At 45.1% G+C, this 570,034-nt stretch overlaps 3 protein-coding genes and 1 pseudogene across 12 annotated transcripts; 2 read left to right on the top strand and 2 right to left on the bottom strand.

Moving 5' to 3' along the window:
- Nucleotides 1-239,827: 239,827 nt before the first annotated feature.
- LOC144499531 (LIM domain only protein 7-like) lies at nt 239,828-461,133 on the bottom strand. 8 transcript variants are annotated; one of them, XM_078221581.1, is made up of 34 exons: nt 460,975-461,133; nt 460,343-460,413; nt 411,798-411,868; nt 401,919-401,988; nt 358,617-358,723; nt 315,986-316,016; nt 312,587-312,700; nt 309,972-310,170; nt 308,924-309,179; nt 306,758-307,078; nt 306,153-306,419; nt 304,558-304,743; nt 302,856-303,578; nt 299,473-299,505; nt 294,955-295,075; nt 291,742-291,884; nt 289,006-289,492; nt 284,572-285,033; nt 283,974-284,088; nt 280,595-280,756; nt 276,680-276,786; nt 274,162-274,216; nt 269,124-269,180; nt 266,729-266,754; nt 266,321-266,425; nt 263,455-263,547; nt 259,493-259,914; nt 257,564-257,619; nt 256,375-256,533; nt 255,081-255,309; nt 250,509-250,751; nt 248,192-248,300; nt 246,069-246,171; nt 239,828-240,622 (listed from the first exon to the last, which is right to left on the bottom strand). In XM_078221581.1, the coding sequence occupies exons 2-34, from the start codon at nt 460,409-460,411 to the stop codon at nt 240,600-240,602; spliced, it is 5,724 nt and encodes a 1,907-aa protein (XP_078077707.1). In that variant the 5' UTR covers nt 460,412-460,413; nt 460,975-461,133; the 3' UTR covers nt 239,828-240,599. The 8 variants fall into 8 exon arrangements, with proteins under 8 accessions (XP_078077707.1, XP_078077708.1, XP_078077709.1 ...); XM_078221582.1 differs by lacking the exon at nt 256,375-256,533; XM_078221583.1 differs by lacking the exons at nt 256,375-256,533; nt 269,124-269,180 and adding an exon at nt 268,904-268,945.
- Nucleotides 339,367-339,496, top strand: LOC144500194 (U2 spliceosomal RNA; annotated as a pseudogene).
- Nucleotides 461,134-490,180: 29,047 nt separating the features above from the next.
- uchl3 (ubiquitin carboxyl-terminal esterase L3 (ubiquitin thiolesterase)) lies at nt 490,181-551,832 on the bottom strand. Of its 3 annotated transcripts, XM_078221592.1 has the most exons (9): nt 551,501-551,625; nt 551,268-551,368; nt 534,895-535,023; nt 521,460-521,616; nt 515,194-515,279; nt 514,876-514,923; nt 500,662-500,737; nt 492,649-492,707; nt 490,181-490,558 (listed from the first exon to the last, which is right to left on the bottom strand). In XM_078221592.1, exons 3-9 carry the CDS (start codon nt 535,018-535,020, stop codon nt 490,475-490,477), a joined length of 636 nt encoding a protein of 211 aa, XP_078077718.1. In that variant the 5' UTR covers nt 535,021-535,023; nt 551,268-551,368; nt 551,501-551,625; the 3' UTR covers nt 490,181-490,474. The 3 variants fall into 3 exon arrangements, with proteins under 3 accessions (XP_078077718.1, XP_078077717.1, XP_078077716.1); XM_078221591.1 differs by lacking the exon at nt 551,268-551,368 and having other exon boundaries at nt 551,497-551,832; XM_078221590.1 differs by lacking the exon at nt 551,268-551,368 and having other exon boundaries at nt 551,489-551,646.
- A 101-nt stretch (nt 551,833-551,933) lies between these two features.
- commd6 (COMM domain containing 6) lies at nt 551,934-569,383 on the top strand. The gene is given in 8 exon segments (XM_078222736.1): nt 551,934-552,008; nt 552,010-552,055; nt 554,398-554,456; nt 555,767-555,832; nt 555,947-556,023; nt 562,172-562,340; nt 565,083-565,235; nt 568,785-569,383. Coding segments are annotated over 8 exon segments (696 nt in total). The 3' UTR covers nt 568,836-569,383.
- Nucleotides 569,384-570,034: the final 651 nt, after the last annotated feature.

Here is a 570,034-nt window from a genome sequence, read left to right as displayed (position 1 = left end):
TGTTCTCCCCGTGTCTGCGTGGGTTTCCTCCGGGTACTTTGGTTTCCTCCCACAGTCTGAAAGACGTGCTGGTTAGGTGCATTGACCCGAACAGGCGCCGGAGTGTGGCGACTAGGGGAATTTCACAGTAACTTCATTGCAGTGTTAATGTAAGCCTTACTTGTGACTAATAAATAAACTTTAACTTTAAACTTTGAAGGGTTGCACGGTCTACCCCTGGTCCTATTGCTATGCTTGTAAGGTTCTCTTACCATTGTCCCTTCGAATGTTCCCAACATGTCTCTGAATGTTTTTGCAGTCTTCTTAGTGAATACATCCCTCCATCATTATCCCTACGTACTTTGTGGAGCTAATTTTTCTGACTTAATTCTTATCAGTGGACATTCTTCATTCACTGGGGCTGTTAACCGTTCCAGGTGTATTTTCTCTTTCAACACAGACAGCGGCACGGTTGGGTGGATTCTGGCTTCCTCTGTATGTTGCCTGCATTTCAACCTCCAGTCCTGATGCAGATTATACAGTTTTATCTATTATTTCCTCTGAGCTCAGGGCACAAGTAATCATTTTTTTTTTCCTATTTTCCATTTTGTGACAGAACTCATTTTGAACCCATTTTCCAGAGCCCTTGATATTGCCCTCGGAATAGCTTCAAATACATTCGGAGCTGTAACATAATGCCACACACCAATGTGAAGCCACCGATCCAATTTGAATGCAAATACTTTGAAGCAAATTTACTGCTTATCTGTTAACTTAATTTTTAATGAAATTTAGAACCAGATATTGGTATTTGAATACAAAGGATTAGTGCCTTGACTGTGGGTGGACGGATATTACTGCACAGTCCCAGTGGAATAGTGCTGCCTGAGTTGAGTTGAAGTGGCAATATTCTTCACATCAACTTCCCATGAAAATTCTGTGCTATTTGGGGGCCAGGGAATAGGTTTGAATGAAAAAAGGTAAGAAATTGGCGCCTATGTGTGGCAATTTGTTCCAACTTAAAATCGGATGAATGAGAGCTGTCAGATACACAATCCCTGAAATGCCTCAGTCAGGAGAGATCTTGTGCAAGTATATGCCCATTAACATTATAGAGAAAGGTGCTTTCTATTCATTCATGAATGTGAGCACTGGCAAGGCCAGCATTTATTGCCCATCCCTAATTACCCTTCAAAAAGGTGGTGGTGAGCTGCCCTCTGAACTGCCTCAATCCATGCGCTGTAGGTTCACTCGCAATGCTGTTAAGGAGGGAGTTCCAGGATTTTGACCGAGCAACAGTGAATCATATATATATAATCCTACAGTGCAGAAGGAGGCCATTCGGTCCATTAAGTCTGCACCGACCACAATCCCACTCTTACCCCATACATTTACCCCAGCTAGCCCTGACACTAAGGGGCAATTAAGCATGGCCAATTCCACCTTACCCACACATCTTTGGACTGTGGGAGGAAACCAGAGGAAACCACACGTAAACGGGGAAAACGTGCAAACTCCACACAGAAAGTGACACAAGCCGGGAATCGAACCCGGGTCCCTGGTGCTGTGAGGTAGCAGTGCTAACCACTGTGCCACCATGCTGCCCAGCAAGGTGAAGGAATCGTAGAAGAATCATAGAATCCCTAAAGTGCAGAAGACGCAATTCAGCCCATCAGTTCTGCATCGATTCTACGACAGAGTATCTTACCAGGGCACTCTCTCCCACCCTATCCCCGGAACCCCACACATTTCCCATGGCTAATCCATCCAACCTACACACCTTTGGACACTAAGGCAGAATTAGCACAGCCAATCCACCTAACCCGCACACCTTTGGACTGTGGGAGGAAACCCACGCAGACATGGGGAGAATGTGCAGACTCCACCCAGCCAGTCACCCAAGGCTGGAATTCAAACCAGGGCCTTGGCGCTGTGAGGCAGCAGTGCTAACCACTGTGCCACCATGATATAGTCAGTATGGTGAGTGACTTGGAGGGAACTTGTTTTTCCCAGGTATCTATGGCACTTATTCTCCTAGGTGGTAGAGCTTGTGGGTTTGGAATGTGCTATTGAAGGAGATTTTTGAGTTGCTGCAATGTAAGTAAAATTGAAACAAAAGTGGATCGTATAAATATCAGTATCCAAATAAATAATTCTGCAGCTTGTATCTTAGGTAAGGGATATTACAGTGTCGTATAAAAGTAAAACCACTAGTACCCATTGTAAATTGTAGTTTATATGTGCCAGTTACCCTTAATTAATTCATGAGTAAATGGATCATTTAAATTGGATTGTAAATGTAGGATACAGGTTTAAAATTGAAAGTTTGAAACAAGCCAGGCATTGCAAGAACATTTCCTCTGCAGAATATTAAAAGTTTATTTATTCATGTCACAACTAGGCTTACATTAACACTGCAATGAAGTTACTGTGAAAATCCCCGAGTCGTCACACTCCGGCGCCTGTTCGGGTACACTGAGGGAGAACTTGGCATGGCCAATGCACCTAACCAGCACGTCTTTTGGAACATGGGAGGAAACCAGAGCACCTGAAGGAAACTTATGCAGATACGGGGAAAATGTACAGACTCTGCATGTTAAGTTCGTTTTTCACGAGACTCTTCCGCCCTTGATACAAAGGCAAACACCAACTGTTGTCGGAATCAAAGTTCTTTATTTGTCCGACATATGTAGGCTGGCTAAGCTTTAATACTTAACCTCCACTCAGTGCTGGAAGTCAGTTAGTAAAAAGCACCCGAAGCAACAAGACTGACCCCTTTTATACAGTTTACAATCCCATCAGGTAGATGTGATTTCAAACAAGACATAAACACACACCATCTGATTCAAACAAAAACAAGTAGTTACAGGAATTGCTGCATAAGAAAGAACATCCTATTAAAATACGCATTTACTACTTACAACCCCCACCTATCAGAACATAAGCATAATGTCTTTAGGATACGCCATTTGTTAGCGCAAGAGAGAACATTATCACGTACTCAGCTAGACTCGCACCCTCGCCGGGCTCAGCAAGCTGGAGCCTGTGGTTAACCTGTTTTGTCAGTTTGCTCCCATGAGCTGTTTCTCTGCCGTTCTTGCAAGCTCAATAGTTCACCTTACCCTCTACAGTGGACATTAACTCTTTAATATCTCATTCCCTCCTTTTATCATTCCATGATAATTAACTCGTAAATCATTTTACAGGGGGCCATTGGAAGAACGGGACAAATAATTACATAGGCATTTGAGAAGAAATAAAATGACCAACACGACCAAGATAACGATTCCTAGGTGTACTATCATTCCTCCCCAGTCTCCAAATATGTTACCAAATGGCCACCAACCAGGGGGGTTGTAATGATTGAATTTCTGCCCTTCTGTTCTGATCTTATCTGCTGTCTCTCTAATGTGATTAGCTCGGCTTGTTACATTTTTGGAGGAATCAGGGATATAGGTGCAACACTCTATGACTCTGTTACGGCTTGTTACATTTTTGGAGGAATCAGGGATATAGGTGCAGTTTCTATGACTCTGTTCCCACTAGAGTGCATGTACCTCCCAATTCAGCCAGTAAATAGTCCAAAGCCATTTGGTTTTGAAGGGCTACCGTTCGGATGGCAATCACTTCTGCCGATACCTCAGATATCGCTGTGCCCATACTTTCCAGACCATCTGCCGTGTTATTGGCTATTTTCCCAAGAGCTGAGACCCTGTTGATCAGTTCTCGGGAAGCTTTGGCTGTACCGTAAAGAGGAAAGGCTATCATCCAAAATCGCTGGGTTTCTGTGATAACCCGTTTTGATCTCAAAAGGTGTATCTTGGGATGGAGGCGTAGGAGTCATAATGTCGGATATAGGGGACCACATACGCTAGATAGCAAGATCCTGCCGAGTTCCAAGGGAGCCATGGATAGGCGTTGTTTCTGCAGACAAAATAGGCACCATTATACGTAATCATGTCACTCAGTAGTTCGGCATCTATCCTTAGTTGGGCAGTACCGTTAGAACACTCAATTTTCAGCATGTCCCTTTGGTGGCCCTCAGTGACATTGAAAGTCTGGGTACAGCTACTATGGCCTACTGGCTTAGTCCCATTTCTAAGGATACATACGGATCCATTCTGCTGATTCATGACAACAAAATGGGGTGGGGAGTCCGACCTATTATATATGGGTCTGAAGCTATGAATAAGGGACGTCAGGTTACACCCAGCAGTTTTCAGAGTAGAAACGTCACCCGCAATATCTACTTGGTAGTTACCTCCGATAGTCTGGAACCCGCTTCGTCTCCCACATTCAGTCCCGTTTTGATGCAATATCCATCCTATAGTTTCCTGTGTGGATAAGGGGATGGGGAACAAGGGGATCCCTCCTTTGGTATGGGTAGGAATATGTGAACATACCCAACACTTACTCAGGTCTGACGGCAATGTAGACAGATAAGACATGTACAGAAAGGTATTAGAGTGTAAATGTCCATTGGTTAGTCCATTTCCCAGACTTCTTTTCCTTTGGATTGGTCGTCCTCGTACCAGAGGGATAGCCGAAAGGCTGAGGATGATGGGAAAAACTTCATGGTTTATCGGTAGGTACTGGTATCCACCGTTTACAGTCGCTCAGATGTATCCAGCGAGGTTGTCCTTGAACCTTGATTGCAGTTGAAGTATGGAGGAGAACTTGGAACGGTCCTTTCCACCGTGGCCCAAGTTTGGGCCGATCCCAGTTTTTTATTAGTACTAGATCTCCTATCTGGGGTCCAATGAAGTCAGTCTGTGGGTCAGGATCTGGCTGCGTCCCCTCGTTTGGTCCAAAGGCGCACTGTACCTGTGAATGTAGAAACTTAAAAGACGATGTTAGCTGGTGGAAGAACTTCTGCATTTCGTCACCCATAATGTGTAAATCTATCTGCGTGGGCGGGCTCGTATTTGCATCCCAGGGCGTTCTGCTTGGCTTACCACAGAGTATTTCTGCAGCCGATAGTCCGGTGGTAGAGTGGGGTGTTATTCTCTTGTGGTAGAGGGCTAAGGGTAAGACCTTTAGCCAATTTAGACCGGTTTCAGATGTTAGTTTGGCTAGCTTGGCTTTCAGGGCCCCATTAGCTCCTTCCACTATTCCTGCTGCCTGGGGGTGGTAGGCACAGTGGAACCGTTGCTGAATGTGTAGTATGTCACACAATTCCTTATTAATTTTTCCGACAAAGTGGGGACCATTGTACGAGCTAATCTGTTGGGGTATGCCAAATCTGGGTACAATTTCTGTCAATAATAATTTTACTACTGTGGAGGCTTTGTTATTGGTGTGCGGAATGCCTCGATCCAACGGCTAAATACATCAACAATCACAAGACAGTATTTGTAGCACTGTACACACGGTAATTCTATAAAATCTAACTGGATGCAATCAAATGGGCCACCTGGCAAGGGGGTGCTACCTTGTGGACACCTGATACCATGGCCGACATTATTCTGTTGACATATAAAACATGACATAATACGGGATTGGGCTGCTTCATTCAATCGCGGGTGCCACCAGGTGTGGAGCAATATTCCACACATTCCCTCCTTGCCGAGGTGCGTATCTGAGTGCAAGCAATCGAGCAATAAAGATAATAATGCACCAGGTACACAAACTTGGCTGGCTGGAGTAACCCAGAGGCCTGTTGATGCAGAATGCGAACTTCCATGCGTCTTCCAAAGGTCTTGTTCGGAAGCAGGAGCGTCCCCCTGTAAGCGCTGAATAGTGGCTATATCTGGCATGCCCGGTGTGTTCAAAGGAAGTGAGCGGTTTATCGCCTGCTTATTTATGGACGGCACACCCATAGCGCCAGAGGCGACAGCGGCCTTGGCGGCACGATCAGCCAGGGCATTACCCTTAGTGACCAATGATGAGTCCGATGTGTGGGCTGCACACTTAATAACAGCCAATTTTGCGGAGAGAAGGATAGCCTGCAGTAGGTTCTGAACAAAAAGGGAGTTTTGGATTGGGAAACCCAAGGAGGTAAGAAAACCTCGCTAGGCCCATAACTGACCAAAATCATGGGTAACGCCAAAGGCATAGCGAGAATCAGTATAGATGTCAGCAGAACGGCCAGCCACCAGGATGCAAGCCTGAGTCAGGGCAAACAGTTCTGCTTTTTGGGCTGAAATCGGGGGGTCAAAGGATGCCGATTCTAAAACCGTTGTAGTGTTTACTACAGCGTAGCCTGAGAGGGGCTTCCCTCCTGGGGAAATAGATGAGCTTCCGTCAACATGAAAGGTGAGGTCCGGTGAGGACAAAGGGACATCACTCAGGTTGGGGCGAGGGGACGTCAGAAAATGTTTCCTGAGGAGGCAATCATGCGGTGGATCGGGGAGCTCTTCCGGTGGGGCAGTCAGAAAGATAGCTGGATTGACGGTGGAGCAAAAGGAAAACGTCAGGAGTGGGTTGTTGAGGAGGGCTACCTCATATCGACTTAATTGTGCCTGCGTGAGATGTTGAGTTTGATGGGAGGTGAAGACAGCAACAACTGCATGTGAGGTAAAGATGGTGAGTGGCTGGTAAAGATTAATATTAGCGGCCGCGGTTACCAGTGAATAGATGGCAGGGAGGAGCTGTGAGCATGGTGGGAGACCCATAGCAACTGGGTCGAGACGGGTGGAGTGATAAGCAACGGGTCGTTGGTGGTCACCATGGGCCTGTGTGAGGACTCCCGTGGCACAGCCTTCCATAACGCTCACATATAACTGAAAAGGCCGGTCGTAGAGCAGGCGCCCTAGGGCAGGAGCAGATGCCAGGGATTCCTTAAAGTCCCTGAAGGCTTGTAATGCAGGAGGGGGGGAGTGAGAAAGTTTTTGCAGCCTTAGAGGAGGCAAAAGGGTTTAGCAGCTTGGTAAGGAAAGTAACATCAGGGAGCCATTGCCGACAATAATTCACCAGTCCTAAAAAGGCCCTCATCTGTTTGGGGGATGTGGGAAGTGCCGTCATAAGACCATAAGACCATAAGACATAGGAGCGGAAGTAAGGCCATTCGGCCCATCGAGTCCACTCCACCATTCAATCATGGTTGATTTCAACTCCATTTACCCGCTCTCTCCCCATAGCCCTTAATTCCTCGAGAATTAATTCATCAGAATAGGGTGAATTTGCTCGGGTGTCAGGGAACACTCCGAAGCACTAAGGAGTGTGCCAAGGAATTGGACCCGTTGCTGAGTGCGTTTCACCTTGGCAGCTGGGACCACATAATCCCAGGAATGGAGAGCGTTAAGAAGCCGATTAGTATCCGCAATATTGGCGGATTCAGAGGGACTGGCCAGGAGAAGATCATCGGCAAATTGGATGAATATGAACCCATCCATTAACTCGAGACTCTGTAATTTCCGGTGCAATATTTGCGAGAAGAGAGTCGGGGAATGGACAAAACCTTGGGGTAGTCTGGTCCAGGTGTATTGTTGCCCCTGAAACGTAAACGCAAACAAATACTGGGATTCTTGTGCCAAGGGGATAGCAAAGAAAACATGTTGAAGGTCCACTAGAGTCAAAACACAGGAGTCTGGGGGGACGTGACTGAGGATAGTGGCGGGATTGGGGACGATTGGATGTAAGGGTTGCACAATCTTGTTAATTTGACGGAGGTCCTGTACGAAACGCCATTCACTTCAACCAGGCTTTGGAACCGGGAGAATGGGGAGTATTACACGGGGATTGGCATGGCACCAAGATGCCTTGTTGCACGAAGGAAAGGATAAGGGAGCTTGACACCTTCCTTGGCCTCGGGTTTTAAGGGATACTGGGGAATGGAAGGAAGTTGGGCGGATGGATCTACCTGAATTACCACAGGAGAAACACTGGTGAGGCCAACCTCATGTTTGGAGGCAGACCATAGAGCGGAAGGGGGCTCAAGTGAAGGGTTTGAGGGCGGGCAGTGATGTTGTAGCGGCCCATGGACTGTGAAAGGATCCTTGAAAAACTTTAAGAGACAGTCTGTTAATTGCTGAGACTGTCCTTTGATGGAAGGGTCCGCCTGAGCAAGGAGGCGGTGGGCGAGAAAACTGAGAGACTTGGCTCGGAAGCCTGGGTTATTAGTTAGGGTGATATGTGGTGACACCAATCCTGACTGGTGCCACAGATGGGGCCAAACTTGGACGAGGAAGGCAGTGCCTTCTTTACCTTCGATAAAACCCATAACGGTAATAGGTATGCATGAGTCAATATAAGGGGCATAGATGGCGGCGAGTTCTGTGGAGGTGCCAGTGGGATCATAACAGAGGGTGACGTGAGGGGTAGGGATCTGCAAGGGAGGTGAAAAATCCTGGGGTGATGGGTTTACTGCCCACCACTGTGGTGGGTGAAAGAGCAGAAACTGATGTCCTATAGTGTGTGACTTCAACCTGTAAAGAACAGAGCAGATCCCAACTCATTAGTTTGATTCCCAACCCGGGAGCCTGGGCGAAGGAGAGGACACAGTAAGAGTTTTAACAACACCAGGTTAAAGTCCAACAGGTTTATTTGGTAGCAAATGCCATTAGCTTTCGGAGTGCTGCTCCTTCATCAGATGGAGTGAAAATCAAGTTACAGAATACTGATTAGAATGCGAATCTTTACAGCTAATCAGGTCTTAAAGATACAGACAATGTGAGTGGAGGGAGCATTAGGCACATGTTAAAGAGATGTGTATTGTCTCCAGACAGGACAGCCAGTGAGATTCTGCAAGTCCAGGAGGCAAGCTGTGGGGGTTACTGATAGTGTGACATGAACCCAAGATTCAAGTTTAGGCCGTCCTGAAGGAGAGGACGCAGGTGTGATCCCCAAACTCTACAGTCAGGGGTTCAGTGAGGGGATAGGCACATTCCTATCCAGGAAAGCCACTTAGAGTGACTAAAAACTTAGAAAGGGAAAAAGCATGTTCCTCTATAAAGGAGGCATCCATGGTAGAGGTGGTGGCACCTGTATCTATCATAAAAGGGATGGAGCAGCCTTGGACTATTAACTCCACCATTGGCTCGTCTCCTGGATTGTTAGACAAAACTGGCATGTTATAAGGGGATAGTCAACCTGAGAAGGGATTGGAGGTGGAGAATGGTTGTCTCCTTCCTTGGGGTCCCTGCGGGTCCTGTGGGCGGGGATGCAGACAATCTCTCCTCCAGTGATTCATACCCCCACAGTTGAAGCATCCCTGTCCCGTGCGGGGAGGTCCTCCACGGGTAGGTAGGGCAGGAACCTGAGGGAACGGTGCAAAGGGGAGGCCAAAATGGGGCGCACTCGGACCATTGGGGTGGGTGGGGTAGCCCGCACCGTAGTTGTCTACCCATCCGGGAACACAATATTGGGGCTTCATCTGATATACCTGGTTGTTAGGGCGGGCTCCCGGTTGCCGAGGAGGGCATTGTACCATCTCATGTTTAACCTTCGTGGGTTTAGATTCTTTAACAGAGTTCCAATAATACGTTAAAGCTCTTCGCATTTGGGGCTTGGTATTGTCTGACCAGTCCATATTGTTAGTTTGGATGGCAGCCACCAGGGTCTCAGGGATACATTGTAACAGGAGGGCATTAAATTGTGGTGAGGCTTGTCCTCCGTTATAAGCCGTATCTCCCGCAAAGGTGGCGTATGTAGGGCAAAACCGTCCCAATAATCAGGGCCATCTTCGCCTGGTTTGGGTTTACATTCAAGGACCTTTGTTACGTCAACGGGTTGTTGCAGGGTCCGTTTAAGAGCTTCACTAATCTGAGTGACCTGCTGCTGTGGTTGATTTATTGCTCCGGAAAAAGCAGTCCAATCCTGATGTTCCAGGTGGGTCTTCCACCTAGCACACTCACTGGGTGTCAAGGCCATACAACAGAGACTAAAAAGGTCCTGTGGGGTAGCCTGGTACATCTGGATGGTGCCGACAATATATTCAATGAAGCCTTCGGGACTAGTTCCGCGATTTGGGGCATGTGACATGATTAGACACATCTCCTGGGGTTTCCAAGGAGTGTACACCTGGATGGTTTGTTGGGCTCCTGGAGCACTGGGACCTGCCGCAGGATTGGGGACTGTTCGGTTGGGGAACCGCCTATTGGCAGGGTGAGAAGGCCGTGGAGTGCATCTCCGTCCGGGGGCCATTTGTGGGGGTTTTGCCTCGGTTGAACCCTCCCAAATGGGGTCGTCTGTGTCAGTGTCTGTATTTGAGTCGTCAAAATCATCATCATCGTCTGTGTCGTGTCTAATCCTCTGCATCATTTGGGAGGGACTGGGCTTGTTTGGGTTCTTTCCTTTCTTACATCTCCCGGTATGAGACCTTGTGCCAAAGGCAGGAGAATCATGGGAAGCCGCTGCCGGCAGTGGTGCCGGTGGCGACCAGGGATTAACTAGAGGTGGACTATAAACCGGAGGAACGGCGGACGGGGCAGGTGGTGCCGGTGCCCATGGCACGGGTGGGCCGAAAGGAGCAGTTGGGTAGAGGCTCCAATCATCGTCTTGGTCATCGGTGTCATTTGTTTCGAACAACATCGGCAAGCCAGATAAGTCAGGAGGTACCTCACGTTTCTTATGCTTTCTTTGTTTGGCCTGTCTTTCTAATCCTTTTTTCTTATCTCTGTCTTCCTTTTCTAACCTCTCTTGTTCTGCTCTATCTCTTTTCTGCTTCTCGTATTTTTCACATTCCCATTTCAAAATTTCCCAGGATTTGGATTTACCCTCATTATCACATTCACTTATCCCCCTTCGACGTGCATTGGCCTCCCACCTGGCCAGTTTTGACTTCCCAGTTAATTCATTAGCTTTCTTTCTCCAAAGGGACATTAATACTTTCCATTTACTTCCCGCATTTCATTTCCAAATAGCCTCTTCAGCTTTAATACGCCTCCCCAGATCCCAGGTTCCCCCTAACGGCCAATTTTCGTTTTCTAATTTTTTATTCAGGCAACCCGATAGTCGTCTTAACTTTTTCTCCTCAGCCGGGTGCTGAAGACAGAGGGTGTATAGGGGACTTACGTCCCCTGACTTATCAAGGGTCTGACCCATATTTTAGTTAGTTTAAATATAAGGTTACTTCAGAGGACTCGAACCTCAATTGTTACCGACCGAGGGACTCGAACCCTAAGGTTAACGGGGGACTCGAACCTCCTTTATCTGAACAAATAAAGCTGGGGACTTGAACCACCAGGCCACTCGGGGGACTCGAACCACCCGCTGTCTTAACAAATAAACCTGGGGATTCGAACCACCAGGTCACTTGGGGGACTCGAACCGCCCGGTGAAGGACTAGTCAGTGTTCAAGGACGTAAGTCGTCTCCGGGTTCCATCAATACAGGGCCTCGAGGGATGAGGGGTCGACTGAGTATTAGTTCAGTGAGAGAGACCAAGGTTAATCTTACCTTGTGGGCCCGTCCATCTCACGTTACCGACACCCAGACGATCGCTTATTCAGTCCACCTCAGAGGACATCTGTATATGTTGGAACCCTGCTCACAGCGCCAATTGTTAAGTTCGTTTTTCGCGAGATTCTTCCATCATTGATACAAAGGCAAACACCAACCGTTGTCAGAATCAAAGTTCTTTATTTGTCCTACATATGTAGGCTGGCTAACCTTTAATACTTAACCTCCACTCAGTGCTGGAAGTCAGTTAGTAAAAAGCACCCGAAGCAACAAGACTGACCGCTTTTATACAGTTTACAATCCCACCAGGTAGATGTGATTTCAAACAAGACTTAAACACACACCATCTGATTCAATCAAAAATGTCTAGACTTAAGCACACATCACCCGATTCAATCAAAAACGAGTAGTTACAGGAATTGCTGCATAAGAAAGAACATCCTATTAAAATACACATTTACTACTTACAACCCCCACCTATCAGAACATAAGCATAATGTCTTTAGGATGTGCCATTTGTTAGCGCAAGAGAGAACATTATCATGTACTCAGCTAGACTCGTACCCCAGCCGGGCTCAGCAAGCTGGAGCCTGTGGTTAACCTGCTTTGTCAGTTTGCTCCCATGAGCTATTTCTCTGCCGTTCTTGCAAGCCCAATAGTTCACCTTGCCCTTTACAGTGGACATGAACTCTTTAATATCTCATGCACAGAGAGTGACCCAAGCCGAGAATTGAAGCCGGGTCCCTTGCATAGTGAGGCAGCAGTGCTAACCACTGCGCCACCATGCTGCTGTGTATTAACTATACAATTAATAATTTGGAGGTGTTTTTATGGGTGGGTTTGGATCAGATGGGAATTAAAAATGTTTAAAATCTGAAACAGACATCTAATCCACACTGAACTTCAGGTTTCAATGTGACAGGATGGGGGCTGGGCGGTTAGCCTGCCCCCAGGGGGGTCAATCAGAAATTGGAATATATTAAGGAGTCTGTGAGCCTTCACTTCAAAAGGTTTTCTGCTTTTAACCATTGTTAACAGGGTTTTCTAAACTTCAGACACCCAGCAGGTAAAAGGAGGTAACCACGGCCAGATCTGCGAGGTACGTTCATTTTTAGGTTTATAAAATGATGAAGGGGATAGATAGAGTGAACGTTCAAAGACTATTTCCTCGGGTGGATGGAGCTATTACAAGGGGGCATAACTATAGGGTTCGTGGTGGGAGATATAGGAAGGATATCAGAGGTAGGTTCTTTACGCAGAGAGTGGTTGGGGTGTGGAATGGACTGCCTGCAGTGATAGTGGAGTCAGACACTTTAGGAACATTTAAGCGGTTATTGGATAGGGACATGGAGCACACCAGGATGATAGGGAGTGGGATAGCTTGATCTTGGTTTCAGATAAAGCTCGGCACAACATCGTGGGCCGAAGGGCCTGTTCTGTGCTGTACTGTTCTATGTTCTATGTACAGCACTGCTGTAAAATGAGTGGGTCAAGACAAAAATGAGTATTTCCCCTGACACAAATAAACAAGGTAACCTAAATCTCACTGACTGCTATCTCCATGATTTTCTTTTGACATTTCTGCCTGCATTGGCAAACCATGATCTCTGAGCCTTCCTCCAATAATCCCAACTCTACCTCTGATCTCCAACTCTTCCACCGGTCTCTTGTCAACCACCCACCGCTCCCTCTGATCTTGCACTTACCCCCATCTTTCCCTTTGATCCTCCCATCTACTTTTCCAAACACTACCCCAATTTCTGCTCCTGGTCACCACAGAATAACTCTCAACCTTCCAAACCATGCTGGATGCATCTCTCCCTCACAATGCTAACCCCCAAAAACATGTGCCTTGGCACTTGCCTTTCCTTCCACATTCTCTGTTCAACAGGATCATAGAATCCCCACAGTACAGGAGACTATTCGGCCCATCGAGACTGCACTGATAACAATCCCACCCTATCCCCGTAACTCCACATATTTACCCTGCTAATTCCCTCGAAACTAGGGTCAATTTAGCATGGCCAATCCACCTAACCCACACATTTTTGGACTGTGGGAGGAAACCGGAGCACCCGGAGGAAACCCACGCAAACACGGGGAGAATGTGCAAACTCCACACAGACTGTGACCCGAGGCTGGAATTGAACCCAGGTCCCTGGAGCTGTGAGGCAGCAGTGTTAACCGCTGTGCCACTGTGCAGGATGTCAAAGCTGCCAATCATGCCAACCTTTGGGCATTGGGCCTATCAAAAAGAGAAACATCACCCTGCATGATTAAAACTTTACAGTGCCTGGAGAAATTCAAACCATTTCTCTTAATTTCCCTTGGACTCAGAAGTCCTGCCACAGTAACTATGGGTACCTTTGTCACAGTTAATAATATATTTATAAGGCAGAATATTGTAGATTCAAGTGCCACCACAATACAGAAATTTGGGAGTGCACATTTTTAGGTGCACAGGATTGAAGGGGAGTCATTATGCCAGAACGCTGGAGTCTGAGCTATCTTTAATAGTGGGTGCAAGATCTCATTGTCATAGGACTGATGTGGCACTGCAGGCAACGTGAAAGGTTCCAGAGGAATAGCGAAGTCCATTACTAGTCTCACAGTGAATCTCAGGTAAGAAAGTCTGAAGGTTGGCACAAGGATGGGGGTATGAGGCAATACCGCACCGGGGTTCAGGAGTTGGGGCTGTGGATCAGTCTAGGAGTGTCTGTAGTCAAGGACATTGGCATCGGAGTCAGGGAGCTTGTCCCTCAGTCATGTTGGTCATGGTTGGGATCAGTAGCCCTCTCAGGATTGGGGTGACTGAGGACACAGAGGTTGCAGGGATTGGGAAGGTGGAGGTTGGAAGCCAGGCTTGTGAGGGGAATGGCAATTGGAGATCGAGGCCATGAGCATAGGATACCAGTGGAAGGGGTTCATAAAATTCAGAGAGGGGAGTGGTTAGATGTGATTGGAGAGAGCACTCCTGTTTCTCCCTGTTCAACATTCCGGCAAGAGACTTACGTCGGATTTACAGCATAGAGACATCCAAACTGCTCCGTCTTGTTGTTTATGCTGTGCATGGACCCCATCCTACTGCTCTTCATCCAAGCCTATCAGAATAACCTAGTATCCCTTTCTCCCTTGTGTTTATCCGCTTTGTTCTGGGTGGTCCCTCGGGTACCTTGCTCTGAATGCAGCAGGCACTGAACCACACAAAAAAAGGAACTCTCACCTCTCCAGATGCAGAACTCGGCTTGATTTTCTGCACGTGTGCCTCAGTGGAAATACTAAACCTGAACCTGTGCTGCTCTCGACATTACGTTGCTGTAAAATGGAGAAAGGAAGCCAGAAATTGCTGAAGGAATTGAGGAGGTTTCTGATGGAATGTTTGAAACATCAGCAGCCAAAGTGTTCAGGAAATGCCTTCTCGATTCAACACGACACCATCATCCATCTCATCCAGGAACCTTTCAATTCAAAGCTGAATTAAAATTTAAAACATTGCCATCTTTCTTAGACCGCTGGAAGCAACTAGTTAACCCGTAGACTGCTGGCAGACTCTTGAAAATGACCATCTCCCATTGCTTTTTAATATCCTTTGATCCCTTTAGCTCCAAGAGCTACAGTCACCTCCTTCTTGAATACATACAATGTTTTGACCTCAACTGCTTTCTGTGGTAGAGAATTCCACAGGCTCATCACTCTCTGTGGGAAGAAATTTCTCCTTGTCTTAGTCCTAAATTGTTTATTCTTTATCCTTCGACTGTGAGCCCTGGTTCTGGACTGTCTAGCCATTGGGATCATCCTTCCTGCATCTATCCTGTCTAGCCCTGTTAGAATTATATTGGTAAAAGTGGATGCTGAAATCTGAAACAAAGACTGAAAATGCTGGAAAATCTCAGTAGGTCTGACAGCATCTGTGGAGAAATAATAGAGCCAAGGCTTCGAGTCAGGATAACGCTTCATCAGAGCAAAGACGAGGAAAAGCAGGCAAGGGTGGCACGGTGGCACAGTGGTTAGCAGTGCTGCCTCACAGTGCCAAGGACACAGGTTCAATTCCCAGCTTGGGTCACTGTCTGTGTGGAGTTTACACATTCTCCCTGTGTCTCCTCCAGTTTCCTCCCACAGTCCAAAGATGTGCAGGTTAAGTGGGTTGACCAAACTAAATTGCCCCTTAGTGTCAGGGGGACAAGCTCAGGTAAATGCATGGAGTTATGGGTATAGGGTCTGGGTGGGATTGTTGTTGGTGCAGACTCAATGGGCTGAATGGCCTCCTTCTGCACTGTAGGGATTCTATAATTTATGCTGCGAGGTTGAGGGGGGTATGTGGGGGTAGGATTGAGGATGGAGGGAGGCGTGGGGTGGGTGCTGTGATTGATAGAAATGGCATAGACAAAAAGACAAAAGGAATGTAAATTGTGATGATAAAGGTAGGGACGTTTTTTACACAGAGAGTGGTGGGGGTCTGGAATGCGCTGCCAAGTAGGGTGGTGGAGGCAGACACGCTGGCATCGTTTAAGACTTACCTGGGTAGTCACGTGAGCAGTCTGGGAATGGAGGGATACAAACGAATGGTCTAGTTGGACCAATGAGCGGCACAGGCATGGAGGGCCGAAGGGCCTGTTTCCTGTGTTGTACTGTTCTTTGTTCTTTGTTCTCTGAAAGGTCCGAAGAGTGTCTATTAAGAGATTGGAATGTATAAATGGCAGAACAAAGATGCAGAGTGTAAAAATGCAACAGGTGGCCCCGGTGGGATGGTGGTGGGAGGGGGGAGATTGTGGGAGGGGTGAAACAAGATAAAAAGTGAGATTTTAGAAAATAAAAATAATCTAAAGTAATAAAAATGTTATATCGGTGTTATGTCTCTCCGAACTGTGAGGAAGAGGCACAAAGTGGTTTTAGGAATCTATGGTTGAATTGCTTGGTGTGGAATTCACTACTACTGGAAGTAGTTGAGGCCAAAATGTTGACTGATTTCAAGAAGAAATTAGACGTAGCTCTCAGGGCTAAAGGGATTGAGGGATATGGGAGGAAGGCAGGATTAGGATATTCGATGACCAGCCATGATTAAAATGAATGGCGGAGCAGACCTGAAGGGCCGAATGGCCTACCCCTGCTTCTAGTTTCTATGTTTCTATGTTCCAAATCGTCCACTGTCTCGGTTTCTTTCTGATGAGGAGGATTCAAATACACCAGCGCTCAAGCACTACTCACGTGGTGTCAACTTTCCCGCTGCACCTGGATCAGCCACTTCACATATTGCCACAATAAAAAAAATAACCCAGCACATTTAGCCTCACAGACAAATGGAAATGAACTGAAATGAAAGCCAAAGGCAACAATACCTCGACGTGCAGGGCATAAAATTCTATTAATGATTTGTGAAAGGAAGATAAAACGTGCATAATTTTGGGAATTGTAATCAAACAGATCTGCACAATGAGATGCCGTTAACGCTGCTAAATATAGTCTGGGTACTCGTTCCTTTCAAGAGCAAAATAATTAAAATCGTTCCATTGTTGCACTTGCTTTCATGGTGCAGAGGTTGGCTACTGGGCCGTGCCAAAATGTAAGGGCCAACGCTGAATATACGAGCCTCGGGTGCAATTGTGTGTGACCTTTTCTCTCTTCAAGATAATTCATCAGAATAACAGCTCAGATTAAATCTTTCAGATATTTTTGATTTAATTTAAATTGGTATCTCAAATCCTCGAATATTTTCCGACAGAATATATTTACAAGATTTTCCTTTGGCTTGACGGTGCACTACATGGAAATATAGGAAGATTTGTGGCACAGGAAAAGGCTGTTCAACACATTGGATGGAATTTTCCTGTCCCACCCACCATGGGAATTGTAACGGGCGGACGTGGGCCATGCAAAGGTCCGTTGACTTTGGGTGGGATTTTCCAGACTTGGGGTGAGCGTGGCTGGAAAATCCTGCTGGTTGTGTCTGTGCTCTCCAGTCTGAGCCCTCCTTTCAGCACTTGGCCCGTAGCCCTGGATGTTGTGACACCTCAAGTTCATTGTTTTTTAAATGCGATGAATGTTCCTGCCTCTGCTACAATTTCAGACAGTATGTTTCAGATTCCCCACCAGGCTGAGAGAGAAATAAAAATTACTCCTCAACTCCCCTCTGCTGCCTCACAGCGCCAGGGGCCCGGGTTCAATTCCCGGCTTGGGTCACTGTCTGTGCGGAATTTGTACGTTCTCCTTCTGTCTGCGTGAGTTTCCTCCGGGTGCTCCAGTTTCCTCCCACAGTCTGAAAGACGTGCTGGTTAGGTGCATTGACCATGCTAAATTCCCCCTCAGTGCACTCAAACAGGCGTCTGAGTGTGGCAACTAGAGGAATTTCACAATAACTTCATTGCAGTGTTAATATAAGCCTACTTGTGACTAGTAAATAAACTTTAAAAAAACCCGAGCACCAATGAGTTGAAATATATGCCTGTTAGTTATTAGCCTTCCTGCTAAGGGAAATAGGTCTTTTCTATCCACTCTACCTAGGGACCTCATGATTTAATACACCTAGGCCGAGACTTTCCCGTCCCACCTGTGGTGGGAATCATCACAGGTGGGATGGAGATTTTGATGGGCCAGCCCAACATCCGCTGACTTTGGGCGAGAATTCCAGGCCCTGCAGTCAGGAATCCGAGCCTTAGTCTCCTCTGTTCCAGGGAAAACCCCAGCCTATCCAGTCCTTCCTCATAACAAACATTCTCCACTCCTGACAGCATCCTTGTGAATCTCTTCTGTGCTGTCTCCAGTGTGATCACATCCTCCTATAATGCAGAACCAGAACTGTCAATTAACAAGGTTCAACTAGTGCTTTTAAAAAAAAATAGTTCCAGCACAGCCTCCTTAATTCTACATTTTAGGTCTCGGCCAATAAAGGAAAGTATTCCATATGGGCGGCATGGTGGCACAGTGGTTGGCACTGCTGCCTCACAGCGCCGGGGACTCAGGTTCAATTTCCGGCTGGGGCCACTGACTTTGTGGAGTTTGTGTATTCTCCTTGTGTCTGTGTGGGTTTCCTCCGGGTGCTCCGGTTTCCTCTCACAGACCAAAGATGTGCTGGTTAGGTGGATTGGCCATGCCAAGTTCTCCCTGAGTGTACCTGAACAGGCGCCGGAGTGCTTGTGACTAATAAATAAACATTTATGCCTTCTTAACCACCTTATCTCCCTGACCTGTGGCCTTCAGGGAATCTGTAGACATGAACTCCAAGGTCCCTCTGTTCCTCTACACTTTTCAGAATTGTGTTATTTGTTGTGTATTCCCTTGCCTTGTTTGTCTTTTCCAAGTGCATTACCTCACACATCCCCAGATTGAATTCCTTTGTCCCTTTCCTGCCCATCTCACTAGTCCATTCATATCTTCCTGCCATCTAGAACATTCTTCCTCACTATCAAACACAAGGTCAATTATTGTGCCATCTGCAAACCTCTTAATCATGTCTCTTATAATTAAGCATAAATCATTGATATATACACAAAACCCAAAGTAGAGCCCCACATAACTCCACTGAAAACTACTTTCCAGTCACAAAAACATCCATCAACCATAACCTTTTGCTTCTTGCCATTGAGCCAATTTTGAACACGACATGCCACATTCCCTTGGATCCTATTAGCTTGGAATTTACTGATCAGTCAGCCAGGTGGGACCTTGTCAATGGCATTGTTATGAACCATGCAGACGACATCAAATGAGACATCCTCACTGACTTTCCTTGGTGCTTTCTCAAAAAGTTCAGTCAATTTAGTCAGACATAACCTTCCTCGGCTAGACTTGATTAACCCATACCACTCTAAATGGCGATTTATCTCATCTCTCAGAATATTTTCCAACAGCTCACCCACAACTAAGATTAAGTTGACTAGCCTATAATTACTCAAACAAGTCCCTTCTCCATTTTTAAACAACACCACACCATTGCAATCCTCCAGCATCATGCCTTTAGTCAGAGAGAATTGAAAAGCCATGGTCAGTGAAATAACTCCTCAGAGGCCAGTGTCCCTACACAGATTCCTTTTATTTACAAACTCAATTCCACTCCTAAGAGTACTTCAGGTACAAAGTCAGAATCCGGAGTGTCAGTAGCCCTGACACTCCTCAGTATGTATGCAGGTGAGACTCCCTGATTGGGCAGGCAATCAATACCTCAATCAGAGAACTCATACTCCAAGAAGCCAACCTCATGGGCCTCATTGAGGTCATTACAGTCAGAAACTCTGCTATGTTTTCCCTTGCTTCTATTAGCAGTCAGGAAATATTTCATCTGTGCCTGCTGACTTATTCACCTTCAACAATGCTGAAAATATTTCCTTTCTCATTTTGATAATGCCGTTGAAAATATCACGTTCCTCCTCTGTAACAGCTTCCATTTCAGGCAATCCCTTGGGATCATGGATGTCTTGGTCCTACTCCAGTTCTATGTCTTCCAAGTTGACTAAGAAGTCCGATGCATGATCCACAGACTCTACCACTTGTGGAAAAGGTAGAAGGTGATGTTGGAAAAATCGGGTAGCTGAGGATTGGAGGATAGCGAATGTGGTACCTTTATTTAAGAAGGGTAGCAGGGATAACCCGGGTAATTATAGGCCAGTGAGCTTGACGTCCGTGGTAGGGAAGTTGTTGGAGAGGATTCTTAGAGACAGGATGTATGCGCATTTAGAACGGAACAATCTCATTAGTGACAGACAGCATGGTTTTGTAAGAGGGAGGTCGTGCCTTACAAATTTGGTGGAATTTTTTGAGGAAGTGACAAAATCGGTTGACGAAGGAAGGGTCGTGGATGTCGTCTATATGGATTTCAGTAAGGCATTTGACAAAGTCCCTCATGGCAGGTTGGTTAAGAAGGTTAAGGCTCGTGGGATACAAGGAAAGGTGGCTAGATGGGTAGAGAACTGGCTTGGCCACAGGAGACAGAGGGTAGCAGTCGAAGGATCTTTTTCTGGCTGGAGGTCTGTGACCAGTGGTGTTCCGCAGGGCTCTGTACTGGGACCTCTGCTTTTTGTGATATATATAAATGATTTGGAAGAAGGTGTAACTGATGTTATCAGCAAGTTTGCGGATGACACAAAGTTGGCTGGACTTGCGGATAGTGATGAACATTGTCGGACAATACAGCAGGATATAGATAGGCTGGAAAATTGGGCGGAGAAATGGCAGATGGAATTTAATCCAGATAAATGCGAAGTGATGCATTTTGGAAGCACTAATGTAGGGGGGAGTTATACAATAAATGGCAGAGCCATCAAGAGTATAGAAACACAGAGGGACCTAGGTGTGCAAGTCCACAAATCCTTGAAGGTGGCAGCACAGGTGGAGAAGGTGGTGAAGAAGCCATATGGTATGCTTGCCTTTATAGGATGGGGTATAGAGTATAAAAGCTGGAGTCTGATGTTGCAGCTGTATAGAACGCTGGTTAGGCCACATTTGGAGTACTGCGTCCAGTTCTGGTCGCCGCACTACCAGAAGGACGTGGAGGCTTGAGAGAGAGTGCAGAGAAGGTTTACCAGGATGTTGCTTGGTATGGAGGGTCTTAGCTATGAGGAGAGATTGGGTAAACTGGGCTTGTTCTCCCTGGAAAGACGGAGAATGAGGGGAGACCTAATAGAGGTGCACAAAATTATGAAGGGTATAGACAGGGTGAACAGTGGGAAGCTTTTTCCCAGGTCGGAGGTGACGATCACGAGGGGTCACGGGCTCAAGGTGAGAGCGGCGAGGTATAACTCAGATATCAGAGGGACGTTTTTTACACAGAAAGTGGTGGGGGCCTGGAATGCGCTGCCAAGTAGGGTGGTGGAGGCAGACACGCTGGCATCGTTTAAGACTTACCTGGATAGCCACATGAGCAGTCTGGGAATGGAGGGATACAAACGAATGGTCTAGTTGAATCAATGAGCGGCACAGGCTTGGAGGGCCGAAGGGCCTGTTTACTGTGCTGTACTGTTCTTTGTTTATGGGGAGGTGGGGTGGTGGGGGGGGGGGGGGCGGTGTGTGCGGTGGAGGGGGGGGTTGGAGGTGGTGGTGGTTGCTCCTTCTGCTGCCTGGACTGGGTTGAAGCCTCTTGAGGTGCTTGGCACCTTCTTAAATATTCCTTCACCATTTTGGGCAGTTGTGTGCACCGGAAATTGGAGAATGCCCCGCAAATGTTTTCTCTGCCCTCCTGGGAGACCCCTGCCTGATAAAGTTCCATATTCTATATATTCCATATCACTTTCTATATCTTGGGAGTCTCCTCTTGACAATGGCAGGCATTTATTCCTTTTTAAAAAAATTTCATGGGACATGGGCATCGCTGGCTGGCTGGTGTTTATTGCCCATCCCTTGATGCCCTTGAAGGGCTGTTAGGAGTCAACCACATTGCTGTGGCTCTGGAGTCACATGTAGGCCAGACCAGTAAGGACAGCAGATTTCCTTCCCTAAAGGACAAGAGCATAGATGATGATATCTATCACTGACACCATTGTGCCAGCCTAGCCTTTGGCCCACTGAGATAAAGAGTTTTCGAGGACCCAGACCTCAAATCCAGATCATGGTTACCAGGCAACAGTGATTGCTGCACTCTTGTGTACCTCAGAGATTTGGAAAATCGACAGCAAATACCTCATGGAATTGGAGAAGTATGAGCAAAGTTGTTGCTGCAAAATTCTTCAAATTCATTGATAGGATACGCAGTCTAATTTCAGCACTCTCTCCCAAGGCAACATTTCTAACATCGAGAAACTTGTTATCCAAAACTAGCTTCTCTGGGTGGGTCATACTGTTCACATGCTTGATACCTCTCTCTTCATTAAGCATCTCCAGTTGTCCAAAGGTTGATACTCATGGCTCTCCACACATCTCTATCCCCAGCAGTCTTCCTACCATGCTGTGTTATCACACAAGGGTAAGTAGAAGAGACAGGCTCCAAGAACTGCTTTCGTAAATCCAGCATGTCTGCTAAAACTCTCACCAATTTTTACACTTGCACCATCGAAGGCACCCTTTCCGGTTGCATCACAGCTTGGTATGGCTCCTGCTCTGACCAAGACCGCAAGAAACTGCAAAGGGTTGCGAACGTAGCCCAGTCCATCAGGCAAACCAACCTCCCATCCATTGATTCTGTCCACACTACCCACTGCCTCGGAAAAGCAGCCAGTATAATCAAGGACCCCCCACGTACCCCGTACATGCTCTCTTCTACCTCAGGGAAAAGGTACAACAATCTGAGATGACGCACCATCCTACTCAAGAACAGCTTCTCCCCTGCTGCCATCAGACTTTTGAATGGACCAATCATATATTAAGCTAATCTTTCTCTTCATCCTAACTGTAACTGTAACACTATATACTGCACCCTCGCCTTTCCTTCTCCCCATGTATTTGATGAATGGTATGTTTTGTCTGTATAGCGCGCAAGAAACAATACTTTTCACTGTATCCCTATATATGTGACAATAATAAATCAAATCAGATCAGCTGGTACAGAAACAGCTGTTATTAAACATCACAGTCTAACCACCTGAGTCGACCATCCTTTCATGCCCAATACCAAACTCCCAAAACAACTGCTCTATTCCTTTTTCATTACAAATGTCTGCTTCATCCCTCTCTTTTGTTGAAACAAAGGCAAAGTATTCATTAAGAATCACGTCCACATCTTCCCACACACAAGTTACCTTTTCAGTCTCAAAGTGGCTCTGCACTTCCTGTGCAGTATTTAACTCTTAGCATCTAACATCAGCTTTCTTCTTTGTCTTATCCTCCTCGGTATGCTCTGGGCAGGGGTGGGTGGTGCGGGCGTGGGAGTCAAGATTTGTGAGTCCAATGCTTTCTCATTATGGGAATACCTTCGTTCTGAAGCCTTATCATCTGTTTCCTGGACGCCTCCCATTTCCCTGATATTGATTTACTTTCAAGTGGCTGTTTCCAGTCCAAATGCATCTCAGCTTAGTAAATATATGTGATGAGCAACTTGGGAAATCACAAGAGGTCAGAATTAGAGGAGTGCAGAAATTTTGGAGGATTTTGGGGTCCAGAGGGGATTCCTGATGTAGGGAGGACTGAGGGCCATGGAGAGATTTGAAAACAAGGGTGAGATATATTTTAAAATCAACTTGTCGCTCAACTGCGAGCCAATGTTGGATTGTGAGAAAAGGGGTAACTGGACAATAGGATGCTATGACTTAAGACAGGGACAGTGGATCATCTCAAGTTTATAGGGGGTAGAATGTGGGAGACCAGCCAGAAAAACTTTCGAGTAATCAAGTCGCGAAGCTACAAAGGGTAAGAGATTCAGCAGCAGATGATCTATGACATGAACAAAATCCTAAGGAGCACTCAATACCCCCTTGTGAAGCACATCAAAAATAGAGGGGGTGGGAGGGGATGGGTCGATCTCGTATTGTGAGTCTCTGATCCTTTACATTGCATCAGACTTTCCAGAATCTTCCCTCAATACGGAGCTACAGCGTCCATATAGAGTGATCTAAGTTATTTGACAGGAGAATGACTACCTTATTTCTCAAAAACATCTCCATGAAACATGAAGAACACTATCATCATCATGTTAATTTGCTTCCAGCTTTAGTTTGAAAATATATTATTCAAAAATATATTTCAGTATTCAAATTGAAAACTTAAGCAAATGCTTTGGGTGATACAGAAAGGAAATATATATTTTAAGATAGTTTTCAAGCAATAATACATGTGCATACTTCGACTTATAAGTAATTTTACAGGGTTGCCATTTCAGAATTTGAAAGAGGGGACTGAGTGTAGGGTAACAAAGTTTGCAGACGACACAAAGATAAGTGGAAAAATGAATCATGTGGAGGGCGTAGAAGGTCTGCAGAGAGATTTGGACAGGCTGAGTGAGTGGGCGCGAATCTGGCAGATGGAGTATAACATTAACAAATGCGAGGTTATTCACTTTGGAAGAAATAATAGCAAATTGGACTATTATCTAAATGGAAAGAAATTACAACATGCTGCTGTGCAGAGGGACCTGGGGGTCCTTGTGCATGAGATGCAAAAACCCAGTCTGCAGGTGCAACAGGTGATCAAGAAGGCAAATGGGATGTTGGCCTATATCGCAAGGGGGATAGAATATAAAAGCAGAGATGTCTTGCTGCATCTGTACAGGGCATTGGTGAGGTCGCAGCTGGAATACTCTGTGCAGTATTGGTCCCCTTATTTGCGGAAGGATATATTGGCCTTGGAGGGAGTGCAGAGAAGGTTCACCAGGTTGATACCAGAGATGAGGGGTGTTGATTATGAGGAGAGACTGAGCAGATTGGGTTTGTACTCGTTGGAATTTAGAAGGCTGAGGGGGGATCTTATAGAGACCTATAAGATAATGAAGGGGCTGGATAGGGTAGAGGTGGAGAGATTCTTTCCACTTAGAAAGGAAACTAGAACTAGAGGGCACAGCCTCAAAATAAAGGGGGGTCAGTTTAGGACAGAGTTGAGGAGGAACTTCTTCTCTCAGAGGGTGGTGAATCTCTGGAATTCTCTGCCCACTGAAGTGGTGGAGGCTACCTCGTTGAATATGTTTAAATCACGGATAGATGGATTCCTGATCGGTAAGGGAATTAGGGGTTATAGGGATCAGGCGGTAAGTGGAACTGATCCATTTCAGATCAGCCATGATCTTATTGAATGGCGGGGCAGGCTCGAGGGGCTAGATGGCCTACTCCTGCTCCTATTTCTTATGTTCTTATGTTTTAGAATGGGGTGGTGTACCAAACTATGATGGCGCCAGAGTATAGGGACTTCTTGCAAGCTGTCCCCAGCATACCCTCTAATTCAACACTATATTCTTCACCCTATCTTTTCCTTCTCCTCTACGTATGCTATGAACAGTATGTTCTGTCTTTGATTTGATTTGATTATTGTCACATGTATCAGCATACAGTGAAAAGTATTGTTTCTTGCATGCTATACAGTCAAAGCATACTGTTCATCGAGAAGGAAAGGAGAGGGTGCAGAATGTAATGTTACAGCCATAGCTAGGGTGTAGAGAAAGATCAACTTAATACGAGATAGGTCCATTCAAAAGTCTGATGGCAGCAGGGAAGAAGCTGTTCTTGAGTCAGTTGGGAGGTGACCTCAGACTTTTGTATCTTTTTCCCAATGGAAGAAGATGGAAGAGAGAATGTCTGGGGTGCGTGGGGTCCTTGATTATGTTGGCTGCTTTTCCGAGGCAGCGGGAAGTGCAGACAGACGCTTATATAGCTGTATAGCGCACAAGAAACAATACTTTTCACTGTATCCCAATACATGTGGCAATAATAATCAGTTCAATTCAATTTAATTCAAAGTGATTGCTGTAGTTTTTAAATTTCTAACCAACCTTCAAGATATCTACAAGTAATAGGAAACTTTACATTGAACTGTGCCTGCGACAGTGACTTTAATTTCCATAGAATTCATAGAATCCCTACAATGCAGAAGAAGGCTATTCAACCCATCTGACCACAAACCCACCCAGGCCCTATCCCCATAACCCCATGTATTTACCCTAGCTAGTCCCCCTGACACTAAGGGGTAATTTAGCATGGCCAATTCACCTAACCCACACATCTTTGCCTGCCCTTCTCCAGTTCCTGATAGGGGCAGGACTGCACTGAGATGAATTGACCGGGTGTACATGGAGAAGATGTTTCCTCTTATCCGAGAATCTAGAATGATGAGGTCTATGTTTAAAATAATGGGTCACTCATTTAAGCTGGGGATGAAGATAAATGTTTTCTATCAGAGAGTCTTGAGACTCTGGAATTCTCTTCCTCAAAAGGCAGTGGCAGCGGAGTCTTGAATGTATTTAAGGCAGAGTTAGATAACAAGAGGGTGAAAGGTTTTCAGGGGTAGGTGTGTGAGTTTACAACCAGATCAGCCATGATCTTATTGAATATCAGAGCAGATTTGAGGGGCCGAGTGGCCTATTCCTGTTCCCATTGTGTACGGGGGGGGGGGGGGGGGGGGGGTCGGGGGGGGGGGGGGTCGGGGTGGGGGGTGGTGCATGGTGGCACAGTATAGCACTGCTGCCTCACAGCACCAGTGTCCCGGGTTCGATTCCCAACTTGGGTCACTGTCTGTGCGGAGTCTGCATGCTCTCCCTATCTGCGTTGGTTTCCTCCGGGTGCTCTGGTTTCCTTCCATAGTCCAAAAGACGTGTTGGTTAGGTGCATTGGCTATGCTAAATTCTCCCTCAGTGTACCCAAACAGGTGCCGGAGCGTGACTAAGAGATTTTCACAGTAATATCATTGCCGTGTTAATGTGAGCCTACCGTGACACTAATAAATAAACTTTAAAACTTAAACACTGTCACTTGGAGCTCCTGGCTGTTCTGGAACTGGAAAGGGATAATACACTTTGGCCTGGGCTCCCTGTCTAGTGATGGGACAGAGGGGTAGTGCAGGAAAAAAATAACCCTCGTATGTTAAAGACATCCCCAAATCACATCTACATTCAACGGACCCTTACACATAAATAAATCCTGCAAACCTCAAAGTGACTTCTCCCTTCTGTAGTCGCAAAGGAGATTTAGTGACATCCAATCTTGACCAACATTTCTGAATCTTATATCGCACAACTGAACATAGCTGGCTGGTGTTACGTGAAGTCATTAACATATAGAGTGAAGAATGCAGTCACCTTCACAGTTATCACTGATCAATATCTGTCATGACTGTCATTCTAAAAGATCCTGAAACTCTTGACTTCTGTTGAAAATATGATGCACACACATGGTCACTTTTCCAGAGAACTAATTTATGTAAAAACAAACTGGAGAAAAACTAATTTAAAAAATCAATTAACTTCAACTCTACTTCCTAAGTAAGCAAATATCAATAAGATCAAAATTCTATTATCCAAGGACTGTCTGTTTAAAGAAACTCATTTGGAACTGTCTGATTAAGCTCACCAATGGGATATAGTCAGAAATGAGGTCAGTTGTGTTGAGGGCCTGTACAAATTATTCTGCACTTTTTGAAATACGTGGTTGAAGTAAGCATTGCACATCCTCTAAAATTATGTTGCTGCTCTGTAATTTTAAATTAGTTTTGCCTTTTAATCAGGTCATTTTGGCTTTCCTCAGGCAATTTTCCGCACCAGAACTGAGTGAGGTTTCCAGAGACATGGAACCACATCATGAACTCACCTTCCATGGCCAATAGACCCTGCTGTGGGACTTGAACCCAGAGGGTGGAATTTTACTGTCCCACCCACCAGGGGAATCGCAGCGGGCGGGACACAGACCATGCAAAGGTCCTTTGATCTCAGGTGGGATTTTCCAGTCTCGGGGCGAGCGCGGCCAGAAAATACCCACCCAGAATATTTGGATCAGGTCACTCACTACCTGTTGAGGCACAAAGACCTCTTAGATGATACTTAAGCTACAGTGAGTGAAACTGTACAGAGTTTTATTGGGCAGCAATACTTATTGAAGGCTATATTGAGAAACATGCTGTAAGCAGTTATGAATGAGGTTCTGTTGCGCTAATCGTTCAGGATGCAACACTTACTCCCTTCATTTTCTCCTTATTGTCCTTTATCTGTTGTTACCACTCTGAAAATTATCTCTCCATTCTGCAGCATGATGATTCAGCTTTGAATTGTGACATTGTGCAACATGCAGTGATCTCTGATTATTTTAGCAATCTTTGCAAGGAAGCATCCACCTCAGTGTTCTAACAGCACCACCCTGCTTTGACATACCAGTGATATGGCAGACATCATTTACCATTGGCTTGGGTCAGATTTGAATCATAGAATAACATTCGTGCTACAGAAAAAGTTGTCCCTGTTTGGAAACCTCGGGGGCAATTCTCCCATGGGCGGCACGGTGGCACAGTGGTTAGCACTGCTGCCTCACAGTGCCAGAGACCTGGGTTCAATTCCCGGCTTGGGTCACTGTCTGTGTGGAGTTTGCGTGTTCTCCCCGTGTCTGCGTGAATTTCCTCCGGGCGCTCCAGTTTCCTCCCACAGTCTGAAAGACGTGCTGGTTAGGTGCATTGACCCGAACAGGCGCCACTATGTGGTGACTCAGGGAATTTCACAGTAACTTCATTGCAGTGTTAATGTGAGCCTTTCTTGTGATGAATAAATAAACTTAACTTTACATCGCGACCCGCAACTTTTCTGACAGGTCGCCGGCCTTGTTCCGGGATTTGTGCATGCGCTGGGAACGCATGCGCATCTCCCAGAGCCGGAGAACAGTCGGAGAAACCAGCGGGAAGACAGGTAAGTGATTTGAATCTTTTTTTAATGTATTTTAAATGTCAATAGCGGGAACTTGCTGGTCGCAATAGCATCTCCCATCCTGCCAGGAGTACTTCATTCTGGCGAGGTTCAAACTAGCTCCCCACATTCGGGGAACTAGCTGGAGACCCTACTGGAATGAAGGGGGGGGGCAATCGGGGGCCCCCCAGGGGGTGGGGCAGCCCCCAGGTGCCCCCAGGCATAGGCACCCTGGCAATGCCAGCCTGTGCCCCCTGGTGCTGCCCAAGGGGCAAAGTGCCCATGCCCAGTGGGCAACTTGGCACTGCCCATCAGGCATCGGGCAGTGCCAAGGAGGTGGGGCAGGCCTATGGGTGATCGGTGGGGGTGGAGGGGTCCCGCTGCCACTCTGCATGGCGATCAGCTTGGGATGGAGGGAGGGCAGTTATTGGGGCGGGCTGGTGGGGATGGTCTGCCAGGGGGGGCCCTGCCTCCTGGGGGGGAGGTCTGACTTTGGGTGGGGGGGGGGGGGGGATGGCGGGGGGTCAGCAGGGGTGAAGGAGGTGAGGGGATTGCCACTGCTGGGTGCGTGGATGCGGGGAGCTGGACATCGGGATGCTCCGGGACGGTGTGGCGTGGGGGGTGGGGTGGTCAGCGCTGGCTTGGGAATTGTTCTGGGGCTGCGATCGGGATGTGGGGGGGGGCTGGAGGGGCAGCAGTGCAGGGATTCCAGGCTAGCCAGTGATCGAACTGGCCAGCAGACGGGGAGTCTGACAGATCGGAGCCACTGCGCATGCGCAGAGTTCTGGAGCTGTCAGACTCCGGCACAAATAGGCCCCGGCCCCCTGGGTTATTAATGAGATTCACAATTGGGACCTCTGCAGTGCGCAGAGTGCGAAGATTCGAGTGAGAAGTTGAACTGAGAAAGCAGTCGTGACCTAAAACAGTTTTCCTGCCAATTTAGTACTTCTTGGAGAATCACCTCCCCCCCCCCCCCCCCCCCCCCACCCCCCCACCCCAAACCTTAGAGCCCAGCCCAGCCCAGAGTAATTGCTATATCCCAGTGTGGTCTCTCTTGAGAAACTGAAAGAGATTTGACAGATTTCCTCTGGTATACCCAGTTAAGAGTGTTTGGAGTTTTATAGTTAAAGTATAATGTATTTTTATAGCATAGAGTAAAGGAACATTGGAATTAGGAGCATAGGAATTAGGAGCCATTCAACCAGATCATGGCTGATTTCTCCCTGGTCTCAACTCCACCTTCCCATCTGGTCCCCATATCCCTTTAACCCATTTTTAAAATCAGAAATATATCTATCTCCTTCTTGAAACCATTTAATAATTCAGACTCCACCGTGCTATGGGGCAGTGAGTTCCACAAATTCACTAATCCTCCGCGATAAGTAGTTCATCCTCATCTCAGTTTTAAACCTACTGCCTTGCAATCTATACCTGTGACCTCTTATTCGAGATTTACTTGATCAATCCCTTTTAAAATTTTATATACCTCGATCAGATCCTCTCTCATCCTTCTAAACTCCAGCGAGTACAAGCCCAGACTGTTTAATCTCTCCTCATACATCAAGCCCTTCATCCCTGGAATCAATCTGGTGAACTTCCTCTGAACTGTCTCCAATGCCACCGCATCCTTCCTCAAATAAGGAGACCAGAACAGGACACGATGCGCCAGATGTGGCCTCACCAACACCCAATACAATTCCAACAACACATCTCTACTTTTATACTCCAGTCCTTTTAACTCTGGGTTTTATTAAAAGAGACATAGAGTACAAGAGCAAGGAGGTCTGGCAACATTTGTAGAGAGAAAAAAACGCAGTTTATGTTTTGAGTCCCTATGGCTCTTCTTCAATGCTGAGAGGGTTGGAAATGTGATGGATTTTATAATTGGAGAGGAGAGTGGAGAAGGTGGAGCAGAAAGCAAGCCAGGGGTAGGTGGGAGCTAAGAAGCGATTGACAAAGATGGCACCGAAACAAGATGAAGGGAGTGTTATGGTAGCATTAAGAACTAAAGGAGTTGCTGATAGTGGCATCAAGATAAGATAGCAGAATAAGTGAATTAGAGAACAAATGTCAGCGCTCAATGAAACAAAAACTAAAGAACAAGTAACAAATGGTTCTGTGGGTGTCTGGGGGGGTGGAGGGGTGGTGGGGGGGTGCGGTTGGTGGTGGGATGTGGAGGCGGAGCTGGATTGCATTGGGAGAAACAGAGAAAACAAAAAGGGGGTCAAGATGGAGGAGAAAGTTGGCAGTCTGAAGTTGTTGAACTCAATTCGGCACGGTAGCATAGTGGTTAGCACTGCTGATTCACAGCTCCAGGGACCTGGGTTCGATTCCCGGCTCGGGTCACTGTCTGTGCAGAGTTTGCACATTCTCCCCGTGTCTGCGTGGGTTTCCACTGGGTGCTCTGGTTTCCTCTCACAGTCCAAAGATGTGCGGGTTAGATTGATTGGCCAAGCTAAATTGCCCCTTAGTGTCCCGGGATGCGTAGATTAGAGGGATTAGTGGGTAAATATGAGGGTTAGAGGGATTAGCAGGTAAAGATGTAGGGATATGGGGATAGGGCCTGGGTGGGATTGTTATTGGTGCAGACTCGATGAGCCGAATGGCCTCTTTCTGCACTGTAGGGGTTCTACGGTTCAATGTTGAATCCAGAAGGCTATAATGTGTCTAATCAGAAGATGAGGTGTTGTTCCTCCAGTTTGCGTTGAGCTTTACTGGAGCAGGTCAAGGATGGACATGTGGGCATGAGAGCAAGGTCCTGAGTTAAAATGGCAAGGAACAGGAAGGTAGGGGTGGCACGGTAGCACAGTGGTTAGCAATGCTGCTTCACAGCACCAGGGACCTGGGTTCAATTCCCGGCTTGGGTCACTGTCTACGTGGACTTTGCACGTTCTCCCCATGTCTGCGTGGGTTTCCTCCAGATGCTCCAGTTTCCTCCCACAGTCTGAAAGACGTGCTGGTTAGGTGCATTGACCCGAACAGGCGCCGGACTGTGGCAACTAGGTGAATTTCACAGTAACTTCATTGCACTGTTAATGTAAGCCTTACTTGTGACTAATAAAAAACTTTAAAAGTTTGGGTGTTCATGCTTGAGACTAAGTGGCGTTGGTTTCACCTCGGGAATGGTTAACTTTAGGTATCTGATTTTGACAGGCCCCTCCAGTGGATAAGCCTAGTTCTTGAATTATGTGTCAGAGTGCAGTATTCCCAAACAACATGAGACATGATATAACTCATTTTACAGAAGAGAGATAGTGCCGACTACCCTTTGATTCCCTTGTTTAGTCTATGGAACTAAGGCGCTTTGAGATTTTGATTTCTATGTGTTTTTTTCTGCCCTGTTTCGATCAGCACTATAAAGGGGTCTTGCTGCATCCTCTTGATTCTAGCAATGATTCCAGCCTAAAGTGTTAATCTGTTTATTTTCTATTTCATTTGCTGGCCAGCCTGCTATGCATTTCAAATACTTTGTGGTAAATTTAGACTGCATGGTGCTTACTTCAATGTAAATGAAAATGAAGAGTGATGTAATTCTGGCCGCCGATGCATTATCAGCCATTGTACACTTAAGAACATACGAAATAGGAGCAGGGGTAGGCCATTCGACCCTTCGACACTCCAGGAATGCTCCACCATTCAGTAAGATCATGGCCAATTTTCTACCTCAATGTTCCTGCACTGTCCCCATATTCCATAATTCCCTTTTTTAAAATATTTTTTGCTCCATCCTTAAAGTTACAAAGCCATTGCTCAGAGTGAACCAAACCAAAATCCATTCTTTGCTTGCTCCAAAAACCAAATTCAAAATCCAATTGAATCCAATTCATGGTCCTGCTTGATTATACCTATCTATTGTAGCTTCACAAAATCATGATTTATTCCTTTCTGTTTTTATTTCAGATTTCCAGCATTTGCAAACTTACCTCTTTTCTTAAGATCTCTATTCACACATCAAGTCTTTGTTTAAGCGGGATAAACTGCACCAGTCACTTATAAGATAAACTTCAACTGCAATCTGTTACTCCAGTAATTATATAACATCTGCATCTCAAATGTTCCATCGCCAGCCACAGCGCTGATGCTCCATTTAGGCACTTCAATCTTAGATAATACTTACACGTTAGGAGTACATTTGGCTTTGAATCAGTGAACTCAATCCCAGAGGCTTGTTTATGAAAAAGTGCAGATCATTTTATTTACAAACGGGAATAAATTTAACCGTCAAGTCCTTTACCAGCACCCTTTCATAATCTTGTTAACAGAATCTATATATGAATCGACAGAAATAGAATGTCAAGTGATGATTGTACATATTGTTGGCTGTGTTCTAGTCAGTCAAAAAGAAAACACAAGTCCTACATGCTATAATTAGACCTCGTGATTCTTGGGAGCTGGTTAACAATGGTATTCACATAATCCCAAGTGATGTAAAAGGGTATATTAAAGTTTCTAAAGATCTCAAAGATTTTATGACTTTACCTCATGTTTAATGTTAATGTTCCAGACCATCCACAAAGACTCTTTCTTTTTTATCTTGATGTTCACACTACTTGAATATTGGAGTGGAGATGCCAGTGTTGGACTGGGGTGGGCACACTAAGAAGCCTCACAACACCAGGTTGAAGTCCAGCAGGTTTATTTGGGATCACGAGCTTTCGGAGCACTGCTCCTTCATCAGGTGATTTTGTCATTCCATTTTGTATACACTCCAAAACAGCATGGATCAGTGTGGTAATTGTCTCTTTAATCATAGATCATAGATCATAGAACATTACGGCGCAGTACAGGCCCTTCGGCCCTCGATGTTGCACCGACCTGTGAAGCCAATCTAAAGCCCATCTAACCTACACTATTCCAATATCATCCATATGTTTATCCAATGACCATTTAAATGCCCTTAATGTTGGCGAGTCCACTACTGCTGCAGGCAGGGCATTCCACGCCCTTACTACTCTCTGAGTGAAGAACCTACCTCTGACATCTGTCCTATATCTATCACCCCTCAATTTAAAGCTATGTGCCCTCGTGCCAGCCATCACCATCCGAGGAAAAGAGCTCTCACTGTCCACCCTATCTAATCCTCTGATCATCTTGTATGCCTCTATTAAGTCACCACTTAACCTTCTTCTCTCTAACGAAAACAACCTTAAGTCCCTCAGTCTTTCCTCAGAAGACCTTCCCACCATACCAGGCAACATCCTGGTAAATCTCCTCTGCACCCTTTCCAATGCTTCTACATCCTTCTTATAATGCGGCGACCAGAACTGTACGCAATACTCCAAGTGCGGCCGCACCAGAGTTTTGTACAGCTGCAACATGACCTCATGGCTCCGAAACTCAATCCCTCTGCCAATAAATGCTAACACACCTTACGCCTTCTTAACAACCCTATCAACTTGGGTGCCAACTTTCAGGGATCTATGCACATGGATACCGAGATCTCTCTGCTCATCCACACTACCAAGTATCTTACCATTAGCCCAATACTCTGTATTCCTGTTACTCCTTCCAAAGTGAATCACCTCACACTTTTCCGCATTAAGCTCCATTTGCCACCTCTCAGCCCAGCTCTGCAGCTTATCTATGTCCCTCTGTCACCTGCAACATCCTTCCGCACTGTCCACAACTCCACCGACTTTCGTGTCATCCGCAAATTTACTAACCCATCCTTCTACGCCCTCATCCAGGTCATTTATAAAAATGACAAACAGCAGTGGCCCCAAAACAGATCCTTGCGGTACACCACTAGTAACTGAACTCCAGGATGAACATTTCCCATCAACCACCACCCTCTGTCTTCTTACAGCTATGATGTGGAGATGCTGGCGTTGGACTGGGGTAAACACAGTAAGAGTTTTAACAACACCAGGATAAAGTCCAACAGGTTTATTTGGTAGTATTTGCTACCAAATCATTCTTTTAAGGATGTATCTGCAGAGTAAGGGTCACATGATCTGGCGAGTAGGGTAGGGGATCACCTTGGTGAGCACGGGTTTCTGTTCTGGAACCTTCCCAGGAGTTGGTTGCAGCCACGAGGCTGCAAGCCTCTGTATCACCTTGACCTGCAAATAAACATGTTGTTTTTTCCTGAGCTGGTGAACAAGAATTATTTCACTGGCAACGAGGGTAAAAGCAAGTCTTCAACTGCGAGTGTACAGTTTCCGTTGAAGTTGACTGAAATTGAGAGAAAGAAGAGTAATTACAAACATTCCCCTATTTTAATGGAAAGATCCTTTTGATGCTTCCATGGATGATTGGACACAATGGGCAGGAGCCTCCCAGCCCACTGTGCTAGTCGAGTAGCGCAGCAGGCCGGGAGACATCAGTGGCAGCCGTTTCGCAGACTCGTGCTGGGCACCTGGGCCTCAGTGTGTCTCCCAGGTCCTTGTTTTGAGCATACTCATATTATCATATTGAAATGAGCATTTCCATATGATTAACGGGCCCAGGATGGCATTCTCTGGGCCCGGGAACGTCTCCACCCCATCGGGAGTGGTTCCCTCCAGCGGCCTTTACGACTGCTCCCCACAACGGAAAGCAGGCAGCCTGACCCTGCTGAAAGTAACAGAGGCCATTGAGGCTCCCCCCAGGAGATCGGGGGTAAGAGGGGTGACCACTGGGCACCAGGCAGTGCCAAGGGGGTGGGGCCAGAGGAGGAAGGGTCTACTGGGGAGTGGACACTATTGGGTGGACAATCGGTGAGGGGGATGTGCTGCCACTCTGCAAGAGGTTTGGGAGGGAAGGAGTGAGGGATGTCGGGGTGGGGTCTGGGCTGGCCATTGGAGTGGCGGGAGGTCAGGTCTGCCGAGAGGAGCCAAGTTGGTCATTGTGGGGGGTGGGGGATTCAAGACTGTCATGAGGGGCTTCAGGACTGGCCGGGGTGGGGAGTTTGAGGATGGCTGGGTTGGGGGAAGGGACAGGACATAGGGGCTGGCCCAGGGAGGTCCAGGAGGCCAGCGATCGGGAGGTGGGTGGGTCGGAAGGCCAGTAATCAGGAGGGTTGTGGAGCTGGCCGATGGTCGGGAAGGCCAGTGATTGGGAGGCCAGCAATGGGGGGGCCAATGTATATGCACCGATCTCCGCTCTGACAGATCGGTACATGCGCAGTGGCCCACTCAGCGACATGCTGCTGGTTCTTGGGTAGGAATAGGCCCCGCCACTGCTTTCCAGAATGAATCCTGCTGAGGCACTCTGCAGTGCTCAGAGTGTCAGAGATTCTCTCTGGTAATTACGCTAAAAAAAGATGGGAAATACTCCCGTTTTCCCGCATGTTGTGAACTTAGAATTGTTTTGGGAGAACCCCAGCCAATATATAAAGCATTTGTGCTCTTACTTTCAGGCCAATAGAATAGAGGAGGAAGGGAAGAGGAAGGCAATCCTCCTGAGTGTGTGTGGGAGCAGATTTAGAATTCGATTCACAGTCTCACAGCCGTGATTGTGCCCAATTCCAATTGATTCAGTGAGATTATTGAATTGGTAAAGTCATATTCCCATCTGATATCATGGTCACGTTACAGAGATTTCAATTTAATTCAAGGGGGACAGTCCAGGGGAAATGATTGTGACTTATAGCAAGCAAATATCTTTGCCTTTGGAGCCACTTTGAATGATATGCTGGGGGACCGATTGGTCTGTGGGGTGAATAATGGAAGATGTAAATTTTAAGCAAGCATTGCAGATAGCATTGGCAATGGAGAGCACTGAAAAGGATGCACAAGAGCTGCAAAGCATGCAAAATGGCACCGTTTCTCAGTTAGGGTGGAAACCTGCAGTGAGCAATGGTGCCAAAAACAAAAATATAGTAGTGAAGCAGGAGGCAAATTCAACCACAAATAAAACAAAAAGATTTAGAAGATGAAATCAATCAGCAAGGATTGAAGCAGAATTTCCCTATTGTGGGGGTAACCACCCCCTGAAATATAAAGAGACTGAATCTATGAGGAGAGTTTGGAGAAACTCGGTTTGTTCTCATTGGAATGACGGAGGTTGAGGGGCGACCTGATAGAAGTCTAAACGATTATGAGGGGTATGGACAGAGTGGATAGTCAGAAACTTTTCCCCAGGGTGGAAGAGTCAATTGCTAGGGAGCATAAGTTTAAGGTACGAGGGGCAAGGTTTAAAGGAGATGTACGAGGCAAGTTATTTTACACAGAGGATGGTGGGTGCCTGGAGCTCGCTGCTGGGGAGATAGTGGAAGCAGATACGATAGTGACTTTTGACGGGCATTGGACAAATATATGATTAGGATGGGAATAGAGGGATATGGTCCCCGGAAGGGTAGGGGGTTTTAGTTCAGTCGGGCAGCATGGGTGGTGCAAGCTTGGAGGGCTGAAGGGCCTATTCCTGTGCTGTAATTTTCTTTGTTCTTTCATTCTTTGAATGTTTTTTCCTGTCACAGTCAAGGTATTAAGGCTTTGTGTCAAATGCAAGTCAAGTCTACCCAGTAGCCGATTAAGTAGAGTGTCATAAGTATATAAAGCAGAAGAAGCTAGCACCAACGATTTAGATGTTCACTCCGTGTTTAATGTGAAATTGGGGAAGAAAGGTCCCATGACTGTAATGCTTCTGGTAAATAGAAAGCCTCTTAAGAAGGAAGTAGACACCATGGAATCTGCTTAAGGAAATCAAGTTGAATTGGACTGATACTTTCCAAGTGCGGGAAGGAGAACTGCTCAAACTGATGATGAAATATGAGAGAATCATCAGTGATGAGTTAGGCATGATAAAGGGCCTGCAGACAAAGATCCAAGTGAATCCAAAGGAGACCCATTGATGTTTTAGAGAAAGACTAGTACCATATGCCTTACGAGAAAAGGTGGATACTGAATTAAAGAGATTGGAAGAACTGAGCATTATCCAGCCAGTTCAGTCCGCAGAAGGGCGGCACCCACAGTACCCATGTTGAAGCCAGACAAGACCATCAGCATTTGTGGTGATTACAAGTTAACAGTTAATCAGGCCAAGTTGGATAAATATTCAATCCCAAATATTGAAGACCTGCATACAAAGCTGGCCAGAGGTCAATCTTATACAAGGCTGGATATGAGTCACCCATTTCAGCAACTTGAATTAGAAGATGCTTCCTTCCCGAGGTTATATCACAATGAACACACAAAGGTTTATTCCAGTATATGCACCTTCCCTTTGGTGTGTCATCAGCATGAACTATTTTCAAGAGGACCATGAAAAGTCTGTTGCAAGGGCTGCCACAGCATTTAAAGGATTGACAGGGGAAGGGACGTGGTGATTGTCCCTTTAATGATCAACCTGCAGAGTAAGGGTCACGTGACCCGGGGAACCAATCGGGAAGCAGGGTCAGAGATCACCCTGGTGAGTTTGGGCTTCTATTCCAGAACCTTCTTGGGAGCTGACTGCAACCATGAGGGTGCAAGTCTCTGCATAGCCTTTACCTATAAATAAACTGTGGTGAACCATATATGGTTACCACTATGGTTACTTGTACATATGTTACTCTTGTTACTGTTGGGGTTAGGGTTTGGGTGTTCCACCTGTTATTGTTGTTTATGTGGTACACTCCGTTCGGCTCCGTCTTCTTACAGGAGTATAAAGGTCACTGCTACTTCCTAGTAGTCTTTAGTCTGGGATAATATTGTTAAGTAGTGTGCTCCTATTTGTCGTGAATAAAAGCCTTTATTCCCGGGTACGTTCGAGCCTCCCGTGTGAATTAATCGCGCATCATAAACATATTGTTGTTTTTCCCTTAACTGGTGAACAAGAATTACTACAGCCAGTTAATCTGTTTTTGATGCTGTTGCTTGAACGAGGGAAGCTCGCTTGAATACTGAAGTAGTAAACTCCGTTCTTTTCAGAAAGTGTCGTGGAATCTTCAACATCCAACTGGACTCATGCTTCTTCCTTTGTAATGTTCATGTCACCCACAATCAGCAAGTGATCTGAAACAAAAGCAGAAACTGCTGGGGAAACTCAGCAGGTCTGACAGCATCTATGGGGAGAGAATAGAGCCATTGTTTCGAGTCAGGATGAACTTTCGTCAGAGCTCTGCATTGAATTATTCACAGATTCCAGTATTTTGGGTCAGTAAATTTGTGGATGACACTAAAATCGGTGGAGTTGTGGACAGTGTGGAAGGTTGTTGCAGGTTACAGAGGGACATAGATAAGCTACAGAGCTGGGCTGAGAGGTGGCAAATGGAGTTTAATGCGGAAAAGTGTGAGGTGATTCACTTTGGAAGGAGTAACAGGATTACAGAGTACTGGGCTAATGGTAAGATACTTGGTAGTGTGGATGAGCAGAGAGATCTCGGTGTCCATGTGCATAAATCCCTGAAAGTTGGCACCCAAGTTGATAGGGTTGTTAAGAAGGCATACGGAGTGTTAGCTTTTATTGGCAGAGGGATTGAGTTTCGGAGCCATGAGGTCATGTTGCAGCTGGACAAAACTCTGGTGCGGCCGCACTTGGAGTATTGCGTACAGTTCTGGTTGCCGCATTATAGGAAGGATGTGGAAGCATTGGAAAGGGTGCAGAGGAGATTTACCAGGATGGTGCCTGGTATGGTGGGAAAGTCTTATGAGGAAAGGCTAGGGATTTGAGGTTGTTTTCATTAGAGAGAAGAAGGTTAAGAGGTGACTCAATAGAGGCATACAAGATGATCAGAGGATTAGATAGGGTGGATAGTGAGAGCCTTTTTCCTTGGATGGTGATGGCTAGCACGAGGGGACATAGCTTTAAATTGAGGGGTGATAGATATAGGACAGATGTCAAAGGTAGGTTCTTCACTCAGAGAGTAGTAAGGGCGTGGAATGCCCTGCCTGCAACAGTAGTGGACTCGCCAACATTAAGGTTATTTAAATGGTCATTGGATAAACATATGGATGATATTGGAATAGTGTAGGTTAGATGGACTTTAGATTGGTTTCACTGGTCGGCGCAACATCGAGGGCCGAAGGGCCTGTACTGCACTGTAATGTTCTATATTCTATGTATCTTGGGGATTTTCATAGTAACTTCATTGCAGCGTGAATGTAAGCCTATTTGTGACTAATAGAGTCATAGACGTTTACAGCACGGAAACGGGCCTTTCAGCCCAAATTTTCCATGCCACCCTTTCTTTTTCAACTCCTAAGCTAGTCCCAATTGCCCGCATTTGGCCCATGTCCCTCTGTACCCATCTTACCCATGTAACTGTCTAAACGCTTTTCAAAAGACAATAATTGTACCCGCCTCTACTACTACCTCTGGCAGCTTGTTCCAGACACTCACCACCTTTTGCGTGAAAATATTGTCCCTCTGGACATTTTTGTATCTCTCCCCTCTCACCTTAAACCGATGCCCTCGAGTTTTAGACTCCCCTACCTTTGGGAAAAGATATTGACTTTCTAGCTAATTTATGCCCCTCATTATTTTATAAGCCTCTATAAGATCACCCCTCAGCCTTCTACGCTCCAGAAAAAAAAGTCCCAATCTATCCAGCCTCTCAGTTAATAAATAAACTTGAAGAAATTTATCTTGGCTTTAAGTTATCAGAACTCTCATTTTATTTTCTCTCACGTCAGAAAGGACAGGAGAACAAATTTGAAAAGGCTGTGCTATTTTTAAATGGCTGTGAGATGATGTCTAATTGTACTCATGCTCAGAAAGAGAGACGTCAGATGAAAAAACAGCAATGAACTCGATTCTTAAAATGGTTTGTTTGTAATCCCTGATGACTGGAAGATTGTTATTGGGCGAGGGATGTTGGAGTGGCAAAAGATTACAATGAACGGATTTCGCACTCACCTGTGAAGCAACGACACTTGCTGCTGACCTCGAAGAAAGTTGCCTGCGCCAGTAATCTCTGTGGAGCGCTTTTCCCTTTTCATGACAGCTTGAAACCTGGCACCAAATCAAGGTGATGTCTTAGCACGGAGGAGCGGTGATGTCATCAAGCTGAAAAGGAGCCAATTGCACTGAATTGTTTACAGGAAAAATCAAGTCGGCTGGAATCTTATCGTCGTTTGCACCGGTGGGATTTTCCCATCCCGCTACAGTGAACGGAGATTTGGTTGGCTGCCAAACTCTCCGATCTCGCAGCAGTGGGAGCGTGGCAAGGTAAGATCGCGCCCGTTGTTACAATTGCTTATTTATTCTTTGCTTTTAATTTGAATTTTGAGATAGCAAAATAAATTATGTTTAGATTAGGATAGAGCTAAAATAAAGATAAGCTTTTATATATGTCTCAAAGCAAAATACTGCGGATGCTGGAATCTGAAACAAAAACAGAAAATGCTGGAAAATCTCAGCAGGTCTGACAGCATCTCTGGGGAGACAATAGAGCCAACGTTTTGAGTCTGGATGACCCTTCATCAGAGCTAAGAGCAAAGAGAATCAGCAGAGATTTATACTATTGGGGTGGCGGGGGGAGTGTGGAACTGGACAGACAAAGCATACCATTCATAGACAAGGAAAGGAGAGGGTGCAGAATGTAGTGTTACAGTCATAGCTGGGGTGTAGAGAAAGATCAACTGAACACGAGGTAGGTCCATTCAGAATTCTGATGGCAGCAGGGACGAAGCTGTTCTTGAGTCGGTTAGTACTTGACCTCAGACTTTTGCATCTTTTTCCCAAAAGAAGAAGGTGGAAGAGAGAATGTCCGGAGTTTGTGGGGTCCTTGATTATGGTGGCTACTTTTCTGAGGCAGCAGGAAGTGTAGACAGTGTCAATGGATGGGAGGATGGTTTGTGTGATGGACTGGGCTTCGTTCACGACCCTTTGTAGTTTCTTGTGGTCTTGGAAAGAGCAGGAGCCATACTGAGCTATGATACAATCAGAAAGGATGCTTTTTATGGTACATTTGTAAAAGATGCATGATAGAAGGTTCCCCGGTGGCACAGGGTGTGAACAATAGGAAAAGCCATTGACAACGGCAGAACTGGAAGATCGCACCTTCAACTAATGGTGGTCTCCTCCAGCCCCGCAAACACACCATAGGGGCGGGCGTGGGGGTAAGTCTTGCACCAAGGTTCAACACACAAGGTAAATTCTCATGGAATTTGGGTGTGATATATTAGCATAGATAGAAGATTGGCTAATGGACAGGAAGCAGAGAGTAGGAATAAGTCAGGCATCTTCAAGTTGGCAAGCTGAGACTAGTGGTGTGCCATAAGGATCAGAGCTGGGACCTCAGCTTTTCACAATCTATATTAATGACTGAGATAATGAGACCAAGAGTAATATACCTGAGTTTGCTGATGATAGAAAAGTTAGGTGAGAATGTAAGCTGTGAGGAGGACGCAAAGAGGCCGCATAGAAATATAGACAGGTTAGGTGAGTGGGCAAAAAGGTTGATGAAGTTAAGGTTGGGAAATGTGAGGTTATTCAATTTAGTAATAAGAATAGAAAAGCAGAATATTTTTAAAAGGTGTGGAACTTTAAATATGGACAGTCAGAGGGACTTGGGTGCACTTGTACAAGGAACACATACTATGAAACTGAATTTATCATGGTCACAGAGATTGGAAACTCCAAGTTCGAACAGATCTCAGATGTCCTGTGCATGCATAGCCTGGGAGCAGGCTGCACATGCTCAGGTTGACACTTTTATGTTCTTTGGGACACATTGTACTTGTGCCTGGAAAATGGTGCAAAAGCACAGTCAGATAATTAGGTGTGGAGAGCTATAGCCCCAGAAAGGAGGCAAGGGAGGAGGACCTAAACAAGGGAGAGGGGATAGAGAGGGATCCCAAAAGGAAGCCCCAGCTAAGAGACAAAGACGGGGACAGAAACTGATCCCAATTAAGTTCAACAAAAAGAAAGGAGCTGAGAAACAGGCTCCAAGTTAGAGAAAGTACTGCAGGGAGCAGACTTTAAGTGAAGTGGGCTCAGAAGAAGCCATGAAGATCTAAGAAGGCAGCCATAGGTTGATGACTCCATGATGCAGGCTGTTGGGGGAAAGGTACCCCTTTGGAACAGCGGTGTTCTGTCTGGCATGGCCAAAGAGATGAAATTGTGTCTGTAAATTAGTGTTTGAGTTTATTCTGAGATCCAGAGTAATGGACTATCGGGAGACAAGATTGAAACCCTATGAGGTGGGCCATCATTGAAGCTGTCTACGCTAGGGAGTGACTTTTGAGGAGAATTCCAAAATGAGACCTTTGAAGGTGAAGATTGGAAACCTTCACGAGAGAGACAGTTTCGCTGAGATTGGCTGACTCAGGGTGTTTGCTGGTATCTGGGTGGGTTGTTGAGAAATCCATGGAATCTATTTTGGTTGCACTTTGCATTTATTGTGTACTGTGATGTGTTCAACCACAGCCCATCTTAGTTTGCATGTTTCTCTGAGTTACCCTGATTGTTAGAGTATAAAATAGATAGTGTAAATTGTTTTATCTTTCCAAACTTGTGTAGTAAAGTTTATTTTTGTCTATTCAAAACGAGTAGCTTTATTCACTTAGTAAGTATCTAAAATCTCAAATGTTAAACCAAACTTTATTGATCACTGACCAGATCTCATCAACAACTTGGTACAGAAAGCATGTTTTCAGTCATCAATAGGTTTGCTATTAAAGTATACAACTATAATTTATAATTCTTGAAATGAAATATGATGGAAGAGGGAGACCAGCTGGCATCAGAGGGGGACTTTGTGCACCCACTATTAAGGTGCGAACTATATCTGCGGCCTCTGACATCTGTGCTTACGAAATACCAGTGGGAACTGACGCTATAAACTTTAAGTGAGTCTTAAGACAAATGGGGAGCTGTAGCCTCTACTGTCGGGACAGCATTACCAGGGGCAATAAAGGCCATCTCCTGTTATGCCTCAGGTTCTGTCCACAGGGATCATGTGCAACTTCAGACAGTTTACTGCTTATAGATCTATCAACCAAGTGACTGATGCATTATTCAGCAGGGCTTAAACTCAGGGCTTCTTCCTGAAATGAATACCAACAGCAGTGTGACACAAGGGCTTAATTTTCCCACTTTTAACTAAACTCCTCAAAGGATCATTGACAGAAGGAAGGAACTTGCATTTAAAAGCAACATCCACAACTTCAGACGGCACGGTGGCACAATGGTTAGCACTGCTGCCTCACAGCACCAGGGACTTGGGTTCGATCCCCGGCTTGTGTCATTGTGCCGAGTTAGCATGTTCTCCCTGTGTCAACGTGGGTTTCTTCCCGGTGCTCCAGTTTCCTCCCACAGTCCGAAAGGCGTGCTGGTTAAGTGCATTGGCCATGCTATATTCTCTCTCAGTGTCCCTGCACAGGCGCCTGAGTGTGGTAACTAGGGGATTTTCACAGTAGCTTCATTGCAGTGTTAATCTAAGACTACTTATGATACTAATAAATAAAACCTTTTTAGAAACTTCATTGCTGTCATTTGTATGCACATTGCAAGCTCCTGGATGATGCTGTCAACAAAGCAATCAGAAATTTGGGGACAGAGAGTTCTATTTCATCAATGTACACCTTATTTAAGGAAGAATGCAAATGCATTAGAAGCAGTTCAGAGAAGGATTACTCGGCTGATACCTGGAATTGGCAGGTTGTCTTTTGAGGAAAGGTTGGACAGACTTGGCTTGTTTCCACTGGAGTTTAGAAAAGTAAGAGGCAGCTTGATTGAAACAGATAGGCCGGAATTTTCCGGCTGTTTATGCTCCATTGCCACTGCAAGCGAGGACAGAGAGCTTGGCGCTCTGCCAAATTTCCCGCAATGGGAATGGCCAGAGAACAGCCATAAGGCACTGAGGGGTATTGACAGGGTGAGAGCAGATGTTTCCTCTTGTAGAAGAATCTAGAACTTGGGAGGGGGTGGTCATTGTTTAAAAATAAGGTGTCGTTGTTTTAAAGTGGAGGCGAGGAGATTTGTTTTTCTCTGAGGGTTGCGAGTCTTTGGAACTCTCTTCCTCAAAGAGAGGTGGAAACAGAGTCTTCCAACTTTTTTTTGACACAGTAAACTTATTTGATTTGGTATCAGAGTTATGCCATGAACTCATACAGGATTGATCCTAGCAACTGCGGCTTGTTCGTCTGGGTTTGTATGAAGTGTATCTTTCTGGGCTGGTGTTTGAGTTCATCCCAGTCCTTCGATGCCCTCTGCTTTTTCATTCGATTTCACGCACTGCAGGAAGCTGTTGAATGTCTGATGTGCTCAATACCCACATCAATCTTTTTGGCAAGGATTTGTTTATTTGTTTGACTTGTTTATTGTTAATAATGCCTCTTGCGTGCTGTGTAGCATTAAATATTCTTCCAGTTTTCCCCATGGTGTATTTGTAGGGCATATCCTCGTGTACAGTGCCGAAGGCAAAGGTGGATAGATTCTTGGTAAGGTTGAAACCAATTCAATGCTTTCAAATCTTCTCAAGTGTTTGAACTGTTAATAAATACAAACAAGCATGGTTTAGTCCCCATATAAAACCACCAATGCAGCAATGCTTCAGTAGCTTTTGAAACTCAGGCAAGCATTCACAATAATCTCAGCTTTAATAACAATTCTTGAGAAATGTTGACGACAATCTCTTTTGAAACCGTGAAACAGATTGTCATGGTTTTCTCTGATCTAGACCAGATGGCCTGTCAGTCAAATCATTACAGTGGAAGATTTTTTTTAACTCTCATCGATGGTTTCAGGCTGTTTTTTCTTTCAAGTTTAAAGACTAGGGTTTTAAAAACCCTCAGATTATGACACTTAATGGTTGATGTGTTATTAGGGTAGGCGGGATGCAGATTTGAGGTTACTTGGGGAACGGTGGCACAGTGGTTGGCATTGCTGCCTCACAGCGCCAGGAACCCGGGTTCAATTCCGCCCTCAGATCTGTGTGGAGTTTGCACGTTCTCTCCCTGCCTGCGTGGGTTTCCTCCAGGTTTCCTCCCACATTGCAAAGATGTGCAGGTTCGGTGGATTGGCCATGTTAAATTGTTCCTTAGTGTCAGCGAGATTAGCAGGGTAAATACGTAGGATTATGGGGATAGGGCCTGGGTGGGATTATTGTCAGTGCTGGTGCGATGGGGCAAATGGCCTGTTTCTGCACTGTAAGAATTCTATGATATCAGATCAGCCATAGTCTCATAAAATGGCAGAGCGGGCTCAAGGGGCTGAATTGCTACTCCTGTTCCTGTCCATATGTGAAGCTGACCAGTGACCAGTGATCCTGCCTCCCCAGGCAGTAACCACAATACTTACATTCTTCTAATTTACAGGCAATGGGGGGCTTCCAACAAAACAAAGGGTGGATTTGTGCTGGGTCAGGCTGGGGGAAGGGCATGGTGGGTGGGGGGATGGTGAGTGTCTTATTGTCGCGCGATATAACTCACGAGGCTAGAGATGCTCGAGGAAATAAAGGCTTTTATTAACTACTACAATAGAGCTACCATATATAATACACGATCCCAGACTGAGGGGTCCCAGACAGAGCAGTGACCTTTATACCTCTCCCAGGAGGCGGAGCCCGACTGGGATGTACCATGATAACTATAATACAGGTAGAACAGCCCAACCCTAACCCCAGCAGTAACATGTAGAACAACCCAACCCTAACCCCAACAGCAACATATATACAGACTCATAGTACTGGCCAGACCCTCAGTACTACCTGGCGGGAACCAACGATGGTTCACCACACTTATAAAATCATTGCCATTCAAATGTTCAAAACATCTGGTGTAAAGCATCGGGTTCAAAACCTTAAGTGTAGTTGACTGGTGTCTCTCAAATCCTCAGGAAACCTGCTATCTAAATCAAAGCGGGTAACTGGTGGATGCTGAGGTGAATACCTTTACATCTAGCTGATCTACCCTGAGCTGTCATCAGGCACTCTTACTCTGAAGAATCTCCCACTGAACTGTCCCTCAGGCCTCTGATTCCCCTGACCAAGCTGCCCTCCATTCCCACACCCCCCTCACTCTTCACCCACCCCACCACGGTCCTCAAATTCACCCCTGTATATGACCTCCCACCCTCAGTTCCCTGATTTAAACACCCTCCTTTCACCACTGCCTCAGCCCTGTAATCTGCCCTCGAGGTCTCCCCACCCCCGCACCCCCTCCCCACCCTCCCCAGACTTCAGATTACCCTTCCAAGTCTCCAATTAAAGAATCCTGCTGAAGAAACCATGTTTCTTGAAGCGTGCCATTTTATGAGATTATGGCTGATCTGATGTTTGCCTGATGAAGGAGCAGCGCTCCGAAAGCTAGTGGCTTTTGCTACCAAATAAACCTGTTGGACTTTAACCTGGTGTTGTGAGACTTCTTACTGTGTTTACCCCAGTCCAACGCCGGCATCTCCACATCATTCTAGACTGACCCTGGGTCATGGACATTACTCTGCAGGCGGTACTTTACCCAAGTCTCTGCAGTGCCCACCAGGCATGGAAAGCCATGATGGTGCCGACAAACTCCATGTGCTCCCTTCCCAGTGGAAGAGAAGCAAATATAAGGGCAAACTTGGAGAATTTAAATAATTTTGGGGTGATTTCATAGAGATGCTTGAAAATAGGATGCTCCTTCGCAGAGTCGGTGCAGACTTGATGGGCCGAACGATCTCACTCTGCACTGTTGTGATTCTATGCAAAGAGAAACGGAATTGAATTTTCACTATCCAGACAGTTAGCTTGAGTCAAAACTTTCCCAACTTGGCAAATCCACCTCAGTTTAAAAAGCCTCATTACATCATTCACTCCGATGAGGTGGGAGCTGGGTAGAACTGAACCCTCAACCCTGGAAGAAGATCCTGGGCAATCACAGGTGAGTGCCAAAGCCAGCTGCTTAGAAGGCTAGCCTTGGTTCCCAATTGTTTTAAAAGCAGTTATGTCCTCTAACCCTCACCTTTTAAAACCTCTGATGCCCCTTATTACCCCTCCATGACCCCTCCATATCTACTATCCAGGCCCCCTCATATCCCCGAGCCATCTCCATAGTCAGTATCCAAAATGGGCAGATCTCTGGAGCCATGAGGAGTTGAAATAAATCAACAAAATAAATTTTAAAACTCCCATTCATGAAACCAATTCAATGCTTTCAAATCTTCTCAAGTGTTTAAACTGATATAAATACAAACAAGCATCGTTCAGTCCCCACGTAAAAACGAAAATGCGGTAATGCTTTTGTATATTTTGAAACTCAGGCAAGCATTCACAATAATCTCAGCTTTAATAACAATTCTTGAGAGATGTCAACAACAATCTCTGTTGAAACTGTGGAACAAATTGTCATGGCTTTCTCCCACCTACACCAGATGGCCTGCCAGTCAAATCAGTACAGTGGAGGATTTTTTAATTCTCACTCATGTTTTCAGGCTGTTTTCTCTTTCAAGTTTAAAGACCAGGGTTTAGAAAACCCTCAGATTATTACACTTAAGGAGACATTATTTGCTGTTCATGAGTGTTTGCATCTACTCCATTAATTCTGTGACTCTCATGCAGCGCATTAAGGCCTTTGGAAAAGCCAAAATGGGGACTGTTGAGTTGAACTCAGCACACATTTAAAATGATCCAGCTGAGTTTGGGTTTCCTATCTGCATGAAACACGCCCATGCCCTTTTCCCAACCAATAAAAATGGAATCTGTTCCCACTCCCAATTTGTGAAAGTCTGTGGACTCTTCCTAATGCCTCAAAGATCTGGCCCATGGTAACAGAAAGGACACATGGAATTAGGACAATGAATTGTGTGGAGGATGGATAGCAACACAGTGGGCTGAATGATACATGCTGTGAACTCTATGTCATTTCAAGTAAAAAAGATCAGAGGATTCATTATATCACAATTCACCAAGATCACCAAGCTCTACATGGGGTCCATACTGTTCAGGTTTGCAATAGAGAGAGCCTGAAATGTACAGGACATTGAAGCCAACCCACAACTAAGACCAAAGCAGGATGCACATACTCGCTAAGAGAATTTCACTGTAGAAACTACTGCATAGCTCAAAACATGAAGTGTGCCATGAACTTATGCAAGAGATACTCAGTTACATTTTCATTCCTAACATTCCTGGTGCAGAGTTTCATGTGCTGGGAGTGCACACATGAAATGCCAGCAAAGGCCAGAGTTTCAGCCCCACCACTTCCTGCCCATTAATTGTAATTAACAGAGATTTCGGGCTGAGTGAGTACTTTGCATTGGGCAGTAGTCAATGTGCATTAGATCAGATGAATTGTGTCATGCATATTTTGCTCAGTTATTCGTTAGAAAGAAATAGTTGTGTTGTGTGATCTTGCAGTTAAAGTATATTTATTAGTGTCACAAGTAGGCTTAACACTGCAATGAAGTTACTGTGAAAATCCCCTAGTTGCCACACTCCGGTGCTCGTTTGGGTACACTGAGGGAGAATTTAGCATGGCCAATGCACCAGACCAGCTCGTCTTTCGGACTGTGGGAGGAAACTGGAGGTCCCGGAGGAAACCCATGCAGATACGGGGAGAACGTGTAAACTCCACACAGGCAGTGACCCAAGCCGGGAATTGAACCCGGGTCCCTGGCGCTGTGAGGCAGCAGTGCTAACCACTGTGCCAGTTCTTTTAAGTTTTTGTTTGCAAAATATATACCTTATTTTTGAAATATCTGAAAGAAAATTACAAACAGTTCAAAGTGGTCATCACACAAAGGTCAATATTATTCAGGTTCTCTACGTACTTCATCTTGCACACGGACGTGCTCCAAAGAAACATTACGGATGTTTCAGGAAGGACATACTGGCACTGGAGCGGGTCCAGCGGAGATTCACACGGATGATCCCAGGAATGGTAGGCCTGACATACGATGAACGTCTGAGGATCGTGGGATTATATTCATTGGAGTTTAGGAGGTTGAGGGGAGATCTGATAGAAACTTACAAGATAATGAACGGCTTAGATAGGATGGACGTAGGGAAGTTGTTTCCATTAACAGGGGAGACTAGGACGCGGGGGCACAGCCTTAGAATAAAAGGGAGTCACTTTAGAACAGAGATGAGGAGAAATTTCTTCAGCCAGAGAGTGGTGGGTCTGTGGAATTCATTGCCACAGAGGGCTGTGGAGGCCGAGACGTTGAGCGTCTTCAAGACAGAAATTGATAAATTCTTGATTTCTCGAGGAATAAAGGGCTATGGGGAGAGAGCGGGTAAATGGAGTTGAAATCAACCATGATTGAATGGTGGAGTGGACTCGATGGGCCGAATGGCCTTACTTCCGCTCCTATGTCTTATGGTCTTATGGTCATTCCAAATGGTGCAATGGTATTTAAGTTGTCTACATAGAACATGTTGCGCCCCGAGGAGCTTCCATATAATTGTGATACATGTAATATTCACTGTGTACGTTCAAAGTGAGTCATACAGCCCATAGACTTCTATACGTTTCCACTCCCCTGAGTTCACAACAGCTGAAAGGTCGACTTTCTTTATTCATTCATGGGATGTGGGCATTGCTGGTTGGCCCTGCATTTATTGCCCTCCCTCCCCGGACATCTTTTGGACTGTGGGAGGAAACCAGAGCACCCGAGGAAACCCATGCAGACATGGGGAGAACGTGCAAACTCTACACAGACAGTCACCCAAAGTTGGGTTGAACCCCAGGTCCATGGCGCTGTGAGGCAGCAGTGCTAACCTGCCCCCCCTCCCAATTGTCCTGAACAGAATGGTTTGCTAGATGATTTCAGAGGGCATTTTTAAGAGTCAATCACATTACTGTGGATCTGGAGTCACATGTAGGCCAGGCCAGGTAAGGATGGTAGATTTCCTTCCCCAACGGACATCAGTGAACCAGATGGGTTTTTACGACAATGGTATCTTAGTCATCGTTAAACATTTAATTCCAGATTTTTTATTAAGTTCAAATTCCAACATCTGCTGTGATGAGATTCGAACCTAGGTCACCAGAGCATTACCCTGCGTCTGTGGATTACCAGCGCAGTGACAATACCACTGCGCCACTGACTCCCCTCTCTCCAAGCAACCTTTCCCCATTGTGCCTCGGCTAACAACACTCGATTGGGGACAACTCATTGTACTGAAAGACCAACAAGTTTCAGGCAGACCAAAGAGTGTTTTTCACTGAGTTGACAATCTTCCAGCAATAGCTGGTGATGGGAGTCTATTTAAGATCTGCAATCCTCTCTCTCAATTGTCCTCCAGATATAAAACGTCACCAAAGATGGAAGAAGGAAAAACCCACACGCCTAGAGTTTGCACTCATGGTCCCGTTCTTTGCAATATAAATAAAGTAAACTGCTTGCACCTACACTGTTGAATCATCTCAGCGTGTTAAAGGTCTGAATCGCTTTGCATGTCAACCTTTCCTTTCACAAAACCCATTCTGCTCTTTCAATCGTCCATGATAACTTGAAACCTTTGGCCTTGTATTATCATTCTCAATCTATGAACCCTTCTCTGATGCATCCTTGTGTCTTTCAAGATGGGGGAAACCAATGCCAGGTGTCACAGAGCAAATGAATTTGCATTACCTGGGTGAAGCTTGAGGAGCAATTGGACAGCTATTCCACCTGTTAATAACTTTACATTGCCCAAATGTTTCATAGAATCATAGAATTCCTACAGTGCAGAAGGAGGCCATTTAGCCCATTGAGCCCGCACCGACCACAATCCCACTCAGGCCCTATCCCTGTAACCCCAAGTATTTACCCTGTTACTTCCCTGACACTAAGGGACGATTTAGCATGGTCAACATCTTTGGAGTGTGGGAGGAAACCGGAACACCCGGCAGACACTGGGAGAACATGCAAACTCCACACCGACAGTCACCCGAGGCCGGAATTGAACCCGTGTCCCTGATGCTGTGAGGCAGCAATGCCAACCACTGTGCCACCATGCCATTCCCATTATTTCCACAAATGATTCCACCCAAATACATGAATTCATCCACCTTTGTGTTCGAATGATCGCTTCGATTACAGATCCACAACACAGGGAGCGAGTCAATGCTTCAGCAGTAATTCAGACTAAATTAGTTTCTGCAGCTTGAAGTTAAGTGTGAATTGTCCTTATGGTCTCTGAGCGACTAAGCAATTTAATGCCAGCTTATGCCAAAATAGCTGCAGTTTCCTGCTATGGGTTTGCTCCTGGATTGAGAGCAGCCACTCATTTAAATTAGGATCCTTCCGGGCAGCAGAGAAGATTGAAATTCATTCCCCCAATCTGAATTGGTTTTGAACTCTGAAGGTGAAAGGGCAGCTAGTTTTCTGGATTGCAACAATTACCTCTGGATTGCAAACCTTTCATATTTCTGCACAGCACTTTCATGCCTCTCTTTTTTTCTTTTCTGTTCATTGTATCGCCGAGCCTGTGAAGGAAGCGTCTTTTTGGGTGTTTTGTGCATCTGCTGAGTTTTTTGTGTGGGCCCGTTCGTTTGCTCAGATTGATTGCAGAACTGTCACAACACTTTAAAGAGAACCACATTCCCAATTAGGCTGATTAAAAGCACTAACAGTACCATTTAATTACCAGCATTAAAACGTCAGCAGAAAGCTAAAGCTTCATCCCAGCTTTAGTCAGGAATTAGTTTTTAATTGCGGTGCCTACTTTCTCCCCAAGTTGTTTATTCCTCATGTGACTCCAGACTCACAGCAATGTGGTTGACTCTTAAAAAATGCCTTCTGGGATGGGCAATAAATGCTGGCCTAGCCAGCGACGCCCACATCCCATAAGCAAATATAAAAAGAATGTACTGAAGCCACTCCTCTCTACACACTGGGCATGGTATTTCCCCTGGACGCATGGTTTATGCTCGATGCATAAACTTGGCAGCCTGGTGGCACAGTGGTTAGCACTGCTGCCTCACAGCGCCATGGACCTGGGTTCAACCCAACTTTGGGTGACTGTCTGTATAGAGTTTGCACGTTCTCCCCATGTCTGCATGGGTTTCCTCGGGTGCTCTGGTTTCCTCCCACAGTCCAAAAGATGTGCAGGTTGGGTGAATTGGCCATGCTAAATTGCCCCTTGGTGCCCTAAGATGGGTGGGATTAGAGGATTAGTGGGGTAAATACGTGGGATTCTGGTGATAGGGTCTGGTTGGGATGCTCTGTCGAAAAGCCGATGGGCCGAATGGCCTCCTTCTGCACTGCAGAGAGTCTGATTCTAAATTGCCCTTTAGTGTCCAAAGCTGTGTAGTTTAGATGGATTAGCCATGGTAAATGCAGGGATAGGCAGGGGTTTGAGGGCAGGCCTGGGTAAGATGCTGTTTCGGAGAGTCAGTGCAGACTCATTGGGCCAAGTGGCCTCCTTCTGCACTGTTGCAATTCTATATATATTTTATTCTTCTGGGGGGAAATGTCATGCCTCTTGTATTAAACTAATAAATGCAAATGTTTTCATGTGTGGTTAGTGGCACTGCACATAGCTAACCTTCCAATGCACCAAGCCTCGCTAGGCTGCATTACCTCCAGTGCTATCAGGAAAGAACTGTAAGATCCATATTCTCATCTTCAGTTGCCTTCAGAGGTCTCATTCAGCCCCTGTCCCTATTCAGTCCTCTGATACTGATTTACTCCTCATGCCTTGTCCTCTTTGCCTGGTGATCATTGCAATTTCAGGCAGTAAGTCCCTGGCCTCCAGAGCTCCCTCTTTCAATCCCTCTGCCTTACCCCCTCCTTTCCTCCATTCAAAAACCCACTAACAACCTTTCTGTTTGATTGTTCTTTCTGTTCTGCCACTTGACTGCACTTTGTCGTTTTGTTCCCCCACCCACACAATGCCTATTTAATTCCCTGAGGTGTTGTGCTGCTCTGAGGGATGCTATATAATTGTAAGGTGTTGCCCTCGATAATTCAATTGAATGAGGAAGGGAATAACAGTGTTCATATTGTCAACAACTTTCAAGACGGTCGTGAAGCTTCTGCTTATAAACTGCATCTTCCAGATTCAATAGGCTGAATTTCACTGCAGGCTTTGGAAATCTCATACTGGGTTGTCAAGTGGGTCCCGAGCCCACACTTGGCCAGCTATGGTGGTCACATTATATTCAGCCCCCTCTCCTTTCATAAAATCCCTACAGTGCAGAAGGAGGCCATTTGGCCCATTGCGTCTGCACCGAACACAATCCCCTATTCCCATAATCCCTCATATTTACCCTGCCAATCCCCCTGACACTAAGGGTCAATTTAGCATGGCCAATCCACCCAACCCGCAAATCTTTGGACTGTGGGAGGAAACCGGAGCACCCGGAAGAAACCCACGCAGACACGGGGAGAATGTGCCAACTCCACACAGACAGTGACCCGAGCCGGGAATTGAACCCGGGTCCCTGGCGCTGTGAAGCAGCAGTGCTAACTACTGTGTTACCGTGCCGCCCCTTCTCAATGAACTTTGTCTGTATTACGCGCAAGAAACAATACTTTTCATTGCATACTAATACATGTGACAATAAAAAATCAAATCAAATCAAATCACTTGCTGGCAGCAGGATTGGTTGACTCCTAAAATTGGCTACTTGTGGGCCCTTATTTGGACTCCCGAGTTGCTGGCCCAATCAGAGAGCCAGCAGCTCTGAAGACTTAGGCTGGAATTCTCGGAGCTCGCCTGCAGCTGGGATTCTCCAGCCCCGCTGCAGTGAATGGAGGATTGGCTGAGCGCCAAACTCTCCGTTCTGGCTGGCAGCAATAGCGGGCTGTGTATAACTGGAGAATTCCAGCCTTAGCAGTGCCTCAGGGAGAGGTGGGCATGACTGAGGGAGTTCGGGATCCTCATAGTGTCTCAAGATGGAGGCTTCCTTAGCCAGATGCAATACAAGCTGAAATTATAGCTGAGGGCTGTAGGACCAACTGGGACAGCCCTCTCCTGAGGTCAGGAAGCTTCAGCTTCCAATGGCTGTGCCTTCCCCAGGCTAGTGCATGAATCCGGAAGCTACTCCATCATTGGCGGACATGATAGCTGGCCTATAAAGTTTATTGAAAGGGATTTTAATTATGCAAATAAGCTGCTGTTCCACTCCATAGTCCGCCTGCCGTCTCCTACCTGATGCTAGAAAACCTCACAGGACAGGGAGCATTTCCAATGTGGCTCCCCACTATTTTACTACCCTGCATCACATTCCCCCCCACACTCCCCACACCCCCTCTCCACCAATCTCTATTCTTGACACCCAGGGCCCAATGAACTCCAGCCCACTGTTTCAGACTGAATCAAAGTGGCCGATAGATTGTTGCTTATTGATCGTTAAGACAGCATCCCAAAAGTAAATATTCAAATGGGTACAATGCAAAGATTTGTGCATGTATGATTCATACATGTGTGTGCTATTACAGTACACATGATGGACTTTCCTCTGGCAGCAACCTTTGGGTCAACTAGATTTTGGATCTCATATTTCGGCTGTCTCCAATGATAAAGTTTGGATCCATTAAACAGATGAAACTTTTCGGCCATAATAAGCCAAATTTCTGCATGCCGTCAACATAGATTATCTGCGACTTTATAATAGAGTCCCCCCTCTGTAAGTTCTGTTAAAACTGCTTCAGTTGTGATCAAGAGGAAGCCTAACTGGCTACGGCCATTATTTTTGTCACCCATGTTACAACGATATAACCAGAAATGTGCCTAGAATAGAGGGAAGCTTTGAATACTCAACCCCATTTTCCAATGTAGCTCAGTAGCGTAAATAAGGAGGCGATTCAGACATCAACCAGGCAGTTAATGAATAAAAACCATTTGAAGCACCGAATTTCATCCAAGGAGTTCTTCCTTAGACAAAGACAGAAAGGATGGTTCTGTAACATTACAAAGAACAAAGACAATTACAGCACAGGAACAGGCCCTTCAGCCCTCCAAGCCTGCACCGACCATGCTGCCCGACTTAACTAAAACCCCTTACCCTTCCGGGGACCATATCCCTCTATTCCCAACCTATTCATGTATTTGTCCAGATGCTCCTTAAAAGTCACTACCGTATCCGCTTCCACTACCTCCCCCGGCAGCGAGTTCCAGGCACCCACTACCCTCTGTGTAAAAAACTTGTCTCGTACATCGCCATTAAACCTTGCCCCTCGCACCTTAAACATATGCCCCCTAATAATTGACTCTTCCACTCTGGGAGAAAGCTTCTGACTATCCACTCTGTCCGTACCCCACATAATCTTGTAGAATTCTATCAGGTCGCCCCCTCAACCTCAGTCGTTCCAGTGAGAATAAACCAGGTTTCTCCAACCTCTCCTCATAGCTAATACCCTCCATATCAGGCAACATCCTGGTAAATGTTTTCTGTACCCTCTCCAAAGCCTCCACATCCTTCTGGTAGTGTAGCGACCAGAATTGAACACTATATTCCAAGTGCGGCCTAGCTAAGGTTCTATAAACCGGCAACATGACTTGCCAATTTTAAACTCAATGCCCCACCGATGAAGGCAAGCATGCCGTATGCCTTCTTGACTACCTTCTCCACCTGCGTTACCACTTTGTGACCTCTGTACCTGTACACCCAGATCCCTCTGCCTATCAATATTATAGGTTTTGTAACATCATTGACCATTTAAATAAAAGTCATGCTGAGGACTCATTTCCAGTGTCGAACAGTTCGAAAAATGTGCTTCCCCGGACACTTATAAAGCTGCTTTTTTTTTTGCAGAGTTTGGTCAGGAATAGTTACTTGCAATTGATTCCAAGCCAGCTTTGCAGACGGCTGATGACTCCCAGTACAAGAGAGAAATGATTCTGATCCTAATTAAGAATGAGCAGGAGTGATCTGAAAGTATGGTAGGTAAAATACCATGCAAACAACTCTAAGGAGTTCTGATTGCCTCTGTGCTTTACAGATGAGGAGGCCTCATTGCAGACAGTTCTTGTCAGAAATTAAAATAAGTTGCTAAGTGAATGTTCCCCATCCGTTGCCTGCCATGATGTATGCTGATAAATTCAGCTGACATAAAGCAGACCAGACAGTAACAAATCACATAGCCTAGGTTCTCAGTCTATTAGGCATTCCCTGTTTCCAGTTGATTCTGAAATTTGCAGTCTGTGGGTTAAGGGAATTAATTGTGTCTGTTTCTTCTTCGTGGGCCAATCTTCATTGTGCACCTTCAGAGGTGGTTACATTGAATTTCCTATGTCAAGAACAGAATGTGCGTCAAAGCAAAATAAAAGCAAAATACCGTGGATGCTGGAATCTGAAACAAAAACAGAAAGTGCTGGAAAATCCCAGCAGGTCTGACAGCATCTGTGAGAAGTTTAACAACACCAGGTTAAAGTCCAACAGGTTTATTTGGTAGCAAAAGCCACACAAGCTTTCGGAGCTCCAAGCCCCTTCTTCAGGTGAGTGAGAGTGAGCATCTGTGGGCAGAGAATATAGCCAACGTTTCAAGTCTGGATGACCCTTCGTCAGAGCTAAGAGCAAAGAAAAGATTTATACTCTGAGGGTGGAGTGGGTGCTGTAATTGGACAAAGGAAATGTAAAGAATGATGAAGGCGGCTGAGAAAGGTGCTAAAAGTATCCATTAAGTGATCAGAATGTGTGAATGGTAGAACAGAGATACAGATTGATAACAGACTGATAAGGAATTGATAATGGACAGAATGTATGTATTCCTTTCTATTCTCCACTGTCAATATCTTTGTATGTAAAGGAGGTGTATCTTTTCTTACCTACAGAGTGATTGTCCCCATTTAAATAATCCCAGCAGCAAGCTTTTTGAGAGTTTTAAAAATGAAAGACACCCCGGATGTTTAAAATGAGATGTCTCACTCACTCGACGCACACACACTATCGCACCCACAAAGATTAGATACAGATGAAGGTAAAAAACTACAATTACAATTCATGATTGTCTCAGTCTTTTTCATGGCAGACCAGTAGTTTCTTTAGTTGAAGGGAATACCTTGTAAAACAGGGACTTCTCAGAGAATTCTGAAGCTCTGTGTAGTCTATTTCCATGAGGTTGGTTTTCAGGTGAACTCAAAGTTAGAACATGTTGGGCAGCGTCCTCCCACTATCAAGATATTGATGTTTCTTACCTTGGCTTCTTAGATGACTCTCAGCTGGTTTGAATATTTTAGGATGGTTCTGTAGAACAGTTTCTTGTTATTTTAAAAGCAGACAACAAAATGTTTCCTCATTACGATCGTACAAGTTTTTCCATAAAGGTGTGGTGTCTTGATTACACATTCTATATTGTTGTTTGACACCTTGAAATTCACCCAGTCTCTTTTAGATGACGGACCATCAAAATATAATGGAAGATTCATGGAATCCATTTAAATTCATCTAACACATAGTGCATTTCAGTGCTTCTTGTGAAATGGAAAGATGAGCTGGCTGGATTTGTTGACAGTCCATCCTTAAACATAAGGATGTCTGAATTCCCAGAATGACTGTGAATCTCCATATTTAATTAGGTGCCTTCTTGAGACTTGTGACTGTCCTGTTCTCCGCATCTCCCTGCCCACCCCCATTCAACCCCACCTCAGGACCAGGAGAGCTCCCGGCAGTGTTATATGACATTTGTTTTATGTCTACCTAAGTAGGCAGATAGGTTTGCCTGACAATGCAGCACTCCTTCAGCATTTCACTGAAATGCTAACCTGGATTATTTGCTTATGTTTGTAGTTGAGTTCAAACCTATAACTTGCAGGAATAAAGAACCCAGCCAAATTGAGCCAAAGCTAGTTTTCAAAGAGGGAAAGTAAGGGTGTCAAACATATTTTCTCAATGCAAGTCAACACGGTGGCACAGTGGTTAGCACTGCTGCTTTACAGCGTCAGGGATGTTTAATTCTGGCCTTGGGTGACAAGCTGTGTGTGTTTCCTCCTGGTACTCCGGTTTCCCCCCCCACAGTCAAAAGTGTGCAGGTTAGGTGGCTTGGCTATGCTAAATTGCTCCTTAGTGTCCCAAGATGTGTAGGTTCGATGGATTAGCCAGGGGAAATGTGTGGGGTTACAAGGATAGGGTGTGGGAGAGGGCCTGGGTAAGATACTCTAAAAGTCAGTACAGACTCATTAGGCCAAATGGCCTCTTCTGCACTGCAGGAATTCTATGATTCTGTGAAGTCTATTTGAAAGAAAAGGAAATGTTATAAGTTTTACAATCACTTCAGAGAATACTGAATTGCAATGGAATATGGCTTTATTTAGAAAAAAGTGACGTGATGAATCATTGCTAAAAAATAACAGAAAAATACTGCAATAAAAAATGGAAAAGAACAGTTAATTTAGCTGTGAACTCCATGTGTAGTCTTACATATTGAAATGGACAGTGCTATATTAATACATTGCCACCCAAAGCCCCACTCCAATTTATCTGTCTGCCTGTGACAATGAGTGTCACAATGGAGAAACATTTCCTGTGAATTGTCATGTTTCCTGCCGATTCAATCACTACACGTTCAGAATGTTGAACACAAGCTGAGAATGAACAGATTGAAGCTTGGACGTTTCAAGGTTTTCAATCAGTGACATAAAACAAGAGAGAGAGGCTGGGATTGACGAGGCAAAAAGAGAGAGACACTCAGAAATTAGCAACAGAAACCTTGGCACTGAAATATTATGGTAAAATCTAAGAGCGAGTGGAGGCAGACAAAAAGAGTATGTTGAGACAGTGGGGATGAACATAAAGAAAACAAATGTTTAATTGCAATATGAATATTTTGGGCTGTGTGTCATTTATGGCAGCAACACCACTCCTGCTCGCTCGAGTACTGTTGAGAAGTTGAGATTGCGTGCGCACTGCAAAATCTTTTTTTCATAAGTCCGCTTTAATCTAATCTGATTCGATGCAGAGAAATGGAATAGTGGACCTTGATTGATTCTTTTTTAAATTTATGGTCAGTACAAAATAATAGAGTTATTTTTAAATCAACTATTTCCATTTACAAATGTCGCAGTTGGTAAAATGAAACATTTTGTCATGTCATTCACACGTACCGTGTATGTTTCTATTCTCCATTGGATGAAGCACTAAATAATCAGCCAAGGCAAGACTAGAATTACCAAAGGCAACTCACATATTTTAGAGGAACTCTGAACTTTTCATTAATTGGAAATGTCTGGCACAAGGGAGATAAAATCAGATCAGCATAACAAAATAAACATGCGCAAGCTATGAATGGAAATCTCCTGATATCCAAATGAAACTTTACACCTCCTGGATAACACTATTTTGATATATTAACCTTACCATGGAATAGAATCCCTACAGCACAGAAAGAGGCCATTTCTCCATCGAGTCTGCATGGTCCCTGGATCAGGTTAAAGGACACGATCTTACGACCTCGTCCCATCCGACTTTCGGTGAGGCAAGGTGGTAAGATTGGGTGGGAAATGAAAAATGGGAAAAGTACCTGGTTTCTCAACCGCCCAGATCGTACCGGCCCTGTTTTGCCGGCAAAATCGGCTTTGTGCTCAGAAAGATGCAAACGAGTGGGAAAAAAGGGGGGGATCTCTGCTAGGGTGGAAGGGAAGGGGGGTCTCTGCTGGAGAGGGAGGGAAGGGGGGAACTCTTCTGAGGGGCAATCGGGGAATACCTTCAACTTGACCACAGAGAACTGGGTACAGAATGTGGAATGGTTGGAGTATTTTTCAGGGCTATAGAAATAGAAGGGGAAGATAGGAAGAAAGTCATTTTACTTACCATATCCTCTCAGACGCATAACTTGATCCAAAGTTTAATATCCCTGGATGCTCCCGACACAAAAACATTTGCCGAACTTGTTGAGCTAGCAAAGGGGCATTACCACCCTAAAGCCTTAGTAACACTGCAAAGATATATATTTAACTCGACAGGGAGGGTGGGGTAGCCATTGCAGCCTTCATAGCAAGGCTAAAGTAGAATGAAGAGCATGGCAACTTTGGGTCAAATTTAAATGACATGCTAGGAGATTGATTGGTATGCAGTGTAAATAATACAGCTGTGCAAAGGAAGCTGTTGACTGAGTCTGAGTTGACTTTAAAGAAGGCAATAGAAATTTATTGTGATATAAGCTCTTGATACATCATCTAGTTCAAACTGTTGGTATCAAAACCGTTTGTGATTCTGTCAGCTTGTGCCATCGATCAGCAATCAATGGAGAGTTTGCTGCAGGATTTGCCCAGAGTTGCCATTTATTTGGATGATGTCCTAATAATAGGGTCCATTGAGGAGGAACATTTGACAAATTTGGACAAAGTTTTGAAGAGATTCCAGAAGGCAGGAGGGCACCTAAAAAGAGAGAAGTGCACCTTCCAGGCAGATGAGGTACTTATCTTGGCTATTTGGTCGATGCTCAGGGGTTACATTCAATGGGAGGCAAAGAAAAAGTGATTTAAGTGGCACCGGACCCTAGGAACACGTTAGAACTCAGATCCTTCCTTGGGATGGTCAATTATTATGGGTGGTTCCTCCCAAATCTATTGACATTACTAGCACCATTGTACTGTTAAAGAAGCACTAGAGATGGTGCTTTAACCAAGTTAAGCAGATACTTCAGTCAAAATTATGGGTGGGATTATACGGCCTCACTCAGGCAAGACCGGAAATTCCCACCCGAGGTCAACGGAGAGTTCTGTTGTCGGGCCTTCGCTCGCACCGATTCTGTGGCAGGTGAGGTGGTAGAGTTCTGGCCTATTAGTCTATTTCAAACCTGTAGGGAGATAGTGCTTACCTGCAATGCATCACCATATGAGGTTGGGGCTGTGTTAACCCATACATAGAACATAGAACAGTACAGCACAGAACAGGCCCTTCGGCCCACGATGTTGTGCCGAGCTTTATCTGAAACCAAGATCAAGCTATCCCACTCCCTATCATCCTGGTGTGCTCCATGTGCCTATCCAATAACCGCTTAAATGTTCCTAAAGTGTCTGACTCCACTATCACTGCAGGCAGTCCATTCCAAACCCCAACCACTCTCTGCGTAAAGAACCTACCTCTGATATCCTTCCTATATCTCCCACCATGAACCCTATAGTTATGCCCCCTTGTAATAGCTCCATCCACCCGAGGAAATAGTCTTTGAACGTTCACTCTATCTATCCCCTTCATCATTTTATAAACCTCTATTAAGTCTCCCCTCAGCTCCCTCCGCTCCAGAGAGAACAGCCCTAGCTCCCTCAACCTTTCCTCATAAGACCCATTAGATGCGGAAGGAGAATACTCCCAGATAGAAAACGAAGACATAGTTGTTCTCTTCGGCCAAGGAATTTCATCAATACACTAAAGGGGACAATTTTACTCTCATCACAGAACATAAGCCACTTTTAGGGCTTTTCATGGAGGCTCAGTGGTTAGCACTGCGGCCTCACAGCGCCAGAGATCCAAGTTCAATTCCAGCCTCGGGTCACTGTCCGTGTGAAGTTTGCACTTTCTCCGTATGTCTGCGTGGGTTTCCTTCCACAGTCCAAAGATGTGCGGGTTAGGTTGATTGGCCATGCTAAATTGACCCTCATGTCAGGGGGATTAGCAGAAAAAATGAGGTAACGGGAATAGGGCCTGGGTGGTATTGTGGTCGGTACAAACTCGATGGGCTGAATGGCCTCCTTCTGTACTGCAGGGATTCTACGGTTCTATGACAAGGCAATTCCACCAATTGCTTCTACCGGAATACAATGATGGGTAGTTAAAGACTTATTGCTTGAAGAATTGCATAGTGCCCATCCAGGCATGTCAAAGATCAAAATGCTAATGAGAAGCTATACCTGGTGGCCTTGCATCGATGCTGATGTAGAAAGGGTTGTCAAACAATGTGACCAGTGCCAGTTCCAGCAAAAGCTATCCACTGCCACCAGTGGGAGTCATGATGTGGGAGTGGCCAGGGTAAGAGTTCATATGGATTACATTGGCTAATTTATGGGCGTGTTGTTTCTTTTGTTAGTGAACACCCATTCGAAATGGATGAAGCTGTTTGAAATGAGGTCCACAACTTCATACGCCACGGTCGAGAAACGGCGCCAATCTTTTACCACCTATGGCATACCCGAAGCATCTGTCTCAGAGAAGTGAACAGAGTTCACAATTGCCAAATTCCAGAAGTTCATGACATCTAATGGGGTGAAATATATCCAAACCGTGCCTTATCACTCTTCTTCAGATGGATTGGCTGAATGCCCAGTTTAGACTTCCAACAGTGGCATGAAGAAGCAACCACCTGCATCACTAGAAACTAAGATAACACGGTTCCTGTTAGCCTATAGAACCATCTCACAGACCACTACTGGAGTAGCTACAGCTGAGCTACAGATTGGTTGATGTTTGAGAACCAGGTTGAACCCGGTAGTTCCAAATTTGGCGGAGAGACAAGGCAGAGTGGTCAGGAAAATCGTCAAAAGTAGAAAGAGCATTTGAGATAGACAATCCAGTCTTTGTGAAGAATTTGGAAGTGGGCAAAATTGGGCCTCAGGAGTTGTGGTGGCCAGGACAGGGCCACTGGATGAATTTCACAGTAACTTCATTGCAGTGTTAATGTAAGTCTTACTTGTGACTAATAAATAAACTTTTAACTTTAACTGTCTTATGAGGTGAAAGTGCAGGACAAGTTAGTGAAGAAACACGTAGATCACTTGAGGAGGTGGGAGCTGTCCCAAGAGCCGGTGTGACTGCCTGACCCAATTGTGACAGCAAGTAGCGTTGTTTGTCCAAGGAATGAAGTGGTTGAATAGCCAATGACAGGCCAAAGTGCTGCTCCCAGTGAAACTGAGGAATAGTGAGAAGTCAGGCACAGATTCCAAGTTAGTGAAGAAACACTTGGAAACTCCCTCTACAGTTGAACTTCAACTATGAGCTATGTCACTCTCAGAGAAAGAGAAATTCCCCCGACTGACTGAGTTTCTGATGAACAGCGCTAAAATTGTTCATTATTGCCATTGTTTTGGAAATTGTGTAAGTTATTTAAATAATGTATAATAAAGGACCTAAATGGGGAGGGCTGCAATAGTTGGCCCCTTTAAGTGGCATACATTGGGAGGGTCATGTGACCCAACTGCCTAATGGGGAATGAGCGTGGGGATCTCAGTGCAAGTGTGGGCTTTTACAGTCAGAATAGATCCTAGAACTGGAAGTGTTAACATCGTGAAAATACTCTGTATATTTACCTGCTGGTAAATAAATCACTATATTTCATTATGCTGACTGGTCCCTGAAATTATTAAACTCCACTGGGGGAAACATCATCTCAGCCTGGGCATTAAGAATTAGAATTGCAGTGTGCAACATTTTACTCTCCTTAACTGATATTAAGCCTCTGAATCCAAGTCAGTAAGTAATCCACCCCTAACAGAGCAGAATATCACTGCTATCCATTTCTCATTCCATTTCTGACCACGTCCTAGGCTTTTGCCCTGTGTGTCATTAGAAGCAATTGCTTTGAAGTAATGCTTGTGACACTCAGGATGGGCTTTGTTGCATAAGTGGCTTTTAAAACCCAAAGCGTTTTGATATCACATGTTACTATGCTGCAGGGATTGACAGTATTCCCCCCGGAGTGATCCAAAAAGGTCCAACTAAATAATTGCCTCCACACTAATCCCTCAAACTGGAATTCGAGACTTGTCAACAAATGCTTTGTTCCAATTTTACTAACTTCACTCCAACACTGAAAGATGAAAAATTTGCTTCGGGGAACTTTTTGTTTCAAAGTTGACGGCGTGAGTGATGACGTACTTCGAGAGCACACTTATCCATTTGGGCACTGCCTCCCACAAAATCAAGTGAGCGGTTTGGATCAATGGATTGGCGGCATTCCCAATGATATTTGAGGCTCGCCTCCCAGTTTGCAAGAGCATCGGATCACCCACCAGTTTAAGTTAATCTCATACAAATTGGTCTCACACTTGAGGCAGCGATTTCTTTTCCAACTGATTACTCCCATTAACGCTGCTTCCCCATCTAGAACGGGCACTGAAAGCATTTACTGCTCTTGCCTTCAAGAGGTCACTTCTAAAAAGTGTTTTTGTTGGGCTACTGCTGGGTCTGAAAGGCTGGTTCCGCCGTTTGAAGATCATCCTCTGCATTTTAATTGTTGAATCATTTCCTGCTGTTGTAAGATCGTTTCTCTCTCAGTCCTTCTCTGTAAACAACTTGCATAACACCTTTAAATATCTCACGGCCTTCACAGAACAAATTTCTTTCTATCTCCTCGCTGGGAATATGTTATTGGCGTTCAGAGATCTGACTAATGACGCCTCACGGATCAGGGCTACCCTCTTCAGCGCTGATTGTTTGTCTAGGAGAATGTAGAAACATAGAAACTAGAAGCAGGAGTAGGCCAATTGGCCTGTCGGGCCTGCTCCAACATTCATTATGATCGTGACTGATCGTGAAATTCAATATCCTGATACCCCCTTCCCCCCATATCCCTTGATCCCTTTAGCCCCAAGAGCTATATCTGATTTCTTCTTGAAATCACACAACGTTTTGGCCTCAGCTACTTCCTGTGGTAGTGAATTCCACATGTTTCTCCTCACCTCAGTTTTACCCCTTCTCCTCAAACTCTGACCCCTAGTTCGGGACTGTCCCACCATCGGGAATAGAATGCCTCCTAATTGCAAATGCAGTGGGAACATGCTTCAATTCCAATCTCTCCTGAAGCAAAGATCGCAGACTGGCTCAATAGTTACAGGGCTGGGAGTTGGTGGTGGAGCAGTGGATGAGTGTGGGGAGTGGGGGCAGGTCCTGCTATCGGGCCCAGCCCGAATTACCAGAATTATGACCATCTGCAGCATTTTGGACCATTTGGGGAGGAGTTAGGATGTAACAGGAAGTTGAGGAAGACCAATCCGAACCTTTGGCAGAGGAAGAATAAATAGATTAAGGGAACTTGCTGCCAGTCACTGGTACACTCATCTATGTAATTAAGTCAATCTTTCCCAACCAGCTCAGTGCGAGTTCACACTGTATAAATACCATAACTTCTCATTATCTCAATGACTGTCCATTCTCATCCTTCCACAAACTACTGCATTATTATCGTCCATTACACTCCTCCTGCATGAAGTTGAAATATATAGTCATAGAATCTGAATTCAATTCGTAAAATCGCTGTTGATTGAATCTTTAATTACCCTTTAATTGTTGGCTGGTGTGCCATTAGCATACATGCCCGCTGTGCCCAAAGTCACAATCCCTGTCTTTGCCCTCAGTTTCTTTTTAAGAATGATACCTACATGACAAAGAAAATCATTAGTAGCTTCTCAAATTGCCATGAGTTATGGACTGCAACAAATCATACAATGACCACAATCAGGAAGGAGCCCATCTGGCTCCTGAGGGTGTGACTGAAGCTGCTTCCCCACAAGAGTTGCCGCTCTCTCAATGGAGGAGGTTGTGCGCTCGGTGCTCAGGGCCAATGCGGTAAATATGTTCCACATGGACTCCTCAGTGACAGAAGCCATGACAAGCAGACCCTTATGAATGTCCCCATGCACCCCACTAGACTCGCAGCATCTACAGCTTGACGGACATCTCCAGAAGCTCATCTGCCTCGGACTCAATATAGTGCTGGGTTCCAGCACTGCTCCTACAGTCAGCACCATGGCACCTCTCTGCCTCTGCCACCTCCTGATGTGAGTATGATCTACCCCTTCCAGGCAGGGTCCTCAGCCTCCTCCACAACCTGTGACAGCTTACAGGGAGCTGTCCCTTTAAATCTCCCACCCACCACCCCCCCACCCACCCTGGCCAAGTGCCCCATTGGAACCAGTGCGCAACGCATTGCCACCCCTCGCTCAGGGCAAACCCAACCAGCAAACGCAGTTCACGCTGGGTGGGGCCCCAGTTGGTCACCCAGAGAATATTGCGTTAAAAATGCCATCTGGGCTGGAAGTGGGTTTTACAGTCGCTTCCACCCACATCCACTTCAGGCGCACCCCAAGGGTAAAATTCAGGTCTATAAATAAAAGCAATTACTCAAAGGTGTAAGGCAGGCTTGCCAACAATTTCATTTGGGTGTGGAGGTTGACGGGAGCATGGTTTACAGTTAAAGTTTTAAAGTTCAGTGTCACAAGTCCACTTACGTTAAGCTACCGTGAAAATCCCTAGTCGCCACACTCCGGTGCCTGTTCGGGTACACTGAGCGAGAATTTAGTATGGCCAATGCACCTAACCAGCATGGCTTTTGGACTGTGGGAGGAAACCGGAGCACCCGGAGGAAACCCACACAGATACGGGGAGAATGTGCAGACTCCGCACAGACAGTGACCCAAGCCGGGAATCGAACCTGGGCCCTTGGCACTGTGAGGCAGCAGTGCTAACCACTGTGCCACCGTGGTGGGGGAGGCACATTTCCATTTTCTTCTCACTCTAGAGGCCGATGTACACATTTCAGAAAGATAGATCTGAATTTTTCAGATTGTCCGGGAGGGGGGGGGGCCTATCAACAGCAAATGCGGGAGAAGGGGAGCAGCCCTTGAATGGAGGAGCAGTTTCTTACGAATCCTCCACTGTACTTACTGGCATTTTGAAAATAGCCTCCGGGGGCCATGTTGGGCAGGAGGACAGGAGTTGGGTTTCACAGGCTGCATTCAGCCAGTGGGTCGGACGTTCGACAAACCTGGTATGAGGGATCATTGATACTGAAAGCATGAAAAGAGATTCTGTGCCATTACCGCAATCAGATTTTTAAAATAATTGTTTCTATCTTTAGTATTCTGCAGTGTGTCCTTGAGGAATGGATTTCTGAAATGAAAACACATCAAATGAGTCAAAAAGGTTTCTGCGTAATTTCAGTTTCTTATCGCAGGACAGAACAAAGTGACAAGCGTTGTGTTATATAATGAGCAGCTGAATAAATATCGGTCAAGTATTTCCAGGAATGGGACATTTTGCAACATGCTCCATTAGTTAGACCTTGATGCACCATCAATCAAGCAAAGACTAGTTTGTATGCAAGAACAAATAGGGCTTTTATTAACAAAAGACTTGGAGCACACCCATGCCGATGAACTGGTCCAGACTGAGGCAGGGGGTGGGGAGCAGTCACCTCTATACCTGGACCAGGGTGGGGAGGAGTCCCGGGCAGTGCCGGCAGGGACGAGTCCAGGCATGTCACACACACAGGCAATAAGCTAACAGTGGTTTACCACATTCACTCCCTGTTTTTAAAAAAGAGTCCGGCGGGGGTGAGGTGGGTGGAACGATATTTACAGAATTACAAATTTAGACTCTCTGGGGGCTTGATCTGTCGCTGCGACCGCCGTAGTGCCGGTTGTGGTGTCGGTTCAGGTGGCCACGGTGTTGGATCAGGCGCCAGGTCGTAGTCACTCGAGTCGTCTGTAGCCCCTCCAGATTGTCGGGTGCGTGGTGGCGACTCCTGGGGCTCAGGCGTGCTGTATACAGGGGCTAGGGGAGTGTGCTGTAGCCCTGGTGCTGTATGGACAACGTTGGGGGTTGGGGGTGTGGAGTCGTGGGTCCTAGTGGTCCCTGGGGCACCTGCGGGGGTGCCAGGTCTCGAATAGAGACCATGTCCTCCCGCCTGTCGGGGTACGCCACATAGGCGTATTGGGGGTTGGCGTGGAGGAGTCAGACCCTTTCGACCAGGGGGTCCGACTTATGGGTCCTCACGTGCTTCCGGAGCAGGACAGGGCCTGGGGACGTCAGTCACGACGGTTGTGAGGTTCCCGAGGAGGACTTCCTGGGGAAAACAAACATTCTTTCGTGAGGGGTAGCATTGGTAGCTGTGCAAAGGAGTGATCTAATTGAGTGTAGTGCATCAGGGAGGACCTCTTGCCAGCGGGTGACTGGAAGATCTTTAGATCTCAGAGCTAGTAAAACAGCCTTCCAGTCTGTCGCGTTCTCCCTCTCTACCTGTCCGTTCCCCCTGGGGTTGTAGCTGGTGGTCCTACTCGAGGCTATGCCTTTGGAGAGCAGGTACTGTCGCAGCTCATCACTCATAAAGGAGGATCCCTGGTCGCTATGGATATAGCTAGGGAAACCGAACAGGGCGAAGAGGCTGTGCAGGGCCCTGCCGACCGTGACCAAGGTCATATCCGGGCAGGGAATAGTGAAGGGGAAACGTGAATATTCGTCAATGACGTTGAGGAAGTATATGTTGCGGTCAGAAGAGGGGAGGGGGCCTTTGAAGTCGACGCTTAGGCGTTCAAAAGGGTGGGTGGCTTTATGAGGTGTGCTCTGTCTGGCCGATAGAAGTGCGGCTTGCACTCTGCGCAGACCTGGCAGTGTCTGGTTATAGACCTGACTTCCTCAATGGAGTAGGGCAGGTTACAGGCTTTAATGAAGTGAAAAAACCTGGTGATCCCCGGGCGGCAGAGGTCGTTGTGGAGAGTCTGCAATTGGTCTATTTGTGCGCTGGCACATATTCCCCGGGACAGGGCATCTGGGGGCTCATTGAGCTTCCCGGGCCGGTATAAGATGTCGTAATTGTAGGTGGAGAGCTCGATTCTCCACCTCAATATTTTATCGTTTTTGATCTTGCCCCGTTGCGTGTTATTAAACATGAATGCAACGGACCATTGGTCCGTGAGTAGGGTGAATCGTTTACCAGCTAAGTAGTGGCGCCAGTGCCGTACAGCTTCCACTATGGCTTGGGCCTCCTTTTTGACAGAGGAGTGTCGAATTTCAGGGCCTTGGAGGTTTCATGAGAAGAAGGCCACGGGTCTGCCCGCCTGGTTAAGGGTGGCGGCTAGGGCGAAGTCAGACGCATCGCTCTCCACCTGGAACGGGATGGATTCGTCTATAGCGTGCATCGTGGCCTTCGCGATGTCTGCTTTGATGCGGTCGAAGGCCAGGCGGACCTCTGCCGTCAGGGGAAAAGAGGCAGATTTGATGAGCGGATGGGCTTTATCCGCATAATTGGGGACCCACTGGGCGTAATACGAGAAGAAGCCCAGGCATCTCCACAGTGCTTTGAGGCTGGTGGGGAGGGGGAGTTCCAGGAGGGGACGCATGCGGTCGGGATCGGGACCGATGACCCCGTTTTCCACAACACAACCAAGGATGGCAAGGTGGTGTGTGCGGAATACGCACTTCTTCTTATTATAGGTCAGATTTAGGAGTGTGGCGGTGTGGAGGAATTTGTGGAGGTTGGCGTCGTGGTCCTGCTGATCATGGCCGCAGGTGGTGACGTTATCCAGGTATGGGAAGGTGGCCCGCAGCCCGTTCAGGTCTACCATTCGGTCCATCTCACACTGGAAAACCAAGGACCCCGTTGGTGACGCCGAAGGGGACCCTAAGGAAGTGATAGAGGCGGCCATCCGCCTCGAAGGCAGTATATTGGCGGTCTTCCGGGCGGATAGGGAGCTGGTGGTATGCAGATTTTAAGTCGATGGTGGAGAACACCCGATATTGCGCAATCTGATTAACCATGTCAGATATGCGGGGAAGGGGGTACGTGTCCAGCTGCGTGTATCGGTTAATGGTCTGACTGTAGTCAATGACCATGCGATGTTTCTCCCCAGTTTTAACAACTACCACTTGGGCTCTCCAGGGGCTGGTACTGGCCTCAATGATCCCCTCCCCTAGGAGCCGTTGCACTTCGGACCTGATAAAAGCCCTGTCTCCAGCACTGTACCGTCTGCTCTTGGTGGCGATGGGCTTGCAATCGGGGGTGAGATTTGCAAACAGTGAGGGAGGGGCGACTTTAAGGGTCGAGAGGCTGCAGGTGGTGCGCAGTGGGCGATCTAAGAACTGCTGATTGCAAACAGAGAATGGGGGAAAAGGCCCATTATACTCCATGGTGACGCTCTTAAGGTGACTTAGGAAATCTAGCCCCAGGAGTACGGAAGCGCAGAGTTATGGCAGCACAAGGAGCCTGAAATTTTTGTACACTGTGCCCCGTACAGTCAGGGTCGCCACGCAGTACCCGAGGACATCCACCGAGTGGGATTTTGAAGCCATGGAGATCGTTTGCTTCACTGGCAGTACTGAAAGGGCGCAGTGACTCACTGTGTTAGGGTGAATAAAGCTCTCCGTACTCCCACAGTCAAATAAACAGTTTGTAGTGCGACCGTTTACCTCGATGTCCATCATGGACCTGGCGAATTGGTGAGGCCTGGATTGGTCTAGCGTAATCGAAGCCACCGTTGGATTTTGCGAGTAGTCGCATGCGGCTGATGGCGTCCAAGATGGCGGCCCGCACGGCTCACACATGGCTGATGGCATCCAAGATGGCAGCCCGCACGGCTCACACGTGGCTACCGGCGCCCAAGGTGGCGGCCCCCGCTGGTCGCACATGGCGCTACTGGGCTTGGAGGTCAATTTTGCTCTGTATACCTTCGCGTAATGGCCCTTCTTTCCACATCTGGAGCAGATCGCATCCTTTGCCGGGCAGCATTGTCGGGGGTGCTTCCCCAGGCCGCAGAAGTAGCACTTCGGGTCTCCAGAGACTGCTGCAGCGGTCGGGTCATTGGTGGGACGTGGCGTGGCGTAGGCCTGCGGCCCTCAGAGGTGGCCGCAGAGGTGGCGGCGGCCGTGGTGTCCATGATGCGCCCCTGTGGTCGGGGGTGTAGGCCTCGAGATTACGGAAGGCCACCTCTAACGAGTCGGCAAGCGCCACAGTCTTTTGTAGGTCCAGCCCACCCTGTTCCAGCAGTGGTTGTCGGATGTAGTTTGACCTGATACCCGTGACATAGGCATCTCTGATTAAGTCCCCAGTGTTTTGGGCGGCTGTTAGGGTCTTGCAGTTGAAGGCCCTGCCAAGTGCTCACAACGCACGCAGGAATTCATCACCCGATTCTCCCGGCTGTTGTCTGCGAGTAGCCAGAAGATGTCTGGCGTAGATTTCATTAGACTGTTTGTTGTACTGGCCTTTTAAAAGTTCAATCGCGTCCTTGTAAGTTTCAGCGTCTCTAACCATCGAGAATACTTGATCGCTTACCCGGGCGTGGAGCACGTGTAGCTTGTCGGTTTCGGTCCAGACGACGGAGGAGGAGTTGAGGAAAGTTTCGAAACATCGCAGCCAGTGATCGAAGCTGTTAGAGACTCCTACAGCTTGAGGATCCAATTTGAATTTGTCGGGTTTCAGTATCTGCTCCATCCCAAAACTTTTGCTAATAAAATTGATCCACCATCAATCAAGCAAAGACTAGTTTGTATGCAAGAACAAATAGGCTTTTATTTGCAAAAGACTTGGAGCACACCCATGTCGATGAACTGGTCCAGACTGAGGCAGGGGGTGGGGAGCAGTCGCCTTTATACCTGGACTGGGGGGGGGAGGAGTCCCGAGCAGGGCCGGCAGGGGCATGTCCAGGCATGTCACACACACACATAGGCAATAAGCTAGCAGTGGTTTACCACAGACCTTTTCCCTTTTTTTCAATTTTATTTATTAGCGTCACAAGTAGGCTTACATTAACACTGCAGTGAAGTTACTGTGAAAATCCCTTAGTCGCCACACACTCCGGCGCTTGTTCGGGTACACTGAGGGAGAATTTAGCATGGCCAATGCACCTAACTAACACGTCTTTCGGACTGTGGGAGGAAATCGGAACACCCGGAGGAAACCCACAGAGACACGGGGAGAATGTGCAGACTTCACACAGACAGTCACCCCAGGCTGGGAATCGAACCCAGGTCCCTGCTGATGTGAGGCAGCAGTGCTAACCACTGTGCCAGTGTGCCGCCCCACCCTTCAGCTCAAAAATGCTTTGCTGTATCTTACTGGGAATGTGAGCTGAAAATGGTGCGAGCAGGACAACAGGGCATTTTGGACCTTAGCAAATGATGGGATCAAGTCTTAAGCAATGAAATTCAGGGATTAAGATCGATAAATAAGTAATGGTTGAATAGGAAATTGGGCAAATAGGAGTCAAACCACCACAAGAAGAGAAAGGGGAAAAAAAATAAGATTAAGAGAGAGAGAAAAGGTAACAGAAAGGAAAAGAAAGAATATTTTTTAAATTAAAAAATTAAAGTACAATTTCAAAGCCTCTAACAATTTACTATTTGCAGAAATGAGACTTCACAATTAAATTGTTTTCCACATTGGAAATGTTGATTGGCAAATGGAACTTAAGTCTTAGTAAAAAGGTACTCATATTGTTAAGTAGCAGCTCCAGTTAGATCATTGAACTATTTTCTGTTTTGCAACATTGTTTTGGAGTCAAGTCACTGGCATTGACGCCTTCTGAAATGTCTTTTAGAGCGGCAGCTCTTGATTGGAGAGCTTTCTGCCAAAATTAGTATAAATAGAAAAAATGCTGAGAAACTCAAAGATATAATTAAGAAGGCATCGCATTTTTATCTTCTCTCCTTCCAATTTTTTTCTCTCCTGAGATCAGGCAGCTACTCTGAAGTTCACCACAAGATGGTCTCTCTCACGCTTTGTTCAAAATGATCATTCAGATGAGCTGGAGTCAGGCGGTGTTATGGAAGTGCAAGGAGGTGGCCTTAGAGACGGATCAGGTAAGTGGCCTGCAGCTCAACCTGAGGCCAAATATGACATGAAGGATGCAGACAGTCTGTCTGTTGTCAGGGGGAGGGGTGGAGTCAGTGGCTAGGGAACCAAGACTTTGGGGAGAATGGGGGCGGGGGAAGGACTTTTTTTTATTCATTCGTGGGACATGGGCGTCGCTGGCTGGCCAGCATTTATTGCCCATCCCTAGTTGCCCTTGGTGAGTCCATTTCAGAGGGCAGTTGAGAGTCAACCACATTGCTGTGGCTCTGGAGTCACATGTAGGCCAGGCCAGGTAAGGACAACAGATTTCCTTCCCTAAATTACATTAGTGAACCAGATAGGTTTTTTCGACAATCGACAATGGTTTCATGGTCACCAGTAGATTCTTAATTACAGGTTTTTATTTATGGAATTCAAATTCCACCATCTGCCGTTGTGGGATTCGAGCCCAGTTCCCCAGAATATTAGCTGAGTTTCTGAATTAATAGTCTAGCGATAATACCACTAGGCCATCACCTCCCCTAAAGGCATTAGCTTTGGTATTACCCATATTTAGTGGAAGAAAATGTAATAAGTCTGCAGAGGCAGAAGTTCCTTCACCAAAATCCCTTTATTTACTAACTCTAACAGCAGTACACAGAGTACACAGAGTGCTAGCAGTTAGCAGTCTCTCCGGGGGTGCCAGAGGAACTGACACTCCCAGTTAAGTACAAGGCAAAGCCTCCCTGATTGGCTCATCAACTGGATCCTTAATCAGGGAGTTCGTACTCCAACCTCAATGGCTTGATTGAAGTCATTACCGTAAATTATTGTTCATTCCAGTATTGGATGTCAGACAAACAGTCAGAAAATTCTGAGATGCTGAAGGAGTCGGGAGAGGTGATGGTGAGGGAGAGCTGGGTGCCATCAACGTACAGGTGGAAACTGATGTGTTTTCGGATGATGCCGCTGAACGGTAACACCTAGATGGGGGAATAGAAGGAGGCCAAGGATAGATCCTTGGGGAACATAAGAGATAATGGCACAAGAACAGGAAGAGAAGGCATTTTGGCTGATTACCTGACTATGATTAAATACAGTAAGAAGTTTAACAACACCAGGTTAAAGTCCAACAGGTTTATTTGGTAGCAAAAGCCACACAAGCTTTCGGAACTCCAAGCCCCTTCTTCAGGTGAGTGGGAATTCTGTTCACAAACAGGGCATATAAAGACACAAACTCAATTTACATGAATAATGGTTGGAATGCGAATACTTACAACTAATCAAGTCTTTAAGAAACAAAACAACGTGAGTGGAGAGAGCATCAAGACAGGCTAAAAAGATGTGTATTGTCTCCAGACAAGACAGGAAGGATTGTCTGGAGACAATACACATCTTTTTAGCCTGTCTTGATGCTCTCTCCACTCACGTTGTTTTGTTTCTTAAAGACTTGATTAGTTGTAAGTATTCGCATTCCAACCATTATTCATGTAAATTGAGTTTGTGTCTTTATATGCCCTGTTTGTGAACAGAATTCCCACTCACCTGAAGAAGTGGCTTGGAGCTCCGAAAGCTTGTGTGGCTTTTGCTACCAAATAAACCTGTTGGACTTTAACCTGGTGTTGTTAAACTTCTTACTGTGTTTACCCCAGTCCAACGCCGGCATCTCCACATTATGATTAAATAGACAAGAATGGAACCAGGCGAGAGCTCGCCCACCCAGCTGAACAATGGAGGGGAGGCAATGGAGAAGGGTGGGATGACTTATCATGTTAAAGGATGAGAAAGATGAGATGGAATATAAGTTGTCATTTGTGATTTTGGTAACAGCCGTTTTATTACTGTGGCAGGATTGGAAACCTGGCCAGGACATTTCGGATGGTGGGATTTCCTTTTCCGCCATTTGAAGAGTTGGTGGAGAATGCATCCCCACTGATACTGGCTGCCCCGCATGCATTTAATGTTCCAATTAGTGTTGATTGGCTGGAGATGAGTCTTCTGCCCTCATGCAGGAGGAAGCCCTTCCTTAAAGAGCTGTTGGCCAATATGATTGGTTGGCAGCTCTCTATTCCCAGCAGAACCTACCTGGCCACCTACCTGAGACCTTCCCTGAGACAACTGATTAAGATGCCACTCCCAGTTCAGCGTCCAATTAAGGGTGGGAGGTGGGGGAAGCCTCATTGAGTCCCCCGGACCTGAATCCAGCAAGCTGCCTCCAGATACCTGCCCGTGATTGGCGGTCGCGGGGGAAGGTCTGCCCTGGTGATGACCCCAATCAGCTCACAAATTAATTATACAGATTGGCTATCCACTTCTGCAAGATGGCTGGAAGAGCAAGAATGCAGTGGGTCACTGACCAGACCTATCTTCCTCTGAGATCCTTCCCTGTCCCGCCGTGAAATCCAACCCCAGGAAAGTTCCATCCAGTAACCCATCACCTGAGCCAAACATACATCTTCTTTCCATTAAAATTCAGCACAATATCTTCGGTTAGAGGACATTTCCACTGGTGTAATACTTTATTGGATATTGGATAAGGACTGTGGCAATGTAAGTGAATAGGAAGAGGCATAGCTTGATACAGCATGGAAGGAGGTCATTTGGTACTTTGTGTCCATGTCTCTAGCTAGCTAATTTGTCTCACCCTCTTACTCTTTCCTCATTGGAATTTAGAAGGCTGAGGGGGGATCTTATAGAGACCTATAAGATAATGAAGGGGCTGGATAGGGTAGAGGTGGAGAGATTCTTTCCACTTAGAAAGGAAGCTAGAACTAGAGGGCACAGCCTCAAAATAAAGGGGGGTCAGTTTAGGACAGAGTTGAGGAGGAACTTCTTCTCTCAGAGGGTGGTGAACCTCTGGAATTCTCTGCCCACTGAAGTGGTGGAGGCTACCTCGTTGAATATGTTTAAATCACGGATAGATGGATTCCTGATCGGTAAGGGAATTAGGGGTTATAGGGATCAGGCGGGTAAGTGGAACTGATCCACTTCAGATCAGCCATGATCTTATTGAATGGCGGGGCAGGCTCGAGGGGCTAGATGGCCTACTCCTGCTCCTATTTCTTATGTTCTTATGTTCAAAGCCTTGCAATTTTTTGGTCCAGTGATTAGCCCCGTTTGACTGTTAGTTTTTGGCTGGACTTTATTTCATCTGCTGCCCTAAGTAGTTAGTCCAGCTGACAATGATAACAACTGCCCTACCCATACAAAGTTGCTGTTACTTCCACAGTGTTGAAGTCCAGTTATTTTTTCATGTGTTACACAATGGAGAACCATCAAACATGCCTAGACAGTACCAGACCAAGCTAGAGTCCCAGGCTAGCCACACAAACATGCATCGACTATGGCAAAATCGGCACAACATTACAGGCTACAAGGTGGAGACGAGTAAACTCGCCGGCAGCAATGCACCCCTCCCTGCTGAGCTCAACGCATTCCCTTCTCGTTTTGAGCAAGAAGTCAGCAAGAGGACATCATCCGCCCCGGAAACCCCAGTCAAACCAGTACCTGAGGTTACCATCACAGGTGTCAGATTGGCCTTCTTGAAAGTCAACCATTGCAAAGCGACTAGCCCGGATGGGGTACCCAGATGAGCACTCGGATCCTGCACGAACCAGCTGAGGGAGGTATTCGCAGATATCTTTAACCTCTCCTTACTCAATCTGAGGTTCCTATCTCCTTCAAGAAGATGACCATCATCCCTGTATAAAAGAAAAGACTACTGCCCAGTGGCTCTGACATCTATCATCATAAAGTTCTTTGAAAGGTTAGTCATGGCACCCATCAACTCCAATCTCCCATTTTGCCTGGACCTACTACAGTTTGCCTATTGCCCCCACAGGTCCACAGCAGATGTCATCCCCCTGGCCCTACACTCAACCTGGAATACCTGGATAACAAAGGCATCTATGTCAGACACCTATTTTTTTAACTACAGCTCAGCCTTCGAAGCCATTATCCCAACAAAACTCATCTCCAAACTCCGTGGCCTGGGCCTCTGCTCCTCCCTCTGCAGCTGGATCTTAGACTTTCTAACCCACAGACCGCAATCAGTAAGGCTCGGTAATGACACCCCCTATATAAAAGCAAAATACTGCAGATGCTGAAATCTGAAGCAAAAACAGAAAATGCTAGAGAAACTCAGCAGGTCAGACAGCATCTGTGGAGAGAGAATAGAGCCAACATTTCGAGTCAGGATGACCCTTCGTCAGAACTGCCACCTCCTAGGTGTCCAGATCACCAACAACCTGTCCTGGTCCCTTCACACTGACGCTATAGTAAAGAAAGCCCACCAACACCTCTACTTTCTCAGAAAGTTAAGGAAACTTGTCATGTCCACTACGACTCTCACCAATGTTTACAGATGCACCATAGAAAGCTTTATTTCTGGTTTATCACAGCTTGGTATGGCTCCTGCTCTGCCCAAGACAGCAAGAAAGTACAAAGAGTTGTGAACTTAGCCCAGTCCATCAGACAAACCAGCCTCCCATCCATTGCCTCCATCTACACTTCCCGCTGCCTCTGAAAAGCAGCCGGCATAATCAAGGACCCCACACACCCCAGACATACTCTCTTCCACCTTCTTCCGTCAGGAAGAAGATACAAAAGTCTGAGAACACGTGCCAACCGACTCAAGGACAGCTTCTTCCTTGCTGCCATCAGACTTTTGAATGGACTTACCTTATATTAAGTTGATCTTTCTCTACACCCTATGACTACAACACTATATTCTGCACCCTCTCCTTTCCTTCTCCCCTATGTATTCTAAGAACGGTATGTTTTGTCTGTATAGCGCAAGAAACAATACTTTTCACTGTATCCCAATACATGTGACAATAATAATTCAGTCCAATCCAATTTAATTCAATTCAATTCCAATTTAGCAGAAAACCACCAAACACGTAAGCACCCTACACTTCCTATCCAGCTACAAAATGGTGGAAGTACACACACACACACACGCGCGCGCACACACACGCACAGACCATGCAGATTAATGTCGAGATTTATTGCCCAACACTGATGCCATGGGAAACAACAAAAGGAGAACATGAAAAAGCAAAGTAACTCAAAGAGAAACCAAAATAACAAAAAATAACAGAGATGCGTGCAAATAACACAATTACTATTTATAAGGAAGAGAAATGAAACTCTGACACGACAGCCTGTACAGAGAAGCAGGAGGATTGAACGTAGTGTACCCACAACAAACAGCTGGCACAATGACCTGAACTTGCCTGGGTTCAGGTCATTTTATGTCAGAGGAGGTGTGCGGCAGCGGGCATGAACTATCAGGAAAACTTGACACTGATGCAGCCAAGTAAATTGGTCATGTGGGAGACCAACATTCTTCAAGGCTTTAAATTGGCTAAACTGGTTTTAAGGTATCCACCTGCATTTTCCGAAACTGCATGAGCAGAAAGATATAGATGGTCAAAAGCAAAGGAAGGCAATTAAGCCCGGTGTAAATCCTAAAGTAGTGTATCTGGGCCTGCAATCCAGCACTGGATCCCATGTTTGATCAGGGGAAGTGTTGTTGTCTGGTGCAAGGAACATTCATTGTGTTTGCCCTTCTGGCCTCATCTACAAAACAAAAATGGAATTTTCCCAGTAAGAGCTGGAATCCAGACTCATTGCTGTATTGTACCTGGCTGCAAGACATGGGAATAGGAACAGGAAAAGAGGTCAAAAATAAAGAAGTTCACAAAGTAAGAGTACCCAACTGTATCAGGAGACAATCCCAAGGTTTTATATAGGAGGTCCACCAAGTCAAATCAGGCACTCACAAAGAAAAATAGAAACATTGAAAATAGGTGCAGGAGGAGGCCACTTGGCCCTTCGAACCTACACCACCATTCAATATGATCATGGCTGACCATGCACTTTCAGTATCCCATTCCCGCTTTCTCTCCATAACCCTTAATCCCTTTAGCCACAAGGGCCACGTCTAGCTCCCTCTTGAACATACCTAACCAAATTGCCCCAACAGCTTTCTGTGGTAGAGAATTCCACAGGTTCACAACTCTCTGAGTGAAGATGTTCTTCCTCATCTCAGTCCTGAATGGCTTAGCCCTTATTCTTAGACTGTGACCCTTAGTTCTGGACTCCCCCGACATCGGAAACATTCTTCCCGCATCTAGCCTGTCCAGTCCCATCAGGATTTTATATCTTTCTCATGGCACCTAACGTCTCATTTTCCTATCTCCTTCTATGCAGGGCAGATAGCCAACTGCTGCCTACAAATAGAAGCCTTGTCACACTCATATCTTCCACATCAAACTATTGCAATATAAAGATGGTCATTGAATAACTCTGAGGCAATTCTTCCAATTGGAGGTAAGGCCGCCATCAGTGATTTGCTGTGTTTTGGAAAGGTACCATTCTGATCACATTGTGGTTACATCGGCCAGAGTCAGCCTCTATATTTCAGGAAGAATGATGAACAAAAAAGAACACTAACACCTTCAGCGTTCTTACTAATAACATACATTACTTAAAACCAACATTGTTCCCATGATAACAGGAAGTCATCCTTGACATAGTGGCACTCTTCCCTCTATGTGCTAGAGACTAAAGCCACACCCCACTGTCTTAAACTGAGTAAAGCAGCCAGCATAATAGCATAAGGACCCCACGCACCCCGGACATGCTCTCTTCCACCTTCTTCTGTCGGGAAAAAGGTACGAAAGCCTGAGTTCACATACTAACCGGTTCAAGAACAGCTTCTTCCCCGCTGTCATCAGACTTTTGAATGGACTTACCTCGCATTAGTTGATCTCTCTCTACACCCTGGCTATGACTGTAACATTACATTCTGCACTCTCTCCTTTCCTTCTCTATGAACGGTATGCCTTGTCTGTATAGCACGCAAGAAAAAATACTTTTCACTGTATACTAATACATGTGACAATAATAAAGGGGCGGCATGGTGCAAAAGTGGTTAGCACTGCTGCCTCACAGCGCCAGGGAACTAGGTTCAATTCCAGCCTCGGGTGACTGTGTGGAGTTTGCACATTCTCCCCATGTCTGCGTGAGTTTCCTCCGGGTGCTCCGATTTTCTCCCACAGTCCAAAGATGGGAGGGTTAGGTGGATTGGCCATGCCAAAAGTTGTCCCTAATGTAGTGGGGATTGGCAAGGTAAATGTGTGGGGTAACAGGGATAGGGTCTGGGTGGGATTGTGGTCAGTGCAGACTTGATGGGCTGAATAGCCTCCATCTGCACTTTAGGGATTCTATGAAATCAAATCAGAGGGAATGATACACTGTTGGAAGTTTCGACTTCTGGAAAAGAACTTAAACCAAGGCCCCTTCGCACTCTTCGATGAAGAGCAGGAAAGTTTTACTGGTGTCCTGACCAAGATTTATCCCTCAACACATATCACTGAAAGAGATCATGGGCAGGATTCTCCACCACCCCCCAACACGGCCCGCCATTGGTCGACAGGTGGGATCTTCTGGCCCCGCCACTGTCAACGTGTTGTCTGCAACATCTGCCGCCACGGAACCTGCGTTGGGGTGTCATCGCTGTCACCAGTAATGAAGCTCCCGCCTGCAGGAGTGATTGGAAAAGTTTGGCCTGCAGGTTTATTTCTCTCATTACTTTCTCTGGGACCGGGCTGTACAAAATTGGGTGTTGTTTGTACTTACATAGCAACAGTGATTCCACTTCAATAATATTTCACTGGATCTGAAGTGTTTTGGGAAATCCTGAGTGTGCAAAGTGCAAATTCTCCCTTTCTTTCAAACCTTCCCCCACCTTTATTAGATGGTGTAAAATAGTAACTATTACCCGATCAGAGGTTAATTCCCTTGCTTTATACATAACTCCACTGTGGCAAAAATCAATCTGGCTAAGACTGTTACACATTCGACTTCAGTAACCAAATGGTTAACACAGCAGAACGGGTACTGTAGAACCAGCAGGTGAACAGGAAATTCAAAGGGTTCAGCATTTTACATTTGTCTGGCTTCAATTATGGCTAGATTTAATCGTCAAAGGTAGTCCAGTTATATCAAAGAATATTGCAAATATTAACTTGTTTCAAGCAGAGTGTTCCCCACATTGTAAGGGGATTGAGAGTGTCCACTGGGGGCCACTAACATTGAAAATGAGTTACTAAGCCAATACTCATTGGAGTACAATTGCTGAGGTTTTTTTGGCTTCATGTACGCACCAGATGTTAAGTCAGGAAGTTCCAGAGTTAGTCGGTATCCAGAGGTTTTCTGACCATTGCCAGTAAATTCTTCAACACCACTGAGCACCTGCCGGGAGGCCAGAAGAAATTAAGTTCCTATTTTCTTACATAGCTTCAAACTGGTTGAGACAGAAGCCAAGGTTTACTGACATGGATGTGCTTTCACTGTAAAGATTGTGGAATTGAATAATGATTGCGAACGTCACCGATACATGAAACTCTGCAGGAGTTGGTGCGCTTTGGAATGAGTAAGCTAAACTCATCACGGGTTAGGTCTTTTCAGCAAAATAATGCAAATGAAGAACTTCGAAGATATCACACAAGGGTTTGCTGAAAGGAATATGGTTAAGTGGGTATTTGCTCCCTCCTACATGCAACCACAAAGATATTTTTGACTGCTAAAAATAAAAACCCTCAGCTGCAGAGGGGAAAAGTAATACACTTCTTCTTTCAGACTAAGTACTTCTGTAGCAGAAGACACTTTGCAATATATAACCTGCTCTTTGCATCTCGAGGGAGTCTTAGAGAGGCAAGTGTGACTGAGCTTCAGACTACAGAATTAACACTGGTTTCTGTCCGGGAATGCATCAGGAAAGCAAATGCATTTTCACTTTCTTCCTACGCATTTGGAATTTTGTGCCTATTGAGCAATTGCGGTTCCAAACAAGATTCTTCCAATGCATGTTGAGTGATTAATCAGTATTTCATACAATTAAAACATACACGCACGCCAAGGCCCCATTGGGTATAGAATTGATCCAACTCATCTCCAGGCGTAGGCTTAAAACATTTTTGGACTTGTGTGAGAGCAAGCAGAACCAGACATGGGGCAACCAGAGGCCCGAAGTGCGTGAGACTCTTCGGCACTACAATCTAAGCAGAAAGAAAATTCCACGGATACCAGCAGATTTCCACAATTCCACCATATGGCGACTTTTCAATCTGGAACGAATTATTCTGCAAAAACATCCTGTCCTACCCGCCTCTGGAATCGTCACGGGGGTTGTGGGAGGGGGGTGGGGTGGGGGGGTGGGGAGGCAGACAATTTGACAGATCATTTAAAGGTCCGTTGACCTCAGGTGGAAATTTCCAGTCTTTGGGGCGGGTGTGACCGGAAAGTCTTGCTCCTTGCCTTTGCACAGCCCTAATTTCCATTGCACCATCTTCCAGGTGAGCCTCCAGGTCCCAAACTGCCCACCTTGCTAACAGCCTCTCCACCTTTACGACTCTCCTTCAAACCTACCCATTTGACCAAACCTTTGGTTAGCTATGCAACAGCAAAATTTTCCCATCCCACCCGCCACAGGAATCATAGCAGGCAGGGGAGGGGGGTTGGTGCAGACCAAGCAAAGGTCATTAACTTCGGGCGGGATTTTCTGGTTTTGGAGCGAGCGTGGCCGGAAAATCCCTCCCCTAGTGTCTCCTAAAATGGAGTGCAGTGTAAAGTTTAAGCTGATAATACTTCTGTGGAATTCCTCGGGGCATTTTATCAAGTCAAAGGCACTATATAAATCCAAGTCTTTGTTGAGAAAGAAGAAAGACTTGCCCGTGAGAGCTTGATTTTACATCCAAATAACCTTGTACATGGAAATGTTGTGCTAACTCAGCCCATGATCTTGTGGGTGGCTGTGCAAAGAATGCTGGACTTCATAAGGGAGAGAAGAAAAGAAACTATAGCTCAAGTATCCATTATCCGAAGCCCTTGGGACTGATTATCAAAGAATCAGAATCATGGAATCGCTACAGTGCAGAAGGAGCCTGCACCGACAACAATCCCAAGAGGCTAATTACCCTAACCTGCACATTTTTGGACTGTGGGAGGAAACCGGAGCACTTGGAAGAAACTCACACAGATGCAGGGAGAACGTGCAAATTCCACGCAGACAGTCACTCAAGGCCGGAATTGAACATGGGTCCCTGGCGCTGTGAGTCAGCAGTGCTAACCACTGTGCCGCTGATGTTTTAGTATTCAGATATTTTCCGTTTTCAGATGTGATATAGCTGAAATGTTAGGCCCGGACCTACATACATTGCAGCAGCCTAAGCCTAGGCTAGCTACAGTCTACAAATACTAGATCATTTCTCCATTTGCCAACTCTCACACACCCTACTTCTTACCTGCTGACATTTACTCCACCTGCAATGCAACACCATATTGCTTTATTAACATCATTAAGAAGATTGGGTTTTCAGATGTATGGATAACGGATGTTTGATTGTAGAAACAGATTTTGGTGCCCGTGTATGAGCTCTCCTCCCGAGCCCCAGTCCTTCCTTTCTGAAGCAGCTGTATAAGATTAGTTGATAGTGCAAGTAGTGGCGTCATTTTGTTTAATGGGGTTCTGGTATTACAGTTGTAAAGCAAGCTCCATCAAAGCCTGCAGAGCCAGTTTTGTGTACCGTGGGAGACCACAGCCGGAATTTTCCGGCCGTTCGTTCCGACGGGATTCTCTGGTCCCCTGCAATGAATGGCAATTTGGCCGAGCACCAAACTCTCCGTCCTCGCTTGCAGCAGCAGCAGAGCGTGAACATCCAGAAGGTTCCATCCGACATTTCTCAGTTATGAAGGATCTTGAGAGAAAATATGGAGAAACTAGGCACAGATCTATTGGCAATAAGCAGAGGGAACATGAGGAGACATTTTGTTAAGACAGTGAGTTGTTACTGGTCTGGAATGCACTGACTGAAAGGATGGCAGAAGCCAATTCGACGGTAACTTTCAAAAGGAAATTGGATAAATACTCATAAAGGGAATTTTAACAGGGACTATCGGGAAAGGGTCAAGAGTCGGAGGAATTTGAAAACTCTTTCAAAAAGCCAGGAGGACAGCACAGTGGTTAGCACTGCTGCCTCACAGCACCAGGGACCCGGGTTCAATTCCTGGCTTGGGTCACTGTCTGTGTGGAATCTGCACGTTCTCCCCATGTTGGCGTGGGTTTCCTCCGGGTGCTCTAACGTGCTAGTTAGGTGCATTGGCCATGCTAAATTCTCCCTCAGTGTACCCGAACAGTTGCCGGAGTGTGGCAACTAGGAGATTTTCACAGTAACTTCATTGCAGTGTTAATGTATGCCTACTTGTGACACTGATAAATAAACTTTAAAAAGTATCGAGGCTTCCTTCTGTATTGTAGGATTCTACGATTTGGTGCTTATAGCTTTCCATAAGATTGTCAGGGAAATCTTGCAGCTCTTCTGTTTTGATAAATGTACCATACTTTCTGGAATTCATTCTCTTGGTCCAAGTCCCTTATGGCAGCTCCTAGTTTGTATGCGAGGAACTCCTTCATTTTTGGCATCTTTCTAGTGCAGTGGAGGACCTGACTAGACTATTGGCAGTCGCACGGATAACAAGACCAATCCAGGGATATGTGAATTAAGCTCTGCGTGCCTCAGAATGATGACAGACTGGGATCAATGTTGCTAAGATACGTAATCTGAGTGAGAGTGTGTGTTGTTCTGAGTCTCGAGCTGCTCCAGCCATGAAGGCGAAGTGAACTTGCACTGAGGCCTGGCATTCTCTCACAGAAAGCAAACCACAAAAAGGGTGGCAGTGTTCTGATAATGGATATTACCAGCTTCTGGTACAAGCAAGGTGTACGTGTTGAATGTGCCACTGCAAACTCAGTGCTGTGAATTGCCTGGCCGCATTTCCCTAGTTCCAGCTCCTTCAATATACCAACGGAGACTTGAGTCTACGCAGGAGGAAGCAGGAAATCAGGGGTTACCAATTGTGCATGCATTAGATGACATCTGACAAAATGACATTTGACAAACAATGGCATTTTGTGTTAACAACAGTGGCACAGTGGTTAGCACTGCTGCCTCACAGCGCAAGGGACCCGGGTTCAAATCCCGGCTTGGGTCACTGTCTTTGCAGAGTCTGTACGTCCTCCCCGTGTCTGCGTGGGTTTCCCCCGGGGTGCTCCGGTTTCCTCCCACAGTCTGAAAGACGTGCTGGTTAGGTGCATTGGCCATGCTAAATTCTCCTTCACTGTACCCGAACAGGTGCCGGAGTGTGGCAACTAGGAGATTTTCACAGTAACTTCATTGCAGTGTTAATGTAAGCCTACTTGTGACACTAATAAATAAATAAACAACAAAGTAAAATACCTCCAAGGTGTGTCACAATGTTACCAGTCAAAAAATTTGATAATTGGAATATTAGGGAGAGATGACCAAAAGCTTGGTCAAAAAAAAAGTAGAGGAACGGATGGGTTAAAAAAGGAATTCCAGAGTGTTGGGCCTAGGAAGACAGTCCTCAATTTGGGGTAAACATTTGGGAATGGCACAAGAGGCTAGGATCAGAATAGTGCAGGGTTCTTGGGAGATTGTGTTGGAGGTTTCATATGTAGGGAAGGAAAAAGCTGTGGAGGGAGTTGAAAGCAAAGATGAGAATTTTAATAGTTGAAGTGTTGTTAAACAGGAACCAATGTGGCTCAATTAGCATAGGGTGATGTAGGAGCAGCATGTGGTGTGAATTAGCATACGGGCAGCAGAGTTTGGTATGACCAGAAACAAAGATGGGAATGTTAAAATTGAAAGAAAGCCGATACTGATAGACAATGTAGGTCAGTGAGTACAGAACAAGTTACCACACAAAGGACTACTTGAAAGTGCAAAGTTGTGCGGTTCATGGTAAATTTTAGGATTGGACAAGTATTTGGCTGAAGGGCACAGAACAACTTGCATTTGTTGGATGTTTTTGAAGGTGGGCCAAACTGAATTCGGTGCTCCGGGGATCTGTGTCAGGCAACCATGGTTTCTAATTTACATTAATCATTATAGAAATTCAATACACATTTGTCTAATTTGCAGCTGATCCTGAACTGGGAGGAGCAATGGAATTAAAGGTTTTAGAATCTTAGAATCCCTACAGTGCAGAAGGAGGTCATTCGGCCCCTCGAGTCTGCACCAACAACAATCCCACCCATCCCCTTTACCCCACATATTTACCCTGTTAATCCCTCTGATTCTAACGGACAATTTAGCATGGTTAATCCACCTAACCCGCACATCTTTGGAATGTGAGAGCAAACCGGAGCACCCGGAGGAAACCCACGCTGACACGGGGAGAATGTGCAAACTCCACACAGACAGTGACCCAAGCCGGGAATCGAACCCAGGTCCCTGTGAGGCAGCAGTGCAGAACACTGTGCCACCGTGCCGCCCTTTCTGTTTGTATTTCTGTTTGTGTTTCAGATTACTGGCATCTGCCAGCGTTTGCCTTTTATTCCTCTTTCTTGCTCTTTGGTACACAGAAAACAGGATCTGGAGGTAGCTGGCAACAACAACAACTTGGATTTATATTTAGCATCTTTAATGTTGTAAAACATCCAGAAAGAAGCAGGAGCATTTAGCAAAACCTAATTTAATACTGAGCAACGTAAGGGTGCATTCGGCCAGGTGAGAAAACACTCGGTTAAAGATGTGGACTCCAAGGACAGTCTTAAAGGAGGAAAGAGTGGTAGAGTGGTATCCCAGAATCTAGGGTCTAAGTTACTGATGTTTTAAACAGGTTTAACACTGAACACACAACTTGCAGGAGCTGGAAACAGAAAGCACATTGAAAGGAACCTGGAATGGAGGAACTGTGCACAAATTTAATGGACCGTGAAAATATTACATGCCACAAAATGTAGCTAAATTGTTGGCTGCAATATAGTTCTTGCACATAGATGACATTGTAGTCTTGGTACCAAAATGTACAAAATACTGGGCAGTGATGTGTATCTTCACTATCTGTAAAATTGAGGGCTGGAGTTGTGAATAAATTCCTTTTTATTCAGCATTGATTACTCAAAAACATTGGACAGTACGCTACAACCACTTGGGTTTTGCCCTAATTCACCACCCCCTTCACATTAAAATATAATCTATGGTGAATATAACCAGAAATAGTTACTTGGCAGTCATTTCCTAAGTGAGTTTGTGTAGCATATGAAATCATAATAGCAAAGCTCAAATGGTGCATTGCAGACATCTGGGTTCCACATGTTAAATTCTCTTTATAAGTTGAACTTTTTTTTAAGCCTTTCATTTTTAGCATATGGGCAAACCCAGCATTGTTGCCCATCCTTAGTTGCCCTTGAGAAGGTGGTGACCCTTCTTCTTAATCTTTGACAGTCCAAGCCCAGGAAGATACTTCCCCAGTGGGGTTGGGGGGCTGGGGGGGGTAGGGGGGGGGGGGGTTCTGTTCCAGACTTTTAACCCAGTGGCGAAGAAGGAACGCCGTAATGTTCAAGTCAAAATGGTGTGTGACTCGGAGGAGAGACCATTTTGGTACCAGAGAGGCAGCTGACAGTCAACCATGTTGATCTGTGACTGGAGTTTATAGGCCAGACACTAAGGAAAAGATAGCATGTCTCCTTCCCTAACCAAAGACTCATAGAAATTTATAGTGTAACAGGAGACCATTCACTCACTGTGTCCATACTGACCTAAAAGGAGCCATCCAGCTTAAAGCACTTTTGTGAATCAGCTGGATTTTTATGACAATCCAAAACCTTCATTGCCACTTTTACACATACCAACTTTTTATTCCAGATTTGTATAGTTAAACCAAAATCAAAGTTGCAATTCACATTTCTGGAGTATTCAGAATCATACCGTGCAGGAGAGGCCCTTCGGCCCATCGAGTCTGCATGAGAAACACCTGAACTCCCACCTAATCCCATCTACCAGCACTTGGCCCATAGCCGTGAATGCTTTGATGTGCCAAGTGCTCATCCAGGTACTTTTTAAAGGATGTGAGGCAACTCGTTTCTACCACCCTCCTGGGCAGTGCATTCCAGACCTCTGGCTAAACAACGTTTTTCCTCACATCCCCCTAAACCTCCTGCCCCTCACCTTGAACATGACTGACCTTATGACTGACCCTTCAACTAAGGAGAACAGCTGCTCCTTATCCACTCTGTCCATGTCTCTCATAATCTTGTAGACCTCGATCAGGTCGCCCCTCAGTCTTCTCTGCTCCAAAGAAAACAATCCAAGCCTATCCAACCTCTCTTCATAACTTAAATGTTCCATCCCAGGCAGCATCCTGGTGAATCTCCTCTGGACCACCTCCAGTGCAATCACATCCTTCCTGTAATGTGGTGACCAAAACTGTATTAGTGCAGGACTCTCAAGCACAAAGATAAGTAACACAACAATTGTGCTAGTGTGCCCATTAGTATTTCGAAATGTTTGATGAAACTGCAGCAGGAAGTTTCTCTTCCTGCCGTGTCTTCAGTTCTGGGATTCTTTGAAGATGCAATGGGAAGATTCTGGGTATCAGCAGTTTCCCAGAATACAGATCAGCATCAGTCATATACACACTTAAAGTTATCCAAGCCCCAACCACATGTAACTTCCTTTTAAATAGTAACCACTGGGCCCCATTTTACCATCAAGTTGTGCCCATTTTCGGGAGGGGAAGGGGGGTCCACTGCCACTCTGTCTGAGATCGGGGTGGGGGGGAAGGAGGGGATAGGCCTGTGATCGGTCTAGGTGATGGGGGAGTGGGGGGGATAAGGGTGTCAGTAATGTTGTGGGGGTGGGGCAAAGTCTGTGGGGGCCAGGGGGAGGCATTATCTGGCCCTGGAGTAATGTGGCAAGGAAGCAGCATTCTATTATTTTTTTATTCTGCGCGTGCGCAGTTGGAGGCGCCGATCGCAACTGCAGGATTTCGGGCTTGTTAAGTCTCGCCCACAGGCTTCTGCAGCATGACATGGAATCGCTGATTTTTTTCAGGCAAAGTGCGTATGGGGTCGTCTGAGAACGGGTCTAAAAGTTGGATCTGAAACACTCCCAGTTTCAAGTCCGCCCAGCACTTTAGAATCAAAATGGTAACATAGGGCCCTCTGTCTTCAGTCACATGTCTGGTTTTACACAGCACATTATCCTACTTTAAAGCTTATTTAAAGATAAATGCATGATGGTCATCTAACATTCCAGATGCCTGACGTGAATCCATGTTACAGAGCTTGATGGAGTCATGTGGTGATTTAATCGTTAAGTGCTTGGGATGTTTTTGAGGTTAAAGATCTTATGTAAATGCAAATTGTTTTGTTATGGTTGGCAATCAAACTGGGGAAGAGGGTGGTGTACAGAAACACATAAGTGTTCAGTTGTATAAAAGTAATCGTAATCTTTTACATTATAGCAAATACTGTAAATAATTGTAACTGGTTAAAGAATCAGTGCTGTGGGAGAGAGGTCAAGTTAAAATGCTACCATTAGTAAGTTTCCATCTACTAACTGTATTCATTTGGGTGGTTGGTTTGTGATGCACAGCATCAGACAATGCAGAAAAGGCCCTTCAGCCCATCGAGTCTGCATTGACAATAACTACCACTGAAGTCACACTAATCCTATTTTCCAGCACATGTCCCATATCCTTGAATGTTATGAGGTTTCAAGTGCTCATCCAAATACTTTATAACGGTTGTAAAGTTTCTGGCCTCCATTACCTTCCCAGGCAATGCATTCCAAATTCCCACCACGCTTTGAGTGAAAAAATGTTTTCTTAAATCCCCTCTGAAACTCCTGCCCCCCAGCCTAAAACTACGCCCCCTCATGATCAACCCCTCAATCAAGGGGATTGAGCTGCTTTCTATTCATCCTGCCCACATCCCTCATAATCTTATACACCTCAATCATGTCCCCCCAAGTCTTCTCTGCTCCAGAGAAAACAATCCAAGCCTATCCAATGGTTCAATTCCCGTACCGGCTGAGGTTATTCATGAAGGCCCTCCTACTCAACCTTGCCTCTCTCTTGAGGTGTGGTGATCCCCAGGTTAAATCGCCATCAGTCAGCCTATGGTCACCTGGGACTATGATGACTTTACCTTTAAGTTTGAGTTTACTTACTAGTGTCATCGATCGGCTTACTGCCATGAAGTTACTGTGAAAATTCCCTAGTCGCCACACTCCGGCATCTGTTTGGGTACACTGAGGGAGAATTTAGCATGGCCAATGCACCTAACCAGCATGTCTTTTGGACTGTTGGAGGAAACTGGAGCACTTGGAGGACATGCAGACATGGGGAGAATGTGCAGACACCGCACAGACAGTGACCCAAGCCGGGAATCGAACCCAGGTCGCTGGCACTGTGAGGCAGCAGTGCTAACCACTGTGCCACTGTGCCTTTACCTTTTATTCATAAAGAGTGCCTATTGACCAGGATTAGCCATCTTTTCTGAGTAAGACTCTCCAAGTGTCTCTGAAATTGGGACATGCTTCATGAATATTCTATGACAAAGCAGCAACAGAACTGACTCAGAAAATCAGGTCACGGCTACACATATCATGAAGTGCTTCAGAAAATATCGCAAAGTGCTGGTTTCAGAAATAATCCCCGAGAACCCGAGATGTTAAGCTGAGGAGTGGACAAGTTAGGTATGATTTGATTTGATTTGATTTATTATTGTCACATGTATTAACATACAGTGAAAAGTATTGTTTCTTGCACGCTATACAGACAAAGCATACTGTTTAGAGAGAAGGAAACGAGAGAGTGCAGAATGTAGTATTACAGTCATAGCTAGGGTGTAGAGAAAAATCAACTTAATGCAAGGTAAGTCCATTCAAAAGTCTGACAGCAGCAGGGAAGAAGCAGTTCTTGAGTCGGTTGATACGTGACCTCAGATGTTTGTATCTTTTTCCCGATGGAAGAAGGTGGAAGAGAGAATGTCCGTGGTGTGTGGGAGCTTTAATTATGCTGGCTACTTTGCCGAGGCAGCAGGAAGTGTAGACAGAGTCAATGGATGGGAGGCTGGTTTGCGTGATGAATTGGGCTACATTCACGACCTTTTGTAGTTCCAACGGAAGAAACAACGGAAAAGTGTTTGAGGTACAACTGATTCTATCGCATCAATATTGTCCTGGCCTCTGACGATTTTCTTCCATGTTGATTTATATTGCAATAAACTCAAGCTGGTCTGTGTCTCCTGATTCATTCTGCTTGTTGCAGCAAGAATTGAAACTGGTGTGTACAACTGAAATAATAGGAAGGACCAAGAATCAGAACCCTGTTCATATATCACAGATTTAATACTCTGACTGTCTTCCAATGTCGACTAAATCAAATGATGGAGGAGCAGGGAGCTCTTGCATATATAACGACCCAGGAAGTGATTAGAACGTGGAACTCACCCCCGCATGGAGTAGTGGCTAATGGCGTAGATGCATTTAAGGGAAAGTTTAAAGTTTACTTATTAGTGTTACAAGTAAGCTTACCTTAACACTGCAGTGAAGTTACTGTGAATATCCCCTAGTTGCCACACTCCGGCACACTGAGGGAGAATTTAGCATGGCCAATGCATCTAACTAGCATGTCTTTCGCACTGGGGGAGGAAACCGGAGCACTTGGAGGAAACCCACGCAGACACGGGGAGAACATGCAGACTTCGCACAGACAGTGAGCCAAGCCGGGAATTGAACCCAGGTTCCCGCCACTGTGAAGCAGCAGTGCTAACCACCGTGCCACTGTGCCACCCAAAGTTAGATAAGCACATGAAGACGAAAGGAATATATTGATTGGATTAGATGAAGTAGGAGAGGCGAGGGATAATGTCAAGCATAAACTGTGGCACGAGTTGGTTGGGCCAAATGGCTTGTTTCTGTGCTGTATTTTCCATGTAATTATAAACATGCTTTTTAGAGCCAGTTTTCTGCTGCTTTATAATGGAGCGTGGGTGAGGTGTGTCCTAACTTTAGAGTTTTTGAAGCTTTCTTGTTCAGGATGGCTGAAAAGTCCTAATTAGCTATCACCCAAAAGATAATAATAATACTAATGTTCATTGATACATGACCTAGATAAACATCTGCATGACAAATGTTTCATTGTCTGCTAGATATTAATCCTCCGTCATATGTTTGTGAAAAACATAAACGTTCCCTGCTGAACAACCTAGAAATAGCTCGGCTCCTTAACAATACATTTTTCTATTTTCTTCATGTCTTAAAGATGTCCAGCAAAGATATCGGAGGACTGCCTTAATCTTCTTTAAAGGATATTGGACTTTATTTTGTCTTAAAGTGCTTCAAGCTAAACCTTAACATAACAATGAATTCCCTGCTAAATGATTTTTTTGATAAAAGTAAAGTAAAGTTTATTTTTTAGTCACAAGTAGGTTTACATTAACACTGCAGTGAAGTTACTGTGAAAATCCCCTAATCGGCACACTCTGGTTCCTGTTCGGGTACATTGAGGGAGAATTTAGCATGGCTAATGCCTAACCAGCACATCTTTCGGACTGTGGGATGAAACCGGAGCAACCAGAGGAAGTCCACACAGATGTGGTTAGAACGTGCAAACTCTACACAGACAGTGAGCCAAGCCGGGAACCGAACCAGGGTCCCTGGCGCTGTGAAGCAGCAGTGCTAACCACTGTGCCACCATGCCACCCCATACAAAATCATAATTTGCCTGCAATTATCCACATTGAAGATTGAAACGGTGCTGCCAGATAAGTGCTGAGTTGTAGTTAAACAAAAGTAATTTAAGAGACAACATTCAACAGGAATTCTAAAACGGTGTATGTTTAAGGCGGAAAACATTGGAACACTGTTTAAAACCACTCCCAGGAGGAAAAAACAATAAAACGAGGGAATAAGAATGCTTTCTTTCATTCAATTGTAGGACATTGACATTACTGGCTGGCCAGTATTTATTGTCCATCCCTAGTTGCCTGAGGGCAGTTGAGTGTCAACCATATTTGCGGCACGGTGACACAGTGGTTAGCACTGCTGCTTCACAGCGCCAGGGACACGGGTTCGATTCCCGGCTTGGGTCACTGTCTGTGTGGAGTTTGCACGTTCTCCTCATGTCTGCATGGGTTTCCTCCGGGTGCTCTGGTTTCCTCCCACAGTCTGAAAGACATGCTGGTTAGGTGCATTGACCCAAACAGACGCCAGAATGTGGCGGCTTGGGGATTTTCACAGTAACTTCATTGCAGTGTTAATGCAAGCCTTACTTGTGACTAATAAATAAACTTTACTTTTACTTTACTTTATCCAGGTTCAATTCCCGGTTTGGGTCACTGCCTGTGTGGAGTTTGCACATTCTCCCCGTGTCTGCAAGGGTTTCCTCCGGGTGCTCGGGTTTCCACCCACACTCCAAACACGTGCGGGTTAGGTTGATTGGCCATGTTAAATTGCCCCTTAGTGTTAGGGGGTTAGTAGGGTAAATAAGTAGGGTTATGGGGATAGAACCTGGGTGGGAATGTGGTTGGTGGGCTCAGAACACCCCGATGAGCCAAATGGCCTCCTTCTGCAGTGTAGGGATTCTATGATTCCATGATGATTTCTGTGGCTCTGGAGTCACATGAAGGCCAGACCAGGTGAGGACGGTAGATTTCCCTCCCTAACGGGCATTAGTGAACCAGATGGCTTTTTCTGACAATCGACAATACTCTGAAGAAACGGTCATCCAGACTCAAAACATTAGCTCTATTCTCTCTCCACAGATGCTGTCAGACCTGCTGAGATTTTCCAGCATTTTCTGTGACTATGTCTACCGTTGATGAATCAGAATACTGGTCTGAACTGGTCTTGGATAATTTAAAATGAAACACCAGTAAAATAGGAAATAAGGATACTGGTCCAAATTCCTTTTTTCTTGTAGGCTGTCCAATATCAGGAGACAATGTCTGAAATAAACCAGACATAGTTCCGCTTCAATCGAAGGCCAGTGGATGGTATAAAGTAGTTTCTTAGTCAATCTGAAACCCAGCACCAACAAGTATTCAGCAAAGATCTAACTGGAAAAGACATACAATTTGGAAACCTGGGTTTTTTTGTGTTAAAAAGTTCAAAGTTTATTTATTAGTCACAAGTAAGGCTTACATTAACACTGCAATGAAGTTACTGTGAAATTCCCCTAGTCACCACACTCTGGCACCTATTTGGGTCAATGCACCTAACCAGCACGTCTTTCAGACTGTGGGAGGAAACCGGACCACCCAGAGAAAACCCACGCAGACAACGGGCAAACTCCGCACAGACAGTAACCCAAGCCGAGAATCAAACCTGGGTCCCTGGCGCTGTGAGGCAGCAGTGCTAACCACTATGCTACCGTGCCGCCCAGAACTCTAGATTACTCGAGAGTAAATGGCAGATTGAATCAGAGAGGGAATAGGCATCTGATGGAAGAAGCTACATAGCTACATTCCTTCAGTTGTGACTTGCCAGAATTTGCCTCAATCAGATGCAAATCTTGCAAACTTGTAAATTTCTAATTGCCTGAAGTGTGATAGATAAAATAAACAATTGAAAAACTTGAAGCTCCAAGATCTGCTGCTACCCCAATCAAAACAAAAGCCGACCAAAAAAATAGTTTGAACGGCAGTGTCACATCATGTCATGAAAGACCTGGATACCAAACGCACAGTGTTGGGTGTTCTGATGAAGGGCCTGAAATATTAACTCTGTTCCTCTTTGCAAGGCCTGTCCTTGCTCAGTATTTCCAGCACTTTCCTGATTTTATTACAGAGGAGTCGAGCAAAGTTATTGGTCAGAATGTCACGGCTGTTCATGTCAGCGGGATTTTCCCATCCCGCCGCAGTGAACGGAGATTTAGCTGGGCGCCAAATTCTCTGACTTTGCTGCAGCGGGAGCGTGGCATGAACGGCAGGGAAGGTCATGCCCATTGACTCTTTTGCCATTGACAAAGCTCCAGATGATGGTACTATGATACCTGGCATCATCAAGAACAGAAAGCAGGCATCCCTGTAGCATCTGCAGGAACTTCTTAGGGCGGGTTTTTCCAGCCCCTTCCATGAGGTATTTTCCTGCAGTAGAGGCGGTTCGCCATTGGCCACTGGTGGGATCAGTTTCCACCTTTGCTGTCTCAGACATCTTCTCAACATTTCTTGGTAGGACAAGATCACCATCTTAGGGATCCTGGAATGTACTAATTCCATCAGCATACAATCATCATTAAACCAAACAATGTCTGTGATGGCTTGGCCATATTCATTGAATGGATGACAACCATATACCCAAAGACCTCTGGATGATGAACTGGCCACTGGATCACAACCTATTGGATCTCCTTTCCAAGGACATCTGCAAGCAAGATTTAAACACAGGGGAATTTGGCACAGATAATTGGGAGATAGTCACTGACAGCCATGACCTCTGGATGTCAACTGTTTGGAAGGATGTTGGAAAGGTTGAGGAGGAACAGAATGCTCACCTGGCTAAGATGAGTACCGACAGCAATCAGAGATCAGCGAATCATGCAATTTCATAGCCTACTGGCTTCCTCTGCAGGGCCACACTGTGGCACAGTGGTTAGCATTGCTGCCTCATAGCGCCAGGGACCCAGCTTCACTCCAGCCTTGGGTGACTGTCTGTGTGGAGTTTGCATGTTCTCCCCATGCCTTCATGGGTTTCCTTCGGGTGCTCCAGTTTCCTGCCACTGTCCAAAGATGTGTGGGTTGGGTTAATTGGCCATGCTAAATTGCTCATTAGTGTCAGAAGGATTAGCAGGGTAACTAAATGGGGTTACGAGGATAGGGCCTGGGTGGGATTGTTGTCGGTGCAGGCTCGCGAGACCAAATGGCCTCCTCCTGCACTGTAAGGATTCTATGATTCAATGAAATATGGCCTCAACTGCCATGTCAGAATGGGACTCCTGAGATACACCAGGTGATGTTTGACAGACCACAAACCGCCGTCCCACAAGACAGAGGGTTGCCAGACATGACATTTATCATATTGTACAACTTAAATGGAACAGAAGGCTTCTGTTTTTAATCTGCAAATTACGAACACTGACAATCGGAAATAAAATCGAAAAACATGAGTAATACACAGCAACTTCAGCAAGATTTAAAAGGTGAAAAGACAAAAAAAAAGGGTTCAAGTCTTGACTTTTCGACAGGACTTTAAAGGATAAAAATGGAGTTTAAATCTTGCTTCCCTCTTTTCGGATTTTGCTGACTGCTGTGAATTTCAGAAGTTTCCAAGTTTTTCTTAGAAAACTGAGAAGAAGATACTCAGATCTTCCTCAAAACCTTTAAGCATTGGCCTACAAAGGATTGTGACTACAAAGGTAGTTTGACTGTGGCTCATGCACTCCCCGGTGTGGAGTGAAACTCTGTTAAATGCCTCAGGTTTAAGAACCTTCACAGAACTAAGCAGCATTTTGCCAGTTCTGTCGTAAACAGTTTTGGAATATATGTAATTTTAAATGTTTCTTTTAAATGTTACCTCAGGGAATTATAGAAAGGATATAGAGGCACTGGAGAGGGTGCAGAGAGGAGTTAGAGGATAATATCAGAAATACATGGGTGCACATAATGACCCAGGAAAGGTTCAATAGGTTGGGCCCATTTTTACCATCATGTTGCGCCTTTTTGAGCGTGAGGTGAGTAGCGTGATCCACACCCGCCTCCACGCCAGTTCCCCCTTTGCCAAGGCCCGAAAATGGCCGTAATGGCATTTAAATTGACTTAATGGGCTGCACTCCCAATTTTACCGGCACTTTCCCCTTTACCTCTGTGTTGGCCCATCCAGAATCGGCGCGAAACAGACATGCTCCATCGAAGTCCGATTTGGGCGCTCCAGCTAGTGAGGAGGTAGGTGCCGAGCGTCCGACGGCTCTCTGCTTGAGATCGGTGGGTGGGGGGAAGGAGGGTCCGCTGCCACTCTGCTTGAGATCAGTGAGGGGGAAGGGGCATCCGCTGCCACTCTGCCTGAGATCAGTGAGGGTGAAGGGGGGTGTCTGCTGCCACTCTGCCTGAGATCAGTGAGGGAAAGGGGAGGGGCCTGCGATCAGTCTGGGTGGCGGGTGGGTGGGGGGATAAGGGGGTCAGTAGTGTTGTGGGGGTTGGGCAATGTCTGTGGGGACCAGGGGGAGGCATTATCCGACCCGGGAGCGATGTGGGAGGGGAGCGACATTTTATCTTTTTTTTCTGCGCGTGCGCAGTTGGAGGTGCCGATCGGAGCTGCAGGGTTTCGGGCACATTAAGCCCCACCCACAGGCTTCTGCAGCATGATTCGGAATCACTTATATTTTTTCAGGCAGAGTGTGCATGGCGAGCGCCTGAGAACGGGTCTAAAAGTCGAACCTGAAACACTCCCAGTTTCAAGTCTGCCCAGCACTTAGAATCAAAATGGTAAAATAGGCTCCAATGAGCGTCTTTCCTCTTGAAAAAAGCAGGCCTTTCTCTTGAAAAGAGGGTGACTTCGCAGAGCAACTTAAAATTATGAAAAGTAGATTCAGAGAGAATATTTCTTTTGTGGGAAAAAGCACAACTGGTGATGGCCTAGTGGTATTATCGCTAGACTATTAATCCAGAAACTCAGCTCGTGTTCTGGGGACTTGGGTTCGAATCCCACCACGTCAAATGGTGGAATTTGAATTCAATGAAAAAAATCTGGAATTAAGAATCCGCTGATGACCATGAAACTATTGTCGATTGTCGGAAAACTCCACCTGGTTCACTAATGCCCTTCAGGGAAGGAAATCTGCCATCCTTACCTGGTCTGGCCTACAGGCAACTCCAGAACCACAGCAACATGGTTGATTCTGAACTGCCCTTGGGCAAATAGGGATGGGCAATAAATGCCAGCAAGGCCCATATTTCACGAATGAATAAACAAAAACAAGAGTTCATCAACATAGGATAGTCACCCAGGGGCAGCACTGTGGTTACCACTGCAGCCTCAGAGCGCCAGGGACCTGGGTTCAATTCCCGGCTTGGGTCACTGTCTGTATGGAGTTTGCATGTTCTCCCTGTGTCTGCGTGGATTTTCTTCTGGGTGCTCTGGTTTCCTCCCACGCTCCAAAGATGTGCAGGTTAGGTGCATTGGCCATGTTAAATTTTCCCTCAGTGTACCCGAACAGGTGCCGGAGTGTGGCGACTAGGAGATTTTCACAGTAACTTCATTGCGGTATGAATGTAAGCCTACTTGTGATGAACAAATAAACTTTTAACTTTAAAATTCCAATAGGGAGTTCAAAAGAAACTTCCTTACTCAGAGTGGTGAGAATGTGAATTGAATCATAGAATCCCTACAGCGCAGAAGTCATTCGGCCCATCGAGTCTGCACCGACCACAATCCCACCCAGGCCCTATTCCCATAACCCCTCATATTTGTCCTGTTAATCCCCCTGACACCAATTTAGCATGGCCAATCAACATAATCTTCACATCTTTGGACTGTGGAAGGAAACCGGAGCACCCGGAGGAAACCCACGCTGACACAGGAAGAATGTGCAAACTCCACACAGACAGTGACCCTAGGCTGGAATTGAACCCAGATCCCTGGTGCTGTGAGAGAGCAGTGCTAACCACTGTGCCACCAGGCCGCCCAAGAGTGGTTGATGCAAATAGTACAGATGTGTTTCAGGGGAAGCTGGACAATGGAGAATGGTTCAGATGATGTGGATGAAGAAAGATGGGAGAACTCTCAAGCTGAGCATAAACACCGGCACGGATTAGTTGATCGGAATTGCCTGTGTCGCACATCCTATGTTATCCTATATAAAGGTCAAACTCGCTTTTTCTCTGACTTCAATTGAAATTCTTCCATTGCCTTTAGCCATTCCACACCTAAGCAGATACAAGATGGCTTTATTGCCTCTCCCACCACCACCCCTCCAGCAGTGATTAACAGTAAAATCTAACCAAGGGGACAGCACACAAAACATTCCAAAACATTCACTAAGATTGCGACTGGCGGAGTCATCCCGATTATTCAAACAGTTTGTCGATTGTGGTGTAATTGTGTGGGAATTTCAATGGGAAGCAGCATCATCTGTGCATACAACTTGCCCATCATACAGCAAATGCTGTCTGGGCCTGTTTGTGCACCAGGTAGGCTGAGAACAGGTCTTCACTGACCTGCTGAGGTGCAGAGGCATCTTTATCCCATGCTTCCCTCTTCCGCTTTCATAAAGAGAGATTCCCAGGATATTCATAACTCTTCTCAAACACTATTCTTTGGAGAAGCAGAAGCAGTAACAGATATTCAGCTTTAAGACGCCAGCAGTAAGATTTTGATAAGATTCACTCCCTGTCTCCAACAACAGAAATATTATACTAAAGCTCTAAATGACAAGTGGCTATGCGGAAATGAACAAGTTACATTTCACCACGAACAATAAGGGCTCGAATTAAGGGAGCATTTATCCTATTGAGTACCTGTTTTATTTCGCAGATGAGCTTCTGAAGCATTCTTCAGGCATTCCAAACACATTACAGAGCCTAGCCATTATTCATTTATTTCTTAAGGAGCCTTGCTCACAATAGATACCTGGACTGCAAGCAGTTCAGACACTTACTGGGCAATATAGGCATCAGTAATGCATAGAACCAGCCCATAATGCACAGTGGAGCATGCAGGTATTGAAGACAATATTAGCTTCATTATGTTAAAGGATAACATTGAAACACATTATCTGATTCATAAAATATATTTCAGAAGCTTCCACGCAATAGGTTAATAGCAACAAAAAAAACCCAATTAATTAGAGCAAGCTTTTGGCATGGTTTAGAAATTGGGCTGGAGCTAGGAGAGTGAGGGTAACTCTGATTGGCATGATGTGACTATTGGTGTTCCCATACGTTTTGGTATCTCAGCTTTCCACCGTATATAGTCGTCACTTTCATCAGAATAGAGCAAGTTGCATTGGAAATGAAAGACTTGCATTTATATGGCACTTTTCACAGCCATTGTACTTGAAGCCAAATAAGGACTACTGTAGGAAACGCAGCAACCAATTTGCGGACAGGAAGCTCCCACATGATAATGACCAGTTTTATCATGTTGATTGAGGGATAGATATTGGCCAGGACACCAAGGATAATTCTCTTGCTCTTTTTCACACAATACCATGAGGGGGTAAACAGGGTCTCAGGTTAACAGCACATCTGAAAGATGGCATTTCTTTTATTCATTTGAGGGACGTGGGCGTTGCTGGTTGAGCTAAATCCCTGAGGGTTTTTTTAAAAAGGGAACCACATTGCTGTGGCTCTGGAGTCACATGTAAGTCAGACCAGGTAAAGACGACAGATTTCTTTCCTTAAAGAACGTTAATGAACCAGATGTGTTTTTATTACAATCAACAATGGTTTCATGGTCATCATTGGACTGCTAATTCCAGATTTTTATTGGATTATATTTCACCATCTGCCATGGTGGGATTTGAACCCAGGTCCTCAGAGCATTACCCTGGGTCTCTGGATTACAGGTCCAGCGACAATACAACTACACCTCTGCCTCTTCATCCACACTGAAAGGTTAGTCTTGAGTTTTGTGCTCAATTTCTAGAATGGGACCTAATCCAGAAGCCTGTGATCCAGAGCTAAGAGAGCTCCCAACCACAGCTGATATATAAGCAGGCACTATCCTTTGTAGATGGAAGCAGGAAGTTATGAAGGGAGATAGACAAAATAAGTGAGCTGGCAAAACTGTGGGTAGATGGAATTTGATGTGGGGAGATGTAAGGACATCCATTTGGATTTTAAGAATGACAAATCTGAATATTTGCACAATGATTCATGGCTAGAAAATGTAGAGGAATAAAGGGGCCTAGCTGTTTATGTACACCAATAACAAAAAGTAACAAGAAAGTTGGTGTTTACCTCAAGGGAGCTAAAATACAGAGGAAAAGAGGTTAAGCAAGTTGTCCTTTAGTTAAACAGAGTTCTGTTCAGGGCCCATGAGTGCTATCTTCGGTTTGGAGCATCACAATCAGGAACAAACCATTGACCTTCGTAGGGGTGCAGCACACACAATCTGCGGGACAATGTCCTGCATGCTCCGCCTGAAGGCACGTCCTGGGGCTCATTGTCTACAGATGCTTCATCCTGAGCCATTTCCTGCCTGTGCAGGTTTGCCATTGCCTTCTCTCAGGGGGCAGGGCCAAGAGGAAGGTCTTGGATCCATCTCAGCCAGAATGGGAATCAAACCCACACTGTCTATGCTATCCCAAACCACATGTAAGCCATTTAGCCAACTCAGCTAAGCCTCGCCAGAACAGTAGCAGAGCTTAAAGGTTGTTTAGTTGGCTGGTTCATGATGCAGAGCAACACCAACAGTGTTGGTTCAATTCCCGTGCCAGCTGAGGTTAGTGTCGAAGACCCACCTTCTCAACCTTGTCCCTCATCTGAGGTGTGGTGATCCTCAGGTGTAAGCAGCATGGTGGCACAGTGGTTAGCACTGCTGCCTCACAGCTCCAGAGACCCGGGCTCAAATCCAGCCTCGGGTGACTGTGTGGAGTTGGCACATTCTCCCTGTGCCTACGTGGGTGTCCTCTGGGTGCTCTAGTTTCCTCCCACAGTCCAAAGGTGTGCAAGTTAGGTGGATTGGCCATGCTAAATAGCCCCTCAGTGCCTGAAGATGTGTAGGTTTGGGGGAATAGCAGGGTAAATAAGTGGCATTCAGGGGATAGGGCATGGGTAGGATGCTCTGTTAGAGAGTCAGCACAGACTTGATGGGCCAAATGGCCTGCTTCTGCTCTGTAGGGACTGCATGATTCTGTGAAATCACCACCAGTCAGCTCTCCCCCCTCAGAGGGGAGAGCAACCTCTGGTCATCTGGGATTATGGCGACTTTGACCTTTTTTTTATATATGATGAAAACATGCTTCAAAATCTTGATTTGTATTCCCTTGAGTTTAAAGAGATGATGGGTGACTTAAAAGATCTTGGATTAAAGAATCCCTACAATGCAGAAGGAGGCCATTCGGCCCATCGAGTCTGCACCGACAGCAATCCTATTCCCGTAACCTCACATATTTACCCTGCTAATCCCCCTGATACTCGGCGCAATTTAGCATCAACCTAACCTGCACATCTTTGGACTGTGGGAGGAAACCGAGTACCCAGGCACGCGGAGAATATGCAAACTCCACGCAGACAGTGACCCGAGGCCAAGTCCCTGGCGCTGTGAGGCAGCAGTGCTAGCCACTGTGCCTTGTTTAGGGGATTTGATTATATATAAGTACAGAAAAATTATTTCCTCTGTTGGGGAAACATAGCATATGGGGAAATAATTTTAAAATGGAAGTTAAGTCATTCAGAAGTTAAACCCTGACACAAAATGTAGAGCTCTATCCCTTAATAGGCTATGTATGCAGGGTCGATTGAAATTCTTAAGATGTGACAACTAGATTTTTTTAGTTAGGTATCATGGGATTATGCAGCAAGGCTGGTAAATGCAAGTGAGGCAAAGATTAGCTGATGATCTGATTAAAAAAAGAGCAGACTCAAGGGGCTAGATGCCCTTGTTCCTGCAAAGTCAATCAAGAAAATTATAATAAAAATGTAATATATGAAGAATACCCCAATGGTTCAATGAGTTATTGGCCATACAGGGAAGTGTGGTCCCATTTCCATCACTATACCTAGTTAGCTGATCTTGGCTGAGCATGATCAAACAAAATTTGACATTGAGCCACATGAAGGGATATCAGCACAGCTGATTAAAAGCTTAGTCAAAGAGGTAGGCTTCAAGGAGCATCTTCGACAAGGAGATACATGTATAGAGGCAGAAAAGTTTAGGGAAGGAATTCCAGAACATTGGGCTTTCGCAGCCCAAACACGACCAACCAAGTGGCGCAGGGATGAATATTGGGGATGAGCAAGAGGCTAGAGATGGAGGCAAGTGAGATCGCAGAGAGCAGTAGGGCTGGAAGAAGTCACCGAGTTACAGAGGGTTGAGCTCATGAGGCACCACAATGCCAGTGAAATGGGATGGCACAGTGGCACAGTGGTTAGCACTGCTGCCTCACAGCGCCAGGGACCCGGGTCACTGTGTGGAGTTTGCACATTCTCCCCGTGTCCGTGTGGGTTTCCTCCAGGTGTTCCGGTTTCTTCCCACAGTCCAAAGATGTGCGGGTTAGGTTGCTTGGCTAAACTGTCTCTTAGTGCCTCAAGATGTGAAAATTAGGGGGATTAGCAGGGTAAATACGTGGGGATATGGGAATAGGGCCTGGGTGGGATGTTCGGTTGGACAGTCGGTGCAGACTTGATGGCCCGAATGGCCTCCTTCTGCACTGTAGGGATTCTATGATTCTGATTTTCTGTCCCTAATAACTACCCCGCAACCCTGAAAACCTGTTGGTTGCGAGCATACTCGGACTTTAGCTAGGTATCTCCACCCACATGACGACTAATCAAGACTCATTCCTGAATAGCAGTCATTTAAATGAGGTAACAGCGTATTATGGTGTTCAGGAGAAAAGATAAAATTTATGGGTATAATAACCAACGATATAAAAAACTAAGAAGAAAAATCTGTTCATTGTAAAGGAGATTCATTTAAAATCTGAAAGAGCTGAACACTATTGACAGTGTTCTCATTATGTCGACATCTTTCTAGGTGATCTGTCCCTGTCCGAGAGAACATTTCAAAGATCTATTTCTATATTAATCATTCATCTCCAAATTATCAGAGCAACAAAAATAACTCTATTAACAGAAACATCATTACTTTAATAAATTTCATGCCGGAAGATTGAGCTATAATAAGGTTCAGTGAATGAACCTGCATGTTGTACGCTTGATTAGCAGAGAGCTAATCAAGGCAGGAGATGAGAGCAAAGTACATCAATTGTCTCTATTTTCCCTATTGCACCAGGGAATATGTCAGATCATTCATTAGTACATGATTCAGGGTGAACATCTTCATTTAATATCTGACAGAAAATATATTTTGCCCTGCTTTCCATAGTTATAGATTAAGGACTGAGGGAGCTTCTAAAAATATTGCTTGTCCCTAATGGTTAGAAATGTGCATCTTCTTTTGAAATTCATGTTTATTCTACGACCTTTTAGAATGCTCCCTCATCACAACAGTTCTAATGTTAGCACCAAACCATGTTGTCATGGACAAACAAATGGGGCTTGTGTATTTGCCGATTCCCTCTCCTCCCCCACTCCTCACTGCCGTATCCGATTCAGGATGGTTCTGGCTCATTTCAGATACACAGCAGGAAATGTTTAACATCAACCGCTCTGAGTTTGTGGAGCTCAAACTTAGCTACAGAAAATGAACTGTCGAATTGGCTTTGATGGCAACCAGCAATTGATCATCTCTTGATGAGGGCACTCCCGCATTTCCTGACCCCCATATTAATTCCACGTGGGTCATTGTCACCACTGCTTTCCTTTCCCCCGAATTGCCACTACCCCATCAATCGCTGCTGCTATCCTACCCTTCCAAAATCCTAGCCTCTGCCCTCTCTGATCATTACCAATTGCTATCCGCCCATTGCCGTCACCTAGCAGAACTGTTTACCCCCATCTCCTTCCTTATTTGCTGCCTTTCCAGTCCCCTTTAAGAACTCACTCAAGAGCGGCACGGTGGCACAGTGGTTAGCACTGCTGCCCCACAGCGCCAGGGACCTGGATTCAATTCCAGCCTCGGGTCACTGTCTGTGTGGAATTTGCACAATCTCCCCATGTCTGCGTGCGTTTCCTCCGGGCGCTCCGGTTTCCTCCCACAGTCCAAAGATGTGTGGATTAAGTTGATTGTCCATGCTAAATTGCCCCTTGTGTCAGGGAGAGTAGAAGGATAGCTATGTGGGGTTAAGGGAATAGGGCCTAGGTGGGATTGTGGTCAGTGCAGACTTGATGGGCTGAATGGCTTCCTTCTGCACTGGAAGATTTCTATGATTCTATGAACCGCTTTTGTCATGGCAAGGGATGCCATTGTCTTTTTTGTTTTTACTCCTGGGATGTGGGCATCGCTGGCAAGGCCAGCATTTATTGCCCATCCCTAATTGCCCTTGAGAAGGTGCTGGTAAGATACCTTCTTGGACCACTGTAGTCCAGCTGTTGTAGACAGACCCACAGGTAGGAAGGGAGTTCCAGGATTTGGACTCAGTAACGGTGAGAAAATGGCGATATAGTTCCATAACAGGATGGTGTGTGATTTGGCGGAGCCGGGGTGGGAGAGAGGGGTGGGATTTGCCAGTGGTGCTATTCCCATGCATCTGTTGCTCTTGTGATTCTCAGTGGTAGAGGTCACGGGTGCTGTTGAAGAAAGTTTGAAAGGAGCACTTCATATTGACTTCAACGGGAATAAAAATGGATAGAAATATAAAACAAGTCACCAACTCACTATGCTTGAGATTATTGCTTGAAAATTACCCCCAGGAATTCAACTCAACCTTCGGTTACTTAAAATAGTCTTTTTTGGCATTGTTAAAAAATAAGATGATGAATGTAACCAGTATGCTTCAAAAATAAGAACAGAAATTGAGAGGTTCTGCTGTCTGCTTCCTTGCTAGATATGATTCTGGATCGGAGACAGGAAAATCTTACCATTTACTCTGATTGTATTCTTTGTGTCTGGAAGGCTTCATGTTGGCAACGACATTACTCAATTTCTGCCCTTTTCAACACTGGAAAAACCTACTTTCTCACACATTCAGATATACAACCGTAAGCGTAAAATGACAGGGAAAAGAGAACGTGTTCGAGGAAGAGTCTGCCATTGAGAATGAGAAGCAGGAGTACTCTTAGGCAAGTTGAATTATTTAAAACCAAGCACCACAATCCTACAAAGTGAACTATTCAAAGAATAAAGTTTGCTGTGATTTGAAAGACTAAACTCATGTCAGCTAAAATATTTATAGGGCTCTAAATCATTTGGGCAAAGAAGCAATCTCTGGCTCAAGGATTACCCAGAACATTTTATAATTATTGTTTGCCTTGACAGGTGGAAGAAAGATGTTGAGTATAATTTGTTCATCTTCAACAGGAAATCTATCCCTTATCAGTGGCGATGACATACCACTATTATATTTGAGGACATGCTCTCAGTCACAGACACGGAGGATTGGAAAAGATTTTGCTTATCTCCTGCCTACTTTTTTTTACTGACACTATGATGGGGCTTATACATGGCAACATCTGGAGAGTTTGGCCCAAGGCGGGATTAGATGGAGGGAATTTGTCTAAGGCCTATGCTCCATCAAGGAGTGAAAATGTTAAGAAGAAGAAGATTATGGGGCTGTTTTTGTGCACTGGTGATAGTTGGTTATAAATGCTAAGTACTGACGCACATCTGGTCAGAGTGGGAAGGCCAGTTATGCATGGAGGGCAGGCTCTCCGCTTCCCAGTGTAAATGTTGGGGGTGAGCCGATTTCCACTTGGCTGGTTTGGTCCATTTTAATTTTACGCCCGAGAAGCTTTTAATTGTTGTGAGGTGAGATCTCCACCCTTCTCCAGGCAAAAGCCCTGCCCCAGTCGGAGGCTGACTGTTATGATGGTTTTCTTATTGTATTTAAAAACTATCGTTCCCCTCAAGTAGCCAAACAAGGTAACAGAGTGGTTTCAAGATGATTTATTAAACTATAGCTATGGGACCCTGAGTGAAGCCACTCAGATCATTCAGAGTGAAAAATTCAGAAATACATAGGCAATTAAAGTCTCAGCTTCGATACAAGTAATTAGCATATACCAATAGACGTATAGGAGTTATCTCTATCCAATCATATTTAAGGTTACATCATGTATTCATAAGGGGAGAATGTCCAATTAAAACTTGTGCATGTTATATCATCAAGAAATGATGGCTACATCTCTGACTAATGGTATCTCAACCTCCTTTTCCATTGTTCCTTTCTCTAATGGGCAGACGTGAACTACAGCTGCACATCATTCAAATAAACAGTCCTTGACTCTTATCTGGGCTTACTTTAATCAAAACCTGTCATTTGCACATAGCTTTCTCTGTGTAACTGGGGTTCAGCTTGCAGCTTATGTGGATTTTAAACTTGTGTGATTATTAACCCTTTCACTGACCAATCAGAGGCCAGCATCCCTGCTGTAGTGGCCGGACCCCCAAGTTTGGCGGCCACGACCTGTACTGCACTGAGGACACTACAAAGGCGCTTAGCAATGAACCCGGAACTCCGAGTAAGCCTGGGACCTCGACTGGGTTCGGCTGGCAAGCCTTAGTGGGGAGCATGTTGAACAGGGCAAGAGGGAGGGTGGATGCAGGGAGGGAAAGGTGTGGTGGGAGGGATCGTGGTTGGCCTTTGATTGTCACTGGCAACCTGGAAAGGAGGCACCCCCCACCTCCTTTCACAAGCCAGCAGCTGCTGGGCTGCACATTGGACACAGACTCTTCCTGCTACCCGTTAAATTTGAGCATCAATGGGATGTGCCCCCCTGAAGTGGGCATTCAACTAATCCATGGGTGGGTGGGCAGCTTCCCCGATACCTTTTGCCTCTGCTCTTAAAATCATGGTGAGAGTGGGGGTGAGCTGGAGGCGGGCACTCCCAATGGCTTGGCATCCTATATTATGGGTCTGTTTTTCCATCCATGTGTAGCCCATAACATCCAGCTTGTAACATATCAGTAATCATCTCAGGTTAGACTGTAGGATTATTTATCATTGCAAATAGATATTTGAACAGATACAAGGCGTGCACTAAAAGCTGAAAATAGCTTTTAATTGAAATTGAAAGGGATGTAGACAATTAAAGAGAACAAGCCTTCTTCACAACTGTTGGAAAGATCCAAAAGGTATTTCAATCTGTTGTCATTGTTTTCTGGCGACAAAGGAATTGCATACAAAAATTAAATTAAATTAGGAAGGTTACCCAGTTTGGATGGAATGCATCCTAAATCACTGAGGGAAGTAAAGATAGCAATTCCTGAAGCTCTGACTATATTCTTCCAATCCTTCTTGGATCAGGGAATGATGCTACAGGAGTGGAGGGATGCAAATGTTATATCCCCTGTGATAAATCCTGGAACTACAGGCCAGTCATTCCAGTGGAGGACCCTTTAGAGAATCTGGTCTGGGGCAAAATTAATAGGCATTTTGAAAAGCAAGGGCGAATAAATAAGATTAGCAAGGATTTGCTAAAGTCAAGTTGTGTTTGACTAACTTCTTCAATGAAAGGGGACTTTTAAGGGGCGTCTTGACAAATAGATGAATAGGATGGGAATAGAGGGATATGGTCCCCGGAAGGGTAGGGGGTTTTAGTTCACATGGGCAGCATGGTCGGTGCAGGCCTGGAGGGCCGAAGGGCCTGTTCCTGTGCTGTAATTTTCTTTGTTTTTGAAATCATGGAATGGGCAGTGAAGTTGCTGGTGTGTGTTTGGACTTTCAAAAGATCTTTGACAAAGAACCATGAGACAAATCTGTCAGCAAAACTAAAGGCAATGGGATTGAAAGGATAGCGACGGGATAGCAGTGAATGGTTTATTTTTCAGACTGCAGGAACGTATACAGTGGTGTTCACTAAAAGCCATTTTTATGACCACTGCTATTTTTGCTATACGTTAATGACATGTAATTGGGCATAAAGGGGATAATTTCAAAGTTTGCACAAGACACAAAACTCAGTAAACACTGAGAAGGAGAGGAACGGATTTCAGGAGAATGTACAAAGACTAGTAGATTGGGGAAGACATGTGGTAAATGAAGTATAATGCAAAGAAGTGTGAAGTGATACATTCTGTTCGGGAGAATGAGGGGAGGCAATTTGAATTAAAAGGTACAGTGTTATAGTAGCTGCATGGGAGTGTGTACAGAAATCTTTAAAAGTGACAGGACAAGTTGAGAAAACTGTTAAAAAAAAAGCAGATGGCATCACTGGCTTTGTAGAGGAACCAAGTATGAGAGCAAGGAATGCTCGCTCTCTATGAAACACTGTTAGGCCTCAACTAGAGCGTTGTGTACGGTTCTGGTACCGAACTTTAGAAAGGACGCCAGGATGCAGGTGAGATTTACTAAGATGGTACCATGGATAAGGGACCTCAGCTACATGGAGAGACAAGAGAATTTGGGACTGTCCTCCCTGTGGCAATGAAGATTAAGAGAAGATCTGATATCTTCAAAGCTGTGAATATGTTTGATAGACCTCCCTCCCAGGCCGATCAGAGGTACTACTAGCAACCACAGTTGGAGTTTAAGAGCCGTGGGGTTATGCTGCAACTGTACAGGACCTTGGTGAGACCACATTTGGAATATTGTGTGCAGTTCTGGTCACCTCACTATAAGAAGGATGTGGAAGCGCTGGAAAGAGTGCAGAGGAGATTTACCAGGATACTGCCTGGTTTGGAGGGTAGGTCTTATGAGGAAAGGTTGAGGGAGCTACGGCTGTTCTCTCTGGAGCGGAGGAGGCTGAGGGGAGACTTAATAGAGGTTTATAAAATGATGAAGGGGATAGATAGAGTGAATGTTCAAAGACTATTTCCTCAGGTGGATGGAGCTATTACGAGGGGGCATAACTATAGGGTTCATGGTGGGAGATATAGGAAGGATATCAGAGGTAGGTTCTTTACGCAGAGAGTGGTTGGGGTGTGGAATGGACTGCCTGCAGTGATAGTGGAGTCGGACACTTTAGGAACATTTAAGCGGTCATTGGATAGGCACATGGAGCACACCAGGATGATAGGGAGTGGGATAGCTTGATCTTGGTTTCAGATAAAGCTCAGCACAACATCGTGGGCCGAAGGGCCTGTTCTGTGCTGTACTGTTCTATGTTCTTATGTTCACAGGAGCAGTGGCAGCAGGCGGCAATGCACTCACCTGAGGCCCAGGATTATCGTGGCACACCAGACCAAAGGTGAGTGAAGGTGGCCTGGGAATCATATGATGGGGATCACATGAGGGGTCGGTGGTAAGAATCCAAGAATTTTTCTCTGAAAATACGACATTCATAAAATTTGTAAAATTATCTAAGATAGTTTCTAGTCCCCAGGTATCCAATGGTGGGATGGGCCTGAGACAGTAGACTCTCTTCCACCTTCTTCCATCAGGAAAAAGACACAGAAGTCTGAGATCACGTACCAACCGACTCAAGAACAGCTTATTCTCTGCTGCCATCAGACTTTTGAATGGACCTACCTCGCATTAAGTTGGTCCTTCTCTACACCCTAGCTATGACTGTAACACTACATTCTGCACTCTCTCCTTTCCTGGTCTATGTACGGTATGCTTTGTCTGTATAGCGCGCAAGAAACAATACTTTTCACTGTATCCTCATACATGTAACAATAAGTCAAATCAAATCAAATCATAGCCTTTCCTCATTGAGCCTTTGTAGCAACTACCCCAAGCTTCAGTGCACCACTCAAGTGTTATTGCGCCCTTTAAAGAAATTATCCAGGACTTTGCTGGCTGCTGTAATTCGGGATATCTTTCTGAGCAATCCTGACCTGCACACACAAATTTCAGACGATGGCTTGCCTGAGGTCATTCCTCACTCTTCAACATTCAAACAGAATAGGGTGGGGGTGGGGGCTTCCCACTCCCTCCAGCAACTCTCCTGGAAATGTTTACCTTACATAAGAGAGACAGAGATGTGTCATTATGAATCTCTGTCCAGTTTTCCCCCAGTTTATTATATCCTGCGTATTGACCTAGATGGGAGGAGTAACAGGGAGAAAAGCTGATCCCTTTATGTACGCAGTTTAGTCTTGGCAGGAAAGAAAGACCTAAATAGAAACTAGACACTGGAGATGTGCACCAATTATGCGTAATACATCATTGGTGACAAATCATTTCCTCTCTGTGATAAGACGTTGATCATTATAGAAACAGGAACATTTTTTAAGTGGACAACTGGAAAAAGTTTTCCAGCAGGAATTTATCATCATCGCAAAAAAGGACCAATAGTACACAACTGAATGTTTCAGGCCACAAGCTTGCCCTCTTCCCTCCCTCTTTGTGGTGAATTTTAAAACACACATGTGTTTCAAACACACGTGTCTGCGTGGGTTTCTTCCAGTGCTCCAGTTTCTTCACACAGTCCAAAGGTGTGCAGGTTAAAGTTTATTTATTAGTCACACCTAAGGCTTACATTAACACTGCAATGAAGTTACTGTGAAATTCCCCTAGTTGCCACACTCCGGCGTCTGTTTGGGTCAACGCACCTAACCCGCACATCTTTCGGACTGTGGGAGAAAAACGGAGCACCCGGAGGAAACTCATGCAGACACAAGGAGAACATGCAAACTCGGCACAGACAGTGACCCAAGCTGGGAATCGAACCCGGGTCACTAGCGCTGTGAGGCAGCAGTCCTAACCACTGTGCCACCATGCCGCCCAAGGTTAGCTGGATTGGCCATGCTAAATTGCCTCTTAGTGTCCAGAGATGTGTAGGTTAGGGGGATTAGTCATAGTAAATGCGCAGGATTATGGAGAAAGGGCAGGAGGAAGATAAGCCTGGGTAAGATGCTCCTTCAGAGAGTCAGTGCAGTCTCCATGGGCCGAACAGCCTCATTCTGCACTGTGGGGCTCTATTGTATATTCTAGGGATTCTATATTGTGTGCAAGTGAGACTCCCCGCTGGGATTGGAGTGGGAGCACACAGCATTCATTGGCATGCTTCAGAACCGTTGGACGCCGTAGGAGCTGGGGTGTATCATCACCTCCAAGAATGACGTTTTAGTTTAGTTAGTTAAGTTTCTTTTTGAAATTTTATTTTAGTTACAGCCCCCACCAGGGGCCAATCACCCCTCTTTTATTCGCTTATTTTAGTGATCATTTGTTCTACTCAAAAGAGCCTATAAATAGATGACAGCTGGGACACTGGGTAGAGCAGGAGCTCTGAGACCGAACAAGTCAATAAACTCTCAACAAAAGTCTGTGTCTTGGCATTTGCTTCATCAACTGGCTTGGATCCTCATAATAAATGTTTCAGCTGTACAACTTTCATCAGATCTGATAGAAAATATACCTGGGTTGACATTTGTAGATCTGGGAGAAACTTGCACATTTTCAGTGCGTGATCTTATATAAGCCACATGCAGCCCCCAAAGCAATCCAGAAAGTGCCAGAGAAAGCCAGAATGCTTTCAGAAAAAATCAGTGTTTTTCTGGAGCCAGCAACATTACCGCTCCTTCAAGCACAGTGGCACTAATAAGGGTTGCTCCTGGCCTGCGGTAACCCCTTTCTGTTCTCCTTCACTTGTTCCCCGCTCACCACCTCGCTTGATACAGGAGGTAACCATCCAAATTGGAGGCAGTCTAAGCAACAAGTGGGAGTGAACGGGTACCAGCGGTTCACGGTAATCATTACAATGAAGCACATAGCCCCCATTTCAGGTGAACCACAGGCAAATGGCAGTGCCAGGCAGCGGTGCCAGAGGCAGGGCGGTTGGGGGCAGTTCCAGAAACAGTTCTGGGGCAGTGCTGGGGCAATGCCAGAGAAGATGCTTGGGGCAGTTCCAGCAGTAACGTAGGGGACAGTGCGGGGGCCGGGCCAGGCGGCAGTGCCGGGGCAGTGCCAGGGACAGTGCTGGGGTAATGCCAGGGGCAGTGCCTGAAGATATACCGGGGGCAATGCCAGAGGCAGTGCTTGGGGCAGTTCCAACAGCAATGCCGGAGGGGGGGGGGGGGGGGGGGGGGGCGGGGGCCGGGCCAGGAGGCAGTGCTGGCGGCAATGCCAGGGGAAATGCTGGTGCAATGCCAGGGGCAGTGCCAGGAGGCAGTGCCGGGAGTCGTGTCAGGGACTGTGCGGGGGTAGCACTGGGGGTAATGCCAAGAGAAGTGCTGGGCCAATGCCAGGGGGGAGTGCCAGGTCTCCTCCCTGGGGCATTATTTACCTGTGTGATCCTGGTGAATTCTGTTCACCAGTTCCCTATTTATAAAAACCTGTTGGGCGTTGGGGTGGGGGTTGGGGGGAGGCTTTTCGTATATGGGGGGATTTTCCAGCCGGGATGGATAAACTAGAAGAAGATCCATAGTTATCAGGAGCCAGCAATGAGGCGCAATCAATATAAAACTGTCACTCCAAAAGTGAGGCGAGGCATTCCAAGATTTCCTTTTACGCAGTGGAATTGTTGTAGTATTGGACACTTTGCCAAAGTAGCTTGATTAGAGACCATTCACCATTTAAGACAGAAGTGGATAAAACAGAAGAAGATCCATAGCTACATGGTGAAAAGCCCACTCTTCTTTTTGAATTGCTCTATCAAGGAACTAGCAGAGATGTGATGGCCCAAATGGCCTCCTCCTGTGTTGTTAAATTCTATGTCACGACATCTATTAATCAAATTGTATAAATCATCAATGAAAATGATGACATGATTTGGTTGCATTGCAATGGTTCCAAACTTCAATGAAGGAGCCAAGCTAAGCTCAGAGAAGATCTCCTCCAGAATCACAATGGTAGAGTGGGATTTTCCAGCCCCACCTAATGCTGGGATTGTCCAGTCCTGCTGAAAGTGAATGGACATTTGGTTGAGTGGCAACACCCTTGTGACAGGTCCCACCGTGGCGGGCCAGAAAATCCCAGCCATAGTTTCAGCACAGCAGCACACCTCTCAGACTAGTACAATGGTTTGCCAGAACCCCTCATTCCACACAATGATTGGCATCCCAGGTTGGCTTTTAATGTGGAGGCCAGAGTCGCATCTAATGCCAGTGAACACAAATCATCTTCTCACCTTAAGCCCTTGCCTGGGGCGGCACGGTGGCACAGTGGTTAGCAATGTTGCCTCACAGTGCCAGGGACCTGGGTTTGATTTCCAGCTTGGGCCACTGTCTGTGTAGAGTTTGCACCTTCTCCCCTGTGCGGGTTTCCTCCGGGTGCTCCAGCTTCCCCCCACAGTCCAAAGACGTGGAGGTTAGGTGCATTGGCCATGCTAAATTCTCCCTCAGTATACCCAAACAGGCGCCGGAGTGTGGCGACTCGGAGATTTTCACAGTAACTTCATTGCAGTGTTAATGTAAGCCTATTTGTGGCACTAATAAATAAACTTTAAAATCTAGTGTCCAATAACTCCCCTTCTCTCTACAATGCAACTTTCCAAATTTCCAACTTTGATTTTGGTGCCACTGAGCTCATTGTTCCTCTGCACGTTTTTCTTATATTACTTGTAAATCTGTCCCAGGCCTGTTGCCATGGTTAAAGAGGCCTAGGAATGTTTCAATACAACATTCCACCTTTACATACGTTGTTCTATAATTTTCCTGTAAAGCGTTTTGGGATGTTTCGTTACTTTAAAGGTGCTATATGAATATGTATTTACCCTTCTAATCCCCTGACACCAAGGAACAATTTAGCATGGCCAATCAACTTAACCCTCACATCTTCAGACTGTGGGAGGAAACTGGAGCACCTGGAGAAAACCCACGCAGACATGGGGAGAAAGTGCAAACTCCACACAGACAGTGACCCGAGGCCGGAATTGAACCCGGGCCCCTGGCGCTGTGAGGCAGCAGCTGCTAACCACTGTGCCACCGTGCCGCCCCAAGTGGATTTTTAATTTGGTTTTTGGAGCAAGCAAGGAATGGATTTGGGTTTGCCAGGGGTCACTCTGAGCATTGGCTTTGTAACTTTAAGGATGGAGTAATAAAAAATTAAAAAACTTAACAATAATGCCCTAACCTTTCCCCAGCTAACAACAGCTGCTCTCACTTATACACAGAGCCTGTCCTTCATTGTTACAGGATTGCAACATTAACATCAGTCACCTCTCCATTCTGAATCCAAACTCAAGTGCTAATGAGAATTATGGGATTTAACACTATGGGCTGGATTTTATGATGGGTAGCAGCTCCCCAGCGAAACTGTCAGATATGAGTTCACTCCCCAGTTTGGGCAGATTGCCCTACAAATGTTTAGCAGCTGTAATTTGAGGCAAGACTATTGCCCCCTATTTCCTCCCCTATTGTCTGGGGAGGAAATCCCACCTGAGAGCAGCTGGCCATTTAACCCGGGAGGGAGCAGCGGAGGCCGGGATTGCCAGGGCTGGACAGCAAGGGAAACCCAGCAACAAAAGCAGAAAATGCTGGAAAATCTCAGCAGGTCTGACAACATCCCTGGAGAGAGAATAGAGCCAACGTTTCAAGTCAGGCTGACCCCTGGCGGGGGTCGGGGCAGTGAGGGGGTGCAGGTAGCAGGGTCAAGGCATTGGGAGATGGGCCTCTGATGGGGTCCATTCTTTAAAGGAAGTACATACCCCTTGCTTCCACCAGCTTGTGCAATGAAAGCTAGGGGAGACGATGACCAAGTGGTATTATCGCTAGCCTATTAATCCAGAAACTCAGCAAATGCTCTGGAGACCTGGGTTCGAATCCCGCCACGGTAGATGGTGGAACTTGAATTCAATTTTTTTAAAATCTGGAATTAAGAATCTACCGATGACCATGAAACCATTGTCGATTGTCGGAAAAATCCATCTGGTTCACTAATGTCCTTTAGGGCAGGAAATCTGCCTTCTTACCTGGTCTGGCCTACATGTGACTCCAGAGCCACAGCAATGTGGTTGACTCTCAACTGCCATCCAAGGGCAACTAGGGATGGGCAATAAATGCTGACCCAGCCAGCGATGCCCATGTCCCATGAATGAATAAAACATTTTAAAATTAATTGCCTCCACATAGTGTACTCAGCAATTGAATGGCAACAGTTAACCATTGTGCTAAAAATAAAAGCAATTAAACCATCAACTTGGTAACTCATAGCTGCTTTAGCATTGTGTAAGAGATCCATTAATGTCACCCTTCCTGGAAGTCAGGCTGACTGCAAGCTGAATGTTAAACTGGGTCTTCTAAGTGCCAAGCTTAATAAATCCATGAAAGCATGCACTCACAGGATCAGACAACACAAAATGGAGCCATTCAGTCCATTGTGCCTATGCCAACATTTTAGATGAGGTATCCAATTAGTCACACTTCCCTGATCTCACCCCATAGCCTGACAAACTTTGCCATATTAAGTATACATCCAGTTCCTTTTTGAAAGTTACTATTGAATCTGCTTCCACTACAGTTGGAGACAATGTCCTTCAGCTCATCATAACTGGCCGTGTAAAAACATTTAGCCTCGCCTTCACATTGGTTCTTTTGCCAGTAACTTTAAATTCACCTACTCCTTTTCCTGCCTTTCTGCTGGTAAAAAGTTTCTTTTTTATTTAATCTATTAAAACCCTTCATATTTTGGAACAACACTGCCAATTCTACTCCTAACTTTCTCTGCTCTTTGGAGAACAAGCCCAGCTTTTCTAATCTATCCACGTAACTGATATCCCTCACCCCTTGTGCTATTCTTGCCTTCCTAAATGGCCAGAACTGGACATAATGAGGCCTAGTACTTCTCTACTTTATGCTCTGAAGCCCAGGATCCTGATTTCCACTCCCTCCTCCCCACCCCCCACCCCCCTCCCCCCCTCCACCCCCCAATAGTCTTCTCAATTTGTCCTGCCACTGTCAAGGCTCTGTGTGTGTGGGCTTCCAGAAAGCCCGCTTCCTGCACCCCTTTAAGAATTGTATTCACCTTTGTATCTGGCTGCGCAAGATTTGAATTTCAAGAATTGGTGGCCAAAATCGTAGAATTGGAAAATGGGTTCGGTGGAAATCCATTGGCATTAATATTTTTAAAAGTGTGCACTTTTAAATGCACAGATACAAGGTTTTAAGGTACAGTTCTTGTTTTAGAGAGAGGGGCAGTCACATGATCACGAGCAGAATCCTGACGCTGAGGTGGGTGGAGTGCATGCCAAGAGTTTCTGACGTGACTTTACAATACTCCAGGATCCACATACAAGTTAGACATGGAATTCTCAATGATATAATCAGTTAGTATAAGCGTCAAAATGGAAACAAAAATTCTGCAATGAAGACAGAGTAGGTGAAATGAGCTGGCTGCCGTTAATTATATATGGAGCACATAACATTTTCTTACTTGTGAAGAGCTACTGAATAAGTCCAAAGATGTGCGGGTTAGATGCATTGGCCATGCTCAATTGCCCCTCAATGTCCCGGGATGCGTAGGTTAGAGGGGTTAGCGGGATAAATTTGTGGGATTACAGGGATAGGGCCTAGGTGGGATTGTTGTCGGTGCAGACTCGGTGGGCCGAATGACCTCCTTCTGCAATGTAGGGTTTCTACGTTAGGTTCTAACTTGTGCTTGTTGTCTGTCTTGCTTCTACTGAATTGCTACTGTACTTCACAAATTTAAATTTATAAATGATTTAGATAATGATGCAAAAGTTTGTTCCTTTAATTTTACTTGGAAAACAATATTCTAAGAATAAAAGAAATAGAAGCAAGAGTAGACCAAATGAACCCTCAAACCTGTTTTGCCACTAAATGTTTTTGCTTATCTTTAGCTTCAACTCTACATTCCCATCTTCTCTATGTACCCCTTAATTCCCTGAGAGACCCAAAGTCTGTCCATCTCACACATTCAACGATGGAGCATCTACAACCCTGTGGGATGGAGAATTTCAAAGATTCGCAACCTGTGAGTGAAGAAGTGAATAAGGAAGCAGAGCTGTTGGGGACGGTCCTCCCAAAAGAATTCTAAGTGGCGGGAGAAACGGTGTAATTCACGATTGTTTTTTCAGCGGGAGTTCCGACTCGAATCTCCCACACTCTGTGCACTGCAGAGGTCACAACCGTGAATATCATTAAAAGCTCTGGAGGGCGGGACCTATTCAGGCTGGAGTCTGACAGGATGCGCAGCATGTGCAGTGGCCCAGCACTGTCAGACTTCCGTTTATTGGCCAACTCCATCACTGGCCAGCCCAGAACCCCCTCAATGCTGCCCCTCCAGCAGCCCCCCCATGGCCCGATTACGGCCCCACGAGCATTCTCGGGCAAGCACCGCCCCCTCCCCATCCTCCCCACCTACGACACCCCTGTCCCCATCCTGGAGCGCCCCCATCTCCAGCAGCACACCCCCCCCCCCACCAGGAGTAACGATCCCCCCTCACCCCAGCAGACCTCCCCCCCATAGGAGGCAGACACCCGGCAGACCATCCCTCCACCCAGCCCGCCCCGATCGCTGGCCTCCCTCCAGCCCAGACCGATCCCCATGCAGAGTGGCAGCGGGACCCCCCACTCCACTGATCATCCCTAAACCACGCTCACAATAGGCCACAACACTTTTGGGCAGTGGCAACGTGGCCCTGGGCATGGGCACTTTGCCTCTTGATGAGTGCCAGGGGGCACAGGCTGGCACTGCCAGGGTGCCCATGCCCAGGGGGCACCACCCTCCTGCCACCTGACCACCTGGGGGGCCCCGATTGCCCCCTCTTCACTCCATTGGGGTCTCCAGCTAGTTCCCCGAACGTAGGGAGCTACTCCAAACTCTGCCGGAGTGAAATACTCCTGGGGGGGGGGGGGGGGGGGGGGGGGTGGGAGCTACTATCGGGCCCGGAGAATTCAGTCCCGGGCCCGATAATCACATTTAAATTACATTAAAAATAGATTAAAATCACTTACCTGGTCTTCCCGCCAGTTTCCAGCGTGGTCTCGACTGCTTCTGTTCTCCGGCAGTGGAAGATGCGCATGCGTCGGGAATGCATGCACGAATCCCGCAAAATGGCCGACACGCCCATCTCCCAACCCGGCGCCAAAAGATTAGTGTGTCACGATGGGAGAATTGGGCCCATTGTTTCCTCTGGTTGGGGATTCTACAACAAGGGGGGTCATAGTCTCAGGATACTGGGTAGCCCATATAGGACTGGGATTAGGAGAAACGTCTTCATTCAGAGGGTGGTGAACGTGTGGAAATCTCTACCACAAAAAGTTGGAAATCACTGAATATATTTCAGAAGGAAATAGATTTCTAGACTCTAAAGGTGTCGAGGGGTATGGGGAGAGCACAGGAAAATGGTGTTGAGATAGAGGATCAGCCATGATTATACTGAATGATGGAGCAGGTTCGAAGGGCTGCAGAAATTTGTCACCACCCTTCACCTTCTCAAGCCTGTGACTACGGTCATGATTTACCCCTCATCATTATATGCTTCAGAGACTTGGACAACCTACAGGAGAAGTGCCAGTAATGGTGCCTTTGCGAGATGTGACACATACATTGCATAGAAGCAGTGGTCCAAGAAGGGCGGCTTACCACCACCTTCATGGACAATTAGAGATGGGCATTAAATGCTGGCCTAGCCAGCGATGCCCATAGCCCATGAATTAATGTCTCGTTTATCTCTCTCGCTTAATCCAATGTTTCTTTCACTTTATTTATCTTTTTTTACCCAATTTCTCATTGAATTCACCTTCTTGAATTCACCCATTTTCTGATTGTAACCTCTTTCCCACTTACACCCCACCCCTGAGAATCTCTCATCCTCTTGCTCATCTGGAAAATGTTGCATACCTCGTTGACATCTCTCTGTCACCAATGCCAAGTCAATGGGGGCATGGACTACTCTAATGTGAGATTCAAATGGCTTTGGTGCTCATCATCATTCCTGATGTCCGACAAACTGTTTTAGAATTTCACTGCTCAGACCAAGAAGGAACAAGGCCAGAAAAAGTGTCCTTTATATTATATACTGACACCACTCCTGCTGGCCAGAACAGTGGCAATTTCTTTCTCTTTGTTCATGGGATGTGGGCGTCACTGACTGGACCAGCATTTGTTGCCGATCCCTGATTGCTCTTGAACTGAGTGGCTTGCTAGACCATTTCAGACGGTATTTTGAGAGTTAATCATATTGCTGTGGGTCTGGCATCACATGTAGGCCAGACCAAGTAAGGATGGCAGATTCCCTTCCCCAAAGGGCAGATGAACCAGATGGGTTTTTAACGACAATCATTTCATGATCATCATTAGACTTTGAATTCCAGATTTTTACTGAATTCAAATTTCACCAGGATTCGAACCTGGGACCCCAGGGCATTACCCTGGATCTCTGGATTACTAATCTAGTGACAATAACACTGCACCACTGCCACTGGCTCCTCTGTGTTATGCGTATTTCCCTCTGTCAATCGCACATGAACACAGCACTGCCCATAAATCACAGAAATTGATTTTAAGCATAGAATTTGTACTATATAACTGTCCTCCACTTCCTGCATTTTTTTGGAGAATTGATTGATTGATTTAGAACATGGAACATAGAGCATTACAGCGCAGTACAGGCCCTTCGGCCCTCGATGTTGCGTCGACCCTTATCCACCTCTTTGGTCACCTTCTTAAAGAACTCAATAAGGTTTGTGAGACACGACCTACCCTTCACAAAACCGTGTTTACTATCCCTCATCAAATTATTCCTTTCTAGATGATTATAAATTCTATCTCTTATAATCCTTTCCAAAGCTTGCCCACAACAGAAGTAAGGCTCACTGGTCTATAATTACCAGGGTTGTCTCTACTCCCCTTCTTGAACAAGGGGCCAACATTTGCTATCCTCCAGTCTTCTGGCACTATTCCTGTAGACAATGACGACATAAAGATCAAAGCCAAAGGCTCTGCAATCTCCTCCCTAGCTTCCCAGAGAATCCTAGGATAAATCCCATCCGGTCCAGGGGACTTATCTATTTTTACACTTTCCAGAATTGCTAACACCTCCTCCTTATGAACCTCAATCCCATCTACTCTAATAGCCTGTATCTCAGTATTCTCTTCGACAACATTGTCTTTTTCCTGTGTGACTACTGACGAAAAATATTCATTTAGCGCCTCTCCTATCTCTTCGGACTCCACCACAACTTCCCACTACTGTCCTTGACTGGCCCTAATCTTACCCTAGTCATTCTTTTATTCCTGACATACCTATAGAAGGCTTTAGGGTTTTCCTTGATCCTACCTGCCAAAGACTTCTCATGTCCCCTCCTGGCTCTTCTTAGCTCTCTCTTTAGGTCCTTCCTGGCTAACTTGTAACTCTCAAGTGTCCTAACTGAGCCTTCACGTCTCATCTTTACATAAGTCTCCTTCTTCCTCTTCACAAGAGATTCAACTTCTTTAGTAAACCCACGGTTCCCTCGCTCGACCACTTCCTCCCTGTCTGACAGGTACATACTTCTCAAGGACACGCAGTAGTTGTTCCTTGAACAAGCTCCACATTTCAATTGTGCTCATCCCCTGCAGATTTCTTCCACACCCTATGCATCCTAAATTTTGCCTAATCGCATCATAATTTCCTTTCCCCCAGCTATAACTCTTGCTCTGCTGTATACACCTATCCCTTTCCATCGCTAAAGTAAACGTAACCGAATTGTGGTCACTATCACCAAAGTGCTCACCTACCTCCACCTGGCCTGGTTCATTACCCAGTACCAAATCCAATGCAGCCTTGCCTCTTGTTGGCCTATCTACATACTGTGTCAGGAAACCCTCCTGCACACATTGGACAAAAACTGACCCATCTAAAGTACTCGAACCTATAGCTTTTCCAGTCAATATTTGTAAAGTTAAAGTCCCCCATAACAACTATCCTGTTACTTTCGCTCCTATCCAGAATCATCTTTGCAATCCTTTCCTCTACATCTCTGGAACTTTTATACCTAGGAAACTTACCGTGCTTTTATCGAGAGAGTTTGCTGCTCCTTTATGTTACTGCTGTTTGTAGAGACACTTTTTAAAATACTTTCTGTGTAAACTGATTTTTTTGCTTTACCAATTGCTTTGTTTGCTGCATTGTTTACTGTAAGTCCTGTTGGCCATAACTTTCACCCCAACCCCAACTCATTGGCCAACACAGTGAGATTAATACACATACCAAAATGTCACCTTCTGCAACAACTTGGATGCAGTTATTGAATAATCTCCCAAGCAGTTAAGACCAACATTGTGGCAGAGTGGCCCCTTTAAGAGGGTGATCCCCGAGGGTCACATGATCATGTGATACCCAATGGAGTATCAAGGTGGGAGGCCGAGCCAATCGAGTGCTAAGGGGCGTATCCCATGTTGGGGAGGACCCTCCATTGGAACCAGGGAGGAGAGGAGAATTGTCGCATTGTTAGCTTCATTTGTAAGAACTATTTATCGTTGGCAATAAACCCTTTTATACTTTGAGTCACATCAAGTTGTCCTCGATTTATTCCAAACAACAAACAAAAATTGTCTATCATTTGCCTCCTGGCAGTAAAAAGATTCCTTTCCTTTCTTGGTGCAAACCAATACCTCTGGAAAAGACATATGGACAAGGCAACTGTGGGGCATTCGACAGAGAAAGTCACGCCGAGAGGCTGTGTACTGAAATAGTGGGAGACTGTTGTCCCTTTCTGTGAACCCAACACTCACCCACCCCCACAATTCTATTGCCAGAGTGACCTCAAGGCTGGCCATTGTATTGTAGTCTCTGGAACTATACTGGTCCCCTCAACTCTTCCAGAGTAGATTGCTATTTTAGGCAATATCGCAAAACGGGTGTTCCCTAATAGTCAGTCTGTCTATATCTCTCTCAGTTATTTTTCCATTGAAACTGCTGATACTTAAAATCCTCCTCGCTCACCCCGTCTCATGTATTGGGATAATCTCAGCCCTATCAAGTAACCTGAATATATGTAACCCAATTTAATCTATGTATTTACCTGTGTATTTATAATGGAGTGCATGCCTCAGTTTGTGCCACAATAGGACGGCATGGTGGCATAGTGGTTAGCACTGCTGCCTCACAGAAACCTGGGTTCAATTCCGGCCTTGGGTCACTATCTGTGTGGAGCTTGCATGTTCTCCCCATGTCTGCGTGGGTCCTGGGTGCTCCGGTTTACTCCCACAATCCAAAGATGTGTAGGTTAGGTGGATTGGCCAGGCTAAATTGCCCCTTAGTGTCCAAAGATGTGAAGGTTATGTGGATTGGCCATGCTAAATTGCCCCTTAGTGTCCAAAGATGTGTAGGTTAGGTGGATTAGCCATGGTAAATTGCCCCTTAGTGTCCCAAGATCTTTAGGTTAAATGGATTAGCCATGGTAAGTGTGTGGGGTTGCAGGGATAGGGTGGAGGAGAAGGCCTGGGTGAGATACTCTGTTGGAGAGTCGGTCGGTACAGACCTGATGAGTTGAATGGCCTCTTTCTGCACTGTAGGGATTCTATGAACCTCAGAAACTCTGCAAATATTCTGTATGGAATAAAAATATACTTGCTTGACCAGTCATTCGGGAAATGTAAAGCTGTCATGACATACAAGTAAGATGACAGCAGGAATAGTTGCAATTTAGGCAGCAAAACTTATGGCAGAAAACATAAAATAACGAGATATAAGTTTCCAGCATCATCATCATCGTTGAACATGTGCTTTGATATTTCCACCACTTCATTAAATACACACAGAAATCTCAATGTATAACTGTCTCAGAGAGGTCTCTTTGTTATTGAGAGCACAACTTCCAGACCAAAGCGAAGCAGTTTAAATTTGCATTCGGAAATCAAATCACCCAAAAAGACAGATGCTGTTGTAAATTCGTCAAACTGTCAAGCAAAAAATTGAAGATAAGTATCTCTTGTCACTCCAGTTTAAAGTTGTCAGCTCAGCTGTCCAGCTGTGAGCTATACTCCCCCAATCTGCAGCATCAGACCTTCTTCCTGCCACTTTGGTGGATTTTGTTAAATTGCTAACTTAATCTCAATGATTTTTCCAAAGCACTGACGTGATTTATAGGATACAGAATACGACAATTAAATGGAATGGCATCTCTTCCACGCAATAGCCACACTGCGGGATTTAAAAAGCTCAATCCATTTGTTGGATAGAAAGAGAAAGATTAATGGCAATTAAGAACATAAGAACATAAGAACATAAGAAATAGGAGCAGGAGTAGGCCATCTAGCCCCTCGAGCCTGCCCCGCCATTCAATAAGATCATGGCTGATCTGACGTGGATCAGTACCACTTACCCGCCTGATCCCCATAACCCTTAATTCCCTTACCGATCAGGAATCCATCCATCCGCGCTTTAAACATATTCAGCGAGGTAGCCTCCACCACCTCAGTGGGCAGAGAATTCCAGAGATTCACCACCCTCTGGGAGAAGAAGTTCCTCCTCAACTCTGTCTTAAACCGACCCCCCTTTATTTTGAGGCTGTGTCCTCTAGTTTTAACTTCCTTACTAAGTGGAAAGAATCTCTCCGCCTCCACCCTATCCAGCCCCCGCATTATCTTATAAGTCTCCATAAGATCCCCCCTCATCCTTCTAAACTCCAACGAGTACAAACCCAATCTCCTCAGCCTCTCCTCATAATCCAAACCCCTCATCTCCGGTATCAACCTGGTGAACCTTCTCTGCACTCCCTCCAATGCCAATATATCCTTCCTCATATAAGGGGACCAATACTGCACACAGTATTCCAGCTGCGGCCTCACCAATGCCCTGTACAGGTGCATCAAGACATCCCTGCTTTTATATTCTATCCCCTTCGCAATATAGGCCAACATCCCATTTGCCTTCTTGATCACCTGTTGTACCTGCAGACTGGGCTTTTGCGTCTCATGCACAAGGACCCCCAGGTCCCTTTGCACGGTAGCATGTTTTAATTTGTTTCCGTTGAGATAGTAATCCCATTTGTTATTATTTCCTCCAAAGTGTATAACCTCGCATTTCTCAACGTTATACTCCATTTGCCATATCCTCGCCCACTCACTCAGCCTGTCCAAATCTCTCTGCAGATCTTCTCCGTCCTCCACACGATTCACTTTTCCACTTATCTTTGTGTCGTCTGCAAACTTCGTTACCCTACACTCCGTCCCCTCCTCCAGATCATCTATATAAATGGTAAATAGTTGCGGCCCGAGTACCGATCCCTGCGGCACGCCACTAGTTACCTTCCTCCAACCGGAAAAACACCCATTTATTCCGACTCTTTGCTTCCTGTCGGATAGCCAGTCCCCAATCCACTTTAACACACTACCCCCAACTCCGTGTGCCCTAATCTTCTTCAGTAGCCTTTTATGGGGCACCTTATCAAACGCCTTTTGGAAATCCAAAAACACCGCATCCACCGGTTCTCCTCCATCAACCGCCCTAGTCACATCTTCATAAAAATCCAACATGTTCGTCAAGCACGACTTTCCCCTCATGAATCCATGCTGCGTCTGATTGATCGAACCATTTCTATCCAGATGCCCTGCTATCTCCTCTTTAATAATGGATTCCAGCATTTTCCCTACTACAGACGTTAAGCTGACCGGCCTATAGTTACCCGCCTTTTGTCTCCTTCCTTTTTTAAACAGCAGCGTAACATTAGCCGTTTTCCAATCAACCGGTACTACCCCAGAATGCAACGAGTTTTGATAAATAATCACTAACGCATCCACTATTACCTCTGACATTTCTTTCAATACCCTGGGATGCATTCCATCCGGACCCGGGGACTTGTCCACCTTCAGTCCCATTAGTCTACCCAGCACTGCCTCTCTGGTAACATTAATTGTATTAAGTATTTCTCCTGCTGCCAACCCTCTATCGTTAATATTTGGCAAACTATTTGTGTCCTCCACCGTGAAGACCGACACAAAAAACTTATTTAAAGACTCAGCCATATCCTCATTTCCCACTATTAACTCCCCCTCTCGTCCTCCAAGGGTCCAACATTCACTCTAGCCACTCTATTCCTTTTTATATATTTATAAAAACTTTTACTATCATTTTTTATATTAATTGCTAGCCTAGCTTCATAGTCTATCCTTCCTTTCTTTATCGCTTTCTTAGTCTCTCTTTGTTGTTTCTTAAATTTTTCCCAATCACTTGTTTCTCCACTATTTTTGGCCACTCTGTACGCAGCTGTTTTTATTTTAATACTCTCCTTTATTTCCTTCGTTATCCACGGCTGGTTCTCCCTTTTCTTACAATCCTTGTTTTTTGCTGGAATATATTTTTGCTGAGAACTGAAAAGGATCTCCTTAAAAATCCTCCACTGTTCCTCAGCTATCCTACCTGCCAGCCTGCTCTCCCAGTCTACCTTAGCCAATTCATCCCTCATCCTATCATATTTCCCTCTGTTCAAACAGAGGACACTGGTTTGGGACCAAACTTTCTCCTCTTCCATCTGAATCAGAAATTCGACCATATTGTGGTCACTAGACCCAAGAGGGTCCTTCACAATAAGATCCTTAATTCTACCTACCTCGTTACACAATACCAGATCCAAAATAGCTCGTTCCCTCGTCGGTTCCGTAACATGCTGTTCAAGGAAACTATCCCGACAGCATTCTAAGAACTCTTCCTCCATTCCACCCTTACCGACTTGAGTCTGCCAGTCAATGTGCATGTTGAAGTCCCCCATGATTATTGCCGTTCCGTTTTTACACGCATCCCTTATCTGCTTGTTTATAGCCCTCCCTACCTCAACATTATTATTTGGGGGCCTATATACCACACCTACTAGTGTCTTTCTCCCTCTACTATTCCTCATCTCTACCCATAATGATTCCACGTTTTGTTCCTCAGAGCCTATGTCATCCCTCAGTACTACCCTGATATTATCTCTTATTAATAGCGCGACCCCACCACCTTTTCCTTCCTGTCTATTCTTCCTAAACGCCTGATACCCCTGGATATTCATCTCCCAGTCCTGGTCACCTTTCAGCCACGTTTCTGTAATGGCCACTAGATCGTACCCACTCGTGCTGATTTGCACCATCAACTCATTTACCTTGTTCCGAATGCTTCGTGCATTCAGGCAAAGTGTCCTTATTCCAGCTTTTATCTGGACCCGCTTTGATGAGTCGCGAACACCCTCTCCCTCTACTCCCTTATCTAAATTACCGCCTTCATTCACTTGCACCCTCTCCTCTACCATTAATTTTGTAATTCCCCTTACCCCTGCATCCTCCACCCCATCAATTAGTTCCTTGATCCTAGTCAACTCTTCTAGCTCCCCTCCCCCCAACCTATCTAGTTTAAATTCTCCCCAGTAACCTTAGCCAACCTACCGGCCAGGATATTGGTCCCCGTGTGATTCAAGTTCCACCCGTTTTTTGTATACAGATCACCTCTGCCCCTAAAGAGGTCCCAATGGTCCAGGAACCTGAATCCCTGCCCCCTGCACCAGTCCCTCAGCCACACATTCATCTTCCACCTCACTCCATTCCTGCCCTCACCTTCCCGTGGCACAGGCAGTAATCCTGAGATTACTACCTTTGCTTTCCTCTTTCTCAGCTGTCTCCCTAATTCCCTGTACTCCCTTTTCATGACCCCTTCTCCCTTCCTACCCACATCAGCGGTACCAATATGTACCGCTACCTCAGGCTCCTCTCCCTCCCACCTCAGGATTTCCGGGACGCGACTAGCGACATCCTGGATCCCGGCCCCAGGGAGGCAGACCACCATGCGAGAATCCCGCCTACCTCCGCAGAAACGCCTGTCTGTCCCCTTCACCATCGAGTCCCCGATTAATACCGCCTTCCTCCTCTTTTCCTTAGCCCTCTGAGTTACAGGGCTGGACTCCACTGCGGAGACACGGCCACTGCTGCTTCCCCCAGGCGGGCTGTCCCCCCCAGCAGTACTCAAGCAGGAGTACTTGTTGTGCAGGGGCAAATCCACTGGGGTGCTCTCAACCACCCTAGCCTTACCCTTCCTGGCCATCACCCACTTGGCCTCCTCCCGTTGCCCTGGTGTGACCACCTGATGATAGCTCTTGTCTATCACCTCCTCATTCTCCCTCATCAGCCTAAGATCCTCGAGCTGCAGTTCCAGCTCCCTAACACGGTCCCTCAGGAACCGCAGCTCGACACACCCCTCACAGATGTGGATGTCCGGGAGGCCAGATGCCTCCAGGACCTCCCACATCCTACACTGGGAACAACACACTGGTTTCACACTCATACTGGACACTTTATGTCAAGTAAGACAGTGAAAAGTTAATAAGAGTGTAAGGAAACAAAAACTCACACCTGCTCGTCCAAGCCCTGTGAGCCAAAGCCCTGACAGCTCACTCAACTTCCCACTCACTCTGCTGCCCGCTACGATGCTGCCCGCTGTATACTTTGGTGCGCTTTTAAACCCTCCAAAAACTTCCCCAGGCCTCTCCTGGCCCGACTTCCGGTTTTGAAAAAAACCTCCGATTTTAAACCCAAAATTAACTGAAAAAATAAATAATTAATTAAAGTCAGAAAACCCACTCTCTTACCCTCAGCCTGCTCCTGGGAACAAATCCCTGATATTAACAACTGATATTAAACCCAAACAACTGAGATTAAACCCAAACAACTGAGATTAAACCCAAACAACTGATATTAAACCCAGAACAACTGAGATTAAACCCAGAACAACTGATATTAAACCCAAACAACTGAGATTAAACCCAAAACAACTGAGATTAAACCTAAACAACTGATATTAAACCCAAACAACTGAGATTAAACCCAGAACAACTGATATTAAACCCAAACAACTGATATTAAACCCAAACAACTGAGATTAAATCCAAACAACTGATATTAAACCCAAACAACTGAGATTAAACCCAAACAACTGATATTAAATCCAAACAACTGATATTAAACCCAAACAACTGATATTAAACCCAAACAACTGAGATTAAATCCAAACAACTGATATTAAACCCAAACAACTGAGATTAAACCCAAACAACTGATATTAAATCCAAACAACTGAGATTAAACCCAAACCACTGAGATTAAATCCAAACAACTGAGATTAAACCCAAACAACTGAGATTAAACCCAAACAACTGAGATTAAACCCAAACAACTGAGATTAAATCCAAACAACTGAGATTAAATCCACAACAACTGGGATTAAACCCGAACAACTGAGATTAAACCCAAACAACTGAGATTAAACCCAAACAACTGAGATTAAACCCAAACAACTGAGATTAAATCCAAACAACTGAGATTAAATCCACAACAACTGGGATTAAACCCGAACAACTGAGATTAAACCCAAACAACTGAGATTAAACCCAAACAACTGAGATTAAATCCAAACAACTGAGATTAAATCCACAACAACTGGGATTAAACCCGAACAACTGAGATTAAACCCAAACAACTGAGATTAAACCCAAACAACTGAGATTAAATCCAAACAACTGAGATTAAATCCAAACAACTGAGATTAAATCCAAACAACTGAGATTAAACCCACAACAACTGAGATTAAACCCACAACAACTGAGATTCAATCCAAACAACTGAGATTAAACCCACAACAACTGAGATTAAATCCAAACAACTGATATTAAACCCAAACAACTGATATTAAACCCAAACAACTGAGATTAAATCCAAACAACTGACATTAAACCCAAACAACTGAGATTAAAACCAAACAACTGAGATTAAACCCAAACAACTGAAACTAAATCCAAACAACTGATATTAAACCCAAACAACTGAGATTAAACCCAAACAACTGATACTGAGGGTGGGATTTTTTTCAATTCCAATGACTCCTTAATATACTCCCAGTGAATTGTATTTAACTCGGCAAGCCATCCAAAGATTGTCAATGGCACAGTACGCCATACAAAAGAGACATTTTATGAGCAATTTAACATGCAACTTAACCTAAATGTTTAAATCTTGCTGAAGTTATGTTCAAACCTGTGTTTCACCATGACATCGTATAAAGACATAAAAAAATGCTTAATTGCAACATAAGTGTAGCTCAGACAAGATTTTGGACATAATCTCTGCATTCCAGTCATTTCACCTTCCCTTAGATTGAACACCCACAGGATTAACTTCAACAGCACCATGTCCATCACCAGGGTGACGTCAGTGCTGCTTCAGGAGAAGTCAATAACTATATTGAGGCATGGTGAGGAGATGCCGGCGTTGGACTGGGGTGGGCACAGTAAGAAGTCTCACAACACCAGGTTAAAGTCCTACAGGTTTACTTGGAATCACGAGCTTTCGGAGCGCTGCTCCTTCATCAGGTGAGTGAAGAAGGGCATTCACCTGATGAAGGGGCAACGCTCCGAAAGCTCGTGATTCCAGATAAACCTACTGCACTTTCACCTGGCGTTGTGAGACTTCTTACTATATTAAGGCATGACCAAACTTTTGAATGATTGGTGGTGGAAGATTGTCAGATATATAATCATTTGTTTTTAATCAAGTTATTGTCTCAGAATGTTGGCTGAGACTAAAAAGCTCACTGAGTTGCTTGCTATTGAGATTCAGAGATACGAAGCTGACTGAAAACTGAATTCCCTTGTAACAAGAATTTTCCACTCGATTTGGAGTGCTGTGAATTTGGAAAATAATCTCTGGCTCCGCATGGATGTTTGAAATATTCACCACTGACAATTTTGAAAGCAAAGAGGGGCAGACGCTCTGCAAAAGATATTCAAAGCTAATATGATGCAGCAAGTTTCAGCTATGGCTCAGTGGTAGCTCTCTTGTCAAGAGTTAAGAGGTAGTGGGTTCAAGCCCCACTCCAGCCAGTTTGAGCTCATAATCCTGGCTGATGGTGTAGTGCCTTGAGAGTTTTACACTACTAGATGTGCTGCATTTTGGATAAGACGTTACATCAAGGCTCTGTTTTCCCTTTCATTGAATCATAAAACATTCCATGGCACTATCTAAATATTTACCCTGCAACCAAATCACCACTATTAATTATCATATAGAATCCCAACAGTGCAGAAGGAGACCATTCAGTCAAACAAGCCCGCACCAATCCCACCCAGGCCCAATGCCCGTAACCCGTCATATTTATCCTGCTAGTCTCCCTGACGCTGGAATTTTACTGGCAGGCCCGCCCAGGAATCAGAGCAGGCAAGGGATGGAGCATGGAAAGGTCTGCTGACCTCGGGTGGGATTTTACGGTCTCGGAATAAACAAGGCCATAAAATCCCACCCTCAGGGTCAATTTAGCGTGGCCAATCCACCTAACCCATATATCTTTAGAATGTGGAAGGAAACCGGAGCACCCGGAGGAAACCCGCGCAGACACGGGGAGAACAGTCACCCAAGGCTGGAATTGAACCCGGGTCCCTGGCGCTGTGAGCCAGCAGTGCTAACCACTGTGCCACCGTGCCGCCATTACCAAGTTACTTGTGGGAGTTTGTTATATTCCACAAAGGCTGCCTCAGTGACTGCTCCTCAAAAGAAATTCATTGGTTGTAAGGCACTTTGGAAAAGTGACGAGTTTATTAAATGAGTTACAGTAATATCAGTCATTCCTTTTATTTCTGTTGCCAAAAGGTTCTAATGTTTCTTTACCTGTCCCACTCTCCACTGGTCACCGGTCGATGCTGGATCAGCAATGATCGTCAGGGCTTTCCACTTTTAAACATTGGCCTGTGGAGAAGCGAACGTATCGATAAACATTTATTTTAAACAGCAGAAATGATGGAAGCATCAAAAACTCAGAACAGTGCAAAAGATAAAATGTTAAAAAGAAAACTAAAATCTTATGTTAACTTGAATGCAGATTTCAATCTCAGCTTGAAACAGAGTTTTAAACATTTGCCAACTCCGATTCTCATTCTGTAAATCAGGTAAAGCTTTAATCACATTTCTCATCAAATTGTCTTTACATTTTAAAGGTGCCCAGGTTACATTCCTCGAGCAAAGAATGACAGACTGGACCCCCCTCCGTCTCTGAACGTCTTTTGCAAAATGACTTTCAAACCTCAGGACATCTCATTCACAGCCAAGTAAGTACTTTTGAACTGTGGTCACTGCTGAAGGATGGCAGCCGATTTGCACACAGCATCTGGTTTGCAAGAGGCTGAAGACATTGGTAAAGAATTCCAGGGGTTTTCAATTCGAGCTCTGTCACATGGTGAATTGGCACTTGTGGAGCACAGGTATACAAGCCTCAGCGTCTGAAAACATTGAGGGGAGCTGGCTTCCGACAGCACTGAGGGAAATAAGCCAAATACTGCGGATGCTGGAATCTGAAACAAGAACAGAGGATGCTGGAAAGACTCAGCAGGTCTGGCTGCATTTATTGGAAGAGAAACAGAGTTCACATTTCGAGTCAGTGGGTGGGATCAGGACCCCATGATCCCTGTGCACGGGAATGGCAGTGTGGCTCAAAATGCGGAGAGTTTGAAAAAATGTGATTCTCGCCGGTGAGATCACGTTTTCCGATTTTGAACTAATTTCACTGGCAGAGTGATGTGGAATACATTGGGGAAGGGCGTAAACGTTATTTTGAATGTATCAGCACATTATTAGCAAGCACTTTAGACATTAGCACATTATTAGCAAGCACTACCAGAGGTAGTAGTAGAGGCGGGTACAATTTTGTCTTTTAAAAAACATTTAGATAGTTACATGGGTATGATGGGTTTAGAGGGCCAAATGCGGGCAATTGGGATTAGCTTAGGGGTTTAAAAAAAAATGGGCGGCATGGACAAGTTAGGCCGAAGGGCCTGTTTCCATGCTGTAAACCTCTATGACTCTATGACACTCACTCCGGATAGTGAGGCCACACTAAATATTCAGCTCGTGCTAACGTGATGCCACATTGGCGCCATTTACAACTGGTCTACATAAGGGTGAACCTGGCATCGTCACCTCCAAGAGGGATAATGGAGGTGAGCGCTCAAGTGGCCATGACTTCTCAGGCAGTCCAACACTCAATGAGCACCAGGGAGAATGCTGGGGACGCACTCAAGTGCAGCTCGGGGCAGGGGTTGAGGGTCACTGTCACCATCTGGGGGAGGGGGGTTTGGGGGCATAGGTGGGTAGCTCTGAGGCCTTACCTTCCCTTCATATCAGGTTGCCTCTTGTCCCAAGGAGATTCGTCAGCTGCCAAGCAGATATCGATTCCTGGCTCTTCCATGCTGGGTTACTGTTCAAACAGAAACTGAGTGGGTTCCCTTCATTGTTGGGAGCTGCAAACAGGGTGGGAGCCGTCCACAGCAAAGCGGCAATACTGGGGGCGACTATGAGGTCCTGGGGTCCTGCTTTGGCTGCAAGGGCAGTGTGGTGGGGAAACCTCATGAGGCATAAAGGCCCTCTCGTTTGGGGGAGGGCGAATACAGTGAAACCTCACTTTGTCAATGGTGCGAGGGGATTACTGGACAGGAAGTTCAAATCCACTTCTCCACAACTTAGCGCTGCAGAGGGAAGACAACTCAGACCTGGAGGAGATGGGCAAGTGCCATGGTCTCCTCAGATGAGAGGGTGCTGAGGAGGGCAGTGGGCCTGATGATGCCAAGGAGGAACACGGGGCAGTGGACAGGGTCATAATTGGCCACCGGACAAGAGGTACTCTGATCACCTCTCGTTTCAGAAACATCAGGTGCAGCAAGTGGTGAGGTCTCCAACAATGGAGTGACGGCACCATTTCCTCAGGTTGAAGGTGGTGGGCTTTTCCGGTTGGCCTTGCACTCTGAGGAGAGATGCTGCCATCACTTCCTGATGTTCGTGACTCTGCCTTTGCAGTTCCATCAACTCTGGGGTGACCGAGCCCAGGGGCACCTCATCGGCTGGGGCCCAGTAGTGTCCTGGCCTCCGGTTCCCTGGGACATCCCTCTCTCCGCAAGCTTTGGATCTTCAGCTGCGAGGTGCTCACCTGAGAGTGGCCCCGAAGCTTGGCTCCTTACTGATTCCACTGAGAATCTCTGCGCTGGTGACCAGAGTGGCTGACAGATGTGATATCTCTTCCATGGTGGGGTTAGAGAAGTCTCCCTCAGAGTCTCTCATTTCCATCGGGTCCAGGGTGCCCGGGGATGGTCCGGCCTGTTTGGCTGCTTTGCCTGCAAGAGAAGGGAGCTGGCATTAGTGCATCACAGGAAATAAATGAGGGAACATTGATTACTCACTTAAAACTTGGAGAATTTAGGGCACAGTGATTAGCACTGCTGCCTCACAGCGCCAGGGAGCTGGGTTCAATTATGGCCTTGGGTCTCTGTCTGTGTGGAGTTTGCACATTCTCCCCGTGTCCACATGACTTTCCTTTCAGGTGCTCCAGTTTCCACCCATACTCCAAAGATGTGCGGGTTAGGTTGATTGGCCATGATAAATTGACCCTAGTGTCAGGGGGATTAGCAGGGTAAATATGTGGGGTTATGGGAATAGGGCCAGGGTGGGATTGTGGTCGGTGCAGATTCAATGGGCTGAATGGCCTCCTTCTGCACTGCAGGGATTCTATTCTATGATTCTAATTAATGTGTGTCTTGAGGATTCTCACTTTTGTCTGCTGCCCTCACTTCACGATTAGCACAGGCATGTTCTTCCTCCTCCCCAGCCAGCTCGAGGGCTCTCTCCTCTCTGGGTTCTGAACTCCAGCATTACTCCGGCCGGGCGTGCTTGCTCACTCTTTTTGTGACTGAGTTTGTCCTGCAATGACACAGATAGGGACAGTGTAGGCGGCAGTGTTGACATTTAAGATGGTGATGAGGTGTGGCAGGCATGGGTTTTGAGTGGGTGCCGGAGAGTGAGGAGCATGGCAGCGACTAAGTAGGCGAACATGGTGATTGGGGGAGGGGGAAGGAGGGCCTCCTTACAGGTGTTGGCAAAGGCCAAAGTGACTGGGTCAGAGATGAAGGTGGAGGTGGGAGGGGTCTTCGAGGGGGTCCAGAAAAGTCATAGAGTGATAGAGCCATAGAGGTTTACAGCATGGAAATAGGCCCTTCGGCCCAACTTGTCCATGCCGTCTATTTTTTACCATTAAGCTAGTCCCAATTGCCCGCGTTTGGCCATATCCCTCTTCACCATCTTACCCATGTAACTGTCCAAATGCTTTTTAAAAGACAAAATTGTACCTGTCTCTACTACTACCTCTAGCAGCTTGTTCCAGCCACTGGCCACCCTCTGTGTGAAAGAATTGCCCTTCTGGACTCTTTTGTATCTCTGCCCTCTCACCTTAAACCTATGCCCTCTCAGTTTAGACTCCCCTACCTTTTGGAAAAGATGTTACCTTATCTATGCCCCTCATTATTTTATAGAGCTCTATAAGACCACCCCTTAGCCTCCTACGTTCTAGGAAAAAAAAGTACAAGCCCCTCCTTATAACTCAAACAATCAAGTTCCGGTAGCATCCTAGTAAATCTTTTTTGCACTCTTTCTAGTTTAATAATATCCTTTCTATAATAAGGTGTCCAGAACTGTACACAGTATTCCAAATGTGTCTTGTACAACTTCAACAAGACATCCCAACTCCTGTATTCAATGTTCTGACCAATGAAACCAAGCATGCCAAATGCCTTCTTCACCACCCTGTCCACCTGTGACTCCACTTTCAAGGGGCTATGAACCTGTCCCCTAGATCTCTTTGTTCTATAACTCTCCCCAATGTCCTACCATTAACTGAATAAGTCCTGCCCTGGTCTAATCTACCAAAATGCATCACCCCGCATTTATCTAAATTAAACTCCACCTGTCATTCATCAGCCCACTGGCCCAATTGATCAAGATCCCATTGCAATCCTGGATAACGTTCTTCACTGTCCACTATGCCACCATAGTGTCATCTACAAACTTACTAACCATGCCTCCTAAATTCCCATCCTAATCATTAATATCAATGACAAATAACAGTGGACCCAGCACCAATCCCTGAACACACCGCTGGTCACAGGCCTCCAGTTTCAAAAGCAACTCTCTCTAACCACCCTCTGTCTTCTGTTATCAAGCCAATTTTGTATCCAATTGGCTACCTCACCCTGGATCCCATGAAATTTAACTTTATGCAGGAACTTACCATGCGGTACCTTGTCAAAGGCCTTGCTAAAGTCCATGTAGACAACATCGACTGTACTGCCCTCATCTACCTTCTTGGTTACCCCTTCAAAAAAGGCTGCTTGAGTCTCAGTTACCCTGGCTGAGCGAAGAAGATTGTTCATCATCTTGCAGCATTGCAGCCCCATCCACTTTTGCTGCGAGCTGGCACTCACAATGGTTGCCACTGTATCCCAGGCCGGGATGGTGAGCTTGGTGGAAGGATGTCTTCTGGAGCAGTAGTAAAGTGCACCCTGCCTCTGCTGCACTCCGTCCAGCAGTCTGGTCAAGGCTCCATCTGAGAAACGAAGTGCAGGCTTCTTGGCTGCCATCCCTTGGGATAGGCTTGGAACAAGTGGGGAGCCGTTTATATGGAGCGCCCCAGTAATTACAGAGATTATGTTGAGCTGGGGCAGGTGAATCAGAGGGAGGTCATCACGGGTGTGGCATGATTCTCATGGCCATAAAAACTTTGGTTAATCGGGCTCAAGATTAACTCAGAAATTGCACCGGAGACGTCGGGGGAATTTACTTAATTTTTCTTACCGGAACAGGCCCATTGCCAAATTCTGGTAAGATTGCCTCTATTGACTCTACAGCAGAACTGAAAGAAGGGAGAATGTGTTAGAGCTTTAGAAACTGCAACAAAAAGTGGCAACTTTAAGTACAGATGATAGAAAGCCTGGTGCGAGAAGGGGAGAGGGTGTTTGCATCGAGGCAATACATATATAGAACAGTTAAAAAAAAGAAGTAAGTTTAAGATGGAGGAGACAGGTCAAAATCTAGTTGCCGAAATCAATGTTGAGTTTGTAGTTACGTGCCCAGGATAATAAACAAAAGTTAATTAATTTTAACTATTGGAATTGTTAAGTCTCCCTAAAATGTTTTTCCAGTCTACAGTGGCTATTAGATCCCATCAGATCCCATTTAAAGTTTCAATGAATAAGTGTATAGAACAAAGTTAAATAGCAGATATTGAACTGCTGTGTGATTTATAGCACAGTATAAATCTAATAGTTAGGAGTAATTGTTTGAGATTATTTCCATAGAATCAATATTCTTCTCGAAGTATTTCTTACCATTGCAGTTACTGCCATTTTGCGGATGTTTTGTGGATCTGAGCAGTCACACTCACAAAGATCTAGCGATCATACACAGATCGAACCATTCATTCCACTCATGTCCTTTATAGAATCATAGAATCCCTACAGTGCAGAAGGAGGCCATTCAGCCCATTGAGCCTGCACTGACAACAATCCCATCCAGGTTCTATCTCCTTAACCCTGCTAATCCCCCTGACACTAAGGGGCAATTTTGATGACCAATCCACCTAACCTGCACATCTTTGGACTGTGGGAGGAAACCGGAGCAGCCGGAGGAAACCCACGCAGACACAGCGAGAATGTGCAAACTCCACGTAGACAGTCGCCCAAGGCTGGAATTGAACCCAGGTCCCTGGCACTGTGAGGTAGCAGTGCTAACCACTCTACCACCGTGCCGCCCCTGAGGTCTTTCAGGGAAGGAAATCAGTCAACCTTAGCTGAGCTGGCCTATATGTGATTCCAGACATACAGCAATCAGGTTGACTCAAATGCCTTCTGAAATGGCCTAGCAAGCCAAGTTCAAGGGCAATTAGAGATGAGCAATAAATGCTGGCGCAGCCAATGCCACCCACATACCACAAATTAATATAGCTTTAAACTCAGATTAAATACTTTTTCAAGCTAACTATGGAGGCAAACCAGAGATTGGCGATCAGCTTAAGCTTGGTATAAGAATGTTAACTGAAATTATCATAGAATCATAGAAAATACAGCAGAGAAGGAGGCTGCATGGGCCATCAAGTCAGAGCTAACTCTTTCAAAATAACAATCCATTATTGCTGTTCCTACACAGTTACATCCAATGCCTGTTGTATGCTAGATTCCTGCATACTCTGAGCTTTAGAAAACATAGAGATAAAAATCAAATACAGTGCTGATGGAACTATCTTTATGCATGTGCATTAAGTGCCTCAAATTACACAAAAGCCATTTCTGAGTCATGGCAAAATACTCAAGCATGATGTGTCCCTGTAAGAAGTGTGCACCCATTATCAACAGAGATACTATATGGGTGGATTTCTCAGACACCTGGTTTAGGGACTCCAGAACATAATTTTGGGTTTCTGCATGTTAAAAACCCAACTAACGGCTTTAGTTTAATTATTATCAGTGTCACAAGTAGGTTTACAGCAACAGTGCAATGAAGTTACTGTGAAAATCCTCTAGTCGCCAGACACCAGTGCCTGTTCGGGTACACTAAGGGAGAATTTAGCACGGCCAATGCATCTAACCAGCATGTCTTTCGGACAGTGGGAGGAAACCAGAGCACCCGGAGGAAACACACGCAAACATGGGGAGAATGTGCAGACTCCACACAGACAGTTATCCGAGCTGGGAATCAAAGCCGGGTCCCCGGTGCTGTGAGGCAACAGTGCTAACAACAGTGCCGCCGTGCCACTTTAACACTGCTGCCTCACAGCACCAGGGACCCCGGGTTTGATTCCAGCCTTCAGTGACTCTCTGTGAGGTGTTTGCACATTCTCCCCATGTCTGTGTGGCTTTCCTCCGGGTGCTCCAGTTTCCTTCCACAGTCCAAAGATGTGCAGGTTAGGTGAATTGGCCATGTTAAATTGCCCCTTAGTGTCCAAATTTGCCATGGTAAATGCACAGGGTTACGGGGATAGGGCAGATGGGAGGGCCTGGATGGGATGTTCTAAGAGTCGGTATAGACTCAATGGGCCAAATGGCCTCTTTCCGCACTAGCGATTCTATGATTCTTGATTCTTAATACCACCCCCCAAAAAAAATCCGTTCTGATTACTCTTATCAGAATTAGCATTTAATGCTTTAGTGATTTACCCACAACATATTTCTGAAATGACTTTTTGTGCTCAGGAAATATTAAGGTCAAGTTCCACAGAGACTAACCACAAACAGCTGGACTTTCTAACAAAGAATTGTACTTGAGCTCCCTCATTATGAGTTTCAATGACAAACATTACCACATGTCATTAAACCAAAGTAGGAAGTCCCTGTTGGCAGCAGTTATGTATTAAATGGGGCAGTAATTATACCATGCTACACATTTATTGTGGGTCTCTCTTTTTCCTTTCTCAATACGCCTGCCTGCATTATGTCAACCCAAATGTTAATGCCAGTAAGGACAATCTAAGCCATTCTTACACAACATATGGGGGAACTCTGCATTAGATCTTAGCTGTCAACAGAAATAAAAACTGCTTCATTCCCCTGTGTGCCTCATATTAATGAGGCATCTATACCAAAAAAAGAGCAAGAATCACATTCCTCTCACTGTGTTTTGTTGGGAGTTCTGGATAAAATGCATTCCTTTGACAGTTTTGGATTGTCTAATTCGCAAACTCATCCAGTGTCTGGTTGAGACAATGGTGTAGGTAGCAACTGAAGTAATTACAGCTTAAGCATTCTGCAAATTGAGAATTTTAATTGAGCAATGGATTTAGGTCACCAGATCATGGTCGCTCACAATATCTGGGTGTTTCAATATATTTTTTCACACATCATGAACTTTAAAGATTGCGACTGACAATTGCTGGCTGCGCAATTGGTACTGGGGAAAAATAAGATTTCTGATGGTGGCACAATGGTTAGCACTGCTGCCTCACAGCTCCAGGGACCTGGGTTCGATTCCCAGCTTGGGTCACTGTCTGTGTAGAGTTTGCACATTCTCCCCATTGGTTTCCTCCGGGTGCTCTGGTTTCCTCCCACCCTCCAAAGATGTGCGGGTTAGGTTGATTGGCCATGCTAAAATTGCCCATTTGTGTCCCGGAATACGTAGGTTAGAGGGATTAGCGGGATAAACATGTGGGGTGATGGGGATAGGGCTTGGGTGGGATTGCTGTCAGTGCAGACCCGATGGGCCGAATGGCCTCCTTCTGCACTGTAGGATTTCTATGATTCTATGAATCTGAGAGGAAAATACACCATCTGCATTGCTTTGTGAAAAATACAATGCTAACATTCAGAAAACCAGGTTAGTCCATGTCATCTCAACATTTAGCTAAGAATCATTCTTTCACAGTCTTATATTGTTCTCAAGGGAAACATGAGTTAGTGGAATTTATATCCACATTGACGTATGATTAACCATGAGTAGAAAAGCCTATGCGATCGATCAAATGACATTATGCATTATCTCCGTGTCACACTGGTGAAATAAGCAGGGGAAGTGGAATTAAATCAAGCTTAATAGAAAGCAATTCAATTAGGAGGCAGAACAAGATTTTTAAAAATGTATTATGGATTTTATGAAAAGAATAGTTGGTTTATAAGTGAACGGTATTGTGAAATCCCTGCTCTGAAAGAAAGGAGAAGAGATGCATTGTTATTTAATAACGTGTCAAAAAATGATTATTGATCCATTTCTTAAAAATTGAAAATTGAGCATTTCATCCCTTTGAAATTTACAAAGTGGTGTCAAGCTGTAAATGTAATTTTTTTTAAATTCGTTCATGGGACATGGGCATCGCTGGCTGGCCAGCATTTATTACCCATCCCTATTTGCCCTTGTTCAAAGGGCAGTTGAGAGTCAACCACATTGCTGTGGCTCTGGAGTCACATGTAGGCCAGACTGGGTAAGGACGGCAGATTTCCTTCCCTAAAGGACGTTAGTGAACCAGATGGGTTTCTCCGACAATCGACAATGGTTTCATGGTCATCAGTAGATTCTTAATTCCCGCGATCTTTTTATTAAATTCAAATTCCACCACATGCTGTGGCGGGATTCGAACCCAGGACCCCAGAACATTTGCTGAGTCTCTGGATTAATAATCTAGCGATAACACCACTCAGCCATCGCCTCCGCAAATGCTTGCTCATTATAATTATTTTAGGATTAAACCATTTGTATATGCACCACACAATCATCCCACTTAAAGCCCTCATTCAAATGCTCTATGATCATGTTATGTATTAACTTTATGTATTAACTTCATACATTGGACGGCACAGTGGCACAGTGGTTAGCACTGCTGCCTCACAGCGCCAGGGGCCCAGGTTCGATTCCCGGCTTGGGTTACTGTCTGTGTGGAGTTTGCACATTCTCCCTGTGTCTGCGTGGGTTTCCTCCAGGTGCTCTGGTTTCCCCTCACAGCCCAAACATCTGCGGGTTAGGTTGATTGGCCATTGTAAATTGGCCCTCGGTGTCAGGGAGACTAGAAGGGTAAATATATGTGGCTATGGGGATAGGGGCTGGGTGGGATTGTGGTCGGTGCAGACTCGATGGCCGAATGGCCTCCTTCTGCACTGTGGGGATTCTATGATTCTGTGATTGAAATTCTTAAAGGTTGAACAGGGTAACCGCTGGTGGATGCTTGCTCGGGCTGGGAGGTCTATAACTAGGGATTATGGTTTCAGAATAGGGCATTGGCTATTTAATATTCAAATCAGGAGAAATTATTTCACTCCAAGTCTGGTGAATCTTTGGAATTCACTACCTCAGCGAGCTGTGGATGTGCAGATGTGACTGCATTTAAGGCAGGTTGGTAGATTTTTGGATACTAAGGGAATCAAGGGATACAGGAATAGCCTGGGATAGTGAAGTTGAGGTCAAAGATTAGCCATAATTTAACCTGAATGACAGAGTGGGGATAAAAGGCCTAAAGCCTGACTCCAGCTCCAATTCCTTATGTTCTTCAGATTTTATGCTGGCTGGTACATGGCCTTCAGTCACAGTAGAGCCTGTATCACGTGTCACAGTCAAATGGTCAGCACAGAATGACGCACTTCCCGCATAACTTGTCCAAATTGTTTTCAGATCACCTGAAATCTGTTGCAAGGAAACTTGGTGTGAAGCTAACAAGACTGCCAACAATCTGTGCAAAGAGTTAAAATGACCCAGAACAACATCTTCAAAAAGACATCAGTCTCTTCGTCAATTGATTCTTTTTGCGCCTAAAAGCACACTGAGGGTGGACTTTTACGGCCATGTCATGGCAGCAGCAAGGCTGGAAAATGCAGCAAGACATTCAAAAGTCCATTTGACATCAACAGGACTGGAAAATCCGGTCGACAGGAGGAGCAGTAAAATTCCGCCCTATCTTCCGGTCCTGCCAACAACAGGAAGCTTGGTAGGCGGTGAGCCCTAATTTGACGTAAAACCAAAAATCTGTTTCCTGATTGCCCGATGATTTTTATCAATCGAGTTCTTGGTATTTTAAGATCAGGTTAAAGGAGGGTCGAGCTTCCCGACAAAAAATATCGGGAAAGCATTTTGCATATATTAGCATGTCATGCATGATAATTAAAAGACCACCTCGCTTGAATTAAGCTCAACTTCTGAATTAAGATCCCTGTCAGCGAGAAACTAGAAGGTTCATTTTTACAACTGAGCATAAATGCACCTGCGAAGGTAGACTTCTTCTATGATGTTGCCGCCACACTTCCTCTCCAGGGAGTGTCTATAAATGCCAGACTGTGCTTGAGACTGGGTGGTGGTGGTGCCTGTTGCTTGGAGGATGAATAAGGAAGGGAGGAAGGCTTAGCGGGGAAGGGTGGAGCTGTGGCCAGGCAAAGGTGGAAGGGGTAGTGCAGGGTGTCCGGGTGCTTTTAAATATGCCCCGGACCTTCAACTCTATGAAATAATAGAAGGGATGGAAATTTCTTGCCTGTCCCACCGTGAAAATTGGTGAGCTCCTCTTGGATGCATATGTGATGAGCTGAACAGCGCAAGATCATGTGTGATTAGCCATTCACCCCTCCCAGCAGAAATCACTCTCATTTTCACACCCACCACCAAACGTAGGGCCTGATTTTACCATCGGGTTGTACCCGTTTTCAGGCATGAAAGCTTGGTAAAGTCGGGCGTGAGGCAAGTAGCATGATCCGTACCCGCCTCCGCACCGGTTCCCCCTTTACCAAGGCCCGAAAATGGCTGCGATTGGGACCGCGCCTGAAACGGGCGCGAGAGCCATTTAAATGCATTTGCGCGCATCTGAATTGACTTAATGGGCACGCCCAACCTTACCGGCACTTCCCCCTTTACCACCGTGTATGACCATCCAGAATTGGCGCTAAACAGACATGCTCCACAAAAGTCAGATTCGGGCACTCCAATTAGTGAGGACATAAGTGCTGAGCGTCCGACGGCTCTCTGCTTGTGATTGGTGGGGGGGGGGGGGGGGGGGGGGGGGGGAGGTAGGTCCGACGGCTCTCTGCTTAAGATTGGTGGGGGGGTCCACTGCCACTCTGCCTGTGATCAGTGAGGGGGAAGGGGATGCCCACTGCCACTCTGCCTGTGATCAGTGAGGGGGAAGGGGGTGCCCACTGCCACTCTGCCTGTGATCAGTGAGGGGGAAGGGGATGCCCACTGCCACTCTGCCTGTGATCAGTGAGGGGGAAGGGGGTGCCCACTGCCACTCTGCCTGTGATCAGTGAGGGGGAAGGGGGGTCCGCTGCCACTCTGCCTGTGATCAGTGAGGGGGAAGTGGGGTCCGCTGCCACTCTGCCTGTGTTCAGTGAGGGGGAAGGGGGGAAGGGCCCGCAATCGGGCCCTTCCCCCCTGGGTGGCGGTGGGGGTGGGGAGATAAGGGGGTCAGTCATGTTGTGGGGGTGGGGCAATGTCTGAGGGGGCCAGGGGGAGACATTATCCAGCCCGGGAGGGATGTGGCAGGGGAGCCACATTCTATTTTTCTTTTCTCTGCGCATGCACAATTGGAGGCACCAATCAGAACTGCAGGAGTTCGGGTGCGTTAAGCCCCGCCCACAGGCTTCTGCAGCATGATTCGGAATCACTGGTATTTTTTCAGGCAGAGTGTGTATGGGGCCGCCTGAGAACGGGTCTAAAAGTCGGATCTGAAACACTCCCAGTTTCAAGTCCACCCAGCACTTAGAATCAAAATGGTAAAATAGGGCCCTTAGACTCTAGAATGGACGATTTTAGCCAGAGGCACAATGTGACCTGAACTTTAGCCCAGGCATTGTGAGCTCAACATCAATCCCAAGACTACACTTGCAGGAGATCTGTCTTGGCAGTTTTACCACAGGCAGCCTGTTAGCTGGCTATCTGTCTATCCAATTAAGGTAGCAGTCTGGCTCCTGATGCTGCCAGCCCAATCAGAGGGGTGGATGCTCTGAAATCCTAACAATGCCATCGAGAAACGTCTGCTGTTGAGGCAGACGGGTGACTGTAAAGCTCCAACATGCAAGTTTAAGAACGATTGTGACAGACACAAAAACAGAAAATGCTGGAAATTCTCAGCAGGTCTGACAACATCTGTGGAGAGAGAAATGAAGCCAACGTTTCGAGTCTGGATGAGCCTTCATCAGAGCCGACGAAGAATCATTCATGAGGGCAACAGACATTTCCAATGTCCGCCCCTCGCCTGCTCCGATTCCGTGGCAGGTGGGGCAGTAGAATTCCAATGGGAGAGAACGTGCAGACTCCACACAGACAATGACCCAAGCCAGGAATCGAACCTGGGTCCCTGGCGCTGTGAGGCAGCAGTGCTAACCACTGTGCTACCGTACGCAGCTGCAATGGCATTTTGCAAAGGACCTGACCAATCTGAAAACAGAACACTGAAACCCCATTCTGTTCACTCATCCTTTGTGTCGCAATGTGCATTTAAAACAGTTTGTCATGAGTGTCAGAAAGAAGCGACATTGTGAAATTTCTGATTCACAACAATTTTCCACACTTTTGGTCAATGTCTCAAACCAGCCTAACCACATATATGATGTACTCAACGAAATGTAACTGCCATACTTCAGAAACTTACCCTTTCTATTTTCTATTTTGGGAAGAATATCACCGTGCAACAAAAGACATCCACTTGCACAGCATATTTAATGCAATACATGCTTCCAGGGGAATTTACGATAGGTTGGAGAGGTAATGGGCCACTGAACAGGAAATGAGAAATAATTAGGGGAGTGAATGAATGAGCAGTCAAAGAGATAAGTTTTAATGTGACTTTTAAATGAGAGGAGAGTTAAAACAAGCTGGGGAGTTTTAAAGAGAACTCCAGAGTGCAGGACTCTTTAAATGGCAGGAGAAATGGGGAGGATGCGGGGAGTCCAAATGAAAGAGATCAAAGGAGCAATGTTCATACACACAGAGTCATTGGAAATAGTGTGATCAATAATAAGCATGACAAGACAATGGTGTGTTATATTAGATTGCACAAGAAACACTTTCACAATTGAAACCATTGCTTCAATTGATGTGGTCTTCTGTTGCCCATCTCTCTCTCCCCTTCTCCCCTTCTCATCACAGAATATTCTGCAATTTCTCCACCGTCTCATTCGGAACAATGAGCACGAGCTGCTTCTTTGATCTTCTCCCAGGGCAACATGGTGGCACAATGGTTAGCACTGCTGTCTCACAGCCCCAGGGAGCTGGGTTCAATTCTCAGCACCCATGGAAAGGGGAGGGTTAACAAAATCAGTAAGCTTTGGGCCATTGCATCATTTGAGTAGATTCACTACAGTGCAGAAAGAGGCCATTCAGCTCATCGAGTCTGCACCAACAACAATTTCACCCAGGTACTATCCCTGTAACCACATGTATTTACCCTGCTAGTCCACCTGGCACTAAGGGGCAATTTAGCATGGCCAATCCACCTAACCCGCACATCTTTGGACTGTGGGAGGAAATCGGAGCACCCGGAGGAAACACACGCAGACACGAGGAGAACATGCAAACTCCACACAGTCACCAAAGGCCAGAATTGAACCCGGGTCCCTGGTGCTGTGAGACAGCAGTGCTAACCACTGTGCCACCATGCCGCCCTGGGAGAAGGTCAAAGAAGCAGGGAGTGCTCATTGTCCCGATAAAGACGATGAAGAAATGGCAGAATGTTCTGTGATCAGAACTGGAGAAGGGGGGAGAGTGATGGGCAACAGAAGACCAGTGCAATCGAAGCAATGGTTTCAATTTTGAAGGTGTTTCGTGTACCCAGCAGGAGGAGGCGACTTCAATGAGAAAAAAGAAAGAAGTATTTTATTGTGGAGAAGAGATTTAGTTTATTGTTACAATCTAGGACGATGTTGGAATAGTAGAAAAGATTGTTGGCAGATGGTGAGGGGAGATCATATGTAATGTGGCCAAGTTGGATCTGGCAGTGAAAGACCATTCATGCTTAATCCTGCAGTTCACAGATTTGAGTCCCAAAGGCCGACAGATGAAGCAATGCAATTGGGAAACCGTGACAAGTTTGCTGAGTGATTCAAGAGAGGAGCCAATCCTGCTGTTTAAAACTGTGGCCAGACAGAAAAGAAAGCCTGAAAAAAAACCCACAATGAATCAGCAACCTCCATAAGAGGCCAGTAAAGGAGCTCCAAAACAGAACTTCGGGCAGACTGCATGTAGATTTAATCCTACCCATTTCATGTCGTAGGAAATGTTATTTGCCTGTAGTCAACTATTAATCAACACTCTTAAATGTCCCATATTATTGTTCACAGCAGGTTAAATCATGTGCTGTTTTATAATAATATGGGTATTGTGATGATTCCCTGTGGAGATCGATAATTTTTTAAAAGGGATACGAATTTTCCAGTCAACTAATCAAAGGATCACACAAGTTTTCATGTGTTAAAATCTTAACTGTAACAAACAAACTAAAATCAACATTGATTAAACATTGCTTAGTTGGCAACTTATTGAGAGGCGATCGCGTAGTGTTATTGTCACAGGGCTAGTAATCCAGAGAGCCAGGGTAATGCTCTGGGGACCAGCGTTTGAATCCCACAGCAGATGGTGAAATTTGAATTCAATAAAGATTTGGAAGTAAAAGCCTAAGAATGACCCTGAAACCAGGGTTCATTATCCCTTTAGGGAAGGAAATCTACCATACTTACCTGATTTGGCCGACATATGACTCCAGATCCACAACAATGTTGTTCACTCTGAAATGACCTAGCCAGCAATGCCACATCCCATGAATGAATAAAAACTATCAAGTGCAACAAATTTGAATGATTGAATGTCATAGGTCTTCACTGTCAGTGAGAAGAGTTGGAGCCCTCAGGTGTCTGTGCGGCTTGGCTTTTATGAGGCTGGAGGACAAAGACTGAATGGTTTACAACTGAATCTGTGTTTTCTTGATCATCAAGTCTGAAGACTCTGTTGGTTGCTACTGCTCACTACAATATATTTCCAATGTCTGTTTTGCAACACAATTTTTATCAAGATGCTTCGTTCCTTAAAAAACTCCAAAAAGCACCAAAATCAAGCGGGATAATAAGTAAGTAGATAAAAGAACAAAATTGATGTCAAGGATAAGACTTTTGAGAGCCCATGTGCAGTTAAAGGTTACTGATTCACTGCAAGCCCATTACACACTCCTGTTCTGGCATTTTCACCCTCACCCCAAAAGGCCTGCTCACAGTAAACATCCACCAGCAACAATAAACAGAACTCCAGCCCCGATTTCACCCTCCGTTTGTAAGATAATTATGAATGACAGAGGCCATCAAGCTGAGTTCATCTCATCCATCCAGGGTGACATACGGACACACAGTTTAGGAGTAGGCCATTCAGCCCCTTGAGCCTGCTGCAAAATTTGATAACAAAGAGTTGTGAACAAAGCCCAGTCCATCACGCAAACCAGCCTCCCATCCACTGACTCGGTCTACACTTCCTGCTGCCTCAGAAAAGCAACCAGCATAATTAAGGAGCCCATGCACCCCGGACACACTCTCTTCCACCTTCTTCGTCGAGAAAAAGATAGAAAAGTCTGAGGTCACGTACCAACCGACTCAAGAACTGCTTCTTCCCTGCTGCCATCAGACTTTTGAATGGACCTACCTCGCATTGAGTTGATCTTTCTCTGCACCCTAGCTATGAGTGTAACACAACATTCTGCACCCTCTCCTTTCCTTCTCTATGTACATGATGTGGAGATGCTGGCGTTGGACTGGGGTGGGCACAGCAAGAAGTCTCACAACACCAGTCCAATAGGTTTATTTGGTAGCATGAGCTTTCAGAGCGCTGCCCCTTCACTCACAGGTCGGACTCATTGTTCCGAATGAGATGGTGGATGATCACCTGATGAAGAAGCAGTGCTCCAAAAGCTCGTGCTACCAAATAAACCTGTTGGACTTTAACCTGGTGTTATGAGACTACTGAGTGTTCTTTATGAATGGTATGCTTTGTCTGGAAAGCGCGCAAAGAAACAATACTTGTCACTGTATACTAATACATGTGACAATAATAAATCAAATCAAATCAAATCAAATCATTGCTACACTATGCCAGTGACTACAACCCAATTCACTGTAAAGTGTTTTGAGACATTGTGAAAGGTGTTGTAAAATTGTAGGCTTTGTCTTCCTTTCATTACATCTGCATGCAATAGGCAGAGTGACGTAATGATGGTAAAATTGGAGGACAAATGCTGATTCTGTAAGGATAATTAATCACAGAGCAATCAGCTGATGTTAGGAAAGTAGCTACAAAGAAATCACTACTTTTACAAAGCAATCTAACTCTGTGGCTTCCCAGGCGCCAACCCAGAATGTACGATAAATGGCATCTGCCTCTTTTGCGCTAATGACACCATCCTCAACATTTGTCAATCAGACATCTACCAGCAGCTCAGGAAAGATATAAATTGTTGATCTGGATTTTGCAGTGAAGAATGATACATGGTACAAAAAACTCTATACTGACTTAACTCAAAGACTGGATTCTTTCCCCTTCCCCCAAAAACTGTTATCCAAATTGTGTTGTACACGGTGACCTTACAGTCTATTCATAGGTTCCTTATGACGTTGCATTCCTGCTGCCTCACAGTGTCAGGGACCCAGGTTCGATTCCCAGCTTGGGTGACTGTCTGTGCAGAGTCTGCACATTTTCCCCGTGTCTGCGTGGGTTTCCTCCGGGTGCTCCGGTTTCCTCCCACAGTCCGAACGACATGCTGGTTAGGTGCATTGGCCATGCTAAATTCTCCCTCAATGTACCCGAACAGGCACCAGAGTGTGGCGACTAGGAGATTTTCACAGTGAATTCATGGCAGTGTTAATGTAAGCCTACTTGTGGTGCTAACAAATAAACTTAAAATTATAAACTTAAACTTCTACTAAATAAATGTGCAAATAGTATTTTTCTTAATTCTAATAGTTGTTTAACGTGAGAGAGAAAAACAGGGAAATTAAGTTAGAATCATAGATTCCCAACAGTGCAGAAGGAGACCATTCAGACTATTCAGACTGCACCGACAACAGTCCCACCCAGATCCTCTCCCGTAACCCTATCTATTATCCCTGCAAGTCCCCCTGACACTGAGGGGCAACTTACCACGGCCAATCAACCTAATCCGCATATCATTGGAGTGTGGAAGGAAACCAGAACATCCGGATAAAACCCACACAGGGAGAACGTGTAGACTCCGCACAGACAGTCACCCAAGGCCGGAATTGAACCTGGGTCCCTGGCACTGTGAGGCAGCAGTGCTAACCACTGTGCCACTGTGCTGCCCTAGAAAGTAACTCTGACAGCAAAAATAAATGTGTTGACAGCAAAATCCCAAAATAAATCATTTCCAGAAGCATTTAAGTCATATGATTGAGTTTCTATAAAAGTTCTTTATGGTTAAAAGCCCTTTATGCTCTTTCCCTGGGATTTCAATGGATGCTTTTTTCCGAGTTACAATGGATAATTGGGAATTCTCACCCCCAGAGTAATTTTAGTCCCACACTGTGACCATCCTCATGCTAAATTTTAAACAGGAGGGGGCAGGGTGCGGGCGAACCTAGGATGGAGTAGAGATTTATAAAACTCTGCCTTAAGTAACCTCTGAGAGACAAATCGGGATTTCATTCCCAGACTTTGCAAGAGTAAGAAAATGGGTGATGGTGAGTCAGCACCCTGAGTTGGATACTCCACGGAACCCACCACGTTTTGTAGCAGTGGAGGTGGCCCGCCATTGGCCAGCAGAATCTACTGGACCCATTGCTGTCAACAAGGATTCTCGTTGAATGCCCCCCTCGCTGCTGGGGAACCTGCGGTGTGAGGGTGCTGCTGGCAGGACCAGAAGATCCCGCCAACTTGAATGGCCGTAAGATTCCGGCCCCTGCTTTGCAAAGCTCCCAGGTTATAATTTCTCACATTGATTTTGATGAGGCCCAGGATTCTCAAGCCCCTGATCACCAGGATTGCGCCTACTTTAGGGCATAATGGCAGCACAGGGCGGCACAGTGGCACAGTGGGTAGCATTACTGCCTCACAGCGCCAGGGACCTGGGTTTGATTCCCGGCTTGGGTGACTGTGTGGAGTTTGCACATTCTCCCTGTGTCTGCATGGGTTTCCTCCCACACTCCAAAGACGTGCTCGTTAGTTGAATTGGCCATGCTAAATTCTCCCTCAGTGTACCCGAACAGGCACCGGATTGTGACAACTAGGGGATTTTCATAGTAACTTCATTGCAGCATTAATGTAAGCCAACTTGTGACTAATAAATAAACTTTACTTTTACTTTAATGGAAGTTTAGACTGCTATTTATACGCTGGATTCAATTGAAAAGAGTCTGAGAAGTGCTCTGTATTTAATTTTGTGATGCTAAACTTTAAAAGTGACACCCCACCCTCCAAACCCCTGCCACCCCACCACCAACCACATCCTCACCCCCATCACCCACCAACACCCTGAACCACTCCCCCCACTCAACCGAGCAGAGATATTTTAATCATCGATAGTCATGGGTGAGGTGCCTGATGATTGGAGGGTGGCAAATGTTGTGCCTTTGTTTAAAAAGGGCTGCAGGGAAAAGCCTGGGAACTACAGGCCAGTGAGCCTCACATCTGTAGTGGGTAAATTGTTGGAAGGTATTTTGAGAGACAGGATCTACAGGCATTAAGAGATGCAAGGACTGATTAGGGACAGTCAGCATGGCTTTGTGAGTGGAAAATCATGTCTCACAAATTTGATTGAGTTTCTTGAAGGGGTAACCAAGAAGGTAGATGAGGGCAGTGCAGTTGATGTTGTCTACATGGACTTTAGCAAGGCCTTTGACAAGGTATCACATGGTAGGTTGTTGCATAAGGTTAAATCTCATGGGATCCAGGGTGAGGTAACCAAATGGATACAAAATTGGCTTAATGACAGGAGACAGAGGGTGGTTGTAGAGGGTTGTTTTTCAAACTGGAGGCCTGTGACCAGCGGTGTGCTCAGGGATCGGTGCTGGGTCCACTGTTATTTGTCATTTATATTAATGATTTGGATGAGAATTTAGTAGACATGGTTAGTAACCTGCAGATGACACCAAGATTGGTGATGTAGTGGACAGTGAAGGAGGTTATCTAGGATTGCAATGGGATCTTGATCAATTGGGCCAGTGGGCTGATGAATGGCAGATGGAGTTTAATTTAGACAAATGCGAGGTGATGCATTTTGGCAGATTGAACCAGGGCAGGACTTGCTCAGTTAATGGTAGGGCATTGGGGAGAGTTACAGAACAAAGAGATCTAGGGGTACATGTTCATAGCTCCTTGAAACTGGAGTCACAGGTGGACAGAGTGGTGAAGAAGGCATTCGGCATGCTTGGTTACTGTGAAAATCCCCTAGTCGCCACATTCTGGCGCCTGTCCAGGTGCACTGAATGAGAATTTAGCATGGCCAGTGCACCTAACCACAGCATGCCTTTCGGAGTGTGGGAGGAAGCCAGAGCACCCGGAGGAAACCCACGCAGACATGGGGAGAATGTGCAGACTCCGCACAGAGAGTGACCCAGGCCGGGAATCGAAGCCGGGTCCCTGGCGCTGTGAGGCAGCAGTGCTAACCATGTAGCCGCAGCAGAGGGGCAGACAGTCCAGTCTGATGACCTCCTCAATTGCCCGCTGCCTGGACCTGTTTACGGCAAGCTTGGCTGCCTATGCATAGTGAATAAAATTGCTCGGTCATGCAAACAAGGTATTGTCAACTTGCTAAAGCAACATCTGTATATATGGCTGCTTAACCTATGATGCTGTTACCTCATTACAGCTGGAACATACCCCAAATGCACCAAAGACCCAGTCAAAGATCAAACTGGAAGAAGTGTTATTTTTGAGAAATATTGTAAATTGATAAATACCTTGTCAAAGTTGCTGTCAGTTTTAGCTTCTGCTAGGTTAGGAAAAGTGTCATGTTGAAGGGGATAACACAGGCTACTGAGATCAATGGATGAAAATTTTAATGACCATATGGTCTATCGCTTCTGCTGCTCCTCCTGCTAAGCTTCCTTGATGGCTGCAAGCTCCCCAAAATAGATTCGGCACCTTTTCTGGTTTGATCAGACAAGCGGACTGAAGTAATATTGTTTCATGTACCGAACAACAAAATCCCTTGGGAGACAAATCAAAGTCATGATTCCTGCTTTAAAATTGAAATGCAAGTCAGTCAGCTCGAAGGCAGCTCTGCATTATTCATAGATCGCTGGTTATAATTGCCACAGTCTCTTTCTCTTTTGACTAACTTCATCGATACGCCAGAAAAAGAGACATTTGCCGCAATTCAGCGCAATGTTCGTTTGAACGTCAGAGCTACTGCTCATCTGAAAGCAAGTCTTCTCTCACAGCAGGGTCACAGTGGGTAGATCGACAGAATTCAACTGGCAGCCATTAAAACTCTAATTCCTGGGCTGGATTTTACACCCCTTCCCCATGCACTGGTGTAATTATGGTGCAAAATATCTCGGGTGGCTAGTCCACTGTCTTCTTGCCCACCCACAACCCAGGCCCCATAATAGGGGCTGGTAACTAGTAAGGCGCTCACTAGCCTTCCTGCCCACTCTTAGGCCTACTGAGCATCATAAGTGGCCAATCATTGCCTACTTTAGGCTCTCAATCCTCCTTCACTAATCGTAATACAGTAGCAGGTGGCCGAGAGTGGGAGTGCCACTTTGTAAAATAAATATGGTGAAAAGACGAGAAGGAAGTGGGGGCATATCCTTTGGGGGTGGGGGGTGCAGGGGGGTACTCTGTTCATATCAGGGACCTGGCCTCCAAAACCAACATTCGCAATGCAACCACCTCCCCCCGCCCCACCTCCCCCCCCCCCCAACCTCCCCACCACTCCCCCCCCCCGCCCCCACCCCCCCCACCCCCACCTCCACCACCACTAGGCAGGGTGCCTGATCCCTTCCCACCCTAAAAGAATCATAGAATCCCTACAGTGCAGAAGGAGGCCATTCAGCCCATCGAGTCTGCACTGACCACAATCCCACCCAATCCTTATTCCCATAACCCCAATTACTCACCCTGCTAACCCCTCCTGACACTAAGGATCAATTTAGCATGGCCAGTCCACCGAACCCGCACATCTTTGGAGTGTGGGAGGAAACCGGTGCACCCGGAGGAAACCCATGCAGACACGGGGAGAATGTGCAAACTCCACATGGACAGTGACCTGAGGCCAGAATTGAACCCGGGTCCCTGGCGCTGTGTGGCAGCAATGCTAACCACTGTGCCGCCGTGCTGCCCAAAGCGCCCAAAAACTCGGGACAGAACTAGGTCCGGTATCCTCCCTTGATCCAGTGGAGCTCCTTGCAGCATCTGGCCCTGCGGGGACTGTTAGATTAGCTCGTCAATCGTGAGCGAGGCCTCTCCTCCCACTGCGGGGGCAGAAGCCTGAATATCTGCTCGTTCATGCCGCCAAGACTGTTTTATCATTTATCACTACGGAGTGGCCTCTTTTAAAAGCCACTCCAGTTGAAAACAACTTCCAGGGGCCACGGGAGGGGGGGGGTGGGGGTTAGAGGGTGCGGGGGAGCAGTAGCACCCCCACAACCTCCCCCCCCCCTGTAAAACAAAACAAAACTTTAAAATGCTTTGTGCATGTCGGTGCTATTAAGCCACTGTTAGCGTGGGTCAACTTAGCATAAGCAAGTAAACATATTGTGCCGCAGTGTGAGGGCACATCCAATCCAATGAGATAATAATACAACAAAAACTGCTGCAAAGGACACCTACAATACTTCATGCATCAAAGCGTGACATCAACTTGGTCACAAGAAGAAAGAGGAAGGAAGCAGCAACAAAAGGACATTTGCTGATCATTCACTTCAGTTCCTTATTTTGCTACAGCGCAACTTTTAGGCTCTTCAGCCAAGTTGCTACCACATTCCATAGAATTCTTTTCATTTAAATTAACAGTCCATCGTCTGAAATGCCACTTACAAATATTGTCCAAAACTGAGAGCAATCTTCTTCATTTGCTAAGAGCTTATTTCAGTGATCGTGGGCACGTAAATATATTTCGGACGCTGACTCCAGCGACGTAATTATGAAATGTGCTCAATGAAGGAAGGCACTTCTGAAATTTATTGCAAATCTAGTGAAGTGTTTATAGATGAAACATTCCAGGCTAAATTTTCCAGACTTACAGTAAGTAACGTGGCTGCCAGGCTCCCCATTTCGCTCGGAGAAGTAATTACTTTGCAAGCTCAGTCACTTCTGCCGAGGGTGGGTGATGCTACTGAAAGGGGTCACAGCTGTAAAATATGTTATCTGATGTGAAGCACTCTGCAGTCAGTGGCCATTACTCAAATTGTGGTGAATGAGGATACCAAAGGCCAGCCTTTTTAAGAATTTTTACTTCCAAAAGATACAGTGAATGCTGTAATGGGAAACAGCTTACACGCACGCCACATTTTCTGACCTAGGAACCAACGCTGAAGCCCTTGCATGTTCTTCCCTAATTCCCAATGGCAGAGACAAGACTAGGACCTTGTGAGGTGAAAAATATACATTTCAGATCATATCAATACCACAGCAACAAATTAAGTGCTGATAAGCAACTACTTTTTGATGGGTGTCCAGTAGCATGGTGGCATGGTGGCACAGTGGTTCGATCCCGGCCTTGGGCGATTGATTGTGTGGAATCTACACCGCGCCAGTGTGGGTTTCCTCCGGGTGCTCCAGTTTCCTCCCACAGTCCAAAGATGTGCAGGTTAAGTGGATTAGTCATGGTAAATGAGTGGGTTGAGGGCGGGGTCAGGCTGAGGTAAAATGCTCTTTCGGAGAACGGGAGCAGACTCAATGGGCTGTATGGCTTCCTTCATCACTGTAGGGGTTCTATTATGTTATTGTTCAGGTCAGAAACTCCACAATGTTTTATGAAGCCCACCTGGATCATACATTTTGCATTTTGAATTTGGCTAGGATAAGCATGATATGGTTCACCTCAGTATGATTCCAATAACCCACTCGGGAGCTTTTATCAAACATATTGTAGTTAAGAACATAGTTAACATGTATGAAAAGAAAATTAGCAATAACTTATATCAATTACAAAGATAAACAAAACAACCATAATAATATATAACCCTTAACAAATATACCTAAAATGTCCCAATCAAAACCAAGCTTCCTTTTGACAAAACCCTTTAAACAAGTTCAGCACAGCAAAGTCTACTGTTCACGTGATGTTGGGATTAAGTCCTTTGGATGAATTTTGCAGCTCTCATGACAGACGCAGAACAGTTTGAAGTCGGAACAGCTTCCCAGATCAGGGAGAGATTCTGGTCAAGCACCAACAGCAGATTTCTCCTGCAGGAAGGCAAGAAACCTTTCTTTCATCTAATTAGCAGAACTTCCAAAACCCAGGGAGAGAGAGAGACACTGGTTTCAGTCTGATGTCCACTCCCTTCTAAACCAAACACTGCTGCCAGCCAAAAACAGAAAATCAAACCTTGAATTCCCAAAGAAGGAAAAACACCTGACCAGAACCCATGACCTTCCGCCTAACAATGCAGAGCCATAAAACAACCCAGAGTAAAAGTAAACAGCCTCCATTTAAGCCACTAAAGGAGCAATAAAATCCTAGACAGCCCGACAACAATGACATCAGCTAATGCTGTGAGCCACAGAGAACACGATTTTTAAAAAAACTTTTAAAGGTACACTAACATCACAATTACTTTAATTTCTAAAGCCTGAAGTAGAAGCACTTTTTCGTCCCAAACCATTACTCAAGTGTTTTTTTTAACAACACTAGAAGCTTTGATTCCTTGGCCAAGTGGCTTAAGGCAGTACATCGAATGGGAGTAATCAACTGGCACCAATTGCAGGATCAGGAGGAAAACTGTTCTTTGATCATTCATGAGAAATGGGAGTCTCTGGCTGGCCAGCATTTATTGCCCATCCCTAGTTGCCCTTGAACTGAGTGGCTTGCTAGGCCATTTCAGAGGGCAGTTGAGAGTCAATCACATTGCTGTGGGTCTGAAGTCACATGTAGGCCAGACCGGATAAGGTCAGCAGATTTCCTTCCCTAAAAGACATAGTAAACCAGATGGGTTTTTCTGACAATGGCTTTATGATCATCAGTAGATTCATAATTCCAGATTTTTTAAATTAATTTCTTTATCCTCACTATTTATCGACTACAGCTCAGCCTTCAACATTATTATTCCTATGAAGCTCATCTCCAAACTCCGTGGCCTGGGGCTTGGCTCCTTCCTCTGCGACTGGATCCTGAACGTCTTAACCCACAAACCGCAATCAGTAAGGAAAGGCAACAACACCTCCTCCACGATTATCCTCAACACCAGCGCCCCGCAAGGCTGTGTTCGCAGCCCCTCACTATACTCCTTATACACCTATGACTGTGCGGCCAAATTCCCCTCCAACTCAGTTTTCAAGTTTGCTGATGACATCACCGTCGTGGCTTGGATCTCAAACAATGACGAGACAGAGTACATGGGTGAGATAGAGAATCTGGTGAACTGGTGTGATGACAATAATCTCTCCCTCAATGTCAACAAAACGAAGGAGATAGTCATTGATGTCAGGAAGCGTAGTGGAGGACATACCCCTGTCTACATCAATGGGGACAAAGTAGAAATGATCGAGAGCTTCAACTTTTTAGGTGTCCAGATCACCAACAATCTGTCCTGGTCCCCCCATGCCGACGCTATCATTGAGAAAGCTTACCAACATCTCTACTTTCTCAGAAGACTAAGGAAATTTGGCATGTCCACTACAACTCTTACCAACCTTTACAGGTGCACCATAGAAAACATTCTTTCTGGTTGCATCACAGCTTGGTGCAGGTCCTGCTCTGTCTAAGACCACAAGAAAGTACAAAGGGTCATGAACGAAGCCAAGTCCATCATGCAAACCAGCCTCCCGTCCATTGACTCTGTCTACACTTCCCACTGTCTCAGCAAAGCAGCCAGCATAATCAAGGACCCCACAATGCCGGACATACTCTCTTCTGCCTTCTTCCATCGGGAAAAAGATACAAAAGCCTGAGGACGCATACTAACCGGCTCAAGAACAGCTTCTTCCCTGCTACCATCAGACTTTTGAATGGACCTATCTTATATTACGTTGATCTTTCTCTACACCCTAGCTATGACTGTAACACTACATTCTGCACTCTCTCCTTTCCTTCTCTATGAACAGTATGCTTTGTGTGTATAGCGCGCAAGAAACAATAGTTTTCACTGTATACTAATACATGTGACAATAATAAATCAAATCAAATCAAATTTTAAAAAACATGTTTAGAGCTTTATAATTGAATTATGCACAGTGCACAAACAACATTTTTCTCAATTCCACTCCTAAGGTACATGAATATTAATAAACAAGAAGGTGCTTTTTCTCTATAGATCCAGGAGGCTAAATTGTATAGATCCGGGATCTAGATGCAGAATTAACTTGCACAAGTGCAAGCAGCATACCATTTTGTACTGCCCGGTGATTTGAATGATTTGCATCTGTAGCCAGAGTTAACTACGCTGCTAACTGGCAGCATGCGTTAGCGAGTGGTTCAAAATAGTGGCTTACAACAGCAGTTAAAGGTGGCCTGTACATCTTAAATGGGAAGTGCGTTGTGGCTGGACCTGGTGTCATACAGGACAGGTGAATCCGACCTCTGAAAGAGTGAAGAATGGCACAACATGGGCGAGAGCGGACTCTAGTTTTTGGATTGAAAGGAGGAGAGATGCTTTGAATCTGCAAGAGGGTCTCCAGACACAAGAGCTGGGACTTTCCAACCCCCTGTACCCCTGCAACCACCACTCCCCCTCCCCCCACCCCACCACCACTTCCCCCCACCCATCCCCTCCTCCATGGGATGTTTTCCGATGGGAGGTGGCTCCCCATTGGCCAGTAGTGCCGAAGTTTATAGCATTTTCCATGTGATGCGCGATTAATTCACTCGAGATGCTCGATCGTACTCGGGAAATAAAGGCTTTTATTAGCAACAAGAATAGAGCATACTGCTTAACAATACAATCCTAGACTAAAGGGTCACTAGGAAGTTCAGTGACCTTTATACCTCTATAGGAAGGCAGAGCCAACCGGACTGTACCACAGAACAATACCAACAGGTAGAACACCCCAACCCTAACCCCAACAGCAAGCAGAGTAACATATGTACAAGTATCCATAGTGATAACCATCTATGGTTCAGTACCCATAGTGGTAACCATCTATGGTTCACCACACCATGTCTTGGCCGCCTTGCCATCAGGGAACATGGGTGGGGGGGAAGGGTTGGAAAATCTCACCCATGGTCAAAACCCAGAGAGAGCGGAAGACCCTGGAGATCAACGCCAGGAGCCAAACATTGAGGACCCAGTCGCTGTGTCACAACAAATTTCATGACACAAGTGGTCAGAGTCATTGAATACACCTTCAAAGGTCATATCCTACCAATTGCAGTAGTTGCTTCAGCCACTGCACAATTCATCTCACCCTCCATCACCCACGTACCAATAATCTTCAGCACTTATAACTGACATTCATATTTCTCATCTCACCTCACAACCTTAGTTCAGTTCCAGGCCTTATACATGTTGTGTATTCACATTGTTCCTGGTTTGAACTAGGCCCCTAGTGAGCGGCACGGTGGCACAATGGTTAGACGTGCTGCCTCACATCTCCAGAGACCTGGATTCGATTCCTGGCTTGGGTCACTGTCTGTGTGGAGTTTACACGTTCTCCCCGTGTCTGCGTGGGTTTCCTCCGGGTGCGCCGGTTTCCTCTCACAGTCCAAAGATGTGCGAGTTAGGTGCATTGGCCATGCTAAGTTGCCCTTTAGTGTCCCGGGATGTGTAGGTTAGAGAGATTAGCAGGGGTTACAGGGATAGGGCCTAGGTGGGATTGTTGTCGGTGCAGACTCAATGGGCCAAATGGCCTCCTTCTGCAATGTAGGGTTTCTATGATTCTTGAACAAGGGACCAATCACATTATGTCCTGGAGATGTCATTGGCCGTTTGTGCAGGCAAACGGGCAGTCTTTCCTCACAGCCTGTAGAGTAAACACCTTTCCAATAAAGCTCTTGTTTGTTTGTACCTTGATGGTATGCAAGCCCATCCTTTAAAAATATCACAACTCCCACATCTCACAGTTTGCACATGGCCAGCTATTCAACTATGACAGCCGCATCATCCAAGCAGATTGTATGACACTCACCTGCACACTTCTGCTGACTGTTCAATGTTCTATGCTATATCAGTCACGCCTGTAGATGTGCTTCCAGGGAAACAAAATAAACTGGAAACTGGAAACATTTTTTAAAAAGCTTTGATAATAAAGCTCTGTTCCCACATAGAGCCTGATAGTACCTGGGACTGTTTGTAATATAAACAATTATCAGCTTTGATTACAGAGCTTACAACTGTGGTCCATTATCTGGGTCTGGTCATAGAGTCTCAGAATTGTTGCAGCACAGGACAACATTTACCTGTACCTACCCTCCAAACGAGCATCATGACCGAGTGCCATTCCCCTGCCTTTTCCCCGTACCCCTGCACATTGTTTCCAGGAGGTTTACTCGGATAATCCTGGGTATGGAGGGACTGACAATGTGAGGAAAGTTTAAACAGGCTGGGTCTGTACTCCTTGGAGTTCAGAAGAATGAGAGGTGATGTAAATGGAACATATAAGATTCTTTGGGGGTTAGACAGGGTAAATGTTCGGAGGTTGTTTCCACTCATGGGAGAATGCAGGACCAGGGGGCATGATCGCAGAATAAGAGGGTACTCATTTAAGATGGATTTGAGGAAGAATTTCTTCCCCCAAAGCGTGGTGAATCTTTGGAATTCTTTTGTCCAGGAAGCTGTGGAGGCCGGATCCTTGAACATTTTCTAGGCTGAGATTGAAAGGTTTTTAATCAGGAATTAAGGGTTACGGAGATAAGGCAGAAAAATTGACTTAGTGAGTGCCAGATCAGCCATGATCTCATTAAATGGCGCTGCAGGCTGGAAGGTCTGAATGGCCTACTCCTGTTCCATTTTTTATGGTCTTATTCAAGTAATCATCTAATGCCCTCTTGAATGCCTCGATTGAACCTGCCTCCACCACATGCCCAGGCAGTGTATTCCAAACCCGAACCACTCACTGGGTGAAAATGTTCTTCTCACATCTTCTCACATCACATTTGCTTCTTTTGCAAATCTGTGCCCTTTCGTTCTCAACCCTTTTACGAGCGGGAATAGTTTCTCCCGATCTACTCTGTCCATCTCCCTCATGATTTTGAACATCTCTATCAAATCTCCTCTACACCTTCTTCTCTCCAAGGAGAACAGTCCCGACCTCCGCAGCCTATCCTCAAAACTGAAGTTTCTCATCTCAAGAACCATTCTCATAAATCTCTTCTGTGCTCTCTCCAAAGCGTGCACATTCTTTCTAATAGTGTGGCACCCAGAATTGTGCACAATATTCCAGCTGAGTTCTAACAAGTGTCTTTTATAACTTCAGCATAACCTCCTTGCTCTTGTAATCTATGTCCCTATTAATAAGGCTCAGAATACTATATGCTTTATTAATTGCCATGATGTGAACCATACACTTCAGGTGTACCACAACACCTTGTCAGATTGTGGAAGTCACGTGCACTGTATTTATAGAAACATAGAAGATAGGAGCAGGAGGAGGCCACTTGGCCCTTCGAGCCTGCTCCGCCATTCATCATGATCATGGCTGATCGTCCAACTCAATAGCCTAATCCTGGTTTCTCCTCATAACCTTTGATTCACCCCAAGTGCTATACCTAGCTGCCTCTTGAATATATTCAATGTTTTGGCATCAGCTACTTCCTGCAGTAATGATTTCCACAGGCTCACCACTCTTTGGGTGAAGAAATGTCTCCTCAACTCCATCCTAAATGGTCTACCCCGAATCCTAAGACTGTGACTCCTCGTTCTGGACTCCCCCACCATTGGGAACATCCTCCCTGCATCTACCCTGTCTATTCCTGTTCGAATTTTATAAGTCTCTATGAGATCCCCCTCATTCGTCTGAACTCCAGTGAAAACAATCCTAACCTAATTAATCTTTCCTCATACATCATTCCCGCCATCCCCGGAATCAGCCTGGTAAACCTTTGCTGCACTCCCTCGAAGGCAAGAGCATCCTTCCTCAGAAAAGGAGACCAAAACTGCACACAATATTCCAGGGGCCTGATTTTATTATCAAGCTGCGCACGTTTTCGGGCGCGAAAACTTGGTAAAGTCGGGTGTGAGGCGAGTAGTGCGATCCATGCCTGCCTCCGCGCCATTTCCCCCTTTACCAAGGCCTGAAATTGCCACGATGGGGACCGTGCCTGAAATGGACGTGACGGCCATTTAAATGCACTTGCATGCATTTACCATTTTTTTTCTGCGCATGCGCGGTTGGAGGCATCAATCGGAGCTGCAGGATTTTGGGCACGTTAAGCCCCGCCCACACACATGTGCAGCACGATTCAGAATTGCTGATATTTTTTCAGGCAAAGTGTGCATGGGGGGGCGCCTGAGAACGGGTCTAAAAGTCGGATCTGAAACACTCCCAATTCCAAGTCCACTCAGAACTTAGAATCAAAATGGTAAAATAGGGCCCCAGGTGTGTCTTCACCAAGGGCCTGTATAATTGCAACAACATATCCCTGCCCCTGTACTCGAAACCTCTCGCAATGAAGGCCAACATACCATTTGTCTTCTTTACCGCCTGCTGTACCTGCATGCTATGAAACAAATCAACCAGGAATTTACAGCTCCTCCCACCTGGCAGGGTATTATGGTCCTGCTGAGGCAAATGGCAATTTAAAAGGGCTGTCACATCTGCCCACACTGCAAAACCCTGGCCATAAAGTAGTCATCAACCACGAAGAAGTTACAACAAAGAACAAAGAAAATACAGCACAGGAACAGGCCCTTCGGCCCTCCAAGCTTGCACCGACCATGCTGCCCAACTGAACTAAAACCTCCTACCCTTCTGGGGACCATATCCCTCTATTCCCATCCTATTCATGTATTTGTCAAGACACCCCTTAAAAGTCACTTTCGTATGTGCTTCCACTATCTCCCCGGCAATGAGTTCCAGGAACCCAGCATCCTCTGTGTAAAAGACTTGCTTCGTACATCTCCTTTAAACCTTGCCCCTCACACCTTAAACCTATGCCGCCTGGTAATTGACTCTTTCACCCTGGGAGAAAGCTTCTGACTATCCACTCTGCCCATGCCCCTCATAATCTTGTAGATTTCTATCAGGTCACCCCTCAGTCTCCGTCGTTCCAGTGAGAATAAACCAGATTTCTCCAACCTCACCTCATAGCTAATGCCCTCCATACCAGGCAACGTCCTGGTAAATCTTTTCTGTACCCTCTCCAAAGTCTCCACATCCTTCTGGTAGTGTGGCGACCAGAATCAAACACCATATTCCAAGTGTGGCCTAACTAAGGTTCTATAAAGCTGCAACATAACTTGCCAATTTTTAAACTCAATTCCTCGGCCGATGAAGGCAAGTATGCCTTCTTGACTACCTTCTCCACCAACGTTGTCACTTTCAGTGACTTGTGTACCTGTACCTTTCTAACTGTTATATACCTGTCCCCAATTTCTGGTTGGGTTAAATCAGGGCAGACATATTACAGGTTGTATCAAGTTTCAATCTTCCTCAGAATACTTCACAGTTCTGTGCAACTTCAAGTTGATATCTAAGCCATGCAGCGATAGCTTGTTGAATGTGCTGCTGATGTCCCCTCTTGCCTTGAGGCCTAACCTTTGATAGTATAATTTCACCAGCATCTCAGGTCTCATTGATGTGGGAATCATCAAACGGATATCATACAACAATTCACATTTTGTAGATGGAATGAATCCAATCTTAAAGGTTTATTTTATTAATGTCGCAAGTAGGCTTACATTAACACTGCAATCTTCGACTCTGCTCAGTAATTAGTCACAGTAAGAAGTCTCACAACACCAGGTTAAAATCCAACAGGTCTATTTGATAGCAAAAGCCACTAGCTTTCAGAGCGCTGCTCCTTCGTCAGGTGAGTGGGAGTTCTGTTCACAAACAGGGAATATAAAGACACAAACTCAATTTACAAAATAATTGTTGGAATGCGAGTCTTTGCAGGTAATCAAGTCTTAAAGGTACAGACAATGTGAGTGGAGAGAGCATTAAGCACAGGTTAAAGAGATGTGTATTGTTTCCAGACAGGACAGTTAGTGAGATTTTGCAAGCCCTGGCAGGTCATGGGAGTTACAGATAGTGTGACATGAACCCAAGATCCCGGTTGAGGCCGTCCTCATGTGTGCGGAACTTGGTTATCAGTCTCTGCTCAGCAACTCTGCGTTGTCGTGTCTCGTGAAGGCCGCCTTGGAGAACGCTTACCCGAAGATCAGAGGCCGAATGCCCGTGACCACTGAAGTGTTCCCCAACCGGAAGAGAACACTCTTGCCTGGTGATTGTCGAGCGGTGTTCATTCATCCGTTGCCGTAGCATCTCCATGGTCTCCCCAATGTACCATGCCTCGGGACATCCTTTCCTGCAGCGTATCAGGTAGACAACGTTGGCCGAGTTGCAAGAGTATGTACCATGTACCTGGTGGATGGTGTTCCCACGTGAGATGATGGCATCCGTGTCGATGATCCGGCACATCTTGCAGAGGTTGCTGTGGCAGGGTTGTATGGTGTCGTGGTCACTGTTCTCCTGAAGACTGGGTAGTTTGCTGCAGACAATGGTCTGTTTGAGGTTGTGCGGTTGTTTGAAGGCAAGAAGTGGGGGTGTGGGGATGGCCTTGGCGAGATGTTTGTCTTCATCGATGACATGGTGAAGGCTCCGGAGAAGAGGTCGTAGCTTCTCTGCTCCGGGGAAGTACTGGACGACGAAGGGTACTCTGTCCGCCATGTCCTGTGTTTGTCTTCTGAGGAAGTTGGTGCGGTTTTTCGCTGTGGTGCGTCGGAACTGTCAATCGATGAGTCGAGCGCCATATCTGGTTCTTATGAGGGCAACTTTCAGCGTCTGGGGGTGTCTGTTATGATCCTCCTCATCTGAGCAGATCCTATGTATACGGAGGGCTTTTCCATAGGGGATGGCTTCTTTAACGTGCTTAGGGTGGAAGCTGGAGAAGTGGAGCATTGTGAGGTTATCCGTGGGCTTGCGGTACAGTGAAGTGCTGAGGTGACCGTCCTTGATGGAGATGCGTGTGTCCAAGAATGCAACCGATTCCAGAGAGTAGTCCATGGTGAGTCTGATGGTGGAATGGAACTTGTCGATGTCATCATATAGTTGTTTCAGTGATTGTTCACCATGAGTCCAAAGGAAGAAAATGTCATAGATGTATCTAGTGTATAGCAGCGGTTGAAGGTCCTGTGCAGTGAAGAGGTCTTGTTCGAACCTGTGTATGAAGATGTTGGCATATTGAGGTGTGAATTTGGTCCCCATGGCTGTTCCATGTGTCTGGATGAAGAACTGGTTGTTGAAGGTGAAGACATTGTGGTCCAGGATGAAGCGGATGAATTGTAAAATTGCATCTGGAGACTGGCAGTTGTTAGCGTTGAGTACTGAGGCAGTTGCAGCAATGCCATCGTCGTGGGGGATGCTGGTGTAGAGTGCCGAGACATCCATTGTGACGAGGAATGCTCCTGGTTCAACTGCTCCATGTGTGCTGAGTTTCTGTAGGAAGTCCATCGTGTCGTGACAAAAGCTGGGGGTTCTTTGTACAATGGGTTTCAGGATGATCTCGATGTAGCCGGAGAGGTTCTCGCACAGGGTTCCATTGCCCGATACGATGGGACAGCCGGGTGTGTTTGCCTTGTGTATCTTCGGGAAGCAGTAGAGATCTCCAACGCAGGGAGTACGTGGGATGAGAGCACGGAGGGTGCTCTGAAGGTCCGGATCAAAGGTCTTGATCAGCCTGTTGAGTTAACGGGTGTGTTCTTTGGTCAGATCTGCGGGTAACTGTCTGTAGTGTTCCTCGTTGTTGAGTTGTCGGTACACTTCTTTGCAGTAATCCGTTCTGTTCAGTATGACGATGGCCCCTCCTTTGTCTGCTGGTTTGATGACAATGTTGCAGTTGGTCTTGAGAGCGCGGATGGCATTGCGTTGTGCTTGGGTGATGTTTGGGGCTATCTTGTGAGTGCAGCTGATGAATCTGGTGTTGACGCACCTCCTGACGGCTTGGGCATACATGTCAAGTCGAGGGCAGCGGCCTTACGGAGGAGTCCAATTTGACTCTTTCCTCTTCGGTTGCTGCACTGCGGATCTCTCTGTCGGCTGTTCCGGTTCATTGGCTGTCTCATTGTGTTCGCTGTTGGCCTCTTGGGGTTTGTGGAAGAACTCCCGCAGCCTCATTCGCCTGATGAATTCCTCTGTGTCTGCTGCGAGACTGATGGGGTCTATTTTGGTGGTGGGGCAGAAATTGAGCCCTCGGCTGAGAACTTCGATTTCATCTGGTTGAAGTGTGTAGTCCGACAAGTTGACAATGGACTTCCCTGCAGTGGTACTGTTTTCTACTGTGGTACCGGGAGAGGCTTGGTTGCTGCTGGTGGTGATGCCGAGTTTCTCAAGTTTCCTGTTCTTGGTGTGCATGTAGATGGCGTAGTTCCTTTGTCTTGTCTGCTTGGCAGAGTTTCGCAGCTGGTCTGCGTCCTGAGCGCAAGTTGAGAATATGGACTCTATCTTGGTTTCCAGGATGCGGCATTTGCTGTAGAGACTGGTTCCCTGTCGACTTAAGGGCAGCGGGCAGATTCTCGATGCTTGAAGGCCAATCAGAACCTTGCAGCTTCAGTGGAGCACTCGGTGGTTGAGGAGTGTGTGAGAGGTGCGACGGCAAAGTCTCTCAGCGTAGTCTGTGTTATAGGTTGACCCGAGTGGGTTCGTGATCTGTAGTCCTTTCGGTATCTTGTCTGCTTTCTTGCATCTTTGTAGAAACTTGATGTCTGTGTCAATATGCGCGATCTTCTTGGAGATCCTCTCCACTTGGAGTCGGCAGTTTGCGGTGTCGATGGTTGTCATGATGTGGAGATGCCGGCGTTGGACTGGGGTAAACACAGTAAGAAGTCTCACAACACCAGGTTAAAGTCCAACAGGTTTATTTGATAGCAAAAGCCACTAGCTTTCGGAGCACTGTTCCTTCGTCAGGTAAGTGGGAGTTCTGTTCACAAACAAGGCATATAAAGACACAAACTCAATTTACAAAATAATAGTTGGAATGTGAGTCTTTACAGGTAATCAAGTCTTAAAGGTACAGACAATGTGAGTGGAGAGAGCGTTAAGCACAGGTTAAAGTCATTAGTCGCCAGCACTTTGTGGAATCCTTATTCTGCTCAACCAGTTTTGCTTGCTGCCAGCTTCCAGGCTAGTTTTCAACAATCAGCAGTAACATTTTCCTAGGACCTCTGAGCTGTCTCCTTGGCTTCAACCTGGAGATCCTGTCTGTAATAAATCGAGGGCAGCTCGATGTGGCTCAAAGAAGCAAAGGCTTTGTTGCCAATGATAAGTAAGTATTTACAGTAAAAGGGTCAGACAGAATGAACTATGCCACTGTACAACACACCTCCCTGCCTCCAACTGAGGATCCTCCCCTACCCGTGATACGCGCCCTTGCACGTGCTTGGCTCAACTTCCCAGCTCAACATTCCATAGGCTCCGGCCTAATCACATGGTCCTCAAGGACTGCCCCCTTAAGGGGGCCACGCTACCAAACTTTTACTTTTTCACCTGTCAAAATGAACATTAGCATGATAATTCCATGAGGTGCATTTCCAATAAGTAATTCAGTAATAACCAATAATGAGCCAATCTGCTTGTAATCGCAATTTAGAAATTCTGACCACTTAGCTAGCTGCTGAATTGGCTACATTCACGTCTTATGGCCAAAGCCTCTGCCTCAAGTTATCTGCGTTACAATCTGTGCTCCCTGCCAACACACCTTATTTACGCTCCTCAGTAAAGACAGCTGTCACAAGAAGACTTATACCATTTGTGAGCCAAGAACGCAATGTTTAAAGTTTAAAGTTTATTTATTAGTGTCACAAATAGGCTTGCATTATACTGCAATGAAGTTGCTGTGAAAATCCACTCGTCGCCACACTCCGGCGCCTGTTTGGGTACACTGAGGGGGAATTTAGCATGGCCAATGCACCTAACCAGCATGTCTTTGGGACTGTGGGAGGAAATCGGAGCACCTGGAGGAAACCCACGCAGACATGGGGAGAATGTGCAAACTCTACACAGATAGTGACCCAAGCCGGGATTCGAATCCGGGTCCCTGGCACTGTGAGGCAGCAGTGCTAACCACTGTGCCACCATGCCGCCCTAATATTAGATGTTTTGTAGATGAGATGTAACTTGCTTTAGGATGAAGAATTTATCCTTTTATTACTGGGTTTTTACTGAACACACGATATCAACCACCTAGTACTGCGCTCTCCAATGGACTTGTTTGCACCATGCTGACACACCTCGGGTGGGAATTTCCAGCCATTCCCGCCAGCGGGATTTTCTGTTGACGTGTTGACGTGGGTTCACTGGTTGTGGAGGGTGCGAACCGGTCTCACTGCTGGCCGATAGCATACCACTTCCACCGCTGCAAAACATGCTGCGGCAGGGCCAGAAAATCCTGCACAAACCATAAACCGCATTTCAAAGTAAGAAATACAAATACAAAGGGCTGAATTTTTCACCTTTGGGATGGGAAACAGAAGCCGGCACTATCTCCAGCTGCTGAAAGAACATCTGGAATGAGCAGTCATTGATGTGGAATTTTGACTGAGTTACCCTCTTAATTAATATGGAGACTGGTTCCCTGTCGACTTAAGGGCAGCGGGCAGATTCTCGATGCTTGAAGGCCAATCAGAACCTTGCAGCTTCAGTGGAGCACTCGGCTGCAGTAGAAGGTAAGTCACAGAGAGAAAATTTAAACAAGAGTGTTTAGGAGCGGCACGGTGGCACAGTGGTTAACACTGCTGCCTCACAGCGGCAGGGACCCGGGTTCAATTCCGGCCTCGGGTCTCTGTGTGGAGTTTGCACTTTCTCCTTGTGTCTTTGTGGGTTTCCTCCGGGTGCTCCGGTTTCGTCCCACAGTCCAAAGATGTGCAGGTAGGTTGATTGGCCATGCTAAATTTCCCCTTAGTGTCAGGGGTACTAGTCGGATAAATACATGGGGTTACGGGGATAGGGCCTGGGTGGGATTGTTGTCGGTGCAGACGCAATGGGCCGAATGGCCTCCTTCTGCACTGTAGGGATTCTATGAAATACTTTAATTAAAATACAGAAAGCAGTGAGGCCACCTTTTTGAGCATGTGTGGCCCCTCTGCAGGGCTGCCTTTGGCTGTATCCGGACACCAAGCAAGGCCTATAGTCCTGCGTGGAGTGGCAGTAACCCATCCTGCTGATGGGTGCCCCCCTCTAGTAAATAATCTGCTTTCCCCGCAAGGTGCTGAGAAGTTGGAGGCTGACTGGGAAAGCCTCCATTGTTTACCCTGAGCAGATCCCTTAATGAGGCTAATTGGCTGTCGGCCTTGTGGGGACTGGCTGCCTTACTGGGTTCCAAATCAATGAAGGCCAAAGCGGCAGATGTCAGGAACAGAAGAGGAACTGGCACATGGGCTGCTTAGAACTTTCAGGCCCCGTTCACCTCTGAGATCAGCCTCAGTGGGGCTTGAAAGGTTAGCCCAAAAACTCCATTTGGTTCACCTGGTAGTGCTTGTGCTGAATTAAAACAATCGAGGTTGAAGCCCTCACTCCAGGATACAAACATAGAGGCTGGAATTTTCTGGCCGTTCATGCCGGCGGGATTTTCCCATCCTGCTGCAGTGAATGGAGATTTGGCTGGGTGCCAAATCCTCTGACCTCACTGCAGCGGGAGTGTGGTGTGAGCGGCTGGTAAGATCGCACCCCTCACCTTCTGTGAACACCTCAGTGCAGGACAGCCGGTGTGTTGCATTTGCAGAGATGCCATCTGAAAGTTAATTGAAGTTAAAATGAATGATAAGGAACTCAAGGGACTATTTAATGAAAAGTAGAAGAACTCCAGCAATATTTTCCAACCAACCAATGCCACCAAAAACAAATTAACTGCTTGGTTAATTAATTGACTGTTTCTGGGATCTTGCTGTGCACAAGTTGGCCACAATGGCAGCACTTAAAAGAAACGAATTGGCTGCAAAATATTTTATGATGTCCTGAGATTGTGAAGAATGTAATATAAAAGCTCTTCCCAGAAGCAAGTTGAATCAATACAGTAAAAATATCTGTCGTATGATACTTGATTTTCTCTAGTACGTCAAATTTTTTACTGAGCCAAGCATAATTAATTGTGATTGTCCTTTCTCAAAGCCTTTCAGGAATGCGTGGGATTATGGGGATAGGACCTGGATGGGATTGTTGTCAGTGCAGGATTGATGGGCCGAATGGCCTCCTTCTGCACTGTAGAGATTTTTTTTTAAATTCGCTTGTGGGTGGCGCTGGTTGGCCAGCATTTATTGCCCAGTCCTAGTTGCTTGAGGGCAGTTGAGAGTCAACCACATTGCTGTGGCTCTGGAGTCACATGTAGGCCAGACCAGGTAAGGACAGCAGATTTCCTTCCCTAAAGGACATTAGTGAACCAGATGGGTTTTTCTGACAATCGGCAATGGTTTCATGGTCATCAGTAGATTTTTAACTCCACATTTTTTTTATTGAATTCAAATTCCACCTTCTGCCATGGCGGGATCCAAACTCAGGTCCCACTGTGATATTCTGTGATATTCTCTGATAAATAAATAACTTCATGTCTGGCTGTAGTGAGCCAGCGCTACAAGTTGATTCGCAGCGGGACAGAGTTTAGATTTGGTGATGACTCACACCTTCACACCATGACGCAGATGAAACATTGGCCGAAATTTTCCGGTCCCGCCAAAAACCAATGGACTTTTGGCCAGCTCTCTGACTTTTCCATTCTTGCCGTGATGGGACAGGAAAATCCCAGCTATTATCTATCAGGAGCCAATGTCCTCCCTACGATTTCTACAACAATCAGAGCCTCATTATAAATTAGATGCTCATGGGCAGATCACCATCTTAACATCTGTAATGTAAGTTCCATGCTCCATTCTTTAACTTCTGAAAGAAGAATTGAAAATGCTGGCGTTACACTGCAGGACTGGCAGCATCTGTGGAGGGAGGAGCAGAGTTAGATGTTTCAGGTTTTGTGACTTTTCATCGGAACTCCGAATGCTCACACTTTTTCAACATCTGATATTGGAACGTATTCACTGATGCTACACTCTAAGTGGAGAACTCTGCTTCAATAGATCTGTTTAGGGAAGCAGTGCTTCCACGTTGTAACCCTTTTCCTGATTTCACTTACTCACTAGGTGTCATTGTTTGCTGGGCAGAAGTTAAGCTAACCGACCTACAGTTACCCATCTTTTGTCTACCTCCTTTTTTAAACAGTCTTTTGGTTCTTTTTGGATCATTTGGTTCCACCATTATCAATGCAATTTCCCACTGATTCCACCCCACGCCGCCAGGAAACTCGCGGCAGGAGTGTGCCATTGGCAGGACCAGAAGATCTCGCCAGCATGAAGAACCAGAAAATTGCACCCGTTAACTTTGCTTCTCTCTCCACAGATGCTGCCAGACCTCCTGAGTATTTCCAGCATTTTCCATTTTTATTTTGGATTCTGCTTTGAGATTACCATTTAATTCACTGCCACTTATCTTCCAGGAATGCCCACATTGAAGAAGTTCTGCTCTTCTCTTTGGCAAGATTTGTGTTTGGATGGGATTTTCCAGTCCCAGAGGTCAGAAATCCCTGCCCAAAATCAACAGACTTTTGGCCATGATCATAATGAATGGCGGAACAGGCTTGAAGGGCCAAATGGCCTCCTCCTGCTCCTATTTTCTATATTTCGATGTTTGTCCGCCATAGTTACTGTCCCACCCATGACGATTCCCATGTGGGCGGGACTGGGAGAGTTATGGCTTTTGTCCCATTTACCTCGTTCACTTTGATTCTTTTCCATTTTCCTTTTTTTTTGTGTTTGACCAGTTCTGGTGACTGTTCACAACCTGATGCTTCAACTCGGTTTCTCTCTCCATCAATGCTGCCTGACCTGCTGAGTATTTCCAGCATTTTCTGATAAAAATTGAATTACCATGGTTAAAGAAAGAACATGCGCAGGACAGCTCATTAATTCAGCAAGCAAAATCATATTTGGAAGCTCTCATTTTTTTTAAAATTTGCTACCAATTAAAATTTATAATAAGCACAATATAATGTCAGAACTGGATGTAAGTCACTCCATCGGAATCTATGACTGTCTGCAAACAGTACATTCAAATAGAAAATCTAACTGCTAAGGAATGGTACTGCACTTCATAGAATCGCAGAATCCCTACAGCCCAGAAAGAAGCCATTTGGCCCATTGAGTCTGCACTGACAACCATCCCACCCACGCTCTATCCCCGTAACCCCACATATTAAAGCTGCAAATCTCCCTGACAATCAGGGGCATGGCCAAGCAAACTAACCTATTCTTCTTTGGAGCGTGGGAGGAAACCAGAGGAGTACCCTGCGTTCAATGTACCCAAGTCTGAGCAAAACCGAGTCAATAATTGGAAAAGATTAAAGAATGGTTAGGACACATGTAAGATTATATTAGATAGAAACAGAGAGGCAGTAGAAACAGAAATTAGTCATTCAGTCTCTGCTATTCAACTAAGTCATGTCATGTTTTGTCTGTACCTGAACCCCATTTATCCACCTTTGCCCCATAAAGCTTGACACTTTTACCTAACAAATATCTATCCATCTCAGTCTTGAAAGCTTCAATTGCCCTAGTATCTGCAAGCTTTTGTGGGAGACTGTTCCAGATTTCCACCACCCTCTGTGTGGAAAAAGTGCTGCTTGATTTCCCCACTGAATGGCCCGATTCCACCTTATTCTTTATTCTACCATCAAGAGAAATAGTTTATCTGTCGGTAACATTTTAAACACATAGTTCAGACCACCACTCAATCTTCACTGCGCAAGGGACTCCAAGCCAAGTTTATGCAATGTGTCATCATAACTAAAAGCTTTCAGTCCTAGCCTGGCAAGCCTGCATCCACTCCAAGACCAATATAGCCTTTCCAAAATGCAGTAGTCAAAAACCGAGTGCAGTATTCCAGACAAGGACTGACAAAGAAGCTATGCAACTGATACATAACTTCCTTCTATTTGGATCCAGCAGCCTTGCCAGAAAGGCCAACATTCAGGTAGTGTTTTTGATTGTATCCTTATCGGCCTACCAGTTGTTAATGATTTATGTATTTCAATAAATGAATCTTTTTCCACCTCTACACAACCTAGTTTCTTACAATTTGGGAAAAAAAGACTGATTTCTCTTGGCCGTGTCCAAAATGGATAATCATATGTTTGCTCACATTGTTTCGCACACTCACTTATTCCCTTTTCACCTTGCCGTTCATATCAGAACCACTTCCCGTCCCTCTTAATTTACCGTCTTCTGAAACCTCAGATGCAACGCAAGCTGTTCCTTTTTCCAAGTCATTAATATTGATGATCCCTGCCAATCAGAACACATACCTTTTATTCCAACTTTCTGCCTCCTGCTTCCCAAAGGGTTTCCAACGCCAGTCAGAAAGTTAACTTCTTTCCTGCACTCTCACATTTGTTAATGATCTCTTGTGTGGAATTTAACTGAATGACTTCTGGAAGTCCGTATTGATATTGGCCTAGATTTTGTGGTAAACATAACATTGAGGCTAACAGTGATCACCATAATTCAAGATTACACTGGGCAGCAACTTCTGGCAACCAAACAGAAATGTGGAAACCAGAGTAATAACCTCCATGACTTGCATGGGGAATCACTGATTGACCTCCCTGTAGGACTTGTAGAATACAAGCTCCCTGGTGATTGTTTATTACCTCACCAGTGGAGCTAGTATACCAAACCCTGTATAAAGCAGGCCCCTGAGTGGGTCCATTATTGAATTGTCTGGGTTGGGACCTGTTTCTGTTCATGACAGACTGGCTGTTTTGCTTTACTTTGTTTTGAGTAATAAAGCACTGTTCCTTTACAGCTGACTCCTGGAGTTATTATAACCAGGAAGTTGTTTGGTGTGTGATGGTAATGAGACATGAAGGTCATGAAGTTGCGGTACTTACCCACTGGATACCCAGTAAACACACTAGAATAAGTTGGGGTTGTCTGTTAATTGGTTTTTTAATGGTTTGCCACTCTGTTCCGAATGAGCAACTCCAGTTCTTTTGTTTATCCCTATATATGTATGTCCAACTTTATGTATGTAGGTGTGTGGCAATTAGATTTCGGCACTGATCTTATTTAGAACTAACATTGGATGGTTTGCTGCAGCCAGACATTAGTATCTTTCTCCATCTAAAGATAGACTTAGCTTATTAAAATCTATCAACAAGTGGAGAATCCATTGATCTGCCTGTCCAAATTCCCAACATGCATTACTAGGACCTGCTACTTCCAAGGGTTAAAAGCAGCAATTGGCATGCATTTTCACCAAATAAACACACAATACCTCATGACTATTTTGAAAGTCTGTCCCTAACAAAGTTGAGATTTATTGCACGTAGCGTTCTGCACTCTTAAGTTTATTTTTTTTAGAAAAAGAACTTTTCCAAACTGCCTCATCTGTTACACGTCTGAAACCAGAGACTCCGGGTCGAAATGCGTCCCCTGTGAGTGTCATTTGTATTTTCTTGGGAAACAACCAACGCCGCAAAGCAAGGCTAGAGCAGCAATCTCACCCACTTCAGTGCTCCGAGCTTGGAGACGGCTGAACCGCGCTCGACAGCATGTTGCTAATCATTCCCAGGCGGCTATTACTGTTTAATGCACAACTCTGTAAAAGTATAGTCGCCATACGATAACCAACGTGAGTGATTTATGGAAGGGCAATTCCATGACATCACTAAACAGCTTGCAAAATGCTGTGGGTTAAAGTGAGCGAGCGATGATGAGCTTGCTTTGTAACAGATGCCAATGAATAAGTTAAAAGTGAAATCTCCAAATCGCTGAGTTCAAATCGAACCAGAATCTTGCTCATGCTCCCCTAATTGTAGGCACAGCTGATCAAAGACATCTGGTCTAAACTTACCTAAAATATGCATGCGTCAGGACTGGAAGCTGATAGCTTTGCTATGTGCTCTGTACAGACCTTACAAAGACAAAAGATCATCAGAGGCCCACCAATCATTATCACCATGGGTGTGATTTTCTTTTTCTGTCCCCATTAATTATTAAGAAAAGCAAATGAAATGATTAGAACTATGGGTGGGATTTTCCTCCCTCCCTCCACAGCGATGGCAGCAGAATCTAATGGACCCGCCATTGTCAATGAGGTTTCCTGTTGAACATACCCCTCGCCACCGGGAAACCCACACGGGGATGCATCATCAGTGGGATTTGGCGCTTGTGTTGTATGCTAAAGTGGTCAGATCACTTTAACAGCAAAGATAAAGGAATGAAAAGGTTGCCACACAGTGGGTTACTTAACCAGAAGATTGAGCCTTATTAGATCGGTGGTGCTTGCTAACATTCCAGGATGAAGTCTCACAACACCAGGTTAAAGTCCAACAGGTTTATTTGGAATCACGAGCTTTTGGAGCGCTTCATCGGGTGAGTGGAGAGTTGGGTTCACAAGCATGGCATATATAGACAAAGACACAATTGCAAGATAATAGTTGGAATGCGAGTCTTTACAGGTAATCAAGTCTTTACCGGTACAGACAGTGTGAGTGGAGAGGGGGATAATCACAGGTTAAAGAGGTGTGAATTGTCTCAAGCCAGAACAGTGTGTAAGATTTTGCAAACCCAGGCCAAATGGTGGGGGTTACACATAGTGTGACATGAACCCAAGATCCCAGTTGAGTCCGTCCTCATGCGTGTGGAACTTGGCTATCATTTCTTGGTGCCTCCACATCATAACATTCCAGGATGGAAGAGAGGGAAAATCTCCCAAATGTCTCTGATGATGTCACCACATAATCATGTGACACAGAGATGCATTGGTTTACCATACATTACATCTCTCCCCCTGTACTTCAGTAGTGCGACAACCCACAGTAACCTTAACTCTTACTCAATATGAACAATAATTAATTTACAAAGCATCATTAAATCCAGTTTTATACACGCGATCAGTACAAGAGTCTTTAAGGTGGACATTGGTTCCGCTTCGGCAGAATCTGTCATTCAGGAACCTTTGCTTTCATGCTTTCAATAGTCTGTTCACCACTTGGTTCAGGCACATCATCTGAGAAAGTTAACTCTTCTTCAACTTCTACAGATGCTGTTGGTTCAACTGGTATCGAATCTGAATTTGACTCAATCCTTATCACAGATTGAGGCATTTCCAAACCTTGAGTGTCAAATGTTGATCTTTCAGAGACTGACTCTGCAAATTCTCTTTCTGGAGTGAGGATTTGATCTGTGTGCATCCTCCAAACTTTCTTGTCATCGATTTGCAATATATAAATCTTTGTGAGTATATCTCTTGAAGAATATTTTCTTGCTAAAACTCTTGCTCCTTGGTCAAAACTTCTTGGTTTCGATGCCTGTTCATGGCCAAGAACTTGGTTTTGTTGTTGTCATAGAAGTGTCAGGCAGTAAAAGCAAATCTAATTTGGTTCTCAACTTCCTCTTTGAAAACAATGTTGACGATGAGTTTTGGGTTGTTGCATGGGTTGTGTTTCTGTAGAATGTGAGAACTTTTTGGTTAATGGTCCTTCATCCTTTGATGCTTTAATGTCATTCTTCAATGACTGGACCAACCTCTCTGCCAATCCATTGGGGGAAGGATGATAAGGCACAGTTTTGATATGCTGTATGCCATGGTTTCTAAGGTCATCCACAAATTCCACAAACAGAACTGAGTTCAGTTACTGCTAACTATTTGCTCCAGGTTACCAAACCATGCAAATTTTTCATTTAGTCGTTTGATTATCTTTTCAGTAGCCGTCAACTTCCCCATCATGATATTAGCCATTTGGAATGTGCACCCGCTAGGAAGAGAAACATACATCCCTCATTTGATCCCACAAAGTCAAAATGAACATTTTGCCTCCTCTGTTTATTCAGTGGTATTCCTTTCAAGATCATACTCATGACCTTCCCCATCACCGGATCTGACCTCATGCATCTTTACACTTGAGAGGCTGTAATAGATACATTATCAACCTGGAAAAAGCACAAGATGTTTGCATTGTTCTCCTGTGATTCCATTTTGTCCCAATTTGGTAGATGTGATAGAATAAGTAGTCTCACAACACCAGATTAAAGTCCAACAGGATTATTTGGAATCATGAGCTTTCGGAGTGCTGCTCCTTCATCAGGTGACTCACCTGATGAAGGAGCAGTGCTCCGAAAGCTTGTGATTCCAAATATGCCTGTTGGACTCGAGCCTGGTGTTGTGAGACTTCTTGGTGTGATAAAACATTGCCATTTGCATGTTGATCAGATCTTCTGTATTTTTCCAAGAGTTTTTGTGATATGTTCTTTCCATCAACCGTTAACTGCTTGCCAATTTAGTTTGATTTTGTTTAACCATGCTCTTCTGAAAAGTGAAGGAAAATTTCCTTTCAGAATATGTAATAGCAATTTGTCTGTTGTCCATTTGTCTCAACTTGCACCATGATCTAACCCTCCACTGGAACCACCTCTTCTCAGGTGTAAATTCTCAGGATTATATTAGTTGGCTTTAATAGTACGTTCTTAAGATTTTGTTAATATAAATTTTCAGAGATAAGCGATGCAGCGGCTCCCGTATCTACTTGCATTTTACTTCTGTTCCTATTCAGTTTTTGATAGACCCAACATCTCTGTGTATAGCCTTGAATCAATAATACACACTGTTTGAGTTCTTCTATTTCCCTGGACATCGTGTCTTCCTGGGAATTTTCATCATCTTCAGACATTCTTTGGCAGATATGGGTGTGTTCTTACGTTTCTCCATCTTTGAGGTTTGAGGATTCAGTCTGGTTCAGCACCCTTTTGTTATGTGACCTTTCTTGCCACAAATGCAATATTTGTTTTCCTGACACCAGCATTCCTGTGGAGAATGCCATAACTGGGCACACCTATAGAATGCTTGCCTGTTGAGAAATCTCCTTTTCTCAGGATTCACCTTGTGTATTTTGGCACCAGCTCCGATTTGGGAAGCTTCTTTAACGGCCAATTTCGTGGACACTGCGAGCTCAACAACAAGTTTTAGTGTTAAACTTGTTTAGTGAACAATCATCCTTGAATTGCTTCATTTTGAAATCCACAAACAAGTCTTGCAGACTGTAGAATTATAGAATCCTAACATGCAGATGGAGGCCACTCGGCCCATTAAGTCTGCACCAACCACAATCCCACCCAGGCTCTATCCCCATAACCCCATGCATTTACCCTAGCTAGTCCCCCTGACACTAAGGGGCAATTTACCATGGCCAATCAACCTAACCCGCACATCTTTGGACCGTGGGAAGAAACCGGAGCACCCGGATGAAACCCACACAGACACGGGGAGAACGTGCAAACTCCACACAGACAGTAACCCAAGCCAGAAATCGAACTCGGGTCCCTGGCGTTGTGAGGCAGCTGTGCTAACCACTGTGCCAGCGTGCCGATCCCCAGTTTACGAATCTTTGCTAGTTTCTGTAATACGCCTAGAAATTGTGGAATATTTTCACGTTCTTCTTGGCTCTGTTAATGAAATCTGAATCTCTCCATTATGATTAAAGGTGAGGGTGAAAATAGATGGATCGTGATCTTGGTCAATTCCTCGTATGTTTTTGCACCAGACTTGGTAATAGGGCGATGGCTTTCCATCCCATTACACTCAATAAAGTTGCTACGTTAATTTCATCCAGTATCCTGTTTGCAGCACGGTAATACTGAAATCTCCCTTCATAGATACTCCATGATTCCGCATTCACATTGAATAGTTCCATAGTGCCACTTTTCCCCACCATCACAGTTACCAGTTCTTAAGTTGAAATACTTTCTTTAAATTTTTCTCCCTTCTAATTACTTTTCTTTTCCAATTTAATTTGTATTGGGGGCGATTCTCCCAGCTCGCTCTGCTGCTTTAGCAGGACAATGGGCCGGGAGACTCAAGCGGAGGGCGTATAGCGGGTTTCCCACTTGACGCCACAGCTTCAATGACGCTCCGGCCGCAGGATTTCCGGCACCGTCAGCTCAGAAATCGGCGCAGAGCTGTATAATATATCTAAATAAGGATTTACGAACAATTAGTGGGCCCGGGACTGAAGATTCCGGGCCCGCCAGAGTCTCTGCCTCCCCCCCGCCAGGAATGTTTCATTCCAGTGGGGTTTACAATAGCTCCACACTTGCAGGGAGTTGGCGGCCAGACTCTGCAGGAGCGAGGGGGGACAATCAAGGCCCCCCAGGAGGTCAGGGCTGAGTGGGGTGCCCCCTGGGCATGCCAGCTTGGCAATGCCAGCCTGGCCCCCTAGCACTTCCCAAGGGGCAAAGCACCAATGCCCAAGAGGACACATTGGCATTGCCCACTGGGGGAAGTGCCAGAGGGGGCAGTGCCAAATGGGGGCAGGGGGTTTGGGTGGCGATTGGTGGGGGTGGGGTGGTCCTGCTGCCACTCTGCACTCGACGGCGACAGAGGGAGAGAGGCCAGTGATCAGGGCTGACCATCGGGGTTGGGGGGGGGTTGTGGAGGTTGGGGTTGTGGGGTGGGGGTCGGGACTGGGGGAGGGAGCTCAGACTTTTGCATCTTTTTCCTGACGGAAAAAGGTGGAAGAGAGTATGCCGGTGGTGGGGGGAAGATTGGGACTGCCGGGGTGGGGGCTGGAGATTGAGGTGGGCCAGTGGGAGTGGGGTTGAAGCTGGCCCAGACGCATCAATGGGGGCAGGGGTTGGGGGGTGGTTCTGTATGCCAGCAATGCAGGGTTGCTGCGCTCGCTGGCCTGCGATGAAGAGGCCGGTAGTGCAACGCTACTGCGCCAGCGCCACTGCATATGTGCCGATCTCTGCGATGACAGATCGGCGTATGCGCAGTGGCCCGCGCAGCGCGATGCTGCCAGCCTCTCCAACGGGAATAGGCCCCACCCCTGCATTTTTATCGAGATTCACGCTGAGGCAATCTGCAGTGCAGAGTGTGGGAGATTCATTTTGAAAATTCCGCTGAATAAACCAACAGGATTTACTCCAGTTTTTATGCAAACTTGACACTTGGAATTTTTTTGGGAGAATTGCCCCCATTATCTTTGTTGTTGTTTCTTTAAACATTTCTATTGATGGTTGAACTGCAGCTTTATAAAAAAATATCTTTTCCCCCTCTTTTTGCAAACACCAATCTGCTTTAAAACCAAGAGATTTCAGCTTTAATTCTGCTTAAGCTTGGTTACTAATTTGTTATTTGTTTTCTTTTTTGAGTAGCTGCTTCTCCAAGTTTCTCTCTCTCACTGAAGTCAAGGACCTGATGCTGCAACCTGCCATATTTGAAGGCACGCAGCTGGAAAGACTCCCCAGTTTTGGTAAGCTTCGATTTGATATGATTTATTATTGTCACATGTACTGGGATACAGTGAAAAGTACTGTTTTTTGCGTGCTATACAGACAAAGCGTACAATTCATAGAGTAGATAGGGGAGAAGGAAAAGCGAGGGTGCAGATTATAGTGTTACAGTCAATGCTAAGATCAACTTAATATAAGGCAGGTCCATTCAAAAGTCTGATGGCAGCAGGGAAGAAGCTTTTCTTGAGTCAGCTGGTACATGAGCTCAGACTTTTGCATCTTTTTCCTAACGGAAAAAGGTGGAAGAGAGTATGTCCAGGGTGTGTGGGGTCTTGATTATGCTGGCTGCTTTTCCGAGGCAACGGGAAGTGTAGATGGAGTCAATGTATGGGAGGTTGGTTTGTGTGATGGACTGGGCTATGTTCACAACTCTTTGTAGTTTCTTGGTCAGAGCAGGAGCTATACCTAGTTCTGATACAACTGGAAAGGATGCTTTCTACGGTGCATCTGTAAAGATTTGTGAGAGTCATAGCAGACATGCCGAATTTCCTTAGCTCCTTGAAAAAGTAGAGGCATTGATGGACTTTCTTAACTATAGCATCGGCATGGAGGAACCAGGACAGGTTGTTGGTGATCTGGACACCTAGAAACTTGAAGCTCTCCACCGTTTCCACTTCATCCCCGAGGATGTAGATAGGGGCATGTCGTCCACTACGCTTCCAGAAGTTGATGACTATCTCCTTCATTTTACTGACATTGAGGGAGAGATTATTGTCGACGCACCAGTTCACCAGATTTTCAACCTCTTTCCTATACTATGTCTCATCATTGTTTGAGATCCAACCCATTACGGTGTTGTCATCAGCAAACTTGAAAATCGAGTTGGAGTGGAATTTGGCCACGGAGACATAGGTGTATAAGGAGTATAGTAAGGGGCTGATGTTGAAGATAATCATGCAGGAGATGTTGTTGCCTATCCTCATTGATTGTGGTCTGTGGGTTAGGAAATCCAGGATCCAGTCACAGAGGGAGGAGCCGAGCCCGAGGCCGGAGTTTCGCAGGAATAACGGTGTTGAAGGCTGAGCTGTAGTCAATAAATAGAAGTCTGACATAGGTGTAATTGTTATCCAGGTGTTCCAGGGTTAAATGCAGGCCAGGGAAGTGGCATATGCTGTGGACCTGTTGCGGCGATAGGCGAACTGTTGTGGATCCAGCTAATCTGGGAGACCAAAGTCGATTTGTGCCATGACTAACCTTTCGAAGCACTTCATAACAATGGATGTCAGAGACACCAGGCGATAGCGGAAGTAAATGTGTTTTTACACAGCTTACTCCCTTATTTTCTTACTTTGCTCATTTTCTGGGAGATTCCACTATAAGAAGGATGTGGAAGCGCTGGAAAGAGTGCAGAGGAGATTTACCAGGATGCTGCCTGGTTTGGAGGGTAGGTCTTATGAGGAAAGGTTGAGGGAGCTAGGGCTGTTCTCTCTGGAGCGGAGGAGGCTGAGGGGAAACTTAATAGAGGTTTATAAAATGATGAAGGGGATAGATAGAGTGAACGTTCAAAGACTATTTCCTCGGGTGGATGGAGCTATTACAAGGGAGCATAACTATAGGGTTTATGGTGGGAGATATAGGAAGGATATCAGAGGTAGGTTCTTTACGCAGAGAGTGGTTGGGGTGTGGAATGGACTGCCTGCAGTGATAGTGGAGTCAGACACTTTAGGAACATTTAAGCGGTTATTGAATAGGCACATGGAGCACACCAGGATGATAGGGAGTGGGATAGCTTGATCTTGGTTTCAGATAAAGCTCGGCACAACATCATGGGCCGAAGGGCCTGTTCTGTGCTGTACTGTTCTATGTTCTATGTTCTATTTTGAGCTCACTGATTGTGTTCATCGACTAGTATAACCCTTGCCTCGCTAACTGAAAATTGTTTTCTCTTTTCCTGCCTCTGACTCTTCAAGTGCTCCTGGGTTCACGGTTGAGCAAAGGAAAAGATAAAGAATGGTCAAGAGTCCTTTTTATTAATTTTAAAATGAGCGTACACCTTTAGCAAATGATAAAAACCCATTTTCAATGGCCAGATTAACCGCATTTCAATCAATAGTGGAATGGTCTCCTCAAAATTGATCCTTGACTCGAGGTCCAGATCTGAATTGTTTCTTCCGACTATTTTTACTGGAAAACCATCTTTGTCACCAATTTTTTCTTTTACTGTTGTCTATCAAAGTGGTCAGAATACTTTAACAGCAAAGATAAAAGAATGAGGGTGCAACCAGTTTGTGGAGATTTATTATGTGGGTGGCACGATGGCGCAGTGGTTAGCATTGCTGCCTCACAGCACAGGGACCCAGGTTCAAATCCGGCCTCGGGCCTATGCCTCTGTGGAGTTTGCACTTTCTCCCCGTGTCTGGGTGGGTTTCCTCCGGGTGCTCAGCTTTCCTCCCACAATCCAAAGATGTGCAGGTTAGGTTGATTGGCCATGCTAAATCGACACTAGTGTCAGGGCAAATGTGTGGGGTTACCTGAATAGGGCCTGGGTGGGATTGTGGTCAGTACAAACTCGATGGGCCAAATGGCCTCCTTCTGTACTGTAGGAATTCTATGAATCTGTTAGATGGGGCAGACCAATTGGCAGCTTCTTGTAGTGAAGCATCATAAAGGAGAGCCCTTGCATGCCGCACCCTAGGTTTCTTTGACAAAGAAGGTCTTCCTGAGACTTTTCTGACCATCAGTGCTTCAGAAGGCTGGATTTCTCCCCAGGGTCCACTGGAGAGGTCACCACTGGCTCACGGCCTGCAGAGCACTTTCGCCAGAACATCCACGTCTGGACCAGTCAAGGGCATCACTGTTCTTAACTTCTTGATGACTGGACCTTTCCAGATAGCATGTGATGGCATTTGCCACAATAGTCAGCCAATTTTACACAAGTGAAATCAAAAAAGTACATATTCCAAAACAATGCATAATTTCCCATTAATAACTTCAATAACATTCTTAAATTAAAGCCTCAGCTTAATCTCAACATCCTAGGTTTCCCTCAAACATCAGTCGATCCTCGGCATGAGCAGTTTGCTGGTGATCCTTACCTGAAAATAATTTCAATGTACCCGTTGTCAAAGTAACTTCAACTTTGCTGGAAGATTAATATGAACTTTTGCGACTACTGCTCAGTTGCTCAATGATGACAAACTCTTTCATCTTAATTTTGGCTCCAAATTCTGTTATTATTATTGTTGCAAGAAATGTAGCAAACAATTTGTGAGGCCCAATAAATTTGCTTTTCAAAAACTTGGAAACTGTATAAATAATGACCCTTTGAACTGCTTATGAAGTCACACTGTGTAACTATGGAAGTTATTGTTAATAAAGAATGTATAAGTCACGAACTCCCCAGTAGTAACTACCCTTTGTACTTCAGCAATTTAAAGACAGGAGTTGGCTGATGATGGACAAAGAGTGGTGGGTACCAGGTAGCCAGTCGGGCCACAATTGTTTCAAGGAGGGAGGCTGGAAGGAAAGAATGTAGTAGGGCCATCTGATTCTTCACATGCAAATCATAGAATCCCGACAGTGCAGAAGAAGGCCATTAGGCCCATCAAATCTGACCCAGGCCCCATCCCCATAACCCCACACATTTACCCTAGCTAGTCCCCCTGACACCAAGGAGCAATTTACCATGGCCAATCAACCTAATGCGCACATCTTTGAGCTGTGGGAGGAAAGCGGAGCACCCAGAGGAAACCCACGCAGACACGGGGAGTAAGTGCAAACTCCGCACAGACAGTCACCCGAGGCCAGAATTAAATCCGGATCTCTGATGCGGTGAAATGTAGGGAAAAAAGGTTCACCGGAAGCTTTGAGTCCTGATCCACCACTGAAATGTCATCTTAATCGCTTAAACTCAACCTTTTGATTTGATTTGATTGATCTATTATTGTCATATGTATTAGTATACAGTGAAAAGTATTGTTTCTTGCATGCTATACAGACAAAGCATACTGTTCATAGAAAAGGAAAGGAGAGAGCGCAGAGTGTAGTGTTACAGTCATAGCTAGGGTGTAGAGAAAGATCAACTTAGTGTGAGGTAGCTCCATTCGAAAGTTTGATGGCCGCAGGGAAGAAGCTGTTCTTGAGTCTGTTGGTTCGTGATCTCAGACTTTTGTATCTTTTTCCCGATGGAAGAAGGTAGAAGACAGTATGTCCAGGGTGCATGGGGTCCTTGATTATGCTGGCTGCTTTTTTGAGGCAGCGAGAAGTGTAGACAGAGTCAATGGATGCGAGGCTGGTTTGCGTAATGGACTGGGCTTCATTCACGACCCTTTGTAGTTTCTTGTGGTTTTGGGCAGAGCAGGAGCCATACCAAGCTGTGATACAACCAGAAAGAATGCTTTCAATGGCGCATCTGTAAAAGTTGGTGAGAGTCATAGCTGGCATGCCAAATTTCCTTAGTCTTCTGAGAAAGTAGAGGCGTTGGTGGGCTTTCGTAACTGTAGTGTCAGCATAGGGGGACCGGGACAGGTTGCTGGTGATCTGGAACTTAAAAACTTGAAGCTCTCGACCCTTTCTACTTCATCCTTATTGATTTAGACAGGGGCATGTTCTCCACTACACTTCTTGAAGTTGATGACAATCTCCTTCATTTTGTTGACATTGAGGGAGAGATTATTGTTGTCGCACCAGTTCACCAGATTCTCTATCTCTTTCCTGTACTCTGTCTCGTCGTTGTTTGCGATCCAGCCCATTACAGTGGTGCCATCAGCAACCTTGAAAATCGAGATGGAGGGGAATTTGGCCATACAGTTATAGGTGTATAAGGAGTATAGTAGGGGGCTGAGGACACAGTCCTGTGGGGCACCGGTGTTCAGGATGATCGTGGAGGAGGTGTTGTTGCCTATCCTGACTGATTGCGGTCTGTGGGTTCGGAAATTCAGGATCCAGTTGCAGAGGGAGGAGCCGAGCCCCAGGCCACAGAGTTTGGAGATGAATTTTGTAGGAATAATGAGCTGTAATCAATAAATAGAGGTCTGACATAGGTGTCTTTGTTATTTAGGTGTTCCAGGGTTGAGTGCAGGGCCAGGGAGATGGCGTCTGCTGTGGACCTGTTGCAGCGGTAGGCGAACAGTCATCGGGAAACCAAAATTTTGTCTTAAACTAAATTCTGTTCTCTATTATACATAAGAACATACAAATTAGAGTTGGAGCAGGGCATGCAGCCCCCCAAGCCTGCTCCACTATTTGATAAGATCATGGCTGCTCTGACTGCAATCCTCAACTCCACGTTCCCAAATACCCCCGATAACCTTTCACCCCCTTGCTGCTCAATAATCTATCTTCCTCTGCCTTAAAAATATTCAAAGACTCTGCTTCCACTGCTTTTTGAGGAAGAGAGTTCCAGCGACTCACAACCTCCTGAGAGAGAAATGTTCTTTTCATCGCTGTCTTAAATGGGTGACCCCTTATTTTTAAAGCAAACCCTAGTTCTCCCTCTTCAGACTTTTGAATGGACCTACCTCACACTAAGTTGATCTTTCTCTGTGATGCGCGATTAAATCACACGGGAGTCTAGATTACCCGGGAAATAAAGGCTTTTATTACGAACAAGAATGGAGCCACTATATACAATACAATCCCAGACTAAAGGGTCACCAGGCAGTGCGGTGACCTTTATACTTCCCCAGGTAGGCGGAGCCAACTGGAGTGTACCACAGGACAATATCAACAGGTAGAACAGCCCATCCCTAACTCCAACAGTAACATATCTACAAACACCCATAGTGCTGACCAACCATGGCTCAGCACTCCTAGTGGTAACCAACTATGGTTCACCACACTCTGCACCCTAGCTATGACTTCCAAGAGGAAGCATCCTTTCCACACCAACCCTGCCAACACCTCTCAGGGTCTTGTGTGTTTCAATCACGATGACTCTTACTCTTCTAAACTCTAAAGGATACAAGCCTAGTGCCGGGACAACCTTCCCTCATAAGGCAACCCTTCCATTCCAGGTATTAGTCTTGTGAACATTCTCTGGACAGCTTTGAATGCATTTACATCCTTCTTTAGATAAGGAGACCAATACTGTATACAATACTCCAGATGTGGGATCTTCGGGCTTCCCCCCTGAAGAGGAGCCTCTCCCAGCAGGTTCACCAGCCGCGGGACAGGCGAGCCACATAAAAGACCATAGACATCGGTGGGGTTGGAAGATCCCGCCAGCGGCCAACGTGAGCCACCTCACCAGCAGAATACACACCGTGGGTGGGCCAGACAATACCACCCATGGTCTCAGCATGGGTAAAAAAAAACCCCATCTGGTTCACTAATGTTCTTTAGGGAAGGAAATCTGCTGTCCTTACCTGGTCTGGCCTACATGTAACTCATGGTTTTCGAAAATGGCCGAGTAAGCCACTCATTTCAAGGGCAATTAGGGATGGGCAACAAATGCTGGCCTAGCCCCACATCCCATGAAAGAGCAGAAAATAACAAATCTCTCACCACTTAGATTAGATGCTTCTTACATTATTACATCATTCCAGTTGGAGTTCTTGCTTATGTCCTTGCGTGCGGCTTGGATCTGGATCCCTGCTCCAGTTATAAGCTTGCCTCATCTGTCTGAGCAGATACTTTATCCAGTGAAAAACTCAAGTGACACAGGATTGTGATATAGTCACCAGACTGCAGCCTCCACGCTGGTGTTTATAAAAATTGCTTAAACTTCCCCTCCCCAGGTCACTTTGAATCACTTCAGACTGACAAAGAACAAAAGCACAAAGAAAAGTAGATAAACTGAGCGCATTTCATTGAATCGCTTTGAAAGAATTGAAGCTAAATATGGATACGACCCAAGATTAACTTAGACAAAATCTTTGATGAATACGATGGAATAATTAGAAAGGCATATTTTCAGAATGTGGAATATATACGGCAACTATTTATCTCAGTGTTTAAGCTTTTAAATGTTGAGAGTTATCTAGTTGTTGGTGACACAACATTTAGATAATTCTAATTCATCGTATCATTCCTCTCTCTCTAAAGGCTTCTAGATTTTCATAGGTTTAACCATCAGCAAGAATGTACATCTGAGAACATTGGGTTTGATATAAACCTCCCTCTGTCTGGTGAAAACTAAACATGATGGGTAGGGAGGCAGTGGGACGTTAGAATAAGAGCCACTTCTCCCCTCCAATTCCACTGCTTGTTGTAGGGTTAACCTTTTCTTCTGAGAAAGCCAGTAGGAACACCCACATCAAATTTGCCTCTCCCGTCTCACATAAGGGGAAGATGGTGATATTGGGGGTATGTCACTGGACTAGTTAGTAGCCAAATGGCCTTCTTCTGCACCAACTTTCTGACAAAATATCTCACCCAAGCCCTCTCCCCTGCCATATCCCCACATATTTACCATGGCTAATTATTCTAACCTGCATACCTTTGCACACTAAGGAGCAATTTAGCATGGCCAATCCACCTAACATGCACATCTTTAGACTGTGGGAGGAAACCGGAGCATCACGCAGACACGGGGAGAATGTGCAAACTCCACACAGACAGTCACCCAAGGATGGAATTGAACCCGGTTCCCTGGCGCTGTGAGGCAGCAGTGCTTGCCACTGTGCCACTGTGCCACTGTGCTGCCATGCCACTCAGTTAATTTACTGAGTGCAACAAAAGGATCTGATTTGAGTACCTCAAAAATGATATTGGAAATACCATTTCCATTTGGAATGTCATTTCATTTGAATTTAAAATACAACAAGAACAATAATGTATTATTTAGAAACACAAAGAGAGAATTATGATGCTGCAAATATATGACCCCCTCATGCACTCCTGCAAGTAAACACTTACCCTCGGGGGCTTTGCACTCCCTATTAATTGAAAGGCTGCCAGGATTTACATATCAGTATAAACACACAAACATCAAACAATTGCGTTCAGAAAGCACAAACTATCAGAATCCAGGGCTATAATCACTGCAGAATATTTTACCCAAATTAAGCTAATTGGAACACATATTTTCCCAGCTGAGCTAACCTCCCCACAACGCCGGGATAAAGCGTACGCATTTTGACCAACTCCTCTCATTTAATCTTGCAGCAGAACAAGGCAGAAGGAGAAGAAGGTCATTCAAGAAAATGTAGCGAAATTAAGATTGGCAGAGCGTCCCTGGGAAGATTGACAAGATGTTGACAAGTTTAGGGTAAAGTTGGAACAGTTTGGTCCCAAGAGGATCATAGAATAAAATCATAGAATCCCTACAGTGCAGAAGGAGGCCATTTGGCCCATCAAGTCTGCACCGACCACAATCCCACCTAGGCCCTATTCCCGTAGCCCCACATATTTGCTCTGCTAATCCCCATCCATTATGGTTAATTTAGCATTATACTAAATCAAATCAACCTAACCCGCACATCTTTGGACCGTGGGAGGAAACCAGAGCACCCGAAGGAAACCCACGTCGACACGGGGAGAATGTGCAAACTCCACATACACTGTGACCCGAGGCCAGAATTGAACAGGTGCCGTGAGGCAGCAGTGCGAACCACTGTGCCACCATGCCGCACGAAATTATATGATCACGACCATCAAAATTAGTAAGAAGTTTAACAACACCAGGTTAAAGTCCAACAGGTTTATTTGGTAGCAAAAGCCACACAAGCTTTCGGAGCTCAAAATTAGGACAGGATCAGTGCGAGAGCGATGGTTACAAAGGCCAACAAAGAAACTAGGGTGGGTTTGGTGACAATTTTCTAAAAATAATACTGTCATGTGGAAGTATATGTGAATTAGTTCCAGCCACATTGCTTCTAAAAATATATATACATCAGTTAATAATGCCAGCACAACAAAAATTGTTTTAGGGTTTAGGATCCTGTTCAGTGAAGGATTATAAAAATGTTACAAACATTCAACATAAAATTCAGTACAGTTTATCCAACAACACTTCTCCCCTGCAACATATATGCACGAAAACATCTAAATGTTCCTCAATTCATCTTTTTATTTGTGGTCTAATAATATTATAGGTAACACAATGCTGATAGAAAATCAAGTAACTTGTAATTTATTGACTACAGTTCAGTCTTCAACACCATTATTCCTACAAAACTCATCTTCAAGCTTACCCAGATCCCAAGAATTAAGATAAGAATGATCCATTTTTTACATAACAAAGGCGTGTGAGCAAGGTACACCATGCCTCTAACCTTGAAAAATTCTAAAATAGATTATTTCCCCCTCTCTACGGCCCTTCAATATAACTTTGCACTAATCTGCTTCTACGGATCAATTAGGACCAATTAATTCATGGGAAATTAAATTTCATTGGCAAATCAGATAAAGGAAGGGAACTAAAAAGAGAAGAAAGATTAGATTAAAAAAGAGATAACACAGAACAGTTTCACCTGATGAGGGGTGCTGATTATGAGGAGAGACTGAGCAGATTGGGTTTGTATTCGTTGGAATTTAGAAGGCTGAGGGGGGATCTTATAGAGACCTATAAGATAATGAAGGGGCTGGATAGGGTAGAGATGGAGAGATTCTTTCCACTTAGAAAGGAAACTAGAACTAGAGGGCACAGCCTCAAAATAAAGGGGGGTCGGTTTAGGACAGAGTTGAGGAGGAACTTCTTCTCTCAGAGGGTGGTGAATCTCTGGAATTCTCTGTCCACTGAAGTGGTGGAGGCTACCTCGTTGAATGTGTTTAAATCACGGATAGATGGATTCCTGGTCGGTAAGGGAATTAGGGGTTATAGGGATCAGGCGGGTAAGTGGAACTGATCCACTTCAGATCAGCCATGATCTTATTGAATGGCGGGGCAGGCTCGAGGGGCTAGATGGCCTACTCCTGCTCCTATTTCTTATGTTCTTATGTTCTTAGTTTCTAAAAAATACATTTTGGAGGGTCACGCAATGTGAGCACAGAAACGGCTGTGTTTCTGCAGGTTTTGTTCCTATTCATCTTTTAATCCATTCATTTATCCTGAGGCACAGTAAGTAATCTCATAACACCAGGTTAAAGTCCAACAGGTTTATTTGGTAGCACGAGCTTGCGGAGCACTGCTCCTTCATCAGGTAAGTCTTCATCAGGTGACTCACCTGATGCAGAAGCAGCGCTCCGAAAGCTCGTGCTACCAAGTAAACCTGTTAGATTTTAACCCGGTGTTGTGAGACTACTTACTGTGCCCACCCCAATCCAATGCCAGCAACTCCCCACCACATTTATCCTGAGGCACAGCCCATGAGTGTCTAATCTTGGAGTGAAAACCCCGTACTATGTCCCTGGAAGATTTCCGGTTATGTTTTGGGACAAAGTGACGAGCAAAGCCATGAAACTCCTCGATGGAAGGAAATGGTCGGAAGTTGCCAGGGTAGAGCCCTGAATATGGTGATTTGGTCAGTGAGCGAGCTCTCAACCTGGCATTGTAGATGGTGACTGCCAATATGATTAAGGTTATAGATGACAAATCCAGCTTTTTGGCACAGAGCTCATGTTGCTGAACTGCAGAGTACAGAAGCAGATTGGTGCAAAGTTATATTAAAGGTTCATAGAGAGGAGGAAACGAATCTATTTTAGAAAGTCTTTTGAAACTAGAATAATGGGCAGCATTGAATGAAAGCAATGGGGTCTCGCCTGCCAGTTGAAATGCTGTGGAGAGCCCTGTGTCGCCTCTTTTTTTTGGGAAGACTGCCAAATTAAGCACTGGATGAAGCGGAGGAAAGAATCCTTATTGTCGAGAATGCAGCTTCCTCAGTTGAGACCCACTTTCAATCCTTGGAAAATCAGCTTAATAGTATGTCAGCAAACCTGATCGATCTGGAGGGCCGGACCAGTGGAGAAGTATCCATGTGATCGGCTTTCTCAAAGGGCGAGCTCCCAGCGAACCTTTGAGAACTGCTACCATGTTTTCTTAACCTTGACACAAAAGTATTAATCTTGAAGGGGTACATTGTATCCCGTTTCCGAGGTCTCAGCCCCGGCCTGTAATCGTGCGTTTTCATAGCTTCAGTCACAGAGGCTTCGATGAGGCTGGAAAGTGTGTGAAAGATACCTGAGTGCAGGTTGCCCTGTTTTATCCTGCTACCCTGAAGGTGATGGACCCTTAAGGCTGGCTGACAATTAGAAAGGCTTTTGCCTCTCTAAACTCCATGAATGGCAATAATTTGGAGTAACAATCTGCATATATCGCGAACCTTGGACTCTACTGCTTGTCGTTACTCTCTTTTCTGATTTTGTGATCTTATTTATCATCGGAGGTGATCTAGTATGTGAAGATTGAGGTCAATTTCACTTGTTATCCTTTGAAAACCAGGGACGTCCAATTGTTTATGATGAAATGCATCTCTTAGCGTGTTCCTTTAATTACTCCGTGCTTTAGCCACAGATTTGATCCTATATATCCTCCCATGGGTGCAAGGGAGCACGGGGGACCACCTGCATTGCTTCTGGTCCTGTGTCAAAACTGAGTCCTTGTGGTTTAACCTCCTTACTGAGCATAAGAGTAAGATGCTGGGTTGGTTGCATGGCACTAGGCCTGTGCAATATTTATCCATTTTTTATTTTTCTAATCCTTGCGTTTATGATAGAATCATAGAATCCCTACAGTGCAGAAGAGGCTATTTGGCCCATTGAGTCTGCACCGAGAACAATCCCACCCAGGCCCTATCCCCGCAACCCCACATATTTACCCCGCTAATTCCTCTAACCTACACATCCCGGGACACTAAGGGGCAATTTATCACAGCCAATCAACCTAACCCGCACATCTTTGGACTGTGGGAGGAAACCAGAGCACCCGGAGCAAACCCACGCAGACAGAGGGAAAATGTGCAAACTCCACACACAGTGACCTAAGCAGGGAATCCAACCTCAGTCCTTGGAGCTGTGAAGCATCGGTGCTAAGCACTGTGCCACCATGCCGCCCATATGCTGGTGGTATATACGATATGATCTCCTTCACCGTCGACATGGCTAGAATCATAGAGAAATCATAGAAACCCTACAGTGCAGAAGGAGGCCATTCGGCCCATCGAGTCTGCACCGACCACAATCCCACCCAGGCCCTATCCCCACATATTTACCCGCTAATCCCTCTAACCTACACATCTCAGGACTCGAAGGGGCAATTTTTAACCTGGCCAATCAACCTAACCTGCACATCTTTGGACTGTGGGAGGAAACCGGAGCACCTGGAGGAAACCCACGCAGACACGAGGAGAATATGCAAACTCCACACAGACAGTGACCCGAGCCAGGAATTGAACCCGTGACCCTGGAGCTGTGAAGCAGCAGTGCTAACCACTGTGCTACCGTGCCGCCCCGGCTAATAAGAGTAGTGGCACTGCAGGGAGGTGAGTGGGTTGTTAGGTGTAGAGGTTGTGAGTATGGCCCAACGAGTCCTCACAGCTAGTGAAGAAAACCCTCTTAGAACTATTTGTGTTGTGTAGTTTGCTTCTGTATTTTTATTATTTTGTGATCAAAGAATCTCTGACGGACTCTTGCAGACAGAACACATATCCTGGAACTTTGCATCAATGACACCACTTGTATAGCTGGAGATGGGGGGAAGTATATTTTGGTGTGCGCCAAAGAATGGTGCAAGGATCTTTGGGTGATCAGCCTTTTCTGTACCTGTGCCAATATCTTATATTCTCCTTGGCTGAATATGCAATACCAATAGCTACTTTGAAAATTCTGGAATGCAAGTTATGTGCCTCTGTCTCTAGCCCACCAATGCCTCTACTTTCTCAGAAAGCGAAGGAAATTTGGCATGCCAGCTACGACTCTCACCAACTTTTACAGATGCACCATACCAAGCTGTGATACAACCGGAAAGAATGCTTTCTATGGCTCCTGCTCTGCCCAAGACCACAATGAAACTACGAAGATCATGAACGAAGCCCAATCCATCACACAAACCAGCCTCCCATTCATTGACTCTGTCTACACTCCTTGCTGCCTCGGAAAAGCAGCCAGTATAATTAAGGACCCCATGCACTCTGGACATTCTCTCTTCCACCTTCTTCCATCAGGAAAAAGATACAAAAGTCTGAGGTCACGTACCAACCGACTCAAGAACAGCTTCTTCCCTGCTGCCATCAGACTTTTGAATGAACCTACCATATATTAAGTTGATCTTTCTCTACACCCTAGCTATGACTGTAACACTACATTCTGCACTCTCTCATTTCCTTCTCTATGAACGGTATGCTTTGTCTGTATAGCGTGCAAGAAACAATACTTTTCATTGTATACTAATGCATGTGACAATAATAAATCAAATCAAATCAAAAAAATCAAAATATCCTGTAAGTGAGGGCATACACCATTATGCCTTGTACTCATGGCTTCACCTTGTCCTGTTTTCCCCCAATCTCTGAAATATCTTTCACTATTTGTTTCTCTGGAGGTGCTGTTTGGAATGAACAATCCAAACCAATTGCATTAATGCTCTCCTGTCTCTTTCTGTCTGTATATGTGGGAAAATGATTATCCTGTACTGTATCCAGCCCTGAGGGTTTGCTGCATTGTTTGCAAAAATGGGAAAAAATCTTCAATAAAAATATTTTTTTGAATTAAATTTTAATATTTAAAAAATCTTCAACAACAATTAAAATTTGAAAGAATGAGAATCCACGCTTATAATAATTACTTTTCAGTGCCAGGGAGATTGTTTAGCAGTAATGATAACTTAGGAGGACTTAACCTGCGGTGGCTAGTTTAGTTCACATTTACTTTGTGAATATAGCAACCCCATGCCATTAATGCATTGTGAGCCAGATGGTAAGATGCTATTTTTGCAAAGTGATGACAGAGCATTGCAACGTGATCTGCAGCTTTTGGATATCTGGGTTTAACTATGTATCTGCTAATTGCCAGAAGCTGTTGTGCCATTTGTAGATAATTTGAAGAAACCACCTTCACAGTTACGTTGACAAGAAGATCTGTGCTCCTGTGTCTGCAGGGGAGATCAAGTCCCAAAATCCTGTGACCTCTCTGGCTATTGGTACCATTCAATTGTCCTCATGAGGAAATCCTGGACACACAAAATTTGTGCATTAGATGTTTTAAAAGTATAACAAAGAACAAAGAACAATACAGCACAGGAACAGGCCCTTCGGCCCTCCAAGCCCGCGCCGCTCCCCGGTCCAGGATTGAATCCTGAATCCAGGATCCCCGCCCAATTTTCCAGCCTATCTACATCCTAATATCCTATCCACCGAGCTGTCCCTCACAGCTACGATGCTTTGTTCATCACAACCTATTAACTCACCCCCACCCCCCCATTCCAGACCATGTGATCTCCAGGGAGAGGCGAAAACCCAGAGTGAAAACCCCAGGGCCAATATGGGGAAAAAAAATCTGGGAAATTCCTCTCCGACCCCCTGAGGCGATCGAAACGAGTCCAGGAGATCACACTGGCCCTGATCGGAAAATGCTTCCCAACCCTATTCATTTCCACTTCTGCTTTACGAACACCATCTGAATTCCCTGCCCCCGAGACAGGTTCCCAACTATCCGCAGTCTCGCTCTGTACTGGCACCAGCAAGATGATCATAGAATGAAGCCTTGAAACGAGGAACAAAGAACAATTAGCCCGCGCCGCTCCCTGGTCCAAACTAGACCACTCTTTTGTATCCCTCCATTCCCACTCCGTTCATATAGCTGTCTAGATAAGTCTTAAACGTTCCCAGTGTGTCCGCCTCCACCACCTTGCCCGGCAACACATTCCAGGCCCCCACGACCCTCTGTGTAAAATATGTCCTTCTGATATCTGTGTTAAACCTCCCCCCCTTCACCTTGAACCTATGACCCCTCGTGAACGTCACCACCGACCCGGGGAAAAGCTTCCCACCGTTCACCCTATCTATGCCTTTCATAATTTTATACACCTCTATTAAGTCTCCCCTCATCCTCCGTCTTTCCAAGGAGAACAACCCCAGTTTCCCCAATCTCTCCTCATAACCAAGCCCCTCCATACCAGGCAACATCCTGGTAAACCTCCTCTGTACTCTCTCCAAAGCCTCCACGTCCTTCTGGTAGTGTGGCAACCAGAACTGGACGCAGTATTCCAAATGCGGCCGAACCAACGTTCTATACATCTGCAACATCAGACCCCAACTTTTATACTCTATGCCCCGTCCTATAAAGGCAAGCATGCCATATGCCTTCTTCACCACCTTCTCCACCTGTGACGTCACCTTCAAAGATCTGTGGACTTGCACACCCAGGTCCCTCTGCGTCTCTACACCCTTTATGGTTCTTCCATTTATCGTGTAGCTCCTCCCTACATTATTCCCACCAAAATGCATCACTTGGCATTTATCAGGATTGAACTCCATCTGCCATTTCCTTGCCCAAATTTCCAGCCTATCTATATCCTTCTGTAGCCTCTGACAATGTTCCTCACTATCTGCAAGTCCTGCCAGTTTTGTGTCGTCCGCAAACTTACTGATCACCCCAGTTACTCCTTCTTCCAGATCATTTATATAAATCACAAACAGCAGAGTCCCAATACAGAGCCCTGCGGTACACTACTAGTCACAGGCCTCCAGCCGGAAAAAGACCCTTCCACTACCACCCTCTGTCTTCTATGACCAAGCCAGTTCTCCACCCATCTAGCCACCTCCCCCTTTATCCCATGAGATCCAACCTTTTTCACTAGCCTACCATGAGCGACTTTGTCAAACGCTTTACTAAAGTCCATATAGACAACATCCACGGCCCTTCCTTCGTCAACCATTTTGGTCACTTCTTCAAAAAACACCACCAGGTTAGTGAGGCATGACCTCCCTCTCACAAAACCATGCTGACTATTATATTTGGTATATTTGGTCCAGAACAACATGCTATGTACCTGACGAAGATGGATCATGGAATGTCTGCCATGAAATAAAGCCAGACAAGAGCTACTTGGCTTTACTGGCAATTTTCAAAATGACAATTGCTGCATATTTTTACTCAGTGTCAGGAAGTCACAGAAAAAACAATGGAATCCCTCAGCCAAATTCCCCTCCAACTCGATTTTCAAGTTTGCTGACGACACCACCGTAGTGGGTCGGATCTCAAACAATGACGAGACAGAGTACAGGGATGAGATAGAGAATCTGGTGAACTGGTGCGGCAACAATAATCTTTCCCTCAATGTCAACAAAACGAAGAATAGTCATTGACTTCAGGAAACGTAGTGGAGAACATGCCCCTGTCTACATCAATGGGGATGAAGTAAAATTGGTGGGTAGTTTCAAGTTTTTAGATGTCCAGATCACCAGCAACCTGCCCTGGTCCCTCCATGCCGAGACTATAGTTAAGAAAGCCCACCAATGCCTCTACTTTCTCAGAAGACTAAGTAAATTTGGCATGTCAGCTACGACTCTCACAACCTTTACAGATGCACCATAGAAAGCATTCTTTCTGGTTGTATCAGAGCTTGGTATGGCTCCTGCTCTGCCCAAGACCGCAAGAAATTACAAAGGGTTGTGAATAAAGCCAGTCCATCACTCAAACCAGCCTCCCATCCATTGACTCTGTCTACACTTCTCGCTGCCTCGGAAAAGCAGCCAGCATAATTAAGAACCCAATGCATCCCGGACATATTCTTGGGATACTCTCGGACCTTCTTCCATCGGGAAAAAGATACAAAAGTCTAAGGTCACGTACCAACTGACTCAAGAACAGCTTCTTCCCTGCTGCCGTCAGACTTTTGAATGTATCTACCTCACATTACATTGATCTTTCTCTACACCCTAGCTATGACTGTAATGTTACATCCTGCACTCTCTCCTTCCTTTTCTATGAACAGTATGCTTTGTCAGTATGGCATGCAAGACACAATGCTTTTCAATGTATAACAATATATGTGACAAGAATAAATCAAATAAAAAAAATCAAAGAATTCTGTACCACCATTCATGCCAAAATCTACATCACTGGCTATACATGGCCAAATCATTCCAAAATTAAAATACAAACAAAATTTAATTAGGACCTAGCCTAGCTTCTCAATAGACTGCCTTCCAAGATTCAGCTCATACAAGCATTACTAATAACTGATTCCTCTTTAAACAAACCTCTCATGTTGCCATCACAATTGCAGTGATGTGGACTGCAGACCTGTAAATTGTCACTCACTGTAAATGAGACTCTCCCTTTATAGATAAAAGATACAGCTTGTTTTGAAGTGTGCCACTCTGAAGAGTAAACATTGTTCCAAATTATTAAACGGATGTCCCAATCTGTCACTTTGTGGAATTCTGAATAATTCTCCACTCTCAACAATGCTGAGTGTCAGGAATCTGAGATACAATCAGAGGTGGAAACCTCAAAGAAGAAGCATCACTTCACGTTTATAACCATGAATAAAGAGTATATATATTTAGTGAGCAAGACAACGTACTCAAACAGTGGTTAGCACCGCTGCCTCAACAGCGCCAGGGACCCGGATTCAATTCCAGCCTTGGGTGACTGTCTATGTGGAATTTGCACATTCTCCCCGTGTCTGCGTGGGTTTCCTCCAGGTGCTCCGGTTTCCTTCCACAGTCCAAAGATGTGGAAGCAAGGTGGGATTGGCCATGCTAAATTGCCCCTTAGTGTCAGGGAGATTAGCGGGATAAATATATGGGATTACAAGGAGAGGGCCTGGGTGGGATTGTGGTCAGTACAGGCTCGATGGGCCTGTAAGGATTCTATGATTCTATGATTTGGGAAATAAGTCTGAGAGACTCATTTGGACGGGGCTGCAGAGGGACAGTCGATCTCACCGTTGAAAAGAATGAAATATGAAAGATGATTGACCGCACTAGATCTTTCCACTCACAAACGGAGAAGCCTGAGAGAAAATATGATTGAAATCTTTCAAATCAGATTTTTGCCGCATGCAGAATTTAAAATGCTGTCATCAGGAAGCCTAGAAACAAAGATATTCAAATGATTGCCATGTTTGTCGAGCTGACAGTCACTGGATGTGAAACAAAATCATTCTGTGAAGTAACTTGAGTCATCTCTGAAACGTTTCTGAGTGAGGCAATAAAATATCATTATTTTGTTCGCTCGGACTAATATTTCAAATAATTATTTTTGAACTATAGTAAAAGTATTATTGGAAAATAGTTCTTATTTGGCACAGTGGCACAGTGGTTAGCATTGCTGCCTCACAGCGCCAGGGACCCGGGTTCAATTCTGGCCTCGGGTCACTGTCTGTGTGGTGTTTGCACATTCTCCCCATGTCTGCCATGGGTTTCCTCCGGGTGCTCCGGTTTCCTCCCACAGCCCAAAGCTGTGCGGGTTAGGTTTGATTGGCCATGCTAAATTGCCCCTTAGTATCAGGGAGAGTAGATGGGGATAGGCCTGAGTGGGATTGTTGTCAGTGTAGACTCGATGGGCAGAATGGGCTCCTTCTGCACTGTAGGAATTCTATGATTTTGTTCCACAGTAACTTTAACATGCTCCCATTAACACCAATGATCCACAATTCACTCCGTAGAAACAAAACATTGCAAGTGTTGAGTGATAAGGATATGAATTATTAAGGATGGTTTATTGATGCTTCCAATTTACTTAATGAACACTTCTAAATAACACTTGCAGTATCTATAATTTTTGCTTTCAGGCAACAGGACAGACTCTGTGAATTTACATTCCCATTGCGGAGCTTTGTATACTGGGAGTGCATGTTGGGAATTCAGGTTCAAAGGTCAGCAGGCACAGTGGGATTTTCTGTCCATCAGAATGAATGGATCGAAAATCTGAGAGGATCGTTTGACCTCTTCACCTAAATACCACCCACATTCCTGGCTTGCAAATGCTTGGGCACACATTCATCAAAACTTGTAAAGACAAACTGCTGTTAGATATTTCTTCCTCTCTTTCCCACCGGTCATTGAAAAGTCAGAATGCCTTTCTGCTCATTCTAACAACTTTCCCGTAACATTAGAGTTCTGCTTAATTAAAATGAAGATTACTTCGCCTCACGTTCCACAGGCCCTCCTTGTAAGTCTAAGCACATTTCCCAGGAATGGGAGTGGGTAAAGGAACATGATGCATGACCAGTGAGCATTCAGGGCATTTCATAGAAATCATAGAAACCCTACAGTACAGAGAGAGGCCATTCGGCCCATCGAGTCTGCACCGACCACAATCCCACCCAGGCCCTACCCCCATATCCCTACATATTTTACCCACTAATCCCTCTAATCAACGCATCCCAGGACACTAAGGGGCAATTTTAGCATGGCAAATCAACCTAACCCACACATCTTTGGACTGTGGGAGGAAACCGGAACACCCGGAGGAAATCCACGCAGACACGAGGAGAATGTGCAAACTCCACACAGACAGTGACCCAAGCCGGGAATCGAACCCACTGTGCTACCGTGCCGCCCCTTGACTTAAGGGTGGCACAGTGGTTAGCACTGCTGCCTTACAGCGCCAAGGACCCGGGTTCAATTCCTGTCATTGTCTGGGTGGAGTTTGCACGTTCTCCCCGTGTCTGCGTGGGTTTCCTCCGGGTGCTCCAGTTTCCTCCCACAGTCCAAAGATGTGTAGGTTAGGTGGATTGGTCATGTTAAATTGACCCTAATGTCAGGGGATTAACAGGGTTAATATGTGGGGTTACAGGGATAGAGCTTGGGGTGGGATTGTGCTCGGTGCAGACTCGATGGGCCGAATGGCCTCCTTCTGCTCTGTAGGGATTCTTTGATTCAGTGAGTTTTTGAGTCAAGGCAAAACTGTAAATAAAACTAATCAAATATTTAGATAAATTCCAAAACTGTAAGTTAAAATGAGTTACCTTAAACCTGCAGAGATAGGACAGAACGAAGGTTTAGCAATGGAATAGTCACAGACGCAATGAGCTGCATGACAACTTTCTTTACTGGAACCATTCTATGATTTTATGATTCTAATCATGTCATTCTGAGCTGCTTTGAAGAGAAGAGGAATAAAAATCTGGTTGGGAAGATTCCAGTGCAATTCAAGATGATCAAAAGCTCAGTAGGAAATGATATGAAGTACCTGATCATAAGATACGAAGATAGAACATAGGACAAGACAGCACAGGAACAGGCCTTTCGCCCACGATGATGTGCCAAACATGACGCCAAATTAAAGTAATTCCTTCTGCCTGACCTTGGTCCATATCCCTCCATTTCTTGCATATTCATGTGTTTATCTAAAAGCCCCTTAAACGCCCCGATCGTACTTGCCTCCATCACCACCCCGGCAGCGCGTTCCAGACACCTACCACTCTCTGTGTAAAATACTTGCCCCTCACATCTCCTTTGAATTTTCCCCCCTCACCTTAAGTGCATGCCCCCTAGTATTAGACATTTTTGGTAAAATATTATGGCCGCGCTGGTCCCAAAACCGTAAAATCCCACCCGAGGTCAACAGACATTTCAATGGCCCGCCCCTTGCCTGCTCCAAATCCCGTGGCGGGCAGATGGTAAACTTCGCTCCTTCAACTCTGGGAAAAAAGATTCTGACTATCAACCCTTTCTGTGCTTCTCATAATTTTATAGACTATAGGGGCGGCACGGTAGCACAGTGGTTAGCACTGCTGCTTCACAGCTCCAGGGACCTGGGTTCGAATCCCGGCTCGGGTCACTGTCTGTGTGGAGTTTGCGCATTCTCCTCGTGTCTGCGTGGGTTTCCTCCGGGTGCTCCGGTTTCCTCCCACAGTCCAAAGATGTGCGGGTTAGGTTGATTGGCCATGCTAAAATTGCCCCTTAGTGTCCTGGGATGCGTAGATTAGCGGGTAAAATATGTAGGGATGTGGGGGTAGGGCCTGGGTGGGATTGTGGTCGGTGCAGACTCGATGGGCCGAATGGCCTCTTTCTGTACTGTAGGGTTTCTATGATTCTATCAGGTCTCCCCTCAGCCTCCGCCGCTCCAGAGAAAACAACCCTGGTTTGTCCAGCCTCTCCTTATAGCTCATACTCTAATCCAGGCAGCATCCTTTTCTACACCTTCACCAAAGACTCCACATCTTTCCTGTAATGTGGTGACCAGAATTGAATGCAATTCTTGGCCTAAAGTGTGGCCTAACCAAAGTTTTATAAAGCTGCAACATGACTCCCAAATGTAAGTAAAAACATTTAGAATCATAGAATAGAATTATAGAATCCCTACAGGGCAGAAGGAGGCCATCCAGCCCATCGAGCCTGCACTGACAACAATCCCACCCAGGCCCTATCCCCTTAACCCCATGTATTTACCTTGCTAGTCCCCCTGACACTAAGGGGCAATTTGCCATGGCCAATCCACCTAACCCGCACATCTTTGGAGTGTGGGAAGAAACCAGAGCGTCCTTAGGAAACCTACACAGACATGGGGAGAATATGCAAACTCTACCCAAGGCCGGAATTGAACCTGGATCCCTGGCACTGTGAGGCAGCAGTACTAACCACTGTGCCATCATTCAAAATTGAGTAATGATAACAGCAACTAACATAGAAACATAGAAGATAGGAGCAGGAGGCGGCCATTTGGCCCTTCGAGCCTGCTCCGCCATTCATCACGATCATTGGTGATCATCCAACTCAATAGCCTAATCCTGCTTTCTCCCCATAACCTTTGATCCCATTCGCCCCAAGTGCTGTATCCAGCCGCCTCTTGAATACATTCAATCTTTTGGCATCAACTACTTCCTGTGGTAATGAATTCCACAGGCTTACCACTCTTTGGGTGAAGAAGTGTCTCCTCACCTCCGTCCTAAATGATCTACCCTGAATCCTCAGACTGTGACCCCCTAGTTCTGGACTCCCCCACCATCGGGAATATCCTCCCTTCATCTACTCTGTCTAGTCCTGTTAAAGTTTTATAAGTCTCTATGAGATCCCCCCCCTCATTCATCTGGACTCCAGCGAAAACAGTCCTAACCTAGTCAATCTCTCCTCATCAGTCCCGCCATCCCTGGAATGAACCTAGGCATGAAAATACTCAAATTTCAAGCACACAGTGGGAAAATTTTAAATACCTTGTTTAGACAAAGTCTGACATTGCAGCAATGTTATTGCTTGGAGCTTTATACATCAGATAGCAATCATCTGAATAGGAGGGGAACTGTGCTGCATTCCAAAAACTGAAGCATATGCTAACTTTTCCTTTTCAATTAATAGTGTAATACATCCTGAGTCCAACTTTTCTCCTAAGAAAAACACAGCAAAGCCCCGAAATATCCCGATGATCAGACATTGTTAACTGAGCCACAAGTGTAAAGACAGACATCTGATCCTCATTATAAACTTGGTCTTAAAATCTGCCTTGATACAAGTAAAACAGTCAGATTGATTTATTTGTTTTAAAATGAGCAGCTGGAATAACAAGAGGAGAGGGAGCAGAAAACGTGATTATTTTCACACCGGTCTTCTAAGAAACATACATGTTTAAGTCAATTCAATGTTGACCTCCCCCATTGTCTTTCTTCTGCCCCTAATTTATTCCCTTCATTGCTTTACAAGTTTGGCAAAAGTCTCATGTTTAAGATATTTCTGCTCTTGCTGTACAATCTAAAACTTAAGTTCACAGAGCATTGCCAGTGAAAGCTTCTCGCAAAAATAGGTTCATCCAACAATGCACGTTCAAGAACTAAGCAGATTCCTGCTGTACCCCATGAAAGATGGGGGCTTGTTTCTTATCAGCTTAAAGTGTTGAAGTTTTTCTTACTCACTTGCAGGACCAACTTTTATTGCCCGTCCCAGAGGGCATTTGATTTGATTTATTATTGTCATGTGTACTGGGATACAATGAAAAGTGTTGTTCCTTGCGCACTTTACAGACAAAACATACCAGCCGGAATTTTACCGCCGCGTCCGCCACGGGAATCAGAGTGGGCGAGGGGCAGACAATGGAAAGGTCCGTTGACCTCAGGTGGGATTTTATGGTTTTGGGACAAGTGAGGCCATAAATTCCCGCCCATTGTTCATAAAGCAGAAAAGAGAGGGTGCAGAATATAACGCTTCAGTTACAGGTAGGGTGAAGAGAAAGATCAGCTTAATATATGATAGGATCATTCAAAAGTCTGATGGCAGCAGAGAAGAAGTTGTCCTTGAGTCTGTTGGTAGGTGATCTCAGACTTCTGCATCTTTTACCCAATGGAGGAAGGTGGAATAGAGTATGCCCGGGGTGCATAGGTCCTTGATTATGCTGGCTGCTTTCCTGAGGCAATGGGAAGTAAAGCAACAGATGAGGGGCTGGTATGCATGATGGACTGGGCTACGTTCACAACCCTTTGTAGTTTCTGGTGGTCTTGGTCAGAGTAGGGGCCATACCTAGCTGTAATACGTCCAGAAAGGGTGCTTTCTATGGTGCACCTGTAAAAAGTGGTAAGAGTCGTAGTCAACATATTGAATTTCCTTAGCCTTTATGAGTCAACCGCATTGCTGTGGATCTGGAGGCACGTATAGGCAGCTCTCCTTCCCTAAAGGGGCAGCAGTGAGCCAGATGGGTTCTTGCAACAATGGTCATCATTAGAATTTAAATTCCAGATTTTTACTGAATTTCACCATCTGCTGTGGTGGGATTCAAACCCAGGTCCCCAGATCATTGCCCGGGCTTCTGGATTACTAGTCCAATGACAATACCACTACGCCAACATCTCCTCAGTGTAGACAAAACAATGCACCCAACGATGCCCATTCCTAAAACAATGATTCTGGTCCTTTGCCTATTTCAATTAGGTGCCTAATACTTGTTTGAGGCCACGTGTGCAATATTAGGTTAGCCTGAACACAGCTAACCCCAGTCTAAACCAGATTTACATGCAGCATTACAGCAGTGCACATAAAGGGACGCCTGCAAATGAAAGGTAAGTGTTTAAGAAATACTTAGTTGAATGTGGAGCCATACTCCCAATCCTGGCTGCTACTTTTCCCTCTCCACTCTCCCAGTCCTGTTTACAGACATAACCTGAGAGGTGCTGCAGATGTCCAATGGAATATTGCTCATGTCTTCTTTCCCAGCGAGCTGCCTGTGGGTGCACGCCCTCTTTCGTTACCTCCGAGGCCCTGGCTCTTCTCACTGCCCCGGCCTTAGTTCTTCTCGGGCCCAGGTCTCTGCTCTTCCCAGATTCCTTCCTCCAGCCTTGGCTCTCTAGGGACCTGCGGCCAAACCAACCACCGAACCCCTGTAGGGGTCCTACAGAACCCAATTTGGGAACCCCTGCCTTAGGGAATGAGGATAAAATGCACCTCCTCTCTCAATAGAAAGATAAACTGTTCACACTGTTGCATTTTCATTACTGACCAAACGTCAGCACAAAATGAATAGAGGCCATTTAGTCCATTAAGACTGCTCCTACCACAAATTATAACTGAGTATATATCATGATCTCTACATATTTGGATCTCATGGGATAAAGGGGGAGGTGGCTAGATGGGTGGAGAACTGGCTTGGTCATAGAAGACAGAGGGTGGTAGTGGAAGGGTCTTTTTCCGGCTGGAGGCCTGTAACTAGTGGTGTACCGCAGGGCTCTGTATTGGGACCTCTGCTGTTTGTGATTTATATAAATGATCTGGAAGAAGGAGTAACTGGGGTGATCAGTAAGTTTGCGGACGACACAAAACTGGCAGGACTTGCAGATAGTGAGGAACATTGTCAGAGGCTACAGAAGGATATAGATAGGCTGGAAATTTGGGCAAGGAAATGGCAGATGGAGTTCAATCCTGATAAATGCCAAGTGATGCATTTTGGTGGGAATAATGTAGGGAGGAGCTACACGATAAATGGAAGAACCATAAAGGGTGTAGAGACGCAGAGGGACCTGGGTGTGCAAGTCCACAGATCTTTGAAGGTGACGTCACAGGTGGAGAAGGTGGTGAAGAAGGCATATGGCATGCTTGCCTTTATAGGACGGGGCATAGAGTATAAAAGTTGGGGTCTGATGTTGCAGATGTATAGAACGTTGGTTCGGCCGCATTTGGAATACTGCGTCCAGTTCTGGTCGCCACACTACCAGAAGGACGTGGAGGCTTTGGAGAGAGTACAGAGGAGGTTTACCAGGATGTTGCCTGGTATGGAGGGGCTTGGTTATGAGGAGAGATTGGGGAAACTGGGGTTGTTCTCCTTGGAAAGACGGAGGATGGGGGGAGACTTAATAGAGGTGTATAAAATTATGAAAGGCATAGATAGGGTGAACGGTGGGAAGCTTTTCCCCGGGTCGGTGGTGACGTTCACGAGGGGTCATAGGTTCAAGGTGAAGGGGGGGAGGTTTAACACAGATATCAGAAGGACATATTTTACACAGAGGGTCGTGGGGACCTGGAATGTGTTGCCGGGCAAGGTGGTGGAGGCGGACACACTGGGAACGTTTAAGACTTATCTAGACAGCTATATGAACGGAGTGGGAATGGAGGGATACAAAAGAGTGGTCTAGTTTGGACCAGGGAGCGGCGCGGGCTAATTGTTCTTTGTTCCTCGTTTCAAGGCTTCATTCTATGATCATCTTGCTGGTGCAAGTACAGAGCGAGACTGCGGATAGTTGGGAACCTGTCTCGGGGGCAGGGAATTCAGATGGTGTTCGTAAAGCAGAAGTGGAAATGAATAGGGTTGGGAAGCATTTTCTGATCAGGGCCAGTGTGATCTCCTGGACTCGTTTCGATCGCCTCAGGGGGTCGGAGAGGAATTTCCCAGATTTTTTTTCCCCATATTGGCCCTGGGGTTTTCACTCTGGGTTTTCGCCTCTCCCTGGAGATCACATGGTCTGGAATGGGGGGGTGGGGGTGAGTTAATAGGTTGTGATGAACAAAGCATCGTAGCTGTGAGGGACAGCTCGGTGGATAGGATATTAGGATGTAGATAGGCTGGAAAATTGGGCGGGGATCCTGGATTCAGGATTCAATCCAGGGCGCGGGCTTGGAGGGCCGAAGGGCCTGTTCCTGTGCTGTATTGTTCTTTGTTCTTTGTATATCAATCTTGTGATAAAGTTCTGAACTGAAAACTTTCACCATCCAAATCCATATCCACATTGCTGCTTTCCACTGACAGAAAGCAACATTGAATATTTAGTTAGCTCTCTCTGCTACAATTGTCAGTCTAATCACTTGTCATATATCTTATGAAATAAATAATTAACATGCTAGGGGAATAAGTGACATAAAAGGGAATTGGAATTTGCAGGGCTGTGGGGAGAGAGCAGCAGAGGGGAACTAATTGGATAGCTGTTTCAAAGGCAGGGTGGGTTGCCTTCCTTCTGTTTTTTTAATTCATTCTTGGGATATGTTCGTCGCTGGCTAGACCAGCATTTAATGCCCATCCCTAATTGCCCTTGAGGAGATGGTGGTGAGCTACCTCCTTGAGCTGCTGTAATCCTTGTGGTGTATACCCACAGGGCTATGAGGGAGGGAGTCCCAGGATTTTGACCCAGCGACAGTGAAGGAACGGCGATATATTTCCAAGTGAAGATGGTGAGTGACTTGGCGGGCAACTTTGAGTTGGTGATGTTCCCATGCATCTGCTGCCCTTGTCATAGATGTAGTGGTCGCGGTGTCAAGCTGCTGTCTAAGGAAACTTGGTGAATTACTGCAGTGCATCTTGTAGATGGGGCACACTGCTGCCACTGTGATTTTTTGATTTGATTTGATTTATTATTGTCACATGTATTAACGCACAGTGAAAAGTATTGTTTCTTGCACGTTATACAGACAAAACATACCGTTCATAGAGAAGGAAATGAGAGAGTGCAGAATGTAGTGTTACAGTCATAGCTAGGGTGTAGAGAAAGATCAACTTAATGCAAGGTAAGTCCATTCAAAAGTCTGACAGCAGCAGGGAAGAAGCTGTTCTTGAGTCGGTTGGTACGTGACCTCAGACTTTTGTATCTTTTTCCCGAAGGAAGAAGGTGGAAGAGAGAATGTCCGGGGTGCGTGGGGTCCTTAATTATGCTGGCTGCTTTGCCGAGACAGTGGGACGTGTAGATAGAGTCAATGGATGGGAGGCTGGTTTGCGTGATGGATTGGGCTACATTCACGACCTTTTATAGTTCTTTGCGGTCTTGGGCAGAGCAGGAGCCATACCAAGCTGTGATACAACCAGAAAGAATGCAGCAGTGGTGGGGGAATTTAATGTTTATGGAAGGGTTAGCAATCAAGCACGTTGCTTTGTCCTGTAAGGTGTCAAGGTTCTTGGGTATTGCTGGAGTTGTACTCATCCACCACACTCCTGACTTGCACCTTGTAGATAATGAACAGGCTTTGGAGAGTTAGGAGGTGAGTTCCATGCCGAGGGATCTCTGTTTTTTTGAGGAGGTACACATGACTGTTCTTTGTTTTTTGTTCTTTTTTCTTTGTTTCTGACCTGCTCTTATAGCCACAGTATTTGTAAGGCTGGTCCCGTTCAGTTTCTTATCAATGGTAAACCCCCTGGATGTTGATAGTGGAGGATGAATATCAAGTGTTGATAGTGGAGGATGAATATCAAGGGTGATGGTTAGATTCTCTCTTGTTACCTACCATTTGTCAGCCCAAGTCTGGATATTGTCCACGTTTTGCTGCATTTGGACATAGACAGCTTCAATATCTGGGTAATCACAATTGGTGCTGAACAGGTGGGAATGGAGGGATACAAAAGAATGGTCTAGTTTGGACCAGGGAGCAGTGCGGGCTTGGAGGGCCGAAGGGCCTGTTCCTGTGCTGTATTGTTCTTTGTTCTTTTTGTTCTTTAACAGTGTGCAGTCATCAGTGAACATCCTCACTTTTGACCTTAAGATGGAAGGAATGTCACTGATAAAGCAGCTGAAGATCATTGAGATTGGGACACTGCACTGAGGAACCTCCTGGAACTGAGATGACTGACCTCCAACAACCACAACCATCTTCCTTTGTGCTAGGTATGACTCCAACCAGAGGAGGGTTTTCCCCCTGATTCCCATTGACTCAATTTTTGCTCGGACTCCTTGATGCAATACTCGGCCAAATGCAGCCTTGATGTCAAGGGCAGTCACTCTCACCTCTGGAGTTCAGCAATTTTGTCTAAGGCTGTAATGAGGTCAGGAGCTAAGATTCTGTGCTTTATCATGTTATGATTGTATGAGCATTACTTCTGATGAGATGTTAGATTGAGGGTGGATGCACCCAGAAACAATGGATGGCAAGGATTGCATTTGAAAATAAAAACGGACTCTCCCAGTGTTCCAGCCATCAACCAGTCATAACCACAGGAACAGATTAACCATTGCTTTATGATCTTTGTGTTCTCTTTCTATATGAAGGGAGGCACAGTGGCACAGTGGTTATCACTGCTGCCTCACAGCACCAGGGACCCAGGTTCGATTCCCGGCTTGGGTCACTGTCTGTGTGGAATTTGCACATTCTCCCCTTGTCTGCATGGGTTTGCACTGGGTGCTCCAGTTTCCTCCCACAGTCCAAAGATGTGCAGGTTAGGTTGAATGGCCATGCTAAATTGACTCTAGTTTCAAGGAGATTAGCAGAATAAATATGTGGGGTTACGGGGATAGGGTGTTGTCAGTGCAGGCTCGATGGGCTGTCTTTTAGGGATTCTATGAAAGTGGCTGATGACTCGGGTAGTGGAATATTTCAGGACATTTCTAAGACAGGTTGATATGCTAGATTGGTGCAAATTGTCTTCTTAATTGAAGGTCCTCTTGTGGCTTCTCTGGGTAAATTTTCTACCCAATACAATGTGAGCTATTACAGACTAAATGGTTCAAGGGACACTTTCTAAGCCCATGGTGACTGATAGCCATGTGGGCAGTAGTTGGACTCACTTCAGATAAATCTACCAGAGGGACACTGGTAACTGTGAAACTGTGCAGCAAATCGACATCTTCAGGAGAGACGAGAAGACTATAGCAAAGTGTTCCAAAGGTTTTTTTAATAGGAGCCCTTCCTTCTGCACATGCAAAAAAAAACTATATGAAATCATTATTTCCACTGAAATCTAGAGATTACTTAAGTTGTATGCCTAATTATTGCAGATCCTTTAAATGCTAGAAAGCTCTTTGATATCCATCATCTAACAATATAGCTTGGTGTGATCTGTAAGTTTATATTACGCAGAGCATCCTCCACCATAAAAGGCATCAGCAGCAGAGGACTCAGAATGGAACTCCACAGGGTTTTACTAATTACCATTTCTCAAAAAGATCTTTTTCCACTTAATTGCATCTGCTCAAAATTATAAACTCAATACACTGTCAATGCAGTTTGCTGACTTGTCTGTAACTGCATGAGTCCCAGATTCTTTTTAGTATGTATTTTTTATGTAATTTTGGGCAGCACGGTGGCACAGTGGTTAGTACTGCTGCCTCACAGTGCCAAGGGTTCGGGCTTGATTCCTGGCTTGGGTCACTGTCTGTGAAGAGTCAGATTCCAGCATCCACAGTAATTTGCTTTTACATTTTATTTTAATACCATCATTGTCAGGAACCAATTCAAAAACAAGAAGTCCTTGAAGAAAGATGTTTAGAAATCAACAGTGATACCTGTGGCAAGGATTTCCCTTTTTGTGATATCGGTTTGAATCTGATGCCATGTTAAGGGGACCTTCGGGCATCCAGTAGCAGTGATATCACCAAGCAAGGTACGCAGCCAATCACAGTGAAGGATTCTCACGGACAGCAGATCAGGAAGTAGAAATCAATCACTATTCATTTTAAATTTTACACAACGCAAAATAAATGATTGAGATTAAGATAGAATTAAAATCTCCTTAGCAAACTTGAAACAAAGTTATTTCAAAAATATTGTTTTGTCAAAATGGAGAAATTTGATATTCAATACAATTAAAATTACTCTTTCGGGACCAGAGAACTTATTTAGCAATGATTCTGCTCTTAATAGGTCATTAGAAACCCAATTACAATTCATTCTACAAGAGGTAACTTTTTCAGAGTATTGAGAGCAGCAACAAAACAGCAGAAGTTTCCAATCATTGCGTTCTTTTCTTAGGGGGTTTGGGGGGCGGTGGATGCAGAATGGGGAACTTCAACAGTGGACCTCCTGGAGAAATGTAGAATCACTGAAAACAACGGCACGGTAGCACAGTGGTTAGCACTGCTGCTTCACAGCTCCGGGGTCCCGGGTTCGATTCCCGGCTCGGGTCACTGTCTGTGTGGAGTTTGCACATTCTCCTCGTGTCTGCGTGGGTTTCCTCCGGGTGCTCCGGTTTCCTCCCACAGTCCAAAGCTGTGCGGGTTAGGTTGATTGGCCAGGTTAAAAATTGCCCCTTAGAGTCCTGGGATGTGTAGGTTAAAGGGATTAGCGGGTAAATATGTGGGGGTAGGGCCTGGGTGGGATTGTGGTCGGTGCAGACTCGATGGGCCGAATGGCCTCCTTCTGCACTGTAGGGTTTCTACGATTTCTACAACTTCTGGATTTCTGTGTTTAACTACACATATGCAGACTCCAGAAGTTGCTGTCAGTTTCAGAGGGGATGACAGGGGATGTGGACAGGTTCGCTTTCATTGCTACTGCAAAATCCTGGCCAGCTTCTGAATGATGTGGACATGCTGGCGTTGGACTGGGGTAAACACAGTAAGAACCTGGTGTTGTGAGACACAACACCAGGTTAAAGCCCAACAGGTTTATTTGGTAGCAAAAGCCACTAGCTTTCAGAGCGCTGCTCCTTCGTCAGGTGAGTGGGATTCAGCTTCTGAAACCAACTGTTAAATTGTCATTCATTCTCTTGTGTGACCCCATATTTACAGCACTCCTTAAAACATCAACCAAAGGCTTGCTAAAATCCCACTCATTTCCTTCAGGATCTTAGAGGACTTAGATGTAACGTGTCTTATAAAACATCTGGTCTCAACAATAAAAGCAAAATACAGCAGATACTGGAAACCTGAAATAAAACAGAACATGCTGCAAAACCTCAGCAGGTCTGGCAGCATCTGGGGAGAGAGAAACAGAGTTAACATTCCCAGACTGTCAAGACTTTTTTTCGGAGTTCTTCACAACAAATCATCTTCATAATACCTACAGGTTAAAACCATTCAAAATGATTGTACATGGAATTGAGGATCATTTTCACTGGTGAGAAATTATCTTAAGCAGCGTCCAACCATCCTCTAGAAGTGTCCTTTATAGAATATGTGCAAAGTGAGATGAAGTGAAAAAGGATTTGAACCAGGAACTTGGGGAACAATGAGGATAATTCTGATTTTGGCAATAATGAAAAAGAATCAATATTGGATCAATTGGCTATTATAGAAAGCATATTTTCTGGATATACCACAGCTTGGTATGGCTCTCACTCTGACCAAGACCGCAAGAAACTATAAAAGGTTCTGAACGTAGCCCAGTCCATCATGCAAACCAGCCTCCCATACATTGACACTATCAACATATCCCGATGCCTCAGAAAAGCAGCCAGCAAAACCCAGGACCCCACGCACCCCGGACATTCTCTCTTCCACCTTCTTCCGTCAGGAAAAAAATACAAAAGTCTGAGGTCACGTACCAACTGATTCAAGAACAACTTCTTCCCTACTGCCATCAGACTTTTGAATGGACTTATCTTATATTAAGGTGATCTTTCTCTCCACCCTAGCTATGACTGTAATACTACATTCTGCACCCTCTCCTTTCTTTCTCTATGAACGGTATGCTTTGTTTGTATAGCACACAAGAAACAATACTTTTCACTGTATGCGAATACATGTGACAATAATAAATCAAATCAAATCTCTCCCTGACTGGGTATTGCTCATTAGAGGTTTATTTTGACTTTGGCCCCCAGTGCTTGTTCAAGATGTTGAGAAATTTAATTTGATAGATTGTATATACTCATGGCTAATAATCCAGAACCATAACTCTTCAAAGGCCACCTTTCAGTCTCAAGTTAAGTTTATAGACAGGTTTCAGTGCAACTGAGTGTATTTCTGTTTATTCCCCTGGACTGTGAAATGCCTTAGATATTAATGTAACACTTAAATTCCAGATCAAGATGATAATTGTTCCCTGCAGACTCTCTGGTCCAAGGGAGTTTACCCAACTCACTAAATCTCCTGCAACTCAACAGCTCACCTTAGTTTTCGGGACTGTAGATGATCTCACTGACATTTTGAATTATAGTTCACAGCTTGAGTCTCCCACACCGGCATATCCCCCCTGCCTGAGAAAGCAGATGCTTTTAGTCTCACAGGCTGCGGGGAAGAGATGCAATTAGAAACTCAATGCTGAGGAACAGGTTGGACACTTTGTGTGAGCTCTGGATCAATGCTTAAGCTACTTGCGGCACACTCACACACATACACACACATCTGTTCCAAATGTGAGGTATTAACATTTATTTCACACAGAGTGCTCAAAAATCCAGAGAGAGCATCTTTGGTAACCCTTACCAATCAGAAAATATTTTTCTTTCAGTATAATGCACTGTCCTGGACCAATTTAAAAAAATAATGAGTCATTGCAAACTCTGCAGATGCTACAGAGTTGAACTGCTGACAGACTACAAATGTCAATGTTGCTACAGTTGAGTAAATCAGTAACTTTTATTGGCTGATGTCCTTCGTCCCCATGCTACACAACACTCTATAATTGCTTAAGTCCAAGACCTGTTTGTTAGGTTAATATTGCTTTCATGTTTTTCAGAGCAGGAGATCACTTTTGGACATTGGGTCGTCTTTCTGATGGCAATAGCCAGCAAGTAATCGAGGAATTAGCACGCACAGGGATACCACCAGTACACTGTCATCACCTCCCCATTTTGTAGTGTGACAGTGGCCCTGGTTCATTCTGCTGCAGAATACTGCTCTGCCTTACGTTCCTGCAGTTGTCACGCGAAAATGGTAGTGGTGCAGCGAAATGCTGCCGTGAGGATGGTGTCAGGGACCCTTAGGTTCATTCCAACTGAATGTCTCCCGATGCTGTACCATTGGAAAACCACTGACCCTCTCATTTACGAAGCCTTGGAAAACCCTCCAACAGTGCTCTTAAATTCACACTGGCAATCCTGAGAGAGAGAAGTTATTATGTTCATGCAGCTGGTATCAACCCATTATCTAGATGGACAGAATTCTGGAATATAGAATCCCTATAAAGCAGGAGGAAATCATTCAGCCCATCGAGTCTGCACCAAATCTTACCCAGGCCCTATCCCTGTAACCCTACGTATTTACTCTGCTCTACAACCTATATATCTTGGGACATTAAGGGTCAATTAACCACAGCCAATCAACCTAACCTGCACATCTTTGGACTGTGGGTGGAAACCAGAGCACCCGGAGAAAACAGGAAGAATGTGCAAACTCCAAACAGACTGTCATCCAAAGCCAGGATTGAACCTGGGTCCCTGGCACTGTGAGGCAGCAGTGCTAACCACTGCGCCACCATCCCACTCATATATGCAGCATAAAGCATCAACACCCCACCACTGACCCAAAGATCCTCACTGGGGATCCAGAATTGAATGGGTTTGCGATGATAGTGAGTGTAAGTATCACTTTAATTGGCTTTATGTGTACAGTATGGCTTAAAACAAATGTAACACAGAAAAATGTGAATTTACTTATTTTAAGATGCACCATCTTTTAAGTTAATTCCGTGTTGCTTTTTAATGAATGTCTTCTAAACACTTCATTCAAACACAATCAATATATCACATGGCATACTGTTGTTAGCTTTAGAGTTTTGAACAGGAACCAAATAGTTATCAGTTAAAGTGAAGACATGAACTTTGAGCTCACTCAAAGACAGTGGACACTGTTCAACTGTATCCACAGTAAGAGGTTTAACAACACCAGGTTAAAGTCCAACAGGTTTATTTGGTAGCAAAAGCCACCCAAGCTTTCGGAGCTGCAAGCCCCTTCTTCAGGGGTATTCAGGGGTATTCAGGGGAATGTAATATTACCTGAAGAAGGGGCTTGCAGCTCCGAAAGCTTGGGTGGCTTTTGCTACCAAATAAACCTATTGGACTTTAACCTGGTGTTGTTAAACCTCTTACTGTGTTTACCCCAGTCCAACGCCGGCATCTCCACAACTGTATCCACTCAGGGCAATGTAGCCATCTACTCCATAAGTAAAGGATCAAGAATGGCCTGGGGTGCAATTGAGTCCCAGACCATGGAACACACCACGTCAAGCACTCCACTAAGACCTGCTGTGGGAGGCACCATATTTCTCTACTTGGCAATTCAGAGAACCATTGAATGGATGACCACAGTAAAGATCTCTTGATAAGTTCTTCCTGAAATACAAAAGTAATGGTAAGCTGAAATAAAATTGAGCTGAGCTCCCTGTGAAAGCCAAGAAACATCCATTAACCTGATCTCACATTTATTGAGACCAATAAACTACCTAGCTTCTATTTTAAACTCTAACAATGTCTAATGGCATGGTGAAACGGCGGTGCATGAGGCCAGAGTCAAAGGGACAGAAAGTTGTGTGGGTGGGGAGGTTGGAGGACGTTACAGGGCTAGGGATGGATAAAAGGGGATTTACAAACAAGGATGGGAATTTTATGCAAGGGAGTGGGAGGACCAAGTAAAAATGTAAGCCCATGCGGCCAGTGGTCATGGGCAAGTGAGACTTGCTGTAGGATAGGATATGGGCAACAAACTGTTGGATTAGTTAAAGTTCATGGAAGGTGGAGGAGGGAGGGTGCTCAGGGAACTGTAGTATAATGAGTTAATAGTTATGATAATGAGTTGTGATATGTATCGTGATGTAACAGTGGTGTCAACAGTTATATACTCAGTGCAACAGATGGGATAGTCTGTACCCAAGAGAGATTGTACCGACCGAGCAATTTATCATGTACATATGTACATAGTGTCAATAAAGTAGTTTTGAAGTAACCGACCAGAGTCAGTCCAGAGTTACTCATGGTATGAGGGAAACCTTTCCAGTATAGGTTAGGCCACGAGACCAACACGCGAAGGAGGAACAACTGAAGTAAGTGAGATGACAAAGACATCAGTGATGAATTTCAGTAGCATCAGGATTGACATAAAGATAGAGCAGGTGATGTTATAAAGGTGGGAGTAGGTAGACTTTTTTAATGGACAGGCTATGAGCTCTAAAGTTTGATTTACGGCCAACCAGGACTCCATGTTCATGAAGCTAATGGTTTCATCCAAGAAAGTGACCAGCGAGGGTGGTAAGTTCTGTAGTGAAGATGTGAAGAAGGTAAATAAGGAAGAGACACCAATTTTTAGAGCAAGGCTTGGGATAAGAGTGAAAGGGGTGGACAGAGAAGCAATTGGTGAATGTGTTCTGGCTATGTTAGGTGAGCTAAGAGTGGAACCAAGCAAAGATTTTCCCATGGAGCTGAAGTAGAGACAATGTGTGATAACAGTATTGATGCAGGATGATGGAGAGGGACAATGAAGTCAATGCAAGTGTCTTTTATAACTATGATTAGTGCTGTGAGAGGAGGGAAAATCTGAATTGAGGGAGTGCTGCATGTGAGGTGGACATCTCCACAGACTTCAGATTGCCAAGCTTTAATACACAAAGTATAACTGTCACCAGCAACCTATCTCCTCTCAACATACAACACAGCCGTCAGACATTTGTTATCCTTTATCACAGTCTGGTGAAGTGTGGCATTGTCTCGACAGACTTAGAAAACATAGATGACTGGCTCCATTTTAATTGTGAGCAGGCATTTCAACTAAAGCTACCCGATTCTTTGTTAACTCTTTTGGCAAGTCATTTACCATCAATCAAACCACATAATTTTTCAATTTCATTGAATATTTTTTTTACTTAGCAGTGCAACATTGATAACTTGCACTAAGTAACTGTGTTGGGAAACCGTTGTTGAATGTTGTCAATTGTTCGCTTGAAGATCTCTTCCCTTGTTCTTTCACAGTGGTTTGACCCCGTCAAACCAGACATAATTAAATACAATCCTCTTGTAATTTGCTGAGTTACGGAGACGGTTAAATAGAGAAACATAGAAGCAGGAGTCGACCATCTGCCATTCAATGAGATAATGGCTGATCTGCAACTTGACTCGACCAGCTTTTGCCCCATGTCCTTTAAGATTTGCAGTTCGCAAAAATCCATCAACCTCATTTCATAATTGATATAGCATTAATTACCATTTATGGAGGAGAATTCCAAATTTCTACCACTTTTTTCATGAAAAAGTCTTTCCCAACTTCATTCTTGAAAAATCTGGTTCTAATTTTTTGACCTTACCCTCTAATCCTAGACTCCTCAACCAGTGGAAACAGATTTCTCTCAACCTACCCTATCTGTTTGCCTTAATGTCGGGAAACCCTCAATCAAGTCAGCACAGTGGCACAGTGGTTAGCACTGTTACCTCACGATGCCAGGGACCCAGGCTCGATTGGGTGAATGTCTGTGTGAAGTTTGCACATTCTCCCTGTCTCTATGTGGATTTCCTTTGGGTGTTCTGATTTCCTCCCACAGTACAAAGATGTGCAGGCTAGGTGGATTGGCCATCCTAAATTGCCCCTTAGTGTCACAAAACGTGTAGGTTGGAGGGTTGGCGGGGTAAATACATGGGGCTACTGGATAGGATCTCTTGGTGGGATGCTCTGTCAGAGAGTAGGTGCACACTCAACGGGCCGAATGGCCTTCTTCTGCACTGCAGGGATTCTATGATACCATTAAGTCACTCCTTACTCTTCTAAATGTAAGGCAATGAAACCCCAGTTTGTTGAATCATAGAATAGAATCCCTACAGTGCAGAAGAAGGCCATTCGGCCCATCGAGTCTGCACTGACACCAATCCCACCTCGGCTCTATCCCTGTAACCCCACCTATTTACCCTGCTAATCGCCCTGACACTAAGGGGCAATTTATCATGGCCAATCAACCTAACCTGCACATCTTTGGAGTGTGGGAAGAAACCGGAGCACCCGGAGGAAACCCACGCAGACATGGCGAAAACATGAAAACTCCACACAGTCACCCGAGGCCAGAATTGAACCCAGGTTCCTGATTTGATTTGATTTGATTTATTATTGTCACATATATTAGCATGTGAAAAGTATTATTCCTTGCACGTTGTACAGACAAAGCGTACCGCTCACAGAGAAGGAAATGAGAGAGAGAAGAATGTAGTGTTACAGTCATAGCTAGGGTGTAGCTGGCGCTGTGAGGCAGCAGTGCTAACCATTATGCCACAGTGCTGCCCATAAATCTGACCACATAAGCTAATTCTTGGAGTCCAGGTTTCATTCTATTTATTCACACTGCACCACATTCAAGGCCAATAAATCTTTCCTTCGGTGTGGTACCCAGAACTGCTCTCAGTACTCCAGGTGTGGTCCAACCAGGGCTTTTTATAGCTGAAGCATAACTTCCACCTGCTTGCACTCTATTTTTCTAGGCGCAAAGGTCAGCATGAGCCTTTTAGATTGTTTTTTGTTCCTGCTCATGACATTTTCATGATCTTAAAGAGGGTTACTAAATGAGCTTTTAGGAGGAACAGTGCTGTTCTGAATGTTGGAAAAAGATGCATTAGCGGCCCCATCTCTTTATGTTACTGTGGAGCACTTCTGAAAGTTAAAAGTCAAGAGGCAGCCGAGGATGAGATAATCGTGCAGGACTTCTGTTTCATGTCGGTGCTCAACCCAATACATTCAATACAACTTAGTTTTATTCTCTATTTTTGGATTCTATTTAGCAAAAGCTACAACAAGTGAGGGGGAAAAAAAGCAAACATACAAATGGAAGAACAGCCAACATCACACTCCATAAGCACAATAGCAATGCGAGCAATAAAATAAAGTAAATATTTATCAAGATTCAGCATGTAAGGTGTCATATCTGTGAGGCATGAAAGAGATCATAAACTGCTTGAATCATAGAAACATTGAAACGTAGAAGATAGGAGCAGGAGGAGGCCATTCGGCCCTTCGAGCCTGCTCCGCCATTCATCACCATCATGGCTGATCGTCCAACTCAATCAAATCAAATCTCACTTTCTGGTTATTTAAAAATGGACTTTGCTGGATCAGAACATGGCTGCTACATGTCACATGATTTGCAAGGTGGTTACACACCTGGAAACTTCCAACAGGATAAGTTACAGGACAAAGTGCAATATTCATCCTTGAGGAATCTCACACCTACCATTGTGTGGACCCATTGCAATCAGCGAAACAAGGGAGTAGCCTGTCTCTCCAGTCTGATCTTATAACGAAGGCAGAGCCATCATAACCCATTAAACCTGTGGAGGCACTGATAGACACTGTCTATCTCTGAAAGTGAGCAATGGATTTTGACCAGTGACACATAAACTGATTTGGGCAACACCACATGCCCTAAGCTCCTTTGGCCTGGGAAAGTATTGATCTTACATTCCTGTACTCCCAGGGCAGTCTACTGTTAACATCTAGCTGATCAACACCAAGGTAGGATTCCAGGCTGACAACAAAACCTGACTGGAGTCTAAACCTTCATGAGGCCTTATTCTCTGGAAGATTCCTGCATCGCCTGTAGAGTGGACTAAGTCTCAGTGTACCAACCTCACCTTGCTGTGTCGTTAACTTTGAAGGAATTTGGCAACTCCTGCTTCCAGCTAGCTGTACCGGCCAGAACTTTAATTCCTACATGAATGAACCTTCACAGGACTCAGACATTCGTGTTAGGTACTCAGACCACATTCAATACAGTTTAGTTTTATTCTCTATTTTTGGATTCTATTTAACACAACATGTGAGGAGAAAAAAAGCAAACATATAAATGAAAGAACAGCCAACATCACGCTACATAAGCACAATAGCAATGCGAGCAATAAAATAAAGTAAATATTTATCAAGATTAAGCATGTAAGGTGTCATATCCATGAGGCATGAAAGAGATCATAAACTGCTTGAATCATAGAAACATTGAAACATAGAAGATAGGAGCAGGGAGAGGCCATTTGGCCCTTCGAGCCTGCTCCACCATTCATCACCATCATGGCTGATCATCCAACTCAATCAAATCAAATCTTATTTTCTGGTTATTTAAAAATGGACTTTGCTGGACCAGAAATCATGAATATTCTTGCCTTTGTACTCTTTGGTCGAATCTATTTAATCTGTACTAATTTTTCTTTCCCATCTCCTTACTGTGCGCTTGTGCATGGGTGGCATGGTGGCATAGTGGTTAGCACTGCTGCCTCACAGTGCCAAGGACCCGGGCTCATTTCTAGCCTTGGGTCACAGCCTGTATGAAGTTTGCATGTTCTCCCTGTGTCTGCGTGGGTTTCCTCCAGATGATCCGGTTTCCTCCCACACTCCAAAGATGTGCAGATTAGGTTGATTGGCCATGCTAAATTGCCCCTTAGTGTCGGGGGTATTAGTAGAGTAAATACATTGCGTTGCGCGGATAGGGCCTGGGCAGGATTGTGGTCAGAGCAAGACTTGATGGGCCAAATGGCCTCTTTGTGGGACTCAATTGCACCTTTGGGGAAAGTGTATTTCAAAATTAAAACACCTCGGCTTACGGACGGACAGCAAGAAAAATAAATGAGTTCACATTGCCTCTCTCCATGCCTGTAGCAAAGGCGAGAGCAGGACGAGCAGTGATAACATTGAAAGAAGACAAGTCAAGACAGCAGACAACCATCACAGCAAGGATAACACACTTAATTGACAGAAACCATGAACCTCCACTCAGAATGCTCATTATGAAGATTAACAAAGTTGTAATCCAGATATCAAAATGATTCTCAAGGTTCTATAGAATCAGGACAACTAGTGAGGGACATGTTCTTGGAGCAGAGAAATGATCAACACAGCTAGAAAAGGGTTTGTGGAATGGGACGAGACAAGTGAAGATGGGGCAGTGTCTGGTGCTCTGGTGCATGCCTGTCTGGTATCTTTCACTATGAGTAATGTTGTTGCTTTTGCTAATCTCACAAGACAAACAATTAGATCCCATTTTGGTGAATGGTTATTGATGGCAGGTGAGGCACCATACTTGACTTCCAATAATATTACAGCAGTATTCCTTCAAAGAAAGTATAACTCTTTAAGATAGATGAATTGCAATCTCCCAACTGATGCCATAATCCAAAATGGTAGAAAAACGTCTAGGCGGTAACAGTCATTCCCTAGCACTGGATTTTAGACTGTTAAATAGTTTTCCTGTCCAGGCACGGCTCCCATTTTTGGGCAAATCTTTACAAATGATGCCAATCAATAAAGTGACTGAGGTGTTTTCATCAACAGATCTTCTCTTTAGGTGTGCCAGCAGGTCACCCCTGTCACCACTGGCATGATCTGAGATGGGGGAAAGCAGGTTAAGAAACAAGTGGCAGGGAAATAAAAAGTCCCTGGCGTCAATGGTGTCTCTGTGCCCTGTTTGAGAGCAGATTTCCACTCCATCTGACGAAGGAGCAGCGCTCCGAAAGCGAATGGTATTTGCTACCAAATAAACCTGTTGGACTTTAAACTGGTGTTGTTAAAACTCTTACTGTGTCAATGGAAGTGGGCGGACACTAGCGTGTCCAGGTTTTGAAAAGTTAAAATTGGGACACATTGAAAAGCCATGGAAAGGAGGAGTGCCATGATGATTGAAATGCTGAGCGATCAATGGCAGGTGCCTGAAGGTCATCTCCCAGGATATGTCCAGCCAGACTTGGCAACCCTATTCTGTAGATTGTTTAATCAGCAATGGAACCATTGGTGCCAAAAAGGTGGTGAAAACTCCCTTTGAGACATCAAGGCACTGTTAGGGAGAGGGCTAAGTATGCACAGCATGCAATGCAATGCGATTTAATGGGTATTTAGAGAAAGAAGGACAACATTTCACACTTTCTCTGCACCCTAGTTACGACTGTAACATTACATTCTGCCACTCTCTCCTTTCCTTCTCTATATACAATATGCTTTGTCTGTATAGCGCGCAAGAAACAATACTTTTCAATGTATATTAATGCATGTGACAATAATAAATCAAATCCAAAACCTCCTAGGCCCTTTTATATTTAACAAAAAAAGGGTAAAAGTGAAAAATGGAACATTTGAACTATTTTTAGGAAATTGTCTGGAGAACGAGGCACTTAATGAGAAACCAAGACTGTCCCGGCAAAATCGGAACATCTTGTCACCCTGACAGACACGCCGCTGCCAGTTACACATGATGTTATTGCTGTCTGAAGAGTTTGTAGATGTCTCACTGCCATTTCAGAAAGAAGTTACATCAGCTGAATACAAACACTGCCATCTTCTGTTCAAATCTGACATTGTACATTTAATAAAGTGCATTAGAAACTTTCCAACATATTTTACCATTGACTAAACTCTTCAACCCTTACGGACAAGAGTGATGTCCCTATTCTGTGGAAGACAAGAGCACCCATGCTTCAATATAAATGTGAATGACAATCTGTCAATAAACATTAAAACTTTCCAAACAGCATTATCTGAACACAATGCAGCTTTACAATGGCGTGAAATCAACAGCTATTCTATTCTTTGAAAATAGCTTTGTGGTTTTATTTAGGCTTATGGGGCAGCACAGTGGCACAGCGGTTAGCACTGCTGCCTCACAACGCCAGGGACCTGGGTTTGATTCCCAGCTTGGGTCACTGTGTGGAGTTTGCACATTCCCCCTGTGTCTGCGTGGGTTTCCTCTGAGTGCTCCGGTTTCCTCCCACAGTCCAAAAATATGTGGGTTAGGTGCATTGGCCATGCTAAATTGCCCCTTAGTGTCCCAAGATGTCTAGGTTAGGGGAATTAGTGGGGTAAATATGTGAGGTCATGGGGATGGGGTCTGGGTGGGATGTTCTGTCGGATAGTCAGTGCGGACTCAATGGGCCGAATGGCACAGTAGGGATTCTATGATTCTATGGTGAAATGCACCAGCCAACACACTAAAATAAAGTACATTACTTCCCACATCACACTCTGGTTTTAAACTTGATAGTGCCAAATTTAGGAGAACATGTTATTTAAGCAATCAAATTTCTGCACAATAATGCATAGTAATATCGGTATCTGGTTGGGTACAACTTATTTTGTCCATCAGACCCATTACAGTAAATATATAGGATTTTAAATTAACAGTTGTATCTTTTTTGTTCAACAAGTTTCTAGTTGGTGGGGTTTCTTTGGCGGAGAAATAGGTTAATTTTCTGGCTGATGGTGGGGTTTGAGCAACACCTCCGTAGTGGCTGGAGATGAGTGAGGCTTATTTAGTGGTGAGCCCAAGCATGGTATAAGAATCCTTGGCTGATTCGCTCATTTGCATCAATATCTCTTACTTTCTTTAGTTGTGCAGGCAATAACAGCAGCTATTTTGAAAATTCATATTTAGAAGGTGTGGAGATTGTGGCTGGAATTTTATCGGTCCGATTCCGGGGCAGGTAAGGCTCACAGAACGGAATTCTCCTTTGGCCTCGGGCAGGATTTTATGAGGCTCGCCCGAGCAAGGTTATACAATCCCGGCCTATATCACAGGTTCAAGTCTCTCAAATGGAAAGTATCCTGTTATTTGTGGGGTTTGAGGGTAAGTTTAGATACCTGGGCTCTGTTTGAGGGTAAGTTTAGATACCTGGGCACTGTGATGTTAGTTACCTTTAAGAAGTGTTCTTTTTTAAATCATGTACTCTGCAGTTATAAGCAAACTAATTTAGTGTGTTTTTTCATTGTTGCCGAGCTGTCTATGACAGTCTTTTTATTGCTGCTTAAACAGGGGTTTGTTTATTTTTACTGGGATGTTTATGATTCTGCATTGTGAGGAGAAAAACTGGTTGACAGGTCAGGTGATAGGAGTTTTTTTTTCAGTTTTCAATTTGGAGCTGTTTAGTTTGAGTTTTAGTTTTAGAAGGGGCATCAAGCTGAAAAGAACTCTCTCTCTCTGGTTTTGGAAATTCTGCTGGCTAGCTGAAAGCAAGGTCTGAAGGGAGGAATCAGCTGTTAGTGGCTTGTCTAGAGTCCCTGGTGTTTTGGGAAGCTGTTCCGACTTCAACCTGCCCTGAGTCTATCCAGAGAACTGCAGACTTCATCCAAAGATCTCAAATCCGGTATCACGTGAGCATTAGTCTTTGCTGCATTAAACCTGTGAAAAGGGTATTTTGTCTACGGGATTGTTGTATTTGGAACACATTAGTTATATTTGCTAACAGTTATATATTATAGTGATTGTTTTGTTTCTTGCTTGTAATTGATAGGAGTTCTTGATAATTTTCTTTCTGTACATGTTAACTATATTCTTAAATAAACTTTGTTTGATAAAAGCTCCCTAGTGGGTCATTTGAATCATACCTGAAGTGAAACATATCATGCTTATCCTAGCCAAATTCAAGATGCAAAATTTATGATCCAGGCGGGCTCCTTAACACACTTTGGAGTTTCAGACCTGAACCATAACACCACTCCTCCCGTGAGGCTGTATAGTTCTGTGTGTGAGAGTATACACCATAATGTTGTGTCTTGGGCTTGGGGTTGTATCTTGATGTTCCCCTCTTTCTGTGGTATCCTTTCATTGTTTGGGAATTTTGGGGTGCTATTTAAGACTCCGATTGGTTGTATTTGACCCAGTAGGGGTCATCCTGTGGACTAGGGTGTGCACCATTGTGCCATGTACTCATGGTTTTATCTTGTCTTGATATCCTGATATCCCCCACTCTGTGTATTATCCTTTCATTGCCCGTATGAAGGACGTGCCGATTACAACGATTATAAAGATATAAAGAATTGTAATTGACAACTGATATTCCAAACCAATTGTAATGATATTTGCTGTCTTTTTTGTATATATATATGTGGAAAAATGATTATTCTGTACAGTACCAATCCTTGAGGGTTTGTCACATTGTTTGTAAAAATGGGGCAAAATCTTTAATAAAGATATATATTTTTTAAAAGTTGACCAATATGGCCCATCGAGCCTACTCCACCATTCACTACTATTATGGTTCATTTTGGGCTTCAACTTCACTTTCCCATCCACTCCCATATCCCTTGATTCCATGATATACCAAAAATCTGTCTATCCCACCCTTCGGAATATTCACTGCTGGGGCATCCACAACTGGGTAGAGAATTCCAAAGATTCAGAACCTTTTGAATAAACGAACCTCTCCTCATCTCAGTCCTAAATGTTCGTCCTCCTATTCTGAAACTGCGCCCCCTCCCCCTCCCCCCCCCACCAGCCACACCCCCCACCCCCATATTTTAGATTCCCCAGCCAGTAGAAACAACCTCTCGGTGTCTACCCTGTCAATCCCCTTCAGACTTATGCACGTTTCTCTGGATTACCTCTCATTCTTCTATACTCCAGAGAATAAAGGCAAATTTACTAAGCCTCTCATCATAGGACAATTCTCTCAACCAGGGACTAATCCGGTACTGTGCTGCCTGCAATGCAAGTATATAAGCCTTAAATATGAAGACTCAAACTACAATATTATAGGAATGCCATGGACAAATGTTAGATGCTCCCTTTTATTTGCCACTATTTAATTTTTTTGTTATTTTACATTCCTTGGAAATTTTCTGTTAGTGATCGATATATTTGTTTGTGAATGTATGGATTTTCACACCCTCAGAATGATTGACTCAATTTTAGCAATCCAGCAGCAAGGTTTTGTGTATTTTAAAAATAAGAAAGTTATTTTATTTCTCACACACTTAGCCCGGAAATTAATGAAAGTGTGACGTCTCACTCACTTGACTCACCCACACAAAAATTTAGGCACAGTTGAAGATAAAATAGCAATAATGAAAATTAAATTTAAGTCAATCTCTATTTCAGTGCAGTTCACTTTGAGCCCTTGACATTGAGGCACATTTAACCAAATGCGGCATCAAGGGAATCGCAAGGTGGAGTGGGGAGGGAAGCCTCCATTTGTTGGTGTCACACATAACACAAAGGAAGATGATTGTGGTTGGTGGAGGTTGATCATCTATCTCAGCCCTTGGACCTCGCTGCAGGAGTTCCTCAAAGCAGTGTCCTAGCCCCAACTATCTTCAGTTTCTTCATCAATGACCATCACACTATCATAAGGTCAGGATTGGAGCTGTTTGTTGATGATTACACAATGTTCAGTGAGTTAAATTTTCCAACACTAAGAGAGAAATGGAAAGCAGTGAAGGTGGATGGGGAGGAGGGGTATTATTTGTGACTCCTCAATGACTGAAGCGGTTTATGCCAATATGCAGCGTGACCTGGACGATATTCAATCTTGGGCTGATAAGCGGCAAGTAATATTGGTGCCACACACATGTCAGGCAATGATCATTGCCAATAAGAGAGAATCCAGTCAAGTGCCCTTGACATTCAATAGCATAATCATGACCAAATTCCCCACCATCAAACTCTTGGGGGGTCCTACTGATGAGAAATTTAACTGGATTAGCCTTATAAATACTGTGGCTACAAGAGCAGGCCAGAGATTGGGAATTCTGTGGTGAGTACCTCACCTCCTGACTCCCTAAAGCCAGCTCCAACAACACCCAAGAGGTTCAACACCATCCGAGACAAAGCATCCTGCTTGATTGGTATCCCAATCACCTCCATAAGCATTCATTCCATCCAACGCTGGTATGCAGTGGCAGCAGTGTGTGCCACCTACAAGATCCACTGCAGCAACTCACCAAGACAGCCTCGATGGCGCATTGCCAACCTGTGACCTCTACCATCTTCTAGGACAAGGGTAGCAGATGCATGGAATGCCACCACCTGCAGGTTTCCCAGTCCAAAGATGTATGGGTTAGGTGGATTGGCCAGGCTAAATTGCCCCTTAGTGTCAGGGGGATTAGCAGGGTAAATGCAAGGAATTATGGGGATAGGGCCTGGGTCGGATTGTGGTCAGTACAGGCTCGATGGGCCAATTGGCCTCCTTCTGCACTGTAAAGATTCTATGATTCGATAACTTGAAAATATTGTGCGGTTCCTTAACTGTTGCTGGGTTCTGAAATGCCCTTCTTAAGAGCACCAACATCATATGGATTGCAGCAGTTCAAGATGTCAGCTCACCATCATCTTCTCAAGGGCTACTGGAGATGGGCAATAAATACTTGCATTGCCAGCGATGCCCACATTAAGAACCAATTTTTATTTAAAAATTGCCTAATACATACTATGTGATTCACAAATAATAAAATCAAGGACGTGTATTTTAAGGACTAACATCAGTAAATAGTAATGAAATTTAAACTCAGAAAAGCTTCTTAAAGAGAGTCATGGACTGATACGGAACTAATTTGGTTTGTAGTTATTCATGAAGGTAGTTTTTTTTAATTTATCGGTACCTCGAAAGATAAGGAATTCGAACAAGATTTTAAAAGCTGCATGGTTCAATTTTTAAAATGTATCAAATAATCTAGCATTCACAAAGCAGCAAAGATGATCAAAGCTGAAAATAATTGGGGATATAGATGATACCAGGACTCAATCTTCAAACACACCTGCCATAAATAACCAATATAGCAGTTGAATTAGACCAACAAGGTATGCATTTTAATCAGAATAAATCAGAAAAGATGCTGATTGCATAGTTTATAATTCATCCAACAATCTCCTCTGAAGTGGAAATTATGGGTTATACACAGCGCTTGATATCATTCCATTTTTGCAGTCTAAAAAGGCTAGTTACTAAGCAGGATCACATATGAAAGGAATGTCTGACTCTTGAAAGATTTCACTAAGAAACTTGTATTTTATGTAGTGCTTTTCGGACTATCTGATGCCTCAGAGCACTTCACAGACAATGGAGTATTTTAGAAATGCAGTCACTGTTATAATGTTGGAAAATGGACAGCCAATTTGTACAAAGGAAATTCACAGGGACAGCAATATGATCATTACTAGGTAAACTGAATTTGTGATGTTGACTTGAGGGTTAGAACCATAGAACCATAGAAAATTACAGCTCAGATACAGGCCTTTTGGCCCTTCTTGTCTGTGCCGAACCATTTTATGCCTAGTCCCACTGACCTGCACTTGGACCATATCCCTCCACACCCCTCTCATCCATGAACCCGTCCAAGTTTTTCTTAAATGTTAAAAGTGACCCCGCATTTACCACTTTATCCGGCAGCTCATTCCACATAAACATACCCCGGGTTAAACATACCCTGGGTGTCCTGACCAAACACACCTGCTCTTCGTTGAATTGGTGTCACGGAATCGTTTATCTCCACCTAGTGGGTTGACAGGGCCGTGGTTTAATGCCTCATCCAAAGAACAGCAACTCCAACAGTGCAGCACTCCCTCAGCACTTCAGTGTCACAGCAGCCTTGGCTTTTGCGTTCAAGTTCTTGGGACTTCAACCCCAAAATCTAGCAACTCAGAAACAGGAATGTTCTCAACTGACACTGGTGTAACATATGAAGACAATTATACTACAGATAGAAGTTCAGGCCTGCAGTTGCCTGGAATTCCTTCTTTTTTTCTTTGATTTGATTTGATTTATTATTGTCACGTGCATTAGTATACAGTGAAAAGTATTGTTTCTTGCGCGCTATACAGACAAAGCATACCATTCATAGAGAAGGAAACGAGAGAGTGCAGAATGTAGTGTTACAGTTATAGCTAGGGTGTAGAGAAAGATCAACTTAGTGCAAGGTAAGTCCATTCAAAAGTCTGACAACAGTCGGGAAGAAGCTGTTCTTGAGTCAGTTGGTACGTGACCTCAGACATTTGTACCTTTTTCCCTCAGCATTTCCTTGGCATCAAGGATGACTTGGTTCCAGTCTGATTCGATGGACTCAATGATCATAGAATCATAGAATTTCTACAGTGCTGAAGGAGGCCATTCAGCCCATTGAGTCTGTATCGACCGCAATCCTATCCAGGCCCGATTCTCGTAACCCCACACAGTTGCCCTGCTAATCCCCTTGACACTAGGGGCAATTTAGCATGGCCAATCAACCTAACCCGCACATCTTTGGACTGTGGGAGGAAACCAGAACAGCCAGGCAGACACAGGGAGAATGTGCAAATTCCACACAGACAGTGACCCAAGCTTGCTAACACTAACGTCTCAAAGCATCTTGGTCATGGGAGGATTTTCCCAGGAAATGGCCTCCTTCTGCACTGTAGGATTCTATGATTATGTGTCCAGCCCAGCCGAGCTGTTTTGAGTGATTAGCACCTCGATACTGAGTACGTTGGCCTGGGAAAGGACACTGCTGTTGGACTGCCTTTTTTGCCACTGAATTCAGAGAATTCACTAGTGATACTCCACCAGTGCTTCCAAACCATGATGTCTACCACCCAGAAGAACAAGGCCAACAGCTTATTGGGGATATAGCTGCAAGTTGGCCACCCACGCCAGACACCATCCTGACTTGGAAATATATTGTCATTCCTTCAGTGTCGCTGGGTCAAAATCCTGGAACTTCTCCCCAAAAGCACTATGGGTGTGTCTACACCACATGGACAGCGGCCATGATGCGCTATCCAGCGATGCCCACATCTCATGAAAGAATTTTTTTTTAAAGTAGGTTGTCCATGTCTCCGAAGTATATGGTAGTGCAGGAATCACTTGCTGCCGAACATTCTATGTTACAACAGTGACTACACTTCAAAAGTACTTTCTTGGTGAAAAGCACTTTGAGATATCCGCTAGTCATGAAAAGCACATATAAATGTATATATTTCTTTTCTTTTTAAGACACTCATTTATACTTACCTCTTTAACCAAGCATTCAGTCACCTGTCTTAATATCTACTTAGGTAGCTTGGTATTTGATATTATACCTGTTTCACAATGTTACAAACCATATATGAACCATTTGTATTTAAATAGCATAGTTTTATTGAGTGCCACACTCTCAGGCATGCCAAATGGCCAACAGGTTTGCACAGCTTAACTTTCTTGCTTAATTCAACAGGAATACAGAGGCAGCCTCAGGGGAGGCGATGGCCTAGTGGTATTATCGCTAGACTATCAATGCAGAAACTCAACTAATGTTCTGGGGACCCAGGTTCGAATCCCGCCAAGGCAGCTGGTGGAATTTGAATTTGATAAAAAATATCTGGAATTAAAAATCTACTGATGACCGTGAATCGATTGTCGGAAAAGCCCAACTGCTTCACTAATGTCCTTTAGGGAAGGAAATCTGCCATCTTTACTTGGTCTGGCCTATCCTAAATTGCATGGAGGTAGACAAGTCCCCGGGGCCGGATGGGATCTATCCCGGGTTACTGCATGAGACAAGGGGAGAAATAGCTGGGGCCTTAACAGATATCTTCACATCTTCTTTGACCACAGGCGAGGTTCCAGAGGAATAACCAATGTTCGTCCCTTGTTGAAGAAAAGAAGCAGGGATAATCCAGGAAACTATAGGCTGGTGAGCCTGATATCAGTGGTGGAGAAGCTTTTGGGGAAGATAATGAGGGACAGGATATATGCACATTAGGACAGAAATGGACTAGTTAGTGACAGGTAGTATGGTTTAGTACAGGAGAGGTCATGTCTCACCAACTTGATTGAGTTTTTTGAAGAGGTGACAAAGATAATTGATGAGGGACGATGTTGGAGAGAAAATCCTAGTAGGTTAGAGAAATTTCAAATAATCAGGGATTTAAGTCACGAATAAAATACTAGCAATAAGTGAAATGACCTCAGATCAGACTAACAGTTTAATAGGGGAATTGTCTGCATAAAGGTACATAAACACAGTAAGGGATTTGAATGAGAATGAGATGTGAACAAGTATTTCTGATTTAAACATGTATTTTGGTATTTTAAAATGTATTAACTGTATTTTTAAAATGTAACTGTACACTTTAGTCAAAGGTAGGCTGCTGTGAGGGAAGATGGGAAGGAGCCTTAGCAGACAGAACCACATTCTTTGGAAACAATTAAACCACAGAATGTGCAAGTTCTTAGCAGTGAAAGTTGCCAGCAATAAGGTTCTCAGGGCTACTTATGAATAGAGTTTTTCACACTATCCAGATAAAACAGGTCCCTTCTCAGACATGAGAATGTACATCTGTCTGGTTTGGCCAGTGATGTAGTCAGAGTTGTGGGAACCTTAACTTTGACCTTTGTAGCTAAGCATCAGGTGTTGCTGGGCAATAGTGGGAAGAAGCATCCGGATTCTACTGACTAATGAAATCCCATGATGTCAGAGGGTAGAATGCAATTGGCTAAAGTATATGACAAGTGCTATTAATGACTGATTGTATTGAAGATGATTGGTTGACAACTAATGAAAAGTGGGAGAATTTGATATGAAAAATGTATTATGATTGATTCGTGCATTGTAACTTCAGAGTGGTATTGGAATGCTCATAGCCTTCTCTTGTAAGAAGAATTGAACCACCCAATGCTCATTCTCCCATCGATCGATGGTTAATACAGATACATCTTTAACTGGGACACTGCCTTTTGTGAATCTTTGTATTGGCTGAAGTTTTGGCAATACCTAGCCTCCAGAGAACCCCGCAACAGAAGGGCTGTGGATGTAATTTATATGGACTTTAATAAGGCTGTTGGCAAGGTCCCACATGACAGACTGGTGCAAAAACAAAAATCACATGGGATTCGGGGTGGGCTGGCTAGATGGATACAAAACTGGCTTGGTTCTAGAAGCTATGATGTGGAGATGCCAGCGTTGGACTGGGGTAAGCACAGTAAGAAGCCTCACAACACCAGCTTAAAGCCCAACAGGTTTATTTGGTAGCACTTGAAGAAGGAGTGACACTCCAAAAGCTTGTGCTACCAAATAAACCTGTGGACTTTAACCTGGTGTTGTGAGATTTCTTATCTTGGTTATAGAAGACAGAGAGTAGTGATAGAAGGGTGATTTTCAGAATGGAGGTCTGTAACTAGTGATGTTCCACAGGGATCAATGGTGGGATCGCTGTTATTTGTAATATATATAAATGATCTGGAGGAAAATTTTGGTGATCTGATTAGTAAGTTTGCAGATGACACGAAGATTGGTGGAGTTGTTGATAGTGCTGGGGATTGTCAGAGGATACAATAGGATATAGATAGATTGGAGACTTGGGCACAGAAATGGCAGATGGAGTTTAATCCAGACAAGTATGAGGTGATGGATTTTGGAGGATCAAATTTAGGTGTGAATTATACTATAAATGGCAGAACCCTTAGGAACATTAACATACAGAGGGATCTGGGCGTGCAAGTCCACAGTTCCCTAAAAGTGGCAACATTGGTGATCAAAGTGATTAAGAAAGCATATGGCATGCTTGCCTTCATCAGCCGGAGCATTGAATATAAGAGTTGGGAAATCATGTTGCAACGACATAAAACCTTGGTTAGGCCGCATTTGGAGTATTGTGTGCAGTTCTGGCTGCCACACTACCAGGAGGACATTGAAGCTTTGTAGACAGTGCAAAGAAGGTTCACCAGGATGATGCCTGGTCTTGATGGTGTTGGCCATGAGGAGAGGTTGAGTAAACCAGGATTGTTTTCACTGGAAAGACGGAGGCTGAGGGGAGACCTGATAGAGGTCTACAAAATTATGAGACAGCGTGGATAGTCAGAGGCTTTTTCCAAGGATGGAAGTGTCAATTACAAAGGGGCACAGGTTCAAGGTGAGAGGGGGATGTGCGGGGGGAGGTTGTTCATGCAGAGGATGGTGGGTGCCTGGAATGCGCTGCCAGTGGAGGTGGTAGAATCAGGCACATTAGCAACATTTAAGAGGCATCTGGATGGGTACATGAATAGGGAAGAAATAGAGGGATATGGAATGAATAAGGGCAGAGGGTTTTTTTTCAGTTTAGTTAGGGCACCATGACTGGCACAGGCTTGGAGGGCTGAAGGGCCTGTTCCTGTGCTGTACTGTTCTTTGCTCTTTGTACATGTGACACCAGGGCCACAGCGATGTGGTTGATTCTCAACCGCCCTCCAACTAGGGATGGGCAATAGATGCTGGCTGGCCAGTGACTCCCATGAATGAATGAAAAAAGAGCCTCTTAAGCAGCTGACTCCAGGAAGAGGGCAGCCCCCGGGCATCATTGGGATTGGGATCTGGAAACATTGCCAATGCCCAAGAATCTTCAAAGAGAAGATTCCACCCAATGGCTTCAGTCTTCCTAATATTTCATTGGAGCACATTTCTGCTCATCCAGTATTGGATGTCAGTCAATGTAAAAGGAGTGGAAAGGTGATATCCATCTTTTGTATTCAGGCTGTCTTGTTACTGTATGTAACTAACTGCACTTGTGAATTAGGATGACTGATGCCACCAGATCGGTTGCCTTCTTTAGAAATTAGATAAAGCTCTTTGGGATCAAGGGGTGAGGAGGGAAGGTGGGATCAGGATATTGAATTTGATGACCAGCCATGATCAAAATGAACGGCGGAGCAGGCTCGGAGGGCCAAATGGCCGACTCCTGCTTCTACGTTTCTTGTGTTGGGCACTTTGCAATTCGGAGTGGAATCAGCACTCTGCAACCTCCCCTTGAAAGTTTGGTTATCTCCAGACACGCTGCAGCAGCCAAGGTCCCTCAGGGGAAGCCAGTGTCACCAATACTTGTAGAGTTCATACATACACAAAGACAGCTGCTGTGCAGAGCTCCAGAGACAGCAATTCAACTGGGACATATTAGTGGAATGATTACATCAGGGCTTTCATAAAGTCACTCATCCTCGGTCACCTACAATGAAGTTTCAAAATGTAACGCAAGGATCCCAAACAGACCCACTGAAAAATAAAGCACACAACTCCACAGGAAATTAAAACACTAAGCAAACCAACGCTACATATAATGATGCTTAAGCTCTGAAGAATCTTCCGGTTATTTAATTTAATACCAACAAATGTCAGAAAAGGGTCTCAAAATTAATATACAAACGGAACAAGAAAAGTTATATAATATGGACAATGGGATTATGGCACAAAGTTAGCTTACCATAAATATTAACTGTGCTTGTAATAATCAACCCACAAGGTGGCATCATTTGATTGAGATACATAAGCTATACCTTTATGCTTCAGTTTAAGAGAATGACTATTTATTTGCCCTGTGACATTCTAAAATCTCATTCAACACACACATTATTTTAATAACCTCTTTCCTAAAAATTCTTACTCCATTTTTTAAATATACACGTGCTCAGTTGCTGAATCTTAACCGTAATTAGTCAAGAACAAAAAAGAAACTTCACATTGGTGTTTAAAATTCAATCGGAGCTTGCAAAACTTCACATCAGTCTGTCAGGTTGAAGGCCAGCCACTTGACAGTTTGTTAATTGGATACTAATCAATTAAATTACAGTTCTGTGACTCCTTCTAACTAACCACTGCTGTGAATGTTCAAGGAAATGTATAAACTGCTTCAGAAATCAGATATTGCTCAATAGTATGGAGGAGGAATTGGACATTGCGGCCCTTCAAGCCTGTCCCACCATTCAACCAGATCAGCACTGATTTTCTGTCTCAACTTTATTTTAACTAATCCCATATCCATACCCTTACTATCTGGTACAGTGACTGGCACTGCTGCCCCACAGCGCTAGGGACAAGGGCTTGATTCCCGACTTGGATCACTGTCTGTGCATGTACTCCCCGTGTGTGGGTTTCCTCCGGGTGCTCTGGTTTCCTCCCACAGTCCGAAGGACGTGCTGGTTAGGTGCATTGGCCATACTAAATTCTCCCACAGTGTACCAAGACAGACACCAGAGTGTGGCAGCTAGGGGATTTTCACAGTAACTTCATTGCAGTGTTAATGTAAGTCTACTTGTGACACTAATAAATAAACCTTAAACCTTTAACCAACAATCAATTGACCTGTCTTGAATCCAGTCAACAGTTGAGCATTAGAGGATGTTGTGGCGTAGTGACATTGTAACTGGACTAACAACCAAGAGACCCAATGCAAAATCTGGGGAGGTGGGTTCATAATCCCACCATAGCATTTGATGAAATTTGAATTCAATAAAAATCTGGAATTAAAAGTCTAAAGATGACCATGAAACCATTGTCGACTGTCATTAAAAACCCATCTGGTTCACTAATGCCCTTTAGGGAAGGAAATCTGCCATCCTTACCTGGTCTGGCCTACATGTGACTCCAGCTCCACAGCAAAGTGCTTGACTCTCAAATGCCCTCTGAAATGGAGGGCAGTTGGGGATGAAGTGCAATTAAGCCCACATTCCATAACTGAATTTTAAAAATCTTCCTGCGGTGGCGGATTCCGAAGAGCTTTTTGAATTTCTTATCTCATTCCTAAACTGCTGTTTCTCTTCTAAGAACATAGTAGGAACAGGCATAGGCCTTGCATCCCCTCAAACAATGGTTAGCACTGCTGCCTGACAGTGCCCGGGATCCAGGTTCGATTCTGGCCTCGGATGACTGTGTGTGGAGTTTGTACATTCTCCCTGTGTCCACGTGAGTTTCCTTTGGGTGCTCCGGTTTCCTCCCACAGTCCAGAGATGCGCAGTTTAGATGGACTGGCCATGCTAAATTGCCACTTAGTGTCCTAAGATGTGTAGGGTAGGTGGATTCGCAGGATGAATACATGGTGTTACGGAGATAGGGCCTGAGTAAGATGCTCTGTCGGACCCGATGGGCTGCACTGGAGGGATTCTATGTGAACCTGCTCCCGCATTTCAATACTTAAAATGAGACTATTCCTGCTCTGTTGTTATAATGATATAAAAGCACCAATCACTCATAAGAGATTGTGTAAACAAGTTGTGGGTTCATTTATTTGGACTAAACTCATGAGAGCATATAGACAATGATAGAAAGCTTGAGGACACCAGCAGCAGAGCTCTGTGTGCTGTGTTCTGCTCACAGGCTAAAGTGAGACTGAGGCTGTCATGACACACTTCCCCTTTAGTGATGGCATGCTGCAATCCCTTAAAGGCATATATCAACAATTCCACCTGGTTTTACTCTCCAGTCAGGGGAAACATTCTTGCATTTATCCTATCCAAGCCCTTCTGGATTTCAGACCAATCGACTCAATCTCTCCTCAATCCGAGGAATCAGGTTTGTAAACATGCATTTCACTCCCTCTAAGGCAAGTATATATTTCCCCAGACAGGGAGACCAAAACTGTACATAGTATTCCAGCTGTGGTCTCATTAAGTGAAAGCAAAATACTGCGGATGCTCGAATCCGAAACCAAAAGAGAAAATGCTGGAAAATCTCAGCAGGCCTGGCAGCACCTGTAAGGAGAGAAAAGAGCTGACCTTTTGAGTCCAGATGACCCTTCTGTCAAAGCTTTGACAAAGGGTCATCTGGACTCGAAACGTCAGCTCTTTTCTCTCCTTACAGATGCTGTCAGACCTGTTGAGATTTTCCAGCATTTTCTCTCTTGTGGTCTCATTAAGGCCCTATATAAAGTTGCAATAGAACTTCTTTGCTCTTACACTCCAATCTCTTTGTAATATAGGCAAAAATACCATTTGTTTTCCTAATTGCTTGCAGTGCCTGGATGTTTGATTCATGATTTGTGTACCAGGGTACACAGTTGCCTCTGAATACCAACATTTCCTAGTATCCCATCAATTTAAAGCTATTCTGTTTTTCCTCCCACAGTGGATAACTTACACATTGTACAGGTAGTGGTTCAATTCAAACTATCCCAAAAACAGGAGTTATCCGAAAACTAGACATTTCTATAACCTGCCGCGCATGATTTTTTATTAAATGAGCAAAGAACTAACAGCTGCTTGTCTTGGCGCTGAATTGGCATTGTGGCGTGCCAGGCTAGTTATCAGCTTCACATACCAGTCTTTTTCCACAAGGAGCGCTCCAAGTGATCCTTGACTCCACCCAACTCATCTCAGCCCAATCCAACCTGAAAACCAGCAAACTCTAAAATCAGGCATGGACTCGATTCCTAAGATGACAGCTTTGAGACATTGGGGGCGATTTTACCATCGCATTGCTCCCATTTTCGGGCACGAATGTGGTGGTAAAGGGGAGTGTAAAGCGATTCGCGCGATTGGTGCCAGTTTTCATGACCGGCGCCATTTTATAAGCACCGGATTTCCGGCGTGGTCAACCTCTCACCGAAAATGGGCAAGAGGCAGGGGGTTAATGTATGGAAATTTATGTAAAGAAGCATTTACATGTCATTAGCGAACCCGCCACTCAACCATCCGGGCTCACCACCCTTAATGACCTCGCTAGGAAAGGTTCGCGCCGGCGAGGAATAGACATGCCCCCCATGAACAGGGAGCAGTTGACTTGGCCTCGCTGATGGGACCGGAGGCCATTGAGGCCCCCCCGGGAGGCCAAGGGCAAAGGGGGGCATGCCTCTTGGTCAGTGTCAGACTGACAGTGCCACCCTGGCACCTGCGCAATGCCAGTCTGGCACGTGGGCAATACCCACCAGGCAGTGCCACGGCTAATGGGGAGAGGTGCCAGTGGGTGGAGCTAATTGGGGGAGGGGCCAGTGGGGCAGGGCTAATGGGGGAGGGAGCAATTGGGGTGGGACTAATGGGGGGAGGGGGCAGTTGGGGGGGCTAATGGAGGGAGGGGGCCCGCTGCCACAATCGGTGGGGGGAGGGCTGCAGAGCCATGATTGGTGGGGGAGGGAGGGTTCCCATGATTGGTCTGGGCGGAAGATGGGTTGGTGGGGGCTGTATCTCAGGGTGCGAGTCCCCATGATTGCAGTGGGGGGGGGGGGAGGGGGAGCAGCTTCAGACTGCTTGCACTAGCAGGGGCCTGACAGCTCTCTCTTTTTGTCTGTCAGACCCCTGCTACTGCTAATGCGCATATGCAGCACCAGAGGCCTGCACATGCACACTACCTCCCTCTGCAGGCTTGCGGGCGCATTAAGCTCCGCCTACAAGCTTCTGCAGTGAGCAACGGACTTGCTCAGAATTGTGCAGCAGGGTGTGTTAGGATTGGGGTGGGGGGGCCTAAAAACACACCCAAAAGACGGATCTGAAACTCTCCCAGTTTCAAGTCCACCGACACTTTGACAAAACATGGTAAAATATCACCCATTGAACCTGTATGTGTTTTTCAAATTCTTGCCCAATCATTTAATCTGTTTAATCCCTCTTACAGTCTCCTTGGCCTGGATTCTTACAATGTTAGAGATTCCTGTTTTTGCAACAATGGCAGAGATGACCAAAATCTACATGTTCAGCCCACAAATATAGCACCTACCATTTTTTGCTGGGTGGGAATGGGGGTGGGTTATTTTTTCTGGATGCAGTGCCCATAAAAATCAGCAGCTGCCTCCACTCATACCTGATTTTGGTGACCTAGGCACGTAAAACACGATGTGCAAAGACTGGGCACATTTGTAGCAGGTCTAAACTTTGTAGAGTCCTTTGGAGAGGGAAGGTATCCTTTTGAAGATATGGTCCCAGGACACATTTGGGATTTGCAAAGTAGACATGAACGTGTATAGACTCATTGGAGAAATTAAGAGAGCTGTCAAAAGGAACTATCAAAATTGTCAACAGCAAATATCAAGATGTCAAGGCGTTTAAAACTCCTACCCTTTAAGTCTTTTCTAAAAAACTGTGGAGTGCTAAATAAATCATTGCTTGATATTTCACTCTGTTGACATAGACCTGAGGGTTATCATTAATGGATTTGTGCTGCACAATTGATTGCACAACCTTCCATTATCACAGTGGTGTGTCAATCATTTCTGTTTGACAGCTACAAGTGGTGATATTCTTTGAAGTGGGACTATGAATTCCAATGCATGTCTTTATGGGGAATTAAGCAACTAAATGAAATGTTTTACGAGGGATCATGTTATTGAATGAATTTTTATAAATACAAGTGTATGTTTTAAATAAAGTTTGCAATGGATACTTGGAATTTTATATTATATCATCTAGCCCTGATGTTTTCTCATGGTCGATACTGCATGAGTTGGCATAAAGGGTGTAAGGGCAAAGGGATGGGGGTCATCATTGGCATGAGTTGACAGTAAATTGGCATGGTGGCTATGAAGGGCCAATGGAGTGGGGACAGGGGCATAGGATGTAATGCAGGATATGGGGGGGTGGTGCCATGGGGGTGAGTGGGTAGTATGAGGTGACCTGGATGGGGCATGAGGCGTGTGGGGTGGGATGAGGACCATTTTGTTCAGTTGTTTTCTGAAATTTCAACACAATACCAGGGCACTGAGGCAGGCCTTCCACCAAGATGCTATCACACTCGTTCTGAGGTTGCCCAGCCCAATGCCCATAAAACCAACCCGCCCAGAACGAAAAACCCAACTTCCTGGGCACTTTCTCCCAGGTCATAGAAACCCTACAGTGCAGAAAGAGGCCATTCGGCCCATCGAGTCTGCACCGACCACAATCCCACCTAGGCCTTACTCCCACATCCCTACATATTTACCCACTAATCCCTCTAACCTACGCATCTCAGGATACTAAGGGGCAATTTTAGCATGGCCAATCAACCTAACCCGCACATCTTTGGACTGTGTTTGTGTAGCAGGGAATTGGCATAACTCACTCCCGACCTGACAAGGAAAGTTCAGGCACTTACTTGTGCCCTCCTCACAACTTACAAAGATAAGAAAGGAGATCCATTATGCTCAGTGACCTCATCCAAGCCAGATATAGACTAAAATATCCGAGGCTCAAGCACTGATCCTTGAAGTATCCAACTGATTCCCGCTGGTCAACCCAACAACGATCTGTTCCTACTGTTACAGACAGGGGAGAGGTGTTTCTCCCTTTCTGTTCCACCTCTCAACCAACCTCAACAAGATGGGTTTTTAAAAGTGAAGAAGTGTTTTAACCTCTCAAGTGCTGTGACATTTAAGAACAGAAGACAAATTTTCTCAAGTTTTTTTTAAAAGAGGCTTAGGTATTCCTCAAATCGGAATGCAATTGCAACAGCACCCACTCACTTCCCTATGCATGCATACGTACAAGAAAAGGTGATTGCAAAAGAGGTAGCATGCACTGAGGCTTCTAGAAAAGTCCACAAAGTCACTATTATTCTTGTCTTTTGAGATGCTGGTTGGAAACATTTGCAGGCCTGTTGAGTTCCCCTTGGTTCACAGATGAAAACAAGGTTGGTCGTTTCTGGCAATGAATTCAGATTGGCTAAGTCCTCGCAACTGTTGTATTCTAGCTTTGCTCCAGTCAAAGGTATAGTTGAGTCCCTGCAGCAAAAATCTGGCTTGGTTCTCCAAATCAACAGGTAGAGCAATAACCCCACTTTGCTGCATCCTAGTGGATTTGAGGCAGGGTTCTCCCTTATTGGGCAGGATCTCTCCCTCTTTGAGTCCCTTTGTCTCCAAAACTGACTGACACAAGGTTGCTCTCAAGATATGTTAATGTTTTTCATCACAAACTGATCAAGTCACCATACATTCAGGATTCCCATTGTCCATACATTTGTGACACCATTAGCATTGATACACAATAGTGTTTGAATCTCACTTACTTGCATCTCGTGATAGAATGATTTTTCCTCAGACCCATTATGAGGAATTTCATTCTGCAGCCAGTAAGACTACTTGGCCAGTATACATCAGCTTTGGGAGGCATTTCGACAATAGTAGTTATTAAATCCAGAGGAGAGATTCGTTGCATGTTTAATCATTTGTCAACTGAATAATTCAGATGGTTATTTACATTTTAATGTGCTGACCAGAAAGGCAGGCCAACTTCAAGCCTTGGGCACTTTGTTCATTTGCAGGCAAGTAATATTCATGCCACACAAGTGCCAAGCAATTACCATCTGCAACAAGAGATAATCCAAGCCATCTAGAATCATAAAATCCTACAGTGCAGAAGCTGGCCATTCAGCCCATCGAGTCTGCACCAACCACAATCCCACCCAGGTCCTATCCCTATAACCCTAAGCATTTTCCCTAGTCTCCCTGAAACCAGGGGGCAATTTAGCGTGGCCAATCCACCTAACCCGCACATCTTTGGACTTTGGGAGGAAACCGGAGCACCTGGAGGAAACCCACGCAGACACGGGGAGAATGTGCAGACTCCACACAGACAGTGACCCAAGCTGAGAATTGAACCTATGTCCCTGGCATTGAGAGGCAACAGTGCTAACCACTGTGCCACTATGCTGTCCCTTTGAGATCTACTTTTGAGATTCTAAGGCATTACCATTGCTGATTCTCCCATATCAATTTCCCATAGGGGGAGGGGGGGACCTTACCATTGTCCAGAAACTGAACTGGACCAGTCATTGGGGAGGCCCTAGCGCAGCAACTGGCACTGGACAAGTAAGCCAGAAACCTAGGGTAATGCTTGGGGAAATCTGGGTTCAAATTCCATCCTGGCAGATGATGAAATTTGAATCCAGAAAAAAAAACTGGAATTGGAAGCCTAATGATGGCCATGAAACCATAAAATCCCACCTGGTTCACAAATGTCCTTGAGGAGGGAAATCTGCCATCCTTATCCAGTTTGGTCTCCATGTGATTCCAGATCCACAGCAATGTGGTTGACTCTTAAATACCCTAGCAAACCACTCAGTTCAAGGGCAATTAGGGATGGCAATAAATGCTGGCCCAGTGATGCTCATGTCCCATGAACGAATTTGAAAAAATGTTTTAAAAAGTGAAGGGTTCATACTTCCTCTTAGGTGTTGAATCAAAGAATCACAAAATCTCTACAGTGCAAGAGGCCGCCATTTGGCCCATCGGGTCTGCACCGACCACAATCCCACCCAGGCCCTATCCCCATAACCCTATGCATTTACCCTGCTAATCTCCCTGACACTAAGGGACAATTTAGCACAGCCAATCAAGCTAACCTGCACATTTTTGGACTGTGGGAGGAAACCGGTGCACCTGGAGGAACCCCACACAGACAGTTGCTGTTTTTGCCTGTTGACCAATCCTAAATTGATGCTTCTATATCCATTGTCACATTCATCGCTACCCACCCCCCCTTCCCCCAAGTGTCCTGATGTCACATAGTTAATAATGGATTCTAACATTTTCCTTACAGCTAAATAGCAGCTGAAAGTTCACTTTCTCTCTGCCTCCTGTGCCCAAACTTCCCGTTTTGACAAAATATTCTCTATTTGTTGCACCTTAGAACAAAATGATACAAAATTTCTCCATCGGTCAGCAGATAAATACATACATACATAGACCTTGTAATTTACGTCCTTCTACAATGTGGATGCAATCTGGTGATTTTGATTAAATCCAAGGACAAGATTGGAAGATTTATTCATTTTATTTATAAACATGAGTCAACACAAAATTGCATGGATTTTTTTTCTTTTATAGATTTTTTTTTCTGCAAAATATTTAACCTGATATCCATCGGTTCCACAAAGCCAAGAGTAAATCAAACCGATTTCGATTTTACATCTTTGAAACTTTAATATCCTGTACACTTAAAATACATGCGATGCCGTCTCTTATTGAGCCTGTTTAGAAAACATAAGCCTTTTTTATTCCATAAATGCCCAGCCAGCAGAAACACAGTGGGAATGCAGATAACAAACGCACTGAGATAACTTACTGCAATGTGGAAATTCTTACATGATAAGAAGTTTGAAGACAGGTACATTTTGAAATAGAATATTTTTGTATAAACCACGGTAACTTTTTAGGAAGCAATACGAACACAAAGGCAAAGTTGGCTTCTTTGCGACATCCACCAACAGCTTGATAAATAAAGGAGAAGTTATAAAGCACTAATACATATTCTGTATAATACACCATGCATTCCCTGATCTACTGTACATGCTTAGTACACAAGAAAAGAAATTTGTGGTTGTTTAATTGAGTCGCACCCCATTTTGCAGTCGAATTGTGATAAAAGCTTAAATTTCATGTGAGTCACTTTCCTCTTTTCAAACGGTCAAGAGTGTATCAAATAAAGATTTAATTTTCCCGTTCGCGCGGAGCATCTATGTCATAGCGTTGAGCAAGTTCCTCCTCCTCTTCCACGTGCAGCATCATCTTTGCATCACTTGGAGTCCTCTCAAATGGGCATGGGCTTTCCAGCTATTTAAAAAAAAATGCAAAAAAAGGTCAAGGCTACTGAATGTCAACAATTATTAGTCTCATATAAACCAGGGGGGGGGGGGGGGGGGGGGGGGGGGGAGAGAACGGGGGGGGGGACACAAAACATCCCTGAAATAAAATTTTAAAGTTTATTTATTCGTGTCACAAGTCGTCTTACAGTAACACTGCAATGAAGTTACTGTGAAAATCCCCTAGTCGCCACACTCCGGTGTCTGTTCGGGCACACTGAGGGAGAATTTAGCATGGCCAATGCACCTAACCAGCACGTCTTTCAGACTTGTGGGAGGAAAGCGGAGCACCCAGAGGAAACCCACGCAGACATGGGGAGAACGTGCAGATGCCACACAGACAGTGACTTAAGCCAGGAATCGGACCCGGGTGCTTGGCGTTGTGAGGCAGCAGTGCTAACCACTGTGCCACCGTACTGCCCCAAAATAGCCAGCAATCTTTGCACCTTGGTGACACCGTGGTCAGCACTGCATTACCCCAGCTGATGGTTTGTAATTTTAAAATGGGGTTCTGTCAGGCAGCAGTGGCACAGTGGTTAGCGGTGCTGTCTCACAGTGCCAGGGACCCAAGTTCAATTCACGACTTGGGTCGCTTTCTGTGTGGAGTCCACACGTTCTCCCCGTGTCTGTGTGGGTTTCCTTAGGGTGCTCCGGTTTCCTCCCACAGTCCGAAAGACATGCTGGTTAGGTGCATTGTCCACGCTAAACTCTCCCTCAGTGTGCCTGAACAGGTGTCTGGGGTAGCAGACTTTTAATCTTCCAGGGAATTATGGGATATGGGGAGTGAGTAGGAAGATGGAGTTGAAGCCCAAGATCAGCCATGATCATATTGAATGGTGAAGCATGCTCGACAGGTCATGTGGTCCATTCCTGGGGAGTGTGTGGCGACTAGGGGATTTTCACAGTAACTTCATTGCAGTGTTAATGTAAGCCTAATTTGTGACACTAACAAAAAACTTTTTTTTAAAAACTTAAATGGTCAATAAGCTGCACAGAAGACTTTGAACTTAACACAGGAAGATTTCAGTGCTGGTTCATATTTAGATTTTGTGAAGTAGGCTCATAGCACTATTCAAATATACTATAACAGCAATGAAATCGATATGTGCATTCAATTCAGACTGAGGCTGGCTCGAATCAGTGATGTTACAAAATTATTTTATCATTCTGAACTTTAACTGAAAATTCAAAATACATACAAACTACAAGTAATTTCAGCTTCAGATTTTGTAACTGTACCTAATTAGTAACTCCTGTATATATTAGAAAAGTGATCTCTCGCATTACTTGGTAATCCATACCGTTCTAGACAAAAACACGATGGACTATTCAGATTTAGACATTGGTTTATTTTTTATGAGAACGGGATTCAGGACAATGCCTGTATATGTATCAGAATGGAAGAAGATTGTCTGTACAAGTTAACGTGTTTCTGAACTGGATGGCATTTTCTCCTCCGAGATAACCAACTGGCTGTTGGCCAGTGCATTTTTGGTCTCCACATTTAAGGATATACTTGTATCGGAGGTGGTCCAGTAAAGGTTCACTAAACACCATCCCTGGGATGAGAGGGTTGTCCTATGATGAAAAGCTGAGTGAACTGGGCTTATATCCCCTGGAGTTTGGAACAATGAGAGGCGCTTGAATTGAAAATGACAAATTCCTGAGGGGGCCTCATAGAATGGGCGTTGAGAGATTGTTTCCACAGAGTAGGGAGTCTAAATACACAGGGTCACAATCACAGGATAAAGGGCCAATCAGTTAGGACTGAAATGAGGAGAAATTTCTTCACTCAGATGGCTGTGAATCTTTGGAATTCTCTAACACGGCAAGTTGTGGATGCTCCATCGTTGAATACATTTAAGACTGGGGTAGCAGACTTCTAATCTTCCAGGGAATTATGGGATATGGGGAGTGAGTAGGAAGATGGAGTTGAAGCCCAAGATCAGCCATGATCATATTGAATGGTGAAGCATGCTCGACAGGTCATGTGGTCCATTCCTGCTCCTAATACTTGTTATGTTCATTTTTATTTGTACCTAGAGTAGGAAAACAACTTGGAGAACATAATAAAATGCTCTCACATTCAAAATGTAAATCTCTATGTGAGGCTCCAATCTTTGCAACACAGCTGTGGAGGTGCAAACATCACTGCAGTAAACTCGGAGAGCGTGAAGTGTTTGCCCATGTCTTGGAGGCTCATCACTGAGCGATACTGGCAGAGGCCAGAAAAGAAACTACATTTATAAATCTGGCACAATGCAATGGGGACTCAAGAATGGGGAAAGGGAAGTGAGCCCTCTTTGGAAGAGATGAAAATATATCAGACTTGAGAAATAATTCAAAACAATTGCAGTGATCCCCTTAACAGAGATGCCAGCGCAGACCGCATTCAAATCATCTCAATGCTCAAACTGGGTAAATAAAACCTCCCACTGTACAACCCTATGGACTAATCCATATCTAATTCTATTTCATACCATGTCCTCCATAGGCAGTTATCATCAATGAAGTCATTGGGCCCGATTTTACCATTGCGTCACGCCCGCTTTTGGGTGTGGAAATGTGGTAAAGTCGGGTGTGAGGCCATTAACATGATCCGCGCCTGCGTCCGCGTAAATCGCCACTTTACCAAAACCTGGGAATGGCGGCGATTTGATTCACGCCCAAAGCGGGTGCAACGGCGATTTAAATGCATTTACATGTATTTCAATTGAATTAATGAACTGCACACCCAACTTTATCAGCATTTCCCCCTTTACCAGCGCGTTTGCCAATCCGGAACCGCGCCGTAATGGACCTGCTAAATAAAAGTCTGAAACGGACGCTCCAGCTTCTGAAGAGCGTGTTCCGAGCTTCCAATGGCTCTCTGACTCAGATCAGTGGTGGTGGTGGGGAGGGGGGAGAGGAGGGAGGCGGGCCAGATCATTGTCTGGTTGGAGGGGGGAGGAGGGGAGTGAGGCCAGATCATTGTCTGGTTGGGGGGGGGAGGAGGGGAGTGAGGCCAGATCATTGTCTGGTTGGGGGGGGGGGGGGGGGGAGGAGGAGGAGGTGGATCAGATGTTCCTCTGGGGGGCGGGGGGCAGGGTGAGTGGGGCCAGACCATTCTGTGGGGGGGGGAAATGAGTGAGGCCAGATCGTTGTCGGGGTGGGGGGGGGAGAGGAGGGAGACGGGTAAGATGTATCTCTGGTAGGGGGCAGATGGATCTTTGGTGGGAGGGGCAGATGGATCTCTGGTGGGGGGTGGCAGATGCATCTCTGGTGGGGGGGCAGATGGATCTCTGGTGGGGGGGCAGATGGATCTCTGGTGGGGGAGCAGATGGATCTCTGGTGGGGGGGCAGATGGATCTCTGGTGGGGGGGCAGATGGATCTCTGGTGGGGGGGCAGATGGATCTCTGGTGGGGGGGCAGATGGATCTCTGGTGGGGGGGCAGATGGATCTCTGGTGGGGGGGCAGATGGATCTCTGGCGGGGGGGGCAGATGGATCTCTGGTGGGGGGGGGCAGATGGATCTCTGGTGGGGGGGGCAGATGGATCTCTGGTGGGGGGGGCAGATGGATCTCTGGTGGGGGGGGCAGATGGATCTCTGGTGGGGGGGGCAGATGGATCTCTGGTGGGGGGGGCAGATGGATCTCTGGTGGGGGGGGCAGATGGATCTCTGGTGGGGGGGCAGATGAATCTCTGGTGGGGGGCCAGGGGCAGGGGGGTCCACTGCTACTCTGCGGGCGATTGGTCTGGGTAGTGGGGGTGTGGACAAGGGGGACAGTGATGTGTGTGAGTAGTGGGTGGGTGGATAAGGGGGACAATGATGTCTGTGGGGGCCATCGCTCCCGCTTTTCGCTCCTGGGCCGCTTTCTCCGCTTTCTGCGGCCCGGGAGCGATCTGACACGGGCGCGCTTTTTCAAATTGTTTTCCTAACTGCGAATGCGCAGTTCAGAGCTCCGATCGTTTCAGGTGCACTAAGCCCCGCCCACAGTGCAAATGGGACTGGAGATGTTTTTTTCAGGCTGAATGCGTATGGGAGCGCCTGAAAGCAGGTTTCTAAGTCGGATCTGCATTACGCCCAGATTAAACACTTAGAATGAAAATGGTAAAATTGGGCCCATTGTCTATGATGGAACAGATGGCACATCATAATTGTAATGTGCTCTGTAAGAGACACCTCTGGTTCATCTCTCGACTGCCAGCATCTTCCAAAATTTCATAAGTTTCCTCCCTTACAAAAGCGATTAGACTTTGCAAGTGGGCTGTAACACACTTTGGGATGTGTTGGAATCATAAATCATGCAACACAAATGGAAGACTCTTTTCTATTTCCAATACTCAGTTTTGTCATGTGTTCGGGGTTGAGGTGGGGTTCTTCGGGGTTTGTCTATTTTCGCCCCCAAGTTAGCAACTCAAGACTGTAGCTTGTAAGAATCATCATTTTCTTACAGCTCTACATACATCTTAGGAACTCTACACTAGGTTGGACTTTAACTTGCTCCAGATGCATCACTTAGTCATTGTCATTACATCACAGTGGCACAGTGGTTAGCACTGCTGCCTCACAGTTCCAGGAACCAGGGTTCAATTCCCAAGCGTGGGGCAATGTCTAGGTGGAGTTTACACATTCTCCCCGTGTCTGCGTGGGTTTCCTCCGGGTGCTCCAGTTTCCTCCCACAGTCCAAAGATATGCAGGTTAGGTGTATTGGCCATGCTAAATTGCCCCTTCGTGTCCCAGGTAGGTTAGAGGGATTAGCGGGTTAAATTTGTGGGGTTATGGGGAGAGGGCCTGGGTGGGATTGTTTTCGGTGCAGACTCGATGGGCCTAATGACCTCCTTCTGCACTGTAGGGTTCTATGATCCTATGGCTGGTTTGTGATGCCGAGCGATGCCAACAGCGTGGGTTCAATTGCTGCACCAGCTGAGGTTATACATGAAGGCCTCACCGTCCCAATCTTGCCCCACACTGGAGGTGTGGTGACCCTCAGGTTAAATCACCACCAGTCAGCTCTCCCCCTCAAAAGGGGATAGCAGCCTCTGGTCATCTGGGACTCTGAGGACTTTACCTTCACATCAGCGTCAGATGTTGACCCTTTACTCTACACCCACCACAACTAAATCAATCTTAACTGACTCATTCTATATTTCCCCTTCCACTTCTGTTTTTGTACACAGCTGTTCTGGGGAAAAAAGGAGAAAGCTAATAAGGATGCAAAGCAATGGGAAGTCAGGCAAGCAAAGGTGAGATTAAAAAACCAACAGGGAAGTTTAGAAAGAAAATGTTTATACCAGATTTTTCTGATTACAGGAAGGGGGACCTGCACTGACAGTTTGTGGTGGAATGGCAACATTCCAGCTTAGCTTCTATGATCACGTGTAAGCATAATGATTCTCAGCAGATTCAGGGATGCTGCTCTTGAACTTCTGCCTACCTTTGAAGTGGATGTAGCAGTTATTACAGTAGAGTCTCTTATCCCGTACTCGGACCTCTGCTCCAGATTCTTTACCCCCAAGGTCAATGTTGCACGAGATGCACTGTGCATGAAAACAAGACTATTTATTTAGATTTTCCAAGGTATCACAGAGCTGTTGAAATGTCAAGAGAGGAATGAAGTCGCAAAGAGACAGCATTTCTTTTCATTGGCCTACTCAGCTTGAGCTTAATTCTTTACATATTCAGGACTGAACAAGGGATCAATAATTGGCTGCATGACAAAATTGGTTCAGAGGCTTTCCCTCATACATGTGCTTTAAACACTAACTCGGCAACTCACTGGGGGTGGCAGAGTGGCACAGTGGTTAGCACTGCTGCCTCAGTGCCAGGGACCTGGGTTCAATTCTAGCCTTGGGTGACTGTGTGGAGTTTGCATGTTCTCCCCATGTCTGTGTGGGTTTCCTCTAAGTGCTCCAGTTTCCTCCCGCAGTCCAAAGATGTGCAGGTTAAGTACATTGGCCATGCTAAATTGCCCTTTAGTGTCAAAAGATATCTAGGTTAGGGGGATTGACCATCATAAATGCGCGGGGTTCCAGGTAAGGGCATTGGACCTCAGTAGGGTGCTTTCGGAGGGTTGGTGCAGACTCGATGGGCCAAATGATTCTATAGCAGAACATCAAATGGTTCCGTTACTCAAAAATGACTGCTTCCCTTCTGGTTGTCCAACAACCTGGGGGAAACTCATGAGTAGAATACGTGCCCATCCACTCTTAAGGAGACACCTTGAAGTTTGGGAAAGCCAACAGACAGGGTACAAGATGTAACTAATTTAAAGGTGCCTTTCACTTTCGAGAGATGAAAGGTGGAAAAAAAACACACTAAAGGATATTAAATTCTCAATTTTAGTCGAGAGGTCAGCAAAACCGAGAAGGGATAATTGGACAGAAATAGGGATTCTTCATTTTTTTTTCATTCATTCCCGGAATGTAGGTGTCACTGGCTGGACCAAGATTTATCACCCACCCCTAACTGCTCTCCATTTCAGAGCATTCGAGAGTCAACCACATTGCTGTGGGTCTGGAGTCACATGTAAGCCAGACCAGGTAAGGACGGCAGATTTCCTTCCACAATTGACAATGGTTTCATAGCCATCGTTGGAATTTTAAAAGTCTAGATTTTGACATTAAATATCATCTGCAACGGTGGGATTTGAACCCTGTTTCAGATCTTGCTTTGGGTCTCTGGATTACTACTCTAGTAACAATACTGCTATGCCACCACCTCCCCTTGTGTCACCCCACTCTTTGTGATCAAGCTCATTGGCATCAATAAAGGCTTGTGAATAAATGCAACGTAGCATTTTTGACTAAGGCACAATAGGCTCTGTAAAGATATTACGGAAGCAGGAGAATAAATAGAATTTGGCTAAATACAGTGACATTTAATCAGGTTCGACATGCGTACAGCAAAACACATTTTTAAAAATTTGTTGACACAAAGCTGAAGCGGTCTTGCAAAAGTCATGCTGTTTCTTTGGTGACTACAGAGCAGTGATGCGTGAAAGAGGCCATATAGTCGACTCACTCTGCACTGGGAAGTTAAGAAGCAATGTGTTAATGAAGGCGATAATGTAAGCGTTAGTATGGAGTTAAGGCACAGATGTTAGTAGGAACAACAACAAAATAAAGTGACAAATTTGTGCAAATATGAACCTCAAATGGTGATGAAACCTCCCATTTTAGCTGAAAATCAAAAGCTGCCAATTAAGATAGAAGCGCAAGCAGGAAAGTTTAAGCCAATCTGAAACAGAATCAGTTATGATTATGAAATATTGTGACAAGTTGCCCCGGGTTAGTATGTGCTAAAATGCTTCCAGCCCAGCTACAGAACCCATGCAGAAATTCCAGTCTAAATGCCGTGGTTGCGTTGAAAAAAAGTAATATTTATTTTGCTTGCAAAACACCTTTCAATAATTACTGTATATCTTTTGAGTAAAATGTCTGCATGGGTTCATGCGCCACCAAAATATTAATACATAGGCCACTGGTAGAGTTCTAAGCAAGCATGCATGCCCTGACCATACTTCCCTCATCCTTGCTCATAGCTGGTCCCTAGCCTCACCTTAAAACAATGTAAATGATAACAAAGACCGAGAGACTCGATGATCATGGCAGCTCCTCTGCCCAGAGCGTTATCACAGTATGAACAAATCTTCTTTCCACTTATTGACCTGAATACAGAACAAAAAAAGGGGACCAACCATATAAATGCTATACAGGCACGAGAATGACCATACTAACCCCTGTGGGATGTTCACGTCCATCAAACTGTTGAATCTTTGTGACCGGGTTAAGGGTTGCGATGCAAGCCCAGCAGTGAAATTAGAATCTTTGTGCTGGACCTGTGACCTAGTGGTAGACCTTCTGCCAGCAGCATTGGATGGCCTCAAGTTGTCATGAGGCAATTGTGTAGGACAGAAGCTTCACAAGACAAATCAAAGATATGTCCTGCACAAAGGAAATCTGACCATTGCCAACAAGGAGCTCAAATTAAAACCTGGAATGGCCACTTCTACATTTTTAAAGACAGGTGCTTTAAGGAGATGTAGAAATAGGGATGGATTTGGAATATTTTCATATGGATTAGAAAATTCCATTTTGATCCCTGAACATTTCCAATGTGACTGATTTTCAGAACCGCTGCAATATTTTTGTATTCCAACACAATGCTCTATTATTCAAGCCGGGGCTTTAGTTTCATTAAATAGGTGATAATATGCTGCTCAATTTCAACAAGACAGCTGTAGATTTCTCTTTTCATATTGTTTTCAGTGTCTTTCTGTCACACTGTGAGCATGTCTCGCTGGTGTTCTAGTGTCTAGTTAAAAGCAAATATTTTTCAGCTAGCATTCCTGCAATGTGGGACCTCTACCCCGGGGGGCGTTCAAGACTTTTTCAGTCAAGCATAGATAGCCGGCATGGATTGTCAAAGGGAGGTCACATCTGACAAACTTGATCACATTTTTTGGAAACGGTGACTAAAGCAGTGGACAAGAAGATATCTATGGATATTATGTATATGGACTTCCAGAAGGCATTTGATAAAGTCCCTCATGTGAGGCGGTTTGTTGAAGTTGAAGCTCATGGAAATGTAGGCAAATTATTGATTAGGAAGTTCGCTAGGCAGCAGGAGGGAGAGAGAGAGAGAGTGGGGCATGGGTAGGGACAACGCGCAGGTATTCTAATTGCTAGAACGTGACTAGTGGTGTTCTGTAAGGATCTATGTTGGAACCTCAACAACTTAGAGGAAGCAATAGAAAGCCACATTTCCAAATTTGCTGTTGATGCAATGATAGTGGCATTGCACACATGGCAATTCTATGCTGCATGTATACAAAGAGACAACAATCAATTAAGTGTGGCAAATGGATTTCAACGTAGGTCAGTAAAGCCATCTACTTTGGACCTTCAAAGGATAGAACAGGATAGTTTCTAAGTGGCAAAAAGTCTAGACACAGTGGAGGTCCAAAGAGGCTTATGATCCAGGTATATAAATCAATACAGTGCAGTGAACAGGTCCAGAAAATAATGAAAAGGGCTAATGGAATGTTGGCCTTTAGATTTACAGGAAGTTAGGCTTCAGCTAAGGAAAGCCATGGTTCAATCACATTTGGAGTACTGAGAGCGTTTCTGTGCACCAACCTGGAGGAAGGATATACTGACCTTGGAGGGTGTGCAGTGTAGATTTACCAGAACGAAACCTGGTCTCCAAGGGTTATAATAGGAGGGAGGATTACACAAACATGCATTGTATTCCATGAAATGTATTCCTCAGAATGTAGGGGGTGATTTAATCCAAGTTTTCAAGATATGAGGGGGAACAGATGGGGTAGATTCTTTCCACTGGTTGGAGAGTCTATGGCACAGTACAATAATTAGAGCCAGACTTTTCAGCAGTGGAATGAGGAAGCGCATCTTCACACAAAGTGTGGCAGAAATTTGGAACTCTTGCACAAACGGCAACTCGAGATTTTAAAATTATCAATGACTGGATTAAGGGATGTGGCACAAAGGTGAGTTTATAGATATGGGTTGCAGATTTGTCATGAGTTTATTGAATGATTGAGTACGCTGGAGGTCTAAATGGTTTACTCCTGCTCCTGTCAGAGTGCAGATCATAGTCTATCATTTTCCATTCAAATCTGGGTTGAGAGCTTGAAATAGAAAATATGCTAACAAAGGGAAAATGACATTGATAAACATGCAGATGGTTCATCTATTTACAACTGAGTGAATTTGGAGAGCACCCGAACTGCTAACAAAAGTGTGAAATATGATAAGAATTAGTGAACTATTGTGAAAGAGAGTTTCCCATTAAACAGCATATTCAATTATACACAACTAACAGTGCATTACGTTTCATCCAAATGGTCAGGTACCTGTTGCTTGGAGTTATCTGGGATTGAGTAGTTGGAGCCACAGCAGAGTTCTTGGTCCAAGATGCTGTTCTCAAAGATCCAGTGGATTGAGGTGGGAGGGTTGATGATGGAGTGCGCATGTAGGATCGGTTGGAAGTGGAGACCGGGTAGTGAACGGATTCCTTTCCTGAGGAATACGGTGTCTCGTAAGTTGATCCCCAGTTGTTTGCCTTTGGGAAATCCAAGTTATCTAAGGATTCGCCCCTGAAACAAGAGAAATCATAATACAACCTTGTCAATATTTCTGGGTCGCATAATGTTAATTTTTGAATACAGTGGGATCAAACCAACTTCAATCGCATCAAATCAGTACGATTACAAACATCCCACAAAAAGCTTTAGGAAAGGCTGAGTTTCAGGGTAATGTTGGAGAGTGTGAGACCTACAAATGTTCATCAACCTTGAGACAATCAAGGTTGATGAGGGGTGGGGATGGGTCCCCTCACGCACTCTCTCTTCTCTCTCTGATTACACATGTATTTTATACAACATTGGGGCGGCACAGTGGTTAGCACTGCTGCCTCACAGCACCAGGGACCCAGGTTCAATTCCCGGCTTGGGTCACTGTCTGTGTGGAGTTTGCACATTCTCCCCGTGTCTATGTGCCTTTCCTCCGGGTGCTCCAGTTTCTTCCCACAGTCCGAAAGACGTGCTGGTTAGGTGCATTGACCATGCTAAATTCTCCCTCAGTGTATCCGAACAGGCGCCGGAGTGTGGCGACTAGGGGATTTTCACAGTAACTTCATCGCAGTGTTAATGTAAGCCTAATTGTGACTAATAAATAAATCTTATATAAACTAAAAAAATATGGTGAAAGACAACTTTGTATCTTCTGCAACAGAGATTTAGTTGTATCTGGCTGCTTTAATGCCTGTTTTAATTCCAAACCGTGTTTGTCCCTCCCAAAGGTCGGATACATCCTGGGCAGGATTTTACAACCTCGCTCGTCCTAAAATCGTAAAAGCCCGCCCGAGGTCAATGGAGCTTTCCACCTTCCGTCCCTTGCCCGCTCCGATTCCCACGGTGGGCCGGTAAAATTCCAGCCCCTGTGTTTTGTGAAGCCATTTTCACCAGAATACCTCTCCAAAGTGTCTTGTTTCACTGCCAAAAAATGTCCAAATATTTGGAAGTGTAATGTTTTGCATTGAAAAGAGGGCAATATTGCACTAAAAGAGATCACCTGCATTTATTTGTGTGAGATCTGTGGCACACAGAGTATGTGCGAAATTAAATATACTGACCTTAATATGCCAATTGATAATTGCTGCCACTGATTCTTGGGTGGGGGGCCCTGTCTCTCCGATCAAAGTGTTTGAGATGCATTGGTTTAAATCATTCCATCCAATCATGAAATGTGTTGAATGTACATAGTTTGAAGAACTGAACTGTAATGAATGTAATGTCTTGTAATGAGCACCATAAAGTATTGTAAATATGACTTTTTTTTTGCACTGTTTGTAACTATTGGAAATGTTATTTTGCAATGGTTTATTTCAGAGCATTTATGAATAAAGTATATTTTTGAATTTAAAAAAAACACAAACATTCTGCGGGACTATTTATAGCACATGTACATTTGGCAGCTGTGTATGTGTGTGCAAACACTGCTTTGTTATTGAATCCTGTGAAAGGACCAATGACCTAAACACCATTATGAGGAAGAAAGCTTTTTAAGTTCTTTGTTCTGAGATAACTTCAAAGGCACAGGAGCTATTTATCGCACGCTACTTCACGAAAACAGTAATTAGGGCAAAACCGGCACAGAAAATGTGCCAGAAGGCTTCATGATACAAAACCGACCACAAACAAAAAGCATTTTGGAGGAAACACGGGATTTAGGAGCACGGATAGGCCATTCGGCCCTTTGAGTATGCTCCGCCATTTGATAAGATTGGACTATGGTTTCAACTCCACTTCTCCTCGTGGCCTTCAACTCCCTTGTTGCATCAAAAATGACTCGAAAACTGCCTCAAATAGATTCAAGGAGCCAGCCTCCACTGCTCTTGTTAGAGACTAACAACCCAGGGAAAAAGATATTTCCTCTCATCTCCATCTTAAAAAGGGAGACCCTTTATTGTTAATCGACATCCCTGATTCTAGTCCCCCCACAAATGGAAGAACCTGCCAGTATCTACTCATTATCTTGTACTTCACAAAGTTTGTCATTTGTTCTTCTAAACTCAAATGAGAACAGGCCCACCCTGTTCAATTTTTCTTCATTGGAAAAGCCCTTCAACCCAGGACTGAGTCGCGTTAACCTTCTCTGTACTGTTCCTAACGCAATTATGTCTATTTTCAAAGGAGGAGATTAAAACAAGATTAATGATGGACTTTAATGCAAAGGAACACTGTTCTTTTACCTGCTTAATGTTCAAAACAATTGCCTAAGCCACAGCCGGGCACATTCTTCTGCCTAGCAAGGCAAGATCATCCCATGACAGTACATAATACATTACAGTAGGATGGAGGGCAGTGATGTTTTGTTGGGAAAATCTCATGGTATTTACCTTGATACTGGCCAAGTAAAACATATTCTGGTTTACAGAGAATGTGCACTCCCTGCTTACGAAGGCCATAGTACCAGAGAACAAACTCAGAAACGCAAGGCCTCATGATGTTTTTGTTGCCACTACCCAAGCCAAAATGTATTAATACACCCTTTTTAAAAAATATTTAATGCGGTGGCACAGTGGTTAGCACTACTGTCTCACCGTGCCAAGGGCCTGGGTTTGATCCTGGCCTTGGGTCACTGTCTGTGTGTAGTTTGCAGCTTCTCCCTGTGGCTGCATGGGTTTCCTCCGGATGCTCCAGTTTCCTCCCACACTCCAAAGATCTGCAGCTTAGGTGGGTTGGCTAAATTTCTCCTTAGTATCCAAAGATGGGTAGGTTAGGTGGATTGGCCATGGTAAATTGCCCCTTAGCGTGTAAAGATAGGTAGGTTAGGTGGATTGGCCATGGTAAATTGCCCCCGAGAGTGTAAAGATGGGTAGGTAAGGTGGATTGGCCATGGTAAATTGCCCCTTAGCGTGTAAAGATAGGTAGGTTAGGTGGATTAGCCATGGTAAATTGCCCCCGAGTGTGTAAAGATAGGTAGGTTAGGTGGATTAGCCATGGTAAATTGCCCCCGAGTGTGTAAAGATGGGTAGGTTAGGTGGATTGGCCATGGTAAATTGCCCTCGAGTGTGCAAAGATATCTAGGTTAGGTGGTAGATTAGCCATGGTAAATTGCCCCTTAATGTGTAAAGATGGGTGGGTTAGGTGGATTAGCCATGGTAAATGTGCGGGATTGCGGGGATCGGGTGGAATTGAGGGCCTGGGTGGGATGCTATTTCGGGGAGTCAGTGCAGATTTGATGGGGCGAAAGGCCTCTATCTGCACTGTAGGAATTATATGGTTCTATGATCCTTTGACTTTGTGTGTGCAAACGAGTGGATAGGCGATAAGGAGAAGGGGAGTGAGGGGGTAGACTGAGCAAGAGGGTAATGCTCTTGCCGAGAGCAAGGAACCTGAGGCTGGGAAGCTCAAGACACACAGTTCTTTCTGTTGTAAACTGCTCTTAATCCATTCGCTCACTTTGTCCTTTATGTGGAGGGTGATGATTAAGTTGGAGAACAAGGAATAACTTGGACTAATGAGAACAAACTTAATTCATTCTCCTTTTGAAAGACACATCTTTTAACTTTAATTTAATAAAATGTGTTAATCATATAGTTAAATAACAAAATTTAGTGCAGGTGACTATTAGAAGTATTTGCAATCTAAGAGTTTATCCACAGTACAGACTAAAGAATTAGGAGATACTAAACAGTGCCACAACAAAAGAGTAATGAAAATTTACACAGGCACTTCCCTTATAAGTATGGATACAGAAATGTTCAAATGGAAGAATTGATAAAATGTAACAATAAGGATAACAACAAGAAGTAATTTTTTTGTGGACAGTGAGTGTGCACAAACACAGGATTAGGATGGTTAATATGCAGATTGGATGGCAGATCGAATGTTACCACTGCTTTGGTGTAGAGGAGTCCTTGTTATAGGGGGAGTACCGTGAAGGTTTACCAGGCTGATTCCTGGGGTGGCAGGTCTGTCATATGAGGAGAGACTAAATCAGTTAGGATTGTGTTCACTGGAGTTTAGAAGAGTGAGAGGGGATCTCATCGAAACATAAAATTCTAACAGGGTTAGACAGGATAGATTCAGAAAGAATGCTCCCAGTGGTGGGGGAGCCCAGAACTAGGGGTCATAGTTTGAGGATAAGGGGTAAACCTTTTAGAACTGAGGTGAGGAGAGCTTTTTTCACCCAAAGGGTGGTGAATTTGTGGAATTCACTACCACAGAAAGTAGTTGAGGCCAAAACGTTGTGTGATTTCAAGGAGAAATTAGATACAGCTTTTGGGGCTAAAGGAGCATGGGACATGGGGGGAATCAGGATATTGAATTCAATGATCAGCCATGATCATAATGAATGGTGGAACAGGGTCGAAGGGCCGAATGGCCTACTCCTGCTTCTAGTATCTACGTTGTTCCTACCTTCTCATTGATCCATAAGTACTCGGTCCATTCTTATGAGCAACGCTGGCACTTCGTTGTCTGATCCAGCTGTTGTCGTTCAGGAGCTGGGTCTTTCGCCGCATCTCTTGTAGGATTTTCTGTCGTTCTTGCTCGGCCGGTGAGAGTGTTGTGTCTTTCTGTTGCGAGGCCTTTTGTTGCGACTCACCCTTAATCCAGGAATCATCCGAAATTTTGCTCTTCACATCGCCTAACAACCAAAGCCAACAATCATCGAGGGCCTAAATATTTTGCCACCGTGCTCCAAACTCTCCGGGAGGGTTTAACAGAAAAAATCTGGATTACCCCAGCTGATGGTATGTAATTGAATACTCTATTTAAAATGGGGTTTTGGTGGGCGGTACAGTGGCTGGCACTGGTGCCCAGGGATCCGGGTTCGATTCCCGACTTGGGTCACTGTGTGTGGAGTCTGCGGTTCTCCCCGTGTCTGCGTGGGTTGCCTCCGGGTGCTCCGGTTTCCACCCACAAGTCCGAGAGACATGCTGGTTAGGTGCATTGGCCATGCTAAATTCTCCCTCAGTGTACCCGAACAGGTGGAGTCTGGCAACCAGGGGATTTTCACAGTACTCCATTGCAGTATTAATGTAAGCCTACTTGTGACAATAATAAATAAACTTTAAACTGTAAGGAACACTTGGAGTTTAGGACGAACAAATCCAAAGCTCATCATCAGTACTGGAAACATATTTACATAAGATTGCAAGTATGAATTGGCAGAAAATTTTCTTTTAACGTAATTATCAGCACAGATCACGTGAATCATTGCAGAGCATTCATTATGGGCTTCACGAGCAACAAGGCAGCACAAGTTATTTAAATTTTCAAATCAGCAGAGTCAAAAATAACCACTCAAATTCCAGGTTGATTAAGAAACGTCTGTTTCATTATGAGATTGCTGGGTTGGGGGGAGACATGATTGTCAGTGAGTGATCAGCTAGCTACGGTGAACAAGTAGCACAATCAAGTGTTTCAAATATTGGCCATCCAAAAATCAGTGCAGAGCTGCATCAACACATTCAGCAGGTGGCAAGCACATCAAGACAAACCGCGGCGGGTAAGCATGCAACTGAGATCATGTGCTCGAGAGACATTTCCATTTTGAGATCGAGCACCGTGTATCTTTCAAGGAAACGTTGATTTAAAACGGAAGCGGCTATTAAAAGTCAAGGCGAAAATGCGCTGATTAGTTTGATCGCTGGATTGACAGAAAGATTATGGTAAAGGTTGGCTGCTGATCAGAGATCCTATCCCCCACCTCTCTCTGGGTCAGCATATTTCATCTGATTAAGGATTTTCAGCCTCTCAGTTTCCAAATCAACTCGTGCTGTTCCCTGCGCCTTCCCTTGACGCTTGCGTCGTTTTTCTTCCTCGAGCAGCCACAGGGCCACACCACCCACCGGTTTCACATTTACACCTAAATACACATTCAAATGGGCACACCACAGCAGATCATTAGCTCTCATGCAAGGATGATGCTTTCCACATGTGTTCGAACAAAAGGTTAAAGACAAAAGATAAGAAAAGCGCAAATTTTGTTTCAAATACCTATTCCCATCTATCAGCCCACTCACATGACCTGTAATAACATTTATTGGCTCTTGGCTGCATTTCTTTGTATTCATTTCATGGGACATGGGCGTCGCTGGCTGGCCAGCATTTATTGCCCATCCCTAGTTGCCCTTGAGAAGGTGGAGTTGAGCTGCCTTCTTGAAACACTGCAGTCCATGTGCTGTGGGTTGACCCACAATACCGTGAGGAAGGGAATTCCAGGATTTTGACTCAGTGGCTTTGAGGGGAACTTGCAAGTGGTGGTATCATCATGTATCTGCTGCCCTTGTCCTTCTAGATGGAAGTGGTCGTGGGTTTGGAAAGTGCTGTCTAAGGATCTTTGGCGAATTTCTGCAGTGCATCTTGTAGATAGTACACACTGCTGCTACTGAGCGTCGGTGGTGGAGGGAGTGAATGTTTATGGATGTTGCGGGCTGCTTTGTCCTGGATGGTATCAAGCTTCAAGCTGGTGTCACTCATCGAGGCAAGTGAGAGCACAACTCTCAGGCTATCCAAGTGGAAGGAGAATCTCATACCCAAATAAACAAATACTGATTGGAGTCTTCAATAGTGATGTTTTCACCAGGCTGGTGTTTTCTCAATCGGAATATTTTAAATTTAAATTGCATTGCATTCAATTTCTTTGGAGATTGCCAAGGGATGGTCATAGACATACTTACTCCCTTGTAACTGTTGCAATTACATACTTGCCAAGCCATATTTTACTCTGATGACTGTTACTCTTCAAAACTAGATTCTGAACACATAAGCAATATTTATTAAGTAACTGCAACCATGGTATTCTCAAGTAATTTATGATTCAGTCACTGGCCAGTTCAAGTAGCTAGCTAAAGGGAATTCCCCAATTAAAACACTCTGGAGAAGGAGAAACTTACCATGTCCTTGCACAGTGACAAGTTCATCAAGTTCAGAGGCTGACTTTGACTTGGCCCTGGAATCACAATGACATTGCAGGCTGATTATTACATAGTGTGTGTGTGCGCGCAGATACACCATTCATTCCTTAAAAGCAGATTCCAGAAAGACCAGCATATCACAACTAATCTGAATGATTGATCCCAATCACTAACCAGCATTTGAAGGAACAATTTTTGCTCGCAGGGGAAACCGACGGAATATTGGAGGTTCCCCAGCCCTCCTTTACGACAGTGAAAAACCCACGAACACAAAAGAAACATGGCTGAGATAATGAACTCTGCTGGACCAGCTTATTGAGGCTTCATTGCAATGCGCCACAATTAAAAGTTCCAGTGGATGGCACTGCTGCCTCACGGCACCAGGGACCCAGGTTCAATTCCGGCCTCGGGTCACTGTTTGTATGGAGTCTGCATGTTCTCCCCGTGTCTGCATGGGTTTCCTCCAGGAGTGCGGTTGCCTCCCACAGTCCGAAAGACGTGCTGGTTAGGTGCATTGACCATGCTAAATTCTCCCTCAGCGTACCCGAACAGGTGCCCGAGTGTGGTGACCAGAGGATTTTCACAGTAACTTCATTGCAGTGTCAATGTAAGCCTACTTGTGACACTAATAAATTAACTTTAAGCATGACTGCGAATTAGTTTGGGAGCAAATTGCACAATAGGATTTGTTGGGCAGCACAGTGGCACACTGGTTAGCACCGTTACCCCACAGCACTAGGAACGCGGGTTCAATTCCAGCCTCGGGTCACTGTTTGTGTGGAGTTTGCACATTCCCCCGTGCTTGCGTGGGTTTCCTCCAGGTACTCCGGTTTCCTCCCACAGCCCAAAGATGTGCAGGTTAGGTTGAATGGCCATGCTAAATTAACCCTAGTGCCAGGGGGATTAGCAGGGTAAATATGAGGGGTTATGGGAATAGGGCCTGGGTGGGATTGTGCAGACTTGATAGGCCAAATGGCCTCCTTCTGCACTGTAGGGATTCTATGAATCTATGAAAAGTTTTTTTAAAATTTTTATTCCATCCAAAAGAACAAATACAAATTGAATCCAATCAAGTGACTTCATTGCACTGTTAATGTGAACCTACTTTTGACACTAATAAATAAACTTAAAAAGCAACAGAGACAACAAGATCCAAGCTGACAAGGTGAAGCATTACACCCCATCTTGGGCTTGACCTGATGCTTGATCTTAGCTAAAAGGCCGAGGTGGCTTTGTAAAGACTCTGTTAAACCTCATCGCCTACCCTGACCGTGGACTCTCCCCTAGCCTGGGAGATCAACCTGCCTGATGGTTGAATCTCCCCTAGCCTGAGAGATCAATCTCCCTGATCATTGACTCTCCCCTAGCCTGAGAGATCAATCTCCCTGATCATTGACTCTCCCCTAGCCTGAGAGATCAATCTCCCTGATCGTTGACTCTCCCCTAGCCTGAGAGATCAATCTCCCTGATCATTGACTCTCCCCTAGCCTGAGAGATCAATCTCCCTGATCATTGACTCTCCCCTCGCCTGAGAGATCAATCTCCCTGATCATTGACTCTCCCCTAGCCTGAGAGATCAATCTCCCTGATCATTGACTCTCCCCTGCCAGGCAAGTATTGTCACCTTCTTATATATGTGAGCGAGATTTACATGTACAAACATTTATGGACTATATGAAAAAAAACAAATTGTATGTGAATGCAATCTTTATGGTAAGTATTGCCATTTTTGAACTGATTCATTCACTTTAGTTGAGAACATTCTTGTCCTCTTAAAATTAATTAATGCAATCACAAAACAATTACCAGTTTTTATAGTACAATACATTTAACCGATCACAGCAACCGAGAGCAGAGATATAGACATCTGGTACCGCAAACTAACTCCGTGAACTAGATAGTTCTTACCACTGGGGTTGAAATTGTTGAGCTCTTTCAGTTTCTGCTAAGCGGGCTCTCTCTTCTGCTTGTTGTCTCTGCCTTCTCTCCGCTTCAAGTCGCTCTTGCTCGAGATGCCATTGTTCTTGTCGTTCACGTTCTCTCTTTTCCTGCAGCCTTCTCTCTTGTTCAAGGCGATCTGCTTCTTCTTCTTCTTGATGTCTTCTTTCTTCTTGTAGCCGCCGTTCCTCTTGCTGCCTGGCCTCTTCCTCTTCCCTTTGCTGCCAATCCTCTTCCTCTTCCAGTTCCTGCAATTCTTCCTCGGAATCTTCCTGCTCATTCCAAGATGTAATCCAATTTCGAGAAGTGTACCGGTTCTTGGACTCAACAGATCCATCCAATGTATTTGAAGGCGATTGCGGAGTGTTTGTTTCTTGTAGTATTTTGCGCTCCTATTAAAAATAAAATAATATAATAAGAAAGACAAAAAGTACCCAAATGGAACTTTATTCAAGTGTTGATCGAGTAGGAAAGGGAAATATTGAGGAGCGGCCAGGGCCAGTGTTTAAGAATTTTTAAATGCTTACTCCGAGGGAAAGCATCCAGTCCTTTCTCCTTTACTACCTACTCCCCCTCTCCCACCCACCAGCTATTCCTCCTCCACTGCTATAAAATAACTCTTCCATCTACCATCTCAAGCTCATATTGGAGAATGCCTCCATGGTGGACAGATCCTCCAGTAAATCATTCAAATAACCATTCCTGGCATGGAAGGACTTGCCGGCATTGGATTGGGGTGGGCACAGTAAGAAGTTTCACAGCACCAGGTTAAAATCCAACAGGCTCATTTGGAATCACGAGCTTTCGGAACGCTGCTCCTTCATCAAGTGAGTCTTACTGTGGAAGGATTTCAGCAGACTATTTGACCATGAGGCGCACCACACCAGATTCTAACACCACCTGAAATCCATACAGAGTCCTCCTGGTACAGATTACTGGATAGCAATCAGAAACAGAAAGCAAGGGCTTAGAACCATAGAAAATTACAGCTCAGAAACAGGCCTTTTGGCCCTTCTTGTCTGTGCCGAACCATTTTATGCCTAGTCCCACTGACCTGCACTTGGACCATATCTCTCCACACCCCTCTCATCCATGAACCCGTCCAAGTTTTTCTTAAATGTTAAAAGTGACCCCGCATTTATACCACTTTATCCGGCAGCTCATTCCACACTCCCACCACTCTCTGCGTGAAGAAGCCCCCCCTAATATTCCCTTTAAACTTTTCTCCTTTCACCCTATAGATAGGCTTTTTCTCCTATCTTCAATGGACCCGACATTAGATTACAGAAGCTAACTTCCAATGCTGAGATCCATATTGGAATGTAAATTAAACCAAGACCCTTATTGTTCCATGTTGTTTTGTACCTTTCACTTTCTACCATGGAGAACCTTGGATAGGTGGTTTATATCAAATTTGTTTATATAACAATCGTTCATTATGGTTAGATATTTCAAATTATTCCTCCCTTGGAAATCCTGCAACAAACTATATGAAACCAAAAAACATACAATTAGTTGCCATTAATCGAGATGTTTGATCTTATTGCACTTGTGTTCACAAATGCTCTCATTACTGGCAAAAATATCTCCAGACTGCGGTTTCCATTCTCAGTGGTAATTATTGAATTATATTTTAAAGGTGGTTTGATCGTATATTTCAATGAAGCCACAGAGAGCTACACACGTGGGAAACATGGGCATAGTCAAAGCGGAGTTCAAAAGCATGATTACTTTCATAAGAATTGCATCTTTACATATGAACCCCCCATCTTATTTAACCGAACGCTAGCCTTGTCAGAGAGACGAGTGTGCCAGATTGCCACTGAAAACATGTTTATTCACATGTTTGAAAGATATTCAAGCCACAAAAAAAAGATGGAGATCGCAAATAACTGGATTGTCATCTTCAATCAAGAACGTCAGCATCTTACAGGGCAGTTAGCATACGTTCTCTCTGCTCCTGCCAGTGTCTTAGACACATCGAATCCCCACAGTGCAGAAAGAGGCCATTCAGCCCATCGAGCCTGCACCAACAACAATTCCATCCAGGCCCTATCCACATAACCCCACGTGTTTACCCTGCTAGTCTCCCTGACAGTAAGGGGCAATTTAGCATGGCCAATCAGCCAAATCCTCACTTCTTTGGATTGAAAGAGGAAACTGGAGCACCGGAGGAAACTGATGCAGACACAGGGAGAACGTGTAAACTTCACATAGACAGTCACCCAAGGCTGGAATCGAACCTGGGCCCCTGGCACCGCGAGGCAGCGGCGCTAACCACCGCGCCTTCTTTGGCCTGTGGGCTGGTGATGAGCACCCAAGCACTGAAGCATTATACAATTAAACAGCAGAGTGAATAACTGACAATATGTTTGGAGAACCATGGATCCAATAGCTGGAGTCATTGATGTGAACAAAGGCCAGGGTTTCTGATCGATTCTGACTGGATTTCAGATGGATTTGGGAGGGCCACCCCTAGCTTTGTCCGAAAGGAGAGCCCAACACAATATCTACCCACCCATATTTATGAATGCAATAAGCCTAGTGGGACCCTCCAGCACATCTGCCTCCATCTGTTCTCGAACAATGGAATCAAGAGCAGCTGATTAGGCTACACCATTCAATGGCAAGTAGTCAGGGGCCTCTCGAAGGATAATCATGAAGGATCCTGTGCAAGTATCACCAGAGAACGGCCAAGCACAGGCCTCAGCAGCAACACAAAATAGATTTAATTATATTTTTTGCCTGGCGGCTCGATGACCTTCACCCCCGCAAGTCTCCGATCCTCAACCTGATGCAACTCCAGCATCCATGGCCTCCAATATATTAAACACCCACTCACAGAGCCAAAAATGCAGCCAGAAGCTCAGTTCAAGAGTCACGGCCCCTTCATTAATTTTCCCCAACTTGGGTTAGGAAAACACATTTCTAAATAGGAGTGTAGAAAACACGGAAGTTGTGATGAACATGCGTAAACCACTGGTTCAGCTTCAAAAGAGCAGTGTACCCACCACTGGGCTCACACTTTAGAAAGGATGTGAAGGTATTAGTGAGATTGCAGAAAAGGTTCATGAGAATGGTTCCTCCAGGGTGAGAGGCTTCAGTTATGTAGGTTGATTGGATAAGTTAAGTCTGCTCTACTTGGAGAAGAGAAGCTTGGGGGGGGGGGGGGGGGGGGGGGGGGGGGGGAGGTGGGGGGGTTGTTGTTGATAGAGGAGGGTTGATAAAGGTGTTGGCACTGACAAAAGGATCTTGCAGAAGTTTCAAAATATGAGAGATTCAAAAACACCAGCTTACTAATTTTTAGTTTAAAGTTTAAAAGTTCATTTACTAGTGTCACAAGTAGGCTTACATTAACACTGCAATGAAGTTACTATGAAAATCCCCGCGTTGCCACACTCCGGCACCTGTTCGGGTACACTGAAGGAGAATTTAGCATGGCCAATCCACCTAACTAGCACAGTTTTGGACTGTGGGAGGAAACCGGAGCACCCGGAGGAAACCCAAGCAGGCACTGGGAGAAAATGCAAACTCCACACAGACAGTGGCCCAATCTGGGAATCGAACCCCGGTCCCTGACGCTGTGAAGCAGCAGTGCTAACCACTGTGCCACCGCGCTACCCTAATTTTTAATGGCATGATGAACATTTGTGAGGGATTTTTGCAATTTCGAAAGGGCAAAATTAATATTTTCAGTTTAGGCTATTAAAGGAATGTTTTATTTTGACTAATTTGACATGAAACAGCAAAATTCCATAATGTGTGATCTCAGTCAATATTTTAGTACCAAATCTGTTGCCTTTTGCTCGTAAACGTATTACTGCTTTAGAGATTACTAACTTGCTTCTTCACGGCTCCCCCCAACACCCCCCAACCACATCTCCATGAATCACTCTGCATCCCATTTAATTGTGTTCTGCATATCTCATTACCTCCTCGTAGTACTTGGATCCTTCTTGTTCAGCTTCTTGCTGCGCCTTCCGCCACTCCTCCTGCAGCTTTTCCTGCTCGCGCTGATACTTTTCCTGACAGTTCAAAATCATTAGGTAAATAAAAGCATTCACGCCAAACAGCGAGGAATATTTTGCGTTCTACCAGTACTACTAGGAGCGACTACCAGTGCCAAAACTAGAATCAGACTAAAACTGCCATCCAACCTTCAACATTCTGTTCCCAGTCAGTCAGGTGAGAAGCAAAAAAAATTAAAATTAGTGTTTGGAATTGCTAGGATGCAGTGTTTGAAGTTGTACAAGACATTGGTAAGGCCACATTTGGAATACTGTGTACAGTTCTGGTCACCCTATTATAGAAAGGATATTATTAAACTAGAAAGAATGCGGAAAAGATTTACTAGAATGCTACTGGGACTTGATGGTTTGAGTTATAAGGAGAGGCTGGATAGACTGGGACTTTTTCCCCTGGAGCGTAGGAGACTTAGGGGTGATCTTATAGAGGTTTATAAAATAATGAGGGGCATAGATCAACTAGATAGTCAACATCTTTTCCCAAAGGTAGGGGAGTTTAAAACTAGAGGGCATAGGTTTAAGGTGAGAGGGGAGAGATACAAAAGGGTCCAGAGGGACAATTTTTTCACAGAGGGTGGTGAGTGCCTGGAACAACATGCCAGAGGTAGTAGTAGAGGCGGGTACAATTTTGTTTTTCAAAAAGCGTTTAGACAGTTACATGGGTAAGATGGGTATAGAGGGATATGGGCCAAATGCGGGCAATTGGGACTAGCTTATAAAAAAAGGGCGGCATGGACAAGTTGGGCTGAAGGGCCTGTTTCCATGCTGTAAACCTCTATGACTCTATGATTCGTGAGTTATTCAAAACATGAAGTAAAATCTACTCGTTATCAAATTTAACACATTACAGGATTTACGGTAAAAAAATGGGGCCTGTTATTTGATGTGCTAAAACTTTACTGAACTGTACCACAGGTACCAGCACTGGAGAAGCGATTCAGAGTCAACAAGTGGCATATGTAACATTCTTAAAAGTTGGCGGCATGCATCTCAATGATTTCTACAATTTCAAACAAACACGAGTCTAGGTTTGGCAAGGGCTGTTTCTACAAGAGTTACCACTGCACAACTACGATGAAAAAAAAGATAAGCCATCACCACTCTACTTCATGCATGTTCCTTTTTAGAACCAGCAACAGCACTCCAACAACATGCCAACATTAGGGTCTACACCATTAGGAAAGAGCAGTGATAAGTCCTCCCCAGGAATATGAGGGTGGAAAATTGGGCTTGGACAACAAGAGACCTCAACATGCGTGAATATTAAATGTCATGCGTTTCCATTTCGCAGCCAGACAGTTACTTTAATTATTGTTTGAGTCAAAGGTGAACTGAATGCTCGGAGAGCGAAATATCCACTTTGCACAGATAACTCCTCGTCTTGCAGATTAAGAAAATTTAAATGTTGCACAACAGATGAACCATTCAAATTGAGCTGAATATATTAATTTAGTGGTTGACACGGTGGCACAGTGGTTAGCATTGCTGCCTCACATCTCCAGGGACCTGGGTTCGATTCCCGGCTTGGGTGACTGTCTGCGTGGAGTCTGCACCTTCTCCCCGTGTCTGCGTGGGTTTCCTCCGGGTGCTCCGGTTTTCTCCCACAGTCCAAATATATGCAGGTTAGGTTTGATTGGCCATGCTAAATTGCCCTTAGTGTCCCAAGTTGTGTAGGTTAGGAGGATTAGCGGGGTAAATGTGTGGGGTTGTGGGGGTAGGATCTAGGGTGGGATGGCAATGGGCTGAATGGCCTCTTTCTGCACTGTAGGGATTCTATGATTTCTAACACAGTTGGCTGCAGTTATCAATTAAATTCTATTGTCAATTTGCATCATTTGCCTTAAAGTTACAAGTCAAGCAGCTTGGTTGCTGGACCGAACAAACTATCCAAGTATTCCAGTCGCAAACAATGCCGTCTATTTTAGCTATGCCCAGACAACTGATGATGTGGAGATGCCGGCGTTGGACTGGGGTGGGCACAGTAAGAAGTCTCACAACACCAGGTTAAAGTCCAACAGGTTTATTTGGAATCACGAGCTTTCAGTGCGCTGCTCCTTCTTCAGGTGAGGAAGGAGCAGCACTCCAAAAGCTCATGATTCCAAATACACCTGTTGGACTTTAACATGGTGTTGTGAGACTTCTTACTGTGAAGACAACTGATGGTACAAGGGGGGGTGACAATACATTTAATGAATATCTCTGTCATTTCTACAGAGGCAAGGGGACAGAGATGGGACAAAGTTGACCAGAGAATTGATTCTTTAAACAAAATGCAGAATGAAATGCCTGGTGGAGTCTCCAGTGAGGGGACACGCCCATCCACAATCCTCTTGACAATGATCGGTCACCTCAGCTTGGGAAGATATGGCGCGAGGGGAACTTCTTCATGTGGAAACAGCCTGGCTGAAGACCATACACTTGCAATCTCCTCTGAACTGGCCTGCAACGGCCAACCATTGGTAGAAACTTATGAACAAGTGTATCGTGCAGGCACCTGGGGCTCTCACCTGGTCTCGAGATAAGCAGTGGGGTAAAAGAAAAATTAAAAGGCACGTTCTCCACAGTTGAGAATTTGAGACACTTGAATGAATGCAAAGATGTTTCTTTTAAAGAATTGCTCAATGTTTTGCACCCTGCTAAGTAACGGAATGGACACTTTTGTTAGATGTTACAAGATTCTATATTAAAGGGCTGGAATACATGCAAAGCGTTTATTAGTAAACCCGCAGAACCACCTCAACACCATGTGGCTAGCATTGTAGCCACATTGTACCTGTAGCAGTCGGTCCTGTTCTTTCTGCCATATTTCCTGGCGCTTTCTCTCCTCCTCGGGATTCCAAGACCATCGACTTGAAACACTAATTGGTGGAATTTGTAGCTAATGTACCACAGCAAGGAGAAAGCAGGTGACACCTTTAACTTTCACACGTACAGAGTGTTTCTAACTTTCTTCAATGTCAAGCACTTCTGTCAATGATCAACTGAATTAAGCGTTCAACAATCTTAAATTACGGTTTTGCATTGCATCTAATTTTGCAGACATGCAAACAGGACTAACGGTGTCCCTTGAGGGAACCATGACAAACAATGTAGTTGGAAATGGGACATTTGATGACAACTTAATATTGCCCAATGATTTTTCTTGTATACAATTAAAGGGTAGAATCTGAACTATACTTACATCGCTCACTGCCGTTTCTGATCCTCCTATGCAAAAAAAAGAAAGAAATTATAAGCTGGCACCAAAATATCACAGTTCCTCAGCACAGCACATTTTCCCGAGTCTGCTTTACTAAGATAGAAGTTCTTTCAAAACAGTACAAAGTTATTATGCTCCCATTGTTACCTCATTAATGTTGCGCCTACACAGTGTAATGCTAAACCTATTGAATGACTTCTCAAAGGCCCAAAGGGATTTGACATTTGCAAACAAACATTCAATAATGTTGATAGGCTTGGAAGATTGAACGATTCTACATTAAAGGGCTGGAATACATGCAAAGCATTTATGAGTAAACACACAGAACCAACTTCACTCCACTGGATCTTCTGTTTGTGTATTTGTCCCACTAATTAGAGTCACTGAGGACAACCTCAGCCTCTGGTCTGAGTGGGGCACCAATGAGACTGCGTGGAATGCTGTTTTACACCCAACGATAGAGGAATTAAATGCAACGCAGAGTAAAATTGGCATGGAGTTAAACTAACATTACAGACAGACAGCCCAGGTTAAAATTGTCCCAGTTGGCTGGGAATTTATGACCGGTATCATTGTGAAGTGGCAATAAATTGTGATTTAATATAATCACGATGAAAGGTGAAGGCATTGTAGAAATTTTCCCCAATTTCAAATGATCCCAATACCGAAGAAACTCTCTAACGTTCTTCAGCTTTTCAATGGATTATGCCACTGAAGAGGATAGGGCAAGATATGATTGGAGGCTGCAGTTTTACAGGAGCTTTCTTAGAGAAAGAGCTTTCATTTAAAATAGCCAACTTAGTTCACATGCCATGTAAAGCGTTGATTGCACAGCCTAGTATCTCAGTTATGCTTTTGCTTCTGCAAGTCATTCTCTCTCTCCTGACGATCTTGGGAGACACATTCTAGCTGGTACAAAGTTCTCCAGCTGCAGGACACTGCTATCTGAGATGATTGGAAATGTAATTGGAGCCTGTATATTCTCCAGCACAGCACTCAGCTTGGGCTAAACTAACCCAATGCAGAGAGTATCAGGCACAGATTTCAGTCAAAGCTTGGATGAAAACATTAAGTTGCTTAAACAATGGAAAGTAGTTGGGAAAAAGATCAAAACTGTGACATCAAATTCCTTTCTCATTGCAGAATGAGAATCCCACTTCTGACACATACTTGGGCGGCGCGGTGGCCAGCACTGCTGCCTCACAGCTCCAGGGACCCGCCTCAAGTGACTGTCTGTGTGGGGTTTGCATGTTCTCCCAGTGTCTGCATGGGTTTCCTCCAGGTGTCATAGAGTCATAGAGGTCTACAGCATGGAAACAGGCCCTTCGGCCCAACTTGTCCATGCCGCCCTTTTTTGTTTAAAACCCGTAAGCTATCCCAATTGTGTGAGGTTACAGGGACAGGGTTGGGGTGGGGGGAGGGGCCCTGGGTAAGATACTCTGTCAGAAAGTCACTGCAGACTCAATGGGCCGAACAGCCTCTTCTGCACTGTAGAGATTCTATAGAACAGCGAGAAGTGTACTAAACCCATCCAAGAAAGACAATGGGCAATATCTGACCACTGTGCTTTACCTCATGTTGTTTCAATCATTTTCTGCACCTTTATTAATGCATTTTTTAAAAAATCAAACACACTTTCTTTTGGTTTAAAATGCTTATGGTGCCAAAGATGCACAAAATTCAATACAATTTGCAAAGAAGAAAAAGGGAAAAAAGAATGCAAAGAGTTTCATTCAAAGTTGCATGCAGACAACAAGCAAGAAGCGATGTGAAAAAAAAAGAGAGACCTGTACCAACAGTTTGAACACACACTGCTGCAAACCCGGTCTGTGGAATGGACTTTTTTTTTGGGCGAAAAATATATTTAACGAAATGCAACATTGTAAATTTTAAATTGTCCAACCAATTGGATTAGTGTTTCAACACTCGGGACTTCACAGGCTAAAATGAAGCGTTAACATGGTGGTACAGCCTCAAGTGGAATACGCTGCTGTGTACATTATACATCAGGCATTTACACGCTCAGTGCAATTACAAACACAAACGCCCGTTTGCCAAGTATCTAATGATGGTTAGACATTGGAAACATTTCTCAGCATTTGTAAGCCAGCATTTTGAAAGTGTGCACATCTGTCGGGTGTGAGAATGAATGATTACCACAAAGGTAGACCGACGAATTGAAAACAAATTCTGATGAGCCTACGAAAAGAAGAGGGCTATTAATAAAATCATAAGCTTTACGGAGAAGATGGAAAGTGATAAGCATACACCCTCGTACCAGAACAGATAGTCACCATAATCGGAAGCCCACTTGATAACCCCACATAAGCCTGGATGATAACCCCACAAAACGTACGCATGTTAAATTTTGTTTTACCTTGCTCAAAAAACTGGGACCGCCTTTTAAAGTTTCTCAGGCTAAGGGGCTCAGACGCTAAAGCAAAAAATACAAAACGCATTAACTGTCAAGTTAACCTCAGCGAAGAATTGCAAGTACACATATGAACATTGCCACACAAAATTACAGTCATTATAACCACAACTTGGATAGCATCACAGAGTAACTTCATTCTGGTAAATTGCCTGTAATTAGTCGCTGGCTTTCTCATTTCACAAGGGCCTTAATCATACTGATGGTAAACAGTTGCACCAAATTCTATAAGCAGTTACTTGAAGAGTTCATCTGTATTCCTAGAATACTTTGTTGTGGTTAAGTCTCACAAATGGATAGGATTACAGCCTTCCAGGAATCTATTATTTCCTGATGCAAATAAATAACCTCAAAGAGATTTGTTCTACCAAATATTCACACTTATAGCTCTGAAAGTAGAAGAGTTCATTAAACTTGCATAATTTTAGGACAGTGCAATTAAAATATTAAAGTAGGAACATAATGGCCCAGGGTTCATTGAAATAGCAGCAGCAATAATAAGAAGTCTCACAACACCAAGTTAAAGTCCAACAGGTCTATTTGGTATCACGAGCTTTCGGAGCGCTGCTCCTTCATCAGGTGAGTCACAGCAGCAGCAAGACCAACAGAGCTCGCCATTATTTATATCTCCTGTTTTTTTAACATTCCTGTTATACAGTCAGCGTGTCTCAGTGAGGATTGATTGAGGAGCCTCACTCCTGTTCATCTGGCTCCCAAATGCCACAGACCCCCTGTTGAGGATGCCATGCTGGATCAGATGCTGAATTAGTAGGAATCTCCACTGACAAGCTCATGAAAATTTGGAACGATTACACGCAAAGTGAACTGCAAAAGCTGTTCCTTTGTCACAGTTAAATATTGTGAGAGGTATGTCTCGAGCTTAGCTAACCTGACTGATCCATTGAGGATGTTAATCAGGAAGACTGGATGGTTCAGATTTGATGAAGACAGAAATTTGCCATCAAGCTTTGAAAGACAAATGCGCCAACCCTGCGATACTATGACCCATATCGGGCCTCAGTGCCAGCAACCCAGGTTCAATTCCAGCCTTGGGTAACTGTCTGTGTGGAGTTTGCACATTCTCCCCGTGTGTGCGTGGGTTTCCTCCGAGTGTTCCGGTTTCCTCCCACAGCCCAAGGATGTGCAGGTTAGGTGGATTGGACATGTCAAATTGCTCCTCAGTGTCAGGGGATTAGCAGGGTAAATGCGTGCAGTTACAGGGATAGGGACTGGGTGGGATTGTAGTTGCTGTAGGCTCAATAGGCCAAATGGCCTCTTCCTGCACTGGTGGGATTCTATGATTGTACGAAATGGGTTGGCCATGGTAAATTGTCGTTTAGTTTCCAAAGATAGGTGGGTTGGGTGAATTGGTCATGCTAAATTGCCCTTTCGTGCCCCAAGATGTCTGGGTGAGATGGATTAGCCGTGGTAAATGTGTGGGGTAACAGGGATAGGGCAGGGAAGAGGGCCTGGGTAAAATACTCTGTCAGAGAGTCGGTGCAGACTCGATGGGCTGAATGGCCTCCTTCTGCACTGTGGGGATTCTAAGATTGGCTTGGATTTTGCCCTATCAATAATTATAATGAGCGATCCTCACAAATGGGACTAGAAATTCACCGTCTGGGCTGCTTTAAGGGTAACAACACTCATAATGCTTTGACTAATTCTATTTACTTTCCGCTTTTTAAACCAAAATTGCCTGCAAGATGATATTCCAGTCTGCTGTGGGTGGGTGGGGCAGGGTCTCCTTTAATACCAATTCCAACTCAATGAATTCAGAGAGAAATTGGGACTATTTTTACCTACAAATGCATATTGACATCGTTCTCCCCGTATTTGTGTGGGTTTCCTCCGGGTGCTCCAGTTTCCTCCCACAGTCCAAGGATGTGTGGCTTAGGTGGATTGGAAATTGAATGCTAAACTGTCCCTTCGTGTCAGGGGGACTAGCTTGGGTAAATACATGGGGTTATGAAGATAGGGCCTGGGTGAGATTGTGGTTGGTGCGGACTCAGTGGGCCGAATGGCCTCCTTCTGCACTGTAGGGATTCTATGATTGAGCACTTCATTTTTGAAATTGCAGTCTGGTTCAGTAAAAAACCCTATTCTTGTGCACTTGCAGTATTTACTTTCAATTTTAGCCATTTCCAGCACCCTCCGCTTGCAGCAAATCAGCCATCACTTCAGCTCAATCTCCCCTGCAATTGCAGACTGAGATCAAAGAGAGAAAGCTAACATCTACACTACACAAAATTTAATCCGGGAATGACCTTAAAATTACATGATGACAGGAGCACAAGCTGCGAGTGCCTATTCCCCCTATATCACCCAGCCCTGTGTTTGATGTTTGTGAGAATTGTTATGACTGCCTTTTGTCATTCAATGGCAGAATCGCTTTTGAAATGCATTTGAAGATTGCTTCAAGTGCCTTGACCCAACACACCCACACATCAGTATTATTCCCAGCTGAGATTTTACCCACATCTGTTTGGACCACACATGTGGAATCTCGAGTCCTTACAAATGAGAAAGGGCAATATTTCTGTTGCTATCCCAAGTTGGGAAAAAGCATTTATGGAGATTGGGGTCCAATTTTGAATCATATTCTCAAATTATACAATGGTGCCCTACTTGCATGTTAGATAATTAAGTGATAACACTCCACAGAGCTCTTTATACGGTGGATTATACATGATCAAAAATAGAACTGCATTTTAAAGGACTATACTATTCAAGCCCCAGATGGAATATCAAGCAATAATCAGCACATTATGCATAATTTACAATAAAAGGAAATTGAAGCTGATTTAAAAAATGTGTTAAGTGTGGTTCATGTAATGAAATAGCTGTATGGCCAGAGTTTTATATACAGGAAGCAAATCCTATAATGTACTGTGCAGTGTGAGTTTAGCTGTGTCAGGGCAAATTCATGCTGTGGTTACAAAATGTACAGATTTTTTAGAATCTACCAGTATCTACCAAAATCTACCAGAGACCTCCTCAAAGGATGCAATTAATTACCTGCGGGTGACTCCAGTATCACCATAATGTGGTGCTTAATATTTGGTGCTTGTATTGAAAGATCTATTCACATAGCATCCCTTAAGATCACTATCTAGCTACCTAACTGGTGAGGGCTCCTTTATCGTGTTAAAATTGCCAATTATTTTCTTGGGGGGGGGGGGGGGGGGGGGGAATAATATTAAAAAATAGGAGGGTGAGTCGACAGTAGTGCCACTTGAGCTTGCTTTGCCATTCGGTAAAATCATGGCTAGTCTTGGGACCTCAACTCCACTTTCTCTCCCTATCTCCATAGCCCTCCATTCCGTGAAACCAAAAAATCTAGCAATCTCGGAGTTGAATTTATTCAATGGCTGAGAATAAAACATTCCGAATGTTTACAATCCTCCAAATGAACAAAATTCTCCCCATCTGTGTTAAATGATCAATCCCTTAACACTGAGAATGAGAAAGGAAACTAGAAGTTGCCCACGAGTCTTCCACTTAGATCTTTGCCACAGTTATTATGCTAATTGCTAAATGACTCTTCATAATTACGCATCAGATCTGAGCCAAGGCAAAGAAGGTTTGACTGTTGGATGCACGTCATGTTGAAGCAATTCTGATTACCTTATGCAAGTTGAATAAATCAGTATTTTACTCAGTACGTGCATATCTCACACTTGGCCCATAGATATTGCGCTGAATTTTAACTCCAAGATCCTTATCCTGACATGGAGCTATGTTCCAGGTTGGGATTTCGGGGGTAGCTATGGCAGGGCCCTGGAGGAGACTTCTGAGATTTGCCACCCATTACCAGTCTGCCTCTGGGAGCTCTGTCCAATCAAGGATGGCAGATGGGTTCAGCAGCTTAAAGTGAGCCGATGGGAATGGTTCTTGGTGACCAGCAGCCCCACCGGGGCTGTGTATCTGTTGAACCATGAGGACTTCTCAGGATGGAGCTGCCCTCTGAAGACTTGCTAATTACACCAAGGACACTACCACGCCACCAATACAGAGGAGATGCTGGATGGAACATGGCCTCAGCTGTGATCCTCTCAGCCCTGTGGATCCATGTCGATTTGCTCTGCAGGATCCATTTCGGGCACCCATCACCTACCACCACCCTCCTCCCACCCCACCTCAGGAAGTCCTCCAACATTCCATCTACAGACTCCAGCCACTTCTGGAAAATGCAGATGCCATGTGAAGAGTGCCCACAATTGACACTTTAATTGGCCCAATTGGGTACCCAATAGATTGGGGCAGCAAGGTGGCACAGTGGTTAGCACGGCTGCCTCACATCACCAGAGACCCAGGTTCAATTCCCAGCTTGGGTCACTGCCTGTGCGGAGTCTGGACATTCTCTATGTCTGCATGGGTTTCCTCCGGTTTCCTCCCACAGTCTGAAAAATGTGCTGGTTGGGTGCATTGGCCATGCTAAATTCTCCCTCCGTGTACCCGAACAGGCGCCAGAGTGTGGCGACTGGGGATTTTCACAGTAACTTCATTGCAGTGTGAATGTAAGCCTACTTGTGACACTAAAACTTTATTAGCTTTAAACTTTGTAAAAGCAAGCAGGTATCTGTCATCCCTCAGAAGCCATCTCCTTGAATACCAATTGGAGGCAGGAACTTGCTGGCAGACCAACTGAGGTCAGCTGCTGACATGTCTGCTTTCAAACCTGCCTCTGCTGCAGACTGGAAATCTAGCTCCCTGTGTAAAGACTACAGGAAAACAACTGACCTGCTTGTATTTTGTGTGTTCTTGTAGATCAAGGAATCAAGGGCTGTGGGGAAACGGCACAGAAAAGGAGCTGAGGCTGGCATGGATCAGCCATGATCATATTGAATGGCGGGGCAGGCTTGAAGGGCCTGGTGGCCTAATCCTGGTTCTATTTCTTGTGACCTCTCTTTTAAGGACCTGTTATACAAACTACCCCAATCAGAAAGCAACAAGTTCAAATTTTTAAATAAATGGAGTTTACCTTTTGGCTTTGGATCCTCCAACAATTTCTCCTGGTCTTCTTCTGATCTGTCAATCTGTGGAACAAAGTGAGTCTAACTCAGTTCATTACCTCAAATGTCATTCAGCCAAAAAAAGTCACAAGGGAGAAAAATGTAACCCAGCGAGGGTTCAGGGGGTCAATGCTAAAATTGCTCAACGAGCAGGGAACGTTTGATGACAAAGATACATGTGGGAAAACTGGTGCATACTGGTGATCATTTACGATAAATGTGGCCATTGTGTGAGTTGCCTCATCAATATTCACATTCATAAAATCACACCCGCTGCATCCAATCTAATTATCAGAGGTACAAAGAACAAAGAACAAAGAACAATACAGCACAGGAACAGGCCCTTCGGCCCTCCAAGCCTGCGCCGCTCCCCGGTCCAGGATTGAATCCTGAATCCAGGATCCCCGCCCAATTTTCCAGCCTATCTACATACCAATATCCTATCCACCGAGCTGTCCCTCACAGCTACGATGCTTTGTTCATTACAACCTATTAACTTACCCCCACCCCCCCATTCCAGACCATGTGATCTCCAGGGAGAGGCGAAAACCCAGAGTGAAAAACCCCAGGGCCAATATGGGGAAAAAAAATCTGGGAAATTCCTCTCCGACCCCCTGAGGCGATCGAAACGAGTCCAGGAGATCACAATGGCCCCGATCGGAAAATGCTTCCCAACCCTAGTCATTTCCACTTCCACGAACACCATATGAATTCCCTGCCCCCGAGACAGGTTCCCAACTATCCGCAGTCTCACTCTGTACTGGCACCAGCAAGATGATCATAGAATGAAGCCTTGAAACGAGAAACCAGGAACAATTAGCCCGCGCCGCTCCCTGGTCCAAACTAGACCACTCTTTTGTATCCCTCCATTCCCACTCCGTTCATATAGCTGTCTAGATAAGTCTTAAACGTTCCCAGTGTGTCCGCCTCCACCACCTTGCCCGGCAACACATTCCAGGCCCCCACGACCCTCTGTGTGAAATATGTCCTTCTGATATCTGTGTTAAACCTCCCCCCCTTCACCTTGAACCTATGACCCCTCGTGAACGTCACCACCGACCCGGGGAAAAGCTTCCCACCGTTCACCCTATCTATGCCTTTCATAATTTTATACACCTCTATTAAGTCTCCCCTCATCCTCCGTCTTTCCAAGGAGAACAACCCCAGTTTCCCCAATCTCTCCTCATAACCAAGCCCCTCCATACCAGGCAACATCCTGGTAAACCTCCTCTGTACTCTCTCCAAAGCCTCCACGTCCTTCTGGTAGTGTGGCGACCAGAACTGGACGCAGTATTCCAAATGCGGCCGAACCAACGTTCTATACATCTGCAACATCAGACCCCAACTTTTATAGCCAAGATAATTTATTTTCCTTCCAGCTCAAGTTGAATAAACTACTTCTTTTGCACGTGGCGTTCCATTGTGCTGGCTATTCACTCATTTAAATCTCCTCCTGCTTTGAAAATAAATGAGAGCACTGGACATCCAGAATATTAATCCAGTTTAGTTATGTCACTATTATTATTCTTCAGAGACACTGATTTTTGTATTTGATCAAAAAGCAATGTGTGGACCACTGAGGACAAAAATAGTCATCTGCTCTCTGCATTTATCAAGGAAGCTTTCCTTTTTGGTTGTGGGTAACTTTGCATTCTTTTCCATTTTCCTTGTCCCGCTGACCAACAATGCCAAGTGGATTGGCAGCCAAGCAACCCAAGGTGCCTTTCCATTCAATTCATAGAATTCCTATAGTGCAATAGGAAGCCATTTGGCCCATCGAGCTGAACCGACAACAATCCCACCCAGGCCCTATCCCCTTAACCCCATATATTTACCCTGCTAATCCCCCTGATACTAAGGGGTAATTTAGCAAGGCCAATCAACCTAACCCACACAATTAAGTTCCCTCCACTTGAAACCTTGCCTCATCAAGGTGTTCAACTGTTGCAACTGTGCCAGATGAGAACCCAAGCAACTTGAGTGATGGCACGGTGGCATAGTGGATAGCATTGCTGCCTCACAGCGCCAGGGACCTGGGTTCCATTCCGGCCTCGGGTCACTGTCTGTGTGGAGCCTGTACATTCTCCCTGTGTCTACATGAGTTGCCTCCGGGTGCTCCGGTTTCCTCCCACAGTCCAAAGATGTGTGGGTTAGGTTGATGAAGCATGCTAAATTAACCATTAGTGTCAGAGGAACTAGCAGGGTAAATACATGGGCTTACAGGAATGGGGCCTGGGTGGGATTGTTGTCGGTGCAGACATGATGGGCCAAATGGCCTCCTTCTGCACTGTAGGGATTTTATGTAGATGACCGATTCAAGCGACCTAGTCATTGACATTCAGAATTTTGAGCATGCACTTTGATATTTCAATTATGTTTCATAACTTAATTGGCAGGAATAGCTAGTTAGCAGGCACACAAAGCATCCATAACATAGATTAAATGACATAAAAACACAAATTTATAGAACAATTTCTGAAATCTTACTTCTGTTATTTGATTGAAGGGTTGGCTCCTGTTGGTCACCATAACCTTTCCAGCTTCTTCCCATCTAATAGGTTTATTGAAGGTGGTGTGTTCTGTTTCACTGGTACCTGGAATTCGTTTTGAGAGAGAGTCAAAACAGGTCATAATGATTGTTTCATGAGTTTTATCATACTAAGTCAGGTTCATACAGGCAGGTAGAACAAATCACCAATAGCCACGACTGAAGTGCAGTCAATTGAACACAAGATTAGAAAGAGAAAGACAGAGGCAAGTGAAATGTGCTCGCAGGAGTTCAAACTAAAGGGTTGCGTGCTAGTGGGGGCAATGCCTAAAGTTTATTTATTAGTCACAAGTAAGGCTTACATTAACACTGCAATTAAGTTACTGTGAAATTCCCCTAGTCGCTACACTCCGGTGCCTGTTCAGGTCAATTCACCTAACCCGCACGTCTTTCAGATTGTGGGAGGAAACCGGAGCACCCGGGGGAAACCCATGCAGACACGGGGAGAGCGTGCAAACTCCACACAGACAGTGACCCAAGCCGGAAATCGAACCCGGGCCCCTGGCGCTGTGGGGCAGCAGTGCTAACCACTGTGCCACCCCTCTTCTCATTTTCATGCAATTGACTTGGCATCAGGTTCAATTTAAAATCCATAACAGATTTAAATATTAATTAAGGGGCTGGTGATTGGAAAATTGGAATTGCTCCACATTCTTGGAGAGAGGGCACGCGCGAGGGGGAGCGGGTTGGACTAAAACAGAGCGCGAAAAGGGAAGATGTTGCTTTTATTTATGTACAGTCATATCACATCATTGGGATGTCCCCAAGCTTCTTGCAACTACTTTTGAAAGGAGGTTGCAATAAAACAAAGGGCGCCATAACGTAAAGCAGTCTCTCAGTACAATGCTCACTACAACAGGCAAATAAAAATAATGTATTGAGCAGAACATTGCGTGGAAGGCCAATTGTATTTGTGTCATAAATATCTCAATACAAAGTTCAGGTGTGCCATTACTGACTATTCATGCCACCTGTCTGCCTCCTAATGACTAAATAAGATTTATTTATATAAAAAGAGCTTTTAACTCTTTACCCAGGTGTGGAATTTGAAATGCTCAGATTTTAAAAATCATGCCTTCTCTGTAACAGCTTGTGAGAATGTTATCAGTTGCAGACCTTCAAGGGAGCCTGTCTACTTTCAGGATAGTCCTTCACTTGCAGAGGCCACATAACATTCTGATTTTTGACCTTCACTGGAGGGTGATCAAGACTGGATTTTTCCATAACAAATACCAAAGGTGAGATATGGGGATATCCTATGCAAATGAAGGATTAGAAGAAGTCAATTTTTCATCAAATGAGAAAGGGCGAAAAACCAGGATTTAATTGGCGAATATGTATGTCAATGAAAGATGTGAACAAAATGCTTGTTGCTGATTTGCTGTAATTGACTATAACTGAGGAGTTGTTTCTCTGTGAAGTCAGAACCACTCCAGCCATTTCGATTGGTGGGGGGGCGGGAAGGGAGAGTTAGTTCTCCTTGTGCACAGGTAGTTAAAGACCTTGCATTGGATGCATGGTGTCTTGTGCTGTTTGTATTAAGAGTCGACCAAGTGTGTCTAAGGTTCTTGGTACCCAAGAATCTCTGACACAGGGAGTGGCTAGAATGTGGAAATTGTTACTTGGTACAGGGAGCCGCTGAAGAGAATAACATTAGAGGTGAAATTAGGCAAGTAAAGAAATAAATATGCGAATAGGGTTGGATGAAGCAGGGAGAGAGGATGTATGATTCACAGCATAGACCAAATAGACCATTTCTGGACTGCAAATTCTATTTAAAAGAGTGATTCAGTTTATTCTGGCATTATATTCCTCAGCTGGAATATTGTGTACAATTCCAGGCGCCACACTACAGGAAGGATGTGAACGCATTGGAGAGATTGCAAAAGGTGGTTTACAGGAATGGTTCCAGGGTTGAGAAACTTCAGTCATGAGGATAGATTGGAAAGGTTGGGACTGTTCTTCTTGGAGACAAAGAGGCTCAGAGGAGGTCTGATAGAAGAGGGATAGGTAGAAACTGTTCCCACTCCTAAAAGGATCAAGAACGAGAGGAGACAGATTTAAAGTGATTTGTAAAAGAAGCAAATCTGATGAGAGAAAAAGCTTTATCACACAGCCAGCGGTTCAGGTCTGGAATACACTGCCTGGAAGTGTGGTGGAGGTAGTTTATTCGAGGCATTGTTTCTGCACAGGGAAACAGGGAAAAGGCACTAAGCCATAATGTTCATTTGGAGAGCCAGTACAGACACGATGGGATAAATGGTTCCCTGCGCTGTAACAATTCGAATATAGTGGGGTGTGTGTCTACAGACAGTAAGTCATATGAAAGATGTCTTCTTGATCAAAGTGACAGTGTCAAAAGTGAGAGAAAGTTCATCACTGAACAACTGCAGATGAAATGTATATGTATTACAAACTGAGCCTAATTATTATAGGTGTTGTCGTTCAACTGGCTCTTCTGTTGTGGCATATCAAACCTAGATTTAGAAATCTCAATTTAAAGTGCAATTGAGTTCAAGTGAATTAATTCTCCATTTCTGGGCCTACATCAGGGAAAAGCATGCAACAAATGAATCAGGCACTCAGTTACTATGGCTGGGGTTTAACATTAATGATGGGGTTCTTACCCACCGACTGGAGGTGGGAGCTTCGAGTCACTTTTCTCCAGGATGCTCAACACTGTTACGTTCCAATTGGGCTGGAAGCAAGGGTAGAAAGATTGGCTTCCTGTGGGGTCCCACTTCCTAATGCCAGATCCCTTGATTTGGCAGAGAATGAGGGGGGATATGAGATATCCTCCCCTGCTCCTTGCACTCCGCAGTAGGCCACTTGCAAACCCAATTCTGGGACTCCAAATTGGATTACAGCGGGGAGGGATAAGTCCGTCCAGTTGATCAGAGGTAGGTGGGATCTCCATCCCACACCCTCCCACCCAATCACACATATGCCAAAGAACCCTCTTAAGGCCACCCGTTCTGTTTGAATGGAGGGGGGCTCGGGAGGAGATGGGGGGGGATGTTGGGGAGGGGAGTGCAAAAGGCCGGTGACTTTAGAGGCAGTGGGTTGGCCATTTGATTATAATATTTCAAGAATCGTCCAAATTTAACTCACGTTTCCCGGGCCTCTGGAAAACCAACAGATCAAAGGCGGTGATAAGGACTGGGTCCATAAATTATACGAGTAGAATTAGGCCATTCGGCCCATCAAGTCCGCTCCGCCATTCGATCATGGCTGATATGCTCCTCATCCCTATAAGCTCTTACAGCACTGCATGTTAGCCAGGAGCAAGAATGCTTCCTTCAGGCCCAAGGGGCCATGCAGTGTAACTACCCACCCTCCATACATCAGACCCTCCCTCTGCACCATCAAAAGCCTAACATCCAACATCCTCACACCCCCCCCCCCAATCTCATCCCCCACCATCCCCACTAGACCCAATGGCTGTCAGCCCAACTCAGCTACAGCCCCGTTCTGTAGGAGCTCCCACCCAACAGGCCTCCAGCCCGAGAGTCAGATGTGTGGGCAGGTAACCTACTGAGTAAAGTTTTACAGACATCGACTACAGGATGTTGGGGGAAGCCGTGGTTTGGAGCACACATCCGGGCCAAAGTCCAGGGTGACTGTCTAATTGCTCGGCATGTTGGGAAAATAAAATGGACGTTGACAGCAAATGCTGCCATTGTCCCAAAAATCTGCCGCTTCTTCACTTCATTGCGAGTTGACCACTGTTCTTATCTTTTCCTGTGGCATAATCTTAGAGGAGCCTTAACTGTTTCTGATGGGATATTTTCAGAGCTATTTATTCAAGGTGCACAGACAGATTGCATTTACTTTAAAGAGAATTAGGGACTCACTATTGTTCTCATATCTTCTGATTTCCATATTGAGATTCCCACTTTTGTTTGCATCCTCCATGGCCTCCAACCAATCCTCGTGATCCAGGTTGGCTACATTATCACCATTGATAGAAATGATTTCATCACCCACTTCCAATTGGCAGTATTCTGCTGGTCCTCCTGGCAAAACACAAAGAATTCTGGATTGACTGATCCCGTTTAAAAAAAATTAATTGCTACTTTCTACATAAAAGTGGCTTTTCTTAAAGCGTACAAAAAAAACACTACTTTATCTCGGAATGAAAACCTGCAATTTATTGGAATACCCTTCAAATGCTCAATTTCCTAAACTACACCATTCAAATTTCATGATTAATTCATTCACTGCAATTGAAGGAGTTTTTCCACAACTCGATGCAGAGTTGGCAATGACAGTAGCTACAACATTGCGACCGGTATTATCTCACCAGGTCAGGTAATGTCAGACGGCTCCCTCAAGTTGTAAGTGCTCAGTCAAGATAAAAAGTAAATCATTTGGTGTGCAGATTGTTTATGTAGCAATCGCCACGTTAGAAATTATTGTGTTGTGAACTTCACAGCTGGAATTTGAGTGCGTGTGCGAGAGTGTATGAGCTCATGTCAGTGCATGTGGGGAAGGCGGCACAAAATTAGAAATCTTGTCAGCAGTGGCATTCTTTACAACTACCCACCCCTCACTGCCCCACTGCAATTTAACCTACTGTGGGGGCTGCATTGGGCTACCTGTTCACTCAACAATTAGGACCCTTAAGATGCCAATTAATGGCCTTGCCCCAATGCCACTGGAATTTTACCCACAGCGGAAAAGGTCTAAACCTGGTTGTCAATTCTATAAATTAAAGTTCAAGGAATACACTCTCTTAAAGTGGGGAGGGGTGCTTCCATGTTGGACCTCCCATGGTATCAGAGGTTCCGTCCTAAGGGACAAACCCCGCCTCTGCATCTCACCTCCCATTTCTTGTCCTTTCCAAGCACGCCCACACATTTGTTTGCACCTGCCAGCCTCCAGACTCAACTTGACATCCGGATTCCAATGTAAAATGCCCTCCATCTTGGCTTGGCTGCAGTCCCAGCAGTGGCCACCGCTCCTGGCGGCGCTGCTGGAGCAAGAGAGCTTCCAGCCATCCAATCGCTTGGCACCTCTCGGAGGTGGCCTTCCGCCTGGTGAGGAGGCCTGCCTTGTGCCAATCAAAGGGCAGTCAGGACTTTAATGGCTGTGGGGGGAACCAGCAAGCGGAGGCCTGACAGCATCCACTGCCCCCAGAGTAAAATTCAAACCCTCAACAAATGTCAAAGTCTTAGCTAAAGATTTGTCTTTGGTATTCATCACATCCAGAATGTCTTTGTTTTAGTTGGTTTTCTCCTTTTTTGAGGGTATAAAATAAAATCTTTCATGATTTTCCTTTTTAACTGTCAACTACATGACAGTAATGACAAATTTATGGTTCAATAATAGATTGATAAATTTAGTAATATTGGTGGTGATTGCCACTTCAGACCCATAACTGGCTTTGCAATCAGTCCATCACCGATAAACGTAACCAGGGAGAAAAGGCGTCTCTTTTCCTTCCAACATTTGAAAACATAAACACAGCCAAAAACAAAGGGCTGTTTCTTTCTGTCACCTCAAAGGGGAAATCAACCAATAATTGTCTTCACAGCGAAAGTTCAAGGGTTGGATTTTACTGGCCACCCACAGGCAGGAAAGCAGGTGGGTGCACTTGAGAAATAAGGCACCATGGCTAAGAGGACAGTGCACTGCTGCCACACACCCTCAGCACCCAGTGACAACCACCCAATGCCCCCACTCCCCCCGCCATGATTTGAGGAGTGGCGGGGAAGCGTTGGGTGAGCCAACTGCACATAGCCCAATTAATGTCCTTCAGTGGGTCACTCAAGGGCTTCATCCCACTGTTGCTTAGGCGGAATGGGTAGTGCCCAACATGCAGTCTGGTAGGCTTGACCTTTTAGGCTGATCAGCAAAAAGGGAATGTGCCTCTTTTCCGGGTTCCTGATGCCAATCGGAGGCACACTTATAGTCCAATGGTTTTTCTTTCCTGTGTCCACCAACCCCGTCCTCTCCCATGCACATTCACACACTCTTGTGGGGACCTTCCAGCTCGGTCCCAGCAAGATCCTGGACTTTCAGCTGGAGGTCCAGTCCACCACTGAACCTTTCCAAAATATCTTCTGTACAGTACCATCAATGGCCATTGCCCAACAGCACTGTGGGTGCACCTACACCACATGACTGCAGTGGTTCAAGAAGGGATCTCACCACCACCCTCTGAAGGGCAATTATGGATGGGTAATAAATGCTGGTCTAGCCAACAATGCCCACATCCCATTAAAATGAATTAAAGGTGGTGCTGCTGGCTTCCGATTGGCCAGAAGCTCTCTTGAATGGGACAAAATTCTCACATAATAATTAAAGGCTGACTAACTTAAATGTTAAAGTGGGGTGAATTGGCTGAAGGTGAGGCAAGCTTGCCCTTGACATTTACACTGGGGCGTAGGGAGTCTGCCCTCAGTGTATAATCCAAGTTTAGGACCATTTGGAGTACTGCTTTTACTTATTTGCTTGTGGCCTGATAGTGATCCCGTCAGCTCAAGTACCTGTTCAGCTGAACTATATGAGAGGTTGCCAGGAAGCTTTCTTTAGAATGAGAATGCTGGCCTACTTTAACTACTCCGAGTGTGTGTGTGTGGCAGCACTGAGCTGACACGATCTGCAGGTAATAAACTCAAATCCTGCTTTTCGTTTATCACAGTTGGCATCAAAACTAACAGGCCTTCAGCAATTAATTAGACCAGTTCCGTTAAGCTTTTAAAAAGGCAGAGGGCAAACAAACATATTCTATTTCCCAATATTACCTTGCTGTACCATTGCCGAATAGCATTCCCCAGACTGTGCTAGGGAGAATGGAAACATAACTATCAAGGGGTGCGACAATAAGTACATTTTGCAAAACAAGTTGTGCAAATATTAAGAGAGCCTGCATCGAGTTGACAGACATGTTTCCGAAGTATCACAAGTAAACAAACCATATGAAAGCTGAATCGGTCAGCCGATAAGAGATTAAGCATTGCATTCTGCGTCTGTGGAATGATTTCCTTTGTGTCAAAATCCGGATGCAATTTCACTTGATTGGTTTTCTCTGATATTTATTTTTGTTCAATAGATTCCTACATGGGAGAACGACCTTTACATCATAAATCATTCATGGTCATCAACTAAAGCTAGCATGACTGTTGCCACAGTCACAGAATGAGAGATGCGAAATCCAGATACTACAGATTCCTGCACCAAGACAATGCTCAAGTGTCCATTACAATTTTTTTTAAAAGATGTAGTTACCTTGTTCGACTGACTTGACAGTAGCACCGGTGGCACTCCAAGCGACCGCGAACCCAAAGTCTCGATCACTGTTTGGTTTCTGATTGATAACTATCCGTGTGTTACTGTACTGTCCCTAAAAAAAAATTTTTAAATCATTTAATACATTGACACCAGAACAAACGTCAATTGACATTTCCTGGAAAGCCAATCCAATAAATCAGTCTGATTGATCTTTTCCACGACCCCCGCAAACATCCATAGGCATGACCGGAATGTCTGGGAACTCTTTGTAAATGAGCAGTTCGAAGGCTACAAAAAAAAACTATTCCCAAATGACAGAACCTAGTTTCTGGCAGCTATTTCCCTGTTACAGACACCCAGTGGGGAGAAATGGCTCTCTATGAATGCCGCTATGAAGAATAGGTTTTGTCATGCATTTTACTGTCAGGTTGGTTATATACGTTGTTATGTCATTTTGGGGTTAATCAGTGAAAGAGTAATTAGTCCAGGAGGTTGTTTTGTTTCAAAAGAGTGCCCTTGTACATGCAGTCAAAGGAGACAATCAGATTACCAGACTGACTTCAAATGCACATAGTAACCTACTTTCCAGACTTACCTGTTGCATGGCTGCTGTGGTAACCTTGTCTTTAGGCAGGCTTGTTGTTTTTGTAAAAGAATTCATTGTTACTGAGCCGGAAGTAGTGTCGGGCTTTGACTCATGGGGGAAGCTGCTCTTAATAAGGGATGGAGTCTCTTTCTCTTCTTCCTCCTCCTCCTCCTCCTCATTACTACTAATTACAGAACTGGCTTGCGATTGGTCATCGTCTTCCGGTTTTGATAACAGGTTGCTCCTGGTGTACACATCATTTTCTGGTTTTGAGGAAAGGTTAACCTGCGCTGACTTCTTTTCCTCCATTCTCGCAGAAGGACTGACCCACTCGGTTCCCTCTTCCTTTGTTAAGAGCCCACTCCTATTCTTGGATCCTCCTGCTTCTAGTTTTGAGAAGAAACTTGGCGTTGCCTGGACATTTTTTGAATCGTTCACATCTCCGTTAAATCGAGGTGGCCCGTCCCGCTGCTGAAAAGGACGGAAAAAAATATCTTAGCTAACTTTTTCCAGCACCTAACAAAAACATCTTTCGACAACGGACTCAATACCAAAATAGCTTACACTGCACTGACTGTTGGCAGTAATAGATATGATGGAATACTGGAATTTAGGAAGGGAGTTAGCAAACCACTGACCTACATAATAAACTGGCAAGGTAAACAGCATTACTTGGATAATGTGAACAACAGAATTAAATAATTTTCTGTTCTTCTTCCGAACTACCAGTCTCTTCACAATCTCTTCACAATCTTCACACATGGGGCTGAGGCAGCGGATTTCCAAAAGCTATTCAACTGCAGGACACCTCACAACCAGGCCTAATCCTCTCGTCACAAAATATCCACAGAAACACATTTTTGACAGGGCTCACAAGGAGCGATCAGGAACAATTTGAACTGATTTCTTCCCCTCCCTACTCCAGGGACAAAAGACTCAATTGTCATAGAGGTTTACAGCATGGAAACAGGACCTTCAGCCCAACTTGTCCATGCTGCCCTTTTTTTTTAAAAACCACTGAGCTAGTCCCAATTGCCTGCATTTGGTCCATATCCCCCTATATCAATCTTACGCATACAACTATCGAAGTGCTTTTTAAAAGACAAAATTGTATCCGCCTCTACCACATCTGGCAGTGTTTCAGACATTCACCACTCTGAAAGAATTGCCCCTCTGGACCCTTTTATATCTTTCCCCTCTCAGTTTAAACCTATGCCCTCTAGTTTTAGATTCTCCTAACTTTGGGAAAAGATGTTGACTATCTACCTTATCAATGCCCCTCATTATTTTATAAACCTCTATAAGATCATCCCTAAGCCTCCTACACTCCAAGGAAAAAAGTCCCAGTCTATCCAGCCTCTCCTTATAACTCAAACCATTGTATTCCATCTCTGCTTCGTAAAATTCCCTCATGAAGACTTTACAATCTCAAAGAGAGCGTACGATGGATTGAATGCACCGCTGAACTACTTAGAAAGGGATGAAGCCAACCTGACTTCACCTCAGAGAAGCAGCCAACACAAAGTGACAGTCTGATTATGAACCTTTATGCAACAATAGATTGCTATACTGGAGTAACAATCATAACAATGATTACACGTCAACTACAAATCCCAGCCCTAATTTTATTCCAAAATCTTGGGTATTAGTCACAGAACAATAAAAACATTTGCTTGTGATTTACATTTTTTTTAATCATTCATGGGACATGGGCATCGGTGGGTGGCCAGCATTTATTGCCCATCCCTAGTTACCCGAGAGCAGTTGAGAGTCAACCACACTGCTGTGGCTCTAGAGTCAGATGTAGGCCAGACCGTATATGGACAGCAGATTTCCTTCCCTGACATTAGTGAACCAGATGGGTTTTTCCGACAATCAACAATGGTTTCATGGTCATCAGTAAATTCTTAATTCCAGATTTTTTAAAATTGAATTCAAATTCCGCCATCTGCCGTGGCAGGATTCGAACCCGGGTCGCCAGAACTTTGGCTGAGTTTCTGAATTAAAGGTCTAGTGATAATACCATTGGGCCATCACTGCCTCCTCAAGGGTTCAGGTTGAAAACCTATGCTTATATGTGAATAAATCATTGGATGATGTAAAACCCTTATCTGAAGCTGCAACTTGGACAAATTTTACACTCACACATCTTTGGGATCTTTGATATGTTAAGAAACATTACTTGGAAGATTTCAGTCCTGTTACTCTTGTACCTCCCAATTGTTTTTCCCTGCTATAAATATAGGGCAAATCACACCACCATCTCTTAAGGGAAAGAATTGCAAATGCCAAATTTCAGTGCCTTCAGCTCAAACAGGGTGAGAAACAGCCCTTAACAAAGAGAAACCATTGCATTCCTTGCAATCTGTTCCCAGCTTTGCCAGGGGCTGCACCTGTTCACAAACTTCCAAGTGAAGCACAAATGACCATTTAACTCCATTCCAATTGTGAGAATGTGTAACGTGAAGCTAATTACCTGACAATAGGACAAGCGCAGTTCAAAACCTGACTGGAGATCCACCAAATTACTTAAGCCTTTCAGCACAGGGAATTAAAATAGGTCAGACTGGAAAACATTAATGAACCCAGCCTGCAAAGGGAGGGGCCAGAACGTGGTTCACGATAACGACACTTGGAACAGTTCTTTATTTAGCAAATAGTTTGCATTTCATCTGGCAGCCCGTGGAAGAAAGAAAGAGGCCCCCACCCTCTCCAGGCAAAATATTTGGGCGTTCGCATGCCAGAGTACTTGTTAAGATCCAGAAAGATGAAGGTTACGCAGGAGTTAACAGCAAGGACTGTCGTCTAACCGGTACTCTGCTGCCTTAAATTGATACAGCCCATTTAAATAAAATGAAATACAGACTGAAGGGGCAGCACAGTGGTTAACACTGCTGCCTCACAATGCCAGGGACCGGGGTTTGATTCTGGCCTGTGTGTGTGGAGTTTGCACTTTTTTTCTCTCTGCGTGGGTTTCCTCCGGGTGCTCCAGTTTCGTCCCACACTCCAAAGATGAGCGGGTTAGGTTGATTGGCCATGCCAAATTGACCCTCGTGTCAGGGGGATTAGCAGGGTAAGTGTGTGGGGTTACAGGAATAGGGCCTGGGTGGGATCGTGGTCGGTGCAGACCCGATGGGCCAAATGGCCTCCTTCTGTACCGTAGGGATTCTATGAAGGCAACTCATAGCAGATTAAAATTGAGCAAAAGCTCCTTTGAAAGACGGAATGGCCCATTTAAAAAGATGCTGTTGTTCTCACTGTGAGGCTTGAGCTTTAACACTTCACTTGGTGCCTGCACATTTTCACTCCAGTTTTTCCATGAGGATGTATTCAACACAGGAATGACAGATTCGATATTGATACGTGCCACAACACAGCACTTCACACCCTGTAAAAATAGAACACTGACTGTAGCCTCTGGCATCCACAGATGCTAAAACCATCAGTTTCTGTATAGTGCCAGTAAAGATGGGCAACTCACCACTGCTCCAAACCCTTGTGAACTAACCTGACTTTACTTGGACCTTGTATCATCAAGGATGATATTTCTGTGGGGGAGGGGAGGGCATTTGCAAAAAAAACAAGGGTGTTTGTGGGGGCAGGCGGGGGCGGAACTAGATGGCTCAATGCTTAAAAATAAGTTTATTTATTAGTGTCACAAGTAGGTTTGCATTAACACCACAATGAAGTTACTGTGATAATCCGCTACATTTTCCAGACAAATATTCATTTATCTGGAATTTGCGGACACCAGTTTTAAAAGGTGTAATTCAAAGCTGATAACATTGCCCGTCTCTCTTCCTGAAGAATTGAAATACAAACAAAAAGCAACAACAAAAAAAGAAAATTGCAAATGCTGGACATCTGAAGCGAGAGAGAAATTGCAGTGAAGAGGCAACAGCACCAAAGAGGTTAACTGGCTCCTTCCCTTCACAAATACTTCCTGAGCTGAATGTCGATTGGCATGTTCTGATCTTGGGTTACATATTGAAATGCCACAATAGGGTGTTGGTTTACATATGCTGTTACAAATGGAAATGTGTTTGCACAATGCCAACCAGAAAATTGGGTGTAGTGGTTTAAGCTTCTGCATCAAGTGGTGCAAAAATGGTCTAAATTCTACTGCATTGTCCAGTGAAAGAAAACATGCAAATGTTTGCACAGCCTCATCAAAGACAGCAGTGAAAGCTCAGAGTAAGAGTTTTACACCAGCGTCAACATACTAAAAGAGAATGAATAGAGAGAAATCTATCTGGCTGCTAAGTTGCAGATCCAACGAGAACTGGTTTATTGCTGATAAATAATGAAGCCATTCGCAACTCGAGACCTTGAACACGTCTGAAAGGAAACGGCTCCGATCCAATACTCTTAACTCAAACAGGAGAAACCCCGAGACACGTTTACTTAAAAAGAGACAAATGGGATTTGTCCAGAGCAACTTACCGGATAAGACCGAGTGAGAGAGGAAAGTCTTTTAGATTGTGTACCATAGGGTCTTGGCCCGACTACAGGTGCAATCCTGGATACGTCAGGTGCTTGGTAATTCCGTGGCAGAGAACCTGAAACCCGGGTCTGTTCCGTTTTGGAATCCAGTGCATGGCGGGTATAGAAAGGAAGAGGGCTTTGTTTTCCTGACATGTTATTGACCGTGCTTTTTGACTCCGATGCCTGGGTCTTTGAGGCTTGAGGCGGAGGCGCTGAGAAAACCGACTCGAGCCTCTGGGAGGTCTTTGGGGCTCGGGTTGGAGGCGCTGAGGAAACCGTCTCCAGCCTCTGGGAGGTGTAAGGGATTTCACTTTCCACAGTGTAACTCCTCTCATACGAACGTCTCGGGGGCTTAGTTTCTTCAGCAAACACTTCTTCGTCCGAGGAGTTCAGCTTTCTGTAGTCAGTTTGGTCGCCGCCGAACGATCCCTGCTGTCTGAGTTCCCTGCGAGGGAGAGGACGATTTGGAAAAGAAAAAAAAAAAGAGCAGAAACACCTCATTAGACTGAATGCGAAATTGAGATGATAAGTAGGTGTGGTCTGCGAAACTATTTAGTCAGGTTGTAATTTGCACGCAGTGGGACAACGGAGAAAAGTTCAGACAAACTGCAATAACTAGTCAGCTTCAAGATAATTAGTGTTGTGTTACAATCCCCACCCCCTACAAAAGGGACTTGAAATCAGAGTGAACGGCTGTTTGCCTTACATTTTCAGCAATATGGAACAACAGTTCCCTCGACTTTCTGTACTTTCAATTCAATACAGCAGGATCTGAACATCGGATGCCTTGCAAAGGAAATAAAATCCAATCCTAAAAAAAAATGTGACCGCACATTTCCCTTCCATCTGTGAAGCTTTATGCTTTAATGAGCGATGTCCAAAGTACTTTAAGTAGCGATAAAAACACTCCAGATTTAACTTGGTGGTCCGCTGTCACTTCCCTAACATTTCTCCAAAAGCCCCGACTTTATTTACATCAGTTGATTGACAAGTTTAATCCACTTAATAACACGCAACTTAAATAATTCCGCGTACCCCATCACTTGCTTCTCAAAAATCAAACTCGTACAACCAGCAGAAGCAAAAGCTCCAAGAGGTACCATACCCCACGCAGTACAGCTGTCCCAACTGATTTAAGGGAAAAATCTACGAGAATTCAGCTTTATAAATGGTCAGTTTAGAGGGTTACGGTTATAGATCCTGATCAGAATTCTGGTGAGGTAAATAGTTAGCAAGCACTATTTTACCACCAAACTTTTAATAAGCTAAAATATTCCAGATACTCCAGCTTTATACACACGTCAGAATTCAGCACGTTATTATGTGCAACTAAGCTTTATTTTGGCTATGACTGGCTGATACATAAAAGCAATCCTCCAAAGGTATTGCATAGAATTTTAGAGTTACCCTTTAGATTTCACATTCATGCTGCTACAAAACTCCAAATTAGAGGGGAAAATCTCAATCTGCAAACCTCAAATTTAAAATCAAGCAGCAGATTTACTTTTGTTGGAAAGATTAATAGATCATTATGCTGACAGGATTGCTTAGACATTACCCAGCCTTTTTTTGCTGATTATAAGCCTACATATCCTGTACGTTCCTTTAGCATCCCATTCCACTAATCCATTCAAAATATTGCACGATAGCTAGCCTCGAAATACCACATCATCACTGCAGCGAATAGATGTGAAAGCTGAGCCCAACTTTTCCTTGCGTAGTTGTCTTTCAAAAGCAAGCAAGACAATTTAACCGTTTAGGGATAAATACGTTTCCTTACACTGTATTGCACACATGAGGCATGCAGACTGTGTAATGGGCATCTTCCAGCAGAGATGGAAACAAATACAAAACAGCCATGAAAGCAAGACCAGTCCTAAAAGTTCGACACCAGAAATATCAATACGTATTTTAGGTAAAATGAAAGTTCTAAAGTAGCTTTCCATTTTTAACGTGGCTTGTGGGGAGCTAGCTACTACCTGAAGATGCACACTGAACAGTCAGAGTACAGTGACAAATAAAAACATATATTGAATTCAGCTACCAAACAATGACTCGTATATATGGATGTCATAGAATCCCAAAAGTGCAAAAAGAGGCCATTTGGCCCATCGAGTCTGCATCGATCACAATTCCTCCCAGACCCTATCTCCATAAACGCACCTATTTATCCTGTTAACCCCCTGACACTAAGGGGCAATTTAGCATGGCCAATCTTTGGACTGTGGGAGGAAACCGGAGCACCCGGAGGAAACCCCACGCAGACATGGGGAGAATGTGCAAACTCCACACAGACAGTCACCCAAGCTGGGAATCGAACGCAGGCTCCTGGCGCTGCGAGGCAGCAGTGCTAACCACTGTGCCACCCAGGAGAAAATGATCAACCTATCCACTCCACTGCCACAAATCCTTGGCCAATGTATCTGGTTTCAAAGAGGCAATTTGTGTGTATTTCATTGTTGTCAAGGTTATGCTAACAGGCAAACAAAGATCAACAACCTATCCTCCTGCTCCCCCACCTTTCATACTGAAACAACTGAGAGACATCTCCAAATGACAAGGCAAAACTTGGTATATTTTTTAAGTATAAAACAATGAGGCAGTGAGCCAGCTGCAGAACCTTTGAGCAATATTCTGCACCATTACAGAGATTTATCGGGGCAATTCAAAACGTTGAGAGAATTCCTGGGTTACCTTTCTTCCCGCATTTTTCGGAATGTCTTTGTGGGCTTGGAACTCTCGACACTCGTTATTTTCTCAATTTCCTCCCTCTCATCCTTCTTTTTCTGCAGGTCCGAAGTGTAACTTTTACGCCGGCTTTTCCACTTGGCCAAATCCTGGTCACATTTTTTAAAACAACAAAACGCAAAGAATAAAAATTACTAAACATTTCTACCAACCTCATCAAGGGAAATGCAGAAGTAAAAGGAAGGGGATTTATATCCGACTTGGATGCAAATGTACATGTGGGTGCTCCTTTTCACTAGATCCAAATGCATTACTCAAACTATTATACACCTCTGACAAAATTCACACTTCGCTCAGCTGAAAGATAGGCATCTAGCCTGACTTTTCACACTTCAAAATGGCTGACACAAACAGACTATAGGCTCCTCTTTGCAAAGACCGTGTACAAAGCTGTTATCTATCCAATGCCATACCAGTAATTTAAGCTTACCGCTAAGCACCTATCAATATAGATGACGGCACCTTCAAGATTAGTGATGGGCAGCTAGGCTAGTGAGTGGCCCGCATGGATGGCTCTCCTTCTCAGTGGGCTGCAAGGTTGAAATCGGGCATGTTCACTAACCATGACCCCATAAGATTGAATACATTTAATCATGCCAAATATTTCATAGTTATAGAAAATGCTTATCTGTTTATATATTAATAGAATTGTTGCGAAAATACTGTACCTTGTGTCATGTTTCTGGTGCTGGATTTGTTTTAAGCTGTCCCTTCTATTTATCAGCGCTGCTTTATCTATAGCCAGTATCTTTTGTTGTTACTGCAGCAGCATAATTGATCATAATTGCTGCAATGTTTGTTTTAATCGGGACAAATGCAGGGCTGTTAGGTTAGTGTTTTTCCCTGGGGTCTTTCAGAGTAGGGTTTGATTTGGGTCTTGACAGAAAAAGTCATGTGACTGGGCAGGGCTAGGCTCAAAGAGAGAAACCTTGTTGATTGCGATCTGTAGAGAGAAGAAATAGCGCTCTGTCTGTCTCTTTTTCTCTTTGGATTTGGAGACTTGGATCTGTCAGAAAATAGGTTTCTTTCTCGGAGGTTCTGCTGCTTGAAGGTAAATCTCTCTCTGGAAACTGCCATATGGGAGTCAGAAGACAGGCGTCTGTCTGTATCTCTGTCCACAGGCGTTAAATGGCTGGAAATCTCGCATCCACATGAGCATATCTGTTTTTGGTGCTAACTGGTTCTGAAGGGCGGATGGATGTCAAGGGGATATTGCTTAAATTGAAACTATAGAGATAGTTAGCTGTTAAGAATTATACCTTGTAATGTTTAATTTCAACTGGTAAAAGCTGATTCTTTTTGTTATATTTTAACTGTGTTGATAAATAAAGCTTGCTTTAATAAAAGATTCCTAGTGGGCCAATCGAATCATACCAGGAGTGAAACACCTTATATGCTTGCCCTAATGCCAAAATCAAAGAAAGTTGGGGGTTTAGGCTAACTTCATAAAATATCTTGGAGATTCTGATCTGGTCGGTAACACTATCAACTTCAGATGGTAAAGACCAAAGAAACGTTTACAATTTGGACACAGAGGGAGCACAATGTCGAAAGCAATCATCACACACCTCATTTCACGTACCCTTGCTTTACATGCATATCACCTCAGTCATACTGGTGGGGAAAAAAACTACATGGACTGAAACTAGCAGAATGTGGCAATCCTGCGCATGGGCAACAATCAACAAAATGTCCCGTGGGCCGCACTCAGAGCCCAGGTGGGTCACAGGTTTCCTTCCACGGTGCAAGATTGGTGGGTATTCAGTGATAACCAGAGGAAAAAAAAAATCGCAGTATTAAACAGTGCTTGAAATGAAAAATAAAATCTTCAAATATTTCAGAAACTAGGGCAGGAATTCTCCAGTCTCGTTCGCCCCACCACCAGCGGGGCTGGAGAATCCCAGCCACAAATGAGGTCGGAGAATTCCAGTCAAGGCTTTGAGTTTTAGAATCTACAGTGCAGAAGGAGGCCATTTGGCCCATCGAGCCTGCGCTGACACCAATCCCACCCAGGCCCTATCCCCAGAACCCTAAATATTTACTCTAGCTGGTTCTTCTGACACTGTAAAGGGCAATTTAGCATGGCCAATCCACCTAACCCACACATCTTTGAACTGTGGGGAGAAACTGGAGCACTCGGAGGAAACCCACACAGACACGGAAAGAATGTGCAAACTCCACACAGACAGTGACCCAAGCCGGGAATCGAACCTGGGTCCCTGGCGCTGTGAGGCAGCAGTATTAACCACTGTGCCACCATGCCGCAGAAGCAAAGCCTGTGTTGTGAAAGTCAACAGGATATTATCATGCAGTTTAGGTCATTTATGGAAAAGGACAAGGAATAATCTAGCATAAAAATTACTTAATTGGAGGGCCAATTTCATCGGGACGAAAACGAATCTGACCAGAGTAAATGGGAATCAAAGATTAGAAGCAAACTGATGAAGGAACAATGGGTTATTGTTAAAGAGGACATGGCCCAGGTACAGTTGAGGTACATTTCCATGAGGGGAAATGGTAGGACAACCTAAGCTCACTGGCAGCACAGTGGTTAGCACTGCTGGCTTAGCCCCAGGGACCCAGTTCGATTCCAGCCTTGGGTCACTGTCTGTGCCGAGTCTGCACGTTCTCCCCGTGTCTGCGTGGGTTTCCTCCGGGTGCTCCAGTTTCCTCCCACACTCCAAAGATGTGCGGGTTAGGTGGATTGGCCATGCTAAATTACCCGTTAGTGTCAGGGGGACTGGCTAGGGTAAATGCATGGGGTTATGGGGATAGGGGATTGTGGTAGGTGCAGATTTGAGGCTGAATGGCTACCTTCTGCTCTGTAGGATTCTATTGATAATGAGCTGACATTAGAAAGGCTGGTTATAGTTGAAGTTGATAAAGTCACCAGAACCGGACAGGATGCATCCAAGAATGTTGAGGGAAGGGTGGATTTGTGGCCATGATCTCCCAGCCCTCCATGGATACAGGGATTATGCCAAACATCTGTTACGGACCCAATTTAAAATTACAAACACCGTTCAAAAAATTGCTAGCCAAAGAGACTGACAAAGGAGCCATTTCTCAGTCGGGTTGCATGCGGAACCTGCAGCTATTACTGTGGCCGAGTGTTTAAAAACGGGGCGAGGTGGAGAAACAAGACAGCTTTTAACTCACGCTCTGCCATTGCTGGTCTTGCTCGCTCAGAGTAACCTTTATTCGCTGTAATTCGTCGTATCGCAGGGACCGAGCAGTTTCACCGGCATCTTCGGCAGACACGTCGTTGAGTGACTTGCTCCTAAATTAAAAGGATATACTCAATAGCCATTGGAAAAAAAAACAAGAATCAATGGAGGTTCATCGCAGACTGGAGCATTAATCACTGACTTGGGAGAAAAATATGTGCAAATGAGCAGTTTGACTGGAGCATGGCGCTGTTTGTTTACATAATTATGCTATTACGTCTCGCGGTATAATTACAAGAATGCACAGTATCTAATCAACTAAGTAGTATTTTTCTCTGGAAAATGTAATATTATGCACAATTAGCCAAGAAATTCAACTGCAGCCCACCTTCAGTATGGCTCCAGCGTAATGATGCCATTAAATATTTGGTGCTAACCTTCGGGGCATTTAGATTTAGGGGTAGTGCAATTTAACACAATTAAAGCCATCAATCAATTTCATTAAATATCACTAAAGGATTGATTAGTATTAATGGTCTTGGTTGAAATTCATCAGTTATGTCAAATTCACAAAGCATCGGATTCCCATTTTGCTTGCAAGGATCATTTCGGTGAGGTGAAGCCCCAGATACAGGTTGATAGATTGGTGCATTGCCAGCCATTTAAAAAACCCTAAGCAACTATGGGTTGAAATTTACCAACATATGCAAGGCCCATTTGAACTGGAATCTGGCATGGTATTGATGTCTGGACCAGAGGTTCTCAACCTGGACTCTCAGGATGGTTTCTAGGGGGTCTGCCAGAGATAACAAGAAAACGTGCAGAAGAATACACAATGTGTGCCCGTTAATCAGCTGCTTACTACTGGGCAGAAATAACTGGGGTGAGTTTGACTACCTAAACAGGGTCACACATTCAGAATCCCGTTTACCCAGTGAAGCACTTTGAAATGTCTCAATTACGCAAAAAGATGTTTTACGTCCACGCTGATGATCAGCCAGCCAGGATTGAGGGACCAACCACGAGGGGTTCAATCATCTGACCTTTGCCACCTCTTCTTCATGGTGCCGGGCACACGCGAGGAGGAGTTTGACTGGCAATGGTGAAGAGGGAGGATTTCGTACATCTGATTGATAAAAATTATCGTGGGATTATGCAACTTTGCTGCAGTGTTAGTATTTGCATGATTTTTTTTAAAATGTGCTTTCTCTGGGAAGGGAAGCCTTGTGACATTAAATTTGAACGTTGACATGAGAATTAAAGGGAAGATTATTCATGTGTTCCGCTTTTATCCCAAAAATTGAGGTTGAAAAAATTACTAGATGCCAGATATTGAATAAATCTCATTGCCATGGACCATCAAATGATGTGTAGTAACCAAAGCCGTTTCATTGCACTTTTCACGACCCACCAGACATCTCAAAAGTGTTTTAGCGCAATAAAACACTCACTCGGTATAGTCAGCCTTATACTGTGGGAAACATGGCAGCTAATTTGTACACTGCAAATGTCCCCAAAACGGCAAAGCAATAATGACCAGATAATCAGTTTGAGTGATGTTGACCGAGGAATAAATAATGGCTAGGACTCTGTGGATTACTCCCGTTCTTCTTCAAGACAGTATCAATTACAGTGCTACACTGGACTGTCCGGTGTTCTTAAGCATTTAGCTAAATTTTTGTACTTAAGCCCTTAACTGGAGACTTGCACTCAGAACCTTGTAACCAAGAGGCAAGAGTGTTACCAACCGAACTACAGCTGACATGCTGAGAGGTGTTGTTCAGTAACAGCATCAAATTACACATTAAGCAAGCATAACAAAAACAATAAAGATATATGTTTAATTATAGCACTCATGTTTTTAATACTTGTGGTTCAGGGAGTCTATGGATTTCTTATAACATGAGAGGGGTGGGGTTTATCAGCAAAGAAGGTTGAGAAACCTTGGTTTGGACATTTTAAGTCTAATCTACTGAAAACAAATGCATGGTCACATCAGACACCAGGGGGTCCAATATGGCAAATAATGGGCATCACAGTAGCACAGTGGTTAGCACTGCAGCCTCACAGTCCAGGGACCCAGGTTCGATTCCCAGCTTGGATCACTATCGGTGTGGAGTCTGCACATTCTCCCTGTGTCTGCGTGGGTTTCCTCCGGATTCTCTGGTTCCCTCCCACAGTCCAAAAGATACGCTGGTTAGATGCATTGGCCATGCTAAAATTCTCCCTCGGTGTACCCGAACAGGCACCGGAGTATGGCGACTAGGGGATTTTCACAGTAACTTCATTGCAGTGTTAATGCAAGCCTACTTGTGACACTGATAAATAAACATTTTTAAAAATGCCTGACCCTTTTCTGGAATTCCCCATTCCCAGTGTTAAAACAAATGTTTCTAATGCCTTGGCAAAAACATGCCACTCCTCCATAAAGTACCAGAACCTCTTAAAGCTTCCTCTACATTAGTGTGTCTGCTTCAGCTGGGCAATTTAACAGAATTCAGAAACTAAAAACATCCGGACAAGCCGCTAAGCTAATAGAAAGTTGAACTTCAGGAAGAGCGTGAACGTACTTACTCAGGAAATGTTTGGTGGTTTAGCACATCAGAATATTCCTGTAATTTCAATTTGTTTGAATGTTCTTAATTTAAAAAGCAACATGCCATTAATTACTTAATTAATACTGAAACGTGTGACTGGACATTTTAAAAAAGAATCAATTGAAATAGAGATTTAGAATACACTATTCGGTCAGGTGGAAGTATGTGTCTGGACTCAGTATCAGATAGATGGCAAGGAACATACAATGGATGACCAACTAATATTTGGTGACAGGCCCCTAACTAGTATGGGCCCCAAGAATAATCACTAATTAGAAAATGGAAGTGGCATGCAAGACTTGACAGACCTCAGTAGCTAATGAAAAAAACAGATCAAAAGTTATTACTTCACTGGACCACAATCATATACCCACAAAAGTAAGTTTGTATATTGAGTTCATGTCAGCGTTGTGTCCGGATGCAAACCTTGAACGCTTGCTGTGGGGTTCAAGATGCACGTTACAATTGTACAGCTGTAAGTGACCACAAGAATAGGACATACCGTCAGCCAAAGTCAAATCAAGCTGCAAAAAAGCCAAACATTGCTTTGCACCTGTTCCCCCAAGCCAACTGCAATGTGCAATTATCTTTGACCATCACCACATAGCATGCCAGCGACGTTAGTTGCATATCATACTCCAGCAGCTGCGACACTGACATGGGGCGCTCTTCAATTAGCACTGGTTTTGTAAGAAATTACTAATAATTTGTTTAAACAATGTGAAGGATTCGGATAAGACCAATGTACTGTGATATTAAAGCAGAATATATCATCCACTTACAGCTCTTAAAATTTTAAAACTGGCATACGCTTAAAAGTGATTATAGAATCATAGAATCCCTACAGTGCAGAAGGAGGCCATTCGGCCTGCACTGTCAACAACCCCACCTAGCCCTATCCCCGTAACCCCACGTATTTACCCTGCTAATCCCCCTGACACTAAGGGTCAATTTAGCATGACCAATCCACCTAGCTTTCAAGGCTGTCATTGAAACAATGCAACTCACCTCACAAGAAATTTCTAAAGCACTAACAGCTCATTTCACCAATGAACTTGCATACTCCTGTCCTTTGTACTTAGATACATCAAGAAGCCTAGAATATTGCAGGAGCCTCAGAGGCAGCTTCCTACGCAAAGGAAAACATTTATGTTTTTGAAAACTTGCATCAAATGCTGGAGGGCTTAAAAAAAATTGATTTTTTTTAACCTTGGTTTGAAATCTTAAAGCTCAATATTTACAGAAGTTAAATTGTTTGGGCTGATGATTCTCCCGCAAAACCCACTTCAATTGCGACATGCACCATCAAAAAGATACCAAAACTTAGTTAAACTGGGTTGTGGCCAATTGTCTCTCCTTTAAACACATATTGGTCATCTTGAAATCACTTCAACACAAGTTACTTTATCTTTATTCTAATTCCGTTTTAATTCCGGTTTTACATATGAAAAGAATTTAAGTCAGAATGCAGATCTTAAAAGTTTACATTTTCTCCAAAAATCTGGACTGTCATTAGGTTTAAGGCACATGGTAGAATTTATTGATCTAAATTACAAGTCTGCAAACTAAAAATTGATCTTTTACATCTTCATCTTCTAATTGTCAAATACTAACAGTTAAATTAATACTAGCTTTAATATGCTGTTTAATTATATTGCCTGCTGCAGACACAGCCAGAAGCATACGACTGCAAACTCACTATCATTTTCAGGGATTGAAAGCATTAGGACATGAAACACGAGACAATTAAAATTAAATCCCAGTTTAAAGACACTTGTACTCAGGGAATATCAACACATCATTTCATTAGTCTTACTTTGCAAGCAAGTTATGTTTGTTTGGCACATTAATGCACGGTACAAAACACATATTGCACACAAACAGCTAAGCACTTTAGGCTTGATTAAACTTACCCTAAATCACTATCAGCTGACCTTTGACGAAGTCTAAAGAATTGAACAGAATCAATAAAAAAAAGCATGTAACTTAACACTGCAAAGCGTGCTTAATGTAAGGTGGTTCCAGTTGTTAACTTGGGTCTGTAGTTCTGTTAGAACAACACATCTTCCCACAAATAATCTGCCGATACCAAAGTTTGCTAAATATCTGCTAAAAATTGCTAAACAATATCCACTGCTGAATAAACAGGCGATTTTGTGATATCAATAACAAATGCAATGATTACTGGGGGAAAGGTTAGATGCACAAAAAGGCATTTTGCAAATATAAAGCACCAAAGAAAAATGTTTTGAACCCACCTTAGGTAAACATCAAAGAGTGGAAGTGCGGAATACAACTGATGCCCAAACTCAGAAATATTGCCAAGAGCGCAAAAATGTTTGAAGAGGCCATATGTAAAATGCCATCTCTGACATTTACTCAGAATGTCAAGAGAAACTAAAATCACATCATGTTAATTCACAATTTTCTTTTACATTAAAGCTGTATGCATGGACCCCGTGCTACAAATTTGCAAACTAGACACTGCAACACATTTAAACACCTAACATAATAAATGTAACAAAGCATCAGATGAAGGAGGACAACAGATCTCATAGCCCTTAATGACACAAACCTCTGAAACATTAATAAAATGTTAACATTTATTGTTTGATAGTCACATTTATTGAGTTCCAAAAGCATTTGCTTCTGCAATACAATTTCAGTATTAAACAAACTTGATATCCTGTATTATGAAGAACTAAACATTTGTAAAATGCTCAAAAAACATGCAAACATCTACCAAAATAGACTGCACCAAAAAAAATCATATTTTGGGTAAAGAGCCTAATGTTAGTACTTAATATAACCACCTGCTAATTTGTGAAAGCACAAGGGATTTAGTTGCTGCTAATGTAAAATTTAAGCTCATTTAACAATCTTCACTTTTCCTCACAGTAACTGTGATGCCCTGTTTAAAATTTGCCTTTCATTTGGTAAAGTGGAGAACAATAATTGTTGCAGTTTAACAACTTGCTTTCAACAATGATGTGGAGATGCCGGCGTCGGACTGGGGTGGGCACAGTAAGAGGTCTCACAACACCAGGTTAAAGTCCAACAGGTTTATTTGGAATCACGGGCTTTCAGAGCGCTGCTCCTTCACCAGACTCACCTGATGAAGGAGCAGCGCTCTGAAAGTCTGTGATTCAAAATAAACCTGTAGGACTTTAACCTGGTGTTGTGAGGCTCCTTACTGTGCTTTCAGCAAGGTAGTTAGACAAATAGATCGGACACGATTTCTCTCCTTTACTCCCAGCTCATTAGGGGGGGGTGGCAGGGGTTTAATTTTAGGATTCTGTCACTGATCAAAAGTCTTGATGGATTATCGACACGCTCAAAGCCGAAGTTTCAGAGGTTCGTAACCTAAGCACCAAGGTTGCTAATGGAACGACCACATCAAAAATCACACTGATCATCGTGGATTATGCCATGTCTTTCAAAGTGATGGATATTTTTGTTTCCATTAAACTAGGATCCAAGAGCAGAGCCTCAGAGTAAAGGGACAACACTTTGGAACCGAGATGAGCAGGAATTTCTTCAGCAAAGGGTGGTGAATCTATGGAATGCATTGCCATAGAAGGCTGTGGAGGCCAGGTCATCGAGTGTATTTCAGAGAGATAAGATAGGTTCTTGATTGGTAAGGGGATCAAAGGTTACGGGGAAAAGGCAGGAGAACGTGGTTGAGAATCATATCAGCCATGATCGAATGGCGGAGCAGACTCGATGGGCTGAATGGCCTAATTCTGCTCCTATATCTAATGGTCTTATTTTAACAACTAAAATCAAGCTGACAATTTCAGCAAGCACTGGGCAATATCATGATGAAATTTGAGCTTGAAATTGAAATACACTACTGAGTAAAATTAAATACTGTACTAAAATATCAGCAGCTCTGTATTGCATTTGCTATATGTGTGTGTGTTGGGGGGGGAGCGGCGCTGGAGGGTATTGGATCAGATTGCAACGTGATGGAAATGTCATTATTCTGCCTTCTTGCTTGGCACATTTTATCTGTGGTATACCACCTTATTGATGGTATACTACAGGGGAGGTGGTGAAACCTACACTTAATGCAGTGCCTAAAACTGCAAGTGCCAGCTGCTATATTACTATCTACTCCCTTCACAAAGTACTCGAAGCTCCGAAAGTACCGTATATTATAAAACTTGTCCTCATTCTCATATGCAAATTATATTTCAACACAACTTGCCTCATTCCTTTTTGCAAGCCTTGCCCATTATCCCTTTTGCCACATAATCTCTCCTGCCTTCCACCCTATCATAGAACTTCCCTTTTGTTTTCTTCTCCACTCTCACGGAATCTTTACACTGCAAAAGGAGACCATTCAGCACTGGCTCACTGAAAGAGCATTCTATGTTGTCCCACTCCCCTGCCTTATCTCCATAACGTTGCACATTCCTTCTCTTCCGATAGCAATCCAATTCCAATTTGAATACCTCGATCGAACCTACCTCTCAGGTAGTTCACTCCAGACTCCAAACAAGGAAAAAACTTCTTCCTCACAACGCCTCTACTCCTTTTCCTCATTATTTTGAATCTCTGCTCTTCTTGACGTACTCTTGAGAGAGAACAGTTTCTCACTATTTACCTTGTCCATATCCCTCAGGATTTTGAATACCTCTATCAAGTCTCCACTCAGCCTTACAGACCCAACCTCTCCAACCTATCCTTATAGCTATAGTTAATGGGTGGTTGAGTTTCTGAAATATTATGGTAGCCAAGCCATAATGTGGTTACCATGGGCAGGCAGCTGGTGTGCGTGCACTGTTTTTATTTAAACTGTTTGAGAGCAGATATCCACTCCATCTGACGAAGGAGCAGCGCTCCGAAAGCTAATGGCATTTGCTACCAAATAAACCTGTTGGACTTTAACCTGGTGCTGTTAAAACTCTTGCTTTATTAAAACTGACAGGTAAAATGGTGGGAAGGATCTCTCTCTCTCTCCCCCCGCTCCCCCACCACCACCACCACCCCATTCAAAATAGATGCTGGTTAGGTACATTGGCCATGCTAAATTCTCACTCAGTGTACCCGAACAGGCGCCAGAGTGTGGCGAGTAGGGGATTTTCATAGTAACTTCATTGCAGTGTTAATGTAAGCCGACTTGTGACACTAATAAATAAACTTAAAATACTTCATATGAGAGCAATTCAACATTACAGAAACTTCACACGTTCACTCCTCATGCAGAATTTAGTCAGTATGACAGGGACTTGTCACATGGGGCTCAGAGACATGGGTGGAACGCACATTTATAGATACAACAGCCCCTGACCTCTCAACCAGCTGCTGCTTCTTGTATCTTAATCGGCTGGCCTCCCTTATAGTCTCCCACTTCTTCGCATCGTCCTCAGTACATGAGGCAGGAGCAAAATTTCGACAGTGCACTGTCTGATTTGCTTGGGACAAGGCCATTCTCCGAGAAAGCATGTCGTCCTTGACTGGACATGGCAACGCATCGTCCGAGCTTTCTGCTGCTTCCGAGACCTGGTCAGGCGGACAAAGGAATCGGGAGCGGAGGGGCTCCGGCAAGCTCCATGGATCCGGGAAAGGAACGGGATTGTACACGTCTGGAGCCCCCGAAGGCACAGTTTGCTTCATTTGAGAAAGGCGTTCTTTTCTAATAATTACGTCATCCTTTTCCGGGTCCGGAATTATAGTTTTGTCTCTCCTCTCCTGCGCAACGAGTCGCTCAGACGAGTCGATTGCCCCGGCAGTGCTTCTGCTCTCACTGCACAAGAGGCTCAGGTCAGGACTCGCATGGAAGGCGCCCGTTTTGCGGCTGAACATATCGTCATTTTCCAAATCCGGTTGCACGTCCTTCTCTGCCTCCTCTTCCCGCTTGGCGGAGGGGGTCTGCTGGCTCTGTAAGGAATTCTGCTTCCGGGTTAGAATTCGGGGACCCGCGGCCGGATCGACCTTTGGCCTGGAGACCGAAAAGTCCGCCAATTTTGAATAAGTACGACTTGCATCTAGAGCTTGACGCAGTGGGAATAGGCTGTGTATATATTTTTAATATAAAGGAAGTGGAAAGAAAGAGAGGAAAGGAAAGATTTACTGGAAAGTAATCAGGAGAATAAAATTTGCATGCTAGCAATGTCAAAAAAAAGAAAAGAAAGCGAGACAGATAGAAAGCATAGTAACAAATATTTGCTCATTATTTAAACAGTTGCTGCCTCCAGGACTATTTGATATTCAAGTTATCATCACAGAATAGTGGATCAAGCACATAAAGAGTGCCCTACATTACTGTGTTAGCTGAGGCCAGATTTCATAGTTCTCTCAGTGGGGTTAGACATTAAATAAGTTGTTGTCCTTCACCACAAGGCAGCAACAAGTTTAGCAGGAAGCCCAAATTCTGACTAAATATAGCCATAGTGACCTGTCACATTATTGAAAATTTAGCATACTGCAATGTAGCACAATCTTAAATACAAAGGAAAATGTACTTGGCTATCAATAGTTTTGGGTCTTTTACATTATAGAATCCCTACAGTGCAGAAGCAGGCCATTTGGCCCATCATGTTGGCACCGAGTCTCCAAAGGAACATCTAACCCAGGCCCTATCCCCATAACAGCACATAGTTATCCCACTAATCCCCCTAACCCACACATCTTGGGACACTAAGGGACAAATTAGCATGGCCAATCAACCTAACCTGCACATCTTTGGACTGTGGGAGGAAACCGGAGCACCCAGAGGAAACCCACGCAGACACGAGGAGAATGTGCAAACTCCACACAGACAGTGACCCAAGCTGGGAATCGAACCTGGATCCCTGGCGCTACGAGGCAGCAGCGCTAACCACTGTGCCACCTTATGTTTCTCTATTAAATTCCAGGCCTGATCAGATGTGTCTTGATTTAATATAAAATGTTGTCTAGACATTACTTGTATTAATTTTATTTTTACGCAAGGCAAAACAAACCAGTGCTTTCCAGTACTAATTGTTAGTGAATCATGAAGAGACAGTAACCTTTGTTCATCTAAACTGCGAGTGACTTCTTCTGCCTGTTCTTGGGACATTGCTGTCACGGATTTTACAGCTTGGGCATTAAGCCATGAATCACCCCGACAGTAACTTTCAGCACTGGCCTCCTGTCTGTTTCCAGTGCTAGCTGTCTTAAGACTGAAATCCTCTTGCAACTCAGATGGTTTCCTTCTGCATTTGGGGGTGGCAGAGCGGTAAATGGAAAAGAACACAAGGAGAGCAAAAAGTGGTCAACAGACACTATCAGAAAGTTAAAGAAATAAGATGGACAGAATTAAAACAAATTCAAGTCAAGTAGTTTCATAGAAATCATAGAATCATAGAAATCCTACAGTGCAGAAGGAGGCCATTCGGCCCATCGGGTCTGCACTGACAGCAATCCCACCCAAGCCCTATCCCCATCACCCCACATGTTTACCCCGCTAATCCCTTTAACCTACGTATTCCGGGACACGAACGGGCAATTTAGCATGGCCAATCAACCTAACCCGCACATCTTTGGAGGGTGGGAGGAAACCAGAGCACCCGGAGGAAACCAATGGGGAGAATGTGCAAACTCTACACAGACAGTGACCCAAGCTGGGAATCGAACCCAGGTCCCTGGAGCTGTGAGGCAGCAGTGCTAACCACAGTGCCACCATCAGAAATCTTATTTTTCCCCAGTACCAATTACGCAGCCAGCAATTGTCAGTCGCAATCATTAAAGTTCATGATGTGTGAAAAAGTATATTGAAACACCCAGATATTGCAAGCGACCATGATCTGGTGACCTAAATCCATTGCTCAATTAAAATTCTTAATTTGCAGAATGCTTAAGCTGTAATTACTTCAGTTGCTACCTACACCATTGTCTCAACCAGACACTGGATGAGTTTGCGAATTAGACAATCCAAAACTGTCAAAGGAATGCATTTTATCCAGCCTCCCACCCTTTTAAAACTAAATACCATTAATGACTGTTCCTTTAAAGAAACGTTATGACAATTTTTCATATTTTGACAGCAATTCAAATAGATTTTTTTTACTTGTAATTAAAATTCTGGAGCTTATTTTGTGAAAAACATCCAAATAATTTGATTTAAATAAAGTGGATTAAATCAGTAAAAAAAGGTCAGTAAATGTTTTTTTAAAATCAGGAAAAGTAATGTAATAGATGGAGTTCAGTTTAGGAGATTTTTTAAAAACCCTTTATAGAAAGATAGAAAGAAATTGCATTTTTATAGCACTTTTCAGGACATTGGGACATCCCAAAACACCTGTACAGCTAATGAAGTATCTTCCAAGTGTTGTCATCACTGCAATGTAGGAAACTCCCCAAACCCTTCTTCAAATAGTTGCAAAGGGGTAAACAGGGCCTTAAGTTTAGCATCTCATCTGGAAGATGGCATCTCTGGCAGCGCAGCACAACTTCAGAACTGCAGTGAAGTGTCAGCCTCCCATGTGCTCAAGCTCTTTGGAATCGGATTTGAACCCATAACATTCTGACTGGGGCAACGAGGGATAGTAATGAGCTGTGGGGGGCACCTTGGGCAATTGATCATAACAAATCTCCACGCTATCTTAGTCAAGCAAGGACAAACCTGATGTACTGCAGCTCCTTATACCACGGTCTGCTTCGAGAACCCAACTGTATCTGCCTCCACTGTTCTGCTTCCTTTGCGGTCCAATCTTTGGGGAGGAATCTATCCGAAGCAACACCTTTCCTGGGCAACATTGGGTTCAGTTTACGCATGAACAGGTCGTCCTTTTCAATGTCCGGATCGGCAGCTTTCTCTTCCTCCGAAGAGGAGTCATCACAAAGTGCCCGATGAGTTTCAGCTGGCTCTCCACTCAGCTGACTTTGGCTACTGTTAGAAACATCCAGTTATAATAAGGTTTACCTGCCAGAATATATATGCATAGCAGGGAAGTAACATGCTTTCTTCTAAGGTCTTCAAAAGCTCTTAAATTAAGCCAGCATGTCATGGTATGCGTTAGTTCAAAGCCTTCATGTCCACTGATTGCAGAGGCATATGCTGATTCAGCAGATGGTAGAGGGTATTATGATGTATAACACACAAGCCAATATCATTATAAGAACTATTGATGGAAGTATGAAATGTTTTGTCAGTGAAATGCAAATGTTAAGTTAATATGGCAGTCGCTGAAGCTGCACTTCAAAGCACATCCCATACGCATTTCTGACCTGGTGGCTCGCCTGTTCTCTTCTGTTAAAGATGAGACGGTATCAATCGAGCGGGAAGCTTGATTAGGCAGCGCAAGCGGATTGGTATCCAGCTGGTGAAACCTATCTCTTGCAAAATCGACGGGTGTACCAAATTTCCGATGGGCCAAGTCATCCAGCAAGGGATCAGGCTCCCTTCTGTCACTGTCCGATCCAGAATCGGTGTCAGAATAGTCGTGTAGGAATTCCGGAGGTGCTCCGCTTGCCCCTCTGCTGGAAATGCCACATGAACCACTGTCACCGGCAACCATCATTTCTTCCTGCAGAGGTTTCTCTTGCCCACTGAAGCCAATTAAGATAATTTGGATTGAAGGCTCGGATAACACTCAAACTCAATGAGCTTCAAGAAACACACAGCGTTAAGCAAAATAAGAATTTATTAACAGCACCAGCAATTCAAATGCTGGTATCAGCAGAGACCACTCCATGACATTATCACCATCAGTTTGCCCCCCATCAAAATAAACCTGTTGGCTAAATTTAAAGCAAAATATTGCAGACACTGGAACTCAGATAAAAACAGCAAGTGAAATACTCAAGCAAGTCTGACAACATCTGCGGAGAGAGGAACAGAGAAAACGCTTCGACTTCGGGATTACATGGAAAGGCAATGGGTTTTATGTAGTCAAGAGGGAGAGGATGGGGAGGAAGAACAAAAGAGGTGGGGAGAGGGCAGGAGAGATGAAATGATAAAGATGTCATGGAACAAAAGACAAAGGGAATAGTATGGTTGTGGTAAAGAAACAAAGCATTTGCCCCAAGTGAGTGCAAATGCCAATATAACTAAAGAGCTTTTCTTGCCTTGCAAGTTGAACACATGCACCTATGATACACACACACAACACACGACACACACACGACACACACACGACACACACACGACACACACACGACACACACGCACGGTTACTTTTGCAGTAATCTTGTCCTGCTGTCAATGCAAAACCGTACATGCCAATGGTTCCCTTACCAATATGCTTCCAATGGAGATAAACCATTGACATTATGGTGTGTGTTTAGTACCAGCTCAATAAAGGGGAAACCAATTGGAAATGATGGGGTCAAAGGTGAAGCAGGAAGATGGGCATCATGACGGAAAAATCCATGTGCAAATTTGTATTGATTTTAATGGACTTTGCTACTTGAAACTGCCTACCATCTCAAACGAGCAGACTGTAAGTCTCTTTTTCTGAAAACTCTCATCGTTAATATTAAATGTTTTGGCCAGTTGGATGGACTATAATGGCTTCATTCAGTCCTTTACATTCCCGTATAAATGTGTTGTCAAGAATAGAGTACTAATGGACGATTGCTTCACACTTCCATGGCAACCAGGAAAACCATTTCCTTCACCATTCGTGGGAAAAAAAACAGCTAAAATGAGTCTGGAATTTTACCCTGCAATGTCGCAAGGTTTCTAAAATGTACCGATTAATTAAACCCTGAAAATGTTTATTCCTTTTATCAATCAAAAAAATGTTTTAAATGAAGTTAATATAAATTAATTAAAACTAATGTAATTTAATTCAAAATTCAGACTAAACATAAGGGAACTAAATAATTAAAAGATCATGAACGTGGCTGGTGACACTAGGAGGAAAATGATGAGTTTATTTGTACATGCACGAGTCACTTAAAGCCAGCGCACTGCCACCAAAAAAATTAAAGACAAGGGAATGTTGGCTCTTCTCTCAACGGGGTGGATGTTTCAGCTGGATAGGGGTCTCCACCTGATGTACTGCATTGACTATTGGGTATAAGAACCTCATGGCGGATCCAAAGGCCTTGGATAAGGTACAGCACAGATTCACCAATAGTATTGAGGACTGGTTGCAGAAACTAGGCCTTTCTGGAGTTCAAAAATGTCAGAGAAACAATTAATCGGGGCGTTAAAATGGGTGGAAATGGGGGGGGGTGGGGGGGATTTCTCTGTCTCTCTGTCTATGGTATCAAACCCGGCCCTATTTGCTGATGAAATGAGTTAAATTAGTACAAACTGTAAAAAAAAACTTGCATATTAAACTGCAAATGTCTCACCTGTTCGAAAAATAAGCTCACCTATACGCATAGATAATTAAGTACAATCTACCACAAAATTAAATACAAAAAGGTTTAAAATCAAATTACCTCGAAAATGTTCCATCACTTTCTGTAAACATTGGGCTTGCCCAACTTCTTCTATTATCTTCATTTTTTTCCGCTCGCTTTTTCCTCAGTGGAGCCGGGACATAGGTTGCGGGTTTGCTTTTGGTTGGCAGGAACTGGTTGTAGGGCACCACAGGTTTATACCCAGAAGTGGAGACCCTGCGAAGCGACATGTCATTCTTGGGCCCATCCATTGCCCTGCCACTTAAATACTCGGACTCAGCGTCACTCCCACCACCTAAACCAGAGAAGGGTAGAGGAGAGACATACATCTTGACAAATATTTCTTCAAAGCCTCCACCGTCGAACCTCACTGCTTTGCTAACGCCCAACACACGCTGCCGAGATAAGTTTCCTTCGGAATCAATCTTCCCTAGGTTCACAGATCGCTGACAGTAATCATCAAAGTATTTTTGGAAAGCTATTAACACGCTGTGATAAAATCCTTGGTACATAAATTATTTTCACTCCAGTGACAAACGCTTTCAATTCTTTTAACAGGCAAAAACATTCCTGTTTTTGGGGGGGAGGTTTAACACAGATATCAGACGGACATATTTTACACAGAGGGTGGTGGGGGCCTGGAATGCACTGCCAGGCAAGGTGGTGGAGGCGGACACACTGGGAACGTTTAAGACTTATCTAGACAGCCATATGAACAGAGTGGGAATGGAGGGATACAAAAGAATGGTCAAGTTTGGACCAGGGAGCGGCGCGGGCTTGGAGGGCCAAAGGGCCTGTTCCTGTGCTGTATTGTTCTTTGTTCTTTGTATAAAGGACAAACACAACACGAGACAACTCCAATGGTGCAATCTGCCTGGATTTGCATTCTGCAGCTGAAAGTGAAACTCCAGATATTAAATTTACCACCCCCTCTGACCTGCATTAATTTTACTTTATCTGCTAAAAGGTGCATCATCACTAAATTATCTCGCCAAACAGAAGGATAAGAGTCAATAGTTGACGGTCAATATACGACTTCCTTCCAAAACACACCCGTGACGGAACATCAATGGTAAACTCTCCTTACCTTCACTGCTACCCTTTAGTGTTATGTCCGATGAAAGGCTGGTGATAGACTTTGACCCGAGTGAATCTAAACTGTCAAGTGAGTCATCCCTTCTGTGCCTGAACTGTGGTGATGTTGACTCGCTCCGTTCCGTACACCAGATATCACAGTAGCCACTATCTCTTCCACTGCGTTTCACACTGCCCCAATCCGCAAGTGCCTAAAGGGGAATTCAAAACTCAGATGATGCCACAGGCAGTGAAAATTCCTATTCACATCCACACTTTCATTTCAATACAAGGCACAGGACAGATTATCTTAAACAAAAATATGCCACAAGCAGAGTTTGACTCTCTGTCAATTATTTTCTCCTATTTTGAGGTTGATTCCCCACCTCAGTCAGACAGACAACACCCTTCTACTTTGGAAGATGGACTCATGATTTGTTCCCAGGTTTTGGACATTAATTTAAATTTTAAAACATTTTTATTCCATTATTAAAGTTACAAAGTCAATGAGTGGACAGAGCAAACCCAAATCCATCTCCTTACTTGCTCCAAAAACCCAATTCAGACCAAACCCAATTCAGACCAAACCCAATTCAGACCAAATGCAATTCAGACCAAATCCAATTCAGACCAAATCCAATTCAGACCAAATCCAATTCAGACCAAATCCAATTCAGACCAAATCCAATTCAGACCAAATGCAATTCAGACCAAATCCAATTCATGGTTCCCACAAGAAAAAGGCATTGCGCCCCATCTTGACCTGACACTTGATCTTAGCCAAAAGGCTGAGAAGCGATGGGTTTTTTTTGCAAAAATATACTTTATTTTTGTAAAATCTGAAAGACACATTACAAAATATTTCCAATTGTTGCAACAGTAAAGTGTAATGACATACCCATTTTCTCCAGGGATCAAGATGCACTCTGAGGTGCTTCAGTTCAATAATGAGAACATTAACATTGCAATATTTTTGTTACGATTATAGTTCGGTTCAAACTATACACATTGGTCATGTTGTGTTCTGTGGTGCTTCAATACGGTTTGGATTCAGCAAACAGTGCAAGGGCTTTTTAACACAGTTACTAGCCTCTCAGTGTACGCTGGCTGAAAGGCCTTACACTGTGTCCTTTCCCCATTGTGCCCCAAGCTTGAGTGTGTCCCTCAGCACGTATAAACCTTGGAATGTGTCAGTTTGCAACCCTCAGTCAAGGACAATTCTTTGCACTGGAAGATCAACAGGTTTCAGGCAGACCAAAGAGCGTCTTTCACCCAGTTGATGGCCCTCCAGCAGCAGTTGATGTTTTATCTCGGTTTGTGTCCCTGGGAACAACTCGTAGACTGTGTCGCAGAGCTGCTCGGGATGAACCTCGGCAAAAACCACCACATCTCCCTCCAGACCTTCTTTGCAAAGGCACATTCCACAAGGAGGTGTGCGATTGTCTCTTTCTCACCACAGCCACTTTGAGGGCAGGAGCAGTGGCGCAGATACCTTGGGCATACATCAGGGATGTGATAGGGACTGGCCTTCTCACCACCAGCCAAACTCTGCCTTGGTGCTTGTTTGAAAGTTCTGATGATGAGGCATTCTGCCAGATGACTCCGACAGTCTGTTCAGGGAATCCTTCGACAGGGTCCACCATCTCCTTTTCCCTCAGGGCCTCGGGGACATTACATGTAGACACTGCTTGATCGTCATATGGTCAAGTGTTTTTCTGAACAAATTTTTGTGCAAGGAACAGGGGATATGGCACAATCCAACTACTTGGATTTGTCCCGCAGCAATGTGGCCAGATCCATCCTCCCCAACACCAGGGACACTCAGTGCATAGTGATACTTGGGGCAGGATTTTACAACCTTGTTTGAGCGAATCCGGAAATTCCCACCCAAGGTCAGCGGACATCTCCACTGTCTGCCCCTCGCCCACTCTGATTCCATGGCGGGCGCGGCGGTAGAATTCCAGCGTTGATGTTTGCAAACCAAGGATCTAAGCACAGCTTGATGCAGCCGCACACAAAAGGGGGCCATCAGGATGAGGCTGGCGCTGGATACATCTTTTCCTCCCTTCTCCACAGATTTGTGCATGCTCCTTCGGACACGATCTACCTTGGATCTCCAGATGAACTTGAAGATGGCTTGGGTGACTGCTGTAGCACAGGATTGGGGAATGGGCCAGACTGGTGTTACGTACAGCATCCCCGAGAGTACCTCACACCTGGTGACCAGGTTTGTGCCCACAATGGAGAGGGAGCATTGTTTAAACATTAATATAGCAGCCACTGGGTGGCATGCACGAGCAGTTTAAATGGGTCAGCTCTTTAATGTCTGGGTGAACTAGCACTTCACTGTCAAAGTAGCATTTTATGAAAAGTAGACATTGTAAATTCAGAGATTAGCTTTAAAAGCATGATAAAATTCTCTAAATCAGGAAAATAGTGACCATTCCTTCAGCATTTCCTCTCATGGGTTTTTCTGTGGACACCTTCTCAGATTGTTACTCCAGATCTATTTTACACATGATGGAACACACCAGGTATCTGGTCCAGCCCTATCCCCCTATCCCGCCAGATTTGGCTGTTCTCTAGGTTTTTGCCTTGGCCTCAGCACTTACAGATTGAGGCACTCACCTTGGTTAGAGTTTGTCCGAGTAGCCCTTCAAACGCTTTCAGGTTAAGGTAAGGTCCATCATAGTGAGGTTCATGCTGTGCTCTTCTACCAAGCCAGTATATCGTGATCAGAACCTACCATTTTCCATTTAAGCATTTGACACAGGGAGATTTAAAAAGAAAGCAATAATAAGAAACATTGTTCAAGTAAGTTTATGGAACATGACATTTTTTTTCCCATAAGTCCATGTTAGCATTTACTCCCATAGAATGCATCAAATCTATTATCTTATAACAAGACACAGTGAGATACCTTTTCATATAATACAGGTCAACTAACAGACACACATTATATATATATTATATATATACATACACACACACCATTTCTCATGACTGAGCTTTTCAAAAGACTTCCCTCATTTGTTTCAGTATGGATCCATTCTATTCAGATTTATTAACATCTGAACTTGCAAACACGTCAAAATCTGGGGTGTGGTGTTAGTGGTGGCACAGCATTTCACCTACCTCACCAATTCACCCAACCTCCAAGCTCCCTCCCTACCATTATGTCAGCTATGCTACTAATGTCCTACCAAGCCATTGTCTCATCGATGCCTTTTGATCCTACCACCCACCCCACTGCTCTCCATAACTCCCCACTTTCACTCTCTCGGAAGGCCAGGGCTGCAACATTGAGAGGCCCTAACACACTGGTCTGGCCATTTGTCATGACACATGGCTCGCCTAAGATGACTGTATTCTCAGTCAAATCCTCCTACTACATCTGGATTATCACCAAGTACAATGTCAACAATAGGAACAGGAGTAGGCAATTCAATCCCTCAAGACCGCTCCACCATCCAATAAGATCACGGCTGATCTGTCGCCTAACTCCATGCAGCCTAACCCAAGGCTCCTTTCATTAATCAACTGATTTTTCTCTTCCTTGGCCTCCCTCCACCCTCAGATCCCATACTAAGTGGGAAAAGTTCATGATTTATTTCCGCTCGTAAACTACTATCACTCACCTCGTCAAAAAGAAAATTCCTTCTATCCATCCTCTCCAACTACCATCCCATCTCTGACGTACCTGGACTTTTCTCGTGGTCTCAAATATACTGTTAACCACCACCTCTGTGGTCATAAACTCTGCTCCTGTGCCACCATTACCACCCTGACGCCTAACCACTTGCCCAAGCAAACCCAGCCCATGTGAAACATGGTGCCCTGTTTCACCCAGTGTCAAGCTTCAAACCCCATATCCCTTAAACCATCACATCTTTATAACAAGGTTTCCTTTCACCCAGCTCAGCCTGCCATCATGAGAAACCTCACCCAGACCTTGGTCACTTATAGAGTCAAGTCATCCAGTGTCTTAGTTGATATCCCCTTTCTCTCACTAACTTCAAAAACCTTCTTTAAAATCCATCTTTTCAACCATTTTCAGCCACTTCACACAACCCCCTTAGAATCCCCGCAGTGCAGGAAGAGGCCACTCAGCCCATCGTGTCTTCATCGACCACAATCCCATCCAGGCCCTATTCCTGTAACCCCACATATTTACCCTGCTAATCCCCCTGTCACTAAGGGGAAATTTAGCATGGCCAATCAACCTAACCCACACATCTTTGGACTGTGGGAGGAAACCCATACAGACACGGGGAGAACGTGCAAACTCCGCTCTGAGAGTCACCCAAGTCGGGAATCGAACCCAGCTCTCTGGGTTTGAGGCAGAGGACCAGCAGGATCTCAATTTGCTTGACACAGTGGTAATGTCACAGGACTAGCAATCCAGAGGCCCAAGATAATGCTATGGGTTCTGAAATAGCCTATTAAGCCACTCAGTTCGAGGGCAATTAGGGATGGGCAACAAATGCTGGCCTTGCCAATGTTGCCCACATCCCATGAAAGAATAAAGAAAAGGGATCCAAACATTATTCGGAAATCCTATCACCTAACATTTATCTCTCTCTCCCAGGTATCAAGGTTCCAACAACTTGCATTTATATAGCACTTGTAACATAAATGTCCCAAGGTGTTTCACGAGAATGTTAGCAGAAAAAAATGACACTGAGCCATTTAAGGCCAGATGACCAAAAGCTTCATTAAGAAGGTCAATTTTAAGGAATATCTTACAGGAGGAGAGCGGGGGGAGAGAGAGACCCAGAGATTTGGGGAGGGAATTCCAGCACTTTGGGCCCAGAAAGCTGAAGACACAGCCATCAGTGGCGGAGAAATTTAAACCAATGATGTATTATTACAGGCCTGAATTGGCAGAGTGCAGAGATCGTGAACAGATGAAGGGTTGGAGGAAGTTAGAGAGCTGGGCAGGCAAGGCCATGGAAGAACTTAGACACAAGGAAGAAAATTTCATCCAGCCTTTGGTAGACTAGAGGCTAATGAATAATAGCAGTCACAGACTGATAGATGGACGGCGCTAGGTAAGAGGTAGGGTCAAGGCACTAGTCTTTTAGATGTGCTCAAGCTGACAGAAGGTGCAAATGGATGGGGGGGGGGGGTTTGGGGGGAGCAAAGAGTGTTGAAATAATCACATCCAGGGGGGAAGCAAAGAAACAGGTGAGGGTGTCAGCTGTTGATAGAACTAAAAAGAAAGCTGCCATTTTGAAGTCAACATTTTTCAATCAATAACGTAAAAATAGATACAACTGTAGTTACTGGAGACAGGTTTTGCTCTTTTTTCTTTATAAATAAACGCTGAATTATCACAAAGAAACTTAATTAAGCCGTTACCAGAAACGGAATTTTGCGGAAAGAAAACACTATGACCTGAATTCTCCGGTTTCGTTCACCCCGCCACTGCTGCCAGTGAGAATGGAGAGTTTGGCGCTCAGCCAAATCTCCATTCACTGCGGCGGGACTGGAGAATCCCAGCCGTGGACAAGATTGGAGAATTCCGGCCTAAAAACTTTTCACATTTGACGCAATGCAAATCTTCCCAAATTCGAAAAGAGGTCTAATAGTTACAAACAAAGTAGTCCATTTTGACAAAATTAGGTTAAAAGATACATCTATTCATTCTTTCCATTCAATATTGGTTCTATCACAAAATATTGGAGTACATTCCTGCTTTGGAATTGAAATGCCATTGAAGAGTGAGAAATCATCCTCCATTACAGTTGGGTCCAATTAGGTGAGTAACTCCAAAATCAACACGGGAGCAAAGAATATGGCCAAACAAGTCGCAATAACTCAGATCTATGCCAGAGGCCTGGACTGACATTGAACTCCAAACATAAACGCATTGCAAAAGGTGAAAACTGATTCTGATGTAAATTTAAAACCAAAAAAAAAACCAAAACATGGACAAAAATCATGCATTTTCAAAATTAAAGAATTTGCAATCCAGTTCATGACAGAAGCACAGCTGAGCTACTTAGTTAACAGCAGGTCACTTACATTTTTTTGCCGCCTCTGATTTTCTTCACGCCTGCAAGAGGTTAAAACATTCTCGTCAAGATAACTTGCATGAGCCAGGAGAGTTTACAGTGCATTTTGCTGTATTCCACTTTTTAAATATCACCCATCTACAAAGAAGCAACAATACAACCACGCTCTCCACCCCGATGTTACAAAGGTTAGTTATATCTGGGAGCGCTTGCAGAGCCACATAGCAATCATTTACCAGAAAGAAATGTTGGCAGCGAACATATGAGAGAGTGAAAAAAAAAATCAGTGAATTGCTGTTAGGTGCACAGCTCATTTACTTGAATGAAATGATGGGATTATCTCTGAAGTTAAAACAAGGTGTGCATTATCATATCGGAAGTTTCCACTCGGGTTGTTTATCACTTGCTTGGAACTAGTGTGCACCAATAACTACCTAAATTGCTGATCTCGATGACTGCTGGGTCCTATTTTGCAGCCAAGGTCATTCCTTTGCCCAATCTTTGCTGCTGCATTTTATTTCAGTCTGTTCCACTCACACCTTCGCCAGTATTTACTGCAGTAAAGTTTAATTTACATGCTAAAAATTCATCAATGAACACGTGAATTAGGAGGGATAGGCCACTGAGCCTCCTCCGTCATTTGATAAGATTATGGCTAATCTAACTAGGTGGCACAGTGGTTAGCACTACTGCCGCTCAGCGCCAGGGATCCGGGTTCAATTCCAGCCTTGGGTCACTGTTCGCAGTTTGCACGTTCTCCTGGTGTCAGCATGGGTTTCCAGGTGCTCCAGTTTCCTCCCACAGTCCAAAGATGTGTGGGTTAGGTTGATTGGCCATGCTAAATTGCCCCTTAGTGTCAGTGGGACTCGCAGGGTAAATGTGTAGGGTTATGGGGATAGGGCCTGGGTGGGATTGTTGTCAGTGCAGACTTGATGGACTGAACAGCCTCCTTCTACACTCTAGGGATTTGATGATCCTATGATCTGATGGTGGCCTCTCTAGTTTCCTGCCTACCCTCTATACCCATTGACTCTTGTCTGTCAAGAATCTACCGAAATCACCCTTAAACATATTCAATGGACCAGCCTCCAGTGCTCTCTGGGGAAGAGAATTCCACAGAATAACGGCCCTCAGAGAAAAGAAAATCTCTTCACCTCCATCTTAAATGGGAGACACCTTTATTTTTAAACTGTGTCCCCGGTTCTAGTCTCTCCCACAAGGGGAAATGTTCTTTCAGCATTTCCCCTATCAAGTCCCCTCGGGATCTTGTATGTTTCAATGAGATCGCCTCTCATTCTTCTAAATTCCAATCCTTTTCTTTTAAGACAACCCCGGCGTCCCAATCAGTTAAGTGAACTTTCTACACACATCTTTAAATGCAATTCTATCCTTTCTTATCAAAACCTGCACAGCCTGAATTAAAGCTTTCTCCCACATCTCCACAGAATCAAATGTTGGATTATGTCCAAAGATGTGCAGGTTAGATGGACTAGCCATACTAAGTTACTCCTTAGTGGTCCAAGATGTATAGGGTAAATGGATTAGCCATGGTAAACGTCTGGGGTTACAGGGATCGGGCCTGGGTAAGATACTCTGTCTGAGAGTTGGTGCAGACTCAATGGGCTGAATGGCCTCTGCTGAACTGAAGGGATTCTATGATTCTAGTGATTACCCCAAGACATCTGAACATCCTTACACTGATGTTCAGTGTGCTGCAGCACCTTAGATAGATGTCCATATTTCTTATAAGAAAGCAGGAGTAGTTACTGTGGCAGACTATAACACTCTTGGTCCGTTTAAGAAATCTGCAGCCCACTTGAAAGTCCTGCGTCCCAGGTGGGCAATGACTCAAAGAGAAGGAATTTTAACATTCCTCAAAACCATAGGTGTCCTGACTCGGGCAAGTTTGCAGACTGACAATGATGAATCAATCCAGAATATCTTAACTCAATCCAATTCTGCTCCACTGTCAGTCCAAATAGCACATTCAAAAATCATCTTGACTAACCGAAGCGAAAACACTTAGGCGAAACACCCAGGTGACATGATCCAGTCTTGTTGAATAGGTCGATTTTTAAAGCAATTCCTTCCTGGGGCAAGGTACAACTTGCATTTATAGATTATTCTGCATGACAAAGCCATCACAGGAGGGTGGAGAAGGACAATGGATGGAGGGAAATGGAAGAGCAGGTAGACTGGAATGAGCCAGAAGAGCTTAAGAGAACATTTTTTGATGGTTGGCAGGGAGGAGGATTTTGGAAGCGAGTTTCAGAGGGCGGAGGCAGAGTGACTGCAAGAGTTGCAACTGGGGATGAAACAACAAGAATAATGGAACAAGGAATAGAGGAGTGAATGGCGGGCTGGAAGAGATTGCGGAAGTGGGTGCTCAACAATTCCAGTGACAGTAAAGGTGAGAACTTGAGTTGGATTCTTGGTGTCACTGGGAAGAGTGGAGTTTGATCAAAAATACAGTTTGGAAATCATTTATTTATTTACAAGTAGGCTTACATTAACACTGCAATGAAATTACTGTGAAAATCCCCTCATCGCCACACTCCAGCGCTTGTTCGGCTACACGGAGGGAGAATTTAGCATGGCCTATTCACCTAACCAGCACGTCTTTTGGACTGTGAGAAGAAACCAGAGCACCCAAAGGAAACCCACACAGACTCGGGGAGAACATGCAGACTCCACACAGACAGTGACCAAGCCAGGAATTGAAGGCGGCAGTGCTAACCACTGTGCCAACCAGGGCTTTAGACCGCAGCGATTCTAAAAGGTAACCCACAACCACCTCCTCAAGGGCAATTGGCGAAGAGTAACAAATACTGGCATACCAGCAACCCATACGGCCTACGATAGAATTTTTAAAAATCAGCATACGAGAAGCAACATTTTGAATAATTTGCAAATGATGGAGGGTGAAAGCAGAGAGGCTAGCTTGGGGATTGATGCACTATCAATAAGGCGAAAGACTACCGATATGCCAATATAAGTGTAGGCTTTTATTCACAACAGAATCAGGAGCAGATCCCAACAATTAACCGACCTGGACTGAACAAGGGGGAGGAGACAGCCACCTTTATACTAGGTGCTGAGGGGAGGAACCAAACTGGAAGGGGATGTGTCCAGGTATGACAAACACACACAACGGTGGTCCATATAGGACAAAGGCACAACTGAGGTCCACCACAGGGATCACAGACATTAAGTCTTAAGGAATGGATTAAAACCTTGGCAGTTCTGGGAGAAGAGGTGGCTGGACGGTGAGCAATTCTTTGATGGTGGATGGCAGTTCAGAATGAATGCAGAGAGAAAACGTAACTCTGGATCAAGCAAGGTGCAAAAAATTCCCACCATTAGACTTAGCCTTTGAGGATGGTCAGGGAGACTGATGGGAGTTAACATCAAAGGAGAGGTTGGTATAGGTCAAAAGAAGAAAATGACTTCACATTATATGTGTGCCCCTATGGGCTAAGTGTGCATAAAGAACCACAAGATAGGCTTTGTAACTTGAACAGTGGGAGCTCTTTATCACAGGTGTCCACTGTTCCACAGTCAAATCTCAGACTGCCCAACCAGGTCCCACACTGGGAGGAGTTAATTGCCCAGCAATCACCTGACCCACAATCTTAAAGGGGCAGTCCATACCCCAAACCTCAACACGCAATATATACATAGATATATCACACTTCAGTTTACCCAGACTGAACTAAAGGAGGTTTTGATACATCCAAGACTTGATATCAATTAGTCAGTTGATGAGGAATGCAAAAGCAGACAATTAAAAACTTAAATCTGCATATGATCAGTATTCACACGGAACCTTACTTCGTGTTTTCAGCCGAGTTCCGCTACGAAGCGCATACAAACTGAGAAAATTAGACCAACTATAAAAGAACTCGGGTAATAGTCATAACACGGGGGCAGTAAAAGAGACCCCATTGGAAAGCGTACAATGCGATCGTGGGGGCAAGCAATAATGGAAAAGAAACTGAAAGAAACCGAACACGAGAAGAGACTGGGCGGATTGTTTAGGAGAAGGGAGGAACAAGGAGTTTGAGAGGGAACTGAGAGAGAGAGAGGGTGGGGAGGAGGGGGGTACACCTACAGATAGATTCCATCGTGGTTGGACAGAGTTCCAGAAGGTAATTCAGCAAAGAAATTGGAATCAGAAGGCAGAAAAAGCCAAGGTGAAATCTGGAAAGGAAAGGAAACACACTTAAAGATAAAGAGAAAAAATGCTACTGATGGGCCCAAAACTCCAAAAGGTGACATCCACAAGAATGGTTGGAGCAACAGAAATTCTTGCCCATAGAATTAAATGTTGGATTATGTCCAAACATGTGCAGGTTAGATGGACTAGCCATGCTCAAGCTGCCCTTTAGTGGCCCAAGATGTATAGGTTAAATGTATTAGACATGGTAAATGTGTGGGGATAGGGCCTAGCCAGGTAGGCCTAGGCCCAAGAGGGCCTAGGTAAGATACTCTGTCAGAGAGTCAGTGCAGACTCAATGGGTCGAATGGCCTCTTATAGAAATTACAGAATCCTACAGTGCAGAAGGCGGCCATTTGGTCCATTGAGTCTGCACTGACCACGATCCCACCCAGGGTCCATCCCCATAACCCCACGCATTTACTCTAGCTAGTCCCCCTGACACTACGGGCAAATTTAGCATGGCCAATCAACCTAACCTGCACATCTTTGGACTGTGGGAGGGAACCAGAGCACTTGGCGGAAACCCCAGCAGACACGGGGAGAATGTGCAAACTCCACACAGTGACCCAAGCCAGGAATCGAACCTGGGTCCCTGGCACTGTGAGGCAGCTGTGCTACCCACTGTGCCCCCATGCACCATTCGGCACTGAAGGGATTCTACGATCCTATTGATTAACTCAAGACATCTGAACATTATTTAACTTGTCCAATTTTTTTAGCTCCTATGCAACTTACAATAAGAAGTTTTATTTTAGTGATTTACTTTTGCATTCAAGGAACGAGGAATATTAGCATCTTTATTTCCAATTCAGGTACCAATACCAACGTTAAGGGCTACAGGTTAGCTTTAGCATGTTTTGATGAAGGACAGATAGGGTTCCCTCCAGACCCAAAGAAAACATTCCAATTAACGTTTGCCATTTCCCTGTGCTCCCTGACACAACTTACCAGCTGGTGGAAAATTGGATCAGCTTCAGATGGTTAGCCTGCACAAGTCAGGAATGGGAGTGTGTCTCCCCAAGCTAGTTGGTCCATGTGGGATGATAGGCATGCCATTCGCACCATCATTTGGAACGGTGCTCGATTTGGCTGCTACAGGTGGAACAGACATTTCTTTTTATATATCTTCAACTTGTTCAATTGGTATATTGAGAATCTCTTGGTGCAACGGTACCAAATGTCCGATCAAAGGAAGGTCTCTCCTGACAGGAAGCTAGAAATGTATTTCACCGTAAAATAAATTTCTATTTCAGGAACCACACCTTCAAACCTGTACCAGGTCCAAACATTTAGGACATTAGATTGTGATTTCAGGTGGTATCAATACAAATGACGTGGCGATGCCGGCGTTGGACTGGGGTGAACACAGTAAGAAGTCTCACAACACCAGGTTAAAGTCCAACAGATTTATTTGGAATCGCGAGCTTTCGGAGCGCTGCTCCTTCATCGGGTGAGTGACTCACCTGATGAATGAGAAGCGCTCCGAAAGCTCGCGATTCCAAATAAAACTATCCAATACAAATATTAGACATTAATTTGTGGCCAACAATTTTCAGAAATCACGAGTAATTTGGATTGTGTGAAGTTTTCAATTTTGGGCATTTGCTTGGCGTACGATTCAGAGAATGCACTTGTTTAATATAGATATTCATTACAAATTTTTGATTTTTCAGAAACGGTTTTCTCTTATCAATGTTGAAACAGTTCCTAAACGTGCATGCCTGCTTGAAGCCAGAGTACACTCTTTTTTTAATGTTTATGTTGTCACAGAAAGTCACGAGCGACCACTTCCCCTTGTTGCTGCTGTTTGACAAATTTAATATGACCGTATACAACTGTCAACATACTTGGAACACGTGGCAGATATTGCCACACAAGTTAGGTTTACAGACAAAAACTTTTTATTTTAATCATTAAACTGTAATGTGAATTTCAAATACTTAAAATCCAATGCATGCAAACATATGGGTGGGTCCAGAATGGGTGAGCAACTCCCCGGCAGAAAAGGCTTGAGAAAGAGAGAAAGCACTTGGGTGAATGTCAAATTAACATTTTCATTGAATTCCTACAGTGCAGAAGGAGGCCGTTTGGGCCATCAAGTCTGCACCAACCACAATCCCACCCAGACCCTATCCCTATAACCCCCTGTATTTACCCTGCTAGTCTGTCTGACATCAAGGGCCAATTTAGCATGGCCAATCAACCTAACCCGCACACCTTTGGACTGTGGGAGGAAACCAGAGCATCCGGAGGAAACCCACGCAGTCAGCCGAGGCCGGAATTGAACCGGGTGCCTGGCACTGTGAGGCAGTAGTGCTAACCACTGTGCCACCCAAATTCAAATTGTGTTATCTTCCGACAATTCTTTGTGGAAGATTGTTTCTTTTAACATTTTCTTCACACGTCGAAGGGTTAAATCTTTCTACTACCAAGATTTTGAACTGTTGCTATCTCAGGCACCTGCTTTCAACAGCCTTGGGTGCAGGATCATTTCTGCTAATTCCAGGGAGCCGGTGGCATAGTAATTTTGTCACTTGCAATATTTGCCACGTGTTCCAAGTATGTTGACAGTTGTATACGGTCATATTAAATTCGTCAAACAGAGCAGCAACAAGGGGAAGTGGTCGTTCGTGACTTTCTGTGACAACATAAACATTAAAAAAAGAGTGTACTCTGGCTTCAAGCAGGCATGCACTTTTAGGAACTGTTTTCACATTGATAAGAGAAAACCGTTTCTGAAAAATCTGGGGACCCGGGCTCAAATCCCACCACAGCTGATGATGAAATTTGAATGCAATAGAAGTGACCATGAAACCATCGTCATTGTTACTCCAAAGATGTGCGGGTTAGGTTGATTGGCCATGAGGAACTGCCCTTTAGTTTCAGGGAGACTAGCAGGGTAGATATATGGGATTACGGGGATAGGGGCTGAGTGGGATTGTGGTCAGTGCAGACTCGATGGGCTGGATGGCCTCCTTCTGCACTGTAGGGATTCTATGATTAGAATTGTTATCAACATTAATGTCCTTTAAGGAAAGCTACTATTCGGCCCATATGCGACTCCAGATCCTCAGCAGTGTGACTGATCTCTGAAATGAATTGGCCTAGCAAGTCAAGGGCAATGAAGAATGGGCAATAAATGTTCGCCCAGCCAGTGACGTCCATATCCAATGAATAAAGAAAATCATTGTACACAAGTGTTCTTAGACCAAATTATTGATACTTAACTAATAGCTAATTAGATCATAAAGTTCAGAAGAATTGACCACATTTTCACCAAGGAGTGATGCAACTAATTCGATCAGATCGAGCACTTTGATCCTTTAGGTCAATTGAGGTAACATTTCAAACACACAAGCATCTTTAAAGGTCCTTTAAGGTGCTAAAACATCACAAGTGCTTCACTGAGGTATGCTTCATCAGGATAGTGTAAGAAAGAAGGGTGGTGGCCAATGACAAGTTCAAAAAGGGTCAGTGTGGATGGGTTTAATGGAAAGGTAACAAGGCAGTAGGGTGTTCGAAAATATGAGGCTTGGGCAGCTGAAAGTCCGGTAAAGGAAAAGATACAAATGAGGTCACATTTTAAAGAGTAGATGGTATGTGCTTGAAACTGGCATGGAAGGAAGCGATGAGTACTTGTACCCATGGGTAAGAAGTCAGGGCTAAGATTCAGAGGCATTCTGTGGAAGCTGAATGGGACAACTTTTGTCCTGCTCGTGTTGCGCTAGAATCATAGAATCCTACAATGCAGAAAGAGGCAGTTCGGCCCATCGAGTCTGCACTGACCACAATTCCATCCAGGCCCACCCCCACAACCCCATGCATTTACCCTAGCTAGTCCCCCTAACACAATTTAGCATGGCCAATCCACCTAACCCACACATTTTTGGACTGTGGTAGGAAACCGGAGCACCCGGAGGAAACCCGCGTGGATATGGGGAGAATGTGTAAACTCCACACAGACAGTCGTCCAAGCCAGGAATCAAACCCATGTCCCTGGCACTGTGAGGCAGCAGTGCTAACCACTGTGCCGCCCTGAGGGGTTGAAGGAAGTTATTACTGACCCAGGATATGATGTTGATTAAGGGGTCAGATGCTAGACTGATGATCAAGGAGTGGTAGCAAGAGGTGGATCAGCACAAAAGTATAGGATCATACCAATGAATGGTAACTTAGAGAAAAGCCAAGGATGGTGCCAGAGGCCATATTGAAGGTAGGAGAAGCCTTTGTAGAAGCCTGTGCAGGCTGTGTGGGGACAGGTAGGAGGGGCAGCTGTCCAGTGAGCCATTTAACTTTAAATAAATGGCGCTTCACTCAAAATGCTCTTCCCAGCATTGCAATTTCATTGCAGTGGGATCTTTAGAAACCATATCAAAATCAGATGGAAATAGTGATCAGACAAGGACAATCTTTTCATCAGTGAAGAATCCAAAGACAATATGTTGGCCAGAATACTCCGATCTCGCCTGTGGCTGGGATTCTCCAGTCCCGCTGCAAAGAATGGAGTTTCAGCCAAGCGCCAAATTCTCCACTCTCGCTGGCAGGACGAACGAGACCAGAGAATTCCGGCCATTATGCCACGGGTCTTAGAACATCAATGCATTCAACTCACGGTTAATACGTGAATCGGTAATCAGCAAGTATAGCACACAGTCAGAGTTCCATCTGTACCAAGACTTGATTTTTAAAAACAATATCACTTACAATGGGATTTGGTTTTTTACAACTGTCCTCATTTTAAGCCATTGCTAATGGTTTATCATTGTCCTTCACTTTTATAAAATGGAATATGATTAATCTCATAAGGCCAATTCCTCCTCCCTCCAAGGACCAGTCAATTTAGCAATACCAACCAATCAAAAAAAAAGCAAGATGTGGTTAGGAATATTTTAATTAGTCATTTAAAACTCCAACCAACCATTTTAATTGTTGACAACAAACACCTATTGGATTCACTTTACAGAAAGGAAATCCCACTCGAAGATTGGAAAGATACAAACTCTTTTGTTTGTTGGTAAAGCACTGTTCCTGACAGAATTTCACATTATGAGGCAAGTGTAAAAAAATATAAATTTGAAATATATACTTTAACTTGCATACATTTATTATAGACTTATATTAGTTTACAGGCAGAACTTCAAATTAACAATGTCCTGACTAAAGTGTTAAAAATACTGTGATCAATGTCATAACTGATAAGAATTTCATAGAATTACAATTTCACAGAATCCCTACAGTACAGAAGGCCATTTGGCCCATTGAGTCTATACCGACCACAATCCCACCCAAGCCCTATTCCCGTAACCCCACATATTTACCCTGCTAATCCCCCTGACACTGGGGTCAATTTAGCAAGGCCAATCAACTCAACCCGCAGATCTTTGGACTGTGGCAGGAAACCGGAGCACCCGGAGGAAACCCACGCAGACACGGGAGAAAATGCAAACTCCGCACAGACAATGAACCAAGGCCGGAATTGAACCTGGATCTCTGGTGCTGTGAGGCTGCAATGCTAACCACTGTGCCACCATGCCACCCTAAACTGTGTTTTCTCAACTGATTTTCCTAAAATTATTAAACAGCGTATTTACATTCCTAAACCAAGCTTACCTTGGTCATCAGCTCTCAGCCCTGCATACTTCATCTCCATCAAGACGGCCACCTCAGCACTTCACTGTACTGCAAGCCCACAGATAACCTCACGATGCTACACTTCTCCAGCTTCCACCCTAAATACGTTAAAGAAGCCATCCCCTACGGACAAGCCCTCCGTATACACAGGACCTGCTCAGATGAGGAGAATCGCAACAGACACCTCCAGATGCTGAAAGATGCCCTCATAAGAACAGGATATGGTGCTCGACTCATCGATCGACAGTTCCAACGCACCACAGCGAAAAACCGCACCGACCTCCTCAGAAGATAAACATGGGACACGGCGCACAGAGTACCATTCGTCGTCCAGTACTTCCCCGGAGCGGAGAAGCTATGGCATCTTCTCCGGAGCCTTCAACATGTCATTGATGAAGACAAACATCTCGCCAAGGCCATCCCCACACCCGAACTTCTTGCCTTCAAACAACCACACAACCTCAAACAGACCATTGTTCCCAGCAAACTACCCAGCCTTCAGGAGAACAGTGACCACAATGCCACACAACCCTGCCACAGCAATCTCTGCAAGACGTGTCGCATCATCGACACGGATGCCATTATCTCACGCGAGAACACCATCCACCAGGTACATGGTACATACTCTTGCAACTCGGCCAACATTGTCTACCTGATACGCTGTAGGGAAGGATGTCCCAAGGCATGGTACATTGGGGAGACCATGTAGATGCTATAACAGCGGATGAATGAACACCGTTCGACAATCACCAGGCAGGAGTGTTCTCTTCTTGTTGGGGAACACTTCAGCAGTCACGGGCATTCAGCCTCTGATCTTCGGGTAAGCGTTCTCCAAGGCAGCCTTCACGACACACGACAACGCAGAATCGCTGAACAGAAACTGATAGCCAAGTTCCGCACACATGAGAACAGCCTTACCCGGGATCTTGGGTTCATGTCACACTATCTATAACCCCCACGACTTGCCTGGGCTTGCAAAATCTCACTAACTGTCCTGGCTGGAGACAATACACATCTCTTTAACCTGTGCTTAACCCTCTCTCCACCCACATTGTCCGTATCTTTAAGACTTGATTACTTGTAAAGACTCGCATTCCAACCTTATCTTGTAAATTGAGTTTGTGTCTTTATATGCCCTGTTTGTGAACAGAACTCCCACTCACCTGATGAAGGAGCAGCGCTCCGAAAGCTTGTGGCTTGTTCTACCAAATAAACCTGTTGGACTTTAACCTGATGTTGTGAGACTTCTTACTGTACTTCAAGAAGGACAAGATCAGCAATGTCATGGGAGCACCATCACTTCCAAGACACATATCGTGCTGACTTGCACTGTGAACCACCATTTCTTCATCGTCACTGGATCAAATTCTAAAAATTCCCCAACTGGACTGCTTTGCTTCATGGAAAAGACTCAGTAACATCACCTTCTTGGGAAAATTTGGATTGGAACTAAATGTGAATGAATGTGTTATTGGTATACGTGCATTGCTGGCAAGGCCAGTCTTCATTGTCCATTCCTAATTGCCCTTGAGAAGGGTGATGGTGAGCCGCCTTCTTGAACCGCTGCAGGCCGTGTGGCGTAGATACACCCACAGTGCTTTAGGAAGGGAATTCCAGGATTTTGACCCAGTGACAGTGAAGGAACGGCGATATATTCCCAAGTCAAGATGGCGTGTGGCTTGAAGGGGAACTTGCAAGCGGTGGCGGTCCCATGCGTCTGCTGTCCCCATCCTTCCCGATGGTAGAGGTCGTGTGTTTGGAAGTGGTGCTGAAGACTCTGTGCATCCTGTAGTTGGCAAACAAGGCTGCCTCATGTGGGGGAGAAAATTAATTTTTAAGGTGATGGATGGGGTGCCAATCAAGTGGGTTGCTTTGTCTTCATCTACGATGCCCATATTTCAAGAGCAAAATCTAAAGAAAGTAATTTCTTCAAAGCTGTGAATGCATCACCCAGTGCAGCCCATTACAAAACACTTTGCTTCCAGGGCACCGAAGACTAATATACTACGACAGGCTTAATTACAATCATTTAGTACTTGACGACTACATTTGAGACTGCTTCATATAAACATGGATTTTAATTAGCTACACAAAGCAGTGTCTCCAAAGTAAACCTCAGATGAAATTAACAAATCATTTACTAAGTGAAAATTCACAGTCCAGTTCCTTATCACGACAAACAAACCAGACTGTAGTCTGGCTTGCTGTTCAATCATTGCTCTACTTCAAGCACAAACAATGACATGAGCTGGGACAATTCTGAGCCACTTTGAACACCACAAATCAAAAAAAAACTTGTTCAGGCTTGGAAGGAATATCATAAGTAAGAGTTGCTAAGGAGTAAGCCAAAGCCAATCCCAGTCACTACGCAACAGATTTTTGCTGGACAATTCGACCAATTATTCAACCTTGTTCAAAAAAAAATAAGTGTTAGAAAGTCCTTACCACTCCCAGGAGCTACAGGACTTTAATTAAAAAGAGAAACAACAGAACATCACTCAACAGTAAATGCTGGCCAGCCAGTGACGTCCTTGTCCCACAAATGAATAAAAAAAATTAGGGAGCTTTCATTTGGTCCAAATGTTATACAAACTACAATAGAATTGACAACAGCAACCCTTGATATGTAGTGATAGTTGAGAGAGGTTATTAATGCCCAGAACTTCCGTTCCCCAGGGATCATACCTCAGAAGATACTCTTGGAGGTCCACAACTACCTCCCCACCCCCTTCCCCCCCCCTCCCCCGCACCACTTCCCCCTCCCCCAGAAGTCCCAATGCAACGACTGCAGAGGAATTGTCCGGAAAGTTCAAATTTCCGATGGGCAATTACCCTGCACTCGGAACCATCTGATACTCCAATTTATAGTGGAGACTTGGGACGATTCTGACTCTCTTAGCAGAATAGTTAGCCAGGAGGAGTTAGATTTAAAACCACTTTTGACTTTATTTATTACTTGTGACACAAGTAGGCTTACATTGACTCTGCAGTGATGTTACTGTGAAAATCCCCGAGTCACCACACTCCAGCACCTGTTCGGGTACACTGAGGGAGAGTTTAGCATGGCCATGCACGTAACCAGCACGTCTTTCGGACTGTGGGAGGAAATCGGAGCACCCGGAGGAAACCCACGCAGACACGGGGAGAACGTGCAGACTCCGCACAGACAGTGACCCAAGCCGGGGATTGAACCCGGGTTCCTGGCGCTGTCAGGCGGCAGTGCTATCCAATGTGCCACCCCAGATGAACCCCACTCAACTCCAGAGCAAAATGGCAAACCAACTGGGATTATCAGTCCTCAGAAGTTCTGGCTCTTTGTTTTACATAAGGAATTCCCCAAACATGTAAAGTTTTATCAGTTTGCTCCATGTAACACATTCACGCTGTATAAAATACTGTTCACATTCTGCAATAACTACAACTTCAGCTTTTCAGGTATTTTTGATCAATTGTGAGAAGCAACTCGGCTGTTGGTGATACATCCACGTTAAATCTTTATAGTGCCTAATATTTGAACAATCTGCCAAAAAGCAGCAAATGTTATGTCAGCTACATAGTGATTAAAATAAAAACAACCCAAAGCACAACTTTATCCTGGTTTTCAATATGATGCTGCCAAAACCAGCACGTGGTTTATTCTTGTAATTATGTCTGGAGCCACAACAAAAAATTCCTCGCATCCTTTATATTTCCAGAAACCTTGGGTAATTCAGTTTTCCGAGATCAGTCAGCTGTGTTTTCAATTGATGTCGAACTCAGCTGCCGATGTTAATAAACTGAAAACCTGCATGCACTTCCTGCAAACATGTTCCATTGTAAAACACCCGTGTTCACATTTACAACAGAAACTGGCCTGTGTAAATGTGACACATTGCTGTCAACATCATACCAGTACAGGGATCACAGCCGGTAACAGGGGCCAGCATTTAACATAGCTCAGGCGGCCGTGCTCCCCACCTGGAATCATGTGAAACTTCGCAAGATGTTGGGCACGTGTCCCCGACATCATCGTGCGCTCGCTCAGTCAGCGGACGTGCACGTGAGAGTCAGTTTAAGTTTATTTGTGTCACAAGTAGGCTTACATTAACACTGCAATGAAGTTACTGTGAAAATCCCCTGGTCGCCACACTCCGGCACCTGTTCGGGTACACTGAGGGAAAATTTAGCATGGCCAATGCACCAAACCAGCACATCTTTCGGAGGAAACTGGAGCACCCGGAGGAAACCCATGCAGACATGGGGAGAACACGGGAAGAACATGCAGACTCTGCACAGACAGTGACCCAAGCCGGGAATCGAACCCGGGTCTCTGGCGCTGTGAGGCAGCAGTGCTAAAGACTGTGTCGCCCATAGAAGCGCTCCCAGCAACAATCAAGCAGGCAATTTAGCACATTAAGCTGCCAGTTGAAAGCTACTATAAGTGGCCTGTCTACTTTTATGGTTGGTGAGCATGTCGATTGGCTAGGTGGCCTTTACAATTCAGCTGTACCCGTGATCCAGGGTGGGATGAAATATCAGGGCTGAAATTAAAAAGAATTTGATTTGATTTATTCTTGTCCTATGCATTGAGATAGTGAAAAGTCTCTTATGTGCTGAACAGACAAACCTACCATTCATAGAATACATAGGGGAGAAAGAAAGGAAAGGGAGCAGAATATAGTGTTACAGTTATAGATAGGGTATAGAGAAAGATCAGCTGAATTTATGGTAGGTCCATTCAGAAGTCTGATGGCAGCAGGAAAGAGACAGTTCTTGAGTTGGTTGGTACGTGACCTCAGACTTTTGTATCTTTTTCCCGATGGTATCTGAGGACTGAAGTCTTTTAATTATTCGTTGGATATGGGCGTCGCTGGCTGGTCAGCATTTATTGCCCATCCGTAGTTGCCCTTGGAGGGCAGTTGAGAGTCAACCACATTGCTGTGGCTCTGGAGTCACATGTAGGCCAGACCGGGTAGGAAGATAGATTTCCTTCCCTAAAGGATATTCGTGAACCAGATGGGGTTTTTTGACAATTATTTCATGGTCATTGGTAGATTCTTCATCCCAGATTTTTTTTATTGAATTCAAATTCCAGCATCTGCCATGGCGGGGTTTGAACCCGGGTCCCCAGAACATTAATTGAGTTTCTGGATTAATAGTCTAGCGATAACATCACTAGGCCATCACCTCCTTGTGCTTGAATGTGCTGCCTTAACATGTAGTGGCAGCTTCTTTCCTTCGGGAATTATTTTGTTACAGGTCTGCAGCTCCCCGCTCCGCAGTGGCTGCTCCCTTGAGGGATCGCATTAGCAGCATCAGCCTGCACCCTCCCTTTTCTCCGTGCTTGTCCTCTTCCCACCCTCCCCAGAAGCAGAGCCCTTCCCAGCATGCATTTCACATTGGCTGTCCATTAACGAGCCAGCCAGCGTGTAATGGCGATGGCGGGGCTGATCATGGCAGGAATGCGTTTCCGACCCGACTCCAGGCCTGAGTGCGGGTGCCCAATGGGCCAAAACTTCAAGCCAGGGTGTAACTACAATGTGACACACACAGGAATTTATAATGCAAACCTAAAGATTATCGCACATGATTATAAAATTACTATTGTTTCAAAAACATTTCACTTCCTTATGGCTTCTTCCCTCCAATCATTTCAGAAGATGGAGCAAAATGATTTATGAATAAAACAACCAAAATAAAAGTTATTTTGTTTTCTTTGTAACTTTTTCCACACTCTTAGACAATGCTACAGTGCACAATAGTTAATGGATTCTTTTTTGAATTGAAGTTGCTGTTAATGTCGGCAAAAGACAGCGTTCAATCAACTGGATCCAGTTTTTTAAAAAAAAGTGATTCAGAAGCTTATTGCTGCAATTAGATTAAAAACCACTGATTCCAATAAACAGCACCTACACAGTTGCTGCAAGGCTATAATGTCTCGGCCTTGGAGGACTAGAAAAATTCATTGTTCAAGTATTTAGTTTGTCATCATCATTGGCCAGTTGTCTCACTGTGGTAAATTTAGAAAAATGCAACAAGTCAACTTATAGAGAACAAAGTCCCACAGTCAGCAATGAAATAAGTGGTCAGATAAATCAGTTTGGATGGTGTTGATTGAATGGTAAGTGTTGGTCAAGGCATTGTTTAAGAATCTTCAGGCTTTTCAGAGATAGGGATATCTTTTTAAAGTTTATTTATTAGTGTTACAAGAAGGCTTACCTTAACACCGCAATGAAGTTACTGTGAAAATCCCCTAGCTGCCACACTCCGGCGCCTGCTCGGGTACACTGAGGGAGAATTTAGCATGACCAATGCACCTAACCAGCACGTCTTTTGGACTGAGAGAGGAAACCTGAGCACCCGGAGGAAACCCACTCAAGGGACGTGCAGACTCCGCACAGTCAGTGACCCAAGCCGGGAATCGAACCCGGATCCCTGGCACTGTGAGCCAGCGGTGCTAACTACTGTGCCACCACATGCGATCCGTAGGCCAGCTTTCTCGTGGCAATGGTTCAACAACACCTGCCGATTTGTTCAAGTGTAAACAGACAACTGAAAGACTTCATAAAATTGCAGTAGCGCAAGTCTTCCATCTTTTTCAACTGTTTATAGTTCAGACCTATTAACTTGCACCGCTGATTGGCTGGTGCCATTAACCATAATTGTGATTTGTTCCAAATACTTTAATCCCTTCAAAGAGCACGGAGGGATCAAGACTTATTGTGCATTCGCTGCCTATGTGGCACAGCTTCTTCAAAAAGAAGATTTTAGCCAAGTCTGGCATTAATATTGGCACATTTACCAGAAATTCAGTTTGATTGTATACTAGTGGAGAGCTTAGCAAAGAAAGGATTAAATATGTTCACAAATTAGTAGACAACTTCCCGGTAAGCTCTCTTAGCAAGTCTTTGATATTCCTAGAAATACACTGCGTCACAGTAAAATGAATGAGACAATGAGAAGGTTAAAAAGCAGTGAATGATCCAAACTCTCAGCATATACATTCTAAACTAGCCTTTATCTTAATATCAGAGGCTGCCTTTGAAGCCAAGCCAGTTGAAAGACAATATTAGCTACAGAATAAGTTTCTGCCAGACTACTTTGGAACAGTAACTCACTTGCAGTGAGTTTGGTGAATTTAAAAGGATCACATGCTCTCCTGTGCCCTCCTCTTTTGAAAGCAGCAGCCCACTGTGAAGCGCATACTCTCTAAGGGCCTTGTCCAAAGTGGCTATGCTACAAGTCGGTGGTTAGCACTGCTGCCACACAGCGCCAGGGATCTAGGTTCAAATTCCGACCTTGGGTGACTGTGTGGAACTTGCACGTCCTCCCAGTGACTATGCGAGTTTCCATTGGATGGATTGGCCGTGCTAAATTGCTTCTTAATGTCCCAAGATGTGTAGGTTAGGGGGATCAGCAGGATAAATATCTGGGGTTACGGGAATAGGACCTGGATGGAATGCTGTGTCAGAGAGTCAGTGCAGACTCGATGGGCCAAAAGGCCTCCTTCTGCACTGTAGGGATTCTATGATTCTTAAGTCCAGACAGGGGAGTCCCAACCCACCTGACAATCCTATCTTATTTCTCCCTTCCAACTGCACATCCTCCTTCCCATCAAGGATACAGAGAATGCTGAGCAACATTTAGAAACCCCAACCAAATTCCTTTGCCCTGCGAGTCATCAACAATTCTAAAGATCGAGTTACATCCTTGCTGAGGCCAGGGTAAATTAACAAAGATTAAACTTCTTACTCCATGTACCACGGTGCACAATCCTTTACTCACAGTCACTCACTGAAGAAAGATCAGTTCTTCTTGAATGCAATAATATCTTAAATTACAGATCAAACTCACACCAAAGACATCATCACAAACCTTTGGGAACAGACTCATCTGCAGTTTCCATATCCTCCTTAGATTCCTATTTTAAAACGTGATATGTAGCCCATTCTCATCTCGTCAGTCAGTTGCTACTAGCTGTGTAAACAGGCCAATAAAGTTCATCCACACGCTATAATATTTTCTCACCATTACTGGAACTACCACACAGGCACAGCATGAGACCACATGGAAGCAAACTAAACACTGTTCAAAACATAATGGAAGTCACACTTTTGAAAGGAGAGGCTTACGCCCATCTGCTTGATAAACAGTAGTGATGTGGAAATGCCGGCATTGGACTGGAGTAAACACAGTAAGGAGTCAAACAACACCAGGTTAAAGTCCAACGGGTTTATTTGGTAGCAAACGCCACTAGCTTTCGGAGCACTGCTCCTTCGTCAGATGGAGTGGAAATCTGCCATGCCATCCAGATTTCCACTCCATCTGATGAAGGAGCAGCGCTCCGAAAGCTAATGGCGTTTGCTACCAAATAAACCTGTTGGACTTTAACCTGGTGTTGTTAGACTCCTTACTGTGATAAACAGTAGGTCAGGATCCGTACTCTTAATTATCCCACATTAAAACTTCCTAGAGTATGCACTTGTGTGAACAGGATGAGGCCCAGAAGTGTCAGCCTCCCTCCTCAGTCAGTCCACTGTCCCTCACCCTCAGGGCGCAAACATGAAGAACAACCACTTAATGAAGGATTGCAGGTGTCAAAAGTAACATAATTCAGTGCATCCAGGTAAGGGGAGAAAACCACAGAATCCCTACACCGTGTAGAAAGAGGCAATCTGGCCCATCGAGTCTGCACCAACTCTCCGAAACAGCATCCCACCCAGACCCTCCCCTCCGCCCTATCTTTGTAACCCTGCACATTTACCATAGTCAATCCACCTAATCTACGCATCTTAGGACAAGGGGCAATTTGGCATGGCCAATCAACCTAACTCTCACACGTCTTTGGACTGTGGGAGGAAACTGGAGCACCCAGAGGAAACCCACGCAGACATGGGGAGAATGTGCATTCTCCACACAGTCATCCAAGGCCGAAATTGAAGCCGGGACTGTGGCACTGAGAAGCAGCAGTTCTAACCACTGAGGCAGCAGTGCTAACCACTGCACCACCATGCCAGCCACTGGTGGGATTGAGGCAAAGTGGGACAAGAGCTGAAACCCTTTCCCAACACACCAACACGACAGCACCTCCCAAGGGCTTTTATAGTTCTCTGCGCGGTTTACGCACTGGGCCTCTAAATCACATGGCCATGCTTTACTTTTACATCCAAAGAAGGGCAGGTTAGGTGGATTGGCCATTGTAAATATGTGGGGTTATGGCGATAGGGTGAGGGAAAAGGTCTGTGGGCGGCACGGTAGCACAGTGGTTAGCACTGCTGCTTCACAGCTCCAGGGACCTGGGTTCGATTCCCGGCTTGGGTCACTGTCTGTGTGGAGTTTGCACATTCTCCTTGTGTCTGCGTGGGTTTCCTCCGGGTGCTCTGGTTTCCTCCCACAGTCCAAAGATGTGCGGGTTAGGTTGATTGGCCATGCCAAAATTGCCCTTGGTGCCCTGGGATGCGTACGTTAGACGGATTAGTGGGTAAATATGTAGGGATATGGGGGTAGGGCCTGGGTGGGATTGTGGTCGGTGCAGACTCGATGGGCCGAATGGCCTCTTTCTGTGCTGTAGGGTTTCTAACATTTCTAAGATACTCTGTCAGACAGTCAGTGCAGACTTGATGGACCAAATGGCCTCTTCTGCACGATAGGAATCCTATGATTCAGTCACTGGCAAAGTCTTAAAGAAATAACTTTTAGATGGCAGAGCTGTGATAGTTAAAGCAATATAACAAACCTGCCAAATAACTTGGGTAGGTGTGCAATCTACACCTTCTAATTCAAAACAGGTAAATTCAAATAATCAATTAATTTGTTTTTATTGAGAGAGGCAACAAATCATCAGAGTGACGGTACCATAAAATAAAGTGACAGGTAGAATCACCAGATCACATCAAGAGTCACAAATAGTTTCCGCTACATTTCAGACTATTGTATATTTCCCAGAGAAAGGTCAGTAATTGCAGGGGACAGAGTGCTGAGCGCAAACAGAATGGGGCACAATCAGCTTGCTTGGTGCTGATATCAGCTAACTTAATACACACACAGGTTATCAATTCTACACTGCATTTCAATCCAGGTTAAAAATTTTACAGCGTCACACCACTGATGAATGTTTCACCAAGGTTGAAACTGCAAGATTTAGAAAGGCCCTCAGATGGAGTTCAAAGTTTATTTATGAGTGTCACAAGTAGGCTGACATTAACACTGCAGTGAAGCTACTGTGAAAATCCCCTAGTTGCCATACTCTGGCACCTGTTCGGGTACACTGAGGGAGAATTTAGCACGGCTAATGCACCTAACCAGCATGTCTTTCAGACTGTGGGAGGAAACTGTAGCACCCAGAGGAAACCCACGCAGACACGGGGAGAATGTGCAAACTCCACACAGACAGTGACCCAAGCCTGGAATCGAACCCAGGTCCCTGGTGTTGTGAGGCAGCAGTGCTAACCCTGACGCCACCTTCCAGTAGAGACCATTTTGCAAGTACAGCAGAACCTAAACTTCCTTGCATATTTCTCGAAAAACAGAGGCAGGAATTAGATTTAGTTTTAAACACTTTGGTTTGGAGTACAACTTATTTAAAAAGGTTAGTCGTCTGAAATCTGACTTTCCAAACACCAGATTTTTAAAACTTTTTTCCCAATCAGTTAAATCCTTGGATTTCATATCCTGGCGTATTATTGATAGTAACTAAATGAAGAGAGCGTTTCACAGTGGGCAAGTTAAATTAGTAACAAAACATTGTTTTTTTCTCTCACTGGAGGTCTGGGTGCCACATTCAAAACAGAGTAAGCATGGGAATAATTGAAGAGGCCATTCTCAGGCTGATCCCAGAGGGTGGAATCAGCGAGAGTTGTACACACACAGGATCCAAGTCCATTGCAGTGCTTTAAAATTCTTCCCACTTCTCCAAAGCTGCCTGTTCCACCGCGGGAAAGGGCCAGGGATTCTCTCCGCACTCGACTGGTGCAACATTCACGCCCAATTTCAGGGGAGAGGAGCAGAAACCAGCCAATTTTCTCTGTCCCCGTGCAGCCTCTGTGAAGGAACTGGCTGGTAATCTGTATGTTTTTGCTTTTCCAATGACCTGACATTTGCTCAGTTTTAATGGGGTTTATTACCTGGGGTAGGCTACCCGATCTAATTGTTGAAAATCAAGGAAAATCCAAAATCCAGCGTGGCCTGGGGCCCAAGGGTGCCAGATTTTGGAAAGGGACCTGTACAAAGAAATCCGCCCTTTTCCTTATCTTACCAGCTGTATCCGTGTACAAAATCTACTGCATTTCACTTCCGAGTTGCAATAAAAATCTAGTACATGACTCTTGTTAGTATTTTCAAGGTCATGGTTAGTTCTGGAAATATTGTTATGATGAAGGTAAGGTAACTAAAATTCTGAACTTTTGAGATTGGCAAAGCACAAATACATTAGCAGTTCAGACCGTTACCCATGTTTGTTTATTGGAGTCAGAATAGAAGAGATGGAGCCATAAACCAGCAGGAGGGCTTACTGACCTGAAGAACTGAAGACATGGGCCACAATTCTCCCATCGTGACCCCCAACTTTTCTGGTAGGTCGGGGTAGGAGACGCGTGTCGTTGGCATTGAACCAGGATTTGTGCATGCACGGGGAACACATGCACCACTCCCAGAGCCGGCGAACAGTCGCCGGTCAGACCACGCTGGGAAGGCAGGTAAGTCATTTAATTCTTTTTTAAATGTATTTTAAATATGTATATTAGTTCATGATCGGGAATGAAGGGGGTGGCAATCGGATGCCCCCCCCCCCGAAAGGGGGTTGGGGGGCAGCACCTTGGCACTGCCCACTGGGCATGGGGCAGTGCCAAGGGGGAACTATTGTGGGCGGGGCCTAGGGGCAATCGGTGGGGATCCCACTGCCACTCTGCAGGCAGGATCGGTCTGGGATGGAGGGAGGGCAGTGATTGGGGCAGGCTGCTGGGGTGGTGGAGGGGGGGGGGGGAATCTCCACTGCTGGGGGGGCACGGGAGTGGGCTATGCATCAGGGTGCTCCTGGATGGGGTGGGGTGGGGTGGGAGAGGGGGGGGGGGGGTTCAGGGCTGGCCCGGGAATTGCTGTGGGGGGTCCCGGGCTGGCCAGCGATTGAGTTGGCCAGCAAACGGGGAGTCTGACAGATTGGGGCCACTGCGCACGCACAGAGTTCCAGGACTGTCAGACTCCAGTGTGAATAGGCCCCGCCCCCCTGGGTTTTTAATGATATTCATGACAGGGACGTCTGCAGTGCAGAGTGCGGAGATTCAGGTGAGAAGCTGAACTGACAGACCAGTCAGGATTTAGAACAGTTTTCCCACCAATTCAGCACTTTTGGGAGCATCGCCCCCATGATGCCCAAGCTGCTTACAAAAAAGAGCTGTCCGGAGAAGGATTTTGTTTTGGAAGTTAGAGCTTAATTAGTTTAAACACATTCAGTGAACTCTGAAGAATAGATTTGTGGTTTAAATTTATCTGTGAGATCTTGAGCATGGAAAGAGGATTCATACTGAAAAGGTACTGTTATTAGCAGGCACCGCCAGACAGTTATGGGCTTGAAGAAGCCCAAAGTGCCATTGGTGCAGGCAAGGGTGCAGTTTGGAACTCATCTGGCTTGCAGCTCACAGGGAAGTCCTAGGAGCCATTAGCAGACTCCTGGCTTTGAGGGCTCAGAGACGTTCTGGGGAGTGGAGAAGCTGACGGAAGATTGCTGGTTCCATGGAGAGGGTTAGAGTTCAGAAGAAGCAAATCGGGAGTCACTTATAGCTTGGTGCAGCTGAGAGACACTATTTCAGAGAAACGCAGCAGCAGCTTAGTGAAGCTAGTAGTCTGCAAGAGCAGGAAGTGTGCCAGTATTCAGAGACGATGGCAGCTTTGTGAATCCCAAGAAACACAGTCTCAGGAGAAGAGATTGAACTATCTGGAGGTCAGCAGTCATTGAGGCAAAGTGACTTTTGGGTGAATTCGGAGGTACAGCTTCAAAAGAGGGAAGTTGAAATCCCCTGTGAGAGAGAGACTGAGTTTTGATGAGATTTTGAGAGTCAGTGGGCGTAGGTTCTGTCTTGGTCACATCTACCATTTAATATGTAATGTGGTTTGCTCGACCACAGTTTACCTGTCGACTCATATTTACCATGTTAGAATACAAGATAGATATTAAATCATTTTACTTTTCTGACTTTATTATTTTGTCTGTTTAAAACCATAGAATCTTGTGGTTTTCTCCTCCTAGTGGATAACTGGGATATCAAACTTTGTCTAGAGGTAAGACCCAAACCAGATTATAACAGAGCAAAATTCTACATCAAGAAAAGTCAAGCTGTCAATCTTTGACCCAAGCAGGGGTGGCTGATCTCGGCCAGATTCCAGATCTCTATCCAGCAATCACCCCCCCTACTGGAAAGGTATGCATATTGAGGCATGATATCACAACAGGAGCGGATGTTGTTGGCCAGCCTGTCATAAAAGTGAATAGGCTGCTGGAAACATGGAGAATAGCCACATAGGTGAGGTGTCGAGAAGATGGAAACCTCCCCTCGCATTGGGCAACAACGCAATCGTCTCGGCCTTTTGGCTAAGATCAAGTGTAGTATCGGATCTGCACTTGGTTGAGGTCATGAGGTTACGCTGAGGCTTCATATGTTTCATATGAAGCAATTTTTAAAAGCGGCATCTCGGCCTTTTGGCTAAGATGCAAATGAGCTCAAGTCTTGGAGGAGGATCCTCCCCCTTCTCCAATCAGCTTGACTCATGTAGATCAGGCCCAGGACAGGGTGGTTTAGTCGCTCGCCCTGTCTTGTCAGCCTGGATCGGAAATGTCTCAACTTGTTGAGACTCTGAATTGGATTTGATTTGATTGAATTGGAAAGGTATTAAAAAAAAACAACAAAAAAAACGCAATCGTCTCGGCCTTTTGGCTAAGATCAAGTGTAGTATGGAGAGGATGCTGCGCTTGGTTGAGGTCATTAGGTTACATTGAAGCTTCATATGTTTCATATGAAGCAATTTTTAAAAGCGGCATCTCGGCCTTTTGGCTAAGATGCAGATGAGCCCAAGTCTTGGAGGAGGAACCTCCCCCTTCTCCAATCAGCTTGGCTCATGTAGATCGGGCCCAGGACAGGGTGGTTTGGTCGCTTGCCCTTGTCTTGTCAGCCTGGATCGGAAATGTCTCAACTTGTTGAGACTCTGAATTGGATTTGATTTGATTGAATTGGAAAAGTATTAAAAAAAACAACGCAATAAACTGTAAAAAAAAGAGTGTGGCAGGCTAAGGTAACACTCGTCCTGTTGAGTCAGTGAATTATTGCACACATTTGCGCAGTAAATTTGCTGGCGAAATGATAAATATCTACAGCAATGTGCAATAGGATGTATCGAGGGAGGAAAGCTCCAAGAATTTGAAGGAAAGAATTTGGAGAAAGGACACGGAAAAGGATTTTAAAGTCAACACATCTACTCAGGATTCTGCTTTATTTGTGAAAAAGTTCAATTATTTTTAATATTCAATATTATTTGCATGTCCAGCAAGGTGGTAATTATTTTACCTTCACGGCGTAGCTCGATCCCTGAGCAAGGCCAAAACAATCTCTGTGGAATGCCTCTGCCAAACAGCGTTCGTCTCACCTACAAACGCCAGGATGAGTTTCCGCATTACCCTCTGGCTCAGTAACTATTACTCATTTGTGCCCTCGGTTTAAAATATCGTTGGACAGGCTGGTATACATTTCAGGAATGCCACACACTTCCATCGCGATTCATAAGGAGTAATGCGCAGTGCTAAAATAAAATATGACTTCTCGTGTTGATTAAGTGACAGCATCAGGTGCAAACAAAATATTACTGTGCCTTGCCAAGAGTGCAATGTTTGGCGGTCGATTAAGTCTGCCAACATGGTCTGGGGGCCCAGAGATATCCAGCTGAATTTTTAAATGGAACCTACCAGACTATTCGCAACTCACTGCTTCCTTTGTCTCGGCATTTCCATCACATGTGGTTTCAATATGTAACCAGACAGAAATTTCAGGGTCTCAATTTAAATTTACGACTTTCAGTAAGCCGGCGTTTGTCCAAGGAAAGTTTCACAGAAGCACATTTTGTAGAGCCCACTTTGTAGTTAGTGTACTGAAGATAGTTTATGGATAAGTACATCATTAAGGCTACATTTAAAACGTGGGTGTGTTCCCTTACAATGAATAAGGCCATAAGGCCAAAGACATAGGAGCAGAATTAGGCCACTCGGCCCATCGAATCTGCTCCACCATTCAATCATGGCTGATATTTTACTCATCCCCATAACCCCTGATCCCTTTATAAATCAAGAACCTATTTTTCTCTGTCTTAAAGACACTCAATGACCTGGCCTCCACAGCCTTCTGTACTCTCTGGCTGAAGAAATTCTTCCTCATCTCTGTTTTAAAGGATCGTCCCTTTAGCCTGAGGTTGTGCCCTCTGGTTCTAGTTTTTCCTACTAGTGGAAACATCCTCTCCACGTCCACTCTATCCAGGTTTCACTGACTCGGCCAACATTTATTGCCCATCCCTAACTACCCTTGAGAAGGTAGTGGTGAGCTACAATCTTGAACCGCTGCTGTCGATGTGGTGTAAGTACAGCCACAGTGCTGTTAGGGAGGCAGTTCCAGGATTTTGACGCAGTGACTGTGAAGGGATGGTGAAATATTTCCAAGTCAGGATGACGAGTGGCTTGAAGGGGAACTTCCAGGTGGTCTGTTCTCATGTGTCTGCTGACCTTGTCTTTCTAGATGGTAGCAGTTGTGGGTTTGGAAGGTGTTGCCAAAGAAACCTTGGTATACACGGCTGCCACTGTTTATCAAGGGTGGAGGGAGTGAATGTTTGTGGGTGGGATTGCCAATCAAATGGGCTGCTTTGCCCTAGATGGTGTCGAGCTTCGAGTGTTGTTGGAGTTGCGCTTATCCAGGCAAGTGGAGAGTATTCCATCACACTCCTGACTTGTGCCTTGTAGATGGCGGGCAGGCTCCAGGAAGTCAAGAGGTGAGTTACTCGCCGCAGGATTCCTAGACTCTGGCCTTTTTTTTAAATTAATTCATTGTCACTGTCTGTGTGGAGTTTGCACATTCTCCTCGTGTCTGCGTGGGTTTCCTCCGGGTGCTCCGGTTTCCTCCCACGGTCCGAAGATGTGCGGGTTAGGTTGATTGACCTTGCTAAAATTGCCCTTAGTGTCCTGAGATGGGTAGGTTAGAGGGATTAGTGGATAAATATGTAGGGATATGGGGGTAGGGCCTGGGTGGGATTGTGGTCGGTGCAGACTCGATGGGCCGAATGGTCTTTCTGTACTGTAGGGATTCTGTGATTCTATGATTCATGGGACATGGGCATCGCTGGCTGGGCCAGCATTTATTGCCCATCCTTAGTTGCCCGAGGGCAGTTGAGAGTCAACCACATTGCTGTGGCTCTGGAGTCACATGTAGGCCAGACCGGGTAAGGACGGCAGATTTCCTTCCCTAAAGGACATTAGTGAACCAGATAGGGTTTTTTTTTAAAACAATAATCGACAGTGGTTTCATGGCCATCATTAGACTTTTAATTCCACCATCTGCTGTGGTGGGATTCGAGTGCCCAGAACATTAGCTGAGTTTCAGGATTAATACGCTCGCAATAACGTCACTAGGCCATCATCTCCTGTAGCCACAGTATTTAGATGGCAAGTCCAGTTCAGTTTCTGGTCACTGGTAACCCCCACGATGTTGATAGTAGAGGATTTAGCAATAGTAATGCTGATGAAGGGCGATGGTTAGATTCTATCTTGTTGGAGATGGCCATTGCCTGGCACTCATGGGGCATGAATATTATTTGCCATTTGTCAGCCCAGTTCTGGATAATGTCCAGATCTTGCTGCATTTGGACCTGGACCATTTCAGTGCCCAAGGTGTGGTGAATGGTGCTGAACATTGTGTAATCATCATCAGGGAACGTCTTCATTTCTGTCCTGATGATGGAAGGAAGTTCATTGATGAAGCAGCTGAAGATAGTTGGGCCTAGGACACTTCTCTTTCTTATGGCTTGTCAGCACAGATTTCTTAAGCTCACAAATAAAGATTGCTTGGATGAGATGCCAAGAGCTGTTGGCATCCAGAGGAAATTACTTCCTTCAAACAAGCTGAAAAATGGCCTTGCTTATGTTGGTTTGTTGCAAGATTTCCCTGTAGTTTCCCATCTGCAACAACAACAATAGAGCGGCATGGTGGCACAGTGGTTAGCACTGCTGCCTCAGCGCCAGGTTCAATTCCGGCCTCGGGTCACTGTGTGGAGTTTACATGTTCTCCCCGTGTCTGCGTGGGTTTCCTCCGGGTGCTCCGGTTTCCTCCCACACTCCAAAGATGTGCGGGTTAGGTTGATTGGCCATGCTAACTGGGTAAAGGTGTGGGGTTGTGGGAATAGGGCCTGGATGGGATTGTAGTTGGTACAGACTCGAAGGGCTGAATTATCTCCTTCTGTAGTGTAGGGATTCTCTGAAATTCTATGAAACAGCAGCTACCTTGTTATATCACCAGGCCTGCTGGGGGTGGCTCCGCCAGCTACTTAATTTTTATTCCTGAGATGGAAACAATCCCCCACGCAGGCATTGAGGAATAGTTGACGGGTTAATGAAGGAGATTTTCCACCATTACCTTACCATCTATTTCGAGAACATTTGCCTCCTCACCCCCATGTGTTCTTTCCAAATTTGACTTGAACAGCATGCACTATTAGCTTTTCTGACTCTGCATAGCAGGCCATCGACTCTGGCTGCAGCCATTAGATACATCAAAAATTATGGAAACATCACATGTGGCATGAGTCAATCGTTGTACCGGTGAAGAACTCACTAACCGGTTGTGAATTATTTTTAGTTCATTGGTAAATTTTAGCTCAGTTTCACAAACCTTCCGGAATATGATTCATGGGCCAAAAATGCTGTTCACTAATTAAGTTAATCACACCCATGCAATATAACACGCTTATCGTAAATAGAGAGGAGACGCTCCCCTCTGAATAATTTCAAGAATCAAACAGGACTTTGTCATATCTGTCATAGGGCAACCTTTCCAATGGTTAACTAAGGTTATACTAAAGCTACTACTCCAGCACTAAAGGCAAGATTTTTTCTCTTTAACCTCCATTCTCCAGTTTGAAGGTGGTAGGGGATTTGGGGGCGGGGTAGGAATTAGTGTTGAGGAAATTAGAAAGATTACTAGTGTACACCTTTCTGAGCTCCCAGACACAAGGCAGATTGCCAAAACAGAAAATCTCCTTGCCAGCATCACTTCTGAAGGAACTCAAATTAGATTCATTCTAAAACTCAAAACTGCAGCAACTGTGTCATGTTTGCCCCAAGGGTTTAGCTTGGGTTGGGCCTCCACCATGGGTAATGGTAATGCCCCTTTGAGCACTGCAGCTACACTAACTTGGCTGGATCCTCTGGGCTGTTACGGGACAATTCTAAGCCAACTTGCTGGGTGGAAAATCCATGGGGACCAGGGTGCCAGGACATGCAAAGTCCAGTGGCTATGGGATTAGTAATTAGGGACCTCGACTAACGGGCTGGAATTTTACTGCCCCGCCCGCCATGGAATCGGAGTGAGTGAGGGGAGGACAATGGAAATGTCCGTTGACATTGGACGGGATTTTACGGTTTCGGGACGAGTGAGGCCATAAAATCCTGCCCATGATCTGGAGATCTGCATTCAAATCACACCAAGGCAACTGGGGAATTCAAATTCAGTTCATGAAATACCGTACATACTCGAGTAATGGTCGATTGTGTACAAATTGATCCTGACCCTTTCACCAAAAAAAATCAAAATTCTTTGTACGTACCGTGTTCACTTACAAAGCAAACTTACTGATGGATAGAATCAGCTCCTTTTCACTGGGTGACTATCAAAGAAGCGTTACAACTGTTTGATGCTATAACTTCAGGGCACAGTGCATTTGTACACAGTCTGGAGTCATTACAGCACATGAGGAAGCCATTCGGCCTATGGAATTAATGCCAGCCCCCTGTAGAGCAATCCAGCCAGTCCCACGCCCAGGCACTCCCACTCGCCCTGCAAGCTTACTTCCCTCAATTTCCATCTAATCCCGTTGGAATCACTGAATCAATCTCCGCCTCCACCACATTACTCGGCAGCAAGTTCCAGGCCATTACCAGTCCCTGCATAAAATAGTTCTTGTGGTCACAGTGTGGTAAAGAACCTAAGTATTACTGAAAAGGAAACATGCTACCAAAGCTTTTTGTCCTGCTCACATCTAGACAGATGCAAGAATGCCAAATTTCAAAGGTAACAATTTATACTACGTGAGAAAAGGTTGCTGATTGGTTGAGGAATTGCCATGGTGCAAATGAATATATATATATATGTTTTCAGCCTCCTTCTGCACTGGAGGGATTCTATGATTCAACCTTATATTTCCCTTTGCCTTGCAAATATATTCAGCTTCCCCTCAAGTTTCAAGTCGTTATGGTGAGACATAGAAATCATAGAAACCCTACAGTGCAGAAGGAGGCCATTCGGCCCATCGAGTCTGCACCAACCACAATCCCACCCAGGCTCTACCCCCACATATTTACCCGCTAATCCCTCTAACCTACGCATCTCAGGGGCAATTTTTAACCTGGCCAATCAACCTAACCCGCACATCTTTGGACTGTGAGAGGAAACCGGAGCACCCGGAGGAAACCCACGCAGACACGAGGAGAATGTGCAAACTCCACACAGACAGTGACCCAAGCCGGGAATCGAACCCGGGACCCTGGAGCTGTGAAGCACCACTGCTAACCACTGTGCTACCGTGCCGCCCCAAACATGCCAGACTATAAAGAAACTATCACTCTTTTTGTGATTATTTTAACTTGGTGACCCCATCACTGGCTCACCAAGCAAAGGAAATAGCTTCTCTTTATCCACCATCAAAACACCAAAACCCTGACAAAAATGTTCTACTAAGTCTCCTCCTGGCCTTCTCTTCTGCAACAGTCCCAACAAATCAAGTCAAACAACTATACCCGCTCATCTCTGACACCATCTTGGTGAATGATAGAATCCCTACAGTGCAGAAGGAGGCCATTTGGCCCATTGAGCCTGCACCAATAACAATCCCACCCACGCTCTATCCCTGTAACTCCACATATTTACCCTGCTGATCTCCCTGACACTAAGGGGCAATTTAGCATGGCCAAGCAACCTAACCTGCACATCTTTGGACTGTGGGAGGAAACCGGAGCATCCAGAGGAAACCCATGCAGACACGGGGAGAATGCGCAAACTCCACACAGACAGTGACCCAAGGCTGGAATTGAACACGGGTCCCTGGTGCTGTGAGACAGCAGTGCTAAACACCGTGCCGCCCCAGTATGCACTCCATGGGTTCTCTACAATAATGCACCCAAAATAGCAAACAGTACTCCAACTGGAGCCTAACATTTTCTACAAGTTCAACCTCATTCTGTTACTCTTGTACTCTAGCAAGCTGCTCATAAAATACAGATGTCCTATTGGCCTTTATGGTTTTACCCATATGCAGTCAGTCATTCAGGAAGTTATATCAGTCACCTGCTCAAATTGCATCTGCCACCAGTCTGTTCATTCAACTAACCTGTCATTTTCCATTCCATGCCTTGCAAGTGTGGCATGACTGACTTTATTTGAGGAACATCTTTTGTTGAAATATTTTATAAGCACGGAAAAAACAAATGGGCCTTACTATATTCCAGGACAAATTAAGAATAGATGATTCCTGTGTGGTCTTGGGGATCAGATGCATTGGCTCTCTCATACTGCAAGCCTAAAATACTTGTACTAAACTGTTAATGCCACACATTCAGTACCACTTCCATTTTCCCAGAACAGATTTCAACTGAAAGGGCAAACTTCATATTACTCTGTCAAAGGGACCCCCCCACCCCCCCCCCCCCCCCCCCCCCCCCCCCCCCCCCATCCCCACAGCATAAATCAGAAGCAGTGGAGACTGATGCGCGATTGATTCACACGGGAGGCTAGGACGTACCCAGGAATAAAGGCTTATATTCACAACAAGATTGGAGCACACTACTTAACAATACTATCCCAGACTAAGGGCTACTAGGAAGTAGCAGTGACCTTTATACTCCTGTAAGAAGGCGGAGCCGAACGGAGTGTACCACATAAACAATAATACCAGGTGGAACACCCAAACCCTAACCCCAACAGTAACAAGAGTAACATATGTACAAGTACCCATAGTGGTAACCATCTATGGTTCACCACAGAGACGTCCTGCCATTAGCCAGCAACAGGATCTTCCAGTCCCGCTGCTGTCAACGCATTTTCCCATTGTTCGCCACCTCCGCCTCTGGGGAACTTGCGGCAGGGGGTAGCCATCGGTGGGACTGGATGATCCCGCCAGAGGGAACAGCCAGAAAATTTTGGCCAAACAATCTACAAGTCGGCTTAGCATAAATTTCCTTTCCACCTTCTGTTCAGGACAGGCCTATAATTAGTTCCTTCCTCTTATTCTTTCCTTCCTCCTTGCTTCAATCTTTTGGTATTTTTTATTCTGTCTCGTTATTCCAGTGCTTCAAACACAGTTGCCAGAATTCTACCCCCTTGTCCGCCACGGAATCGGAGTGGGCAAGGGGTGGACAATGTCCGTTGACCTCAGGTGGGATTTTCCGGTCTCGGGTTGAGCGAGGCATTCAAATCCCACCAATGGCTTTCCTCTCCTTTCAATAAAAGTAGAAACATTTTTCTTTGCCATTCTTGCATTTCACCACCCTGAATGAAGTGGTCAAGCAGCTTTTTAAAAAAATTCATTTGTGGGACATGGGCATCGCTGGCTGACTTTCTTCATGATATCACTTACGACAAGTAACATATTCCTTTGAGAAAGTCAGCTCTTTTTTGTAGTTCCTTGGAGCTCAGGGGAGATGTTGCAATTAGTCAATGAATTTTTGAGACCATGGGAGACAGTGCTGTTAATCATTCATAATTACCTGCACAGTCTGCCAACAAATGGGGTGGAATGCTAATTGGTTAACCACACATTGTTCCAGTCTCGACAACGCCAGCCTGTAAATTGCTTTGTTCACCACTAATTTGGAGAGGCAGGAGCACACACTCATAGATTCAGCAATCCAGGTGAGACTCTGCAAGGCAACAAGTATCAATCAAGCCAATGGTCTTGATTGATCCTTGTCTGGGGCATCACAGTGGCACAATGGTTAGCACTGCTGCCTCTCAGCACCAGGTTCAATTCCAGCCTCAGGTCACTGTCTGTTTGGCACTTTCTCCCAGTGTCTGTGTGGGTTTCCTTTGGGTGGTCCGGTTTCCTCTAACGATGTGCGGGTTCGGCTGATTGGCCATGCTAAATGGACGCTAGTGTCAAGGGGATTAGCAGCCAATCGTCTGGTACTTGGCTGGGGCAGCACGGTGGCACAGTGGTTAGCACTGCTGCGTCTCAGCGCCAGGGACCCGGGTTCAATTCCAGCCTCGGGTCACTGTCCGTGTGGAGTTTGCACGTTCTCCCGGCATCTGCGTGGGTTTCCCCTGGGTGCTCCGATTTCCTCCCACAGCCCAAAGATGAGAGGATGAGACTGATTGACCATGCTAAATTGACCCTAGTGTCAGGGGGATTAGCAGGGTAAATGAGGATTACGGGAATAGGGCCTGGGTGGGATTGTGTCGGTATAGACTCGATGGGCTGAATGGCCTCCTTCTGTACTGCAGGGATTCTATGATCCTTTGAATTCAATGTAATAGAAAAGAAAAAAAACTTTGTGAGCGACATGAAGTGAACAGGATAACTGGCCAGAAGACTGATCTGAAACCTGACAGATTAAGACTAAAGCTTATGAAACCACAAAGTCAATAAGCGCCATAACATGAGTCAGGGCTTAGCCCAGGATGAGGCTTTAAGCCGGAGAGAAGTCATCTGATTACTAGCCTCTCTCATTGTGTGGTGGTCTTAAAGAGAAGGTAGCTCAGAGCAATCACTTTTCTATTGGAAATAAGAGGCATGTACAACACTGACCATCATGTATGAAATATTTCCTTTGGGAATGGTTTCTTACATTAGGTTATAGTAACAGCAGTATCTTGTGTAGTATGGTCAAAGGACTGGACCTCGAAATGAGAAAAGATAAAATCCATTCAGAAGAACCCATGTATTGTGTTGCTGGCACTTTGTATCGAAAGGGCATACTTGTGATTTAATCTGTATTGCTGTTGGCTGTGACCAGCTGAATTGAATTCTACTGAATACTGCACATGTATTCTGACAAGTTATGAGCGGACAGGTAGCTAACACATTATCGACAATGCAGAATGCTCAATATTGCAGAAACACTAAAAATAAACCTCTATCACATTCTTTTCTCTCACGATTGTCAGAGAATAAGTCAACAGCAGAGGAACACAAGCTCCAGTGAAGATTGGCATGTGAAGCGGAGGAAAAATACTACAGATAAAAATTGACGATTATAAATAATTGGTTGGATTAACTGTACTTATAAAGCGTATAAATAGTTCAGAAGCACAGAGGGAAATCCCAGGTCCTATTTTAAACCAATCAGCATCGCTATGGTTTGGTTTTCCAGTCTATTACTTACATTTAAACTTAAGAGTATGTATTTTACCTCTGTCAGAGCTCACCTGAGCAAGGAGCAGTGCTCCGAAAACTTGTGATTCCAACTTCTCGGCCTTTTGGCTAAGATCAAGTGTAGTATGGAGAGGATGCTGCATTTGGTTGAGGTCATTAGGTTACATTGAAGCTTCATATGTTTCATATGAAGCAATTTTTAAAAGCGGCATCTCGGCCTTTTGGCTAAGATGCAAATGAGCCCAAGTCTTGGAGGAGGAACCTCCCCCTTCTCCAATCAGCTTGGCTCATGTAGATCGGGCCCAGGACAGGGTGGTTTGGTCGCTTGCCCTGTCTTGTCAGCCTGGATCGGAAATGTCTCAACTTGTTGAGACTCTGAATTGGATTTGATTTGATTGAATTGGAAAAGTATTTTTAAATATAAATCTGTTGGACTTTAACCTGGTGTTGTGATCCTTCTTATTGTGCCCACCCCAGTCCAATGCCAGCATCTCCACATCAGAGTTAGATTTATGGCCAGAAGTAATAACTAAAGCTTTTGTCCTCCTTATTCCATTTAGACTTCAGGCAGAAAAAAAACAGTGGAAGTATCTCTGCTCACTGCCAGAGGCGGTGCATTCACTTAGCAGTAAACAAACATGACCAAATCAGGAAAAGATTATTTGGCACATTACAACTCCTCCAGAGGTTACAGTCAATTGTTCTGTCATGGATATCCCTTGCACAGATTCACATGATGACCCCTTGGCTTAAAGAACACCAAGTCCCTTTGCCCACTTCCCCGAAAGTGAGATCAGCACAGGTAACGGATCAGAAAAATGTGCATTCTGCTTTCGGTACAAAAATCGGAGACGAAGAGGAGACAATCCATGAATTATCAATCACTGCAAACTGCTGGACAACTTGCATCACTCCACCTCATGAGGTCAGTAACTCACCATCAAAACTCTAGCGAATTTCAACATATTAATCCATTCACGTGTTAATAAACTAAACTCATTAGGCCTGACATTTAATTCTGTAAAGCCCCTTTGAATTTGTGCAACGCCACAACCTCTCCAGCCCTGAAAATGGGGTATCATTCCAATCGTACTTGGAGATTTGAAAAAATTTAGTCCTTACAAAATGCTTCCTTTCAGCCCATTTTTCCTCCCTCGCAATCCAATATTTCTTTCTCTCTATTTCTGTACCCGATTTGACACAAATTCACCTTATTGCTTGCCTTCGGTTTCTTATTCAATCCTTAGTCTGGTTGACTAAGGATTAATCAAGGTCCCCCAATGGCCCATTGCTCTCAGATCCACCACTCGCCAACCCCACTCCACCCATTTCAAAACTTCCAATTTTCCTTTTTAATACATCATGCAGCTTCCCTTTAAAGCCATCTATGGTCTCTGGTAGTCTAGTCCACTGCTCTACAGGGCAAAGCAAAGTCACACAGTTTACAAATGTTGTATTTGCGCCTTCCAGTGCTGTGTTGATTGTCTAAATCAATTCCAAAGTTTGGGTGTGGTCTTCATGTTATAAAAGGATTGTTTGCACAACACACCCTCAAGGGACTGAAGTGACATTCCTGCAAGCAATGAAACATTTACGTACTTTGAGGGTGGATACCATTCTGGAGGAGAGCGCATTAGTCACAACTGATTGGTGAAATACCAACTGTTTACGAATAGCTCCTTAAAAAGGCAAGTCATCAAATGAGATGCCAACCCAAGTTGACACCACATAAGAATGTTGATTAAGTCAAATTCTTATGTTTCCATTACACATTGCTCCTACCAGCTTTGTTCTTAATTAAACCATTCAACAAAACTTAGGATTTGTCTGTTTAAAATTGCACTGCGGAAGATGTTGTGCAGATTTGCTGTCATTAGCCCTCTCCCCAATAAAACCAATCCTTGATCTCACCATCCTTGCAAACTATCACACCATCACCAAAACACTTGAATTTCCAAACTCTCTGACCATGCTGTCTCCCAAATCCTTTGAGAACCCCATTTTTATTGCTTCCAATGTGATTCCAGTCACAGTATTATAGTGGCTCTTGAAGTCACAATTAAGATCTGCAGAAATTTGGACAGGGTTGACCACACTATCCTCTTCCAATGCCTCTCCACCTTCAGACTGTGGGTGGTACTGCACTTGTTTGGTTCCATTCTTATCTATCCAGTTACAGGCAAAAGCTTCACCCACAATGGTTTCTCTAGGCACATCTCACGCCATTACATCTGCTGCCCCTCCCCAATGGGATCTATCCTTAATAGTGGCACAATGGTTAACACTGCTGCCTCACAGCACCTGGGGCCCGGGTTCAATTCCAGCCTCAGGTGAGTGTGTGGAGTTTGCATATTCTCTCCATGAGTTTCCTCTGGGTGCTCTAGATTCCTCCCGCAGTACAAAGATGTACAGGTAGGTGGATTGACCATGTTAAATTGCCCCTTAGTGCCCAAAGATGTGTGGATTGGCCATGGTAAATGCACGGAGTTACAGGGATAGGATGGGGCAGAGCAGGGAGAGGGGGTGGACCTGGGTAATATGCTCTTTTGGAGTGTTGGGGCAGACTCGATGGGCTAAATGGCCTCTTCTGCACTGTAGGGATTCTATGGATTGTATGATTGCTTTCTATTTCTCATCTACATCCTGTCCTTTGGTGATGTAATCTAAAACCACAGTACCAGTTTTCAAATATATGCCGATGACACCCAGCTCATCGCTACCTCTCTCTAAACTATCCAACTCTTCATTCGACATCCAGTACTGGATCAGCAGAAATATCACCAATTGGAATATTGGAAGACATAATCTTGGGGCCCAATACAAACCTACTCCCTGCGCAATAACTCCACCTCTCTTCTTGATAACTGTCAAGGCTGACCCAGACTGTTCGCAACCTTTGACCCCAAGGTGAGCTCCCGACCGTGTAGCCTCATCTTTTTCAATCTCTGTGTCATCACTCAACCCTGCTATACTTCATCTGGTGTCAAAACTTCCATCCATGCCTTTGTGAACACTTGACCGGGCTTCTCCAACACATTCCTGGTTGCACATAAATTTGAGGTCTGCTGTCCATGTCCTTACTCCCACAAGATCCCAGTCCCCATCGCCGCTGTGCTCACTGAATCACATTGGCTCCCAGTTAAGCAACATCCCTCATTTCTACCTCAAGCAATATCACTCATTTCGACCTCTCTTCAATTCTGAAGAAGTCATATTAGACTTCAGAAAGTTAACTTTTTCTCTCTCCACAGATACTGCCAGACCGGCTGAGATTTGGTAGTAATTTTTGTTTCTTTTACAGCCTTCTGGCATCCACAACATTTTGCTTTCATTAAAACTTTCATCCTTGCTTTTAAATCCTTCCATTGGCTTCTCTCCTTATCTTTGTAATCTTTTCTAGCTCCATGACCCTCCAAGATATCTGTACTTTCCCAATTCTGGCCTCCAGCATCCCCAATTTTAATTGTTTCACTATTAATGGCTTTAGCGGCCATGTGTACAGTTCTGGTCACCCTATTATAGAAAGGATATTATTAAACTAGAAAGAGTGCAGAAACGATTTACTAGGATGCTACCTGGACTTGATGGTTTGAGTTATAAGGAGAGGCTGGATAGACTGGGACTTTTTTCTCTGGAACGCAGGAGGCTGAGGGGCAATCTTATAGAGGTCTATAAAATAATGGGGGCATAGATCAGCTAGTCAATATCTTTTCCCAAAGGTAGGGAAGTCTAAAACTAGAGGGCATAGGTTTAAGGTGAGAGGGGAGAGATACAAAAGGGTCCAGAGGGGCAATTTTTTCACAGAGGGTGGTGATTGTCTGGAACAAGTTGCCAGAGGTAGTAGTAGAGGCGGGTACAATTCTGTCTTTTAAAAAGCATTCAGACAGTTACGTGGGTAGGATGGGTATAGAGGGATCTGGGCCAAATGTGGGCAATTGGGACTAGCTTAGGGGTTTAAAAAAAAAGGCGGCATGGACAAGTTGGGCCGAAGGGCCTGTTTCCATGCTGTAAATCTCTGACTCTATGCTCTGAAATTCCATACCCAAACCTCTCCAACTTTCTTACAAGAGCTCCTCGAAAACTACCTCCAAGATTTTGGTCCACTGCCTGAATTTCTCATGCGATTGGGTGTCAAATTTTGCTTTACAACATTCCTGTGATATGGACTGTGACGTTTTATCTTGTTAAAGATGCCGTACAAAGGCCAGCTGTTGCTCTACATAGAGAACATTGTCGAATTGTGGAGACAAAGACGAGAAATATGGTGGAACATAAAATCTTATGACTAAGCACCATTGGCATGAGCTATTGAGAAATAGGGAGAGGCAGTGCCAGTACTTGTCACGTCAATACAAAACAGCCTGATAGACAGTGGCACTTGGCTACTCCACCCTCCAGCGATTAACTGATTAGGTGTTGAGAACACACAACACCCATGTTAGCTGCACTAAAATAAATTTATTGTTGGATTCGGATGAGGGTGCAAAGAAGCAGGCAAAGGCAAAATAAGAGACTCGGGCGGGGGCAAGAAAAGAAAAGAGATCGGGCAGGGGCAAAAAACAGATACCAATCAATTTTTTTGACACTGCCTCTAAGCAGCAGCTTGGGATTTCATTTCCCACTCTAGAGATGCTTTCTAAATGTAAGCAATTGTTGGCTGAGGGAAGGATTTTTGGTCATCATCCCAGGGTAACTTGCTGCACAATAGTGCCAACTGATCCATGGAGATAGGAGGTGCCTCAACTCAGCATCTTGTGCATTCAATTTCCTGATTGAAGCTCTGGATCTCACTAATATACACACTAAAATAGAAATTATTCACAGTTTGAACTGCTAACACAAGTTTGGTGAAACACCAGATGAAAGGAGTGTTTCCTACTTACCCAACTAATGGATATATCTGCACTAGAGAAATAAAGGCAAAGTCGTCATAGTCCCAGATGACAATAGGCTGCTCTCCCCTTGAGAACAAAGAACAGTACAACACAGGAACAGGCCCTTCGGCCCATCGAGTTTGCACTGATACGCAGTTTCTGTCCCTCTGTTCACCTCTTGTTCATGTGTCTATTAAGATGCACTTGAACGTTGCTTCTCCCACTTCCACTGGCAGTGCATTCCAGGCACCTGCAACGCATGTGTGCAAAACGTTCCCCGCACGTCTTCCCTAAACTTACCACCTCTCACCTTAAACCTGTGCCCACTTGTAGTCAACCCTTCCACCCTGTGAAAAAGCCTCTGACTGTCCACCGTATCTATGCCTCTGACTTCTATCAGGTCACCCCTCAGCCTCAGTCTTTCCAGTGAATAGAGTCTGAGTTTATCCAACCTCTCCTCATAACTAAAACCCTCCAGACCAGGCAACATTGTGGTAAACCTTCTCTGCACCCTCTCCAAAGCATCCACGTCCTTCTGGTAGTACGGTGACCAGCACTGCACGCAATATTCCAAATGCAGCCGAACTAAAGTTTGAGGAGGAGTGCTGACTGGTGGTGATTTAACCTGAGGATCACCACACCTCAGTTGAGGGGCAAGGTTGAGAAGGCGGGGCCTTCATGATTTAACCCCAGCCGATACGGGAATTGAACACATGCTGTTAACGTTACTCTGCATACTCTGCCGTCCAGCCAACTGAGAGAGGAATGCCAATAAGGGCAAAGGGTTAACAGCCTCACTTTTTCTCACTTTCCATTGCAACCCAAACAGCTGGACAAACCTGTTCTGCTACCTTCGCTTGTGGTTGTCAAAAGCAGGTTACGTAACTTGAAAACACCTGCACAGCTCCATGTTCACAAACAAGATCTCAATCTTTTCCTACCCTGGGAAAGATCCACAAGCGGCATGGTGACGATTACAAGGGAAAAAACAAAGAAAATCATGTCTCGGATGCGAGAATAATCAAAAATAAAATTTGGGGAAGGGAAAGAAAGCAATTTTTTTGGCCAAAGCATCTGCTAATTATAAAAGAAACCTCAGGTGATACTGACAAAATATGTTTTTTGAAGTTTTCTTTTAAAACTAATATGTGGGCGGCACGGTAGCACAGTGGTTAGCACTGCTGCTTCACAGCTCCAGGGACCTGGGTTCGATTCCTAGCTTAGGTCACTGTCTGTGTGGAGTGTGCACATTCTCCTCGTGTCTGCGTGGGTTTCCTCCGGGTGCTCCGGTTTCCTCCCACATTCCAAAGATGTGCGGGTTAGGTTGATTGGCCATGCTTAAATTGCCCCTTAGTGTCCTGAGATGTGTAGGTTAGAGGGATTAGTGGGTAAAATATGTAGGGATATGGGGGTAGGGCCTGGGTGGGATTGTGGTCGGTGCAGACTCGATGGGCCGAATGGCCTCTTTCTGTACTGTAGGGTTTCTATGATTCTATGATCTCCTCTGGTTGCCCATTTCCAACAATGTCACTGACGGTAATACTCAAATATCAGTGCAAAGGTAAAGGCGCCATAGCCCCAGATGACCATAGACCTTTGAGGGGGAAGAGTTGACTGGTGGTAGTTTAACCCAAGGGTCACGACACCTCTGGTGAGGGGAAAGGCTGAGAAGGCGGGGTCTTCATGAATATCCTCAGCTAGTACGGGAATTGAACCCACACTGTTGGCGTCGCTCTGCATCATGAACCAACTGTCCAGCCAACTGAGCTAAAACCAGCCCCCAAATGATAGTGTAGAACTGCAGTAAACAGCCATGTCTCTAAGGGAAATTACTTCAGGCTGACCTGAGCACACCAATTCCAGAGACATACACTGGGGCCTGGAGGTCGGACTTGCTACTGCCAGGAGCCCAGCTATACAGAGTGCGTCGAATCTACAATAAGTTGGTCCACATGAGGCCAGCTTCCATACCGTGCCTTGCAACTGATGCTCAATGACATCTCTGGACAACCTCAAATTCAGCATCTTCAATCCGATGAAAATAATGCTATTTTCTTAAGAGGAGAAAGTGACACAGCAAACAGAGATTTCCAAGATTAATATGTCCTACCTCAAAGAGGGGGTGAGTGCAAGGGGAAATGAACCAACTGGAAAAAGTGAAAAAAGAAAGGCCCTTTTGTCCCCCTTCATTCTATACAGCTACACTAAGATCTTTCGTCCCCTTCAGTCTATATAACCACACTGGGAAATGACCCTCCTTCCCCCTACCTCCCAGACCTTTCATCCCCCTTCAGTCTATACAGCTACACTGGGAAAACAAGTGCTTACAGCTGAAATGGCGCATAATTAAAGACCATCTAAACATGAGAATATCTGGCACAGAAATTCAACGAATTAGACAGAACTCTTCATCTTGCGCTTGTCAGCGCAAATCTGGATTGCAACCACTCCCCTGTCAACTTTCCAAATCTATGCAAAACCTGTATCATTAAAAAGATCTGTTGGGTAATATTTCCCTCCCATAAACAAATATGCAATCATCTTCAAAATTACTGCCACCATCTGCTCTTGAACCAGCACCATATATTTCACAGGTTAACTATACTCTGCACTTTGACGACACAGGGAGTGTTTTATCATCTGGCGAGACAGGCTGATGGTGGAAGGAACATAAAGGAGATGGGGAGGGATGCATCTAGCAATGAAATGCTGTGTTTGTAGACAGGCAGGTGTACCGAGTGAATTCCGACTGTGGAAGGGAAAGTAGATGAATGAGATACCAAATTGAAACTGGGGTCTGCTGAATCATGTTCGCTTGCTTTTGGAATAAATGGTGTATGTACACTGCTGCTACATTTAGGTCTCCTTCAGCACGGTGGCGCAGTGGTTAGCACTGCAGCCTCACCGCGCCAGTGACCCAGGTTCAATTCCAGCCTTGGGTGACTGTTTGTGTGGAGTTTGCATGTTCTCCCCGTGTTTGTGTGGGTTTCCTCCAGGTGCTCCGGTTTCCTCTCACAGTTCAAAGATGACCGGTTAGGTGGATTGGCCATGCTAAATTGTCTCTTAGTATCCCAGGATGTGTAGGTTAGGGGGATTAGTGGGGTAAATAGATGGGTTACAGGGATGGGTCAATGGGTTGACCTGGGTAAGATGCTCTGTTAGCAAGTTGGTGCAGATTTGATGGGCCAAATGGCCTCCCACTGCAATGTAGGGATTTTATAGTTCAGCTAGCAAAAACTCTATGTTTTTTTAAGATCAGATCATAATTTCCTTTGTTTTATATTAAATGAAAATCCACCGGAAATTCTTAGCAATCAACTAAGCTTCCCTTAGAGTTGCTGTCAACTGCACTAGGTCAGTACTTCAAAGCAGCAGCAACACTAGGACTGGAGCCCCATAAAAAGCTGCTCATCATTTCAACACCAGTCTCATGAACACCTTTGGAGCCATGCCAAATGCTGAAGTTGTCTTTGTGCACTTGGAGCAGAATGCATGGCAGCCAATAGCAACAGAAATAGAAAAATAATAATACAAGTGTGTACTAAACAGGGCAAACTGATACAAATGTCAATGGAAGACCAATACAATACAAAGTAGTCATGCCATGTATCAATAAGTAATGAGCGCGCCTCCCCAAACCTGTTACACGTAACACTGCATTATAAAACAAAAAGAAAACACCTCTTCAGACATGTATGTTCAGGACCAGTTTGGAAAACAATCAGATTTTATTTGATTTTGGCTGCAAACTTACATTCTCACGCGTGTTTTACTAAACTGAAAGCACCCTGTATTTAGCAAGTTACTTATCTCATTTGCAAATTGAGATACTTTTAAAGAAACATAAAGGTCCTGTTTAGCACCCCAAGATCATAAAGACAGAAAAATTCTGCGGTTGGATTCCCCCTACCTCCTGCCCTCTTCTCCTCCCACCCCATAATAAATCTAAACAGCTTTTGATTCAGATACACAGACAGCTACCTCTCAGGACGCTTTCAGAACTGAAGGGTTTGCGATTACCAAGAGACCGTTCCAAATTATTGAACTCGTCAACACAGCCCACAACAGGTCTTTATTCAGCTCAAATCTTTCACTCGCACCATAACTTTTACTGACATTTTAAAAATATTGGCTATACAATTCTGCCAACTACACTTTCTCTTCTCCCATTTCTTCACAAAGAAACCATTGTACATATTTAAAAGTACAAATGCCAGTGTATGTAATCAAAATATATCAAGACCAGCATCAGATCACAAAGAACCCATAGACATTACGAACATTCAAACAGTCTCTACCTAGCCCAAAAAGTTTATTAAGCATAAAACAGCACTTACTTGACAGTGACGCGACTGGATAAATCCTGTAGGTCCCCTGGGTGAAACAGCTGAGCTTCTTTTAAACCAAGTTTCTGACAGCCTTTGAGGAAAACGTTAATGTTGTCCTGGGGGGGGTGAAAAATGAAATGAATTCCTTGCTTAGTTACACACAAAACAAGGAAAGCCAACTCAGTCTAAAGTCCTTTGCACCAAAGTCCTGCACTAGAGTAAAGGTAATGGAGAGAGAGGGAGGGAGATATATATCAGACTTCCAATGAATCAGCACTGGCAATCTATGGATGTGGGCTGGCTGTGGGACTGACTGGCACTTGTCTATTACCTGTTATAGTATGACTGCACTGAATGTGGGCAGCTACCATTACTGACGTCTGTATTACATAAACATTTCAACCTCCTTTTAGTCTCTCATGACACATCGGATTACTTCTCGTGTCTATTTAAAAGAAAAACTTTCGTGAACATCTGCCCCCACCCAGAAACTGCCTGCAGTCCCATGAGAAAGGCAGGACGCAATAATACTTCCTCCTGTTTCTCACTATGATGGGACTCTTAAATTTACTTGGACTCTATTACTGGCAGCAAAGGTTAACATTCTTCCGCAGCCGTTAATGTAACATACAGTGTAGCCTATTTAAACAAGGTGTGGTATAATGCAGCACCCATTGCACCTGTTTGCTAGCAACTGTTAAAGAAACAGTAAGGAAAAACATCAGGTCTTTATATATTAAGTTTGTTTATTAGTGTCACAAGTAGGCTTACATTAACACTGCAATGAAGTTACTGTGAAAATCCCCGGCGCCTGTTCAGGTACTTTGAGGGAGAATTTAGCATGGCCAATGCACCTAACCAGCACGTCTTTCGGACTGTGGGAGGAAACTGAAACCAATGCAGACACAGGGAGAAGGTGCAGACTCCACACAGACAGTGACCCAAGCCCGGAATCAAACCCAGGTCCCTGCTGCTGTGAGGCAGCAGTGCCAACCACTGTGTCACCGGATAGGAAAAAGATCCTGCAAAAAACTTCATATCGAACTTGTGTTTGGGCAGAACACATAAAAGGACAGATATTTCTGTCTATGTCTACGTGGGACTGAAATACAAGAAAGGTTCACCAGAACAATCCAAATTACGGACATCTTTTTGGTTACTTGCAAATTTGAGAATTTGGTTCTCACTTAAGTTTATTTATTAGTATCACAAGCAGGCTTACATTAACACTGCAATGAAGTTACTGTGAAAATCCCCTTTTTGAATAAATCCAAGCAGTATAGTGCTGTAACGCAAACTATGTTGATATGTAACTTGTTTCAATGTTTTATGCTTAATTCTTCTTCTTAAAGTTGCCAAGGTATTTCTACTTTAAAGAATTTCAAGTAAATTAAGGAAAACATTTGACCATTTGTTCAGAATACATCTGGGCATGTCACAGCATGCTTTCATATACTTTCGTTCATCATTCATCTGGAGGGAGGGATACGTCACATCTACTCTCAACACAGCTCAAACCTTGTACAAGTTTCTCAACAAAAGGCAAAAGCTGGAATGGACAAATCACAGTAGAGTTAAATTGGACTTTATTTTTAAAATCTTGAGTGGCTTCAAGAAATTAGGAATAAAACAGGTCAGGCTTCATTTCTGAGCTTGTACAAAATCAACAGCAACCATTTGTTTGCTCGAAAAATATCAGTGTGTGCCACATAGTTCTGTTTTCTACAGACGGAATAAGATACTTCCCACTGGTAAAAATTTTTTAAATTCATTCGTGGGACATGGGCATTGCTGGCTGGCCAGCTTTTACTGCCCATCCTCAGCCATTCTTGGAGGGCAGTTGAGAGTCAACCACATTGCTGTGGCTCTGGAGTCACATGCAGGCCAGACCAGGTAAGGATGGCAGATTTCCTTCCCTGAAAGGACATTAAGTGAACCAGATGGGTTTTTCCAACAATGATTTCAAGGTCATCTGTAAATTCTTAATCCCAGATTCTTTTTTTTAAATTGAATTCAAATTCCACCATCTGCTGTGGCGGTATTTGAACCCGGGTCCCCCAGAACATTAGCTGTGTTTCTGGATTAATAGTCTAGCGGCAATACCACTCGGCCACGGCCTCCCCCCCATATTCATTATCCAAAATGGATGGGATTTCATTATTGAAAAAATAGGTTCAAGTTAGCTTTACAATTTTTCTCTTCATTTACCAGCTCGTAGGTAAAGATAAAATCGTGCTAAACCGCATAGATCCAAGTTTACACATTCAGGTTATAAATGTGAAAATTTTTGAGTGTTAAGTTAAAAAGTCTTCTCCATTTGGGGTGAAAGTCAGAGAGAGCATTGGGCAGTGAGGAGATGGGTCTATAAGATATAGGAGCAAAATTAGGCCATTCGGCCCATCGAGGTTGCTCCACCATTTGATCACAGCGGATATATTTCACAACAAGGTAGATGAGGGCAGTGCAGTTGATGTTGTCTACATGGACTTTAGCAAGGCCTTTGACAATGTACCGCATGGTAGGTTGTTGCATAGAGTTAAATCTCACGGGATACAGGGTGAGGTATCTAAATGGATACAAAATTGGCTTCTTGACAGAAGCCAGATGGTGGTTGTAGAGAATTGTTTTTCAAACTGGAGGCCTGTGACCAGCGGTGTGCCTCAGGGATCAGTGCTGGGTCCACTGTTATTTGTCATTTATATTAATGATTTGGATGAGAATATAGGAGGCATGGTTAATAAGTTTGCAGATGACACCAAGATTGGTGGCATAGTGGACAGTGAAGAAAGTTATCTCCAATTGCAACAGGATCTTGATCAATTGGGCCAGTGGGCTGACGAATGGCAGATGGAGTTTAATTTAGGCAAATGCAAGGTGATGCATTTTGGTAGATTGAACCAGGGCAGGACTTACTCAGTTAATGGTAGTGCATTGGGGAGAGTTACAGAACAAAGAGATCTCGGGGTACATGTTCATAGCTCCTCGAAAGTGGAGTCACAGGTGGACAGAGTGGTGAAGAAGGCATTCAGCATGCTTGGTTTCATCGGTCAGAACACTGAATACAGGAATTGGAATGTCTTGTTGAAGTTGTACAAGACATTGGTACGGCCACACTTGGAATATTGTGTGCAATTCTGGTCACCCTATTATAGAAACGATATCATTAAACTAGAAAGAGTGCAGAAAAGATTTACTAGGATGCTACTGGGACTTGATGGATTGAGTTATAAGGAGAGGCTGGATAGACTGGGACTTTTTTCTCTGGAACGTAGGAGGCTGAGGGGTGATCTTAAAGAGGTCTATAAAATAATGAGGGGCACACTTCAGCTAGAAAGTCAATATCTTTTCCCAAAGGTAGGGGAGTCTAAAACTAGAGGGCATAGGTTTAAGGTGAGAGGGGAGAGATACAAAAGTGTCCAGAGGGGCAATTGTTTCACATAGAGGGTGGTGAGTGTCTGGAACAAGCTGCCAGTGATAGTAGTAGAGGCGGGTACAATTTTCTCTTTTAAAAAGCATTTGGATAGTTACATGGGTACGATGGGTATAGAGGGATATGTGCCAAATGCGGGCAATTGGGATTAGCTTAGGGTTTTAAAAAAAAGGGCGGCATGGACAAGTTGGGCCGAAGGGCCTGTTTCCATGCTGTAAACCACTATGACTCTATAACTGCATTCTCCTGCCTTTTCCCCGTAACCTTTGATCCCCCCTACCAATCAAGAACCTATCTTAAATACACCCAGTGACCTGGCCTCCACAGCCTCCTGTGGCAATGAATTCCACAGATTCACCATCTTCTGGCTGAAGAAATTCCACCTCATCTCAGTTCTAAAGGGTCATCCATTTATTCTGAGGCTGTGCCTCGGATCCTAGTCTCTCCTACTAATGGAAACATCTTCCCCACGCCCACTCTATCCAGGCCTTTCAGTATTCTGCAAGTTTCAATGAAATCCGCCCCCCACCCCATCCTTCTAAACTCTGAATACGGACCCAGAATCCTCAAACGTTCCTCATACATCAAGCCTTTCATTTCTGGGATCATTTTCGTGGACCTCCTCTGGTCGATGGGGGTCAGACAATGGAGGGTTGTAAGCAAGAGGATAAATGAACAGAAATATAACAAATTAGGCTAAACAGCAATTTGTTATCCATACATCACGTGAGTGAAGTTCTTGGATTAGTCTAAGAATTGTAGGCAGGCAAAGAACAATGTTTTTGCCACAATCCCAAATGTACATACTTGCTATCCATCGGTATCTACACTAACTATTTTAATTGATATGATAAAAATCTTACTGCTGGTAGTCCTTGGACTTGTGGCACAATTTAGCTCTTGCAAAACCGTGTCTCAAGTCAAAAAGTCTTGGAACTGAATGTCTCATAACAGCAATGCTATAACTGGGGGATTACAAAGGACAAAGAAAATTAAAGCACAGGAACAGGCCTTTCGGCCCTCCAAGCCTGCACCGACCATGCTGCCCAACTGAACAAAAACCCCCTACCCAAAGAACAAGATTGGTTCTTTCAGGGATTGGTCCCTGAACCAAGGCATGATACCATACTTTCACTAAAATAGCACTTCACCCATATTCTCTATTTGCCTAACTAATTCGATTGTGGGGGTGTGGTGAACCACTGTAGTTGTCTGTTTATGTGATAGTTTATGTGATATGCCTGGACACGCCCCTGCTGCCTCAATCCGGGGCTCCGCCCTTCTCGGGGTATAAAGGTGGCTGCTCTCCGCCTCTTTTGCCTCAGTTCGGATTAGCTATCGGTTCGGGAGTGCTCCAGTTCTTTGTTAATAAAAGCCTGTTATTTCGCAACGAGTCTTTGCGTAATCAATGATGCATCAGGGGGCAAGGCCTGAAACAGTTGAAAGTCCATCACTTTCTCACAGTAATTAGGGATGATCAAAAAATGTCACCTTTAATTTTAAAAAATTGGAATGAAACAAACATGTCAGCATTTCCTTCAGCAGTTTAAGAACAACTCACCTTCTGAAATGTGAAAATAAAGAGTTGTATTTATATAGCACCTTTACAGCCAATAAAATGCTTCCAAACTCGATTCTAAGGTCGCACTCAAGGCAGCCAATGTGCGTCCAACATTTTCCCACAAACAGCAATGTGATAAGAACCAGATCATTTATGTTAGTGATACCGGTTGAGGAATAAGTATTAACCCTGTTCTTTGAGATATCGTCATGGGATATTTACATTAACCCAATGGGTCAAAAGTTTAACATTCTACCCAAAAGACAACAGCCCTGGTAGTGTAAGACTCGCACAATACTGCACTGGAGTTTCAGCCTAGATCATACGCTTATGCTTAAAACTCAGAAGCGCGACTTGAAGCCACAACCTTCAGACTTAAAAGACAAAAACAGAAAATGCTGGAAAATCCCAGCAGGTCTGACAGCGTCTGCGGAGAGAGAATAGAGCCAACGTTTCGAGTCTGGGTGACCCTTTGTCAGAGCTGACTCGATGAAGCTTTGATGAAGGGTCATCTAGACTCGAAACGTTGGCTCTATTCTCTCCCCACAGATGCTGTCAGACCTGCTGAGATTTTCCAGCATTTTCTGTTCTCAGTTCAGATCCCAGCATCCACAGAATTTTGCTTTTGCTTCAGACTTCAGAGGCAAGGGTGTGATACTTTGAGCCACAGCTGATGCCTAAAGGGGGCAGGGGGCGCGGGCATGAGGTTTTTTTTTTTGTAAAAGGCTCATTCTTTTACTGCAGGATAAACAAAAGATACACGTATCAGCTGTGGTTCCACTGATTGCCTCTTGCTACTGAATCATAAGGATTTGTGTTCAAGTTCCACTCCAGCACAGGTCAACAAAAATCTAGGCCGCTGCTTGTAGGTGCTGCCTGTTGGATAAGATGGCAAATCAAGGTCCCACCTGCCTACCAGGGCAGATATAAAAGACCCTATGAAACTGCTTCAAAATAAAGGGGGACAGCTAGCTGTCCCTGTCCTCTTGGTCAATAGTCATCCCTCAAATCAACATGACTAAAAAATAATTGCCGTTTGTGGGAGCTTGCTGTGTGTAATCAGTTGCTTCTTTTCCTGCATTACAACAGTGATTACACTTTGTTGGCTCTAGGAGCACTGGCCACAAAGAGCATTCTGTCTCATAGAATAGAATCCCTACAGTGCAGGAGGAGACCATTCAACCCATCGAGTCTGCACCGACCCTCCAACAGAGAGCTATCCCCGTAACTCCACGTATTTACCCTGCTAATCCCCCTAACCTACACATCTTGGCACACTAAGGAGCAATTTAGTATGGCCAATCTTTGCACATCTTTGGATTGTGGGAGGAAACCGGGGCACCTGGGGGAAACCCACGCAGACACAGGGAGAACGTGAAAACTCCACACGGTGACCCGAGGTCGGAATTGAACTCGGGTCCCAGGCGCTGTGGGGCAGCAGTACTAACCCCTATGCCACCATGCTGCCCATTACATTACAGTCATCAGGGGCAGTCAGTGAGGGTCATTCTGAATTTGATCGATAGTGTAAAAACAGATTATATCAATTACACTCAATTTGAGTGTAAGAGGTTCAGAAACCAAACAATAAAATTTCATCATAGAAATCTACAGTGCACAAGGAGGCCATTCAGCCCATCGAGTCTGCACCGACTCACTGACCTTGCCCTCTCCCCAGCCCTATACCCGTAACCCCAGACATTTACCATGGCTAATCCCCCTAACCTGCACAGCTTTGGACACTAAGGGGCAATTTAACATGGCAAATCCACCTAACCTGCGCATGTTTGGAGTCTTGGAGGAAACTGGAACACCCGAAGGAAACCCATGCAGACATGGGGAGAACATGCAAACTCCACACAGTGACCCAAGGCCAGAATTGAACCCTGGTCCCTGGCGCTGTGAGGCAGCAGTGCTAACAACGGTGCCACCGTGCTGCCCCACAAAGCGAAAGTATTTTTTTAATATGCCATCTATCAAGCTCATTGTTAAAAAACTCAATGCAAACACACCTCGGTATACTATAGACAAACAACTCTAAATGAAACTGGAACATTCTCTGATTTATCCACCATCTTTCACAATACAATCCCAAACTAAGTGTTCAGTATTATAGTCAAAAGAGGAAAAGATGGAAAACAGAAACTGCTGAAATGAGTGTGAAATTCACGCCCATGAAAATCTCTGTCAGACGACTGGAATTTTCAAGTGGGTTTGTCATCCTGATACACGTTGCATTATCTGTAGTCATGGGAAACAAATAAAACACCCTTTTTTTAAGGCTTGCCTCTGCTGCTCCCCGGGCAAGAGCAACTCCCGGCCAAGGGTGTGGGTCCATAGATGCCGGATTTTCTTTCGTAACTTGCACAAGTACCTCACCTTAAATCATGTGGGAAACTTGACAGAGGATTGCTCAACTGGCCGAACCCACACTGTTCTTTCAGCACTGAAGGCCACTAGACAGCTGTTAGTGGGACGTGAATGGGGGAATCAAACTGGTAGGCAAACAGCACAAGAATCTTATTGCAGTCATAATGGGTTCATGAATGATCCTAGCAATGACTAGCAGAACAGCAAAAACGGGGAGGAAAATCATTGAGCTTCCCGGGCCGGTATAAGATGTCGCAATTGTAGGTGGAAAGCTCGATTCTCCACCTCAATATTTTATCATTTTTGATCTTGTCCCACTGCGTGTTATTAAACATGAATGCAACTGACCATTGGTCTGTGAGTAGGGTGAATCGTTTACCAGCTAAGTAGTGGCGCCAGTGCCGTACAGCTTCCAGTATGGCTTGGGCCTCCTTCTCGACAAAGGAGTGTCGAATTTCAGGGCCTTGGAGAGTTCGTGAGAAGAAGGCCACGGGTCTGCCCGCCTGGTTAAGGGTGGCGGCTAGGGCAAAGTCAGACGCATCGCTCTCCACCTGGAACGGGATGGATTCGTTTACAGCGTGCATCGTGGCCTTCGCGATGTCTGCTTTGATGCGGTCGAAGGCCAGGCGGGCCTCTGCCGTCAGGGGAAAAGAGGTGGATTTGATGAGCGGACAGGCTTTATCCGCATAATTGGGGACCCACTGGCCGTAATACGAGAAGAAGCCCAGGCATCTCCTCAGTGCTTTGAGGCTGGTGGGGAGGGGAAGTTCCAGGAGGGGACGCATGCGGTCGGGATTGGGACCGATGACCCCGTTTTCCAAAACACAACCAAGGATGGCGAGGCGGTGTGTGCGGAATACGCACTTCTCCTTATTATAGGTCAGATTTAGGAGTGTGGCGGTGTGGAAGAATTTGTGGAGGTTGGCGTCGTGGTCCGGCTGATCATGGCCGCAGATGGTGATGTTATCCAGGTACGGGAAGGTGGCCCGCAGCCTGTTCTGGTCTACCATTCGGTCCATCTCACGCTGGAAAACCGAGACCCCGTTGGTGACGGCGAAGAGTGCCCTAAGGAAGTGATAGAGGCGGCCATCCGCCTCGAAGGCAGTATCTTGGCGATCTTCCGGGCGGATAGGGAGCTGGTGGTATGCAGATTTTAAGTCGATGGTGGAGACCACCCGATATTGAGCAATCTGATTAACCATGTCAGATATGCAGGGAAGGGGGTACGCGTCCAGCTGCGTGTTGCGGTTAATGGTCTGACTGTAGTCAATGACCATGCGATGTTTCTCCCCAGTCTTAACAACTACTACTTGGGCTCTCCAGGGGCTGGTACTGGCCTCGATGATCCCCTCCCCTAGGAGCCGTTGTACTTCGGACCTGATAAAAGCCCTGTCTCCAGCACTGTACCGTCTGCTCTTGGTGGCGATGGGCTTGCAGTCGGGGGTGAGATTTTCAAACAGTGAGGGAGGGGTGACTTTAAGGGTTGAGAGGCTGCAGGTGGTGCGCGGTGGGCGGTCTAAGAACTGGTGATTGCAAACAGAGAGCGGGGGGAAAGGCCCATTATACTCCATGGTGACGCTCTGAAGGTGACACAGGAAATCTAGCCCCAGGAGTACAGTAAAGCAGAGTTGTGGCAGCACGAGGAGCCTGAAGTTTTTGTACACTGTGCCCCGTACAGTCAGGATCGCCATGCAGTACCTGAGGACATCCACCGAGTGGGACTTTGAAGCCATGGAGATAGTTTTCTTCACTGGCAGTACTGAAAGGGCGTAGTGACTCACTGTGTCATGGTGAATAAAGCTCTCTGTACTCCCATAGTCAAATAAACAGTTTGTACTGCGACCATTTACCTCGATGTCCATCATAGACCTGGCGAGTTGGCGAGGCCTGGATTGGTCCAGCGTAACCGAAGCCACTGTTGGATTTTGCGACGCGGCTGACGGCATCCTAGATGGTGGCCCGCACGGCTCACACGCGGCTGAAGGCGTCCCAGATGGCGGCCTGCACGGCTCACACGCGGCTGAAGGCGTCCAAGATGGCCGCCCACACTGCTCACACGCGGCTACCGGCGCCCAAGATGGCGGCCCCCGTGGGTCGCAAGCGGCGCTACTGGGCTTGGAGGTCGATTTCGCCCTGCATACCTTCGCGTAATGGCCCTTCTTTCCACACCCGAAGCAGATCGCATCCTTTACCGGGCAACGTTGTCAGGGGTGCTTCCCCAGGCCGCAGAAGTAGCACTTCGGGCCTCCAGAGACTGCCGCAGCGGTCGGGTCATTGGTGGGACGTGGCGTGGCGTAGGCCTGCGGCCCTCCTGAGTACAGAGGTGGCGGCGACTGCGGCGTCCACAATGCGCCCCCGTGGTCGGGGGTGTAGGCCTCGAGATTACGGAAGGCCACCTCTAACGAGTCGGCAAGCGCTACAGTCTTTTGTAGATCCAACCCACCCTGTTCCAGCAGTCGTTGTCGGAGATAGTTTGACCTGATACCCGTGACATAGGCATCCCTGATTAAGTCCTCCGTATTTTGGGCGGCTGTTACAGCCTTGCAGTTGCAGGCCCTGCCAAGTGCTCACAACGCACGCAGGAATTGGTCGCCCGATTCTCCTGGCTGTTGTCTGCGAGTAGCCAGAAGATGTCTGGCATTGTCTGTCTGTTTGTTGTACTGGCCTTTTAAAAGTTCGATCGCATTCTCGTAAATTTCAGCATCTCTAATCATCGAGAATAATTGATCGCTTACCCGGGCGTGGAGCACGTGTAGCTTGTCGGTTTCGGTCCGGACGACAGAGGTGGAGGCGATGAGGAAAGTATCGAAACATCGCAGCCAGTGATCGAAGCTGTTAGAGGCTCCTACAGCTTGAGGATCCAATTCTAGTCTATCGGGTTTTAGTATCTGCTCCATCCCAAAACTTTTTGCAATAAAATTGATGCACTATCAAGCAAAGACTAGTTTGTATGCAAGAACAAATAGGCTTTTATTCGCAAAAGACTTGGAGCACACCCATGCTGATGAACTGGTCCAGAGACTGAGGCAGGGGGGTGGGGAGCAGTCAACTTTTTACCTGGACGAGGGGGGGAGGAGTCGTCTCAGGCAGGGCCAGCAGGGGCATGTCCAGGCATGTCACACACACACACAGGCAATAAGCTTAACAGTGGTTTACCACAAACACCAAAAAAAAAGCATCATAATAAATGTCAGGTTTATGATTCAGGAGAGAATTAAGCTGAATACAAAAGTACAGCGCACAGCGAAACAAAAAGGAAAGAAGGGCGATGAAAGATAGAAGGGCACATAGAAGAGACGATCCTTCATGAACATAAATAGTATATGGGAAGAGGATAGCGCGATGGGACCATTTAAGAACCAAAATAACCTTTCTGTGCAAACAGAGGAAAAGGCTGAGCCACCGAAGGGGATGAGGCAAGATTCCACAAGGCTGAGGGTTGAGCTTATGCCCTATACCTACTGTTTCCTACTTTCCCCTTCGCCGCCACTTCCTAACGGTGCCCTCGCATTGGTTTTGACCTTTTGGTCAGAGGAGGGACTTGGCAATGGGAATCATGACCCTGATGCATCTGGAGAAGGAGTTGCTGAGCTGACGATGGAAGACCCTGTCTCAGCGTATTGTACAGGGTGAGCAGAGCAGCACAGAAATCTGTGTGGTCTCAGGCACATTTCTCAAGTAGGTTCTTGGCTGAATGCATCGCCCTTTCTGTCAGGCCAATGGACTGTGTGTGCAGGGGGCCCACTTGTGATGTGTTCAAGATCCCATGCGTGTGATGTGTTCAAAGTCCCACAACTTTCTGGAGTTGAACTGACGAGCATTGTCTGTCATTATCCGCTGCAAGTTGTGTATTCACTGTGTATGGCGAAACGTCTCTTGAGCTTGCTTATAACCACGTCGCCCTATGTGTCTGGTAGGTGGTCAACTTCAAACCAACCAGAGTATGAATCTACTAGGACCAAGTTCTGTTTATCATTCCACTCAAAAATATCAGCCACTGTCAACAACCATGGGGGGGGATCTGGGACTTCACGTAGGTGTCGTGGTTCCTTGGCTTGATGCAGCTTGAGTGTAGTGAATGAGGCATGGGGTGGCACGATGGCACAGTGGTTAGCACTGGTGCCTCACAGCGCCAGGGACCCGGATTCGATTCCCAGCTTGGGTCACTGTCTGTGCGCAGTCTACACGTTTTTCCCGTGTCTGCGTGGGTTTCCTCCGGGTGCTCCAGTTTCCTCCCACATTCCGAAACTCTTGCTGGTTAGGTGCATTGGCCATGATAAATTCTCCCTCAGTGTATCCGAACAGGGGCCGGAGTGTGGCGACTAGGGGATTTTCACAGTAACTTCATTGCAGTGTTAATGTAAGTCTACTTGTGACACTAATCAATAAAATAAATAAATCTGGCTTTGCACCATCAGCTGTGAGAGTTTGACCCAATGTAGGGAGCCTGGCTGATCCTGCAGTCAGCAGGGCTGAGCTTCAACTGTGCGCTCTTGGTTCTGTCGACGGCTAGACAAAGACTGTTCTTGCATTGTGCGACCCCAGACCAGGATGCCATTGACGGTGATTTCACAGGGTTGCCCTGCAAAGAGTTGCTCCTTACAATGTTGGCGAACCTCACTGCCAGTGGAGATCTCATAGGACATGTGGAGGAAACAGCCTCTGCCTAGCAGCGATATGAAGGTAGTGAATTTTGGGGATTCTTCATCCAGCAGGATTTGCCAAAACCTGCACTTTGCAGCCAAGGTGCCGAATGCCCTGGCATTAAATATGTCAGCTATAACTTGTCCCACCCTCTTTATGGGGTGATGAGGTCTGAGCAGCGCCTTGTTCAGGTGGAACAGGTCAACACAGACCCTGAGCCACCATTGTAAAAACGCATTCTGTTGCCTCATCGTTTGGGGAGGTGGGGCAGGGGGGGGCTGAATTTCAATAAAGCTTGAACACTTGAACAGTTTTGTTACAGGGAACGGGACCCCACATAAGAATATTGCATCCAGCAAGTTTAACTGAGCCATACTTTGAGCTTGACGAATTATCCAAAATTGGTTGTTCATGGTGATATTGGTGCACTCAGAACTATTCAGCCAGTGCAGCCCAATTGTGGAATCACACCTAACAATAGAAGTTTTAAATTATCCAGGAGTTTGCAGAGCCTCCTGCTTTCTCCATGGCAACGCCTTGACCAGAGTCAACTTGTAAGCCAATGAGCACCATTTTCTCCTGTACTGTGTGACACGAGTGTACTTTTAAGAAATGTTTTTTTAAAATCATGTTCTCTGCAGTTTGTAAGCAGGCCTTTTGGTTTTATTGTGGTACCAGCTGTCTGCTTAAAAGTCCTTTTATTGCTGCTTCAATGGTTTAACTGGGGTTTTGTTTATTTTTACTTTGGGTTTCACGCAATGTCCAGGATTTTACGACCTTTTGAATTGTATGGGGGAAGATAGATTGACAAGTCAAAGTCAGGTGGTCCCTCCCCAGAAGAGTCCAAGGATTCATTTTCAGTTTTGGTTCAGAGTCAGAAGCTGGCCTGGTTGTCAAGTTGCAGGCAGGTTTTTTTCTCCCTCTCTATCTCTCTTCCTGGTATTGTGGATTCTGCTGCCTAGCTAGAAGCAGGTCTTCTTGCCTTCCTGGAGCGAGGATTCTGTCTCTTGCAGAGGTTCGCTGGCTAAAAGCTAGAGGCCTCATGGCATATTCTCTACCTCGAGGGCTGCTGGGAAGTCAGAGTTTCAATTCTCCAACCAAAGGATTAAGTTCCAGCATCACTTGAGAATCCTTATTTTGTATGCTAAACCTGTGGCAGGGATATGTTTTAAGGAGGTTTGTTTGGTTGGAATATTTCCTATAGTTGTTAAGGTTTATACAATATCACGGTTGTTGTTTTTTTCTTGTTTGCAATTGGTAAAAGTTATTGCTACCTGTTAACTGTATTCTTAAATAAACTTCGTTTAAGAAAAGCTCCCTAGTAGATCATTTCAATCATACCTGAAGTGAAATATCTCATGCTTATCCGAGCCAAATTCAAAAATTACAAAAACCTATGATTCAGGCGGACTTCATAAAACACTTGGGAGTTTCTGAACTGAATTATAACAACTATTAATTGTGATTCTTGGCAATTTGGCATTCTTGCATTTGTCCCGATGAGCACAAGACAAAAAACTTCAGCCATAAGTCTCTCATTAGCAATACTCAGGGTTACTCTTCCTACACTGCTTACACAAGCCCAATTCAACTACTCGGGAGTTTAATTAACAATGCGAAGGTAAAGTGGACCCACCCTGTTTAATGAGGTGGAATCACTGATAAGAGACAGTGAGAAAATGAAAAACATTGCTGGAAAGGGGAGGGGTGGGATGGAGACCGAGAAGCATGCTTTTTGATTTACTCAACTATTTAACATTTATTTTTTCAGCTTGTAAATTTTGTGTACTTGTGCATGAAAATGTTTGCAGTAACATGTTAACTTGGTTTTGTACTCAGTGTCAGCTGTGACTCAATTGGTAGCGTTATTGCTAAATCAGAAGGTTATTGGCTCAAGTCTCACTGCAGGACTTGAGCATCGAACTTAAAGCTGACATTTCCTCTGAGGAGGTGCTGCACTGTTGGTGCCACCTTTCAGATGAGATGCTAAACCAAGTCAACATCGGCACTGATGTCTGTGTTAAGATGCCAAATGAGGTAGCCACTGTCATTGGACATATTACAGGTCATTCTGTAAATATAAATAAAAAATGAATGAAATGTTACAAGATATATTTGGGGGAAAAATAGATTCGACCTATACATGGTAGGGACATGTTCGGCGCAACTTGTGGGCCGAAGGGCCTGTTTGTGCTGTAGCTTTTCTATGTTCTATAAAAAGATTGTTACAATGAGAAAAACAAGTGTCAGGAGTTTAACAAGACATTTTTCAAGCTGCCGCAACAATTCCAGATTAGAAGTCACTCAGTTAAGCCATACCTCAGTGACGCCCTTATATTTATCAAGGTAATGAAGCATTCAGGAACACACTTGAGGTCACCACCTTTAGTTAAAACTTCTGAGGTCATCTTTGGATTGGATATGGTCTTACCAGGCTGTTCAGTCATACGATAGCATTCCAGACTGGTGAGAAGGCATGTTCGAGAAACAAAGGTGCAATTATAACCCAGCGACCCTTCCTTCCTGCAACTATCCTCACCTCTGCTTACCACTTGATTTTATTTTTTTATATGAAAAAAAAAGCACATTTGCTCACAACCTGCACTAGTTTTCAGAACAGAGGCATTATTGCTCAAGTTTCCGCTGAAATGGAATTGAATTAAAATCACCCTTGAACCGGCACAGTTGAGCAATTCTTTACTTTTATTTGAGATTATGAGATTTCCATTATGTCAAAGAGTGAAACTTTATCGATACAGCTAAAAATGGATTTAATCACATAGAACAAATAGCCTTAATCAATTGCTCAAGTGGCGCAGTGGTTAGCACTGCTGCCTCCCAGCGCCCCGGGTTCAATTCCCGACTTGGGTCACTGTCTGTGCGGAGTCTGCACGCCCTCACCGTGGGTTTCCTCTGGGTGCTCCGGTTTCCTCCCACAGTCCGAAAGGCGTGCTGGTTAGGTGCATTGGCCGTGCTAAATTCTCCCTCCATGTCACCTGAACGGGCGCCGGAGTGTGACGACTAGGGCATTTTCACAGTGGCTTCATGTAAGCCTATTTGCGACACTAATAAACTTTAAAATTATCTTCAGCAAAACAAACGGATGATTTACTAGTTGTGTGTGGTGTCACTGCACTCAATGGCTTAATGACTTAAATAACTGAATGTTTTAAAGTTTTTAAAGGGCATCTATTAAAGCTTATTTATTAGTGTCACAAGTAGGCTTACATTAACACTGCAATGAAGTAACAATGATGTTACTGTGCCACCATGCTGCCCCTTAGTGTGAAAAAAATAGCAAAAGGTCTCTTAGCAGAAGGGGGCATGACAACTAATCCAATTGCGGAGGCACTGGTGCAGCTAACCCCCGACCCAGTATGATTTTTTAAAAACTGGTGCAAAAGATCACGGAGACACCACTCAAGCTGGACACCATTCGCACTTGAAGTTCAAACTTTTATCCATCGAACTCCTTTAACATCATGAAAAGCACTTCGCAAGAGCATTACAAAGCAAAATACAACACTAAGCCACATAAAGAAATGCCAGCTCATGTACTTCATCAAAGGAGGGAGGGGAAGTGGAGGGAAGAGGAGAGAACTCCAAACGTTAAGGCCCAGGAGGCAAAAGGCACAGCCACCTGGGGTGAAGCAATTATAACTGCAGGTGCACAAAGGGTCAATGTTAGAGGAGCAGATATCCCCGAGGGTTATGGGGCTGGAGGAGATTACAGATATAGGGGCGAGAGAGGCAAGTCCATGGGTGAATTTGAAAGTAAGGGTGAGATTATTGAAATCAAGACATCTGCTTATCAGGAGCTAATCGGCACGATAGCACAGTGGATAACATTGCTGCCTCACAACGCCAGGGACCTGGGTTCGATTCCCGGCTTGGGTCACTGTCTGTGTGGAGTCTGCACGTTCTCCCCGTGTCAGTGTGGGTTTCCTCCGGGTGCTCCGGCTTCCTCCCACAGTCCAAAGATGTGCTGGTTAGGTTGATTGGCCATGTTAAATTGCCCCTTAGTGTCCCGGGATGTATAGGTTAGAGGGATTAGCGGGGCAAAGATGTGGGGTTACGGGGATAGGACCTGGGTAGGATTGTTGTTGGTGCAGATTTGATGGGCCAAATGGCCTCCTTCTGCACAGTAAGATTCTATGATTTCTTTGATTCAAAGCAGGTCAGAGAGCACAGTGACCATAGAAAGTTAGGACTTAGCAACAGAGTTTTGGATGACTTCAAGTTTATGGAGGGTAGGGTGTATTGGAATAGTCAAGTCTAGAGGTAAAGGCGGCCTAAATGAGGGTTTGAGCAGCGGATGAGAGGAGACCAGGATGATGTTGGGTGACGTTACGGAGGGAGAAACAGGCAATCCTGTTGAAGGCATCAACAAAACTGGAAGCTCAACTCGGGATCAAACATGACATCAGAAGGTTGTCAGGTAGCCTTACTCTCTCGTTGTCAGGGAGAGGGATGGAGTCAGGAAGCAAGGGGCAAGGTTTGGCCTCGGAGCAAATTTCTGCTAAACCAGTATTGGATGTTGGGTAAACAGTCTGACAATTTAGTAACAGCGAAGGAGCTGAGAGGTGGTAGTGAGGCGGGGCTGAGGGGTGGTAGTGAGGCGGGGCTGAGGGGTGGTAGTGAGGCGGAGCTGGGTGAGGTACAGCTTTGCGTCATCAGTGCACAGGTGAAGACTAATGCCACACCTTCAGATGATGTTGCTGAGAGGTCGTAAGCAGATAAGAGAAAGGCAGGTGTGGAGGATCGATCCTGGGGGACACTGTGCTGGAGCAAGGAGAGAAGCCATTATAAGCTATTTCCAGCCATAATTAGGAAGTGAAGAATGACTCATTCCTCACTCGAGTCTGGGCTAACTGTGCCAGGAAATCCAACAGCACCTAACAGAAACACCAGGCTAAAAGCAATCCATTCATGATTTCAGCACACCGTCATTTCATTTTCGTAACCCTTTCAGGATATTGTCCAGCACTCATCTGGCCCCTCAAATTATTCAATTTTCATTCTGATTTCACAGAATCCCTACAGTACAGAAGGAGGCCATTCGGCCCATCGAGTCTGCACCGACCACAATCCCACCCAGGCCCTATTCTGTAACCTCACACATTTACTCTGCTAATCCCCCTGGACACTAGGGTCAATTTTAGCATGGCCAATCAACCTAACCCGCACATCTTTGGACTGCGGCAGGAAAACTGGAGACCCAGAGGAAAAGCACGCAGACACAGGGAGAACATGCAAATTCCACACAGAGAGTGATGCCAGGTTGGAATTGAACCTGGGTCGCTGGTGCTGTGAGGCAGCAGTGCTAACCACTGTGTCACCGCGCCACCCACGACACTATGATAATCCGAGTCAAAAAAGGAAAAGGGCTAAAATGAAAACAAAACACCGCAGATGCTGGAAACCTCAAATACAAAACTGAGCGGGTCTGGCCACACCCATGGAGACGGAAACAATAACATTTCCGAGGTGGCGTTCCTAAGAAAGGTAGTACAAATTTGAAATGTTAACACTATTTCTCTCTCCACAGATTCTGTCAGATCTACTGTGGTTTTCCAGCATTTTCGGTTTTTATAAAAGGAAAAATGCCATCTATTTCAGTTAGTGGTTGAGGGAGAAATAGTCAAAAGGACTCCGGCGAGATCATCGCCATGCTTTTGTTTGAATTACACCGTGGGATCTTTTTATGTCCACCTGAGAGAGCAAATGGAGCTCAGTTTAACACCTCAACTGAAACTGCGACTGTGTGCTCCTCGAATCCCTACAGGTGGTGGTCATTCGGTCCATTGAGTCTGCACCAACTCTCCGACAGCATCCTAGGCAGGCCCTATCCCTGTAGTCCCAACTAATCTCTCTAACCTATACATCTTTGGACACTAAGAGGCAATTTAGCATGGCCAATCCACCTAACCTACGCATCTTTGGACGATGGGAGGAAACCAGAGCACCCGGAAGAAACCCACGCAGAGCATGGGGAGAATGTGCAAACTCCACACAGTCACCAAAGGCTGGAATCGAGCCCGGATTCTTGGCGCTGTGAGGCAGCGGTGCTAACCACTGTGCCACCATGCCATTCATGTAGCCAAAGTCTTGTGTTGAGTCAATAAAAACACGCTGCATTGTTCATTACCAAAATATAACTTAATAAAATTAAAACACACAGAGCTTGTACAGATGGAACTTTTAAGCATTTTATCAGGAATTCGGGTTATGGTCCACTCTAGTTCAGACTGACACTCTACCCTCTACCTCCTCACCAACATTACTGCTTCCTACTCAAACTCTTGGATTTTTTCAGGACCCTGTTGCACCAACTGCAAAGTGAAATACTGAATATGGTTAACAACTGACTTGACAGGAATTCCTGATCAAGGGTGGGATTCTCTGATCTCGTTCGTTCCCTTCCAGCGGGAATGGAGAATCTGGCACTCCATTCACTGCAGCAGCACCGGAGAATCCCAACCACGGACAGGGTCAGAAAATTCCGGTGCAAGTGTTCCCACTCACTTGATGCAGCTGCATTCAACTACCTCAACTTTATGGGGGTGGGGGGGGGGTGATACAATTTGAGGAAGTATCCTGAGCAGCATGAGTGCAGAAAGCTCAGTCTTAAAACTCCACGTCGATTTTTTGCCATGAATTTGGGAGCTGCAAGTCAGTTCCCAAAGCACTGAAGTGGATAACTGGCAGGCAGAATTAAATTAAGCTCACGTTCATACGCAATATTGCACATCAATACTGTACATTTTATCAGCATACAGTATGGATAGACATTCAAATCTATTTCCTCGCTATGGGAAAATGGACCTTGAAGAGTTTATAAACAGAACACGAGCAAATGTATGTCAAGCAAAATAAGTGACTGATATAAACCAATCTGAATACAGAAATAGGAAACATCAATTTTCACTGATAGCCAGGATGGAGCTACTTTAATGCTCAAAGTGAATTGCAAATTAATATTTATTTCAATGTAACCAAACCCCATGGAGTGTCAGGAACTTCTGATTAACCACATCTGATGGGAGCTTGTAACTAAAACAAATAGTAAAATAAAACGAACAGTTAAACAAAACTGGGTAGAGCCCCTATTTCTACCATCGTTATAATCTGTACGAAATCTTTGGTTTACCAAGCAATTGAACAGAACAAGAATTGATCTCCACTACAAAGGGAGATGCACAAGACAATGATAGTTTCCCCTGTGCAGGGGACACCGCAGCTGTCCGCAGTATATCATGTGCAGCGCGCACAGCATTGCTGCCATATGCTGAACATACACAGCAGCATTAGCATACCTGTGGCACAGAGCTGAATGAGCAAGTGCAGCATCTGCGCCTGCATGGCAGAACAATCTGGCATTGGGTGAACTCATGAACACTGGGGGCTGGTGAAATGCACATCATTCACTTACCAAAAAAAAAACAGAATGCTAGACAGTCTAGATGGCAATTGCAACCTTATAAGCAACATTCTTATGAATGAAAAACAAATTTTAAAGAAAATTACAAAATTAATTACAATTGAAACAAGAGTAAGCGCATTTCAGCAACACATTTCTAAATTAATTTGGAACAACTGCGCTTTAAAAAGGAATAGAAATGTAACCAGATATGTTGTCGTGCTTACACACCCACACACAACATACAATGTCAGGTAGAAGACCCAGTTTCTCCCACATGTACAGGTGACCTTTGTACCAAAAACCCAGCGGTTACTGATACTACCTCCAGTCGGTTTGTAATATTACGCGCCACTAAGCAACTTTCCTTTTCTTCGACAATCAGAAATCAGGTGGCCGTACCGCAGTTTAATTACCCTCCTTAAACAAGAGGAAACTTTCTGTGCAAAGGTGATGCATTTATGTTCTCTCATTCAGTTGAAACATTTTCTCGTTGTGCAGTCAGGTTTGCAAACTGCACGCACTGACCAGATAGAGAAGCAAAATCATACAGAACACTTTATTAAAAGAGTAATCAATTGAGTATCACGCACTCTAGAACATCGTGAAGACATGAAAAGGGTGTTTGGCATCCACATAGAATAGAATCATACAATCTCTACAGTGTAGAAGGAGGCCATTCTGCCCATCGAGTCTGCATTGACCCTCCAACAGAGTCACACTCGCCCAATCCCTGTAACCTCACGCATTTACCCCATTAATCCCCCTAACCTATACATCTTTGGACACTAAGAAGCAATTTAGCATGGCCAACCCACCTAGCCTGCACATCTTTATATTACATTCCAAATAGTTTGGTTGAGGATCCTCACTCCATTGCAGACCATGTCATTAAGTCCAGTAAGAGAACCAAAGACGTGCTGGTTAGGTGCATTGACCATGCTAAATTCTCCCTCAGTGTACCCGAACAGGCGCCGGAGTGTGGCGACTCAGGGATTTTCACAGTAACTTCTTTGCAGTGTTAATGTAAGCCTACTTTAAAGTTTATTTATTATTCACATGCAAGGCTTACATTGACACTGCATTGAAGTTACTGTGAAATTCCCCTACTTGTGACAAATAAATAAACTTTATTTAGCACTGATAATCAGCAAAAGACTCTTAATAATGCATTAACACAAGTCATCTTAATTCATCATTGGCCAGAATTTTCCAGCCCTTCGCGCCGGTGGGATTTTCCAGTCCCACCGACATGACCGAAGGTTTCGAAGGCTTGCCAGTCCCGTCACGGCAGGAGGGTTGTATAATTATGACCATTGTGTCGGTGAAACCAGTACCTGTACCATCACTAGCGCAATCATTTTAAAACAGCCACACCTCCAAACATCAGTTAAATGAATTAAAAGGCACTTGTGCCTTGAAGTCAATTTGATCGAATAAGGCAAACTGAAGGTAGAATTCTAATCAGGCAAAAGATTCAGTGAGGTGAACGGTGGCGGCACGGTGGCACTGCTGCCTCACAGCACCAAAGACCTGGGTTCAATTCTGGCCTCGGGTGACTATGTGGAGTTTGCGCGGTCTCCCGTGTCTGTGTGGGTTTCCCCTGGGGTGCTCCGGTTTCCTCCCGCAGTCCAAAGATGTGCGGGTTCGGTTGATTGGCCATGCTAAATTGCCCCTCAGTATCAAGGGGACCAGCAGGGTAAATACTTTGGGTTACGAGGATAGGGTGGGATTACTGTTGGTGGAGGCTCGATGGGCCGAATGGCCTTCTTTTGCACTGTAGGGATTCTATGATTCATTCTGTTCTATGAAGGTCATGGGGAACAGTAGCTGATAAATGTACAAAAGCAAAAAAATATAGCCACTATGAAAAATTTTTTAATTATAAGCCCATGCAAAATAGATGCAAATTCATACAAGTCTCAGCAAGTTAGTTTTCATAACGAAACTTATTCTATATTAGATCACTATCACTTCAATGTCTAATGTTGTAAGCAACAAAATGGGAGTGGGGATGTGCTGTATCATTTTAACTTTGTCCTCTTCTAAAAGAATCGCTCATTCTTTGCAGGTTTTGCCAAAAATATACCATCAAATGCTTGCAAACTCTGATTGCTCTACCTTTAATCTGTTTCACCTAATTAACATTCAAGCTCAAATTCATCTCAAGAGCTGAAAAGATATCTCCTGCTTCTTCCTCCATTGCTAAAACCACCTTCAAGAAACCAATTCCTTTTTCAAGACTTACACATCTTCTTGAGCTCTCAAATCCCAAGTCCTTTCACTTGGTAACTAACTGCAGCTACATCTGGGGATAATCTAGCACAGTGGTGGGCAACCTGAAGCCCAGGGGCCACAGGCAGGGTTCTGAGTGCAGCCCATGAGACTTTTTGTGCCACATTCCTCTGGTTTCCATCTGTGCTGCATTTTCCCTAATAACTTGACTGAGGTGATGTGCAGGTAAAACAAGGGCAAGTGAATTGGGGTGCATGCTGATTGACAGAAAGCCATGCGCTTCCTCTGTGTCCAATCAAGCAAATTATTTTGTTTTTACCATTTAATATTGATGACAGCTCTATTAATATATAAATGATTAAGCATTTTCTATAACTTTCATGTCAACATTCTTAAGGTTGCCATTTGACCAGAAACTCAACTGGACTCGCCACAAACACAGCAGCTAAAGAGCAAGTCAGTAGGAATACTGTGGCAAGTAACTCACCTCCTAACTCCCCAAAGCCTGTCCACCATCTACAAGGCACAAGTCAGGAGTGTGATGGAATATTCCTCACTTGCCTGGATGGGTGCAGCTCCAACAACACTCAGAAAGCTCGACACCATCCACGACAGAGCAGCCCCGCTTGATTGGCACCACATCCACAAACATCCACTCCCTCCAACACCAACGCTCAATGTGTACCAGCTGCAAGATACATTGCAGAAATTCATCAATGATCCTTAGACAGCACCTTTCAAACCCATGACCATTTCCATCTAGAAAGACAATGGCACCAGATGCATGGGAACACCTGCAAGTTCCTCTCACCATCCTGACTTGGAAATATATCGCCGTTTCTTTGCAGTCGCTGGGTCACAATCCTGGGCTTCCCTCCCTAACGGCATTGTGGGTCAACCCACAGCACATGGACTGCAGCGATTCAAGAAGGCAGCTCACCACCACCTTCTCAAGGGCAACTAGGGATGGGCAATAAACGCTGGCCAGCCAGTGACGCCCATGTCCCACGATTGAATTTTAAAAATCAATCTTATTCAAGGGATCACGGTTCGTGAACAAGCCTGATTTCAATCATGCAGCCCATTGAGATGAGGGAGGGCCACTCATGTGGCCCACTCACCAGCCTAGGTTGCCCATCACTGATCTAGCACATCAGTTCTGAAAAGGACACAAGGAAAAATTCATCAGGCAATGCCCAAGTCTTCCCTGTGCCTCATTTCAACTGCCTTTATTTGCAATTGTATCAGTGCAAGTGTGGTTAGCTTTCCTCCAAGCTTTTCTCACTCATTTCTGCTGGGTTCCAAATACACCACTCATTTTACTGAAATGAAGATGAATGGCGTAGTCTCCTAATCAGTGCATTCTCACGCTGAAACTCAGTTACTGGATTCCCTTCCCATTAACAAACCCAACATTTGATACCACTTTTTACTGAAACCACCACTTCTTGAATTAATTCTTTGATGGGATATGGGCATCACTGGCAAGGTCAGCATCCGTTGCCCATTATTGGCTTTAGCAAGAAAAGCTGCCAATGGATGCACTGAAGGTTAAAGTCAGACAAACAATTTCCAAGTGGTGGTAGGGCTAGAGGAGATGCAGGGTAGTGTCAGGACTTGAATGCAATAATAGGAACTGTAAATCTGAGGTATTGGAGGACCAGCAGCCAATGCAGGCCAAAGACGTGGTTGACATGTGAGTGGACTTAGGATAGGGTATTGTCAGCAGAATCCTGAAAGATGTTATGACCAAGTCAGGGAGGGGGTGAATTAATTCCTTTCTTTGCCACTCTTGAGGTTGGTTATAAAGGAGTTTGAATTATTTTAGAATATTGTCATTTTTCAATACACATTTGACCTCATGTAAAGCTATATGAAGGAATAAGCCAGCCAGATCTCAAGTTAATTTGTAAGGAGTTTGTTTTATTGTTAAAACTCACTCAGGTAAAAGTATAAAACACTTCCTGAATCCTGTAACACGACACACACTAGCATGCAAAACAGAATATGCTATCGGGTGGAATGGATGGGAGTTAAAAACGTAAGGGGAACAGAAATATATGTTCCGATGTTGCTTTGAAGACGTTCAAGTCTTGAACGTCTTGGAGACGTTACTGGGTGCAGTAGGTGAAATGGATAAGAGTTAAAGTCCATAAGAAAAACAGAAATATACATTCTGATGTTGCTTTGGTGGTCTTGAAAACAGTCTTTTTCAAATTGTAATCCGTATTTTCTATCATGGATACTACGACAATTGAGGTTCCTTATTATCAAAATTCTCCATGACGTATTCCATATAATAGGACTCTGAATCTTAGAATAGCAGCGAGAGGTGTCACATACCGCAGTCGTCTTCTTGATGTCTTTGGTGCATTCTGCATATTCTTTTTTTTGGTGTAACCAACAGACAAGCTTATAATCAAACCAAGTGGGATCGTGGTCATGTGCCAACTGGCCTCTGGCACACAATGGAGGGCAACCCATCTTGACGAAGCAGCTTCAATCTCCCATTGTCAAAGGTGCCATCAAAACAGATTGGGGGGGAGGAGGGGTGGTCCTTAGGATACTCCTTGCATGGATTCTCTTTATCCTTCTTTGTTCCTGGCAGTTTCTGTAGTTGGGAAGTCTGGTGGTCAATTGTCCTTACATTTTGCAAGGAAATTTATTTTTATTCTTTCATGGGATGCGGGTGACACTTGCTGGGCCACCATTTATTGCTCATCCCTAATTGCCCTCAAGGGGGCGGTTTTAAGGGTCAACCACATTGCAGTGGATATGGAATCACATGTTAGCCAGACCGGTAAGGATGGCGGATTTCCTTCCCTAAAGGGTATTAGTGAACCAGATGGGTTCTTACGACTGTTTTCAATGTCAACATTCAAATTTTAATTCCAGATTTTTATTCAATTCAAAGTTCAGTCGACGGTAGGTATGAAGTCCATCAGGAGATCTGCCCAGGCATGCCCTGGTAATCCACTCTGAGGCTCTGGAAACTTGGCCAATTTTCAGGTCAGGTGATTTCTGCGAGTGTCTTTTGCAGTCAAGTTTTTCTTTCCTTTTTTAAAAGGAATCTGTGGCATTAGACCAGCCTTAACGTTGAAAATTAATATTCCACACTACACATTGAATCATAGAATTCCTGCAGTGCAGAAAGAGGCCATTCGGCCCATCGAGTCTGCACCAACAACAATCCCACCCAGGCCCTATCCCCGTAGCCCCAGGTATTTACCCTGCTAATCTCCCTGACACTAAGGGGCAATTTGCCATGGCCAATCAACCTGTGGAAGGAAACCAAAACACCCGGAGGAAACCTGGGGAGAATGTGAAAACCCCACACAGACAGTGACCCAAGCCGGGAATCGAACCCGGGTCCTTGGGGCAAGAGGCAGCAGTGCTAACCATTGTGCCACTGCTATGAGACAGCAACGCTAACCATTGTGCCGCCTCATGACACATCGTCATGACAAAGAGCTGGAATAGAGCGAGAGAACAATAGGAGACCAGTTAGAAGAGGATTAAGTAGCATAAGAATCTGATAAAAGCATGGATATATGAAGCTGTAGATGAAGTAAGCAGAGATGCAGGTTGCTGGAGGTCAAAGTGAACATTATTGCAACGGAGAGGGTATAGTATTGGAAACTCCGCAAAAGATCAAAACAGGTGCTGCGTTGAAAATAGTTTCATGCAGACTGCCACACTAGACCAGGAAGAAAAGTTTGAGTCAATGGCTAGCACATGAAGCTCGTGCTGGGGTTGTGGACAATGTACCCACATCTTCCCATTGCTCCACCAGAGAAAATTGTGGCTCATCTCATCTTAAAAGTATTCACTCCAGATTTTAGGAATAGAACTGAGTCCCGTCCTTGCAAGCCACGTGCACATATGCCCTTTGACAAAGGCAGCAGATGCATGGGAACACCACCACCTGGAAGTTCCTCTCCAAGCCACTCATAAGTTTAAAGTTAATTAATTTTCGTGTTCACAATTAGGCTTACATTAACACTGCAGTGAAGTTACTGTAAAAATCCCCAAATCTCCACACTCCAGCGCTTGTTCGGGTACACTGAGGGAGGATTTAACATGGCCAATGCACCTAACCAGGTTATCTATGTGCGGATCCACAAGAAATGGGCGAGATCCTAAATGAATATTTCTCATCAGTATTTACTGTTGAGAACAGCATGGATGTTAGGGGACTTGGGGAAATAAATAGTGATGTCTTGAGGAGTGAACATATTACAGAGGAGGTGGCGCTGGAAGTCTTAAAGCACATCAAGGTAGATAAATCCCCGGGACCTGATGAAGTGTATCCCAGGATGTTGTGGGAGGCTAGGGAGGAAATTGCGGGTCCCCTAGCCAAGATATTCGAATCATCGATAGTCACGGGTGAGGTGCCTGAAGATTGGAGAGTGGCAAATGTTGTGCCTTTGTTTAAAAAGGGCTGTAGGGAAAAGCCTGGGAGCTACAGGCCAGTGAGCCTCACATCTGTGGTGGGTAAATTGTTGGAAGGTATTTTGTGAGACAGGATCTACAGACATTTAGAGATGCAAGGACTGATTAGGGACAGTCGGCATGGCTTTGTGAGTGGAAAATCATGTCTCACAAATTTAATCAAGTTTTTTGAAGGGGTAAACAAGAAGGTAGATGAGGGCAGTGCAGTTGATGTTGTCTACATGGACTTTAGCAAGACCTTTGACAAGGTACCGCATGGTAAGTTGTTGCATAAAGTTAAATCTCACGGGATCCAGGGTGAGGTATCTAAATGGATACAAAATTGGCTTCTTGACAGAAGCCAGAGGATGGTTGTAGAGAGTTGTTTTTCAAACTGGAGGCTTGTGACCAGCGGTGTGCCTCAGGGATCAGTGCTTTGCCCACTGTTATTTGTCATTTATATTAATGATTTGGATGAGAATATAGGGGGCATGGTTAGTAAGTTTGCAGATGACGCCAAGATTGGTGGCATACTGGACAGTGAAGAAAGTTATCTCCAATTGCAACGGGAGCTTGATCAATTGGGCAAGTGGGCTGACGAATGGCAGATGGAGTTTAATTTAGACAAATGCGAGGTGATGCATTTTGGTAGATTGAACCAGGGCAGGACTTACTCAGTTAATGGTAGGGCACTGGGGAGAGTTACAGAACAAAGAGATCTAGGGGTACAGGTTCATAGCTCCTTGAAAGTGGAGTCACAGGTGGACAGAGTGGTGAAGGCGGCATTCGGCATGCTTGGTTTCATCGGTCAGAACATTGAATACAGGAGTTGGGACGTCTTGTTGAAGCTGTACAAGACATTGGTAAGGCCACACTTGGAATACTGTGTGCAATTCTGGTCACCCTATTATAGAAAGGATATTATTAAACTAGAAAGAGTGCAGAAAAAATTTACTAGGATGCTACCGGGATTTGACGGATTGAGTTATAAGGAGAGGCTGGATAGACTGGGACTTTTCGCTCTCGAGCGTAGGAGGCTGAGGGGTGACCTTATAGAGGTCTATAAAATAATGAGGGGCATAGACAAGGTAGGTAATCAACATCTTTTCCCAAAGGTAGGGGAGTCTAAAACTAGAGGGCATAGGTTTAAGGCAGTGGTTCCCAAACTTTTTTCACTGGGCCGCACTTTCGGAATAAAAATTTGCTCGCGCCACACCGAATTTTTTATTGATAAGAAATACATTCAAAAACAAAACAAAACAACTCCTAGCAGTGCTTGATTCATAACATAGAACACAACTACTTTATATCATGGGACATCCAGAAAGTATAAAGCAATGCTTGTTTAAACCATGTTTAAATGTTTCTTTGATTGTCCTTGAATCTTCCCGCCACACTTGCCATCCTTTCTCGCCGCACCAGTGTGGCGCGCCGCACCCTTTGGGAACCACTGGTTTAAGGTGAGAGGGGAGAGATACAAAAGTGTCCAGAGGGGCAATTTTTTCACACAGAGGGTGGTGAGTGTCTGGGACAAGCTGCCAGAGGTAGTAGTAGAGGCGGGTACAATTTTATCTTTTAAAAAGCATTTAGATAGTTACATAGGTACGATGGGTATAGAGGGATATGGGCCAAATGTGGGCAATTGGGATTAGTTTAGGGGTTTTTAAAAAAACAAAGGGCGGCATGGACAAGTTGGGCCGAAGGGCCTGTTTCCATGCTGCAAACCTCTATGGTTCTATGACTCTGTAACCATCTTTTGGACTATGGGAGGAAACTGGAGCACCTGGAGGAAACCCACGCACACAAAGGGAGAACGTACAGACTCCACACAGACAGTGACCCAAGCAGGGGATCGAACCCAGGACCCTGGCGCTGTGAGGCAGCAGTGCTAGCCACTATGCCACCGTGCCGTTTGTCATCATCCTGACTTGGAAATATATCACCGTTCCTCCACTTCACCGTTCCTTCACTGTTGCTAGGTCAAAGTCCTGGAACTCTCTCCCTAAAAGCACTGTGGGGGTGTACGTACACCACATAGACTGCAATGGTTCAAGGCAGTGGCTCACCATCTCTTTCTTGGGGGTAATTAAGGATGGGCTATAAAACTGCTGGCCTAGCCAGTGACGCCCACATCCAGTAAAGAATAAAAGAGGAAAGAAATTCTTTTTAACGGTGTGTAAACTAAATCATTGGCAAGTTTAGATTCAATGCAATGTTCTTCAAATTGGTCTGTTCTGATCCCTGCAAGGATAACGCAATTATTCATAAATCGCACAAGTTTCCTTTGTGTGTTCCATAATTATTCTACCATGCCCTTCGGGCCACTGTTAGGTGAACCTATTGGAATGTCACCTTGTTTAATGCTTCCCCCACCCCTTTTTGTAGTCCTGAGTTACCATTAGGTAAAGTTTGTGGTAGCGTGGCCCTTTTAAGGGGCAGCCCCTGAGGGCCACGTGTTTGGGCCGGACCCTATTGAGAGGCAGTGTGGGAAACTGAGACAATTGGGTGCAAGAATGCACATCTCAGGCCAGGGAGCAAGGGAAGAAAAGAGAGTAGACATGTATTGCAGTTCTGTTAGACCCTTGTTTGGACATATATAAAAATGTTATTGATAATTAACTCTTTATAACTTGAAACCACAAGGAGTCACTTTCAAAGTTATTACAGTGATTCAAGGTGAAACTACGTAAAGTCATTTTACTATTGCTTGGTTAGTGTTGTATGTCGTCGCCTGAAGAGCTCCAAAGGTTTGTATGGTTGAACAATAACTATGATTATACATATACACAGGATGCAGTACTGCATAGGAGATACCTTCATGTTAACTTCTATCAGATGCACCACTGCCCTCCACTACGCCTGTGATTCTCTCCAAATCATAATGTGGGCAGTATGGTTTCTACAGTCCCACATTAACCCTTACAGTCCCGAACACCCCAATACCACAGTTAGCAAAAAAAAACACTAGAAAGAATGTCGCTCAATCCAAATTCTAGAATCCTGGTAGAATGTGGTTTCAAATGTAAACGGTAGCCCTTGTGTCAATAATTCTTTCATCTCTTCTGGAGAGCCACATTAATTAGTGAACCATTAATCATCACCTAAAGTTGGAGCTACAATTTATCACTGCCTTCTCTGAAGATCTGCAATTTCCTAGCTCCCCAGCACAGATTTAGAGGGGATACCCCAAAAGATGTGCTCGGGAATCACTTGAAAAATTGCAAGGTAAAACATATACATGGCAATTGGTTAGAAGTGCTAACGGCAATTTAAAATCACTAACTTTGGATGGTTCTGCCAGTTTTACAGCAACAAGAGTAAGACATAAATCACAGGACAAAGTACAGGAGTAAGACATGTTGTTGCAATTATACAGGGCCTTAGTGAGGCCACACCTAGAATATTGTGTGCAGTTTTGGTCTCCTTTTGAGGAGAGATGTTCTTGCTCTCCAGGGAGTGCAGCAAAAGGTTTAACAGGCTGATTCCAGGGATGGTGAGACTGATGCATGGGGAGAGATCAACTAGGTTAGGATTGTTTTCGCTGGAGTTCAGGCAAATGAGGGGGTATCTCACAGAGACTTACAAAATTCTAACAGGACCAGACAGGGTAGATGCACGGAAGATGTTCCCGATGGTGGGGGAATCCAGAACTAGGGGTCACAGCCGATGATTTGGGATAGACCATTTCGGACGGAGATAAGGAAACATTTCTTCACGCAAAGAGTGGTGAGCCTGTGCAATTCATTACCACAGGAAGTAGTTGCTGCCAAAACATTGAATGTATTCAAGAGGCGGTTGGGGTGAATGGGATCAAAGGTTATGGGGAGAAAGCAGGATTAGGCTTTTGAGTTGGATGACCAGCCATGATGGTGATGAATGGCGGAGCAGGCTCGAAGGGCCAAATGGCCTCCTCCTGCTCCTATCTTCTATGTTTCTAACTTCAGTGTGACTTAAACACCCAGACCGAGCCCCACACGAGAGATGCCTCCCATGGGGATTCCCCCACAAATAAAAAGTCCGAGATTCTCAGCACTGGAATGACAGATCCTGCTGGGCAACCAGATTCACCTCTGAGCCTTGCAAAATTCCACCAACTGCTCCCCATAAAACCCAGGCCACCCGAGTCGAAAAGAAGCTGACAGAAAATTCAGAGTTCCAACAAAAGGTCTCGTCTTAAAACTGTACAGAACCTGCCTTTTATCTTTTCAATCGTTGATGGACGTGCTGTGATGTGGGAGCAGTGTAGGAGAGATCTTTGAATCAAACAGCTGCCAGATTATCACCCAGTCATACTGCTTGTATGATCATCTTTATTTTGGTTGTGTGACTATTTGACCTTTTCTATTTTTTTAAAATAAGCTAACTCCTGTGTTCTGCTGGGTATTGGGCATAATGCCATTCGCTTACATTTGTAGCCTTGCAAACAGAAACATTATCTTCCGCCCCAGTCCCTCAATGCATATTATGTGTAGCCACAAGTACAGACAGCTGCACGCTGTCTCATACTGAGGGAGAAGAGCATGTGCAGGATGAAATATCCACATTGGAATTGGCGGTGACTAACAGCTCAGAATCAAAGGAGGCCATTCAGCTCATCACGCTTCAGCCAGCTCTTTGAATCAGCCATCCGATCAGACCCATTCTTTTTCCCCCAATTGGCTTTTGCCGCTCTCCAAACTTTGCCGTTGCGGCCATGGGTGATGCTTGCCACCGGCAGGACTAGAAATTCCAAGCCTCCGTGCCAGTTGGTGGGGATGACTCCCAGTGGAATTTCCCAACTCTCTCTCTTTAGTCTGATAGAAATTCGCATCAGTAACATCTGCAGTGCAACCTCAATTCACCAGTGGATCTTCCCTGGTATGGTGAGATGACGTACGCTTTTCATAAAGGAAAGCGGAGCTGCACCACGCAACCACAATATGCCATGGTGCTGGCGTGTAATTGTGACCCCAAGATTTAAAACTGTCACGAGGAACTTAGGAATTAGGAGCGGGAGTAGGCAATTCAGCACTTCAAGCCCGCTGTGCCATTTAACATCATCATGGCTAATCTTATCCTGATCTCAACTCCACTCTCCAGCCTGTTCCCCATAGTCTTTTGTCCTACTTTTCATTAGAAACATATTTATCTCTTTCTCAAATTTGCTGATTGATTCTCCCTCTACTGCACTCTGGGGCAGACTTCCACAGATTCACAATCCTCAGAGTAGCAGTTTCTCCTCATCTCAGTTTTGAACCTACCTTCTCGCAATGTCCACCTTATCAATCTCCTTTAGCATTTTATATCCCTCAAACAGATCCCCCCCTCATTCTTCTGAACTGCAGAAAGTACAAGCCCAAGCTATTCAACCTATTAAGTAGGCACAATTTAAAGCTTTGACTGCTGTTCCATATGAAATTTGGCAGTTCTGGTCCCTCCATGCCAACGCTATAGTTAAGAAAGACCACCAACGCATCTACTTTCTCAGAAGACTAAGGAAATTCAGCATGTGTGCTACAACTCTCACCAACTTTTACAGATGCACCATAGAAAGCATCCTTTCTGGATGTATCACAGCTTGGTATGGCTCCTGCTTTGACTAAGATCACAAGAAAACTACAAAAAGACGTAAACATAGCGCAGTCCATCACGCAAACCAGCCTCCCATCCATTGATTCTGTCTACACTTCCCGCTGCCTCGGAAAAGCAGCCAGCATAATCAAGGACTGTACACACCCCGGACTTACTCTCTTCCACCTTCTTCCGTCAGGAAAAAGATACAGAAGTCTGAAGCCACGTACCACCCAACTCAAGAACAGCTTCTTTCCTGCTGCCATCAGACTTTTGAATGGACCCACCGTACATTAAGTTGATCTTTCTCTACACCCTAGCTATGACTGTAACACTATATTCTGCACCCTCTCCTTTCTTTCTCTATGAGCAGTATGCTTTGTGTAGTGTGCAAGAAACAATACATTTCACTGTAGCTAATACATGTGACAATAAATCAAATCAAAAAAATTTGGAAGGGTTGCCAGCAAATTCAAGCTTCTCACCCAAAGCCTTTGGTTTTATTTAAAATTGCTTTGAATCTTAAATCTCTGAATGTTAAAAATGTTTGCCATTTAAAGATCCTATAAACCTTGCATCTACAAGCATTTGTGTAGTACAGCAGTCAGTAACAGGTTTAATATCACAGTTTTCTATTGATTTGAATCATCACCAATTGAAAAGCAGAAACCTGCATTTATACAGCACTTGTCACAATTTCAGGTCATCCTGAAGCACCTTTTCAGCCAAAGTCGTTTTTCTGTGATATTATGTATAGTATGTCAGGGTTTGGGGTGCGGACTGCCCCTTTAAAGGTGCAAGTCAGGTGATCCCTGGGCAATTAGCTCCGCCCAGTGTGGGACCTAGTTGGGCAGTCTGTGGTCCGACTGTGGATCGGTGCACACCTCCAATCAAGAGCTCTCTGTGTTCAAGTTACCAAGCCTACCCAGTGATTCTTTATGCACCCTTATTCCATAGGGACATACATAACTTTAGACACAGTTGTAATGTCAGCACCACAGCTTTGCACACAGTAAGTCCCTACAGCAGCAATGTGATAACCACCAGGTAATCAGTGTTAGTCAAGAGATAAATATTGATCAGGCCACCCGAGGGAACACCCCTCTGAAACGGGGTCATAGGGTCTTTCATATCCCCCAGAGATAGACTCGGCCTCAGTTTATCCTCTTGGCACCTCCAGAAGCACAGGGGTCATCTACACAGGACCAGAGTTTCAGTCCACATCTTGTATTCGATCTCTGAAGCAGGACATTAACCCACAACTTTCTGACTCATGCGAGAGATGGTGCAAGAATTATTATTAAGGGTGACACGGTGGCTACCACTGCTGCCTCTCGGCGCCAGAGACACGGGTTTGATTCTAGCCTTGGGTGATTTGTGCAAACTCCACACAGACAGATATTCTCCAAGTGTCTGTGTGGGTTTCCTTTGGGTGCTCCAGATTCCTCCCACACTCCCAAAGATGTGCAGGTTAGGTTGATTGGACATGCTAAATTGCCCCGTAGTGTCCAAAAATGTGTAGGTTAGGTGGATTAGTCATTGTAAAATGTGTGGGGTTACAGGGATAGGGCACAGTCAGAGAGCCGATGCAGATCCAGTGGGCCAAATGGCCACTTCTACACTGTAGAGATTCTATGATTTTTCTATGATCCTATGAGTGTACCACCAACTTAGCCGTGGCTGACAATGGGAACCCTACACATTCTTCTATTTAGTGCACAACATTAAAAAGTAATTATTTTTGCAACGTCCTCAGTATTCCCATTGTTACTACAACCACTGCAGCATCACCTGCCCCTGCAGAATCAAGTCTCAGAAGACTAAGGAAATTTGGCATGTCAGCTATGACTTTCACCAACTTTTACAGATGCACCATAGAAAGCAATCTTTCTGGTTGTATCACAGCTTGGTATGGCTCCTGCTCTGACCAAGACCGCAAGGAATTGCAAAAGGTCGTGAATGTAGCCCAATCCATCATGCAAGCCAGCCTCCCATCACTGACTCTGTCTACACTTCTCGCTGCCTCGGAAAAGCAGCCAGCATAATTAAGGACCACACACACCCCGGACATTCTCTCTTCCACCTTTTCCGTTGGGAAAAAGATACAAAAGTCTGAGGTCACGTACCAACCGACTCAAGAACAGCTTCTTCCCTGCTGCCATCAGGCTTTTGAATAGACCTACCTCGTATTAAGCCGATCTTTCTCTACAGCCTAGCTATGACTGTAACACTACATTCTGCACTCTCTCCTTTCCTTCATTATGAATGGTATGCTTTGTATAGCATGCAAGAAACAATACTTTTCACTGTATACCAATACATGTGACAATAATAAATCAAATCAAAGTCTGCAAAGTGAACAACTTTCTTGTCCAATGCCACCTAAAGTTAAGTACAGTACAACGCTACATCATGTCAATTTTGCCAGAATTCTTCATGCTTATTTTTGATTTGTGCAGTGTAGATTTTACAGGAAAGGTCCAGGAGCGGAAGCAAAATAAACTTTCTTTCTACCAGAATGCAAATTTCAGTCCTTTCCAGAATTCATTTAATTTTGGCCCTTAATGCCGTACTTATCTAATCAAGGGAGTCATGCCTGCACATTACTACTATGCAATCTACTGAAAGGGAAAGAATAAAATCCTCTTTACATGAGTGCTCCGTTTAATGAACATGACTTAAGTGGAGGCTGGAACTCTTATTCTCAATGCCAAAGAATTCCATTTATGACCAAGTGAGTAACGTTCCAAACCACAATGACTCCAGTAAAACAAAAGCATACACTTATTGAACTTTTACTCCAATATTTTACTTACTGCACTCGTTTTCCTATTCCAAATCAGTTTCTGTAATCTTTGGTAAAAAGCCTGCAGCTCTCATGTGCCAAGATAATATGTAAACGCTGAATGCTCAATTGCCTCGAAATACTTTGGACAAGGATATCATTAAATTAATTTTAACGAGGCCTGGCCCTCTCTGCTGTAAAGTCAGCACATGACAAGTTCGGAATGGCATTCTTCCCCAATGGCTTCGAGGTATTTGCTCCTGTAATCCTTTGTAGACACTGAAACCTCCACCGAGAAAGATCACCAATAGGATATACAAGAAAAAAATATATTCAGAGTGAAGATTAAAGTGGTCTCGCATTGGTGTTGTCTGAATATTTAAAAGGTTGATCTTAACTTATTTACTTGCTCATATGAAGGGTTCAAAGTGTTTTCGCTTTTTAAAAAAGAATTTGTTTGATTGGGCATTTTCCTTAGCATAGGCTTTCCACCCAGAAAACATAAATCTTTAAAAGATACATGAGTGACAAACCACTCTCCCATTTCTTGACCTGAAGGGAAAATAAGAGATGTCGGTATACAAAAGGAATAGGTTGGGCCAGAGCGCAACCCCACTTTGACATTGTATCTCCTCACAAAGGTGTCACAGCTATCCCTGGCCAGAATGTGCTTGATTGACACCAACAACAATGTGTTGCATTCCCCAGCCTAACATCACTCACCAGGTCACCTTTCATATCCAGACACCTTAAAATGTATTGGGATTACTTTAAGCATTTTGTTCTGCGCCAGTAACATCAGGGATAATAAACCTTTTTGGATATTCATAGAAATCATAGAAACCCTACAGTGCAGAAAGAGGCCATTCGGCCCATCGAGTCTGCACTGACCACAATCCCACCCAGGCCCTACCCCCATATCCCTACATATTTACCCGCTAATCCCTTTAACCGACGCATCTCAGGACATTAAGGGGCAATTTTAGCACGGCCAATCAACCTATCCCGCACATCTTTGGACTTATTATTCCAACTGTTCTCTTTGTAACAGGCAAGTAGGTTGGAGGACCGAGAACTCTGAATGGTGCAAGTGAACTCAGAAAACCATACTATTAAATAGGACAAGGCTGAAGCTGGAAGCAATTCAGTGCTCACAAATCATGGAACTTAAATGTGCATCAGCAACATTCTGACCTCAACAACATAAGAAATAGGAGCAGGAATAGGCCATCTAGCCCCTCAAGCCTGCTCCGCCATTCAATAAGATCATGGCTGATCTGATAGTGGGTTCAGTTCCACTTACCCGCCCGCTCCCCATAACCCTTAACTCCCTTAATGGTTAAAAATCTATCTATCTGTGACTTAAACACATTTAACGAGGTAGCCTCTACTGCTTCATTGGGCAGAGAATTCCAAAGATTTACTACCCTCTGGGAGAAGAAGTTCCTCCTCAGCTCTGTTCTAAATTGACTCCCCCATATTTTGAGGCTATGCCCCCTAGTTCTTGTTTCCATTGTAAGTGGAAATAACCTCGCTGCTTCTACCCTGTCTAGCCCCTTCATTATCTTATGTGTCTCTATAAGATCTCCCCTCAACCTTCTAAACTCCAATGAGTACAGGCCCAGTCTACTCAATCTCTCCTCATAAGCTAACCCCCTCATCTCCGGAATCAACCTGGTGAACCTGGTACCCCGTCCAAAGCTAATATATCCTTTCTTAAATAAGGGGACCAAAATAAGGGGACTTAAATAAGGGGACCAAAAATGGCTGGGATTCTCCAGTGCCGCTGCAGTGAATGGAGTTCTAACTGAGCACCAAATTCTCCATTCTCACCGGCAGCAGGGCAAGTATACACAAGATCGGAGACTCCTGCCCATTATCTCAACTGTTTGGCATTCAAACCTAAAAAATAAACTATTTTAAATCCCTTATTTTGAAAGAAAGTTTTCCCCTTTCATGTTCCATCCTGAAGATGGCAGCTTCTGACATTTTGTTTCACCCACTCTCCAAGGTAGGTAAGTATTCCTGAGCTCCAAATGGCAAGTGACCACGGTTCAGGAAATGACTAAAGGAATGATCCCCATAGGTTAATAACCACAGAATCTCTACAGTGCAGAAGGAGGCCATTCAGCCCATTGAGCTTGCACTGACAACAATCTCACCCAGGCCCTTACCCCATAATCCCATTTATTTACCCTGCTAATCCCCCTGACACTAAGGGGGAATTTAGCATGGCCAATCAACCTAACCCACACATCTTTGGAGTGTGGGAGGAAACCAGAGCACCCGGAGGAAACCCACGCAGACATGGGAGAATGTGCAAACTCCACACAGACAATCATCTAAGGCTGGAATCGAACCTGGGTCCCTGGAGCTGTGAGGCAGCACTGTGCCACCCCAGACAAATATCAATCAAGACGATTGGCTCAGCTTGCGTCACTGTCTGTGCAGAGTCTTTGCATGCGTTAGTGAAAACTAACGCATGCAAAGGCAGTTTGGATAAAATTGCCTGCCACCGAAGTGTCAGGAGATAATAATCCTGGATTTGGAAGAGCTGTGATTGGCTCCTTCTCAAGGAATAGGAGCGGCCGGAGCACTTAAAACATCTGGAAAAGGAGGAAAGATTTACTTGCAAGGTGGATGGTTGGAACAAATATTTGTTAGTGGCCATTAACAGTCACAAGAGGCAACCATGTTAATCAGGTGAAGGTTTTGCCTCCAATATCTACACTTCAAAGAAGTACTTCAACAGACAGGAGTCATGAATACCCAGCCTTTAATTTCCTTTTTATATTACCAGGATTTGAAACATTCGTAGATGCATATTGCTCAACTGTTCTGCAAGCAGAAATCCTTGCAAGTGATATCCATCTGCTTAGTAAAAACACCACAGTAAAATTATGATTACAAAGATAAAGCAAAATAAAAGAGCAAGCATTGGAGAAATTATTCTCAGTGCATTTGACTGTTGAAAATCAAAAGGCTGATCGTCCCAACCCTGTTGGACTTTAACCTGGTGTGCGACTTCTTACTGTGCTTACCCCAGTCCAACACCGGCATCTCCACATCATGGCATCCCAACCCATCCAGGGATGCAATTGATCAACCGATGCTTAATCTTTTGCAGGGTAGGCATGACCAGGTGGTTAGCGTAATAGGTTAGAGATTCATTGTGTTTTTCACAAAGGTTCATATTCCCACATACAGTTGTTTTTGTAGACAAGTAACCAAGGAGATTGCGAGTTCAAACACCATCATCGCAATTGATAAGACCGATTTCAATTTTTAAAAATCTATTAGGCGGGATTTTACGGCCTTGCTTGGATGAAACCGGAAATTTCCGCCTGAGGTCAATGGAGATTTCCATTGTCAGACCCTCACCTGCGCCGAATCCGTGGCAGGTGAGGTGGTAGAGTTCCAGCTATTGTGTTAAGATAGAGGGGGCAATGGCCTAGTGGTATTATCGCTATTAATCCAGCTAATGATCTGGGGACCCAGTTCAAATCTTGCCATGGCAGATGGTGGAATTTGAATTCAATAAAAAATATCTGGAATTAAGAATCTACTGATGACCAGGAAACCGTGCTGATTGTTAATGTTCTTCGGGAAGGAAATCTGCCATCCATAACTGGTCTGGCCTACGTGCGACTCCAGAGCCACAGCAATGTGGTCGACTCTCAACTGCCCTCAAGGAAAACTGAGCAATAAATGCTGACCAGCCAGTGATGCCCATGTCCTGTGAATGAATAAAAGAGATAGCGAGAATCTAACTGGAATACAGCAGTGTGAGATGATCTTGAAATTGGAATCCAATATACAAACTGGCGCGTGTAATATTCTCTCCATTTCATATCTCTCTACCGCTGTCTGGAACAATGCCGAATGCTGTACCTCACTCCTGAAGTGAAAGAGGGGTCAGGGAATCTGACTGATGTGTCCTTTTCTTAAGCCAATAGCATTGAGGCAAATAATAAACTTCCCAAGTCATTGTCCAGGATGAGATTAATTGAGGCACATACCAGGATTGAAAGCAGGTATAAAAAAACAACAGAAAATTCTGGAAAAACTCAACAGGTCTGGCAGCATTTGAGGAAAAAGAAAAGAGATTTGACGTTTCAAGACCAATATGACTCTTCCGCAGAACTTGCCAGAATTCCTTTTGATTCACGCATTATTGATTTTACAGTAAAAGTCAGGGAAGAAGGAGAGACTGTCTCTTTCTCATTAAGTGTAAAGGTGCACGCTATGGAATTCATCAGGAATACAAAGGGTATTTATTAACAAGGGAAAATTGTACAAGACCGCCAACCCCCATCCTGGCTGCACTGGGTAGCCCGCCAGCTGCCCTGGGTAGCCCACCAGCTGCCCCGGGTAGCCCGCCAGCTGCCCCAGTCTGCCTCCTGCCCAAGTGAGAGCCCCACCCCTTGGGGTGATTAGCCACTCTCATCCTAATTGGGCCCCCCAAGCCAGGTAAACCCCTTCTGCTGTGCTCCCCTTAAAGGGGCAATCGCCGCAGTAAGTTCAATCCATTTCTCCCTCCACAGATGCTGCCAGACCTGCAGAATTTTGTGTTTTTATTTCAGATCGTCAGAATTTTGCTGTCATTACATTATTGAAACTAGGAACATTCTGATCAATTCGCCTTAGTGACATCTAACATTTGGTGGACTTAAAATCTTACATTGTTATATGGAAAATATGCTTTGTTTATGGCTACCAACACCTGGCAACACTTGTTGCAGGGAGGGGAAACCATCACACATACCTCAGAGATAATTCAATCCAACAGACTCAGATGGGAGGAGTATGGTGATGAATGCAAAGAATGAAGGCTGCGCCTAAATGTTAACTTCTTTGAATTTTACTCTTCTTACCTCATGCACCAATAGCATGTCTAGAATGCCAAAAGGCCTGCTCAGGTTATAAAGACAGAAAATTCTGGGAATGCTCAGCAGGTCAAACAGGGTGGGTGCAGTGGGAAACCAAGGTTGCATTTCAGGTCAACAAACATTCGTCGAAACCTGAGAAAGTTAAGCAGCTTGCAAAGAGGAAGGGGGGGGGGGGAGAAGCTAGCTGGGGAAGGAAAGGCTGGCAGAGGTAGGGAAGAAGGGGAAGCTGGCAGAGGAAGGAAGGGAAGAGGAAAGAATAATAGGGAAGTTGTATGATAAAGTGAAAGGAAAGGTTAAACAACAGAGATGATAGTGCATGGCAAAAGCAAATGTGGTCAAGAGGAAGCATCAATGGCAGCAGAAGAATGCTTTTCCTTTACATTTTTCCATGGGATGTGGGTGTTGTTGGCAACGGTTGCATTTATTGACCATCTCCAATTGTTCTCAAGAAGGTGGCTGCTTTCCAGAACTGCAATCCATCCAGTGTAAACTTACCCACAGTGCTGTTGGGTAGGAATCTCCAGCTTCTTCACCCAGTAAAAGAACATTGATATAGTTCTAGGTCAGGACCTGGAGGGAAGTAGTGGTGTTCCCATGCACCTACTGCCTTTGTTCATCCAGGGGTAGAAGTCACAGATTTGGAAGGTACTGTTGAAGGAGCCTCGTGACGATTTTCTTACAGATAATAAATTCCTGCGGTCACAGTGCCCTGGGGGAGGGGGTGAATGTTTTTCTCAAGCTGGTGGAAGGGATGCTAATCAAGTTGCTTTCTCCTGGATAGTGTTGAACTTCTTGACTGGTGTTGGAGCTTCATTCATGCAGTTAAAGAGAGAGTTTTCTAACATACTCCTATCTATGACTTATAGATGGTGGACAGTTAGCATGTCATGAGGTCAATTACATACCGCAGTCTCGGACCTGCTATTCATAGAATCCTATTGTACAGACAGAGGCCATTCGGCCCATTGAGTCAGCACCGACTCTCCGATAGAGTGTCTTACCATGGCCCTATTCCCGTAACCCCACATATTTGCCCCGCTAATCCCTCTAACCTACACATCTTGGGTAATTTAGCATGGCCAATCCACTTAAATTGCAAATCTTTGGATCACCGGAGGAAACCCGCACAGACATGGGGAGAGTCAACAGTCAGTCACCCAAGGCCAGAATTGAACCCAGGTTCCTGGTGCTGTGAGGCAAGAGTGCGAACCCCTGTGCTGCCTTTTTGGAGCCAGAGTATTTATATGGCTGGTCCATTCCTGGTGAATTGTGATTCCTGGGATATTGATGGTGGGGCATTTAGTGATGATAATGCCATTGTGAATATCAAAGGGAGGTGGTTAGATTCTACCTTGTTGGAAACGGACATTGCCTGGCACCTGTGTGGCACAAAAGTTACTTGCTCACTTTTCAGCCCAAGCTTGAATGTTATCCAGGTTTACAGCATCCACGCACAAACTGCTTCATTATCTGAGGATTAAGACTGGACACAAGTGCACTTGCATCAGCAACATCCCCACTTCTGGGCTTATGATAGAAAGGTGGTCAATGATGAAGCAGTTGGTTGGGCCGAGAACGCTACTCAGAGAAACTCCTGCAGTGATGCTTGGGATCGAGAAGATTGACCTCCAATACACACAACCATCTTCTTTTGCATTAGTGCAACTCCAACCAATTTTGCTGGGCTCTTTGATGCCACACTCTGTCAAATGCTGTCTTGATGTCAAGAACAGTCATTCACACATCACCTCTGGAGTTCAACTTTTGTGCCCAGGTTTGGATTAGGGCGGTAATGAGGTCAGGGGTCAAATGGTTCTGGCAAAACCCAAACTTAGCATCACCGAGCAGGTTAGTGGTGAGAGCCACTTGATAGTGCTGCCAATGGCACATTCATCACTTGTGATCACTGAGAATAGATTGGTGGAATGACAACTGGCCAGATTTGATGCGGCCTGCTTTTTCTGGACGGGGAAAATGTCTGGTAAATATCAGCATTGGATTATTGTCCATGTGGACATCAATAACTTTTAAAAGAATTTTGAATTTCCAGTAACCGATTGAAAAGATCACACAGCAAGATTTCAAGTTTTCAGACCTTTACAGTAATAAACAATCTAAAAGCAACATTGACTAAACATTTTTTTAATATAGACTACCTCTACTCTGAAACGTTTCCTATTTAACTTTGAAATAACAGAAATCCCCCGCCATGGTTTATGCCTTTCAGAACAGTTCTAAAGATGAGTCATATTAGAATCCTTCACTGCGGATGCTGCCAGACCTGCTCAATATTTCCTGCATTGTTTTTATCTTCAGTGCTACAAGCTACAACAACTTAGATAAGGATGCAGCAAGTTTAGAAGCACAAGTTTTCAGCGCGACAGACAGGATGTGGCTTGGACCACAATCTTTCAGTGCCTTCAGCTTAAGACTGGTATCCGTGGGGACCTCAGGAGGAGGCCGAGATGCATCATCTACTCAGCACCTCTACCTGAAAATGGTCGCAAATGTTTCAGCCTAGTCTTTTGCACTGTCATGCTGGGCTCTCCATGATAGCCCAGTGGTTAGCACTGCTGCCTCACAGCACCAGGGTTCGATTCCCGGCTTGGGTCACTGTCTGTGTGGAGTTTGCACATTCTACCCAGTGTCTGTGTGGGTTTCCTCCGGGTGCTCTGGTTTCCTCCCACAATCCAAAAGACGTGCTGGTTAGGTGCATTAGCCATGCTAGATTCTCCCTCAGTGTACTTGAACAGGCGCCGGAGTGTGTCGACTCGGAGATTTTCACAGTAACTTCTTTGCAGTGGACACGGGGGGGGGGGGGGGGGGGTTACCCTCCTCCTATTAGGGGGTGTGCCTCTTATCCACTGGGAGTCCCTATGTCCTCTGGGGAGGAGGGGCTTACATTTAACTTTGAGATTGGGAAACACATGCGAGTTTAAACCCCACCCCTCCAGTTGGCTGTGAGATCCTCACCGGTACTCTGAAATTGCAGGAGTTCCATTTAAATCAGGTGAGCAAAAGCGTCTGTGAAGCCATCAAGTTTCCCACAGCTTTTCTCATTTGATCCAACACACTGTGCAATTCTGGAAAAATTCCACCCTGTGTTTTTTTTGTAAAAGGGACCATAACCATAATGGAAAAACGTCAAGTCTCATCTCTTGAAAAGGTGGCCTGGCAACAGGAGATTGAAATTCCAAACAAAAATAATCTAGAACTGGAAAATGCCATGTGGTCCCTTAGTACAACCCATCAGATTCTCTGTATTAATCTTTTACCCCACCAAATATTTGGTTGGATAATAGCAAATCTCCTGACACCATTTCCCCAGACTGTATCACCATAACCCACAATTCCCTCTCTCAGTAGCCATCTATCTAGGTTCCTTTTGAAAGTGTTAGGAATCCCCCCCCCCCCCCCCCCCCCAAATTCAGCAACCTCCTCTGGGAGTTGCTACATGTGATAATGATCTTGATGCTTTGAGAAATGGAAGAGAGAGGGGAAAGGGTGGAAACAGAGAACTTGTTTTCACCTTTTCTCCCCCTTTACTTCCCTTTTATTCTACCTCTCTCCTGCCCATCATCCCCCTCTCCCCACATCTTCATCTGTCACAGTTCACCCTCTGATTTCAGCTTCTCTGCCGTTTGGCCATTCGCACCTTCTATTCTCTCTATGGACTGCCATTCGCAGCCTTTCTCCTTGTTTTTGTGGCTATGACTCATCTTTCATTCCCTCACCCTACAGTATAAATATCTCCCACTTTCTATGTTTTTTAGCTTTGAGAGAAGGATCATCTGGACTCAGCGTCAGCTCTTTTTTTTCCTTACAGAGGCTGCCAGACCTGCTGAGATTTTCCAGCATTTTCTCTTTTGGTAAGAGGGAGGAAGTTTTTCTTCCTAATCCTGTAAACAAAAAGTACTAGAAAACAGAAGACTTAACAAAAAATTGCTATGAAATCTTCGAGGAAATTACTACAAATTATAACAACTCTTAACTTACCAGTCCAGCTATTGGTGTGGGCAGGCGGTTGATCCTTTTACTGACGCCTGGTTTTATCTTGTTAACTAGTCTGAGAAGAGGAAGGAAAGAAAGTAGAGTTACTCCCGCACGAGTCACTAATATAATGGCATGTTGTGATACAGATAAGACTGCTCCGTTTCAACATACACCAAAATTCATTCACAATTACTTGCCACCACACTAGAGATGGAACAAACATCTCTTCATAATTACAGATATGATAAAATCTAATTATTTTTGCCGCATTTTGAAGAAATATTAATAAGTTGATATCATACATTAGCGATGGAAACAAAATGGTCTTTAAGCAGAGAACGTCAATTCAGATGTTTGGCTTTGGTAACATTAAACTAATCACAAGGGAGGGCAAACCCTGTTTGAGGTGAAGACACAGCCTCTAAATAAAGCTAAACTTTCATTACCTGTCTGGCAGACTGCAGTTTAATGTCTCTCTACCAACACTGCCATTATCTACAAAAGTCGCAACATGGGTGGCAAAGGATAAATACAGCTACAGTAACATGAACAGAAACGAGAAGCAGGGTGCCACACTGGCATAGAAGAGAAATCCAACTGGATTTGGGAATAAATGGTGGAAGTAATGAACTGGCTGAGCCACCTTTACAATGGAAAACAGTTCAGGAGTTTAAGCATGCAGCCCACCCAACAACCTGAGGAGTCGGAGTTTGGCGGAAGAGGTTAGAAAACCCTCAAATTCTTTACACTATACATTAGGAAGCTATGTACCAAAATTTTGTGTTTATTATTTTCACATTCAATACAATGATCAGAGCATCCAAGTTCATAGAATCATAGAAACCCTACAGTGCAGAAGGAGGCCATTCAGCCCATCGAGTCTGCATCGACAACAATCACACCCAAGCCCTATTCCCAAAAACCCCATATATTTACCCCGCTAATCCCTCTAACATACACATCCTGGACACAAAGGGACAATTTAGCATGGCCAATCAACCTGACCTGCACATCTTTGGACTGTGGGAGGAAACCAGAACACCCAGAGGAAACCCACGCAGACACAGGGAGGATGTACAAACTCCACACAGACGGTGACCCAAGCCGGGAATCAAACCCAGGCCCCTGGAGCTGTGAAACAGCAGTGCTAACCACTGTGCCACCCCATCGCCCAACTTATCTTTTTTTTATTTCACAGTTAGACTCCAGCTTATCCGTGACTAAATGCGGTATACTATGAAGGAGTTTAGGAAGGAAGCATTAAAAGACTTAGCTGGTGATAAGTGGGCAAATGGACAGCAAAAGGCAAATAGAAATAGCTCCCAAGACTAGTTGAAAGGATGATCAATGCATTGTTTTATGAATTATAGCATTGGAACAATCTGACAGGACCTGCCAGCAATTTGAAGACAAACCTGGCAATGCAGCAACTGCATTACAAGGATACACGTTGTCATCATCCATTTTGGGCAAATGGACAATAGAAACAAAATTCTGGTCAATTATAGTTAACACAGCGAGTGAAAAGGGAGCTCAGCTTCACAAATGTAATTATTGCTGGACAGCCGCAGAGCACTTGGTGTAGGACAAGGTAAGAGCTGTGTGGAACTGAATGCTTCACCATTTTAAAAAGCTATTTATGGCTGTCCTCAATGCCAGTCAACATCAACCTAATCAAGCAATTCAACACCGACTTGGTCCAGTTGAGTCAAAATTGTGGAAGACAGTGTGAAAATATTCAAGGGCACTGGTACTTATTAGTGTCACAAGTGGACTTACATTAACACTACAATGAAGTCACTGTGAAAATCCCCTAGTCACCACACTCCAGCACCTGTTCGGGTACACTGAGGGAGAATTTAGCATGGTCAATGCACCTAACCAGCACGTCTTTCGGACAGTGAGGAAACCGGAACACCCGGAGGAAACCCACGCAGACACCGGGAGAACGTGCAGACTCCGCACAGACAGTGACCCAAGCTGGGAATCGAACACGGGTCCCGGGCACCATGAGGCAGCAGTGCTAACCACTGTGCCACCCTATATAAGGGGAATTGTAAAGTCTCAGCATTCTGCAGTAACCCATGCTCTGTGAAAGGCTGCAGAGACTAAAGAATGCTGAATAAATGTAGCGACTGAAAAATGTTCAATTTGTGGACAGACTAGTCCATGTTTTGATAATATCCATCCATGCCATCTTGGGTCTTCCTTGTGCAACCTTTTTGTTTAAAGAAGGCGATGCCAGGTAAATCACCTTTCTTCAAACACTCCCCTCTTGTCCACACATTAAAACATGAGTCTCCTTGATATCACTGTCTCCAGGTTCCTCTTAACACCAGCTTCCTTGTGTCTATTTGATTGTCCATAAAACAAAGAATTTTTTTGCTACGATCGCCCCCAAGTGCAGAACGAGTGTGAAAACGGGAAAGTCTCACACCCATTTTTTGGGTGAGCTTCCAGACACTATCTTATGGCACGTAGAGAAATACATTAGGCCAAGTGTGATTCTCACCAATAGGGGGAGTGGATGGAATCTATTCACACTACGAAGCCGGCTGCAGATTGCTAGGGGACGCTATTGTGCACGTGCCCTGATCTCCCAATGTATCGTGTACAAGTGTACACAGTGCACTGGGAGATTGTCATTCCTCTCATCCCCTCCCTGGCCGATCACCACCCCTGATTCCCCCCCCCACCACCCGGACAATCATTGCTCCTGTTTACCCAGGCTCACACCCGCTCCCCCCCCCGGCAAGCAATCCTTGATGCAGAGTACGTAGTTTGCCACAGTGTGCCTCCCCTTCTGCCCCGCTCCTTGGCCTCTTCCCCATGGCACTGCCCATTGGGAACTTCCAGGCTGCCAGGGTCAGCCATGCCCAGCTGGTACTGCCCAATGAGCACTGCCCGCCCCTGCCCCTGGCTAGCCAGGGGGCCTGAATGGCCACCAGTTCCACCAGCTAGGCAGTCATGTGGTGGGGGAACCCTACGTGATCTTCACTGGTGAGGACCTCCAGTGAGGCCATTAAGGCAAGTGAGCCCAGACAATTGCATCCCAGGCTCATCAATAATATTCAAATGAGATCATTAATATGGCAGAACTGGGTTGGTAATATCACGAGAGGCGAGAAACCGGATGTGAACCCGATTTTTCTCCTCTTGTGCTATCTTACCCACTCACCACACTGGTAAGATCAACCCCATTATATCCCCCCCGAGAGTCCCTTCATTGCAAACGTTCTTATTCGAACCTCATCTCTTTGCAATGGTCTAAGCTTTCACAGCCATACATTGTCACTGGCCACACCAGGGGCTTTCAGAAGAGGACATTTCATTGTAACCGAGATGCTGTGGCTACTCCATATTCTTTAAGTGACTTTCCAACACCAGGACACTTCTTAAATTCAGCCCATTTCTTTAGTGGACTCTGCGTCTTGCTCAACGAGTGACTCAAAACAGCAGAAGGGATCAACCCATTCAAATTAATCAGAATCTTGCAAGGGGTCTTTCCAAATGTCTCTAAGATAAAATCACATTCAATATCCAAAATGGTGACCTGGGAAAGCCCAGCACTAATGAGGCAGGCATCTCCCATTTTCCTTCGGGATAATTCAGGATATGTGGAAAAGTCTGAACAAGTGTAAAATTAAATGTTGCAAAAACTGTCGTTTCACTGTGATCTGCTTTCAGTATTAATATTCTCTTACAAAACCTGTACACCGATTATATCTTATCAGCAACTAAATGCACGATTCTAGATTTATGTTGAAAGCAAGTTGATTTATTATAAACTCTACTGATAAGGTTATCAATTTTTTTTATTCATTCAATATTTACTGTGTTGTTTGAATGAGACTATCTGTAGAAACACAGGTGTACAAAGGGTTTAAATGCACCCTGAATCTGACCCTGACTGATTTATAAAGGGTAGGTCTACGGAGTTTCTTTTGTGATGGAAGGATTTTGCTTGCAATTGGCCGCTTCCTGCTTCATAATGCAATTGCCACACAATGAAAGAAATGAAAGGTCAACTTTGGTGCAGGCAGTTTTGGTGTTGTGACAGGAGCAGAAACACAGGAGATTCAAATTTAGAAATGCTGGAAAGAAGGGTGGGGATTTGGGAAGGGACACTAAGAAATTTGGTCAGTTTATCCCTGATGTGGGAGATTTCTAACCAGTTAATAAGATTTTTAGACAGACTGCATTAAGGCACTGATAGGACTACCAGTAACGAGTTAAATGATTCTTGAAACAAGTTAATAAACTAACGAGAGAATAGTTTACACATATCTCACTGGAGTAAGAGAATTAAACAAGTAATTATGATTTTAAAATATATATGCTGATATTTTAATGTATTTTAAATATTGTATGAATCATTGTTGGCTTCAGCCGAAAGCAGGTTACCACAAGGTATGATGGTAAAGGTGAATAGTTCAGAATCAAAAGGCCTGGGAACCCCATAGTTAGCAAAATCAATATCAGGAAGTTTCTTATGCGGGAACAAATATTGCAACATTTATGAAAAGTAAATCAAACAAATCCACTGGGTGCTTCCATGTTTTTAAATTTTAAGCATATTCAGAAATGTAATGCACAATATGGCCAGGACTTAGACATCTAGATAACTCCAGACAATTATGTATTCAGCACAGTTCATGACAAGATTTACATACATGTGTTCGCTATACTGAATGAACTGCTGCAGTTTGATGTAACTGAGCACAATATATTTCTCACTTCCGAGACCAAGGGATGATAACTAAATGCTAGGAATGAAGGAGTATTCATTGTTTAGACTTAGGATGGATAGCGTGCCCGGACGCGGGATCATGTGTCTATCCAGTTTGGCAATGATCCGGTGGGAACATCCACTTGGACCCCTGTAGTAAGCATCTAAGGTAACCAGGCAACAGGAAAATGACTTTAGCCAAAATGGGAGTTAGCGTCTGGATTAAATGGATGAATAGGATATTATTATGCTGGATGGCGAAGTGAAATTGGCTGAGGTAAATATCAGGGATTATTATTAATGTGTGTATACTAAATGTAATTGATTTTAAACTGTGAGGCAGGAATGATGGATAAGAAAAACTATAATTGATCTGTTTTTGATTGTATACGTTAGATTCATTGGAGAGGTTCTGTCGCTCTCAGAGCTACCTAACCCTTTTGATGATCTCCTCACAGCTGCTTGCTTTCTTTGAATAAATGGCACATCTTTATACAGAGATATCTGCCTCATGAGTTTTGTATTGTCTAAAGTTAAGACACTACCGGTCATCTCGATTTACCCCACAACAATCCCCAAAAGTAAATCAAACAAATCCACTGGGTGCTTCCATGTTTTTAAATTTTAAGCATATTCAGAAATGTAATGCACAATATGGCCAGGACTTAGACATCTAGATAACTCCAGACAATTATGTATTCAGCACAGTTCATGACAAGATTTACATACATGTGTTCGCTATACTGAATGAACTGCTGCAGTTTGATGTAACTGAGCACAATATATTTCTCACTTCTGAGACCAAGGGATGATAACTAAATGCTAAACAATTGTTGGCGCTTCTATTTTGGTTATTCAATCTAGGGCGAGTGTTTGTACATCAAACTGATTTACACTCGAGATATAACCAAAAACAACCATATAAACTGCTCATGTTTGACCATATTGGGCATTACTATTTAAATAAGTTCTACTTTCTAGTTGACCATGTGCGAGCTTCAGAACTTCTCCATGGAGAAGTTAATAAAACTGAATTTTGCTTTATCGCCATCAATATAATTGTCTTCATGTAATATACAGCTGCATTTGAGAGTGCAAAGTGGTCCTCCAGTTGGTGGATGTGCCATGCAGTATACTATGCCATAGTGATTATGAAGATGCCAACTTTTGGTCCTGAATTGGCAGGGCTTAATTGGGAATGGTACTTAGCATCCTGAACTGGAGTGTTTGGAGAGTGCTGGAAAGAAAAGAGATGGGCAGATCGCACAAGGTTCCCATGTGATGTCTATTGAGAAAACATGAACCATTCTCTAATCACTTCAACCCCTCCCTGTGGCAGCAGCTTCTGCATTCTCTGTACTCTGAATGATCCTGTAAGAAGTTTAACAACACCAGGTTGTCACCAACGCCGGCATCTCCACATCTGAATGATCCTACAGAGGTGGAACTAGCTTCCGTATTTCTCTAGAAATAGTGTGGATATGTGGTCGGGAGTTCACATCAGAATCAAACGTGACACTACAGTTGTGAGCAGCCTACTTTAGCCTCAGACAGTTGCCAGTGTGAGAGATGCCTCGGGTGAAAAAACAAACCACTCAAGTAAATGCATTCATCTCAACCATTCCTGTACCATCTTCCTGTAGCACATCTTCATCACTGTCCACCTGGGTAGGCCTGCACTCATCTGGTTTCCCTCTTATCTATCTAAATCGGAGCCAAATCTTGCATTGGCTTCTCTACCTGCTCCTGTACCATGACTCTGATGTCCCCAAGGATCTCCCTTGACTCCACCCCTCCCCCACCTACCCCCCCCAACCACCTACTCCCCCCCCCACAACCACCTACCCCCCCCACAACCACCTACCCCCCCCCCAAAACCACCTACCCCCCCAAAACCACCTACCCCCCCCCACAAAACCACCTACCCCCCCCCCCCCACAAAACCACCTACCCCCCCCCCCCAACCACCTACACCTCCCCCCCCCAGCTCCTATTTCCATTCAATAGCATCACCCAATGAGTGGTGAGAATGCAGACTTCACCACCACAGGGAGTGCTTGAAGTGACGATGCATTTAAGGGGATTTTAACCATTTGAGAAAAGAGGGTTACAATGATAGATTAAAATATGGAAAGTTAGGAGGAGGCTCAAGTAGAGCTGAACTGTTGGCAGAGGGGAATTGGGCCAAATGGCCTATTTCTGTGATATCAATCCTATATGTTATCACTGGACCTCACCCAGTCTGCTGCTGAATCCTTCATGCTTTCCGCATCACTAGACTGGACGATTGCAATGCATGCATGACCTAACCTCTCACATTCTACCTGCTGTAAGTTCACGGTCATTCAATACTTTGCTGCCTGTCTCCATGCTCGCAACAAGTCACCTCTCACCCCTATACTCGCTGACCTTCATCAACTCCTGGTCAAGCAACAGTTTGATGCTAAAATTCCCATGCAATTCCTATTGAACGGAGGAAGTTGATGGAGAGCTGTTAAAATTCCAGAGTGGAGCAAGATTCAAAAACAAACACTACATCCATGCCATGATTAAAGAAATAATTAGAAATAGAAGAAAAGAGCTAGTATTAGATTAACCCTCAAGATAAATCATAGTAAGCACAGTGGTTAGCACTGCTGCTTCACAGCGCCAGGGACCCAGGTTTGATTCCTGGCGTGGGTCACTGTCTGTGTGGAGTTTGCATCTTCTCCCCATGGCTGCATGGGTTTCCTCCGGGTGCTCCGGTTTCCTCCCACAGTCCAAAAGACGTGCTGATTAGGTGCATTGACCCAAAACACGGACTGTGGCGACTAGGGGAATTTCAGTGACTTCATTTCAGTGTTAATGCAAGCTTTACTTGTGACTAATAAACAAACTTTAAAAAAATTATTGCTTAAAGGACTAGTGGATTGAAATTGGCTGAATTTAGGAACACCAATTAAAAACAGGACACTGGCAAATTTAAAAATCTAAATCCTCTTATTAGTTTATTCTTCACACAAGGATGACCCAACATAAAGCAGCCCAGCACCCATTATAGATAAGACATCCTGAAAGAGGAAATAATGAAACAATGAGAAAGGCATACAACTGCAAAAGGGAAATCACATGTTTGCCAGTTGAAATTTTTTAGATGCAATATATTTAGATTCCAGGAAGCCTTTTAAAATGATGCCACACAAGTATTTAGCCCACAAGGTAGGCAAGGACAGAACCGGAGGCTTGGGCAGTGGTCTGGAAATGATCTAAACCACAGAAATTTAACAAAAATGGTGCAACTGTGGCCAACATGGCAAGAACTCCCACTCCACCTGACGAAGGAGCAGCACGCTCCGAAAGCTAGTGGCGTTTGCTACCAAATAAACCTGTTGGACTTTAACCTAGTGTTGTTAAGACTTCTCACTGTGTTTACCCCAGTCCAACACCGGCATCTCCACATCAAGAAATCACACGGCAGATGCCACAGGGATTGTTGATAGAGTCATCATTATATAATTTTTAAAAATACGCACATCTAAAAAAAAAGTGGAGGGTGATACCAATCCATTTACGTCTGTTGCAGAGCAAACAGGGAGAATAGATAAGTTTTAAAACAGGAAAACAAATATCAAGGGACTATAGTATATAGTAAGGTGACTGAGTCAGTGACAAATGGCACAACGTACAATAAAGGGACTAACAGAGCACAAACCAAATGATTCAAGCTACAAAACTGGAGGCCTAATTCTGCTTCTATATCTTATGAATGGGTGCCTGGAGGCATTGGTCCAAGACTCATTGAGATCAGTACATCTGTGTGCAGGAACAGAAAGGATAGCATACATTGGACGTTGAGCTCTATAACCAAGCAGACAAGAACACTATTCTCAGGAGCCACAGGTTAGTCTGGTGAAATCTAGAATAAGGTGTATAATTCTGGTCACCATCCTGCAACAAGGATACTTATCAATTGAAGGTAGTGCAGAAAGCAGCAACCAAACCAATCCAGCTGAATACATCAGAGCTATGAGGAAGATTTAAAGAGTTTAGGATTGCTCATTGGGCGGCACGGTGGCACTGCTCCCTCACAGCGCCAGAGACCCGGGTTCGATTCCTGTCTTGGGTCACTGTCTGTGTGGAGTTTGCCCCTTAGTATCAGGGGGACTAACTAGGGTAAACTCATGGGGTAATGGGGATAAGCCCTGGGTGGGATTGTAGTCAGTGTAGATTCAATGGGCTAAATGGCCTCCTTCTGCACTGTAGGATTCTATGATTCTAGAGAATAAAGGTCTAGAATATTTATGACATATTAAACAGATGTAATATTTGATGTATTGCCACAAAATCTGGAACCACCATGGAAAATCTTGAAGTCAGCCTTAGAGGCAACGACACAGTTCAGACACATGTATTTATGCAAAGGGTAACTCCTCCTCCACTCCTTCAACCACTTCCCCTCCCCTTAGAGGACATTGGTGACCATAGACTTCCATTGGACTGGTTTATGATTTATGCTTGACAAAGTACTGCAGGGGTTTGCCGTTGCATTCTGCAGCATGGCTAATCATAAAATGTTCCTGTTCTTTCCGCCTGCCATAAAGTATATTCGACGGATTTATAGGCTGACAATCAACCTGCTTCTCCATGTTATGTAAATGACTTCCATGGGCATCCATTCCTGGAAGTTGTACGTGAACCTGCAGCTTCTGGCCCAGAAACGGGTGCTACCACTGCACCAAGTTGAGTTGTGTCCATAGAATCCCTACAGTATAGAAGGAGACCATTCGGCCCATCAAGCCATACCGACCACAATCCCACCCAGGCCTTATTCCCGTAACGCCACACATTTACCCTGCTAATCTCCCTGACACTACAGTCAATTTAGCATGGCCAATGAACCTAACCCGCACATCTTTGAAGGAAATGGAGCACCCAGAGGAAACCCGCACAGTCACGGGAAGAATGTGCAAACTCCACACAGACAGTAACCCGAGACTGGAATTGAACCTGGATCCCTGGCGCTGTGAGGCAGTATGCATGGCCACCGTGCTGCCCAAAATGTAACAATGTTACATTGCCAAATTGTTCCCAAACGGAAGAGTTCTCATTTAATCCTTCATTCTTCAAGAACAAAGGCAAATTATGGTACAGAGCATCGTGCACACAACACTCACTCGCAAAGCAAGACTCCATCTTCCAGTGCTGATCGAAAATCTCTGTTGCCAAAACTCTTTCCAGTAACCACCTACAAAAAAAGACAACTCACGTCAGTTAAATATTTGTCAGTCCAAATCATTCAATCCTATGATACAATAACAAAGAAAAGATTTTCAAACACTGAATAACAAACCATGTGCCAAACTGTATGCAGTTTCACAATGCAGAAAGACCGCAAGACAAGTTTAGCATGAATATTTGAAAAAAATATAACACTCGGTCTGAAGTATACTTTGCAAAATGCATACAATGCAGTACTTCAGTAAGCTCAAAACACGGAGGTTACTAGAAGTCATTATACATACCAGCACACACCCATGCTCCAAAGCTTTTTGAAAACAAGACTGACAATTTTCACCCAGAACAAAACCCAGAGTCCAATTTTGTTCACATTGTAAAAGTAAGCATGTCCCTTTGTCTGCTAACACTGTTCACTATTCCTATACGGCACAGTAGCGCAGTGGTTAGCACTGCTGCTTCACAGCTCCAGGGTCCCGAGTTCGATTCCCGGCTCGGGTCACTGTCTGTGTGGAGTTTGCACGTTCTCCTCGTGTCTGCGTGGGTTTCCTCCGGGTGCTCCGGTTTCCTCCCACAGTCCAAAGATGTGCGGGTTAGGTTGATTGGCCAGGTTAAAAATTGCCCCTTAGAATCCTAAAATGCGTAGGTTAGAGGGATTAGCAGGTAAATATGTGGGGGTAGGGCCTGGGTGGGATTGTGGTCGGTGCAGACTCGATGGGCCGAATGGCCTCCTTCTGCACTGTAGGGTTTCTATGATTCTATGATCATCTTTCAACACAACGATAAACCCCAGCTTATTTTCTCTACCACAAACCATCTTAAACACTTGCCTCCATCGAGCAGTGTGAAGAGTTCATGAAGTTCTTTGTCACCAAGATGGCGAACGTCCAATCAGCTGCCTCTGCTACCTCCCTCTGTAGTCCGAGCCAATCAGGCCAAACTTCTCCAAAAAATCCTCTTGTCCTGGTTTTGACCTCCTACCTGTCTCTAGTTTCTTTCCAAATTCCCCTCATACCCCCTCGAAGCTCATCGTGTCCACAAGACCCACCTTCTGCTCCCTCAACCCCTATCTCCACTAAACCAATGATTACCCAACATTCCCTCCTGGTCTCTGTATTAACTGATATTGTACCATCCCTCTGAATGTTTTATCCCAAATCCACTCCATGTTTCAATCCCTTTCATTGGGGTGGCACAGTGGTTAACACTGCTGCCTCACAGCGCCAGGGACCCAGGTTCAATTCCAGCCTCAGGTGGCCGTGCAGGTCAGTGTGGGTTTCCTCCAACGGTCCAAAGATGTGAGGGTTAGGTTGCTTAACCATGTTCAATTTCCCCTTAGTGTGAGGGAGATTAGTAGGGTAAATACGTGGGGTTATGAGGATAGGGCCTGGGTGGGATTGTTGGCGCAGACTCGATGGGCCGAATCACCTTTTTCGACACTGTAGAGATTCTATAATTCAAAAGTTTATTTATTAGTGTCACAAGTAGGCTTACATTCTCACTGCAATGAAGTTACTGTGAAAATCCCCTAGTCACCACACTCCGGTGCCTGTTCGGGTACACAGAGGGAGATTTCAGCATGGCCAATGCGCCTAACCAGCACATCTTTCAGACTGTGGGAGGAAACTCACGCAGACAGGGGGAGAATGGATTCTATCAGGTTTCCATCCCTGGTACAATACAAAAGCAGCACTTATTAAAGTCATAAATGACATTTCACATGGCTATGACAAAGGTAAAATATCCCTCCTCAACCGTTCTCTTTTGATATAGTTGACCACACCATCCTGGTCTAATGTTTCTCCACTGCCATCCAGCTGGGTAGGACTTCATAGCCAGAGAATCAGTTGCAGTGGCTTCTCTTCACATGCCTCACCATTATTTCTGGATCTATCCTTGGCTCCCTCCTATTTCTAATCTATATGTTGTCCCACGACGACATCATCCAAAACAGTATGTGTTTAGATATTTAGCTAGACAACATCCATTTCTACCTCTCACGACCCCATCACTGTCACTAACTTTCCCAGACTTTGTCTACCATTCAGTACTGGATGAGCAGAAATTTCCTCCAACTAAACAAGTTAAGTTTACTTACTAGTGTCACAACTAGCTTACATTAACACTGCAATGAAGCTCCTGTGAAAATCCCCTCATTGCCACACTCCGGCGCCTGTTCGAGTACACGGAGGGAGAATTTACCATGGCCAATGCACCTAACCAGCAGTCTTTTAGACTGTGGGAGGAAATCGGAGCACTGGGAAGACCAAGGCTAATGTCTTTGCCCCCCGCTACAAGAGCTTTGTTTCCTAGTCACCAGTACCACCCCTCTCATTGGCAACTGCTGGGATCCAAACAAGACTGTTCACAGTTCTCTGTGCTATATTTCACGCCGAGATGAGCTTCCAACCATATATCCACAGCATCGCCAAGATCACCCATCTCTAACTCCATAACATCTCCGCTTTGTTCCTGACCTCAGCTCTTCTGGAATCTTTCATTTCTTCCTCCAACTGAAACATAGAAACCCTACAGTACAGAAAGAGGCCATTCGGCCCATCGAGTCTGCACCGACCACAATCCCACCCAGGCCCTACCCCCATATCCCCACATATTTTACCCGCTAATCCCTCTAATCTACGCATCCCAGGACACTAAGGGGCAATTTTAGCATGTCCAATCAACCTAACCTGCACATCTTTGGACTGTGGGAGGAAACCGGAGCATCTGGAGGAAACCCACGCAGACACGAGGAGAATGTGCAAACTCCACACAGACAGTGACCCAAGCCGGGAATCGAACCCAGGTCCCTGGAGCTGTGAAGCAGCAGTGCTAACCACTGTGCTACTGTGCCACCCTGCTTGAGCCCCAGGCTCCAGAATTTCCTCCCGAAACCCCTTCGCTTATCAACTTGTTTATTTCAGATGCTCCTTTTTGATCAAACCCATGCCTATCGGTCATAGAATCATAGAAACCCGACAGTGCAGGAAGAGGCTATTCGGCCCATCGAGTCTGCACCGACCACAATCCCACACAGGCCCTACTCCCATATCCCTACATATTTTACCCGCTAATCCCTCTAACCTACACATCTCAGGACACTAAGGGGCAATTTTAGCATGGCCAATCAACGTAACCCGCACATCTTTGAACTGTGGGAGGAAACCGGAGCACCCGGAGGAAACCCACGCAGACACGAGGAGAATGTGCAAACTCCACACAGACAGTGACCCGAACCGGGAATCGAACCCAGGTCCCTGGAGCTGTGAAGCAGCAGTGCTAACCACTGTGCTACCGTGCCATCCTCGCGTGATTTTGTGACACGTTTTATTTTAGAATGTCCCAGTGAAGCAGCCCAGGCCACTTTATTACACTACACAACAGGATTCGACAGGGTGGATTCAGAAAATGTTCCCGATGGTGGGAGAGTCCAGAACTGGAGGGTCATAGTTTGGGGATAAGGGGTAAATCTTTAGAGGTGAGGAGAAATTTCTTCACTCAGAGGGCGGTGAATGTGTGGAATTCACTACCACAGAATGTAGTTGAGATCAAAACATTGTGTGATTTAAAGAAGAAATTAGATGTAGCTCTTGGGACTAAAGGGATATGGGGGGATCAGGATATTGAATTTGATGGTCAGCCATGATCAAAATGGCGGAGCAGGCTCGAAGGGCCGAATGGCCTACACCTGCTTCTATTTATAACTGCACAAGTTGATTTGGTTGTAAACCACACGGTTACTTGTATACTCAACTCATGAGCAAAGACCGCAAGGAACTACAAAAGGTCGTGAATGTACAAAATCAAACTAGCCTCCCATCCATCTGCAAACCAGCCTCCCATCTATTGACTGTCTATACTTGCCGCTGCCTTGGCAAAGCAGCCAGCATAATTAAGGACCCTACGCACCCCAGACATTCTCTCTTCCACCTTCTTCCTTCGGAAAAAGATACAAAAATCTGAGGACACGTACCAACTGACTCGAGAACAGCTTCTTTCCTGCTGCTGTCAGACTTTTGAATGGACTTACCTTGCATTAAGTTGATCTTTCTCTACACCCTAGCTATGACTGTAACACTACATTCTGCACTCTCTCGTTTCCTTCTCTATGAACGGTATGTTTTGTCTGTATAACGTGCAAGAAACAATACTTTTCATTATATAATAATACATGTGACAATAATAAATCTAATCAAAGTCTTCTTTTCAATTAAAAGGGGCAAGTCAACAACCTTACCCAGTGGAGACTATTGAATATGTATAAATATGACTCAATGTTTACATTTCATCCTTGAAGATGATTTAGGTCATTATCACTCCACTTATGTATTTTTTTTACTTTAGAGCTTTAACATTATAAGTTCATGTTCTGTGGTGCTGTGTCTTAATATCAGTGGGACAATAAGAGCACAGCTTAAGGAACCTGGACTGCATCCTCGACTGTATAACTAATTTCCAGTCCCATTTTAAAATTTGTAACAAGCTTGACAGTAACTAGCAGAGTTTGTGATCAATGTCCAGTTCTCTTCTTGGTGCTTCAGTTTTTTAAAAATCACTAATTTGAAGCGCTTGAGCAAAAAATTGCAACTAGCATGTCTATATATCTTATCTTTGTTAGCTGCCGCATCCACTGACAGCGAATCTACATATCATGCAACCGTTCTTGTCCCTGCGTAACATTTTAAAGTTTAATATTGTCCTTCTGGATCGACTACTGCAAAATGTGCTTTAATCTATTATTATTTTTGAATGTGAATCAATGCAGTAAGGTAATGGTTTGAAATGCAACAAAAAAGTCTTCAGAAAAACAATGAGAACTGGATGATTGGTTACCCCACAAACGGAGTTGATGGAATCCACTGTTTTAACAATGCAAACCAGCCCAAAGCCTGTAACACAAATAAGGTTAATAACCATATGTTTTGTCCAAATGGTCACACAGATAGATTCATAAGCAGGCATTGTCATACTGTTTCCAATGGATATACACAAAATGCATTTGCAGAAGATGGATTTTCTCAAAGTAGCACCACATATGAACATTCGTGGTCCACGGAAAGAAGAATGCATCTGGTGTGCCCAATGAGTATGTCTCCCTAGGTAAACCCTGATAAATCAGAGCAGGAAATCTGGGAAGGCCATTATATGATAGGCCTTCCAGCTTTACATTAATGTCATGGAAGGATGTGCCACTGGAATCCTGATCCAGTGGACCGCCGACGGCCCGTTGCATACTATTCCACTCGTTTAGATCCCATTGCCCCAAGTCTTCCCCCTTGCTCACAGGTCCTCCCGGCTATCTATTCTTTGGTGACGGCAGCTGCTAATATTACCCTCCACCAGCCCCCCACCATTTTTACCTCACACGCTGTGGTGGCCCTTCTTACTTCTCATCAGACTCAGCATCTAACCCAGGCCCGGTTAAGTCGTTACAAAGTTGCACTCCTTAATGACCCACTCTTGACGTTCTCCTTCTGCTCCACTATTAATCCTGCCACATTCCTGACCGCTCCACCAGACGAACTCTCGGAGCCCCCATATGATTGTTTACTTAGAAATCATTTTCTAACCTCCCCTCGTCTGGATCTTACAGACTTTCCCCTCCCTTCCCCTGACCTTACCATGTTTGTTGATGGCAGTTCCTCCCTCTCCCCCTTTGGGAGACCCATTTCTGACTACTCAGTTGTAAACGATACTACACCCTGGAAGCGGCCGCATTCGAACCTTCCATCTCTGCCCAAAAGGCCGAACTATTTGCCCTCACCTGCGCTGCGAACTAATCCGCAAACATCTATACCGACTCCAGTTATGCTTTCGGGGTCACCCACGATTTCGGCCAATTATGGGCCCAAAGAGGTTTCCTTACCTCTTCAGGGACTCCCATCCAAAACTCTCCTTATGTTCACAATCTTCTCCAAGCCATCCTCCTCCCTAAACAACTGGCCATTATTAAATGTACCGCCCACTCCGCCGATGACTCGGCAGTGACCAGGGGTAATGCCAGGGCTGACTATGCCACCAAAAAGGCTGCAACAGCCCAAACTAACATAGTGCCCTCCATGAATAAGCAGGCGATAAATCGCTCGCCTTCTTTGAACACACCGGGCATGCCAGATATAGTCACTATTCAGCGCTTACAGGGGGATGCCCCTGCTTCTGAACACGATCTTTGGGAGAAGCATGGATGTTCGCATTCTGCATCAAAAGGCCTCTGGGTCACTCCAGCAGGCCAAGTTTGTATTCCGGGTGCATTACTGCCTTTATTGATTGATTGTCTACACTCTGACACCCACCTGGGAAAGGAGGGAATGAGTGGAATATTGCTTCATACCTGGTGGCACCCCCGGCTGGCCGAGGCTGCTCGGTCTCGCATAGCATCATGCTTAACCTGCCAACAAAATAACATTGGCCAAGGCATAAAGTGCTCGCCAGGGAAAACACCCTTGCCGGGTGGCCCATTTGATTGTATTCAGTTGGATTTTATCGAATTACCACGTGTGCAGTGTTAGAAGTATTGTCTTGTAATGGTTGATGTGTTTAGTAGATGGATAGAGGCTTTCCCAACTACAAATAACAAGGCCTCGACAGTAGTAAAGTTGTTATTGACAGAAATAATACCAAGATTCGGTGTGCCCCAACAGATTAGCTCGGACAATGGCCCCCATTTCGTAGGGAAAATTAATAAGGAACTATGTGACATATTACACATTCAGCAGCAGTCCCACTGTGCCTACCATCCTCAGGCAGCAGGGATAGTGGAAAGTGCAAATGGAGCCCTTAAAGCCAAGCTAGCCAAGCTAACATCTGAAACCGGTCTAAATTGATTAAAAGTTCTCATGTGGTAGCCCTCTACCACATGAGAATAACACCCCACTCTACCACTGGGCTATCGGCTGCGGAGATAATCTATGGTAAACCAAGCAGGACGGCCTGGGATGCAAATACAAGCCCGCCCACCCAGACAGATTTGCACGTTATGGGAGACAAAATGCAGAAGTACTTCCGACAGCTAACCTCGTCGTTAGAGTTTCTTCATTCATAGGTACAGTGCGCCTTTGGATCAACCCCACGGACACCGGATCAAGATTCTGACCCACAGGACTACTTCCCTGCACCACAGATAGGAGACCTCGTGCTGATAAAAAACTGGGATCGACCCAAACTTGGGCCACGGTGGAAAGGACCGTTCCAAGTTCTCCTCCAGACTCCAACTGCAATCAAGGTTCAAGGACAACCTCGCTGGATACATCTGAGTGACTGTAAACGGTGGGCGCCAACATCCACTAATAAATCATGAAGTTTATCTTCACCGTCTTCAGCCTTTCAGCTATTTTCCTGGCACAAGGACAACCGGAACAGCGGAAAGGAAGCCTGAAAGATGGACTGACTAATGGACAATTTCACTTTAACACCTTTTTGTACATGTCTTATGAGTATGCTGTAAAGTTTAATGTAAGCAGGTGTTGGGTTTGCTCACACATACCACCACAGGCCAAAGTGAGGATCCCCCTGTTTCCTATTGCTCTCAAAACCAAGGAAATGATAGAGTGGATTTTGTATCAAAACGGGACTAAGGACGGAATAAGAAAAGAGGCCTGGACCACGGGAGGAAATTGGCTAATTGACATCAGCAGTGATGTCTCTACAATGAAGAAGGGGGGGGTGTACTTTATCGACTTTTAAGAAACATTACCAACCCAACTATACTAGGTCAGACTCTCCACCCCACTTCATTGTAAACAATCAACAAAGGGGATCCATCTGCCTGATAAGAAACGGAACCAAATCCGTTGGCCGTAGCTACTGCATTCAGCAGTTTAATGTCACCAGACCCAGTAGTAGTATGGTAAAGCTAAGGCCTAAAGTCCATTGCCCTACAGCCAAATCATTTTGGCCTACTGTGGGGGCTCCATTCCAACTCAACCCAGTTCTATTAAACGACTTGGAAGCGTACAATGGCACCTATTTTGTCGATGGAGATAACGCCTATCCTTGGCTTCCCTGGGACTGGTCTGGATCTTGCTATCTAGCATATGTGGTCCCCTATGTCTGACATTATGACTCCCTACATCTCTACCCCAAGATACAACTGTTGAGATCTAAACGGGCCAGAACCGAAGCTGAACGATTTGGGATGATAGCCTTTCCTGCCTGTGGGACAGCAAAGGCGGCTCGAGAGCTGATCAGTATGGCATCCGCTCTTGAGAAAATAGCTAATGATACTGCGGATAGATTAAAGGATGTGAGCACCGCTATCTCCGAAGTTTCAGCTGAAGTCGTAACTATACGGACGGTGGCACTCCAAAATCGAATTGCTTTAGATTACTTGTTGGCGGCTACCGGAGACACCCGCGCCCTAATAGGCTCCGAGTGCTGCACATACATTCCAGACTCCTCCGACAATATCACTGATTTAGCTGAGCATATTAAAAAGACGGCTGACAAAATTAGAACCGAGGGGCAGAACTTTAAGAACTACAATCCCCCTGGCTGGTGGCCCTTTGGTAACCTCTTTGGGGACTGGGGAGGAATGCTAATGCATTTGGGAATCATTATTCTGGTGGTTTGCTTATTACTGCTCTCGCTACAATGTGTTTGTCGATGCCTGGTCTATAGCAGGGCCCAAGCTCCTCTCTAAAGGTTTAAATTTATCATGAAATTATAAAAGGAGGGAATGAGATATTATGGGGTTAAATATCGCATGCTGCTGTGATTTGAATTTGAAATGACAAGCTTAAAACATCTGTGATTAACGAGATTACCCATTAACAGTTCTCTTTCTTTCAACATAACCATATTACGACCTTAGATGTAGTTAACCTGACTAGAACAAAGGGTGTCTTGTGATTAGCTATACTGTATCAAACCACATGTGATTATGAGAATTGTAAAAATACATAAAGGGGGACTGTCCCATTATTCACTCCCAGCACTGAGTGGAAGTCACGTAGCAAAGGCTTGCCAGCTTGCATATGTAAAAAGAATAAAGAACTTTCGAATCAGACAGCGGTTGGTGTTTTGCCTTTGTATCAAGGACAGAAGAGTCTCGATAACGAACATAAGTTTCCTTCTCTATGAACAGTATGTTTTGTCTATATAACGCGCAAGAAACAATACCTTTCACTATATACTTATACATGTGACAATAAATCAAATCAAAGTCTTCTTTTCAATTAAAAAGGGCAAGTCAACAACCTTATCCAGTGAGTCACAAGAGTTACAAACTAAAATTTCAGATTCAATCTTCAGCCTGGACTAAGTTAACTCATCGCAAAGTGACATTCAGCATTCACCAACCAGTCCCGGAGTTTCTCATTCAATTATTACTGAGGACATACAGGGTTTTACTGCTTTCAGTCTCTGTGCGCACATACTCCAATCGGAAAATATTCAAGAGTGTAATATTTCGTCCACAAAATATTCAGGCATGCAACATGAAGTTAGGAGCCCTCCAAGGCATTATTTGATAATGTTACATGCATTGTACAACTTCACCTCCAGAGTATCACAACCTTTGGGAATCCACTCAGCTCAGATGTTCCTTTGTGAAGCTGGCATTGTGTGAAAGGTTACGATGTGCGACAAGTTCTGCTGCAGAGTGGTGAATCGTCAGCACACAGAGTTGAATAAAGTGCAGTACAGTCAGTACCAGGCTACACTTCATAAAAAACTAACAAATATCGAACGAAAGGTTCATCAATACAATTTGCCCTTTGCATTTGTGAATGTGGGAGAGCAAGTAGACAAGAAAATGGAATTGATTTTGATCAGTTACCAACTGCTACCCAGTGATCCAATTACAGGAAAATGTGGACATTGAGAAAGTACCAATCTGGATTAGTGGTGGGCAATGTGCAGCCCGGTGGCCACATGTGGTCCATCAGGGTACTGAACGTGGCCCAGAAGCCATTTTGTTGACTGTTAACCATTGCTGGGATGCCAGATTCCACTGGTTTTTGCCCACATAGTATTTTATCCTCTTGGCATGATACACATGCAAAGCAAGGATAAGTGAAAAGAGGTGCATGCTGACTGCACACGAGTGTGAGAGCCATTCAACTCCTTCTGTGTCCAAATAATAAATCTTTGTTTTTACCATTTGAAGTTGATGACAGTTCTATATGAATGATTAAGCGTTACCTATAACTCATTATGAAATCTTCTGTACGAACTAAATGCATTTAATCTTATTCATGGGACCCTGGTTAGTGAACAAGGCCGATTTCAATCTTGCGGCCCACTGAGATGAAGCTGGCCCACTCACTCGCCTAGGTTGCCCATCACTGATCTAGAATACTAATGGTGTTCCCTGGGGGAAATCACCAGTCAACTCTTGTCTAGGTTTCACTACAGAAGAACAGCCACTAAAGGCTGTGTAATCTGTTGAGGTCGAAGACATATTAGGAGATTGTCACAGAAAGAACTTGTCTCTTCAGCTAATGGCATAATTTTTGAAGTACGTATACATGGCAGCTAATTGGTACACAGCAGGCTCCTACAAGCAACAATGAAATAAATGACCATATCGCCGGTTTCAGGAATACTTGTGAAGGGATGTTATTGGTCAGGACACTAGACAAACTCTTTCCTCATCATCCCCCCCCTGCCCCCCACCTATCCACCAACCCCCTGCCACATTTGAATGGTCGATCTAAGAGCACAGCAGCAAGCACTGCTGCCCCTCAGCTCCAGGGACCTGGGTTCAATTCTGACCTTGGGTGACTGTGCAAACTCCAGACAGACATTTTCCAAGTGTCTGCGTGGGTTTCCTCCGGGTGCTCCGGTTTCCTCCCACACTCCATGATGCGCTATCAATAAGGCGAAAGACTACCGGTGTGCCAATACAAGTGTAGGCTTTTATTCACAACAGAATCAGGAGCACATCCCAACAAATAACCAACCTGGACTGAACAAGGGGGAGGAGACAGCCACCTTTATACTAGGTGCCGAGGGGAGGAACCAAACCGGGAGGGGATGTGTCCAGGTATGACAAACACACAACGGTGGTCCATATAGGACAAAGGCACAACTGAGGTCCACCACACTCCAAAGGTGTGTGGATTGGCCATGCTAAAATTGCCCCTTAGTGTCCCAAGATGCGTAGGTTAGATGGGTTAGCCATGGTAATGTGTGGGGTTACGGGGATATGGCGGGGGAAAGGGTCTGGCTAAGATACTCTGTCAGAGAGTCGGTGCAGGCTTGATGGGCCGAATGGCCTCCTTTTGCACTGTAGGGATTCTATGATTCTAATTGCAAATTATTTCTTGATATGTAATTATTGTCTTATGCTTTCCCATTTAAAAAAAGAACTCAGCCTGTGCCTTATTCACTAAGCATATTGATTGTTGTTCTGCTAATCATGGTAACATGTGTGGGGTTATGGGGATAGGGTAGGGGAAAGAGGGCCTAGGTACTATTGGAGAGTCAGTGCAGACTTGATGGACCGAATTACTTCCTTCTGCACTAAGGATTCTATCGAGAGTGTAAACATGCGTTTCATTTTGATGTCTCATCTGGGCGGTGCAGCACTCCCTCATTCCCCAAGTGAAGTGAGAGCCAACATTCTGATCTCAAATCTCCTGAACTCATGACCTTCAGACTCTCAGCTGAATATGGTATCACCAAGGCAAGGGACACCTGTCAGAACACATGGAACCAGAGGCGGGGGTGGGACATGAAAGCTGCTCAGTTCAAAGTACGCTACTGCATTTCATTATTCCACTGTAGAACACAGCGGAAGATGTTTGCACATTTTCAATTAACACAAATTAGTGAACAACTCAGTTACCCCAGAACCAGTTGTGGGAATGAAATGGGGAGAAAATCCAGCTTTCATTTTGAACACTCCCATCTCTCTATTTTCCAGCCTGTTTTTAATTGCAGGGCATAAAGATCTAAATCAAGCGACGCATGCAGGTGTATTTACATTCAAGGAAGGGAAAAAACAAGTCACCTTTGCCAAATTACTAACCATGGAACCGAGGCCCCACTGTGAAATCCTGTGGTTTACCGCTGCACTGCAAAAATGTGGCCCAGGAACCAGAAGTTCAGAGTGAATATCAACGCTCAGTCTTTCAGGTACTGGCCAAAGTCAGGCCATTTCCAACTTTATTTATTAGTGTCACAAGTAGGCTAACATTAACACTGCAATAAAGTTGATGTGAAAATCTCCGAGTCGCCACACTTTGGCATCTGTTCGGGTACACTGAGGGAATATTTAGCATGGCCAATGCATCTAACCAGCACATCTTTCAGACTGTGGGAGGAAACCGGAGCACTCGGAGGACGCCCACACGGGGAGAATGTGCAGACTCTGCACAGACAACGACCCAAGCCGGGAAATCAAACCCAGGTCCTTGGCGCTGTGAGGCCGCAGTGCTAACCACTGTGTCACCCCTCCAAGAGGTAGGTCCCAATGCAATCAGCCACTGATTTTATATATATATATATATATATCACCACACACACAAAGGTAGAAGGGCCTCCTTTTATCCATTAAACAGCTCACTACCCAACAATCTTTCAAAAGTCAGCAAAGCAAGCAAATTTTGTAACGAATAGGTCTCCACTAACTGTACAATTGTTGGCATTCCTGATCTTGCAAATCAACCACAGTACTATACAGCAATGGCAATAAGACAGTTCCCCCTATAGGAACGGCACCATCTGCTGGTAGAGAGCTTAAGAGAGAGTGCTCCAATAAATAGGTATGTTGGCTTCACTGTCACTAATATTTCAATCTGTATCAAGCATCTTTTTTTTCCCCCTTTCAACTATAATTCCATCCAGGATTTTATGCAAGTAACATACAAAGCCAGCCAGAGACTAAGAATGCTCTTACACTCCATTACAGAGCTGATTTTAATGAGCTTTCCATAATGAGCCAGTTCCCTTCATTTGGAAGTGCCAATTAATGTTGAATAATGTTTAAATCAGAATCAGCCTTCTCGAAAGTGGTCCCAATTCTCACCATGTATACGTGTGCAGGACATATTAGGTTAGCATCAGAAGACATGCACACTCTGATTCTGTGACAGAACTTTACAATGACACGGGGAACGAGCTCCAACATTTCTATTCAGCCAACCAACAAGCAGAATTAAGGTGGCAGGTACATAGTCCAAAGATATGCAGGTTAAGTGGATTGACCATACTAAATGTGCAGGGTTACGGGGATCGGGCGGGTCTGGGTAACATGCACTTTCGAAGAGTTGGTGCAGACTCAATGGGCAGAATGGCCCCCTTCTCCACTGTAGTGATTCTATGGTTCGTGTGCTTATGAAAGTGCTTCCAAGTGCACGCTTACAGACGATAACATTGTGGGATGAAACCGGACAAAGCAAGCTTTTTAAAAAGAAAGCTTTGACGGCAAATTTTAATAGTTTGACTGGCTTAGCATGTGGAAATCCCACTTCCAGAATATCTGTCACATTAACCATCAGAGGTACTTTAATAATGAAGATAACATTGCTAAGTGTGTCAATTCTGTGTCACACCTACTGTTACTTAACAACTTAAATACAGCCTTACCAAGAAAATTAAAGAATCATCCTGTGCAATAGTTCCAAAAGAGTTTGCAGAGTAAAATATGTATTTTCATAGATTGAGAATTACCTGCCAAGATACTCATGTTGGTGGCCCACAATTAGTATACCAAGGTACCTACAGCTTTTCCACAGTATCATAGAAGGAGGCTATTCGGCCCATCGAGCCTGCACTGACCACAATCCCACCAAGGCCCTATTCCCCATAACCTCACATATATACCCTGCTAATCCCGCTGACACTAAAGGGGAAATTTAGCGTGGCCAATCAACCTAACCCGCACATCTTTGGACTCCAAACACATCAACACAGTTTGCACTTCAGAGTTAACATAATGGCAAACAAATTCAGTACAAAACAATAACTCTTTGGCTGAAAGAACATTTGTAAATAGTGAAAATGTTTAATATCAAGTGTTCTACAGTTATTTACTCTGGTTATAGATACCTTTATTAACAACACTACTTAAGGTGTAAAATTCACTGAAATGTTAACAATTTTCAGGTAGAAATGTAACTAGAAAATGCACCTTGAGCCAAAATGAATTTTGAACTTCACAATTGCATCACCAAGTTGCCTATTTTAACATCTAAAATGAGGCTCTCCATCTGTCCCTACTACATTCTGGGAGGTGATGGCCTAGTGGTATTATCGCTAGACTATTAATCCAGAAACTCAGTTAATATTCTGGGGACCCGGATTCAAATCCTGCAGATGGTGGAATTTGAATTCAATAAAAAATATTTGAAATTAAGACGCCTATGAAAAACCCATCTGGTTCACTATTGTCCTTTAGCGAAGGAAACTTGCCGTCCTTACCTGGTCTGGCCTACATGTGACTCCTGGGCCACAGCAACGTGGTTGACTCGCAACTGCCTTCTGAAATGGCCGAGAAGCCTCTCAGTTCAAGGGCAACTAGGAATGGGCAATAAATGTTGGCCAGCAGTGACGCCCATGTACCACAAATAAAAAAAATTCAAACCCTTTGCTTGTGATTTTTGTCACCTCAAGGTTATTTCTACCATACTGACAGGTCCGATCCTACACAAACATCAATCCATTTTGGATGCTACCTGCATTCCCTACTCTCGAAATACTTCTTCTGTTTCCTGCTACTTGATTATCCCACCTCTTGTATGAAGCACCTTGGAACGGTTCATAACTCAAACATTAAATAGTGTTGGGATTGCATTACAGAATGGCAAAATGGAAAGACAAACCCTCACTTGTTTCCACTCCCTATCCCCATCTCTGAACGAAGGACATAGTCCCCCTATCCCTACTCAGCAGTAATCAGATAGAATAGAGAATGGTCTGAGGTTCAGGAACACACCAGATATTGCATTTACCCCGGAAGTCAGTAAGGGGTGTGGGACGAACTGCTAGCCTCCCATCCATTGACTCTGTCTACACTTCCCGCTGCCTCAGCAAAGCAGCCAGCATAATTAAGGACCCCACGCACCCTCGACATTCTCTCTTCCACCTTCTTCCATCGGGAAAAAGATACAAAAGTCTGAGGTCACGTACCAACCGACTCAGGAACAGCTTCTTTCCTGCTGCCATCAGACTTTTGAATGGACCTACTTTGCTTTGATCTTTCTCTACACCCTAGCTATGACTGTGACACTACATTCTGCACTCTCTCCTTTCCTTCTCTATGTACGGTATGCTTTGTCTGTACAGCACGCAAGAAACAATACTTTTCACTGTACACTAATACATGTGACAATAAGAAATCAAATCAAAAAGCTCTTTCAAAGAGCTGGTACAGGCACAATAGGCCAAATGGCCTCCCCTCTGTAAAGTGTCATCCAATGTCAACAGGGAAACTCTGATTCGATGGCCCCTCAGAACGAGATAATGTGTAAAATTCATCATCCACAAGACATGTTCCTGCCACACCTTTTAAAAATGAAGCCAAAGTCATGATAGTTGACAATGAGCCCAGACATGGAATGATCCAGATTTGATTCCTAATCATCCCAATTAACTAACTCCAACCAGATTGGCAGCAAGGGAGTACAATTGGCCTCAATGCGCATGTGAAGATGGAACCAAGTTTTGCTGTAACCAGCACGGACGAGACCAAACCCAGCATAATTTAATGTCATCAGAGGGAAAGGAAGGAGAATATAAAACAGCACTCATAAAAAATGACGTAAGCTTTGCACAGTTAAAGAATTTTAAACACTAGATGGCTGGGTACAGCAATGCATTCTTCCTCGTGTTACTGTGTTCACGAATTCACTTTGTGAGCACTGTCACAGGGCAGCTATTACTCAGCATTAGCCCTTCTCATTTTACACTGTAAAGGCAACTTCAGATCCATTACAGAGGTGATCATATCAAATAACAAAGCTATACATCCTACTTCAACTTAAATTCCACCTTAAGGCACTATTCACTCTAAGGTCGCCCACAAATAACTATCCTCTCCTGTTAGAGAAGACCAATTACTTTCATAAATATCTGCAAACATACCCACCGAACACATTTTGAGAGGGTGATGACTCAGTCAAGTGCAAAAAACAGATTTGTTAGCGATTTAGAGCAAACTTTAAGACGGCAGAGATTTTGGATTGGCTCACGTTTAAAATCAGAGATGGATTTATATCTCCAAGGTATTTTGCAGTCTCTTCGAAGGTATTTTAACAATAACTTTATGGTACCTTTGGTAACAACGACCATTGAATGGATTAGAATAGCAGGCACGCGGGGTTGGGGATGAGTTGGAAATTTAGAAGTGGTTGAAAAAAAATACAAAATAATTTTAAAGAGAGGAAGTGAATATAGAATCAAAATTTGTAGAAGGCAGAAGCTAGGTGGGAGTAAATAGATAAAGAAATGCCCCCGAAACATCAGAAAAAGCTTTCTAATAATTTCAATTGCTGATTTGTCAATTCTAGTACGGTATCTGCATTTTAAGATGCTCATTAAATCTACCCCTGGCTCATGCCTGAGTATATTCCCTTCGAAGCGTCATCCTGACTCGAAGTGTTGGCTCTATTCTCTCGCCATAGATGCCATCAGATCTGCTGAGTTTTTCCAGCATTTTCTGGTTTTGTTTTAGATTCCAGCATCCGCAGCATTTTGCCTTTATATTCTTATGTGGCTTGGCTCAAATTCTGTTTGGTCACGTGAAGCTTCTTTTATTTATTTGTGTCACAAGTAGGCTTACATTAACACTGCAATGAAGTTACTGCAGAAAATCCCCTAGTCGTCACACTCTGGCGCCTGTTCGGGTGCACCGAGGGAGAATTGAGCATGGCCAATGCACCTAACCAGCACGTCTTTCAGACTGTGGGAGGAAACCGGAGCACCCGGAGGAAACCCTCGCCGACATGGGGAGAATGTGCGCAGACAGTGACCCAAACCAGGGTCCCAGGTGCTGTGAGGCAGCAGTGCTAACCACTGTGCCGTGGGGAATTGGGGCATTGCATTACATTAATATGTTTGTCTGTCTGATTGCAGCTCATCCTACAAAGAGATCCACTGCCATGGCATATCATATTCATCTGCCTTACGCCATTCTCACACATCCACTATAGTTCTGTCATTCAACTATGCCTAGGTTGACCCCTCTTTGTACTGCCCTGCACTCTGCTCTCTGGATTAACATTAAAGACGTCATGGAAAATGAAAGATACTGCCATGGTGACAAGCAGGATGATGTGGAGATGCCGGCGTTGGACTGGGGTAAATACAGTAAGAAGTCTCGCAACACCGGGTTAAAGTCCAACAGGTTTATTTGGTAGCAGAAGCCACTTTTGTGGCTTTTGCTACCAAATAAACCTGTTGGACTTTAACCTGGTGCTGTGAGACTTCTTACAAGCAGGATGTCAGGGTGCAGAGAATTAGCAGCCATTGGAAGGCCACAGGGCAGCAGCTTAGTAAATTTCAAGCAAGTTCAACACAAACCCAAAATTCTGCAACTAAAGAGCGGGTGACTGCAAACTGGAAAAGTTTGCTCCTGGGAACAATCCAACCAGTTTGGCAATTGAGTTATTCATGTAGTTACTTTAGGTCCTGTATCTCGGTTCTCCCCATCTGCATGGGTTTTCTCCGGGTGCTCTGGTTTCCTCCCACAGTCCGAAAGACATGCTAGTTAGGTGCATTGGCCATGCTAGATTCTCCCTCAGTGTACCCGAACAGGCGCCGGAGTGTGGCGACGAGGGGATTTTCACAGTAACCTAACTAGCACGTCTTTCGGACTGTGGGAGGAAACAAGAGCACCCGGAGGAAACCCATGCAGACACGGGGAGAACAGAGAGATGGGGTCTAAAGTAACTACATGAATAACTCAATGACTTAACGTCAGCCTACTTGTGACACTAATAAATAAACATTAAAACTTTCCCAGCGGCAAGGGGACATTCGATGGGAAATTCCATCAATAACGGCAGGACCAGAGAATCCCACCACCAGCCACCTCCACCGTGGCAAAAGACGCAGTGGTTTGCATGGAAAATCCTGCCCCAAGAAAGAAATTCACAGTGTAGCTCAGTGGAGTTGCCGTGGACAGATTTAAAAGGGGCTAACGTGATAACATGCTCAAAAAGGAGAAGCCTTTGTCAAAGACATTGCAAGTGAATGGTACTCAAAGAACAGAACAAAGGGAAGGGGAAAGGCAAGCACAACAGGAAACCTGCAAAGTGCTTAAATGGAAAACAGGAGCAGCTGGTTAAAGTGCTTATTACCATAAGATAACAGGAGGCACAACGAGAGAAGCTAAAGGAATAAAAGGCGTATGCGAGACACACACTGTGTGAAATGCAGATAGCAAAGGAAGTACAAAAAGTGGCCAAATAATGCAAGCACTAGTAACTCAGTAAGTGAGCAGGAAAAGATGATGATCAACACTAAAGGCAAGAGGTACCTTTCCAGCATTCCTATGAAGCACATTCAGACATGCTACTATACTCAGTGTTATAAATGCAAGTTACTGTTGGCATAAATGCTGTTCATTCAGAATACTGAATCCCTACAGTGCAGAAGCAGGCCATTTGGCCCATCAAGTTCCGCACTGATTCTCTGAGAGTGTATCTTATCCAGGCCCTTTCCCCAGCACTATCCCCATAACCCCACATATTTATCCCGCTAATCCCCAACCCACACATTTAAGTTTATTTATTAGTGTCACAAGTTGGCTTACATTAACACTGCAATGAAGTTAGTGAAAATCCCCTCGTCACCGCGTGCCAATGCCTGTTCAGGTACACTGAGTGAGAATTTAGCACAGCCAATGCACCGAACCAGCACATCTTTCGGACTGTGGGAGGAGTTATGGAGCACCCAGAGGAAACCCACGCCGACATGGGGGGAAGGTGCAGACTCTGCACAGTGACCCAAGCTGGGAATCGAACCCAGATCGTTGGCGCTGTGAGGCAGCAATGCTAACCACTGTGCCATCTTGCCATCCTATCTTGGGACACTAAGCAATTTAGCATGGCCAAACCACCTAACCTGCACATCTTTGGACTGTGGGAGGAAACTGGAGCACCCGGAGGAAACCCACGCAGACATGGGGAGAACGTGCAAACTCCACACAGTCACCCAAGGCTGGAATTGAACCCAGGTCCCAGGTGCTGTGAGGCGGCAGTGCTAACCATTCTGCCACCATGCCATGTAATATCTGACATCTTTGACAGAAGACATTCTGCATTCAACAATTTAATTTCTCTACATTTCCAATATTCCTTATTTCTGATTTCCAGAATCTGCCATATTGTGGATTTGAGGGTGGGGGAGGATTGCTTGTGCCTTTAAGTATTAGTTTAACAGCAAGATTGTTGAGAGATTTGGGGGGGAAAAGTTGCACTTAGCATAAGAAAACTAATTTTCAGAAAAAAATAATGGTTGCCCATCAAATTTGTGGAAGAGAACCTGTTAAATTTTAATACAAGAACTCGATTGCTAATGAGCAAATGTCTGGTGATTGTGACTCTATAATAAACATCAACATTGGTACAGGAGCTATATCAAGGAATTCTAGCCCGCAGACCCCAATGAGGGGTTATATAATTTTTGTTGTGGGCAAAGAAACCCAGACCAGCCTTAAAGATTCCAACAAGAGAATATGACGGTGCTCAAATAGTGCCCCCTCCAGGCCAGAGGAGACTATGAATAGGAGCACAAGATTGTTTTACCATACACCATGGAAACAAACTAAGCCAAACAACAGGAAAGAATTTAGCCGTCAACAAAACTGCGACGGATTTGAAGAGGTAAAAAGAACTGCAGTGATATGGTCAAAGAGGTCAGTGAGTGAAATTAACTGGATTGCTCTTTGAAAGAGCCAGTACAGACTCATACGGTCAAATGGCCTCCTTCTTCGGTGTACGATTCTGGCAAAAATCGCAAGGAAGGCAACTTACTGTTTGTCCCACCGCATTATGGAAAGGGCAAGCGAATCCAGGGGCTGGAAATGAAGAATTACTCCGACACATCACACACTGTGGCGGAGTGAGACTTAATCAACTGCCTTACAGCAATTTGCAGAGCTGCTCACAAAGTTGTCAGGTTGAAAGTCAACCGAATAGCCCTGCAAAGATTGAAATCTGGCAATATAAACTCAGCTTTGCTCTTAAGCATCCCATTAAATTATACTAAATGAGAGTAAAATGTAGCACAAGGTCAAGGGCAAAGAAAATGCACACCCGAGTGGAGAAGGAATCTGTACTGGCTAATGTGGTTCTCTGACAGTATAACAAGTAGGAGGAGGAGTTGACCACATGGCCCCCTCGGGGCAGCTCTGCCATTCAAAGAACAAAGAAGATTACAGCACAGGAATGGGCCCTTCGGCCCTCCAAGCGTACACCGACCGTGTTGCCCGTGTGAAGTAAAACCCCCTACCCTTCCAGGGACCATATCCCTCTATCCCCATCACACATTTGAGAAAAGAGGTTTCTCCTCCTCTGAATCCTAACAATTAGCCCTTGATCCTGTCCTCAGTGTTCTGGATTCTGCAGGATCTACCATGCCAAGTCCCTTCCGAATTGTGTATGTTGCAATGAAATCACCTCTTCTAAACTCCAGAATGTGGAGACTCTTCCAGAAAAAAAAACCTTCCAAAACTACACCAACCAAGGGAAGTAAAAGATGACTTTGTAGATTTGACCACCAAAAGCTCTCTGCCCATTTCCTCCCCTCTTATCTGATAATAGAATATCAATCCTGTGCCAACACAACCCAACCTGTAGAAGGGTTGGCAAAAATCTCCCAGTTGTTCTGGAAGGATCACAGAACTGAATACGGGAGTTCCATGAACTCCAATGAGCTAACTCAAGAGAAGAATAAATAAAAAGGGAAGAGGCTTGATTGGAGCATTAAAACTGGCATGGACCAGTTGTGCCAAAGGCCCGGTCTCTGCATTGCCAATTCCATGTAATATGTAAATATTTGCAAGCTCAGCTGGTGGCCGTTGCTGCAGTTTCTGAAAGGGCCACTCCCACAGCCAAAGTGCAGCCACTCCCACAGCCAACCTGGATAGTGCACGTGTGGCAGGCGAGGGAGCGAATGAGTGTGTGTCTGAATGAGAGAGAGAGAAAGCATGCACATGTAACCACTCCACTCACTTATTTTAAGTGTGGTTTCAGCCGGACAAGGCATTGTAGACATGGTGCACCATCACTGCAGCTCAGTTGTTGGCACCAGGTATCACATGATTCGCACTGCTGCCTCACAGCGCCAGGGACCCGGGTTCAATTCCAGCCTTGGGTCACTGTCCGTGTGGAGTTTGCACATTCTCCCCGTGTCTGCGTGGGTTTCCTCCGGGTGCTCCGGTTTCCTCCCACAGTCCAAAAATGTGTGGGTTAGGTTGATTGGCCATGCTAAATTGACCCTAGTGTCAGGGGGATTAGCAGGGTAAATGAGGGATTATGGGAATAGGGCCTGGGTGGGATTGTGGTCGGTGTAGACTTGATGGGCCGAATGGCCTCCGTCTGCACGATAGGGATTCTAGTCTATGATCAAACCGGATATTTCTAAACAGCCACTCCTCATGTGCAAGTTTATTTATTATTTTTGTACAGATGCACCACAGAATGCATCCTTTCCAGATATATCAGAGCTTGGTATGGCTCCTGCTCTGAACAAGGCTGCAAGAAACTACAAAGGTTTGTGACCGCAGCCCAGCCCATCACACAAACCAACCTCCTATCCATTGACTCCGTCTACACTTTCGCTGCCTCAGAAAAGCAGCCAGCATAATCCAGGACCCGCATAATCCAGGACCCCATGCATTCTGGACATACTCTCTTCCACCTTCTTCCGTCGGGAAAGAGATAGAAAAGTCCGAGGACACGTACAAACTGACTCGAGAACAGTTTCTTCTCTGCTGCCAGACTTTTGAATGGACTGGTATATTAAACTGACCTTTCTTTATACCCTATCTGTAACTGCAACACCATATTCTGCACCCTAGCTTTCCTTATCCCCTATGTACTCTATGAATGGCATGCTTTGCTTGTCTCGTACACAAAAGACAATACTTTTCAATGTATCCCAATACCTGTGACAATAATAAATCAAATCAATTGCTATGAATTTTGTTTCATTCTTATTGATGAAAACTTGCCAGAATTCTATGATTTTATAAAATATTAGAAAGTTTCAAATTAATTTGTCTTGTAGTAATGTTTATTCTATGAAAAATATCTATACTTGTGTCTGGCATTTTAATTACATACAAAAAAAATTTACACAAATTTGTTACCTTTAGCAACACAAAAAGCAGCAAAATTTTTAGTTTCCATAATTTCCCATGAATTCCCATGGGAATTTTTTGTGGTGATGACTGAAAGTGAGTTGCCCGCGGAGTCCTTTGCCACTCCCAAGTGGTCAGAGTGCAAAAAAAGGAGAAATTTGAAACAAAAAGTGTCTTTTTTAAAACCATATTTTCGAGTGTCTTCTGTACCAGTACCAAACCCGCGAGGCGTGACTCCAGAAAACCACAGTCAGCCCCTCCGTGCCACCCACTCCCCAAAACCGCAGTCAACATGGAAGTTGGTCGCATAGTAGTTAAGTCATTGGACTGCAATCTCGACACACCCAGGCTATATCACTGGGGATATGGGTTCAAATCTCACCACGGCCACTGGTGGAATTGAAATTCCATTAACAACTCTGGAAAATGAAGCCAGGTTCAGTCGTCTGACTGTGAGAATTATCATTGATTGTTGTAAAAACCCATCTGGTTCACATCTGCCATTCGTAACCGGTCTGGCCTACACGTGGCTTCAGAGCCACTCCAATGTGGCACCCGCTGAAACGGTATCAACAGAGAGTAAGCCACTCAGTTCATTAGGGAAGGGCAACAAATGCTGGCCTTGCCAGGGGTGTCCACACCCAGTGGAAGAATAAAAACACTGAAGCCGCCTCCCCCCAATATACTTAACCATAATGACTGACCAACTTTCTCAACTACAGATACAGCAATGGCCAAAAGGAAACCCTTGGTCAACTATTCCCTTCCCTATACCAGCTGTGTAAAAAAACAATGCGGGGTGGCACAGTGGTTAGCACTGCTGCCTCACAGCGCCCGGGACCCAGATTCGATTCCCAGCTTGGGTCACTGTCTGTGCGGAGTTTGCACGTTCTCCCTGTGTCTGCGTGGGTTTCCTCTGGGTGCTCCGGTTTCCTCCCATAGTCCGAAAGACGTGCTGGTTAGGTGCATTGGCCATGCTCAATTCCCCCTCAGTGTACCTGAACAGACGCCGGAGTGTGGCGACTAGGGGATTTTCACAATAACTTCATTGCAGTGTTAATGTAAACCTACTTGTGACAATAAATAAACAATCTGCAATACCTCAGATGTTTTAAATGGAGGTTAAATGAACATAGCACTGAACAGGAATTGGATGGAAAGTTCCACCTGATCTACATGGAACAGTGTATTATCAAACATAGCTTTTACTAACCAAGCCGGGAGAACATCTCTGGAACTTGTTTGTAAGGTCAGAAGCCTCATTATTGCAAATTTAACTATGCAAACATCAAGGCACCCCTCCTGCATTAAGACTGCAAAGCCAAAATGCAGAACCAAGTAAGGCAATCTGGTTTCTTCCATTAGCTGTCAATGCCACACCCAAAACATATCTCGCTCGCAAATCAGCAAGCATTTCCCTACAAAGTGAAAATGTCCATCTGTGGCCCTTGTAACAATAGCAATATGGAAAGACACTTCCTCACTGCTACGTGCATGAGCAGCTTTTCTTTGGAGCTTGTCCCCTCCCAGGCTTTTCCTTCCCAATAACCGGCGTGCAACATCAGCACTGGCAGCGAGAGCCACTCTCTCCCAGCAAGGAGAAAGCATCTCGAAAACACAGACTAAAATAAAAAGATTGACCACAGAAATAGGGTAGACCCTGCACAATTGAAATCAGTTTGACCTTTCCAATAAAGCCAGTGAGTCGAGTAAACACTGGTGGGCAATTGTCCAAAAGTTAATTTGCAGAATCAGAAAGCAACAGCAACTCACTGCAAACCCCCTTTGTAAGACGTAGGTGCATCTGAATGGATAGAAATGGGATCAAAGTTGTATGGCACTCCCATCCCCCCCAAAAAAAGCTACTTTTCAGGACAATTCAGAACACATCTTGGCATTTATTTTTGTTGGATTCCATGGACGTGATCATATGGAGAAAAATGAAGATGGATGTTTTGTCAGATTGTCAAAAGATGAGATCGGGTCCACAAAAGGAGGGTAAATTAAAGTTTATTTATTAGTGTCACAAGTAGGCTTACATTAACAATGCAATGAAGTTACTGTGCAAATCCACTAGTCGCCACACTGCAGCACCTGTTCGGGTACACTGAGGGAGAATTTAGCATGGCCAATGCACCTAACCAATACATCATTCGGACTGTGGGAGGAAACCAGAGCACCCGGAGGAAACCCACGCAGACTCGGGAAGAACGTGCAGACTCCACACAGTTACCCAAGCCAGGAATCGAACCCGGGTTCCTAGCGTTGTGAGGCAGCAGTGCTAACCACTGTGCCACTGTGGTGTTTGCAGTACAAATTCTCATTGACGGTTGAGAACCCCTTGGCATCCAGCATCAAGGCTTCTTCCAGTTCAGTTGCAAGATTGGAGGACAACGTTCTGAGATGTTTAAAAGTGAGGCAAGCTATAGCAGAGATGGTAACTCCAACATCCAGTAACCTGTCAGAGTACCCTGCAGGGAGAAAGTCAACTTCATGGCAGATACACCTTCCTATCAAAGCCCTTCGCATGAGAGCCTGGATTTAGAAGTTTGCAATGTCGATGTTTGTGATGGTTAAGTCAGGTATCTGACAGTGAACTTGGACAGTTAGAATGTCAGGGGGCTGCCATTTGCAAATCAGTGTGTAGAATCATAGAACCCGACAGTGCAGAAAGAGGCCATTCAGGCCATCGAGTCTGCATCGACCACAATCCCACCCAGGCCCTATCCCCATATCCCTACATATTTTACCCGCTAATCCCTCTAACCTACGCATCTCAGGACACTAAGGGGCAATTTTAGCATGGCCAATCAACCCAACCCGCATATCTTTGGACTGTGGGAGGAAACCGGAGCACCCGGAGGAAACCCACGCAGACACGAGGAGAATGTGCAAACTCCACACAGTCAGTGACCCGAGCCGGGAATCGAACCCAGGTTCCTGGAGCTGTGAAGCAGCAGTGCTAACCACTGTGCTACCGTGCCGCCGTGTGTGGCCTTCTCAAATGCCAGAGGCAGATTCCTACTGCATAGCTCTCGAGGAAATGCAGACTTAACTTGATAGCTGCTGGAATATATTACAACAATTTAAATTTATAATCGAACTTCAACATAGAAAAGCATTCCAAGTTGTTTCACAGAAGCGTTATCAAAAAAAACTTATCACCAAGTCATACAAGGAGATATTTGGACAGCTGATGAAACGCTTGATCAAAGAGATAGGTTTAAAAGGACGGGAGAGACGGAGATGTAGAGAAATTGAGATTAGGGAAGAAATTCCACAGATTAGGCCCTAGGCTTCTAAAAGCATGGCTGCCAATGGTAGAACAATGGAAATCGAGATGTGAACCTGCATTCATTTATCCAGAGCTCTAATAATTTGCTGAAAAGTGTATTAGCGGCTGTTATAATGCTACACCTTGAACTGATGGAGGGTGGGGCCTATTCAATGCTGTATGGAGTATGTCATTGGTGCCAGTGCATTCTCCATTTTACTTGCGAGGAGCTGAGTCCCGAAACAAAATCTTCTGTGGAAGGCTTATGAACGATACCTGTTTGAGGCAGTACTCCAGAGCACTGCTGACTGATGACCTGAATTACAAATGGAACCCACAGGTTTAGAACTCTTACTGGGGACTGGATTCTTCCTCTCTCCATTTGAAACTCCTACAACACAATGTTCAGGAGGGTAGGGTGGTTCTTAGCGAGCAGTGGGAGCTCCAAGCAAAGTACTCCAGTCTCCAAAGTCCTAGTTTTGGGTGACCATTTCCTGTATAGAATCCACACAGTGCAGAAGGTGGCTATTTGGCCCATCGAGCCTGCACCGACAACAATCCCACTCGGGCCCTATCCCGTAACCCCATGTATTTACCCTGCCAATTCCCCTGACATGAAGGATCAATTTAGCATGGCCAATCAGCCTAACCCGCACATCTTTGGAGCGTGGGAGGAAACCGGAGCACCCAGAGGAAACCCACGCAGTCAGCCGAGGTCGGAATTGAACCCTGGTCCCTGGTTCTGTGCCACCATGCCGCTCTTCAAGTTTAAAATCCGTCTCTTCCAGTCTATGCTGTTTGTTTTCTTGAATGCCACTCTTATTTGAAAGATCAGAACTAACGTTAAACCTTGTACACAACCTCAACAGTTGTGGCTAACTCTCAACTGCCCGCCGAGGTGACCTTGCTCGCTATTTAGTTCAAGGGCAATAAGAGATGGGCAACAAATACTGACCTTGCCAGCAGCACCCACATCTCATTAAAAGGAGTTCTGTTCTCCACAGTATCAAAAATATAGAGGCATTGAAGAATAGTAAATCATTTTTGCACAGAATGATATCAAAACTGAATTTAGCAGAAACAAACTGAATGAGCTTCAATCCAAAACGTTAGCTGTGTTTCTCTCTTCACAGATGCTGCCAGACCTGCTGAGTTTTCCCAGCATTTTCTGTTTTTATTGCAGATATCCAGCACCCATATGAACTGATTTTATTTCTGGTCCTTTGATGATCTTAAATTTAATAATTTTCTGAATTCAAGGCTAATAAACACCTTTTAAAAACTTGAAGAAACTGACAACTGTAACCCACTAAAAAAAAATAAAGTCATTTTCAACTATCTAAAAACAAATTACTCATAGGTAGTGAACTAGACAATGATGTGCAAAAGCATTTTCAGCTGCATGAATCAAATTACACCAAGTTACTACTCATAAATACATCGATATATATTTAACGCATTTACTTTTCTTCAAAACCTGACTGCGCCGATTCATGGCAGATTTTATGTTGAGTGATATTTAAATGAGTTTGAGTGAAACAGAAGCACTTTTCAAAACTAGGACAAAGGCCTTTCTTTGGATTGCTGATTGCGACTAAAGCAAACAGCTCTACCCATGACATTCAAAATCATACGATAGTTCCATCGCTCCAAAAAAAGTCCCACATTTTTAAAAGTTACAAAACTTAGACTTACGACCACAGCCTGCAAGAATTGGAAAAAGGGCAGGATGAGTCAAGAACTGGGTGTTTATAACAATGTGCATTTATATAGCGCCTTTAACATAGTCAGAACCAGAATTTGGCGCAAGCCACTTATGACGGGTGACCAAAAGGGTTGTTCAAAGATGAAGGTTTTTAGGAACATCTTAAAAAGGAGGCAAGAGAGATACAGAGAGGTGAGGTGGCACAGTGGTTAGCACTGCTGCCTCACAGCACCAGGGACCGGGTTCGATTCCCGGCTTGGGTCACTGTATCTGTGGAGTTTGCACGTTCTTCTTGTGTCTGCATGGGTTTCCCCCCAGAGTCCAAAAGACATACTGGTTAGGTGCATTGGCCATGCTAAATTCTTCCTCAGTGTACCCGAACAGGTGCCGGAGTGTGGCGACTAGGGGATTTTCACAATAATTTCAGTGTTAATGTAAGCCTACTTGGGAAACTAATAAATAAATTTAAACTTTCAACATATAGTGGTGATTGAGGAATCTGAGAATTCAGGGTTGCTGTGAAAACTGACCATAATACCATAGGAAACCTCAATGTGGAGATTAAAACGAGGTGATCATCTTATATCCCCAAGCATCAGAATGAGTAGAAATGGAAGTGATTTTAAAGACCATGCACAAATGCAAAGCATTGAAATTTTCCGCATTGCTGGAGAGTCTCAATTACCTGTAGGTTGGCTTTTTGCATGTGGAAAGTTTGATGCCTCTGTTTAAAAAGGTGATCAACAATATAATTAAAAACACACTTTAACCTCACAGAGGAAAATAGTGGTCACTTCAGATGATGTTTCTCCAGGACCAGAAAACAGAATTCTACACAGGAGCCATAGCTCAGAGAGTTCAGATAACTTCATAGAAACCGGACAGTGCAGAAGGAGGCCATTCAGCCCATCGAGTCTGCACTGACAAGAATCCCACCCCAGGCCCTATCCCCACAACCCCACACATTTACCCTGCTATTCCCTCGAAGCTACGCATCCCGGGACACTAAGGGTCAATTTAGCATGGCCAATCAACCTAATCCTTTCTTTGGACTGTGGGAGGAAACCCACGCAGACACGGGGAGGATGTGCAAACTCCACACAGACAGTGACCCTAACCAGGAATCAAACCCAGGTCCTTGGAGCTGTGAGGCAGCAGTGCTAACCACTCTGCTAATGTGCCCCCCCTTAGAGCACTAACTTAGAGCACACTCAGCATCACAGTTAGCTCATGAAATCCATACTTAATTACTACTGTTTGAATATAAACAGAAAAAAAGGTTTTTAAAAGTTTATTTATTAGTCACAAGTAAGGCTTACATTAACACTGCAATTAAGTTACTGTGAAATTCCCCTAGTCGCCACACTCTGGCGCCTGTTCGGGTCAATGCACTTAACCAGCACGTCTTTCAGACTGTGGTAGGAAACTGGAACACCCGGAGGAAACCCACGCAGACACGGGGAGAATGTGCAAACTCTGCACAGACAGTGACCCAAGCCGGGAATCAAACCTGGGTCCCTGGCGCTGTGAGGTAGCAGTATTAAGGGAGCTCTGGCACCCTACCAAGCTTTTTCTTATACTGACCAAGTTGGTTTTCAGAAACCTGCTATTAAAATCATGAATTCCACAGAGCAAAAGGCTCAAACCAGTCATTAGAAAATAAATGTTAAAATCAAAAATCTGCTAAAATGCAAGCCTAACCATTAGTGAGCCAAAATAACATACTATTGAATAGTCAACAGTTTTTAAATTTACAAGCTTGCGCGATCACTAGTCCAACTTGCTTGTGCTAAATGGCACCTTAGGAGAAACAATGGTGTTATAAGGCTGTGAAATATGCAGGAAAGGACTCTAATATTTGGACTAACGCCCAATTCTCTGATGGGTCTACTTAGACTTCATTTGGAAAACTCGAGTATATTTAGTAACTATCAACATTTGTGTAAATCAATCTTACCTCCCGCAACTGGAAAGAATGAATAAGAATTCTGCAAAGCAATAAGTATCCTTATAGCATAAATGGTGTCAGGGACGTGCCAAGGGTTTAACTTTCAAAACAAGTCTCTTTGGAAAAGAAACAATCCAGCCACTATTTGCTTACCACAGGGGACAACCGAGTTGCAAAGTTCAAACAGAAAATGCCGGATATGCACAGGGTAGGATGGATTGGAAATTTTTCAGGTTGATGGCAAATCAAACTTGCATTTCTTTCTTCACAGACGCTGCCTGACCTGCTGACTATTTCCAATATCTTATTTTTCAATGTGGTTTTCCTCATCCACAATTGCTTTTCCAAAGTAACATGTCTGTCGAATACTTAAGGCACATCACAGTTCATTCTGCTACTCTTGTTGCTTCAAAAGATGATCTTGAAATTTGGGTATTTTCATTTCAATGCTACAAAACAGATGAATTGACAGTGCAAACGGAAATAAATAAAGTACAACCTGAAAGCCAGTACAGAGACATAGCTGCAGGATAACCTTAATTGAGCCCCAAATATTGAAGGGTGTGAAATATTTGTACATTTGTATAGAATCACAGAATCCCTACGTAGAAGGAGGCCATTCCGCCCATTGAGCCTGCACCATTGAACAATCCCACCCAGACTAATTTACTGCTCCCAGTGTGGGACCCTGTTGGGCAGTCTTAGACCTGACTGCGAATCAGTGCACACCTTAAATAAGGAGCTCCCAGTGTTCAAGTTATCAATCTTACCTTGTGACTCTTAATGACCCCTCAATCCATAGGGGCATACATAATAAAGGGTATGTAACATTTAGGAAGGCTATTGCTCTGCTTTACTGTGTTACATTAGACAATTGTTAGACCAAACTCACGTTTCCTTTACACTCACACTGTGGAGCCACAATGTGGTTTAAGCTTTCAGATCCTCACTGCAAGGCATCATAACTGGTCGCCCGTTTCTGGGTTCACAATGGGAAATCTTTAGAAGATGGATACACACTGCAGGCCTGTTGTGCACAGTTTCTACTGCTCGAATCCCCCATCCCACCCAGTTGAAAAAAAGCAAGAATGCACTGTGGAAAGTTAACCCCAGAAATCACACGAGATGATGAACATCACCATGCTACTGCTCAGGAAACCACCAACAAATTGCATCCTGAAGACTGAAATCTTTGACAGATAACACACTGACTGACCCATGCTTTTTATGCAAATGATGTGGAGATGCCGGCGTTGGACTGGGGTGAACACAGTTAGAGTTTTAACAACACCAGGTTAAAGTCCAACAGGTTTATTTGGTCGCAAATACCATTAGCTTTCGGAGCGCTGCTCCTTCGTCAGATGGACGAAGAAGGAGCCTCTGTTTAAAAAGGTGATCAACAATATAATTAAAAACACACAAATAAACCTGTTGGACTTTAACCTAGTGTTGTTAAAACTCTTACCATTTTATGCAAATATCAGAGGGTTGTACAAAATGCGTTCCAACATTTGAATCTATGGCCTGAAGGGAAAGTCAGTTAGGAGTATGTAGAAAGTGCCACAACAACAACATAAAGCCAGGGAGGCAACCAGTTCATAACCAAAAGGCATGCTGGTTAGACGCATTGGCCATGCTAAATTCTCCTTTAGTGTATCCGAACAGGCGCCAGAGTGTGGCCTCTGGGGGATTTTCACAGTAACTTCATTGTAGTGTTAATGTAAGCCTTACTTGGACTAATAAATAAACTTTACTTTAACTAGCAACAAGCAGATAGGGCAACAGGGTGATATGCCATCATAATTTAAAAAGTTAAAAGTTTATTTATTCGTCACAAGTAGACTTACATTAACACTGCAATGAAGTTACTGTGAAAATCCCCTAGTCGCCACACTCCTGTGCCTGTTCGGGTTACACTGAAGAAGAATTTAGCATGGCCAATGCACCTAACCAGCACATCTTTCAGACTGTGGGAGGAAACTGGAGCACCACGGAGGAAACCCACGCAGACACAGAGAGAACGTGCAAACTCCACAGGTCCGCAATCAGGTCGCCCCCTCAGAACCTGGGTCCCTGGCGGTGTGAGGCAGCAGTGCCAACCACTGTGCCACCCTATCACAGTGTTTGCAATCATGGCTTTATAACAGCATGGCCACTTGTTCCAGTCATTTGCAGCAGTGTGAACATGCAGAACAACTGAAATGTTATGCAACCATTAATGCAGGAATGTTAACAGTCCCAGATTCCCCAGACAAAGATAATGAGGGATTTTATTTCAAGCTGCTTAGCTCTGCAATTTTGGTCAAGGTAAATCCACAACAAACTTCCCACAACATTTTTATACAGGTTCTGATTTCATGTCAACATTGTTTTGCTGACAAACACAGATTTCACTCCCCTCAGGTTACGAAAGATTATGTTCACCCGATCGTCACACCCACTTAACCAGGGAGTTTTCTACTTGTGCTACTAAACAAAGTACCAACAGCAAGTCACTGAATACCAAATGTTGCAATCAGGTGTGTATCTGTTCACGGCTAGCTGGAAGCAAGTGAGGCAGACTCTCCACTTACCAGGTGAGCTGCACAGTCAACAAGTGGTCACCAATACATTTTATTTTACTGATAACACTTGTAACACCATTTTACGCGGTTGCTGGTGACAATTTAGCAGACAGTGCTGATGTCCGTCTGAGGTTAAAATAGGGCAGAATAAAAGGAAAACCACATCAGTGGGAAATTTCCGTGACGCACCTCAGAACATTTTCTATATTAAGAGTACCACGCAAATACTGCGTAAAATTGTTTGATGTCGAGTGTCTCCCTTATTCCAGACTTGCAGTCCCCGGTTTCCACATGGCCGGACTGTCATCAGAGAAAGGCTGCTGGAATTAGCCGCACATGGTCCATCGGCCGGTCCACGCAAACGCATTGCCCAGTTAAATTACACCATGTCCAGTAACCACAGCCAGTCACAACGACACAAAACGGGGCACAGTTCAAACTAGAACCGTTAACATTTAAAGAGAATTCCGAGCAACTCGTTTTAATTAATAGAAGCACATCGCAAGATGGCATGCGTTTAAACAAAAAAAACCCCAAACTTTATTGGGCGCCACAGTGGTTAGCACTGCTGCGCCATAGCGCCAGGAACCTGGGTTCAAGTCTGACCTCGGTTCACCGTCTGTGTGGAGTTTGCACGTTCTCCCCATGTCTGTGTGGGTGCTCCGGTTACCTCTCTCAGTACAAAGATGTGCAGGTTTAGGTGGGTTGGCCATGGGAAATGTGCGGGATTACGGGAATAGGGCAGTGGAGTGGGTCTGGGTAAAATAATCTTTCAGAGAGCCAGAGCAGGCTCGATGGATCGAATGACCTCTTCCGCACTGTAAGTATTCTAAGTGGTTTGGTGCGGCCTAATGGTTCTATTTAAATACAAGTGCTTCATCTTCATACATATTTGCTCACAATACATACTGTCCCTGATTCCAAATCATGTGCTAAGTATAGTATTTCTTTGAGCAGCTTTCCAAATAAAAGGGACAGATTAACTGTTGGCAATTCCAACGGCGGCAGCATCCCCACATGCAACGTAAATAGCTCCACTGGAAGAATAAACTAGCCTATGTCCTGGCCACAGCCTGCATACATGTACAACAAAACACGGGGAGGCACTCGGAGGGTCGCTGTTCCAAAATGCAAAAACAAAAATCTCGTTTGTACTCCCAAGGTAGGAACGCAGAATTTCCCTCCCCCATCCCACTCCACTTCACTCAATGAATGCATCACCCCTCATCCAGCTAAACTTAATTTCATTATCTGGGTTGCAGTAATTAATAAATTACCTATAACACAGCTCTGCTCTGTATGTGTGCCCGAATATGTTCCATCATTAAGTGCACACAACTCAGTATGTCCACAGCTCCTCTTGCATTTTTATCATTTATGTTCAGCTTCTGGTTTTGCCTCCTGCAGAGAGGGGTCAGGCCATAAGGGAGCAATTAGCCATTCCCAGTTCTGGGATATTACTGAGCCAAGTAGAAAACAAAGGCTATTTGTTTTGATGTACAATTATCCAGCCCATAAACTTTTTCATGTTTTTTTTAAACTTAACACCGAAGAATGTTTTGCAACATTACACAAGTCAACCCGAACATTTAACAGATGTTAATGATGAAATTAATTCAATCCAGTAAAGTATTAGATCACGCCTCTGTTCCACGTACAAAATGTTTGGTTTCATCAAGGACTATTCTCATTGCCCCATCTTCACTGCAGATACAAAAGCCCCATTAAAAATGTACAGTTTTATTAACAGCGAACAGCTAATCTGGTTCATTAATAGGTCTCAGACCCATCACTTTGTGCTGGTATTCTTCCGATTTGGCACCAGATCACACTGCCAGGTCGTCTCAAACTCATTGCAGCCTTGGCCAGAGCAGCATTGGGAAGTTTTCCAGTTCTGTGCTCGCATGTTGGAAGGTATTAGCGAGTTACAACTCCAACTGGGATTGCTTGAGGTTTAAACGGCCTTCGTTTCTTGCCAACGCAAGCCTTAAGCACTATTCCAGGCTCAATTCCTCATTTGTTCGGTCCACAGATTCACTTTGGGCCTCTTGCATCTTTTTCCAAAAGCCCTTCGAGACAACTCGTGCTGCCACTTGCGAGAAGCTACACTTCTCTCTTACCAACCTTCTCATCTAGTATACATGCTGGGGGCAAATCTGGCCAACCACTTTCCCAAAGTTTCAGCCATCGCCACATCTTCTCAAACACAAAGTTTGAGCCTCAGGGTGATGACTCATTGTCCCGGAGACGTTTACCCACCTGCCTGAACCTTCTACCATCTATCATGCCCAAACCATGATGGCAACATCTGAAAAGTCGTGGTTAGGTGCACTGGCCATGCTAAATTCTCCCTCAGTGTACCCGAACAGGCGCCAGATTGTGGCGACTAGGGGATTTTCACAGTAACTTCATTGCAGTGTTAATGTAAGCCAACTTGTGACATTAATGAATAATTTAAAAACCTGGCTTTTATCACCAAATTTCATGTTGGCATCTCCTCCAGCACCTTCTCCTTCCATCCTTATTAAAAAACATTGTTCACCACTTCTACCTAAGATCCACCCAGAGTTTCTTACTGAGATATCATTACTCTTAAAGATGCTTTGAGACAACTTCCTATTCATAGTAAGTGACAAAGTTCAACTGCAATGCAAATTGTTGAAGCAGACATAAGAATGTTTTTCAAAAATGTGGACACTTCATTCTACAAGGCAGGTCTTGAGTCCATCACCTCCAATTATGCACTGTACCATTAAGTCTTCCTCTGAACATGAGGCTACATTTGTGCACAGAATGATTAAGGCAAATTGACCAGATAGCATGTAAAAGATGTTATTCCATAGAATCCCTACAATGTAAAAGGAGGTCATTCGGCCCATCGAGCCTGCGCCGACCACAATCCCACCAAGGCTCTATTCCTATAATCCCACATATTTACTCTGTTAATCCTCTAACACTAAGGGGCAATTTAACATGGCCAATCCATCTAACCCGCACATCTTTGGACCATGGGAGGAAAGCGGAGCACCCAGAAAAAACCCATGCAGACGTGGGTAGAATGTGCAGACTCCGCACAGACAGTGACCCAAGGCCGGAATTGAACCCGGGTCCCTGGCGCTGTGTGGCAGCAGAGCTAACCACTGTGCGTTATGTTGTAACAAGTATAAAAACTATTTCTGGATGAGCAATGTAGAGGAGGCACACGTGCTTTTCCTGATTTTTTTTTTCCAAAATACTTCTCACTATGTTAATATATTTTTTCTTTGCTCCCGCAAAAACTAAGCGAAACACTCAGGTACCAAGTTTATCCAAATACGCCTCAGAATTTAAAGTACAGGGGCAGGGAAAAGTAAATGATAGGGGCACAGCTGCCAGGACAGTTTCAGTTAAGATGGCGACTGGCTCCCTCACGCCTTTGACAACTAAAACCTTCAGTGGAATTCTGGTCACTGAGCTCAACAAATCCCGATAAAGTTTGGCTTCTCCCTAGACACCATTCATCCAGCTGTTGGTTCTCACACCAACTCCCTTACCATCATCCAGACGGCTCTCTTGGACTACAGTGACAGGATCTGTACGCTGGAATCCAGTCTGACCGCTGTGATTGAGGAGAGTGCGTCAAAGTGGGCCAAAGTCGACAACTTGGAAAACCGGCCAAGATGACAAAACATATGCATTGTCGGACTACCATAGGGGACTGAGGGTCGAATTCCAACACAGTTTATATCAGATTTATTCAAAAAGGTGGTGGGCTTTCCCCAAACCCCCGGGGCTAGACAGAGCCCCCCCTTCAACTAAAACCTCACCGGCACATCTTTAATTCCTAACTGGGTAGATTTTACGGGAATAATGACTGGAAATTATGCCTTTTAATACCTGGCCATTGTTGTTAATACACTGGGGGGGGGGGGGGTCACTAAAGATGGACCTGTGGACCAGTTTCTCATCTGACTGTTCTCTGGTGTTGGGGAACGACAGCTTCAAGCTTTTAAGATTTATATTTTCATGGCAATTCTATGCTGCGTATCCCGATTCCTGTGAGGACATCTTAGCTGATTCTTTCAAGGTATTTGGCTACCTCAAACTAAGTCGAAAAGTTAAGACATAACCTAGTTTAATTACTGAGCTAGCCATGAGGTCGATGAATTTTTTGTGTTGTTTTGGATTATCACGTGCTTGGACCCCTGCACTGGCCACTTAAGAGGCTCAAAACTGAAAGCATGTTCAACTGTTTGAAGGCATTAGAGCTCTTACTCTGCAGTTATAACAAGCAATTTTTCAATGGCGTATGACAGAATGTAGTTCATATGTCGGGGACACGCTCCAACAACGAGGTAGTTTAGTCAATGGATGCTATGTAAGAGGGAACAAACAACCATGAACTTACTCCTCCTGGGCTTGGCCAGACGTGCCATAAACAGGTCCAGGCAGTGGGCAACTAAGGGGGTCATCCAACCAGACTGTCTGCCCCTCTACGGTGGCTACGGTCACAGCCAATCTCCACAGTCCCTGGTGAGAGAGAGAGAGAGAGAGCATGCAGAGTCCACGAGCACCATCGAGGCCTTCCGTGCCCGTTGGGCTCCACAGGGGCAGGGGTGTGTTATTGACCCTTTTAATGACACTTTGATTCAATGCTTTACGTTTCCACTTTGGTTTATTTTGCTTCGGGCTGTTCCCCCCTCCTTTTGAAGGGGATACCCCTCTTACTTTGTCCCTCAGTTTATTTGATTGGCCAAAAATAAGCCTGGGTGGGCTCCCCTGCCCCAATTACTAAGTGGAAGCACAGTGAGTTTGTCATCTTGTCTAATTCAGCCCACACGGCGATGAGATAGCCATTGATATTTGGTAGGTAAAGGATGGGTGGCCAGGAAGGAAGCAATCTAGAAGTGATTAGGTACATGTAAAGAATTTGACAGTAACGGAGATGGGCTGGGTGGTGTCATGGAGGTAGACAGCAGTCTTGGGGCGGGATTTTCCAATCTCGTCCGCTGCAAGTGAGAACAAAGAATTTGGCATCCCAGCCACAAACGAGGCCAGGGGTTTTCGGCCTAGATAATGGAGTGTAATATTTAAAGGTCAGCTTCGACCACTTCCTTTTCTAAACAACTCCCCGTCTCTTCACCATTACAAAATCCAACTTTCAATCACATTTCCTAACTTCTGGCTTGATCATTCTATTTTACCTCGCTCCTCCTCTGTAGAAGTGTTAGGCTTCGAATTAAAATTGTCCTGACTATTCTTTAAAAACTTACTGCAGATTGTGGCATATAAACCAACCTTTGAAAAATCCTTCCTCAACTCCTGTTTTCAAAGAATCATAGAATCCCTACAGTGCAGAAGGTGGCCATTCGGCCCATCGAGCCTGCACTGACAACAATCCCACCCAGCCTCTATCCCTGTAACCCCACTTATTTACTCCACTAATTCCCTTGATACTATGGGACAATTTAGCATGACCAATCCACCCAACCTGCACACCTTCAGGAGGTCACCTTGGATGCCAAGTATAAAATGTGTCAAGCTAAGCAGCAACAAAGAATGTGAATAATCAGAATGGTCCCCATTGGGAGGCACATAAATGCTGTACCCCGCTCATGTGGCATAACGACAAAGCTGAACTCTATTCTCGTTGTGGAGTACTACTTTCAATGCTTTCTTTCATTAACCCAGTTTGTTTTGGTGCCTTGTAATTAGGCGTTTGTGCCAAAGTGAAACACAAATAAATCACTTCCTGTCCATTTAACTCTACCCAGCAAAGGAAATGAAAAATGCACTGTATATGAAATTCTATGGCAAAATTCGAGCTCTTCCCCTCCACCCCCTCACTCAATATTACAATCTACCAATAAAAAACGTTGGTGAGCAATCTGCATTTGACTAATTGATGCAGAAAAACTCCAGAAAAACCTATGTCCCCGCTTTCTACATCAAAACGATGTAAAGACGCTTTTTAAAAAATATATACTGAAACCAAACTCCAGTCTCCTTGCCTCGTGTTAAACAAAAACCTTGCAAAACTACAGTAGGCTACATCGACCCTCAAGAGTCGATGTGATAACATGTACATACGCCACCCACAGAGCTTTGTCCACTGCAAATATTTACAGTTCACATTTTAAAAAAGCATGGAAAAGTGTTAGTAACCAGGATGAAAATTTAACATATTTTAGAAATGGTTTCAAAACATTTATTCTAAAGCTGTAATTCCTTGTTATTTAATTCCATATTTCAGTGATGTTTCCACATGGAAGGATTGGATTCAGTCATACATTTCAATATTTTAAAATTTGACTTTTTTTCAATTTGACATTTTCAAAACTGGTATAATCCGAGTAGACTTAGAAAATTTATTGGGTGGAAGGAGCGACGTATATGCCAAGTATATATTATACATATTTAGTACGTTTACCATCTTTTCTGCTGCCAGACCTTTGAATGGACCTACTATTCATTAAGCTGATCTTTCTCTACATCCTAGCTATGACTGTAACATGACATTCTGCACTCCCTCCCATGTACTCAATGAACAGGATGTTTTTTCTGTATAGCGCGCAAGGAACAATACTTTTCACTGTATCCCAATACATGTGACAATAATAAATCAAATTGCAAACACCACCATCTATGATAGTCCCAAACCAGTGAATCCGACCAAATGAGAAGCTTTCAAGAAATTCTTCAAACAATTTCAATATTTTATCCTTTGTGCAGGTGACATTGGAAAGAAAGGCAAAGTAGTTGATTCCAAATCTGTGTGGCAAGTACTCTGACTTGTGGAAAAGAGGAAGTTTGGGATTGGGGACAGTGGGGGCGGGGGGTCAGTTACAAGTGCTCCCACCCACACAGACAAAGGCATCAAACCCTCAACCATTAATAGCCTCAACATTACAAAACACAAAAGGCCAAACTGCATCAAGCCACAACCACAAAATGAAACCTGAACAGCAATTTCCTGGCCTTAAATTACAGTTGACCTTTACTGCTCAAGATTGACAAGATTTACTTTGTATCTTCACTTAGCCGCACGAAAAGGAATTGGTAGAAATACTCTACGTAAAATACTGCCGATCAAATATGATTCGCTTGCTTGTCGAAATATTTCAGCTGAAGTTAACACGTGCTGACTAAAAACTTTACTCAATAAATCTGTTCCTTGAACCACGTGACGACTGTTGAAGGTCACATGATACAGTTGCTAGGTGAGAAGATTCAACCGTTTCCTGGCTTCGATCCTAACTGATCTTATAAAAATAGTTCACACTTCTCATTTCTGACAACTTGACTCAGTGGGCAGCACTTCTGTTGAACCACCTTGCAATAAGCTGTGGGACCCAAGCCAATTATTCTGTAACAGGGTCTGGATAGCAGGAGCTGCAATATGGGCCTATTTTTCAGTTCTAACAAACAGACTAACTATCAGCTAGCAGGCTTTTTTAAAAAATGTTTTACTCCATCCTTACAAAGCCAATGCTCAGAATGGACCACACGGACCTGAATCCATTCCTTGCTTGCTCCAAAACCAAATTCCAATTGAATCCAATTCAAGAGAGACAAACAAGAATCCAAGCTGACAAGATGAGGCATTTCATCCCATCTTGGGATGGATTTTCTGGCCGCGCTTGCCCCGAAACCAGAAAATCCCACCCGAGGTCAATCCAAGGATGTGCAGGTTAGGTTGATTGGCCATATTAAATTGCCCCTTAATGTCAGGGGGGCTAGCAGGGTAAATAGTAGAGTTATGGGGAGCTTGAGTGGGATTGTGGTCGGTGCAGACTCACAGTAACACAGTGGTTAGCATTGATGCTTCACAGCTTCAGGGACCCGGGTTTGATTCCCGGCTTGGGTCACTGTCTGCGTGGAGTTTGCACGTTTTCCTCTTGTCTGCATGGGTTTCCTCCGGGTGCTCCGGTTTCCTCCCAAATTCTGAAAGACATGCTGGTTAGGTGCATTGATCCAAACAGGCGCCGGACTGTGGTGACTAGGGGAACTTCATTGCCATGTTAATGTAAGCCTTACTTGTGACTAATAAATAAACTTTACTTTACTTTGATGGGCCAATTTCCCTCCTTCTGCATTGTAGGGATTCTATGACCTTTCCATGGTCCGCCCCTTGCCCACTGTGATTCCTGTGGTGGGCAGAACGGGAAAATTTGCCCAATATTCTTAGCCAAAAGGTTAGTAGACTACAGATCAAATTTAGGATTTTTTTTTTAAAGTCTGCACGTCCTGTCACTAGAAAAGCCCGTGCCCCACATGGTCTAACCACTTTGGCCTAGTTGTTACTATATGTAATACTTAAATTCCACTGTGGAGGTGGCGGGAGATAAAGTTAAAGTTTATTTATTAGTCACAAGTAAGCTGACATTAACACATGAAAATCCCCTAGTCGCCACACTCTGGCACCAGTTCAGGTACACTGAGGGAGAATTTAGCATGGCCAATGCATCTAACCAGCACATATTTTGGACTGTGGGAGGAAACTGGAGCACCCGGAGGAAACCCACGCAGACATGGGGAGAACGTGCAGACTCTGCACAGAAAGTGACCCGAGCCGGGAATCAAACCCAGGTCGCTGGCGCTGTGAGGCAGCAGTGCTAACCACTGTGCCAAAAACAGATGTCCTTCCTAACTGAAGCCCTTGCCTAAATTCGGATTATGAAGCTATCTGGTAACACCAAATTCACAAGCACACACTGAAACCTAGCACAGTCTGGTGACTCCTCTAAGTTCACAAAGCAGAGTGTTTGCTGTGCTTAAGAATACGAGTTCTTCATGCAAATGCTTATATGCAGGATGTCCAATAGATGAATAAAGGTTTTTAAGAACAAATGAATAATTCAATCCAAGTACTAAATCAATCACATGTCTCGGCTGTTTCCACGTGTTACTAAGTAAAACATCATTGTGCATTTCCACCTTCTTCAGCCAATTCAAGTCCCCAATCCCACAATCTCAGATAGAGGGGTCCTGAAGAAGAGGCAGTCGGGACACGTTTGCGTTTTCTTCTCTTACAGGGTAGTGAATCTGTGGAATTCTTTACCGCAGAGGGTTGTCAAGTATGTTCAAGGCCGAGATAGACAGGATTTTTTTAACCAACAAGGGAATCAAAAGTTAACGGGAAAAGGCGGGGTAGTGGAGTTGAGGATCAAATCAGTCTCACTGAATGGCAGAAGACTCGATGGGCTGAATGGCCTACTTCTGCATCTTATAATCTTCAGTGCCTTCTGATACAAGCTGGAGTGGCATCAAATTTTATTTGAAGGAGGCAAGACAAAAGGGCAGAGATTTAAGGAGCGCTTGGGAGAGGGACAGTGTTGCCTCACAAAACACTATGATCAGAAAGCTTTTACAAAAAAAGAAACACTTAATAGCTCACCTCATGTTATTCTCAGTTGAACTTTAAAATCACAACATGTCAGCAGAATTTGAATGACTTGCATCAGAATGACTGGTTCATTGCCTGCATTTACAGTCATGCACAGGGATAACACAGTTTTTATTTCCAGCGCAGAGCCACTGTGAGCAACTTGAGTACAAATTGTGCAAGAGCGGGGAAAGAAATCAAAGCTGAAGAGGAGGAAGTGCAACTACAACCGTGCTCTAGGGAACCTCAGTCAAGACAACCTGAAGATCCAAAGAAAAACTTGAATCTGTACAGCACCTTTCACAACCCCTGGACAAGCCAAAGCACTTTAAGTTTAGCCACTGCTGTAATCATAGAATTCTACAGTGCAAAAGGAGGCCATTCGGCCCATCGAACCTGTACTGATTCTCTGACACAGCATCCTACCCAAGCCTTATCCCTGTAACTCCATGTATTTGCCCTGCCAACCCCCCAACACATTTTGGGACACTGAGGGGAAATTTTAGCATGGCCAATCAACCTAACCTGCACATCTTTTTTTAATGTAGGAAACATGGCAGAAAATAACACAACTAGCCTTCACGAAGAGCACTGTGACAATGGCAATCTGCTTTAAGTATGTTTATTGATGGACGGGTATTAGCCAGGGCAACAATGAGATACCCCTTGCTCTTCAAAATAGTGCCATGGGGTCCTTTATATCAAGCCGAGAGAGAAGATGAGCATCAGTTTAAATGTTTTATCCAGTAGAGTTGGCCTGTAAAGCAGTATTACAACAAAACATCACAAAACATACAAATAATAGATTGTGGCAGTCTGAAATTTGACTGGGGCACTGTGTGGCGGAGTGGGGAATGCATTGATCAAATACTCTATCTTAATTCCAGTAGGGTAAAATGGCCATAGAATCCCTACAGTGCAGAAAGAGGCCATTCAGCCCATTGAATCTGCACCAACCACAATCCCACCCTGGCCCTAGCCCCATAACCCCATGCACTTACCCTGACAACGAGGCAATTATTTAGCATAGCAAATCCACCTAACCTACACATCTTTGGACTGTGGGAGGAAACCAGAGCACCCGGGAGGAAACCCACGCAGACTGTGCAAACTCCACACAGACAGTGATCCAAACCGGGAATCGAACCCAGGTCCCTGGTGCTGTGAGGCAGCAGTGCTAACCACTGTGCCAACGTGCTGCCATAGTCCCAGATGACCATAAACTGCTTTCCCCTTTGAGCGGGAGAGCGGACTGGTGATGATTTAACCCGAGGATTGCCACACCTCAGGCGAGAGGCAAGATTGAGAAGGCAGGGCCTTCATGAATAGCCTCATCTGGTACAGGAATTCTACCTGTGCTGCTGGCATCACTTTGCATCACAAACCAGCCATTTTATTGAACCAACTCCTGAACGAAGCAAGGTCTGGCTTGGCTATTCATACACATGACTTTTTTTTACCCCAAGCCACACTTCAACAGAAGAGACAGCTGTAAGTTTTCCTTGAAGAGGCACTTTTGCTGCACACATATTTGAGCCTCAGGGAGAGTGTTCAATCGGGAAGAGCCAAGCTTCAGCATATTCAGAAAGAGAGAGAAAACATTCAAGATTTAAAATTAAATGCAGTTCGTTCTGCCGAGTCAAAATTTCTGCCATTTCATTTCACACTTCTTTGCGAATGCAATTTAATAGTAAACTTGAGAAAGAACACTCAACAAAAACAGCGCGTTGTCCAATAGCAACATCACCACCTCAACTGCTGCACTTAATATCGCTTCTGATAATTCTCAAGTACTTTTAAAACAAAGATTCTGGTTAGAAATTCTAAAAATGTGGAAAATAAATTCACGCCTTGTTCCCAAGTTAAATAGTTGAACTATTCGCTCGGGCTTTTTTTGCCAATAAAAACATTTATGGAGTTAATGCAACAACACAATTCATTTGAACTCTCTGAAGATGCAGCATTCATTGTTGATCCTACAAAATTTGACCATGTGTGGCACAACCAGAGTGAACTCCAGGCATTATATTTTCATTGGCAAGAGAGAAAATAAAAGTTCACTCTATTCTAAGTCTATAGGAAAAAGGAACTGGAGCAAACCAGACAATTAAGCCTGTTCAGCCACCTAATACAATCATGGCTCACCTTCTGCTGCCAACTCCATTTTCCTACCCGCTCCCAATATTCCCCGATTCTGATACATTTTTGGTCAATCTCAGCCAATGCTGGGACATTCACAGCCCTCTGGAGTGGACAATTCCAAATGAAGAAACGTCTCATCTCGGCCCCAAATGATCCACCACTAACGTGGATATTGTGCCCCCGTATTCTGAACTCGCCAGCCGTCACATGTTTCAGTAAGATTCATCTTCTAAAGATCATTGTTCTAAACTCCAGAGAATATAGGCTCAATCTACTCAGCCTCCCATCATTGGCTCCTGGGATCAGAGGGTTGTCCAATCTTAGAATCCCTAAAGTGCAGAGAAAGGCCATTCGGCCCATCATGCCTGTGCCAACAATGATCCTAGCCAGACCCTATCCCCATAACCGCACATATTTACCCCTGACATGACATAAAGGGGCAATTTGGCGTGGCCAACCAACCTACCCCACATATCTTTGGACTGTGGGAAGAAACCGGAGCACCTGGAAGAAAGCCACACAGACATGGGGACAATGTGCAAACTCTACATAGACAGTGACCCAAGCAAGGAATCGAACCCAGGTCCTTGGCGCTGTGAGGCAGCAGTGCTAACCACTGTGTCACCCAATCTACTAAATATCCACTGCCTCGCAAGGCTGGACAGCAAATTTGTTTCTTTTTCCTTAAATATAGACATTAAAGGTACTCAGATTTGTGAATTCCGGAGAGTATGGCCGGACTTTTCTGGTCCTGAATACTGACAGGATCTTCTTGTCCCACTGATGGGAGTTCTGGGGGCATGCATTCAATGGGAAACCACATTGACAATGGAGGGACCAGAAGGTCCCACCAGCAGGCCATGATTTGATTTGTCACATGCATTGACACACAGTGAAAAGTATTCTTTATGAATGGTATGTTTTGTCTGTATAGCACGCAAGAAGGAAAACAAGAGGAGGAAAACAAGAAGTTGGTTGGTACGTGACCACAGACTTTTGTATCGTTTTCTACATTCACGGCCTTTTGTAGTTCCTTGAGGTCTTGGACAGAGCAGGAATCATGTGATACAACCAGAAAGAATGCTTGCAACTTTCCTGGTCCCCCCCATGCCGACACTATAGTTAAGAAAGCCCACCAACGCCTCTACTTTCTCAGAAGACTAAGGAAATTTGGCATGTCAGCTATGACTCTCACCACCTTTTACAGATGCACCATAGAAAGCATTCTTTCTGGTTGTATCACAGCTTGGTATGACAAGGAACCACAAAAGGTTGAGAACGTAGCCCAATCCATCACGCAAATCAGCCTCCCATCTATTGACTCTGTCTACACTTCCCACTGCCTCGGCAAAGCAGCCAGCATAATTAAGGACCCCATGCACCCCGGACATTCTCTCTTCCACCTTCTTCCTTCGGGAAAAAGATACAAAAGTCTGAGGTCACGTACCAACCAACTCAAGAACAGCTTCTTCCCTGCTGCTGTCAGACTTTTGAATGGACTAGCCTTGCATTAAGTTGATCTTTCTCTATACCCTAGCTATGACTGTAACACTACATTCTGCACTCTCTCCTTTCCTTCTCTATGAATGGTATGCTTTGTCCGAATAGCGCGCAAGAAACAATACTTTTCGCCGTATGTTACTACACGTGACAATAATAAATCAAATCAAAATTAGATTCCATTTGAATTTAGTTTTTGGAGCAAGCAAGGAGATGGATTCAGCCTTGCTCAATCCACTCCGTGCGTTGGCTCTGTAACTTTAAGAATGGGTCCTTAATTAAGAACGGGCGGCACAGTAGCACAGTCGGGCAGCACGGTAGCACAGTGGTTAGCACTGCTGCTTCACAGCTCCAGGGACCTGGGTTCGATTCCCGGCTTGGGTCACGGTCTGTGTGGAGTTTGCACATTCTCTTCGTGTCTGCTGTGGGTTTCCTCCGGGTGCTCCGGTTTCCTCCCACAGTCCAAAGATGTGCGGGTTAGGTTGATTGGCCATGCTAAAATTGCCCCTTAGTGTCCTGGGATGCGTAGATTAGAGGGATTAGCGGGTAAAATATGTAGGGATATGGGGCTAGGGCCTGGGTGGGATTGTGGTCGGGGCAGACTCGATGGGCCGAATGGCCTCCTTCTGCACTGTAGGGTTTCTATGATTTCTATGAATGGAGTAAATATTTTAAAATAGATACCAAGTGTGTAGAGCCCGGGAGTGGTCAGGAGCGTGTTAGAATGGTCAAGTCTGGAGCGAATGAAGAAATGGATGAGGGTTTCAGCAGCAGATGAGTCAAGCTAAGGGCAGAGTCAGGCACTGTCATGGAGGTGGAAATAGGGAGGCTTAGCAAAGGCGCAGATATGTAGTCAGGTGCTAATTTCAGGGTGAAACAGGACACCAAGTTTCCAAATGGTCCAGTTCGGCCTCAATGGACTCAAAACTGATCATTGGGAACATCACTGCAAGCCACTTATCGGTGTATACATCTACAAGATGACCTGCAGCAACTTACCAAAACTCCTTCAACAGCATCTTCCAAACCTGTGACCTCTATCATCTAAAGGGCAGCAGACACCTGGGAATACCACCACTTGCAAGTTCCCCTCCAAGTCACTCACCATCTTGCATCCGGAATTGGAAATATATCAACTGTTCCTTCACTGTCACTGGGTTCAAATCCTAGAACTCCCTCCCTAATAGCACTGTAGGTGTACCTACACAGTAAGAAGTCTCACAACACCAGGTTAAAGTCCAACAGGTGTACCTACACCACATGGGCTGCAGTGGTTCAAGAAGGCAGCTCACCACCACCTTAAAGGTAATAAAATGCTGGCTCGCCAGTGACACCCACATCCAGTAAATAATTTTTAAAAATTCAGGAAAACATCCACCACCAGCCTTCATTATCTGCCACAAAGCCAAGTCTATATCCATTCAACCATTTCTCCTGAATTCCATCTTAACAAACCTGCTATGTTACAGTTCATTGGCTGCCTGATGGAAGTCCATTTCTACATTTATCGCACCTGTTCGTCCAATCTTCTCTATTAAAGAATTCAATCAAGTTAGTCAGACAGGGGCGGCACATTGGCAAAGTGGTTAGCACTGCTGTCTTACAGCGCCAGGGACCCGGGTTCGATTCCGGGCTTGGGTCACTGTCTGTGCAGAGTCTGCACTTCCTCCCCACGTCTGCGTGGGTTTCCTCCCACAGTCCGAAAGACGTATTGGTTAGGTGCATTGGCCATGCTAAATTCTTCCTCAGTGTACCCAAACAGGCGCCCGAGTGTGGCGAATTGGGAATTTTCACAGTCACTTCATTGCAGTGTTAACGTAAGCCGACTTGTAACACTAATAAATAAACTTTAAACATGATGGGTGGGATTTTACGGCCTCTCTCGAGCAAGACCAGAAATTCCCATCCGAGGTCAACGGACATTTCCATTTTCTGCCCCTCGCCTGCTCTGATTCCATGGCGGGTGGGTAGTAGAATTCTGGTGGATGTGTCTTTGACAAATCCATGCTGCCTCTCCTCGAGTAACCTGTGCCTTTCCAAGTGAAAATTTATTTTGCCTCCAAAAGTAGTTTTCAATAACTTCCCCAGCAATGGTAAGCTGGTTAGCCTCACATTTCCTGATCTATTCCTCTCTCTTTTCCTGAATAGTGAGCAATGTATTAGCAAGCCTCCAGCAGAAAAGCAGCTCCCACACAATCCATGTTCCTACTTTAGCTCATTCCTTTGAAATTCCACAATTAAAAGGAGAATTCCCAAAATAGAAGCATAGAATCCTTACAGTGCAAAATGAGGCCATTCAGCCCATGGAGTCTGCACCGACCACAATCCCACCCTATCCCCATAACCCCATGCATTTACCCTGGCTAGTCCCCTGACAATAAGGGGCAATTTAGCATGGCCAATTCACCTAATCTGCACATCTTTGGTCCGTGGGAGGAAACCGGAGCACCCGGAGGAAACCCACGCAGACATGGGGAGAATGTGCAAACTTCACACTGACAGTGACCCAAGCCGGGAGTCGAACCTCGGGTCTTGGCGCTGTGAGGCAGCAGGGCTAACCACAATAAATGAATAATTGGGATTCACATGAGCTCACACTCGAGATTCCACACATTTAGCTCTGTAACTGGCAATCAGTTTTTTTTTACTTGAAACAGTTTGCCAACAAAAAAAAAGACTCACTAACAAATGAACTATATTAACTTCAACAGTGTATTATATTGGAGTGACATGGAGTAAAGGTATCAATCCTGAAATATTTATTCCCTCCCTTGCAAGAGATTTCAGTGAAAAAGGGTAAACAGATTTTGAAAGATTCCTTTAATTAGTCACAATATTCTAATTTCATATTTTTCACAGTTTTGCAATCCATCCAGGGCGGCATGGTGGCACAGTGGTTAGCACTGCTGCCTAACAGCGCCAGGGACCCAGGTTTGATTCTTGGCTTGGGTCACTGTCTGTGCGGAGTTTGCACGTTCTCCCCGTGTCTGCGTGGGTTTCCTCCAGGTGCTCCGGTTTCCTCCCACACTCCGAAAGATGCGCTGGTTGGGTGTGTTGGCCATGTTAAATTCTCCCTCGGTGTACCCAAACAGACGCCGGAGCGTGGCGACTAGGCGACTTTCACAGTACCTTCATTGCAGTGTTAATGTAAGCCTTATCATGGCTAATAAATAAAACTTGAACTTATCCCACTGATCTGCTTGCCCAGTTATCAAAGTGCTAACTTCACGACATCAAAACTGCAGGCAATGAGGAGGAAAGGAGGCCACTTCAAAAGGAACACATCTAACCACTAAAACCTGGTCTCACTAACACAGAAAAATCAAGTCGAAAGATTAACGAGATAAGCATACTTTGAGGAATAGTTAAGGTGCCCAGGGGAGCTGCTCTGACATCAGTCATTTGCTCTATGGAAAATCAATAATTACTAGAGTTTTAAAACAAAAACTTTGTCGTTTTGAAATCTTCAACATAAAAAAAGAGCAGGCGAATAAATGATTTAACAACAGTAGCCCTCCACAGAAAATGCAAAACAGCTTCTTTAAAAGTTTTGTTAGAGAATTCTGCCTTTGGATCAAGCAATTCTGCACTTGGACGAGAACAAAAACGGGAGGAAATAGCCAGAGAATTTGATCACACTTTGTTTCAGATTTTAAAAAAGACCAAATTGCTTCTGATGCAAGAACAAAAACAAATTCTAAATACACTTTAAAAACCTGGAAGAGTTCATTAACTCACCTCTACCCATCGCTGAGCTTCACTGAATGCTAAGGCATGATCAGGGTCCGGTTGCTCTCTCCATTCCATGGCTAGGTGTGTTTCAAAACAAAACAAACAAAAACACACACAAAAGTTATTTTTTAACCAACAGCCCCTGCACAAGGTTAGAGCAGCCGAAGGACGCAGTCGCGATGAGGAGTTGAGAGGAGGGGGGAGATCAGGCAGTTTTACAATGCACTGGTAGCACATTTACAGCCAGCAGGTTAGCGAGCGGCGCTGTCACTGCTTTTAAAGCGAATCCTCTTTAAAACACGGCTGGCTTTTACGATAGTAAATTCCACTTGGAAGTGCGGAGTTCCACTTTCCCACCCCCCCCCCCCCAAAAAAAACACCCCTCCCTTCCCACTCCTGCCAAGTGCAAACTAAGAAATCCACTTGATTAAATCCCAACATTTTGCCCCAGTCCAGTTTACACCTGTCCCCATTTCATCTCAAATCCATGCCTAAAGATTAAAAAGCATTTCTGTTTATTTATTTTAAATCCAGCCAATTCTCCTTTTCTTTTTAAATGTCCCACTCCCATCATGTTATATTGGGACAGGCATGTTTACTACTTTGGCAACTTCTGTCCTGTCTACAGGCTGTCTCACCTGGTCTAGAGGAACACCTCCACCTGTTTGGAAGGGTGGACACGTTCGAGGAGCGTCTGATGGTTTTCAGCTTGTGCTTCTCTCCCGAATTGCCCTGGGAGGCTTTTCACACACTTCCTCACACACTCAGCCAGCCTGCACTGGCGTCACTTCTCACCTGAGCCTCTGGGGAGAAGCATTAGCCGCTAAACAGTTCCGCTAACCCTCCCAACCTGTCACTCAAAGCCTACACCCGCCCCATTGCCTGGTGATCACAACCACTCCACTGCCTCAAACAGGATCAGCATGGGGGAGGGGGGGGGAGATGGCATGGGGGAGGGGGGAGATGGCATGGGGGAGGGGGGAGATGGCATGGGGGAGGGGGGAGATGGCATGGGGGAGGGGGGAGATGGCATGGGGGAGATGGCATGGGGGAGGGGGGAGATGGCATGGGGGAGGGGGGTGATGGCATGGGGGAGGGGGGTGATGGCATGGGGGAGGGGGGTGATGGCATGGGGGAGGGGGGTGATGGCATGGGGGAGGGGGGTGATGGCATGGGGGAGGGGGGTGATGGCATGGGGAGGGGGGAGATGGCATGGGGAGGGGGGGAGATGGCATGGGGATGGGGGGAGATGGCATGGGGAGGGGGGAGATGGCATGGGGAGGGGGGGAGATGGCATGGGGAGGGGGGAGATGGCATGGGGAGGGGGGAGATGGCATGGGGAGGGGGGAGATGGCATGGGGAGGGGGGAGATGGCATGGGGAGGGGGGAGATGGCATGGGGGAGGGGGGAGATGGCATGGGGGAGGGGGGAGATGGCATGGGGGAGGGGGGGAGATGGCATGGGGGAGAGGGGGAGATGGCATGGGGGAGAGGGGGAGATGGCATGGGGGAGAGGGGGAGATGGCATGGGGGAGAGGGGGAGATGGCATGGGGGAGGGGGGGAGATGGCATGGGGGAGGGGGAGATGGCATGGGGGAGGGGGGGAGATGGCATGGGGGAGGGGGGGAGATGGCATGGGGAGGGGGGAGATGGCATGGGGGAGGGGGGAGATGGCATGGGGAGGGGGGAGATGGCATGGGGAGGGGGGAGATGGCATGGGGGAGGGGGGAGATGGCATGGGGGAGGGGGGAGATGGCATGGGGGAGGGGGGGAGATGGGAGGGGAAGATGGCATGGGGGAGGGGGGGAGATGGCATGGGGGAGGGGGGGAGATGGCATGGGGGAGGGGGGGAGATGGCATGGGGGAGGGGGGGAGATGGCATGGGGGAGGGGGGGAGATGGCATGGGGGAGGGGGGGGAGATGGCATGGGGGAGGGGGGAGATGGCATGGGGGAGGGGGGGAGATGGCATGGGGGAGGGGGGAGATGGCATGGGGGGGGAGATGGCATGGGGGACGGGGGAGATGGCATGGGGGACGGGGGAGATGGCATTGGGACGGGGGGAGATGGGATGGGGGGAGATGGGATGGGGAGATGGGATGGGGGGGAGAGATGGGATGGGGGGGAGAGATGGGATGGGGGGGAGAGATGGGATGGGGGGGGGAGATGCGATGGGGGGGAGATGGGATTGGCCGGGGGTAGATGGGATTGGGGGGGGGGGAGATGGGATGGGATTGGGGGGAGATGGTATGGGGGGGGGGGGAGATGGTATGGGGGGGGGAGATGGGATGGGGGGGAGATGGGATGGGGGGGAGATGGGATGGGGGGGAGATGGGTTGGGGGGGGAGATGGGTTGGGGGGGAGATGGGTTGGGGGGGAGATGGGTTGGGGAGGGAGATGGGTTGGGGGGGAGATGGGATGGGGGGAGATGGGATGGGGGGAGATGGGATGGGGGGGAGATGGGATGGGGGGAGATGGGATGGGGGGGAGATGGGATGGGGGGGAGATGGGATGGGGGGGAGATGGGATGGGGGGGAGATGGGATGGGGGGAGATGGGATGGGGGGAGATGGGATGGGGGGAGATGGGATGGGGGGAGATGGGATGGGGGGGAGATGGGATGGGGGGGAGATGGGATGGGGGGAGATGGGATGGGGGGGAGATGGGATGTGGGGGAGATGGGATGGGGGGAGATGGGATGGGGGAGAGATGGGATGGGGGGGAGATGGGATGGGGGGGAGATGGGATGGGGGGGAGATGGGATGGGGGGGAGATGGGATGGGGGGGAGATGGGATGGGGGGGAGATGGGATGGGGGGGAGATGGGATGGGGGGGGAGATGGGATGGGGGGGAGGTGGGATGGGGGGGAGGTGGGATGGGGGGGAGGTGGGATGGGGGGGAGGTGGGATGGGGGGGAGGTGGGATGGGGGGGGAGGTGGGATGGGGGGGGAGATGGGATGGGGGGGGAGATGGGATGGGGGGAGATGGCATGGGGGGGAGATGGGATGGGGGGGAGATGGGATGGGGGGGAGATGGGATGGGGGGAGATGGGATGGGGGGGAGATGGGATGGGGGGAGATGGGATGGGGGGAGATGGGATGGGGGGGAGATGGGATGGGGGGAGATGGGATGGGGGGGGAGATGGGATGGGGGGGGAGATGGGATGGGGGGGGAGATGGGATGGGGGGGGAGATGGGATGGGGGGGGAGATAGGATGGGGAGGGGGGAGATGGGATGGGGAGCGGGAGATGGGATGGGGAGTGGGAGATGGGATGGGGGGAGTTGGGAAGGGGGGGAGATGGGATGGGGGGGAGATGGGATGGGGGGGAGATGGGATGGGGGGGAGATGGGATGGGGGGAGATGGGATGGGGGGAGATGGGATGCGGGGTGGGGGGAGATGGGATGGGGGGGAGATGGGATGGGGGGGAGATGGGTTGGGGGGGAGATGGGTTGGGGGGGGAGATGGGTTGGGGGGGGAGATGGGTTGGGGGGGGGAGATGGGATGGAGGGGAGATGGGATGGGGGGGAGATGGGATGGGGGGGGAGATGGGATGGGGGGGAGATGGGATGGGGGGGGGAGATGGGATGGGGGGGGGAGATGGGATGGGGGGGGAGATGGGATGGGGGGGAGATGGGATGGGGGGGAGATGGGATGGGGGGGAGATGGGATGGGGGGGAGATGGGATGGGGGGGAGGTGGGATGGGGGGGAGGTGGGATGGGGGGGGAGGTGGGATGGGGGGGGAGGTGGGATGGGGGGGGAGATGGGTTGGGGAGTGGGGGGAGATGGGATGGGGGGAGATGGGATGGGGGGAGATGGGAGATGGGATGGGGGGAGGGGGGAGATGGGATGGGGGGGAGGGGGGAGATGGGATGGGGGGTGATTGGATGGAGGGAGGGGGAGATGAATGGGGGAGGGGGAATATGGATGGGGGGGGGAGATGGGATGGGAGGGATTGGGGGATGTGATGGGGGATTGGGGGAGGGAGATGGGATGGGGGCGATTGGGGGATGGGATGGGGAATTGGGGGATGGGGGATGAGATTTGGGGAGGGTAGGATGGGATGGAGGGGATTGGGGAATGGAGATGGGATGGGGGGGATTGGGGAGGGGGATCGGATGGAGGGGATTGGGGAGGGGGATGGGATGAGGGGATTGGGGGAGGGGAGGGGGGACTGAGGGAGGGGAGGTAGGATTGCGGGTGGGGGACTGGGGGAGGGGAGGGGGGATTAGGGAAGGGGAGGGAGGATTGGGGAGGGGAGAGGGGATTGGGGGAGGGGGGATTGGGGAGGGAAGGGGGAATTAGAGAAGGGGAGGGGGATTGTGTAGGGGGGGATTGGGGGAGGAGAGGGAGAATTGGGGGAGGAGAAGGAGAATTGGGGAAGGGGAGGGGGATTGGGGAAGGGGAGGGGAGGGGCAGATTGGGGGAGGGGGAGAGGGGATTGGAGGAGGGGAGGGGGATTGGGGAGGGGAGGGGAGGGGAGGGGGATTGGGGAGGGGAGGGGAGGGGAGGGGGAGATTCGGGGAGGGGAGGGGGAGATTGGGGGAGGAGAGGGGGAGATTGGGGGAGGGGAGGGGGAGATTGGGGGAGGGGGAGGGGAGATTGGGGGAGGGGGAGGGGGGATTGGAGGAGGGGATGGGTGGGGGAATGGGTGGATAGGGGGGATGGGGGAATGAGAGGAGAGGGGGTGAGGGATGATTGGGGGAAATCCCTCCTTTTTAAAATTGCTGCACTCTTTCTGCTGGAAATTCTGGTCTTTGCATTTTAATGAGAATCTGAGGACAGGTTTACGGCAATTCAGATGTAAAACGGGCTGAATATCGCCGCACCACTGTATTTATCCCCATTATTGCCATTTAATGTGCTCTGCTCCAAGGGGCAAATCAAACTATTTCTGTCAGCATAAGGGTTGCCAACCCTCCAGGACTGGCCAGGAATCTCCAGGAATTGAACATTGTGCTGTGTTCAATCCTGGAAGAAAATCATAGGGACATTAAAAATGTGAGCATTTCTTTTTACCTGATATAACATATTGAGGAGGGGAAGGGAGGAAGGCCTGTTTGGCCGATATCTTTTTTAAAGTACATTTATTAGTGTCACAAATAGGCTTACATTAACACTGCAATGAACTTACTGTGAAAATCCCCTCGTCGCCACACTCCAGGGCCTATTCGGATACACTGAGGGAGAATTTAGCATGGCCAATGCACCTAACCTGCGCATCTTTCAAACTGTGGGAGGAAACCCACGCAGACACAGGAAGAACATATGGAGTTTGCACATTCTGCCCGTGTCTGCATGGGTTTCCTCCAGGTGCTCCAGTTTCCTCCCACTGTCCAAAAATATGAGAGTTAGGTTAATTGGCCATGATAAATTGTTCATTAGTGTCAGGGGGATTAGCACTGTAAATATATGGGGTTGCAGGGATAGGACCTGGGTGGGATTGCTGTCGGTGCAGACTCAATGGGCCGAATGGCCTCCTTCTGCACTGTAGGGATTCTATGAGGGAGTCAATGTGCAGACTCCACACAGACAGTGACCCAAGCCGGGAATCGAACCCGGGCCCCTGGATTGTGAGGCAGTAGTGCTAGCCACTGTGCCAGCCCTTAATTGGGCAATGGAGTCTTTTTGCTTTCCAATTGGGGTGGGAAGGCAGTGCGTCACAAGGATGGACATTGACCCGACTAATGCCTGGAGCGTGGGGGCAAGTAATGTGGTGAAATGAAGATGAAATGAAATGTTGCCACAGTCCCGGAGAACCATAGGCTGCTCTCTCCTATGAGAGGAAGAGCTGACTGGTGGTGACTTAACCTGAGGATCACCGCACCTCAGGCAAGGAGCAAGGTTAAGAAGGCGGGGCCTTCATGAATAACCTCAGCCAGTACGGGAATTGAACCCGCGCTGTTGGCATCACTCTCCAGCGCAAACCAGCCAACTGACCCCCAAGTCAGGTGAAAGAACCCCCAGTAATACATTTAATTACAGTTGGCAACACTAGTTAGCACGCTTCCTGTGATGCGCCCATGGTTGAATAATCTACTGCAACTCCCTATCACGTTCACTTAGCAAGATACTGGAGAAAAGAGCTGGCGTTTCAAGTCCAGATAACCCTTTGTCTCACAACATGCGTGAGGCGGCATGTGTCCCCCAGGCATGTGCCACTCTGCTAATTCTGATCCCGATTGCACCATTCTCTCTCAAAATGATCGGGGCGGAGGTGGAGGGGGTGAGGCGGAGAGAATGACATAGTGTTACAAGACAGGAAACCAATTCAAAAGATTACAGCAATCAGCAAAGCTCTCTGACACACACATGCAGCTATTTTGCATTTTTTACAGCTGATCTTTTGTCAGTTTGGTGAAAGGAACTTTGAAGTGGTTTTGGGGATCGGTGCTTCCCTCAGTCCTACATCAGATTACATTAGTGACTGATATGAAAGTGGAGTTCTCCAATTGACCTTGGGAGCTCTCCATTGCTCTGCTATTGAAGACTGCGAGTATCTAAGATCAAGGGAAACATAATTGCTGTTGTTGAATAGGGGCAGATTAAAGATAACCAAGCGCTTTCAATCAACCTGCCTATAGTCAAATTGCCAACCCTAGTGTTAATGTAGATGTGGCTTTACATGACTCTTAACAATGTTTGTTTCAATTCCATTCATGAAAATGTTTTGAGTTTGAATTTTAATTTGAATGGGAGATATTCACCAAGATAGGGCAGTTTGTGTTTACACAATGCCCTTAATATTACCGTAAGAAGTTTAACAACACCAGGTTAAAGTCCAACAGGTTTATTTGGTAGCAAAAGCCACACAAGCTTTCGGAGCTCCAAGCCCCTTGGGGCTTTTGCTACCAAATAAACCTGTTGGACTTTAACCTGGTGTTGTTAAACTTCTTACTGTGTTTACCCCAGTCCAATGCCGGCATCTCCACATCATGACTTAATATTACCCGCAGCACTTCACAGAAGCAAAAACTAGACACCAAATAGTGATGGGAGGAGAACAACTGAAGGTGAACAAGAACAGGCTTAGTGGTTTATGTTACAAAGTTGATTTCGAAGGAGAAGACAGAGGTAGCCAATTGAACAGCTTTGAGGAGAGTGTTCCAGAGGGAAGAGCCAAAATAATAGAAATTAATTTGATTTGATTTATTATTGTCACATGTATTAGTAAACAGTGAAAAATATAGTTTCTTGCACACTGTACAAACAAAGCATACCATTCATAGAGAAGGAAGGGAGAGAGTGCAGAACATTATGTTACAGTTATAGCTAGGGTATAGAGAAAAATCAACTTAGTGTGAGATAGGTCAATTCAAAGATCTGATGGCAGTCGGGAAGAAGCTGTTTTTGAGTCGGTTGGTTCGTGTCCACAGGCTTTTGTATCCTTTTCTCGGCGGAAGAAGGTGGAAGAGAGTATTTATTAGTGTCTTGAGTCAGCTTACATTAATACTGCAATGAAGTTACTGTGAAAATCCCCTAGTCGCCACACTCATGTTTGGGTATACTGAGGGAGAATTTAGCATGGCCAATGCTAAAACCAGCATGTCTTTGGAATCTGGGAGGATACCAGAGCACCCGGAGGAAACCCACACAGAAACAGAGAGAATGTACAGACTCCGCACAGTCACCCGAGCTGAGAATCGAACATGGAAACCTGGCACTGTGAGGCAACAGTGCCACCGTGCCACCCTAATTACTCCCGGCCTATGGCCAAGGTGGCCATCAAGATGTCCAGACAGCGGGCAAGCTGTTGGGTCTCTCAGCCCGACTGCCTGCTTCTCTTCCCTGGCTACATCTGCTCCAGTGCGCCCCTGGAGAGATGATCCACTGGTACACTTCAGACCTTCAATGTGGACACTGGGGAGTATCACCATCCCTGCGAATGTCATTTTATCTGGTCAGATAAGATTCCTTTAAAGATTTTTGGGGATGTTTTGTTACAGTGGTACCTTTCAGTTGGAGCAATTAGTTCCTCTTTATTCTAGTTGGTTCAAAATAGGTTTTAAAGCAGCTTCAGGAAATTACCATTTTCATATCATTACATAGTAAAGCATGAAATGATACAATAATCATTAACAGTCACTAGGCATTAATTGGAATGGGTCACAGACATGGTGCAGTTACTTACCTGCTGCCACACGGCGAGTCTTTATTTGATTATCTGTAAAGACTGCATTCTAATCATTATTCTGTAAATTGAGTTTGTGTCTCTGTATGCCCTGTTTGTGAGCATTTCTCCACTCCACCTGACGAAGGGGCAGTGCTCCGAAAGCTAGTGGCATTTGCTACCAAATAAACCTGTTGGACTTTAACCTGGTGTTGTTAAACTTCTTACAATCTGATTCAACAGCAAAGAATCTTAGTCGTATCCTTGTTCTCCATGAACAACATGACTTTCTGCCTTGTTTTTCAAAAGCATTTTTTGTTTCTCTTAGTTTCTCTCCAGAATAAATACAATTAGATCTCATCATTCTCTCTCTTGACTCAGTCTGTATGCCATGCCTGGGTATGAAAATTGAATGGTATGATATTAAGTGGAACCATAGCTGCAAGGGCATGTCTTGGTTAAAGGTAGATATTGAAACAAGGGTGCAAGCATGTTGACTGGGTAAAGGACATCTTCCTCTTTCCGTCCTTTCCTATGAATCCTCCCAATCAAAGTTGCCACAGATGTAAACAGTGCCATCTTTCCCCTAGCTAATCATAGAATCATAGAATGCAGAAGGCGGCAATTCGGCCCATTGAGTCTCCACTGACTCTCTGACAGAGCATCATACCAGGCCCTATCCACGTAACCCTATGTATTTACCCTGATAATTGCCCTAACCTACATATCTTGGGACACTAAGTGGCAATTTAGCATGGCCAATCCACCTAACCTGCACATCTTTTGACGTTAGAAGGAAACCGGAACACCCGGAGGAAACCGATGCAGACCCCAGGAGAACATGCAGTGTCCACACAGACAGAGACCTGAGGCCGGAATCGAACCCATGTCATTGGCGTTTTGATGTAACAGTGCTGACCACTCTGCTACCGTACCATCCAACCTATATTACCTATATAATACCGACCTATATTAAAGGGATTTCTAATTATCCTATATCAGGTTTTGCTAGTTTTACATATTTATGTCTGAATACTATTCTGTACAATTCATTACAGCTCCACAGACAACAGATTCTCTGAAACAAAGGGATGATTCTACAATTTGGACAAAATAATGGAACCAATTGGCAGAAGTGATTCTGCTTCCTAGTGTTGTCAGTGGCAAGTGCATCTCACAAAATTGCACATAGCCAGGATGGAAAATCATCGCACAACATTGAGAAATACAAGAACCTCTCATGGTGGTACAGTGGTTCGCACTGCTGCCTCACAGCGCCAGGGACCCGGATTCTATTCCGGCCTTGGGTAACTGCGCAGAGTTTGCACATTTTCCCCCATGTCTGCGCGGGATTCCTCCAGTTTCCTCCCACACTCCAAAAATGTGCGGATTAGGTTGATTGGCCATGGTAAATTGCCCCTTACTGTCAGGGGATTAGCAGGGTAAATACGTGAGGCTACGGGGATAGGGTTTGGATGGGATTATGGTCGGTGCAGGCTCGATGAGCCAAATGGCCTCCTACAGCACTGTAGGGATTCTGTGATTCTCTGAATATTATCTTCTTTGAATCAACCTTCTGAACAACTTTCGCACTTGGTTGAGAAAAATAAGAAACAGGGATGGTTACCTACTTCCAAATTTATTTTGTTCTGTATAGGTAAATATCCAAATACCTCCCCTTGCTGTTTATTTTTTTGCTTCTTGATTTGAATTGATTTATTATTATCATATTTATTGGTATACAGTGAAAAGTATTTTTTTTGCGCACTATACAGACAAAGCATACCGTTCATAGAGAAGGAAAGGAGAGAGTGCAGAATGTAGTGTTACTGTCATAGCTAGGGTGTGGCGAAAGATCAACTTAATGCAAGGCAGGTCCATTTAGAAGTCTGATGGCAGCAGGGAAGAAGCTGTTCTCGAGTCAGCTGGTACGTGTCCTGTCAGTATTATCATGTGCAAAATCATCAGATGACCAAGATCATTTGACTCATTTTAACTCATCTATCCAGGGAAAGCCAAAGGCTTCAAAGTCCCTCCGTCATGGTATCCACTTTGAGATTCTCAATCCAGTGTAAGTTGCAGAAAGTAAGGATCTGAACAGCCAACCCTGCATCACAAGCCATTCAAAAATTCATTTATTAGCCACAAGTAGGCTTACATTTACAATGAAGTTACTGTGAAAATCCCCTAGTTGCCACATTCCGGCACCTGTTCGGGTACACTAAGGGAGTATTTAGCATAGCCAATTCACCTAACCTGCACATCTTTTGGACTGTGGGAGGAAACCAGAGCACCCGGAGGAAACCCACACATTCAGGGGGAGAACGTGCAAACTCCACACAGACAGTGACCCAAGCCGGGAATCGAACCCGGGTCCCTGATGCTGTGAGGCAGCAGTGCTAACCACTGTGCCACCCCATTACATTCAGTAATCCCTTCCCTAACACCACTCCACTAACATGCCTCCATGCTGGTAATAGTTCCTTATTCATTATCACAGCAGCATATTTCACCATGAATTAGCTTGAATTGCAATTGGTTGAGGCTTACATAGCAGCATCTTATGAGGAATGTCACAATTGTTTCTAGAAGTCCAGGTGTGTCATATGGTGCCACAGTGAGATGAAACCTCTTGAGGAAAGGTCAGTGATATCCCTCAAGCAGGAACTTCCTCTCTGAAACTCTTTACTCACTTATTATGGTCCAAACGATGCTCCAGATTTTTTTCCAAACACCTGTATTTGATTATTTTATCCACTGTTGATGCAATATTAATGGCAGATTCCGAGTCTCAATTTGTCACTTTTTTTGAGAAATGAATACTGCGTTCGCTGTTTCCAATCTGGAAAAACTTCCTTCAGCAATCAATGGCCTTTTCACTTTACAAGTCACAGAAAACGGTACCAGTCAGCTCATTTGCTGGATTTTGATAATGAGTTCAATGTCTGTGACATAGAAATCATAGAAACCCTACAGCACAGAAAGAGGCCATTCGGCCCAGCGAGTCTGCACCAACCACAATCCCACCCAGGCCCTACCCCCATACCCCTACATATTTTACCCACTAATCCCTCTAACCTACGCATCTCAGGACACTAAGGGCAATTTTAGCATGGCCAATCAACCTAACACGAACATCTTTGGACTGTGGGAGGAAACCGGAGCACCCGGAGGAAACCCACGCTGACATGAGGAGAATGTGCAAACTCCACACAGACAGTGACCCAAGCTGGGAATCGAACCCAGGTCCCTGGAGCTGTGAAGCAGCAGTGCTAACCACTGTGCTACCATGCCGCCCAATCTGATTCAACAGCAAAGAATCTTAGTCGTATTAATGAACAATATCAGTTTCTGCCTTGCTCTTCAAAAGCATTTTTTATTTCTCTTAGTTTCTCTCCAGAATAAGTACATAGAAACATAGAAGATAGGAGCAGGAGGAGGCCATTCGGCCCTTCGAGCCTGCTCCGCCATTCATCACAATCATGGCTGATCGTCCAACTCAATAGCCTAATCCTGCTTTCTCCCCATAGCCTTTGATCCCGTTCGCCCCAAGTGCTATATCCAGCCGCCTCTTGAGTACATTCAGTGTATTGCAATTAACTACTACCTGTGGTAATGAATTCCACAGACTCACCACTCCTTGGGTGAAGAAGTGTCTCCTCATCTCCGTCCTAAATGGTCCACCCTGTACCCTGTGACCCCTGGTTCTTGACACTCCCAGCATTGGGAACGTCCTTCCTGCATCTACCCTGTCTAGTCACAGGAAGGCTACAATTTGATCTCATCCATGTTAACGCATTCACTGCCCCTTACATCTTGTTGCTGTCTCGTACAGGAAAATATACTTGCTGTGCTGCTTCTTAGCTAATGGCATGCTCATTTCCAAGTATCTCTTTGCAATTTCAGCCCATCTTTTGGCAGTAACAGAAAGACTTGGGGTTATAATTGCACAAATCATTGAAGACAGAGAAAATAGTTACAGCATCTAAGATTTATAAATTGAGACAGAGTACAAAAGCAAGGCAAAAACATTTATAAAACATTCGTTTGGCCTCAACTGGAGTATTTTGTCGGGTTCTTGGCACCGTACCTAAGGAAGGACGTGAAGACATTAGAGAGGGAACAGAAAAGATTTACAAGAATGGCTCCAGGGATGAGGAACTTCAGTTAGGAGAGACGATTAGAGAAGCTGAGAGAAGGCTGATAGGAGTTTTGATAGAGTGTTCAGAATCATGAGGAGTCTGTATGGTGCAGATAGGGAGAAAATGTTCTTATTGACATGAGGGTGGGGACAGATATTTAAAGTGATTTGCAAAACGAACCAAAGGTGAAAAAATGTTTTCACGTTTAGCGTGATTACGATCTGGAATCCACTGTCTGAATGGCTATCTTGGAGGTAGATTCAATTATGGGGCAGCATAAGAGTTGGCTAAGCTCTTGAAGAGATAAAGACAGCAGAGCTATGAAGAAGGAACAGGGGACTGGGTGTGCTGAATTGCTCTGAGAGAACTAAAGCAGTCTTGTTGGGCCGAATGGCCTCCTGAGCTGCAACCATTCTATGATTCCATGCTTTCTGAAACAACTTTTATCCTTCCATAAAATCCCTGCAGTGCGCAAGAGGCCATTCAGCCCATCGTGTCTGCACCAACTCTCTGACAGATTATCTTACCCAGACCCCTCTCCCCACCCTATCCCTGTAACTCCACACATTTACCACGGCTAATCCTCCTAACCTACACATTTTAGCACGCTAAGGGGAAATTTAGCATGGCCAATCCACCTTTGGACAGCGAGAGGAAACCAGAGCACCCGAAGGAAACCCACACAGACAGGAGGAGAACATGCAAACTCCACACAGGCAGTTACCTAAGGCTGGAATTGAACCCAGGTACCTGGAGCTGTGAGGCAGCAGTGCTAACCACTGTGACACCATGCCGCCATGATCCACTCACCTTTCTCCAAGCACATTTGGCAAAGTACTTTTTTTTATTCTCACTTTGGACAGTGTTTATTTATGGTAGGTCATTCTCCTTCCTGCACATATATTTATTTTGCATCCAGTATGACTTCGAAGGCATTCCATTCATCTTTATGCGAGTCATTCAGAAACTATTTCCTCTAATCAATGGTTAATCACTCATACCTATGTAATTAGCCTTTTTAACATTGTGCATTCAGCATCCCTAATTTCCCTTGTGAATTCCTTGGATATATTCAGTCACATTACACACAATAATTTTGCGGTCATCATTGCTCAGGGGTGCTATTACTACCATTCTTTTAATGATATCGGATACATATAGTCATGGCAACTGATAGAATTCAATTAATTAAAATCTCGAATTGAAAACAAGTCTCAGTAATGGTGACCGTAAAAGTATCATCAATTGTTACAAGAACCTGTTTGGTTCACTAATGTTCGTTTGGGGAAAGAAATCCGCCGTCCTTACCTGGTCTGGCCTACATGTGATTCCAGACCCACAGCAACGTAACTGACTTTTAACTGCCCTTCAAAATGTCCCATGGTGAGGCCCCTCAGTTCCAGGGCAATTAGAGATGGGCAATGAATAATAGACTCATAGAATCCTACAGTGCAAAAAGAAGCCATTTGGCCCATCGAGTCTGCACCGATCACAATCCCACCCACACCCTATCCCCATGCATTTACCCTAGCCAGTCCCCCTGACATTAAGGGGCAATTTAGTACGGCCAATACACCTAAGCAACACATCTTTGGAGTGTGGGAGGAAACCGGAGCACCCGAAGGAAAGCCTCGCAGACATGGGGAGAATGTGCAAACTCTGCACAGACAGTGACGCAAGCCGAGAATCGAACCCAGGTCCCTTGCCAGCAACACCCACATCCCATGAAAGAAGAAATGAAGTCAAGCTGAAAGTGACTTTCCTGACATTATTGGGTCATAAAGCGTGAATTACTCTGATAAACTCACTCTAAGCTGTATGTTTATTGTCTGACTTTTTAACTGGAGGATATAAGTTAATACTCAGAAGAGACTTTAAAAAAATGCAGCATAACTCCACTTGGCCTATTCTATATGGAATAGCCAATGGACCATACTTTACGGAACAGTAAATGTGCTAAAAAAAACTTTCCCTTTGATGATATCATCCAGGAACATGAAGTCCACACAGTCTGTCTTTATATATGGTTCTATTGATACCAAAGAAAATGCCTGTTTTGCTCATGTTACCAGAGGTACTTATTTTTAATTCTACTATGAGGACTTAAATCTGTATTTTCGGTTTATCGCCAACAAAATAAAACTTGTAAGCCATTACAGGAGAACCCTGTGTGGCACCAACTCACTCGCTGTGTCAGTGGGCTACCCCAGACAGGCCGGCGAGTGGAATTTTCCATGACTATACACAATGGAACTCTGTCTATCACCGCTCTAATCTTCAGGGAGGGAGAGCAGGAACGATGTCATGGATGCTTTATAAAGCAGTGTTACTTGTCCTCTTCTAGCTCAAACTGAAATCCAATGGTATAATGATCAAAGAGGTTTATTTTGTATTCGATCCTGGGATGTGGGCGTCACTGTCTAGGCCAGCGGTTCCTGCCCATCCCCGATTGCCCTTGAGAAACTGGTGATGAGCAGCCTTCTAGAACCGCTGGAGTCCACTATGGTATGAGGGAGAATAATAATGTTTTTAATGGAACACATAGCTCTGCTTATAATATAGTGAAAATGAAAGAATTCATTGTAGAATTTTAGTCAGACCGTAAGATATAGCAGCAGAAATAGGCCATTCGGCCCATCGAGTCTGCTCCACCATTCATGACTGATCTGGTAATCCACAACTCCATTTTCCTGCCTTATCCTCATAACCCTCGATTGCCTTACTGATTAAAAATCTGTCCACCTCAGCCTTGAACAGTTCTCTGTGGTAAAGAATTCCACATATTCACTACCCTCTGAGAGGAGAAATTCCATAGAAACCCTAAAGTGCAGAAGGAGGCCATTCGGCCCATCGAGTCTGCACCAACTACAATCCCACCTCGGCTCTATCCCCATAACAACAAATATTTACCCGACTAATCCCGCTAACCTACACATCCCGGGACACTGAGGGGCAATTCAGCCTGACCAATGCACCTAACCTGCACACCTTTGAACTGTGGGAGGAAACTGGAGCACTCGGAGGAAACCCAATCGTCCTCATCTCTGTCTTAGATGGGCGATCCCTTACTCTGAGATTATACCCTCTGGTCCTAGACTCTCCCACAAGGGGAAACAACCTCTGCCAAGCCCCCTGTGAATCCTATATGTCTCATTGAGGTTGCCTCTCATTCTTCTAAACTCCAATGTGTACAGGCCCAGTCGATTTAACCTCTCCTCATAAGAAAGTCCCGCTAGACCTGGGATCAACCTAGTGAACCTTCTCTGGACTGCCTCCAATGCCAGCGTATCTTTCCTTAGATAAGGGGACCAAAACTGTTCACAGTATTCCAGGTGTGGTCTCTATCACAGATATCGGTACGTAATTCAATTGCTCAGCAAATCATTAAGTTGTGGTTGGTTTTATCCAATATCAATGGGATTCTTTATACACCATTTATACCACAATCAGATTTTATTGTTGAATTATAACAACAGGAGCAAGTACTAATCAGTTCTGCTCTCATTGTTTCAAGTACATTGCCTACTTCTGCAGCTCTTATCAGGAAAATGAGCAAGGTCGTGAATGTAGCCCAATCCATCACGCAAACCAGTCTCCCACCCATTGACTCTGTCTACATTTCCCGCTGCCTCGGCAAAGCAGCCAGCATAATTAAGGTCCCCACGCACCTCGGACATTCTCTCTTCCATCTTCTTCCGTCGGGGAAAAGGTACAAAAGTCTGAGGTCACGTACCAACCGACTCAAGAACAGCTTCTTCTCGGCTGCTGTCAGACTTTTGAATGGACTTACCTTGCATTAAGTTGATCTTTCTCTCCACCCTAGCTATGACTGTAACACTACATTCTGCACTCTCTCGTTTCCTTCTCTATGAACGGTATGCTTTGTCTGAATAGCATACAAGAAACAATACTTTTCACTGTATCCCAATACGTGACAATAATAAATCAAATCAAATCAATGAAGCAATGCCAATAACCTGTAGATATGTTGCATAATGAAATTTATTCTTGTGTCTCTGACGTTAGGATTTTAAAAATGAAAACACCATATGGGCACACAATATGTTTTACTTACCTGTTTTTAGAAGTTAATTTGAGGACCTCAGCATCCCTGGGTGGGATTGTTGTCAGTGCAGGCTCGATAGGCCGAATGGCCTCCTTCTGCACTGTAGATTCTATGATCCTACAATTCTATGATCACACATTGACTCAATTTTTACAGTCCAATGTAAATACATAAATTACTATGCGAGGTTTATCATGGAATCATAGAATCCTTACAGTTCAGAAAGAGGCCATTCAGCCCATTGAGCCTGCACTGAAAACAATTCCACCCAGGCCCTATCCCTGTCATCCCATATATTTACCCTGCTAATCCCCCTGACACTAATGGACAATTTACCCTATTAAATATTACTAGAAAATAAAAATATAATTGTTAAAAGAAACAAATGGTATGAGGGATTCAGTTGTGCATGTTGTAATTCTAATCACAGCTATTTATCTTGTGCCCCAACTTTCAAGCATGAAAGATCGCTGGCAATAGCAACATACAAATTATTAAGCCATTTACCTGACGATCTGCTCCATTTCAACTACCATCTTCTCTCTCTCTCTGTATAAACTCTCCCACCCATATTCAGATCATCCTTCCCTCAACCTTGCTACCTCCAAGCTCTATTCCCTGGTCTCAATTCCTGACAAAGGCCAGCTTTGATTGCTTCCTTGCATCTTTCACCAATCCCATTCTCCCACTTCCTTCCAAACTCGCTTCCTTCTGCAACTATACAGAGAACCATTTGCAACCTCCTATAATTTGGTCCTTCATTTGCCAAGGTATCTCTACAGGCAGCAATTTCATAGAACTATAGAATCTCTACAGTGCAGAAGGAGGCCATTCAGCCCATCGAGCCTGCACCAACAACAATCCCACTCAGACCCTATCCCCATAACCCCACATATTTACCATGCTAATCCCCCTGACACTAAGGGTCAGTTTACCATGGCCAATCAACCTAACCCGCACATCTTCGGAGTGTGGAAGGAAACCGGAGCACCCGGAGGAAACGCATGCAGACACAGGAAGAATGTGTACACCCCACACATACAGTCACCTAAGGCTGAAATTGAACCCGGGTCCCTAGGGCTGTGAGGTAGCAGTGCTAATCACTGTAGCACCATGCTACGTATCAACTTGCTGAATCGCCAATTTTTTGCCCCTAATTCCAAGCAAAGTCTTTATCATAGAATCCCTACTGTACAGATGGAGGCCATTTGGCCCATCGAGTCTGCACCGACCACAATCCCATCCACCTATTCCCATAACCCCACATATTTGCCCTGCTAATCCCACTGACATTAGGGTCAATTTAACATGGCCAATCAACCTAACCAGTACAACTTTGGACTGTGGGAGGAAACCGGAGCACCCGGAGGAAACCCACGGAGACACGGGGAGAATGTGCAAACTCCACTCACAGAGTGACCCGAGGCTGGAATTGAACCCGGGTCCCTAGCGCTGTGAGGCAGCAGTGCTAACCATTGTTCTAACCACTCTTCTCCCTGGTATGTGCTCCATTTTCACTTTCTTAAGCAAAGACTTGACTGCTTTTAAAGCAACAACAACTTCTATTTCTATAACGCCTTTGATGTAATGAAACATCTTAAGTCACTTCGTAGGAGCACTATTAAACCAAGTATGGCACCGAAACACATAATGGCGGTTGACCTAAAAAATGGTCAAAGAGGGAGATGGGTCTTAAAAGGGGAAAGGCAAGTGGAGAGATGGGAGATCTTGTGAGTAATTTTCAGAGCTTATGGCATAGGCAACTGAAGTCATGGCTGCCAATAGCATAGCAGTTAAAATTGGGGATGTGCAAAAGGCAGGAGGTGTGTGGATATCCTGGAGGGTTGCGGGGCTGGAGGAGATTACAGAGGCAGGGAGTGGCAAGGCTACGGAGAGTTTTGAAAACAAAGATGAGAATTTAAAATACAAATGTTGTTTGATCAAAAGCCAATAAGCAGTGCCCGGCAGCCGAAACCATATTCATAGAATCCCTACAGTGCAGAAGGAGGCCATTTGGTCCATCAAATCTGCACCGAACACAATCCCACCCAGGCCCTATCCCCATAGCCCCATGCATTTACCCTAGCTAGCCCCCCTGACACCAAGGGGCAATTTAGCATGGCCAATCCACCTAGCCCACACATCTTTGGAGTGTGGGAGGAAACCGGAGCACCCAGTGGAAACCCACGCAGACACGGGGAGAATGTGCAAACTCCACACAGACAGTGACTCAAGTCAGGATTCAAACCCGGGACCCTGGCGCTGTGAGGCAGCAATGCTAACCACTGTGCCACTGTGCTGTCCACATTCGTGGAGGTTTCATCATAGGATCTATCACCCCGAACCACCCAGCCAAGACAAACATCTCCAATTTTTTTGATATGACTAATAAACATTAAAGTTTGAAGAAAATGAGAGAAAAAAACATTTTTTACTGCCTCAATTAATGTTTCCAGTTCATTCAAGAGATTGATGTTTAATTCCTGAAGATTCCAGTACAACTTGGGGGAGTAACAATCCTAATATTCATGTACAAGAAATTTTAAAATTAAGCAGTGATGCTATCCAGATTTGAATGCTGTGATGTAGATACCTGTGAAAACAATAGGAATGCGGAAGTTGACTAAGGAACTGATGTGCAGGTTAGGTGGATGGGCCATGCTAAATTGTCCCTTAGTGTCAGGGGGTCTAGCTAGGATAAATGCATGGGGGGGGTTATGGGGATAGGGACTGGATGGGATTGTGGTTGATGCAGACTTGATAGGCCGAATGGCCTCCTTCTGCACAATAGGATGCTATGATTCTATGAAATCACAATAATTTAAGTAACAAAAGTGTATCTTTGCTGTGGAGAGAAGTGACTCTCGGAAGAGGGAGAGGTTCATTTTTTAGAAATGCGTTGTTACATTCTGTATTTTCCTTTGTGTGTAAAGTTTAATAAAAGTATTTTACTTTCATTTACAGTCACTTTTCAGCAGTCGAACTTTTCTTCACTTTTCCTGGTGTTGCGTGACATTTTTTTTCAAATTTGTGAAGGAAACAAATGGCCCAGAAAATCTTGAATGACAACCTTTTGCAAGAATGTCAAATGGCCTTTGTATTGGTAATTGTTAAACAACAGCAAACCTTGAAACAATGAACGGTGGCAAAAAGAGTTGGCTAAAAGTGCTTTGAGACAGACCACAGGAATGTGGGAACCGTTGAATGATTCATCCTATGTGAATGACCCAGAGTTTCCAGGTACAACTCTCCTGGGATAACAGTACGCAAAGCTCGCTTTCAAAGCTCTGCAGTGCAGCTAAAGCAGGCTCAAGTTAGCAAATCCAATGCACAGTCAGAGCCAGAAATACTGGGCTATTTGTTGAAAGCATATTCTGTTCTGTCTGCTGTGGGTACAGCACTATGGTGATAGATGAAACTGTAAATAACCAAAACAAAAGAGTTTAGGTGACACATTATTGTTGGCAATAACAGATAAAGGTTTCCTGTATCTAGAGTGTTTCTTGTCGACTACTTTAAAGGGGTGTCAAACAGATTAATGCTTATAACAACGTTTATAGTGCCTTAAATTCAGTAAACATGGCAGAGCACGTCACAGAGTCATAATCATAGATCTCTACAGTGCAGAAGGAGGCCATTCGGCCCATTGAACCTGCACCGACAACAATCCCACCCAGCCCCTATCCCCTTAACCCCACATATTTACCCTCTAATCCCCCTGACATTACGGGGCAATTTAGTATGGCCAATCAACCTAACCCGCACATCTTTGGACTGTGAGAGGAAATCGGAGCACCCGGGAGAAACCTACGCAGGCGCAGGGAGAATATGCAAACTCCACACAGGCAGTGACCCAAGACTGGAATTGGACCTGGGCCCCTGGCACTCTGAGGCAGCACTGCTAACCACTGTGCCACCGTGCCACCCTTGAGGTGGATTTTAATTGACGAAGACAGGAGTGACAAAGTGACAAATGGAGTTGGGGGGGGGGGGGGGTTGCGGGTCGGAGGGTATGGGTATTCAGGGAGAAGAAGAAAATGGAGGTGATTGGCAAGGGAATCCCAGACCATGGAGCAGAGGCATCTTGAGGTATTTTAATATTCATGACTTCAATTTAATGTTATTAGTGAGCCTGGGACACATTCTATTAATTAATTAAAGTAAGTTAATCTATTTAATAAACTTAGCATATATACATGTAACTAATTTAGTTATTAAAGTCCCTTCCCCTTTGCCCCATTTTCCCCAGGACTATCCAACATTGGTGTGAACTGAGGGTTCACACAAACTTTTTATTTTGATACACAGAAAAGGTATAATGGAAAGAAAAATGTCAACTGTAAAACAGGAAATAGATAACAAACAGCATCAGGGTTAATCAGTTGCAGAACTGAGATACCTGATGTTTAACGCTAACGCCCAATAATATCTGGGATGTATATTAGTTATCACCATACACTCCAATCCGACACATCCATTGTTGCTCAGTTTACATGGTGGCAGTTCAGTGAGCTAAGCCTCACTTATATTTAGCTTTCCAGAAAAAAGGCGGTACAGTGGCACAATGGTTAGCACTGCTGCCTCACAGCGCCAGGGGCCCGGGTTCAATTCCTGGCTTGTGTTACTGTCTGTGTGGAGTTTGCATGTCCTCCCCGTGTCTGCGTGGGTTTCCTCCGGGTGCTCCAGTTTCCTCCCATAGTCCGAAAGACGTACTGGTTAGGTGCATTGGCCATGCTAAATTCTCCCTCAGTGTACCCGAATAAGCACTGGAATGTGGCGACTAGGGGATTTTCACAGTAACTTCATTGCAGTGTTAACGTAAGCCTACTTGTGACACTAATAAATAAACTAAACAGAAAGAACAGTATAGTACAAAACAGGCCCTTTGGCCCACCAAGCCCGTGGCAACTCTTGACGCCTTTCTAAACTAAAGACCTTTTGCTCTACGCTATATCTCTCTATTCCCTGGCCATTCATGTATCTGTCAAGATGTCTCTTAAATATTGTTATTGTATCTGCTTCCCTCTGGCAGTGCATTCCAGACACTTACCACCCTCTGTGTAAAAATACTGCCTCTCACATCTTTCTTCCTTTTACCTTAAAGCTATATCCCCTGGTAATTGATATTTCCACCTTTGGAAAAGGACTCTGGCTATCCATGCATTTCATAATTTTGTGAACTCCTATCAGGTCACCCCTCAACCTCCAACATTCAAGTGAAAACAAACCAAGTTTGTCCAATCTCTCCTCATAGTTAATACCCTCCAAACCAGGCAACATCCTGGTAAACCTTTTCTGTACCCTCTCCAAAGCCTCCACACCTTCTAGTAGTGTGCCGACCAGAACTGTATGCAATATTCCAAATGTGGTTTAACTAAAGTTCTATACAGCTGTAAAAAGACTTGCCAATTTTTATACTCTATGTACATGATCGATGAAGGCAATTCCAGCAGGAATTCTTCAATTCTGTGTTGCGTCGATGCTAACAACTACGAGTTGCACTAAGTGTTGTGTCTCTCATTGCACAATCCGTTTTTTTAAACTTTATTTATTATAGTCACAAGTAGTCTTAAATTAGCACTGCAATGCAATTACTGTGAAAATCCCCTACGGTGGCACAGTGGTTAGCACTGCTGCCTCACAGTGCCAGCGACCCGGATTCAATTCCCGGCTTGGGTCACTGTCCGTGTGGAGTTTGCACATTCTCCCCTTGTCTGCGTGGATTTCCTCCGTGTGCTCCGGTTTCCTCCCACAGTCTGAGAAATGTGCTGGTTCGGTGAATTGACCCAAACAGGCTCCGGACTGTGGCAACTAGGGGAATTTCACAGCAACTTCATTGCAATGTTAATGAAGTTACTTGTGACTAATAAATAAACTCTAGTTGCCACAATCCAGTACCTGTTTACCTACACCAAGGAAGAATTTAGCATGGCAAATGCACCTAACCAGCACGTCTTTCGGACTGTAGGAAGAAGCTGGAGCACCCAGAGGAAACCCACGCAGACACGAGGAGAACGTGCAGACTCCACACAGACAATGACCCAAGCCGGGAATCGAACCCAGGTCCCTGGCGCTGTGAGGCAGCAATGCTAACCACTGTGCCACCAAGCCACTCAGCAACAAAGACATGAGACTTAAGTAAGTATATAATTAGGGATATTTTCGTGAATAGGTTCATGATTCTTCTTTGTCCGGCTGCAAGTTTAAAAGTGTCCATTGCGTTCAGAATTCCAGTTTCAAAGTTTTTAAGTTTTCAAAATGTGTTTTAAGTTTGGTGCTGCATGGACCAGCCAGCAGGGGGACTCACAACTGAAAGGGTAACACTTGTGTGCCTCTTAGCAATCCAGCTTCACAACCGTGCAGGCTCATTGCTGGTCACCTGCTTATCCCCCTCACATGGGTGGGTGTCCACATTTGAGAGGAGAAATATCTTGCATAGTAAAAGTAATCTGATCTAGTCACCTCTTCCTGTCCTGCTTGTAGCCAATGCAAAGTCCCCAAATTACCATCAAACTACCGGCCAACATCCCAGTATCTTCAAAACAGCAGAGCACCTAATCCCACAGCAGATCAAACCAGAGCTCAAGAGCATCCGGAGTGTGGACCAAGCCGTCTTTCAACTAGGAAGCAGCTCAGGTGTTCACACACACCACTTTCACTGTAAGTGGTGTGGTGGATCTCAGTTGTGCCTTTGTCCTATTTGGACCACTGTTGTGTGTGTTTGTCATACCTGGACACACCCCCTTCCGGTTTGGTTCCTCCCCTTGGCACCTAGTATAAAGGTGGCTGTCTCCTCCCCCTTGTTCAGTCCAGGTCGGTTATTTGTTGGGATCTGCTCCTGATTCTGTTGTGAATAAAAGCCTACACTTGTATTGGCACAAAGGTAGTCTTTCGCCTTATTGATAGCGCATCAAGTGGCTTTCAAAATCATTTAAAAATAGGCACAGTTTTCCTTGAGCTCACTGCAGTTATAATTCAATCTGGCACATTGGCCTATTCGTCAAGAGCTCTCCCTCCCTGGGTTACAGACACCATTGAACTATTACTCTGGGACAAATGATTCCAATTGCATATGAGTGACAAATGGACTATCCCAGGTGTTTGCCTTAGTCCCAACCCTGTTCAACTTGTACATAGATACTGGGATGTGGCCGGTAGTTTTATGATAATTTTTATGGTAATTAACCATGATGCACAGTAGCAGCAGTGTGTACTATCTACAAGGTGCACTGCAGTAATTCACCCAAGATCCTTAGACAGCATCATCCAAACCCATGACCACTTCCATCTGGAAGGACAAGGGCAGCAGATACATGGGAACGCCACCACCTGCAAGTTCCCCTCCAAGCTACTCACCAACCTATTTGGAAATATATTGCCTTTCCTTTGCAGTCGCTGGGTCAAAATCCTGGAATTCCCTCCCTAACGGCATTGTGGGTCAACCCACAGCACATGGACTGCAGCGATTCAAGAAGGCAGCTCACCACCACCTTCTCAAGGGCAACTAGGGATGGGCAATAAATGCTGGTCAGCCAGCGACGCCCATGTCCCACGAATGAATAAAAGAAAATAGCGACCTACCTCCAACTGAGTCCTGGTACACTGAGGATTGTTGCTGCGGCAAACAGGCTCAGACTTTCCTGGGTGTGGAATATATACTAAACCATGATATTGAACAGCTGTGGCAAGACATGGCACCTAAAACCGAGCACCAGTGAAACAGATTCTAGCACATGCCACCATCACAATGCCAGAACTGAACCATCACCCTGCATGCCCGGGGTCTGAAGCATGATCCCCACACTGTTTATCTAGATGTCACCCTTGCCAGAACCCTCACGTACAGAAATTACCTCATCGAGATGCAGGAAAAATTAAAATCCCAAACAATCTTCCCAGTACCTCATGAGAGTCAATGGCCAAGTCCCTAAGGATCTCTGTTCTTGCCATCACGTACTCAACTGCAGAATACTGTGTACTAGTGTGGTAACAATCAGTCCACATCAAATGTATCCATGTGCAACTCAACAATGCGTATGCTCACAGCACCTCAAATCATTGCAAATGGTATCCAGGTATCTTTTAACCAACTTACCTCCCCTAACTCCCAGTCCTGAAGAACATTCCCTCAACCCCACCGCCACCCTACGGGTAAGCTTCTGTCAAAGGTGCACTCCAACCCAAGCCTTCCCTTATTCAATGACCCCCTCACCCCACCAGCAGTACACATTCTCTCACACCACCCCACATGGTTGAACCCACCACTCCAAGGAGTAACAGCCACTGGCCTCTAGCAGGAAGTTTGGCCAGAGGAAACATCCGCAGAAATCACCATTTCACTGTAGATCCCACTGCTTGCCTACCTGGCTTTGACCTCCCATGGTGACCATGTGCCCTTTAATGCATTTCCAGTCTGACCAAGGCCTCTGTATGGCCATGCAACATCAGCGGGGTCACCAAGACCATCCAGGCTGCAGCTGTGGTACAGTCCAAACAATGGCCCACATCACCAAGAGGTATGCACTTACTGAACTCCATCTAGCCACTGAGAAGGCTATAGCTTAGCTTTGTGACTATATATGTGCTAAATGAATACATAAACAAGACTAACTATGGGGCTTATACTGTGCGAGTTCCCAGACTCTTCATACATGAGTGGCCAGTTAACTTCCTATATGTCATGACAGTGCCCCAGATGTGTTACACACCTTCTAAGCCATTGTCTACTAACATGTTAGGATTTTAGTCGCCATTCCCTGTCTTCTTGTACATTCAAGGGTGAAGTCCCGACAATGCAGAAGCTAATGGCCCCATCTGTTTCGCAAGACTGTCAAGTTAAGATCTCAGGGTATGGCCATTGGTGCACACAATCAGCTACTTGGAGTGATATCTGACAGGTGGAAAGTCCTGGGGCACCCATTCCTCTTCCCATATCCCTTTTGATTGGATGTGTAACTTGGCAGGTGATCGAGTGTACTGCATGAACATCTCTCACATACCCCAGTTCACACAATAGCATATGCCATTGAATGACAATAGTGACAGGAATACTATCAGTACCCAGCACATTGTGAAGACTGGTTCAGTAGCCGTAACATTTAAATCCAAATTAGCCCTTGAATCTACTCCATTCCTACACCCATCAATGCTTAATTTACAGGGTTGCAGTTCAGTGAGTTAATCCTTGGTCCTGGGGCACAGTGGCACAGTGGTTAGCAGTGCTGCCACACAGCTCAAGGGACCCGAGTTCAATACCCGGCTTGGGTCACTGTCTGTGTGGAGTTTGCACGTTCTCCCCGTATCTGTGGGTTTCCTCCAGGTGCTCCGGTTTTCTCTCTCAGTCCAAAGATGTGCGGGTTAGGTGCATTAGCCATACTAAATTGCCCCTTAGTGTCCCAGGATGCGTAGGTTAGAGGGATTTGTGGGGTTACGGAGATAGGGCCTGGGTGGGATCGCTGTCAATGCAGACTTGATGGGCCGAATGGCCTCCTTCTGCACTGTAGGGATTCTATGATATTTAGCTTTTTCAACAGGAGTTCCCCAATTCTACATGAGTTCATTGCAACTCATAATCATAGACAGTATCAAGTAGATGAAAATTATGTTTCTCATTAAACAATCTGCAATAATGGCACCATTTATAAACAAATTTTAAATTGCTAAATAGCAGGTTGGAATATAACATAGATGCCATTTGCAATGATTTGACAGACTGTGAGAAAGTGGCTTTAAGTATTTTCAGCCCGGAAAAGAGTTAATGGAAACTTTACTGTTAAAACAGAAGTTAAACATCTGTGCACAAGATTAGTGGGAACTGTGATACTTTTTGTAAGGAGCATGTTGTGACTATACAGAACATACCAGCTTTGTAACACCTCATTGTTGCACAATAGCCAAGATACTGTTGAAACAGAACACACACTAATTGTGTGTTTCCAAACTTCGAAGGTAGAATTAATAAAAATTACTATGTGTCTGATTACATCATTTCTTCTTTTGTTTTTAAAAGTGGTAATTTTCACCCAAGGTTCTAACAGTTAGAAAATCGGGCAGTTATGGTAAATTCATCCATCTAAATAACCATTTGGTTTATCGTGTGTGCTCACTCATAGAATTATAGAAGCCTACAGGAGGAGGAAATTCGGCGATCACAATCCCACCCAGTCCCCTATCCACATAACCCCATGCACTTACCCTGGCTAGTCCCCCTGACACTAAGGGACAATTTAGCATGGCCAATCCACCTAACTCGCACATCTTTGGACTGTGGGAGGAAACCGGAGCACCCGGAGGAAACTCACGCAGACATGGGGAGAACATGCAAACTCCACGCAGTGACGGGTGCCAGGAATTTAATCTAGCACCGTGAGGCAGCAGTGCTAACCACTGTGCCGCCCCTCATTCCAGTGAATCAGCTTTTATAGACTCTGCCCATTTACTCCTGGATCCCAGAGGGAATTGAATCAAGTGTCCAGGAAATCAATCTAATAAGAAACATTGTTCAATCATGGCCAGAATTTTACATTGTTTGGGTGGGAAGGCAACCAACCTGCAAAATTGTGCGAGATGTTGGAACATGTGTCCCAATGTCGCTGCGTCTTCACGTGACATTCCATTTACTTATTTATTAGTGTCACACGTCGGCTTACATTAACACAGCAATGAAGTTACTGTGGAAATCCTCTAGTCGCCACACTCCGGCACCTGTTCGGGTACACTGAGGGAGAATTTAGCATGGCCAATGCACCCTAACCAGCATGTCTTTCGGTCAGCAGACGATCTAGAAGTCTAATGAAATTCGTGAAAGTGATGGATGAGATTTTTAAAAGGCTGAGTGGAATTAATAATTGCATGCAAGTTGTTTATCTTAACGTGACAAAACAAAATGACAAAAGTATAAAATTGTTAAGACAGGGCCGCAAGTAGAAGAGATTTTCCCTTCTGTGGCCCGGCTGAGGCAATTTTGCCTCTAAATCAAAAGATTGTGCATTCAAGTCTCATTCCAAAACTTGAATGCAAAATTCTCAGCTGACACTACAGTGCAGTACTGAGTGAGTGCAGCCTTTTGGGTGAAATGTCAAAACAAGGTCCCCTATGTTCTCTCGGATGGATATAAAAGGCCCTGTGGTATGATTTCCAGGCCTGGCCAACACTTATAGAAACACAGAATCATTAGAAAAAGTTCAAATAATCAGGGATTTTAGACACTGATAAAACTACCAGCACTGATTGAAATTACCCCAGATAAGACTTACAGACTAACAGGGGTACTATTTGCATTAAAACACATATAATCACAATAAAGAGATTTAAACGAGTAAGAGATTTGAATAAGTATTTCTGATTTAAACGTGTATTTTGGGTTTTAAAATGTATTTTTTAAGTAATCTGTACACTTTAGCCAAAAGCAGGCTGCCCAAAAGCATGATGGGATGAAGACTTAAATGAGACAAACCACATTCTTTGGAACAATGAAACCACAGAATGTGTATATTCTTGTCAGCATAAGTTACTGACAGTATGGATTCCCAAAGCCACAGTATGATTAGAACTGTATAATTCGTACTGATAAGACAGTGCTTCTCAGACACTGGAATACCAACTGTCTGACTCGACCATTGACGTAATTGACAGTTGGTGAGAACAGCACCTTTGAACTCTATGGCTAAGTGTCAGGGGTTGCTGAGCAACAGGGGGAAAGAAGCATTCACATTCTACGGACCAATGAAATCCCATGATGTCAGAGCGTAGAGTGTAATTGGCTAAGGTATATGACAACTGTTAACAAGGATTCATTTGTATTAATGATGACTGGTTCGTAACTGAAGTTCTGGTTCGTAACTCTCACCTGAAGAAGGGGCTTGGAGCTCCGAAAGCTTGTGAGGCTTTTGCTACCAAATAAACCTGTTGGACTTTAACCTGGTGTTGTTAAACTTCTTACTGTGTTTACCCCAGTCCAACGCCGGCATCTCCACATCATGGTTCGTAACTAACAGGAAGGCAGGAAAAGCGAACTTGAAGATGTATAATTGTCTTGTGTGATGTGTTGTAACTTCAGAGTGGTGTTGGAATGCTCAGGACCTTCTCATCAGAGGTGTTGGACTACCCAATGCTATCTCTCCCAGCAATCGTTGGTCAAATAAAAGATATGTCTTTAACCAGCATACTGACATCCCGCGTCTTTGAATTAGCTGAGGTTAGGCAATACCTGGTCTCTGAAAAACCCCGCAACACATAGAATCACCATAGTGCAGAAGATGCCATTTATCCCTCAATTCAAATCACAAAGGACAGATATATCTTGTGATTACCACATGTCTGTATGAGGGGGCTTGCTGTGCATAAATTGGTTGCTGTGTATCCTGCGTTACTACACTGACTATACTTCAAAGCATCATTGGCTGTAAAGTGCCTGGAAACATCCTGAGGCCATGGGAAAGGTGCTGTATAAATGCAAGTCTTTTCCCTTCAGATCAGAGGAAAAATTCTGATCCTTGCTCTACCCAGAAAACCCATGGATAATCAACATCCTTGGGGTTACCATTGACCAGAAACTCAACTGGACTCACCACATAAACACAGTGGCTACAAGAGCAGGTCAGAGGCTTGGAATATTGCGGCGAGTAACTCACCTCCTGACTCCCCAAAGGCTGTCCACCATCTACAAGGCACAAGTCAGGAGTGTGATGGAATACTCCCCACTTGCCTGGATGAGTGCAGCTCCAACAACACTCAAGAAGCTTGACACCATCCAGGACAAAACAGCCCGCTTGATTGGCACCTCATCCACAAACATTCAATCCTTCCACCACCGACGCTCAGTAGCAGCAGCGTGTACTATCTACAAGATGCACTGTAGGAATTCATCAGAGACCCGTAAACAGCACCTTCCAAACCCACGACCACTTCATCTAGAAGGACAAGGGCAGCAGATACCTGGGAACACTGCCATCTGCAAGTTCCCCTCGAAGCCACTCACCATCCTGACTTGGGAATATATCGCTGTTCCTTCGCAGTCGCTGGGTCACAATCCTGGAGTTCCCTCCCTAACGGCATTGTGGGTCAACCCACAGCATGTGGACTGCAGCGATTCAAGAAGGCAGCTCACCACCACCTTCTCGGGGACAACTAGGGATGGGCAATAAACGCTGGCCAGCCAGCGATGCCCAGGCCCCATGAATTAATAAAGAAAAACTTGCCACTGGAAAAATGCAGTTCTCAGGTGTTTTGTGGGATAGATGAGAGCGTTGTTGGAACATTTGGACAGCTTTACGGACTGAATAGGCACCAAATGTTTTTGACCCGTTCTTTCTGAAGAAATCATTTTCCAGATGCAAGGAAATCACCAGAATACACGGATACCAATAATTAATTTATTGAGCACATTTAGAAAGCAAGGAGCATCAGATTTTTACCTGCTCTTGCGTACAATGTTCCAGCTATTGCAAGATGTCCATTTGTTTGCTAGTCAGTGATTAAAGTACAGCTGCAGCTGGGGGTGAACAGGACAGCAAGAATCTCGCAACCCCTTCCCTCAGGTAAGTTTCTACTGCTTTCCATTAGTCACTGGGGTAAGTTTCAGAAACTGAGGTCCTGCTGCTTACAGGTGAGGAGACAAAAAGTACACACCAATGTACACTTTGTTATCAGACTTCCGGAGGGAGGGGCAATTGGACATGTTCCAGAATCAAATTAAGTCTTTACACAAGTTAAAACAGATCAAGACTATCACAAGCTCAGGGACTGGAGTAAAGCAACATCACTGGAGGCCAATTCAAGTTTAGGTTTTGCCGCTCCCCTTTCACGTTCCAAATTTGACGCCCTCTATGGCTTGTGAAGAGCCACCACTGTAAACCGTAGTTCATCCGGATCACGCTGCATAAACTTCTTACACACTTCGACTGCATCCTGGAGAAGACAAATCGAAAAATCACCGCAGGGAGAAATGTGAAACCTTATACAGAAATAATAAAACCACAACACTCAGTGCAACAGCCATCATGATCACATTCGGAAGTCTCACAACACGAGGTTAAAGTCCAACGGGTTTATTTGGATTCACAAGCTTTCGGCCACTCGGGTGAGAGATGAAGGAGCAGCGCTCCGAAAGCTCATGATTTCAAATAAACCTGTTGGACTTTAACTTGGTGTTGTGAGACTTCTTACTGTGCCTACCTAGCTCAACACCGGCATCCCCACCTCATGATCATATTAGTTACCAGACACAAGACAGCAGGATTTCAGATTACGTCCTGGCTCCCAAATTAAACCGTAGCAGTAATGTGCTCCAAAGGCATCGTTCTAATATCCTGTGATATAAATGACCTTGATTTGTTCTGTTTCAATTTGGCCCATGCACTCCAACTTGCTGATTGGGGACTGTTTGACTGAAAGAATAATATAATTCAATATCCTCATGGTCATTTAATTGTTTTATTATTGGGAAAAAATATCATTAATATCCCATTGCTAATGCCAACGGTATTAATATCCTGTTGTGTATTTGACAGCAAACGTTGGAACAGCAATAATGGATAAAGTAGACATGGAGCGGATGCTTCCTCTTGTGGGACATTCTAGGACGAGAGTCATAGTCTTAGGATAAGGGGTAGCAAATTTAAAACAGAGTTGAGGAGAAACTACTTCTCCCAAAGGTTGTGAATCTGTGGAATTCGCTACCCCAAAGTGCAGTGGATGCTGGGATAGGGAGTAAATTTGAGGAGGAGTTAGGTAGATTTTTAATTGGTAATGGGTTGAAGGGTTATGGGGAGAAGGCAGGAAAATGGGGATGAGGAGCATATCAGTCATGATCAAATGGTGAAGGAGACCCAATTGGCCTAATTCTGCTCTTATATCTTATGAATCACTCCACTCAATTTTTTTGGGAACTTTTATGAAGGAGTGAGTAATCTAAAACAGACAGACAAAAGTTGTCTCAATCTCAGCGTCTGGCCTGGCTTGGCATGCTTTCAAGAAATCAAAGGTTGATCACGCTATGCAGCTTTCCAATTTCCACACCGTACAGAGTCCAAGGATCTCAATTCATTTGGTCTAAAAATAATTCACCACTTGATACTTACCTCGCAAATCCCAGCCCCTGCCCCCTCAACAACTGCACTCCCGCACACTACCACTCTTGCACCCTTCCCTCCCTGTCCCTACACTGGCAGGAATGAACACTCTGGCATGGTTCAGGAGCCCCACTCTGATGCGATGACAATCTCTGCTTGTGGGTTCAGAAGGTGCACAATTTTCTGTCTTTCAGGACTCTTCTCAGGCAGCTGGGGGGATTTCCAGACCGTCTGTCCTGCTACACACCGAAATGTCATTAGCAGCAATTAAATATTAAATGGAGTGATAACTCAAGGGATTTACTTAATCAAGTGCCTAAAGGAACATTTACCCAAGGGAAGCTATCGGCGTTATCATTGTCCATCAAACTCAAAATCACATAACTTATTCCATGTGCTTAGAAAGAAAAATACTGATTTTGCAGGATGGCTTTGAACGGAATACTCCAAAGCAAGTCATCAGCTACTTCAGAATTAACGTCTTGAGCCCACGTTCATCGAGACACAATTTTCAGTTGATTAGAACATCTATTTGCATGGTGCCACAGTGGCTAGCACTGCTGCCTCACAGCGCCAGAGACCTGGATTTGATTCCCGGCCTGGGTCACTGTCTGTGTGGAGTTTGCACATTTTTCGTGTCTGTGCGAATTTCCTCCGGATGCTCCGGTTTCCATCCATGTCCAAAGATGTGCAGGATAGGTTGATTGGCCATGATAAATTGACCCTAATGTCAGGGGGATTAGAAGGTAAATAAATGGGGTTATGGGGAAGCCTGGGTGGGATTGTGGTCGGTGCAGACTCGATGGCCGAATGGCCTCCTTCTGCACTGTAGGGATTCGATGATTCTGTTGGGATTGTATCTAGACTATTTCCTTTATTTTTGGGACTGCCTTCTTAAGCAACACTGATGCGAGACCCCACTCTTACCTCAAGAAAGTGATCAGCAGTGGTAGCTCCATGATTTATAGGGAATGGTTTACGGCCATCTGTGTCGGAGAAACCAAACAAAATCTTATTCGTGGCAGATAAAACAAATTGTCAACTTTTTAGTACATAAAAATACAATGGGGCGAAGCTTTCCATTCCGCCCGCCATGGGAATCAGAGTGGGTGAGGGGTGGACCATGGAAGAGATCCATTGATCTCGGGTGGGATTTTCCAGATTCGGTGCGAGCGCGGCTGGAAAATCCCACCCAGTATATAACCTCGCTACGCCCCCACCAAAAAAAAGCAAATAAATTAAAACCAATGGAAGTTTCAGTTGAAGCCTGCAAGGACAGTGTGGATATCTGTTCACTGTGAGAGAAGATGATTGTATTAGATTACAAGGAAGCGAGGAGATGAGAGAGTGAGAGAACAATAAAATGGTCCACCTTTTATGCTCACGCCAGCAATTGTAACATCCTAACCCCTTGGTGAGTGATCATCTTGGAACAAACCCAATACAGTGTACAGGAAAACCAGGCATGGAACCATTATCCACAAAGTCGGCAAATGGTTTTAACATGAGCGACACATCAAACACTTCACTTATGGATGTCGAATCAGTTTTGTTTGGTTGAGACAGCAGCATCCCGATGCTTCTCACAAGAAATGGTGGCAGGAGTAATCACCAGACCCTCCAAGCCTACCCTGCCATTCAATACAATCATGGCTGATCTATGCCGGCCTCGAATCCTTTTCCGTGCCATTTCCCCATCGCCCTCTATTCCTCAATCTATCAAATATTTATCCACCTCCACTTTGAATACTTCTAATGATCCAGCCTCCACTACCCTTTGGAGCAGAGAATTCTAGAGATTCACCACCCCCTACGAGAAGAGATTTTTATGCACCTCAGTTTTAAATGACTGGCTTGTATCCATGGCTCACTTTCCAAGATTACGTACAATTAAAATTCATCTGGAAGGATAGGCAAGATCAGTGTCGGATTTGATGTTCCAAGACATTCACATGTGAACGATGATCCAGTTGGTCGAACAACACAACTGCCGAATAATATCCTAGGCCAACTCAGCGCCGACCTGGGGGGGGGGGTGGGGGGTGGGGGGAGGTCAAACCTCATACCAGGGGATGATTTAACTACTCACCGAATAAAATCAGACAACCGGGCAGGCAGGGGGAGATGACTTTGGGCACCATTCCTCCAAAAAGTCTTTAAATTTTGATGATCCATAGCATTAAACCAATGTACAACAAAGAGGCACGATTTACGCAGTCAAGATAGAACTTATACACATGGAGTGGAAAGGAAATTAAAGAGCACCCAAGTTTTGATCCATTCAACGCGTTATAGGCAGGGGTCTCTCAAATGAGCCATCTGCATATACCCTCAGGGGAAAAAATACTGTTTTTGGTATGATGGGGAACATTACTCGTACATTAAAGAAACTCATTGTTCGGAAATGCTTTACGACATTCAGATTGAGGGATCCTGTGTATGCTTAGCCCTCTTTGCTTCAGTCTATGCAAAGACTTCATTTTAAGCTATTTCTGCCTATCCACAATTACATTTAAATGCTAGACTGTAGGGGTTAACTCACTCTGCTAAGCTGAATGATTGTAGCTAAACTTGACTACATGTAGAATCAGAAGACATGATGGGTTAGCTAAAAATTGACTGCATTCCTAAAGGGTACACAATGCAGGCAAACAACAGTTTCCCATAACAGCAGCTGTGAGGATGGTTTTTCTAGACGGAGACAGCATGCAAAAAACACTTCTAATAATGAGACAAGGGTTGAAATATATTTTGACTTTGTTCAGTTCAAGTTCAGTTCTTAGATTCCGCTCATTTCAGTACATTTCTTTTGTAGAGGACCTGACTGAAAAGCCAGTCTCCAAGTTTGCTTTTTTGCTTCTATCATGTTAGTTCTTTTCAATAAAAAGAAACCATTTTAAAACTTGTATCAGTACTGTCCTCGTCTCTTCAAATGAATGAATGGACCCAACACTGATGTAGTAAAAGTAGTCACCATACTCCCAGATGACCATAGCTGCTCTCCCCTTTGAGGGGGAGAGCTGAATAGTGGCGATTTAGCCCGAGGAACGCCCCACCTCAGGTGAGGGACAAGGTTGAGATAACCTCGGCCAGTCTGAGGTTTGAACCCGCACTGCTGGCGTCGCTCTCCAGCACGAACCAGTTGCCCAGCCAACTGAGCTAAAGGACTAAATTACAATATAAATCTCTTTCTTCAGGAGGCAAAGGAAGCAGACAGTACTTGAGTCCCAAGCGAAGAAGATGGCATTTCCAGAGAGTAAGTACTTGAAGCAGAGACTATTGATACTTTTCACATGTTTTATGAGACAACATAATGACACATCAAATGATAACTTGTAATTCTTGTGTCCAGTTCAGCACCTGAATTATGTCAGATATCATTAGAGCCAAATAATGTAATTTTGGATCATCAAATCAGTGATTGTTGCCTAGCGACACTGAAAGACAGCGTCAATAAACAGTCACATCTGGATAATGTAAAATCACATCAATCTTACAGGAGCTTTAAGAGATGTACTCTCAGTCATTATAATTCAAACTAATAAATGTATCATTACATTAAATAATAAATCATTCACTACACACATCTCTCAAACCAGGAAATTATTCTGCCTTACTGCATGCTATTTGCTAGTCAATAACTGTCCACCAGGGAGGCATGTATTAAGTGGATTTAGTCCAGCTTTGTCCCTTTGCGAGTCTGCTGTGGTCCAAACAGTAAGTTCCCAGACTCCACACCCACAGGGCAGAACTTGCCTTGAGGTAGAGGCAGGTTTGGAGTTTGGCGCACTGGCAATTTCTTGCTACTGATCGGCATGCCAGTTTGCCACCTTGTGTCAAAAGGGCAGCTTCAGTAGGGTGATGGATACCCGACCGTATCCCCCGGTTACAGCGGCCCGCCACCTGTGGTCACATTATTTATTTTTGGCACTTTTATTCCAACCAAAAAACCCAATTCAAATTAAATCCAATTCATGGACGCCACGTGAGGGACAAACAAGATTCAAGCTGACAGGAGGAGGCATTGCACCCCCTCCCCGGCTTGATATAACGCTTCATCTGAGCCAAAAGGCCAAGATGGCTTTGACAAATTAAACCAAGGCTTTACCTGGTGCAATCTCATTGGCTATCCTGGTCTTTTACTCTACCTTAGCCAGGGCAAACCACCATTGCAGGCATCAGCACATCCCCAGTGTCAGCCACCCAGAATCTCAGACACATTGGCTTTCTCAGCTCCGGAGCTTCCTTAATTGGATGTGGCTTCCGGGGGCAGCCTCGTAATTGACTTCCGCCGTGGAAACCTCTTCTAGAGTCCTCCCACAACTACTTACAAATGAGCACGTAAATCAGGAGAGCGAGAAGGCCATTTGGCCCCTCGGGCCTGCTCCGCCACTCCATAAGATCATGGCTGATTCGACTGTAACGTCCAATTCCACATTCTTGCTGGGATCCCGGCACAGAATTTAGCCTGATGTTGGGATTGGGACCCGGGAAGCAGAATTCCACTCACCGTGCTAACAAAATCAAAGCATGACCAACGTTGCTTAACATTTTACACCAGTAGGTCACCTGGTTGAACATTATGCATTGTGGCATTACACAATACCAGCTGACAATTTGCGGTTTTGAAAATAATGATACAGAACAAGGAGACGCTGTGTTAAAATTAGAACTTGGCTATTGGCTGTGAAATCAAGAGGTACTTCTTTTTAAAATTACAGATGCAAAGGATATTGGAAATGTGGAATCTGATCCCCCAAACGGTGTTGATGTTGAGTCAATTGAAATTTTTAAGACCGAGAATGTCATAGAATCCAAACAGTACAGGAGGAGGCCTTTCGGCCCATCGAGCCTGCATGGACAACAATCCCACCCAGGCCCAATCCCCGCATTCCCATGTATTTAACCTCCTAATCCCCCTGACACTAAGGGAGACTTTACCATGGCCAATGCACCTAACCAACACGTCTTTGGACTGTGGGAGGAAACCGGAGCACCCGGAGGAAACCCACGCAGACACGGGGAGAACGTGCAAACTTCACACAGGCAGTGACCCAAGCCAGGAATCGAACCTGGGTCCCTGGCACTGTGAGGCAGGAGTGTAAACCTGGGTGCATGTTGGCATAGTGGTTAGCATTGCTGCCTCACAGCGCCAGGGACCCGGGTTCGATTCCCGACTTGGGTTACTGTCTGTGTGGAGTTTGCATGTTGTCCCTGTGTCTGCGTGGGTTTCCTCTGGGTGCTCCGGTTTCCTCCCACAGTCCAAAGATGTGCGGGTTAGGTGGATTGGCCATGCTAAATTGCCCCTTAGCATCCAAGGATGTGTAGGTTAGGGGGATTAGCCACAGTACAATGCGTAGGGTTACGGGCATAGGTTGAAGGGGAGGGCCCGGATGGGATGCTGTTTCAGAGAGTAAGTGCAGACCTGATGGGCCGAATGGCCTCTTTCTGCACTGTAGGGATTCTATCCGACATGCAAAATGACCACTTGGGTGCTCCACCAGATGATGGGCAGTCAGCAGCCTTGGACCATACTTCGGAAGCTAGCACCTACAGGCAGAGAACGCAAAGGGGAAAATTTAACACAGTCCCCCCCCCCTCTCCCCCACCCCGCCACAAAAACAATCATCTGTGGAGAAATCAGCCTTCTGCTTGCAATGAACAACCAGCTATCAAAAATAACGTGATTCTGGGCTGCTATGTTAGGCCAAAAGGTGACATTTCTTTCACAAGAGCAACTCAACAATATTTTATCAAGTTGTTCAGAAATTTGCATTGCAGGTTCCTCGTAAAACAAGGCAGGAGAATTAAGCAAACAACTTCAATTGCCACAGAAATGACGAAGGTTTCAATGACTCGGCTAGGAATTCAAGCCTTCTCTGACAAAACAATGACAGTAAGTTCAGTAATTGAAGCAAGGCTCATGTAATGTGACAGATTGGAAGAATGCGTCATACTGATGATGTAATCGTTGACGATAGCAAATGCTCAAGGGTTTGCAAGTAGCTATGAAAACTGGACAAAGCAGGCCAAAAGTTTCCAAAGCTATGAAAGATTAAAGGGAGAGAGAGAGGAGGAAGGGATGGGAAGAGGAGAGAGGAGGAAAGCAAGAAGGGAGGAGAAAAGAGGGGAGAAAGAAAAAAAGTGGGGGAGAAATGACTGAAAAGAAAAGGGGGTGCGAGAAAGAAAAGAAGCAGGGGGGGTGGCAAGAAGAGAGAGGGAGGGTAAGGAAAAGGAGAAGAAAGGAGAACGGGGAAGGGACAGAGATGAAGGCAAGAAAGAAGGGAGGGGAACGGAAAGTGAGTGAGACTTAGAGTGATAGAGAAAAGAGGTAGGTGGAAGAGGGAAAGTGATAAACAAGAGATACGGAAGAAAAGTAAATAAATTGAGGAAATTTGAAATGCTTCCTGTGGAATAACCTAACCCGCTGAATAAACACAGTAAACATCAGTAGAAGGTTTAAAAAAGACAGTGAACAGACTCATCAGAAACTGGGAGAAGATGTAGAATGACTGCTTTGTTTGGAAATGAACTATTTTGTTCAGTACTAAAGGACCTGACTAGTTTATTTAACCTGTTCAGACAGGATGAGTGGCCAAAACACAAACTAATAAAGAAGGCTGGATCCCACCAAAGAATTGTAATGGAGACGCCCAACCTTTGTGGTCCCTACCGGCTTTAAGCACATTCATCATCTGGTACATGAACCCTTCCAACAATTAGCCCAAGGGGTTCTTCTCTTTGTTCAAGTATGTTGCAAACCTGGTTTGGCGGCATGCCAAATGTGAACAGATTCCTCAGGTTGGGTTTCCAATCGGGTTGCCAACTTGCAAGGTATACAGGAGGTTAGATCCCTGACACTTGATCACATGATGCTCGATCACACAGTTGCAAATGTTCTTATATTCAGCTTGTAAAGGTTGGGTTCTTTGGAGTTGGCAGCCTTGGCTTATGGCCTTACATGGGCAACTATGGGGCGAGAAGCTCCAAGGATGTGACACCACCCTTAAGCAGGTGAATATAGTCGATAGGTACAGACCACTGATACCACTGTGATCTCCACATTCTCATGCACTGCTAGCAGCCACAATGGGGAGATTAATTTTCCATTTTGGGAGGTTCCTGGATAATCTGAGGATTGGCAGCCCTATATCCAGATACTCTGAACGAAGTTAAGTTGGCTCTACAAACTCGAATGTCATTGTAAGTATATTGTATCAATTGGCCGCTGCAGATTTTCCAACCTTTCAAGAAGGGAGATAATGGAACAAAAGGGGAAATCTGACCATAAAAATAATTGTTACAGAGAAAGAGGCCATTCAGTCTATTGTGCCTGTGCTATCTCTTTCAAAGAGGTTATTGATTAGTCCCACCACCCTGCTCTACCCCAGAGACTGGAATATTTTTCCACTTTGAACACTTATCTAACTGAGAGTTATTATTGGAACTCTTCCTATCAGCTTTTCAGACATCTCCTTCCAGATCACAACTATTCACGGTATTTAAACAAAAAATCTTGCCCCTGGTTCTTTTGCCAAACATCTTAAACTTGTGGCTTCTGGTTACCAGTTCCATTGCCATTGCAAACAGTTTCCCTATATTTATTCGATCCTCTGTTTAAATCTTCCCCTATCCTTCTCTGCTCCGAGGAAAACATTACCAGTTTTTCCCAGTCTCTCCATGTAACTGGAGTCACTCATCCCTGCTAACCTTCCAGTAAATCTCCTCTGCACATTCCTAAACTAATGAACAATACATTATCTGTGAATTTACTCCAATTTCAATGCACTGAAAGACAACTTTCTAAGTATTACTGGCATTGTAAATCTGTTGTATAAATTGACTTTTGCAGGTTTTCCAACCTTTCAGGGCACAGTAAGTAGTCTCACGACACCAGGTTAAAGTCCAACAGGCTTATGTGGTATCACAAGCTTTCAGAGCGCTGCTCTTTCATCAGGTGAGTGGAGAGTTGGATTCACAGACACAGCATATATAGACAAAGGCACAATTGCAAGATAATAATTGAAAGTGCCTTTGTCTATATATGCCGTGTTTGTGAACCCAACTCTCCACTCACCTGATGAAGGGGCAGCGCTCCAAAAGCTCGTGATATCAAATAAACCTGGTGTCGTGAGACTTCTTACTGTGCCCACCCCAGTCCAACACCGGCATCTCCACATCATGAGAACCTTTCAGGAGGAAGAAGATAATGGATTGAAGGGGGAATCTGATGATAAAAAGAGTTGCTTTTAAACATGTCCTTTCAATGGGAATCATGATGTGGAGATGCCGGCGTTGGACTGGGGTAAACACAGTAAGAAGTCTCACAACACCAGGTTAAAAGTCCAACAGGTCAATTTGGTAGCAAAATTCGCTCCGAAAGCTAGTGGCTTTTGCTACCAAATAAACCTGTTGGACTTTAACCTGGTGTTGCGAGACTTCTAACTACTTTCAATGGGAAGACAGGGAATTTTAAAGGTGATCTTTGGACAAGTATTTGTATAAATGATTTATAAAGCATTACAATCTTGCATGTATTTCCACTCACCCAAGCCATAGGAGGAGATGGTGGCATAGTGGTCACTGGACTAGGAATCCAGAACCAGGCTATTGTTCTGGGGTCATGGGTTCGAATCCCACCATAGCAGTGGGCGGAACTTAAATTCAATTAATAAAGTCTGGAATTGTTGCAAAGTTAATGGCGACCATGACTATTGTCGTAAAACCCCATCTGGTTCACTAATGCCCTTTCGGAAAGAAAATCTGCTATCTATACCCGGTCTGGCCTACATTTGATGCAGACCCGCGGCAGACTCTTAACTACCCTCTGAAATGGCCTACCAAGCCACCCAGTTCAAGGGTAATTAGGCGTGGGGAACAAATTCTGGCACTGCCAGTGACACCCACATGAAAGGATAAACAAAACTAAGATTCACTTACCCAGTTCATAAAGATAGCCATCAACATTTACAAAGGTTATAAAATGCAAGTCTACTTTCTCGTCTATGCTCGGTGCCTGAAAGAGAAGAAATAATGTTGATACAACATTTGAATTATGACTTCTTCGTCAAAATGATCTTAAATTTTCTCTACAACATAAAGCCAGGATACTGTGGAAATTAAATTGTAATTCCAGCTATGGCGAAATATTTAATTCACTTTGTTCTGCAGGATTAAGGATGCTCACTTCAAATGAAGCAATAAATATAGTGAAACTATAGTTAAAAGAGTTACAAAATGCAGATGCTGGTCGGGAAGAATTAAGTTACAACAATTGTGGAAATTAAGTTATGACAAACAACTCTGTTAAGTAATGGAAAATGATTATTAGCCAAACAAGGCCTTCAGTGAGGCCAGCGCTTGTGTACTCAGAATCAGCGACTAAATCTAAACCTGGTGTTAGTTCCATAGACACTGCTTCCAGCTTTGGCCACAGTCTGAAAATAAGACCCTTTTCAATAACAAAATTCCAAAAAGCAAAGAACAGTGAACTATAACTGTTACATTTTCTGTATGAATCATCAGAACACCTTGCAATGTTTTGCACTGTATTGTGTTCTCACTTGTGCACAAGTAATTAAAACTTGGAAGTCTGAGTACTCTTAGTGCCGAGTGCTGTGTGTACCCAAGTCGACTATAGTGCCGAGTTTTGTTTGTATCCAGCTATTCAACAGTACCTTTTTGCCTTCAAAATATTTGTCAGAAGTACAACAAAAATTAAAAATGAAGGAGCTTCAAAGGTAGATTTATATCTACCTTTGGCAAGTGGCCCAACAAAGTTCATTGATTAGATTCAGTGAATAGATGTGAATCAGCAAACACATGGATTTTCAGAAGATGTCTGATAGGAACATAGGAATTAGGGGTAGGAGTAGGCAAATTCAGCCCTTCGAGCCTGCCCCGTCATTCAATCAAATCATGGCTGATATCTCTCTGGTCTCAAATCCACCTCCCCACCTGTCCCCCATATCCCTTTATCCCCTTCTTTATAAGAAATATATCTATCTCCTTCTTGAAACCATGCAACGATTCAGGCTCTACCATGTTACGGGGCAGCGAGTTCCACAAATTCACCACCCTCTGTGAGAAGTAGTTCCTCCTCATCTCTGTTTTAAATCTACCACCTCTCATCCTATACCTGTGACCTCTTGTTTTAGATTGTCCTGCAAGAGGAAACATTTGGTCTACATTTACTTTATCTATCCCTTTTAAAATTTTTCCAGCTCAATCTGATCCTCTCTCATCCATCCAAACTCCAGCGAGTACAAGCCCAAACTGTTTGATCTCTCCTCATACGTCAACCCCTTCATCCATACAACAGTGTAAGAATAGATCAGTCTTATTACAGCTCCCTTCCTAACAGCAGTGTGGGTGCACCTAAAACCAGGGAGATTGCAGTGGTTCAAGAAGGTGGCTCACCACCACCTCCACTATCACTACCTCAGGGGTGATTAGGGATGGGCATCAATGTCTCATGAAATGATAAATTTAAAATATAGAGCATCAAGGACATTGGTGAGACCACACCTAAAGTACTTGGTCTCTTTACCCAAGGAAGAATATATTTTCCTTCGATGGAATGCACAAAAGTTCAATAAATTACATCCCGAGATGATAGGGCCATCCAATGAGGTTACAGTCAATAGAACGGGCCGAGAAAAATGAGAGGATCTTACTGAAACAGATAGAGTGCTGGACAAATAGATATGAAGAGGTTGTTTCCCAGGCTGGAGAGTCTCCAGATAAGGGATCGACCATTTATCAAGGTGATGAGAAATTTCTTCACTCGAGAGTTGTGAATCTTTGGAATTTTCCACCCTCAGGGATCTGTGGAGGTTCAGTCACTGAGTATATTGGGTAGCACAGTGGAACAGTGGTTACTGCTGCCTCACAGTGTCAAGGACCCAGGTTCAATTCCGGCTTTGGGTGACTATCTTGTGGAGTTTGCATGTTCTCCCTGTGTCTGTGTGGGTTTCATCCAGGTACTTTGGTTTCCTCCCACAGTCCAAAGAGTGCATGTTAGGTGAATTTGCCATGCTAAATTGCCCCTTAATGTCCCAAGATGTGTAGGTTAGGGGGATTAGCAGGGTAAATGCACAGGGTTAGGGAGATAGGTTGCGGATGGTGTGGGCTTGGGTAATATGCTCTGTCAGAGAGTTGGTGCAGACTCAATGGACCGAGTGGCCTCCTTTTCTATGTTCAAGACTGAGTTAGACAGATTTTTTGAACAAAGGGAATCAAGAGGATTTGATTTGTTATTGTCACATGTATTAACATACGGTGAAAAGTATTGTTTCTTACACGCTACACAGACAAAGCACACCGTTCATAGAGAGGGAAATGAGAGAGTGCAGAATGTAGTGTTATAGTCATAGCTAGGGTGTGAGAAAGATCAACTTAATGCAAGGTAAGTCCATTCAAAAGTCTGACAGCAGCAGGGAAGAAGCTGTTCTTGAGTCGGTTGGTACATGACCTCAGACTTTTGTATCTTTTTCCCAAAGGAAGACAGAATGTCCGGGGTGCGTGGGGTCCTTAATTATGCTGGCTGCTTTGCCGAGGCAGCGGGAAGTGTAGACAGAGTCAATGGATGGGAGGCTGGTTTGCGTGATGGATTGGGCTACATTCATGACCTTTTATAGTTTCATGTGGTCTTGGGCAGAGCAGGAGCCATACCAAGCTGTGATGCAACCAGAGACAATGCTTTCTGTGGTGTATCTGTAAAGTTTGGTGAGAGTCATAGCTGAAATGCCAAATTTCCTTAGTCTTCTGAGAAAGTAGAAGCATTGGTGGGGCTTTCTTAACTATAGTGCCGGCATGGGGGGGACCAGGACAGGTTGTTGGTGATCTGGACACCTAAAAACTTGAAGCTCTCGACCCTTTCTACTTCGTCCCCATTGATGTAGACAGGGGCATGTTCTCCTTTACGCTTCCTGAAGTCGATAACTATCTCCTTTGTTTTGTTGACATTGAGGGAGAGATTATTGTTGCCGCACCAGTTCACCAGATTCTCTGTCTCGTCATTGTTTGAGATCTGACCTACTATGTGGTGTCGTCAACAAACTTGAAAATCAAATTGAAGGGGAATTTGGCCACACAGTCACAGGTATATAAGGAGTATAGTAGGGGGCTAAGAACACAGCCTTGTGGGGCACCGGTGTTGAGGATGATCATGGAGGAGGTGTTTTTGCCTATCCTTACTGATTGTGGTCTGAGAGTTAGGAAGTTCAGGATCCAGTCGCAGAGGGAAGTGCCGAGGCCCAAGCCACGGAGTTTGGAGATGAGTTTCTTGGGATAATGGTGTTGAGGATTTGGGGCTTAGGCGGAAAGTGCTGTAATCGAAGTTTAGGCAGTCTTACTGAACTGTGGAACAGGCTCAGGAGAACTAGTGCTGCTCTTGGCTGTGATGGTCTTATGCATGAGATTACCAGATTAAAATTGAGATGCATGGATATTAAGGCAATCTTGTGGCATAGATAGAACCTTGTTGAAAAGGTTGAGAGACTGAGTTGGGATAAAAACAAGATTTTTATGATAGTCAGGCAGTTCATGCAAGTGGGAGGTAAAAACAACACAGCACCCTCGACAGGGTATCTGCGACCCACATGAACCAAATGTCTTCTTACCCAATCAGACTGAAATGCTGTTCATGAACAGCAGAGTCTGAAGTACATTAGAATAATGATGAGTAAGGTACAAAAATCCCAATAAAGAAGGGAAAAAAAGACTGGATTAAGGGAGAAAAAACAAAGAGGCAGAAATTTAAAAATATATTAAGTGTATTTTATATCTCCAACAATCAAAAGCTGAAGGAATGAAATGTGAGGCTTGTAAAAGTTAATTTTTCAATGCCAGAGGGGCTGACAGGCAGTAATTAGGACTTAGCACATTGTTGAAAGGATATTTAGATGGAAGTAGATAATGCTAATATTCGGTGCTGAGTTTAGTCATAGCAACAATGCCAGCATAGGCACATCACGATACTCAGTGCATCCTGAAGGGGAGCCAAAAGGCGAGATATCATTCTCAGGGAGCTAATGGTGGAATGGTGAACAGCAGACCGCAGATCCTGAATTTCTTTGCATTTACCTGAGCATCTGGCCTTTATCAAAGTGACTGTGTGATCTGCGTAGCAATACTCGGGAAGGGCCATTAGTCTGACTGTTATTTTTCAGGAAATCCTGGCCCAATTTGTTCAACAAAGTCCCAAAATGTAAAGATCAACTTCAGTGCTTATGGATAACCTTTCTAGATTCTAATCAGATGACAATATCCAACACATACCAGCCGACTCAAAAACAGCTTCTGCCCTGCTGCCATCAGACTTTACCGTATATTAACACAAACAGATAAATGCTGGAAAATCTCAGCAGGTCTGACAGCATCTGTGGAGAGAGAGTAAGAGCCAATGTTTCAAGGCTAGATGACCCTTCGTCAAAAACTTAAAAACATTGGCTCTATTCTCTCTCCACAGATGCTTTCAGACCTGCTGAGATTTTCCAGGATTTTCTGTTTTTGTTTCAGATTCCAGCACCTGTAGTATTTTGCGTTTACCGTATATTAAGTTGACCTTTCCTCTACACCCTAGCTATGACTGTAACACTACATTCTGTACTCTCTCCTTTCCTTCTCTATGAACGGTATGGGTTTGTCAGTATAGCGCATAAGAAACAATAGCTTTCACTGTATATTAATACACGTGACATGTGTGGCTCTGTGTATGCAGGAGCCAGCTTTGACGGACAGCTTCTTCCCTGCTGCCATCAAACGTTTGAATAGACCTACCTTATAACTGATCTTTCTCTGCACCCTAGCTATGACTGTAACACTACATTCTTCACTCTCTCCTTTCCTTCTCTATGAACGGTATGCTTTGTCGGTATAGTGTGCAGGAAACAATACTTTTCACTGTATACCAATACATGTGACAATAATAAATCAAATCAAATATCCTGTCTGGATTTGGACAAACAACCCTCTCAGCATCATCTCTTGTCAGGAAGCACCCACTCTTGGCTCATTTTTAAGTTGCTGCATTACACAAGCAATGTTTGCAGATCTAGAAACTTGGAAGAATACACGTACAGCACCAGGCGTCTGCTGATGCCACTCTGCAGTCAGTCACACAGTGTATGAGGGCACCGTGGGTTGATTCAAGTTAAGATTTTTCTTCACCCCTGCCCTGTGGGAGAAGCTCGGTGTCTCTGCCTTTTAGCATTCTGCAGATTAGCATACAAGCACAGGCTGCACCGCACTCTGAAGCCGAGGTGCTGCGCTGCATAAACAGGGTATTGTTCAAAAAATAAAGGGTACAAAACCAGGCTAGAATCAACAGGCTGTAGAAAGCATAACGCTCCCCTCCAACAAAGGACTCTTCATACAGGAGCGAACTAGCATGAGTCACATCAATCCCAGAACGACCACCTCCCAAAAACAGTTTTGTTACATTTTTCAGTCATGTCAAACAGCAGTTTCAGAAAACATTATCCTGCTCTGTCCCATAGTGACAAACACCTCACAGAATCCTACAGTGCAGAAGGAGGCCATTCGGCCCATCGAGCCTACACTGACTCTCTGACAGAAGATCTTACCCTGTCCCTGTAACCCCCTTGTATTTACCCTGCTAATCCCCATGACAAAGGGGCAATTTAGCATGGACAATCAACCCAAACCCGCACAACTCTGGAATGAGGGGGGAAACCGAACCACCTGGAGGGAATCCAGGCAGACACGAACAGAACATGCAAATTCCATACAGTCAGTCACCCGAGGTCGGAATTGAACCCGTGTCCATGGCGCTGTGAAGCAGCAGTGCTAACTACTCTGCTACCATGCCACTCTCCACTCTGCCACCCAGGCACAGGCTGGTCAACATAGAGACACAAACCGTTTCAGCCAGAAGGCATAATGGTACAACTGACCTTTAAGAAGATTCGAGAGTGACAAGAATGTGGTACTTGCTGGAATGGAATCACAGAATCCCTACAGTGCAGAAGGAGGCCATTCGGCCCATCGGGTCTGCACCGACCAAAATCCCACCCAGGCCCTATCCCCTTGACCCCACGTATTTACCCTGCTAGTCCCCCTGACGCTAAGGGGCAATTTAACATGGTCAATCAACCTAACCCGCACATCTTTGGACTGCAGGAGGAAACCGGAGCACCCGGAGGAAACCCACACAGACATGGGGAGAACGTGCAAACTCCACACAGACAGTGACCCAAGGCCGGAATTGAACCCGGGTCCCTGGTGCTGTGAGGCAGCAGTGCTAACCACTGTGCCACCGTGCCGCCCAATACTCGAGACAAATATCGCAAACTTCAGAGGAAGCTAGGTAAATGCATGTGGGAGAAATGAGCCTCTAACTTCTTCCACTTCTGATGGAAGGTCATTGATCTAAAACGTTAATTTTTTTTTCTCCACCAATGCTACCTGCTGAGTATTTGCAGCATTTTCTGTTTTTAATTTCAGATTTCCATCACGCGCAGCAGTTCGCTTTTGGATTTAGGAATGAAAGGATATGTTGATATATGAGAGATGGGAGGAGGCTTCAGTGTGGTATAAACACTGACATGGGTTTATTGAGCCAAATCGCCTGTTTGTGCTGTCAGATGTTGTGCAAAGATAGAACTGGACTTCAAACAGAAACTGATTACAAGGGAGCTCTTTTTAAAAAAAAGCAGCAATGCTTAGAAGTGTTCTCAGGGAAAACGTCATGTAAATAGCAACATTGTTTGTGGAATATAGTATTTGTATCTTAAGCTAATCTACTTTTCTTCATGCGAACCACATTACATTTCCAAAAGCAGGGTGTTAAAACATATTAAGCAACATTTCTGAGTTGGCTAACAGCATGTGATGATTGTGCACACACACACCTTTTTGCTCGGGGGGCTTTATTTCAAATCAGTGGTTTGAAAGCAATAACTCGCATCATTCCAGAAAAACAGACATGCCTTCAACCCAGAGGAAGAAAAGCCCATCGAGATTAAACCCCCCGACTAGCAATATCATTACATTAGCTAATAGGGGAATGCTGCTTGGAAGGTTTGAAGCTGGCTAGACAGTACACAAGTGGGGAAACTGGCATCTGCCCAAGATATACTCCGGAATTCTACCACCCCGCCCGCCATGGGAATCGGAGCGGGCAAGGGGTGGACAATGGGATTGACAATTGACCTCAGACGGGGTTTTCCGGTCTCGGGTCGAGGGAAACTGTAAAATCCCACCCATAGGGCGGGATTTACAGCCTTGCTTGGGTGAGATCGTAAAATTCCGCCCGAGGCCAACGGAGGATTTCTGTTCCGGGAGCCTCGCCTGCCCCGATTCCGGGCCGGGAGAAGTGGTAGGTTTTCTAGAGTCATACAGTGCAGAAAAGGCCCTTCGGCCCATCGAGTTGGCACTGACAATATCTACCAAAAGGCGCACTAATCCCATATCCATTCCAACTATGAACACAGCTTGTCAACATGCCCCCAAAAAATTAAGCATTCAAGGAGGTACACAGTATGCTTGGAAAAAAAGAACTTGGTACATGGGTAGGGGGACCTGTGGGAGCTTGTTACGCACAAATTGGCTTTTCCCATGTTACAACACTTCAAAAGTAATTCATTGGTTGTAAAGGGTGGCATAGTGGCACAGTAGTTAGCACTGCTGCCTCATAGCGCCAGGGACCCGGGTTCAATTTTAGCCTTGGGGCACTGTCTTTGTGGAGTTTGCACGTTTTCCCCATGTCTACATGGGTTTCCACTGGATGTTCTGGTTTCCTCCCATGGTCGACAGATTTGCAGGATAGGTTGACAGGCCATGCTAAATTGGCCCTTAATGCCAGGGGACTAGCAAGGTAAATTTGTGGGTTTATGGGAACGCGGCCTGGGCGAGATTGTTGTTGGTGCAGGCATGATGGGCTGAATGGCCTCCTTCTGCACTGTAGGGATTCTATGATTCTAAAGTACATTTGCGGAATGGGGGGGTTCCTGTGGGTGTGAAAGGTGCTGTATAAATGCAAGTCTTTCAAAGTTTATTTATTAGTGTCACAAGTGGGCTTACATTACCACTGCAATGAATTTACTGTGAAAATCCCCGAGTCGCCACACTCTGGTGCCTGTTCGGGTACACCGAGGGAGAATTTAGCATGGCCAACGCACCAAACAAGCACATCTTTCAGATTGTGGGAAGAAACCGGAGCACCCGGAGAAAACCCACGCAGACACGGGGAGAATGTGCGAACTCAGCCCAGTGACCTAAGCTGGGAATTGAATTCGGGTCCCTGGCGCTGTGAGGCAGCAGTGCTAACCACTGTGCCACCATCTTTTTTTACTCACTGGCTTAACCTCTTATTCTGAGGGTACAGATCACTTCAAAAATCCCTGTGTTACCAGGCGACACTTTGCAGAGAAATTGTTTCAAATACACATGCCCCCTTTTCTCACCCTTGAGGTGAGCACATCGCCACGCAGCACATTTCATCTTCTCATCCCTGATATCCACTGGGCAGATCCCCGGATAGTAAGTAGTCACAAGGGGTGCGGATGCTACTGTTCCCTGGAGTTGGGCTGGGCATTTGACTGGGGCCCCTCCCGTTCTGCTGCAAGTTAGGCAGACATCCCCCTTTTCATACACAAGCTCTGAGGAAATTCCAATCCCGGAATGCAGAGACCCAGTGGAATGCTCCATCTGCTGCCCTGAGCAATTCAGCGTAGACAACTCACACTTACACTGTGAAGTGATGCACAAAACCACACAGAGCATTAATTTAAGACCCCATTGCACCTACACAGATAACATACCTGGCGTACGCTAATATTTTTGTTCCCTCCATTGTGTTTGCAACTACAAGGGTTAAAAAAAAGACTTTCCTAATTGAAATGTTGAAAGGAGACATTTTACTGGAATGCCTTCCGAGTTGCATCACAGTCTTTATGTCTGGGACCCGGGCTAAACCACAACATTCCTTTAACACTTAAGCAGTTCCTTCGGTAGCCTCACCGACATTTGCAGACAGACACTCCCAAGACCCAAGTTGCAAAGATGACCTAATTGTACCTCCATTCCATTGCTTGTCTCTGCTACAGTCTCAGCCCACCAACTGCTGAAATCTTTCTCCTCCAGCCTTTGTCACCTCTACACTCAGCTATTCTAAGAATTTCCAGGCCAGAATCCCGCTCTCCACCAACGTCAGCGCACCCAGAGCTCTTTATTCCACTGCCCAGCAAGTTTCACCTACCCTATTCTTCATCGACCCTACCCATGTTTCCAGCTCACCCCAGCATCCGGAATAGAAAATTCTCATCCTTGTGTTTTATATCTCCCTGCTGTCTCAACCCGTTCCCCATCTCTGTAACCCCCACACCCCCCACCCACCGGAACAGTACAAACCCCTCCAAATTCTCCATTCCTCCCACCCTGGCATCTGGCACATCTGCACCTCCCTTCACCTGCTTAATGGAAACCATTGCGAGAATTTTCTCGTCCATGGCAATCGTTCAGTCGTCGGCAAGATTTGAACGAAAACCTAGCAGTTAACTGTCCCCTAGTGCATTCTCCATGATGATGCCTTTATCAATCAGAGTCCACCTGCTAACCAATCAGCACTCTCTTCTCATGTAGCATAAATTGTTGTTCCCTTTACTGTTGGTATTCCTGCGCACTGACCTGATAAGTACAGGATAAAAAGTTTCAGCAGCATGTTCTTTTTTCAGCAATAATCATTTCTTCACACAGAGTGCTCTGAACCTCTGTGCATGGTCAGAGAGAAAAGCACACTGAAATTGTTTAAGAAAACGTGGGTGCTGTGATTTGCAAATGGAAAGGGTTGAGGGGCTGGGTGCCGAGGAAAAAGTCGGAGGTTACTTCTGTCTGGATGAGTGAGGATCAGAAAGAAGTCTTCTTCATTCAGAGCCACCTTGTGCAGTATTGAGCCAGATTTGCAACACACCAAAAAAAAAAAGAATCTGAGGTAACTAGAACAGCATTTCATAGAATCTCGAAGGTGCAGAAGGAGGCCATTCAGCCCATCACGTCTGCACCGACTGCAATCCCACCCAGCCCATAACCCCGTAACTCCACGTGTTTATCCTGCCAGTCCCCCCTGACACTAGGGGCAATTTAACATGGCCAATCAACCTAACCAGCACAATTTTGAACTGCGGGAGGAAACTGGAGCACCCGGAGGAAACCCATGCAGACACGGGGAGATTGTGCAGACTCCGCAGAGACAGTGACCGGAGGCCGGGAATCGAACCCAGGTCCCTGGGACTGTGAGGCAACAGTGCTAACCACTGTGCCGCCTGTTGAAAGCAGATTCATGCTGGTTGCAACAGCAGTGCTATTATGGTTTTGGTTTTGGAGGATGTTGAAAGAATGATCTCATTTCTCCTCTGATGCGTATGGAAAAAAACCTTTGGACTAATTTTAGGCATGACAATAAATCTCTAGGGCATCTCTGTCGATAATAATAGCAAATAATAAAGCTCCCTCCAAGGGCTCATTCTGAAGTCAGTAACTATCCTAAGTGACCAGGAACTGGTCAGGGTCTACGATGAATTAACATATTTCAACCAAGGTGGCAATAGAGCACAAGGGTTACCCGCAGAGGCAAGGACTGGGCAGGGGATGGGTTGAACATTATTCACCTGCTCCTGTTAACCATGCACTAAGCTTCGGAGAAAGGTGGCCAGCAGGGACATCAGATAAGATTGTAATAGGCCTGATTGTGGCATCCCCCACACAGCTAGATACATGCTGCTTTTCAAACACTGCATCGTTAGATGAGGTACCAGAGGGAAAGCAGCAACTGTGAAAGTGGTTAAGGGAGAAAATTGGGTGGGGTGGGGAATGGCTGGGAAAAAAGCTTGTCTAGTCAACACTGGAAATAATTAAAGTTTAACTTGCAATTATGCAAACACAAGACCCACTTTGTTTTCAAAAGCCTGAAGCAAATCTCAATGAGCAGGAACCAAGCGATTGTGTACAGTTTTGGTATCTTCAACAGAGGAAGGATGTCCTTGCTGTAGAGGGAGTACAGTGAAGGCTAATTCCTGGGATGGCAGGTCTTGTCGTATGAGGAGATACTAAATTGGTTAGGATTATATTCACTGGAGCTTAGAAGAGCAAGAGGGGATCTCATAGAAACTTCTAAAATTCTAACAGGATTAGACAGGATGGATTCAGAAGAATGCTCCCAATGGTGGGGGAGCCCAGAACTAGGGGTCATAGTTTGAGGATAAGGTTTTAGAACTGAGGTGAGGAGAAATTTCTTCACCCAGAGGGTGGTGAATGTGTGGCAGTTGAGGCCAAAACATCTGATTTCAAGAAGAAATTAGATATAGCTCTTGGGGCTAAAGGGATCAAGGGAAATGGGAGGAAATCAGGATATTGAATTTGATGATCAGCCGTGATCAAAATGAACGGTGGAGCAAGTTCAAAGGGCCGAATGGCCTACTCCCTGCTTCTGGTTTCTACGTTTCTAGGAATGAGAAGAGATGGGGAATTTTGAAATGGTAACTTGGTTCATGATATGCAAGCGCCGCCAACATAGTGAGCATCTTATTGAATGGTGGAGCAACTCAAGGGGCCGAAACTACTTCTGCTCGTATGTTTGTATGCAACACCGGGACATCACGACTGACCAGGCCATCCTATTCAACATCAACAGTGAATTCAGGGATTCTGATTCAGTTGAAGCATTGAGAGGAGAATTTGGCGAATCCCACTTCAAGAGGTAGTAGGCCCGGCTGTGGTTTCAGAACCAGAAAATCAAAATGGTGCCAAGGATTTTTGAAACAAGGTTTGGATGGGCTGAACAGACTTTGTGCACTGAAGACAGGAAGATTGGCCATATTGACGCGTTCATTCCTACATAAAAACACAACTGGTTGAGCCTAAAGAACAGAACATGGCATCAATAAATACAATTTCACAAGTCGAAGGGGTGAAAAAAAATGAATTGTTACAAAGTAAATTAATAACAGCCAAACAGGCTACGCTAATCACCGAGAAAAAAAGTACAAACAATCATTCGCAAAGTTATTACTCAAATGTAATTTTATATTTAGACAAGAGAATAGGAATAAAATATCTGAGTTTTTAAATCAGAGATTGTAATCATCCAGTTACTCCTAAATTAAAGGGGAAGAAAGTTTAGCTCAAAGCACTCCTCCACCTCCATGATGAAAATATATAGACAATTAAAAAACATTCTTACACTTAATTTTTTATAAACGCCAATTTTCTGACTTGCCTGGGAGCCTGTCAGGTTGTCTCACTCTCAACTCAACATTTTTGTGATGTTATTTAATAGCGGAGGGAGGTACACAGCTGTGCCACTAACCTCTGTAGAGGCCACACTACTTGCTTCAGAGCCAATCTGTAGTCACCTATCCAAGGCAATTCATGTTATTGATGGAGGATGGAGTATATGAAGCTGGTAGCATGATTCATTGGATTCAGCAGCTCCAGATCTCAGGCAAATCCAAAGTCCTGGATCTGGAAAGCGAGCAGCTGTGTGACCTACCCTGGGCCCCAAAATGGCCACAGGAAGTGCGCCAGTAATGAGCACAAGGCAGCCTTCTTGACCATCACCTTGCTCACCAACTTAAACATTCACTCCCTCTATCACTGGCGCACAGTGACAGGAGTGTAGACCAGCTACAAGATGCACTGCAGGCGAATCGCTAAACCTCCTTCGACTGCACCTTCCAAGCTTGCAACCTCATTCACTTAGAGGGGTAGCAGATACATGGGGACACCACCAGCAGCAAGCTCCCTTTCAAGTCAGGCACCATCCGGACTTGGAAATGTATCACCATTCCTTCACTGTTGCTGGGTCAAAATCCTGGAACACCCTCCCCAACAATAGAGTGTTCCTACATCACATGGACTATAGGGATTCACCATCACCTTCTCAACAGTAATTAGGAGTGAGCAATAAATCTGACCTCGCTGGCAGAGTCCAAATCCCAAATAAACAAATAAAAACACTGGGTAAGAACAAACAAGAGACATTCCTTATTCATGCCTGATGTATGGATTGAAACTTTCATCTGCACATGCAAAGAATACTTTCAAGTTTGTAGATAACATAAAACGAGGTGGAAATGTGTACTGTGAGGATGATGCAAAGAGGCTTCATGTGGACTTGGATAGATTTAGCGAATGGGCAAGAACATGGCAGATGGATTACAATATGGATAAGTGAGAGGTTATTCAATTTAGTAAATACTTCTTAAAACTCATTTGATCAAGGGAAATTGATGGCCTAGTGGTATTATCGTTAGACTATTAATCCAGAAACTCAGCTAATGTTCTAGGGACCCGGGTTCAAATCCTGTCACTGCAGATGGTGGAATTTGAATTCAATAAAAAAGATCTGGATCGAAGAATCTACTGATGACCGTGAAACCATCGTCGATTGTCAGAAAAATCCATCTGGCTCATGAATGTCCTTTAGGGAAGAAAATCTGCCTTCCTTACCTGGTCTGGCCTACATGTGACTCCGGAGCCACAGCAACTGCTCTCTGAAATGGCCTAGCCAAGGGCAACTAGGGATGGGCAAAAAATGCTGGCCAGCGATGCCCACGTCCCATGATTGAATTAAAAAATAAGATTTTCGTCATTGGACCTAATATCACGATAGGCGGTTATATTGACAGCCATTTCACTTTTCATGATTAGTCGAACTTAGTATCATAGAATGCCTACAGGGCAGAAGGAGGCCACCTGGCCCATCGAGTTTGTACCGACAACAATCCCACCCAAGCCCTATCGCTGCCACCCCACATACTCACCCCGCCAGTCCCCTGACACTGGGGATCAATTTAGCATGGCCAATCAACCTAACCCGCACATCATTGGACTGTGGGAGGAAACCCACGCAAACACAAGGGAGAATGTGCAAACTCCACACAGAGAGTGACTCGAGGCTGGAATTGAACCTTGGTCCCTGACGCTGTGAGGCAGCAGTGCTAACCACTGTGCCACTCTTGAAAGCGGCCATTTTGTTTGATAGAATCTTAAATTCACAAACCTCAACCACTCAACCTGCATTCTCACAGACACTGGCATCGCCTCAATGCGCATCCTTGTGTGAAAGGTCACCACGGGGATTTCAGACAGATTCGTGACATTGCAGATTAACGGTGAAATAAATAAACATACCTCAGTTTGTCCTTCCTGTGCACTGAATTCATGTGTAACACGAATACTCTGAAAAGAACACAAGCAGGAGTAAGCAACTTTATATCCCTTCCCTGAACGAGTGAAAATGGCATTTCAATCTCAACTCCAAATTTAGTGGCGAGGCAGTCTATTCAATCAGACTATTCAAACTAAAAGACTGTAACTTGTTTTTTTTAGTAATAATATTTATTTCAAGAATCTTAAAAATTCAATATTCCACCTTAGAAATATGCATTAAAAATCACACTGCCGCCTTAATCCTTATTTATATTATGAAAAAGAAACATGCAAAGTTACCTCATCATTTTCTAGGTATTTTGCTTTCTCTTCAGGACTTAATGGGGTAGAATTGTCCAAAAACTTTCTCATAACTGAATTTGTTTCTGCCCAAAACATAGTGCAAGGAAATTAATTATATTAATTGCTGAATTATTGTACACATCAAATGAGAATATCTTACATAGAAGCATCAACAACCTCCTGGAAAATCTTTCTTCAGTAAGAGTTGGTCACTAAAATAAGGAAATAGTGCATAATGGATCATACAAACCCTCCAGTGCAGAAGGAGGCCATTTGACCCATCGGGTTTGCACCGACCACATCCCTATTCCCGTAACCCCATATACTTACCCTGCTAATCCCCCTGATACTAGATTGACAAGAGCAGTTCCAATGTCATCTAATCGAATCCTTACATTGTAGAAGAGGCCATTCAGCCCATGGAGTCTGCACTGACTCTCTGACAGAGTATTTTACCCAGACTCTCCGGCCCTCCCTATCCCTGTAACCCCACACATTTACCATGACTAATCCCCCTAACCTAAACATGCTGGGGCACGAAGCGGCAATTTTGCATGGCCAATCAATCTAACCCACGCATCTTTGGACTGTGGGAGGAAACCGGAGCACCCGGAGGAAACCCACGCAGGCACAGAGAGAACGTGCAAACTCCACACAGACAGTCACCCAAGGCTGGAATTGAACCTGGGTCCCTGGAGCTGTGATGCAACAGAGCTGCCACCATGCTGCCACTTTTTAAGCTACCTCTGTGGATAAATGCCCAACCCGATGCAGGGTGACACTTGTAAGCCCACGCTGCTCAAGCTGGGTCCAGCCACAGGCACTGGCCTCCCTAACGCTTGCTAAACCTCAGACAGGGTTTAACTTTTGCATCAACCTTCCCAAACAAACAAAATAAAGATCTGGAGTGAGATTTTCTGGCCTCCCAGCCATGTGTTTCCCCCCGGGGGGAAGGTGGTGCGTTGTTTGCTCATGGCCCAATTCTCCGGTCTCGCTGTTGTCAATGGGATTGCCCATCGACGTCACCCCACGCCGTCACGAGACCCGCAGGGGGGTGGGGCATGGGGTGGACGCGGGGAGGGGAGAGTGTGCTGTTAGTGGGGCTGGAGAATGCAATCGGTGTGAACGGCTGGAAAATTCCAGCCATGGTCTCCACTCTACTGCAGCAACCTCTGCTCCAAGTGCCCTTCCTTACAAAGGATTTTACCCAAGTGACTCTCCTGACATTCATTATCAATGTTCAATGGTCAAATACTGCGGGAACAAGAGCAGGTCAGAGGTTAGGAATTCTGCGGTGAGTAACTCACCTCCTGACTCCAATGCTTGACCAACATCTACAAGGTGCAATTGTGGATGAGTGTGGCTTCGACACTCAAAGCTCAAAACCATTGAAGACAAAACAGCAGCTTAATTGGCACCCAAACCACTACCGTAAACTTTCACTCCCTCCACTACCAGAACAAAGTGCCACCAGCTACAAGATGCACTGCAATAACTTGTCAAGACTCCTTTGGCAGCACCTTCCAAACCCCCAACCTCTACCGCCTAGAAAGACAAGGGCAGCAGTGGCATGGGTGCCACTATTTCCATACTTCCTGCCAAATCACACGCCATCTGGGCACAGGACCATATCACCTTTCCTTCACTGTGGCTGGGTCAAAATGCTGGAACTCCCTCCCTAACAGCACTGTGGGTATACACCCATCATATGGACTGCAGCAGTTCACCACCACCTTCTCAAGGACAACAAATGCTGGCCTAGCCAACAATGTCCTCATCCAGAGAACGATTAAGGAACAAAACATACTTAACATTTGATCTTCTGCTGGTTACAGAATCCAACAAGAGACTTTTCAGCAAGAAATATAAAATCAAAAATTGGTAGTTATTAAGTACCAGTTGGTGCTTCCCATCTCATTACCAATAGCACAAAAGATGTGTCGTACAGCTAGTTTGGGGAAGATATATACACCATTATTAAATGAATGATTATTGGCCATGATTAGATACTGCGTATAAATTCAGAATTGGAACCAATGCTAGATTTGTGTTATCAGAATTTTAAACATTGGTCCAAATGTTAACTTAACATAATGACTGGAATTCTCAGGTCTCGGGCGCCCCTGTACCACAGCCAGTGAAAACAGAGAATTTGGCACTCAGCCAAATCTTCGTTCACAGCAACAGGACCGGATAATCCCGACCACGGGAGAGATTGGAGAATTCTGGCCGTAATCATCACCACAGAAATCATAGAATCATACAGTGCAGAAGGAAGCCATTGGACCCATCGAGTCTGCACCAACCACAATCCCACCCAGGCCCCGTAACCCCACATATTTTCCCCACTAATTCCTCCAACCTATGCATCGCGGGACACTAAGGGGCAATTTAGCATGGCCAATCCACCTAACCTGCACATCTTTGGACTGTGGGAGGAAACCGGAGCACCCAGAGGAAACCCACACAGAACGTGCAAACTCCAGACAGTGACCCAAGCCAGGAATCAAACACAGGTCCCTGGCGCTGTGAGGCAGCAGTGCTAACCACTGTGCCACCATGCCACCTCAGACTTTGACTTAGATCTTAGACTTAGTTCAGAAAACAGCTTTGGATTTGGGTTGCTTGCGTTGTTGTGCTTTGATGAGAGAAAATGTTATTTAAAAACTAAGTGTAGCAAGCTTTGGTCCCTGGCTATCTGAGCAGGAAGCTACATTAGTAAGTCTTAACATGGATCACAATCACTTTCTCCAGAAAAACAGTAAACTCTGGGAGGTGCATCCTACCCAACTGGAACACCTCATCACTTCTGTCAAATTATGGGGTGGCTCTTAAAATCTCTCAGTGCCTTGTCCAGTGTTTCGAGTATAACACTTCTCAACTACTCACAAACTGGCGACAAAAATGAGGATTGGGACAATCCACTCAATGGAAAGATGCTGAGGTTGTGGATAGATATAAATATCTTGAAGTTCAAATACATTATCATAGAATCCCTAAAGTGCAGAAGCAGGCCATTCAACCCATTGAGCCTGCACTGACTACAATTCCACCCAGGCCCTATCCTCTGGGTGGTAGTGGAAGGGTCTTTTTCCGGCTGGATGCCTGTGACTAGCAGTGTTCCGCAGGGCTCTGTATTGGGACCTCTGCTGTTTGTGATTTATATAAACGATCTGGAAGAAGGTGTAACTGGGGTGATCAGTAAGTTTGCAGACGACACGAAAATGGCTGGACTTGCAGATAGTGAGGAACATTGTCAGAGGCTACAGAAGGATATAGATAGGCTGGAAATTTGGGCAAAGAAATGGCAGATGGAGTTCAATCCAGATAAATGCGAAGTGATGCATTTTGGTAGAACTAACGTAGGGGGAGCTATACGATAAATGGCAGAACCATAAAGGGTGTAGATACGCAAGTCCACAGATCCTTGAAGGTGACGTCACAGGTGGAGAAGGTAGTGAATAAGGCATATGGCATGCTTGCCTTTATAGGACGGGGCATAGAGTATAAAAGTTGGGGTCTGATGTTGCGGTTGTATAGAACGTTGGTTCGGCCGCATTTGGAATACTGCGCCCAGTTCTGGTCGCCACACTACCAGAAGGACGTGGAGGCTTTAGAGAGAGTGCAGAGGTGGTTTACCAGGATGTTGCCTGGTATGGAAGGGCTTAATTATGAGGAGAGATTGGGTAAACTGGGGTTGTTCTCACTGGAAAGACGGAGGATGAGGGGTGACCTAATAGAGGTGGATAAAATTATGAAAGGCATAGATAGGGTGAACGGTGAGAAGCTTTTTCCCAGGTCGGTGGTGACATTCACGAAGGGTTATAGGTTCAAGGTGAAGGGGGGGAGGTTTAACACAGATATCAGAAGGACGTATTTTACACAGAGGGTGGTGGGGGCCTGGAATGCGCTGCCAAGCAGGGTGGTGGAGGCGGACACACTGGGAACGTTTAAGACTTATCTAGATAGCCACATGAACGGACTGGGAATGGAGGGATACAAAAGAATGGTCTAGTTTGGACCAGGGAGCGGCGCGGGCTTGGAGGGCCGAAGGGCCTGTTCCTGTGCAGTATTGTTCTTTGTTTGTTCTCGTAACCCCACGTATTTACCCTGGAGAACGTACACTTAAAAAGACCAACAGTATTTTTGGTTTGATAAATTGAGGCAGAGGGTACAAGAGTGAAAAGGTAATGATAAATTTGTACTGTACAAGACAATAGTCTGACCACATTTAGAGTGCTAAATACAGTTCTGGACTCCCAATTAAAGCAATAACATTAAAACAACACAGCAGAGATTCAATGGGGTGATACCAGGGTCAGAAACAACATCTCGGAATTCAGGTTTGATATCCTGGGATTATATGGTGCAGAGTACCATATAATCCCAGGATATCAAACCTGAATTCCGCACTATATAATCCCAAGATATCAAACAGATGGGACTATACTATAATGTGGAGGTCAGTTTTGATATCCTGGGACTATTTTCACTGAAGCACAGAAAACTAAGAGGACATTTAAGAAGAGATTTTAAAACTACAAAAAGAACTTTAATAAGGTAGATAAGGAATAAAGGCATTTTGTCTAGTTGGGAGTCAGTGAGAACAGGTCAATTGAAAATCTTTGAGCCGAGTGAGGAGATGGGGGTTATAAAACAGTTGGTAAAGCTGGCGAGGTTTTACCTCAGGGGGAGTGGTTGAAGAAAAGACTGTGGCAACATTTTAAACGATAGGTGGATCAGCATTGTTAGGAAATGATGATACCGGTCTGGGAGACGCAAGGAGGGAGCAGGATTAATTTTAGACTGCTGTGGTCAGGAGCTTCACAGTCGTGCTGAACTGAATAGCTCCCAGTCACGCTGTGAGCTTTTGTGGTTAGGTCTTTCCTTGTTCATGTTCTCTGTCCCCACCCTACATTCCTGTAACTGAACATGGGACGTTCTCAGAATGGGTGCATTATTCATTCAGCCTTATCAAATACGATTTCATCTCGGCACAGTTACGACTTGCTGCACCTTGGATGATTCAGTTCTATTGCACTGTCGAGTTAACTCCACCCACAATGTTATCAGCCTTGATACATGGAATGATTCGCAAGTTGGCCAGCATCCAATTTGTCCAAGGCACATCAAGCGTATTTGTGGGTATGTCTCTCTTGGGAACAAGGAGTTCCAATAAAAACTTCAGAAGTGGTTTATTTCCCTCTTGCCCTGTTGAAGGGATTGACTTCTTGCTGGCGTAGTGTCCCAGGCACGAATTATCCTCAGTGTACCTGTGTGGAATGAGCCCACGCCTACACACAAGTCTGGAATTAGACTGCACACTGATTTGGCCCTTGCAGACATCGACCCCCCCCGCCCCCCCCCCCACCCCACCCACCCTCCCTCCCTCCACTCCACCCACCCCCCCACCCTCCCTCCACTCCACAACCCCCCACCCTCCCTCCACTCCACACCCCCCCCCTTCCCGCCCCCCCCACCCTCCCTCCACTCCACCCCCCCCCCCCCCCACCACCACTCCACCCGCCCCGTCCACCCCGTCCCCCTCCCACCACTCCACCCCCCCCCTCCTCCCCAGAGCCACTGGATGGTGAACATGAATCTCAGTGTGACTTTCCCCCATTCTTTTGTCTAGTTTCTAAGCTTTGTGTGTGTCATGCGTGCCTGTGTCACGCGTGCCTGTTTTGCTCTGAAACTGGTCTCATCCAGGATTAACTAAATGATCGACTACTTGGGGGCAAGGTGGCACAGTGGATAGCACTGTCACCTCACCGCCAGGTTTGATTCCAGCCTCGGGTGACTGTCTGTGTGGAGTTTGCATGTCCTCCCTGTGTCTGCATGGGTTTCCTCCGGGTGCTCCAGTTTCCTTGATGGGCCGAATGGCCTCCCACTGCACTGTCGGATTTCTACGGTTCTTCACCGAAAGTCTCTTTGTCAGGTGGGTGTTTGATTGACATAGACCTGATCTGTTCAGTGCGATTAGCTGCTCATTTTTTACTGACACTGAATCCTGTGTGCAAACGTGCAAAGGCAGAATGTGTGTCAACATGCAAGAGTGAAGTGTGACAGACACAGGCGCCCGTGACACAGGCGCCCGTGTGACACAGGCGGGCGTGTGACACAGGCGGGCGTGTGACACAGGCGGGCGTGTGACACAGGCGGGCGTGTGACACAGGCGGGCGTGTGACACAAAGCTTACATTTATTTCAAAACGTCCCAATGTAATTTAGATTTTGATTGTGGAGGACAAACCAAACACTCACCAAATTCCAGTTTATCTCGATTGTTAGCGAGGGCATGAATAAGACCAATGGTTCCACAGGCATTACTGATGGTTTGTTTCATGAAATAAACTTGCGGAGCGACTTTCTGCCCCTCAGCCTTTATTTTTGCTTCCTCCTCTTGTTTGAAGGCTTCATACTGAAGAAGAAAAAATATCGCGGTTAGCTACTTGTTGAAAGATCAGCTTTTCCATTTGCAAATTCAGGTGAAAATATTGGGTGGGATTTTGCGGCCGCACTCGCCCCAAGGTCAGAAAATCCCGCCCGAGGTCAATGGACCTTTGCCTGCTCCGTGTTCCGCCCGCTATGATTCCCATGGCGGGCGGGAGGGTAAAATTCTGTCCATGGGCCCTGATTTTACCGGCACGCCTGCCCCGAAATCAGGGTGGGCGAGGCTCACAGAGAGGCTTTCTCTATTGGCCTTGGGTGCGATCGTACGAGCCTCGGGTGGGCGTGCCTGTAAAATTCCACCCATGGTCTCTTTCTGTTCACCTCTTCCCTTTACCAATAAAATACAAGGTTGGAACGTGTTTCTCTTGGGTTTTTTGTGGTCCATACTAAGCACTCAAAAGGTACCTTTTATTCCAAATGGGGTTTGGGACCTGTGATAGGGCTTTGATCCGTTATCATTACTCAGATTTTCTGAACACACGCACAACCCAGGGTGGCACGGTGGCACAGTGGTTAGCACTGCTGCCTCACAGCGTCAGGGACCTGGGTTCGATTCCCAGCCTGGGTCACTGTGTGGAGTTTGTACGTTCTCCCTGTGGGTTTCCTCCAGGTGTTCCGGTTTCCTCCCATAGTCCAAAGGTTAGGTGGATTGGCCATGCTAAATTGGCCCTTAGTGTCAGGGGGTGGAGCTGGGGTGGGGCTATGGGGATAGGGCCTGGGTGGGATTGTGGTCGGTGCAGACTCGATGGCCTCCTTCTGAACAGTAGGATTCTATGAACCCGAGAACGCTTGCAGCCTCTCATAACCTGATCCTACTCATTGACCAGAAAATTCCGGCCATTCCCGCTGACTGGATTATCCGATCCCGCCAATCCTTACCGCGGATTCCCCGATGGCTGAGGTGCCAACAGTGGGAAATCCCATTGGCACCCAATGGTGCGCTGCCTCGATTGGTGCAAAACACGCCATGGGGACGGAAAGGAGGTCCCAGCAAGGGAAATAAACCGACTCTCACTTGGGCAGATATTCAAACATTGAGATCCACAGCTGGCATTAGCCGAGAGTCTGCACTTGCGCAAAAAATGTCAGATCCCACACAAAGTGTTTAAGAAAGTGAAGACCCTGTCTTTCGCTGCCCAGGAACATACCATAACAGCCAATTATGTTCTTGTTGAAGGACGATCACTGTTGTAGTGGAGGAAACACAGCAGTCAACTTGCACACAGCAACCCCATAGAAACAGCAATGTGTCAATGGCCAATTAATCTGTTTATGCGATGTTGAGGGATAAATATTGACCAGGACTCCCGGGATAATTCCTCTGTTCTTCTTCAAAATACTGGCCATGGGATCTTCGAGACCCAGCCGAAAGGACAGATGGAGCCCTATCTCAGCCGAAAGATGGATTTAGATGAAACAGTGTTGGGATCGGAATCCAAAAAGATATTGATTTGTAAATCGCTCCTCTCCCTTCACATTTAACTGCTTTTGACTGAACTTCCGCTTTCAGTTTTAAAGTTTATTTCATTAGTGTCACAAGTCGGCTTACATTAACACTGCAATGAAATTACTGTGAAAATCTCCTAGTTGCCACACTCTGGCGCTCATTTGGGCAAACACAGTAAGAAGTCTCACAACAAGAGGTCAAAATCCAACAGGTTTATTTGGTAGCAAAAGCCACAAGCTTTCGGAGCGTTGCTCCTTCATCAGGTGAATGGGATTTCAGTTCACAAACAGGGCATATAAAGACACAAACTCAATTTACAAAATAATGGTTGGAATGCGAGTCTTTACAGGTAATCAAGTCTTAAAGGTACAGACAATGTGAATGGACAGAGGGTTAAGCACAGGTTAAAGAGATGTGTATTGTTTCCAGCCAGGACAGTTAGTCAGATTTTGCAAGCCCAGGCAAGTCGTGGGGGTTCCAGATAGTGTGACATGAACCCAAGATCCCGGTTGAGGCCGTCCTCATGTGTGCGGAACTTGGCTATCAGTCTCTGCTCAGTGACTGCGTTGTCGTGTGTCGTGAAGGCCGCCTTGGAGAACGCTTACCCGAAGATCAGAGGTCGAATGCCCGTGACCGCTGAAGTGCTCCCCCACAGGAAGAGAACAGTCTTGCCTGGTGATTGTCGAGCGGTGTTCATTCATCCGTTGTCATAGCGTCTGCATGGTTTCCCCAATGTAACATGCCTCGGGACATCCTTTCCTGCAGCATATCAGGTAGACAACGTTGGCCGAGTTGCAAGTGTATGTCCTGTGTACCTGGTGGATGGTGTTCTCACGTGAGATGATGGCATCCATGTCGATGATCCGGCACGTCTTGCAGAGATTGCTGTGGCAGGATTGTGTGGTGTCGTGGTCACTGTTCTCCTGAAGACTGGGTAGTTTGCTGCGGACAATGGTCTGTTTGAGGTTGTGTGGTTGTTTGGAGGCAAGAAATGGGGGCGTGGGGATGGCCTTGGCGAGATGTTCGACAAACATGGGACATGGCGGACAGAGTACCCTTCGTCGTCCAGTACTTCCCCAGAGCAGAGAAGCTACGACATCTTCTCCAGAGCCTTCAACATGTCATTGATGAAGACGAACATCTCGCCAAGGCCATCCCCAGAACCCCACTTCTTGCCTCCAAACAACCACACAACCTCAAACAGACCATTGTCCGCAGCAAACTACCCAGCCTTCAGGAGAACAGTGACCACGACACCACACAACCCTGCCACAGCAACCTCTGCAAGACGTGCCGGATCATCGACACGGATGCCATCATCTCACATGAGAACACCATCCACCAGGTACACGGTACATACACTTGCAACTCGGCCAACGTCGTCTACCTGATACGCTGCAGGAAAGGATGTCCCGAGACATGGTACATTGGGGAAACCATGCAGACGCTACGACAACGGATGAATGAACACCGCTCGACAATCACCAGGCAAGAGAGTTCTCTTCCTGTTGGGGAACACCTCAGCGGTCACGGGTATTCGACCTCTGATCTTCGGGTAAGCGTTCTCCAAGGCGGCCTTCATGACACATGACGACGCAGAGTCACTGAGCAGAGACTGATAGCCAAGTTCCACACACGAGGACGGCCTCAACCGGGATCTTGGGTTCATGTCACACTATCTGGAACCCCCACGACTTGCCAGGGCTTGCAAAATTTCACCAAATTGTCATGGCTGGAGACAATACACATCTCTTTAACCTGTGCTTAACCCTCTCTCCACTCACATTGTCTGTACCTTTAAGACTTGACTACCTGTAAAGACTCGCATTCCAACCATTATTTTGTAAATTGAGTTTGTGTCTTTATATGCCCTGTTTGTGAACTGAAATCCCATTCACCTGATGAAGGAGCAGCGCTCCGAAAGCTAGTGGCTTTTGCTACCAAATAAACCTGTTGGACTTTAACCTGGTGTTGTGGGACTTCTTACTGTGTTTACCCCAGTCCAACGCCGGCATCTCCACATCAAGGCTTATTTGGGTAACAGTGAGGGAGAATTTAGCACGGCCAATGCACATAACCAGCACGTCTTTCGGACTGTGGGAGGAAACCAGAGCACCCGGAGGAAACCCACGCAGACTTGGGGAGAATGTGCAGAGTCTGCACAGACAGTGACCAAATCGGGAATTGAACCCAGGTCCTTGGCTCTGTGAGGCAGCAGTGCTAACCACTGTGCCACAAACACTGGGTTGAATTAAAAAGGGGCATCTTTGCATAGTTCACATTCAGAGATGTTTACCAATTAGAATCAGAGGAATATTTGCATTTCGTCTTCTGCTCCATTTACGTTTACTGCATTAATACTTGTAAAATTAACAGCACAATCATTTTCCACTTTCTTTTGACCCGCTCTCCTTTTCTCTTGAAGGTATCCTCAAGACAGGTGCACAAACTGAGTGGATTCTATCAGATCTAATTACAAGGTCTAGTCTACTGATCCAAGGATCAAAGATCCTCATTTTGGGCTCCTGCATCCAGTTATCTCTAACCATTGCCCCGTGACATTCAATGACATTACCATCACTGAATCTTCCACCATCAATATCCTGGGGGTTACCATTGACCAGAAATTGGTTGGGACTGGACATATAAATAGTGTGGCTACCAGAGCAGGTCAAAGGCTAAGAATCCTGCAGCAAGTAACTCACCACCTGACTCCTCAAAGCCTGCCCTCAAGGCACAAGTCAGGAGTGTGGTGGGATACTCTCCACTTGCCTGGATGGATGCAGCTCCAACAACACTGAAGAAGCTTGACACCATCCAGGGCAAAGCTTGATTGGTAACCCTCCCACAAACATTCAACCCCTTCACCACCAACGCACAGCGGCAACAGTGTGTACCATTTACAAGCTGCACTGTAAGGACTCAGCAAGGTTCCTCAAGAAGCACCTTCCAAATCCACAACCACTATCATCTAGAGGGACAAGAGTCATAGATATCTGGGAACACCACCTTGGAAGTTCCCCTCCAAGCCACTCGCCATCCTGACTAGGAAATATATCACTTTTCCTTCACAGTCACTGGCTGAAAATCCTGGTATTCTCTCCCTAACAGCATTGTGGGAGTGCAATGGCTCAAGAAGACAGCTTACCACCACCTTCTCAAGGGCAACTAGGGATGGGCAATATATGCTGGCCTAGCCTGTGACATCCCATAAAGGAATTTTTTTTAAAAAAAAGAGTCCATCCGATTCACTACACCCTCCCGCTGAGGGGTTTCCACCATTTTCTGCTGCTGTCCAGTTTCCACTTTATTTATTTATTTTATTTATTAGTGTCACAAGTAGGTTTACACTGACACTGCAGTGAAGTTTGTGTGAAAATCCTCTAGTTGCCACACTCCGGTGCCTGTTCAGGTATACTCAGGGAGAATTGAGCATGGCCAATGCACCTAGCCAGCATGTCTTTCGGACTGTGGGAGGAAACTGGAGCACCCGGAGGAAACCCATGCAGACACAGGGAGAACGTGCAGACTCCACACAGACAGTGACCCAAGCCGGGAATTGAACCCAGGTTCCTGGCACTGTGAGGCAGCAGCGCTAACCACTGTGCCCCCATGCCGCTCATAGCATTACTTGCAACTCCTAACAACATTGAATGTGAAGGATGACTTAACAATGAAGCTTCTGCATCACAACGGCAGCTTGGATTTTATATTGTAATATGACCGTCTCAAAAAAAAAGTCCTTCAGAGGATTGATACCAGAGATAAGTTGCCAAAAACTTGGCCAAAGAGGCAAGTTTTAAGGAGCAACAGAGAGGTGGACAGAAAAGTAGAAGAATGTTGAGAGAACTGCAGAGCTTGGGGTCAATCATCTTCAACAAGATCTCCACCACAAACTCACATTACAGAAAGTCAATACTCCATGTTTATCTGCAGCGCAGAGATGCAGGTTCTTCAACGATTAGAAGGGTCAATTTTACAATTTATCATCAGTATTCTCCTGGACAAGTTTAAAGTTTATTCACTAGTGTCACAAATAAGGCTTACATTAACACTGCAATGAAGTTACTGTGAAAATCCCCTAGTCGGCACCTGGTCGGGAACACCGAGGGAGAATTTAGCATGGCCAATGTGCCTATCCAGCACATCTTTCGGATTGTGGGAGGAAACCCACGCAGACACGAGGAGAAGGTGCAAACTCCGCACAGCGACCCAAGCTGGGAATCAAAACCGGATCCCTAGCGCAGTGAGGCAGCAGTGCTAACCACTGTACCACCGGTGGACATTTAAATATACTGCATCTAATTTCAAACTGAGCCTGGTCATTTCTGTTTGGGACTGCCCGCGAGGGAAGGAGAGCCCCACAGGTCATTGCGGTGGATGCTGTTGTATCACTAAATACACCCAAGAGAGTCAACTGACCCACTGCCAGACAGAGCCCATCTAACACCGCTGCCATCCAGGATTTGCCCTGACCAGGCCGTGGCGTTGAATAGAACCCTGAGTCTATTATCATGAGGGGTAACTGATCCAACCCCGCCCCCCTCACCAACCAAGACAGGTAATCTATCAACCTGCCCAGACTCCAGTATCAGAGAGAAGTGGGGCTTGGTAATGTAACAAGATCCACGCTGATGGAGCAGCTGATTTTATAACCCAACTCACAGAACTGTGATCCAATAGAGAATTTGGCCAAACACTGATGTTGATGATCTTCTCATCTCTGGATCAAGAGGAATGGGGTTAATTAGATAGGTTTACCAACAAGCCAGCATGGACACAATGGGCCGAATGCCCCCCCCTCCCCTCCCTATGAAAGAGCTTTCGGGCATTGACTGAAAGGTTTAGCAGTTGGGAAGGAATGGTCATCTATTTGAAGTGCTGTGTGCTAAATATCTGTACAAAGGTCACAGCAGGTGGTTTGCAGTCTTCCATCTGCAATTTTGACAGCACATAATGAACACCTGCATCCCCTATCATTGCTTTGTGTCTCACCACACAAAACAAACAATTCTTTGTCTAATCTCATCCCAGCAATGTTCTGCCAGTTTTCTATTGGGCCAAGGCTTAATTATCTACTTCACTCGAATTGAAGAGCAAGTCAGAACATTCCTTCCACATAATCACATGATCAAAGACATCGACAGCTCAGATCTCAGAAGATGATCCCGATGCAAGATGCCGGGGTACACCACGTGAAAGTCAAGAGTGCTCGTAATCTATCTCTTGCTATCTTTGTAAGTCAGGACATTTGAGCACACATGCTCAAATACTGCCTAATTGCAGGGTACACAAAGGGACTGGATGAGAATGTGGAGAATACCATGGAGGGCACGGTGGCACAGTGGTTAGTGCTGCTGCCTCTCAGCTCCAGGGAGCAGAGTTCAATTCCGGCCTCCGATGACTGTGGAGTTCGCACTTTCTCCCCGTGTCTGTGTGGGTTTCCTCCGGGTGCTCCGTTTTTCTCTCACAGTCCAAAGATCTGTAGGCGAGGGAGATTAGCATGAGGTTACGGGGACAGGGCGGATGAGGGGGCCTGGGTATGATTCTCTGTCAGAGAGTCGGTGCAGACTCGATGGGCTGAATGGTCTCTTCTGCACAGTAGGGATTCCTTGATTCTATGTTAAGATTTATATAGCACCTTGAATGTAATGAAATGCCCGAGCACCACACAGGTGTATTATGAACGAAGTATGACACCAAGCAACATAGGCGGATATTAGGACAGATGACCAAAACCTTGGTCAATGAGGGAGGCTTTAATGAATGTTTTGAGTACAATTCTGCTGCTGGTGTTGGCCCACAGCTCCTCATGGATGCCCAGTCTCGAGTTGCCATATCTATTCAAAGTCTATCCCAATTAGGAATGGGCAACAAACACTGGCCCAGCCAGAGACGCTCACATTACCATGAAAAAAAAATCCCCTGACAATTCTTCTGGCTGAATAACTGAGGCAGGAGGGGATTATATTTCCTTAGACTTGGCGTGCTGTGCAAAAATTTCACATGAATCATTCGAGAAATTTGGCTGGATTTCTTGCAGCACATGACAAACACTCTCACATCCAGTATAGGCAAGCTCATTTGGTTTCTGTGAATTACTGATCTTTCTGAATGTGTTTAAACAACATACCACGGGGCCTAGAATGGGGCAACAACTTCAAATCACATCAGGAATTTGCACGTGGTTGTGAAAAGCTTGTGCATCTCAATACTCTTTGAGCAACAGCTAATCAAGTTATAGATCCTTTACTGCACAGGTTATTTTGTAGTTTCATATCGGACAAAGAGTCATAGAGGTTTACAGCATGGAAACAGGCCCTTTGGCCCAACTCGTCCATGCTGCCCTTTTTTAACCACTAAGCCAGTCCCAATTTCTCACGTTTGGCCCATATCCCTCTATACCCATGTAGCTGTCTAAATGCTTTATAAAAATACAAAATTGTATCTGCCCTCTTTCTGTGTGAAACAAAAGCCCCTCTGGACCCTTTTATAACTCTCCCCTCTCACCTTAACATCTATGCCCTCTAGTTTTAGACTCCTCTATCGTTGGGAAAAGATGTTGATTACCTAGCTGATCTATGCCACCCATTATTTTATAGACCTCTATAAGATCACCCCGAAGCTTCCGACGCTCCGGGGGAAAAGTCCCAGTCTATCCAGCCTCTCCTTATAAGTCAAACCATCAAGTCCCTGTTGTAGCCGAGTAAATCTTTTCTGCACTCTTTCTAGATTAATAATATCCTTTCTATAATAGGGTGACCAGAACTGTACACAGTATTCCAAGTGTGGCTTTACCAATGTCTTGTACAACTTCAACAAGACATTCCAACTCCTATATTCAATGTTCTGACCAAGGAAACCAAGCATGCCAAATGTCTTCTTCACCACTCTGTCCACCTGTGACTCCACTTTCAAGGAGCTTTGAACCTGAACCCCTAGATCTCTTTGTTCTATAACCCTCCCCAACTCGCGGGCAGCAGGATGGGTATGGACAAGATCGGAGAATCCCGCACATTATCTCCTTTGGTGGCTCAGTTCATACTTTGTTTTACTCATTCGTGGAATGTGGACATTGCTGGCTCAGCCATCATTTATTATCCATCCCCAATCGCGCTTGGTAAGGTGTTGATGAGCCGCCTTCTTGAACCGCTGCAGTCCATGCTTTGTTGGATAACGCTCTTTTGCTATGTAAATAAAAATTGTTAGAGCTGCAAGTCAGGAAGTGGGGCGCGGGGTTTCAAGGCAAAGAAAAAGATGCCAACTTAATGGGGCGGCACGGTGGCACAGCGGTTAGCACTGCGGCCTCACAACGCCAGGGACCCAGGTTCAATTCCGACCTCAGGTGACTGTCTGTGTGGAGTTTGCGTGTTCTCCCTGTGTCTGTGTGGGTTTTCTCTGGGTGCTCCGGTTTCCTCCCACAGTCCAAAGATGTGCGGGTTAGGTTGATTGGCCGTGCGAAATTGCCCCTTAGTCTCAGGGGGATTAGGACTGTAAATATGTGGGATTACGGGGATGGGATCTGGGTGGGATTGTTGTCAGTGCAGGCTCGATGGGCCAAATGGCCTCCTTCTGCACTGTTGATTCTATGATCTATGATTCTATGAACTTGCCAAGAAAATGTGTTCACAGCAGAAGTCTAGATGTCCTCACAAGTCTGGGTGAGGATAGATTGTCTGATATGGAGGAGTTTGAAACAGTGAGCCTCATTAAAACGCGCAGACATTTGTAAAAATGCGTGGAATTTAGAGAGTCTGGGTTGATAAGTTCTAGACATTTGAATGTGCCATCTTTTCATGTGGAGGTAAGGAGTGTAGAACCAGACATACCCAAAACATTAGGACAAGGCCCAAGAAGCACCAACAAGACTAAAGTGTACAACTGCACAAATTAGAGAGCTCCCAAACCTCTAATCTTCCCACACCTTTCTAAACATCTGTGAAGCAAAACTGAAGGTTCAGACATCACTCTGCACATGACACAACAGAGAACAGGTGAAAATTACAGGTTCGGTTCTGGCTAAAACCTACAATTTTAAACTGAAGACAAAGCGTCGCATCAATTCCGTGACTAAACATTGCACAGCATTGTGTTCAAAGAAAATGGGAGGGCAAATTTGTTTCTGTGAGGAAATGTTTTGATGGGTTGCGAGTCAAAAATCGGCATTCTTCCCTCATTTATAATTAACGGTACATCATACTGAAAACATGTTTCAAATTCCATTCAACTTTATTTAAAAACAGGTCAGAACAATAACGGAGTTCAACTCAGGCCTTGCTAACGGCTGGAGTGAGGAAAAGGACCAGTTGCCCAGGAAACGAGGGGACAACTGACTTTTTCTATAAATCATATTCAACTTACTAAACAAAAATGCAGGAATTCTTTGCTTAACATTGTCATTGCAGTCCTGAAAAGTGCAACTTTAAACAAAATAATATGAAGTGAATCAGATTTGTCCATTATCATAGAACAGAATCATAGAATCTCTACAGTGCAGAAAGAGGCCATTCAGCCCATCGAGTCTGCACTGATCACAATCCCACCCTGTAACCCCATGTATTTACCCTGCGAATCCCTCTGACACTAGGGTCAATTTAGCATGGCCAATCAACCTAACCCGCACATCTTTCGATTGTGGGAGGAAACCGGAGCACCCGGAGGAAACCCACGCAGGCACTGGGAGAATGTGCAAACTCCACACAGACAGTAACCTGAGGCCGGAATCGAACCCAGGTCCCTGGGGCTGTGAGACAGCAGTGCTAACCACTGTGCCGCCGTGCTGCCCTGTGGAACCTTACCTGTCAGAATAAAAAAACTATACCCTTTAAACTGAAGAATTGTATCTTCCTAAATCCGGATGTTCGCTCATGACCAAACTAAAATAACCTGAAAGATAACAGAAATTTGCTAACTCTTTCTACTTTCACCTGCTTGCTAATCCCCGAGCTCACTGTGAGCCTGTCGCAAGGCCCCTTTCTCAAGAACTTGAAACAATATCTGGGCTTGCTGATTACAAGGTGAAAACTGGCTTTAGAAGTGAGAAATGTTTTGTAATACAGCTTTGCAGCAAACTGCAGTTGTGTAAAATTGCAGGAAATGTTCTGGAGAGGGCACTAAGCAGCAAATGAATTCAATTGAATTGATTTTATTATTGTCACATGCATTGGGATACAGAGGAAAGTATTGCTTCTTGCGAGCTGTTACAGACAAAACGTACCATTCATAGAGTACACAGGAGAGAAGGAAAGGGGTTGGTGCAGAATATAACACTGCAGTTACAGACAGATTGAAGAGAAGGATCAACTTAATATGTAATAGGGCCATTCAAAAGTCTGATGACAGGAGTTTGCACGTTCTCCCCGTGTCTGCGTGGGTTTCCTCCGGGTGCTCCGGTTTCCTCCCACATTCCAAAGATGTACAGGTTAGGTTGATGAGCCATGCTAAAATGGCCCTAGTGTCAAGGGATTAGCAGGGTAAATATGAAGGGTTGTGGGAATAGTGTCCGTTTGGGATTGTGGTCGGTGCAGACTCGATGGGCCAAATGGCCTCCTTCTCTACTGTAGGGATTCTATGTGTTCTATGAAGAAGGTGGAAGAGAGTATGTCTGGGATGCACGAGATCCTTGATTATGCTGGCTGCTTTGCCGAGGCAGCGGGAAGTGTAGACAGAGACAATGGATGGGAGGCTGGTTTGCGGGATGGACTGGGCTTCATTCACGACTCTTTGTAGGTCCTTGAGGGAGCGAGAGGAGCCCATTGCCATTTTGTGGCAGAGCTTCACAGGAAACTCAGGGTCCAATCCTTAACTGTAATGTTATAAGCAAATTCCTAACTCTGTTAAACAACAGATACACGCAACAGCTATGCTTTAGGAGAATATGCTAAAAAATCTCAGCAGGTCTGGCAGCATCTGTGAGGAGAGAAAAGAGCTGACGTTTCGAATCCAGATGGCCCTTTTGACATCTGGACTCGAAACGTCAGCTCTTTTCTCTCCTCACAGATGCTGCCAGACCCTGCTGAGATTTCCCAGCATTTTCTCTTTTGGTTTCAGCTTCCAGCATCCACAGTAAATTACTTTTATCCAGCTATTCTTTAACTTAGGGCGGGGATGGTTTGCAATCAGCCCACACTGCTCGGAACCGAGTCAAGACTCTCGAACCCGCATGGACAGCAGGTGGGGGCCTGGGGGGGGTCCCGTCAGTTGGTGATGGATTGTAAACCCAGGTCTCTAAGGAGAAAGGCAGATGGTGCAGAACGGCACGGAGTGGCTCCTGTCAAACACCTGATTTCCAAGACAGTTCAGATGGAGTGACCCTGGCACAATATCATCCTGAAGTGTACATTCTCTTTATCCGAGAAGCTACAGTTACTGACATTTACTACAACTTTCTTTTTGTGTAAAATGTCAGAATTACAAAGAAAAATATTTATAGCTCTACAAGAACGGCTGTTTCTTTTTTAAGTTCAGACCCTCTAAATATAAAACACATTTTGCTGCATAGCAAGTAACACTATAGCTAGCATTTATTTTCCTTCTTTCCACCCCACTTCTCCTCTGACACTTTATAAGGTACAGTCGCAGAGGTGATGTTGGTCTTCCAGTACCTCACCCAAATGAGTGTTCTTCATGGTGTTAGCCTGAGCAGTGAGTGCCAAGAGGAGTGTTATAAAGCAGCGACACGGTGTGAGATGTGACTCCAATGGGCCAAGTGTGATAGCTCCGGCAGTATAGTTAAAAAAGGAATGTCACCGGTGGGTGGGTGGGAGAGAGGAGGAGGAGGAGGTACCCTCAAGAAAGAAAAGACCATCTCTCCTGCAGTGCCATTTAAACAAAAGAAAAAAAAGTGAACTGCATTTCAGTCAAGGTCATTGCTACAAGGGCTAACAGACAATTTCACGGGGGGGCTATCCATTTAATACAATCACAGAATAGAAGGAAATAGAATCCAGAGACAGTGCAGAAGGAGGTCATTCGGCCCATCGGGCCTGCAGCAACAACAATCCCACGCAGGTCCTTTCCCCGAAACCCCACCGGCTCGGTGGCACAGTGGTTAGAACTGCTGCCTCAGAGCGCCAGGGACTTGGGTTCGATTCCCGGCTTAGGTCATTCTCTCTGTGGAGTCTGCACATTCTCCCCATGTCTGTGTGGATTTCCCCCGGGTGCTCCGGTTTCCTCCCACAGTCCAAAGGATGTGCTAGTTAAGTGCATTGGCCATGACAAATTCTCCCTCCGTGTATCCAAACAGGTGCCAGAGTGTGGCGACTAGGGGATTTTCACAGTAACTTCATTGCAGTGTTAATGTAAGCCTACTTATGACTAATAAATAAACTTTACTTTTTCCATTAACTCTGCCAATCCCCCTGACACTAAGGGACAATTTAGCACGATCTAACCTGCACATCTTTGGACTGTGGGAGGAAACTGGAGCACCTGGAGGAAACCCATGCAGACATTGGGAGAACGTGCAAACTCCACACAGTCACTGGCAGGGGATCAAACCTGTGTCCTTGGCATTGAGAGGCAGCAGTGCTAACCACTGTGGCACCATGCTGCCCTATGCCAGTTTAATAATCACAAGTGCAATTCTGGGAACCTTTCCTGGAATGATGAATTCCAATATAAAATATATCGTTACTCACAAAACAAACATAGTAATTGAGAAACCCAAGCGAGAAAAATGTAGGCCTGCATTTTGGAAAGAATATATAACCACGTGACACGCCTCCTCTTGAGAGTCCCTTATTTACAGTAGCTTTTGGTTAATGTGTTTACCGAACGTCATAAAAGAGAAACGAGTACCTTCTCTGTAACCGGGAAGAGCAGAAGAATCGAGCAGACAGGTCTTGGCACCAAACTCAAGAGTTCAGGATCCATTCCAAAGACATCGCCAAACTGCCAGCTGGGCAGCAATCCCAGCTGTTGCATGAACTAGTGGAGAAACATCATAGATCAATTCAACAGGGAAACTCTTCCATCCGCACCCACACAATCAAATTCATCAAATAGAATGAAACTTTCACAGAATACAACCTGAAGTCTCACAACACCAGCTTAAAGTCCAACAGGTTTATTTGGAATCACGAGCTTTTGGAGCGTTGCCCCTTCATCAGGCGAGTGGAGAGGGAGGTTCACAAACACGGCATATAGAGGCAAAGACACAATTGCAAGATAGTTACGAATTGGAATGTGAAGAGTTTGCAAAATCCTACTAAATGTTCTGGCTTGAGGCAATTCACACCTCTTTAACCTGTGATTAACCCTCTTTCCACTCGCACTGGCTGTACCCGTAAAGACTTGATTACCTGTAAAGACTCGCATTCCAACCATTTTTCACATTCCAATCTGTAGTTATCTTGCAATCGTGTCTTTGCCTATATATATGCCGTGTTTGTGAACCTTCCTCTCCACTCACCTGATGAAGGAGCAGCGATCCGAAAGCTCGTGATTCCAAATAAACCTGCTGGACCTGGTGTTGTGAGACTTCTTACTGTGCCCACCCCAGTCCAACGCTGGCATCTCCACATCAGAACAGAATTAGACAGGCATCTTATCACTGCGTTAGAAAACAACAACTATATAGTGCCTCTGAAGATATCTAGGCCGGAATTCTCGGGCCCTTCACCCCCCCCGGCCTCCGCTCCCAGCGGGTATGGAGAATTTGGCGCTCAGCCAAATCTCCATCCTCTGCAGCGGCACTGGAAAATCCCAGGTGTGGGGGAGGTCGGAGAATTCTGGCTCTGGCGTTCCAATAAGCCAAATAAAAGCCTGTATTTATACGGTGCTTAGATGAACACAGCTCCCCAAGCAGGGGAGAAGATGGCCTAGTGGTATTATCACCAAATTATTAATCCAGAAACTCAACTAATGTTCTGAGTTCGAATCCCGCCACGGCAGATGGTGGAATTGGAATTCGATAAAAAAATATCTGGAATTAAGAATCTAATGATGACCATGAAACCATTGTCGATTGTTGGAAAAGCCCATCTGGTTCACTAATGTCCTTCGGGAAAGGAAATCTGCCGTCCTTACCTGGTCTGGCCTACATGTGACTCCAGAGCCACAGCGATGTGGTTGACTCAACTGCTGTCAGGCAACTAGGAATGGGCAATAAATGCTGGCCAGCCAGCGACACCCATATCCCACAAATGAATAAAGAGTGCTTTACAGCGGCTGAACTACTTTGAAGAGTGCAGTTACGGAAAAGCAAAAGCCAGTTTGCACACAGCAAGCTTCCACCGAATCGTGATCAGATGCTTTTGCAACGTTGACAGAGGGATAAACGTTGACCAGGGCACTCTGGATAACTCCCCTGCTCTTCTGCGCCCACCCGAGGGGGCAGATGGCACCCCAGTTTAACATCTCATCTGAAAGACTGCACCTCCAACAGTGCAGCATTCTCTCAGTACTGAACTGGGAGCATCAGCCTGGATTCTGCACTCAAAAACTCTGTCGTGGGACAGGAACCAAAAATCTCCTGACTAAGAGGTGAGAGTGCTGCTATCTGAGACATAGTGGCTTCATTGCAGTGTTAATGTAAGCCTACTTGTGATGCGAATAAATAACTTTAAACTTCATAGCTAGCACCATATTCTTCGACATTTACCCGAAAAGGCAGCAACACAAGTAATATATTCCCTTTCCAAAAAGTCACCATCAGTTTCCTGCCATATACAACCCTAGTTAATATAACAAACCATGACTTATAGAATCATAGAATCCTTTCAGTGCAGAAGGAGGCCGTTCGGCCCATCGAGTCTGCACCGACAATAATCCCACCCAGGCCCCATCCCCATAACCCCACATATTACCCTGCTAATCCTCCTGAGACTAAGGGGCAACTTAGAATGGCCAACCCACCTAACCCGCACATCTTTGGACTGTGGGAGGAAGCTGGAGCACCCGGGGGAAACCCACGCAGACACGGGGTGAAGGTGCAAACTCCACACAGACAGTGACCCAAGGCTGGAATTGAACCTGGGTCCCTGGTGCTGTGAGGCAGCAGTGCTAACCACCGTGCCACCATGCCGATTTCAGCCTTCCCTTATTTTAAGCTACAGAAAAGATTGTTTAAAGGAAGCACTTCGAGCAATATCTCTTAAGATTAGCGATGAATGATTTTGAGGAGTACTTCTTTGAGCATCTCAGTCTCGATCTCTCATCTGTCTCAGCGCTAATGGCAATAACACTTTGCACAGTTAACGTGACAGTACTTAGCCAGTTCGTGAAACCCTTATGCTCTGACAGAGTAACATTGCCACCTAGTGGGGAAGGAGAGAGCTGTCAAATTCCCAACACAAAAGAAACATTTGAGAGGCTGCCACTGCACATTTTTAAATTTGCAACTAAAACATCATTCATTGATGTCCATTTAAAAATATATTTTTCCCACTGTTGATTTTTTGAAAAGTGTTTCAATGCCAATCACTGTCAGACAATGAAAGATGGAGGTGAGGAAATCTCAATCCTATTAGTGCCAATTAAAATTGAAAACTGGAAGGCAGTTTTTAAACAAATATCCATTTGCTTTGGATTTACAGTTTGCAGCATCATCAAACATGTGATTTGACATTTCTCAGCACGGTGGCACGGCGCCCGGCGTCGCTGCCCCACCGCGCCCGGCGCCGCTGCCCCACCGCGCCCGGCGCCGCTGCCCCACCGCGCCCGGCGCCGCTGCCCCACCGCGCCCGGCGCCGCTGCCCCACCGCGCCCGGCGCCGCTGCCCCACCGCGCCCGGCGCCGCTGCCTCACCGTGCCCGGCACTGCTGCCTCACCGCGCCCGGCACTGCTGCCTCACGGCGCCCGGCACCGCTGCCTCACCGCGCCCGGCACCGCTGCCTCACCGCGCCCGGCACCGCTGCCTCACCGCGCCCGGCACCGCTGCGTCACGGCGCCCGGCACCGCTGCCTCACGGCGCCCGGCACCGCTGCCTCATCGCGCCCGGCACCGCTGCCTCACCGCGCCCGGCACCGCTGCCTCACCGCGCCCGGCACCGCTGCGTCACGGCGCCCGGCACCGCTGCCTCACCGCGCCCGGCACCGCTGCGTCACGGCGCCCGGCACCGCTGCCTCACGGCGCCTGGGACATTGCACGTTCGATTCCGTGTCTGTGTGCATTTCCTCGGGGTGCTCCGATTTCCTCCCACACTTCAAACATGCGCGGGTTAGGTTGGTTGGCCATGATAAATTGACTCTGTCAGGGGGATTAGCAGGGTAAATGAGGGTTACGGGAATAGGCCCTTCGTTGGATTGTGATCAGTACAGACTCGATGGGCCAAATGGCCCCCTTCTGTACTGTAGGGATTCTATGAACCGTCATTTCCCTGACTGAATGAAAAATCCATCTAGTTTTAGAGCACTCGCGTTAGACACACACTTTTTTTTTTAAATGTATAAAAGCAAATGGCTGCTTTAATGGGTTCTAACAATTTAGATGATTCTTATCAGTTCAATTTAATGAAATCCACAGCCAAAAATCGAACTGTAACTCAATAGTACAGCGAGATTCAGAGTGTGAAGATCAATAAACCTGCATCTTTTACAGACCACATCGTGAGTCAGGAATTTGCTGAGTTGAAAACATCTCAGGCGAAGGTTCTCCGCATTCAGAGGATTTTCATAACCGCACGCCATGTTCCACACTGGCAGGAATGTGCTGTTTTACAACCCTGACAGAAAGCCAGGGACTCAGGAGGATGGTTACAAATTAATATTCCCATCCTTTTCTGCCACTAGCTGGCCAATCGTTGTGTTCTCAGCACGAGTTTCAGGATCTCATTTTTTTGAGCTTTTTGTTTTCCTTCTTAGAAAGGATTCGCGATAGAGTTGCGGCTAAAAATGTTTTTCTTTGGAACATTTAAAAAGCAGCAGGATGCAACACTGACATAGAAGGGAACCTCAGATTTCATAGATTCCCTACATACAGAAGGAGGCCATTCGGCCCATCGAGTCTGCACCGACCACAATCCCACCCAGGCCCTATCGCCATAATTCCATGTATTTGCCCTAGCCAGCCTCCCTGACACTAAGTGACAACTTATTAGCATTGTCAATCCATCTAACCCGCACATCTTTGGAGTGTGGGAGGAAATCGGAGCACCCGGAGGAAACCCGGGCAGACACGGGGAGAATGTGTAAACTCCACACAGACAATAACCCAAGCCGGGAATCGAACCTGGATCCCGGGTGCTGTGAGGTAGCAGTGCTAACCACTGTACCACTCTGGGTGTCTGTGCATTGGATTTGTAACTTTAAGAAGAGGCCGAGAACAGCACAATGCATCTAAAACCAGAGTAAAACAGCTCAGAAACCAGACGCACTGAATGCAACTTAGAATTCGGCAAGCTCTCACTGGGGATGTTGGGGTGGGAGGGGGGAAAAGGGTTGGGAAAAAATTGCACTGCCAAAACCTGCAAAAATCAAGTGGAAATGCAAGACCCAATCTCAAGATAGCCAACAAATCATCAACAACCATTGCCACAAGTAGCTCCTGAGAACTTATTTGTGGAAGTATTGGTGGTCGGTTTGATTCAGAGGCCTACTGGCAGATCCCTACGACGGGTTGGGGGAGGGGAGGAGGCAGGAAACACGTAGCAGGGACAAAACTCCACTGGGTCCTGGGATCAGAATCAGCAAAATGGGGAAAGTCCAGGTTGAAAGATTTGTTCAGTGTTTCGGTCTACAGCAACAGGCCAAAACTCAATCCCTCAATCTTTTAGAAGTTGTCTGAAAAGGGCAGGCCATGTGGTTTATTGCTTATTCTTAACCACCCTCTGAAATGGCAGAGAAAACCGTTCAGTAAAAGAGCAAATCAGCCATGGACAACAAATTCAGGCCTTCCCAACGACTCCCAGATCCCATGGAAAAATAACAGAAAAACAATATTAAAAAGAGAGAGATTGACTGAAATAATTTAAGTTGTTACAACTATTGCTCTGTCTGCAAAAGGAAGCAGGCAACTTTTCATATCTCACTTGGTCTCACTAAAAGTCACAAAGAGTCATATCCGACTAAAACATTGACTCTTTCCTTCTCCACAGATGCTGCCAACCCTGTTGAGCATTCCCAGCATTCTCTACTCTTGCTAAATATCAGTGCAAAAAGCAGTGGTTAGCACTGCTGCCTCACAACGTCAGGGACCATTGACTGCACGGAGTCTGCATGTTCTCCCCGTGTCTGCGTGGGTTTCCTCCGGGCGCTCCAGTTTCCTCCCACAGTCCAAAAGAGCTGGTTAGGTGCATTGGCCATGCTATATTCTCCCTCAGTGTACCCAAACAGGCGCCAGAGTGTGGCGACTAGGGGATTTTCACAGTAACTTCATTGCAATGTTAATGCAAGCCTACTTGTGACTAATAAATAAACTTTACTTTTATCTGTTAGTCCGCCTTTCAGGTGGTTTGGAGAGATCAGAAAATCCCTACAGTATAGGAGGAGGCCATTTGGCCCATCGAGCCTGGACTGGCAACAATCCCACCCAGGCCCTATTCCCGTAACCCCACGTATTTACCCTGCTAATCCCCCCTGATACTCAGTGGCAATTTTTAGTGTGGCCAATCCACCTAACCTGCACATCCGAATGAAGTTACTCAAAATTTTCAGAGTTTCCGAGCAAATACATAGGAATAAACTGTTGCCGCTGGCAGAAAGGTTGGTAAACAGAGCGAACCAGATTAACGTAAGCAGCAAAAGGAATAGATGAATGCTTTTGGTTAATGCAGCAAGATGCCATGATCTAGAATGCACTACCTGAAAGTGGAAACAAATTCAATAGGAACTTTCAAAAGGAAATTAAAATACATACCGAGGAACTGCATGAACTGAGAGAGTAGGGGAGTGAAAGGAATCGGATAGCTGTTTCAAAGATCTGGCACAGGTACAATGGGTAGAATGGCCTCGTTCTGTGCTGTATGGTCCTGAGACCAACAAATCTCCACGGAATTAGAGTCAAATATCGGTAAAACTTGTGTAGGCTTCGGAAGGAGAGAGGCGGAAAGAGGCGAAGAATGCAAGGGTATATTGAAGACTCTGTCACCTTTAGCAGAGAGCAGGGTGGTTGTAGGGGAGCTAGCACCCAAAGTAAAACTAAATCAATTAATATAAAGTTAAATAAATAGGGCAAGATGCTCTTTTGGAGTTGGTGTGGACTCGATGGGCTGAATGTCCTCCTTCTGCACTGCAGGGATTCTTTGAAGCGAGGTGCATGTACACATTGACTGTGAGAGAAGTGCACTGCCTCTGTGTCCAAAGTGTTCTTATTTATTTTGTTTTTACGATTTAAAGTTGATGATAGTTCGAATATATAAATGATTAAGCATTTTCTACAACTCGATGAAATATTTGGCGTGTAGGACATGTATTTAATCTTACTCATGGGGTCACGGTTAGTGAACAAGCCAGATTACAATCTTGCGGCACACTGAGATGAAGGTGGACCACTCACGTGGCGTGACCCGCCCATCACTGACCAACAGGGCGATTTTGCACGGTCAGAATAACTTATGAGTGAGGGATAGTCAGCAGAGAGATTTCTGGGAAGGGAGAAAGTAAGATTCATTCAAAGTACTGATGAACCGGAGAACAGGATTCAGACGCCATCGAAAGACCATAGAACCAAAGAAAATTACAGCTCAGAAACAGGCCTTCTGGCCCTTTTTGTCTGTGCTGAACCATTTTTTGCCTCGTCCCACTGACCTGCACTTGGACCATATCCCTCCACACCCCTCTCATCCATGAAACCGTCCAAGTTTTTCTTAAATGCTAAAAGTGACCATTTACCACTTTATCCAGCAGCTCATTCCACACTCCCACCACTCTCTGCGTGAAGAAGCCCCCCCCCCTAATATTCCCTTTAAACTTTTCTCCTTTCACCCTTAACCTACGCCCTCTGGTTTTTTTCTCCCCTAGCCTCAGTGGGAAAAGCCTGCTTGCATTCACTCTATCTATACCCATCAAAATTTTATACACCTCTATCAAATCTCCCCTCATTCTTCTACGCTCCAGGGAATAAAGTCCCAACCTATTCAATCTCTCTCTGTAACTCAGCTTCTCAAGTCCCGGCAACATCCTTGTGAACCTTCTCTGCACTCTTTCAACCTTATTTACATCCTTCCTGTAACTAGGTGACCAAAACTGTACACAATACTCTAAATTCGGCCTCACCAATGCCTTATATAACCTTACCAGAAGAAAAACCTCAAATCAACAGAACTGCAAGATGAAATTTCAACTCTGAAATTAAGGGCGAGATTCTCTGGCCTCCCCATAGTGTTTTAGGGCAGCAAGGTGGCACAGTGGTTAGCACTGCTGCCTCACAACGCCAGGGACCTGGGTTCAATTCCAGCCTCGGGTGACTGTCTATGTGGAGTTTGCACATTCTCCTTTAGTCTGCGTGGGTTTCCTCCCACAGTTCGAAAGTCGTACAGATCAGTTGATTGGCCATGCTAAATTTCCCCTTAGTATCAGGGGGATTAGCAGGGTAAATATGTGGGGTTACGGGGTCTAGGGCCTGGGTGGGATTATGGTTGGTGCAGACTCGATGGGCCGAATGGCCTTTTCTGCACTGTAGGAATTCTATGATCCCTTGGTGGCGGGAATGCGCTGTTCATTGGTGGCGGGATCGTCTGGTCCTGCCATCGTCAATGGCAACTCCCATTGAAGCCATCTCATGCCGCTGGGAAACCCACAGCAGGGGGAGCACTGCCGGCAGGACAGTCGGAGAATTCCATCCCAAAACATTTCTGCATTATTCTGTTGCGAAAAGAGCTCGTCAATTCCATTCTCAATCTCCTGTTTTTCCAACCTAATGGTCAGAGCTTCAGCAAGAGGGGGCGGTCAGAATTCTCAATCTATATGTTAATGCCCATCAACGTTCATCATTGCGGGCAAGTCATTATCAAGTGTTAAAACTAGCACAGCATTAGTCGGGAAGCGATGGCCTAGAGGTATTATCGCTTGACTATTAATCCAGAAACTCAGCAGGACCAGGGTTCGAATCCTGCCACGGCAGATGGTGGAATTTGAATTCAATTTTAAAAAATGGAATTAAAGAATCTACTGATGATCGTGTGTCGATTGTTGGAAAAACACATCTGGTTCACTAATGTCCTTTAGGGAAGGAAATCTGCCATCCTTACCTGGTCTGGCCTACATGTGACTCCAGGGCCACGGCAATGACTCTCAACTGCAACGAGGAATGGGCAACAAATGCTGGCCAGCCAGTGGTGTCCATGTTCCACAAATGAATAAAAAAATATAAATTCAGGGGGATTTAAAAATGTGCAGCACAGAAACATTGAAAGCAGAAAATGTGACCGCAGATTAAAGTGGGGTTTCTCCAAAGTTGTGCAAGACAAACCTGCTCAGAAACTGCCAGACAGCTTTGCTCTAGAGTTCAGCAAGCTTATTCCAGTTAGAGCAAAAATCAGTGGAGGTTCACTAGATTGTCCCTGGAATGAGGAGAGACTGAGTAAATTGGCCCTATATTTCTCTGGACTTCAGAAGAGCTGAGAAGCAACCTCGTGGAAACCTACAAAACTCTAAAAAGGATTTGACAGGCTGGACACAGACGTTGTTTCCGCTGGTTGAGGAAACTAAAACACGGGGGCAGAGCCTTAGGATGAGGGGGTGATCATTTCGGACTGAGATAAAGAGAAATAACTTCATTCAAAGGGTTGAGAATCTTTGGAATTCTCTACCCCAGAGGGTTGCTGATGCCCCATGGTTGAATACATTTAAGGTCGGGATAGATACATTTTTGGTGTCTCAGGGAATTAAGGGATATGGGGAGTGGGTGTGAAATTGGAGTAAATGCTCCAGCTTAGCCACGATGGTATTGAATGGTGGAGCGGACTCAATGGGCCAGTCAATTCCTGCTCCTGTTTCTTGTTCCAATTAGCCACGCAGTCCCAGATTTGGACCATAGTCTGCACCAGATTGGATGATCTGACCAAGTGGAGACAATAGGGTCACAACAATTAGCTTCAACATCTCTGGGTGAAGGAACAATAAAATTCCCACTCCTCAGCACTTTCCAGGAACACCTGCAAGAAACGTGTGCTTGGAGATCCGGACAGACTCTACTTCCTTCTCCCGAGGTGACTGACACAAAGCACAACTCAGGAAGGAGTCAATGACATCAGGAGAAAAGGAAATAAATTTCAAAACCAAATGTCTATAAAAGACGACATTTTTTTCTATTCATTTACAGCATGTGGGAGTCACTGGTTAGGCCCATTGCCCTTGACAAAGTGGGGGTGAGCTGCCTTCTTGAATCGCTGCAGGCCTTGAGGTGCAGGTACATCTACAGTGCTGTTAGGAAGGGAGTTCTAGGATTTTGACCCAGCGACAGTGAAGGAACAGCAATATATTTCCAAGCCATAATTGTGTGCGAGCTGGACAGGGCTCTCCAGGTGGTGGTGTTCCCAGGTATCTGCTGCCCTTGTCCTTTGAGGAGGAGATGCCGGCGTTGGACTGGGGTGGGCACAGTAAGAAGTTTCAGTACGCCAGGTTAAAGTTCAACAGGTTTATCTGGAATCATGAACTTTCAGGGCACCTGGTCCCACCTGATGAAGGAGCAGTGCTCCGAAAGCTCATGATTCCTTTAACCTTGTCCTTCTAGATGGCAGTGGAACCATGTTTAGAAGGTGCTGTCTAAGGAGCACCTTAGTAATGTGGATAGTAATGGACAAGGACGAGTGTTGGCCTAAGGGTAGGGTGCTAAATTGGGGGAAGGCTAACTATAGCCGGATTAGGCAGGAATTGGTGGCCGTTGATTGGGAGAGGCTGTTCGGGGGTAAGTCCACGTCTGGCATGGGCAGTCTTTTAAGGAACAGTTGATAAGGCTGCAGGACAGGCATGTGCCTGTAAAAAGGAAGGAGAGGAAAGGTAGGATTCGAGAGCCGTGGATAACCAGGGAAATTGAGGATCTGATCAAAAAGAAAAGAGAGGAGTACATTAGGTCCAGGCAACTGAAAACAGATGGAGCTCTGGAGGAATACAGAGAGAGTAGGAAAGAACTCAAACGGGGAGTTAGAAGGGCAAAAAGAGGTCTCGAAATGTTCTTGGCAGACAGGATTAAGGAGAATCCTAAGGGATTTTATTCATATGTTAGGAACAAAAGAGTTGTCAGGGAAAAAGTCGGAGCTCTCAGGGACAAAGGAGGGGAATTATGCTTAGAACCCAAGGGAATAGGGGAGATCCTAAATGAATACTTTGCATCGGTATTCACAAAGGAGAGGGACTTGTTGACTGGGAGTGTCTCAGAGGGAGGTGTTGACCCGTTAGAGAGAATCTCCATTACAAGGGAGGAAGTGTTAGGTTTTTTAGGTAACGTTAAAACTGACAAATCCCCAGGGCCTGATGGCATCTATCCTAGACTGTTCAGGGAGACAAGAGATGTAATTGCTGGGCCCCTGATGGAAATCTTTGTCTCTTCATTGGACACAGGTGAGGTTCCTGAGGATTAGAGGATAGCGAATGTGGTACCGTTATTTAAGAAGGGTAGCAGGGATAACCTGGGTAATTATAGGCCAGTGAGCTTGACGTCCGTGGTAGGGAAGTTGTTGGAGAGGATTCTTAGAGACAGGATGTATGCGCATTCAGAACGGAACAATCTCATTAGTGACAGACAGCATGGTTTTGTAAGAGGGAGGTCGTGCCTTACAAATTTGGTGGAGTTTTTTGAGGAAGTGACAAAAACGGTTGACGAAGGAAGGGCCGTGGATGTCGTCTATATGGATTTCAGTAAGGCATTTGACAAAGTCCCTCATGGCAGGTTGGTTAAGAAGGTTAAGGCTCATGGGATACAAGGAGAAGTGGCTAGATGGGTAGAAAACTGGCTTGGCCACAGGAGACAGAGGGTAGCAGTCGAAGGATCTTTTTCCGGCTGGGGGTCTGTGACCAGTGGTGTTCCGCAGGGCTCTGTACTGGGACCTCTGCTATTTGTGATATATATAAATGATATGGAACAAGGTGTAACTGGTGTTATCAGCAAGTTTGTGGATGACACGAAGATGGTTGGACTTGCGGATAGCGAAGAGCATTGTCGGGCAATACAGCAGGATATAGATAGGCTGGAAAATTGGGCGGAGAGATGGCAGATGGAATTTAATCCAGATAAATGCGAAGTGATGCATTTTGGAAGAACTAATGTAGGGGGGAGTTATACAATAAATGGCAGAGCCATCAAGAGTATAGAAACACAGAGGGACCTAGGTGTGCAAGTCCACAAATCCTTGAAGGTGGCAGCACAGGTGGAGAAGGTGGTGAAGAAGGCATATGGTATGCTTGCCTTTATAGGACGGGGTATAGAGTATAAAAGCTGGAGTCTGATGTTGCAGCTGTATAGAACGCTGGTTAGGCCACATTTGGAGTACTGCGTCCAGTTCTGGTCGCCGCACTACCAGAAGGACGTGGAGGCGTTAGAGAGAGTGCAGAGAAGGTTTACCAGGATGTTGCCTGGTATGGAGGGTCTTAGCTATGAGGAGAGATTGGGTAAACTGGGCTTGTTCTCCCTGGAAAGACGGAGAATGAGGGGAGACCTAATAGAGGTGTACAAAATTATGAAGGGTATAGATAGGGTGAACAGTGGGAAGCTTTTTCCCAGGTCGGAGGTGACGATCACGAGGGGTCACAGGCTCAAAATGAGAGGGGCGAGTTATAACTCAGATATCAGAGGGACGTTTTTTTTTTTACACAGAGAGTGGTGGGGTCCTGGAATGTGCTGCTAAGTAGGGTGGTGGAGGCAGACACGTTTGCATCGTTTAAGACTTACCTGGATAGTCACATGAGCAGTCTGGGAATGGAGGGATACAAACGAATGGTCTAGTTGGACCAAGGAGCGGCACAGGCTTGGAGGGCCGAAGGGCCTGTTTCCTGTGCTGTTCTTTGAGCCTAGGTGAGCTCCTCCAGTGCATCTTGAGGATGGTACACACTGCTGCCACTATGTTTTGATGGTGGTGGAGAGTGAGTGTTTGTGGAAGGGGTAGCAATCCAGCAGGCTACTTGGTCCTGGATGGTGTCCAGCTTCTTGAGTGTTGTTGGAGCTGCACCCGTCCAGGCAAGTGGGGAGTATTCACAGACCTGACTTGTGCCTTGCAGGTAGTGCACAGGCTTTGGGGAGTCAGGAGGCGAGTTATTCGCTGCAGAATTCCTAGCCTTTGACCTGCTCTGGTAGCCACAGTATTTATATGGCTAGTCCAGTTCAGTTTCTGGTCAATGGTCGACTCCCAGAATGTTGACAGTGAGGGATTCAGCGATGATAATGCCATTGAATGTCAAGGGGCAATTATTTTCATCAAATATATAAAAGCAAACTACTGCAGATACTGGAGAGAGGAAATAAGCACAGAAAAGTCTGCAAGTACTCAGCTGGTCATGCAGCATCTGTGAAGGGAGAAACAGAACTAACGTTGTGGTCCAGTGACTTGAAGTTGTGTATTGAGGAATATTCTTAACCAAAGTGTCTGGTGCAGGTACGCACAACTGGAAAGCTGCAGACATTCTGATTAACCCCCTCTTTACTTCAGGTGAGAAAGCAAGAAAACAAAATGAATGTCTGACCACCCGCATGAATTCAAACACTGTCAGTGTAAGTACATTTCAATCTTCCTTAAGTTACATCTCCAATTGGTCAAAATTAAAAGGTATCCGGCCGTTCACACCAGCAGGATTCTCTGGTCCCGCTGCAGTGAACGGAGATTGGGCTGAGCGCCAAATTCCCTGTCCTCGCTTAGAGCGGCAGCAAACAGCCGGACATTCTGGCCATCGTGTTTTTTTTTCCCAAAAGGGATATCACAATTCTCTGGTGCGCTTAAAAAACAGCAGGTAATAGTGCAATAAGAGTTAGAAAAAGGAAACCATGAAAGTAATAGATCACCTGTTGACATCCCTATTCCTCAGGAAAGCTAGTCGATACTCTGAGGCTTAGGTTCATCCATATCCCCCGAATCATCCAATTTTTCCTTTCCATAGGATTCCTACAGTGCAGAAAGAGGCCATTCAGCCTATCGAGACTACACTGACTCTCTGAAAGAGCCTCTTACCCAGGCCCACCCACCCAATTCCCATGCACTTACCATGGCCAATCCCCCTAACCTACATATCTTTGGACACTAAGGGGCAATTTAGCATGGCTAATCCACCTAACCTGCACATCTTTGGACTGTGGGAGGAAACCGGAGCACCCGGAGGAAAACCACATAGGCACAGAGAGAACGTGCACAGACAGTGACCTGAGGCCGGAATTGAACCTGGGTTCCTGATGCTGTGAGGCAGCAGTGATCACCACTGTGCCACCCTTAATGGCAACAGCCTTTTGGGTTAAATCAGTGATATACCAATATTGTTGCATAAATCCTTTCAAGATGTGAACATCCACTAACAACAATGCCAGTACATTATACGGGTAATGTAAGAGCAGTCATTCTATCTCCCAAGATAGTGGACAATGTCAATGTAGGAAAACCATTGTACAATGCAAAATTAAAGGTTCAGCAGGTTGGGCCTATCCTCATTGGAGTTTAGAAGAATGAGGCGTAATCTTATTGAAACATAAGATTCTGAGGCGACTTGATAGGCTGAACATTGGGAGGATGGTTCTCCTCTTGTGGGGGAAGACTGGAACTATGGGACACAGTTTAAAAACAAGAGGTCTCCCTTCTAAAAATGGAGATGAGGAGATATTTGCTCCCTCTGAGGGTCATTCGTCTGTGGAATTCTCTTCCCCAGAAAGGGGCAGCATAGTGGAGGGGTAGCATGTTGGCACAGCGGTTAGCACTGCTGCCTCACAACGCCAGGGACGCTGGTTCGATTCCAGTCTCGGGTCACTGTCTGTATGGAGTTTCACATTCTCCCCGTGTCTGCAAGGGTTTCCTCTGGGTGCTCCGGTTTCCTCCCACACTCCAAAGATGAGCAGGTTAAGTGGATTGGCTATGCTAAATTGCCCCTTAGTGTCAGGGAGTTTAGCATTGTAAATACGTGGAGTTATGGGGATAGGGACTGTGTGTGATTTTCGGTGGTGCAGGCTTGATGGGCCAAATGGTCTCCTTCTGCACTGCAGGCTTTCTATGATAAAGCAGTGGAGGTTGGGGATTTGAATTTATTCACGGCTGTGTTTAGACAGTTTTTGATAGACATGTTCACCCCGTATCTGCGTGGGTTTCCTCCCACAGTCTAAAGATGTGCGGGTTAGGTTGATTGGCCATACTAAAATTGATCCTAGTGTCAGGGGGACTAGGAGGGTAAAAATGTGGGGTTGTGAATAGGGCTTGGGTGGGTTGTGGTTGGTGCAGACTTGATGGACCAAATGGCCTCCTTCTGCACTGCAGGCTTTCTATGATAAAGCAATGGATTGGACATTGAATTTATTCACAGCTGTGTTGGACAAATGTTTGATAGACAAGGGAGTCGAGGGTTATGCAGGGCAGACAGGGAAGTGGAGTTGCGACCACAATCTGACCAGCCTTTGAATGGCAGAGCAGGTGCATAAGAACATAAGAAATAGGAGCAGGAGTAGGCCATCTAGCCCCTCGAGCCTGCCCCGCCATTCAATAAGATCATGGCTGATCTGAAGTGGATCAGTTCCACTTACCCGCCTGATCCCCATAACCCTTAATTCCCTTACCGATCAGGAATCCATCTATCCGTGATTTAAACATATTCAACGAGGTAGCCTCCACCACTTCAGTGGGCAGAGAATTCCAGAGATTCACCACCCTCAGAGAAGAAATTCCTCCTCAACTCTGTCCTAAACTGACCCCCCTTTATTTTGAGGCTGTGCCCTCTAGTTCTAGTTTCCTTTCTAAGTGGAAAGAATCTCTCCACCTCTACCCTATCCAGCCCCTTCATTATCTTATAGGTCTCTATAAGATCCCCCCCTCAGCCTTCTAAATTCCAACGAGTACAAACCCAATCTGCTCAGTCTCTCCTCATAATCAACACCCCTCATCTCTGGTATCAACCTGGTGAACCTTCTCTGCACTCCCTCCAAGGCCAATATATCCTTCCGCAAATAAGGGGACCAATACTGCACACAGTATTCCAGCTGCAGCCTCACCAATGCCCTGTACAGATGCAGCAAGACATCTCTGCTTTTATATTCTATCCCCCTTGCAATATAGGCCAACATCCCATTTGTCTTCTTGATCACCTGTTGCACCTGCAGACTGGGTTTTTGCGTCTCATGCACAAGGACCCCCAGGTCCCTTTGCACAGCAGCATGTTGTAATTTCTTTCCATTTAGATAATAATCCAATTTGCTATTATTTCTTCCAAAGTGAATAACCTCGCATTTGTTAACGTTATACTCCATCTGCCAGATCCTCGCCCACTCACTCAGCCTGTCCAAATCTCTCTGCAGACCTTCCACGCCCTCCACACGATTCACTTTTCCACTTATCTTTGTGTCGTCTGCAAACTTTGTTACCCTACACTCAGTCCCCTCCTCCAGATCGTCTATATAAATGGTAAATAGTTGAGACCCCAGTACCGATCCCTGCGGCACGCCACTAGTTACCATCCGCCAACCAGAAAAGCACCCATTTATTCCGACTCTCTGCTTCCTGTCCAATAGCCAATCCCCAATGGGATACAGGGCCCAAAGTCCAATGTGTGTGCAGAAATTTTAAAACATCACTAAAGAATTGTGAAATCTTCCCATTTGCATGACCATCCACCACAGCATGTCATATCAGAATAATTCACGTGACAGAAAAAACATACTTTCTATTTCCCACTCAGCTGTGTTACTTTTCCCCATGAGGACAGTGGCCTGCAATCTGATTCCTGACTCAATATTGCAAGTGGCTTAACTGAATGGTAAACATTCCATCCCACAGAATTGAGGCAGAGGCTTGCTGAGTCAGCAACACCGAAACACTACCCCCTTCCTAAGCAACACCGAAACACTACCCCCTTCCTAAGCAACACCGAAACACTACCCCCTTCCTAAGCAACACTTACTACAGCAAACCAGAGGCGAAAAGGCCATTTTCCACAATGAAGTTTTCCCAAGGGGGAAAAAAATCGCAACTGTGGAGGAGAAAGTCATGGGCGGTGTGAGCATTGATGTAATCTCAGGCATGTTTGCAAAATAACTGTCTGCCGCAATAACTGTCGCCCATTTTTGAAAAGCAACAACAATCCCACTATTGTACAATGAAGAAAAATAAAAATAAACACATTTACAAAACGTCTCCAGTGTTCCGGGACTGACTGCCGGCAAGTCGGAAAAGCAGCACCGTCTCCCCTCTGCAGTCTCTGTAACTCACCTGGTTCATTACCTATAAAACAAAATCAAAGAAACAATAGATCATTCAGCACTGGAGAACCGGTCCCTGCATTTATTTAACAAGCCCTTCTTTCAAAAGGTGCAACAGCCTCGACTGCCCAGTTTTTAAGACAAAAATGCCTACATCAGGGTTGGCCTCCAGAGGTAACCAGCGCTGACACTCCATTGCTAAATCTTCAGTGTGATTTAAAATAAAGCCTTGTGCTCTCTGCTTCTGTCTCTCCTCTTTCTACAGACCACGCTTCCGCCCAGAGAGAGAGCGACCTTTTCGAAGACAATCCTTGCAAGGGGGTAGGGGAGAAATCAAATGCCCAGCAGCAAACTCAATGCACCAGCAAGGCAGAGTGTAACAATTTGGGAGCAATGTTCCAGCAAGGGACAAAGTACACAAATGACATTCCCCCTCCTTTCTCACTCAAGGGGGAATCCAGGACTGGATATAAAACATGCAATTCCCTGAAAAGTGCTGATGGTACATGCGGTCAGAGGGCAGGGTTGAAATGAGAGTAGCCAATCAGTGGGAGCAGCCGGCCCTGGGGATTCCCCCGGGGTGGCCAATGGAACGTTGTGACTTTCACTCGGAACGCGGATACATTGAGGGGGCGGGGCCTCAGCCGGGCAGGGCGGAAGCAGCTGGTGCTGTTGGACATGGCAGGAGCCCAGGCTGCAGGGTGGGCTGGTGAGTATTCATTGTGGGCATGGGGCAGGCGGTTCAAACACTGCACAGCTCTGCAGAGTGACTGTGCTGATCTGCAACCCGGTCGCTGCCGCATAAAGCGAGTGTACGCTGCAGAGCGGAAGTTCCTTTTCTGTGTGTTTGTTATTGCTTCGGTTATGCCAGGTACCAGTTTAGAGCCACAGAATCCCGACAGTGAATCGAGTCTCCGAAAGAATATCTTACCCAGGCCCAACTCCTCTGCCCCATCCCTGTAAACACAGTAAGAAGTTTAACAACACCAGGTTAAAGTCCAACAGGTTTATTTGGTAGCAAAAGCCACACAAGCTTTCGGAGCTCCAAGCCCCTTCTTCAGGTGAGTGGGAATTCTGTTCACAAACAGGGCATATAAAGACACAAACTCAATTTACATGAATAATGGTTGGAATGCGAATACTTGCAACTAATCAAGTCTTTAAGAAACAAAACAACGTCTGTGTTTACCCCAGTCCAACGCCAGCATCTCCACATCATGGCCATCCCTGTAACACATTCACCATGGCTAATCCACCTAACCTGCACATCTTTGGAGTGTGGGAGGAAACTGGAGCACCCGGAGGAACCCACACAGACACAGGGAAAACGTGCAGACTATACACAGGCAGTCAGGTTTATAGAATCCCTACAGTGTATCCAATCTGCACCGAGTCTCCGAAAGAGCAACTTACCCAGGCCCACCCCTCTGCCCCATCCCTGTAAACACAGTAAGAGTTTTAACAACACCAGGTTAAAGTCCAACAGGTTTATTTGGTAGCAAGCATAAACCTGTTGGACTTTAACCTGGCGTTGTTAAAACTCTTACTGTGTTTACTCCAGTCCAACGCCGGCATCTCCACATCATGATGACCATCGCTGTAACACATTTACCATGGCTAATCCACCTAACCTGCACATCTTTGGACTGTGGGTGGAAACCAGAGACCCAGAGGAAACCCACACAGACATGGGGAGAATGTGCAGACTCCACACAGACATGGGGAGAATGTGCAGACTGCACACAGACTGTCATAGAATCCTTATAGTGCAGAAGGAGGCCATTTGGCCCATCAAGACTGCACCATTAACAATCACACCCTGACCGAAGACTCGTAAACCCACCTACTTATCCTGTTCATCTCCCTGACACATAAGGCACAATTAAGCATAGCCAGTCAATAACCTAGCAGATCTTTGGAGTGTTTACTTTGATTTATTATTGTCACATGTATTGGTGTAAAGTGGAAAGTGTTGTTTCTTGCGTGCTGTTCATAGAGTACATAGGGGAGAAGGAGAGGAGAGGGTGAAGAATGTAGTGTTACAATTATAGCTAGGGTGTAGAGAAATATCAACTTAATATAAGGTGGGTCTATTCAAAAGTCTGATGGCAGCAGGGAAGAAGCTGTTCTTGAGTTGCTTGGTACGTGATCTCAGACTTTTATATTTTTTTCCAATGGAAGAAGAGAGAATGTCCGGGGTGCGTGGGGTCCTTAATTATGCTGGCTGCTTTTCCGAGGCAGCGGGAAGTATAGACAGAGTCAATGGATGGGAGGTTGGTTTGTGCGATGGACTGAGCTACGTTCACAACCTTTTCTAGTTTCTTATGGTCTCGGTCAGAGCAAGAGACATACAAAGATGTGATATATCTGGAAAGGATACTTTCTGTGGTGCATCTTTAAAAGCTGGTGAGAATCGTAGTGGACATGCCAAATTTCCTTTGTCATCTGAGAAAATAGAGGTGTGTGGTGGACTTTCTTAACTATAGTATCGGCATGGAGGGACCAGGGCAGATTGTTGGTAATCTGGACACCTAGAAACCTGAAGCTCTCGACCATTTCCACGTCCTCCCTGTTAATGTAGACAGGGGCATGTCCTCCACTACACTTCCTGAAGTCGTTGACTATCTCCTTTGTTCTGACATTGAGGGAGAGATTATTGTTGTCGCACCATTTCATCAGATTCTCTATCTCATTCCTGTATTCCAGCTCATTATTGTTTGAGATCTGACCCACTACATGGTGTCATCAGCACACTTGAAAATCGAGTTTGGGGGGATTTTGGCCACACAGTCATAGGTGTATAAGGAGTATAGTAAGGGGCTAAGGACTCAGCCTTGCGGGGCACCGGTGTGGGAGGAAACTGGAGCACCCAGAGGAAACCCAAGGCCGGAATCGAACTCGGGTTCCCTGGCACTGGGAAGCAGCAGTGCTAATCACTGTGTTCAGTAGAGGGTTAAGCCAGACAATAGATTGACAGCTATTAATGCTGTGTCATTTTTGCTGATGCAGAAGTGCAATGCTCAAACCTTTTGTTAATCATTTAAATTACAGGTTTTGACAATGCTGTTGAAAACATTAGCAAACTTCCCCAAGATTTATTTGCAGAAGTGGTAAGTGAATTTGAGAGTCACAGTGACCACTTGTTGCCATGAAAGAGGCGCTAAGAGATTTTTATTCCTTCACTGTGACAGTGAAATGTCTTGTGAAATCTGCAGAGGGACAGTGCAGATGTTGACAGCCAGTTAAATGTACCCGCAGCGACAAAAACTGTTCAGTAACTTTCAGGATATTTTGCTGGTACCCGAACCTGTCCAAAGTTTCACTACTGTGTGCACAATGCCTGGTTGAAAATGAAAATGAAATCTCTCCGAGTGGAAGCTTGCCCATGGGTGAAAATAAAATGTTGCGTTAAATTTTTGTGACATAGAGTCATAACGCAATACAGCACAGAAACAGGCCCTTCAGCCCAACCATTATGACGTCCCAGCTAGTCCCAAATGCTCATGTTTGGCCCATATCCCTCTAATCTTTTCCCAGCATGTATGCATCCAAAATACTTAAACAGTAAAGGAATTAAGGGTTATGGTGAGCGGGCGGGTAAGTGGAGCTGAATCCACGAAAAGATCAGCCATGATCTTATTGAATGGCGGAGCAGGCCTGAGGGGCCAGATGGCCTACTGCTCCTAGTTCTTATGTTCTTAAATGTTGCTATTGTACCTGCCTCAACCACTTTCTCTGGCAGCTCATTCCATATACGCACCACCCCCTGCATGAAGAAGTTGCCCCTCAGGTTCCTTTTTAAATCTTTCCCCTCTCACCTTAAACCTATGCCCTCTAGTTTTCAGTTCCCCTTCCCTGAGAAAAAGCCACTGTGCGTTCATCCTAACGATGCCCCTCATGATTTTATACACCTCAATAAGGTCACCCTCATTCTCCTATATTCCAAGGAATAAAGTCCTCGCCTGGCCAACCTCTCCCTATAACTCAGGCCCACGAGTCCTGACAACATCTTCGTAAACCTTTTTTGCACTCTTTCCAGTTAATCAATATCTTACCTGTAACAGGGTGACCAAAACTATACGCAATACTCCAAATACTAAAGATGTGGGAAAAAAGTAATTCTTCAACCTTCAAATGAATTTAATCAATGTGTAGAAGGGCTTGCAAGCCTAACAACTGAACAGTTACCATTTTATACATAAAAATCCAGTCGCTGAAGAAATGCAAACAAATTAGGTTTCCATTTTAGAAATGTTAAGTTGTTTAAAATATATTTTTTAATCAATGCAATAATTAAATGGGTTTGTATAACTTTTGAATCAACTGATTAATCAGGGCAGCATGGAGATGTTGTAGTTGTCTAAGTTGGTGTGTTCCTGTTATTTTAATGCATATAATACTTTTGTCAAATTCACAACAGTGCCAGCAAATCATGTTACACCTACAATGCAAAATCCCTGGTGTGAACACACTCGAAGTGGCTGAAGTAAGTTGTTGAACTCATGAGATTTAATTTAAATGCCAGCTCAGTGCCTTCACTTGTTTTGTTTCTGTCGCTGTTCAAATATCTTTATTGTTTTATCTGAACCTTGTGTAACAGAGACTTCAAGCTGCTGGAGTTGATCTGGATTTAGAAGCTACAAAGGAACTGATCCACGTTACTTCCTTGTTTTTCAGGTAGCAAGTTTTTTTATTACTGTTACAAGTAGACTTACATTAACACGGCAGTGAAGTTACTGTGAAAATCCCATAGTCGCCACATTCCGACACCTGTTTGGGCACACTGAGGGAGAATTTAACATGGCTAAAGCACCTAACCAGCATGTCTTTCGGACTGTGGGAGGAAGCCGGAGCACCCGGAGGAATTCCCCGCAGACACGGGGAGAACGTGCAGACTCTGCACAGACAGTGACCCAAAGCCGGAATCGAATTCGGGTCCCTGGCGCTGTGAAGCAGCAGTGCTAACCACTGTGCCACCCATACTGTTATAATCTGTCTGCACTTTCAAAACCCTGCATGTAATTTTTTTTATATAATGTGAATTTTGAAATGAGTCTTCGACACATTTGAGTATAAACTTTAATCATGACGCAGTATTTCAAAATAGTGAACCGTGCATCTTCTCTGGATTATATGATTCAGAGTTGTTGTTACAATTCTTGAAAATAGATTACCAATTGAAACAACAAGTTAAATATTCAAAAAAATAAAACTCAAGTTACTCTCATTGGGAGTAATTTGTAAACTGCCTCTCTGGCTGGAGATTAACTGTAACTCACCACAACCTCCAGTACAAACCAGGATTAGTAAATGGTGCTGCTATCATTTCTAAGTATCGAGCACGCAAACTACATTTCCTGGACCTTACTGCTGCAGAAAATGTTTGTTTTCTGACCAACCTAAGCTTAGAAGGGAACAATACCACCTGCAAGTTCCCCTCCAAGTCTAATACTATCCTGACTTGGAAATATATCACCTTTCCTTCAGTGTCGCTGGGTCAAAATCCTGGAATTCCCTCCCTCTAACAGCACAGTGGGTACATCTAACCACTTGGACTGCAGCGGTTCAAGAAGGCAGCTCACCACATCCTTCTCAATGGCAATTAGGGACGGACAATAAAAATGCTGGTCTTGCCATCCACAGCCATATCCTGTGAAATAAGTTGATTTGATTTATTATTGTCACATGTATTGGGACACAGTGAAAGTATTTTTTCTTGCACGCTATACAGACAAAGCATACCGCTCATAGAGAAGGAAAGGAGAGAGTGCAGAATGTAGTGTTACACTCATAGCTAGGGTGTAGAGAAAGATCAACTTAATACGAGGTAGGTCCATTCAAAAGTCTGATGGCAGTAGGGAAGAAGCTGTTCTTGAGTCGGTTGGTATTTGTCCTCACTTTGGTATCTTTTTCCTGACGGAAGAAGGTGGAAGAGAGAGAGTATGTTCAGGGTGCATGGGATCCTTGATTATGCTGACTGCTTTTCCGAGGCAGCGGGAAGTGTAGACAGAGTCAATGAATGGAAGGCTGGTTTGAGTGATGGACTGGGCTTCGTTCACAACCCTTTGTAGTTACTTGCAGTCTTGGACAGAGAAGAGCCATACCAAGCTGTGATACAACCAGAAAGAATGCTTTCTATGGTGCATCTGTAAAAGTTGATGAGAGTTGTAGCGGAGATGCCAAATTTCCTTACCCTCCTGAGAAAGTTGGTGGGCTTTATTAACTATAGCGTGGAGCATGGGGGGACCAGAACAGGTTGTTGGTGATCTGGACATCTGGAAACTTGAAGCTCTCGACCATTCCCACTTCGTCCCCATTGACGTAGATAGGAACATGTCCTTCACTACACTTCCTGAAGTCGATGACAATCTCCTTCATTTTGCTGACATTGAGGGAGAGATTATTGTTGTTGCACCGTTCACCAGATTCTCTATTTCTTTCCTGTACTCTATCTCATCATTGTTTGAGATTCAAACCACTACGGTGGTCTCATCAGCAAACTTGAAAATTGAGTTGGAGAGGAATTTGGCCACACAGTCATAGATGTACAAGGAATATAGTAAAGGGCTGAGGATACAGCCTTGTGGGGCACTGGTGTTGAGGATGATCGTGGAGGATGTGTTGTTGCCTATCCTTACTGATTGCGGTCTGTGGGTTAGGAAGTCTAGGACCCAGTCACAAAGGGAGGAGCCGAACCCCAGGCCATGGAGTTAATGATGTTGATGGCTGTAGTCAATAAGTCTTTGTTATCCAGGTGTTCCAGTTTTGAATGTAGGGCCAGGGAGATGGCGTCTGCTGTGTGGCAGTAGGCAAACTGTAATGGATCCAGGGAATTTGGGAGGCCGGAATTGATTTGTGCCATGATTAACCTTTCAAAGCACTCCATAATCATGGATATCTTCAAAAGCTGTAGTATTTTTTTTGCTGAGGTTGTCTTAGTCCGTTATACCTGTTGAAAAAGTAATACTGGAGCTTGCCAGTTTAATTTTTAGAATTGGAATTTTTTTGCAGTTTATTTTGCTCTGTTGCTGAGAATTATTTCACCATCTGAATCCAACCAAGTAAAAAGATTCTGCCCAACATTCCCAGTTAATATTGCCTAGATAGTAATATATGTGGATTAGAAGCAAGTGTTTTGGACATTCGTTAAGTTTTCTATAATATTGCCATTCAGTGGCACAATGGTTAGCACTGCTCCCTCACAGTGCCAGGGACCCGGGTTCAATTCTGGCCTTGGGTGACTGTCTTTGTGGAGTTTGCATGTTTTCCCCGTGTCTGCGTGGGTTTCCTCCAGGTGCTCCGGTTTCCTCCCACATTCCAGAGATGTGCAGGTTAGGTGGATTGGCCATGCTAAATTGCCTCTTAGTATCTAAAGGTGTGTAGGTTAGGGGGATTAGTGGGATAAATGCTCGGGGTTACAGGATAAGGTGGGGGGTGGGCCTGGATAAGATGCTCTGTCAGAGAGTTGGTGCTGACTCAATGGGTCAAATGGCCTCCTTCTGCACTGTAGGGATTCTGTGGTTCATTTATGGGGGGTAGGGTGGACGGGAGGGGGACATAGCATCTTTTGCCCATTCCTATTTACCCTGGTGAAGGTTGAATGGCTATTTCAGCAAGTCAACCTCATTGCTACAGGTCTGGAGTTACATTTGGCCTGACTGGGTAAGGGTGGCAGATTTCATAGAATCCCTACAGTGCAGAAGGAGGCCATTCAGCCCATCAAGCCTGCACCAACAACAATCCCGCCCAGGCCCTATCCCCGTAACCCCACATATTTACCCTGCTAATCTCACTAATCTATACATCCCAGGTCACTAGGGGGCAATTTAACACGGCCAATGCACCTAACCAGCACATCCTTTGGACTGTGGGAGGAAACCGGAGCACCCGGAGGAAACCCACACAGACACGGGGAGAATGTGCAGACTCCACACAGACAGTGACCCAGGCCGGGAATTGAAGCAGGTCCCTGGAGCTGTGAGGCAGCAGTGCTGACCACTGTGTCACTGTGCTGCCCGAAACTGAAAAAGATACAAAAGTCTGAGAACACATACCAACCGAGTCAAAAACAGCTTCTTCCCTGTTGCCATCAGACCTTTGAATGGACCTACCTCGCACTAAGTTGATCTTTCTCTACACCCTAGCTATGACTGGAACACTACATTCTGCACTCTCTCCTTTCCTTCTCTACATACGGTATGCTTTGTCTGTATAGTGCGCAAGGAACAATACTTTTCACTGTCTACTAATGCACGTGACAATAATAAATCAAATCAAATGAAGGAACCAGGTGGGCTTTTAATTTTGGTTTTTGGAGACATGGAAGTTAAAAATGATGTTAGAACCATAAATCAGTAAAGAAAATGTTATTTTCCTGACCAATTTAAGCTTAGAATTGGAATAACACCACCTGCAAGTTGCCCTCCAAGTCACACATCATCCTGACTTGGAAATAATCTTTGTTCCTTCACTGTTGCTCGGTCAAAATTCTGGAAGTCCTGCCCGTTCACAGCACTGTGGGTGCACCTATGCCACATGGAATGTAGCAGTTCATGAGGGTGGCTCGCCACCACCTTCTCAAATTGTTTACAAATGCCCAGCATGAAATTTAATACTAAAAAACAACAAGGTGAATTGGGTGGAGACAGTACAGCCCTCCAGGCCTGCACCAATCATGATGCCTGCCTAAACTAAAACTGAATGCATTTTCGGAGTCCGTATCCCTCCATTCCCATCCTATTCATGTATTCGTCTAATTGCCCCTTAAATGCCTCTATTGTACCTGCTCCCACCCCCTCCCCAGGCAGCACGTTCCAGACATTCACCACCCTCTGTGTAAAAAAAAACTAGCCTCGCACATCTCCTCTAAACTTTTCCCCACGCACCTTAAACTTATGTTCCCCAGTACTTGACTTTTCTACCCTAGGAAAGAGCATCTGACTATCCACTCTGTCCATGCCACTCATAATCTTGTAAACCTCTATCAGGTCGCCTCTCAACCCCTGGCGTTCCGGTGAGAACACAAAGTAAGTTAGTTAATTCAAATTGTGGAAACAGCCCACTTTTTTTTAATGTTGAAGATATTTTATCAAACAAGTTGACTTCTGATTTTAAGAAGTGATGTGAGGTACTGGAGTGTGGCTTCCTGAAGGCAGTTGGTGCAAAGTATATGTTGAATGATCTGCACTTACAGGTGGAACGGGACAGATGCAGTATAGTTAATGCACAAAACACTTGTGGGGGGGTGGGGTGGGGGAACGTTTAACTCTTCCCCTAGTGGCTAGAGCAGGAGTAGTAATGTAGTTAGAATGGAACAGCCGCCCTCCCACAGGGTTCCGCCATCTGAACGCCATTGTTTGTCCTGTTGTTTATCAAGGTGTCCTGGTTGCACCAGTTATATCTTGGACTTGTAACTCTGCCTAAAGCCAGCACAAATGAACCTCACTAAGGGGTCACGCTGTGATAAGCCTCGCTCCAGCAAAAAATCCAGTCCAGGATGAGAGGCGACTTAATATAGGTTTATAAGATGATGAGGGGGATAGATAGAGTGGACGTTCAGAGACTATTTCCTCGGGTGGATGTAGCTGTTACTAGGGGGCATAACTATAAGGTTCGTGGTGGGAGATATAGGAGGGATGTACGAGGTAGGTTCTTTACTCAGAGAGTGGTTGGGGTGTGGAATGGACTGCCTGCTGTGATAGTGGAGTCGGACACTTTAGGAACTTTCAAGCGGTTATTGGATAGGCACATGGAGCACACCAGAATGATAGGGAGTGGGATAGCTTGATCTTGGTTTCGGACAAAGCTCGGCACAACATCGAGGGCCGAAGGGCCTGTACTGTGCTGTACTGTTCTATGTTAAGTCTCTTGTTCTTTTGAGCAAAGGTTCACTGCAAGGAACTTTACAAAATTACTAGCTCCAGTGACGAAATATGAAGCGTGCAACTGAGCTACAGAGACTCGCAAGTCCCAGTTACAAACTTGAGCAACACAGTCTATTCCAGGGAGCTGGCTAGAGTAAAGAGTCAATGGTAGATCCATTTACAGCCCATTCATTGCGTTCAGCCCACAACTTGTTTCCATCCAGATTGCTCGCATGTAACACCACTATCAGCTCCTTCCCATCTGCCTCACTGCTGTTCCAGCTGTCTCCTGCTTTAATGCAACTGCATGTTGTTATCCCTCATTCCCAATGCCAGCTCCAGCTCCTACTGGCTGCTGCAGAACAGCGTGGCTTGCAATTTCCACCCAAGATGCCCTATAGCAAGAGGTATCGACTAGCAGAGACAGTGATTCTCTATGTGGGAACATCCTATGAATAGTCATCGACTTTTATTGTGATGCTTTGATGCCTCTTTCTTAAAAACATTACAAAGTATTTATAGCACTGAATCACGGCAGTCAACACAACAGATGCAGGCGAGGGTTTATACTCCATCCAAATCTCCTCTCACCACCTTCCCTCCTTTATCTAACCCCATGCTTCTATTCCTCTCCCCACCTTGTGCTTATCAGGCGGCCCTTTGAGTGCACCAATGCCATTCAGCCCAACTACTCCCTGTGATAGCACCTCCACATTCGAACCCGTGGCTGAGTAAAGATGTTTCTCTTGAATTCCCTTTTAATTTATTAGTGACTATCTTATAAAGATAGGGAAAAGTGCTGCCCAACCTATAACACATCAGTGAAGTTCTGTCGTACAACATGAACACTCTCGAGTCAGCGGTCATTGCCTCTTTGGTTTTCTTTTTTTAGCCATGTTTTAATGAGCTCAGAGAGAAAGCGTGCAGCACTTGCCAACTTGTCGCCTCCTCTCCCTTGGCAGGTCAGCTGCTCAGAGTAAAATGTCAGCTGAAGACCTCATCGTGAAACTAGCAGACAGCAGCAATAACTGGTCCAAGCATGCTCTGCAGGTGATTCGTCATGTGTGGAGCGAACAGGGCAAACTAATTATGGCACCAGAAGATGCCAAACACATGCTCACCGTGGGACAGGTGAGATGGTCCAGTGTATGCAGACTATTCAGTGTCAGCAGGGTATCTTGGATAAATCTGCCGTCCGCTGTCTTGTTATTTGACCTGTTCTTGTTACTTCAAAGGTGTGTAGCATTGATTTGACTTATTACTGTCACATGTATTGGTATACAGGGAAAAATATTGTTTCTTGTGCGCTATACAGATGATGCATACCGTACATAGAGTACATAGGGGAGAGGGTGCAGAGTATAATGTTACAGTCATAGCTAGGGTGTAGAGAAAATTCAGCTTTGCTTTTTGCACTTCATGCAAACTTTATAGTTTGCTCCACTATGTTTTATCCAGAATTGGAGACCAAGGCATTGCCATTGCTATTTGGGGGACATATCAAAATTACTTTAAAACCTCCCGAGGAAAAGACAGACTTTAAAGTAAAGTTTATTTATTAGTCACAAGTAGGCATCCTGCAATGCAGTTTCTGTGAAAATCCCCTAGTTGCCACATTCTGGCACCTGACGGACAATTTAACATGGCCAATGCACCCCTAACCTGCATATCGTTTGGGACTGAGAGAGGAAACCGGAGCACCCGAAGGAAACCCACACAGACACACGGAGAATGTGCAAACTCCACACAGACAGTGACCCAAGCCGGGACTCGAACCCGGGTCCCTGGCGCTGTGAGGCAGTAGTGCTAACCACCGCGCCAACATGGGATTTATGGTGTACTTTTCACAACCTTCAGATATCTAAAAGTGCTTTGCAGCCAATAAAGCACTTTCCAGAAGTGTAGCTAATGTCTTCAATTTCTGATTAAAGGTATTCGACGGTCAGAATCTTTTTTTCCCAGAAGTTGAAATGTCTAATACTATGGGGCACGCAGTTAAAGTGAGTGGGGAAAGTTCAAAGGAGATGTGAGGGGCAAGTATTTTACACAGAGAGTGGTAGGTGTCTGGAACACGCTGCCGGGGTGGTGGTGGAGGCAGATACGATTGGGGCGTTTAAGGGGCTTTTAGATAAGCACATGAATATGCAAGAAATAGAGGGATATGGACCAAAGGCAGGCAGAAGGGATCAGTTTAATTTGGCACCATAGAATTCCTACAACACAGAAAGAGGCCATTCGGCCCATCGACTCTGCACCCACCACAATCCCAGCCAAGCCCCATTCCCGTAACCCCACATATTTACTCTGCTAATCCCACTTATACTAGGGGTAATTTAACATGGCCAATCAACCCAACCCGCGCACCTTTGGATTGTAGGAGGAAACCCATGCAGACACGGGGAGAATGTGCAAACTCCACACAGACACTGACCCAAGCCGGGAATCGAACCCGGGTCCCTGGTGCTGTGAGGCAGTAGTGCGAACCACTGTGCCACTCCTATAATAGCGCCTAACGTGTGACTCGAACCCACAACCCTGATATTAAGAGTCTCATGATGTACCAACTGAGCTAGCCGGGCACTGTTCGGCACAACATCATGAGCTGAAGAGCCTGTTCCTGTGCTGTGCTGTTCTATGTTAAATGTGGGAACATATGGGACTAGTGCAGGAAAATGGGATTAGTGCGCCTTTTGGTAGATATTGTCAGTGCAGACTCGATGGGCCGAAGGGTCTTTTCTGTACTGTGTGACTCTATGAACTGTGACTCAGGCCGAAAACCGACCAATTCTCCCACCCTATGGGGATTTTACAGCCTCGCTCGATCCGAGACCGGAAAATCCCATCCGGTGTCATCGGACCTTTCCATTGTCCGCCCCTTGCCCAATCAGATTCCCATGGCGGGCGGGGTGGTAGAATGTCTTGGGCAGATGCCAGTTTCCCCACTTGTGTACTGTCTAGTCAGCTTCAAACCTTGCAAGCAGCATTCCCCATTAGCTAATGTAATGATATTACTAGTCGGGGGGTTTAATCTCGATGGGCTTTTCTTCCTCTGGGTAGAAGGCATGTCTGTTTTTCTGGAATGATGCGAGTTATTGCTTTCAAACCACTGATTTGAAATAAAGCCCCCCGAGCAAAAATTAGTGCGCGCACAATCATCACATGCTGTTAGCCAAATCAGAAATGTTGCTTAATATGTTTTAACACCCTGCTTTTGGAAATGTAACATGTTCGCATGAATAAAAGTAGATTGGTTTAAGATACAAATACTATATTCCACTAACAATGTTGCTATTTACATGACATTTTCCCTGAGAACACTTCTAAGCATTGTTGCTTTTTTTTAAAAAGAGCTCCCTTGTAATCAGTTTCTGTTTGAAGTCCAGTCCTATCTTTGCACAACATTTGACAGCACAAACAGGCAATTTGGCTCAATAAACCCATGTCAGTGTTTATACCACACTGAAGCCTCCTCCCATCTTTCTTCATCTCTCATTTATCAACATATCCTTTCATTCCTTAATACAAAGGGGGACCACTGTGCTACCGTGCTGCCCCTAATTACTCCATCTTTGGTGGCCGTACCTTCACCTAGCTGGGCCCTAAGCTCTGCCTCCTTCCCTGAAGGAGGATGTGCATTACCAGCATTATCTATTGTTACTCTTGAGGCTGATTTTGAATACTGTATGCGTGCATTGAGAGCAAGAGGTTCAAATGAGTGACAACCTTCTTTCTGTGGATTAGTCAAATTTAATACTGGGAGGCCAAGCCTGAATTGCATTTTGTTAAGTTGGTCAAAGCAGACGAGGTGCCCCGATGTTTGCAACAGGTGAGTTGTAAAAATGTAACGCTTCCTATTTTGTTCTTTCCTCTAAGCTGGTGGACTTACAGTGGAAGCTGGGAATGGCCATCAGCTCTGACAGCTACAGATCCCTAAACCACCCCTATGTAACCATGATGCTGAAAGTAGCGGATCCCTCCGGAGAAATAATCAGCAGGTCGTTCGAAATGACCGTCCCTCAGTTTCAGGTCAGTATTCCAACATTTTCTTTTGAGGAAAATCGCACAAAGTCTTGCCTTGTGAGATTGGGTTGTTTCGTTGCGAGGAGGTAATCTCTCGTGAAGCTGTTTACAATTTTGGCGTCGTATCTGACCCCCAAGCTGAGCTCCTGATCACGTATCCATGCCATCGCTAAGACCACCCGTTTCCATCTCCATAACGCCACTCCTGCCTCAGCTAATCTGCTGCTGAAACTCTCAAACATTGTGACCTCCAAGCTCAACTATTCCAACACACTCCCACATCATCTCCCACATTCTGTCCTCTGTAAACTTGAGGCTATCCATAGCTGATACCCGTGTCCAGGTTCCATTTACCTCTGTGTGCTCACTGACCCTGTATTGGTTCCTGATTAAGCAGCACTTCATAGAAATCATAGAAACCCTACAGTGCAGAAGGAGGCCATTCGGCCCATCGAGTCTGCACCGACCACAATCCCACCCAGGCCCTACCCCCACATATTTACCCGCTAATCCCTCTCACTTACGCATCTTAGGACTCTAAGGGGCAATTTTTAACCTGGCCAATCAACCTAACCTGCACATCTTTGGACTGTGGGAGGAAACCCACGCAGACACGAGGAGAATGTGCAAACTTCACACAGACAGTGACCCGAGCCGGGAATCGAACCCGGGACCCTGGAGCTGTGAAGCAGCAGTGCTAACCACTGTGCTACCGTGCCGCCCTTCGATTTTTAAAAAGATTCAGATTCCTCCATGATCTTGCTCCTCCCTTTCTTTGTAATCCCGCAACTCCACAACCCTCCGAACTACCTGTGCTTTTCTAATTCTGGCCCTTTGAGCTTCTCTGTTTTAATTTATAGAATCCTTACAGCGCAAAAGGAGGCCATTCGGCCCATTTCTAACAGAGGATCTTATCCAGGCTCACCCCCCTCCCCCAACCCCATGCATTTACCACACCAATCCCCTAATCTGCACATCGTGGGACACTAAAGTCATACATACATGTAAATGTGTTCCTTTTTTTATCATTAACGCCGGGGAGATCCAGATTGGGACGTCTACCAGCTAATCATAGAGTCCATACAATGCAGAAGGAGGCCATTCAGCCCATCGGGTTTGCATCGACTCTCCGACATAGCATCCCACCCAGGTTCACCTCCAGTCCAATCCCCGCAACCCCGCTAATCCCCCTAATTTACACATTTTAGGACACTAATGGGCAACTTAGCATGGCCAATCCACCTAACCCACACATCTTTGGACTGTGGGAGGAAACTGGAGCACCCGGAGGACACCCACGCAGACATGGAGAGAATGTGCAGACTCCATACCAACAGTCACCCAAGGCCAGAATGGAACCTGGGTCCCTGGTGCTGTGAGGCAGCAGTGCTAGCTACTGTGCCGGCCCTAATTGTTCCACCTTTGGCGGCCATATCTTCAGATAGCTGGGCCCTAAGCTCTGCAATTCCCTTTCCAATTCTTTCTACATCTCTCTTTTCGTCCTTGAGACATTCTTTGAAAACCTAGTTCAGACCAAGGTTTTGATCCTTTCACCTGATATCTCTTTAAATAGATCAACATTAAATTTTGCTCTGTAATGCTCATATGATGCACTTTGGGATGTTTTATGTTGGGGCCTGATATAAATATATAAATGCTGTTGCTGTAGACTATAATAAAAAAAGGTCGAAGATAAAGGAATAACGATGGATGCACTCCTCGAGTCGCCTGCATCTTTTCGCTGTTTCAGCGAACTGAAAATAAGAGCAAAAGTTATGCATGTTTTGTTCCTTGATGTCCAGCCTCTTTTATTAATTCATTCACTGAATTTGGACATCGCTGGCTGGGTCAGCACTTATTACCCATCCATAATTGCCTTTGAGAAGATGCTGAGGAGCTGCCTTAGTGGTTTATTCAGGCCTTTTCACAAGGTCAATTACAATGATGTGGGATCACATGGTAGGTCAGAGCGGGTCAGGATGGCAGATTTCCTTCCCTCAGGGCCATTAGTGAACCAGATGGTCTTTACAACAAGCCACCAAGGTCACCATTACTGATACTACCTCCTTATTCCAGGGTTATTTAATAAACTGAATTAAATTCATAAAACTATCCTGTTGGAATTTGAACTTCTGTGTCATCAGATTATTAGTTCAGACCTCTCTGGATTACCAGTCCCATCGCATAACCACAGTACATCTACTACAAAAGCCACTAAACATAGAAGAATTAACTGAGTGAGTGGAGAAAGTGAAATGTGGGAGATTTTACCAGGAATCTGATAACAACAGGGAAGAAGCTGTTCTTGAGTTAGTGACCTCAGACTTTTGTATCTTTTTCTCGACGGAAGAAGGTGGAAGAGAGAATGTCCGGGGGGCGTGGCGTCCTTGATTATGCTGGCGGCTTTTCCAAGACAACGGGAAGTGTAGACTGAGTCAATGGATGGGAGGCTGGTTTGCATAATGGACTGGGCTATGTTCACAACCCTTTGCAGTTTTTTGGCGTCTTGGTCGGAGGGGGAGCCATACCAAGCTGTGATACATCTGGAAAGGATGCTTTCCGTGGTGCATGTGTAAACATTGGTGAGAGTCGTGGTGGAAATGCTGAATTTCCTTAGTCTCCTGAGAAAGTAGAGGCATTGGTGGGCTTTCTTAACTATAGCTTCAGCATGGAAGGACCAGGGCACGGTTGTTGGTGATCTGGACACCTCGAAACTTGAAGCTTTCAACCATTTTCACTTTGTCCCCGTTGATGTAGGCAGGGGAATGCCCTCCACTATGCTTCCTGAAATCAATGAATATCTCCTTTGTTTTACTGACATTGAGGGAGAGATTATTGTTGTCATACCATTTCACCACATTCTCTATCTCTTTCCGTACTCCATCTCATCATTGTTTGAGATCCGACCCCAAAGAAGGGAAATGAGATAAGAACATGAGGGCAAAAGGAATAGATGATATGGTTCCATTAAGGGGAGAGGTTAGCTTTGCGGTAATGTCACTGGGCTAGTAATCCAGAGGCCCAGGCTAATGCTCTGGGATTCACAAGTTCAAATCCTGCCATGGCAGCTGCTGGAATTTAAATTCAAGAAAGTATAAAGTTAGTCATTGATTATTGCGAAAACCCAACTAATGTCCTTTAAGGAAGGAAATCTGCCATCCTTACCCAGTCGGACCTACATGTGCGTCCAGGCCCACAGCAATGTGGTTGACTCTTAACTGTTCCCGAGGGCGATTAAGAATGGGTAAGAAATATGGCATTACCAGTGATGCCCACATCCCATGAAAGAATAAAGAAACTAGGGTGAGACTCGTTTGGAGCTTAAATGACATAGATTAGTTGAGCCAAATGTGCTGTAAATTATATGTAAGAGTTTTCTGATATTAAAAGAGGAGGGGGAGGGTATCTCTCTGAATGGCCAGACACTGCAGACAAATTCACCCCATTAGCATGTCTCAATTGGAGCCAGACAAACTGACCTTGTTGGCCAAGGAAACCATATTGGATCCTGTGCAGAATTGTCCTCCCGAATAATTTTATTTCTGCCTTTTACAGAATTTTTCGAAGCAGTTCCGGGAAGTGGCTGCTGTTCTCGAAATGGTGTGAAGCCTGTGTCTAATATGCCCCCCTCCACCACCTCCCTCAACAGGCCTTGATCCTGCCTCCATTACACAGAAGAGGAGGAGGAGGTAGTTCCACAGGAAAAGAGAAAATAACTGCATTTGGTTTTGATCCATTTATTTGGATTATATATTTTCCCCTCCACTACCTATTATTTTTCAGCTGTTTGAATATTAATAAGTGCACTACTTTGTAAAAATGAAGATATTCTGGGAGGACGAGGAAGCATTACCTGTAAAAACTCATGGCATCCTCCTTTGTAAGTTAGATGACAATTGTGGGGAGGGAGTGGGAGGTTACATAGAAAGAATGTTTCAACCTAAATTGGGGCAGGTCAATGAAATGAGTCAAGTAAGTGCATTTGTCGAAAGACACTTGTTGGTGCAATGGCTTCAAAGCCTCGTTTTACCTCCAAATATGTATTTGAACCTGTCTCATCTCGGATGAGCTTCTGAATGAGTGAGCTGCCAGTGTCTTACGATACAAGTCTGGGTGGGCGCTGGTCCACACAATAAAAATCTTTGCTAATTGGCACTGTATTGTCAGTTCTATTCAGGGGTTTAGTCACCAGGGTGACTGATGTGGCAACATCATGTGCTGAAATCAAGTAAGTTGGAAGTCAGGAGAAGCTGGTCTCTGCAGCCAATCATGTCATGTTTCCTAATTGTCGCACTGTTAAGGGTTTCTGAGATTGAAAAGAAAGGTTTGCATCGCTTTTCAAGCCCACCGTATTTCCCAAAGCGCTTCACATGATACTGAAGTCCTTTTGAAGTGTAATCACCATTGTGATATAGAAAACCAAGCAGTTAGTTTGTACACAGCAAGATCCCACAACCAATCTATTTGTTGCGATGTTGATTCCTGGACAAGTATTGGCCAGTATACCCGGGTATCATTTCCTGCTCTTTGAAATAAAGTCATGGAATCTTTTACATCTACCTGAGAGAGTAGGCCCAAACAGGCCCTGGGGCCTGAGTTTAATGTCTGGCCTGAAAGATGGCAGCTCTGACAGTGCTGCACAGCCTCCGTACTGCACTGGGAGTGTCAGCCTCGACTGCTGTGCTCCAATCCTGGGCAGGGAGTGAAACCAGTGGTTCGGAGGCGAGTGAGATACCCACCGAACCACGGCTGGTGGTGTAGGGCTTTCAAACGGAAGTGGAAAAGAAAATTGAAGTAATAGAATC

This window comes from Mustelus asterias, chromosome 10, assembly GCF_964213995.1.
Source record: "Mustelus asterias chromosome 10, sMusAst1.hap1.1, whole genome shotgun sequence".
In the NCBI taxonomy this organism is placed as follows: Eukaryota; Metazoa; Chordata; class Chondrichthyes; order Carcharhiniformes; family Triakidae; genus Mustelus; species Mustelus asterias.
The sequence above is the reverse complement of the archived record's forward strand: the minus strand, read 5'-3'. Positions and strand labels throughout refer to the sequence as shown.

Coding starts and splice junctions, on each gene's coding strand:
- LOC144499531 (XM_078221581.1), bottom strand. CDS start 460,411: ATGGAATGGAGAGAGCAACCGGACCCTGATCATGCCTTAGCATTCAGT. Junction 285,034..289,005: donor CTCTCACTCGGTCTTATCCG/GTAAGTTGCTCT, acceptor CGTCCTTTTCAG/CAGCGGGACGGGCCACCTCG. Junction 255,310..256,374: donor ATATGCTGACCCAGAGAGAG/GTGGGGGATAGG, acceptor TTTGGTTGTTAG/GCGATGTGAAGAGCAAAATT.
- uchl3 (XM_078221590.1), bottom strand. CDS start 551,542: ATGGAGTGTCAGCGCTGGTTACCTCTGGAGGCCAACCCTGATGTAGGC. Junction 500,738..514,875: donor CACAGGAAGGACAAACTGAG/GTATGTTTATTT, acceptor CTTCTCTTTCAG/GCACCGAGCATAGACGAGAA. Junction 492,708..500,661: donor TGGCTATCTTTATGAACTGG/GTAAGTGAATCT, acceptor TCTCCGACACAG/ATGGCCGTAAACCATTCCCT.